This window comes from Natrix helvetica (genome assembly GCF_964273705.1).
Source record: "Natrix helvetica genome assembly, chromosome: 1".
Classification (NCBI taxonomy): domain Eukaryota; kingdom Metazoa; phylum Chordata; class Lepidosauria; order Squamata; family Natricidae; genus Natrix; species Natrix helvetica.
Genome location: NC_138548.1, coordinates 89,470,958 through 89,956,783, shown reverse-complemented (window position 1 = coordinate 89,956,783; position 485,826 = coordinate 89,470,958). Strand labels below are relative to the sequence as shown.

General features: G+C 38.5%; 3 protein-coding genes and 1 pseudogene across 13 annotated transcripts; 1 reads left to right on the top strand and 3 right to left on the bottom strand.

The window, feature by feature from the left end:
* The first annotated feature begins 2,757 nt into the window (after positions 1–2,757).
* CTTN (cortactin) lies at positions 2,758–36,856 on the top strand. 4 transcript variants are annotated; one of them, XM_081935216.1, is made up of 17 exons: positions 2,758–2,886; positions 10,423–10,506; positions 10,811–10,884; positions 13,172–13,301; positions 15,803–15,913; positions 16,487–16,541; positions 17,484–17,594; positions 19,043–19,153; positions 20,566–20,676; positions 22,469–22,579; positions 23,830–23,885; positions 25,477–25,546; positions 27,175–27,323; positions 31,057–31,146; positions 32,334–32,517; positions 33,455–33,523; positions 35,110–36,856. In XM_081935216.1, exons 2-17 carry the CDS (start codon positions 10,423–10,425, stop codon positions 35,244–35,246), a joined length of 1,653 nt encoding a protein of 550 aa, XP_081791342.1. In that variant the 5' UTR covers positions 2,758–2,886; the 3' UTR covers positions 35,247–36,856. The 4 variants fall into 4 exon arrangements, with proteins under 4 accessions (XP_081791342.1, XP_081791341.1, XP_081791344.1 ...); XM_081935215.1 differs by lacking the exon at positions 2,758–2,886 and adding an exon at positions 4,729–4,863; XM_081935217.1 differs by lacking the exon at positions 2,758–2,886 and adding an exon at positions 5,029–5,160.
* A 5,506-nt stretch (positions 36,857–42,362) lies between these two features.
* SHANK2 (SH3 and multiple ankyrin repeat domains 2) lies at positions 42,363–410,074 on the bottom strand. 7 transcript variants are annotated; one of them, XM_081934542.1, is made up of 23 exons: positions 409,761–410,074; positions 376,917–377,142; positions 366,921–367,124; positions 361,001–361,072; positions 358,844–358,952; positions 358,551–358,702; positions 356,443–356,610; positions 351,583–351,699; positions 346,693–346,770; positions 321,279–321,345; positions 318,761–318,814; positions 275,885–276,191; positions 272,935–273,104; positions 255,943–256,056; positions 216,635–216,710; positions 193,901–194,073; positions 192,265–192,389; positions 99,110–99,245; positions 96,988–97,068; positions 68,011–68,141; positions 63,408–63,519; positions 60,291–62,697; positions 42,363–48,432 (listed from the first exon to the last, which is right to left on the bottom strand). In XM_081934542.1, the coding sequence occupies exons 2-23, from the start codon at positions 377,127–377,129 to the stop codon at positions 47,859–47,861; spliced, it is 5,640 nt and encodes a 1,879-aa protein (XP_081790668.1). In that variant the 5' UTR covers positions 377,130–377,142; positions 409,761–410,074; the 3' UTR covers positions 42,363–47,858. The 7 variants fall into 7 exon arrangements, with proteins under 7 accessions (XP_081790668.1, XP_081790669.1, XP_081790670.1 ...); XM_081934543.1 differs by having other exon boundaries at positions 409,671–409,766; XM_081934544.1 differs by lacking the exon at positions 409,761–410,074 and adding an exon at positions 409,039–409,652.
* Positions 71,945–74,743, bottom strand: LOC309382743 (uncharacterized protein). The gene is made up of 2 exons (XM_081934551.1): positions 74,732–74,743; positions 71,945–74,428 (listed from the first exon to the last, which is right to left on the bottom strand). Exon 2 carries the CDS (start codon positions 74,184–74,186, stop codon positions 73,575–73,577), a length of 612 nt encoding a protein of 203 aa, XP_081790677.1. The 5' UTR covers positions 74,187–74,428; positions 74,732–74,743; the 3' UTR covers positions 71,945–73,574.
* A 43,782-nt stretch (positions 410,075–453,856) lies between the features above and the next one.
* Positions 453,857–478,599, bottom strand: LOC309383708 (actin, alpha skeletal muscle B-like; annotated as a pseudogene). The gene is made up of 8 exons: positions 478,465–478,599; positions 472,918–473,040; positions 466,232–466,342; positions 465,029–465,113; positions 459,858–460,019; positions 459,369–459,548; positions 458,372–458,553; positions 453,857–454,000 (listed from the first exon to the last, which is right to left on the bottom strand). The product of its transcript is annotated as an actin, alpha skeletal muscle B-like (transcript).
* Positions 478,600–485,826: the final 7,227 nt, after the last annotated feature.

Here is a 485,826-nt window from a genome sequence, read left to right as displayed (position 1 = left end):
TTTAATTTTTTAGCATTAGAGGCTACTTTTAATATTGTTGGACTTCAAGTTAGATTTCTAGCCACAAAACATATGCTGCATCAGAAGTTAGACAGTCTAAATCAGTTCCTACTATTACAAACCTGATATAGATAGCTGTTAATCTCATCAACTCTCGTTACTAATGTCTTTGGCAGCAACACCTAAACTACTGTGTTATAAGTTGGCAGTTTGGGAGTTAATGGTGCCTTGCACAGTGGAGCCAGGAAATTCCTAGTACCCCATGAGTCTTTACACCGCAAGAATACTGGCAATACTACACAATATCTGACTCATTAGGCGGCAGCAATGGATGGGGGAGGGGTAAAAATGAATCCAGGATAATTTCCTACAGCATATAGGACACTTTTCCTTGGGGGCCTTATTCTGCTAGCAAACCCTTATATTAATCCATGTTGCTTGTTAGTAACAGAATATCTACATACAGAGAAAGATATTTGGAAATTTCATAGCCTGGCTATGACATCACATGCTAGAAGCTGAATGCTCACAAAAAGGAACACACCATGGTTCATCATCTCAGGGTGGGAACCCCCATATGCAACATCACAGTCCTTTCAAAGACACAGTTTTTGTCACACCTGACCCACATCTCTAGGTAGTGGTTCCACAAGCTGGACATTTTCCAATCACCTTGTGCCTCTAGCAAGTGGCAACAGTTTAGTTACTCTCAGATCATAGGCACCTTCTGAATCATATGGACAGATTACTTTATGCTCCTGTAATGCATTGGTGGGGGGGGGGGGGGGCAGGAAACAATCTAAAGATGTGAGCTAGACAAAAAAATAACTCTATTCCTATTGTCAGCCTTGTGAGGTTGTCCAGACAAGCAGCACACCCAGAAGTACTAGCTGTATTTTATTGTAAAATTATATTAACAGAATATAGTCTGAAATCTAACAGTACATCTCCCTCCACTTACTTTTACAGTATAAGAAACTAGAGATGGTCCCTAGTTTGTCTTGTTCCTATTCCTTCTGTGGAGACAATTACCTCTTCTCTGACCATTGTTTGGTATGCATGCCTCACAAGCTCATTCCTGCATACTATTATATCCTTCAGCTTTCCCAATTTTCATGTTACACATGTATATTTGTGGCTTTGAGTCAGTATTATTGACTCCTAGTGAACAATACCTTATCAAGATTAATTGGTTTTCACAACTTGGTAAGAATGAAAGGCAGAGATTGATCTCTCATCTCAGCATGGGCTGGGAGATACCTCTGTCAGTCAACTGGACAATGGAAGAAGGAAGAAAGGGGGAGGGACGTGCAGCAGTTTCTCAACTTCAGCAATTTTAAAATGGAATGATTTCTGAATGATTTGTTCCAGTGATTGTTCTGTCAGAAATTTCTTGACAGTAGAATGACTTTCCTCCAGAGGTTATGGATGCTCCAAAACTCGAGATTTTTAAGAAGAGATTGGACAATCCTTTATCTGAAATGGTGCAGGGTTTCCTGCTTGGGTGACAAGATCTGCTTGACTAGAAGATCTCCAAGGTCCCTTCCAACTCTGTTATTCTTTTACTCTAATTTCAACTTCCAGAATTCCCCAGCCAGCATGGCTAGAAACCATTGGCTACAGCTGAAACAGGAGCAAGCACTTTTCTAGAATTTGTATACTGCCTCTTCCTGAAAGTCTGAGTAAATAACAATTATAATGCTTTATAAAGATATGTGTGATTGTTAGCATTTAGAATAATTGTGTAAATATTCATAAAGGATTATGAAATTTACATTGTTAGAAAAACGATATATATATATAAAACAATATAAAACAAAGTTTCATATTCTAGGATTTTTATATTCTGATTTTTCTCATCAATATTGTTTTTAGTATGTGCTCTACAAGTAGAACTTGACTTAAAAGCACAATGGGGACTAGAATTTCTGCATAAATTGTTGAGGTCAAGTTGGACCTGATTATGTGATTGTATTTCAGTTGGTCACTAAATGAAAAAAGATTGCACATCACTGCAACCAATCGTAAATGTCACATAACCATGAGGCGTGAAAGGGGCACCGTGGCTCACCTGTTAAAGACGACGAGCGGGTCAGCAAAAAACTGACAGTTCGAGTCCCGAATGCTGCACGATGGGATGAGCTCCCATTACTTGCCCAGTTCCTGCCACCTAGCAATTTGAAAGCATGTACATGCAAGTAGATAAACAGGTACTGCTTCTGTGGGAAAGTAACGCATCCCATGCGCCTCGGCATATAGTCATGCTGGCCACATGACCATGGAAATTTCTTCAGACAACACTGGCACACTTGGCTAAGAAACAGAGATGAGCAATACCCCTACAGACACAACTGGACGGGGGAAACCTTTACTTTTAACCATGAGGGTGGTGCAACACTTATAAGAGTGAGTACAGGTTGTAAGTCACTTTTTCTGAGACTGTTGTAACTTTGGATCATTGTTAAATGAATGGAGGTAAATGAGGACTACCTATATATTTAGGAATTGTTGGAAGAAATGTCCTCCTGGGTTCAGTTCCAAGTGGGGAAAAAGACACTGGAAACATGGAGACTGCTTGGAAAGATGGTTTAATGGTGGTCAGGACAACATGGTTTGAGGTCTGGGGGCAAGGGGGAAAGGTGATCACATGCTTCAAGATGTTGGGTGAAGAAGAAAAAGGGCCAAGATGCTGAGAGTCCCTGGGTTTTATGCTTTCTGTTGAGACCCACCTTAAGAGTTTCCTGTTTCTATGTAAGAAATGTATTCTGATTGGTTGTCAGATTCCCAAATAGAGGGGGAGGTGTTTCTTAGCTAACTTTGGAGGCTGTCCTGAGACCCAAGCCTGTTTGCCTTACTGGTTGATGCAATCCTCCCAGGTGCCAAGTGGTAAGATAGGTAGAAGACTAATCCTACCTTTGTTATGTAGAATGGCCCATTGACAATGGGGGGGGGAGGAAGCTGCAAGGAGCTACTTTGTCTTTAAAAACATGTTTCTCCCTTTTCTTATCCAGGGAAATATAATAATCTTCCTTTTTAAATATTTCCTAGGATATTTCACCTTCTAGTAGAGGGGTAGGTATTAACTTCCTATAGAATATTTAAATTTGTAATTTAGTATATGTTTTATGTTTTATTTAATTTTTAACAGTTGTTTTAGTATAGTTGTATGTTGTGTTTATATTTTTATATTTGTAGTTTTGAGCAGAGTCACATTTGATAGGCAGCTATATAAGTGTGATAAATATATACAATACATTATATTGTATACCTCACTCTTCCTCAGCGGACTCAATATCAGGTTGTGGGTAAAATAAGAGAAAGAATGAGTTTTAGGTATGTGCACTGCCTTGAGTGATTTCTAAAAATAAATGCGGGATAAACATAAATGCCACATGCCAAATCCTATCAATCTTAGAATCAAATCAGATTGCTTTTTTAGAATTTTCAGTATATTTTTTTGCTGAAATCATGTTTTTTGGGTCCTAATTGCTTAATACTGTAAATTAAGGCTAATTAAATTAACATTTGACAAATCTAACCATTTTATTCATGGTTTTCTTTAATATCAGAATATTTTCTTTAATATCAGTGACTTCTAATAGGGGAGCCCCTTAATTAATTTTCTAATATTAAAAAGAATTAATTGTCAAGGCACAATTTCAAACACCTTTTTTTCTTTTTCAAATGTGAGATGAATGCGGGTTATCTTTAAATCAAAGATATTTATCTAAAAAGTCCCTAAACCCCCCATCAGAAACATTTCTGCGCATGCTCGGCATAATCCATCACGGCGCTCCGCTCTTCCAGAAACCTGGCGCGGAAAGCGGGAGATTCGCTAGCAGGGCACCGGCCAAAGTAGTCGCTCTCCCGCTTCGGCCTGTTCCTGCTGAACTTCTTCCTCCAGACGGAGCTTCCCGAGCCGCTGCGCCTGCGGATAGACAGAAACGCGCCGGCAAGAAGTCGCTACTGACAGACCCGACCCGACCTCCTTTCTCCTCCAGCCCCCTCCTCAGCTCATGCTTTGTATCCCTCCCTACAGACACGCACGCACGCGCGCGCAATCCCCGCCCGGGTTCGCTCAGCGCGCGCGCTCCACCAAAGCAACCCGGTGTTGAAGGTTGAGAGATCAGTTGAAGGAATAATTTTTGACCTTTCTGGGTTTGCGGGTTTTTTTTTTGTGGTGTGGGGGGGTACTTTTAAAGTGTAGGGAGTACAAAACCTTTGGGCGTCTGGGCAACAGTGTTGGTCATTCGCAAAGGTTCTGCACGAGGTGCTCTAACTCTCCGGCCGGAGGTGCGCCTTAGGGGAGCAGGGAAGCGGGGGGGGGGGGGGAGAGAGATGCCCTTTGAAGGAGACCAGCCGGTGGAAGAGTCGCAAGGATCGTCGAAAGTCGAAGTCAATCTCCCCCCCCCCCCCAGCCCGTGTGCTGTTTATAATTATTAATTTGGGGGGCGCAGGCGCGCTGCTTCTTTCCAGGCTTCTTTAAATTGCGCGGGAGGGCGAACCAGATGCTCCGCTAAGCCAGCCTGCAGACGGGGCCAGCCGCATTTGCAGAAAGAAGCGAGGCGCGCCGAAGAATCCCCGGGCATCTTGTGTTTTTTTTTTAAAGGGCACGGACGGATGAGGAGGTCTTTTCGCCTCCCACAAGCCCACGCTGAAAGTAGCAAGCCAAGCCCCGACGGGTCGCTGCGGCCATCTCCCACCTGATGACGCGCCATGCTGAAAAACAGGAAACGGGATCTTGGGAGAGGCGGAAATTGCAGTGCTCGGCAGAGCTCGGAAGGGCCAGCAGGCTGAGACGAGGAGCGGCGTCGCGTCGGCAAGGAAGGCGCCTGGGTAGCGGGGAAGTGGGCTGGCCGCAAAGTAAGTGACAGGAACCCGGGTCCGTGCCGGGGGCTCTTCGGGGGGGAAAAGAGGGCAGCGTGGAACGGCCGGCTCTTTCTTAGCGGGTTTCTCTTCGCCCGGCGGGGATGGATGGTGCGGCCGGGATTGGTGCTCTTTGAAAGAAAGAATCAAAGGGAAAGGGAGGAAAAGGGAAGAAAGAAAAACCCCAAGGCAGGGAAAGAATAAGCCCGGCCTGGCGAGGGATTCTGGCGTGGATCTCGGTTGCCACTCCACGATCAGGATCTGGGCAGAGGCGGCGCTGATGCAGAGCCCAAGGTGGGGCCGCCCCTGCGATTTTTGGCTTTTAGATTTTGCAGACTCCTCTCGGGCAAGAAGGTTGATCGCGGGGCTGGCGGTGCCCTTTGCATCCTAGCGGCTGCCTGTCTTTCTTTGCTTCGAAGGCTCTTTGTTCTCCGGCGGCGAGGCCGATGATCCAAAAAAAAAAGGGGGGGTGTCGAACCCTTCTTCTTCCCTCCCTTGCCCGGTCGGGAGGATGCGATCCGGCCGATTCCTGCCTCGCTCCTCGCCACCTCCTTTGCTTGCTTGAATGCAGGAGGAGAGGACGGGGACAGTTCCTCTTTCGCCGTCTTTTACCAGCGCGATGTGGTAGGGTGGCTACAGCAGGAGAAGCGGGTCCGGGTCTGCAGGCGCGTGACTAATGCTTCCCTGGCTGGATCTGCGGGTAGAGGAATGGGTTGGCTTCCTTCCTAAAAAATAACAAACCCTTTGGAAGCACAGTTAGGCAGGACACCCTTTTAAAAGCTGAAAATTGTTTTCACTTCAACTCCCCCCCCCCTCTCTCAAGTAAAACCGGTTTTAAAACGGATCCAAGTTCTAAGTAGGGGCAATAATTTTATTAGGACAACTCAAAAAGTCCTGAAAGGATACTTGTTTTCAAGGTATTATTTATCTGTTGTGCCATTTTAGAAGATTAGGAGAGGATCTTACTGGGAGCCAAGATGCTCCTTTGTGATTTTAAGTAGGGCCTCCATGTATATATTCACACACACACACACACACACACACACACACACACAAATTGCAAGAAGTGGGCTGGTAAATCATGGAGGCCAGCCAATCAATTAAATGTGATCACTGTTCATTAGTATGGAGATTGACATATGTCAAGTCCACATTGATATCTCTGGATGTTTTGATGCTTCTGTGGACATAAATGCAGAAATAGATTTGGTACCAGAATTGATTTTTGGAATGGGATTGGAATGGAATTTGGGGGATGGAATATTCATTGCTTGTGATTCAGTAAGTCACACAAAATCTTACTCATTGGCTACTGGCAAGAAGATATTTGATTCATCCAGTCTGAGAACTCTATAGCAGTAGATTAGCCAGCCTTTAAATATCTATGGGATGTGCATTTAATTATCTATACATAGATTTATTTTCAAGATCAAAGTAATTAATCTTGATTTCTTAGGATTTTAGTGCAAAGTGTATATTGATTTCTTTTCAAGATCAAAGTAATAATCTTGGTTTTTAGGATTTTTACTGCAAAGTATGTATCTGCAAAAATTGAAGTAAAATTTCTGTGTTTCATTTAAAATACACTGCCTAGTAGTCTTGGCTGCTTTAACAGTTCTTTCCTCCCATCATCCCTTTCTACTCTTCTAGCAGGAATTGCACCTAGAGTACAGAGGGTTGTGACCTTCATGTATGTTTTCTTGATTTGCCATTTGCTTTCTCCACACTGACCTCATGACCAGACTGAATTTATAAAAGTCCTGCAGCAATGTACATTCCTTTTACTTGCCCTGGTGCTCCTCTGATTTTCAGTTTTGAAGACAGTGTCACATTCTTGCTAAACAATTACTATATAGAAGGCAGACTACATTTCAAAACTATGGTCAGAAATGAGATTGTGAAATGTACGTTTTTATAGGAGAAAAGCAGGCTGAGCTAGAAGGCCTCGGGTTAATAGAAAAACAGAATAACAGAATTGGAAGGGACCTTGGAAGTATTCTAATACCATGTTGCACAAGCAGGAAACCCTATCCCAGTGGTGGGCAACCTTTTTTTTCAACTGAGCCAAATCTCGCCAAAACCACGATTGAAATTTACTTTGAGAGCCACATTTTTAAAACCGAAAATACATAGGATGGTACACTGTTTTTAGTTTCAATAAGTTTTTATTGAGAATATTCTGCATGCAAGTATCCACATAGGTCGGGAGGATACAAATAACACAACTAATAAAACAAAAACTTTAGAACGATATTATTTATCGATAACGTTAAATTCCGTAAAATTTGCCTTACAATGTAGAGAAAATTACATCCTGACATTGACTGACAAAGTCACAACCACTAATGTGAACATTGGCCTTGCATTTCCTTGGATAGTTTGATTAAGTCAGGTTTGTATGTTGTTGTTTTTAATTTCATCTCTCTCTCCCACTTTCTTTCTTTTTTTCTTTTTCTTTCTCTCTCTCTCTCTGGCTCTTTGCCTCTCTCTCCCTCCCCCCCCATCTCTGTCACTCTGTGTGTGTGTGTGTCTGTCTGTCTCTCACTCACTCTGTGTGTGTGTATGTCTGTCTCTGTCTCTCCCTCTGTCTCTCTCCCCTCCCTTCCTCTCTCTCTGTCACTCTGTGTATGTGGGTGTGTCTGTCTCTCTCATTCACTTAATCACTCACTCTGTGTGTGTCTCTCTCTCTGTCTGTCTATCTTTCTCTCCCTCCCTCCCCCTCTCTCCCTCCCTCTGTCTGTGTGTGTGTGTCTCTCTCTCTGTCAGTCTCTCTGATTCCCTCCTTCACTCCCTCTCTCTGTTCCTCTCTCTGTCTGTCTGTCTCACACACACACACACACACACACACACACACACTGTGGTCACCTTGTTGAGTGTTCCAATCACATTTGAAACACTCAACAACTGGCCTGCATTTATGGTATTTTGCAGCATTCTGCAGTCATAGGACCAAAATTGGTTGTCACTCACCCGGGCTTTTGCAGAAGCTTCCCTCCGAAGCCCGAGAGGAGGGAGGGGAGTGGGCACCCGGCACACAGAAGAGCCGCATTAAAGGGTGTAAAGAGCCGCATGTGGCTCCCGAGCCGCGGGTTGCCCACCACTGCCCTATCCCATTTCAGACAAATGATTGTCCAATCTCTTTTTAAAAACCTGCAATGTTGGAGCACTCACAATTTCTGAAGGCAAGTAATTCCACTGTTGAATTGTTCTAACTGTCAGGAAATTTCTCCTTAGTTCTAGGTCGGTTCTGTTGTGATTAGTTTACATCCATTGCTGCTTCTTCTGCCTTCCAGGGTTTTATGGCAGTCCCTTAGATACTGAAACACTCTATCATGTCGTTCCCAGTCCTTTTTATTAAATGTGTTATCGGTTTGGAGTCTTTGTGTTGTTGCCACAAGAGACTCCAGCCTCTCTTGAATTCTGTTGACCCTCATCTAGCACCAATTTAACTTTGATTGTTGATTAGCTAGATTATTCTATTTAGGTAGCAATAATAAACTCTTCTGTGCTTTGAACATAACAAATGTGCATAGTCATTTGCATTTCAAATTTTGGACAGTTTAGATTGTTGGTAGCACTGGCCACACTGAAAAGGGAAGGTACTGAGAGAAGGTGTTTGTAAGAGAGGATGAGGGGTCAGCAAAAGTTTTGAGCTTGAACAGCCCAATTTTTTGTTCATTTTGTATCTGACTTTGTTTAGGAGCTGAGGCTCACAACGGTGGAGGCTCCTGTCCTCCCATTCTTCCCTTCCACGATCCCCCTGAAGTGAGTTGGGTTAAGAGAGAGTAGTAGCTGGTCTAATATTACCCAGCGAGTATCTATGGTTGAACATAGAATCCTTGGTTTCTACAATTAACCCACACATTTGGGTTAATTGTAGTGAATTGTGATGACTTCTGAAATGGTCACATTGCCTAGATTTGGGGAAATTTTCGTAAGTAATTTAGGTCAGTGCATTTAGTTTTATCTGCTTCTGTTTGCATGCCAGGCTGCTTTAAAAGCACAAAACCAGTTGCAGCTTAGCCATACAAACACTGCATACCTCAGACTCAAATGATTAACTCAAATGATATAGGAGAGATTTCCTGTAATACTTGCATTAACATGTCACGCTGACCATTATGAAAGTGAGTTTACTGAGAAAGATTAAATTTCTCTTGGGATCCTCTCCTTAAATATGGGGATTCCTGTACAAATACTTCTTCTCTTATATTACAGATCTGTTAGGAATTGTAACTGCTAGATAACTTGAATTAGTTTGCCCATGCTATTTATTTCTTTCCCCAAGTAGAACTCTACAAATCACAGAGCTATTCTCCTTTCTTTGTGGAGTTCTCTAGTGGTTTCTGAGCTTGGTTCCGTGATCTGCCTGCCAGTGTTGTGTTCCTCTTGGTAGTTCCTTGATTAGGCTGTTGTTTACTGTTTGATTGTCTAAGTTGATAGTTCCTTGATTGGGATATTTACTGCTTGATTGTTGGTCTAGTATTACTCATAGTAATAGTAGCAGCACTTGAGTTGTCTGTACTTTCCATCCCCCCCCCCTTCCCCAAATTGCTATGTCACTGGTGACTTGTATGACATGGAAAAGTTCTGTCTAGCCTACTGTACAGTAGATGGAAAGAAATTATCTGGAAAAACTAAGGGTACAGTAAAGGAAATGTAAGCCTTTGCACTGCTAACCACATTGGAAGGATTATTGTTGGAGCAGAACCTTCAGCCTTTCTTCAGTATGAAACAACCCTAGAATGGAACAGAAGCTGAAAATACTTACTATTCAGCACCTCTGATTTTGGGTTGGATCTCTGAAAGGCTACATTTTAATTTGCTACAACTTAATGCTACTTTTTTCCCCCCTTTGAAATAAACTGCAGATAATTCACTGGGATTTTCTCTTGGGTATATACAGGAAAGGCCACAATCTTATTTCTGTTGATTATATTTGTGAGATAATATTTTGATGTCATAAATCAACTTTGTGGGATTTTGGTGCATCTTCAGTTATATTTGAGTCGAAACATTGTATTAGTGTCCTTGTTAAAGCTTTACTTAATAGCATGATAGCTTCCGTTGTAGTGGAAGTTCATTAGTATAAAATATGCAGAATATCTGACCTAATCACTTTTTTTAGAATTGTAATGGTAGAAATGAAAAGTTGTCCAGCAGTAAATATTCAGAAGTGAATTAGCTAAAGAAGAAGGGCCTATAAAGTTTTTTTTTCAGATAAATATATTTTTATATTTACAATGTGCTTTTCAAAAACAAGTGAATTGCATAAGTATTGATATTCCTTGAAGTGCTGGCAGGAATTATGCTTAGAAGTTGAATAATAGCTAGAGGAAACTATATCCTCTTTTCAAAATTAATATGAGAATTTTCTTGTAATAATTTGGCATCAAGTAACTCTATCAAAGCTAGCATTATTGATTGCATCTAATAACTGAAATACATTGTGATTCTATGGAACTAAAAGCCATTTTGTATGGTGGTATATGGGTGATTTAAAAAAAAGGCTTGAACCTTTATTTAATATTGTTCATACATGTTCTGCTGTTACAGATGTGGAAAGCATCGGCAGGCCACAGCATCAGTCTGAGCCAGGATGATGGTGCGGATGATTGGGAGACAGATCCTGACTTTGTGGTACAATTTTGAACTAAATTTAAGAGTTATCTTAAAAAAATTAGTTTTACAATTGAAAGTGGGAAAATGGAATGAGCTTATTAACTCACAATTTAGGAACTGTTGGGAGGATATGTGTGTGCGTGTCTAAGGATGTGGGAATTCTGCTTTAAGTTTCCTTAAATATGGGTGTGTCTGCAACATGAAGTCTTTGGTCTAATGAGCTGACCAAAGTCAGTAGTGGCAGGGAAATAGAATGATGGAGCTTGCTTAAAACCTGGGTTCAACTGTTGTAATAAAACCTCTTTTTCAATGTACTTTACAGAATGATGTAAGTGAAAAAGAACAGCGCTGGGGTGCTAAAACTGTCCAAGGCTCTGGTCACCAGGAACATATCAAGTAAAATGATTTTTTAAAAAATATATGCCATGATATTTGCTGATTTCCATTGGTAGTTTTAGGTATAATTTCTAGAATAATTGGTGAGCAAGGACAGCTATGAGTTTGTGGAGTGGTAGCCCCAGTGCATTTCAAAGGTCTGGTTAGGGAGTACTGTTCTAGAGCAGTAGTGCTCTAGAGGTTAGACCTCTGAATGTGAGATCTTGGATGAGAGAAAAAGTACTTCTATGAAGGCTGTGCAAAATAATCCATTCCAGAATAAAACCTTGGGAGCTGTAGAATCTTTGGTTCTTCTGAATGATGCCAATACAGCTGTTCCCTGGGTGATCTTGCCGGGTTTTTGGGGAAATAAATCCAGCCCCAAAATATTGGTACATTACCTCAGGAATGTCTGAATTGCAGTGGCCCAGAGCAGTGTTTCTTAACCTCAGCAATTTTAAGATGTGTGTCTGAGAATTCTGGGAGGTGAAGTCCACTCATCTTAAAGTTTTAGAGGTAGAGAAACTTAAGCCATTTCCACGTGTGCAGACTTCAAATCCCAGAATGCTGCCATTAGCACAGCCATTGATGAGAATTCTGGGAGTTTGAGTCAACACACCTGGAAGTGGTCAGGAAACACTTCTCTAGAGCAGTGGTTCTCAACCTTCCCAATGCTGCGATCCTTTAATGCAGTTCCTCATGTTGTGGTGACCCCCAACCGTAAAATTGGTGTCTCGGTTCTTAAGACCATCGAAAATACGTGTTTTCCGATGGTCTTAGGCGACCCCTGTGAAAGGGTCATTCGACCCCCAAAGGGGTCGCGACCCACAGGTTGAGAACCGCTGCTCTAGAGGAAGAATTGAAGATCAATGTAATAGAAGTTAAAGGTGTTTTCAAGTAATTACCTGTTTCGATTAGCTGGCCTGGCACATTCATAATTGCTACCTCCTGGCAGACATATTTTTTAACTGGTATTTTAGGGGAACTGTTTTTAAATTTAATTTATAGGATATTTTTAGGGGTTTTTAAAACTATATTTAGATACTTTACTCAGTTGTACAGTTCTTTTTAACCTTTTTAACCTCCTCCATATCTATCTATTTAACAATTTTAACTGTTTAATTATTTAATTATTCATATGTTGTATTTCTTGTATGGACTGTACACCGCCCCGAGTCCCTTTTGGGAGAGGGGGCGGTCTAGAAGCGCAAATAAAAGTAAAGTAAAAAAAGTAAAGTAATTAATTAATCACTTTTGAATGTCAGCCTAAAAATTATGAAAGCATTCATAATTGTTTCTCCATAAAGTTCGGGAATATGACAAGTTAATAAATCTGTTTTTCCCCTGTACTTATTTCAAAATATATTTTGTTAAAAATTGTACCAGTTATCTAATTCTAACAATATATGAGAAACACCGTTTTTTAAAATGTTTTAACCGTCACAGTATCTTTTCTAGTTAAGAAAAACTCCTTGGAATAATATAGCTGCATTTCATATTCCTGGGAATTGGAAGAAAGCCAAAATGTTTGTGGATTTTTAAAAAACCAGTGGCTTGAAATCCTTTTTTGAGCATCTGTGTCCTCATTGACAAATATGATGAGTCTGCAAAGACAGATTTATTATTAGATTTCTTAGGTATGAATAGTAGAACAGAGGTCTCCTTTATATATTTCAAGTTAATAATATATCTAGAATTGTGTCATGCGTCAACCTTTAAAATGATTTAAATTCATGTGCAAGCAGGATGATTTAAAGGTTGAATTAAAGTTTAAAAACAAAACTGAAAAAAACCTAAGAGAAACGCAATAAAATTAGACATAGGAGAAATCTCAATAAAGTCAAGTCTGTTTAAAGCAGTGTTTCTCAAACTTGGTGACTTTAAGTCCTGTGGACTTCAACTCCCAGAATCCCCCAGCCAGCACAGCTGGCTGGGGGATTCTGGGAGTTGAAGTCCACAGGACTTAAAGTCACCAAGTTTGAGAAACACTGGTTTAAAGAATATAATTTTCAATTAAGCTATGAAATTTTACTTTTCCTGTGGTATATTATCATTATTGCTTTTCCTTTATGGATTGTTCAATTATTGTAATCAAGAATGGGATATCGGAATAAGGCAAAGCTATACCCAGTTAACATTTTCCTTCTGGTTGTGAGGTGGCAACTCTTTGTGCTTGCTTTCTTCAGAGTCCCATGTATTTCTGGGAGCATATAGGATACATATTACAGACCAGATAATTGTGTGTTTTGGATATAAGAATTAGGATTATTCTTATGATGCTATTTGTTTGTTTGCTTCCCTTCCAAAGCATTCATCAACTTCGAGAAAATGTATCCCAAGAGCACCGATCCCTCAAGGAGAAAGAGCTTGAATCAGGACCCCAAGCTTCCCATGGCTATGGAGGGAAATTTGGTGTGGAACAGGACCGCATGGACAAAGTAAATTTCAAGGAATTGGCTTGGTTGCTACTCTTAGAGAGATTGGATATGTTGAATTCAGTTACTGTCCTACTTTTTGAGACCTACTACTTGTGCTTTCTTTTCATTCAGATCTTGATGGAGAAAGTTGACCCAACTTAACTTGACAATCTAGCCATCTCTCAAGATTATCATTAAATATTGGGAAGAGGAACATATTTGTTTCTTCTCATGCTTATTTTTGCAGATCCCTGGGAACCTTTTACAGTACAGAGTTAACACTGCCTTTTAAAGCTATGACTCATTTAACAAAACCATTATAATCTGAACTGTAAGAAGTGAATCCACCCTAAATGAAAATGTGGCAATTCGCATCGAAGCTTAGCGCCATAATGTAAACACAGCTTTTGAGTAAATGCTATAATGATTTTTCTTTTGATTTTATACAATACAATAATACAATACAATAGCAGAGTTGGAAGGGACCTTGGAGGTCTTCTAGTCCAACCCCCTGCCTAGGCAGGAAACCCTATACCGTTTCAGACAAAACGGCTATCCAACATCTTCTTAAAGACTTCCAGTGTTGGGGCATTCACAACTTCTGGAGGCAAGCTGTTCCACTGATTAATTGTTCTAACTGTCAGGAAATTTCTCCTCAGTTTGAAGTTGCTTCTCTCCTTGATTAGTTTCCACCAATTGCTTTTTGTTCTACCCTCAGGTGCCTTGGAAAATAGTTTGACTCCTTGGGTAGTTTTTCCAGGGGGGATATAGTGATCAAAAGCTGCTGGAAGTTTAGAATTCTATATAATGTTTTAAATAAAGTTTTATTTAAATTAAATAATAGAAATTGCAAACAGCGTGTTTCAAATTCATTTGGAAGCATGCTACCTCCAAGAGATTTAAAATTATTTTTTTTTAAAAGTTTAATACTTGGATGTTTCCAAATTGGATTCTGTGCATAGCAGTGCATACTTTTGGCCATACCTCATGGCCTGCACTGAATGGTCACTGATTATCTCCTTAAGGAAAATTGTGAAGCAGATGGGAAAATAACACTCACTGAACTCTTGCTTCATCAAAATTCATTCTGAATGTGAAATTTGAGGAAGCATCAAAGTAAAAAATGCACAGAGTTGATCAAATAGGCTGTATTTCTTAGCATGAAGTTTGAAAATGCTTGTGTGTTTTTAATCTGATACTCATATTGATCCCAGCCAGGTGAAATGTAATGTCATTGTATTTTAAGTCAAATGCAATCTTCTCCAGCTATGCTGGGAATATAATTCCAAAAATGGCTATGGTGGTTAAGAATTCTGTGAGATACTTCTGACATAGCTGAAGGGCACCCATTTCTATAGTTAATATTGTTATATTAAAAAATAAAGATGGGAAATCATAGAACATATGCTTTAAAAGTTGCTGCATCATCATAAATAGTATATATAGTTAGCCTTGCTTTGTCTCTTTTTCTGCCCCGTAGCAACAGGAATATGCAGGCCAAATGTGTAGGAAGTTGTTAAAAGTTTGATAGAGACTTTAGGAAATGAAGTGGGTGTCGTGTGGCTTTCTATAAATATGAGTGTTCATAGATGGCAAAATCAGCCGGCTGCATTTGCAGTTTCCCAGATGCTCCTTGGTAAAATGATGTGCCAGCAAACTTGGCACCTTTGGTGATGTTAATGGCAATTAAGAAATGCTTCTTTCTCCCAGCCTCCATCATCTTTAGCCAGTCTGAGCTGGTAGGTGGAGATTTGAAGATCCTCCACCCTATCCAACTTTAAACAAATCACAAAAACCTGGCTTTGGATTAGTGTGTGATCAGACTCCAGTAAGAAAGGAAATGGAGGGAATGTTGTTTGGATTTGCACATTCCAGGTGATGGCTCCTTTTTTAATATGGTATTTTTTTAAATTGCAAAGTTACTCTGAATTATTTTTGTGTGGTGTGGCCTAGAAATTGTTAAATGAACAAATGCTCAAACTGCTTTGCTATTGGAGCCAGTTTTAAATGCTGCATTGACTCTGGAGAGCATTGTAGGTAAAGGAGACTAGTTATTGCTGTTATGGAGGTAGAAAATGTACCTCCTTGACATTGTCTTGCTTATAGTCGTTCCAAATGTGCATTTATATACCAATTTTCCTTGTGAGAGAAAGGAGAAAAGAGTGCTTAGGTCAAGTCCTGGTCTGAAGGGTTTAATGAACCCCGAAATGTAGGCCCTGAGATAGTTAACAAGATTTCTCATTTGTGTACGGCCAGCATGTGGTCTGGATGGCAGGCTGCCTGCTGTCCCAATCATCTGAGTAGAGCATTGCTTGTTAGGATTTCTTTGTAAGCAGTTATGCTCAGTGTGCAGCTGCCAGATGCCCAAGTGAAATTGAGTGAAATTGAAAGGAAGGCTTCAGCCTGCTGCAACACATGCATTTGCACCAGTCATACATGGCTGAGGCTAGTTTAGGATGACGGTTCAAGTCCACTCATTACGAATAACTTAATAAAAGCTCTCTTCTTTTTTCCCCTTTCAGTCAGCCGTTGGACATGAATATCAATCCAAGCTTTCTAAGCATTGCTCCCAGGTGGATTCGGTTAGAGGCTTTGGTGGCAAGTTTGGCGTCCAAGCTGACAGGGTTGACCAGGTAACAGACCTTCTGTGCTTTTAGCATTGTGCTAAATCAGTGTTTCTCAAGCTTGGCGACTTTAAGTCCTGTGGCCTTCAACTCCCAGAATTGTGCTGGCTGGGGAATTCTGGGAGTTGAAGTCCACAGGACTTAAAGTTGCCAAGGTTGAGAAACACTGTATTAGAAGATTTAAATGTGTAACATGTGTTATACTTACACAGGGATTCTGATAACCTGACAAAGAATTTATGAAATACTTTTTCATAAATCCTTTTTAATGCTTATATATTGATTAGAAACACTGATTGGTAGCTGTCACTTTTAAAATGGCTTGGACAACTGGAGTTGGCAATGGGGCCTATACGTGCCGGGGGAAGGATTTGGGTCCCAAACAGCATCCTCTCATCCAAGCTGCAGTAATAGGATGATGTAAAAATGGCAGAAAACTCAGGTGAATGCCGGCCCCATTTGAAAATGGAGAAGGCCTGAACCATTATGCAAGATTGCCCCAAAATATAGCTAACTCCTGAAAAGATGACAGTTCTAACTTTTATAAATGAGAACTTTTTGTTGCATTATTTTTCTCTGCAGTCTGCTGTGGGATTTGAATACCAAGGAAAAACAGAGAAACATGCTTCTCAGAAAGGTAATTCACACTGAGAAATAATTTGTTTAAAGCATATAAAAGATTTAACAAAATCTGCTTTGGAGTTATTTTACTTAAATACATGTACATAATCAATCCACGGGTAGAATAAAAATTTACCCCAGACACTGAATAAAATACTTTATCATTAATTTCTCTCTTACCAGTTAATTGCTGCAGGTATTAATAAAGGCTAGTAAAGCACATCCCAATTTTCAGCAAAATAACTTTGAATCAAGGAAAAACTTCCTAACAGTGAGGATAATTAACCAATGGAACAGCTTGCCTTCAAAAATTGTAGGTGCTTCATTACTGGAGGTTTTTAAGAAAAAACTGGACAGACAGCTCTGAAGTGGTATAGGGTCTCCTGCTCGAGCAGGGGGGTGGACTAGAAGACCTCCAAGGTTCCTTCCAGCTCAATTCTGATTTATTGATTACACTTACATGGATGCCTAATGTGTGAGCCTATAGAATGTTAGAGCAACAGAAGCTACATGGCTAAATAAAGTAAGCGTTCCAGAATGATATCCTTTTGGAATTAATATTAGGATTGATGACAGTGATACTTAGTATCATAAAACACTGCTTCCCTCATTTTGAAAAGTAGAGCACTAAGGCAGGAAGTGATAAAATAGCAGAAATTGTGTTAACTTGAATTTGTTATTGGTAATGTAGATCAGATTGCTGACACAAATGTAAAGACCTTTAATGCTGGCAGAAATTCTGAAGGCATCCTAAATACCCTTTGGAGAGTCTCCAAATTCTAGGACACCTTACCTATAGTACATAGTGGTGCTATTAAATAATGGGATTCAGTGGGGGATGTGGAGTATTTATCAGTGAACTTGTTCATAACTAGTTTATCAGCAAGGATACCCATTCTTTTGTTCTGCTGCTCCTACAGTAATTTCTGATACGTGGTGTATTTTGCTCTCTTCTCAGACTACTCAAGTGGATTTGGTGGGAAGTACGGTGTGCAGGCTGACAGAGTAGACAAGAGTGCCATGGGATTTGATTACCACGGAAAAACAGAGAAACATGAATCCCAGAAAGGTTTGTTGCTGAGACAATATCATAGCAAGGTCCTAAATAATTCCTTCCCTTTACAAGTCTGCAAGAAATCTTCTTGTTTTTATAGCTTCATTATCACTTCATTTTTGAGAAATTAGTTGATGTGGACAATATTTCCAGCTCTCTGTTTTCTGCCTGTGTGGATGCTTATGGAATAGAAGACATTAAAATACAGGGAGTTCAGTGTGCATGTATGCGCAAACATAATCACCCCCACAGTCCATTTTACTCTAACAATGTATCATTGGATCTAGTCCTGATGTAACCCTAGCTTGAGAAATAATCATTGTGCCATTGTGCATGCGCGCAACTGAAACCCGGAGGTTTGAGTGCCGGCACGCACATGCGCGCTGGAATGCTGCTCTTCTGGATTTCGGTGATCCCGCATGTGCTTTATGATATTTACATTAATTTTGAATTTAGCTGAATTGGTAGCTCATATGCATTCATGTATTTTCTGCATGCTTATTAAAACATTTTTAAGGCAAAGTTCCAAAAAATGCATTACTTTTAAAAGAACACTGTGCTCTAGCCTTTTTACTTTCTGTTAGTTATTTGTTTGTTAAAATTAAGTTAAACGTTAAAGGAAGCATAACTTGAATCCTGTGAGGTAGTTTGGGCTGAAAGATAGTGACTTTCCTGAAGTCACTCAGACAATTTATATGACTGAGGGTCGGCTTAAGCACAGATTTCCCCATTTCCACAGGCAGAATAGTAATTATTCTTTTCCAAATAGCATTTTCCCCACAAAATAAATGCTGTACCTTGTTCTGAATTCTGTTCCTTTCAAGCAATATCCCAGCAGCTTGCTGCCAGAAATGGGTAGTCTTTTTGCAAACTTATTTGAAGGAATGACAAACCTCTCTGCTATAGTGGAACAGGTTTCAAATCATAGAATAGGTGGCTTACTTCTTTGTACTTAACTACAAAGTTCACTTGGAACGTATATTGTTGACTTACCTCTGGCATAGAACTGATCCTAGGCACATCACTACCCTTCCTTATGTGACAGCCAGTTTACAAGACCATATTCACAGTTTACAAAAACATGTTCATACCCCCTGCTTAGCTCTTCTAGTTTTACTGTATGTGCATTTACTGCTACATTGAAAGCATAGTTAGCCATAGTTAAGGGAAACCCAAGTTCTGGGTTAACCGGTCTTTAAAATGAACTTGCTCTAGCTCATCTTCCTCCAACTCATCCTCAGAGTCTCATCTCTTGGTGATTCAGCTGAACCCGCAACTCTTTCCATTAAAAAAACCATTGGCTAAGTGATTATATGGGTTTTTATGAGAGTTTTTATGGGATTTTTTTTTTTTATCCATGCCGAAAGTCAGTAAAAGTGAACTGAATCAAGTAGCTATAAATGTCCAATGTCTTTAGTTTGTACTATTATGAATGACTACATTTTTTTTACTCCCATCTCCAGATTATTCTAAAGGTTTTGGTGGTAAATATGGTGTGGACAAGGAGAAAGTGGATAAAAGTGCTGTTGGCTTTGAATACCAGGGCAAAACTGAAAAACATGAATCACAGAAAGGTTTTTACTTTATTTTACTCCACGAAATTGTTTATGAGTTGACCTTCTTTAAACCTGAAATGGTAATATATCTGCATGAACCAAGGCTTTCAAGTCTTAAATCTACAAACTTTTATGAAAATCCTTTCCTTCCTTTTTTCTGTTGTAAAAATGTATTTAAGAGATTGTTTGTTACTATAATCTGACTCTCCATTAAAAAAAAAACAAGTCTTCAAAATGACTTGGAACAATAAAATCTAGTCAGTTTCTTCAATAGGGCTTGTAGGATAATAAAAATAAGGCAGAACGTTTCAGCTAACAGAACTTTTCAGCTAACTTCATGATGGATCAGAGCCTTCATTTAATACGCAGAGTTCAGACTGACATTTTACTATCTAGAAGAAAAAGTGAGAGTATATATTTCATAATTTGATATAGCAAATAACTGCTGGTTTTTCTCTCTCCCTTTTTATTTGTATCTGCCTTGAATTTCTGTAATTGGACAGACTTGAACAGGACACAAAAAGCCAGCTGAGCCAGGAAATCACAAGCAAACCAAGTGCCTGGCTTGAATATTAGGTTCAATTCTGATTCAAATTATTAGGCCAGGGGTGTCCAAACTTGGGAACTTTAAGACTTGTGGACTTCAACTCCCAGAATTCCCCAGCCATGCTGGGGAATTCTGGGAGTTGAAGTCCACAAGTCTTAAAGTTCCCAAGTCTTAAAGTTCCCAAGTTTGGACACCCCTGTATTAGGCTATTAATGGACTATAGTTTCAGGTTATAGTTTTCTTTTTAAAACACCCAATGGTTTTATTCATTGATTCCATTCATTCATCCTGTTCATGCCAAGCTACTTTACATATGGCTTAGCTTTATATGTAAACCAAACAATTACTTTGTAAATATGCTTTAATTACACTTTTGAATTTGTGGTCTTTTGTTATTTTACATGTATTAATAACCGTGTGCACCATTGTTTGTTTGGAAAACAAAAGAGGGTTGATTATATGATCTAATTACTCATAAGCCTTTCAAAGGCAACATTGTAGACTGAAATTGCAAAATTGCTAGGTGAGCACATGAATGCTTAGGATTACAACCTTGGCATATTTTTTTAGTATTTTCTTTGTTCCTCTCTTGTTTCTAGATGTTATCCATATATCTTTTGATTTATTTATTTGAGTTTTGTCCCACCTTTATTACTTTACTCAAGGTGGCAAACATATATAATACTCCTTCCCACTCCTGTTTTCCCCACAACAAGAACAATCTTGTGGGGGTGAGTTGGGCTGGTCAGTTAGTGACTGGTCCAAAGGTTTCGGATTTCTTGCTATTTTCTTTTGGGTTAAAAAATAACAACAAAACACTTAAAATGACTTCTTAGGCAACGATCAGATCCAAATAACATCTTGTAATGTTTCCTTTACACAGACTATACGAAAGGTTTCGGTGGAAAGTTTGGCATACAGACTGACAGACAGGATAAATGTGCACTTGGCTGGGATCACCAGGAAAAAGTCCAGTTGCACGAATCTCAAAAAGGTACATTTATTGATAAGCTTTGCATGCACTGTGGGGCATAACATTTGAAAGTTAAAAATAGAAATAGGTAAATAAATAAGGCTAATTGCTACTGCACGCAATTGCTTTTGTTCATAGCTGCTAACTTTAGTGTTCCTGGAATTCTAGAGTGGGCAGGGGTGGGGAGATGGATTGTAATCAGAAAGGGGAAATTTAATCTTAATTTGTTAAAACAGGAGAGGAGAGCTATTCAGTTGAATTATCTCTCCCAACCTTTATTTAAAGATATGAAAATAGGGTTTCCCTACTCATTTGGCAATGGGTGGCTCAGTGGCTAAGACACTGAGCTTGTCAATCAGAAAGGTCAGCAGTTCAAATCCCTAGTGCCGTGTAACAGAGTGAGCTGCCATTAATTGTCCCAACTTCTGCTAACCTAGCAGTTTGAAAGCAGGTAAAAATTCAAGTGGAAAAATAGGAACCACCTTTGGTGGGAAGGTAACAGGGTTCTTTGTACCTTCGGCGTTTAGTCATGCCGGCCACATGACCACGGAGACGTCTTTGGACAGTGCTGGCTCTTCGGCTTTGAAATGGAGATGAGCACTGCCACCTAGAGTTGGGAAGGGCTAGCACATATGTGTGAGGGGAACCTTTACCTTACTCATTTGGCAATTCAGTAGTATCTAAAAAAGGCTAAAGCAGGAACTGAGTAAGTCTATTTTACACAAAATGCACCTTGTTCATGAGCAACTGTTTACAGGTAATCTTCAGTTTATGATTATTCATTTAATAAGTGTTGAAAGTTATGACGGTCCTGAAAAATGTGATTTAATGATTGTTCCTTGCACTTACAATTGCTACAGTATCCCTGTGGTCGCATGATCCAAATTCAGGTATTCCGCAACCAATATGTATTTACATCTTGAGGTCATGTGATCCCCACTTGCACCCTTCCTAGCTGGCTTCAGACAAACTAAACCAATGGCGGAAGCTGCATTCACTTAATGACCACAGGGGCTCACTTAACAACCACAGCAGAAAGGCCATACATTAGGTGCAACTCACTTAATGACTGTCCCACTTAGCAACATAATTTCCAGTACCGATTATGTTTGTAAGTACCTAATACAGTGAAGACAATTTAATCTGGCGGGGATTGTGTGTATTTTATATTTGCACTGAATCATGATTAAAAGTGAGTAGTCTGAAATAAGAAACTATAATTTGTTAGTGTATCTGACATATTATATTGGTTAAATGTGTGTTTGTGTCTCTGTGTTATATTCCACACCTGAATATAAATGCAGAATTTACATTCAGGTTCGTAATGACTGTATATTGGGTGGGAAGGTAACCATTTTGTGTCTGACTGCATGCTTCTTAATGTTTTGAAGGGACTGTTGACCTTCAGGTGATGGTAAAGGGGAAGGGGGAGTAATTGCATGTCTGATACTTCCCTCTTTCAAAATGTGCCTCTGGAAAATGAGCATATGAGAGAAACCCCATCTCCTGCTATGTTGGATGTGTGAGTGTTATATGTCTACTCAATAGCAAGAAACACTTCAATTTGGAAGTACTGTAAGTTTCAGCATGAAATTATACAGTCTAAAAAAAGTTTAAGCTATTTCTCAAAATGTAATATCTATAGGTAATAACCTCTTTTTAGACAAAACCTTCCCCTGCCTGTTTCCACAACTGTTTTTAACAAGCTTTTTAGCTCATGTACGTTACGTCTAAACATGTTCCTCTTTTCCCAATCCCCTTCCTTCCCTTGGTGTTTTTCCCCCCCCTTGTCCTTATATTCTGAATTTCTCAGATTATAAGAGTGGTTTCGGAGGGAAATTTGGTGTTCAAACTGAAAGGCAGGACCTATCAGCTCTGGGCTTTGACTACAAGGAGAAACTAGCGAAGCACGAGTCACAACAAGGCAGAGTTTCCGCTTCTCTTACCCAGTGCCATCATTTCTAACCCAGACCCAAGCTGCTCATTGCCAAGCCCCATACAATGCATGGCAACTTTAATTTCTTCTTCATTTGCATATACACCAGGGAAATAATTAAGTAACCTTCAGTTACTTTAATAAATCCTGTATGTCCTGAATGATAGCGCATCACCCCATCTGCTTGGTGTACATTCCAGCAAACTTTCAGGTGCTCAATACCATATATATTTTTAATCACAGCCCTTCCTTCCTTTTCATAATCCTTTGGCTCCTATATCTTCAGTACACAAGTCCAGATTTATTTACTAACTACAGGAAATTATTATAAAAATAGTTTCAAAAAACAAAATCTCTTTGCCAAAGTTAGTACTGAAGTTGATGATATAGCTATATATTATATGATAATGATTGTAGAATGATTTTAACTTTTTTCCATTAGAAATATACCTAAGCTGGCAGCTAGATAAGAACTTTCTATTTGAGTAATAACTTGCTTCATGCAGTGTATTCATTAACATGAGCGCATCTGGAATTAATTATATCATTAACATTTTAGGTAAATAAACTTAATTCCAGTTTTTCATGTTTCTCTCACAAAAACGTGTATCTATGTAATATATATATATATGTGTGTGCATTGCGTCTGTCTGTAAAATAAATCAAAGTAAGCAGGAGATTAAAAAAAAACCTTTAATACTTGATTCATCCTTGTGCTTTTTACTACTGTATGTCCAGCACAAACATGTTTGTCCAGCATTTAAATGTATTCTTGTTGGCAATCTTTAAAAACATAACATGGCCATTGCTTTTAAATCCTTAAGGCATTCACAATTCTTGTTTTTTTTTAAGTAAACAGCACGTAATGCCTTGAAATAGTGGCCTTCACGAAGAGGCAGAATGTCTGACTTCAATCTCTCCCCTTAACACTGTGACGATTGCTCAAGGCTGCACTGTGGATGTGGCCTGAGGCGGGTGTCTTGAGGGAGAGCACCTCTTTCTTTGCTCGGATCTGATTTCATTTCAGCCAATGGATGTGGAAGCATGCTTTAGCCTGTTGTCACTTGCATACCTACCAATGCTTTGAGGCCGCCAGAATATGTACTTTTTCCTTTTGCATCTACTTAATTTTGTATTTTGGCTTGCCTGCAGTCACTGTACTTTTGTGCATGAACATCCTTTCGGTTAGCCATTGAGAGAAAAGCCTTTGCAATAAATTGTTTTTGTTCTGTTTTTAGATTATTCTAAAGGATTTGGTGGAAAGTATGGTGTCCAGAAAGATCGGATGGACAAGGTATTGAATTAAATGAGCGATGGGGTTAGCCTTCTCCACTAATACTGAAAATCATTCCACTGTCGTAAAGTGTACTTTCTCTGAAGACATTCTTGCCTTGTTAAGGAGAGCTCTGCAGCATAGAGAAAATATTGCAAAGAAGTGCTTCAGACCTCACATAGTGCCAGCTCCTCCCTACTCTTCAATAAATCACGCAGGTTTTTTAAAAAAAGTTCCTGTGTTCAAAACTGAAAAAAAAGACATGACTGCTTTAATGAACCAAATCATTATAGCAGCCTATATTGAATGCAGATCACAAAGCAGCAAATATTTTAGGTACATGTGCAAGAATGAAAAAAGATGGGCTGCTTTAATGACTAGCAAGTTGCTTTGATTTTCATGAATTCTGAACCCTTGCATGTCATTTTTGAAGCATGCACATCCCCCTTTATACAGATTATTAAGATTTTTGCTTTATAGCAGAAACCTGGACACTTTAGTGCATGTATGAAAAGAAAAAGAACAATTGGCTGCCAGGAATCATAGAATAACAAAATCGGAATTTGGCACAGAGTTCTACCCCTGTTCAAAGCACAAATGCAGTTAAAACATTTCCAATGGCATGTGGTATGTAGGAGTGTATGTATACATGTGTAGGGCAAGATAATATGTGGATGGAAACTAATCAAGGACAGAAAAAACCTAGAACTAAGGAGAAATTTCCTAACAGCGAGAACAATTAACCAGTGGAACGGCTTGCCTTCAAAAGTGGCCTCACAGTGCCCTCACTGAAGGCTTTTAAGGAGAGACTGAGCAGCCACTTCTCTGGAATGGTATAGGGCAGTGATGGCTAACCTTTTTGTTTTGGGTGCCAAAAATGCAAGTGTATGTGTGTGATAGTGGGTGCACGTGCTGACACCCATAATACAAAGCACGCCAGCCCCCCCCCCCCCATGCACATGTACACACAACACCCACACACACGTGCCACACTGCTGGTGCGCTGCTCACCGCCAAGCTGAGCTTGGTATTTCCTCCGGGGGGCCAGGGGAGACTGCAAATCAGCTGGCCAGGGCGCGCATGCACGCTAGAGCTGACATAGAGCAATGGCTCACGTGAGATGGCTCCACATGCCACCTGTGGCACACGTGCCAGAGGTTTGCCATCATGGGTATAGGGTCTCTTCCTAGTGCAGGGGATTGGACTAGAAAACCTGCAAGATCCTTTCCAACTCCGTTATTCTGATACGTATATGTGTGTATGTGCGTGCACTATGTACATATTATAGTTCTAGTGCAGCTTTCCCAGTTAAGAGGAAGATTTGAATATGCACCTCTTTCTGTCTTGCATAAATTCATTTCATAACGTTTGAGAAGAACTTGTGTATCTGAGTTACCTATAATGTAATAATAACTGCTGTGGTTTGTGTAAGAAATTTATTTGTGTTCCTTTATGTCAGTGTTTCTCACCCTTAGTAATTTTAAGAGGTATGAACTTCAATTTCTAAAACTCTACAACCAGCAAGTAAGTTGGAGGTCCATACATCTTAAAGTTGCCAATGTTGAGGAATCATGCTTTATATGAACTGGTTTCCATTTCCTTGTATTGATAGAATGCATCATCTTTCGAAGATATTGAGAAATTGTCTTCAACATACCAGAAGACCAAACCAGTAGAAGCTGGTAAGATCCTTCTTTTTATGGTTTTTTAATTACTGTATTTTTCAGAGTATGGGATGCACTTCCCGCCCCCTCCCCCCTTCCCCCCAAAAAGTGGGCAGAAAAGTCTTCATGTCATACAGCGAATATTGCAGTGGGGGGGAGGGGAGTTGATGCAGTGCCAATCAGCTGATCTAGAATGGGCCGTGGTGGCCTTGGCGAACAGGCGTTGGTGGATGGGCCGCAGTAGTTTTTTCTGGTTTTCCTCCCCAAAAGCTACATCGGTCTTATAGCCCGGAACATCTTATAGTCCGCAAAATACGGTATATAGTTGTGTTTCCTTTAACATCTTAAAAATCTCAGGATTCTATTAGCAAAGAGCTGCTAACAAGTCTTGAAAGGTCTAGCTTTTAAAGTGCAGGTGAAAAAACAAAAGCCAAGTAGCCATCTAATATACCGTATTTTGCGGAGTATAAGACATACCTCCCCCCACCCCAAAAAGCGTGGAAATGTTGGTGCATCTTATACACCGAATACATCCCATTTTTGTGAAAAATGGGCTGTTTTCTCAAAAAACGGGGGTGTTTTTGCCTTTCCTCACCCCCAGAAGCACTGCAGGCTTCAGCAGGGCTGGGGGAAGGGGAAAATGCCCCCGTTTTGGTGAAAAGTGGATGAAAAACGGGAGCGTTTTTGCCTTGCCCCAACCCTGCTGAAGCCTGCAGAGTGCTCCTGGGGCCGGGGAAGACAAAAACCTTTTCTTCTTTCTTACCTCTTCAAAATCTTGGTGCGTCTTATACACCGGTGTGTCTTATAGTCCGAAAAATACGTTAATTGTTTTCTGCCTACAAGCTCTAGACAGCAGGGCTATTATTGAAACCGAATATGTCAACCTATCTTTGGTCATATATTTGGAGCTACCTTTCATTTTCTAATTTAAATCAGTAACTAGACGACCCGTGACCCTTTGAGGGTATCATTTCAGAGGTACTTCCTTACCTAAACAAAGGAACAAAATGACCATGGCAAAAAAAAAATCAGTAGGGTAGGAGTGACTTTGACTTCCTATTTGGCTTCCCCATTGAATTTCCTTGTGAGGCAATGAGCATCAGAAATCTCCCCCCAGCAGGCAGAGGAGGGGAGGAGAGGGAAGTGAGAGGTTGGACAAGTGACCAGGAAGCTGTCATTGAAAATGAGGATCACGTGACTGCAAAAGCATAGTGGCGGTACTGAAGCAGCAGCACCCTGGCAGTAGCTCTGAAGCAGCCACAATTTCTCCAAATTTGAGAATAATGGGTCCCAGGAGTCTGCAGAAGAGCCTCTTTGAGGTACCTTTGTTGACAAAGTTTCACCCAATTGAAGGTTGCAAAGTATCAAACAGACACAGGCGCTTTAGTAGCATATAGATGGGTTCAGTTTAAGCTTTCCGCCGATGCATGTTTTGTGGCGGATGTTTCTATCAGGAAGTTGAATGAGTTACTCTCCTTAGCAGCACCTTGTGATCTTTTATAAGCACAGATAATTTGTAGTCTGACCAGGACACTAAATAATTAGTCTGGATTTTGAGAGCAAATGATTAGGAATTGTTTCTGAAGATTTGTGGGGCGGGAAAATGACTTAACGGATAATCGTTTTCATATTGTGACCCATTACAGCAAATGCCAAAACAAGCAACATCAGAGCTAACTTTGAAAATCTAGCTAAGGATAAAGAACAAGAAGACAGAAGAAAGGCAGAAATTGAAAGAGCTCAAAGGATGGCCAAGGACAAGGAGGAACAAGAAGAGGCTAGGAGGACAATCGAAGTTGGTGAAATTCATACTTTTGTCTTTCTCACAATCCCTCCCGCTCTTCCCATCTCCTCCTGATTTTAGTTGCACCATTGCAAGTGTAGATTCTGAGTGAGAGTAAAATCAAGATCAGTATGTATGTGTCAGCTTTCTTTAAAAGCTCCTTTATGTAACTAAGTAGTAATTATTCTAAGACTCTTAAATTATGGATTGTAAAAGAGTTACAAGAATACAAGTAGTCCTTGAATGTACAATAATTCGTTTAGTGACCGTTTGAAGTTACAGTGGCACACCTACAATCATTGCAGCATCCCCATAGTCACGTGATCAAATTCAGTTGCTTAGCAACTGGCATGTATTTGACCGTTGCAGTGCCTCGGGTGTGTGTGTGTGTGTGTGTCATGTGATCACTATCTGGAACCTTCCCAGCTGGCTTTCGATAAGCAAAGTCAATGGGGGAAACCAGATTTGCTTAATAGCCGCATGACTCACTTAACAACTGTAGTAATTCACTTAACAGCTGCTGTTAAAAAAAGTTGTAAAATGGGGCAGATCTCACTTAACAGCTGCCTTGCTTAGCAACAAAAATGGGCTCCATTGTGGTTGTAAGTCAAGGATTACCTGTAGTTGTTTTCTAAGGAGCCACACAACTTGACACCTGCTGCAGAATAAATCATATACAATATAAGAAATTGTCACTCTATGGCAGAGACTATGCAGATGCAGGATAAACAAAAGACCAGCAGTATCTAGAGAGCCACAACTGGTACCACAGACCAATGGCCAGCTTTCCAAATATGATATTCAGGGTAAATTCAATCAGAGATGCTGTTTCGTGTTAGATAAATTAACACTTGTTTTTGCTTGAATCTTGTGTAAATGCTATAAATAGCCCTTTCATATGGAGGAGAATTTTACAGTAACATCTTGAGGAGAGGGGAGCCTTTGCAGTGCAAGCAATATATCTGTTCTCTTTCAACAAATGTCTGCCTTTAACGTTGGCCTTCCTATTATGACAATAGCATGATGTTAGCATGATATTATGTTGATAGCATGATCTATCTTGGAGCCTGTGGGAAAGACATATACCTAACACTGTAGCTTTAGTGTAGCTCTAGTGCAGGGCTCCCCATCTCCCGGGATGGACCTGTAACGGGCTGTGGCATGCCAGAAACTCGGCCATGCAGAAAACTGAAGCTCCATCCGTGGGATGCAGCAAGCGAAACCAACATCCCCTCCAGTCCGCGGAAAACCTCTTTCCATTGAACTGGTACCCAAATGGTTGGGGGGCACTGCTCTAGTGGCAGTTATTTATTTTATGTATTGATTCTTTGTTTATTTGAATCCTGCCTTTGTTGTTTTTACAAATAACCCGAGGCGGCAAATGTATCCAGCACACCTTCCCCCTATTTTCCCCACAACAACCCTGTGAGGTGGACTGGGTGAGAAAGAGTGTCTGGACCAAAGTCACCCACTTGATTTTCATGCTTATAGCAAGACTTGAACTGCGGTCTCTGGTTTCTAGCCTGGTATCTTAACGACTAGACCAAACTGACAATTATATTTAAAATTACATTTTTAATATTATTGTCACTAAGATATATGCTAATATAATATTACATATAGGATCATTAGCCAGGACTTTTGTATTATTGTACTCCTGTTGAATTCTATTAAGCTGTTGACTTCAACAAGTGTCATAAGGCTACCTTTCACTGGTAAATGTAAAGCAAAAGATAGGAGAAGTATTGGCTGCATTTGTTAAAATATAGTTACCAGGACATGCATTCCTGGTAACATTCTGAGGGAGATTTGCCATAAAATATGCAGAGTCTGCTGGAAAAGATGTATTAAATTTATTGAAGGGGGATGAATGCTGTCTTCTCTATAGTAATTTTGGTTCCTGAAAAATAAGATAGCTTATTGTATAAAATGTATTTTTATTGTATAAAAATTGGCACTTTTATTTATTTGTGTGCTGAGCTGCAGGAAAAAAAGTCATTTCAATCAAAGAAATAGAAAAGCAACCTGGTAGTTCCATGTATGGTTTTAATTAAGAAATATTTTAGATTATTGCTCCTCGGTTGTTACCTTTTAGGAATGCATTTAAGACATGAAAGGCATCTTAAAGATATGCAGCCTTTCCTAGCATGGGCTGTCTTGCGCCACCCACAGTGTTTCTTTGTGAGACATTAATGCGTAAAAAGAAATTCTCTGTCTGCTGTATAATACGTGCACCTTGGTTATACAATGCACAAGTACTCTAATGGCTTAATTTACCTCACACAATCCCTGATAAAGATGGAAAATAATAAATCTCTGAGGTCACCAAAGCAGGAGGAAGATTTATAGACTTGATTCATAAAATGTTTACATGAATTTATATGTTGTGTTTATAGTCTGCCTTCCCACCCAACAGTTGTGTCTGTGGGCAGTTTATCAGTATTTAAATATGTGGTGTTCCATGGACATGTGTTAAAATACAGGTAGTCCTTGACTTATGACCTTAACAGGGTTTCAATTGCTAAACAATATGGTTCTTTATCAAGTGACCAGACCTGATTTTACTACAATTTTTACCACATTCATTAAGCGAATCACTGCTGTTAAGTAATTGAAGTGGTCATTAAGTGAATCACATGGTCATTAAGCAAATCCAACTTCCCAATTGCTTGTCAGAGCCAGCTGGGAAGGTGGCCAATCACAATCACAGCGCAAGGTGCTGTGCGAGCCAGTTGCCAAGCACCTGCATTGCAGCCCCATGAGTGGTTATAACTTCGAGACCATCATAACATTGAACCGTCATTTAATAAAAGGTTGTAAATCAAGGACTACTTGTATGAGCTTTAAGTTTTTGGTTCCAGCAAAGCAACACAAATCTTTGGGTTTCAGAAAAAGGAATAGAAAAGGAGTTACTCCCCATGCAATTACATGTTATGAAGTCCTCAGAGAAAGGCTGTGATGGAGGAGGAAAACATGAGCCATCTCATTCCAAGATGACAGAATCGGGATGGAAAACCCAATAATGGCATCTCATGAGCAACCCAGGCACCTGTAAGAAGCCCTGATGGTGTCATTGTACAAATAATACAAATTACAATTACCCTCTTCCCCTCATTCCCACATACATGATTATAGCTCTCAAGATGGTATCCCTGCCTCAGATATTTCTCCTCCCAGTTGTAGTCCTGTGATGAAGAACTGAAAATCACTTGAATCAGTACCCCGGGTAGTCATAATCCAAGGTAACACTTTAATGGTGGGTTCCGGATTCCGTTCCAACCGGTACCCCGGAGTCACCCACATGCACGGGCGTGGTGTGCACGTGCGTTGTAGTGTCAAATGACGCTTCTGCAAGCCTCGGCAACACTCCAGCTACTTGGCGGAACGTCGCTCAGGCGTCGTACGTGCCGTGCGCGGAATCGGCAAAAGCTTAAAGCACAGGTAAGGAGCACGGGTGGGCCCTCCGGAGCACCGTACTGGAATGGTACCCGGTGCTCCGGGCAGAATCCGGTACTCCCGTACCGGGGCGTACCACCTGCAACCCACGACTGTAATACTTCCTGCATATTAGTTGACTTCAGTTTTAGTCTTCTGCACCATGAATGCGTATCCTCAAATAACTATGATTAAGATGGGTATTTCATAATCTTTACCTTAAAAAAATATTTTTGTGCATATTGATATATGTTTAAGCTACCTAATAGTTTTTGCAAATCATACTTTCTTTTTTTCATTTTTTGAAAAGGAAAAGGCCAAAGGCAAGAAACAGAATCCTCCTGAACCTCTAGCTCCACAACCAGTGGAAGAAAAAGTGCCATCGAATGCAATCTACGAGGTTGGTTTGATTGTTTCAATGTCAGAGTCCTTTTTCCAATGCATTTTGTGTAGTATATTCATGACATTCATATCCTTCTTCCAGCAAAATAATAAACAAAACAGGTAAATCCATTTTAACAGGTTGCCCTATATCTTGAGTTGGAAAAGCTACAATTTTTAGAGTAATTTAACTATATAAACCAGGGGTGTCCAAACTTGGGAACTTTAAGACTTGTGGACTTCAACTCCCAGAATTCCCCAGCCAGCCATGCTGGCTGGGGAATTCTGGGAGCTGAAGTCCACAAGTCTTAAAGTTCCCAAGTTTGGACACCCCTGATATAAACCAATCAAACATCTATCTATATCAGGCTTGACTAGTTATACATAATAATGTGGTAGAGAAATCCATAATGTAGGTGGGGTAAGGTAGAGCAACAGCCTTTCCTGAGCCCTCAAATGTGCTGCCAATGGGGTTGGGTGCTCCTGCAGAAAATGCACAAGCCATCTTTGTTTGTTTGTTCATTACACTATAGTCTAGACTGCCCCTTTCAAAAAGTATGTTCCAGAAAACAAGGCATAATTGCTAACGAAATATTTGCTAGGCAGTCCAATCATGTTTTCCCTTCAAGCACTCTGCAGCCCAGTCCTCTCTTGAATACTTTTCTAAAGCTTGAAGGCAGACCCAGAGAAATTATGTTGTTGTTCCCCCCCAAATCCATTCACATAGGGTAGGGGCTCTTAGCACATTTTACTGTGTCTGAGAGACCCAGTTGGAGACCCCATAAATTCCCCTAAAAGCTTTCTGCTTGGATTTCCAAGATGTGTCCAAAATGGCCAAACAGTAATTTTTAAAGTGACAGAAGGAGAAAAACTATGGAAAGCAATCTCTGTGTCAAATTACTTTAACGTTAATAAATGTTGCATTCCAGATGAAATTAGATGTAGTTTTTTGCCCCAGCCTACCCACCATGTTTGAGAATAGTGCATGGCGCCCTATTATTCTGCAGTGTTTTTGCTTAATGGATCACAGTGGATAATGCTCATAATCCAATATTTTGAAGAATGGTGAATTGCTAGGTGAAATATCACCAGAAGTGTAATGATAACTTACATCAACAGCAATGATAACTTAAACAGCAACAGGGAACTTCTTGATAAATGTTTGATAATTGCTATCTTGCCTAATGGTTGCTTTTATTTGTGTAGGATGCTGCTTCCTTTGAATCTGGTTATAAAAGTTCCAATGCAAGTCTTCCAAATGTACACGAGCCAGAACAGGACAGCAAAGCTGAAGAATCTGACTATCAAGAAGCAGTTAGTCAGAGAGAGCCGGCCTATGAATCAGCGACCGTGTACGAAGAGGCTGCAGTAGGAAATCAGTATCAAGCAGGTTAAACAGCTTCTCCTTTCATGTCTGAATCTTTGGGTAATTCCATGTTGTCTAAGACTAAGTGGCTAAGACGCTGAGCTTGTCGATCTGAAAGGTCAGCAGCTCGGCGGTTCGAATCCCTAGCACCGTGTAATGGAGTGAGCTCCCGTTACTTGTCCTAGCTTCTGCCAACCTAGCAGTTCGAAACGATGTTAAAATGCAAGTAGAAAAATAGGAACTGCCTTTGATGGGAAGGTAACAGCGTTCCATGCGCCTTCGGGGGTTTAGTCATGCCGGCCACGTGACCACGGAGAGATCTTCAGACAGCGTTGGCTCTTCGGCTTTGAAAAGGAAATGAGTTCTGCCCTCTAGAGTCAGGAATGACTAGCACATATGTGTGAGGGGAACCTCTACCTTTACCTTTATGTTGCTCAAGGATATGATCACACAGGTCTGGCCAGTATAAGAAAAACTCAGCATGCTACCTTAAATTGATTGGTATGTTAGGGGCAAGATAGAAACGTTAAGAAGCAACATAGGCCAAAAATGAGAAAAAACTTATTTACAGTCACATTTTTCACTTGGTTGCAGGGCTCAATATAGGTGAATCAATGCTAGTTAACAACACAAATAAATATTTGAGAGGAAGTCTCTTCAAGGAGCATGTAACTTAAACAAGGAGTAAATTGTGAGGGTGCTACTTAACTAGCAGTTCCCAATGGGTGCAGTAAAAATGCAAATAGCCTCCTCGAGTCCCTTCGAGGAGAGGGAACGGCTTATAAGTCTAATAAATAAATAAATAATAAATAAATAAATAAATAAATAAATAAAATATCATATTGATGACTCAGCATTCAGTCTAATTGTACCAATAAGGAGACACCTTTATAAATGCCAGACCATGTACAAAGCAGATGATTTTAAAGTCCTGTAGCGAAATTTATCTTTTTTTTTTTAGATGAAACTGCTTATGAATATGAAAATGACCTTGGAATAACAGCGATAGCCCTATATGATTATCAGGCTGGTAAGTAACACAATAATTAGCTTTATAGTTCTGGTTCAGAACATATTTAGGCTCGGATTTCTACAGAATTGCCTGTATTTGTTCGTTGGGCTAGAGGTCCATACTCTTCCAAATAACCTTTTCTGGATTTTCTGGGAAAAATAATAATTTGGGATGTGCTGCATATATCCTCCTGGGCTACTTGCTAATTAGAACCAAAAAAAGTTCTGTTTAATTGCTATGTTCATGTCCCTTCATCATGCTTTCATTAAGAGCTGTTTCTATAGAATTTTTCTATAGGTAACCCCAACTTACAATTAGCAACCACTCAAAGTTAAAACATCGTTGAGAAAAGTGACCTGCAACCAATCTCACACTTAACGACTGTTGTAGCATCTTCACATCATTTGAGCACAAACCACAATTTTCCTAATTACTTCCTCGTGTGGAATTTCCCTGTTTTTCCAGTTTGGGGCAAAGACTATTCGTAATAATAATATGTATTATTAAGTAGATTACCCCCTTGTTATGTTTATTGTTTGTGATTACCAAGAGAAATAGTTCTGGTTTGAATTTGATTTCCTCTTCAGCCAACTTCTTACAAGCAAAGTCAGTGGTGGGTGGGAAGCAAGAGTTGCTTAATGACTATATGGATCACTAAACTGCAGTGACTCGTTTAACAATCATGTCAAAGAAAAAAGACAGGCGTGATTTAACAACGGTCTTGCTTAGCAATGGAAATACTGGCGCCCAATTTGGTTGTAGGTTGAGGACAACCTATGTAAAACGAGGTGCAATTACGGGCTCTTCTAGAAGCTGCTATCTAGGTAGAAAGTCTCTGGCAGGCCTGATGTGTTAATTCAGAAGCTCTGCCTGTGCATTACCTGCAGAGAAGGCTACTCTGAGTTAGAAGGAGGAGCAACTGTTGCAAGTTTTGAGCAAGAGCTATTCTCACTTTTCTCATTGTGTGTTTTCTGCTGATCCTATCAAATTACCTGTGAATGCCAAAAGTGCTTTTTAAACTATAACATACCTGGAAAGAGATGATAAGCTCTGACTTTCGGGTGCTGGAAAAAACCCAGAATTTTAAAATGTTTCTGGTCTATTTCTCAGCACCTCCAATCTGTGAAACACAAATGTATATTTTGCTTGAAAACATGATTTTCCTTTTGAGCTAAGGCTGTGCAGTTTCTTGGCATGGGCTGCTCTGTAGCGTTCACAGAAAGGGGTGAAGCCAGTGGCTACTCCCAAGCTCTGGAATTCCTTCCCGATAAAGGCAAGGCTTGCTTGGTGGGATTTGCTCTCCTGTCCACAACCAAAAGACATATTTCTTAATTCAGAAAGGCCTAGGCTACTGCCTTGATCTCTTGGTAGATTAGTTTTCTGTCTGGTGGAGATGATTTCCTTTTATTCGGGTGTTTCTCTCTAGGTTTCAATTGTTCAGCTTTAAAATGATTCTGTTCGCCTTTGTTATTTGATGGTTCGTTCTATGGGTGGGAGTTGAAACGTAGGGTGGGGGTATAGAAAAACAAAATCAGCTGACCTAAACCTGAGTTTCAAAGTCCTTCTGCTAAACCTTCTAACCTTTCTGTTTTTTTTTTCCACAGCTGGGGATGATGAGATTTCCTTTGATCCAGACGATATCATTACCAATATTGAAATGATAGATGATGGTTGGTGGAGAGGAGTCTGCAAAGGCAGATATGGGCTTTTCCCAGCTAATTATGTGGAGCTGAGACAATAGAAACGGATGTTTACCATTTATGCCTTAATACCATAATCATTCATCTGACTTATTACACTACAAATCATGTGGGGCTTTTTGGGGGGTGATGGTGGTACAGGAGAAGAGATTGAAAGGATCTATTCATACTCCTTTTATATTTAAAATACTTTGCTGATGCTTTTATAAATGTTTTATGGGTCCAGAAATTGCTAATATATTGTGACTCTATGTTGCCCTGCAGCCTGTTATCATCCTTTTTAATGCATTTTGAAAAAGAGGTTTCCTTGATTCCTTTGTCAAATTGGTGACAGTGATTTTTCTCCCCTCTAGAGTTTTTAGTTCTCTCTGACAGTAGTACATGTTACAGTTGAACTGTACAAATTATATCCATGTGTTCTTGTACTGAACATGGTCAGTTTTCCAGCTCCCACCTGTCGTATCTAGATCACATTTCCACTTACTGGGAATATGGCAGGTATGGATAGAGGAAAATGCTAGCTGGCTTGCAGTTCGAGGCAAAACATTCATGGGAAGTTATTCTCTATTTAATCTCAGAAAGGACCCAGTATAGAAGGCTAGGCTTATTTTTCATTCATATTCTTGGGAAGCGCACAGTCCAGTCAAAAGCTCTGTTATGCAACTTTAGTTGAACTTTTCCAGAAGTTCTGATAAGGAACTGATGCAAGCCTCACCTGGCTTTGCGATGTAAGTTTTGTTTATGCTGCTCTTTCTCTCATGCACCTAGAACACTGTGAAATTTTTGGTCTTGGAGATTTAAATGTTTCCATTACATGCCCTCTCTAGCTCTCCCAGCCTGTCACCTTGATGATAAAACAGGCGGGATATGCAGCACTAATTCCAGTTTGTATGATTTGCAAAGAGGACAATGGGATGAGATGACTTCCTCTATAGTAAATCTGATTTTGGGGGCCTATATTTCACTAAAGGAATATTGCTCTTACGAGTACATTAAAACTTTGGAGGAAATTGCTATTTTTAAACGTTGACGACTCATTTTACATATTCAGCTCTGACTGCCAGTAATACTCAAGCAAACTGTAAAGATGTCTCTGTCTTTTGCCAAATGTAATGCTGAATTTTTGCCATAACTTCTGTAAAGTAAATTGAGAATTAATTACTGATTTTAACCACATAAGCATCCCTACCAAAGACAGCATACAGTATATGTGTCTTCAGTGTTTCTTGTTCATTTCTGTTTGGGAAGAGAAATTCAGGGATAAATCGGTCAAGGAAAGAAGTGAATGGAACAAAAGGTTAGCAATTAAGTTCAATAAAATGTATATAAAAATATTTCTATTGAATGGCAACATGCAGTGTACCTAAAGAAATATGGAATGTAGAGAGAAGTGATCTTGCATGGGATTGGCTACTTAGACAATCTCTTAAGAAGAATGTATGTAATGTTTATTTTCTATTATCTTCCCCACCGGTTCCTTGCTTTCTCATAATTACATTGATAATAGTATGTTAAGTGGGCATGGATTTTATATTCAGTTTTAGCTTATTCAGTTTGCATAGAACAGCAACTAGGATATATGATTCCTGTTTTTCTTTTTCTTTTTGTAAATTAAATATTCAAATAAACTTTTGGAACCATTTCCCCAGGATATTTTTGTGTCTAAACTATTCTAATCTACAAACTGAATGTTAACATATTGTCTTCTGCTGGGTGAATTGCCTTCTACCATCTTATCTTCAGTTACTGAAGCAGAATCCCAGTGGGAAAAACATGACAAGGATATTCTTGCCCTGGTTTTTAAATTATCTGTCACCGAAAGGAGCATCTTCTTCCACCAATTATTCCACGACAGTACTGTTTCCCCAAAAATAAAACCACTCCAGATAATGAACCCAATTGGGCTTTTGAGCGCATGCGCTAAAATAAGCCCTTCCTGAAAATATTGCAACACAGCAGGAGCCTTGAAGTGACCACACTCGCCACCTCCTGCACCTCCAAAATAATAAGACCTCTTCAAAAATAAGGCCAGATGCTTATTTCGGGGGTCAAAAGAAAATAAGACACTCTCATTTTCAGAGAAACACGGTAATTGATTCAATAGTCCTGTGAATTGGGGACAAAGTGGAAGCCAGCCCTTCTTTTGTAATTTGTGGAACAGTCCCAAAAAGAGAAGAGGTGGAAACGTTTGTTGGAGGACTGGTCCCTTCAAAATTCCAGTTGTTTTAATGTGTTCTGAAAATAGGAGTTTCTTGGATAGCAAAAGGGGGGAAATTGTTCATTGAATGCAGGTAGTCCTTGTCTTACAATCACTTATTTAATGACTGTTCGAGGTTATAACAACACTGAAAAAAGTGACTTGCAACCAGTTCTCACTTATGACAGGTGCAGCATCCACACAGTGACATGATCAGACTTCGAGTGCTTTGCAAGCAGCATGTATTTATGATGGTTGCAATGTCCCAGGATCCTAGGAATGTCATTTGCAGCCTTCCTAGCGCGCTTTTGACAAGTGAATGGGAGAAGCCAGATTTGCTTGATTGTATGATTTCACTTAACAATCATGGCAAAAAAGTTGTGAAATAGGGCATGACTCCCATTAACAACTGCCTTGCTGAGCAACATAAATTTTGGGTTCAATTGTATTACATCAAGGAGTGTAGTTGTCTATGCATTAAAAAGCAAACCAGTTGAGTATGAAATAACACCCTGAATCATTGACTTGAGAATGGGCAGCTATAAAAATCAAATGAATAACTAAACAACCACATGGCACTCCCTGCCATGCATCAAAAACATTTTAAAGCTGTGGAACGCTTCTAAGATCTGCAAGTGGGCATCACACACTGCCCAGACACTACTGTACAAGGACAAATTATGCATTGTAAAGATCACTTTGGAGGTGGGAGATACTTCCAATGTAATCTATCAAATTCCTGCATGGATTGCCTCTGTGACACTAGGACAGACGGGGAGGAAGATAACCATCAGCTTGCAAGAACACAAGTGAGCTGTCAGGAGGACATCTGAACTCATTGGTAGCCTTTCACTGCAATGAACAAGGACACATTTAATTTTGCAGCTACTAAGATTGTTGGACGAGCAGGCACAAAAACAGCCAGGCAAGTGATTGAAGCCTGGGAAACTGGCCGCTTTATCAATCAACAGAAGTGCTGATTTATCACCAGCCTATCAAGTACTTAGAAGGCGAGGGCTGGGCACCACAAGCAAAAGACAGCTAATGACTTAAAAGCCCGCCAGCCAACACACCCCAATCAACATCTAAAAAGTCACAACATGCACTATAAATACCACACATAGAACAGCACACGCTCTGCTAGAGAGAAGTTGCCTAAAGATGGGTCCAGCAGAAGTCCAAAACATCAGACAAAACCTCTGGTCCCGGTGACCGACCCAGATTGGATCCTAAATAACTAAATGCACACAAAATGGGCTTTTCTCTCTGTTCATCAATAAGCACATTCTGAAGTTTCTCTCAACTGCCTGGAGCAGAGAAGATTTACATAAAACCATAGAATAGGAGATGATCCTTTCCCATTTTAATTAGACGATGTTAATTGGATGGAATTACAACCAAAGAAATGTTTTGTGTTCCTACTATAAAAAATAAAATTGCAGGCCTTTTTAATTCTTCAGTTTCTTTCAGTGGGAGATGCCATCCAAAACATGCAATCCAGAACCTAACTGGTTTTGTTGCTTGCATTTTCTATCTTATTGTAGGGATTTGTTCCATAATTTGGAAGTATCATTGTTACCTAGATTCGATGGCTCATGCATGGAATTTAATCAACTGTGTTATGACTGTCACAGTTCCAGTTGGAATCAGACACTTTGGAAATCAGAATTATACACTGTAAAATGCTAGTGATCTTTGAAGCAAGGTGCTGCTTCTGGGCTATTCAATGGGAATGGCTGGGACAATTTGCAAGAGAAATGGTAAAAAATGGTAAAAAAAGAAGATCCTGGCTAGCTTTTTTGTCACCAAGGATTCTAAGTAAATGCTTGGTTGATAATTGTAGCCACAATCTCTTGGATTATGTCCTTATTTCTAAAGGTAAACATAGACACGCTAATCAGATTATTTTGTCTTTGTGTTGGCTTTCTAGGAAGAACAAAACTATTAATCCCCAAGATATACTCCAAAGAGCATACAATTCCAAAATACGTACCTTATGCCACTTAAAATTATGAACTAAGATGAAGAAACTAACAATTCTCAAAAAAATAATTGAAGGAACTCCCTCTGGTGTTTGAGTTCTGCTACAATCACTTGTTCATCTGGACAAATAGAATACAATCATGAACATTTCAGTACTTTGTGAAGATAAACAAGGACGTGTCTTGTTTGCAGTTTTCTGCATCAGGTACATTGGAATAACATTTTAAAAGTGCAATCAATTGAAAAAGATTTCTCTGCTGACTACATTGTGCTGACTTGCTTCATCTGACAATACCCTTTTGGATTCATGAAAAATGTTCACTTGATTAATTCCACAAAAAATATATGTTGTTTTTCTCCTGCTAAGCAAGAATGCGGTTTTAGGTTGAAGGTGAGGCTTGGCATTTTTATTTGCGAATTTTCTACCATCCTGAACAGAATCTCACTGGTAGATTTCAGTGTTTCAGCAAAGAACCAAAGTCCTGCAAAGCTGAAATATGTGGATATTTACATATAACCTCCATCTATTTAATATCTCACAAGCCTGTTTATTGCTTATTTTGATAAGTAAATTACAAATTAAAGTATTTGTCTTGACATATCTATTCATTCACCGATTTAGAATAGAAAAGAATAGCAGAGTTGGAAGGGACCTTGCAGGTCTTCTAGTCCAACCCTCTGCCCAGCCAGGAAACCTTACACTACTTCAGACAAATAGTTATCCAACATCTTAAAAACTTCCAGTATTGCAGCATTCACAACTTCTGGATTAATTGTTCTGTCAGGAAATTTCTCCTTAGTTCTAAGTTGCTTCTCTCCTTGTTAGTTTCCACCCATTGCTTCTTGTTCTACCCTCACGTGCTTTGGAGAAATTTGGCACTCTTCTTTGTGGCAACCCGAGATATCGGAACAGTGCTATCATGTCACCCCTAGTCCTTCTTTTCATAACACTAGACATATCCAATTCCATGTTTGTTACGTTTTATCCTCAAGTCCCTTAATCATCTGTGTTGCTCTTCTCTGCACTCTTTCTAGAGTCTCCAAATCTTTTTTACATCATAGCAACCAAAATTGGATGCAGTATTCCAAGTGTGGTCTTACTAAGGTATTATAAAATGGTATTAACACTTATTGTAATCTTGAATCTATCCCTGTTCATGCAGCCTAGAACTGTGTTGGCTTTTTTTGGCAGCTGCTGCACACTGCTGGCTCATATTTAAGTGGTTGTCCCTTAGGACTTCAAGACCCCTCTCAGTGTCACCACTATTGAGCAAGGTACCACATATATTGTACCTGTGCATTTTGTTTTTCTTGCCTAAATGTAGAACCTTACTTTTTTCACCGTTGAATTTCATTTTGTTAGATAGTGCCCAATGTTCAAGTCTGTCAAGATTTTTCTGAATCTTAAGCCTATCTTCCGGAGTGTTGCCTGTTCCTGCTAGCTTGGTGTCGTTTGATGAGTTCCCATTTATTTCTTCATCCAAATCATTGATGAAGATGTTGAAGAGTATTGGGCCTAAAACAGAGCCTTGGGGTACTCCACTGCATACTTCCCTCCATGTAGATGCAGTTTCATTGAGGACTACACATTAAGGGCGGTTGGTCAGCCAGTTACGAATCCATCTGGTGGTGATGCTGTCCAACCCACATTCTTCTACTTTACCTAGTAGTAGGTTATGGTCTACCTTATCCAATGCCTTACTGAAGTCCAAGTAAACTATATCAACGGCATTCCTCTGGTCCACTAATTTTGTCACTTTGTCAAAGAATGCAATAAGATTAGTCTGGCATGATCTGTTTTGACAAACCCATGTTGGCTTTTGGCTATTACTTTGTTTACTTCTAGGTGTTCGCTAATTTGTTGCTTGATTATCTTTTCCAGCATCTTTCCTGGTATTGAGGTCAGGGTGGTAGGTCTATAGTTTCCTGGATCTATTTTTTTTTCCTTTTAGAAGATGGGAACCACATCAGCTCTTTTCCAGTCCTCTGGCAGTTCCCCGGTGCTCCAGAATCTCTGAAAGATATAGTTCAGTGGTTCTGAGATCTCATCTGCCAATTCTTTCAGAACCTTGAGGTGTAATCAATCTGGTTCTGGTGATTTGGACTCATCTAGAGTAGACAGGTGCTTACTTACCATTTCTTCTCTAACTTGCCAATACAGGTAGTTCTCAACTTACAAGAGTTTGTTTAGTGACCTTTCAAAGTTACAACGGCACTGAAAAAACTGACCTGACTGTTTTTCACACAACCTTTGCAGCATCCTTATGGTCACATGATCAAAATCCAGATGCTTGGCAACTGGTTCATATTTATGATGGTGTCCCAGGGTCATGTGACCACTTTTTGTGACCTTCTAGCAAGCAAAGTCAATGGGGAAGTTAGATTCACTTAACAACCGTATTATTAACAACTGCAGTGATTCACTTAACAACTTTGGCAAGAAAGGTCATAAAATGGGGCAAAACTCACTTAACAAGCCTCTCTCTTAACAACAGAAATTGGACTCAATTCATAAATCAAGATCGTAAACCAAGGACTACCTGTAATTTTTAAGTCATACCATATATTCTACTTTCCTAACATTAGGGTTGTACCATTACTTAACTTCATTAAGTATATGTTAAAAAATAATAAGAAAAATAAATAAATAAAATAGAAAAAGGTTTCTAAGAAAACACAGTACCTTTATATACATTGTATCAGAATACATTCTTCAGCTAATGCAATTAAGAGAGTATAATTAACTAAGGCAGCATTTTTCAAACATGGTACCTTTAAGATGCTGGTTGGGGAATTCTGGGAGTTGAAATCTACTCATTTCAAAATTACCAAATTTAAAAAACAATGATCTCTGGCTTGGCACATGACAGACACACTATTGCATTTCTATCATCGAAGTACATAAATTAGTCCAGGCACACTGCAGGGTGTTAAATATAATTTATTAATGTGAGCACCTACACATTTATTGAATTTAAAATGCTTTGATGATTCATCAAATCATTGTTTTAATACTGAAAAGAATTGAATTGAACTTTTTCCAAACATGAAACAATCTGGACCTTTTTCTAAAGATGTCCACTGAAAGAATCCTTTGCTAAAAAGAACAAGGTGCTATTACTATGATGCACTGATGCTAAATTGGCCCTTTGAATTTAAAAGTACATTTTTGTTACATTATTTCTTACAGTTCAGTTCAAAACACCAGAGTTACACGGGGTACTTTGGTTTGTTTTTCCTGTTATATCCGTATACAACTTAAGGCACCACTTTTGAGAACCATCTTGACCTAAGCCTTGTCCTCTTGAAATAGAAGAACTAGAAGAAACAATTTGTTTAAATCAGGTTTATTTCAGGAAAGTTATTAAATTTGAAGAGCACATAGCCCTGATGGTTTTGGAATAGGGAAGCTGTGGATATGTAAAAAAAAACAAACCCAAACCAGTGGAAGTATATCTCTAGCTATATAAAGGTAACAATACCTCTCGGTGGTAAGGATAATTAAATTAAATTAAACATTAACAAGAAAGAAGATACGCAGATCTCGTCTGTTATTCCAGTTATTCAAATGTATTGAAAATTACTTGGAAAGGATGTTAATTTCAAAATAAATCAAAGCTCCTCTGTTCATGGAAAGTGGTACAACTAAAGGCTCTCCTGACAGGATCATTTAGCACATAAACTGTTTAGAGCCGCAGAAAAGATTGGATAATTGTAAAAATTAAATATGCTTTTACAGTGGGAAAGAAATTTGAAACCTTGCTTAGGTATTAGCGGAACCTAAATTACCTACAAACCAGATGTATAACTTACTTTCATTACAAAATCCTAGCAGCAAGTACAGTCTTAACAACAACATCACTTTCATGCATATAAGTAAGCCCATCTGTCAAAAGATAATTGCAAAGAAGGGGCAGAGAGATTAGGTCCATTCAACCTTGTAGAAATATATTATGCTTTCATGCGGAGAGGCAGCTGATCAAATTGGTTAATTTTGATAGCTTTTAGGCAATGCTTTCTTTCTCAAACTAGAGAATATGACGAAGAGAGGGAGCCATCTCTGCTGGTGATACACTGGTGGTATCCATTATTATTAGTTAGGCTTATAAATGAAATACATTTTAAATAAATAAAAATTCTGGATCCAGGTCTTTTTTCCCCTCCTTTAACCTTTTATTTCAATAAATGTTTCACCAGTTCACTATATTAATGGTCACTTGAAATGATGATAATCCTTTCAGAAGTTCAGAATCCTGCTGCTGCTGAAAATTTTTCTGATAAAACAAGAAAACAAATCAGTCCAAGATATATACATGTTTTCTATTGTGCACTTTATAATGCATTTCTCATTCTGGAATAGTAATTCATTCTGGATCAATTTCAGAGAACTTTAATTCTAAATTCCATGGAAATCACAGACAAAGTTTTAAAAAAAGGAAGTTTAAACAGTTTAATGTTAAGTGGAAAGTTTGGCAACTTTTTTTAGAAATAAAAAAAAATGCAGACTGGATTTGCTCTTTGTAATCAGAATCACAACCTTAGTGCAATATGATATTTATTTCTTACAGTAATTTTGGTTGCCATACAAGAATAGTAAGGATCAGGGAAAGTGCAAGTTACAGGAGCTTGATTTGTTTTAATCAGTTGGAAATCAGAGGAGTTAAAGCACAAAAAATTACAGCAACATAGATAACGTGAACATAGTTGTTTCACAAACCATAGCAAAAACATTACTCTCTAAAAAAAGAAAAAACAAAGATGTAATGAGAAAATTATCATTATTTTAGGCTCATACACAGAGTCATTGCCAGATCAACTGGATAATGCTTATTTGTAAAGGAACTCAGAAAAATCACTTTTATTAACTTAGGTACCACAAAGAGCTAGCTTCTGTGATATGTAAATTCTGTAAATCAACAGTCACATCTAGTCATTTTATAATATATGAATCAAAACTAGACACCTAGGGAAAGGAGTCTGTGCAGTTATACACAATTTACATCTTGTGTGATTTTGGTATTGTATACACAAATATTACAGAAACTAAGCATGTAAATGCAATTTATTAAATTACAGTATATAAACAAAAGTTGTTCCTAAAACCTGGAATATCATAACAAGATTATTTTTAATCACTGTATTTTGCACCATCAAAGTAGCATAACATTAAAAGGGCCAATCTGCTCCTGACATTTTCAGTATTGATCAAAATGCCAGCTAGGAGATAATTCTGCATCCTTTACTATTGCTTTCTATTATAAAGCCATCAAACAAAGCTAAAGACTATTTCAGCTTGCCAAAGGTGTTTTTTCTTGATATAAAGCAATTCCTTGCAGGCCCCTATTACTCTAGATCATACAACATTATTTAAAAAATAAATCATTTCATTAGCTCCTTGATGTTTAAAATCTTCTCTAATAATTATATCGTACTCACTATTTAAGTGCCTGAAAAGATACATGGGCAAGAGACCTCTCTTAAGAAAGGGGGTACCATCACAATAGTTTGTTAACAAACATTATATATTAAACAGTAAAATATTATGATTAACAGCAGCTTAAAAGTAATTTCCCCCCTTTTTTCTCTTTTATCACTTGTCCTAATGCATTTTCTGGCACATTATAGAGGTAACACCAACTGCACTCAAAGAAATAAAAAGGAGCATGGTATTATGCTTTATTTACTGATTTCTGCATTATCACCAAATGGAAGACAATGATGTCAAAATCATCTTACTTTACACCCTGCTGCCCCTGCCCCCATCAAAAGAAAAAAATGTGTTGCTATCAAATATGTGAATATTGTCCTCTAGATACAATGTTGTATCAATATTTCAAAGTTTTTGCACTAAAACTTGATTTTAATTACAAATCCATTTGGAGTATGCAAATGTTGAAAGAAATCTGAAAAGGGTCTAAGTGACAATAACTTAAATGATCAGTTTTGATAGTGGAAGGAAGGGATGGGAACTGACTATTTTTTTTCTTTTTAATAATTACCCAAGTATTGTTGATTGTTACCATGTTTGAGGAGACACATCATCTGGAGAAGTTTTAGCAAAGATAGAAAATATAACACAGCTCTGCTGGTTCAGATGCATCCAAATGATATTGATTTAAAAAGGTCAAGACTTAATACTTATTCCACAGAAATAGTAGTAAACCACAAAAGTTTTTTTTTAATTTCTAGCACTGAAGTGGCACAAAGGCTGCCCAGTAGACCAGCCACTTATATTCTTAAAATATTGTGCTTATAAACTATCTGTACAACTATTTAAACTTGCAGTAAAGAAAGGTATTGAAATTGCTGAACTTCAATGTACTAATCCTAGGGCTGTTGCGGGCCCCAAATTAGACATTCAGTTATGAGAAAATAAAATTATAATTAGAGATAGGCTGGGACATATTAAAAAATGAACTGAGATGCCTTCCATTAAATTATTAAGCAACCTCACATGTACAGGTGAAATTGTTCATGGCGCTGTGAACCAACAACATTGTTAATGTGGATTATTTATGGTGGGAAGAGAGTATTCTAAATTTCATAGAAGCCACCAAATCTGAAAATATACATGTCTGCCAAAAGACCATGCTTTTAAAAATCCACTCAATTTTTTTGGGAAACAGTTCTGAATGTGATTTTGTCTCAACCTTCTCTTGTCTTTAATTTGCAAGCTAAGTGGGTTCTTCTAAAACACAGCAGTTTGTATGGAAAGGAAGCACAGAACAATCCTGTAGTTTAATTTTAAGCAAAACATTATTGTTAGGCTGAAACCCTTGATCTCCATTTTTTAGAAAAATTGTCCCCTTGCATATATAATAGGTACCTACTGTTTTCATAAAACTACTTCTGTAGCATGTACTCTTATTGATAATTTTCATTTCATATTTCTTATAGATGCCAGGCAACATCTTCCTAATACAATAAAGCACTAAAGATTGAAATCCATTTCCATAAGTAAACAGGCTTGTGACATGCAGATTCATCCACAGCTGGTTTTCTTAAGCAGGAAAGAATAAGCAGGTCAAAGATCCAAAGACCTTCTCGGAGGTAAAGAAGCCACCTCTATGCAGTTACTGTTGACTGCAGCTTGTGCATTGATTTGTGCATCCACATACAAAATTGCAGAAGGAAAATTCTCTATTCTTTCTATGATACTAGGGGGATCACAATGGTAATAAAATCCACTATCACATGTGATCACTTTGATCCAGCAAAAGTAACCTTTACGTAAAACACAGTTCTTTAAAAACTAGAACTTAATTCTTTTTGGGAAGCCAAACATCACTCCCCCCCCCAAAAAAAACCCACACTCGCTGATGCGCTTGTAAAAAGAGAAGACATCTAATCCTGATACCTGTTTCCATCTCAAAGAAAAAGTCTTGTGCAATATTGTCCAAACAACTCAATTCTATACGAGAGAAATTAAAACAGGCTTGATGAATGATTGGTATTTTGAAAATATAACCCTGAATTACTTACCTATTATCCCAGTCAATCACAAAGAAATGTGGGAAAGATCTTAATTGAACTACCATCTTTCTATGCACAGATATCTTCAATTCCAATTTCTTACAAATATTTTTACTTTTATTTTAGGCAGCTAAGATCTCTTACATAGCTTTCACACATTATACTACATTATAAATGAAAAATAAAAAGCATGCCTAGTAACTATCCGGCAATTTGGAAAGGCACTAAACATAAATGGAAAAATAAAATCTTAAAAGTCAAATAACAGAATTACACTGGATGACAAAAGCTAATTTCACTTCCAAACAAATCAACATAATAATTAGCCAAAAACATCTGACATTTTTAAAAACATTCTGGCAATGCTGTGAATGTATAGAAGTTTTTCAAAAATCAGTAAATACATCATGAAAAAAGTGTATGTTAGCAGAAAAATTAAGTGGCAGAACTAACCAAGAATCAGTTTAGAAAAACTGAAAGGAGAAATTGTCTGACCACAACAATGGGACTGAGTCCAACAATCATATGAAATATTAGTCATATGAAAGCAGATTGTAAAAAGAGCTGGACAATACATGTTCTAGTACATGGAGAAATACCTGTGGGTTTTAATCAAAAAGAGGTGACACATTATTTTTAAAGCAGAAGGGCATTTCTAGCAGAAAAACCAATCCATAGATTGAAGAAGGAGTAGTTGTGTGTGTACCAGCAATTAAAGTATAAACGTTTGCGATAATATCAATATGGTTGGAGCTTACAAATTTGGTTTTTTTAAAGTTCACAATTATTTCCATTCTTCTCTCTTATTTCCCTATCCATTCTTAGAATATTTGGTCCCATTAATGTGGATTGACATGGAATTGATTTTGGACATAAGTTTGCAATCTAATGGATGCTTTTTAATTTGGTGCTACTCTTGGGGAGCCAAGGCATTTGGGGTGTTTTGATACCAGCCTATCTCTATTTATAACAAAGGTTTGTGAGGCGAGACCAACCATTCTTATCTGTCCAATAGTTGTTTCAAGGCTCTTTCTATGTTCATTCTGTGACCAACCCTAGTCACTCCAAGGTCTATCAAGTCTTCCTTCTGAAGGTTTGGTAAGTGAGTGCCATCTATTTCATTATCCATAAAGGTCTCTTTATGTTCACCTAAGTTTAAACTTTCCAACCAATCTGCCACATCTGGCTTAGTCCACAGGTGGACAGGTTTAGTTGTAAAAGGCTTATTTGAGATTGGCTGTTGCAATATTGAGGGAGAAGGAGACCTGCTGCGCCCTGTATTCAAAGCAAAGAGGTCTCCGGAAGGAGGCTGGCTGGGTAGGCTATAAACATCAGAAGGAGTCGGAGAAGGAGATGCAGCTGGAACAGCAGCAGTCAGAGGAGCAGGCAGGATGTCTTTACTTATCTCTGTTGGTGAAACCACTGGGCTTGGAGCATGTCTGGCTCCTGATGTCCTGCTATCATAGTCTGGGACTCTGCTCTGAAGTGTGATGGGCTGGCTAGTTCCAGGCCGAACGGTAAAAGTGATGGTTGAACTCCGAGTACCTGAGACTGTGCTCATGACCTCTGTGCTCCTGAAATAAAAATGAATGAAAAACTTTTTTTAAAGTCATTACTCTCCTTATACTATTTCATATTAAAAGTAATATACTCACATTATAAGAACATACAACTTTATAAAAACAACAGTATCAATTTCATGAACTTCTAAAAGTTTTAAAAACTAAAGGCTATTATCTTAAATACGCTATTAACATCCTCAGTTGTCTGGCCATTAAATGCTTGTCAAACAGAATCAGGCGTTTAGAGCATGGGTGTCACTTGCTGCGTCATGTTGCCGTCACATGATGTTTCATGATGTTTTTCTCATTTGCAGAGCTGGGGTGGGTGTGGCCTGTACATGACGCATCTGGCCCGCGGGACACCAGTTTGACAATCCTGGTTTAGAGGTTCTTCAGAAACCAAACAATATGATACAATCACCCAAATTAAATGTCACTTTTGTTATCCTAATGTAATTTTTGTTTACTACACATGTGTCGTAGGAAGGAACTTGCAATATGTATAAGAGGTTACAGCAAGATACAAATTAAGAAGTAATTATAAAATATATGCCACAAGCTTTGTAAAACATACAGAATAGCAGTAAATTTATATATAGCTTGAAATATTGCAGAAAAGCATTGGCATGTTTTTAGAAAGAAAATTCTAATATTTAATACCAGTTGAACATTCTGGATATGAAGCAGAGGAAACGAGTTTGAAACCTTAAGTTAGTAAAACATACACCATAGGTGATTTGAAGGAAATTTAAAAATTGCTTTGAAAGGGGTTGAGAAGAGGACTAAATCAAAAGTCTCTTAACAGGGCGAATGGAAACTTTTTTTAAAAAGTGATATAATTTGAGATGACGCTGAAGTGAAGGAATTTCCTAAATACTATTTTTAAAATGTACATGGGAATGCTAGATACTTTGAACAGTAGAATTCAAATATACCTAGAAATGTTAACATCCAAGAAAAACACCAATTAAAAGAAACACATATATATTATAAGAATACTGGGAAATGGTAAGATGTAATTGGCATAACCAAAGGGACCTAAAAATATATCATTTTCTTGTGGAAGAACTAGCATCTTGTTTAATATTAAACAGAATGCTGTTACTAAAATTTAACAAAATGTGGTTCTGCTCCCCATTTAAAGGGAAAGATAACAAGACTGAATGCAAAAACAACAGTGGGATTAAGTGGTTAGTTGTATCTAGAAAGGTGTTTGGCAAAATTCTCACTAAAAGGACACCAGAGGCAAAAATGAGAAAAATCTGGGAAGTTCAAGGGAGATTTACATATGTTGGGCTGCATATTTAATTCAGCAGTCATTGAGAAAATGTATTGCATATTTCCTGATTATGATATGTGAATAGGTTTGAACCATGAAATAGTTGGAAATGAACACTGATGAATACAATGAGACCAGGAGACAATGGAAGAAAAGCTTGCATGAAAATAAGCTTAGCAAGTGATCCAACAATGACCAGGGACCAAGTAAGGAGATGTGATGCCCAACTGGCTGCATTTATAAATAAATGTAAAAGATGGCTTGTAGTAATGTATTGCTTGTATTCTGTAAATATAAATAAACCCAGTGATGCAGCAAGGAAAAGAGATAAAATAATTACAAATTATTATAAACAAAACTATAGCAAGAAAATATAAATATTTTAATAAATATTTATATTTTATAAAATTTTAAATTTATATAAATTAAAAAAATATTTATAAAATATAAATAGCCCTCACCTTGTTTAATGACTACCCAAAGTTACAATGGTGCTGAAAAAATAAGTTGATGACTGGTTCTTGTACTTATGACTATCACAGAATCCCTGTGATCACATGATCAAATTTTGGGCACTTTGCAACTGACAGTGTTTGCAACCATCATAGTAGACTGTGATTGTGTGATCACCATTTGCTATGAGTGAATCTGAATCTTTTGTCAAATATTTAATAAATATGAGAAACTGTATTTATTTGATTTCTACAGTCACAACCACCCATCTCAACATCATGAAACATAAAAATAAATTAAAAGCAATTAAAACAATACAAAATAAATATTACATGGTCATGGAATGAATACAACCAATAACTGTGAGAGGAATTTAGGAATCCTAGTAGACAATCACTTAAATATGAGTCAGCAGTGTGCGACAGCAGCCCCAAAAGCCAATGTAATCCTACATTGCATTAACAAAGGGATAGAATCAAGATCACATGAAGTGTTATTACTACTTTATAAAGCCTTAGTAAAACCATACTTAGAATACTGCATCCAGTTTTGGTTACCACATTATTAAAAACATGTTTCGACTTTGGAAAGGATGCAGAAAAGAGCAACAATGATGATTAGAGGGGCTGGAGGCTGAAACATACAAAGAACGGTTAAAGGAATTGGGATGTCTAGTCTAATGAAAAGAAGGACTAGGGATGATATGATAGCAGTGTTCCAATAAAGAAGAGGGAGTCAACCTATTATCCAAAGCATTAGAAGGCAAGACAAGAAACAACGGATGGAAAATAATCAAGAAGAGAAGCAACCTAGAACGTAGGAGAAATTTCCTAACAGTGAGGATAGTTAACAATTGGAACAGCTTGCCTTCAGTAGTTGTGGTTGTTTCATCACTGGAGGCTTTTAAGAAGAGACTGGATAGCCACTTGTCTGGAATGGTATAGAGTCTCCTGCTTGAGCAGGAAGTTGGACTAGAAATTATCCAATGTCCCTTCTAACGCTGTTATTCTGCTACCTATCCAAGATAACTAAAATTTTAAACCATAGAGCTGTGATGGCGAGCCTATGGCATGTGTGCCAGAAGTGGCACACAGAACCATCTCTCTGGGAACGCCAGCCATCTCCTGCTGCTCTTCTGGTTTCCGCCAACCAGCAAGTCTTTGCACAGGCGGGAGTGCCGGAAACCGGAAGAACAGTTCCCCAGCATGCATGCGTGCACCAGGAAGCTGAACTTCCAGTTTCCGGTGTGCGCATGCGTGTCAGTCACCTGGTCTTCTGGTTTCTGACACACATGCACACATGAAGACCAGCGCGCCAGAAACTGGAAGCTCAGTTTCTTGGCACACGTACACGCACTCCCATTTTGGCACTCGGTGCTGAAAAGGTTTGCCAACACTGCCATAGAGATTTCTGAGTAGCTTATGAGCCTTATAATCATTAGAGTGAAATGCTGAGTAAATAGAATCTCAACAACAACACAGAAGCAGCATCTGAATAGTTATAGTCATTTGCTATAATTTGTTCCTCTGAGATGAGATATTTTTGTAAGCTGCAATAATATTTCATATTAATTAAATGGATTCATTAACATAGATTCTGACAGATTTTACTGTTATTTTTCTCAAGTGCAAAAGGCAGATTTGTAAATAGGGAAGGATGTAAACCAGAAGCCATCTTCAATATTAGCCAAAGACATACATTAGAATAGACTAGAAGAAAGTAACAGAGTTGAAAGGGACCTTGGAGGTCTTCTAGTTCAACCCTCTGCTCAGGCAGGAAACCCTATACTATTTCAGACAAATGGTTATTCAATCTCCACTTAAAAACTTCCAGTGTTGGAGCATTCATAACATCTGGAGGCAAGTTGTTCCACTGATCAATTGTTCTGTCAGGAAATTTCTCCTTAGTTCTAGTTTGTTCTTTCCACTATGTGATACAGTTTTTAAGGTTTGCTGGACTTTCTTCTAAGAAAGTCTTTCAAGAGCCCTGGTGGTGCAGTGGTTAGAATCCAGTACTGCAGGCTACTTCTGCTGACTGCCGGCTGCCTGCAATTTGGCAGTTCGAATCTCACCAGGCTCAAGGTTGACTCACCTGTCCACCCTTCCAAGGTTGGTAAAATGAGGACCCAGATTGTTGGGGGAAATATGCTAACTCTGTAAATTACTTAGAGAGGGCTGTAAAGCACTAAGAAGCAGTACATCCGTCTAAGTGCTATTGCTATTGCTACAGCTGAAGCAGCAAACAAACACAGCCACAAGGATCAGGCAAATAATTCCATGGGCATGTAGCCAGTTCGTACATCAAGGAGACTGTTCCTCTCAAATGTTCAGTGATGCTGCTTGGAAGTCTTCCCAAGTCTTCTCTGATCCAGCCACACCAAGCCATGAAGGAATGCCATCCTTGCTGCCTCAAACATTGGCTGTGAAAGGTTGCTTTATGAAACACCTGTCAGAATCATTCATGCCAGAAGTTGTAAGAAGACTATAAAGCTATGTCAAAATACCAAGAATTCTTTCCCAGAACATTATCAATTTCAAAGCAAATTCCATCTAAATTCTCACATGAAACTTCCATTAAATGCAATGAAAGATGTGAAAACCTGTGAACTTTGTTCACTAAATCACGCTATTGGAGATGAAATGATCAAGGAAGAGAAAAACAGCAAGAACAGGATTATCAGACAGCAGATGGCATACTAAGTGCAATCAATGTCACTTAAATTGAGGTCTTTTCTTTCTTTTTCCCAGGCAAGAGATTTAATTACCAATGGAATTACCTTCTGAGAAGACTACAGCTGCAGTCCTTTGCAACAAACTTTGCAAACTTTGAGTTCCAGTGAATCACAGTGATGCTCACTAACCGTCTATGAGATTATCTAGAAATGAGTTCTATCTATAAAATGCAAACTTATTCTAAATTTTATTTATATTAACAATATGTACTGGAGACAAATTCCTTGTATGTTGAATCACACTTGGCCAAATAAAATTCAATTCAGTTCAATTTAATATAGTTGCACAATCTGCATTGAACTAAGGTAGAGTAGCAGTCACTACACCAATACAATATCGATTATGATTATTACATCAATAATAACAGATATAGCAACAGATTTTGGTCTTTCATAGATAATTCCTGTGAACTTTTTGACTTCAGCACTGTGCCTTCTCCTTGGTGCTATAAGCTGGGCTACCAATTGCCTCAAAATCTATGGCTAGATCTGCTTTCTAATTCTTCACATTGCTCTTAGTGTAGTTACACTTTCTCACACCCCAAAAGCCTCATGGGAGAATTAAACACATGCCACCCATAGCCACCCACATTCTACAACTAGAAAAAACTGAGAACTGTTCTCAGGTAGTTCTTGCCAACATCTTTAATTAGCAGGAAAGTGAGCAGAAGATATGCCTGACATGGACAACCCTGGGTACTTATCACTTGTTGCTTAGATTTACAGGTGAAACTCGAAAAATTAGAATATTGTGCAAAAGTTCATGTTTCAGTAATGCAACTTAAAAGGTGAAACTAATATATGAGATAAGACTCATTACATGCAAAGCAAGATAGTTCAAGCCGTGATTTGTCATAATTGTGATGATTATGGTTTACAGCTCATGAAAACCCCAAATCCACCATCTCAGAAAATTAGAATATTACATGCAATCAATAAAACAAGGATTGTACATAGAACAATATCAGACCTCTGAAAAGTATAAGCATGCATATGTACTCGGTACTTGGTTTGGGCCCCTTTTGCAGCAATTACTGCCTCAATGCGGCGTGGCATGGAAGCTATCAGCCTGTGGCACTGCTGAGGTGTTATGGAAGACCAGGATGCTTCAATAGCGGCCTTTAGCTCTTCTGCATTGTTCGGTCTCATGTCTCTCTTCTTTCTCTTGGCAATGCCCCATAGATTCTCTGAGTTTGCTGGCCGATCAAGCACAGTAATCCCACAGTCATTGAACCAGGTTTTGGTGCTTTCGGCAGTGTGGGCAGCTGGAAAATGAAGTCAGCATCCCCATAAAGCTCGTCTGCAGAAGGAAGCATGAAGTGCTCCAAAATCTCCTGGTAGACGGCTGCATTGACCCTGGTCTTAATGAAGCACAGTGGTCCAAAGTCCTGTTGCTCAGTGATCCAAAGTCCTCTTTTCTGATGAGAGCAACTTTTGCATCTCATTTTGAAACCAAGGAGTATGGAGGAAGAATGAAGAGGCCAATCAAGCACAGTAATCCCACGGTCATTGAACCAGGTTTTGGTGCTTCTGCCAAAAGTTGCTCTCATCAGAAAAGAGGACTTTGGACCACTGAGCAACAGGACTTTCGACCACTGTGCTTCGTTAAGACCAGGATCAACGCAGCTGTCTACCAGGAGATTTTGGAGCACTTCATGCTTCCTTCCGCGGATGAGCTTTATGGGGATGCTGACTTCATTTGCCTGCTGCCCACACTGCCAAAAGCACCAAAACCTGGTTTAATGACTGTGGGATTACTGTGCTTGATTGGCCAGCAAACTTGCCTGACCTGAACCCCATTGAGAATCTATGGGGCATTGCCAAGAGAAAGATGAGAGACATGAGACTGAACAATGCAGAAGAGCTGAAGGCTGCTATTGAAGCATCCTGGTCTTCCATAACACCTCAGCAGTGCCACAGGCTGACAGCTTCCATGCCGCACCACATTGAGGCAGTAATTGCTGCAAAAGGGGTCTAAACCAAGTACTGAGTACATATGCATGCTTATACTTTTCAGAGATCCGATATTTTTCTATGTACAATCCTTTTTTTATTGATTGCATGTAATATTCTAATTTTCTGAGATGGTAGATTATGACAAATCACGGCTTGAACTATCTTGCTTTGCATGTAATGAGTCTTATCTCATATATTAGTTTCACCTTTTAAGTTGCATTGCTGAAATAAATGAACTTTTGCACAATATTCAATTTTTTTGAGTTTCACGTGTATATACTGCTTCACAGTGCTTTACAGCCCTCTCCAAGAGATTTACAGAATCAGCCTATAGCCCCCCAAAATTTGAGTATTCATTTTACCAATCTCAGAAGGATGGAAGGCTGAGTCAACCTTGAGCTGATGAGGATTGAACTGCCAAACTGTTAGCAGCCGGCAGTCAGCAGAATTAGCCTGCAGTACTGCATACTAACCACTGTGCCACCAGACTCGAAATATTAAATATTCCTAGCTACTTGCCTTTTAAGTTTTAAATGTCAAGGGAAATTTTATTTATAAAATGGGCTTTATTTATTTAACTAATTTATATGGCCACCCAACTCACAGACAGGTGAGTCTGAGTAGTTAAGAATACCGGTAGCAACTGATACTCATGGTCTTTCAGAGATTTTATTCAGAAGAGCATATTAAACATTAACTGCTATCTTCTGCTATTTATCTTTTCATGCAAATTACATTTCTAGTGGACACACTAGCTAGGAATATGAGAACCAGTAATCTCAATAAATCTGTCATGTACCAGTTTGGGAGGAGCTCTATTCCCGTTAACTGCATGGCTTTCAGTTCTCTGTCAACGATCTCTCTGCTGTTTTGTCATCCTTAAGCAGTTAATTTCCTTTCTACTATTTCGTACATTCCTCCTATTCCTTTGATTCAAATTGCTTTCCTTTCTCCAGTGCTATATATACAGCATGTATACCTCACTCAATATTTCTTAAAACCCATTTTCACCACATGTTCCTATTATTTACATAGAAAACTATATGTCAAAAACCAAGAAAGGCATTGGGTTGCTTTCAGCAAAGGCAAATAAAAAGAACATTAAAGTGTAACAGAAATGAAATAGGAACATTAAAACAGAAATATTGAAAGGAAAAATATGAGTTTGAGTTCCTTTCTAAACTGTAAAGAAGAGAGGGCTTGTTTCAACCCTAGTGATATGCATTCCAAAAAGTGGGCCCTCTGCCAACTTAACAGCTTGCTCAGTTAATGGTTGATGTCAAATACAACTGAGGCAAGATAGTCAAAATAGTGTCCTATCACTGGTCAAAGAATGCAGTGAAGATAGTAGAAGACTAGGCAAACTTCTAATTGTAAGATTATTCGCTATTTAGTTAATTATTTGTTAGACATGTGGCTGCCAAGGTGGAAACAGTTACTAGAATGCAAGCAATATAAAAATACGTTTTAAGCAGGGACGTGCGGTCAGGGGAGGCAGGGGAGGCAGAGCCTCACCGCTCTCATTATGAAGAGAAAAAAAAAGGGAAAAGGGAAAAGGCACATGTAGTCCGATTCCCTGCCTTCCTGAGTCAATATGAAGGGGACCGCGGAGCGTGCTCCGCGGTCCCCTTCAGTTTGACTCAGGAAGGCGGGGAATGGGGCCACGTGTGCAGGAGGAGCGCGCTCCGCTGTCCCGCGGCTCGTGCTCTGCGGTCCCCTTCATGTTGACTCAGGAAGGCGGGGAATGGGACCACGTGTGCAGGAGGCTGAGGCAGCCTCAGCCTCCAGCACACATGGTCCCATTCCCCGCTTCCCGGATGACATCACCAGCCTCACCAGCCATAAACCTCACCGCACGTCACTGGTTTTAAGAAAGTATATTTCAAAATGTTTCAGCACAGGCAGCAAACACTAACACTGTTTTATCTTGGGATAAGACTTTGCCAGGGCTCTTTCCACCAGGTAAGCCATTAATCAGGTAAGTGTTAAAGAACTGTCCTTGCCACCGAAGTTTTAGTGAATGTCCAGCATCAGCACTGGATAGCTATACTCCACCAGGGTGCAAATTTGTCCCTAAAAGTAGACTGTCATCCTATTCATGTGTTTTGAATAACTTTTTATTTGTCTGTGAATCAGATACCTATGTCTGAAGATTTTATCAGGTTTTAGATATTTCATTAGCTTGTTCCAGATAGATATAACTTTTGTACATTAAAAGCATTACAAGCTTATATATTAGAGTCTAGTTTGGTAGATATATGTGATTCAAATTCTTTGCAGCGAACACATATTCCCTCCCCAACTTCATGCCATATTTCTTCCTGACTTGATTATTTTTTGTATATAAATATTTAGTTGAAGGGATAGATAAAAGCTGTATTAGCTCTACTGCAATAATTGTTCATGTGGTAGAAATTTTGTCAATTACTTTAAGAAAAAGCAATTGTAATGATTCAAGATGACATTTAGATACATCATTATTAAAATAACAATTTTTATAAAACAGATGAACAGAAACACTAAGGCACTTTTCAGTACATATACATAAAACAACCTACACAATAATTATACAAGGTTTTATGTCAGTTAAACAGGAACTCAAATCCCTTTCTATACTTAGTATTGAATATATACTAAACTGCATAAAGCAGGGAATTCAGAATGAGAAGGATGTAGTAAATTATTGGCTTCTTGATTGAAACAGCAAAAGATGTTTTAACATTATCAAGGATGTTTGGGATAAAGTAAACAATGATTATGTTTTAATAAATCACCAATATTTTGATTTTTTTAAACATTACACTTCATATACTAGCAACTAAGAAATTATTATTTTTATACAATATTTCCCAATGTGGCTTAAACACATGAATGTGAACTTGAAATTCAAATCCAAAATTGGAATATAAATATATACAAATATAAAGAACGAAGAATTTACAAGGCATGGGATTAGGGAAACATGTTTATGATGGAAAGATAATATGATACTGAATTTACAATCCTGAATTGATGATGCGTATTAAGCTGGACATCAAAATAATATTATTTCATGTGATCAAAATGTAATGCTGTGTTTAAACACCACATTGCTTTCTATGCATTATAGACACTTTCTTGTATCTTTTTAACCATTTTTATTCTTTTAAAGTCTTGTTTCTTTCCTTAAAGCAAGAAAAGTGTTTTTAAAAACTTACTCGATTACAGAACAATATATAAATAAGAAGGTATAGCTACCTTTGGATCAATTAAGAGTTCCTATCATAGTAAAACACAACTCAAGTTTTCTAAAACATGTAAACCAGTGGTGGGTTCCTAACTGGTTTACTACCCGTTTGCTGAGAGGGCATTTTGCGTGATCACTGCTCGCTTTGCTCGCTCATGCGCCCGCTGTGTGTTGCTGCGCATGCACAGTTGACTGTAAACGGTTCTGTGTGTGTACAGAAACATGCTGGTGATGGCAGAAGAGACCAGGGAACAAATTTGGAGGCATGGCAAGTATTGTATAAATTAAAACAATTGACCTGGTTAAAACGATTGACCTGGTTTCTTAAATGCCTTAAGAAATAAGCAAACAAGCAAAGAAGCAGTGGATCATTTTTGCAAGTATGTAGTTCTTAGGTAGCAACAGGGGTTGGTTCTTGCCAGTTCTAATATCTTCTATAGAAGAGGTTCCACAAATCTACAGTGCCGTTTGGAACCGGTTCCAGCTCCCTCCCCCCACCCGTCCGCATATCATCAAGATGAAGAGCAAGAGGAGGAATTCTGGGAGTTGAAGTCCACAAGTCTTAAAGCTGTCAAGTTTGAACACCCCTGGTTTTTTTTTCTAAAGGGTTAGGGGTTCAAAGGTCTTGTAACTTGACAGCTTTAAGACTTGCGTGCTTCAAATGCCAGTTTCTGAGCCAACATTTTGGTTGCTAAGCACAAGAGCGTTGTTAAGTGAGTTTCACCACGTTTTACAAGTTGGTCACACCCACACAGTAACATGGCTGGCAAGCCACTCCCACAAAGCAGACCACACCTACAGAAGAGGTTCTAAAAATTTTGAAACCCACCACTGGGTAGCAAGTAGGTAGTTCTTAGATAGTTACACCTGTAAAATAAACATTTCACAGCTATAAATACATACCTGGTATTATAAACAAGTTACTTTGTAGTGGGTAGTAGCATAGTTAAAATACAAATGTTCTTTGTAAACAGCCTCAGGTATGATTAGAAAACATTTCTGTATGCTCATGTGGGATTATAATTTCCCCATTATCTTTCACATCACTCCATGATATTCCAAAGAGCTCTTAGGTTTTCAGGATCAGGTTCTGGATTGTAGTATGAATCAGAAAAACTTTGATTTATGCATAAAATTAAACCCTAGGATCCCAGCCTCTACTTACATATTTTATATCTCTAGCTGTGTTTACACTGCATTCAGAAAGTATTCAGACCCTCTTCATTTTTATCAATTTTGTTTTTCTGCAGCCCGATTCTATAGCTGTTGAAATTCATTTTTTTCCTCATTAATCTACACTCGGTACCCCATAATGACAAAGTGAAAACAGAATGTTAGAAATGTCCATAAATTTATTAAAAAGAAAAAAAACCTGAAATATCACATGGGCATAAATATTCAGACCTTTTGCAACAACACTTGAAATTTAGCTCAGGTGCCTCCCCTTTCTCTTGATCATTGCTGATATGTTCCTACACCTTGATTGGAGTCAACCTGTGGTAAATTAAATCGATTGGACAGGATTTGAAAAAGCGCACACCTCCCTATAGAAGGCCTCACAGCTGACAATGCGTACTGTAGCAGAGCAAAAGCCTGGAGGTCAAAGCTTGCCATGTCATATCCCAAAAAAATTGAGGCTCTAATTCACGGGTGTCAAACTCACAGCATCACGTTGCTGTCACCTGACATATCACGACGTTTTTTTTCCTTTCACGGAGCTGGGGTGGCTGTGGCCTGCGCGTGACACATCTTACCTGTGGTCCGCCAGTTTGACACCTCTGCTCTAATTGCTGCCAAAGGTGCTTTAACAAAGTACTGAGTGAAGGGTTTGAAGCCAATGCGATATTTCAGTTCTTTTCTTTTTAATGTTTGCAGACATTTCTAAAATTCCATTTTCACTTTGTCATGGTGAGGTGCTGAGTGTAGATAAATGAGGGAAAAAAATGAATTTCAAGAACCGTAGAATCAGGCTGTAGCATAACAAAGTTGAAACGAAGGGGGTCTGAATACTTTCTGAATGCACTGTATCTACGTTCGTAAGGGGAAAAGCTAGCTTATCTATGCATTTAACTTTTCAATAGATAGGAATGGAAAAAGAGAGCATATTGGAATTATTATATTTACATATGATCTAGTACAATTACGTCTCAGTGTGCAGCAAAAGCAAGATAAGTTCAAACTGGCAAGCAATAGAAATGTTTTAAAAACTTGGGGATTGCATTTACCTTGTGCTGAGACTGGCAACTTTTGTCCCTGGAGGGGACTCCAATCCTTCTCCTGGCTTTGAGGATTTTTCTCTGTTCATTTGCTGCAGTATAGAGTTCAGTTCACTAATAACATTTGCCTTTGGGCCTGAGAGAGCTGGGCTTTTAATTTCTGTGACATCACCCCAGAGCTTAGAGGTCCTTTGCTGTACAACTGTAGCCATACTGGGCTGTGCGCTGATTGGAGGAGGAGGCGGGGCTGGAGGAGGAATAACAAAACTATCCACAGTTTCTTCAATGAGCGTGTCTTTATAAAGTGCATTGCTTTTGTGGATTATGGGCTTCATTTTTGGCTTAGGAGGTACTGGGGGTTTGTCCACCAGAAATGTTTGCCCATCTGCATAGACTGTACAAGTATCCAAGTTCTCACCACCTTCAGAGGACAAGGTAGAGATGCTGGATACAGTTGAGATAGTGCTGGTTGTCTCTAGTTGATGGTCACTACTACTTCGGCTGTCCACCTCTTCAATCCCAGAGTCAGGGACATTATCAAAGTTTTCAGGGGGTGGCAAAAATGAGGGAGGCAAACAGTTTGAAAGACCCCCCGATTTCTTACCGTCTAATGAATCTGAGGGCTGGAGAGGGTTAAATGAAGCAGGTGGAGTTCCGTTTTTTCTCTGTTTGACCAAGTCTGTTAAGGCCGAGATAGAGGCTGGGACTGAGTTGTCATCAGGAATATCAAAACTGTTAGCAAACTCTAAAGGAGGGGGTAATGGCTCAGTAAAGATAAAGTCTTCATCAAGATCAACTGAAGCTAAAGGGGGAGGAGGAATATGGAATGGCAAAATAATTGGATCATCAATGGAGCTAACAGCTACAATTGTTTTGCAGGCTGGGGATGGTGGCGGAAGCAGGCCGGGGTCATCCAATCCACTTTCTTCTGCTTCTGTCTCTTCCTGCATCTCTGACGGAGGCTTTTCAACGTTCACCTCCACCTCGGCATTTTTCTCTTCTTTCTCAGGGTTATCGCTGGCTTGTGCTGTGTCCACCGTATGAACCATAAGCAGACCGGCTGACTTTTGTTGTGAGGTATCCACAATATTGATTAGCATGTTCTTTTTCTCCTCAGACCTCCTTTCTTTTGCTGCATCCGTCTCATATTTATTCTCCGTCTCCTGGCGCCTTAGCAGGCCACGTGTATTTTGCCTAGCAATGGTAGCTGTTGCTGGGAACGGGGCTTCAGTGCTGGGCTTCATCTTTGTATCGATGTAAAGAGGTTTGTTAAGATCTGCTTTGCTGGAGTCTCCTTTCCCTGGAATCGGCTGGCTTTGCTCTTTCATGGCTCTGTCCCTGGCACAGAGGGCAAGGGCTAAAGGGGAACTGGGGTCCAGTATTTTTCCTGTCAGGGGATGAACATAATTATCTAAACCAGCATTTGGGGTTGTCAATGCACTGTTTTCAGAACTCGTGGTTTGGACTGAAGAGTTTGGTGTCCTTGTGTCATTTTGGTTATTTGATTCGCTGCCATTGAAAATATTTTCAGTCTCTCTAGGTGCTGGGATAGGAGATGGCGACACAAGCTGCCGGAAGCCCTCTTCGTTGTCAAAGAGCCCCTCATCGCTAAACTTAGACTGTCTCATACGTGGAGTTGGAGGGGTTAATCCAACATCCTCATCTCCCAAATCGGTGGAAAGGAAAGCTGGAGAATTGCGCCTGGCTTCTAATCTTTTCTCTCGATCCCTCACTGCTCCAGCAATGGCAGCTGCAAAGGGGCTACTGACCGTCAAGTTGTCTTCGGGTCGCAGCTGTCCTGGTTGCTCTGAAGACTGGGGGTCGATTTCCATGCTGCTTCCTTGACTGCTTTTCCCACTGCTGCTGGTAGATGGCTCTTTCACAATAATGGTTGGAATAGGAATGGAGCAAGTTTTTTCCGGGCTGTCCTCAACATTAGACTGTTTCACTAGCATTCCCTTCCGTCGGGCTGGTTTGGCTGGAATATACATCGCTTTGCTGGCTATTTTTCCAACTTCTGAGTAAGGATTCTCTGGCATTTGACCTCTCTTGTTTCTGAAGTTGGCCTGAGTTGCGGCATTTCTGCTGTATAAATCCTCAGAATCTAGAGAATAACGGTCCATTTCTCTCCGGTAATACATGCCTCTGTCTCTGATCACAGTCCCCATGTTTTCAGACCTACCTGAAACAGCTATCTTTGAACCTGGATTCTGATTAAAAGCAGGCTTAATTGTGCCATACATTCTAGATACCGGAGATTTGGGAGAGTTGTAAAGAGAAGGAGAAGGAGGTGGTGGTGATGGAGGTAAAGACTGTGGTGGAGGGGGAATATCTTCTGAAGTATCTGGCATTGATAGACTTCTAGTAAATTTGAGCATGGGAGGAGCCAAAAATTGCCGCTCTTCTTCTGTTACCCCTTTAAAAAAAAGATATAATGTTTAAATTGTCATTTCTTTTCAATCCAACATAATCATATATAAAATAAATGTAATATTATTTATACTGTGCATCATATATTTTTATAATATGTCTATTGTAGTATTTCCCTGTACTAGAATGTGATACAGGGACTTTTAATTTATCTTTTGTGTACTGAACTCTGTAAATTCCTGCAGACAGTTGTTCTTTTTCTAAAGCATGCATAAAAAAGAGATCATGCAAAATTAAAAAGAAAATGAAGCACTTAAAAACATGTATTTTTGCAGCCATTAAGGAACAGGTTGCTCTGCATGAAAGAAAATAAAACAATTCATAATGCATGAAAAAAAGCATAATTTAGAGGAACTGTGAAATGTTTATCCAAATATTATAAGGACCGATGCATTAAGGCTGCTAAATGTTGAATGAGATTCTTAATTTCATGCTGGAAACTTAGAAGTTAACTATGAATCAGAAAAAGAGGTTGCTTAGGATTGCATAACATTTTCCAGCAGAACACCAAAAACTAGTTCTTTCATTGTGTTAACTAAGGTTCTAATCATCACAATCCATTATGATATTTAAAAAAAAAATTAGTTCCAGCTAATAATCAGTCAGGGTTAAAGACAAACATTGATATTCTCATATAATATTAATTTATTATTTAAAAAGTTTGTATTCCTTACTGATGTGCATATAATATCTTACCTATTGATTTTTGTCTTCTTACTGTACCTCGTGGCACACCCAGAAATGGGACTTGAGGACTTCCGGGTACTGTTGGTGGCATCACAGCAATCCCTTGTCTTTCATACATGGACTAGAAAAAAAAATGTTAAAAAGTTTAAAATACAATACTTAGAATTGTGCTTTGACATTTAGCATTTATTTTACACGAAACCATCTATATTTCTTCTGTGCTTTGCTTTGTTGAGTCCATCTTCTCCCCATCCTGCTGACCTACAGTATTACGTGAGTGAGGAGCTGAATTTTCCCCAATGGCTAGATTGTCCTCATGCTATTCTTTAGTTGCTGAATGAGGTCACGGACAAAGTGTCAGTGAGGAAAAGCTGATCATGCAAAGCTTTGCTACTTAGGCTCCAAAAATTTCATCCTTCTGGAATGTTCTACCCTTGTATAAACCTTTATGGTGCATGGAAGGAAAAATAAACAATAATTTATTTCAATCCGTGTATGAAGAGCCAAATCACTTTTTTTTTAAAATTCAGAAAAAAAGTGAGGAACAAATTCTCTCCGATTCTTCTTTCATAGTGAAAAAACCACGCTGTGTGAAGAGGCAATAATCTTTAGGTGTCTGAAGAAGGAAAAGCTTCTTGAATTATGAATGGTTTTATCTAGTAATTCCCATTTTGCAGGGGAGCGGGTAAGGAAAAAGTAATTGCTCTACTGTCAACTTAATGAGAACCTTCAATGCTTTGCCTTCAAAAAAGATGCAGAAACTAGGATAGAACACAAGAAGGTCTTTATAGATGTTTAGCCCTGCTATATGTTAACCTGGTAAGTTGTCTTGTCATCTGGGCACATGAGGTTATCGGAGTACTGAAATGTGTGAGTCATTAATTGCCATAAGAGCTTGGTGCTTTTTAAGCAATTTGAAAAATCTGAGACATGGTCTCTTTGTTTCTTGCTTTTAGCCCTCTGCTACCACTTGTAGCAGGAAGACATCTAGAAGAAACTCATTCCCTATGAGAGGACGAAGAGAAAAAGTGGTAGAGTACAGGATGCAATCTTGTATCTCACCCCCTTAGGTGATTATATATCCCTTCGACCGATTCGCTCATACAGAGAGGGACTCCTCCGGGTGCCGTCCACTAGGCTGTGCCAGCGGGCGACGCCTAGGGGAAGGGCCTTCTCTGTGATGGGCCCGACCCTCTGGAATGACCTTCCCCCCAACATTAGAATGGCTACAGATCTCCGCTCATTCCATCAGAAACTTAAAACCCACCTGTTCCAGCTAGCCGGCTTGGCCTAATTCCACCATTCCCACCTCAGTTTTATTTCTAAATTTTATGATTGGTTTTATGGTCTGTTTTTAATTTTTATAAATTTGTACAGAGGTTGTTTAATTTGATTTTTAGCTATGTATACGATTGTTTATATGGTTTTTAAATTTATTCCTGTACACCGCCCCGAGTCCCTCCGGGGAGAGGGGGTGGTCTAGAAATCTAATAAATTATTATTATTATTATTATTATTATTATTATTATTATTATTATTATTATTATTATTTATCATTCTCTCCCTTTTGCAAAGCATTTCCTATTCTGTTTGGCTAGCAGAAGCAGAATAAAAGAACAACAGAGTTGGAAGGGACCTTGGAGATCTTCTAGTCCAACCTCCTGCTCAAGCAGGAAAGCCTTTATCATTTCAGACAAACGGTTGTCCACTTTCTTCTTAAAAACCTCCAGCATTGCAGCACCTGCAACCTCTGGAGGCAACTCATTCCACTGATTAAATTATTTCCCCCCCCCCAAAAAAAATTTAATACCATCTGAAGATTAGGATGGATTCCAGTCTAATTAGACTAGATTCAGAAGCAGGATGTTAATGCTTTTTTGTTTTCTACTATGTCAGAAACAAAAGACTTCTCGCTGATTCTGAATAGCTTTCTGTATTTGAATGAGAAATTTTCAGGGGAATTTAAAATTCATATGTACTCATATTCTAGTAATGCACAACAGGATCTACTTAGGCACAGTTATGAATAGTAGAAGAACTGTAAGTGCAGAAAGAATTGGAACACTGTTCTCCCGAACTTTCTCTATAGCTTTTTGATTAGCCATATAATCATTGTCATACAGTAATATTTTGCTGATAATACCTACAGATATCTTCGGGCACAACACTACAAACAGCACAGCCATGCCGCAGTTATCCTACCAATATTAGTATTGTTGAATCTGCACACATTTTTAGTTTGAAGTGCACCTTGTCTCATCAATGCTACATAGAAATCATGACGGAAATACGTTTCATGGGTTTCTGAGAGGGCAGTTTTACCCTGTGTCCCTAGAACAGTTGACCTTTGGGGTTTTAATCTGAAGGTTTTGTGGCTATCCTCTTGTCCAGACACAAAACTCATTTTTTACCCTAGAGGCAATAATATATGTGAAGAAAGTGCAAAAGTACCCTGGAGAGGAAGAAAAAATAGGCCTTAAGTCCTTGTACACACATGCCAAAGAAAGGACCAACACTGTGGCTAATAGCAAGTATTGCGTCATAAGAAAAAAATGACAGTTTCAAAATGAATAGAAATAGTAGTAGAAGAAGAGGAGAAGGAAAAGGGAGAGGGAGATATTAATCACATTAAACACCAGGAAATTATTCAAACAAAAATAGGGAACTACCAGAAGTGACTTCAAAATTACTCAAGAAATCAAAGTGAACCTCCCACCCATCTGTTAATGGAATGTTTTTATTCTCTTTGGTTCCTGTTGCTGTGATAGCCAAGGCTTAGTGAAGCCAAACAATTCTGTGGAAACTCAAGTTCATCATAATTATATTATAAAAGCCATTCCTAAAGGATGTTATCATACTAATTATTACTGAGATCCAAGATACTGACAAGTGATAATGAGATGGGATTACCAAAAATAGCCACTTCTATTTTCCTCGTGCCAAATCTAAATGCTCTTTTGCTTTATTAATCTATTCCTCTCTAAATGCACTTCGAATCTACATATTTATACTAAAAGCTGCAAAGAGGATTCGGTTAATTTTCTGTGGCTCTTTCTAGAAGCCAAATCCTGCCACAACAGTCAAATTAAACATCACATTTAGCAATAGAATGTCACCCACTTAGTATTTATTGAAATGTAGGCATCTATGATGGGCCCAGAATCCTTGTACTTAATTTTAAGGTAGGAAAATGGACATAACTGAATGCTATTCATTATAAGAGTTTAGATTTAATTCTCAACAACAACACAAAACCCTTGTACATGCTGATATTGTAAAACTGAGTGGTTTGCCAATATGGCATCAGCTCTTGGCCTTAAAAATTATTTCTTTGCAACCTGAGACTAAGTGCATTACGGAACTCATACTTTCTGCCATGTTTCCCCAAAAATAAGACAGGGTCTTATTTTCTTTTGACCCCTGAAATAAGCACTTGGCCTTATTTTCAGGGAGGTCTTATTATTTTTGAAGCGGTGAGTGTGCTCACTGGCTGCTGCTGTGTGGCAACATTTTTGGGGAGGGCTTATTTTAGCACAAGCGCTCAAAAGCCCAATTGGGTTTATTATCCGGGGAGGTCTTATTTTGGGGGAAAACAGGTAAGTCACCCATAGTTCACATGGATAATTAATTTTTTGGCAGTGTACATAACTAGAAATGTATTGCAAAATAAGTCATAACCACATGTCCAAATATTCTTTTTAATCCAGTTTAAAAAAAAGAGTTTTGGGAAAAAATGAAGACAGAAAAGAGAAACTACAGATACACTTTTCTAAAGAAAGTATATATTTTTTCTGATCTGTTCTGAAAGAAAGACATTGTGTAGGATAAACACACATTAATGACCTCTTAGTGGCCTCATTAATGACTTCATAATCAAAACAATGTTTTATACTCAGAAATAAATTGTAATTGGTATAAAATTGCTTTATGCAAAGTCAGAATATGAATCCATCAAATTCAATATTTGTAATACTGATTTATTATGATTATCTAGGTTTTGGAATAAGACTATTTCTGGTTATGCCTGGAGGTGCTATGGATTTTTATTACTGAGATATAGTCTTCTAGAGTGTTTTGTATCTTTTTTGCTCCAATTTTTCACACGAGATCTTTATCTGTTAGAGAGATAGCAGTTGAATTCAATCTCAGTAACATGTGGAATAAAATGATTATCAACCAACAAATGAAATAAATATCTAAAGGGATGACTTGGATATTTAGTTTAAGAGGAAATAATATGACATCAATGAATGAAAAAAGGACATTTTATGTTATATTATTGTATAGTTTCTCTCATGCAAATAATGAATACCACTCAACTGAAAGTTATAAACTATAGAAATATTTTTTTAAAAAAGATAATGGAAGGATATGTATGTCCCTTAAAATTATTGCTGCTGTTTAGTTGTCATATTCTTTATCATAATATTGTATAAAATATGGTGAATTTAAGAGGGATAAGCTTAGGTGCTGAGTGCATATTGAGTAGTCATTACAGAATCCTCAGAATAATTAAACCAGAGCACTTTTTCCTGTTAGGAATTTGGGAAAAAATCCTTACTTAATCAAAAGCCCTGTAATTTAAAGGAAATTTATTATAGATACCACTCACATTCATATCGGTAGCTGAGGGAAAACATCTACTAGAAGGTCGCTGTTTAATTGTTGCCACTCTGGAGTCCACAACTGCATTTTCTGGAATTCTTGATGGCTTGGAAACTGGCACTATTTCATCAGCTTTATCTGTAACACAGAAATATATGCTAAAATAAACTTAGCTTCTCTAAAGACTGAAAAAATTAAATGTTGCAATGTAAAATATAATTTAACTTTTTTAAAAATGCAAAGAAAAGGGGGATTTTGGCATTTTAACAAGGCAGTGCTTGAACATTGTAAGTCGTGCAAGCCGAGCAATTTTATTGCTGCTGCAAAACATGCATGCTTTAGTTTTAAGCCTGCATGCATTTAATGTTTACTTAGTGTGACTTGAAAAACAATCCTCTTCTTCAAACCTTCAAAATGTGAAGGGAAAATATCTATATAGAAATGGAAAGAAAACCTTTAGAAATAGTATAGCTGCAGAGAACTGTTCCACACAGTAGTCATGAAAATGTTACTGGATTTTAAAACGAAAGTAGGCATTTTGAGTGCCCTATATATTACTGCTTTACTATCAAATACGGATGTTAGGCTATTTGGAACTTCTGTAGTGAGTATTAATAGTATGAATATTAAAATGATTTTATTTAGGTCCAATGAGGGGGCTTTGAAAGCTTCAATGAGAATTTTCCTATGAGCCTGACAATTAGTCTCTCACAACAAATAACCATACTGCTATCTATGAACCATTTTATTTCAGCCTGAAATACAACTGTGCCTTTGTCCATCAGGGAGCAGTCATGCGAGAATAACCATAGAATCAGATTCAATTACTGAATCTGACAACAAATCTTTAAAGTGTGTGCTGAGTACTGCTATCAAATTATAAATTTGAGACCATGACAGCAGTCATGTATGATGACTTCATAATGGACAAAAAGTGGAAAAACTGATCTGGGCTGGAGAAAAGAAGAGAGACCATAATAGACAAAATTGTCATGAATCTTGGCCTTCAGTTTTAAATGCAAAATAGATCTCAACCATGTAAATTTTATCTACCTTTTTTGCAATATGGTATATTTGGATCTTGTAGTATTGTCAAGGTACACCTAATTATAAACATATATCAAAACAAAGGGAACTGTTGTGAGAGTTATTTTTAAAGATACAAGAAAAAAGCCTATATCAAGAGTTAGACTGCAGTTGAAATACAGCATTACAGTTGTGTGAAACCATTCCTTTACATTAATAATAAAACCAAGCCTCTTTACAGACTAGGATTCAACCTATACTAATAATATTTTTCTTTGCAATACCTTTTATATTAACATTCACAGTCAGATTAAATTACAAGCACCATTTATGGACATCCATTTTGAAAAAACTCTAGGAAATGGTAATAAAATTAACACACAACTCTTCTTAACCTAGGACTTGTATACACAGAAAATATGTATACTTAAAAAATTCAATAGCAGCTAGAAAAAAACTTTATAGCTTATCAAATGTCTTACTTCTACCTCATTAGCAAAATGAATTTAAAATGTACGTTTTCCTGACCCTTCTTCTTTCTTTCAGTGAAAATTAGAATAACTGCACTACAAATTTCTTTGTGGGAAAGAAAAAATGGCACCTTAATGCTTAAAACAGCTGTCTTAATTTTTTTAATGGCTCTCTCACCCATGCAAAGTACCGGCATTATCATAGTGTTCCTTATGTTTGCATACAAATTCACTCCCTAAACATTTGGATTAGAGTAGGATAAGCAAAATAGATTTTAATGTACAATTTCTAGTTAAGTGCAGAAATGCATCCCAGTTTAGGATCTTATGAATATGCAACGTGCACATGGCAGTGCCTGTATATGTGAACATTATTTACTTCCCTCCAATGGTTGGAGTCTGTGAGTGTTTTTGCATATAATATCAATGGTATTTAACTATGCCCTAACTACTGAAATGAATAGGGAAGATCTTGGGCCAGTTGAGTTTGGTGTGTGCGTTATAGTCCTTATGACCATAAGACTAACTGGATCAAGTCAACGGTATTTTAATGAAGTTATCTTAGCACTGGATAACTGCTCTGGAAAAGGAGCCTCTTAAGTTATTGATGGTTCTGTCAATGTTATTGTAACATTGACAGAACCATTAGCAAATATCATGCCAGTATCTACATCTTGTACTTCTTGTTTACCTCCTTCAAGCAAGATTAAAAGATATATTTGCATTCAATTTAGCAGTAATCCAAACTGTGTTTTTTAAAACTAAGATAAGCCCCTTGGATAGGAAGTAAAACATATTATCTACTGGCTTCATTTTAAACATTTGAGTATGCTGGCATATCTACCACCAAGAACTTCAAGAAGGAAGATTTCATGTTATGTCTCTCCAGCCCTATCAGCGATCCATAAAATACTCTAGGGATCAAGTTAGAATTATTTTGAAAATTGAAATTATCTGTCACTTCAAGCCTGTAAATTATCTGTAAATGCCACAAAACAATTCATTGTTTTTAGAACTAAACAGACAGATAATAGTCAGATAATGAGTGCTACAGGAAAACAATGAAGAGGCTTTGACGGACACTAGAAAAAGCATGGCTATAATCATTGCAAAATTATGAGAACCATGCTACTGATTTTGCTGGAATGAAAGTCTGACCAAAGCAATAGATTTGACTACAATAAAAGTTTGCAAATATTTTCTAATACACTCATGTATTGCAGCCACACATTATATTATTGGCATCTATCTTTTGTTGATCTTACAGCTTATGTTCTCAATTTATTTTCCCTTGACCAACAGTTTATTTCATTCAGGGGTGTATTATTTACCTTTCCAATTGTAGATAAGAATATCTGGAACTTAAATTGGAATGGGACAAATAAATTGGCTTCCAGATAGTATGAAAAAAAGGGCCTGGATACTTTGGCTGAGTAGAAACTCCAACAGCAGTCCTGATAGCATTGCTAGGTGCTAAATGGCTTGCAACTGTGTGCTTCTTTGTTTTTTTAAAAAGTCACCTTAGTAACATAATACAGGTAGTCCTCGACTTATAACCACAATTGAGACCCAAATTTATGATGCTAAGTAAGACATTTGTTAAATGAGTTTTGCCCCATTTTACGACTTTTCTTGCCACAGTTAAGTGAATCATTGCAGTGGTTAAATTAGTGACTTGGCTGTTAAGTGAACCTGGCTTCCCCCGTTGACTTTGCTTGTCAGAAGGTCTCAAAAATGATCATGTGAATATGAGTCAGTTGCCAAGTGGCTGGATTTTGATCACGTGACTATGGGGATACTGCAACGGTCATAAGTGTGAAAAAGGTCATAAGACACTTTTTTTCAGTGGTGTTGGAACTTTGAACCATCACTAAACGAACTGTTGTAAGTTGAGGACTACCTGTACAATGGGATGAAATAAATGCCGAAAAGAAAGGTGTTAAATTTAGAAAGAAGTTCATTCTTTCAAATAAAAAAATATGCTGTTTCTTTGAAGAAACTGAAAAATAATTACAATTTGCAATCATACTTCATTGGCATTGTAAAATTTGCATAATTTTCACTTTTTTTAACATAATTTGAATTGACTCCATTCTCAGCTTTTACCACACTTTTAAAGTGACATAAGGCAAATAAAAATATATAACAATATTGTATAGTTATGTTGAAATAGTCTTCTAAGTGTTTCTGAAATTTTATGTCATTTCCCATTAAGACCTGTGTATTTTGTCTCTGTGTCAGACTTTAAAAGCTAAACCTTCAAATGTTTGTCAAAGTGGACCTTTTATCACACTATGGATATAATGCCATTTTTGCAAGAAAGAATGTTCCTGTATCAGTGAGAATGAGTCTTACATGCTTCAGTTTAAAAGAGTTTATTTACGAAAGTTTCTGTTAACATGTTAAACAAACAAAAATAAATAAAAACAGGCACAGATGGGGCACAAGTCATACAGGTGTGAAAAGCCACACCTGCCAAGTAGGATGCATTTGAGTACATGGCCAAGACAGAACACCCTTGGAAGTGTCCTCTTCATCTGAGAGCTACTGGGTCTAGGGTCTCTCAGGACAAGGGTTTGACTCAAAAGTTGCGCCTGCAAAGTGCCTGCAGTCAGAAGGTTAGCTCACACCAGCTGCATGTCATCATTAGCTAAGTCATTTAGCAAAAAGCAGCCACAAGCATTTCTTTCACTTGGGAACACACACGGCTGGTTTGTACTGCAGCAAAATGCTTCCTGACTTATTTCCCTTCAAACTCAAAACGAAAGGGAGCAGAGAGGGGACCATTGATATATGCACACAGAACATTGATATATGCACAAACTTGGTTTTACTTATGGGTTTGACAATATATTTTGGTGTCTCTAAGAAAGTCAATTTAAACACTGAGGTTCAAAAGATCAACTATTCAGGGCCTGTACACAGTGGTATCGCTCAATGATCAATTTGCTCCTGAAAAGGGGATCTTTAAACAATAATCTAGGATACCACCTTGAGGACCATCTTGTATTCTTCATCTATATAAGAGAGGATTTGGAGTTCCATAATATTAACCAGCCCAGTCCCAACCATATTAACTGGTTTTTCTGCCCTTACTTATTCATCTGCCTGGAGTTCCCTGGCCTGAAGGGAGAGGAGAGAGATTTTTATTACAACACATCCATTATGATACTGAGCTATTTTTCAGACATTGTGGCACAGTACTCAACAGCATGTCATGACTCTTACATTCTGACGAGGTCTGGCTGTAAGGAGAGTGACAACTTTTAACTTGTATAATTCAATATCTATGATCTTATCAAATATAGTTTCTCCTACAAATACTGTTCATTGTTGAAAGGGTGTAAGCATATATTACTTTTCCTATTATTAAATATTCAAACTCAGAGGATAACCGTGTTACCCACAAAAGACCCTGACAAGTAAATAAATGTCTGAAAATATGTGCCTAAAAAAGTTTGCTGGCACATTTTTGTATGTCACAAATGCTGCAATTGAGTCCTGGCATGTTGTAGACTGGATAATCAAGCCAAGATAGGCTTGGCTATGGGCTAGAGATTAATCTGGTCAGACCCACAGAGGATAAGAACGATCATGATCCAAAAAGGCACTTACAGGTTAACCTCAGGCCAGCATGCCAGAAACACCAGGCAAGAGACTAGTCAAACACGGTTTCTAAGGTGGGGATTGTCAATATCCACATACTTACCAAGAACTTCAGTATGCTTGTTCAGAAGGAAGGGGATCATGGAAAAAGAAAACTCAAAAAACAGCTGTGTCCAGAAATGATTTGTATTTGTAAGAAAAGCAATGAATGTCTGGCACAGTGTAAAAAAATGTTCTCATGAAGCTAAAGTGAAAGAACAGAAGCAAATGTTCTTCAAATACCAGCAGCACACATTGTTAACAATGCAAATAGAAACTACAAAATGTTAGACTAATCTAGTCAGCCAGAATATAACGTTAGCCAAATGTAGAAATGGTCAAGTTTTGCCATTCATGGCCGTATGGCTAAGAAGTAAAAGGACAGGCACATTAAAAAAACCTCTTAAAATACTATCCCTCATGTGATCATTTATTTCTTCTGCCCTCCCCCTTTTGCCTGACGCATGGGCATGGGCAAAGATGCCCTCTCGGTTATGGCTCTCTGCATTCGGCCACTGCGACGAGGCACTGTGGCTTGTGGTGTTTCTTGAGAGTCATTAAACCCTTCATCTCTTGGTAAGTACACAGTGGACATTGCCACTGCATCCTCACCAGTCCACGTTGAGGCACTGGTTAACTCAACATGAGGGGTGGCTCTTTGGGAGATACGAGTTTCAAGGACCTGGGTCCTTGGTTGTTTGAGGAAAGTTAAAATCTCAGACAGGTAGTTATGAATGGCTCTTGTGGATGTTGCCACAATGCCTAGCTGCAATTCCATCCGGCCCATGGACTGTGACATGAGACCCATGGACTGTGCATGCTCTCTCTTTATGTTCTCCAGAAGCTGCACAATCCTACTGTTGGTTTCCATCAATAGCTTTTCCCCCTCTGTCAGCTGGGTTTGCCCTCTCCAACCCTGATCCCTAGAGACAGCCTGAACACCATGGCGATCTTCATTCATTTCAATATTCCCCTCCTCAAGAGAGTCACTTTCATATTGAGTTCTACTGAGAGAGTGATCGCCAGGAGATTGTATGTCCATTGTACACCGTGGAGTCCGCTCTGGTGTTGGAAATCCCTCAAAATCTTCCCCAACATTGCTGGGTGTTTCAGATGATGACAGTGGCCATGGCCAACTCTCTGTAGTTCTGGCTGGTGAATCTTCATCTGAAGCAGGCACTGAGGACTCTTGTTCTTCTGCAGGTGTAGATGGTGAGCTTCCTCTCTGGTGCCTGAGTTGCCCCGAAGATCCAGGAACCTCCCCATCTTGTTCCCCAGTGACATCTGGCAATCAAATAGAGGAGCAACAACCACTGTATCTGAGGCCAGGAAGATGGAGGAATCTACATACATTGGACAACACACAAAAAGAAGCCAGTTGGGAAACCAGAGTGTTTGTGTTAGGGCTGTCTAAAATGTAGAGACTGAAAAGTGCAGGGAGTGCTGAAATTATTAAAATATCATAAAATGCACACTGTCCTGCACCCATAACACATACAACTAAGCTGGATCCCAAGGCACAACTTTCAAAACACTTTTTTTTTGGGATTGTGACATAAATGTCTGTGAACCTATCAAAAAGCTCACCTATGCACTGTAGTGATGTCACAGTCAGAAATCTCTGGGATGAACTTTGGGTCAATTGTCCAAGCGACCTGAGCTTCCTGTGGTGTCAGATGAGCTCCACCACTGGATTGTATGGCAGCCATTGAAGCACTGGTTGCTATCTTCTCTTTTGTCCGTCGTTTCATCTCAGCCCTAAATCCCTTCCAGAGTTATTGTCACAAAATCAGTGTGACCATTAATCAAATTTATCCTGTGAACAATGTCTCTTAGCCTCTCATTGTCTGTATACATTTACTTCCATTCTGCTCTTTGTGATAGAAGGTAGTTATACGGTGGGCATTGTTCATCAGGATAGTTTTTCTTTCTTTGAAAGTATTGTTTGATTTGTGCTTCTCCTGATTCCTCACTTGAGCAATTTTGTAAAGAAAATATTAAGCATTTCCCCCCAAAGAAAGTTTAAATACTAAATCAAGGCCATATAAGTGGAACCCTTACAAATGACGTCATTCAAATGTATTCCTGAACACTTGCAAATAGTTATAAAATGCATGCAATTCATAGACAGACTATTATATTCTGCACAGTAGTTCTTTAGCATATCCAGACTAGCAAAGAATGAGAAAACATCTTGTTTTGGGAAAATAAAGTAAGCCTTCTGCCTCAGGGACAATTAAGCCATTTACAATTTTCTGAGAAGTCCGCTAGAATGATCATAATAATCACTGCTTTAAATTATCACACTTCCCACTTTTAAGAAGAGTTGTGTGTGAACATAAATTTTATTAGCTGCTTCTTCTGATCATTCCTAGTGAACTTTGTAGTTAGTGCTAAGCAATTTGCACCAATTTGTATGATTTTCCAAATGTTTGAATTTTGTTAGGTGTAACTCCTGCTCATTGAAACACACCACATGCTGCTCTTATCAACTTTATCTGGAGTTATGTGTTTGCGCTAGAGGGGCATGGCTGCATGTATGTCTCATATTAAAAAAGGATGAGTTTATATATTATTCCTCAAAACAATCCCTTATAATTTCAAATAAGGAAAGGATTCCTGTTATGATTATGGGCAATTTCCAAATGTTATTGTAATTTACCACCCAAGATCTTATATCTGTGTATTTTTAAAGGACGTTGTGTACTTCATGATACTAGCAAAATGAAGATTTAATCTCAACAATAAATGTTACTGTAAAAACTAATTATTTCTCCATCTTGAAATTAAAATATTCATATTTGGTTTGTGTTTGTGTAGACTGTCCAGTTGCATGTTTTATGAAAATTGAGGATGAAGTTGTGTTTATATAAGAAGTATGAGAAGACGCTGATGAAAATGGAAGAGGTGGAGGTGCCTAGTGGCATGTAAACCTTGGAGGCTCCACTGCATGGACATTTTTAAAAAGGGCCTTTGTGGGTAAATTTGGTGTAATATCTGCTGCTTTTTCATTTTTATCCTCACCTTTGCTTCACTAGTACAGCATCGGCTGTGACCACTGACTCCAATTTTCCTCAAAGAAAGAGTTCATGCATTAAAAAATTAGGATTCTTTTAATCAAAGGAGCAAATCAGTTTTTTAAAAAAATAATTGTCTCTGCTCAGACCACCTTGGTCTACTCTACTATATTACTACTATTTTAATCATTCATAATGTTTGAGATTTAAAGAAACCTGTTTTAAAGGAGTTGTATTAGATGACTTCCTATCTTTTAAATGTTGTGCTTTCAACACAATTTTACCATACGCATAATGTAAGTATAAAGTACTACTGGGTCATGTTGAACATAACATTTGACTAATGATAAAACTGTCAAATGAGACATCAAAATATTCTCTGGATGTTTGGAATAGTTTGGAGGCAAAGTTGTCCCTTACAATGAGGAAATTGGCAATCGTTGTTCCAAAGAAAGCATTTCATTATTAATGTATTTATTTTTGTTCATATATTGTCAGGCATGCTTCATATTTTTGGTTTTTGTTAGAGGTTAGAGTGAATCTACCCAAAATGGAAAGTGATAGAATTTATATAATAATCTAAAAGCCTGTGATTAAAATATTCTGATCACATAATTACTGGGGAAAACATCTTATTTGTGTATGTGGTTCATCTGCCTGGAATCAATTTTATAAATTTGAAACAATTGTTTACTACAAATATAGGTGTTTGTTGCAATATCTGTAAAATATCTTGTCTCCTAATCAGAAAGAGAAGACACATTGCTACATGGCATGTATGACCACTTACATAAATAACTACCAGGGGGAACAGAAACGACAAATTCTATGTGGATTTAAGTTCTAATATCACTCTTGAATATTTAGGATCGGTGAATACATTGAAGATGATTTGGAGAACTGCCCATTAACAAGGAACAGGCTTAATCAAGAGATAATATTAACAATAAATAGTAAAAGCAACTCAAATTAACAGGATTGCAGTATTTACTATTAATATAGATACAAAAAACAAAAGTAGTATTGCAAGAATGACTTCTTTTTCATTCAGTGATCATGGCAACTTAAGAAAACTGTGCAAAACTGCACTGAATTCATCAGGCTCTGTTTGATAGATGTTATCCCTGCTGTTTACAGACTGATATGATAAAATCAGAATTTCAACCTTTTAAGACACTAGCTGCTGTGTGGGTGATGTGGAAAAAGTATATTTAACAGAATGGAAGCAACGGAAATTTCATATGCTTAATAATTTTGCTGCCCAATGGCAGAAGTGGATGATCAGATGGCTTGCTCCTCTGGGCCCCATGATTAGGAAATGGACTTCCAATAATTATGTATTTGCCTAATTGACATGCTTCAGTTTCAGATACTTGATTGGTTCTTGACCAGAATCAAGACTCAAACTTTTAAATGCTGCATTTAATTTTGTGTGTCTGAAAATTGTTAACTACAGGGAATAAAATTAACATGGCAACACATTATGTGGCATGTAGAGACTATGCTGAAGTTATATTCATGTTTAGTGCAGATTCAACACTACTGATCTCTTAATTATAGTTAAGAAATAAGGAGTAACTTATAAGCATATGAGCCCCTTCAACATCCTCTCTTACTTTGCATTTATGCATGGTTTATTGATATATCTGAAAAGAGATCACCATGGCTAATGCTAAAGAACGTTACTGTCAAATAGACTCAACTTCCAAACCTGATTAAAATACACCTGACTTTAGTAACTTATTTTACAGCCATGGTTCATTGCACTGCAGATAAATCACTGCAGTTAATCGTTATTTTTGAAATTCACCTTCCAAAGGAAACAGAGTTTGGAACAATTTACTTTCTATATAAAAAGATACATAGATACCAATTGACAACAAAACACAGAGCATTAAAATGAATTAAATCATAAACATTAGAAAGAAGCAAACAAAAATCAAGCAAAATGATAAAACATGCTTAAAGCTGACAAAAGGGGTAAAAGAAAATTACCATGCCTGAGACAAAAGGAAAGAGAGGACAGAGTTTATGAGTCCATGATCAATTCCTTTAAACTATAGTTAAAAAAATCAGCAGCTGAATATATCTGCACTCTGCCTCAATATATTTTCACAGCATTTGGGTTCCTGATTCCTAAAGATCTGAACTCATAAATATTCCTTAGTTTCAATTTATCTCAACACACATTTCAGAATACTTAACTATACAGATGTATATGAAGTAGATTGGGAATAGGAAAGGTGGGGGGGAGAGGATGGGCCAAAGATCTGATAATTTGGACTTATTATTCACTATTTTTTATCATGTTGTGTTTTAACTTGAAAACAAAACAAAACAATATCTGGAGTGTTCCATTTGTTTAACAATAAATCACTCTATAATAAGGGCATGTTAAGATTGTTTCCTCTTCTGACTGATCACATTCCTTCTTCTTGTTCTATGATGGTGTAAGCAATTGGATTTATACTTGGGAATATTCTTCAGAAAGATTACATCCCAAGATTCTTTGCTTCAAGAATTATAAACTTCTGGTAAAAAGAGTGTCAACCTTGACATATCTTATGTGCATGTGTTGATTATTCATATTTTACCCATGTCCTTTCCTATGAAAGATCTCTGTTCTGGGTAGAATGTCTGTCAAATGCTGCCAGAAGTCAGGACTACACCACCTCCATAGATGCTTGGGTAGAATCATGGTGTTGGAGTACTGCTGGCTCCTTGCATCACAGAAGTCATTATCAGAATAGTTATTTTCTTACTTTCTCAGTAAATGCAGGACACACATTAAATTTATTTATGATTTAACATCCACAAAAAAAATAGCAAGGACAACCTAGCTGTAGAAAGTCTATAGAAACAGTAGACTCTAAAGTACATTTTTTTACAATAGAAGTATTAGTTTAAAAGAAAAGCTAATTGGTTTCACTGAGAATAGTAGACTCTTATGCCCATCTTGAGTCTTACCTGCCACTTGTATTGGCAGCTGATCCCTCCCCTGAGATGCGCTGCTCTCAGAGGCCCTCCTTTTGAGATCCCACCAGATTTTTCATCTCTATTGGATCACTTTCTTTTCCTTATATATTCTTCCCTTTCCCCCCTATGAACACCAGGAGTGTAGAAGTAGGTTTGATCTTCTTGCTGCGAGATACATGGAAAGTTCTTTGGGTACAATAAATACAGCTAGCAATGCAACAGCCGTAGTAATACACTTGAGGGTTGTCTTGAAGACCCAGTTTGTTGCTCTGCATTTGAGCTCATGCCCCTTCTTCTTACACTATTCAAGATGCTTCAGATACTGCAGAAGGTTTTTTGAAAACCTAAGACAGATACAGATAAAAACTACCAACAAAATAATTAATACAAAACTGGGTGCTATTTCCATTGCACCTTTATATAATGACTTCTGGTAGGTACAATACACAATTGGGGGTAGTTATGCAAATATTATTCCTTCTGCACGCGGTTGTTTTCAAATGCTGTATGATAAGAACAATGTAAACGTAAAACTTGTGAGGGGATGTGATTTCACATGCTGGTCTATGAGTCTGTATGTGTTAGGATTTATGTTTGTACATATTCACATATTACAAACCCCCCATTAGTAGTGTAAGATGTATCTGTGGTGAGAAATTATATAGGTAATTTCTAGACACGAAGTCTCATGCCATAAAATTTCCAGCAGTTGTTTCATTAGTATGTCTTTTCTAATTCATTAATGCAAAATAAACATATATCTACTATTATTTAATATGCACCTGTGATCATCTAAATTTAAAGACAGTATATAACTCAAAACTTGCATACTATTAATAATGTAATGAATTACAGTTAAAGGAAAACTCATTTTAAAACTTTTGCATATCTGACTCTGAAAACATTGACATAATTGTCTTTAGACTTGCAAAACAATATGTAGGGATAGTTACAAACTTCAAGAGGTTCAGTATGAAAAAAGGGAACAAAGAACGGAGGAGGAAGAATATAGTATATTTACCTGCCCTGGTTAAATCTGAAAACTGTAACCCCTACTTATTTCAGTAATAGTAGCATATAGCCCATGATCACTCGATATAAGTTTCACCAAATATAAAAGTTTTCAAAAATTATTATGTACTACAGTTTAATTATCCCATTACTTATGTTTTAAATATTTATTATATTAATTTGATATTAATTATTTCCCATTATCAGCAAAAAAAGAGATAAGCATTGGAGATCAGATAAAACAAAGCAGCAGCAACTTTGGACAATTAAAGCTGATATTCAAAGAGCTGCTTTCCATGAACATCAAGCTTCCAGTGCAATTGCTGTTGGATACAACTTGGAAGAGTTTCACAATATTGTGGGTGAAAATTAAAATCTCTTAATGGATCATGGAAAAAACCAGCAGTCCCTTGAGTGCCAGGCCAAATGTTTTAATTTAAGGGAAATAGGTGGTGACATTATAGTTACAGGAAAAATAAATTATATAAGTAAATATGGGAAAGTAATTTACTAATGCACACTGCAACTAAAAGTTATTACAAAGTTGGCTTCAAATACAAATTAATGTACCTAAGAGTATAATGTAGAGCAGGAGTGTCAAACTTGATTTCATTGAGGGCCGCATCAGGATTGTGTCTGATCTCGGGGGCCCAAGGGGCCATGGCCAGGGTAGCTGTGGCCAGCTTGATGTCACTTGTGTTGAGGGCGCCTGTGGCAGCCCGTGCTCTACCAGTGAAAACGGACCTCAGGAGGGTCACACACAGCCCTCCCGAGCTTCGTTTTTACTGGCAGAGGCACCACCTCTGTTTTACTGTTTCCAGGGCAGTCCCTCAGGCCAGATGTAAGCACCTCGTGGGCCAGATCCAGCCCACAGGCCTTGAGTTTGAAACCCCTGATTTAGAAAGTACTATATGAAGTAGATTTTTTCATCAATTATGGATGAAAATAAAATATTTTAAAATAAATTGCTTGAATGCAAATATGTGTATGTGTGCACATGCACATAGATACACATATTTAATTTTAAGCTCAAAACATATGAACATACCAGAAAACCTCTCAGCTCAAAAGAGAAGAATAGGACATTAGTGCTACACTTAACACAAGTAATAGAAGACTGAACACAAGTTTTAGTTGGAAAAAATAACACCAGTTATTATCTAAACTTATCTACAATAAAGTTTGAATTGTAACCAATACAATCCACCTGATAAAAGGCTAAAAAAAACCTCTTTAAAATAGCATGTTGCATTTTAGAGCATGTTATGGATTTATTTATTAATTAAATATACTCAGTTATGTTAAATCAACAATTATTTGATGTAAATGCAGTGTGTGTCCATATACACATGTGCTACAGAATTTTGGATTTAATTATGAAGATACTTTGTGGTATCTCACTACAGCCACTCCTTAGAACAGCTGCCCTTTTTCCTGGTGAACAAATGCCTGCTCTCTTAGGAAAAGATACGGCTACTTAAAAAAGTTGCAGACAGGTGCTGTAACTGTGCCCCTATAACCTGAATATAAGATGATAAAAAGGAGGCAATATTTATTTTTAATTAAATATTTTAATTAAAAGGCAAATATTCTTCCCATATTTACTTACTAGAGTGTTATGATTCTTAGTGCTTCCAATTATGTTTGAAGAAGGAAATGAACACCGATGAGAAGTTGCTTTCTCCCCCACCCCATATTTTCTACAACTGTTGATTCAGCATATTGAGGGCATCTCTGGGACACATTTTAAGGGAGTATCCCCAACCAGGGACCAGCACCAGGGACCACTTCTGTGAAGAGTTTTTTCTGCGGACAGGAGGGGGCGTGGTTTTGAATATTGCCTGCATCTCATGGATGGGGCTTTGCTTGTTTACACGGCCCAGTTCCTGGCACGTCACGGCCCGATGCCAGTCCATGGACTCGGGGTTGGGTGTATGCCCTGTTTTAAGGCATACACAAAGACATACATGTGTCTAGGTGCACTTCTGCATCCACATAGGCCCATGAAATTTGAAAGATAGTAAGAGAAATTCCCATGTCATGAGTAAATGAGTCCTTTTTTTGCAAAATATAGCCAATAAATTAAAAAAATATATGAATAAGTAAATAATCTTGTAGATTCAAAACAGCATGCAAAATTAAAATCCACTCAATATATGTCTTGGAATAATAATAATAATAATAATAATAATAATAATAATAATAATAATAATAATAATAATAACAACAACAACAACAACAACAAAAACAACAACAACAACTATGAACTATTATAATAGAAAGCATAGTTGAAGCTTGGACTACAATAGTTTATGGTATTAAAATTTAGCATGCTGTGTAATTGAGATAAATCATAGTTAGAATTTTGCTCTGCCTACACAAGCCCAAAAAGTACTGATCTACTAGCATCTACTTCAAGTAATGATGGCTCAACATTCCTAAAAATCAAGACTAAGAAAGTTAATAAGTGATTTGGTGTAATGTCTAAATATGTTTCGCAGATTATGCCTTGGGTTATTTTGATTACACATGATGTGTAAATTGACAAACCAGCTACATTGTATCAATTCTATTCTATTCTATTCATCTATCTATCTATCTATCTATCATCTATCTATCTATCTATCTATCTATCTATCTATCTATCTATCTATCTATCTATCTATCTATACATACATACATACATACATACATACATACATACCATGCTTTATGTTGTAAAAATACATTTAGTATGATGAATGAAGATGTATTAGAACACTGTTGGCAATATCTTATAAATTACGTGATCACTTAGAACAACCATCAAAAAGGGCCACACATGTTAGCATATCTTTGGTGCTTTCCAACTGTCCCCTTAAAATGTGTGGTCTTTTTTTGTAGTTTTTAAGGTTTAAAGAAGGTTCAGATGTAAATGGATGCCAGATGCTCAAAGCACAATTTCACAAAGCTTTCCTCAGTTGGGTGTGCAGCTAAGCAAACTGTAGAACAGTCTTCAAGTCAAGAAAATGTTGATGTCTTTCATGTTGTTCAACCCAGGTTGCTGAGAAGATGCCATCACACCCAAATTGTACCTTGGCTTTAAAAGAACATGAAGCTATATATGAATTTTATATCAGAGCATAGTATAGAAATATATTGTATATGGAAGCTAAATGCTAATACTAAAACAAAAGATGTTTTAATCCTGTAGGCTTCCATTAGACTTTCTAGAATTTCACATGAATTATTTTAAAGATCTGCATACTAACAGTTATCAGGGTATTTTTTTAAATTTAATGTTATGCCAATGTACCAATATCACATATTAGGTAAAAATCTTATCATTAAAAAATAAAAATTGACAATTGATTAGTGGAGGCGGTGTATATGATTTTTTTAAAAATAAACTAGTTCTACATAAGTTTTAACAATAATAATGAAACTTAAATCACTAATTTCCCCCTCTTTTTAGCTGTTACTTTTATAGCTAAAAATAAACTCATCCACTTTTTGGAAATAACTACTATTTCCTGTTGCTTCTATTCTGATGAAAAAAAAGATTATTTACATACAATCCCTTTCAAACTCTTCTTAAATGTCCATTAAGGGAACTAGATTTATTTTTAACAGCATTATTCCTGTAATACAAGAAACATTACTTGAATTACTTTCCAAATTCAACCATAACCTTTTAGGCTCAAAAGAAAGAAAAGCTTTTCCATTCTGAAATTAAGATTTGCTGAATTTTTGTTGGGAGTTGAAAGAGATGAAATTTAAAAATAGAGATCACTTTCCCAAAAAGCACAGTAAGTTTGGCAGAATCCCATGGGAAATAAAAACAAGCCACAAGTTTCCTAAAAGCATTTATTTTATAACTTCCATCAGAAAAGGCCATGGAATGGTTAACAACTGAAGAAAAATGAATTCTAATAAAAAATGATTCCCAGTGAATTTTACAGCACAGCAGCAGTTAAACCGCAATGTACCATGGAATCTGAAAGACACAAAGAGATTAAAAGCTTTGAAAAGACATTCCATTGAAATCTTTGCACTTGGAAAATTTTAATAAATCCATTGCGTCAATTGACTTACTCCTTTTTTGTCAAGCGGTTCAAGAGTTTTTGCTCAGCAAAGTGCTGCTATGTACAGTAGCCATTGAACTATGATCGTCTTGAGTGCCTATGATTCCATTGTTCATTTCCTGCAATGCTTTTTCACCAGGACTGGAAAATCAATCTCAATTATTTTTCTGTAGTGAAGAAAGACAACTAAGTACTTTACGTATTGGTGTGAATGATATCACCATATGAACGTTTTATTCACACACGGTGTGCATTTACAACTGGTAAGAAATGGAGAACTATTTCTGAAAAGGGCACTAGGGGGTTGCTGTTTTAATGATATATAGCACATGACAATTATTTTTTTGAGACAGAGCAAGGAATTATCCCAAAAAGGATGTGAATAGATTTGAAAATTTTACTACCAGAGGTGGTATTTAGCAGGTTCTGGCCAGTTCTGGAGAACAGGTAGCGGAAATTTTGAATAGTTTAGAGAACCGGTAAATACCACCTCTGACTGGTCCCACCCCCATCGATTCTCTGCCTTCCAAGTCCCAGCTGATCAGGAAGAAATGGGGATTTTGCAGTAACCTGCCCCTGGAGTAGGGAGGGAATGGAGATCTTACAGTATCCTTTCCATGGAGTAAAGTGGGAATGGAGATTTTACAGTATCCTTCCTCTGCCATGCCCACCAAGCCATGCCCACAGAACCAGCAGTAAAAAAATGTTGAATCCCACCACTGCTTACTACCCAGGCAAATCAGAAAGAGAGCCTGGATGGGCATTTGGTTTAAGAGAGAGCTTTAACTTTAGACAAATATTTAATTTATACTGGGTTTTCATGGTTTAACCTTTCTTTATTATGGTCAAGAGAAACAAAAACTGGAAATGTCACATGCCTCTCTAAGAAGCCCTGAATTATAACATTTTATTTTGTTACATTATTTTTCTATATGTTAAAAAAAGAGTAAAATAAATTCACTATTCACCTAATAAACAAAAAATTAAAAAAATTAAAATAAGGTTAGAAGATAGTAGCCTAACTGCATATCTACAAGAACATTAAATAAAATAAATAATATGATTTAATAAATAATAAATACGTAATACAATTTTAATTAAAGGTTACTTTCATTTTGTTTCAACCAATGAACACTTGCACAAATATTTTTTCAGAAATTCCATATTAGACTTTTTAGCTTCAGAAATATTTATTGAGATCTTCCATTAGACAATATTATGACGGTTTCAAGACTTCTGTCCAAAATATCTTCCATAATTATCCATATATTTGAAGATGCCTGGTTTATCTGTTTGTATTATAGTTGTGCTGTTAACAGCTCTGTAGTCAGTAATGATGAAATAACAAGAGCTATATTATACAGTCTGTTCAGGGACTCAAGTTTGAGCCTCGATTTATTAAAAAGTATAACAAGTATAGCATTTGTTTGACAATATTTTTTTTAATTCAAACTTTCTCTTAAAGAAAAAGAAATTGACATTGAAAATGGAACAGGCTATAAACATTGTCTCCTTTGGATGACACATAGCAATTAAAAAAAACCCACACTCTAGACTGCTGCGACTTTGGTTGAATTAATATTTGTAATTTCAAGGGCAAGATCAACAAAAATAGAAACACTTTTAATGTGAAATAGGTTAATACATCCTACTTCAAGTCTACAAAGTGTATACATCAATTTAGAACTTTATCAAAAACCAATAAATTAATGACATGTATTTGTGTCAAGTTATCATTTTGAGAGGACTTATAAAAGATTTACAAACTCTATTCAGTATAGAAGTGACACAGTTAAGATTTTCTATTTTAAATATTTAACTGAAGTCTTGAAGTATTATCAAATACAATAAATTACCTGCTAGGATAAAGTCTAGTGCTGATGGAATGACTCCAGAAAACAAAATACAAATAATTAAACTATTTAACTATGCAGAAAACTAACAGATCTTTGGCTAAAATCAGGGATCTATTAAAATAATGTGTGCTCTGATTTATTTTATGAATTAATATTTTTAAATCAGTCAGGTGGGCTATTTTATTTTATTGTTTTGTGTTTTAAAAATAATATTAATTATTAATATTTTTCAACAATCAACTCAGATTAATGTTACTATTAGTAAATAATTAAATTACTTAATTTGTTTGGAATTTGTTTGTAGTTTCACAAATATATAGTATACTCACTGCTACCCTTGTGGGAGTAGTCACTCAGATATGAGCATAGAATTTCCCCATTCATTTCAATATAGTTACTTTATCCACACACACACACTTTTATGCATATCAGTTGGGTCTGTGCACTAGTTTTAACAGTTAGCACACTACATACAAAACTTGCAATGGTATTATTCATTTTTGAAGCAGGGCACAGTTGTTCACACATTATATACAAGAAACCATGATATGTAATTTATTCTTCTTGAATTACTGGAGATACACACCATACACAAATGTTTTATATCAATTATATCAAAATGTTTGCCTTTATATTTATGTTACATTGCTCCTTTTCCAGCATTTTAGAATGACCCTAGAGGATCTGACTTACTCATTTCACTTAGTTGTGGCTGATATAAAAAGGTTACTGAAGTATGGAAGTATTTATGGGATCAGGCTATCATGATGTGTGAATCCTAAATTGTTATAGTTATAATAACTATTTTTAATATAACTATTATTCATAAGAAAACTATTTTTAGGTGGCAAGTACTTATTTCCAACACTAATAGTATATTTCTGAGAAGTTATTACTGAAGTTGTGTAAGGTGCAAAAAAAAGTTAAAAGCAATGGAAAACTGTATGCTATATTTTAATAATTTATGGCTTTAATTTACCAATAAAATTATTTTTGACCGAATCATAGTCAAGATCTGGTAACTCTGTTCTATGTAAAAAACTATGGTTCAGAGGCACAAAGTTCATTGAATGAATTAAACCTTTCAGTGTCATGGAAATCTCAGTGTGGAGAATAGATGCCAATAAAGCTTTGCCTGCTATTGAACTGAATGGAACAGTCTCTACATAAAGTACATGAAAAGCTTCTTTGATATATCACAGGACACACCTGTTTTTTAAAATAGGATTGCACAAAGAACAGTGAATTTATTAATTCTCAGTGTGAGCAACTGATCTTTCAAAGCAGACATTCTAAGGTTAACCTTCATATACGTAATGAATACTACAGCAAGTGAAATAAATCTGAGCCTGAATGGTCAAACATTAACCTTGAATATCAATAGGATCTATGTTTTATTCAGGAAAAGAAGAATAAACAGGCACATATTATACATATTGTATAATTCAATTCCAGTACAGAGTCATAACTTCATAAGGGCTCTCAACATGTCAAGGGCTTTTATAGCTACACAGATATTTTGGGTAGATAAGTTGGAATGCCACTATACTAAGGAAATACTGAATTTGGAACTCTTGGTCTAGGATCAACATAAAAAGTGAATATTCTAGTAAAATATTAAAATAAATAATGAAAGCAAAATTAAGAATCTTATTTCAGTCATTTCAATTACTGTTGTAAGATATTAGTATTATAAACAAGTTTGTAATTTATATGCCACTGGTCATGTATTTCGTCTTTATGATACATAAAGGATTAGCAATGTGCTGTGTGATCACATATACCAAAATCAAGTACCCTGCCTTGAAGAAAACAGGTGACATAAAAAAGCTTGGGAAGAAACAGGATGCAACTAAACATATGCAAACTTTATATGCATACATTTAATCTTACTACAAAATGTCAATTAATCCCTGAAAGTCCTTTCATTTAGTAATCAGTTATTGCAAATTGCACAATAAACTTGTATGCTTTGCAGCAGAGGTGGGTCTCAAGGAGATAAAGGAAAGGAGTGACCTTATGGATTAGTTAAAAGGACAGCATTCCATGCACACAGGACAGTGTGGAATATGCTACATTAAACCTGAAATTATGCAGAGCAGCAGTACTCCAGGTAAAGACTCAAAGGGTGTGTGTGAGGTGCCTATTTTTTTTTGAGACAGAGGCAGTGTGGTTCTGTGATTAATAACTGGCCATTAAACAGGCAAGTTAATTAAGTGATGCAGGACTACACCAAACTCCTGTTACTTGCCACTGTTTCTCATAGGGCTGCTTCACACATGATATGCCAACACGAAGGGAACCATAGTGCAGGGGGAAAAAACGATGGCAGTGATAATTTTGCCAGTATCCATTTTGACTCTGTTACACATGTTCTGAAGTGCAGCAGGTTCCAAATACACAGCAGAAGAGACAAACAACACAACATGTGTGTGCATATTTTTCTACGCAAGGAGGCTCCCATTTGTAAGAAGAATATTATGTATGAAACAGTCCTAATTAGTTGCCAGATAGCACAGTAACCTTGTGGTAATGACTGGGGACAACCAGAAACGGTCTGAAACATAAAGGGAGAGAGAGTTGGGATGAAGGAGGCAAGGCAAAAGAAGAAAAAAAATGGGATCATTTATGTCAAACAAGATTTCTCAAGGGATATAACTATTTTATACCTTTGCAATCCATTCTCTAAACGACTAAAACCATACTGATTTATTATTTTGTGATTGATAATTTGAACCACTACATACAATTGTGTATTCCACTTTATTATAAGATGGTGCAGGAAAAAAAGTAAAAAAATAAAGAGACAAAAATGCTTCCCCTTACCCTTCTTCTTCCGTACTGAAGCTTGGAAATAGAAAGGGAATGAAAATAAATCAAAATCTGAAGAGAATATTCTTTTAATAAATGTTAAGGCTTAAGCACTAACATTGAGCATTAGGCACGCCTACCGGTAGTACTGGATGAATTGCATTTAAGAGGCATTAAAAAGTAGTTGGCTATTTCTAAAATCAATATCTAATTTCAGAAGTTAAACAGCATAGATGGGATGTTTTTTTTGGGGGGGGGATGCAATTTGAAAGAGACATTCTCAAAATACTTAGAATTTAAAGAGAAATGAACTGTAACCCTCTGATTATCAATTCCTAATTACCTTTCTGCAAATGTTAAAAGGATTTATGAATGAAATTGTAAGTATTAAAGGGTGCCTAATAGTCAGTGAGAATGCAAAGACTTTATCGATAAGAGTTTTCCGTATAATCAAGCTATTAATTCTTAAGTCTGTGGATTCCAGCATTGGGATGCCACGTCACCTGGAAGCAGATACCGGTATCTACCCTAAAAAAAACTAGCAACATGGCTGATAAAATGTCAGCACATATTCATTGTTTCACACAGAATTATCTGAAGTCCTTTCATAAATATCTACCAAGTTATTTGTGATGTTTCAAAGTATTCAGCACAGACTTTGTTTTCCAGATCAGCGAATAGCTCCCATAGATGAATTAATTTTCAGGACAACAAAAATTAAATATTTCTAATATATAAAATGTTCAAGTAAGGGATTATCTGAAGGTCAATGGGTTAAGTGTTTTAGGGGCAAATAGAAAATAAATCCAACCACCACAATGCTTCTAGAGTTGTCTGCTGCCTAAAAGCTATAGGCATTTCTTATTATTTACACAAGAATAAATTGCTAATCAAACATGGGGATATCTGAAGCAGATTTAGGTGAAATAAAAAGGGAATGGGTGTGAAAATAATGCTTTAAAAGCAGCATAACCGAAGTACATTGGAAATAACATATAGTTAGCATATGCTTTGCACTTAATCTAATTTCTAGCATTTCCACAGGGTAGAAAATGACTAATGTGTGCAGATAATTCATTGACAACAGACAAATATTCTAAGTTGGAAAAAGGTAACTTGTTTTCTTAAGCATCTTCTTTTTTTAAAATAGTAAAATATAAAATATATATTTACAATAGTTTACTTCATACTATTTTGATTAAATGATCTTTATTAATTAGATTATGGGTGCAGCTATGCTAATTGAAGAAAATATAAAGAATCTAAAAGAAATAAAGACCAATCTCTCTGATAAGAGCATCAAAGCCTTTTTTCTCCAATTACAATCATTTTATTAGTGAATTATTAAGTAGTACTTTATAATATTATTATTATTATTATTATTATTCTGTAATTAACTTGGGGAATTTGCATATTATAGCTCTCTGTCAGTTAGCATATATTTCACTGTGCTTTAACATATTCAATTAATTGATATACAAATTGATACACTTTCAAAGCACCAAAGTCCTGAAAATGTATAGGCCAGAACCAACTACATGAATGTTATGCAATATCAACTCTACAACTAATAATGCTATGCTTTAATGGTAATTAGGAAATATCCATTGAAAGGATATGATGACATTTTCAATTGCCTATGCTATGCAAGGCAATGGCCTCTTAAGAACAGGAGGTGTACCTGCACCCATTGCTCCTATAGCATGTATTTATTAAATAAATACATACATCCACACGTTTTCTCAGAACAATACTCAATTTGCTTCAGTGATACATACAAACTAGTAAGTAAGCGTGCACAGGATTGTAAGTTGCATGTACTGTATACTTTCAAATTCTTTACTACAGATAAGCAACCCACACTACATTTTAATGCTACCAGATCTCGGTTACAAAAATGTACACAACCATTAAGTGGCAGCAAAGAGATAAAGAAATGTCTAACTCATTATTGCCATTGCCATTTTTTAAAAAAATCTGGTAGTTCTAATGTATTTAGCACTATTGGCAGCATACGTACATTGACAATGCACATTGTGTATTCTTCTACAGCTTGATAAGAAGTACTAACATTCAATAAAGTTGCCTAAAAACCACTAAAACTTTTTCACTTGAAATTAGTTGGATTTGAATTTGACAGGTAGTTTTAATGGTATTTAGGAAAGGTCTTGGGAGATGGGACAAAGAAAAGTTGTCCAGAGATGGCCAATTAAGAGACAGCATAGTCTGCAGCTGGATAGCAGGTAGGGCAAGAGGTTTAGAAGGTACCCTTCCTATTTCTTGGGCTATAAAGATAGGGGAAATTGGTGAGATAATTGTATTTTAAGACATGCAAGAGTCTTTACAGGAAAGTAGAGTTAGCTTATCTGCTTATGTTTCCTATTTAGCCTACCTAGTAAGGCTACGGTTATTCACATCTAGCCCATAGAATTTTAAATAAATCAAAACTAGATTCATGAAGCTATAATACAAGTATTTATCACACTAAGGCATCTTTTTGTATATAAAAATCATATTAGTAAAGAAGAAAGGCCATTATTTTATATTATAGTGATCATTTTCATATTGTTTTTATCTTTTAAAAAGTATTCAATGCTAAAGTTTTAAAAGCTGATTTGAATCAGATGGATCCATGTAGCGACATGTGCAGTGGTTATAGTTATACATCTTCACATCCTAAAGTACTTAGGAAGTCTTTGAAAAACAATGGACTATTTCCTTAATTCGGTTTGCATTTTCATACTAAACTCATTTTATCCTCCCAGAAAGCTTCAAAATACTATAAATAGATCATCTACAATGATCCATATTGAAGAATATTGAGCATTATAATGTATAGCAAAACAGTGAAGGGATTGCTATAGATTGAGATTGTACAAATTTGACGGGAAACAATGCAGGAATAAAGTATAGGGATGGCCATCGGCAATCACAGAGGGTTCAAAAAAGCAAGCTGATGGGAGTTACAACACAGTTTAGTCTAGTGGTTAAGGCATCAGGCAACAAAGCGGGAGACTGTGAGTTCTAATCCTCCCTTAGTAATGAAAGCCTACTGGGCGACTTTTGGTCAGTCTCAGCCCAATTCAACACACAGAGTTGTGGTTGTGGGGAAAATAGGAGGAGGAAGGTGTGTTGGATATGTTTGCCACCTTGAGTTATTTGTAAAAAATAAAAAATGCTGGATACAAATAAATAAAATAGCTAAAATAAAATGATCTGAGTCCCAGCTCTTTGTATTATCCTGCATTAGAATCAGGGCGGATAAAAATCAATGATTTTTTTAAAATCAGATTTTTTATTTAAATCAGAAGTTTTTTATTTTTATCAAATTTATTTAAATAAAATGCTTTTGGAATAAAAAACTATCTAAATAGAGTTTTCTATTTAAGATACATTAATAATTTAGTTTATTCAGCATGAAATGGAGCTTAGTTATGTAGTATGAGGCTGCGTATTCTGCAATATTTACATTTTTGGTAAACTCATTCAATGAATCCAAGCTCTGCAAGCTAAATAAGAAACCTTCATTTTGTATAATAATAATAATAATAATAATAATAATAATAATAATAATAATAATAATAATAATAATAATAATAATAATAATAATAATAATAATATTGTACTGAAAAAAGAAACAGAAGGTTTTATTTTGGCAGCTCAAGGACAAGCCTTAGCCACAAACTGCATGAAGGCAAAAAATTCAACATGTTACCACCAACAGCAAATGTCGCCTCTGTAATGAGAAAGATGAGACAGTCGACCACTTGATCAGTGGGTGCAGCAGAATTTCACAAACTGACTACCTACAACGCCATGACCACGTTGCTAAGATTATTCACTGGAAATTGTGCCAAAAGTTTGGATTTGAGTACAACAAAAACCACTGGGACCATCAGGTTGAGAAGGTTTTAGAGAATAAGAAAGGCAAAATCTTGTGGGACTTCAGAATCCAGACTGACAGGCACTTGGCCTACAACACACCTGACATAACAATAATTGAAAAGAAAAAAGTATGGTTCATTGACATTGCAATACCTGGAGATGCACGAATTGAAGATAAACAGCAAGAAAAAATCACAAAATACCGGGACTTGCAAATTGAGGTTGAGCGACTGTGGAAAAAGAAATCATGTGTTGTCCCAATTGTAATTGGAGCCCTTGGAGCAATACCTAAAGGGCTACCTCGCTATTTGAAAATTCTAAATTTATCGGACTTGAACATTCTGACTCTACAAAAAACCACCCTACTTGGAAAAACTTATATCCTACGACGTTACCTTAACAGTTCCTAGGTCCTTTGTTAGGACTCCAGCTGTTGAGCTACCAACCAGCCCCAAAGGCTGTGAATCTCACCAAATATTAACCACATAATAATAATAATAATAATAATAATAATAATAATAATAATAATCATAAACATAAACATAATCATAATAATTCTAACTACCAGCAAGAATGAGTCCTTACATTCAAAGAATTCCTATCATTTCAGATCCATCATGGCAGCACCTGTTAGTGGGCATCCACTGCTACCCGCCACATCCCTGACCTTGTTGTGTCACTGCTGCATCCCAGCCATCCCATTAACGTGAATGGGACTGTCAGTGAGTCAACAGCTGGTCCAAGGAGGAGCCGCTGCGGGACAGAGATGACAGTTGCCCTTTAAAAATTATGACTTAAATCAAGTTGATTTAAATCAAGCCTTTTTACTAGTGATTTAAATCATGATTTAAATCAAATTGATTTAAATCATGATTTAAATCAAATTGATTTAAATCAAATCCACCCCGATGTGAATACAGAGGCAGGACATAAATCACAGCTCCATTTCAACCACTTTGCCTTTTTGCCTGTAAATGACTCTTGCCATGGCCCAAGGAAAATTGTTTCTGGACCTTAAAGGAGTTCATAAGTAGAATAATGAGATATTAAAGCAGCAGTGTAAGAAGTTAATTTCATTTAGCACTTACACACTGATTTCTATAGACAGGTCAATGAATACATTCTACTCACTGCTCATATAAAAATTATGATTAATTTAGATTAGGTTTTATCTAAACTTTGTAGCCAATCAAAGTTGGGGGCAAATTTTATAAAATCATCATTTCTACCGTGTTTCCCCGAAAATACGCCAGGGGCTTATTTTCTTTTGCCCCACGAAATATGCCCTTGGGTTTATTATCAGGGAGGGCTTATTGTTTTGGGGCTGCCGGGCGGCTGCTCCCTTGTGAAGTGGCTCCCGAAGTGCCGGGCACAGCCTCAGCGGCAAAGCAGCCATGAGGTAACCATGCTCACGAGCTGCCGCCCGGCAAATCCCCTCTCCAGCCGGGAAGAGCGCCATTCACTGACCTAGGGGGTAATCCCCAAAGTGCCAAGCCATGTGGCGCTCTGCCCGCTCCCCAGCTCCTGCGGCTTGGCACATTCGGGATACCCCCTAGGTCAGTGCATGGAGCTCTGCCCGGCTGGAGAAGGGGGTTGCGCGAGCGCCTGTTCCGCTCGCAGCTTCACCAAGCCCTTGCCAGGCTCTCCCAGGCCAACGCCGCTGGCTGCTGCCGCCGCCCCGCTCCGCTCCGCGCAACTTCAAAACTCGGGCCGAGTCTTTCGGCATCGGCCGCTCTAGGAGTGCTCTCTATGGTGGGCCGGCTGCTGGAAAACTCCCTGTCCGGCAGCCAGCCCACCATAGAGAGCACTCCTGGAGCGGCCAATGCTGAAAGACTCGGCCCGAGTTTTGAAGCTGCGCGGAGAGGAGTGGGGCAGCGGCGGGCAGCAGCAGCGGGGCGGCGGCGGCGGGCAGCAGCAGCAGCCAGCGGCGGTGGCCTGGGAGAGCCTGGCAAGGGCTTGGTGAAGCTGCGAGCGGAACAGGCGCTCGCGCAACCCCCTTCTCCAGCCGGGCAGAGCTCCATGCACTGACCTAGGGGGTATCCCGAATGTGCCAAGCCGCAGGAGCTGGGGAGCGGGCAGAGCGCCGCATGGCTTGGCACTTTGGGGATTACCCCCTAGGTCAGTGAATGGCGCTCTTCCCGGCTGGAGAGGGGATTTGCCGGGCGGCTGCTCGTGGGCATGATTACCTCATGGCTGCTTTGCCCCTGAGGCTGTGCCCGGCTCTTCGGGAGCCAGTTCACAAGGGAGCAGCCGCCCGGCAACTCTCCCCTTCGGCCAGGCAGAACGCCACTCCCCAACCTAGCGGTATCCCGAAGGCAGCAAGCAACGTGAGCGCTCCCCCCCTCCTGCGACTTGGCGCTTTCGGAATAACGCTAGGTCAGTGAGCGGTGCTCTGCCTGGCCGGAGGGGGGGTTTATTTTCGGGGGTGGGCTTATATTTTTGCCCACGCGAAAAATGTGGCATGGGTTTAGTTTCGGGACAGGTTGTATTTTCGGGGAAACACGGTATTTTCCTATGATGTTTCTGTTCGGGAGACTTGGGGAATTCTTTAGAAAAGTGTGGGAGCTGAGGGATGCAGGTAGACAATGGGCTATTGCCTCTCTTTTTTCCCTAGCAAGGATCCTTAATCTCTTCTCTAAAGAGTTATCTTGCTTATGGAAGCCTAGTTTTGTCAAAACAAAAAGATGCAAAAATATTCCATGAGATGACAGGAAGACTTTTTTTCTCCAACATAAAAAAGCAACTCAGTTTAAACATCCAAGATACTTATCTGGCTTATTAAAAAAAAGTCTAAAAATCTTTCACAATGGATGAAAAGAGGGTATGCTGTTTCACCAACTCTTGAGAAGGATAATTAAACAATATTCCCAATAATCAAGAAATTTGATACTGACAAGATTAAAACACATCAACACTAGCATATATATAGATAAATAGGTAATAAAATCATCCCAAAACTAAATTAAAAACAAATAATAAGAAAACATTTTTTGCCTTTTGTAACATAAGAACGAAGAAAATTTTAATAAATTTTATAGTCAAGAAAATAAATCCATAAAAAATGTTGTACACATAATAGTAAGTTTTGTATTTGACAAATATTTTCTATATATTTTCTATTTAACTTTTTAGTTTTGTTTAAATATAATTAATTAATTACAAAAAGCTTATTTTTAATAGATAGACTTAAATATATCTTCTTAATAATTAATTGAGATGGTTAAAAATGCACCTATTTTATTTATGTATGTTCATATTAAAAGATTGTGGTATTTGGTTAGTAAGAGAGATCAAGATTCTCTCAAAATGTGAGTTGAGCAGCATAAGAATTTAATAAATAACATAAATAAGATCATGAAGAAAGTTATTAGGAATCAACAAATTACTCAGTAACTTTCATTGTATTTTATAAGATAACTAAACCAATTACCATGCAATTATAAAAAATGGGAAAAAAGCATTTCAAAAAATACTTTTTCTTGCTAATACAAATTCCTTAAAACTTTAGTAATAAATAAACAATTATGATTGGTTCAGAATAAAAAAAAATAATGATAGGAAATGTACAGTTGCTGCATTTCTGGAAGGATCCTTTCCTTTGCCTAATGGATATTCTTTCTTTGTTAGTTATTATCAGCAGAGGGAAAAGGCTACAAAAAAACCCCATAAAGCAGTTTCCCTTTTTCTTACAAGCAAATGTGTCTGATGATAACTTTGATAATCGTTTGTTAAATTTGTGCAAAAGCTTCAAATCGGCTTTGAACTGCTGATAGAGGGGATCTGAGAGCAGAAATCTGTTTCTATCCACTAATTGCATTTGAGGATCAAAGAAAAGAACCCTAACAGGTACAGGTACATAGGGTTGTTTTTTTTGTCAGCTTTTTAAAAACAAGGACTAACAGCTTACCTTTATCCACTAATGAGAGGCCACAGAAATTTAAAATAAAACAACATTAGATGAACTGATTAATCAAAAATACAATAAAATAAGCTACAGTTTTAAGTTAGTATTTAAATTGATGATGCATATAAATGATAAATACATTCTCTTGCAGAGTTGGAAACATGCTCGTCATGCAACTGTGGAGCCTCCAGAAATGCAACATTCCTATGTAATCATTGCAATCCAATGTTCAGTACAAGGTGCAGTTCACTTTCAAACAGTATAACATTGGCTTTACATCTCCATCATTGCAGCATGCTCTTTAAAAACACTTTCTTACCAAGCTCTTCAAGCTCTGAGGTCATTGACTTAGACCGCAAGGTCAGTGCAGTGGTTGGAGCCCGTTTTGGAGGTGGTGGGGCTTTGCATTAAACAGAAGGATACAGATAATAAGTAAAAGCACTTCAGAATACATTGTTCAGATTCAATTCAAAATGACATTACTATTTAAATTAAAATGTTTGCCTCAGTGCCCAAAAGATAAAGTTGTCTGATCTATAGCAATACGTATGAGCTACATACATAAATGTTCACAGATAAGAAATACAACACACATGGGTACTAATTTAGTTCAATGAAAGCTTGCAGTAGACATCTCAGACACAACAGTGTTCAAAACAAGAGTATTAATTTCTAGCTATGCAAAAACTGTATGGTACTTGACTTTTTAAACAATGCACTTACTATGCTGAACTCATGGTTTTACACTATTCTAGAATTGCGAGATAAAAATGCATAAATGAATCATCGTAAGCATAGCATGCTGATGCCAAAATTGGGTTATCACAAGAAGGCTTATTGTAGCTCACATATATAACTCTGGCAATTATATGGAAAATAAGGAGATTTATGAATCGTGTACTTTCATTCAGTGGTGGGATTCAGCCAGATTGCCCCACTTCGGGAGCACTGGTTGTTGGAAGAAATCATTAGGGAAGAGAAATTGGTTGTTAAACTATTTGAATCCCACCACTGCTTTCATTCCTACATTTAATCCTGCTCCTAGGAGTAGCTAGTGAACAACAATTCTGATCAGATATATTTGTAACATAAATACAGATCAATAAATTACAAAACTGCATGGAAAAGGTAAAGAACAAGTAAAAGCCACTAACCAACATTCAATTGCCAAAATGCATGGTAGTTGGCTGCAGGATTTCCTTATACAAATTATTGTCACCACTAACTCTGAGAATTGAAAGTGGAAAAGTCTTAGAAAAGCAGGGAAAGTGCCAACAGCTTGGCAAAAAAAGTAATAGAAATTAATATGGAGATGTTGTTCTTTAATACTGCCATCTCCATACTCAATCAATAAACAATGTTGAAAGATAGCACGACATAAGAACCCCAGCTTTATTCTAGCATGAATACATGTCATTTCCAGCTTATTGTTCATATTATTTTATATTATGATTATCTCTACTACTACCGCCAATGATATCATACTTTCATTACATAGAAACTCCCAATAATCATTTTTTGGTTTATTATCAAGATTAGTTATTCTTTTATAAATGTATGTGCATGATTTAAAACACGCTGGGTTACTGATTGGCGACATACAACCATAAAAGCAAATGTCATATAAAGATGGAAACATGCATGTGTATTTCACAGCAATGGAAGAGTTTCAAGTTAGATGTATTAATAAGAAAAAAAAAAGACATCAAAATACAGAGTGCCTTTATTCACCTTAAAATAATTATTTCAATATGGTTATTATTGATTAAAAATCTGAATATATAAAAATAAAAAGTATATTTGTTGATTGAATCTATCAATCACACATTTTCTAGGTCAAAGGCATCTTGAAGGATTGTGATTTATTATTTATAAATCAAATCGCTAACAATTATCCCTCTTTCATGATACCCAGAAAATCTGCTACCACATTTTGCCAATCAGTAGGAATGGCCATTAACGTGGAGAACCATGTATATGAAAATGTATTAGCACATGCTTTTGACGGATTACAACAAAACCTAATTGGATTCAGACATAAAGGTATTAACTCTCTTTTATCTCTCAGAAAGATACTTAGCAGTGCTGGAATTACTTCCTTATGGAGCAATTTCATATCCATCCTGGCGAAGTGTGCAAATTGTTTCATTCATACAGAATGTAATAGCACATTGCAGGAGGATAGTAATCAATTATAAAATTAGTCTCTACCCAATTATCTCACATACACATACAGAGGCACTTCAGGAGCAATGATAACACCAGAAGTATCAGGGTCCACACCACTGGAAATCTATCTTAAAAGAACTTGCATTCTTGAATTCGGACATTCATCTTTTCCTTTAATTAACGATTACCTGAATGTCAGAAAATGGAATGGTATACCAGATTCTTATATGAAGCAGCATCTGAAACAATTAAAATCATAAAAAAGACAGTACCTTTCTTTCTGGCTGTGTCGTCTGGATCTAGATTCCTGGTTACTGTGACAACTTTAAGAACTAAGTGATTGCCCCCTTGTCGGATCATGTTCACCACCTGCCTGTGGCCAACCTTGACTACATTTTCATTATTAACCTGTAGACAAAAAAAGAATGAGATGGAGTTAATGTAAGCAAAATAATTCATATTAAATTCACAAGGCAAAAGTCTGTTTTCATTTTTGTGAATTCTCATCCAAATTAATTTAATCCTGGACTAATGTGAGGATCAAAACTTGTTAAGCGACTTGCCAAATTCTCCTATGAAATCATCATTTCAAAATTATTCTGAGGAGAAAGACATGTTAAAACACATCTGTGAGGAATACACTGAATTGAAGATGTATAGGACAGGAGAAAAACACATCCATAATGTCTCCTCTAAAACAACTTTCCATTTTAAAAAACTATATTAGTGTTCTGTGTTAACCCCAGTTAATTTAGAAAGAGTAGGAATCAAATTTTAAATTACAAACAGATTTCACTCATAAGCAAAATCCATTTTAAAAGCATAGATGTGAAAGCTTTGCTTAGCCAAGTGACTCAATCAATAGGAATAAATAAATGTGACCTGGGTGGAAAAGTTAAATAGTTCATAAGTTCTTGAAATTATATGAAGATAAAAAGTATGAATCATCAAATAGATAAACTATTGTTAGTGATTCACATTTGATCTCCAAGCCATCTTTCTGGGTTACTTAGGTTTGACATCTAAATAAGTGGCTAAAGCAAAAACACAAAATATTATTTTCAAAAGTTCTTTTCTGACACATTACAAAATGCAATTTCTTACAACCCTAGAAGGCATCTATGAATTACTCCCAAAGCTTCTAAGGGATAAAGCCAATCTTGAAGTGTGTTAAGCAATGAAGAGTTCTACATAAAGGGAAATGGTAGAATAGAGAGATGGATATAAAGGCCCAAATGAATGGATAAGTGTGATCTTCTTAAAGTGCCCTTGTAAGAAATTTACAGCAAGCTGAAGTGACCCTGAGTGACAGGAAGGAGAAGAGTCATTCAGGAACCTCTGGTCCAGTAAACCAAACTGTTTATATTCACAGACCACATCTCTGAGTTTGAACAGGTAGCATGCTGACTTACTAGGAAGGGATATATAATAACCTTACATGGGTTTATTTATTTTATTTTATTTATTTATTAAATTTATATAACACCCCAATTGAAGCAAACAAAACAATAATTTAAAAAGTTATAATATTTATTTACCAAGCACACCCAAATTATATTATTTAAGTAACCAAACTGTCTTTACAATCCCTAACGCTTGTCACAACTTTTGAGCACCCCTAATGTTTGGAAATTGAAAGTTGAAAAAAATTGACATTCTAGATCAGTGATGGCGAACCTATGGCACGCGTGCCACAGGTGGCACATGGAGCCATTTGTTAGGGCACGCGAGGCGCTGCCCTGTCAGCATGCATGTGCTGGCCAACTGAGTTCACCCTTTTTTAAAACCATTTTTCGCCCTCCCCAGGCTCCAGAGGCTTTATAAGAGCCTGGGGAGGGCGAAAAGAGCCTCCCCCGACCCCCTGGAGGCCCTCCGGAGGCTTCATGAGCTTCCCTGAAGCTTCCGGAGTGCAAAAAAATGGCCCTAGTTTGCTTGGAGGGTCATTTTGACTGCTTCTGAGGCTTCAGGGAAGCCTCCTGAAGGTCCCTGAAGCCTCCGGAGGGCTTCCGGGGGGCGGGGGAGGCTGTTTTTGCCCTCCCCATGCTCCTATAAAGCCTCTGGAGCCAGGGGAGGGCGAAAAAAGCATGCAAAAATGGGGGGTCATGCCTTTAGTGCACGTATGCGCACTGGGGGGTCGCGCATTGCATTATGGGTGCGGCATGCCTGCACACCCCCCCCTGTGCTCCACCCACTTATGGCACGCGAGCCAAAAAATGTTTGCCATTGCTGTTCTAGATAGTGTACAACAGGGGCGTCAAACTCACATTGTCATCACGTGATGTATTGTGACTTTTACCCCCCTCACTAAACTAGGTGTGGCCAGCACATGTGGTCCACGGGCTGCGGGTTTGACACCCCTTGTGTACAACAATAAATAAAACAACCAATGTAAATTTTTTGAAAGCACAAGAATAAATAACATAAAACAAGAATACTTTTTTTTTTTTTACAATGTCACAGTATAATTTCCACTGTGTCTGCTTTTTTCTTTCTTTTCTCTTTGCCTTGCAGGGTAGTGGGCCAAAGGTATAATTCTTGATTCTGATTTTGTTCATGGATACCCAGCAAAATATCAAAGGTGATATAGGCTTAAACTTCTCCTTGTCAAGGTCATCAACATACTGTAATCAATCAAGTCCAACTATGCAATGAGGAGACTGGCTCGTGGGATGAGGAAAGAGGGGCAAAAAGTAATGTCCAATCTTATTCAGTTTTATCACACAAAAAAATCTCATGTCCTTCTAACCACAATAGCATTCAGTTGTTGCAGATGTGCAGTGTGGGCCTGACACTGAGTTATAATATATTAAATGTTCATAATTACAGGGAACCATGGAGTATGAAATAAATAAAAATCAATTGAACATTTTGACATTTATAAATCACATTATACACTAATTTACGATTATTTTAACAGAAATAGTATTTGCTATATAAGAGACATCTTCACATATTTTCTGGAATTTGCGGAATTTGAATTTGCTGGATTCATTTAATAGTTGGAGATATGAACCTCAAAATACAATGTTAATTTAAAGCATGTGGCTTTGTGTTATAGTAATTTTCTTCCTAACAGAAATTTTATATATTGATTTTGGTCTGGAAGACTCATTGGTTTTTAAAGATATTTTACATTCTCTGACTTTCATGCCAGGCAGGAAGGAAATTAACTGAAGGCCAACAGAAATGTTTTCAATGTATGTATGTATGTATGTATGTATGTATGTATGTACGTACGTACGTACTGTGTTTCCCTGAAAATACAACCTGTCCTGAAACTAAGGCCTTGCCACATTTTTCGTGTGGGCAAAAATATCAGCCCCTCCTGAAAATAAGCCCCCTGGACAACCCCCACTCCAGCCAGGCAGAGCACCGCTCACTGACCTAGCTATATTCCGAAGGTGCCAAGCCGTGGGAGCTGGGGGGGAGAAAGGCGCTCACATTGCTTGCCGCCTTCGGGATACCGTTAGGTTGGGGAGTGGTGTTCTGCCTGGCCATAGGGAGGAGTTGCCGGGTGGCTGCTCCCTTGCAAGAAGGCTCCCAAAGAGTCGGGCACAGCCTCAGGGGTGAAGCAGCCATGAGGTGACCATGCTCACGAGCAGCCAGCCGGCAAACCCCCTCTCCAGCTGGCCAGAGTGCCATTCACTGACCTAGGGGGTATCCCTAAGGCGCCAAGCCATGTGGCGCTCTGCCCGCCCCACCAGCTCCCGCAGCTTGGTATATTCGGGATACCTCCTTGGTCAGTGCATGGAGCTCTGCCTGGCTGGAGAGGGTGATTGTGCGAGCGCCTGTTCTGTCCCCAGCTCTCATGCCTCCCAGCCTCACCATGCCCTGGCCCATCTCTCCCTGCAGTGCCAGGGCACCACTGCCGCTTTCGCCGCTGCTGCCGCACTTCAAGCATAACTTTTTCTCCAGCTTCCAAACTCTGGAACTCTTCCGATTCTTCCAGCAATGGCCACTCTAGGAGTGCGCTCTATGTTGTGGCCTGGCTGCCATAGGGCCCAGAACCATAGAGTGCACTCCTAGAGCAGCCGTTGCTGGAAGAATCGGAAGAGTTCCAGAGTTTGGAAGCCAGAGAAGTTATGCTCGAAATGCGGTGGTGGCGCGAAAGCAGCGGCGGTGCCCTGGCCCTGCAGGGAGAGCTGGGCCAGGGCATGGTGAGGCTGGGAGGCATGCAAGCAGAGCGCCACATGGCTTGGCGCCTTAGGGATTCCCCCTAGGTCAGTGAATGGTGCTCTGCCCGGCTGGAGAGGGGGTTTGCTGGGCAGCTGCTCGTGAGTGTGGTCACCTCATGGTTGCTTCACCCCTGAGGCTGTGCCTGGCTCCCTGGCAAGGGTGTAGCCACCCAGCAACCCCAAAACAATAAGCCCTCCCCTGATAATAAGGCCCAAGCCATATTTTGTGGGTTAAAAGAAAATAAGACCCTGTCTTATTTCGGGGGAAACGGTATATATAATGCAGGTAGTCCTTATTTATTATTTATTAACTATTTATTCATTGAACTTAAAGTTACAGCAGTGTTGAATGAATGATAGTTGCAGTCAGATCTCAAATGTATGGCCATTGTAGTGCCCCGTGGTCATATTATCAAAATTCTGGTGCTTGGCAACTTGTAACTGCCTTGGCCAATGACCAGGCATTCTTCATCAACAGTGAAAGGAAGAAGTTGGTCAAGATCAACTGGGGGTGGCAAGTATAGGCAACAGAGTATAGGGTGTCTAAAAGAGAAGGTATGGAAGGAAAGATGGAGGAAGTTGAAATGGGGAGCATGGCAGGGTAGAAAAAGTATGAGGCCTTCACCTACCAACTGCAACTGGAATGACCAAAACTGCTGTTGCTAAGTGGTGTGGTCACAGGACTCAGGATTGTTGGTTGAGCAACCAGGGCCAGCAATTGCAGGAGCATTAGAAGAAAAGTTGTGTACCCATTGCAAATATACAAAGATTGAAAACAAATAAATAATTATCTGTTATTACAAATGAAATCCAACAAGAAAAGTATATTTGAAAAGAATGAACCAGTTATTTTGCTGGAAAGAACAACATCCAGAATCAGACATACAGGTGTTCCCCAATTGACAATCTCAATTGGGCCAATAATTTTGGTCATAAGTTATTGCAGTCATTAACAATGGGGGGAAGATGCTTTGTGACTGCCTTGTTCAATGATTGCAATCCTGGCCTTCCCACTAGCAGGTGTTAAGAGACCGCATAGGTCAGCGATGGCGAATCTTTTTTGGTTCGCGTGCCATAAGTGGGGGGAGCGCAGGGGGGTAGTGTGCAGGCGTGCTGCACCCATAATGCAATGTGCGAACCCCCCAGTGTGCATGCACGCATTACAGGCACTCCCCCACTTTTTGCATGCTTTTTTTGCCCTTCCAGGCTCCAGAGGCTTTATAGGAGCCTGGGGAGGGCAAAAACAGCCTTCCCCACCCCCCAGAAGCCCTCTGGAGGCTTGAGGGACCTTCAGGATGCTTCCCTGAAGCTTCTGGAGCAGTCAAAATGAACCTCTGAGCAAAGGGCGGCTCTTTTCACCTTCCCCAGGCTCCTATAAAGGCTCTGGAGCCTGGGGAGGGTGAAAAATGGCTTTAAAAGAGGGTGAACTCAGGTGGCCAGCACGTGCATGCGTGCTGGCCAGCTGATAGGGCAGTGCCTCGCATGCCCTGACAAATGGCTCCACGTTCCACCTGTGGCACGCGTGCCATAGGTTCGACATCGCTGGCATAGGTCATAACAGATGTAAGGAAAGAACTGTCTGCCACTGGAGGGCAAACAGTTGCCCTCTGTGCACAGAAGGGAATTCCTGTGCTGGGCCAGATAAACTAGGCAGTTCCCTTCTTGCGTATGGAGGGGTACCACCACACTGTGCTAGAGAAAAGAAGCTTGGAGAGTTGAAGAGTTTGGATTGATTACAAGAAGGCATTCAACTTCAGTCCACATGATTGGATAATCAAATCCCTAGAAATTATAGGAGTCACTAGAAACATCAGAAACTTTATACAAAGATCAATGTCACAACTGAAGTCATAGTTGCTGGTCAATTGTGATAGACTGGAACAGGTTACTATCAAGAGTGAGGCCAAAGCTATCAAATATCAAAACATCTGCCATGCTATCACATTTTCTTTATCTAGACAATCTGAAGCTGCATGGAAATACATTATGTGAAAGTAATTGCTCAACACTGTCCATGTATACAGCCAAATTATTGCAATGGAATTTGGACTGGACATATGTCCAAACCCTCACCACCAAGAAGAAAAATAGTGAACACTGAAGGAATAAAGATGCCTTATGGAAACAGTATCAAGAGTCTGGATGAAATCACTACCAATTCTTGGACAACTTTCAAGCTGCCAATATTAAGCACATTGAAGAAAAGAAGATTAGAATTGAATACTTCATGAGAGTGATAAAGAGTTTAATATCCAAACTCAGCAGTGGAAATATCAAGGCAATTAACACTTGGGCAATTTCAATCATTAGATACAGGGCTCGAATTGGACTCAAGCAGAACTAAAAAACCCAGATAGGAAGACTAAATAAATAATGATAATGAATCACGGCCTTGATGCACATAGCAATGTTGATAGACTCTATTTATCAAAGAAAATATGTGGGCATGGCATGGTGGAAGTACACCAGATTGTTGAAGAGGGGAAAAAAAGGCATTGGAAGAATATCAGAAGGACAGTTAAAAATATGCACCGAAACATCCCATGAAGGGTTACTGAATACCAAAGGAATTCCTTGCCACTAGCATATAAGAAAGACAAAGTGAAGAATAAAAAAGAGACATGCAAAGACAAAGTATTACATGACCAGTACATTAAAAAGAAAAACACTAGCAGGCAAAGCAGGTAACAGCAAGACAATGACTAATAGCAGAAATGTTGAAGGAAGAGATAAAGGGACTAATTGTGGCTGCACAAAATCAAACCTTCATAACTAATGCATACAAACCCAAAGCTGAGACAAGGACAGACAGCAAATGCCACCTCTGCAAAGAAGCTGAAGAAACAGAGGACCAACTAATTAGCTTCTGCAACAAAAGCTCACAAACAACAGCATGACCAAATAGCAACAATGGTACATTGGAATATCTGCAAGAAATACCATTTGCCTACGAGCAAGAACTAGTAGGACTACAAAATAGGCAAAGTGATAGGAAATGACAAAGTACTCTGGGACTGTACAATTCAAACAGATAAGCATCTGCCACATGATACCCCAGACTTAACAACTGTTCATAAGATGGACAAAAAAGTCTGTAACACTAACGAGTCACATGACACCAGGGAGGGAAAATGGCTACTTGGGCTCCATTTGGACATTATCACTTAGGGGTGTACTCACTTTTGTTGCCAGAAGTTTAGACATTAATGGCTGAGTGTTGTATTATTTTGAGGGGACAGCACATTTACACTGTTATACAAGCTGTATACTTACTACTTTACATTGTAGCCAAGTCATTTCTTCAGTGTTGACACATAAAAAGATATACTTAAATATTTACAAAATATGAGGATGTGTACTCACTTCTGTGATATACTGTATGTACATGACTTGTACTGCACCTGAAGTTTGGGTTTCCCCAGTGGTGGGATTCAATTTTTTTTACTACCGGGCATAGCTTGTGGGCGTGGCATGGCTTGGTGGGCATGACTTAGTGGGCGTGGTGGGGGAAGGATACTGTAAAATCTCCATTCCCTCCTGATCAGCTGGGGTTCGGGAGGCCGAGAATAGATGTGGGTGGGGTTAGTCAGAGGTGGCATTTACCAGTTCTCCAAACTACTCAAAATTTCCGCTACTGGTTCTCCAGAACTGGTCAGAACCTGCTGAATACCACCTCTAGTTTGCCCTAATCTAATGGTTTCAAAAAATAAATATTTATTAGGCAACTCAAACACCCACTAAGTCATCATTTAAGTGATATTTCCTTACCTAAACAGAAAGAGAAACAGAAAGACTATGGGTGGGAAAAAGCCTTCCTTTCCCTTCCTCTCCCTTCCCCTCCTTTCTCTTCCTTTTGCAGCCGATAGCTAAGAGGCTGCTGCTGGGGAGGGAGAGGGGATTGCCAGACTGGCTGGAAAATTGTCACAGAATGGTGAAAATGAGGAATGTGAATGTAGCAAAAACCTGCAGTGCAACAGTGGCTAGAACACTAAAGACACCACCACAACTTCCCCATATTTCATTTCCTTGGGAGTTGTGAGTTCCTGATTTTGGATGCATTCTGTAAGTTAGCCCATTTGAGGGACAAATTATATGTCCTACGATGAACCATTTCATCCAGTTAAAGGTAATGAAAATAAGAGTTTTAATAGTATATACAGTAGATAGTTGGTCTGATTTTTTAGATAGGTACGTTTAATTATTCATCTGGTTGAAGATTTTTATTACTTTGAGGTTTTTGTTCATTATGAATATTGATTTGGTTTTCAAGTGCTAAATTGATAAAGGATCACTTTTTTATATACAATCTTTTTTTGTAAAAAAAAGTATTCAGACTCTCAGACTCACACATACATACCAAGATAATTATAATGTTAATTAACAGGCATGACAGAAAATGAACAAACTCTTCCAATTAATTTTTAAAAAACATAAAATGAATATACAGGGAGAACATTTCAGACTTAACCAAACATTTAAAGGCAGAATTACACTTTTTATATTTTCTGAACATGGAATGCACACATCTAACTTTGAAGCCCAACCTGAGTTTCAATAGCAATCTCTATTGCTTCCGCATCTAAGATATGACCGGAAGAAAAAATGTTACCAAGAATGTTTGTTTATTGTTTCCATGGTCTGTTCTCTGTATTATTCTTCATGTTTTCACCTTTGGCTCTTTGGTATTATCTCAAATATTTTGTTTATTGGACAAGGTATTTTTAAATTAACCTTGCAATCATCATACCAGGCTAACAGTGTCATGAATTTTTTTATTGGCAGTACACTATCTACCTTTTGTTCTTTTTGACAGTATACTGTATAATTGTACATTTTATTTAGACAACATGGAATGTACTTGTATCCTTAATAAGATGCAGCTTGTCTCTCTGTCTGTCCTTCCAGCCATCCATCCCTGAAAGGTCATTCTTCTTGAGGAAAACATGACAAAAATCCAGTAAGCCTTACACTGCTGTCACATTATTTAATCTGCTTGATCAACAAAAAATAGATCCACGGGGGTTAGGTATTTGAAATAAATTATTCTAATTACCATTACTATTCAAGTAGATGCTCAAATAATGCAGGTAGTCTGTGTTTAGTGACCACAATTGGGACTTGCATTTCTGTCATTAAGTGAATCACTAAATGGGAAATCACACAACTACGAATGTGTTTCCCTTTTCAAAATTTTTAAGACTAATCAGTTTTACAACTTCAATTTTTGTTTGCCTATTAATGATTTTACTTTAGTTTCCCTTGGCTTTCCTGCCCACTCCCCCACCCTTCAGAATGTTCACCTCAATACTTGGATAATTAGTAGGAAGGAAATTAATGGTTGTTTTTGCATTCATTGGAGAGGAAAGGATTATAAGAGAGTGAGAAGGCACACAATGGAGAATACACATCTAAAGGAAACATGGGGTAGCGCTGCCAGCCTTGAGCATGCCACACAAAAAGTCTGGTGTATTTCCTCAAAGGAACAGATGACTTGTACAACATGGTGTTGAAAGAAATTGCTGACACTATTTCAGGAAAATGATCTAAAACTTTAAAAACACTTGGGAAATGAGGGATATAATGGACTAGAAAATCAGAGCCCCAAAAAGTCCTGCCGACATTTCTGCACCAATTTTATTGAAGATTATGTTATACATATTTTTAATTTAATTTAATTTAATTAGCACTTCTAGACCGCCCCCTCTCCCAAAAGGGACTCGGGGCGGTGTATATAAAACTAACACAATCTACAAAATTATATATATATTTGTGTTACAACCCCTGGTATGCCCAAATATGGGAGGGAGCTCACTACTCCCCCTTTCTGTCCTTCGGCTCATTACAGAGGACCATCCAGGCAGAAAACAATATTTTTATTTTTAATGTTGCCTTTTTATATTTGTGTTGTATTTGTGCTGATAAATAAATAAAGGGAGACTAGACAATAGTTCAAATCCCAGTAAGGGTATGGCTAGATGATGAGAGCTAAATAGCTTGAAATAGATCTATACTAGTCTCCCTTTATTTATTTATCAGCACAAATACAACACACACACACACATATAAAAGGAAAAGTTTTTGTTAAAGAAAAAGTTTCCTCAAACAAAGTCCTGACATCTGCTTTCTCATACTCTCTTTGCTTCTTCTATCAGAATTGTTGGAGTCTTTAAAAACTCCCTTTTGTAATTCCACTATAAAATGGAATATCCATTTTGTAATATCCACATCACGGCTCATATTCTCACTTTCTCTCCTCACAAAATCCTTAACAGCTTCAACAAGTTACTTTTGTAAATCCATTGAAGAGAAGTTATTCACAACACTTTTCTGAAGTATTTGTGTCTTTTAAATTATTAAATTATTAGCCATTTTCATTTGTACACCCATTGTTCGGTATCATTTTTAAATCCATTTTGCAGTATCACATTCAGATCAATTTCAGTTTTATTCAATGGAACTTGTTCCTCTTCAGCAACACTTTCTGATTTTTCCATAATAGCAGCAGATACCTTTATAGTTATTTCCTGAGCCCATTCACCATACATTTCTCTTAAATAAGCCATTGATGCATTTATTTCTTCTAATGCATTCAATGTCTAATCTTCAAGTAGCCTTAATAGTTGTTCCCAAACATAAACTTAATTTCCCACAAGAAATATTACTTTAATTAACTTTAGAGTCTTAAATCAAATTCATTTGATCTTTTGAACCATTTAAAACTAATCATCTTTTTACTGTATTATTCCAAAAATGTTTTAAAACAAAGCTTTAAACATATACTCAGCAAGTCAGTGGTCTATTCCCATGATGGCAAACCTATGGAGCCATATTTGCCAGCTCGGCAGCCCTCAGCTCTGGCGTGCATGTGTGTGCAGGCTAGCTGATTTTCAGCCTTCTAGGGGGCCAGGGGAGGCCGCTTTCACCCTTCCCAGGCTTCAGGAAAGCCTCCTAGAGAAGGCAAATAACAGACCCAACGGGCCAACCAGAAGCTCGTTCCCGAACTTCCAGTTGGGTCATTGGGCCATTTTTCACCCTTCCCAAGGTTCAGGAAAGCCTCCAGAGCCTGGGGACAGTGAAACCCCCCTCCCGCACCCATGGGGGGGTGTCTCACATGCATATGTGTGTGGGGTCTCATGCGTTTGTATGTGCAGGTGGGTGGGGTATGCATGAGCATGCTATGGGGCACACATGTATGTACTATGGGGCATGCATGTATGTACTATGGGGCACACATGCACGTGCTATGGGGCAAGCATGCGTGCACAATAGCATACATGTGCGCAATTGTGGCCCGCCTTTGGAAAAAGGTTTGCCATCCCTGGCCTATTCTGATCTTGGAACTTTTAAAAAGTTTCTACAGGTAAGCCTTTTAGATAAACGTAATGTTGTAACATGGCAAAGTTGCTGCAGTTTTGCTTATTTTCCCATTTGGTTTTACTTGCTATACCAATGGGAAAAATAAAGTAGAAAACAGCCTTCAAGCTACATAGTTTATAATATAGAAATACTGATTTTTCTTTCCAATGAAAAGGACACATATAAACCCAATGTTGTACATTGTCATATAAAAAGAACCTAAATGCCATATTTAAGCTGTCTGTGGTTATACTAAAGCAGGGGTGTCCAAACTTGGGAACTTTAAGACTTGTGGACTTCAACTCCCAGAATTCCCCAGTTGAAGTCCACAAGTCTTAAAGTTCCCAAGTTTGGACACCCCTGTACTAAAGCAAGGGTGTTGAACTACTCAAAATGTCCACTACCGGTTCTCCAGAACTGGTCAAAACCTGCTGAATACCACCTCGAATGCAGACTCACACTCATCAAATGAAGAACTTTCACTTGACATACCTCTAATAGAAAAGTAACATAATACTAATAAAAACTAAAATTAATCACATTTGCTTCATTAAGTTGGATTGGTTGATAGAATTCTCCAATTTTTAAATTCCATATGTCATACAACTAAGGATTTCCTAATTTAATAAACAGTTCTGTGAAACAGTATTTTTGCAGGTGCACCTGCACAAAATCATTCATTTGGATACTCTGTTACTCACAGATGTTTTCAATGTTTATTCCATGTCACCTGCCAACACTTAGATATTGTGTTCTCACTTCCAACATTCTCCTCTATTTGACTCTCTATTTCTACTTCTTTCTTTTCCTCTATTTCCAAGTTCATCTCCTTTTCTGCATTGCATTCCTTTCCCCAAAATACTCATCTTCGTCACTATCTTCAACTTTTCTTACCTCCAAACGTCCATTTGCCTTCTTTCACTTCTGACTCCATCAGAATTCTTTCTTAGCCTATTTTCAAAGTTTCCTGCACTACTCTATCCTTTCAAAAAAAAAAAAAGGTTGGGTGCTGGTATTAAAAAACCCTGTAGTGGAGGTCAAGCGATAAAGTTGTTAGGCAACCAAAAAAGAAAAAAAAGAACTTTATTTCTTTGGAATGATCTATTTTACTATTTTATGCAAACCATACTCTGGAAAAGTCAGTAGTTCAAATATTCTAATTATGTAACTGAACAAAATGTTAAATATCTTATTATTTAAGCAACAGTTGAGAAGTGTGTTTTATTATGCAAATACAAACACTGTCCTTATATAATAACAATTCTTGACTAACAAAGAAAAAAGATGGCGTGGTCCTTTTGCTTTTGGTTTAAATTACAAAGCTAAAGGAGGAAAAAATCACCAAAAGGGTTATTTATTTATTAAATAGATTTATATGGCTACAGAGCTCACACACAGTGACTATAAAACCCCCAGAAACCCCCATCCTGCCTGTGGCAACAAACATAATCTCAGAAAACTGAGGTAGTTTAAATAAGTTTTATTTCCTTAGTAGGTCAGCAGAAGAACAAAGGTAAAGCATTGTGTCTTTTGAAGTGAATTGTTTTTATTCTATTTAGCTGCCCAACATTTAACATTGTTTGTTGCACGACACAAGTTCTAACAATAGAACGAGTGTGCTACAATATTCATCATGAAACCTTTCCCCTTGGAACTACAAAAACAATTCTCAATTCCACATACAATATCTATTCCTATTATTGGCATTCCTAAACTATGGTATATTCTGCTCAAATACATGACAGCAGTTTGATTTCCAAAAGTAAATTAAAAACACAAGGAAACAGAACCGTCAGTGGGCTCAGCATGTATACATGACAAGTCGGAAAAATCTTGCTAGGGCAAATAAGAATTATATCATAAAATACTGTGCCACTTCCAAAATCTTGCCAAGAAAACTGCAGGGATTAATCCAGGCGATTGCCAGGAGTCCCTTGAAGGCACACAAAAAAAACAACAACCCAACAACAACAAATAATCAACAATGCAGAATTATAATATTGTAGTCTCTTTGTCTAGAGATTCTTACATTTATTACCCTTTCTTTTTGAGAATGACTTCCTAGATATATGATCAACTGATGTTTCTAATATATATATTGATTTTACATATATTTTATCTCTTTTATGTGCTCTTTCAACTGCAGCAAATGGGTGACAACAGTAATAACAAGATTATAATTCCATGGTCTTTCTCACTCTTTCTGCATTTTAGATCTTGAGCTGCATAGCACCTTTTTACTAAGATTGTTATATCCATTGACTTAGTAATTAGGACTACATTGTTTTAAAACTTGGATTCTTCATAAAATTTGCTCTTTATTAATATCTTGGAGGTAAAATTCAGTTTTTGTTACAGAGAACAAAAAGTTCTTGTCAACAGATCCAGCTTATTCCTGCCGTCACTCATTACAAAGCCATTGTATTACATATTTTCAGATGTACTTCAGTTGTGGGATTCAATTTTTTTTACTACCAGTTCTGTGGAGGTGGCTTTGTGGGCATTGGCAGGGGAAGGATACTGCAAAATCCCCATTCCCTCCTCACTCTCAAAATTTCCGCTTCCCACAAAAGTATCCCTAACCTTATTTATCTATTTTATGTTTAAAAAGAATTCTATGGTCAAGATTTGTGGAGATTTTCAATCATCCAGGTCATAGTTGTCTCAAAGTTGCTTTTTCCCCTTTCAAAGATGCTTTTTTCTTCAAAAGACAATTGGACTGTTTTATCCTTGAGGAAGAAGTAGTTTTGTTTTTCATCCCAGAAGCTTCATCACTTCTGATGGTGGGGGAAAAGAAGGATAGATTCTGATAGGATGGGTGGGGGGATGGATACAATGGATACAAAATACAATCCATTTTCTTCTTTCTCAAGGAAAAAAACAGTCCAGTTGCCTTTAGAAGAAAAAAGCACCTTCGAGATATCTATGGTAAGGGTATAATTTGAACCTGGGTTTCTCTTATCCAACATTCTATGGAAGGAAGAGTGTACACACTCTTAGCACTACCCCAAACAGACCCTATGCGTAATCGGGGGATCCTCCTGGATTCACGACTCCTGCTTGAAGAGCAGGTGGCGGTCATGGCCAGGAGGGCCTTTGTGCAACTGTGGGTTGTGCGCCAGTTACGCCCTTTCCTGGACCAACAATCCCTACTCACAATCACTCATGCCCTAGTCATTTCCTGTATTGACTATTGCAACGTGCTCTACATGGGGCTGCCCTTGAAGAGCATTTGAAAGCTCCAATTGGTGCAAAATGCAGGGGCCCACATGGTTTTGTGTAGACCCCGGTGTGCACATGTATCACCTCTCCTTCAGGAACTGCATTGGCTGCCGATTTGCTTCCAGGTGCAGAAAAGTACAGCGATTAGAATGGCCCCACTGTAATGCTCTTCCAGAAGGCGCTAAAGACCTGGTTCTGCCAGTGAGCCTGGGGAACCCAGAGTGGGATGTAGCCCATTAAATGGCTCGTGTGATCTGCTGTCACCAGGGTGGGAGGTGGGATGATTTTATTATATTATATTAATTTGATCCTTTTTATTAGTTTTATTGTTTTAAATGTGGTTTTATGTTCTGTAAGCTGTCTTGACACACCATTGGCGAATAGGTGGCAATATTAATTAATTAATTGTTTGATTGTTTGATTGATGAATTCATTCATTCATTCAATCAATCAATCAATAGCAGTTCTGGAAGGAAAATATAAGAAATTTTCCTTTCAAATACATGATTGTCCCTGCACCATGAATGTGACAGAAAACATGGTCTATGCCCGTGATGGCGAACCTATGGCATGCATGCCAGAGGGGGTACCTAGAGCCCTATCTGTGGGCACGTATGCCATTGCCAGCTGCTCTTCTGGTTTCTGGTGGCCAAACACAGCCAAAAACCAAAAAGGCCCGAAAAAGGCTGAAAATCAACCTGAAAATGGCCTGAAAATGGTGAAAAAACAGGCATGCGCACACCAGCCAGCTAGTGTTCAGGTTTCCAGCACTCCAGCGCACACATACACATGTACACACACTCTGGTTTGGGCACTTGGTGCCGAAAAGGTTCACCATCCCTAGGCTATGCTCTTCTTTACAGGTAGTCCTTGACTTACAACCATATTTAAGACCAAAATTCCTATTGCTAAGCAAGATGGTGAAATGAGTTTTGCCTCATTTTATATCCTTTCTTGTCACAGTTGTTAAGTGGATCATTGCAGTTGTTCAGTTAGTAACATGCCTGTTAAGTAAATCCAGCTTGCCCATTAACTTTGCTTGTCAGATGGTCACAAAAGGTGATCATATGACCCCCATCAATAATACAGGCCAGTTGCTAAGCATCTGAATTTAGTTCACTATGACCATGGGGATTGCTGCCATGGTCATAAGTGTGGATATGTAATAGGTTGCTTTTTCAGACTGTTGTAAGTTGAGGACTGCCTGTAATATTACTTTTCCAGAAACTTTTGTTACCGGCTAATAATCTCTCTCCTATTTACAGTAATTTCTGGGGTATTCTGATAATTTCTATTTATATGATCTGGTAAATAATCAAGATAACTATATCACATTTGATATATCATACATATCATATTTGTTTAAACTCCACTCACAAATGGCTGATAACAGCTTTGACACAAATGATGTTTTTCTTTTTTAAACAATATGTTATTTTATATAGTATATTAGACCTTTTTGCCACAATTTACACTTAGGCACTGATGCCAATAGGATGGTTAAGGCTATGCCCATTCAGTTTTTAGATTGTCCTTTGCCCTCTTTATGCCTGACCTAAATTTATCCTCCATAATATTACAGTCACATTACTAATGCTCAGTTTGAAATACTTGTAGATTTTAGTAATTCTGCGATTCTATATCTTCCCTAGCTATTTGTATTGTCATTGTTACCGTTATATATAGTTTTATAAAACAGGATACTTCTTACATAAATTTATATAATTGTATTCATCACTGTCTTTGAAATCTTATATATCTTTATCTCCTTAATAGTATTGGCATTATGTTTATACATTTGTAAATAGCATTTTAAATCCTACTTATTTTTTAGTAGTAGGTAGGTAGGTAGGTAGGAAGGAAGGAAGGAAGGAAGACATTGGTTAAACTATTGGATAATAAGAGAGCCTTAATTTTAGTACTGAATATAAATGTTTATGGTCAGTGATCAAAACAGAGCTACTACAACAAAATCAAATTGTATCAGGGCTCAATTTTACCAAGGTTTTCATTGTACTTGGAAGCTGCTTATATACATCACAAGATTACTTCAGTTGATTATATTGAGTTGATTATATTGACTTGCAGTTTACAGAATTAAAATTTTCATGCACGTCACGGCTAGGCTCACTCACAGGGCGAAAGAAACCTATTCTTTACTCCAGATTTTATTTCTAAACCATTTGAAAATAAAATATTATCCTAAATGAAATGTTATGAGCTATAAAATGTGATGAATTGGGCTGACATCTAATGTTGCCCAACTTGCTTGTAATGTTACAAGCAAAACTCAGACATGAAGCAGTCTACAAAATGTTCATTTTATGCTTGATCTCCTTGGGTGTATGAATCTATTGCCTCACTTAACCGCACCAAAAAGACATTGCTGTTTGCCCTTGGGAAAATTTGTTCCGTAGCAAAGTATTCAAATTCTGCATTCAGTAAAGCTAGTGTATTAAGAAAATCTTGTATCTCCAAAACCCCTCTCCTTACAATAGGTTCCTTCTTGCCAATATGCTATCAGAATGCAAGGTGCTGAACTGCTGGTCACACAAAAGACCACCTAATTTCATACAATCCAATATAATAGTAACATGCACTGACAACTTACTTTAGATTTAGAAAACTGCAGAGAAATCAGCTGCACATAATTTCTCAGGATGTTGATCCATTTATAGATCAATAAAAGAAAACAAAGAATAGGATGTAATTCAGACCATGGTTGTTCCTAATTATGATACTTAACTCTTTTCCCACTTAGTAAGTTCACCTGATTTTCTTTGCTTTTCAGGAAGAAAATACCATATTTTTCGGAGCATAAGACATCCCCTTTTCCCTCAAAAAAGAGGATGAAAAACTGGGTGCATCTGATATACTGCATACAGCATTTTTTGCCTCCCAAAACTCTCCCCCCTTCACCAAAATGGCTGTGCAGAGCCTCTAGGAAACTTTTAGAGAGCTCCTAGAAATGAGCAAAAAATGGACCATGTTGTGCTCAATTTTGCCCCCCCAGCCCCCAGAAGTACTCTATAAGCTTCCTAAAGGCTATGCATGCAATATTTTTGACAAAAAATGGGCCCATGTTTGCGAAAAACAGGCTGTTTTGGGGAGGTTTGCAGAGTGCTTTTTTAAAAAAATTGCCTCTTCAAAACCTTGGTGCGTCTTAAACTCCGGTGTGTCTTATACTCTGAAAAATACGGTACTTATTTTCCTGACCCAGCATGGAAGCCAAATGATCTATTGAGCAGGAGCAGAACGATATTTTTTATCTAGCACCTCAAATGAGTGTGAGAATGGATTTGTGATTTAATGGGTAGCTAGAGTTTTTCTAGGCAGCATCACAGCCCAGTGATTTCTTTCTCTATACTAGCGATGGTGAACCTTTTTTGGCTCACGTGCCATAAGTGGGGGGAGTGCAGGGGGGTCGTGTGCAGGCGTGCCACACTCATAATGTAATGCACAACCCCCAGTGTGCATGCGCGCACTACAGGTGCGACCCCCCCCCATTTTTCCATTTTTTTTGCCCTCCCCAGGCTCCAGAGGCTTTATAGGAGTATGGGGAGGGTGAAAACAGCCTCCCCCGCCCCCCGGGAAGCCCTCCGGAGGCTTCAGGGACCTTCAGGAGGCTTCCCTGAAGCCTCCGAAGCAGTCAAAATGACCCTGAGCAAACCGGAAGTGACTTACAGTTTGCTCGGAGGGTCGTTTTAAGCACTCCAAAGGCTTCAGGGACCATCAAGAGGCTTCCCTGAAGTCTTCAGAGCACTCAAAACGACCCTCCGGTTTGCTCGGAGGGTTGTTTTAAGGACTCCGTAGGCTTCAGGGACCTTCAAGAGGCTTCCCTGAAGCCTCCGGAGCAGTCAAAACGACCCTCCAAGCAAACAGGAAGTCCATTCCCAAACTTCTGGTTTGCCAGTAGGGCCGGTTTTTTGCGCTCCGGAGGCTTCAGGGAAGCTCATGAAGCCTCCAGAAGGCCTCTGGGGGGTGGGAGGCTCTTTTCGCCCTCCCCAGGCTCCTATAAAGCCTCTAGAGCTTGGGAAGGGCGAAAAATGGCTTTAAAAAGGGTGAACTTAGCTGGCCAGTGCGTGCATGCGCGCTGGCCAGCTAACAGGGCATCGCCTTGCGTGCCCTGACAAATGGCTCCGCGTGCCACCTGTGGCACGTCTGCCATAGGTTTGCCATCACTGCTCTATACAATTTCTTTCTCGATACAATTAACTTCAAACAAGGAAAAAATAAGCATGCTTTTCTGAAGACAATTACATTTGTTCTAGTTATGTATATAATAACAAAACATGTGTTCTAACATCATAGCTTTTGTTAGTGTGATAGGATTTTCTGCTTATCCATCCTCTATTCAGCCTTTGATTGCTCTCTAAATTGAGTCTGGACAATTCAAAAGCACTTGAGAGCATGATTTTGCAGGAAGATTCAAGAGTACTCTCGAGCAGTTTCCATTAGCAGAAACAAAAAGATACCATACATAAAACAATAATAAAGAGTCCATTTAATTATAAACATTGGAAGTAATTAAATAATCAACAGAAAGAAATGACTATCAGGGTAGAGTAAAATTATGATGCGTCCAGATTACATTTTTATGTAGCAAGTTTAGGGAAAATATATCTATACTCAACATCTCAAAATATTTATTTCCAAATATTTTGGAATATAATTAATAAATTATAATTGTATAATACATTATAAATCAGTTATCTAACAAAGTACATTTCCCTTTTCCATCAACATATTATACAATAAATTTTGATTTTAAAAAGCTACCTTACTGAAAACATTTTCAATATTTTTGGAAAGAAATCTTACAAAACTTTCTACTACCGTGTTTCCCTGAAATTACAACATGTCCTGATAATAAGACCATGCCATATTTTTCCTGTGGGCAAAAATATACGCCCTCCCCCAATAATAAGCTCCCTGGACAACTCCCCCTCCAGCCAGGCAGAGTGCTACTCACCAATCTACCAATATTCCAAAGGCGCAAAGCCGCAGGAGCTGGGGGGAGGGAGGCAAAGCCGCTCACATTGCTTGATGCTTTTGGGATACCGCTAGGTTGGTGGGTGGCGCTGTGTCCAGCTGGAGCGGGGGGTTGCAGGGCAGCTGCTCTCACAAGCAGCTATCTGGCAACGTCCCTTTCCAGTCGGGCAGAGCGCCACTTACCGATCCAGTAATATCCCAAAGGCGCTAAGCTGCGTGACACTCTGCCCAGCTGGAAAGAAAGGTTGCATGAGCACTTGTTTTGCCTTCAGCTCGCATGCCTTCCAGCTTCACTGTAGAGCTGGGCCAGGGCGCCACCACTGCCGCAGCCCCACTGCTGCCACAGTTCCACTGCCGCCGCAGCTCCACTACCGCCGCTGCCATGCTCTGAGCATAACCGGCTTCCAAACTCTGGAGATCTGCTGTTGGAAGACTCTGGTGGGACAGAGAGTCTTCCTGCAGCCAGCCCACAACCATAGAGCATAGTTTCAGAGCAGCCGCTGGTGGAAGACTTGGCAGCGGATCACCAGAGTTTGGAAGCCGGTTATGCTCTGAGCATGGTGGCGCCGATGCCGGCGCCCTGGTCCAGCCCTGCAGGGAGCGCTGGCCATGGTGAGGCTGGGAGGCATGCGAGCTGGAGGCAGGACAAGTGTTTGCGCAACCTCTCTTTTCAGCTGGGCAGAGTGCCACGCGGCTTAGCGCCTTTGGGATATTACTGGGTTGGTGAGTGGCGCTCTGCCTGGCTAGAAAGGGGGGTTGCCGGGCAGCTGCTGCTGAGCATGGTCACCTCATGGAGGCTTTGTTGCGCTGTTGCTACAGCGCAACACAGCCGTTTGCCCCTGAGGCTGTTTTGGTGATCTTCTTTGATGTGTTATTTGGTAAACATGTATGTGTGCTTATTTGTGCATGAAGATAGTCTGTACTACTAGAATAAAATAAAATTCTTTATTGGCCAAGTGTGATTGGACACACAAGGAATTTGTCTTTGGTGCATATGCTCTCAGTGTACATAAAAGAACATACATTCATCACGAATCATAAAGTACAACATTTAATGATAGTGATAGGGTACAAATATGCAATCAAATCATATTAAGAAACAATCAATATAAATCATAAGGATACAAGCAACAAAGTTACAGTCTTGCAGTCGTAAGTGGGAGTAGATGGTTAATAGGAACAATGAGAAGATGAATACTAATAGTAATGCAGACTTACGTTTGACAGTGTTGAGGGAATTATTTATTTAGCAGAGTAATGGCGTTCGGGAAAAAACTGTTCTAGTTGTTCTGGTGTGCGGTGCTCTATAGCATCATTTTGTGTGGAATTGAAACAATTTATGTCCAGGATGTGAAGGGGTCTGTAAATATTTTCACAGCCCTCTTTTTGACTCCTGCAGTATACAGGGCCTCAATACTAATACTCATTACAACAGAGCCAGTATGGTCAAGCGGTTAAGGCACTAGGCAAGAAAGCGGGAGACCATGAGGTCAACTCCCGCCTTAGCCACAAAAGCCAGCTGGGTAACTTTGGGCCAGTCACTCTCTCTCTCAGCCCAACCCACCTCACAGGGTTGTCATTAGGGGGAAAATAGAAGGAGGAAGGCATGTGGGATATGTTCAACGCATTGAGTTATTTGTAAAAATAATAAAAGTGGGATACAAGCAAATAAACAGATAAATCCCAGTCGTCATCATCTAATGCAGTGGTCCCCAATATGGGGCCCATGCCCCACAGAGGGATAATTTGATCTTTAATGGGGGCAATTTGAACCTTGTTTAAACCATGGCCTTTTAGGCTTCCTCGGTGTGAGTAGATTTCACTTTTTGAGTAAAGTAAGAATTATATGTCACAAGGGGAGGGGGGCGGTGGCATCAGGATTTTAGAGATGCTTAGGTGGGGCATGGCCAAAAAAAGGTTGGGAACCACTGATCTAATGGCTTTCTTATTTCAGAAGTCAGAATAAGTCTCCAAGAATCTTATCGATTCTTCCATCTGTCCCTACTATCTCAGGATTCAAATCCAAGGCAGCTTGGCAGTATCATCAACAATCATAAAACTTGGTCAAAAATATTTTAATAAACAAATATAGCCATATCTGCATGCTTCCTATAAGTCATATGGGGTTAAGGCCCTTTGGGGAGGGTAAAGAGAGAATATTTCAGCTCAATAAAGCTTCTGAGGTAGGCACTGCAGTGTTTTTTCATCTCTTCCATGCAGCTGTGCATTAAATATGTACTTAGTGGAGAAGCAATTATCCTAATTCTTTTTGTCCCTCTATGCTGATGTTTAGCATAAGACAGCTGTATAGGTGTGCTGATGTAACATTAAATCAGCTGGAATTAATATTCAAATAAAGTAATCAAGAACAATTGGGAAAGGAAGGAAGAAAAAAAGAATGAATGAATGAATGAAATGCAAGATGGAGGTAGCCTTTCTGTGGCTCAAATGTTAAGAAAACTTTGTTTACAGGTTATAATCAATTATAAGCGAAATTACTCTACAAAGAAACATCAACAGAATTGTTTAATTCAAGATTTTAAAAATATTAAAATTATGTAGAGCTAAATTATGCCAATTAGAATATCAATTGATTATATCAATTAATTATGTTAGTTCCAGTTAAACAGAAGAGACCAACATGCTTGGTCAAATCAGCATTTATTCAGTACTAATGGCTAAAGCTATCTTCATTAATTATATATCAATATTCAGAAGCTTCCTTTCAGTCTTTGTTCATGTAGATCCATCCATTATTACACCTTTAATCATCCAACATTTCAGCCTTCTTTACCAATAAAAGAGAATATTTGTAGCTCAGGGTTGAAACGAGGGATCCTTCCTTGGTGCTCTCTGAGCTTACTTGTTTTCTTGCAGACATTTTATTACCCTAACTAGGTAATATCATCAGTGCTAGTAAAGAATGTTGTTTGTTGTCAGTTTATATTCAGGTATCTTGCCTGACTGTGTGGGTGGTCTTAGACATTAAGCAATACCCCCATGAAGAAATTGCCAAAGAGCTATCAGTAAACAGTCCAGCCAAAGAATCCCTAAGACCGTCCCCACCCACCCACCCAGACAGACAGACAAGAGACCAGAATGTAAACTGACAACAAACAACACTCCTTACTAGCATTGATGATGTTACTAGTTAGGGTAATGAAATGTCTGCAAGAAAACAAGCAAGCTCAGAGGGCACCAAGGATCCCCCATCTCTGTTTTTCTACTATCACCCCCAAATCAGCATGTGCTGCTGCGCATACAAGTTAGCAATATTTTAACACAATTACAGTAAAATCTGTTTTCTTTAACTGAAATACTGATAAATACAAAATATGCTTATACTCAAAATGTGTTCCTTACGCTTACCATGAACAGAATTATTGATAATATGAATATTATAACATTCCTTGATTGATGTCTTTACTATTTTCATCTCATAAACTAATAAATGTCCACTGACACACCAATAAGCCTTTCCCCAAGAAATCACATTTGTTTGTTTACATAATTAACTCCTTATATAATGGCATCAACTCAGAATTCTCTCTCCAGGCTTAAAAGACCAGCTCAAATTGTGCTACTTTAGACACTTTATATTGCACAAAGATCTAGACCTCTACGGAGAAGGCTGTAATGCCGAGAAAAGTAGGAGTAAAAAGAAGAAGACAACAACCAGCAGCAAGGTGGATGGACTCAGTTACAGTGGTGATGGGTGTACTGTTGGACAATTGACAGATCAGGTTAGGGATCGATATCATGAAGAAAATCTATGTGGACGCTAGGTGTTGAAAAGGACTTGATAGCACATAATCAATAAAAATCATGGAAAACTCTTAGAAAACTCTGTTTCTTTACTATTTAAAGCAAGGATCCCCAACCCCTGGCAGTGGTGTAGGGCGCACCAGAAACTGGGCTATACAATCGAGCAAAGCCTCATCTGTGCACGGGCACAAAACTTGTGAAACCACGCCTTCGTAGTCTGTGTTTGGTGATGGTGGTGCTGATTTAAAGCCATATTGTATTTATTTTTCACCTTACCATACTATTCACTCACTCTTCTTTTGCCTTGTATAAAAAGTGCTTTAACTTAGTTACCTACACAATATATTCACACTAGAAAAAGTACACACGTTCACTGATGTTTATTTTCCTATACACCATGCCAGGAAAGTCATGTAATTGCACATTCCAAATGATATATGAAGGTCCCCATCTTAAAAACAAGTTATCTTAAGTTTCGAGTTCACATTGTTTTTGTGGAAAGGTTAGAGAACAATAATTAATAAATAAATAAAAATTAAAAAATGATCTTCGTTATTGATTGCAGTTTTTTTTAAAGATGTGGGCAGCATTATAAAATTAGTTAGGAGGATTTTTAATTCCCTGACAACTATAAAGGTGAAAGTGTGGCGGAAAGGTGCTTGCAACTTACATCCCATGATATTAACAAAAATGTGCAATTCCCAATATGGATGGTGATTTAATGGAGGGCTGGGAAGCCCTACTAACCTAATATTTTCCAATAGGTCTCTTGCCTAAATGTTATTAAGCAACTTCTTTTAGTACTTCCCATAAAATCAAAAGTTTATGATGACAGAGAGAGATGATCTTGAATGCTGAAATGGGAGACAGGAAAAATCCAAACACTTTCTTCAAACTCTTTAATGGATGTTGGATGGAATATTCTGAATTTGAGTCATTTATGCATTCTGGAATATTTATAAAACAAAGGAAAACAATGCCAGCTGTCTGTTTGAACATTAAGAGTTGTCTCAGAATCTGTAGATAACTTGTACTGAAAAATTTATTCAGCTCACTGAATAGGAAGGCCTGCTGTGAACTGCTCAGATGGGGGCAGCAGGGAAGAGGTATGAAATAAATAAAATACTTATTTAAAAGGTCAAATCTCATAGCTGAGCACAACTGCTTTAGATTTCAGAAATACATCCTGTAGTTTCTTCAGTGACCCTAGAGAAGTGGTCTGCCTTCGCCCTTTTTCAATAAAAATCTAAACAAGTTTTATTTCTCCAGTCAAAAAGAAAAAACACTTAGTTTTTTTGACATTGATATTTTGATATTCTATAAATTAATGATGCAGGTGGAAGAGCAAAAAACAAAAGTCAAGTCTAAATCGTGAAGTTTGGTCAAGGAAAATGCATCACAAATGGAAGACTAGCTGAGCCAATGCACTCACCTGCTTAGGTGAAAGGTAACAGGAACTAGGAACATACTAAGATTGGATGGCTGATGTTCCAACTGCTGGAACTAATAGAAGAAATTGTCTTAATAGTCAGCGAAAACCAACCTGAAGCCTTATAAAGGCAGTGAGATATACAGTATGATCATTTCTACCTTACTGCCATTATTAAGGGTTTTTATCTGATTTTGCTGCTCTGAACCTAGGTAGACAGAGGTACTTTCAGGTCTTCATCTGATTAAGTGGATAAATCAAAGCTATGTTCTGTGATTGTGATGGAAGAGAAGGGCTTTTAAATAGATTATGAATGTTATCCTTTCAAAGAAATAGTTAAAACCTCCAGCTCAACTAGTCTCTCTTATGATACTTTCATGACACAGATGCCCTTCAAAGATATAGAATGCTTGCATGGCAAAATCAAATACCATATTCCTACAGTGTAACTTACAATTTCATTTGATTTTTGAAGTCTGGATATACAGCTGAAATGGTAGGTTTCCCACATTTTTGTTTGAGCAATTTATTTTAAATTTACTCCCAAGCAGAATTTGGTGACATTGTGATACTTGAGAGTGAAAAATGTTGCATATACTTTTGCCGTTATGCCATTATACCATTCTGGTTATGCCAGGAACACTGCATTTTATTGTTTTGTCCATCAGTATGCTATTTCTTTAAATCCAGTGTTACTTCCTGAGGAAGGATTGCTTGCAGAATTGAACCTTACAAGCTGCTACATGGAATCTTCCAAAGGAGAGCTAGGATGAGAGACAGGATTTTAAACAGATGGTAATGGTTTATGTGGATCTGCTGGAAGACCATGCGCATTTCAAATACCATTTCAAATAATGCAAGTGTTCATTGCAATGATGTAGGCATTTGCTTAATAGTGGTATGATTAGGCAAGAAAACAGTTGTTTAAATTCATTTTCAAAATGTTAGATAACTCATACCATATTAGTTGAACTGAAAAGGGGAATATTTATAATTATATGAGGAACCACATCTTCCTAACAATGCATTGTACCAATTTCAATATATGTATTTATTTTTAAACAACGAGGAGAACAAGTTGGCACCTAAACCACCAAAATGCTTTACCTACACAAGTGTCTTCATTCCATTACATTGGCTCGTCCCACCTGTTCAGGGAGGGAAGATATGTTGCAGATTCCATTGGTCAAAGGATTCTGACTCTAATTCTATTCTAGAAAGAGAGCCTTCTCTGCCACTGCCCCCACCCTATGTAATATTCTTCCCCCTGAGGAGACAGGCCCCCATTCCTTGGCCCTCCAAAAAAGACTTAAAACATGCCTCTGTGAGTTTGTGTGAGGAGCCCAAAGGACAGTGATGGGTTGCCAATTTTTTTACTACCAGTTTGGGTGTGCAATGCTTCTGCGCATGGGCAAAAGCATCCAGGCGGGTGCGCGAAGCCTCCCGCCGCCACTACTACTGGTTCACCCGATCCGATCCGAACAAGGAGCAACCCACCTCTACCAAAGGAACATGCAGCCATGGAGCTGGCTAGTGCCCTGAAAGCTCTTCCTACAGACCTTTTAATTAATTTTATCAATGTTTTCTCATCCTTGCTTCCTCCTATTTTTCCAACTTTTATATACTGTTTTTATATTTTAATACTTTGTTATACAATGCCCAGAGTCCCTATCTGAGGGAGATAGGCAGTTCAGAAATGTGGAAATTTTGATAAAACAAGATGATCGCTTCATACCTAGGACTGTTATCTTAAGTCTTCCAACTAGAGGCCATTGTAAAGTGGATTGTGCTTGTATCAGTGGCCAGCTGATGACCAATAAATTCTATGACTTGAAGACAGTAGGTTCATAGTGGTTGAATGCCAGATTTTATTAAGTTACACAGAAAAAAAGAAAGTATACAAAGCTGTCTGAAACTCCCAAAATAACAGAAGATGTATTCTGGCTGAATGATGCATAGCACCTTTCTAAGATTCAAAATTTCTTCCATGGTGCCATCTCACTGTCATTGTGAAAAATTGTCTTATAGTTTTTAAGGTGCCTTTAAATTATATCCACTCTACTATTTATGTCCTCATGCCTTTGACCTGTTTCTGATTATTTCTAGTGCTAAATTATACAGTCAAGTTAAATTGTACGGAATGACCATTATCACATTTTAAATAGAGGTTTAACACTAGGGAGCACAAATGGCTGTTCCTTCAAGCATAAAAGTCTCTTCTGAACTAAGCTCACTTAAATAGGACTTCATACAAACATTAGTGCAGGAGGTTTTTTTTTTTTTTTTGCAACTGTGTGGAAATGGCCTAGCATAAGGTATGACAAACAAGTGACTTGAAATCACAGATTAAATTGCAGCATCAAGATTAAATTGCAGCATCAACAATAGACAGAAAACAAAAAACAGAAAAAAACAGAAAAGCAAAACAGACAGATATCCTATATAGAATAGAATATAACAAAATGTACCTCAACCTCAACACTCTAAATGAAATACAGCTATGAAACATTTCTTCTAGAAGCAAAGGAAAGAAATATATAAAGGACAAATGTTTAGTTTTGGCTGCTATACTGCATAAATGAATTCTGAAAATAGGATTTTCTTCCATCAAAAGTTTGCAGCATAAAATGACTTTGTGGCAGAGAACATGTGTAGGAGAAAGTGTTAAGGTCTCTTTGTGTGGGATCAGCTAGGTGCCAGCAACAGCACAATAAGTGGAAACTAAATATTGCAAAAATTGGGCATACTGCCGTTCTCATGATATAAAATACAACATACTCATTTATACGATATTTATTGAATGAAGTCAGAGAAAGAACAAATCATTCTTGACAGAGAAGAAATTAGAAAGAGAGAGAGAGAGAGAGAGAGAGAGAGAGAGAGAGAGAGAGAGAGAGAGAGAGTGAGTTTCACTTTTATCAATATTTTATGAAGAATAGATTTCATATAAATACACATAATATGCAATTTATAGTTTAAAAACATGTATGTGTGGATGTATGTGTGGATGTATGTATGCATGCATGCATATAGAGAGAAAGAAACAAAAGTGGATCACATTTCACCATTTATTTAGATCTATTTCTCTTCCTTCATATTTCTATTTAGCCAAAGTTTAACAGTGTTTCCTACCTCACAAATAATATACAATAGTCATATTTCTATAGGAACTTTCAGTAAAATATATCATTCTGTTGAACAATTCAATACATTTAGTTTTAGCATGATTTTGAAACTAAGATTTCTTGAACAATTCGCTTTATCCAATGTACAAAACAAGGAAATATAGGAGAATAGATCATTGTATATATTAATAAATAAGAGGCCTGAATTATGCACCTATAACAACTTCAGGATAATTTTGGTGAAGGAGAAAAGGCTAAATATTTTCCCCTTCCTCCTGTTCCTGATTCTTTCCATTTATCATACCTTCAATTGGTTAATTAATGTGATATTACTTTCCAGTAAATCGAATTCAATGGTGTTGGGTTTGGTTTTTAATAACAAGAATTACATTTTAATGTATGTGTCATGGGAATTTCAGACCCTGTGTTTCCACAACTATCTGCAATAGCCATGTCTCACCAACATAGAACAAAATTCATAGTGCTTTTTACTAGCTGTACACTTAAATCATGAGTGTTCTGTCTAAACTCAGTCCCATTTTTACTTGATATACAAACAACTTGTACTGACAAAGAGGGTAGCAAAACCTAGAATCTTGTTAGAGCTCTTTTGCTTGTGCAAACGTTACTTGACTTTGATCACTCCTGCTATAAATAATTTTTAATTATGCATCCAGTTTCAAAAGTAGCCTGGCACTTTGCAAAAAAGGATGCTGTTCAAACATACAAATCCAATTCATGGGAGAGGTTTTATGATATTATGGATCCTAACCAAGGGGAACTGAATAATGCACTAGACACAAGCAAATAATTATTTATACAAAAATACTGTACCTTAATTATTCTGGGGAAACAAGTAAAAAAAATTACAACAGATTTCTATTTTTGCATATTACATAATTTTGATGCATCCATCAAAATAGTTAAATAATTTCAGTTATAGAGAGAAAGACTAGAGCTATGGATCGATTTCTGGGCCTCACATTTATATATTCCAATAGGTGATGCAAGATCCCTTTAGGGCACTAGAAATGTTGAGTATGTCTCCTCAAATAAGCTTCAAAGTTACATATTCCCATGGCTGCAGGAGCAATCTTTGTTTGACAAGCCCTGGTTCTACTTGTGATCCCAGAGACTCTTGCCATGAGTTAAAAAAGGACTTCCAATGGAACACAGACTGTCACAGATTAGAATCAGGAAGCAAGTTGTATGAAAATATAAAACACGCTAACCAAAAGATCTTGATGTAATATCACTGCAACCATCTGTTTTCTTTAATGATTTTTTTGTACTTTTTAAAGAAGTGTCCATATACTGAAAAAAAAACGTTTAATGAAAAGCCAGTGCTGGCCTTACTTAGGGAAAAGAAAAGATGATTCCTGGTTGCTAAATAATTTAATGGCAGAGTCCCCAAAAAGCCAATCCTTCTTGTAAAGTAAACACAATTATCAATAACCTGACCCTTTATCTGGATTCCCCCATTCTTCCTTCTTCTTTTGCATGACTTCTCCCTCCCTCCCTCCCTCCCTCTCTCTCTCACACACACACCAAATCTACAAGGTAAGAGGCAAACCATAGTCTTACTTTGGAAATAATTTTGCCAGACATATAATGACAAGCCTGAAAGCAACCTTGCATAGTTAAAGAGCTGAAGTAATTCAATAAAAGGCTTCCTCAAATATTCTCTGAATCAGGAACCCTTGCAAGTTTCCCCAATTCACTGGTAACAGTATTCATATTCACAGAATGCAATTGTAACTTATCTTCAAGAATTTCATTAATTGGAGGTAAAGCTACCTCTTTTCTACAATACGCACTTTTGAACACTTCAATAAAATTAAGGTATCAAATATGTATGTAATAATAATATTTGAAATTTCTAAAGGGCATGAAAAGGCGCCTTTTCCTTAAAAGGTATGCTGATGATCAACATGGATCAGAAGACATGGGAAAAAGTCATAGAAACATACAATGTGACATGCAAGTATTTTCAAAAGTGCAATGGTATTCTGATCCAAAAATTTTTTTGCAAATTGCCCAACAAAGTTTGCTCAACCAATTATTTAATAATAGCAGCTGAGAGCTGAGCTTTTAAAAAAAATCAGCATTGCTCCAACTTATTATCTGGATTTCATCTCTTTTTCTGGGTTAAAGCTAGTGACTGCTCCTTCTCTATGTACAAGTAAGTCCTCAACTTACGATCATAATTGAGCCCAAAATGTCTGTTGCTAAGTGGGACATTTGTTAAGTGAATTTTGCCCCATTTTATGGCCTTGTTAGCCACAGTTGTTAAGTGAATCATGCAGTTCTTAAATTAGTAACACAGTTGTTAAGTGAATCATGCAGTTCTTAAATTAGTAACACAGTTGTTAAGTGAATCATGCAGTTCTTAAATTAGTAACACAGTTGTTAAGTGAATCATGCAGTTTTTAAATTAGTAACACAGTTGTTAAGTGAATCATGCACTTCTTAAATTAGTAACACAGTGGTTAAGTGAATCATGCAGTTCTTAAACTAGTAACACAGTTGTTAAGTGAATCATGCACTTCTTAAATTAGTAACACAGTTGCTAAGTGAATCATGCAGTTCTTAAATTAGTAACACAGTTGTTAAGTGAATCTGGCTTTCCTATTCCCCATTGTCAGAAGTCACAAAAGGTGATCACGTGGCACTAGGACACTGCAACCGTCATAAATGTGAGTCAGTTGCCAAGCGGCTGAACTTTGATCACATGACCATGGAGATGCTGCAACGGTCATAAGTGTGAAAAACAGCCATAAGCCACTTTTTTTTAGTGCCGTTGCAGCTTTGAACAGTCACTAAGTCAGCTGTTGTAAGTTGAGGACTGCCTGTACTTTGTACACCTGAACTCAGCCTATATACAAATTATTTGGCAGCCTACTTTACAAGATAATCAGCACTTGTTTTTCTTGTTAATTCTTTTAATTCTCGACTTACAACCATTCGTTTAGTAATGGTTCAAAATTACAACAGCACTGGAAAAAGTGACTTATGATCATTTTTCACATACTACCATTGCAGCATCCCCACATGATCAAAATTCAGACATTTGGCAATTGGCCTGTATTTATAATGGTTGCAGTGTCCTTGGGTCATGTGATCATCTTTTGTGACCTTCCGACAAGCAAAGTCAACAGGGAAGCCACATTCATTTAACAACATGTTAAATGTTGTTTAGTCGTAAAATGGGGCAAAACTCACTTTACAATTATCTTGCTTAGCAATGGAAATTTTGGGCAAAATTGTGGTTTTAAATTGAGTATAATCTGTATTACATCATCCCTTGACAAAATACCTATACTTAAGCAGAAAAAACATCCCATAAAAAATGTGCTTGTGTAAATGTATGTGTGCATGATTAATTAAAGCAGAAACTTACCTACAGTTTACTATAGCTCATTCCAATGAAAAATGGAATAATGCTTTCAAGAAAATGAATAATCTGAAGTAAAGCACCAGTGTCCCAGCACAAGGCATTTTTGGTAGAATTTCTAGATACTGGAAAAAAGTTTCTAGTCTGGGCAATTTTATTATCTTAAATCACTTTATCAAACACTGCTATTCAGGAGTTTCTTCAAATCTTGAAGCTAACCAATGTCAGATATGAGGTTGAATTTTGTGCACATTTTTATCCTATCAGACTTAATTTTGTTTCATCACGGTGAAATTAAGCAACATTTTTACCTGCAATGAAATAAAATAAAAAGGGATTTTGCCTTATGTCTTGATAGCTTTTATAAGACAGCCAGCTTTTTTTAAAAAAAAAACAAATCTCTCTGTAAAAGAATTGCTGCAAGATGCTACTGAGAGGTTATCTGCATGTTTCAAAATTGAATGCAGCTATGCAGGAAAAAGGAAAGAGATCGTTTACAACTGGCTGGCCCTCTTCTCTGCTTCAGCTTCTGTGCTTGGTAGCAATGCTTCTGATTTTTATTTCAGAAAAAGAGGTAAGCTTGTTAGGGAAAGGAGTGATAACCTCTTTCCAGTGTATTTGAATTATCATCTCCAGTTGGGAACATAAAGTTAAATGGTTTCCTCTTTTCAAGAATATGGCAAAAAGCCATACAACACTGTCACTGCAGTATCTATGTTGATAAATGGAACAACCATGTATTCTAACTGTAGTTATTTGATATTTTGTGAAATGGTATGGAAGCCAAGACACTCAGTTGTAAAAGAAGAATCAGATTACTGTTTGGTGTTTTTTTTTAAATTGTTTTGCAGTATCTTAAAAGCCAATTGGTTTAAGTTCTGCAGCCTGGGCCTTCAATTTTGCTTACTTTTTTCAGATAAGCAAAAAATATGTTGACATTTATTATTGTCCAGTGTTGATTTGTTGTTTTAGGCCTGTTTAAAATTAGATGTAAGTAGATTTTATTGGTCAGTCAAGGGCAACAATTTCAAATATACAAAAGCAAGCATATTTTTGATTATCTCAGTGTAGCATGAAAGAGGTATATGTCACCAGGAACAACAAAAGCCTGCCAGATTCTTATTTAAGATTTGCACCAACCTATTTCCTCTTTCTGAATTCTAAGGTGCCTTAGTGCAGCTAAGGTATCATAGGATGATAATGGAAATAAAACCACAGTCTTAAAGGGGGATGTGGAATTTGGATGATGGAGAAGAGGAGAATTTCCCTTCTCCATGCTAAAACTAAAAAAATATAGTTTGGAAAACATGTTCCAACTTTCTCTTTTAACCAGGATCACCAGCTCCAAGCAGTTTTTGGACTAGTACAAGTCCACATCTGGAGCAAATTGGAGGCAAAATTTCTTAGGCGTTTCCAGATCCAGACCATAGCAATTTCTTATTGTCCTATTGATGATTAAGCAGGGCACAAATGTTGATCCAGTATAAAAAGTGATTGGATGACTATGAGTCTCAGAAAACTGCCCCAAGATGCACACCCTTTGGGGAGGGCTCATTCTCAAGTTTTGCATTTATACACCACTAGTCCTTGGTATATTGCCTGCAAAATGATGAGACAAAGAAGGCCAGTGTTACTTCTGTTTTGTTAAACAACCAGCAAGTAAGCTGATTTTGCATATAATAAACCTCATTTTTATATTTGTGTAACATCTTTTTACTTAATATCAACCTGACCAGATAGAAATAAACATGACCAGATAAGCTAATGTTACATTATTGTAATGCTACATTAGCATAATCATAAAAGTGTAAAGTACAATTCTCTCACCATTTCCTTCACAGCCTGAGGGATGGTATCTTCTGAGCTTCTTGCCCACCACTATCCAGTTACAGGCTATATTGTCTCTTATCTAACTATTTACTAGGCAGTATCTCGAAAAGTCTTTCCCACATACAATTATACTTAATAAGTCTCATCCTCATCCATTGTCTGCATCATAGTCATCTATCTTCAAGGCTTCGAATCTCCTCGTGAACTTCACAGAGTTCACCAGTTCCACAACAAACTGGTAGCTCAGGCTAAGGCTTCTTATAAGCATACTGCTCAGTATCATCACCTGGAAGGCAACCCCATTACCAAGAGGATTTCATTTGGTTCTCGACCAAGTTTTTACCATACAACACATTCCTTCAAGAAAATTTATTGACCTCCTTTCTGTAACATTTTGGATTAAGTCAGCTGCTTTTCACCTATAAACTCTATCTCCAATGAAAATACACCAGGTTTTTCGCCAATCTCTCCTGGTTCTAAAATACTTTCCATGACCCTTATACTCCTGTGTCCCATATCCTCTTCCAAACTTATTGTGGAAAAGTAGAAGAGATGGGGAGAGACAGGTGGAATGTACTTTGGATTCTGGATGCAGAAAAAAGCAAATCGGAATATCTGTTTTACTGAAAGCAACACCTAAATAACCATCAAGTAGTCAATGACAAAAATAATCTGCAGTAGCCTCATGAGAAAAAATGCCTGGTAATACCCTGGCTGAAACACAGGCCAATCAGAACCAGTTCTCTTGGAATTTCTTCAATACAGACAAATTAGAAACCTACCTAGATATGGAACCAATCAGGAACCAGTTTTTTGTGGACTGATGTAACATAGACCACTTAAGGATCAATTGCCAGATGCAAATACAAGCCGAATCAGCCCCTCTTCAATTGCCTGGAGCTAACAAGATGTACCCTGCAAAGCAGTTGACTCAGCCTCTGAAAATGCCAGCCACAGCTGATAGCAAAATGTCACAATACCAGAAAATTGAGCTACTCAGTTCAATTTTAGTTTTAAAGTTAATCACTGCATGAATACAGAAGTGGTTTGCCATTGTTTTCTTCTAGGATGTGATCAAGTCAGTTATGGTATTTCTTGGTGATCTCCTATCCAAGTACTAATAAGGACTTACCCTGCTTAACTTTTTCGAGAATAGCCAAATTAACTTGATATTGTATTTGTTCTGATAGTCTATTGTGCTATGGCACAAATATAAGTGACGTAAGTGATTATTGAGCAATACTTAGCCCACCTGTTATAAAGGCAGTCCTTTTTTAGCAACTGCTTTATTTAGCAATCATTCATAGGTCTATAAAGCAAAGGAATTGTTAGGATCATAAGCAGTCATTGTTAAGTCTATCCCCGTTAGGAGACTAGAGTTCAGCAGCGGAATGTAGTAACGAATAAGCCGTTGAATAGTCACTCACAGCTACCAAAGGTAAAACAAAGAATAGCTTTACTTGCGTAACAGAAATAGGATAGTCTCCAAACAGACTATAAGCAGTCTTGAAGTATATACAGTCTATTTACACCTCGTTGAAGTTACAGTTGCTCAACTCACAATTCACCGTGTAGACAGGTAACTTAGTTACAGACTAGCCACCATCCAATACACGGTCTTCTCTCCAATACAAAGCTCATACAGTATCAGTAACAGTCAGGAACATCAGTAGCTATCCGGGGAGGGACCGTAATAGTTCCTTCCTCCATATATGGCTGCTTAAAGCAATTAGCATCCAATTACATCTCTCTAGCATTTAAAGTAACAGATACATTTGTTACAATCATGGCTTATATACATTGCCAAGCCAAGACTACGGTTACATCCCTAACAGTCATGATTTCACTTAGCGACCACTTCACTTAACAACTGAGTCTCAATTGTGATTGCTAAGGGAAAAATACCTGTATTGAATTTCAATAAAAAAATGCATAATTCTTTTTACTCACTAGATAATTTCAAGAGCTGTTTAAATTAACACAAATTTGTATTGTTTGCACATATAAATAGGCACGGTTGACTCCCCCTCAGCCCAATCTAAATGTTAGAGGGAAAATAGAATGAGAAAGAAATATTAGATATGTTGGCCAGCTTGGGTTATTTATTAAACTATTTTTTATTTATTAAAAACTTTGTATGTCTGCCCAAATCCCGGTGACTCTTAGTGGCTTACAACATTAAAAACTACAACATAAAACCATGCCCCACTCATGCCAGCAACAACATACTCAGGTCAACTACTTGATTGGTTCTATCTCTATTCAGGGTCCCCAGACTAGCTGACAAAACCAAGTCTCCAGGGCAAAAGCAACAAGATGAGAGGGAATTGTACTCCTGGGGCAATGATGTTCCATAAAGAAGTGGCCATCATTGAGAAGGCCCTTTTTCACGGATGCATAAGTGTATAGCAATAAAGGCGGAGTTAAAAAAAATATTTAAAAATATACAGATTGAATATGAAAAACTAAAAGCACCCAATATTTCATGAAAACCCATGTTAAAAAATGTTGAGCCCACATTGTTTTAAGTTTCCATGTTGTTATCACTATGTAAGAATAGTTTTAAGACTCCAAAACCAATGAATTCTTGGTTTTATACAATAATATATTCTTAAATTCATTAGATAATGTGAACGCTTTTTGTTGTTTCATGCATGTACTGTTCTTATTATATATTAACCTGCCACATGGGGTTCTAATTAAGACTTGCATTATAATCTTATCAACAGTCTAATAACAAAATAAGGCACAGCAGCACAAACTTCAGTATTTTTTTCACTGCCATACAAGGCTTCTGTGTCAATAAAAACAGCTCTATATCTCTCTAATCCCACAACATCAATGCCACTGGAGAGCTGGGTTGATTTATGCCAGGCTTTCCACAGTGCAATTGAGACTTTGGTTTTTGTTTGTTGAGATGTTGGATTGGCTCCATTCCCCCATTGAACAGCTTCATCTAATCCCTTTTGCTGGCTTCTATATCAGGGCTTTACTGTTCTTCCACAATAAGATAGACAGAATGAAATTTCAGAATGCTAACAGTGCCCTCTTTTTCTTAAATGGGGAAAAGCCAGCATACAGATAAGATGCCTGACTTTTAATGGCCACAATGGAATCTGGAATTTTGGTCATAAGTTGTTGTGGTTGCTAAGGATCACCCCATGACCTGACTCCATCTACTCATAAAGTGATTCATTGCAGTCATTAAATGAATCATGTGATTGTTAAATGAATCCATTCTCCTGAATGTCACAAATCATGGTCATGTGATTGTGGGACACTGCAATGAGTCATAAATGTGAGCTGGTTGTCAAGTGCCTGAGATGTGATCATGCAATTGTAGGGAGACGGTGCAGCAGTTGATGGGTTGTAAATAACATTTGTGGGGTTGTAACTTTATAGTTCTTAAGTGACTGGTCATTAAGTGAAGAGTATATGTATTTATTTATTTATTTCCTCTTTTGGGAGGAGCATGAGTGAATACAATAAAACTTAAATCATATACTGCTTCACAATGCTTTACAGCTCTTTCTAAGCGCTTAAAAGAGTTAGTATATTGCCCCTAACAATCTGGGTCTTCATTTTACCGACTTTGGAAGGATGGAAAGCTGAGTCAACCTTGAACTGGTCAGAATCAAACTGTCAAACTCCTGGCACTAAGCAGAATTAGCCTGCAATGCTGTATTCTAACCACTGCACCACCACAGCTCTTTATTAGAATAAATTCTTTACTTTGCAGCAGGTCAAGGCAGGACAGTAATATTTTACTGCTTGTTCTCAGGATTTCAGTCAATAGAATTCCTATTCAGGCATTGTTCAGATCCAAAGTGGACAAGGGTGCTTCAAATACAATATGATATCCTCTTTGTACTTGTTGGCATCTCCTTAAGGAGGTTGTGTCTTTTCCTTTGCTTGCATAAGGAAGCCACACAAGCTCAGGAAAATATATATCTGAATATTATTTATATATTTTTATCAAATTTATACAGCCACAATCTCACCAAAGTGACTCTGGGTAATGCACAACAATATTGCTAATTGCTAATAATCCATTCAGGAGGCTGTGATACAGTGCTGCTGTGAAAGGTCGGCGTGGATTGAAGCAGGAAATCAGTCTAATAAATAAATGGTTGCAACTTATTGTTGCCCTCATAGCTCAAAAGTAAAACAAATCAACAGTGATACATATTGACAGGGCAGGACAATTTTTCTCTCCCCCCCCCTCAGAGTTTTTGGAGAAAATCTGTGAGGTTTATTTTTTGAAAGAAAAAATATTTTTTACTACTATATTAAACTACAGCTTCATATATATCTCCCCATAAATTCTAGAACTGGGACAGAGCTATATCTTCCAAACTAGGACAAAAACAGGATCTAGAAAGAAACAGAAGAGCCTACTCAGAATTAATAGTCCTATCATAACATTTTGTAGAGATGGAGAAAGAGGGAGAGGGAGAGAGCGGGAGGGAGGGGGAGAGAGAGAGGGGAGAGAGTGAGTGGGGGGAGATTCCCTCTGTCTAGCCATAGCACAGGAATTATATATAGAATTACACAGTGACGTGCGGTGAGGTTTATGGCTGGTGAGGCTGGTGACATCATCAGGAAGGCGGGGAATGGGACCACGTGTGCTGGAGGCTGAGGCTGCCTCAGTCTCCAGCACACGTGATCCCATTCCCCGCCTTCCAGAGCGCGCTCCGCCGGATCGTGCTCCGTGATCCCCAACAGCAGCTGCTTTTCAGTGCTTTTCTGTGCGTCTGGCGTTTAGGACATCTGGCTATCTACCTAAATGCCAGATGCACAAAAAAGCACTGAAAAGCACTTCGCCTCCAAGCCACTTCGTCTTGATGATGTTGCCGACGTCGCTGCTGGGCGCGGCCAGACGGAGGTAACCAGAGTGGCGCCGAGGGGTCTGGGCGGACGAAAGAGCGAGCGAGCGATGGAGGATCAGGCAGCCTGATCCTCGGTCGCTTGTCAGCCGGACTGCCTTGGCGCCACTCTGGCTACCTCCGTCCGTCCGCGCATGGCAGCTGCAGCGACGTCACCAAGCCCTTCATCAAGCCCCTGCCACTTCTGGACGTCGATTGCAGTCACGAGAAGCGCGCAAAGTACAGCGGAGGCAGGAAGGTTATGGCGCTTCCGAGAACCCTCCTGCCTCCGCCGGTTGCCCAGCTGGCACCGCCCTGCACGCGCTCCTCCTCCTCCCTCCTCTTCCTCTTATATATATGAAACTCCCTCGTGGACCCTCGTGGATATTATTATTTTATATATTATTATTTCATGATGAGAGGTGAGGCCCTGCCTCCCCTGACCGCACGTCCCTGGAATTACACACAGAAACTTTTAAAATGCAGCTGTTAAGGAGATAGTTTTCCAGATGCCAAACAAATACGATCATACTTCCATCCTCTGCTATAAAGATAAATCAAATGGAAAAAGTAAAAGAGAACCCGTACAGTTCTGATACTCATAAATGATTGTGTCTTTTTAAATTTATTCAAGCTATTTGCATCTCATAAACCCTGTTTATCACCCACTTTTCATTGGATTTATGGTAAGTCCATTAGAAGCAGAGAAACCGAAATAAGAGGCTAGTGAATTAAAAAAAGCTGCTATAGATATCAGATTTAGGCATGCTGAGAAGCGTCATCTTTTATTCTGTCGATTTTGCTCAAGTGCATGTTACTAGGCTACCCAAACAATGCCAGGCCAAACAGCTACAACACCAAAAGGCACAGGTTTCTCCCTCTGTAATCATAATGACACAAAGAGATAGAAGATGATGCCCACACATTAAGTGCTGTAGCAGCACAGTGCCGAACTACAGACAGTACTTAGAAATGTATTTTGGATGAAGCAGATGAAGAGCAAGCAGCTCCAAAATGTTATGAAATGGTAGAATTACCATAAATCGACAACAAAGCTCCCATGAATGGAAGAAAATTACAAGGCTCTTAAAGCATTCTAATGTAAAATCCACTGCATTCATACTTAACATGTAAATTTAATTTTTTCCCCCAGAAACCGAAGAGCTTTTCTGAATGCATGATATGCCAGACATTTCACTCCCCAATACTTCTTATTTAGCATTATTAATAAGCCTGGAAAAAAATGCCTTCATTATTGAAATGGCACCTACACCCAATCCTAGTATATTACTTTAGAATCAAGAAGACCACTTTTTGAAACGTAGAGTATCACGGATCTAGTAAGCTACATATACTGTCTATTTGAGAGATTGTATCAGTTCCTCTTGTTTCAGAACGGATTGTTGTTTTAGCTTTTTATTCTTGTATTCACAATGGAATCGGGTTCCAGTTGTAGATGTTGATAGTAAGCATCAGGGCTTCTGATTCTGGCACAAGCCATGGCCCTCTATCTCACACTGTGATTTCCCGCCTTTCATGAAGCATCCTAGCCTCACAGAAAGCGGCATGTATCTATACCAGTGATGGCTAACCTTTTTGTCCTTGCATGCCAGGAGCATGTGTGCCCACACTCATAATGCAATCTGCGTGTGACACACAAACACACCGTGCCCCCTGTGCTTGCATGCATGACCCTCCTGTGCTTCCCTGTGCATGCATGCAACCCCCTACGCTCCCTGAAACCTCCTGGGACCACAAATGGGCCACAGGGGGCACGATGCACCCTCCTGAGCCCCATTTTGGACCCAGCATGCGTCACTGAAGCCTCCTGGGACCAAAAATGGCCATGGGGGGGTGCTGCACCCACCAGGCTCCCCTGCCCCCAGCATATGCATGCGCGTCTCCCACATGCGTAGCAGAGACCTGAAAATCAGCTGGCTGGTGGGAAGCGCGCTGACATGTGCTGTGGAGCTGAGCTGGGCAACAACTCATGTGCCTGCAGAGAGGGCTCTGCGTGACAAAGGTTTGCCATCACAGATCTATACTGTATGTATCATTATTCCCTCGAATACTGAACTCATGTTACTCACTGACAGTAGCAGTATCTGGAAACAACAATTCATGCAGAAATACTTTTTCAAAATCCAGTCATTAGAAACAGCTCACTTAGAACCAAATAAACTCAGAGCCGAAAGGTTTTTTGGTTTTTTTGCTGATTACAAATGAAGCATAAATTACTGGAATTGATTGAGGGTAGATGAGAATGAATGACACCATGCTGGCAGGAATAGCCAACACCCTAGAAAATAGGCCCAAGATCCAGAAGCCTTGAACACTGGGGCCTATCTAACAAAATAAAATTCAATGATGAGAAAAGTATGGTAAGAAAAACCAAATGTACAGATGTATAGAATAGGTAGAACATGGCTCAATAGCAATGTTTGCAAGAGGAATCTTGCAGTACTACTGGACAATCACTTAAATATGAGCCTGCAAAGTGCTGTAGCCACCAAAAAAGCCAATGCAATATTAAGCTGCATTGGGATAAAATCATGATCATGTGAAATTTATTTATTTATTTATTTATTTGGATTTCTAAACCGCCCCCTCTCCCAAAAAGGGACTCGGGGCGGTGTACAGTCAGATAAAATGCAGATAAAATACATGAATAACAATATAAATAATATAAAAACAATTAAATACTAAACATTTAGATGGAGGAGATAAGACTGTACAAGAAATAAATATGCTATGGAAACCCTAAAAAACATCCCCAATTAAAATACCTAAACCCAATTAAAATATATCCCCGGGAGGCAAAACTAAGAGAGTGCCAGGCCAGCTGATTGAAACAGGTGAGTCTTTAATTTTTGACGGAAGGAGCGGAGGTCGGTGGTGGTTCTGATGTCGGGGGGGGAGGTCATTCCAGAGGGTTGGGCCCATCACAGAGAAGGACCTACTCCTAGGTGTCGCCCGCTGGCATTGCCTAGCGGACGGCACCAGGAGGAGTCCCTCCCTGTGTGAGCGGATTGGTTGTAGGGACGTGTGTGGTAGGATGCGATCCTGCAGATAACTAGGTCCTATGCCATGGAGCGCTTTAAAGATGGTAATCAATACCTTGAAACGCACCCGAAAGGCCACAGGCAGCCAGTGCAGCTCGCGCAGGAGTGGTGTTACGTGGGAGTATCGTGTACTCCCCATGATGACCCGCGCGGCTGCGTTCTGAACTAGCTGCAGTCTCTGGATGCGTCCCAAGGGAAGCCCCATGTAGAGGGCATTGCAGTAGTCCAGGCGAGACATCACCAGCGCATGAGTGACCGTGCGCAGGGCACTCCGGTCCAGTAGGGGGCGCAATTGGCGCACCAGGCGGACCTGGTGGAACGCCCCCCTTGCCACGGCTGCCACATGGTCCTCCATTGACAGCCGGGCATCAAGGAGGACGCCCAAATTGCGCGCCCGTTCCACAGGGGACAGTTGTTCGCCCCCTATGGCCAGCGATGGTATCAGCTGGCTGAACCGAGGTGCCGGTAGCCACAGCCACTCGGTCTTGTACCACTTTACATAATACCTTGGTAAGACCACAGTTGGATCGATTTGGGTCGCCACAACTTAAAAAAGATGTTGAGACTCTGGAAAGAGTACAGAAAAGAGCAGCAAAGATGATTAAGGGGCTGGAGGCTTAAACATATGAAGAATGGTTGCAGGAATTGGGTATGTCTAGTGAAGTGAAAAGAAGGACTAGCGGTGACATGATAGCATGGTTCTGTAGGAAGTTAGCACCCACCCCTCTCCTAGAAGAATTAAATATTGTAGGAAATATTAAAAAGGCAGCATATTATACCTCCCTGGATGAGAAAAGGAGAAACACGCTCTTGGAAAGCAGCCCCCACCTTTGTTAATAGCCCCAGAAAGACTGGGCCATCCTATCTACAAGACAAAAGGCTGGGCCAGCTTTTCGAAAAAATAAAAGACCTTCACCCTCAGGATATGATAGGATTAGACCACACTCAAGATCCAAACCAGGTCAAAGTCATTAAGCCATAATAGGAATTGCCCACCCTTTCAGAACACAACCCTCTTCATTACATCATCACCCAACAAGATTCAACCAAGCCTGGGACTCAAGACAATCTACAGAGTTACCCCTGGATGGCCCCACGGGAGTCTGACAACCAATCAGAATACTTGAAACTCCAAGGCAGGGCCCAGGAGAGGATATAAATCTCTCTCTCTCTTCCATGTGCTCATTTGCCCAGGACCCCAAGAACCCATGTGGTCTTGTCCATCATTACACCATCTTTCCAAGCAGCCTCCGTGTTTTCAGTGTCTCCCTTCCCACTTGGAACTGAACCCAGATGGCCATTTCTTCCAACAGTTCCAATATTTGAGTAATCACCAACAAGTGGGGTCTACCTGTTTTCCAAAACGCCAGAAATCAGGACAAGAAGCAATGGATGGAAACTAAGAAAGGAGAGAAGCAACCAAGAAAGGAGAAATTTCCTGGCAGTGAGAACAATGAACCAGTGGAATGGATTTGCCTTCAGAGATTGTGGGTGCTCCATCACTGACGGTTGGTTCAGGGTCTCTTGCCTGAGCAGAGGTTTAGGGTGAACATCTGAACACAGTAGCTTCTGAAATTTTAGTTAAAAATTATCAACCACACCAGTAACATAACATTTGCTCAAATATTTTTCAGCATTTATCTCCAAGGAGAAAATAATTAAGTGAAAGTCTTATGGATGAAAAACAGTGTTCTCACACTTAACTAGTTATGAGTATGTGAATGTCTTTCATTGTTTAATATCTCAAAACAAGTTTTCAATCTCTCTCTTATGCTCACTTTTGAATTAAATCTCAATAAGACTTTGGAGGATAGATCTACTCCTGTCAAAATTTTCTTCACTGGCATATCTAGAGAGGCTTCAGGCAGATGAAAAATGTCTTAGAAACATTTTAAAGAGAAATTCTCAAACATTCGGAGAGTATGGCAAAATAAGAGGTCGAGGCAAAGACAATGACAGAAACTTCTTTCACAGAGCACTGTGATAAACTAAGGGAGATTTCAGTATTGCATAAATACTTTCTCCTCTCTTCAGAGTATATATTTATTAGAAAAGAATTACCATGTTCCTATCACATGCTGTATTAACTTTAATATTTTGGCTACTTAATAAGACAGTGGTGTATATTTCAAAAGTGATTGGAAAGAATTATTTCAGACCAGATGTAATGCTGCATTTCCCTGTATTAAGGCAGATTAGCTGTTTTTAAGCCTCAAAAAAGTGCCAATGTCACATTAACATTAACTTTAATGAGCAGATTCATTAAACAGTAAGATCTTTTTTTCAGGCTCATATTTGAATTACTTAATGAATATCAGAGAAGTGTTATATTTGTGTGAGGTCCAAAACACCAAAACATGCACAACTCTATTGTTTATGTTTATACAGATTCAGGAAAGTAATATTTGTTATAAGAAGCATAAAAATGGAAAGATGGTGTAATATTTTATATGTTAAGCAGATCAATATGGGTTACTTTTAATTTGCCACAAAGGCATAATGCTCTACGACATACAGTACAAAGCTTATTAATTTAAATTGAAAGGAGAGAGAATATGTTGCCATAGCTATTTTTTATGCGGTCTCCAACACCTCCACTCCATTCTTCCCACTCCTTGAAATGCTCTTATTCTGAACTTCCTGCTCTTTGGAATAAGGCACACCTAGGATATCACCTAAAAAACTGATTTAAGCAAACCCAAATGTTTGGTTTAGAAGGATAATTGATCTTTAATTAATAACTTCATTTTGTCCGTCTGAAATCTTATTGCTTCAAGAAAGAAATTTCCTACGTACATCACCCATTTACATTGGAAATAAAATAAGCATCCTGTTCCTCACATTTAACAAACATTTATCTTTCCTACGTGAGAATTCCTCAAAAGTGATTCTTCGAAAGTATTCAAAAGTTATGTTAAATCTTGTCTATAAGTTTACAGTCTCAATAAAAGACATACGTTTAGAAATGCAGTTGTATGGTCAGAACAAAAAATATATAGTTTTGCATGCATGTGACAGAGAGAAAAAGTCTGATTTTCAAAATATTGCAGACACAACAAATATTGGTTAAATATTCAACAAATATTTAACCATTTTTGCATTAGATTATATCATATTTTTCTGATAACCTCTTAGTGTTAATTCCAGTATTAACAGATAGTAGAGTTTTCCTCACTTAAAATATTTGGACAAAACTATATACCAAAAGAAAGGGCAGAAGATGCTAAAATATTCTCCAACAGAATTTAGCAGGTCTGCATAATGTGCAAGTTAATAAATGTAGGACTACCCATAAATCTTTTGGTAATCTAACCTTGTTCAGAAATATTCTCCTCTATGGTGAATGGGAAATTATGGGGATTGAAATGAAACTCATCTGGAGGGAATTAGATTAGGGAAGGTATATTATATCTATTTAGCAAGCTAAATTGTTTTGTGCTACTCACAAGCCTATGTTAATAGACAGCCGGTATTTGGTCATGTGAAGTTATGGGGAAAGATGTAGCTTAAGGTATGATTTTAAAAACTGTGTGCCATGTCAAATGTCAGTAAAAAAAATGAATAGGAATTAGAATCAGGAGTATGAGTACTCCGTGTATGAATTGCCAAAGTCATAGTATAACCTTACATGTTACTTTGAAATTAGTAGTAAATATCTCCATAAAGACATAATAAAGCCATTAAAAAATAGACAAGCACAAAAAGCTCTTGCTTCAAAGAATGGCACTGCACAAAAATACAAAATTACTACAAAACTGGGTTAAATAACATTTAAATTAAGATATCTATTTAGTATGAATTATATGTGAAAATATACATGTGTGACAAAGTTAAAGCAAGAAATGTTATAAACCACCCTGATTCCCTTGTGGAGGGAGTAGAAGAAAACTGCATAAATCAGTTTGCTATCCAAGCATACAATTTTGAATTTTTAAACAGTCTCGACATCTTTTCCTTCCTTGCCATGAGTAATTCCTCCAACTGAGAGAAAATTAAATAAGGCAACATAATTAATTTCTGGCTTCTGTTTAAACTATTAGGTTCATATGTGACTCAAAAGCCAGGAACATCTTTACTTAGCTCCATCTTCTGAAGGGTCATGATGATGGGGAAATACCTAGGGCCATTGCTACTTTCTACTTTTTGTGTGGTATTATTGCATTTTTGTTGTTTTAAATAAATTCTTAATTTTGTACACCACCTAAGGATGCACACTGTGTGATAAATTTCAAGTAAAAGCTATGAATAGACAAGGGCATTTAAAAAGCTGATTAAAAAAAGCTCTAATTTTGTTTGTGTATTATACAATGGTTATAAAATGAAATTAATGTAAAACATTGACCACCCAGCGATTTAAACTTTGTTTGGCTTTACCCTCCATGAGCCTTTTCATACAACCAGTGATTCCAATGTCTAAATTTCGTGAATAAAACACAGATAAAATTGATCCAGGGTATTTGTACTATTTGCTGATTTTTTTATAAGTGGCAAAAGTGGTATTCCTTCCCTTCTTCAACTGAAAATGAAAAATTGCCCACAATTGTCAGCAAAAGGCAAAATCACATGATGACCCGCTCAACAATCAGCATCACGTACTGGTTGAAATAACTATAAGTTCAAGCTCAATTAAAATGCAACAAATGATATCTTCTTCCAACAGCCCATCTCTTAGCTATAAACAAATCCTTAAAGCCTCATCATTTTAATCCTGGTCAGCAAAAGTCCATTAAGGGTTACCACAGATAACAGCCTTTCTATTTAACGTTGATCACTTTATAATTCTTCCTTTCATTTTTAACAATCCTGATCATTAGTCCCTTCAATTAATGTCCTAGAATTTGATTTTTAAAATATTTTTAATTTGTCCCTTCTCACAAAATTCTTCAAAATTTTTACGTCTGTTTTGTAAATCCAATATAGGCAAATTTTCAAGGTCACTCTTGTTTTGTTATTTCTATATGCCTTTTAATTAATAAGCTATCAACTGTACTGTATATCCAGTATAACATTCAAGGTTATCCATGTACTGATTTTGTTTTTGTAACAGATGGCATGCTACATTCCTTTATTTTCAAAGGTGGTTTGTAAATGGATGGCAACTGTGAACATATATCTTGATTTTCAGAACAAGTTAAGCATTTCTTGTATTACAAAAACTTGCACTTGTTTTCTACCCCAGTTTCTTAGCAACTGAAAAGTCAACCAATGTCAGCTTCTGTTTCTAAAAACAAAAAAGTATCACTGCTTGTATAAACAACCTCATAGTATACTTATGATTTTTAATACCAATGAACCACTGCATGAAGGCTACATGAAAATTGATTGGAAATGTGCAAATTTCACGCACATGCATGGAACCGGCAAGTTTGGGTGGTCTAAATATAACATTTGTTCTCTCTGGACTTGGAATATTCTCATTTATCGGACTTGGAACATATTCCTGGCGTAGGAACAGACTGGGAATACTTATATTCTGAGCATACAGATGTTCTAAGGTGGGAGAGGTGGGAAGGAATCTAAAGGGAAGTAAGTAAGTAATAGGACATATGTGGCCCTAAATCCCATTCCAGGATTAGTCAAATAATAAGTAGTAACTTGATTTCCCCTGAAGCTTTGATTGTGTAATTGAAAATTACATTCCTTGGATTATGGACCTTACTTGTGAGGAAAAAAAATTAAATAGAATGTTCTCTATATTATACATGTTAGATACTCATACCAACTACAGTGGTTTCCACCAAGGTCCTCTGTTCCAGCGAGAAGGGAGGTTTTATCCTATTGGTTGAAGGGTCTGACAGCTCCCTATAAAAGGGCTGCTGTCAGACTCAACCTTCGCTGGATTGTTATTACTTGTTGTGTTATAATAAAGAGCTATTTTTACCATTAAGCCTGTGTGTGCCTACCCAATCTAACACTGGCGACGAAGGTGGGATTGGAAGGCAACTAGGCAAACCGAAAAGAGCATAGCAATCCAGCAAGTACATCCAGCCCGGAGTTCAGCATGCCTTCGAGCAGCCATTTTTGAGCGGGAAACTCAAAACGCCCTCAGAACACAACATGGACATGTACGCCCCACCGACTCCGTATAATCCAGTCACCGAGCACTGAGACTCCTACATACTCCAATTTGACTGCTTCCTTGAGGCAAACGACCTAATGGGCCTTTCTGAAGGCTGCAAGAAGAACATGTTCCTTGGGTACTGTGGCCGGGAAGTGTTTGAGACGGCAAAAGACCTCTCTGAGCCGACACTGCTCCAATCAATTGCCTGGTCCATGCTCCAGCAGACACTTAGGACTCATTATGTGCCCAAGCCATCCAAGCACGTTCCCCGGCATGAATTCAATATCAGGAACCAAAAGGAGGGTGAGTCGATTAACAAGTACATTGCTGCACTCTGTAAAGCCGCAGCGTACTGCGAATTCAGAGACTTAGACGAGCTGATTCTGGATCGCATAATATGCCGCGTTTGGGACATTAATTTACAGAGGAGGTTCCTTGGAAAATCAAACCTCACTCTGCAAATCGCCTTGGAGAAGCCAGGGCATCAGAATCAGCCGTCAAAGTGACTGAAACCCTGCAGTGTCAAAGTGCCCCCCAAGAAGTGCGGAAAAGCACACGCATTCATCATGAGGCCACAGAGCCCGAGAGTTCTGAAGAAGATGACAGCTGTCACATGCGCAGTAGCTGCACCCAGCCGGCACATTCTTTCAAACAGCGTCTCCTGCCTTGCGCGAGCTGCGGAGACCATGTCAGATTGGCTTGCCATTTCTGCGACACAACCTGCCAGCGTTGCGAGCGAAAGGGACACATCACAAAGGTGTACCAGAGCAAATTCCCTGCCACTGCCTGGCAGCCTAGAGGTGCACCCAGCCACCAACTGAGGCCCAGCCAAGGGGCCTGGAAGAACCAACCACATCCGCCTACGCGATTATCAGGGAAACAGGGTCCTCATTGTGGGCCAAGGCACCTTCCAGGTGAACTTCAAACAGTTCAGGGGGAAACTCCCAGTGATGGTGGTCAGCGGCAACCTGCAGAGCCTCCTAGGGCTAGATTGGTTCCAAGCCCTGGGCCTGGAGGTGACTGGTATCAACGCCTTGAAAGACGACGGCGCTAAAGCCATCTTTAAGGAGTTCGAGGACATCTTTGGACCGGTCTGGATAAGTATGTGGGGACTCCAATTTCATTTAATTTGAACCCCAATATAGCCCTAATAAGGCTAAAACTCAGGAGAGTGCCTTTTGCTCGCTGCCCCAAAATTGACAGGGAAATTGACAAGCTCATAGGCCAGGGAATCCTAGAGCCGGTCGATCATGCATGCTGGGAGACCTCTATAGTGACACCTGTCAAATCTGACGGGTCAGTCCGCATCTGCGCAGACTACAAATGCACAATTAATAAAGCGCTACAACAAAGCGCCTACCCTGTACCCATTATACAGCACTTCCTCCATTCGTTAGGCTCCGGAAAATTTTTCGCTAAATTAGATATGGTGCAGGCATACAAACAATTGCCTGTAGATGGCGCATTCAAATGTCATCGCCTGGAATTTAGCGTTAGTATCACCCCTGGACTGTTCCAAAGCTTTTGCAGGGGATTCCAGGAGTCGTCCCCTATTTTTACAATATCTTGGTATCGGCTGCAAATGAGGCACAACTTTTAAAATCAGTACGAGTTTTGGCTAGAAATAGAGACACTTTTGCCTCCGTCTCAAGAAGGAGAAATGCCAAATTAACGTGCCAAGGGTTGAATTCCTAGGGTATCTGATCGACGGCTCTGGGATTCACCCGACCACACAAAAAATAAAAGCAATTCAGGACGCCCCCACATCTTGCAATCAAACTGAGCTGGAGGAGTTCCTCAGGCTCCTTAATTTCTACAGCATCTTTCTTAAACAGAAAGCCACCGTTGCTGAGCCCCTACATCATCTACTGGCTAAAAACGTGAAATGGTCCTGGGGGAAAGCTGAGGCTGCCGCATTTGCCGCAGTAAAATGACTCCTGTCGGCGGATTCATTCCTCATCCAGTATAGCCAGACCCTGCCACTGGTGCTGACATGCGATGCTTCGGCGTGGCCATCCTCAGCCACCATATGCCCAATGGAACCAAATCCCCTATAGCTTTTTACTCCAGGATCCTATCTGCCGCAGAACGGAACTACAGCTAGTTGGACCGTGAGGCTTTGGCTGCTGTGGCATGAGTAAAAAGGTTCCACAAGTACCTTTACAGACGGGACTTCGAACTTATTACGGACCACAAGCCGTTGTTGGGTCTACTGGCTGGGGACCGTCCTACCCCATTGTCGTTATCACCACGCATGACCAGATGGACTATTTTCCTGGAGACTTTTCTCCACGCACGGCCTGCCCGACATCTTGGTCTCTGACAACGGGCCCCAATTCACGACCATGCAATTTGAGACCTTCCTAGCAGCTCAGGGAATCAGGCATGCCCTGGTCGTGCCATTCCATCCAGCCTCCAATGGTCAGGCGGAGAGAATGGTGAGATCTGCAAATGAGGTCCTTTCTAGGATGGGCCCGGGAGATTGGCAAACACGGGTTGACCATTACTTACTAATTCAGCACATCATACCCAGTGCCACTACTAGGAGAAGCCCCTCCGAGCTTCTCATGGGTCGATGGCTAAGGTGTCAATGCCTAAGGCGTTTCCATGACTACTATCACCTTGAGAAGGGGAGGGAAATTCCATGCATAGTTTTGGCTAGAGTAAAAGTCTCATATTTCTGTACTGGGATGTGAATGCGTATGTCTAGAACCCTGCTTTAACATCCCGTTGGAGAATGTGATTAATGACCTCAGCCAGAGGGGAGGGGGCACAGGGGTAAAGGTCAGACGCCATTAAATGTGATATAGTTTCAGCTACGCAGAAGTCCGTGCTAAGATGTTAGTCCTAATAAACAAATGGTTTTACTTTGAATTTCGTTCCGGGGCTCGTAAATTAATTAGGGCAACTCTTGGAACCTTCACATAAGGTCCCACTTAGATCGGCTACACCCCAATTATTTTGCCTCCTCGCCCCCAGACTCTACAAGCAAGATTCGGACTTTTAGTATAGGGGATTCGGTATATGCCCACAACTACTCCAGGGGAACTCTGTGGATTCCTGCCACAGTGATAGGCATCACCGGCCCTCGCTCTTACCTCCTAGAGCTCGAGGACGGTAGGAATTGGAGAAGGCATGTTGACCAACTCTGTGGCCGCCTCTCCAACTCCAATCTTAGACAACCAGAGGTAACTGCTGCACGAGTTAGCCAAAGCCCTACCCAAACGGAGCAAACGCTCACTCCTTCCACAATCAGCTCAAACCCGAGGGTACCGGGAAACTTATCTGGTTTTGTTGCTGGCCCGCAGCGAGCTCCGAGTGAACCAGCTCCAGAAGCTCCAGCTGCCTGTGAAAGGTTCCAGGAGCTTCAACCAAGTGGAGCTGCGGAGCAAACAAGTCCTTCCGACCTGTCTAAGGAAACCCCTCCTACTGAATTGCGCAGGTCAGGCAGAGCTACCCAAAAGCCCGCCTACCTGCGTGACTACGTTACCAGTAGGATTGTTCCATCTAAGAGGGGAAGGGTATTAGATACTCATACCAACTACAGTGGTTTCCACCAAGGTCCTCTGTTCCGGCGGGAACAGAGGTTTAATCCTATTGGTCGAAGGGTCTGACAGATCCCTATAAAAGGGCTGCTGTCAGACTCAACCATCGCTGGATTGTTCTTACTTCTTGTGTTATAATAAAGAGCTGTTGTTACCGTTAAGCCTGTGTGTGTCTATCCATTACCCAATCTAACAATACACTGCATTTTAGTTGTCCAAAATACACTTATAACGCAACAAGGGTTTAGGTTGTTACCTGAAAAGACTTGTACAGCATGGATAAAAACTTTTCTGCATTCATAGAGGACTTCACTCGATTAATTGAATATGCATATTTCTTCCAAATAATTTTAAAAGACATTAAAAAAAATCAACACGTTTTAATTAAAAAGACATTAATTAAGATGAATGGCAAAATGTAGATTTAGGAGAAATATTCTATGTAATATTTCATACATACAAAACTTAGGAATTCAGAAATAGCTATTCATATATCCAGTAGTACACACAGCCAGAATCAAAATAAGCAACAAAACATCATAATGTTAATTCAATTTGTACAGCCTCCCATCTCATCCAAAATGTCTGAGCAGCTCACAAAAGATAAAAAAAAAAAATTAAGTAAAATCAAATTTCTTTAAAAAACCATATAAAACTGTGAATAATCTATTTGAAAACATAAAATTATGGTCATAATTCACCCATCATCAGCTCCACCCAGCCATTATAAGAGCTTTCCACTTTTGCCAGGCCCACAGGCATGGTAGCCGAGCCATGTTTTCCTAAAACCTAGGAGAGTGGTGCCAATCTAAGTTCCAGGAGGAAGATGTCAAAACAACAGAAAGATGACACTATTTAATAGAGGGAACCACAACACATCTCCCTTGATGCTAACAGATGAGATAGGGAGACGTAACTGGGGCGAGGCAGTCCCTCAAATAACAACATATGCTGACATTGCATGGCATGAATCTTCAGAAAGGAATTCTCTGGCTGTTGCTCTTGTCAGTTGTGACACACCCACACACCCTCACCCACAGACACTGCTATATCCATCCATCCAACTAATCATGTCTGCTCACGTACTTCCTGCTTACATTAAAATGATTCAGTGTTAAGTTTCAGTGCTCTTGACTTGAAAAACTAAATGCACTTCCAATATTGTAGGAAGTGGCAGTAGATCAGGCTAGGCTTGCCATCTGAACTACTAGATGAAAGCCAAGATTAATTATGATATAAACTGCATAATCGGAAACTATTGTAGAAATAAGGAGATGTTTGCTGACCTCAGCACCATTCTATGCTCCTACTAATGAAAGTAAAGCAAAACAAATCATTCCACACTCATTAGTTTTTCCTGCAAATAACTCAAACATATACTGTGTTTTTCGGATTATAAGACACACCTGACTATAAAATACTTAAATTTTGAAGAGGAAAACAACCCCCCCAAAAGGTTTTTGGCCATTGCGTACCTCATTTTTGGCCTTCTTTGGGGCCTTTTTTCGGTCCTTTTCCAGCCTTTTTTTCTACCCATTTTTGAGGCTTTTGGGGGCCATTTTGAGGCTTTTTTCTGCCTGTTTTGGAGGCTTTTTGGCTTATTTTTGATGTTTTTTCAGCCCATTTTTTTGGGAAAAACAGGCAAAAAAAAGCCTCAAAATGGGCCAAGAAAAACCTAAAAAATGTGCTGAAAAAAGCCTCAAATATGGGCCAATAAAAGCCAAAATAATGGACTGAAAAAAGCCTCGAAAATGGACCGATAAAAGCCTCAAAAATGGGCCCAAAAGCCTCAAAAACAAAAAAACCTCAAAATGGGCCAAAAAAGGGCAAAACAGCCTCAAAAATTGGTTAAAAAAACTTCAAAAATGGGCAGCAAAGGGGGCAAGAAAAGGTGGGAAAATGCCCCAAAAAACCTGAAAATGAGGCCAAAAAAAGGCTCAAAAACAGGTAAAGAAAAGCCTCCAAATGGGTGAAAAAAACCTCAAAAATGGGCCGAATAAAGCCTTGAAAATGTGCCAAGAAAAGCCAAAAAGGGATGAAAAAAGCGTAAAAAATGGGCTGAAAAAGCCTCAAAAACGGGCCGAAAAAGCCTCAAAAATAACCAAAAAGCCTCAAAAATGGGCACCCAAAAGCCTCAAAATAAACTGAAAAAGGCTCAAAAACAGGCTGAAAAAAGCTCCAAAAACAGGCGAAATAAAGCCTTGAAAACGGGCCCAAAAAGCCTTGAAAATGGGCCCCCAAAGCCTTGAAAATGGGCCAAAAAGCCTCAAAAACAGGCCAAAAAAGGCCTGAAAAAGGGCCATGCGGAGCCCAAAAAATGGGCAATGGGTGGGCGGGGGGTGCGACAATATTCAGCCTATAAGACATACAGACATTTTCACACCCTTTTGGGAAACAAAAAACTGTGTCTTATAGTCCGAAAAATATGGTACATTCTACTCACTAGCATTGTTTACTGTTTGAACAAATGAAGTTCCAATGATGTCTTTGCAAAATATTATTTATTTATTTAGGGGACAGGATTTAGTGTACAGTGTGCAGCTTAAGTAATTGCAAATGTTTAAATTTAAATGTATTTTGCTAATCATATCTGAAGTGTTAATAAACAGTAGGGCATTAGTTGCAACTGTGTGGTAGTTTATTATAAATAAAACAGAATCTGAATCCAAGTGAGACAGTGTTTTGCAAAAGGGGGCAACAATAATGCCAAACAAAGTTCAAATGATTTCAAAAGTATTCTTTCTTCTCCCCTTAATAAAACAAAGAAAATATAATTCATAATTTTGCTACCATGTTTATTATCAGCTTACATTATTCTCAACAACCAGGAAAGATATTTTTTTTAGCTTCAGATCTAATTCTGTTCCACAGAATGCATCAATTCTCAATAGCACTCCAAATAAGCAATATTTTTGTTTCACTATTGACCTTCAGTTAGTATTTTTGGACATTAGGGATAGAAAACCATGATATCTTACATGCCTAGCCAGTGCGTTATGTCTGAACTACAACTCTGATCACACTACAATGTTCAGGAGTTGGAGGATAAGTAAAGAAAGGGTTCCCAGCAGAAAAATTGAGGTAGATTCCTGCAGAGCATAAAGTCTGGAGGCTATTCATTGTATATAAAAGTTCATACCTACCCTGTAGGATTTTAAGCAAGGGTGGCCCTAATTTGATGTGGCTGCTGTCTAATTTTAGAAGCCTCTGCTAGAGATCACTTCAAACCTCTGGTCAGAGCTATTAGTCCTATTTCTGCTGACTGAAAGGAACAAGAGGATATCAGAAAGAAAAAGAAAATGGAAGAGAGCAAAACTGTTAAAAAATTGGGGGGAAATCACAGGGAGAATAGATGTTATTATTATCCTTAACTGCACCACAGATAACTTTGACCTCTAACTTTTAAAGTATTTTAAATAAGGGAACAGTTTCAGGATAGTATCTCTACATGGTGTGTTAGATCAGGTAATGGAAAGGCACACACAGGCTAACGGTAACAACAGCTCCTTATTAAGTCAGTAGCAACTATGTACAATCCAGCGAAGGTTGAGTCTGACAGCAGCCCTTTTATAGGGAGCTGTTAGACCCTTCGAGAGATTATGAGATTATGAGATAATGAGATTAAACCTCTGTTCCCGCCGGAACAGAGGACCTTGGTGGAAACCATTATAACTGATGCTAGTATCTAACACCCCTCCCCTCTTAGATGGAGTAATCCAACTGGTTACATAGTCACACAGGTAGGCAGGCTTTTTGGTAGCTCTGCCTAACCTGCGCAGTTCAGTCGGAGGGTGTTCTCTGGACAGGTTGGACGGACTTGTTTGCTCCGCAGCTCCGCTTGGTGGAAGCTCCTAGAACTTTTCACAGGCGGTGGCTGAAGCTTCTAGAGCTGGTTCGCTCGGAGCTCACTGCGGGTCTGCAACACAACCAGATAAGTTCCCTGGTACCCTCGGGCTTGAGCTGCCTGTGGATGGAGTGAGTTCTTGCTCCATTTGGGTAGAGCTTTGGCTAACTCATGCAGGAGTTACTTCTGGTTGTCTAAGAGTGGAGTTGGAGAGGCGGCCACGGAGTTAATCAACGTGCCTTCTCCAATTCTTACCATCCTCGAGCTCTAGGAGGTAAGAGCGAGGGCTGGTGATGCCTATCACTGTGGCAGGAATCCACAGAGTTCCCCCGGCATAGTTGTGGGTGTAAACTGAATCCCCTACACTAAAATTTTGCTTGTGGAGTCTGGGGGCGATGCGGCAGAATAGTTTGGGTGTAGCCAGTCTAAGTGGGACCTTAGCCGACGACCCATGAGAAGCTCAGAGGGGCTTCTCCCTGTAGTGGCACTGGGTGTGATGTGCTGAATTAGCAAACAGTGGTCAACCCGTGTTTGCCAATATCCCGGGCCCATTCTAGAAAGGGCCTCTTTTGCAGATCTCACCATTCTCTCCGCCTGACCATTGGAGGCGGGATGGAATGACGTGACTAGGGCATGTCTGATTCCCTGAGCTGCTAAGAAGGTCACAAATTGCATGGCTGTGAATTGGAGGCTGTTGTCAGAGACCAAGACATCGGACTCCTGGCATAGTGTGCAGGTAGCCACCCATTCTTCAATCTCCCTGTCCATGTTAGGCTACCACACGTAACTCCTGGTCAAAGACTTTATCCTGACAATTCCAGGATGCCCTATGTGTAAAGCCTCTAATACTGCAATGCACAGTTTGGGTGGAACAACGACCCGGTCCCCCCACAGCAAACAGCCATTTACAACAGATAATTCATCATGCTTGCAAAAGTAATTTTGAAATCAGACCCAACAGGCCCTTTGGGCCACCCCCTCCACACACCTTGGTGGAAACCATTATAGCTGATGCTAGCATCTAACATGGTGAATTCCTCCTTAATTGCATTCACCCCAGAAATGCATCTTCCTATAGAATTAATTTTTAAAAAAATCTATGGCAGGGGATATTTGTTTCACTAACATTTCTAGCCATATGCTGCATATGATTTCAGGAATATAATCAATCAAAATGTCTATTTGCCTTGCAATTTTTAAAAGAATTTTGCCCCACTGTGTATGTATACTGTGTATACCCAGACATACATATGGATGCTTCTCTGAATAATTGAAAGATATTACATAATGCCTACCTAACCTAATCATAAGTATTTAGAAAAAGTTTTTTCCCCTCAAAACTTTTTTTGAAAATGCTTTTAGTGTATCATCAAACTTCTGAGGCAAATTCTTTATTTGAAAACGTCTTCCTTTCTTTTCCACACTAAAACTGTCCCTTAGCTATAAATCTATCTTTACTAATTCACCAAGCTCTGAAAACAAAGTGAATATGTCTGTAATTCTCAAATAACTCATTGACCCTTTTAAGGAGTAATTACTTTTAATATCTTCTCAGACATTGGGGACTTTTATTTGCAAGTTCCAATTTGCATTTTTAATTCTGTCAAGTGAAGATCCTTGATAGAATTCTATAATCAGAACTGTCAGTTTCTTTGTAATAAAAAAGTTCTGGCTTGCTTGCAATGGAAATGGTACTGAATAAAATATAAAAAGCAAAACTAACATGAATAGATTTTTTTAAAAAAACAAGGGCTATTTAAAAAGAAAAATTAGAAAAGAAAATGAAGTATCACCCAACTCTTTGGCCAAAAGCCTGACTTTGGAGAAGACATTTTTGTGTGTGGCCACCAAAGGCTACTCAGAAACAGTAAGTAAACAAGAGGTATCATCAGTCTTCGCCAGGAATACATGGGAATAAACAAATAATCAAAGCAGTTTAGGGCTTTAAAAGGTAATATTCAATACATGCATTGGAAATTAATTACCAGCTTTACCTGATATATAAAGGGGACCAGCTATCAAGCACTAGTCTAGGTCTTAAACTTCTGAGGTGTTCCATGAACTGCAATGCCTCATGTCTTTCCATTAACAAGAATAAACTACCATAATTAAGTTTGGATCTGTCTCTAGAAACAGATGAATATTTATCAGGTCTGCCTACAAAAACCTGTGTGACCATTAGAACAGAACAGAATGAGAGTTGGAAGGGACTTTGGAGTCCAACCCCCTGTTCAAGCAGGAGACCCTATATTATTTCAGACAAATGGATGTCCAAATGGTTCTAAAAAACTTCCAGTGTTGCAGCACCCACATGTTCTGGTGGTAAGTTATACCACTGGTTAATTGTTCTCGGGAAATTTATCCTTACTGTGTGGTTCTAGGTTGTTTCTCTCTGTGATTAGTTTCCATCCATTCCTTCTTGTCTTGCTTCAGGTGCTTTACAAAGTAGGTTGACACCCTCTTCTTTGTGGCTACTCCTTAGATATTGGAATACTACTATCATATCACCTCTAGTCCTTCTTTTCATTAAACTAGACATACCCAATTCCTGAAACCGTTCTTCATATGTTTTAGCCTCCAGTTCCCTACTCATCTTTATTACAATTTTCTGCACTCTTTCCAGAGTCTCAACATCTTCTTTATAGTGTGACGACCAAAACTGGATGCAATATTTCAAGTGAGGTCTTACCAAATCATTATAAAGATGTGATCTTGATTCTATAACGCTGTTGATGCAGCCTAGAATTGTGTTGGATCTTTTGTCAGCTGCAGTACATTGCTGGCTCATATTTAAATGATTGTCATTAGGATTCCAAGATCCCTCTAGCAGTTACTACTATTGAGTCAGGTACCACCTATTCTATATCTATGCATTTGGTTTTTCTTCCCTAAATGTAGAACTTTTCTTTTTTCACCATTGAATTTCATTTTGTTGGACAGGGCCAATTGTTCAAGTCTGTCAAGATCCTTCTGTATCTTATATTCTGGGCTATTGGCTATTCCTGCCAGCTTGGTTTCGTCTGCAAATTTGATGAGTTCCTTCTATCCCCTCATTTAAATCATTGATGAAGATATTGAAGAGTACTGGACCTATGACAGAGCCTTGGAGGTGCCCCACAGCATACTTCCCTTCGTGTAGATGAAATTCCATTAAGGACTAAACATAGAGTGCAGTTTGTCAGCCAGTTACAAATCCATCTGGTGGTGATGCTGCCTAATCCACATTTTTCTATCTTGTCAAGTAGTAGCTTTGATCTACTTTATCAAATGCCTTACTGAAGTCTAAGTAAATTATATCCACAGCATTTTGCTGGCCCACTAATTTTGTGACTTTGTCAAAGTATGTAATAAGATTTGTCTGCCATTAGATGGTAGCAGAGAGATACAGAACATTCCAACTTGGCTAGATTTTTTTCAAGTTATATTTGGTAGCATGTTATGAGGATAATCTATCCAAGAAGACTACTGGGTCCAATTTGATCTGAAGGAATTTTGGCATGGAAAGATTTGTCACAGTGTTGGCACTGCCTGGCTGAGAGCTGAAAAAATGGAGGAATGAACAAGATTTGTAGCATAAATGCTATTGTAGCAGAATTCTAATTCTAATTTAAATCTAAATCTAATTAATATAGTGCTGCATGTAGTGCTCTAAATAATGGGCAGTTTTAAATGTTAAAGTGAAATAAAAAACCACTAGGAGCATGGTTTTCTGAAAGAAATTCTGGAGTAACCAGATTATTCTGACCCATTTCAAAGTGGTTATAAATTTAAAGGATTACAGTCTGATGATTGGAAATTGACAGTAGAAATGTGTTTCTGTTAGTTTCTTGACCTCTTGAAGGTGTTCATTGTACTGAACATCTGGATCAGAAGTAGAGATATAAAGTACTGGAGTTTCCCTCAAGTCTGGCTTGAAGTTGGAGAAATGAAAAATACATTAAAACCAAAACCAGTCAAGATGCAGGGATTCATTGTAAGGAGTCATAATTTCAGGGAAATGGAAGAAGTTCCTGTTAAAGACAGGAGTTAGTACCAAGTTGATGTTGTCTTCTTCTTCTTCTTCTTCTTCTTCTTCTTCTTCTTCTTCTTCTTCTTCTTCTTCTTCTTCTTCTTCTTCTTCTTCTTCTTCTTCTTCTCTCTCCTCCTCCTCCTCCTCCTCCTCCTCCTCCTCCTCCTCCTCCTCCTCCTTCTCCCCCCTCCCCCTCCGCCTCCCCCTCCTTCACCTCCCTCCTTCTCTCCCTCTCATTTTCCATACTGGCAACAACCAACATCCTTTATTCTTTGCACATAATATGCCAATTACTGTATGTGCTTTCTGGGGAAAAAAAGACTTTAAAGTAGTGACAAGTGCTTTGCTAATTTCCAGACCTGACTATAATGTATTTTAAACAAGGCTGCCTTTATGTCTAGACCAGAAACTTCAATTACTACAGAATTCAGCAATCCATCTCTGGAAGGATCCCAAAAGACTATATCACACCTGCACCAAAATATTAAATTGAGATAATTCATACCAAAACATTAAACTGAGATGATTCATACAAACATTGCTTATTAGTGTTTATGCAGCTATTTGGTTTAATTATTTCAAGTAAATTTTAAAAATAATGCAAGCATTTTAGAACATGAATGGAGGATGAAGAGAAAAAATTGCAAAAAAAAAAGGACAATAGTGACTTGCAAATAAAGGAACCATGTGGAGAATTGGAGTCAAATGGAAATTTTAAAGTCAGAAATGCTAGGAAAGCTCCAGGCTTCCAAGAAGGAGCTAACAGGAACACTGTATATTTTAGGAGAAAGGCATGATTTTTATAGATGGATGAATTCCAGACACAGCTAAAGTGACCAATACCAAGAAAAACTTCTAAGGCTCAGAGTATGACTTGTGAGTACCCAGAGTACACCACTGAAGTTCTGTCTTTCAAAGAAATTCACAATGTGCTGAAATAAGGCCTTCTCTCCTATATGAATACAGAATACGAAAAAAAACAGTACTGCTGAAGAGGCAGATCTCATGCTTGGGTTATCCAATATCCCTCTCTAATGATGCTCTGGGGCAGAGCTGATCACTCAGGCGGTAAGGTCAATCAAAAAGGGTTTTACCTTAACTTTGTGCATAACAAATGAAATCAAACATTTCTATAGCAACTCTGTGCACAACAACGCCAGCTGCCAATCTATTTCCAAGCAAAATCTCATACTTCTTGCTGCAATTTAAAAACAATTGAGGAGTTTAGGAGTAGTTTCCCAGCACTGCACTCAGAACATATTCCAAGTGGAGATTGGAACCAACAGATAACCAAGAAGAATGCAACAGTCAATGATACTGAAAGCAACCAAGAAATCCAGGATAATTGTCAGGCATTCCCTGATATAATTTTTAACTCAAATTATGCAAAACAAAACTAAAACAAACAACCAAAGTAATTTTGGTACCAGATCTCAGCTGAAATGAGTCTAGACAACTAGATTGATACAAAGTACTTGTAACTGTAGGACTTTCTCTATCACATTTCAAAGAATGGAAAATCAAGAAATATATATTTTTTACTGCCTCATTTAAGCAGACAAAAACATTTTCCATGGAATCCCTTATCACTCTTTAAGCATAAATCCAGTCCCAATGTAGCCAATTAAATCAGCCTAGAGGTCAAAGGTTAACCAGCAAGGTAGCAATAGCTCTGATCTTTCCAATGTCTTACTCATGTCTTCAAGGTATATAAACTGGAAAAAATGCACATAAACAGGACAAATGGGAGATTGCCACGGTTATTTCTCTAATAGTGATGGCGAACCTTTTTGGCACTGAGTGCCCCAACCAGTGTCCATGCCAAAGTGCCGGAAAACCAGAGACCAGCTGGTCGGTGCGCATGCACGCACCAGCCACCTGCTCTTCGGGTTTCTGGCAAATGCATGCGTGCCGGTCAGCTGGTCTTCACACATGCCGGAGTCCCGGCCACTTGGTCTTCAGGTTTCTGTGTGTGAAGACCAGAAGACCAGGTGGCCAGTGCACAGAAAGGGCTCTGTGTGCCACCTGTGGCACGCATGCCATAGGTTTGCCATCACAGCTCTAGAAAACAAAAGCAACATACAAAAGTAGTACCTTATTCTATCTTAATATAATGAAGGCAGAAAAACACTCTTCATTGCATCTATTGCCATTCAATATTTCAGATAGGCCTTAGAATCATTATGGCTTTTAACAATAAGGTTAGTGAAATAGCTAGCTGTTTACTATATAATCAGTGAGCTTATATTGGTTATGTGCTCTACTCCGGTTTATATACATATCAACAACCCTTCATCATTAATAAGTAATTTTGATTATATATAATCCCACAATGAACTAATCAAAATAATTCGCTAATAACCCACAAGGACAATTCCATATATTTTTTTCAATCCAGAGGTTTACAACCAGGTACATTTAAAATAATAATAAAATCCCAGAATTGGAAAGAACCATAAGAATAATCCAACTTTTCGCAATGTGCATGAAAACCGATTAACTCAAGCATGAGAGATAGCTGTTCAACTTCTTTTAAAAGTCTCAGGAACGTTTTTCTTACATTTAAATGAAATCCAGGTACCTACAATTTATTCTTTTTATTTCTGGTCCTGGTTTCTGGGACCACAGAAAATAGTTCTTGGCCATCATCCCAATAGTTTCTCTCTATGTATCTGAGTAGTGCCAAAACCAAGAAGAAAAGTTATAATTTTGGTGGAAATGACAGAATCTGTAATATGTAGAAAACATTGAAGGGAACCAGTTCAGTGTAGCGGTTAAGGAAACAGTGAGTTCTAGTGGTATTTTAGCCAAGAGGGTGACCAAGAGCCAGTCGCTCCCTCCCAGCCCTAGGAAATGAACTGAAATGTTAATCCATTATAAGATTATATGTGAGATCTGCATCTAGCTTTTTGGTCTTCCAAAAGGCCTTGAAGACATGGCTGTGCCAACTAACCTGGGATCCCAACGAGGGTGTGACACTTTGGAGGTGGCTGAAAGAATATATAATACTGGTAGTCCTCAACTTATGATCATAATTAAGCACAAAATGTATGTTGTTAAGTGAGAAATTTGTTAAGTGAGTTTTGTCCCATTTTACGATTTTTCTTGCCACATTTGTCAAGTGACTCACTGCAGTTGTTAAATTAGTAACACGATTGTTAAGTAAATCTAATTTCCCCATTGATTTTGCTTGTCAGAAGGTTGCAGAACGTAATCACATGACCCCAAGACTGCAGCTGCCATAAATGTGAGTCAGTTGTCAAGCATCCAAATGTAAATCATGTGACCGTGGGGATGCTGCAATGGTCATACATGTGAAAAAATGGACATAATTCACTTTTTTTCAGTGACATTGCAACTTTGAATGGTCACCAAGCGAATTGTTGTAAGTTGAAGACTACTTGTACTCTATCTTCTGCCTGTGCATACTTTGCTCCAGTGGTGAAATTCCACTTTTTTTACTACCAGTTTTGTGGGTGTGGCTTGATGGGTGGGGAAGGGAAAGGATACTGCAAAATTCCCATTCCCTCCCCACTCCTGGGGGAAGGATATTGCAAAATCTCTATTCCCACCCCACTCTGGAACTAGCCAGAGGTAGTATTTGCCAGTTCTCTGAACTACCCAAAATTTCCACTACCAGTTCTCCAGAACCTGTCAGAACCTGCTGAATTTCACCCCTGCTTTGCTCCCTCCCTCTCTATCCTGGTTAGTTTTATTTTAACTGAATTTTCAATGTATGATCCTTAGTTATTGCTTTAATGTTTTGTGGTGCATTTTAATTATCTGCAAGCTTCATACAGTCACCTCTGCCAAGATGGGCAGCATACAAGTTTAATAGAGGATGGATGGATGGATGGATGGATGGATAGATAGATAGATAGAGTCTACTAATAATTCCAAATTAGAGATCAGGAAGTCCAAAGTTATAAATTCAATGTTATTAAATAATGAATAATTGCAATTGAATAATTGTAATGCATATGTTGCTTTTTTTTTTTTGAAAAAAGTTTTATTGATTTTTACAAATATTTTGGGGAAAAGGGTACATAAGTATGGAGAAAAATTTTGACAGCTACATCATACGGAAGGTGGTGCTCCCCCCGGATCTCATATCTCTCCCTTACTTTTATATATATCAAAATATCATTATTACATACATATTAGCAGTTAAAGTTTACCTCAAATTCTTTAACATCTTCAATCATTTACTTTGTATCACTTCTAACCATTTCATTATATCAACAATTGCAATGTAGTTTCAATTCACTTCTGTGACCTGAGTCTCATTGCTGCCTCCTCTCCCCTGTCTGCTGGCAAAGCCATGGCCCCTCCCCCTTTCATGTCTTGTGTACTGTCTCTTGTTCCGTCTAGGAGAGTCTTGTGTTTTTCCATGAAGGCTTCCGCCTCCATCACTGTATTAATTCTCACTCTACCACCCTCCCAGAAAATCAACAGCCCTTCTGGTAATAGCCATCTGAACCAGATTATTTTTTCATACAATTTTTTAGCTAAAGAGGAAAAAAATTTCGTATTATTTCTTACTTTCTTTGGTATTTGTTTCAAGATGGTTATTTCTTTATGCTTATATCTTAAAGATTCCCCCCCCTTTGAACCCTCAGAATCTCATCTCTTGTAGTCTTTCTAAAAAATTTAACATGAACTTCCCTTGGAACATTGTGTGTTCTAGCATATGCTGAATTAATTCTATATATCAGGTCAATATCCCACCCTAACTGTTGTTTGTCTCTTTTAATATAGTCTGCTAACATTGTTATCATAGTCTCCCTCAAATCTTCACCATCCATTTCAGATATATTTTGAAATCTAAGAAAGAAAGACATCCTTTCAAATTCCATTTTTTCCATATAATTTTCAACTCCAACATTTTCTTTTTGTAATGCCTTCACCTCCTCTCTCATCCCCACAGCACTCTCCTCCAGAATGTCTATCTTCTGTCTATTTTGTGAAGTTTGTTGTTGGTTTTCTCTGAGTTGTTCATTTAAGTCCGCCAACTGCTTTTTAATTTTGTCCTGTCCCTTTATGATCGTCTGGAACATTTGTTGAAACATTTCTTGAGACAGCTGTTCCCCCTCAGAAGCTTTAGGTTGTAAAAAAGAAGATAGTTGTGTTTGTTGGGGAACAGGGCTTGAGACGGAAGATGTTGGGGCCGAAGCCGGTTTAGGGGGGGGGCTTCTTAGCAGGCATTACGAAGCTCAGAGAAAGTTAGAAGTCTAGACAAAGAAATGGCGTCTGTAGGAATGCACCGTCAGGCGAGATCAACAGGCAGGCAAAATCCAATGTGGGATATTAATCTTTCAATAGAGCTCCACGCCAGCTGAAATCAATTTTTTCCAGTCCAAGGAAAAGTATAATAAGAGATGCCTCTAGGATTCACTGGGGTATAATAATTGCAACCCAGAAAAATTTTCAAAAGAGACAGTTCATTTATAAAGGCAGTAGAAAAGGGGGAAGAAAAGCCATTTTGGCTCAGCCATCCCAGAGGGTCAGAGAACAACAGTTCAAAAGGTTTCCATGCATAGTTTATAAAGTCAGCTCACATTCTTTCTTTCGCAATTGTTCTAGAAAGTCATTATCCCATTGCTTGAAAGAAGTGAATATCAAAAGGTTTTTTTTCCCAATTCTCTCTCTCTCCTCTGAGAGTGAGATCGTGTAAAGCCGCTTTTCCGAGAGGGGGGGAAAGACCCCCCTCTCCAATCTTAACACTTTTCCAAGATTGAAGAATCTTGAGAAGGCTGCTAATCCTTATTTACTTATTTATTCAGAAAAAAAAGAGACCCGGGGGAACTCCCCTCTCACCGCACTTCAGCTGTAGCCTTCACGTGTAACATTTTTTCCGATCTCCTCAGGACGAAGGTGCGCGTGGGCATGATAGCTCCACTGCGCACCCCCTACGCCTCCTGGCTCCTAGGGCAAAGCTGGAGGCTCCCCTGCGGCCGCCGGCGCTCCAGGGGGCTCCAGCAAGCAGCCCCTTCAGCAGGACGCCCCTCCGAGGCACCCTGTGCTCCCCACTAGATCAAGGGGAGCCCACCAAGACAGCGAATGGTGGATGACATGTCCGTTGTCCTCAGAAACCGGAAGTCGAATCTTGCATATGTTGCTTTTCAGCCTTTACCATAACATGATAGAAGATGCCAGAGTGTTTCCAGCCCATAAGGACTTGAGTTAGGTTCATTCAATTTCTTGGTCTCCAAGAATAGATTTTGGGCAACAACACTTCCTATCAGTGATCTGCAGTCATACTTCTTCGAAAAACCCCTTTGAGAGACTCCCTCATCTCTTCCAAGTACTTTTAATAAGATAGTGCCATGTGAAAGAGAGGACTGATGGTCATCTCAGGGTCTCCTTTTGTAACCTTTCTATTCTCAGGAGGAGGAGTAATCACTATCAATCTATCTATACACGATGGAAAAAGGAACAGCGTGTGATTAGAGAAGGCAGAGAGAATGGCCTGGAACCAAAGTCTCAAATCCTTTGGCCTGCTAGGCTATCAAGTGAAATAAATTCTTTACATATGAGTTTTTATGAAAAATGCTGGGAGAATAATCCTTTGATTATTTTTATTCCCTTGCAACCTGAAAATTCATTGATAAAAATTCCAGTCGTGTTTCAGGATTTTTTTTAAAAAAATGCTTTACAAATGTGACAAATATGTTCTTATTATTTCTTCTGAATCAGTGTACTAGTGTGCTGTAGTGGTTAAGGTGTTAGACTAGGATCAGGGAGACAAAGGTTTAAATCCATCCTTTAGCCATAGAAACTCACTAGACTAGATGATTTTGACTTAATGACTTTCTTAAAGATTAACCTTCCTCACAGGTTTGTGGTGGGAAAGAAGTGAAGGAAGAATTATTATGTAGGTCACAAAAAAGTGGATACAGGAAGGGGGGAGGTTGTGGAGTATGGTGTTAAACTTTGGCATCCCTCATAAATTTTTAGATACATTTTCTTAAACACCACATTATTCAAAAAATGTTTCTTTCTTGTTTCACAAACAATAAAAACATTTTCTAAAGCTGGATTTCTAATGCCCGTAGTTATCATAGCAAATAGAGATAGAATGAATCCTACTGCTACAGATTTTATCAGCATTCTTTGTTATTGTGCACACAGAGATTTGCCCAAATCAAAAGCTAGTCTCTGCGCTAAGGATCATTCACAAGCTTCAATGTGATATAATAAGTTAACCTGTGTTTCTAGTGTTGGAGAAGGTTTTTTCCCTTTTGGGTAAACAGTTGGACAAAATGTTAATAACTGTTTTGATCTCCTAGAAATAGTAGTCACAACTGTGTACGTGGGAAGGACATGGCAAACAGGGCACACAGATAGAAAAGCCACACTATGTTTCTTTATTTGACATAGATTCCTGTCCATCTTAAAAACATAACTCTGGCTGACTCTCAACAACACTGAAAGCAAAAAATACAATGAAACCAAATCTGGCAACTGAGGCATCCAATGAAACCTTTCCCCACCAATATGATAATAAATATGCAAATGAAGGCAGAAAGGGCTTTTGGGGGAAGGAATATTCCAGTGGTTTCAGTACGATGACATCTTGGAAGGGTTCCAAGTCCAAATTGACTATGCTGGCACAGATCACATATTAGCAATTACTTTCCCACATAAAATTAATTCTTACACGATAATCAATTGAATAATAGCAAATTTGCATGAAGCATAAAGTCAGGCAAACCTCTATGTACTGAAGTATGAAACAGACTGTCATTGTTGTATTGCTATCTGGCTCTGTAAATCTTTACATGTTACACTGGGCAGGCATAAAAACAAGAAAAAGGCCATGGAATATACAAATTCCATCATGTACTGTACTTAACCCCTCAGCCTCCGTATTTGATGCCCCATCTTAACATAAGGAAATGTGAAATAGCCTTTTTTAATTTTCATTCAAAGAGGAAGGACACCCATGAGATTCGGACAGTTGTAAAGCAATGCTCCCAAACAATAGAGAATTCAACTTGCCATCGTACAGTTCGAAGCATACTCCTCACCTTCATCTGCATCTGATGCAGACCAAGCAGGTTTATGTTCCTTACACTCACGTACTATAAATGAAAAAACTTCAGAGACGTAAGGAGCAGAGTAGAAGGGAACCATTCCCACCCATCATCCACTCCACCCAAGATTGAGGGGATTGCTCAACATATTGTTAGGGGGGGAAAAAAATCAGGTATAACTTTAAATAAACACTATTTAAAGACCAGAACTGCAAATGTAAAAAAAAAAACAACCACCCTGCCATCCATCTGCTGATTATTTAAAAGGAGATAGATGTGTTTACCAGTTCAACCAATTTCGGGATTAAGATATGCAAGCAAGCATATTTTAAGCTTAATCTTAAACTTGCTATTTTCAAAATAGAGTTCTACCTTGTCCCCTTTTCAAAGCATCTTAGGTAAAATTTCAAGTTCAATGGCTAGTGTTAAAAGCTGCAACAGCTGTCCTGTTTTCCCCCAATTCTCCTCCGCAAGCTTTACATCTCAGCTAGTGACACAGTGCAATGCTTGTTGCTAGGAGACTGTTACTCTGAGTTACTAAACTAGCAGTACGAAAGAGTGCTGCTAGCAGCAATAATTATTATAGTCTGTTACGCTCACATTCTGCTTGCTGTCCAGTCATTTGTCTTCTCATGTATCCATTACAAATGATATATGCATTTACCAATGACTAATTTAAAACATCCTTTGAAAAGGATTATATTATAGGAATAAGATTGGAAATGACTTTTTATAGTTTATTCAAGTAGTAAAGTGAAAGATTGATTTGTTTTTAAGAGTCAGCAGTTTATCTTGATCGCTATGAGTTAGTACTCAAAACATAGGCATCTATGCCTACATAACTCTCTTCTTCCATACTGAAATTCCCACCCTGAGGTAAGGCCACAATATAGGATTTCAAATTCATTCAACTACACCTGACCTTTCTGGAAGAATATTTACACAATTACTGGAAACACCACCATGTTTCAAAGTTAACTCTGAATCATATTTAAACATCCCTACAAAACAGAATTTTCAATTTAAAATAGGAAAAAACAAAAAAAATATATTAAATGTTTCCCTTGAAGAAATTGCAATTTCAACTATATCAAATTTCAATTGTTTTAAATTTAAGCATTTATACCGTAATAGATGCTCATTTGTGTTTTCCCACAATTTCAATAGCAACTGATTTTTTGATAAATTTATACAGAAACATCTTATATTCTCACAGGGAATCTGCCTCATCCAGGGAATCCTCAACCAGGGAATGGCTGGGGGAACCAAGGGAGGCCCTAGAGGGATTGGGAGAAAACCCAAAATCTTCCTCAGCTGGCAAGGGAATGGATTCAGCTTGTTGGAGGGAGGGGGCAGGAATTATTGCCCCTTCCTCCCTGGGTGAGGGTGCAGAAGGCTGCTGCTGTTGAGCTGACTGGGCCCTTTGGAACTGCTTCTCAAGAGCCCTTTGGCACCTTTCAGCCATTTTCTCTGCGGCCTTGGAGGTCTTATGAACCTTGGGTCGCTTCCCCTTGGCTGGCACCCCACCCCATCACCTTTGGCAGCAGGGTTGGGCCTGCTGCGTTTGCTGGTGGTAGGACCAGCCTGAGGATCCACTTGCTTCTCCATCAGATCTTGGGTGAAGGTCAGATGAGATGAGGCCTTGCTGGCTTGCTGTGCTCGAGGCCTGCAGAAGCTGAGGCAAGTGGGGCTGGTCTATGGCGCCGGCTAGAAGGCCGGGTGCCTGCAGATCTGCACTGATAGGCAAGAGTGAATGGTCTGGTAGACTCAAAAGAACCCTTGCACCCGCTTAGGAGGTTTAGAGAGGAAGGGGAGCCCGTCAGGAGACCCAGAACAAGGCCCGGAGTTAAGGAATCCTCTCAGCGGCGATCTGCAGTGAGAGCAGGCTGCGCGGCAAAGGCAAAAGCCCGGGAGAAAATCGTGCCAATTTTGCAATCCAAAATGGCGGCCGTGCGCGTTTTTTCGAGCCTGGAGCAACCCCGGGGGAGAAATTGGAAGTCTAATGCCTCCCTGGGGTCCCTAACTGCCTACCTGACCCCACTCTGGTCGTTGGGAGATTCCAAACGACCCTCCCGAGGAGCGGCTGCGATCGTGGAAAACGAAGGCAAGCCACGCTGCAGGCAGCCTGCCTCGTGCGTCTCAGTCTTTTATTTAAAGCGACAGGAGGAAGAAAATAACAAACGCTAAGGAATTGTCTAACTATACTCAAAAAAACAAAAAAGGAGCTACACTATGCTGTCTAGAGGGTCCAGTTTGCTGCACAAGGACTGGAGCACCCCAAAAAGCGTCCTGTAGGGCGACTGAGTTTTTAAAAACTGAGCCTCTGAGGAGAGCAAGGGGCGGAGCTACAAGAAATTCGAACTCAGTCCTTGGGCAGCAAGCTGAAGTTAACCCGTGCTTGGACACTCCAAACAGCGCCTAGGAGAAACATCTTATATTCTCACTGGTGCCAACTGAATTAATTTTTAAAAAAGAGATGTTTTGAATGATGTTTATATTAATTTGTGTTGATTTTTAATTATGTGCAATGATTGCCACTAGCAAAAAATAATATGCAAAAACCAACAATACAACACATTAGGACTCAAAATATATTTTTTGTCCTTTCTTACCAGAATTAAGAGTGCTTCTATAGTAGGAAGCCTTTTGCTCCCATTCTCATCCATAAGCATCCTTGAATGCCCCCGAGTTGCCACTAGCGTGAATGAACAGATCCTGGGAACTCAGAGGAGATAGCACCCTACTTAAAGACGAAATTGTCCCCCTAGTGAAGGAATGCTTGAGTCCAGGGAGGGAAAAGCATGAAAAAGAGCGACCCAGAATAACTCTGACCTAATTAGTATTAACAATAATGTATTAAATTTGCAATGTATTACTAGTGGCGGGATTCAACCGGTGTAAATGATGGGATTCGCTGAGCGTGCGCAGTGCATTTGAAAACAGCTCAAAAACTTACTGCAGCCTTGGTGGGTAAAACAGCTGAGGCGCAGCTATTAGCTGGGCTTCAAACAAAGGAAATATAGATCAGTATAGTGCAGGGGCAGACGGATGAGCCCACCTGACTGTCGGAATGAACCAATTCACTCTCAGCTGATCATCGAAGCTACCGGTTCACCCAAACCAGTCGGAACCAGTTGGATCCCACCCCTGTATTAACCTAGGTATAAGTTGTACAGGAGAATTATTTAGGTAGACTGTTACATTGCATTACATTACTCTACTGAAATAAAAAAAATATTTTCAGAGAACCAGTGGTTTCTGTTTCCTGAGTTTGTCAGCCTCATAAGATTTGATAGTTTAGGTTATGCTTTATTTTGTTCTATGGAGTTTTGGTTATATTTCTGGGCAAGATTTGAAGTCAAAGACCTTAGAAACTATTAAGATGATATACTCTCCAAACTGTGCAAAACTGCATTTTTGTGCTATTTTGTAGGACTTGACTTTGTCTTAAGGGTGAAGATAGAGTGTGTGTGTGTGTGTGTGTGTGTGTGTGTGTGTGTGAGAGAGAGAGAGAGAGAGAACTAGTATGTATGCATGTACACCCTTCATCCCCCCATACCAACCCCACACATATACTCTGTGTGTGTGTGTGTGTGTGTGTGTGTGTGTACGTGCGTATATATACCAGGGATGTCAAACTGGCAGCCCACGAGTGGATGCATCACACACAGGCCATGCTCATCCTGCCTCTGCAAAGGCAAAAAACATTGTGATACTTTTCATGATGTCACGTGACGTGATCAAGTTTGACACTCGTGTTATATACTGTATATCCAGAAAAAAACCATTTGAATATGACAGATAAATAGACAAAAACTTTATTTCAGTCATTGACCAATGAAAATACACTCAGCCAAACAAAGTGAATACAGTCTCCTTCCTCTTCACATTTCAGGAGATCTCCAGTTTCAAATACTGTTATACAATAATGAAAGTATTCCCTATTGTACAATTGTTTCCTATAGTGACAAAATCAAGAAAGTACATGTTTTTAAACTAAAGTTATAAAAGACTATGAGATGGTAACTATCACATATATTTCAATTGCTTTCCTATTGTAAAAGTGCTGCATCATCAAGAGTTAACTATATTTTGGCTCTTAAAGATCCCTTAAGATATGACTTTTCACCCCGGTCATTTTGCAAGGACAATTGGCACCTCTTCCCACCCCCCTTTTTCTTGTTCCTATCCAGGTTGGTTTACTCTTTCATGTCTGTTTATTTATTTTCCATTGTTTTTATGTTTCCTCTATTGTTACTTGTTAAAGTTTTAACAATTTGTAAAGCACCCAGAATTGCTTAATTTAGTAGCAACAATGGTGCATTGGAATACCTACAAAAAATACTATTTACCTGTAAGCAAGAACTGGTGGGACAACAAAATAGATAAAGTAATAGAAAATAAAGAAACTAAAGTACTCTGGGAATTAGAAGTAAAACAGACAACCATATGCCACATAAAGACTCAGACTTAACATCTGTTGAAAAAAAAGTCTGAATAGTGGACATTGCAGCACCTGGAGACAGCAGAATACAGTGTTTTCCTAAAAATAAGATAGAATCTTTTTTTTTTTTATCCATGAAATAAGCGCTTGGGAGGTCTTATTATTTTTGAGATGCAGGAGGTGGCAAGCATGGTCATGGCTGCTGCTGTGTTGCAATATTTTCGGGGAGGGCTTATTTTCAGGGGAGGGCTTATTTTAGCACATGCACTTAAAAGCCCGATTGGGCTTATTATCCAGGGAGGTCTTATTTTCAGGGAAACAGGTTAAAAAAAGAACTTGAAAAAAATCACACCTGCAAATAGAAGTAGAATGACTGTGGCAAAGAAAGCAAATGTCATGCCAATAATAATAGGTACCTTGGATGCAATCCCAAAACACTTGAACACCACTGGCATTGATAAAATCACCACCAGTCAATTGCAAAAGGCAGCTTTGTTATGGAATAGCTTACATACTGCAGTGGTATCTTTAACACCATCAAACAACAATATCTGCCTATCCCTGCTCTTTGGAAATGATTTGATAGGTCGGTAAAAAACTTAAATTTAGTCTAAATGCCTGGCTGACTGTACTTGGAACAGCTTCCATGCTGTAATGATACCCACAACAACATCTGCCTAACCTAGGTCCTTGGGAAGAACCTGATGGGTGGGTAAAAAACTTAAATTTAGTCTAAATGCCTGGCTGATTGTACAACCAACCATAACAAGTGTATTATAAAGGTTTTGCCCAAATCAACATGGAAAGTATCTTTTTGATTTGTGATAGGATACAGATGTAATAAATAATTTATAGCCCATTGAAGAAAGTCACTATGTGGATCTATAAGAAAGCATTTGATAAAGAACCATGACATTTTTCTTAGCAAACTAATTAAGCATGGGATTAATGATATAACAATTAATAGGAAAGCAACCACAATATTCAGTCCTGGCCCTATGATTTTGTTAATGACTTATTTAAAGAGGTGGGCAGAATGGACATCAGATTTAGAGATGACACAAAATTGGGTAAGTGCTGAGAGAAGTAAGCTTGAGAAAAAAGTTGAAAGCAACAGAATGAAATTTAACATTTCCCCCCAGATCTGGAAACCCCTGCACTACTATCCTTCAAAAAAACTCCAACAACCCTGAAAATCTGGTTCTTTCCTCAAACACTAAGCCAGAACATCATCCCAGCAAATGCTAGTAAGAGGGGAGAGGGGAGAGGGGAGAGGGGAGAGGGGAGAGGGGAGAGGGGAGAGGGGAGAGGGGAGAGGGGGGAGGGGGAGGGGGGAGGAGGAGGGGGAGGAGGAGGAGGAGGAGGAGGAGGAGAAGAAGAAGAAGGAAGAAGAAGAAGAAGAAGAAGAAGAAGAAGAAGAAGAAGAAGAAGAAGAAGAAGAAGAAGAAGAAGAAGAAGAATTTTACTTCAATAATTTCTGCTGGAAGTGAAAAAGGAATTTCTCACTCAAAGTGAAACAAGAGAGAATGAATGTCAGACTGCCCCTCAATATGAAAAAACAATCAATCAAAAAAGAGGAACCCGAGAAGATGTTAAAACACAATGCCAATAAATGAAGTAGTTGAAGCAGTAACAGCTTTTATTTCCCTAGGCTCAAAAATTCATAGAGATAGTGACTGTGGCCATAAAATAGACATATGTTACTTGAAAGACTACAGTAAATCTAAATAAAATATTAAAATGCAGAGACATCAGACAGACGAAGACATGTATTATTAAGGCCATGTTTTTTGCAGCTGTAAACTATGTAAATTTTCACCAGAAAGAATAAATGAAGATAAACATGAAGAAAAAATGAAGGAAAAAAACCTCTCAAATAGTCCTGTATATCACCTTCAACCTTTAAAAACTACAAGACCTTGTAGGAACATATTTATAGTTTTGCAGTAGGTGTTGGTAACATGTTCATGGAAATTGTCTTCACACAATGCTGTCTCCCTCGACCAAGAAATAGAGATGAGCACTATGCCCTAGAGTCAGACATGGCTGGCAGGGAAACATTGTTTGTTTGTTTTACAAATCAAGATTTAGCAGTCTAGATCCAGCTACATTTCTTGTTCTCTGTGGTTTGAGTAGCCAAGCCATATGGACACTGACATCAGCAATCTACATGTTTTCACAAGCTTACATAAACCAATAATTCCATGTGATTACATCTTGTCAGGTTTCAAGGGAAAGTCATAGACCGATAGCAACAAGGTAGTCTCAAACTCTATGCAACACAATATGGATAGCTTGAGGGAAAAATGAATTTCCATGGTGATATAACTTATACTACTTAGTGTTTGTTTTAGTACAAATATTGGGGGGTTGCATGTTAAGGGAAAATGCTTGGCAGGATATTCTGAAGAGAAGACTATGAAATGTCCTGCCCTTTTTGGGACTCCAAAACCATTTCTGAGTACTTTAGAAAAAAATCAAAAGAAAAAGTAGCTCTATGATGAATAGAGTATTTACAACCAAAATCTTTCAGGCGTATAAGAAAGAACAGAAAGGTTGATTTCAACTTAATCCACATGTGCAATGAGTAACAATTGTTCCAGCAGGACTAAACCCTCAACACAAATTTGATTTATAATATTTGAACTGCTTGCCTTCCACACCCAAAGCAATAATATTTTAGAACAGAATAACATAGATAATGAAAAATAGAATACTACAGCAAGTAGCACATAACAATCAGTTCATGCAATATATTCCATTTGATTTACATAGGGCAAACGTAAATATGGTAGCCCTTCATTAACAACATCAGTTGGAACAAGAATTTCCATTGCTAAGCATGATGATATGTGTCTATGTTGCTTAGTGACAGCAATTCCTACTGCCACCATTATTTATTTAATTTAACACACACACACATACACACACACACACCAAGCAAAGAGAGTATAAATACATCAACCTCAATAAACATGTCTCCAGGTTTCTGGGCCCCCAGACCTGATGGCATAATCAGGTCTTAAAGGATTTCAGAAGAATTAAAGAGATGGGACAAATTGAGCAAATTCCACACCATCATTAAATGTGATGTGATGAAGTTTCCATTTATGACCTACTGCTGGCTTTCCCATTGTCTTGGCATTGGAAGCTGACAGTGAAGATCACAAAAGATGATCTGTGACTATGATAGACTGCAACCTTGTCATTGCGAGCCAGGCACCATGCATCTAGATCAGGGTTGTCAAACTCGCTGCCCACGGGCTGGATGCATCATGCGCTGGCCATGCCCACCCCCATTTTAGCAAAGGAGAAAAAAAAATCACGATAGTCACATGATGACAATGTGACATTTTGAATCTGACACCACGATCTAGATTGTGACTATGTGAATGGATACTGCAATGTATGTCCAAATATAGGAGGGAGCTCACTACTCCCCCTTTCTGTCCTTCGGCTCATTACAGAAAACCATCCAGGCAGAAAACCAAATTTTTATTTTTAATGTTGCCTTTTATATTTGTGTTGTATTTGTGCTGATAAATAAATAAAGGGAGACTAGTATAGATCTATTTCAAGCTATTTAGCTCTCATCAGCTAGCCATACCCTTACTGGGTTCAAATCCTGGATAAATCCAGAGAGAAATCTTCCAGATGCCCCAAGCTCTATGGCCTCCCCAAGATACACAAAGAAGGGATACCACTCAGACCCATAGTCAGCTCCATAGGCTCACCTCTCCAGAATCTTGCCAAATTCCTCGCCAAACAACTCCAACCCTATGCAGAATCCATCACCTCACACGTACAAAACTCACTCCACTTCATAGAAACAATAAAGAAACAAAACCTACAACCCAGCGACCTACTCGTGAGTTTCGATGTCATATCCCTCTTCACCCAAGTGCCTATAAAAGAAGCCTTGACAGCCATCCAGAACAAACACAACCCCCCTAAATACATCCTGGACCTGACCAACCACTGCCTAACCAACAGATACTTCATCCATAATGGACAAAGATACAAACAGATAGAAGGAGCACCCATGGGATCACCCCTCTCACCTGTCATTGCAAACTTATACATGGAACATTTTGAAACCAACGTCTTAGACAAATCTGAACACAAACCCAAACTCTGGCTTAGATATGTTGATGACACTTTCGTGATTTGGCCACATGGGAAAGAAAAACTGGACAACTTCCTCACACATCTCAACAGCCTACACCCCAAAATACAATTCACCATGGAAATAGAAGCAAACAACCAACTTCCCTTTCTGGACGTCCTAATCTACAAAAAACCCAATGGCTCCCAAGGACACACCATCTACCAGAAAAAAGCACACACCAACCACTACTTAAATGCACAATCCCATCACCACCCTGCACAGATCAACTCTATAGCCAAGACCCTCATCTCCAGAACCAAACACCTAGCCGACAAAGACCACCTGAAAATTGAATTACACAAACTCACAAATGTATTAATCTCCAACGGATTCCAAAGAAAAACAATCACCAACCTAATCCAAAAGGAGACTCCCCCAAAAAACCAAGACACAGAACAGGACAATGGCATCGCCCTCTTCCCTTACATCAAAGGCACCACAGATAAAATCAGCAAAATTCTCCACAAGCACAATATCACGACAGCCTTCACCACTGACCAAAAAATAGCCAACATCTTAAGAAACCCCAAAGACAAAATCCAGCTAGAAAACCAAGGAGTCTACGAAATACCATGCAAAATCTGCCCAGCAACATATATAGGACAAACAAACAGGAGAATAAATGCACGCATCACAGAACACAAGAACGCAGTAAGAAAAAAAGAAAAAACTTCCTCCCTTTTCCAGCACCTTAAAGCTACAGGACATGAAATCAACTTTGAAGGAGCCAGGTTAATCTCCAAAACAGAACACCTCAACAAGAGATTACAATACAATACAATAGTAGAGTTGGAAGGGACCTTGGAGGTCTTCTAGTCCAACCCCCTGCCTAGGCAGGAAACACTATACCGTTTATGGAAGCCATCGAAATAGAGAAACATCCCCACAACATGAATAAACGTGATGATACCTCCCGCCTACCAAACATCTGGAAACAAGCCCTAGTCAACAAACGAACACCACCCACCACCCAGGCCGTTACAATACAAAACAACAATGCACACACAGCCAGCACCAATCAGCACCAATCTACCAATCATGATACAACCACACAACCAATCATTCCACTTACTGAAACAAAGCCAGCACCCCATCCCCTCCCACCAAGATTTACAGAAAGGCGGCAGCTCTGATCGCATTTTAAGCCCAAGCCTGAAGATGGCAAGTGAGATCTTGCTGAAACGTTGCCAAGACAATCTCAATCCTACACGGGAAAAGACCCGAATACAACAAAACTAGCATACCTACACCCGTGAAAATCTACGAAAACTAATATATATATATATATATATATATATATATATATATATATATATATATATATATATATATATATATATATATATATATTGGTTTTGTTGTATTCGGGTCTTTTCCCGTGTAGGGAAATATAAATAAATAAAACAAACAAACAAACAAACAAACAAACATACATACATACATACATCCCTTCATAATTCATAGAAACAATAGTAGGAAAGAATCAAAGAGACCACAACATATCATTTATATGAAGAAAGTTTTCTAAAATATTGTATATTTTTTTTTAAAGGAGCTCAGCATGTTGAATAGTACTAGTATAGTAGGACGTGTCACTCATCAATCACAAGGGCAGATTCTTTTATGGTAGAGAATCTTTTGGCATCTGCCTTCAGTGACTATTTATGGCAATGCATCAAATTTGGCTAGGACAACAGTCTATAACATTTTAGGGATTGGCAAGAGTCAGCCAGCCTGGTTCTGAAGCTAAGCCTACAAATATATATTGCTATACATGCTGCCATTCTGTATCTAGAAGTCTCCTTACTTCCCCTTTTGTGTTTGTCTGTTGTTATATTCCACCCTTTGGAATGTCCCACCAGAGAAGCCATATGAAGTCAATTTTTCTCTGATATGTATTTACCACGAAAACTTAAAGTTATCCTTGTTTATCAGAGGAATCAGGCTGTTTAGATAAACATTAATTTCAGGAAGCAATATGCCAATCCAAATCTGGGTCACTGTCTCTGGGTCTACTGTAATCTTAATTAACACAGTTCTAAAGCTGTATTGGACATGCATCTGATTGAGTGGCATCACATCAGTGTTGATTTCTAGTGACTACAGAAGAAAGACCTTCTCCAGATGATCTCTCCCCAATCTGGTCCCCTTGGGTCTTGCAACGGTACCCATCATCACTGTAATGAAGCCTATCTATCTATCTTGAAATTAGCCATCTTTATTTATTTCTTTTTGTTTCTTTCCTTCATTTTCTCTGCAATATAACCTTGGTCATTTCTGTCTCAAAAGAGAACTTTGGATTGGACACAATCTAGTAACTTTCATTATTGTTCTCTTTGCTGAATATTAATCATAAGACTCTAATTGTGAATCATGCAATAACTGTATCATTACTTTTGCTTCAATTAGTTTCTAGGCAAGTAAAAGCAAAAGTATTTTTGTTTTTTCTGTAATGTTTTGCTTAGTGCAGCATTGGATAAGAGATACTTTTCCAGTGCTGGATACCTATAAGATCAAGCTAGAGGACTATGCTACAAAGGCAAAATTGACTGTAGTGTATATCCACAAAGTTTAACTAAGCAAGAATACTTCTGTTAGTTACAGTTTTTCACACAACAATCACATCTGGAATATAGTTTTTAGCATTTAGAAACCAATAGCAATTATTAATGTTTGATGCAGAGTTCAAATAGGATTGGGAATCCAAATGAAAGAGGAGGATGTATCACTAAAAACAACTAACTTTTTTTCTTTATCTTTGCAATTGTTAAAATTTAAATGTAGCAGGTTGCCCTGAGTTCAATTACTTGATAATGTTCAATTACTTAACCATTCAAAAGAAATATGTCAAAATAGATTGGTGACTTTTCATTCTCCAGATGAATCAGAAAAGTTATTGAACTGTATAATAGTTACTACAACTGAATAGAAAACATGCATATTCAACAATTGCTTGTTTGCAGTAGATATTACTTGCTTAATTAGGACAGAGGTTTATCCCACGAGTCTTTGAAGTCTACAGTTCTGAGAATCCATGAATTTCCCCCCCCATAATTATCAAATGTATGTCACTTTACCTTTTAATCAGATGAAGATGCCATTTAATATAATATGTGCTACTCCAACAAGATACTCCCTGTTAAATTATTCTGTTGGAATTAATGATGTTCATATTAATAAGCTTCAATATCACAATTGATTCACAGGAGGACTACAGAAAATTAATGACTCTTTAGCCTTTACTCTAACGGCTCTAAGGCTAAAAGCTATCAGAATTTAAATCAGATTTCCTCAAGCCAGTGACCTCCAGATACATCAAACTGGAAAAGACGGGGCTAATGGATTTATGTACCAGAAACCTCATGAAAAGCATAAATCAAAACCGAGAAGAAAACAAAAGAGATGAACATTATTTATGGATGGAAAAGATTTTCTTGCCAATTGCAGCTTCTGTTGTATATTTCCCAGTGACACTGAAATTAGGAGATTTAACCAGTTGGAGATCTAAGAATATAGAAATGTTTAAGGAAGTCCCTTGTGAATGTGCTGTGTCTTAATCCTTGACTTCTTCCAAGTCAGAAAATGATTTCCAAATACTTTCAGAATACAGTAGACAACAAGCTTTTAACTAATAAGTAAGTACATTGATTTAGTAAAGAAGCAAATGTTTATTAAATCTTATTTTTTACAGAAAATCTAGAATAGACTTTTTGCTTCTATCTAGCATAGGATAACGGTATTTTCACAGTTATTTCTACAGCATCCATTTTACAAGGTATTTTCTAATCTTAATAGAAGCAGGTGTTATACACGACAACAGCAATTTTAATAACGTTTCCTCCAGAAGCTATGGTTTTAATTAATTAATTGTTACACTAAATATAAAAATCATAAGACAAACAAACAAATCAGAAAATATTTTAGCACATTTTTAAAAGAATCAAATTTCCTGTATCACCAAATCAGGGGGAAATGCAGCAGCAACACCAGCTATCGTGTGCTTTTCCTTCAAGTGCTTTGGGATACATGGCATTTCATGTGCAGGGTCTCTTTAAGGCAGCTGCATCTTTTTCAGGTTTCTGCTTAAAACAAAGCAGGGAAGGTTCAAAGTGCTTAAACTGATGATCAAGCACTCAGAAAATTCATACCAAAACAAAACCTTGGAAAAATTGAGGAACTATGTCACAAGAATAGCTGCTTATTGTTAATTGAGTGATAATATACTGACAGCGTAGCTAAGTGAATATTAAGTGAAGGGCAGATATACTGCTGTGTTTCAAGTGTAAGGGATAAATAAATCTATCCTTAATTAGAGTATCCAAGGAAATAATCTGGTGTGACTTGATTAAAAGCAAGAAAGTATTTTCTTTTGCTGCCTTTCAAGTATTGAAGAAGAGCTTTTCTCATAGGTGTTAATATGAGTAATTCTAAAAATGTTAGGTAGTGAGTTTACCTATAGAACCAACTCTAATAATTTAAATATTTAGTTATGATAGTGATGAACAGTAGAATGAAATTTTATGAGAGAGCTTGGCTTTGTACACCCACCCACCCACACACACACACACAGACAAGTTAATGGTTTTTTAATTAGAGTTCTATCTATGGTTAACTTAATTATAATTTATTGAACAAAGTTTAACAACAATGTTCTTCATATGTTTTAGTCTCCAGTCCCCTAATCATCTTTGTTGCTCTTCTCTGCACTCTTTCTAGAGTCTCCACATCTTTTTTACATCGTGGCGACCAGAACTGAATGCAGTATTGCCATATTACCATAATCTATAGAGACCACAAGATCTGGGATTGTGTATTATTCAGAAACAAAAACAAATAATAGCATGCAAGAGCAGTCTCCAAGTGCTGCCCTTGGGGCATCTATGACTAGGGATCTAATCCAGTCTGTAGTTTCCTTATCTTACTACAATATTAAAAATATGAAAGCTTCAACTGATGAAACCTATTAGGGGTGGTGGAGATGAATTTCTATAGGCCCATTTTGGGCCAACCATAACAAATGGAAAATTATTACTTGGAATGTAAGAGAGCAATTGATAAAGTGTATAAAGTAATGAGGAAAACAAAAGAAATTTCTTGTGGAGGCAAATAGATACAATGGATTCAACTGAAATTAGTTTGATCCTCTGGAGCAGACAATGTAGAAAAGTGAAGACATAGATTTAATTATGAATGCAAAAACTAAAATGAATATCAGAATCTGTCATAATAATTGTTTTCAGTGCACATCAAACTAAAAGCCTGTATGTATGTTGATGATAGATGGCTGTTCAATGAATAGAGATAAAGTACATAAAATGAGGATAAATAAGCAGAGCCAGTGCTGCCAGCTTCTTGTATAACCAGGCTGGTGGAGACAGCAATGTTGCAAGTAGAACTTTCATTGATTAAGTAATAAATTGAGAGTCAAAGACTACATTAAATATTTATATACACACACACATATTTGTGAGACTAGTAAGTTTAACAAAAGGAATAAATATAGCAAAGTTACAAGTAAAACATGTTAAAATAAAATAAGAGAGATTTTTGTTTTAAAAAAGCATGACAACAGTAAGAAGACAGTAAATAGGCACCTTAATGGTCCCACAAATAACCAGGAACTCTACACTTAAATCAGTCGAAACCCATGGCTTCCAATACCAACTGCAACACAGGAAAAATTTATTAACTGTCTTAGACTCAGTCCAGCCCATATGCCCAGGAAGAAGAGCATAACTCAGCAACAACCACATATAAAAATGTTCTCTTTATAAATGCATTTTTCTGAACAAAGACGATACAATTCTATCATTGTGAAACAAATATCTGGACATATTGCGCAGCAGATATGGAAGAAATCAGGAAATACAACTTTTCCTCAACAGGTTCAACGTATTACGATGAAACTAAGTAGTAAGCAGTCAACCAATCTGAGCTAATTTGCTAACTAGCAATAATCACTTTATATTGACTTTTTAGTTTTGTACTCAAAACAAAAGCTTTTTCTGCTCTGAGAAACATGTCTGTCTACAAAAAAGTATTTTTCGAAGTGGCAACTGTTGAGCTACCTACTGTTCTGTATTTGTAATCTTTAAGATGGTGCTGACATCCAGTCATAATGGCTAGATACTGGGCACTAGAGGGTGGGTCAAACCAGAAGCTGCCCATGACAGTGTTCCCAGAGCCTGACAAAAGTATCAAGTGCTTCATTTCCTTAATGAGATTCACTTTCTGCAAATAGGGGTTCCCATCCAACAAACCATACAACTACAGTAAAGGGGAGGCCAGGAACTCACACAATGGAAAATAAAAAGGAACAGAATTATTTGATCACCAAGACACAACTCAAGATGTGATCAAATCTGTACCTCTGTCTAAAAGTCCCTCTAGTCTGCACAATCAAAGTTATGTTTATATTAGAGACTGTATGCAGACTGTATTGACACTGCATCTATTATTTCAATCCAATTACAGTTGTAAACAGATTTTTAAATGTAATAAGATTCACATGAGGATTTTGTTTCATGGAAATCCTAGTTATACAATTGATATAAAGTTAATACATTTTTAGGGATACATATTTGATTGTATTTGCTTTTGTATGTGAAATTACAAAATTAAACTGGGGCACAGGAATGAGACCAGGAGAGAGAGAGAGATCAAAAATACATCCAATATTTACAGTATCTTTAGAAAAACAGCGAAGATGCTTTTCTTTAGGATGGCATTCAGGCAGGGAAAATAATGTCAGCAATGTTTTATTAATAATTCCTAATATTTTTCTTAGGAACTACTGTCTCTTGATTTGGTAGTTGATTTGGTTCCTGCCTAAGGTTATTAGAACAGGAGGCATAAAAATGCATGTAAGCACATATGAAAAGATTATCAACAAAAAAAAAACCTTCTACGTTGCCTTTACTTGGTGTATTTAGTAAGGAGCTTAATAGTGTTCATTCATTCCCACGGGCAGCTCCCTTGTTTCTGAGCTCAATTCAATTCAATCTAATGTCAATATATAAAGATGAGAAAGTATCTCAGTACACATTTATTCTATAATTAGCAAACAGGCCCCCATCCTGAGTATCATGAGTACTTAATATTCATGATCAAATTGGATGTAGAATTAAATGTGCCTTTGCTTTTCATGTGCACTGTTTAAAAAGAAGAAGAAATAGCTGCTGGAGAGGGAAGGCTTGTAATTATCAGCATTTCAAGAGAAAGAAGGACACTGAGAGGGATTTTCAAGAGCACTCTCTTCCCCTGCTGTAGTCCTAAGAAAAATTGCTCCTCGGAAACCTGCAATTTGCAGCCAGAGGAAATTCCTACCTCCAACAAATTCCAAGCAGTTGATTGCTTGAATGTTTCCAACTACTATATATCTGCATCTATACAGGTAGCCCTTGACTTACAACAGTTCATTTAGTGACCGTTCAAAGTTACAATGGCACCAGGGGCGGGATCCTACCGGTTCGGTGAGCGCATGCCAGGACGCGCGCTACGTGTGCCTGAGCAGTTCAGAGAATACTTACCTTCTGGATTGCTGCTTGGGAAAGAAAACAGCTGAGGCGCAGCAGAGAAGATAAAGGTAGGTAAAGCGCAGGGACACGCACGAAGGGCCACTTGCTTGTGGGAGTGAACCAGTTTGCTCCCAGCTGATCTTCGGAGCTACAGATTCACCCGAACTGGTAGAATCCCACCCCTGAATGGCATTGAAAAAAATTGACTTAAGACCATTTTTTAAACTTACTGCAGTAAGTTTGAATAACTGTTGTTCCATCCGCATGGTCACAGGATCCAAATTCAGAGGCTTGGCAACTGACTCATAATTATGTTGGTTGCGGTGTCCCAGGGCCATGTGATTACTTTTTGCGAGCTTCTGACAAAATCAATGGGGAAGCCAGATTCACTTAACAACCGTGTTACTAACTTAACAACTGTGTTGATTCACAGTTGATTCACTGCAGCAAGAAAAGTCGTAAAATGGGGCAAAATTCACTTAACAAGTGTCTCACTTAGCAACAGAAACATTGTAGTTATAAGTTGAGGAATACCTATACTGTAAATGCATCTCATATATACAGATACAAATAGTAATATGCAGTGGTGGGGTTCAATTTTTTTTACTACGGGTTCTGTGGGGGTGGCTTGGTGGGCGTGGCAGGGGAAGGAGACTGTAAAATCTCCACTCCCTCCCCACCCTAGGGGAAGGTTACTGCAAAATCCCCATTTCTTCTCGATCAGCTGGGACTCAGGAGGCAGAGAATAGATGGGGGCGGGACCAGTCAGAGGTGGTATTTACCAGTTCTCCGAACTACTCAAAATTTCCACTATCTGTTCTCTAGAACTGGTCAGAACCTGCTGAATACCACCTCTGGTAATATGGCAGCTGCAGGCCTTAAAATATGCTTCAAAACAATCACTTTAAAAAGTGACTTCTTTAGTTTTGGTGAGCTACCAGCCATGCTGTCTGAAAATACAAAAGCAGACTCTGTGTTGCCAGCTTCTTTTATAAATTACGAGAGTTTCCTTCATGAAATGGGTGCAGCAAGTTGGCATAGGCAGACATTTTTAAAGGACTTCAAATTTGGAATTTTTATTGATTTATAAATGTATTATCAAAGGCTATATTAAAGGAAAAAAGAAAATACACATTTGTACAGCAAATAAGTAGAATAAAAAAAAGGAACAAATGAGAATAAAGTGACAAGTAAAAGGTTGAGGGTCTTTTAAAATATAATTATAATGATATAATTGTGCAGGGCGCAATGGCTCAGTGGTTAAAGATACTGAACTGCTCAGCTGGAAAGCTGCCAGCCCAGGTTTGCGGGATCGCATTCTGCCCCATACATCCCTGCGACCAATTCGCTCTCACAGAGAGGGACTCCTCCGGGTGCCGTCCACCAGACAGTGTCAGAGGGCGGCGCCCAGGAGTAGGGCCTTCTCTGTGATGGGCCCAGCCCTCTGGAATGACCTCCCCCCAGACATCAGGATAACGACCGATCTCCGCTCCTTCCGCACGAAACTCAAGACCCACCTGTTCCAACTAGCCGGCCTGGCTTAAACTAGAACTTTCTAACCACCCTGGCAATTTTAATTATGGTAAATGTAAATTTTGGGGTTTTAAATTATTTAAACTGTTTTAATTTATTGTTATTTATTTTAACCTAGTGGCTTTTTATTGGAATCTTATTTGTTAAGCATTGATGTCACCTCCTCCATGCCACATCTGTATATTTGTTTTGATTGTACGTCGCCCCGAGTCCCTTTGCGGAGAGGGGGCGACTGATAAGTCAAATAAATAATAATAATAATAGGTTTTAGACCCAAGTGTCACACAATGGGGTGAGCTCCCATCCTTGCCCTAGTTTCTGCCAACCTAACAATTCAAAAGCATGCTAAAGGTACTTTGGGGGGAAGGAAACAGCATTCTAAGTGCTGGCCTCATGACTACAGAAGTGTCCACCAACAACGCTGGCTCCCTCACCTAAGAAATGGAGATGAGCACCACCCCTAGAGTCAGACATGACTGAACAGAAGAAACATTTTAACTTTTAATGACATAATTACAGAAAGTAAATAGCACTATTCCCGCAAACAATCAGAGACAGCTGGGTTAAACACATTGAAATCCCTTGGCTTCTGATATCAATTGCAGCACTGCAAAATTTACCAACATTTTAGAAACTTCAGTAGAGATGTTTGCTCATAAAAAGTGTGCATCTTAGACCATATCTCCAAAAGATGATGATACTGTACATAAGAACTGACAAATATAAATAAATTATATATTTATTAGAGCAGAGCTGCCCAACATAGAAGTCAATGAGTGGGATTATCTTAATTTGAAGTTATGCCTTTCAATCAATCTTGACTCCTGGCATTTTCCTGGATAAATTTTCTTGGTAAAACTTCAGAAGTGGTTTGCCATTCCCTTCTTTTTCTATAGATGAGAGTGTTCATCCCAACACTCAGCCAAATTTGAGCTTATGAAAAGACTAGAACAGTTTCCCAAATCCCTAGCCTAGTGCCTTAGCACCTACCCTAAACTAGATCTCATGCATAGTTTAAGAAACATAGTTTAAGAAACATATACTTGTATATTTCCAGATAATAGTTTAAATGGGATTTGCATGAAGACCCAATTACACCTTGTCAATGTAATGCTCACTACTGCTTGTACACAATTCCAGAGTCAATCTTGAATCAGGTAGTGCCAAAATCAAATAAACAATTTACAGTATGACTTGGATGTTAAGCAATGAATGCAAAAAAGTCCTACTTTTGTATTTTCTTTGATTTTAGGAATTTATTATAGCTTGTGGTATATGTGTGGTAATTGGTCTAGTGCATGCACAGTAGTAAAACAATTTATTGCTGCTAATTCATCATATTTGTGTCTAAAATAATAAAACTATGGGTACTTAATGGACTACAGCCATAATTTTCTGCTACTTTTTACTATATTTAGCAAATTTTTTCCACCTTTTAATGGTCTAATTTTCCTGAGAGGCTAAGGGCATAAAATGAGAAACATTCATCCAAATGAAGTCAATTTTCTATCACTAGAAAATCTGCTTTTACTGTTTCAGCCATCATAGTGCCTTCTTCCATTCAATTGACAACAAGCAGACAGGGTTGAGTTGAAGCTGGTTCCTCCCCATCCAAACCCTTACAGCCACATGATCAACACCCCCACAGTATCGCCTGTCTGACTAGAGATGGGTATTTATATGCACCCTATACCAACAGATGGCTTACCCTGCAGTTTGATGTGAATGTGGGAAAGGAGAAGTAAAAAGCCCTAAGGTAATCCACATTTCAGAAGCTTAGGGCTCAACCTCTTCTCTGCTACCAATGCTTACTACAACCAGCCACAGAGGAAATAGAACCACTGCAATACAATAACTCCCACTACCAATTCTTTAGTGGGTCCAGAAAAATACCATGCTCCATAGTATTGAGAGCTGCTGAAAGATTTAAGAGGACTAGAATGCTACTTCAGTGCTGTCTCGTAGCCTGAAAATGGTCTAGATAACACACTTTATCCAGGGCCTTTGTAGCTGTGTGCCAACCATCCTCACAACAACCTTCACTATAAAGGGAAGATTAAAGGATGGATGAAACTTGTCTTAATACTGTGAGGTCCAAGGATGGCCTCTTGAGCTACCACCTCCTTCAGAGCAGGCAGTATTGCCTTCACCATAAAGAGGTATTAATCAGTCTTGGAGTCAACCATATGTCACTTCCTGAAGACCTTGACCAACCAGTAGGGGCTTCGGTCCATAACACTGGTGGCTAAGCTCCCAGCTCCAAGGACACTGTCCATTTCCTTGAGAACAATTGGCTCAAACTTTTTCCAGATAACAAGGCTCAGGGGATTCCTCCAGCCAGAGTCCAATGTGAGCACAGTTGAGTTATTTTATCTGACAGATAGTGTGACTATACTCATAGCAACCCCGCTAAGGCTTCCTCAGCTCCTCCTCACGCAAAAGGAACCTGGTTACTCAATATAGGGAAACTGGTCTGCTACTTGTAGATGCAATGAGATCAGAGAAGTAATTACACTTTACCCCCCCTTATCACCACAACATTAAGTCTTAGTATAAGCTCCTACATATGCTCAGTCCTCATCTGTTATTGTCTTTCTCCAATGACACTCTTATGTCACTCCATCTCTCTGAGCCGCTTAGTAAACCAAGAAACTCTAGGATATCCAAGCACAAAGCACAAAGAGTGTGATAGGATCCACATTCCAATTTGCACATTCCAAGTTGAAACAACAGCTTCTGCAGAGCCGTGTAGCAGATTTTTAGGGGGAAACCCAAGCTGCCTCTGAAACCACACTGGGTTCATCAGATAGCGGAGTGGTTAGAGTGCAGTCCTGCAGGCTACTTCTGTTGCTTGCTGGCTACCTGAAATTTGGCAGTTCAAATCTCACCAGGCTCAAGGTTGACTCAGCCTTCCATCCTTCCGAGGTGGGTAAAATGAGGACCCAGATTGTTGGGGGCAATATGCTGGCTCTGTAAAGTGCTTAGAGAGGGCTGTAAAGGATTGTGAAGCGGTATATAAGTGCTACTGCTCTTGCTGTTGCCTGGGATGGGCTGATTAAATAGAGTCTACCTCCCTGCTGTGGTGGGAGAACTCTAGGGCAAAGAGAGCATGGTCACAGAATCCAAGACTATATGTGTCCCATTCATTTTATTTTATTTTACCCAGTAAGCACAGTGGCAAAATATATTAACGGCTTGTTATGTAGTTTCTTTTTATTATTATTCATCCTTATTGTTTATTACATTTTATTCTTCATTTCTGGGCAGTACAATGAGCAGTGAAGGGGCAAAGTGACATTTTAATTGCTTTTCTCTCCCCCCCTCTCAAAACCAATTATTTCTATAGGTAAGATAACTGAACAAAACTTCTCACACTTAAAAAAATTAAAAAATAAATCCAGATAAGATAAGAATCCTTGTTAAGGATTTTTAAAAAGTATATATAGCAGTTTGGCTCTCAGCACTATATAGGCTAGTGTTGCCAGTAAGCTTTTTTTGAAAAAGCACACAATTCAAATTTCAGAAAAATCACAAAACCAGAATACTAGAATGCATCTAAAGTAGCAGAACTGATACCCAAGAAGGAATAAACATGCTGAACATACTCTAACAAAGTATTTGTATATATTTGGAAGCCTTGATTGGCTGACCTTGCAAAAATGGTCTACTAAAGAACAACACTTATAATTAATGGAATACATTCACTATAAATATATAGCCAGACAATGATTGTCACATTAAGCATGCAACAATCATTAAGCATGAATCAACTAGTAAGATTGTCACAAAGAAGCCACTACAAAGTCAGCTTCTTGTGCACACAAATAAATGATATGGTCACTGGGAGAGGAAGCTTTTTTTTAAAAAAAAGACATGGTACTATTAAAGGAGCTGTGGTAACACTAGAAGCCATGGTGGCACAGTGGCTAGAATGCAGTACTGCAGGCTAACTCACTGTTCACTGCCAAGAGTTTGATTCCGACCGGCTTAAGGTTGACTCAGCCTTCCATCCTTCCGAGGTGGATAAAATGAGGACCCAGATTGTTGGGCGCAATATGCTGACTCTGTAAACCGCTTAGAGAGGGCTGTAAAACACTGTGAAGCGGTATATAAGTCTAAGTGCTATTGCTAAAAGTGCCAGACATGGAAACATCCTCCACAAAAAAGTTTAACTGGCATCTACCTTGTAAACTTTGCAGTATCAACTGAAGACTCTCTTACCAAAGACTCACAGGCTTTTAAAGTTTTCATTATGTTTGCAGTGCTGTTCTAATTTAATAGTCGAACACCAACATCTATGATTTATTTTTATACCTCGTGGTTTTAACTTCATTTCTGAATCAGGAAATAAACTTTTGGAAGAATAATTTGAAATAAACATTTATAATGCATATATAACTGTTCTGACCCCCCTCCTCTTGTATACAAGACACTCCGACACAAAGTCTCTTCAAAGATGTTTATTGACATACAGGTTCCACCTTGGCAGCAATCCAGCCTGCCAAGGTCAAGATAGCACTCTGGGCAGAAATCCAGCTACAGCGACACCCCTTGGCAGCAATCCAGCTACCAAGCTCCAGATAATCACCTTAGCAGCCAAGGTCCAGGGAACAGATTGACAGTAATCCAGGTAAAACCTTTAGCAGCAATCCAGCCTGCCAAAGTACGACACAGATCTGAGCTTCTCCAACTCCAATGATCAGTTGATTCCTGCAAAGGGTGTGTCCACAAGCAGTCCCTTTATAGTCTGGAGAGGAGTCTAATGATCAGCAGCTGAGAGCCATTACCTCCGGTAATTGCTCAATTGCTCCTTACGCCGGGTAGCACGTCGGTAACGAGCATCTAATAGCTCACTGCTGTCTGACTCACTGTCCTGTGACTCCTCCCCACTGCTCCAAGGCATGACATCAGGAGCCCCCTTCCTTTGGCTTTCACCACTGCTCCATGCCTCAGGCGCCCCCTGGTGGCCAACCAGCCTCTCTGCGCCCTGCTCAGTGTCGGAACCCTGTCCAGGGTCCCCCACCTCCTCTTGAGCCGACTCAGAGGACACCTCGCTGTCGGAGTCTGGTGGCAGCGGCACCGGCACCGGCTGGGCCACAACATATAACATTATTTTGTTTTTGTTTAAAATGCATTTAAACAAAAGATGCAAGATTAATAACCTGTATGAAATAACACATTATTTAAAAGTTTACTTTTCCTTTACAATAACAGTACTCCAGCTATGTCCCTGAGGTTGAGGACAAGCATATAATATTATAAATATCTGAGTCACTGAGAATTTTCTATCACTTGGCAACAAGCATTAAGGCCAGTCACTGCCAAAATTATCATAATCCAATTTCATAGCAGTGAAAAGAACATGTGAACCTTACTTAGTGTTCTTACTGGAATTAATTGTTCTTCAGATGAAATATGTATGCAATTTTAAAAAAAAATCCAAGCAACTTCCTTAAATACATCCTAGCAGAAAAATTGTGAATTCAGAAAACTATTCCTCATTAACAAATGTATTTAAAATATAATGTTAATGATTCCTATGTTATAATTTAGAATTAATATTGTGCAACATTAATGTGGCAATTAAAAGTGCAGGCAACTGATCATTCATCATGGGCATTAAGTGGGACAGGCTTTGCTTACGAACTAGAGTGCCAGTTGTTATTTTTCCACTGCCAAAGACAGAGTGACTCAGCCAATTTTTTGGGTATATTCTTTTTTAAAAAATGGCTGAAGTGGCCAATCTTTGCAGAGTTCTCTTTTCAGTAGGGTGAAAAATGGTAATATACAGACTTATTTTAAAATTTGATCATGTTAGCAATCTTTAAAAATAACGGGACTTAATAGAAAAACTGAACTGTGTACTAAGCAAAAGTGTTAACATCTTGGGATGTATCCAAAAGTAACCAGCTGGTGAAAGCTATATTTCTATCATACTTTGGAACAAATTCTCTTTTTCTCCAGAGATTTGCTGCAAAAGATTAGAGGGTCATCCAGAACTGATAGGATGCAACGCAGTGGTGATTTGGGGATGGACGGGAAGAGAAATAAGAGGTTCTATTACATAAATAGAAATATACTTTCACCATGACTCTTAAAGATAATGTCCAAAATAAACAAAATCTGACACAACATTAAATTAATAGCATTTCTAAAAGAAAAAAAAAGAATTTCTTTGACAAAATGTTACAAAATAAGGTGATATAGTGTTCTGTGTTTGAGATCTAGGAACTTGTACTGTAAATCTTCACAGACAATAATATCTGTGAGATATTCCCTGACCATGCCTATGCTCATCTGGGACAGTTTCCATTTCTTTTTCTTCTTTCTTCTTTACTTGTTTTTTAATCCCACCTTTATCGCTACCAGTACACTGCGTATGGGGCCGGCCATCCTGTTTGTGCATGCGCACTCCACAGCCCCTGTGACACCCAGCTGCTTGTCGGAGGTCGCGCAGGCACCGCGCACTGTGCACATAGGCACAATTGGCCGGTGGCTTTAAAAACAGGTATAGAACGTGGGCGGGCAGGTGGGCAAATGAGCCACTGTTGGCAGCTGCTCCCAGCTACTACTGGTATGGCCATACCGGCCGGAACCCACCACTGCTCCTCCTCCTCCCTACATCAACTCCCATTGTATTGCTTTCGGTTACTTGAACTGCTAAAGGTGTTATTCAGTTCCCAAATTATGATAATTTATTACTCTGCCCACTGTACAATGCAGACATTCCATCTGAAAGGGAAACATTTGTTTCATAGATTTCTGAGTACTTAACAATTCTATTCAAATTTATTTAGATGCCATTGTTTCCAATGAGCTTTACTTCCAAAGAACATGCAAGCTTTGCAACCTGGTTGTCTAAGCACATAGTTCACTTGTTTGCTTGCTACACATGTACAAACTAAAGTGAAAAAAGTCTATATAGAGCACTGTATCTCAAGACAGCTGTTGAAAGGGAAAAAAAAACATTTCCAAAAAGATCTGTACAGCTGAAAAGACATGGATCTGTACAACCAAAAGTTTGAATTAAGTTTCTAGAAAATCTCTTAACCTACGCAAAGCCCAATATGCTTTCCTAAAAATTTTAAATTCCGAGTTTATCATGCTACATTTTACTGAACACTAACCCTTGATAATTATTCCTCTATATCTTTTAGCAACCCAAGAGAGGTATCACTGCAATGCTGGCATACACTTACAGTTTGTGGCATTGGCCAGCATCCAAAACCACATTAAACAACTTTCACAGTAGAAAGAGGTTTGGAGCTTGTGTTACTTGAGTAGCAATCTACACATTCTTCATTCTGAAACCTCAGGATGCCCAAAAATACTTTAAATATTCACAAAGCAAAGTCTCAAAATCTTACAGACCATGTTCAGTTTTCAGGTCTGCCTAGTCATGTCTAAATTATGACCACCATAGGCAAATCCTTTGCAGTATATTCTGTCACACACATGTGGTTAGTTACTGCATTATGAACAACAACTAAACATTTAAATACCCTTGAAATTGAAGTTTAAATGTTAATATCCATGCAACAATCTCCTAAATAAATTCTCTAAATAGCAAATGGTCAACAGTATGAAAACCAACCTGCAAATTAATACTATACAAAATGTCTAAAGACAAATATTCAGAGATTATACAAACAGAAAGACCACACATCCAATATATTTTATTCCAATACATACGGCTAAAATCAATATAACCAAGACAATAAATTAGCTAAATGAAAATATAAATGCCCAAACATAATGTTAAGAAATCTGAAAGATCTGAGTTTCTATATCTGAAGTCTGGTTTACCACCGATTATAGGCTAAAATGTACAGGTATCTTAATCTGGGTGTCGCATGCACAAACTTAAGAAAAACAAGTACCTTAAATTTGGAAATTATATTTGAAAATAAACATTTGGAATCAGATATCTGATAAAATTCTGCTCCTTTTTTGTGAAACATGTTTATACAATTACTCTCTGATGCCTAATAATTTGATACATTTTTCTCTTTCAAGTGATTAAAAACCAATCGACCTCCAGGATATCTATCATTAAAATGAATATACAAAGTTTTCCAATGATGCCAGGGAGAAAATTTTGGAGTGTCTGCTATCATAAAGATGGAATTACTACCTTTACGCCAAATGGCTCTTACTTTGCTGCTATTTATGGGAATAAATCTAATAGCGAGAACTCATTTTTATCCACAGTATTATCCACAAGAATAAAATTCATTTCTTCTTAAAATTAAATGTACCCAAAGTAAAGAAAGAATTAATTTAACAGACACTCTCCTGGAGGCTTCTCACTTGTAAAACAATGTATTGTCTAGAACAGGGGTGTCCCTGAACCTTGGCAACTTTAAGACTTGTGGACTTCAACTCCCAGAATTCCTCAGCCAGTCACAGGTCTTAAAGTTGTCAAGGTTGCCAAGGTTGGACACACCAAGGTCTAGCATTTTACACATCTTTATGATAAAAGTTGTGTTAATATTTTAAAAAAACAGGATTAAAAATAACACAAGTAAAACAAATATGCAAAAAGTAATGGCATCAAACAGCTAATTGCAGATAGTCCTCGACTTACGATCACAATGGAAACCAGAATTAATGTTGTTAAAGCAAGCCAGTTGATAAATGAGTTGTGGTCAGGTTTATGACCTTTTCTGCCATAATTGTTAAACGAATCACTGCAGTTGTTAAGTTAATCATGTGGTCATTAAGTAAATCCAGCTTCCCCCCATTGACTTGGCTTGCCAGAAGCTGGCTGGGAAAGTTGCAAATGATGATTCCATGATCCCAGGACATTGCAACGATTGTAAATATATGCTGGTTGCCAAGCACCCAAATCTTGATCACATGACCACGGGGATGCCGTTTCGGTTGTGTGAGGATTGGCTGTAAATCACTTTGAATTGTAACTTTGAATAGTCACTAAACAAATGGTTGTAAGTTGAGGTCTACCTGTAGGCCTTGCTGTCAATAGCAGAAAGACCAGTGTTCCTAAACCAGGATAGCATTTTTCATCCCCACCGGAATAACCATATTTTCCTACCTCTATCAAAAAGTCTCCTGTTCTCAAGCCAGCTTGCCATGCTACCCCTCCTTCATCAACTGATTCCAGGTACTGCAAAGCAGGGAAGGCTGGCGTTGGTGTGAATTCTTCAATTGGTGTATCAGCTTTAGGAATAATAAATGACATGTTTGAATACACTTTTAAAAACATGAAATGTCATTTCATAAAATATTGCCTGTTACAAGGCCAGGAAGCCTTTAAGTAAAACACTTCCCATCCATCCATCCATCCATCCATCCATCCATCCATCCATCCATCCATCTTCTTATTTTCTTGCATATTAATAAACTTTTGGGTTTAATCAGCAAACATGTAAAGCTCTGAATTTAACTGCTATAAAGCCATGAATTTGATAACATACAGATTACATCTGAAAATAGTGTTTTAAATCCTCATAGAAGTGCATCGAGAATTTCAAGTATTCAAAAGCCGATAATTGCACTTAGTATGATATAAAGCCATTAAATCCAACAGGATGATCCTATAATTGTGCATTAGACACATATTCTGTATGAGCTTCACATACATGCTTTATGTTTGTCATATACAGTTTTCATAAAGGTAAACCACCTTTGGAAAAACATTAGTACAGTTTGAAGTATATGTTTTCAATGGGCATTTGATTTTTTTTTAACCTGAAGAACTCACTCCATGTGAAATTAAGATGTATAGTGAGGGAGCCCTGTTTGCTGCATAGATAGCTCAGCGCCAGCTGATCGACACAGTGATGAAGTCACTGGGTTTCCAGACGACCCCACCAAAACGTATGTTTAGCCAGGAGAGTTAATCTGTTACATAGCTAGGGGAACCCAATAGGTATTTGCCACACTCTAGTGAGGAGTGTGGTATTCCTAGATAAGGGTGTGGAGATTCCTCCATAAAGTAGATATGGTATAGCCTTTCCTTGAAGACAGCAGTCTAAGGAACAGCCCATTTATTAACTGGGGGGGGGGAGTTTAATAACAGACACTGGAATATACCACCACTTATAAAATTTGCCAAAAGAGTAAAACAGATCACAGATCATTATATTCGCTCTATAAATCTACGGAAATGTTTAGCATAGGAAAGAAATGGCATATTTAGACACAAGCAGTTTTCAAACAGTACACAATACTAAAAGGCCATCTGACATGCCTGCAGCTTATGAAAATACAAAAAATGACCTGATTTTCTTCCTAAAGCTGCAGTAGTTTTATTTTGAATAAGCTGTAAAACCATTTCAAGGGAGAAAAAAAAGTCAACATGTCCCTTCAACTAGCACATTATTTTAGCAGAATGACTCTTTACAATGAAGCATTTTGATTATTCCGCCCCCCCCCCCCCCCAGCAAGGATAATTTCAGGCATGGAAAATATTTAGGCAACTTCTCCCCTGAATTATTGCACAAATCAATTATTTCTTTCACACACACACATACACACACACACTCAAAACTGCTCGATCAGAAACCAGTAAATCCATATCGGCACTCTACTGCACAGAGAGAACGCTGTTGTCTAGCAACCAAAGGCATAAGGAATAATGCCTGTTTATTTTCAGAAATGCATGCAATTTTTCACACAAGCACTCCCCCAATCACACAGATACAAAAAAGAAGAAGAAATCCACATACCTTTGGCCCCTCTGAGCACAAACCCAAATCCTTCATTGTCTTTTTTCTGCAGGACCACTGCCTTTTCTTCTATAATGCAGTCACTGTAGAGAGAATTCCGAGGATAGCGACCGTTATTATATCCCTTCATCACCACGGTAGTAGCTGCTCCTCCAGTGTGCAGGTTTATCATCCTCACAGCCCGTTAATCAAATAATAGTGCGGTAACCAAACATGGGGAAAATGTCATAGCAAACAACAGAAGAAGGAAAGAGACAGAAAGAAGGCTTAATAGCAAAGGAGAACATGACAGTGCAACTTAACAGAGGGAACAATGCAGGGAAGGCTGAGGAAGAAACCATGCATGGTGGTGGCTGAACAAATGTGCGATCATGTCACTTGTGTGCTAGCTAGGAGCCTAACAGAAAAGAAAGTGAACTGAACAACAGCAGCATTAATAAACTCCTCAATCGTAGATGTACCAGAGGCATCTTCTAGTGAAGCCAAAATGAAACCAACCAGAAGAAAAATGAGGCAGCATTTTAAAATTTAAAGGGAGCTTGGTTAGCTGTAGTAAGGAGCTAAAAGGCACGGATATATTCAGAAGCTATGCCTTGCATCAAAAGCCCTTTTAAATCCTATTGAATGTTGCATACTGCAAGAATCCCACATGATCATCTGACAGCCTACATTGCTAACAACGTGCAGCTGCCTTGGCGTCATCAAGCACAAATTTTCACAGCATCAAGATCTGCATAATTTAAATAGTAACAAGGCATGTATGTTCATGATCACCTTTTCCTATCAGAAATTACCCTGCCTTCCTGAACACCAGCGCAGTGAAACACTAAAGGGAATGTGCTCAAAAAAGCAAGGCTTAAAAAGAAGGGGGGTTTGTTAGAAATTCACTGACATTTCAGGTGATATTTTTTAAAAATTATTTAAGAAATTGAATTATTCAAAGAATAGATGAGTTAATATACATATTCTAAGCTAAAATATTAAACTGTGGTATTTATTATGCCTTAATGTACATTCATTAAACAGTATATAATTGCAATTATATACCTTAATTAAATGCATGATTTAAATTGTGCTTCTGCATTCAACTAGGAAACATTTTTTGAAACAAAAATTATTTCTTCGTTTTTAGTTTTAGAAAAGCATTTTCATATATTATGCAATGTCCATTAAAAACAAATAATAATGAACTAATATGGTGGTGAAATGGCATAACTACTGCTGTGGCAATGAGAAATAACATAAAAGGAAATTCTGGAAATGTTCCTGCAGAATCAAAGAACCAATTTCTAAGGATGATACCATGTGTCCGTATACATCTAAGGATTTAATTTGGTTTGCATCTTAAACTAAGGATTTAGGCAACTTGCACAAAAAAAATTATAAATTCACATTTGAAATGCAGAAAAAAATAACAAAGAGTTCCATCAACTTTCTACCAATAGATACAAAACAGCCAGCATTCTCTGAGGAAACTCCTTCAATGAAACAAATATGGCAAGTAGCCAGACAGGTTGGCTTCTTGGCTAATCAACTGGCCTATTCCTATTTCTAAATGATGACAGAAAAATGTGTGTTGATACATTTTTTAGCAAGAGTTACAATTTAATTCTTAAATTAAGAAATTCTATCTGAGGGGGGAAGAGAGAGATGTTAAGAGTTTGATTATTCTTTACAAACGTATCGTTACCAACAACAAAAATAGATTCTTTTCATACTTATTTAATCTAAGAGACCATGAAATATTGGAAGAGGACATAGGATTAAGGTAGACTATACTGTACATCAGATTCACCCTTACTTTCTCCTTCATTTCCCCCCCGTCTACTCTGAGACTCTTTTTTCAGTGAAGATGTAACTTTGAATGGTTACTAAACAAACTATTTTATTTTTTTATTTTTTTTTTTCAAGAAGTTTTATTGGTTTTTTTAAAAACATTTATGCGGAAAAGGGTAAGTGGAATAGTTACAAATTTTGGCAGTTGCAAGTATGGCAGACGCCCCCTCCCTCCAGACTCCTAGGTTACATCAAAATATCAAACCTTATTACATAGTCATAAAAAAAATCAGCATATTAATTCTAGAAAAAATACTTTTCAATCAGTTTATATAATTATAATATATAGTCTAGTTGTAAATTCATTAATACTTTCGGTCTGTTTATAACATTGTGGTTTTCTTATTTATTTTTGTGATCTGAGCTTTCTTGGTGTTGCCCCTTCACCCCCCGCTGGCAGAGCTCCGGCCCCTCCCGTGTCCTGCATAACCGTTGTAGTGTCATCTGTTTTTTCTAGGTTCGCTTTGTTTTTTTCCATAAAGGCCTGTGCCTCTATGGGTGTGTTGATTCTGATTCTTGTCTCCTCCCAGAATATCAGCATACCTTCAGGCATCAACCATCTAAACCACACCCCCTTCTGGTATAATTTATTCGCCAATTGCGAATAGCTTTTCCTTTTTTCCCTAATTTTTTTGGGAATCTGCTTTAGAATGGTTATCTCCCTATCGTGGTATGTCAGTGTTTGCCCCCTTTGTACACCCAGAATTTCATCTCTTGTGGTTTTCCTAAGAAATTTAATATGAACCTCCCTGGGTACATTATGTGTTCTGGCATATGCTGAATTCACTCTATAAGCTAGATCTATCTCCCATTCCATCTGCTGTTTATCTTTGTGTATGTATTCAGCTAAAATGTTAGTCATAATGTCTCTAAACAAACTATTGTAAGTCAAGGACTACCTGTAATTTCTGCCATATTATGTGAAACTTTTTAGTGTGGAAAATTTGGAGTAAGGAACATAGGACTTGATTTAGCTTAAAACACTAGGAATTCAAAGAACCATTGTTTGACAACTTTCTTGACACCAACAAATTCTCCAAATGTATGCATATGTTTGATTGTCAGAACATAACACTTGCCTTTCAGTCATCATCTTAAACACCTGGATCCCAATATTCATGAGTTTAATAAGCTAGGGCAAATGATCTCGTTTTTAAAAAGAATAGTTACAGGTCTGTTTTTACAGATTTTGTGAAGAGGAAGAGTGCCTACATTCCTTTATTGTTTATTAAGGTCAATGTCTAGTCAATATAAAACAAAAAATACAGGAAGTCCTTGACTTACAACTATTTAATGACTGTGAAAAGTTACAGTGGCACTGAAAAAAGTGACATGGCTATTTTTCACACTTAGGACTGTTACAGCATTCTCACAGTGATCAAAAGTCAGAAGTTTGGCAACTGATCATATTTATGACAGTTGCTGAATCCTGGGGTCATGTGATCACCTTTTGTGACCTTCCAATAAGCAAAGTCAATCTTTGAAGACAGATTCACTTAACAACCGTTTGACTAACTTAACAACAGAAGTGATTCACTTAACAAATGTGGCAAGCAAAACTGTTACTCAGTTTCTTTAGTTTAGTTTCTATGTTACTTCTAAATAATAGAAGTTAAGAAAGGAGTGTGGTTCCTAAATCAGTAACACCTTTCATAAGTAAATAAAATTGATAGTAAGTACATGCAACTTCTGAAGTATAATAAGACTCAATGTCCTGTTTTGGTAAATGACAAAGTACTTTAAATGATGTACAATAATTTCCTACTACTTTAAAATGAAGCTAGTACAATCATAAATTTAGCTTTGTACATGCTTTACATCAGGGGTCCCCAACATGAGGGGTTCGCAACTAGGCCTTAGAAATGGCAGGCGAGTGTGCACACAGGCATGCAAATCCTGACTTGTGTGAGCAGCGGACGAGTGCACGTATGTTTCATTTGCATGAGCAGCAGGAGTGCATGTATGCTGCTTGTGCAAATGGAGCTACGTGCATGTGCGTAAATCATCCGTTCCCTCCCTCGCCAGTCCACAAAGCCGGAAAAGTTGGGGAACTCTGCTGTACACCTTAATAAATATTTAATGAGGGTGGATTACCTTGTTGTTCGAAGTACAGTTTAGGAATTGTAATTTTAACTCGTGATTTGGTCTTCTCTGATTATTGTAACATTTGATGAGAACAGGATTACATCAACTGCTTGATGTAAAGATGCTACTGCTATTATTTGGAATGTATTGATCTACTAAGAAGTATGGACTATTCAGAGAAAGGGGTTGACTAAAAGAATGACTACACAAATGTAGAAGGAAAATATACATTTGATTTGCAACAATGTATTATTGATATACAATACCTATCATTATCTATCAAATAGAGGTTATCCTCAACTTACAACCACAATTGAGCCCAACATTTATATTGCTTAGTGAGAAATTTGTTAAGTGACTTTTGCTCCATTTTACAGCTTTTCTTGCCACATTTGTTAAGTGGATCACTGCAGTTGTTAAATTAGTAACATAGTTGTTAAGTGAACCTGGTTTACCTGTACCTGGACTACCTGCATATCAATAGTTGATTTCTGGTTATATGGATAATAAGATAAGGAAAAAAGAATTCTGAGCAATCTAATCAAAATTTGGGAAATGGTTCTGCTTATAATTTAATTTTCAAGTCCTGAATTTTTCCTCTTTTTACTTCTTCTTTTTTATTGTTATTAAGATTGAAGCTAATATTCTTTAATTAATATTATTCATAATTCAATGTTATATATACTTTTATTTGGGTTATTAATTCAGCACAATAAAATTATTTAAAAGAATAGTCTGGATTGCATATTCTATGTTATGGTTAAATTACAAAGAAATAGAATAATTTCTTATTATCAGTTTATGAAATTTATGTGGACTAAACATTTATCCACAATATAACAGGTTCTATTAACAGAACTCTGCACTTTGGTATAAATAATTATCTCTCCAATGGATTAAATATTTTAAAAGTTTGTCCAAAAAAACTACAACTACCAATTATTTGCTTGTACAAAGGGCATGTTGTGGGAGAAGCAATATACACAACTTTGAATTTCTTCCAAAATGTTGATAAACTACAGTATGCCAGTACATTTTCATTGCAGTATCTCTCTAGCATAAATAACTGGAAGAACAAATTCAGAGATCTATCTAAAAGCCTATTTTTAATGCTTTCCCTTTTCAAAGAGTAGCTAAATGATCTCAGTAACTAAGAGATTTAAATTTCATATACGTCCTATATTTGATAGATTATTAGTGTGCCAGGAAATGCAATCAATCTGTGAAATATGATTATATAAAGTGTGGCCCTGACATGATTCATGATGGAAATGTTAATTATTTGTTTAAGACCAATAGTAAATTTAGCACTGCATTCGAGTCATTCCTATTATCCTAGAAATGCAAGCACTGATTCTAAACAGGAAATACCATAGCATTATATTGCGCAAAATGTATTACAATTAGCAAACTTGCACACTTACATTCTGGCAGGTCTCAATGAGTGTATACACAGCCATTTCACTTTGCTGGTGATCTAAACTGAAATAGTATTGTTCACGTCATTCCTAGCTTAATACGAAAGGACACAAAAAATTTTACAATTTGAGGAAAAATACCTTGCAAAAATTGGCAAAGTATCTCTCCCATCTTAAATTGTTAAAACCATGATGTCCTTTGAAAGCATCTCTTTTAAAAGTTTGGCACAGACCTATTTCTTATTATATATAGTTTTTGAAGAAAAACAATTATTTTTGGAGTGTATTAAAAAATACACTCCAATTCCTGGATATAAAGATCAGGAAAAACAGAAACCTATCCAATTTCATAGCAAACATTCTGTTCAAGATTTCATCAGTATTCTGATGCAAGTATTTCTATTTAGAAATTAGAGATAACATTTATTCTTACCTTAAAAAATAGTAAGACCTGAACTACTAAAAATAAAGTTTGTACTTTGTACTATTTGACACAAACAGACACACTGGTTGGGAGCACTAAAGGAGCTCTTTAACCCATTCCTGTTTCAAATTGTCAATGAAGATTCTCAATCTTCCAAGTAGAGTTGTCTGAAGGTTGTCTGAAATTGTCTGAAGGTTGAGTCATTGAGGAGGCTGACTGGACTAACAACAAAATTAACAACAACAAAAATTAGTCCAGTTGCAATGATTCAACCTTCAGGCAACCTCCAGACTATTCCTGTTTCCAAAAATATTCAAAAAGAATTCCCATTCCTAAGAGGTCTGTAAGGGTCATGCATAAGCGCACCAACATGCCTACCGTCCCTGTCCTACTGTCCCCACTTATTTGCATCCATTTCCTGTATTCATAATCATGTTTATACTTATATCTGTTATCTTATAAATGCTTGACAAAATAAATAAATTAAAAAAAATAAAAATTAAAGTCTTGGAGGTTTTACTAATTTAATCTCTGCTACTATCGTATCTATACAATCATACCATACAAGTGATGCTAAATAGCAAGGCAGCAGTTGCTTCTTATTTTAATTCCAATAGTTTGTTAAGAATAAAATATCTTCCCCCTAATGATAATCCTTAGTTAAGTTTCCACACAGCATCTGAAAGCAACAGAGACCAAACTAGATAATGCCCTGGAGATTCTGTAACAAATCCTCACTGTAATTTTCTTGTTCTAAAAGGAGCTACACCCAGGGGAAGGAGGGAAAATTTAGATTGGAGTTTAATTCTCACACATCCCTTATAGATGATTTCAGTCACTGATTTCTCAGATAATATCTAGTCAGGCCTTTTACATCCCGTGTGTGCTTGAATTAATCATTGTTCCAAGTAGTGCGCGGAAATCAACAACCTGTAGGATTTCTTTCAGGTATTCCTTTTCATTCAAAACTTGGCAAGATACATTGGCATCCCAATAAGATGGAATAGCACGTGGTAATGAGAAGGTGGTATTTACAAATGGATATGCACGTTGCAGAATTCCTTGATCATAAAACCAGCTATATAGCATTTAGTAATGAAGCTGTGTTTTCTGAGACATCATGGTGAAGGACAGGTAAAAGATCTTCATTTGTTAATCTTATTTTGATTAAAATTAAAGTTACCTAGCCTGGTAACAAAATGTTCAGAAACCAACCTACAAGCTCAGAGAACCCCCCCCCCCCCCGCTTCACTCTCATCTTACACCCAAGCTACAGATATTCACCACTATTGCAAAATAATTTTAAAAGGACATAAGAACCTACATGAAGTGAAATATATCATCCCAAACAAAGCTGCTTAAGAAAGGTGCCTTAATTCGTTATAGAGACCAATTCTATATTTCCTTGCTATTTAAGAATCTAGCTTTGGCCCTATTATTGCTTTTTAGTAAGAGATTGTAATTTTATATAACAATTTTCCTAATTTAGACTCTATTGCTTCAATCACCATTTTCCAGCTTTATTTTGACTTTGCATTAACGGTTTTGTAAATTAGAGATTTTTGCTATAAGGTCCTCTGGTATGTTTTGGTATAGAAATGCAAGATAAGACTTAAGAGTATAATAAATAGATCTGGTTATATTGTCTGTATCTAAAAAAAAAGGACTTTTGCAAATGTTGTCCTATCTTTCTCAGATATTTTAAATAATTAAGACTTATTTAACAATTATATGTTTACTACACATGGAAATATAATTAATGGTGAAAAAATTATGATCTGAACTAATATATACAACTCTCTAAACTATAAATTGTATTTAGGAAACTCAATCTATAATATTTGCAAGAACAAAAGTCTCCCGTTTGTTATTTTGTATATTTATTTAGATCCTACTCATAGTTTATTTCTTGTTCAATTGAATATAAACATGGGGTCAGGAATTTAAGAGATTGCAACTTTAATATGTTTGCATCTTCAGATTGAGAATCAGAATATGAATCACCTCTGAAATGCCGGTCAACTAGGTAATAACTTTAGCACACTAATGATATCTCATGTCACAAATTCATAAACTCATCCAGAGACTTCATGAAACATAACACAGACTAAAATCTCAACCAATACTGAGTCAAGCAAAGGGGGGGGGGAATCTATGAAACAATTTAATACTTTTACATAAGCAAAATGGTTCAAATGAAAAGAAATCAAAAGAAACAATGGAATGTGTCAGTAAGATATTTCAGGTGGTACATCAGGAGAAAAAAGTGCACAATCTGGTTGAAGGCAGAAATAATATAGGAAATATGTCTCACTTAAGAGGAACTAAAATTGTTTCAAAAGTTTTGTAGTCCATCAAAAAAATTACTTGGAAACACATCTCTTTTTTAGAAGACTGATTTCTTGGAATGAGATTTAATCATCTTGTTAGTGTAGAAATCAACACACCTTTTTCAAATCAACACACCTTTTTCAAAGGTAATGGAGTAGCACTACTACTTTTAGATTTTTTTAGAAGATATATAAAAAATGAACTAGTCAGGACATGTGTCCATGGTTCCTGTATAGACTGAAATTAACAATAGTAAAACTGTCCAGGCCTCTCCTCTTTTAGCAGTTCAAGGACTTTACACAGAAGCAAGGATGGGATAACAAGAAAACACCAAAACAAAGTAAAAACCAAAAGAGAATATATGATGCAAGGTTCCTAAAGAAGTGGCAACAGGATTCAATAGTGAATCCTGAAACAAGTATAAGCAGCTTTGATCATATGCTTGCCACAAGTTGTACAGCAAAAGAAGATGAACAAAATGAGAAATTGTCTCAATGTAGCTGGGCAGGCAGCAGTTGATGTTTTTAATGGCATGTAATTTACTCAAGAAAGGAAAAAGAATGGAACTGTCTAACAAAATACTGCAGGCCAATACCAAAGGAGGGATTTAAGTTTCACAGAAGACTTCAAAAAGGGTATGAATCTTTTGAAGAGTTCCTCAGTGACTTAAAGCTGCTAAACCTGAATTATAATTCTGGCTAATTCATTGAATCCCTGATAAAAGGGATTTTATTTTTTTAGATCCTCAGGTTGTGCAGACCCAAAGTTATAAAAATCACTTTTGGGGGATATTGATTTTACTCTTGACAAAGTAATGCAGTTGAAACTGCCACTATACATCATATGTACAGAAAGCAATATAGTCAGCATGGTGGAATTAAAAAAAAAACCCCAACCAACCAGGCAACTATGAAGTTTCTTCCAATTCTCTCCCTTAGGGTAACCCTAAAGAGCTTAGAGATCTTTTGTTGCACAAAATATGGCATCCTCCATCAGAACAGCTAGTGCCCCGCTCTTGGAAAGGAGTGTAATGCTTGAAAACGATTTAATTATTTTGCAAGAACCTTCATTCAAGAACAGCCTGCATTTAAGAGAAAACCAAGTAAACAAATTATACAAGATGAAGTCGAGGATGGCTGTGCAGAGGGAGAACTATGGATGTTGTGAGGGAGGAAGACTTAACTATTATACCAGAAGCTAATAGCAGGTAGGATGCTTATAAAATGAACACTGGAGTTCAAGCTAATATGTTTCCTAAATTTACAGATTAGCTGTTACTTCAGTAACCAAAGTGACTCTTGGGTACTTCTGTTTTATTACAAGTTTATAATGGCCAGATAATTTCCACTGAAGGGTTTTGTTAGTTGAAAATACCTTCAGAGATCTTCCAGTGGTGCTTACTGTTGGCTGTAGACAGGAGCTTGTAGTTCATTTTAGATTCAACCACTTCTCAGTCTTATTTAAAAGGTCCCTATGGGATTAACTTGGGATGATACAGAATTTAATTTTGAAATGAAATTCTATATTAATTTAACCAATCCATTCACCTGATGAAGTAAACTGCAGCTCACAAAAGCTTATACTTTTTACTAAATAGTGTAGTTGAAAAAGTGCCACCAGACCTTTTCACTAACAATTATTACCTTGGTACTCTTCTTACACAGTTAATAATGGTAATTATTTTTTTCATTTTTTGAAACCTTTTCTTAGCTGATACAACCACTTAAGATTACCACATACAAGTTCTTTTGTCTATGAAATTCCCTGTGTTATTACAGCTCCTAATGACCCTTGGTTCTGTGGTCATGACTTTTCCTTCCTTTCAATGCAATATGATTTCTCTCCCATAGCATCCACCTTGAAATACACAGGTACAGTATAGATGATACCTTGCTCAGTAGTAGTAACTGTGAAAGGGATCTTGGAGTCCTAGTGGACAACCATTTAAATAAGAGCCAGCAGTGTGCAGCAGCTGCCAAAAAGCCAACACAATTCTAGGCTGCATAAACAGAGGGATAGAATCAAGATCACGTGAAGTGTTAATACCACTTTATAATGCCTTGGTAAGGCCACACTTAGAATACTGCATTCAGTTCTGGTCGCCACGATGTAAAAAAATGTGGAGACTCTAGAAAGAGAAGAGCAACAAAGATGATTAGGGGACTGGAGACTAAAACATATGAGGAACGGTTGCAGGAACTAGGTATGTCTAGTTTAATAGAAAGAAGGACTAGGGGAGACATTATAGCAGTGTTACAATATCTCAGGGGTTACCACAAAGAAGAGGGAGTCAAACTATTCTCCAAGGCACCTGAGGGTAGAACAAGAAGCAATGGGTGGAAACTAATCAAGGAGAGAAGCAACTTAGAACTGAGGAGAAATTTCCTGACAGTGAGAACAATTAATCAGTGGAACAGCTTGCCTCCAGAAGTTGTGAATGCCCCAACACTGGAAGTCTTTAAGAAGATGTTGGATAGCCATCTGTCTGAAACGGTATAGGGTTTCCTGCCTAGGCAGTGGGTTGGACTAGAAGACCTCCAAGGTCCCTTCCAACTCTACTATTGTATTGTATTGCATTGAAATACCTACAATCAAATAGACTTACAGACTATAGCATTAAAATTGCAAATCCATTAGTGAAAAAATCCTCTGCTTTGGAAGGTGATCCCCTATTAGCTGTTCTGTTATAGAGCTACTAATTTCACTTGTGGTTGGTCCCCTATGCTAAGAATTTCTTTGGCAGAAAACTGAATTCTCTTTTCCAGGTTGCTACAGCCCACTGCTCGCCAGAGTACTGAACTCACCCAATGGTCCCCTAACTAAACATTTTTTCCACATCCTCAGGGAAACCAAAGTAAGATTGACCTATACAAAAATGAACAGCTGAAATCTTTGACCTTTCATCTTTTCTTTGCTAATATTCAAAACATGTTGGATAGAAGAGATTTTAATGCTTTGCAAAAACATCAAAGCAAAGTAAGAAATTCTATTCAATAGCCTTCCTGAACTCAAGGACAGAAATATAAAATAAATGCTATCTTGAGGTATGACTTATCATAAAATCTGATCTTATCTAATTTATCTTAATTGCGTTCAGATACTTAAACTGCCTAATTAAAGCATGGACAATTGAATATGGTCCGAGAATCTGATATTCCAATGGAACTCAAAAAAAGAAACCTACCATGGCAAATTATAGTAATTATAATTGAACTTGTGTCTCATTAAATATGTAAAAATGCAAAATTGCAAATGTTCACATAAATATATTAAATCCAGAAAAATATGTAGATAGTGAGAAAATAAAAACCCAGCCCTACACCTCTGGATAATGTCAATTCTCTCTAATATCATTTTAGGTATGTTTTATGAAATACTTTCAGTATTCTTTCAATATTTCACTCACCATTTTATAATAATGTGGAGGCCAGATGAGCTTAACACAAAATGCAACAACAAAAAACTATTTTCATGTTTTGGAAAAGTATGATAAAAGCAAGTCTTAACATTCATAAAGCTAAATTATTTATCCTCACACAGGATAGTATTTTAAAGTAAGAATAAGGGTAAATTTTAATTAGAGCTCTTTAAAATTGACAATCCATCTTTCCCCTCTTCACTTCCATCTCTATCTCCATCTCCTATCAAAATGCTTGAGTTACCTCTATCCATCTTCAAGTAAGCTAGGCACAGACCATTCCAAGAAAAATATGTCATTATCATAGTAGCATGGCTGCTCAAAGAGATCAGCCAACTGGTAACAGAATAACAGAATAGCAGAGTTGGAAGGGATCTTGGAGATCTTCTAATCCAATCTCTTACTCAGGCAGGAAACCCTATATCATTTCAGACAAATGATTGTCCAATTTCTTCTTTAAAACCTCCAATATTGGCATAACCACAATTTCTGGAAGTGAATCATTTCATTGATTAATTGTTTTTACTTTCAGGAAATGTCTCCTTAGTTCTAGATTGCTTCTCTCTTTGATTAATTTCCATTCATTGCTTCTCATCTTGCCTTCAGGTGCTTTATAAAATAGCTTGACCCATCTTCTTTGTGGCAGTCTCTTAGTTATTGGAACGTTGATATCATGTCACCCCAAGTCCTTCTTTTCATTAAACTGGATATACTCAATTCCTGCAACTGTTCTTCATATGCTTTAGTCTCCAATTACCTAATTATCTTTGTTGCTCTTCTCTGTACTCTAGAAAGAGTATATTGGAATATTGGACACATATGATGTAAATTTAGAAGCTATTACCTGTTTGGAAAATACTCTTTGGAATATATTGTTCTTTCTTTCCTCCAAACAAATAATGGTCAAAATCAAAATGATTTTATATATACATATCTAGTAAGAAGCCATTTCTACTAGGCTATTTATGGATTCTCCGCTGGTTTTTTTTTTAAAATTCAGCTGCAAAGCAAGATGTGAAACACCCACAATATGAGAACAAAAGAAGTATCTACCGTACAAATAAAGGGATACGAAGCACAACGAATGGGATTTTTGCAAGCACACATCTATGACATTTGAATGAAACAGTCTAAAAGATCTCTGACATACTTGATTAGCTAAAAAGCACCATACTTAGTCATGTGCAAAGAGCAACGTACTATTGTGAGCAATGTAAGAATTGTCAAGCAATATTAATATGGAAAGAGTCCTAATTATACCAGCCATTTCCAGGATAAATTCTAGGAAAGGGATGCACAAAGTCTCTAGCTGAGAACCATATTAACAAAGGGGAGGGGGAATCGAGGGCTGAAATAACTACAGCTATTATGCAAAATGAGCAGGGGCAGATTTTTCTGGAGGCGGCAGGTTTTTAGGGGTGGAGTCTCTCTCTCTCAACTGTGATAAGTCTATTTTAAGACTTAAACTATAGTTTTTGTGCATCCCCAGCCATAAAATGACAGGAAAATGAACAGCCTATTTTCAATCTGGCAATTACAAAAAAGAAACAAAGGGGGAGGGGGGGTTTGGAACCCACATGTGACCTATGGATACAGGTGCCACCCCTGTTCTAAGAGAAAAATGGCCTAAAGCAAAAGCAAAAAAAAAAAAAAAAAAAGCAGATACTGAAAAATGGCACAATTATTTCCCTAAGGAATGAGGTTCACATAATCTCTTCCTGTTCATATAAATAACTGGGTCATGTAGGTTTTTTTAAAATAAAAAAAAATGCTTCTATCCCACTTTGCAGCCAACCATAACCATCAGAATGGCTTGCAATTCATTATCAAGATACAGAAAACATTTAGATGCTAACACTATAAATCAGCACCCACAGATCATTAAAGTAGTTAATACCATTAAAAAAAGGTTTTAATTTTAAATTCAGAAGAAGATAATCACTGGCCTACAGTAGCAGAGGTGCTTTTGTACCTCTGTAATGAGTGGGCAAAACAAGGTAAAAGGTCCTTTTGGGGGGGATTTCATGAATCACACACAAACAGAAACAGAAAAATTGGGCTTTAATTGCATTTTTAAAAAAACTCCAGAGTTTTGGATTTCTGGTGACTGCCTGGACAAGTCCCTGCAGTTTACCTGGGGAGGTTTTTCAGAAGTGGCTTTCCATTGCCTCTTTCCTAGGACTGAGAAGTGATTGGCTCAAAGTCACCCAGATGTCTTCATGCCTACAGTAGAGCTAGAACTCATGGTCTCCTGCTTTCTTCTCATCTAATACATTAGCCATTACATTAAACAGGCGCTTCCTAAATAGATTCCAATTTCATGATTACAGTAACGAGAACAAGTGAGGGTCATGTTTGAAATGCTTTCTCAAATTACCTCTCTGCCCCAAACTCAGATTTAGTTTATCTCACTTTTGCCTTGATTGCAAAAGTTCCTCAAGTTTATTCCTACTGCCCATTACCATCCTTCATATTCACTTGTTTTTCTTAATTTTAATATGTAAAAAAGTGCAAGAAAGCTGTACTAAGTATGCTTTTAAAGTTGCACCTCTAGGGTGTAAATCAGATTACTGGCTGTCACCTTTAACATCCTGCATAGATATGGGCCTTCTTCCAATTTTCTGCCTATACTATAAGAAGTCCTTTTAAATATCTTTACTTACGGAATGTTACCTTTGTGAACCTTGGAGGTAGGTCTTTTCAACCGCTTCCCCTTCCCTGTCGACTTAGAATGACATTCCCTCCTGAGATCCATATGATTCCAACTTAAAAGTCTTTGGAAAGGCAATTAAAACCCACCGGTTCTTCCAATAGGCCTTGGGGACAGATATTCTCTCTTGGAATGTGGTGTTCTATTTGAATTTTATTGTCTCCAGCAATCAAGAATTGTGAGCTGTTCAGTAGTTGCTTCATTTTTATGTATATTTTTAACTTTATTTTATGGAATAGGTTGTGTAAGTTAACAGTGGCCAAGCTCAAACAAACAAGCAAATGCTATCAACAATTGTGGCCTCTTCTAAGTAGGTGTCTGAGCAATTGAAAATTAAGACACTTCACTTTTTGAAAGCAGGGAAAGATTATTAAGAAATCTTTAAACATTTCCTCCTTGCATTTTTGATTCTAAGACTAATTCCAAAGAATAACAAAAGTTATACATTTGTCAATTAAAAAGTTGTCAAAATCAGAGAAAGAGGTAGAAGACCAAGAAAAAAAATTGGTAGAATAGTTCCTAAAATCGTCAGATCTTTGAAATAGATCCCATAGATAATTGATGGTTTAGCTAATGCTAGTATAACTATCCATAGTATAGTGCTCCTTATATAATCATCTTTAAATCACTTGGACTTGCTTATGTATCCTTATCATGTGATTGTCAGAAGAGAAGACAGAGAGAAAGGTAGACAAAATATCATTGTTTACATTAGGCAAAAGAAACCTTGATAAACCCGAAATCAATGGCCTCAGCCACATAAGATATATTTTGAGGGGGGAAAGGTTTGAAACATTTACTAGATAATTAGATTTAATTCCTAGGGATTTATTATTTGAAACCAAAAAAATAATGTAACAACTTTTGTTATTTTATAACTATATGGGCTGCTGAAAATGCATTATGTAAAACCTGAGGTTATTCCCTTTGTCATTACTTTAACTTCCACTGTTCTAAAAAACAAACAAACAAACATCAAAAAACCATTGACAATTTTAATTAAAGGGACTTTTCCAGCATCATGTTCAGTTTTCAGAAAACCAGTTTGCTTACCATAAGACTAAAGCAGTTACTTACTATGAAGCGGTATATAAGTCTAAGTGCTATTGCTATCTTAAGTTGCAATGCCAGCTCAAGGGCATATGGCACCCCTAGGCCACCCTGATTGATGGCGCTACCTCCTGCCAATGTGAAGTCTTGCATTTTTAGAATGATGTAGAAGGGGAAGCAACACTGGTGCCTTGTAATATTTGGTGCCCTGGGCAAGTATCTACTCAGCTTCTGGTGACCTTGTTGGCTCCACAACGATAACATGGCCATTCAAGGTGGCTCCATTATATTTTTGAATTATATGACAGGAAGAGGAAATGCCATGCAGGTAGAAGACAGAAGGGATTCAATTAAATATCAACATATTTAAGAAGCTATTGTCCCTAGAAATTGAAACTGAAAAGTTGGATCATTCAGCAAAACGACAATCTGAAGCATATTTCCAAATCAACGATAAAGGACATTTGAAAGGCAACAGTTTTAATGGTTTTCAAAATCTCTATATTGAAATATTATGAAAATATGTGTAAAGACTTCCAACATATTATGTATGAAAGAAGATTTGATCATATTTCTAAGCCAGAGAGTTCACTGCAGAAAAAAAAACCAAAAGCAAAACTTGGAAGTCTTAAGGCGGCTACTCCTAGCTGGAAATCCATGGAGGCTTTTATTTCTCCCAAAAAAAGCTATAGCAAAGTTCTGACTGAAAAGATGTCCAAACTTCCATATTTGACATATTCACTGCTTTCTTATAAACAACTGCACCTAAGTAATAAGTATCTGCAATAATCAAACTTTATTTCATGTGGAGCTCGTGTCAGTCCACTCAAGGATTTACTGAAATATAAAATTTGATCAAAGGTGCCAAATGTTGTATTCAACTGCAAACCACTATAGAATTCAAAATGGGAAACATTAGAATTCAAAAATGATTTTCAAGGTTGGATTTAGTTCCTTCAGGCATTCAATTTTATTTCAATTACTTGCTTACTTCTTATAAAAGTAGCATTTGTAATAATATGTGATAAAATCGAAGGGAAAACATTAAATAATGCAATGTTACTGAAAAATTCAGTATTTGGGGATTTTGTAATCTTAGATATTCTAGGAAATTATATAAACTAATCCACAGATATGTGAAAGTACAAATGTACAGATTAATGCCTATAGTCAATCAGTTGTAACTAAAAGAAATAAAAACAATTTTCTAAAACATGAGAAGGTGCCATTACTAGGAAGAAAAATATATTCTTCAAATAGCTGTTAAAGAAAAACTAGTATCTGATAATTCTTTGGGAATAATTTTTTAAAAATAAATTAATTCAAGAAAATGAATCACTGATGTCTAGTTGTTGATTTTAATTTCTTAATTTAAATACAGTAATAGAAAAAAAGCATCTTAACTCTCCCCCCCGTCCTTTTCTCCTTTATTTACTGGTCAAAACATTATTCAAGATTTCGCTACCCATATATTTAACTTTCCTAATGCACCTCAATGCTCCTATCTGTTACTGGGTTATAAAAGAAAAGTTACTTTTTCAACACTGTCTTATTAGATCATAGTAAGAACAGAATTGGATCGAGGAATCATATAACATAAGGACTGGGAGATCATCTAAGAGAGAGAGGGAGGAAGGGAGAGAATGTCTTTTGTACCATGAGAAATTGGAAACCTGGCTAGATGAATCACGTTGTAGTAGTAGATTCCTCCAATGCACAGGAAGTTGCATTAGATGAGTGTGTGTGTGTGTGTGTGTGTGTGTGTGTGTGAGAGAGAGAGAGAGAGAGAGAGAGAGAGAGAGAGAGAGATTAAATATCTGAAGGTTTGAAGACATCTGATGTTAGATAAGAAGGTAAGTTATTTCAGTTTTGCTATGTTTTATCTTTTACTACACTAATTTCACTTTGCCATGTGTTCACAGTCTTAATACTATTTTAAACATTTGTCTTAATGCACCCTACTCCCTCTGGCTACAGGATTAAATGCCCATATATTTCTATAGTTTTATATACAAAAAGAGGTATTCCTCACTTACCAACCGCAAATAGGAGCAGCAATCCAGTGCTGGAGTTATAAAATGAAACATGTAATCGTATCTGACTTATGTCAATTCAGTTGAAGTCACTTAATGACCTAATGCCACCCAAGTGCAATTTCCGGCCATCTTCCCCACTGACTATGCTTGTCAAAAGCTGGGTTTGAATAGGGAAATCACATGATTGCAGGATGCTGCAATTGCCATAAATGTGTGCCATTGCACCCAAATTATGATCACATGACTGTGGGGATGCTGCAGTTGCTGAAAGTTTGAGGATCGATTATAAATCTCCTTTTTTAGTACCTTTGTAACTTTGAATGCAATCTATAAGTGAGGAATACCTGTAGTATTTTACGACTGCTTGCATCCTTCTCCCATGCTCTGCCAATAATGCAAATAAAATAAAATAATTGTATACCTCGATATGTATTAATTTTAATCATCTATTTACTTTGGGACCACATGACATTTCATTTCTGCTGCTAAAATTTATGCCAAAATAAAATATGATATATTTCATATATAAAACTTTGAAAAAAATCTTTGCTAGTAGAGACCAGTGATAATTCAGTACACCAATCTATGTGACCCAATAGCTAAGCAAATGTATCAGGTAGCTCCCAAGGGGGAAAAGGAGGGTCATATTTAATCCCACAGATTGTAATGAATACATCTGTTCTAGTAACTGCTACAGGTGTGGTGATTACTGTATGAAAAACTATCTGAAATCCAGATTCTATTCATTTGCTCAGTATGATGTTTCTATTATTACAAAACCTTTACAGTGCAGTTTAGACACCTGGAAAGAATGAATGTGACAATTTAGTGAGGATTTCAAAACTGAGGGAGAATTGTAGGTTCAGCTTCACCTTAAACACAGCTAATGGGTTCAGGCAATGGCAAATCAGACTTGGCTCCTAGGAATTATTTGAAAGTGATAAAACCGATAATCTAGCTTTTTATATAATGCAAAAGTTTTCTCCATTCATTTTATTATTTTTGTTCAACTACCAAATTAAAAGAAGTAGAGGCAATGCATTGGGAAGTCTTAATAAAATAATTATCCAAATAACTCATTTTTTTCAGAAAATTTGTTAGCTTAAGATCAGAGAGACAGTTATCTTGGGATGGTTCACACACTACAAAGTCAACAAATTGGAAGCTAATGCTGACATCTTATAGATAAGTCCCATGTCAGTGATGAAGTGCTTGCTATAAGCTACATACTTTAAGTTATGGAATTTGTTGCCAGAAATAGTAGTAGTTGTTTATCAGTGATGAGTTGCTAACCAGTTTACTACCAATTCACTCATGCTCGCATGTGCGCAACACTTTTGTGTATGTGCACAAGCATCCGGGCGGGTGGGCGGAGCCTCTTGCCACCGCCACTACTGGTTCGGCCAAACCGGGAGCAACCCACATGGTACACATATTCCTGAATGATGGAGCTATAAATTGGTTCTAATCAAAGTTATTATATCTATATAACTTTTTAGCACTGAAAATGACATGTATGGGAAAGGAAAATTAATATCACGGGATCACATTCAATCACAGAGTATCAGAGTGTTTTCTTTTTCTATTTGTGGGCTTCCCATAGAGATTTATATAGAAAGTATAAGAATCAGATGCTGGACTAGAATGTCGTTTGGCTGATCCTACACTGTGGCCCTTATGTACCAATATTTGTCTTTCCCCTTTTCTCTCAATTCCTTGTGAAAGGATGGGATATCTAAAATCAGTAAATATACTGCAAATTATCCTAGTTTTCTAATTGTTTTATAAAAATTGAACCCTTATTGTGTGGTAGAATTATTTTGACTCCTCATTTCTTCCCCTTTATATATTACTTCAACATTTTTAAGTAGTTTTATTCAATTTTCAAATTTTCACCACAAAGTTTTTGGAAGGTAGATTGCAACCATGTTAATAATATGTAGTCATATGAAAAAAAAGAAAAAGAAAACAGAGGAAATACGTTATTTGAATATGAGATTGAAAGAAATGTGTCCGGAACACTAAAAGTACTATTTAACCTATAATGTACTATAAACTCTATTGTGTGTAGCAGGAAGCCAAGTGAGTATCATTTTGGCATATGTTAAGTGTATCTCCATTTTGTATTCTGTTTTATATAATCGTTGGTGTCCAAGGAACTATAGTCAATCATATTTTGCTTACTCTGTGCAATTATATAAAGTGAATTATGAGCTATTATTATTTAAATACTCCAGAGATAGTTAAAACAGAAACAGAATCAAGAGATATAAGCATCTTTGAGTGCACTTTTTATATATATCATCAGCTCAATAACTCCATTGCATTTTATTTATTTATTAAATTTATCATTTATTAAAAAAACATAGCTGTTCCCTCTTCCTTTATTAAATAAGTTCCCTTTAATTTGTAAACAAAGTTTTTAATGTGGATGCATTTTAAGTTCTTTTTTTTCCCCTCTTCCATTTAATTGTGTCTGATTCTCAGAGACTGCCTGGACAAGTCCTTACAGTTTTCCTGGCAAAGTTTTTCACAACTGATAATGCCATTGCCTGCTTCCTAACCTCAAGAATGACTGACCCAAGGCCACCCAGCTGGCATCATGCCCAAAGCAGGACTAGCTCACAATTATCCAGTTTCTATCCAATTGACTCTCATTTTTAACCTCTACAGATGTTCTGTTTTCCTTTTAGTTTTTCCTTGACTTCCGATATCCCTAACTGTTTTAAGAATTCTTTACTTAAGGAACCAAAATTGGGACCAGTAACTTCATCACTAAGCATCATGGTCACTAAGTGAAAAACCAAGTGACCATGACAGACTTACGCTGTCACGTCTCATTCAGTTCTTAAGCATATCATCATGGTGAGGCATCATATGAACCATGATTTGTTCATTCTCCATTAACTCTGCTTGTCACAAGCCAGTTGGAAAGTTTGAAGTTAATGATTGCAGGAAGTGTCAGCTCGTCAAAAATGTCTGTCAGCTATGAAGTACTCAAATGAAGTGCTCACATTAATGAGAAATGCTGCCATGGTTATAAATGCATGTATTGGTTGTAAAATGGTTTTTTTCCACACTGTCATAACTTTGAACTGTTACTAAATGAGATAGCCAGTAATTGAGAACTAACAGTACTAGACCATTCAACTCACCATTATCTATACTGGTCAATTTCTTCCATTCCCTTCTGAGTATTTTTTGCTGTTTCTAATCTGTTCCTTTACGGATAAGATATATCCAAATCTATGTGCATATAGACAAATAACGGGTTTCCCCAACATACACCCAATATAAGCCCTGCTGCCAAAATAAGCCCTAATTAAGGCACCATCCACCCCAGGGTGCACACTGCACAGGTAAAAATTAAGCTAGGGTGGGGAAAACCTTGGCAGTCTTGCTAGCTGCAGAAGAAGTCCCCGAAGGCCTCTGACAGTGAAACGGAAGCCGGGGGCAACACACGCAAATGAGATGAGTCAGTGGGCAACACCCTCCCTGAAAATAAGACCTGGTGCCTTTTTGGTGGCAAAAAGAATTATGAGACAGGGTCATATTTTTAGGGAAACACAGTGCATAGCAACATCTAATGTCAGCAAGCAGGCTGATCTGGTCCATCGTTGTCCATTTTATGCACCTCTAAAACCAGATCCAAATATTTCCTCCAATACCTTGGGAAAGGGATGGAAAAGGAACTCAGTCCAACGTTCTATAGAGGCAGAGAAACTTTAGCTTTCAAGATGTAGCTGAACCATATAGCTCAGCAGCTGAGACAGCATGATTGAACAGAAACTGGCAACTGTAGCACAACAGCAACTATTGACCTTATTCTAATTAAAATGCTGCCGACATATTATCTATACTCGCTATTATTTTCTCCTATGCATATCATGCTGTACTTAACAAAGAAATACCCTGCCATTTTATTGAACACCATTCTAGTTTCAAACTGCTCTAAAATAGGTTCAGAGTAAACAGTTTGCTAATTTTTTTTATATTTATATAAAATATGCAAAATGTATTCTGTTTTCTACGTGTACATATGGCATTTACATGCTAATATTACTGAAGATGTAGAATAAGACTATAGATACAATCCACCTGCTTCAAACAAATTATGCCATGGAAGTTCCACATTGAAACTGAACTGCACATGCAATTATAACTTTAGACTAATCGCAGGTTATTAAAACACCTCCATTAGCTTGTGCAATTCACTGCAATCTATCTATAAATACTCAAGCTAGAAAATGGGTAAAAGTATTTCAGGCTGCAACCAATTGCAAATCCACAAGCACCCTAAAATTGTGCACCTCTGTCTTCATACTATTTCTTCAAAATCAGTTCAAATTCTATTTTTGAATATGTCATATAACAGGGGGGGCAACCCCCAGGACACGGACCAGTACCATTCTGTGGACTGTTAGGAACTGGGCTGCACAAATGGCAGGCGAGCAAACAAAGCTTATCTGCACATGCACAGGATATAGGTTGCACATGAAACCACCTCCCCATCCCACCTCCAGTCCGTGGAGAAATTGTCTTCCACAAAACCCAACTCAAAGATAAGTATAGGAAGTACAAGAAAGCCACCATTTTAAACAAAAATTAATAGAATGCCCCAAAAGAAGTTTTCCAAAACTGCATTAAAATGATGAGATGTTATGTGGCAGATGTTAGAATGGAACTTCAGATTTGATGGAAAGAATAAAAAGTGGGTAATTTTTGAATGTGTTCTTTGATTAGATAAATAATGTTGTAGGTTCTACACTTCAACAATCATAAGGATGAAAAGGGGGACCAAAAATAAGAATTGACTAGGATCTGTAGAATGGAAAATTAGAATTATATATGTAACTATAACAGAGTGAACATGTATAAAACAAGATCGAAGTAATATGGATGGAAGATGTCTTGATATTTGTAAATACTGAATAGACTAAATGTAAATAAGCAAGGTGGTTATTATACTTAACTTTATATTTTAGTATGTATGGCAAAGACACTGCCAGGATGGTTACACTGTGTCCAATGTTTTATTGTGTGTTAATTAAAAACTTTTTAAAGAAAACAATCATAAGGACTATCTATAGGCAATTATTAAATTTTCATTCATAAGAGAACTCCAGGCACATTGCATCTGTAGATAAATTAGCTGGCCTGCTGAAGTAAGAGAAACAATGGATTATTAACATTTATTGAAACACAGGATGTGATGGCATCATCCTTTGTTCACTCTGGGAAGACATTTGGTGGTTCTCTATCCTAGCAAAAGATGTCATGTAACCAATAAATGGGTTTATAAATAGGGAGTGAAAAACGCATACTGCTTTAAGAGTTTTGAAGACAAAGTCTACATATGAAGTTTACTTTTTAAGTATTGAAAAAATATACAATTTACATTATGAAATAAAATAAAAGCATCTTACCTTGAAGCATCAAAGCTGTCATATGATCCAACAGTATAATGTCTAAACAATTTCTTTGTTCTATCTGCTCGAGTTTCTGTTCAAAATGAAGATAGATTATTCTTATTAAACGTATTCTATGTCCAGAAAGATAATCAAATGCTCTTTTAAATTAAACTGAAATGTGTCAATAATTACTATAAATAATCAGAACTTAGTTTCAATGTTTAATGATATTTAGGATATAATTTCTTATTTACAGCACACATGTACAAAATATACAATATGAATTTAAGAAGTAGATCAGGCATGCAGAACCTCTGGGCTATGGGCTAATTACTCCATGAGAACTACATATTTATCCCACAAAGAGTACAAATAGTCATTGTTCTCATTTTCAAACTCTATATTTTTCATTGTAAGTCTCAATACACAATGTAGCTCAATCACTTTACCAGAAATTTATTGTACTTTCATATATCATATTGTTTTAACAGAATAACAGAGTTGGGAAAGACCTTGGAAGTCTTCTAGTCACTGATGGCTAACCTTTTCCAAACTGAGTGCCCAAAGCATGCATGTTTGCCCAAACTCCCAAAATGCAATATGCGCACCACTCCCGTGCATGTGCCCAGACCCACCATGCGGCCCCCACACATGCATGTGATACCACATGCCCATATACCCTCCCACATATGCACCACACCTCATGCATGTTCATGTACCACCCGCATGCACCCTACCCACATGCACCCCACCCCGTGCATGCATTCACGGCGGAGCTGAGTGGGAGCAACAGCTCGCATGCCCACAGAGAGGGCACTGCATGTCACCTTTGGCATGTGTGCCATAGATTCGCCATCACGGTTCTAGTCCAACCCCCTGCTTAATCAGGAAAATCCTATACCATTTCAGACAAATGGTTGTCCAATCTCTTTTTTAAAATCTCCAGGATTGGAGCACCCATAAAGGTTTCCAGAGCAGTATTTAATATAATTTCTGAAAATATGTTAAAATTAAGTATTACCAAATGCTTAATTTTAATCTTACTTTAGAAAGAACCATATAACTTTATTAACTTGTCAAACTATCTCGGTAATTTTTTAAACGCTTTAATTGTAGGTTTAGCCCATAACAGATACAACACTCTTGAAGCTTTAGCTATAATCTATATATTGGCGATTTATCTAACAATAACATTTCAATATATACTATCAACTCTGTCGATGTTTGGGTTGAACAGGCTGCTTGTAGGCTAATTTGCAAAAATGTGCTCAATGAAGAAAACCACAGAAGATCCAAGGAAAACCTCCAACTTTCTAAAATAATTTTTGTCTGCTTCCAAATATATTTTTAATCCAAATTCTGGACACTCTTTATGACCCATACTGTAATAAATTTAAGACACTAAATTAAAGACGTAATGCTTCTTGTCTCTACATGTTCAAGGAAGGATACATTTTTTTCAGCTTTTATGATTCATTAAAGCAGTTGATGCTCATTTATAAATTACAAGCATATAATAGAGATGCATCATCATCACAATAATCATTAGCTGAAATGTAATATCACACAAATGAGAGAAACTGAATAAGGAATAAGGTTTTAAAGGTATTTTGTGGGAATTAAAGTACATAAAGTCCAGGCATTAAAGACTTGTAAAAAATAGTCTGGACTCAAATACATATATTAATTTAGGGCATTTTAAAGATCAATATACAATTGAGACTAGAGACATTTTTGTTGGGGCTGATGAAAAAAACAATTTGAAAAACTGCATGGAGCTCTATTCTTATACATGATAACAACAACAAGATTTTTATATTGTGGAAATATGCACTAATACCTACAATGGAACAATGGTTGTTAAGGTTGATGGAGTTGGCTGAGAACGAAATTGACAACCTTGATTAAAGACATTGATTAATTTTAATGCTAACTGGAAACCCTTTCGGACTTTTTCTGTGAAACAGAAAAAATTTTTTTTTTATATATATATGTAAATTTGATGACTGATAATACTAAGAAACTATTTAAAAATGGATGCTATGCTGTTACTGTAGAGTAAGAGTTTAAGGTAAGTATAAAGTACGAACGATGCCTGCTTCATAATAAGCGACTCAATATTGTAATACAAAAAACAGTGATTTATTAATAGCTTCATTAGGCATTCTTCATTAGGCATTTCTTATTCGCAGCCATCTTTTTCGCTTTCTTTATCTGCTTTTGAACTTTGCCCGTGTTCCTGTCTTCCCTTCAGTCTTTGCAATAAATCACGTTATCCAATAGCTTCATTCATCTCAACCCAGCTACTGTAATCTGACATCCAACTCCGCCGACACTCTGCATGGAATGTCAACACAGAGTTGACATCAAGTTTCATTTATAAGTCATTCCTTTTTTTGTATTTCTATTCTGCTCTCTATTTATTTTTCTCTATTTATTTTTCTCTTCTCTTTCTTGATTACTAGTTTTTTTTCTTTTCATTATAAAATTTAATAAATGTATTTTTAAAAATGTAGATATTTAGAATCAGTTGAAATAAGACATTCTAAAAAGATGCCTCCATGCGTAGCAGTGGTGGGATTCAAATTTTTTTTACTACTGGTTCTGTGGGTGCGGCGCGGTGGGCGTTGAAGGGGAAGGATACTGTAAAATCTCAATTTTCTCCCCTCTCCAGGGGAAGGTTACTGCAAAATCCCCATTTCCTCCTGATCAGCTGAGATTCGGGAGGCAGAGAATAGATGGAGGCAGGGGAAGTCAGAGATGGTATTTACCAATTCTCTGAACTACTCAAAATTTCCGCTACCGGTTCTCCAGAACTGGTCAGAACCTGCTGAATACTAGCTCTGATGCGTAGGTTCCGTCATTGTGAGTAAGAGAGAAAATGCCCAGTGCAGGCTTTGGAGTGATGGGGCATGGGGGCGAGTTCTTGAAGAAAGTATTTGCCAAGGTAATTCTGAATTGATTGTAGTGGAGTTTGCCATAAGTTGTTATAATGCAAGGAAAACATTAAATCTAATTTTTCAGGTGAATATAAAAAAAAAAAAACCCAGCATATTCGCTCTGACAGTGCCTGTAAACTCCAAAATTATAGATTCTTTAGAAAAGTCAGCTGTAGGGACAAATTGGCTTCTATAGGTATGTTCTCAGCGTTCTATTATTGTACTGAAAGTGGGTGGGAGGAAACGCAAAATATGCAAGTGACAAGCTTTATACCATGTCAGCTATCCAAAAGTTTGCAAAGCAAAATTGTATTGCAATAATTTAAACATCTAAGTGCGTTTACAGGAAATATAAATTACTGGGAGAAGCAAGATAATCCAAAGGGCAAGGTAATAATATATATTGTTTAGGATCATTATAGAGTGGGAGGATTTTTTATTCAATAGAAAGAAAAATATATAATCTCTCCCTAGTAAAAAGAGGACCCAATGAGAAAAGGTGCATACATTTACTTACGGTATATCCCATATACTAATCCATGAATAGTTACCAGTTTTTGGCCTGAGGCCTTAAAAGAGACAGAAGAACTAAGCACATCTTTAAAAAACAAATACAAATACAGAAATATCGCACATTTTATTAAGTGAATGTAATCCTGTCCACCAGGATGAAAATCAGATAAATAATAATAGCTTCTCTCTTAACAGGCTGTAAAAAGAACACTATTTAATACTGCAACCTAATGACGCGCCTTTTATCATGTCAGGTAGTGATTATAGAAGTTGGAGTTCAACCCATTTGGAAAGCTGGAATGTTCTTATTAAAACAATCTACAACCAAGACTGAGATTCACTTTGCTTCAGTATACCTTCTCCTTTTCTTAGCAGAAATTTGGACGTTTTTAAAACAACAGTAAGATTCAGAACACAATACTTCATGCAGAGGATCACAACTGTGTGACTATGGAGGGTTCACAACATTTTTTTAAAAGCTCATTTCTTGTTAATCACACATTGAGGCCAGTCAATTAACAATTCCAGGACAATGGTGTTTGTAGAAAATCAGCATCAAAAATAGTCAAATCTGTATAATTTTATCGAAACATTTAAGAAAACAGGAACACTTTGGGTTTGTTTGCTTTCTTTTTTGTTTCTACTCTTTAAGCTGTAGTTTATTTTAGCAGCTATATACTCGTCACCAAGGAAACTATTGTGGGCTATGTTTGACTAGCTATGTTGCGAGACTTATAGGCAAAATTTAGTGGTTTGCAAATATTGAACTATAAATTACAAAAGTATAATAACTACAAAATAAATAGTTCTTGGCCTTATATCATGATCTTTATTATTATTTTTAGCTCCATGGGTGTGGTAAATATTTCGTGTGTGTGTGTGTGAAGGTGAACAGGACAAATTCAGGGAGTAATTATATTATAAGCAAATTATATACACATAGAACTATATGAATATATGTATGTCTGTGCGCAAATATACACATACACATCTAATTGTGAGAGTAACATTTGTTAAGAACATAGAAAAACTAATTAATTAAAATAATTAATTAACAACCCACAACAGATGGACAAGGTCTAGAATACCAATCTGTAATGGAGATATGGGAATTGTTAGTTAATTTTAATTGTTCTTTCTATGTAAAAAAATTGACAATGTTTTCCAGGCATGCGTTTTTGTTCCATATTTTTGTGTGTGTGTGTGTGTGTGTGTGTGTGTGCATGCGCGTGCGCACACGCACACACACATGAAATCATTCATATTATACGTGTGTGTATATATACTATACACACAGACAGACAGATAGATAGATAGAATAGCTTGGCATAGAGTGGCTGTAAAATGGTTTCATCATGTTTTTTACATATAATTTTTATGTTGATATCAGGTATATAGATCAAACGTGATATTCATATATTGCTTTACTATGTCAAAACCTGTAACATGGTTTATGCTATGAAATGTTGACTTGTTATTTCAAAATAGACATGGTTCATATATGAACAAATCCATCTATTCTCTGTATATGTGTATCACCAAACAAAGGAAGGCATGTTGGAACCAAACATGCATACAGAATAAATTTGCAAGCTATGATTGGTAGAACCAATTCTCTCTACCACATGTAGTCACTGTATGTCATTTGGGGCAGATATGGCAGAAGCATAAGATGAAGAGAAAGAAGAAAATATCATATTGCTCACTATAAGCCAGAATTTTTTATATTGGTACTATACATTCGAGAGCTATGTATACTTCAAAACTTGTTAAGAAGCAATGCTTCCAAAAACACAAAGTACAATTGTAGAACTTATTTAAAACATTTGTGTCTTTTTTCCAGATCACTACATTTGCCTGAAAACCAATATGTCTGTTTTTGAGAGCTCCTGCACTCATTGTCCAGAACATTCTAAAGTACCTTTTTAAGAACCATGATATATACTCTCTCTTGTAAATGTTATGGCAAGAGGACAGAGAAGTGACTTTCTTTGGAAAGCACCTATTGCTCTTTGTATTTTTAACCTGAAATTCAACTTGATAAATATCAGTATGCAGTTTGATATAGACATGTGATTTTGGATATTTATAGAGAAAAGTTTTGCTAATTTGTAGAAAATTTGCCCTTCTGTAAAAGTAGTTATTTAAAGTAACTGATAACCTCAACATTAATTGTATTTTCCTGTAATCTCTATATTAAAACTCTGAAGCAAAAAAATAAGGCCCATTTTAATATTGTAAATAACTACTATTTCACTATCACCTATCCTTTAATTTTATATTCAATATAACCAATGATATGCAAATATGACACTGGTATTGATATTCAAAAGAATAATGCCCTCTGTTGGATATTAAAATGAATGAAGCTTATAAATTAAAAATATACATGTTTTACATATTCATATCATGGTCACTTGGATAAGTAACCAACTGATGCTTACATACTATCTTTAACATAATTATGTTTCAAATTGAATGTTTCAATTAATGCATTTATTATGCTAGTTAATTTATTATTTATTAATTAATTAATTTCAAGTGAGATGCCAGCATTTACTTTAAGCTTTTTAAGCATTGCAAAATGACACAGTGTGAGCAAGGGCAATAATTAAAATATCAAAGGAAAACAGACTATATATTAGACTTCTTTATTCAAAGCTATTATTATACTCACATTTCTCACTGTTAAAGTTTGTAAGAATTACAACCATCTAATTAGGATATCAGGAACTGAAACATTAAAATTCTAACATAGCTCTCAAACTTTTACACCATCGGAATTCTAGACTTCAACTTCATAATCCCCACTAAATGAAGTCAAATATTAATTTAGAGTACTTTCAAACTATAATGAAATTAATTATTACACTTCACTGATTCTACTTAATTAATCTCTTAAAATGAATTTCTGGTTGGCCTCTTATCTCTTCTAATGTCCTAAATTGATTTATTGTGCATTTACCAATAACTATTGCACAGGTAGCTGTTGCCTCTTCTCACGCTATTCTCAAACCAAATAAAGATTCCAAATCTACAAATTGCTAAGTGCAAGAACAAAGAGTAATGCAAAGTGACAATCAAACACTTCCAATTTTCATATTCTGGGACAATATAGGAAGCTAGTGCTTGGAGGAAGGGATGAAAAGACTACCTGAACTTTATAAACTACAATAGTACCTACTCCAAAATTTAAAATAAAATGTTAGTTATTGAGTCAAAGCAAGAAGTAAAAGTAGAAAAATAATAAACTTTCAATAATTAAATATTTAATGAATATTTGAAATGGATCTTTTAAAATCAGTCTGGCACAACCCAGAGTACATAAGTACACAATTTTAATTAAAATCCAACTAAATAGATAGCCTAGTTTTAAAAGGGCTGCACAGCTATAGAGTTACCTCCTCAACATCAATCATTCACTGAATTTAAACTTAATGCTAATTTATAGATAATCTGTCCTATACCTCTTTAGAGAGGGGTTCAGCTTATTTATAAATTAATAAAAGTATTATTGAGTTTATCCCTAGGTGAGTGTTTATAAGGCTGAAACCTTATTTTTCCAAAACTTTAAAGTACCGTATATTTTGGATACCTTGCAAAAGGTTTAAATTTCTTCCTCAGTATCTATTTCCAAAAACCTCTGCTGTCTAAAAAAATACTGTTAATAAAATACTAATAATAATAATAAAATAGAGAAAGACACAATTCATGGGAAAATTAAGAAAAAAACTGAAAAGCATTTAGAAATAATAATCAGCAAGTTTACCTGATAAATCTAACAGAAATAAAGCAAAAGAAAAATGAATAATTATATTCATTCATTAATGGGTATGGGTTACATCCTCATTCAAAATTATAATATCAAAGGAATTTATAAGCAATGTATTGAAACTGAGAAGAGGGTAAGATCAACTGCATGAAAATATAAGAAGGCAAATTCAGGCTGAGTTTTAGAAGGACTTTAGAACAACCATTGGAACGATCTGTCTATCACACTGGTAGACTCCCTTTTGTTGGAGTTTTCAAACTGGGACTAAATAGTCACCTGTTCCTAATGGGCTAGCAGGTTCTTGCACTGAGCAGGGGAGTTAGAGTAGACCTTCAAACACATATATTCTCTGATTATATTGAAATGATTAGCAATCTCTTACAAAACTGAGCATAAACATGAAGAAGTCCTCCATTTTAGGCAAGTAAGCATATCCTGACAACAAAGAAATTCACCCACTTCCTATTTTCTACAATAGTACTTTATGCTGGAAGTGATTAAACCAATCACATACATCAGTATTTTGAGAACTCTAGAGTGAGTTTTCCCAATAGATATGTATGTTGGAAGAGAATTATCATGTAATAATTTAAACATAAGCAGAAGAGGATAGGACACAAAAGTATTCTTACAATTTGTTTTCAGAGCAACTATCACCATTAGCCACTGTTATTCATACTGACAACATTACACACGCGCAGGTTATACACACAGTCAGAAGTTTCCAAACACAATACCTCCAAAATGAACTTTCTTCTTGAATCTTGGATTTTCAGTCATAATTTCTAACTTGGATGTAACCATCTCAGATGCATTTGTTGTATATTTCCACCATCTCAAACACACAAAACATAGTCCCCAGTTTTCAAATTGAGCTGTTTCTCATTACTACTGTGAAATTTCTTTCAATAAGAAGAAAAAAGAAAAGAGAAACAGCCATTCAAATCTTTAAATCCATTATATTGAAGGGTTGTGAGAAGAACTTTTCGAGATCAAGACATCAGTGTAAATCAAGAAATAGTTATTATATGCAAGTTAAAGGTTCAGTAATAGAGTCGGTAGCCTTCCATTTCACACTGTACCATCACATTTCCCCGAGTCTTTTAGTAAAGGTTTCCATGGAAATGCATCAGTCACTAAAGTAAGTAAGTGCGGGTGAAGGACGCCTGAAAATCTAGAGCAGTTACGCATGCCATTAGAGAGGAAAAAGAATGATTCAACCCAGCTGTACTGTGTTACTAATAGCTATCGTTTCTACATTTTAGTGTTCAACGCTAAACAAAATCTGCTCTACTAGCAATGAAAACCCACTCTGCTTGCCCTGTCTCTAACACGCCCATAATAAAAATAACCTTGATGAGTGCATACTAGAAGTTAAAGCATTTCAAATGCAAATTCTCTCTCCTCCCACAAATGTCAAGCATGCTTGGTTTGCCATGGCTTTAATACAGTATGTTAATTTCCTCTTTTAAAGCATGGCTATATTGTCTGTCCACCAGTACTGTAGGACAAGAAAAGTATTGGCTTCTTTGATTGATATTAAAGAGAGCTAAACCCTGAAATTTAGCATAAAATCTAAGACCTAAAATTAACTAGTTCAGAATAATCATTTGTGGCTGTATATCAGGTCACATATTATTTATGGATTCTTGCCAATCAAATGTTATTTCAAAGGTCTGACTAGCAGCTATCTATTTTTTTAAAACTCTAGAGTAAGTACAAGAGATCAAATCCAGATTGGAAGTGTGGTGAGTGGGATGGGGAGCTTGTAATTCTTTCCCTTTCTGCTGAAAATCCTCATCTAAATAGCTTTCTGTTCCAGATTTTTTTGTTTTACAGAAACCCTGAGCAATAATTCAGGTCATGTCAGACTGCTGAAGAAAACAAAACAACCAATTATAACATTTTCCTGAAGTTTATACAGGTAGTCCTTGACTTACAACCATTTGTTTAATGGCTGTTTAAATTTGCAATGGCATAATGACCAGTCCTCACACTTATGACCACTGCAGTATTCCCTATAGTGACATGATCTATGTTTGAATGCTTGGCAACCAGTATGTATTTATGATGGTTGCAGCTTCCCAGGGTTTGCCATCTGCAACATTCCTAGGGAGCTTTTCACAAGCAAAGTCAATGGGGAAGGGGACCCAATTTGCTTAACGTTCACATGACTCACTTAACAACTGTAGTGATTCACTTAACAATCGTGGCAAAAGGTTGTAAAATGGGATGTGACTTATTTATCAATTACCTTGCTTAGCAGTGGGATTTTTGGACTCAATTGTGGTTGTACGTCAAGGATTAGCTGTCAAGAATTTCAAAAAGTATCAATTGCATACCTACTCACGTAAAGCCCAGTATAATTCAAAAAGAAACTCAACCTTTATATACTCTTAAAGCAGGGGTGTCCAAACTTGGGAACTTTAAGACTTGTGGACTTCAACTCCCAGAATTCCCCAGCCAGCCTGGCTGGGGAATTCGGGTAGTTGAAGTCCACAAGTCTTAAAGTTCCCAAGTTTGGACACTCCTGTCTTAAATTGTTCTTCTTCTGAGGCCTTAAAAACAGCTGAGTCAGATCCAGATTATATTTAGTAAGAGAATACATGATATTTGATCAAAACAGGTTTCCTCAGTCAATACAGAAGGTACGTTTTCATTATGCTATGGATAATATTTGTCAATAAATGTCAAGATTTTAATAGCAGACATGGCACTAGAGAATTAACATATGCTAAAATGCTTTAAAAGAAGCCAGTGTAATGTCCATGGCCAAAATGAAAAGCAATAATTTTCATCAATTCTTTCCAGGGAGTATTTTATCTGTGTAGTGTAATTGGTAGAAACATAAATCACTATGAAATTAAGAGTGAGGTCAGCTAAATCTGAGAAGAGTGGCACTTTACAGATCAGCAAATCTGTCTATTTAAGAGACTACCGTATTTATTCGAGTATATCGCGCACACGTGTATAACGCGCACCCCTAATTTTCGATTAAAAATCGGTATAAAATTTTGTTTCACACCAAGCATTGTAATTGACAAAAAACGTTGTTGAACACGTGCGGCCATGATAAAAATCATTTATTGACAACGTAAACTGGTATAAACACAATACCGAAATAAAATTACCGGTAACAATATTTATTTAAAATGCTTCATGTATGGTACATACAATCCTCAATTTACAACCATTTTTAAAACAATAGTTCAAAGTTATGATGGCCTTGGCAAAGGTTGCTTACTGATTGGTAGATTTCAAATCAATACTATTCTATATGGCAGACAACTGTTATAACCTGTTCCAAATTACAGAGTGACAAAGCAGCAATTTCAACGAAGGGAATATTCCAGCCATTGTACAAGAGGTCAAGTAAAGTGCGGGTGTTGTAGAGAAGACAATAAAGCCATATAGACAACAAATATTGAGTTGGCACGAATGGACAACACAACTTTGGGCAGAGGTCACAGATATAAGTAGGACACAATGTCATCAGTTCCTGCCCTCCAAGATGTTACTGGCTGGTTCTCACATAAGTCCAACCTGGGAGGGCAGATATGCCTTTAGACCAGTGGTGAAATTCAATTTTTTTTTACCACTGGTTCTGTGGGTGTGGCTTTGTGAACGTGGCAGGGGAAGGTTACTGCAAAATCTCCATTCCCACACCACTACTGGAGCCAGTCAGAGGTGCTATTTGTTGGTTTTCTGAACTACTCAAAATTTCCACTACTGGTTCTCCAGAACTTGTCAGTACCTGCTGAATTTCCCCCTGCTTTAGATTCTTCCAAAACTGTTTCCAAAAGTAATTGGAAAGTGTTTCAGAAGCTGCTGACAGGTCAGGTCCAAATGGAGAAAATCAACAGATGTTTTAAGTGAATATACTGCCATTCAGTAGTTAAACCAATTTTTTTTAGCAATGCACCAACTATTTTCAAGAAACACTAAGCAATAGGTTTATCGTGAGTATTAATACCACCTTATGTCTCTCTTTTTTTAAAAAAAAAAAACCTGCAATTTTAAAATCAGGATTATCCCAAAGTATAATTTTTTCATGTGATCTGGGCCATCCTCAAATATTTGAAGGTATCTCGTATCCATTAACACTGTGAAAAAAATCACTAACTTTTGCCTTAAATAAGAGCCAAATCTTTAAAAGATATCAGATAAATGGATATCAAAAGGAGTCAGAAGTCAGTGCTTTTCTTAAGTTTTATCCCTTAAGTTTATTTTACACTTTTTCCTCTTTCCCTTTTCCTCCCCTCTTTTTCCTTTTTCCTTTTTTATTTTTGTATATTATATTTTGATAAACTAATAAAATATAAAATTGACTTATTCCTGTTTACTGAATAACCTATTAATTTAACAGACTGTTGTCCAAAAGATTAGAAAAAGAAAATAGTTAATTAACAATAAAACCCAAAATATTTTTACATGTAATAATTTTTGTTCCAGCTACTTGTTCATAAAAGGGATTATGTGACTGCCGAATAAAACAACCCTATGGTTCCAAAACCAAAATTAAATATAAGCGAAGATAAAGGACACTGATAACGATTCATGCAAAATATCTTAATTAATGAAGAATTTTTTTAATAATAACTAGGAAAGGAATTAATATATTACATTCTAATCCAACTAACAAAAGCAGAAAGAAAACCATTATTATACAAAAAAACCCGTTCAACAATTTAACCCACACCCTATTGTCCCTATTGTCAATTAAGTTTTTCTATTTATACTTCTAAAATATCAATTAACGTTCTAAAGCTTTTAAAGTTGCTAGAGCTTCTCTTATTTTGTTAATCATATGTATTGTTATTAGTTTTATTGCCTGATGACTACCAGAAACTAATATATAAGCTAATATATGTAATACAATTAAATGCCTGAACCTTTTCATGATTAATAGGAAAACCTAGAAAGATGTCATGTCAGGACAGTGAAATTTTGTTTTCCTTCTTCACTTTTCAAAGCTACATGGTTCTCATCTGAATAAAAATACTTCATTAGAAGCCTGATATACAATTGTACCACCTAAAACCCATACACCTTAATCATCTTGTTAGATAGCATCCAGTCATAATATAACAACCAGGTTTAACATATTGTTAAATTGTTCCACCTTATAACATAATATAATCTTGATATCATTTCATTGTTCACTACTTCCAACATAATCATATGTGCATTTTTTTCATACTATTAAAACATCCACATTAAAATGAAGCTGAACAAGTAGAGCATGACACATTATCAAGAAGCCTTTATTAGCCTGAATTAAAAGGAAAAACTATAATCACAGCTGAACTCAAACTGAATATAAGCAAAATTTTGAGTCTTTCCTTTTGAGAATTGCCTCAAGCTACATACAGATTTCATATAATGCAGATGAAAAATATCTAAGCTCAAGATAATTACAGAAATTAAGAAACTCATAGAAGTTGTTTTAAAACCTTTCTCTGTCATGAGAATCCTGAAACTGCAGGAGAGAAAAGACAACAATAATACTACTCAATGAAGAAATAAAGGATACTTCACATGCAGAAATGAACTAGTTTAGATAGATATTTCTGCTTCAAACAGGACTTCATTAGATAATAGCCTTTAATGGAATTCAAGTGCAGGTTCTATGATTTCTTAACAACACTTATTTTATTCATTGAGGTCCGTCCAGTGACCAATATCCTTTCACAAACACCAATCACGGTCCTGTTCAGCAAAGACTCTCCACAATATCAATTACAAGGATGCTTCAAGCAGTTTCTTTTATTTTTATTTTTAATAAGCACAACACTTAAAAAAGAAAGCCATTCATTCTACCTACTGCCCTGCTTATAAGATGCAATAAAACTGAAAACAGAAACATTTTAAGCAACAGCAAGATAGCCTTATAAAGCATCCAAAGGTCGCTCTACAAACTTAGGCATTTGAGTCAATGTTCCGAAAAAGGGATTTATTAGACACAAGGTCAATAGCAATCCAAACATAGTATCAAATTAGGTTATGAGGGATTCCTTGAAGGATAAAGCAACAATGACTCTCTCAGATAATTGCCTTAGACAAATACAGGTAAGGACAGAAGCTAAAGAGGGTGCTGTCTCATACTAGTGCATGCATCTTCCTGTTGTCATGCAACTCAACCATACACGAAGAGCTATAACATCAGAAACCATCTAGGTGATGTAAAGGAGCCTAGAAACCATCTAGGTGATGTAAAGGAGCCTAGAAACCATCTAGGTGATGTGCCTCCAGGATCCCGCTATGGATGTTTGTAGGGTTTTTTAATTTTTATTTTTAGACTGCAAATTTTTAGCATTTGATTCCATTGTGTCTTGTCCAAGCATTACTCTTAAAATCCAAAGCTGAAATGGGTAAAGAGGTATATTGAAATTGTGGCACAGCAGCATACACACTATTCTTGCTCCAAATGGATGGAGTCCTCCTTTAAAAATATAATTTAGAACTGCAAGGAAGGAAGCAGGTGCAACTAGAGACAATAGAAATTAAGAAACCTTTTGTAGTTATCAGTTTGTTTAACTCACACATTAGTGACATGATAAGACAATGGTAATGCCAGGAAGACATCACAAGAGAAAGACCGTACTGTATTATTCTAGAGGAATGCTATTCTGATAGAAGCATCTGGAACACATATGGACTGTACTTTTCTGCTCCTGGGGAAAAATAGAAGGTCTAACACTAATTCATGATGTCATTAGTGATATATAGAAATAATCTAACTCCCACAAGGACCATTAAATTCAAAGCAGCTACTCCATGGCACATAGATCATTATATCAATATAAAGATTTAACAGGGTTAGCAAAAAAAATGTACAGAGAGATTCATTCAATGTAAAGAATTCAGTGTACATTCAAAGAGTTAATCTTCTATTCATAGACTTTAGTGGATAATGAAAAAAAATCAAAATTTGAGATAAAATGTAATATTATTACTAGATCTGCCTCATAACAATAGATCCATTACTAATGCAACATTTGAGTATAGAGTTAAATACTCTAGTATATTGACTTTACTCTCCATTTTTGAGCAAAGGTCATTCTTGCTGCCGTTAAGATATGCAACATTAAATATAATCCACCTTTGCTATATTTTTCTTTTGTGGTCCCATAAAGAATGGGTAAGAGACGGGTAGCATTCCTCCCAAGACAACACATAATAGAGGTCTGAGTTGGTGCAACAATGTAACATGAACAAACATCTCAGACAAGGCCATCTTTAGCTCTCACAAAAACAAAGGGAGGGAAGCTGGAAGTACATTCATATTTGGAAGATGCAAGATTTTGTTACCATAGCTTTACATAAATGTAGTACAGTCCTACATAATATTGGTGTCGTGGTCTGATCTACCTTGAGGGTTAACAAGAACAGAGGGCAAGTGTTAGAAACACTGGGGATGATGATGAGGCAAGGTAGAAACACCATGAACAGATATTGTGAACACCTGCCAACATGGGGTCATGTCTAAAATAAAACTATCCCATCCACCAAAACACCCCCAATTTCTAGAACTAGAGAAATTTTAGAGAAGTTTTACTCTTTCCCAGCTAGTAGGAAAACTGGAGATAGGTTGTTGGACCAAGGCTAGGAAAGAGAACTTCCCCCACTACTCTGAATTCAAGCTTTGAACCCTAGGAGGAAGGGAAGTCCAGGTAAAAAAGAAACAGAGGGTCTATGCTTCAGGATTCCCTTTTTAGAGAAATAAATATGAACTGTCCTTAAGTGGTAACTGTATTATCACGTTGTCCTGCAACTCAACAATATAGGCAAAGCTATAAAATCCAAAACTATTTGGGTGATGCACAAGGGAAGTTCATCCACAAACCTACTATGGATGTTATTCATAGTTTTTTTTAAATTAGGATTCATTTTTAGACTGCAGTTTTCAGCATTTAGAGAAATAAAGAAACACTCTATTAAGAAATCTGCTGCTATTATTTATTTATGCATAGCACTTTATTCAATTTATATGGCTGCCTCTCTTACATAAGCAACTTTAGGCAGTGAACCCAGTTAAAAATATCTGCATAATAATACAAAATAAGAATGAAAAAATAAGAATACGCAAAAGGGATGAAACAAAAAAAATGTGGCACCCAAGAATGATAATCGACAATAATGGATAATATCTCACCTAATATCTTGACACTCATGCTTTGGAGAACAGCCTTGTCTTTTGGGTCTTCTGAAAGGCTGGCTGTGTTGGGGCCAACCTATTCTCAGAGGGAAGGTGGCTCAGATGGCAGGCACAGCGACAGAAAAGAAATGCCTTTTTGCTGCTTGGCATTTTTCCTGCAAATGTTTCATTACCAAACTAGGTAACATCATTAGTCCTTTAACGTGTTGCTTTGACACTTGGTAATATTGGGAGGGTACGATGACTCAGTGGTTCAAGATGCTGAGCTTGTCAGCTAGAAAGCTGACAGCCTGGGTTTGAGACCACATGACCATGGAAGCATCTTTGGACAACAATGAGTTCCTTGGCTAAGAAATGGAGATGAGCACACCCCCGCCCAAAACAGTAAGACTCGATCAGAGAGAGGAAATCTTTACCTTTACCTTGGTAATAAAGCACTCGCAAAAAGAAAAAAAAATAAGTTCAGCACACACCAAGGTTCAAATACTAAGCAATCTGCCTTTTGTGATCTAAATCTCCATAGTTTTTTTAATGATGGTTTCTTTTTTTAAAAAAGTCCCAGTAGCCTGATAAATGCATAATATAAGCTGTAAATCAGGCTTTATAAAATAAAATGAGATCACAAACAAACCATAGAATTATTAGAACACTGTAGAGTACAAACTCAATCTATTCAGCCTTAATGCTATCAGTGCTCTTAGCCAATTGATCTTTTTGCTATTAACATAACTAAATGATTTTCTCCTAATATTATGTGAATGCCAGATTTGTTGTAAAAGAAGCCGAGACATACAAATTCAATAACACTTTTCTGAATGTAGATACAAGGCATAGATGGTATGTTAAGCTTCTTTCTGATTTCTGAATGCTAAGTTATAACAGGAAAAGAGGCATGAACCGATCTTTGGTGACCTCGAGAAGTGATGGTGAACCTTTTTTGACTCCCGTGCCAAAAGTGGAGAGTGCAGGGGGGTTGTGCATGGGCGTGCCACACCCATAATGCTATGTGCATGACATCCCATGTGCATATGCATGTGACCAGTGCGCACCCTGCTTTTGGCACGGTTTCTTTGCCCTCCCCAGGCTCCAGAAGCTTTCTAGGAGCCTGGGGAGAGCAAAAACAGCCTCCCCTGCCCCCCAACATTCTCTGGAGGCCTCAGGAGCTTCCTGAAGGCTCCAGAGGATTAAAAACAGACCTATGGGGAACCCAGAGGTTCGCAAATGGTGACTTCTGGTTTTTCCATAGGGCCAATTTTTGACCTCTGGAGCCTTCAGGGGGCTTCCCTGAAGGCTCTGGAGGGCAAAAAACGGACCTATGGACAAACCGGAAGTCACTTTCGGTTTGCTTGTAGGGCCAATTTTTGCCCTCTGGAGCCTTCTAAAGGCTCCTGAAGGCTCTGGAGGGCAAAAAACATCTAGGTTCAGGAATTGTGACTTCCGGTTTGTCCATAGCACCAACTTTTGACCTCAGGAGCGTTCCGGAGGGCACAAAACAGTCCTATGAGCAAACTGGAAGTCTGTTTCCAAAGGAAGCCTCTGGAGCCTTTCAAGGAAGCCTCCGGAGGGCGAAAAATGGTCTCAAAAGAGGGCAGCGCTTCATGTGCCCTAGCAAATGGCTCTGCATGCCACAGCTCTAGAATATTACTGCTAGTCAATGGCACATGCAATTGCCCATTTTCATACAAGCAACCTACTACATTTTGCTTCATTTATATTTTCTGAAGCTTTAATAAAAGTTTCCATGTTAGGGATATTGGATTATAATCACATCATTGTTTTGAAAATACAGTTCATTAACAATGTGGGCAAATCCACCACTTTTTATTTCAGGATAGGTAAATTGCTTTCATTTGGATACTTATCTTCCAACTATAAGAATATGCTTGGCTTTATTTTGGTTTTGGACTATGTAAAATCATCATCATCTCAAAACCTGTACATGTTTGGTGCACATTTCCCATCATGCATTATTTTTGTACCATGCATGTATATTTTCAAATATATTGTCCTCGTATGTACAAGTTTCACCCTTTTGAGATATCTAATTTTGGCATTGCAAACAATATCTTAAAATTCATAAAAAATGTGGTTTCATTTAGAGGTTTATGAGATGTCTTCAGGATATATATGTCATGTAGCATATTCTTAATTTTTTTTTAGTATATCTAGTATAGAAAATGTCCAGGTATGTTCCCTTTTTGCACAGCTGAACAAGATAAAAAATAGGATTCTAAAGCACACATCAGAGAAAAAAGTGACTTTCCAATCTCCAATCTTTGTTTTCCATTAGAAAATGAGAAAATATGCTTTTATTAAAAGAATTGAAGAAGCCCTCCCATCTCTGACAAACACCAGAGTTAGATTAACCCCTGACTTTTCTGAGATTTCAGGGATGGTGTCTAAATCATGTAATTTTAAAAGCTTTTCTTGTTAATGAAACTATTATACACCACTATAGAGAGGCCATACAAAATTTGGTGAAGGAATAATAGCACAAATTTACTTCCTGAATATGAATAGAGTGGAATTTAAATTTGGTAGTTTGTATCTCATGAGAAAAGAATGAATCGGTTTCAGTGTGTTGATAAACAATTTGCTATGGATGTTGACAGGCTGCTAAAAGGAAATAAAGATGTTCAAAATGAAATGTCTTATTTACAGGGCTTAGAACATAGAAATAATTTCCTGAATATACCTAAAATGCTGGCTTAAATCAAGTTTTGGTGCTATATATATATATGGAAATTCTTCATCATCATCACCAAACTTTTGTCCATTTTATATAAAACTGAAAGTGGCAACATACCAAATACTCCTGCCTCTTATTTTCTCTGCAACAAGATGATTTTTTCTCATTACAGCCTAGATAACAAGTGAAGATAAAAGCTCCATACCATTCAGGCTTCCACTTTCATTCATCATAGAGACATTGGTCCATTACTTGAGATATTTCACTAATGTGCAGAAAAACTGATTCTTTGGCATAGAAACATAGCAAGAATTTTCTGGATTTGAACCTATAGATATTTAATAAATGTACATTTTAATAGGGCATATTTAGCAGCAAAACCAAATGATCATAGTTTATATATCTATATTGTAAATCCGTGTTTTGCTTATCTGTGGATTCTGATATGATGAAATTATCTGACCATGAGCTTTGGACAAATTTAGACCAAAAAGATCCCATACATACACACAAACACACACACACACACAGCTTGGTATAGAGTGGCTGTAAAATGGTTTCAGCATGTTTTTTTACATATAATTTTCATGTTGATATCAGTAATTCTCTAGAACAGTGTTTCTCAAACTTTAGCTGGCTGGGGAATTCTGGGAGTTGAAGTCCACAGGACTTAAAGTCACCAAGTTTGAGAAACACTGCTCTAGAATGTTCAAGGCTTTAGGTGGCCTTAAAAGAGATATTTATATATAAATTGGGTAGTTTAAAACCATGTTTTCTAAAGCAAGAATTTCAGACTCACAATTAAAAAGGGTTCTTTTTTTAAAAAATCTAGGAAACACTTAAACGAAATAGTAGTTTCAGATTACTTGGGGGAGGGGGAGTAACCCTGATTAATAAATAGTCTCTGAGCAATAAGAAATAAGTGATTCAGAAGGACATTCTTCTAATATTAGTAATTAGGGGTTGTAATTGTAAGATAGAATATATTAACTACTAAGGTCCAACTAAAGGTCAGCCAGATGTTTTACTCCAACATTTTGCTTATCTTCCTAGTCAGGCAGTTAGTTGTTCGGATAATTATGGCTGGAGTTTTGGATCCTTCGGTTGATCACAATTCACTTTCATGTCAATTGAGCTCATAATAACTGACAAATCTATAAGCCTAGCATTTAATGTAATACATATATTTTAGCTTCTGAATCCATATCACTATGAACATGATACACACACAGTGTATAGACACACAGAAATACACACACATGTTGCATGGAAATTTTTAACAAGTGCCTTTGAGGTTGGTTTATCATTTATGCTATGTGGAAAAAGAAAACAAAAAATGAATATTTAGGAACTAGTTATATGAAATGTTCTTTGCTGTGACTATGTAATGCTTTTATTTGTGTCTGATAAAAAAGGCTTAATCATGCTTCATATATCATACCTAAGAGCTGCAATGGTTAGAGTGCAGTACTGCAGGATACTTCTGCTGACTGCCAGCTGACTGCAATTTGGCAGTTTGAATCTCACCAGCCTCAAGATTAACTCAGCCTTCCATCCTTCTGAGGTGGGTAAAATGAGGACCTAGATTGTTGTGGGCAATACGCTGACTTCTGTAAACCACTTACGGAGGGTCGTAAAAGCACTGTGAAGCAGTATATAAGTCTAAGTGCTATTGCTATTATATCTGGACCAAAGCAAAATTAGGAGCAAGAGAAAATAGGAATTCTAGAACATCTCACTGCACTTATGCAAAACCTATAAATAGGTCAGGAATCTACAAACTGGACATGTAGAAAGAGATTGGTCCAAACTGAAGAAGACACTATATCCACCCCTGGTTTATTCAGCATATATGCTAAGTACTGAATTGGAAGAAGGATGGTTTTAAAAGCGACAATTTGGTCTTTACTGGTGACACTGTTCAGATAGCACAAAGAAGAGGGAGTCAAACTATTCTCCAAGGCACCTGAGGGTAGAACAAGAAGCAATGGGTGGAGACTAATCAAGGAGAGGAGCAACTTAGAACTGAGGAGAAATTTCCTGACAGTTAGAACAATTAATCAGTGGAACAGCTTGCCTCCAGAAGTTGTGAATGCCCCAACACTGGAAGTCTTCAAGAAGATGTTGGATAGCTATTTGTCTGAAACGGTATAGGGTTTCCTCCTAGGCAGGGGGTTGGACTAGAAGACCTCCAAGGTCCCTTCCAACTCTACTATTGTATTGTATTGTATTGTATTGATTTTTTAGCTCTTGTAATGAAAGTGAAGTATACTGAAAAAAATGGGACTAAAATTAAATATAAAGAGGACAAAAGTAATGATGACAAGTACTGCAGCTATCCTTAGAAATGACTGTGAAGATACTAAAGTGAATAGCTTTCACTTTTTAAAATCAATCAACCCCAACAATAAAGGAACCAGCAATCAAGAAATGTGCTGAAAACTAGCACTAGGTGAAGTAGCAATGAAGGCCTCAGAAAAGATACTCAGATCCCAAAACATATATGTCATCTTCAGAGATCAGTATTGTGTAGGCCATGTTTGTCCCTATGATGCCTTATGAAATGAAACATTTGAAGAAGTGGGATACAAAGAATACTGATGTGATTGAACTTGGCATGGGAAAAAACTCCTGCGAATACCATGGATAGTCAAGAAAACAAATAAATGAATCATGCATAGAACAAATTAACCCAGAATTCTCTCTCAAGGCACAAACTTTGATATTTTGGATATATTATATGAATATATTATATGAAGTCTTAGCTCACTAAAGAAATTATAATGGTTGCAAAGGTGGAAGGAAAGAGAAAAAGAAGATGACCAAAATCAATCTGGATAGACTCAAAAATGCAAATAATTTGGAATAACATGTTAAAATATCCTGTTTTAACATATGTGTGGACTTTTTAAAAGTTTTAAGAAGGTTAAATTAGTATCTATGGTACTAAGATGCAAATTAATTCAACAAAATATTCTTTTTCAGGTTCATTACAGACCTCATTGAATGAAAACCAGAATGCTTTTGACTTACTTGGCAATTGCACTGTTTTGATTTAATATTGTCAATGTTAATTCAATAGGTAGCTGTGTTGGAGATGTGAATGTGATATTAAATGATATACAAAAACTTGGAATCTATCAGAGTATAAAGAACTACAGATTCACTGTGAGTGATTTGAAGCTGAATTCTATTTTGGTGAAAATACCCTACTACACTTGATTTAAACCCCACACTGGAAATATATTTACTTTTACACATGAATTGTCTTTTTATCAACATTGTGTGGAAAATCTGATCGAGGTTACTCCATATGGTCAAGATTTAGTTTTCTGTTATAAGAATTGCATTTTTAACTGCATTATTTCATTATAGTTTTTTTTTTGAGGTGGCAGGGGTATTCTCCATTCTTCCCCTTATTTTTGAAGTTTCTGAATTTGGTATTTTTTCTTCTCTTTGTTTTATGACAAAACAGTAACACATTAAAGCTTCTTCCAGAAACTGCTCCTAAATAGTAATGTTCAACCTTATAGGAGGAAATTATTAAATACATTTCAATTAAATATACAAAGAATTTAGTTTTGATTATTAAAATTAAATATATTTAAACACCTAGAAGCACTTAGAGCAGGCTATACCTAGAATTTGGTTCTATTATAACATTCAAGTAAAATATTGCCATTGGCAAGAAATAACTGCATATTCTGTTTTACTCTTAATATCAGGACACAAACTCACCTACCAAGATATAGGTTATACCACTATTGCTGAACCAAAAATGGCTTGATAACTGACAATGGTAAAGAAGGGTAAGTAATTCTAGATTAGGGCTGTCAAACTCCCGGCCGGATGTGTCACGTGCTGGCCAATCCCATGCCCAGTTTAGCAGGGGGGGGAGTCCTGATACTTCATGTGACAATACTGTGGCGTGAGTTTGACACCATTGTTCTAGATTTTATAGCTAGCTACATTTAGTTACTGTAAATGTAACATGTACTTAAGCCCTAACTTTCATCGTATGTTGAGAATAAACCCAACTTCACACGAGAATCTCCATTTTCATGAACATATCTAGTTATTGTAGACCTATTCAGTCCCAGTGATATCCTGAAGATTACATTTGTTCTGGGAACAATACATTTGATGCATCAACTCTGTTCCCCATATTAACCTATAATTCACAGGACGCTACAAATAAGTCTGCTATGTAGGTAACTAATAACTCCTTCTCCCTGAGTTATTGCATTAACTATTTCCCTGAACATAAAGCAGTTCGGGAATTAAGATTTCCTCCAGAAAAATATGGCACAGGACCTTAGTGTGGATTAGGAGGCATCTGGCACTATCTCCTGCTCTCAAATAATAAAAATAAACCTGCCAAGCAAATTGTGATTACTGAAGCGCATGATTAACATCACATGCGGCTTGGCTCAGAGAACTTGATTTGGGACAGGCAAGGTATGTCTGAAGTAAGCATCACAAGCACTTTCATAATAGCCTCACTGTTCTAAAAATACTGCATCTTCACCAGCAGTTCCATTTTTCTTGTCCGGGAACATTCATTATCTGCTAAAGACAGAGCTATTACTACTGAAGTTGAAAACTTTTACAGCAGTGGGGGATCCCTTAAAATGGGCTGCTCCAGAAGAATTACAAATCCATTTGATTTCAGAATTCTCTGCAGTAATTGCTCCTTGATGTTAACAGCTATGACTGAACTGACCTAACTCCTAGATGGAATTGCTCCTACGTGGCTTTTCCCCTGACAGCATTTACTGAGTGTTAATGACTGGGTTTGTCATTGTTGTGACTGGTTGTTTAAAATGTGTCTTCTCCCTTGTCTAATAAAAGCAGAAAGAAAACAGTTTGAGCAACCACTAATTATCCACAAGCTGCTCTTCTCAAACTTGGTAACTTCAATCTCTCTTCCCAAAACACAGCATGCGTATCATGCTGGAAAAAAAGCAGACAAAGCAATTTGGGGCCAACTTAGTTTAATCACATTACAAATCACAAGGATACATTAAAGTTAGGGCATAATTTGTTTTTTTTCCCTTCTGCAATTGAAAAAGGGGAGCATAAATTGTAGCAAATAATTAAATGAATAGGGCACAGACTCTTCCAACTAGCCTAAAAACTAATCAGATATTTTAAAGCCTGGGCATGTTAATTTTTTGTTTAATGGAATGTTATATAAAACAATAGATAACATGTTTTTTGTTCATGCTGCTTTGTGAAAGGAATTGGAATAAACTCAGTATAAACTGATCCAAGTGAGAACAGTAATATTTTTCCCATGGTTTCTATTGAACACATTTAATAAATGCCTGCTGCAATAAAAAGTGCTTAGCCAAGTATGAGGGTCCTTGATGCTCTCTGAGCTTGCTTGTTTTTTGCTTCATTACCCAAACTAGGTAACATCACCAATGCTAGTGCTTTTTGAGAAAGCTCAGAGAACAGCAAGGACCCTGCATTTTAACCCTGAGCTACAAATATTCTCCTTTATTGTTCACTAAGTAACTTCAACAACCTGGCACTCTGGAAGTTGAAGTCTAACATCTGTGTGATAGGAGGCTAGGAAAGTTCTATACTACTAAATGCTGCTTATATTAATACACATATACAGAACTACAAAGGAGCAAGAATCTGTTTAGCCCTCCATACAGGTGGTCCTTGAGTTATGACCATAATGGAGCCTACCCATCATGGTTGTTATTTGTGATGGTCTTAAAGTGGGTCATCAGGTGACCAATCCAATTTTATGGCCTTTTTTGCAGTGCTCATACAGTGAATCTATAGTTGTTAAACAGATGCCATGATTATTACACTAACCAATTGATTGTTGTGCAATGGTTTTGCCTAAAACAGAAGTAAACACGAGTTTTTGGCAATAATGTTGTAAATTGTGGTCACATGACTCAGCCACTGCAAACAGACATAAATGTGGGTCAGTTGATAGCATCTGAAATGCAATCACATGATTGCCAGAATTTTGTAAGTGAATCGTAAGTACCATTTTTTGGGGAAAATGTCCATCACAACTTTGAATGATCACTGAGTGCCTGGTCATAAATCAAGGACTGCTTGTATTAATTTTTCTTTTATAACACAGGGATATCATTGCCACACATCCTAAACAGAAATATATGGACAATTTCACACTAAGTTATTAGCTTTTGTTATAATAATAATAATAATAATAATAATAATAATAATAATAATAATAATAATAATAATAATAATTTTTATTTGATTAGCCGCAACCCTCTCCCGAAGGACTCGGGGCGGCGTACAATCAAAACGGATAAAAATACACATAAGACAAACATATATACAAAAAGAACAGAGACATATACATATGTGCATGGAGGAGAGTTGACTTATAAGTGAAAGACAATTAAAAACACAATTAAAAAAAACACAATTAAAAACACAATTTAAAATCCCCTTAAATAAAATTACTAAATTAAAAACCCATCAGGAGCGTTACAAAGTTATGGTTGAGCCAGGCCAGCTATTTGGAAAAGGTGGGTCTTGAGCTTAACACGGAAGGAGTGGAGGTCAGTAGTGGTCCTAATATCCAGGGGGAGGTCATTCCACAGGGCTGGGCCCGCCACAGAGAAGGCTCTGCTCCTAGGCGCCACCCCATGGCACTGTCTGGTGGACGGTACCTGGAGAAGTCCCTCTCTGTGCGAGCGGATGGGTCGTAGGGATGTATGGGGCAGAATACGATCCCGCAGGTAACTAGGTCCTGAGCCATGGAGCGCTTTAAAGATCGTAATCAAGACCTTGAAACGCACTCGATAGACCACAGGAAGCCAGTGCAGCTCGAGCAGGAGAGGTGTCACATGGGAGTACTTAGTACTCCCCATAATCACCCGCGCGGCCACATTCTGGACCAACTGCAGTCTCCGAGTGCATTTCAAGGGAAGCCCCATGTAGAGAGCGTTACAGTAGTCCAGGCGAAACGTCACCAGCACATGGGTGACTGTGCGTAGGGCGTCCCGGTCCAATAGGGGGCGCAATTGGCGCACCAGGCGAACCTGGTGGAACGCCCCCCTGGCCACGGCTGTCACATGTTCATCCATGGACAGCCTGGCATCCAGGAGGATGCCCAAATTGCGCGCCCGCTCCACGGGGGCGAGTTGAATGCCCCCAATGGCCAGAGATGGAATTATCTGGTTGAACCGGGGAGCCGGAACCCACAGCCACTCCGTCTTGGAAGGGTTGAGCCTGAGTCGGTTGTCATCCATCCAGACCCGTACGGCTTCCACACACCGGGACATCACTTCGACGGCCTCGTTGGGGTGGTTCGGGGTGGAAATGTACAGCTGAGTATCATCAGCGTACAGATGATATCCCACCCCGAAACCACGGATGATCTCACCCAGCGGCTTCATGTATGTGTTGAAAAGGAGTGGCGAGAGGACCGACCCCTGTGGCACCCCACAAGTAAGAGGGCTTAGGGTCGACCTCTGCTCCCCTGCCAACACACGTTGCGTCCGGCCGGAGAGGTAGGAGCCGAACCACCGCAAAACGGTGCCCCGGACCCCTAACCCCTCCAGTCGGTGCAACAGGATACCATGGTCGATGGTATCAAAAGCCGCCGAGAGGTCTAATAGGACCAGGATAGAGGAACAACCCCTATCTCTGGCCCTCCAGAGATCATCTACCAACGCGACCAAGGCCGTCTCTGTGCTGTGCCCAGGGCGAAAGCCGGACTGGCGCGGGTCTAGATAATCATTCTCTTCCAGATGTCGTGGAAACTGAGAAGCCACCACACTCTCTACAACCTTCACCAAAAAGGGAAGGTTGGAGACAGGACGATAATTGGCCAGCTCCGTAGGGTCCAGGGAAGGCTTCTTGAGCAAGGGTCTCACCACCGCCTCTTTCAAGGCGGCCGGGAGAGACCCCTCACCCAATGAAGCGTTCACTAGGCCCAGGAGCCAGTCGCGTGTAACCTCCCAGGATGCCAGTACAAGCCAGGAGGGACACGGGTCCAGCAAACATGTGGTAGGTCGCAGTCGTCCACGCAATCTGTCCAAATCCTCGATGACAACCAAGTCAAACTCCTCCCAAAAAGGTTTCTCAAGACTCGCCACTGGCGTCTCGACTGGGCCACTGAAGGGGACCCAATCCTTCCGGATTTGAGCGACTTTATCCTGCAGGTATTTCCCAAACTCCTCTGCCCTACCCTGTAAAGGGGCCTCCCGTGGTCTCTGAAACAGAAGGGAACGGGACACCCGAAACAGGGCGGCAGGGCGGTTCTCTGCGGATGCAATGAGAGCGGCGCAATATTGACGTTTGGCCGTTCTCAATGCCACTAGGTACGTCCTTAAGTGGGCTCGTACCTGTGCTCGGTCAAATTCGGATCGGGAGGATCTCCAACGACTCTCTAGGCATCTCTTGCGGCGCTTCATCACCCTTAGCTCCTCGGATAGCATTGTCTCTTCCTGGCCTGATTAGTAACTCCATTTTGCCAAACTATATCAGATTAGATCTCAAGGTGTTTTGATATGTAAGTGGGGAAAATGAAAAAATGTTCTGAAGAAGCTGCTTCCGATTGATCTCTTTTGCACTTAAAGTGCCATCTAGTGACCATTTATACAATAGAACAGTTAGAACAAAATTCATTTTGTAAGTATAACTGCTGATAAAGTTGTATTACCTATAAAACACTGCTTTAGAAATGTTTAAGAAATCATATCTTAATTTTGACTAAGCCATATTTGTGTATTTATTCAACAAAGGGGAAAAACAGACCCAGGAAACTACAGATCAATCAGTCTAACATCAATACCTGGAAAGATCCTGGAAAAGATAATTTAAAAAAAAACAGATCTGCAAACAACTAGAAGCAAATAAAGTTCTAACTAGTAGCCAGCATGGGTTAGTAAAAAACAGATCATGCCAAACCAATCTTATTTCATTTTTTTTATAAAGTCACTAAATTAGTAGAGTAAATGAGTAAGGCATTTGACAAAGTAGACCACAACCTACTTCGTTGTAAGCTAGAAAAAATGTGGAATAGACAAAATCACCACTAGATGGATTTGTAGCTGGCTTACAAACTGTACCAGAAAAGTACTCCTTAATGGTATATATCCACACGGAAAGAAGTAAGCAGTGGGATACCACAAAGCTCCATCTTAGGCCCAGTATACTTCCTTATCTTCATTAATGACTCAGATGAGGGAATAAAATGGAAACTCAGCAAATTTGGAGATGGTACTAAACTGGCAGGAACAGCCAACACCCGAAAAGACAAACTCAAGATCCAAAAAGATCTTGACAAACTTGAACAATGGGCCCTATCCAAAAAATGAATTTTAATGAGGAGAAAAGCAAAGTTTTACTTTTAGATAGGAAAAAAAATGAAATATATAAGTAAGATTTGGTGAGACCTGGCTCAAAAACAGTAACTGTGAGAGAGACCTAGTGGATGATCATTGAATATGAGCCAGCAGTGTGCAGCAGCAGCCAAAAAAGCTAATACAATCCTGGGTTGTATAAACAGAGGCATAGAATCAAGATCCTGTGAAATATTAGTGCCACTTTATAAAAACCTTAGTAAGACCATACCTGGATTACTATAACCAATTATGGTCACCATGCTACAAAAAAGATGTTGAGACTTTGGAAAAAGTTCAAAGAGGAGCAACTAAGATGATCAAAGGCCTGGAGAGTAAACCATATGAAGAACAGCTGTAGGTTTTGGGTTTAGCTAGTCTAATGAAAAGAAGAATTAGGGGTGACATGATAGCAGTATTACAGTATTTGAGGGGTTGCCACAAAGAAGAGAGGGTCAAAGCAGCAGAGAGCAGGACAAGAAACAATGGTTGGAAGCTAATAAAAGAGAGAAGCAAACTGAAATTAAGGAGAAACTTCCTAACAGTGAGGACAATTAACCAATGGAACAGCTTGCCTCCAGAAATCATGGACACCCCATCACTGGAGGTTTTAAAGAAGAGACTAGACAGTCACTTATCTGAAATGGTATAGGATCTCCTGCTTGAGCAGGGCTGAAATAGAAGACCTCCAAGGTCCCTTCCAACTCTATTCTATTTTATTCCATTCCATTCCATTCTATATCTTATTCTTATTCTACTTTATACACTATATCAAAGTTAGGGGTGGCCCATCTCGCTCACAAAGTGACTTTGGGCAGCCTACAATTAAAACATAGAAGAATAGAAGCCATATAAAAATTATGTTTCAGAATGAGGCAATTAAAAGAAGGATAAAATTAATAAAGTTAAAAAGGCACCAACCAACTCCATGGCTCCATGCTCCTGTAGGAGCCTTAGGTGAATCGGCAAAATCAGGTCTTCAGACACTTCTGAAAGGCCACGAGAATGGGCCCTAACTCACCTCTGGAGTTGAATCTTCCAAAGGTTGGGTAACAGCAGAGAATCATTGAACATTTTTTGTGTCAAAAATTATGCACTAACCTTACAACTGCTAAATAGTCTACTAGACTGCTGAAAAGTAACATACAGAAGCACATTTGGAGTGAGACTTAAATTCAGCTTTAAGTCAAGGCAAGAGTGTAGTTTCTAAGCCTAGAAAACTACAATCTAAAACCTCATTCCATACTCCACACCAACTAAACTACAAAAGTTTTCTTCAGTCTTGTCTTCTGTGGAGAATCACAGTGCATTGCTAGAGATAGAAAAAGGTTTGTAAAGATGACCATGAGCAAGGAACATGTATTTTTGGCAAATGGATGGAAGGTGAGGGCGTCTGGTGAAGGTAATGTTCATCAAGATCTATTACATCAATGCTGGGCTGTATTATCAAACTGGGTTTACAACAGGTGCTGTTTCTAGCATCATGCCAAAACTTGCCTCTGAATTATTATGCAAGCTGAAATTCATGGTGCTTAACAAACCACAATGAGAACAACCTTTCAAGTGCAATGGAAACTCTCATTTGAAGATTAATAGTCGCTTGTTTCCCTATATATCCAATCCGATATAGACAGTCGTCCTTTAGTGACTGCCAAAGACAGTGACTGCTCACAGTCGGTGATGAAACAAATAACTTTGTAACCAATGCTCACATTTGTGACCTTCGCAGCAACTCCCTCAGTCATATATTCACCATTACAGTCAGTTAATCCTATGCCTGTTTCCCCACCACTACTATCTTCTCAGAGGAGAAAGTTTACCTAAACAAGCTATCTCTTCTTGAGCTGCCTTTCTCGATGATGTAATGAGTCCCCAAAAAGTGCTAACCACAAGTTAACAAGCTCTGCAACCTTAATTGGTAGATTAGAACCCTTCATCCAAAGGCTTTTTTGCTTCCTAAGCAGCTCTTGGCTGACAGCCCCAAGCATACCAGGCAAACAGCCGGTGCTAGCCTATTTTTTTCAATTTGTATTTCCCATTGTACAGCTGCTTACTCAGTTGTAGTCCCTATGTCTTCAATGAATGTAAATACAAACATCAATTCTCCAGGGGTGGTATTCTCTACCAGTTTGCAAATGTGAGTGTGTCTGCGTCCACGCATGCGCTCAGCCTTCTGCGCATGCGCTTTGGCTAAAACAAAGTGCCTAAATGGGATGCCATTGAGCCAGGGCAGGTGGGCAGTGCTACCCAAGATTTCCGCTACCAGTTCGGACCAATCGGTCCGAACCGACAGAATATCACCTCTCAGTTCTCTTCTTGATGATAATCCCAGTGCCGGCTAGCCATTCCAAAGGGCAGAGAAGTGAGGAAAAAGGGGTTACAAGATTTGCTCTTCCTCTTAAAGTCAAGTTCCAGAAACCTTTTTTGGGCTCACCCAGTTGTTTGGCAGTGTACAACAAAGGAAAGCTGAAGCAAAATAACTAAGTCATGATCGGGTGATTTTTCACTCAGTGACTGCTTCACTTAATGATCGAGTAGCCAGTCCCAACTGCAGTTGCAAAATAAGGACTATCTACATGGTTGTGCTGCCCCCATTCACCCACATGTCAGGGGTGGGGTAGAGAGCTTTATTCAGTCTATTCTCCCAATAGTTCCATTTCAGGTTTTCATCTAACCCCCAGCTGTAAACTTAATTGTCTCATGACCGAATAGATAACCAAAAAACAAACTTACAGCCAAATCAAAGCAGTCTTGAAAATAAAGGTTTTGCCTGGATAGGTCCCAAAAATAAACAGCTCAAAATCCCCTCCAAAGTTAGGGGCCTCCACTGAGGTTTGTCAACAAGTCCGGTGGTCCGAGTTTCAGGGCTTGCAAGGAAAAGTCATAGGAATAGTCCAAGCCAGGAATGCAGAGGGTCGTTTTCAGTGAAGCCAACCATGAACAAACTCCAGACTAACCTTCGAGGCAATGGCCAATTAGTCCACCTGATAGATAACTGGCTGCTTCAAACACGAACATAAACGCTATTTGCAACTGAATTAAATCCACGAGCTGCAGAGTTCCAGAAACACAAACAACCCTCTGGTCATGACCCACACCCATTGCTTCCAGCAACGCCTCCCTCTGCCTGTGATGCTAAATGGCCACTCCCGATGCAGCCATTAAGAGGGGTGGGGCTTTTTCCCCATCTGGCAAATCTCCGCTTCTCTGCCCTGCATGCTCTACCCATCTACCAAGGACGGCAGTTCCTCCCCCTCTTCCTTATTGGCCTGTGAGCTCTCCCCAGCCAAGTCATGCTCTCATTCTCCCCCGAGGCCTCTGAAGAAGACATGGATGAACCATCATCCACAGGAGACATCACAATGGTGAGTAGTAGACCTGTACTATCTTAAGATCACCATATTAGTGAAAAAGTGGGTCGGACTAGTACTTTTAGGAAGCCCACTTCTGTTCTTAGCAATTATCTCGACCATTCCCAATTAAAACAGAGATGAAAAAGGAACTTTGGTACCAATCCTCACATTTATAGCAAATCAATTGCTATAAAGTACAGGTCTGTAAAGCACAGAAAGCTGAAATAAGATTTTAAGTTGCTGTTTCACTTAGCTACTGCTTCACTTAACAACCGATTTGCCGGTCCCAATTGTGGTGGCTAGATGAGGATTACTGGTAGACGTCAACTTATGATTGGTTGTTTAATGACTATTCAAAGTTATGACAGACTTTTGAAAAGCTACCTATGACCCGTCATGGAAGTTATTACCGTTGCCCTTTTCCAGAGTCATGTGGTCCTATTTCAGGTCTTTGCAACCTGTTCACACTTACAAGCAGTTGCCACATAATCATGGGATAGCCATTTACAATCTTTTCTATCAGTTTCCTCAGAAGGCAGCAGGGATGGTTGCAAGCTATTGCTGCTGCCTTCTGAAAGAATTTTTCCCTCCCTTTGTGCATGGGGGTAGGGGGTGGGAGGCTCTTAGAGCAATCTGGATAAAAGAAGCGTGGATCATCATGCTCCGAGTTTCCTTTCTTCAGCCCTTTGCTGGAGTTTCTTTCTGCGCTTGTTGGGGAGGAGAACTCCTGCAGTGGGCTGGAGAAAAAGCGCTCAGATCATAAAGATCCAAACTTCTTTTCTTCGCTGGAGTTTCCTTCTGTGCGTGAAAGAGAGGTGCCTGCCCGATTCCACAGGCAGCTCTTTCATTCCATCCACTTAATGATGATTTAAGAGAGCAAGGACTGTTATCATTTGGTGAAACAGTATGTGAATGCTTCTCTTAATAACCGCTTCAGTCAATGACTGAAATTCTGGTTGTAAGTTGAGGTTGCAACTGTACCTGGAGAAAAAAAATGCAAACTCCCCAAACCAAAAGCAGGATATAAATGCAACAAAATAAGGAATGCCACTAACAACAGTTTCTCAATAATCACATACAGGTTTGCATTAGTCTCTCTCGCTAGAGCTCATTTACAGAATTTGAAAATATGTATTATCTTAAATGCAAAATAACGTTCATACATACACAAATGTACACTCTCTCATATAGGAATACAGGGGCTCATACATTCCAGCTGTTTTATCATTAAAAGATTGTTGCTTTCTTCTTTACCAAATTTATTGAGTGAAAAGAGAAACAAACTTCTGCCTCCAAACTTAAATTACTAATGCTGGGTTTGCAAATTAGATCTCCTTATCTGGAAACTGCAATCTGTGTGTTTGGCCAGCTGTAGATGACAGGAGCCAAGAATCCTAAGAGGTGTAGGCAGCATTTATTTTCATCACATGAATCTTCAGCAGTAGGAAAAATGGAAATAACTCAGAGAGGCAGCTAGCTGCAAAAAAAAAAAGTCCTTTGCAGGCCAAATCTTTTGGAACATGAAGATGTCTTCATTTAAAGATTGGGGGGGGGGGGATTCACTTAGTTTAGAGCTGTATTTCTTAAACTGCAGACCTGGGAATATCTCAAGACTCTTTCAGTACCTCAAGACCCTTGAAACCAAAATTATTTGCCAGAGATTCAAGATATTTGCAAAAATGTTAAACAAGGACACTTCTCATTAATTTTCTTTAAAACAGGTTTTTATGAAAAATATTTATGTTATAAATGAATTTATAAATATTGTTATTTTTCCATGATTCAACAAATAAAGATTCTATGAATGCATCCATTTCAATTTGTATTATGTAAATATAGATAAAATATAAACCATACAAATAAATGCTTTTTGGGGAATGCTCTCTAATATTTTAAAATTGGAAGGGTTTCTAAGAGCAAAATGTTTAAGAAACACTGGTTCAGAACAATATTCTTCTACAAATACGGTATAATTAGGCTTCACCAGACTGCCTCTATATTTATGATTACATTTTTTAAATCTGACACTCAATTAAGGGAAACTTAGATTTTATTAATTTGGTAACCCAGTCTTCTTCCCTTTTTTCCCAACCTACTGCAATATGAAGACTACAATATAGACAGGGAAAGGAAATGGGTTTAAAAAAAGAGGAACGTGAAAAGCACATCCCTCAATTTAACAGCAAATAAAAAACATAATCTCTGGATTATAATTTAACGATTTATTTCCAGACTTTTCTTTTTTCTTTATAGGAAGCAATAAGAAAAAACAATATTGGAAGCGTTTTTTCTTGACACATCCCCTTTTAACACAAAGGCCACATTTTAAAGATATTTCTACCACACAGATCATCAGGAAAGTGCCTGATGGTTAATCTAGATTAAAATTCTAACTTCTTAATAAGAGTGTTTTAAATTAAATGTTTGACTAATATACATATTCTTAAAAACAGAAAAAATGCATAAGAGTTTCCTGAAAGATCCAGCCTGGAACAGGAACTTGTTTATAATTTATCTGGCACTAAAGATGAGCACCAAAGTAGCTAATGTAAATTAATGCAGATTACCAGGAGAACTTTAAATGTTGATTTCTAAACTGCAAGAGTAGGCATTAATGCTACAAATATAATTTGGTCTAAATCAATGTAAAACTCAACACTATCAACGGGTGTCCCTTGGACTGCAAGGTGATCAAACCGCTCAGTCCTAGAGGAGATCAACCCTGACTGCTCTTTAGAAGGCCAGATCCTGAAGATTAAACTCAAATACTTTGGCCTCCTAATGAGAAGGAAGGACTCACTGGAGAAGAGCCTAATGCTGGGAAAGATTGAGGGCAAAACAAGAAGGGGACTACAGAGAATGAAGTGGCTGGATGGAATCACTGAAGCAGTCGGCGTGAACTTAAATGGACTCTGGGAGATAGTAGAGGATAGGAAGGCCTGGAGGAACATTGTTCATGGGATTATGATGGATCGGACATGACTTCCCAACTAACAACAAATCAATGGGTGCTGGTCTTAGAAAATATTTGTTATTTATTTGTATCCCACTTTTATTCTTTTTACAAATAACTCAAGACAGCAAACATATCCAACGCACCTTCCTCCTCCTGTTTTTGCCACAACAACCTTGTGAAGAGAGTTGAGATGAGAGAGAGAGACTGGCCCAAGGTCACCCAGCCAGCTTTCATAGCTAAGGTGGGAATTGAATTTAGAATTCCCCAGTTTCTAGATATATATTAAGTCCAGTATAAGATGTAATATGTCTCCAAACGGCACTTGCTAATCAGCGCAAACTGAAAATGGCATAAAACTGCTTGATAGCATCACTTGAATATCTGGTATTATGGGAATACAGGTAGTCCTTGACTTACAAACATTTGCTCAGTGACTGGAGTTACAGTGGCACTGAAAAAAGAGACATATATGATTGGTTTTGACACTTATGGCAATTGAAATATTTTAGATAAAGTATTTTTTAAAATTTAAAACCAGCCACGGGCCCAGGGAAGGGGCGGTGGGGTAGCGGTGATTATCCGGGAAGACTTGGAGTCGAGAGAGTTCACTGTGCCGCAGACATCCGGGTGTGAGTCCCTTGCCGTGAGATGGGGCCCAGGGAGACAGTTGGGCCTGCTGATAGTATACCTGGCTCCCCGCTGTACATCGGCGGCCCTGCCTGAACTCCTCGAGCTGATCGCAGCGATGGTGGTTGAGACCCCCAAACTTTTAGTGATGGGGGACTTCAACCTGCTGTCGATGGGAGAAGCATCCGAGGTGGTTCGGGAGTTCATGGCTTCCATGACAGCCATGGACCTGACTCAATTAATTCAGGGCCCCACGCACGAGGGAGGCCACACGCTGGACCTTGTTTTTGTCTCTGGCCAGTGGATGAGTGACCTGGGAATAGGGGATTTAGTTATCTCTCCCCTGTCATGGTCAGACCACTCACTTCTCCGACTTGACTTCCCTGGCGCTACCCCCCGCTGTGGGGAGGTGGAACCGGAAGGTCAAAGATGGTTCCGCCCCAGGCGCGTGATGGAACCGGACAGGTTCCAGATGGAGCTTGGGCCACCTCCTGTAGACCTGACCCGCCCCCGGATAGAGGACCTGGTAGCCGCATGGAACAGTGTGGCTGCCGGGGCCCTAGACCGGGTGGCGCCTTTGCGGCCTCTCCTGCGGCAACGAACCACCCTGGCCCCTTGGTTTACCGAGGAGCTAAGGGTGATGAAACGCCACAAGAGACGCCTAGAGAGTCGTTGGAGATCCTCCCGTTCCGAACTTGATCGAGCACAGGTACGAACCTATTTAAGGACATACCTTGTGGCGTTAAGAGCGGCCAAACGTCGACATTGTGCCGCTCTTATCGCGTCCGTAGATAACTGCCCTGCCGCCCTGTTCCGGGTGACCCGCTCCCTTCTGTCACAGAGGCCGCGGGAAGCCCCTTTACAGGGCAGGGCAGAGGAATTTGGGAAATATCTGCAGGATAAAATCACTCAAATCCGGAGGGAATGGGTCCCTTTCAGTGGGCTAGGGGGGACGCCCGAAGCGAGTCTTGAGAGACCACTCTGGGAGGAGTTTGACTCTGTTGCCATTGAGGATTTGGACGGGTTACGCGGGCGACTACGACCTACCACATGTTCATTGGACCCGTGTCCCTCCTGGCTTGTACTGGCATCCTGGGAGGTTACACGTGACTGGCTCCTGGGACTAGTGAACGCTTCGTTGGGCGAGGGGTCTTTACCGGCCGCCTTGAAAGAGGCGTTGTGAGACCCTTACTCAAGAAGCCTTCCCTGGACCCAACGGAGCTAGCCAATTATCGTCCTGTCTCCAACCTTCCTTTTTTAGCGAAGGTTGTAGAGAGTGTGGTGGCCCAACAGTTCCCACGTCACCTGGAGGAAAATGATTATCTAGACCCGCGCCAGTCCGGCTTCTGACCCGGGCACAGCACGGAGACGACCTTGGTCACGTTGGTTGATGATCTCTGGAGGGCCAGAGATAGGGGTTGTTCCTCTATCCTGGTCCTATTAGATCTCTCAGCGGCTTTTGATACCATCGACCATGGTATCCTTTTGCACCGGCTGGAGGGGCTGGGGGTTAGGGGCACCGTTCTACGGTGGTTCGGCTCCTACCTCTCCGGCCGGATGCAACGTGTGTTGGCAGGGAGCAGAGGTCGACCCTGAGCCCCCTCACTTGTGGGGTGCCACAGGGGTCGGTACTCTCGCCTCTCCTGTTCAACACATATATGAAGCCGCTGGGCGAGATCATTCGTGGTTTTGGGGTGGGATATCATCTGTACGCTGATGATACGCAGCTGTACATTTCCACCCCGAACCACCCGAACGAGGCCGTCGAAATGATGTCCCGGTGTTTGGAAGCCGTATGGGTCTGGATGGGTGACAACAGACTCAAACTCAACCCCTCCAAGACGGAGTGGCTGTGGCTTCCGGCCCCCCGGTTCAACCAGTTGCTTCCATCTCTGGCCATTGGGGGCGAGCAACTGGCCCCCATGGAGCGGGCACGCAATTTGGGCGTCCTCCTGGATGCCCGGCTGTCCATGGATGACCATGTAACAGCCGTGGCAAGGGGGGCGTTCCACCAGGTTTGCCTGGTGCGCCAACTGCGCCCCCTTTGGACCGGGATGCCTTACGCACAGTCACCCATGCGCTGGTGACGTCCCGCCTAGACTACTGCAATGCTCTCTACATGGGGCTTCCCTTGAGATGCACTCGAAGACTACAGTTGGTCCAGAATGCGGCCGCACGGGTGATTATGGGGAGTACTAGATACTCCCATGTAACACCTCTCCTGCGCAAGCTGCACTGGCTTCCTGTGGCCTATCGGGTGCGTTTCAAGGTTTTGATTACCATCTTCAAAGCGCTCCATGGCACAGAACCTAGCTACCTGCGGGATCGCATCCTGCCCCATACATCCCTATGACCAATCCGCTCTCACAGAGAGGGACTTCTCCGGGTGCCGTCCACTAAACAGTGCCAGAGGGCGACACCCAGGAGTAGGGCCTTCTCTGTGATGGGCCCAGCCCTTTGGAATGACCTCCCCCTCGACATTAGGATCACCACCGACCTCCGCTCCTTCCGTTCAAAACTCAAGACCCACCTTTTTCAATTATCTGGCCTGGCTCAACCATAATTCCATCTTACTCCTCCTGACAGTCTTTTTAAATCAGTAATTTTAAACTGGGGTATTTTAATTCCTAATCTCATTATTATTATTTTATGCATTGTAATGGTTGTTACCCCCTCCGTGTAATATAATGTAATATATATTACTTTTATTTATTGTACGCCGCCCCGAGTCCCTTGTGGAGAGGGAGCGGCTAACAAATAAAATAAATAAAATAAATAAAAATAAAATAAAATTTAGATGATTGACAGCTGGCATGTATTTTTGACAGTTGAACTTAATAAGAGTATTTCACTTATCCATTACATTCTCTTAGTCTAACAGGTTTCTTTTCAACTGGCCTTAAAAAGCTATTAAGGTACACTTCACATTGCTACACTAAACTTTCCTGATTAATCCAAAGGAATTCATTGTGCTATTATTGTTGGTACCTCATTATTATATAGCCTGTTTCCCTTACCTAGCAAGATTTCAATATTTCAAGGCATAATTAATGCTGCTGCAATGCCAAGGGTACAATAATACTAATGAAGACACCTATCTTTAGTTCTGATCAAGGCCACAGCTAAATTTTAGTAGCTTGTCAAAGCATAACTTTAATATCTTAATTAGGAACTGAATATATCTTGAGAGTGTTTCCAAACAGACTGTTTTCAGCATGATCAATCAAAAGAAATTTTGGCAACTATGCCAAAGGTCCTTCTCTTCTTAACAGATAAATAGAAGAACAAGGTTTATGAATACTGCCACCTGTGAAATCACAGTTAGGGCATAATAAACAAATCTTATCTTCTATTATAGGATATTTTACCTTATATATTTACTTTGTTTGTACTCATCATTCTGCCCAACAAGGACACTTATTGATAGCATTATAATAAGTCAAATCAAATCTTTATTTCAATCATAGACCAACGCAAGTCAACAATGAGAATTCTGGCCCTCCCAATAATATTAATAATCGAATCGACGAGATATCAAATATGTGTTGTAGTTATTTAGATATGTAAAAGTAAACAACATTAACACAATGCTAGGACAGTATAAGACACTGAAGTGTGTGTGTGTACATACACACACTTTCTAATAGGTTTCAATACTAAAACAATAAAAACTATGAAATAAAAATATACTACAAGCTTAAAAAAACAATATAAGAAAGTAACAAAACCAACAATAAAACAAGTATTAAAAAACAGAGGTTCTCCCATCTACTGGTTCTTGTTAGTGGTCAATTCATGATGGAATTTTCATACTGCAACTTTTAATAGAATGACTTCATATGTGGTGAAAAATTATCTTCCAAAAGCAGAGGTGGGTTGCCATTTTTTTTACTATTGGAATGCTCCCCCGTGCCTGCGCAACGCTTCTGCGTGCGTGCGCAACACTTCTGCACATGAGCAGAAGCGTCCGGGCAGGTGGGCAGAGCCTCCTGCCACCGCTACTATCAGTTCGCATGATCCGGCCTGAACAGGGAGCAACCCACCTCTGTCCAAAAGTAATAAATAGTCTGGGGATTCATCTATGCAAACTGGCAATCTCCCAAGTACAGGACTGAGGAAATAAGAGCACTTTGAATGCCTCTATCAAAAGAACATGGTCATTTAAAATATACAAACCTCCTACAGTTTCTCTGCAAAAATAGCAAAGGGAGAGAACAACAACATGCCTAAAGTAAAAGCTTTTCTGCGTTTTGGGAATTCTAGTTGTATAAGATACATGAGAAATGTTACTATATATTTGCAAATGTAAAAGGGGTATTTGTTCCCGTACCTGAACTAGCCTTGGATATAGAGTGCAAGGCTGTTTCAGCCAAGAAAAAGAACTTTATTATTCAAACCTTTAGAATATTTTTTTTTGGGGGGGGGGGGGGGGAGGGAGGGAACAGCTTCACCTTGTATAAGTAGTCCTCAACTTACTCATTTGTTTCAGTCTCATCTTAAATAAGTGAATATAATGGAAGTGAAGCTTCATAATGTGAGAATAATCTTGTCTGATTAAAACAAGGTGACACTAAAATAGGCATTAAATGCATAAGCAAGAATTTGGCAGACTGATGCCATCCATATATCTTGGCCAATAACTTCTAGAAATTGCCCAAAGCATTTGGAGGTCACCTCTTTTTGGTCATCACAGATTTAAATGCATATTCAAAGAAAAATGAATATATATTTTTAAAAAAAATCATCCATAATTATTTTTAAGTGAAGAATCAAATTGTGCATGCATTTAAGTTTTTTTTACTGATTTCACATAATTCTAAAGAAATATCTGCATCATAACATAAATCTATAGTTTAAAAAAATCTATAGTTACTCTTTTTTTTAGAGTAATTTCTAGTTCAGCACTCATGTACTTCCCCATGAAAAACTGTAAGCATAAGTTTACTCTTGAATTGCACCATCTCACCTGGTTTACTTTCATTTGGCTTATATTGCACTTCTTCAACGCATTCTGCAGGAAACCATCCAACATGTCCCCGAGTACAGCCTTCCCAGAATCCACCCTCGCCAATGTTCAAAACTGAAAGAAAATAGGAAAATACGGTTCAGTTTTTGTTGTTTAATGTACAAGTTTAAATAATAACCCCCAAACTTTAAATAGGTAGATTGCGCTCAATGCTATTTCAAATAGTGCAATATTCTATTCAGTGCAAATTATAAATTGATATTTGGTCATGTTTAATATAAGACCAAGTGCTGTTATTGCTAGACTGCATAGAGGTTACTATATGTACAGTTGTGGTTTTAGCCACTAATTGTCATGTGAGCAAAATGGGAAAAGAACGGTTCCATTTGAGGTATTTGAGGCATTTGAGAAGAATTTCATTTAAAAGAATGGTAACAGAATGCAGGAGATTGCAGGTACAGTTTGGATGTAGGCTTATCCTCCAGTTTGTCCTTTGTTCACTTAATTTACTTATTTTAAATATTTATGTAATCTATAGTATGGCAGGTCATAATCCATTGGAATCCATTTAAAATCACTAAAGCCACATAAAGTTAACTGCAGGATTGACTAGACCAGGGTTGGCTGGGGAATTCTGGGAGTTGAAGTCCACAAGTCTTAAAGTTCCCAAGTTTGGACAACCCTGGACTAGACGATCTTGTTAGAACATCCTGAATTAAGTGATAAAGAAGTTTTTGTCAATGTACAATAAGCTTACTTTTAAGAATTATACTTAGATTTTTTGTTGATGTTTTATTTTCTGTAACCACTCTGAAATTTGCTAAAAATTTAAATTTTATATATATTATTTTAAACTTTTTTACATTTGATTAATAAACATATAAAAATTATGTTTAAAGATTTTCATTGCCTAGTTCTGTGGAACTAATTGCCCTATTTCCCATAGAAATATAACTCTGAATAGTGCAGGTTCAAATAATGCAACCATTTCTCATCAGCACTATTTGAGATGCATCTGTAATAATTTTCGCAATAAACTAAGGACACAATCAATAATTAATTTATATAAATGATAATGTATGATCAAGTATGAACAACAATGCAATATAATATAAGCATTTATATACAATATTCATACTGTACTAATAAAACATGTCTTGACAAAGAATTAAGGAAATTAATTTAAAACATACTTAAAACTAAAATAAATAATCTAATATAAAAGGTGCCTTTACATTCGAAGCATTTTTTCACACAATTAACAGAAGTTCCTTCAGTGAATCTTAAAACGGGTTATCGGAAATTCCAGAAAATGAGTCTTTGAAAATCCAGTGAGACTTCAAAGATACTGATTCAAAGTAAGTGTTACATGAATTGCAAGTTAAGCCTTTTATAAACTGGGTTGGAAATGATACCACTTAATTTTATTCAAAGGAAAGGCACTTGTGCCAATGACTAACAGCTTTAGTTGAAAAGCCATGTTCATACAACCCACAATCAGTATAGAGTACATTTTTGAATTCTATAAAAATCTTCACTGCTAAAGAAAAATGACAATGTTAGCACATGTTCTTAAAAAACTAAAAGTGCACATAGACATTACTCTTTAAATGTGGGCACTGTAAAACTGACAGCTACAAAAACACCACTAAGGATTCTTTTTAAAGGAATTTGACAGATCTTAATAATTGCTCCCTTGCCGTGTGTGAATCTGATTGGACTATTGTAATGTTTCTCCCTCATTCTTCCTCAGAAAAGCACATTCCCTTGCACCGAAACCTACGCACTATTGTTAAGTATATTTAATTTTAATATATGTTTAATAAATCTTACATGTTATTAAATGTCAACTGTTAGATACTTGCTTTAACTACAGTGGTTTCCACCAAGGTCATCTGTTCCGGTGGGAACAGAGGTTTAATCCTATTGGTTGAAGGGTCTGACAGCTACCTATAAAAGGGCTGCTGTCAGACTCAACCTTCGCTGGATTATTCTTACTTGTTGTACTTTAATAAAGAGCTGTTGTTGCCTTTCGCCTTGTGTGCCTTTCCATTACCCGATCTAGCATCAACATACATAATAATAAACATTATACATACATACACATACACACACACACACACACACACACACACACACACACACACACATACATACATACACACACCCCTGGTATGCCCAAATATGGGAGGGAGCTCACTACTTCCCCTTTCTGTCCTTCGGCTCATTACAGAAGACCATTCAGGCAGAAAACCATATTTTTATTTTTAATGTTGCCTTTGCTATGGCTAGCTGATGAGAGCTAAATAGCTTGAAATGGATCTATACTAGTCTCCCTTTATTTATTTATCAGCACAAATACAAAACACAAATATAAAAAGGCAACATTAAAAATAAAAATATGGTTTTCTGCCTGGATGGTTTTCTGTGATGAGCCGAAGGACAGAAAGAGGGAGTAGTGAGCTTCCTCCCATATTTGGGCATACCAGGGGTTGTAACACAAATACATGTATGTATGTATGTATGTATGTATGTATGCATACATACATACATACATACATACATACATACATATATGCTGGTTTTGTTGGGAGGAAGGTCACTACTCCCTCTTTCTGTTCTTCGGCTTATCACAGAAGACCATGCAGGCAGAAAACCATATTTTTATTTTTAATGTTGCCTTTTTATATTTGTGTTATATTTGTACTGATAAATAAATAAAGGGAGAGTAGTATAGATCTATTTCGAGCTAATTAGTTCTAATCCCAGTAAGGGTATGGCTAGCTGATGAGAGCTAATTAGCTCGAAATAGATCTACTAGTCTCCCTTTATTTATTTATCAGTACAAATATAACACACACACACACACACACACACACACACACACACACACACACACACACACATATATATATATATATATATATATATATATATATATATATATATGCTGGTTTTGTTGTATTCGGGTCTTTTCCCGTGTAAGATTGAGATTGTCTTTGCAACGTTTCAGCGAGATCGCACTCGCCATCTTCAGGCTGTGGTCTTTGGCTTAAAGTGTGACCGTAAAATTGATTTCATGTCCTGTAGCTTTAAGGTCCCGGAAAAGGGAGGAAGTGTTTTCTTTTTTTCTTACTGCATTCTTGTGTTCTGCGATGCATGCATTTATTCTCCTGTTTGTCTGTCCTATATATGTTGCCGGGCAGATTTTGCATGGTATTTCGTAGACTCCTTGGTTTTCTAGCTGGATTTTGTCTTTGGGGTTTCTTAAGATGTTGGTTATTTTTTGGTCAGTGGTGAAGGCTGTTTTGATATTGTGCTTGTGGAGAATTTTGCTGATTTTATCTGTGGTGCCTTTGATATAAGGGAGGAGAGCGATGCCATTGTCCTGTTCTGTGTCTTGGTTTTTTGGGGGAGTCTCCTTTTGGATTAGGTTGGTGATCAATTTTGAAGGAGCCAGGTTAATCTCCAAAACAGAACACCTCAACAAGAGAATAATTATGGAAGCCATCAAAATAGAGAAACACCCCCACAACATGAATAAACGTGATGATACCTCCCGCCTACCAAACATCTGGAAACCAGCCCTAGCCAACAAACGAACACCACCCACCATCCAGGCCGTTACAATTCAAAAGAACAACGAACACACAGCCAGCACCAATCAGCACCAATCTACCAATCATGATACAACCACACAACCAATCATTCCACCTACTGAAACAAAGCCAGCACTCCATCCCCTCCCACCAAGATATACAGAAAGACGGCAGCTCCGGTCACACTTTAAGCCAAAGACCACAGCCTGAAGATGGCGAGTGCGATCTCGCTGAAACATTGCAAAGACAATCTCAATCTTACATGGGAAAAGACCCGAATACAACAAAACCAGCATACCTATACCCGTGAAAATCTACGAAAACATACATACATACATACATACATACATACATACCCACACACACACACACAAACACACACACACACACATAATATATACATATATATATAAACATATATATTACACATATAGATACAACTTACCCTCCAAAATTTTCACTTTATCATTAATTTGTTCACATCTTCAGACATTTGTTTTAGAGCTTTTTTTCTTAACATCCCCTTTCATCTCCACTTTCACGTTTACCTCTTTCATCCATTTTTAAAAAAACTTTCAATATAGTATGCAGTGATTTAGTCAATTTAGTATAGTTATTCAGCTAATTTAGTGCACAATTTCTTAAACTTTTTAAATCCTGATGGTATAATTCTTCTCTTTGCAGATTGTTCTAGGAATCCTCTCTTCCCCTCCTGTTTTTGATGCTTTTCTGATAGTTGCCATTCTAATATTGTTATCCAAAGTGAGTATCTCAGTTGCAAGGGAAAAAATAAAAGGCAAAAAAATTATTTTTTTTCTATTATGTCTTCCAGTGCCGTTAATATTTTTATTTCAAATTGCAATCTCTAGTTACATTCAGCATCAGTCTGATTCATATTACCTTAATCTTTTGTTTTGTTTAATGTATCAATTGTCTGACTCTTTAATAGTAAAAAAAAATGTTCCCATGAAAGTCCAGTTCATTTGTGCATTTTAATTCCAACTTTCTCAACAGCATTTTCATCACAAAATTACTTTTCAAAATAATTATTCCTTTCATCTGTTTTAAACTTTCTTGTTGAATTTTTTCTCAAAAGCTTTGAAGTCTTTAAAAGTCTTTTTTTCCATTTTAGTCCAAAAATAATGTTGACCCATTATATGAAATTCTCTTATCCTGCCAGTCAGAAAATCTCCATTTAGCTATAAATTAATTACATTTGAAAAAGGTTAAGAAACTGAGCCTTGTGCAAATCTTTTGTCCATATCGATGTCAACTTTCCCAGCTAAATCAGACAGGAAACATGACTAGATGAACTAGATGTTTTTGTAATTTATTTACAAAATTAATAATTAATAGTGTTTTTAAGTCTGAAGTCTCATATTACCATCACCACCATGTTTAACCATCTAATCCATTAGGATGGGTTCTTCTGAAGTTTTTTCTCCAACCATTAAGTCCTTGGGACTTCTCCCTTTCTTGGTTAATTGTTCCTAGGCAATACATCATTCCCTCATTTCCCAATGCCATCCTCATCTTTCAATACATTAGACTGCATTATAGATGTGAAGTTGATTGAAAATCTTCAACTCCCAGCAGCTCAATTCATGAGTCAATCACAAAAACCTCATTTCCTGCAGCTGTCTGGAGTGCACATAGGCAATCTCACAATCTCTTCTTTATCTGAAAAGATAATGGTGGCCAGAATTCACCATATGACTGCTGAAGTCCACTACAATGCTGGTCCACTCCTTCAGGGATGTCTAGTCCACCATATATTCTTATCTGGAAGACCTACTTTTCCAAAGTCCAATTTTTTACTGCCATAGATTGTCACCATTTTTTAAATAAAAAATGCCAATTCTGACCTTGGTAGATATAGAAACATCATGGCATTTGAATATCTTTCTCAGGAAGTTCGTTGTCATGCCACAAAATGCCAGTCTTTAGTATCTTTCTTGATTGTTAATTTATTAATTGATGGTTGAAGATAATAATTATCCATCACTTCAATATATTTATTGTCAATTTTAAAGCTGGTTGTGAACTTTACCTTTAATAATCAAGCTTCAACTGTCTGTTTTTTCATCCCTTGAACTGTTCAACTGTTGATTTGAAGGTGTAAAATCTGGGCAAGCAAATTATGAGAGAGGAAACTGAAGAATATTTTGTAGAAGCCATTTAAGAAGCAGTCCAGTAGCTTACTATGAATCACATTTATCTCACAAAAGATATTTAAAGTTGTAGATTAAGTTTAGCAATAGCACTTCATAGTGCTTTACAGCTCTCTAAGCTGTAAAGCTCTATAGCACTATGAAGTGGTATATAAACCTAAGTGCTATGTCTAAGCAGTTTACAGAGTCAGCATATTCTCCCCAACAATCTGGGTCCTCATTTTACCAACCTTGGAAAGATGGAATCAACCCTGAGCCAGTGAGAATCAAACTTCTGACAGTCGTCAGAATTAGTCTGCAATACTGCATTCTTACCACTGTGCTACCATGCCACATAAATTGGTTTATATTGATAATATTGTTAATTTAACATAGCAATGTAGTAGGAACAAAGCAATAAATGTTAAATTGTAGCAATATCTGAGTTAGGCATTGTCTAAGATTCCACCTTGATCACTGGCATTGCTTTGGTGGGAAAAACACTCCCACCATATATCAAATTTATTTTTATCAGCTGTGGATTTTTTTGTGTCATGGGTGTTAGACAGAAATGATGTCACTGGGCATGACTAATGGCTCAAAGTAAAGAGATATATTTAACTAGATTACCTAATAGTTTGTTAATTCAGTAATTTATATGTATTTTTAAATCTTTACCTGAACTTGACCCAATTTCAGCTTTCTTGGAACAATGCCTACCCTCCAAATCATTTCATGCATGATTTAGGCTTGTCTACCCTTGTATTTCCAGATATGTTAAATGACAAATGCACAAATTACAATCCAGCATAATAAATGGTGATTAATTAGTGTGGCCCTGCTCTGACCTGGCCCCATTCATTTCCAATATGGTATCATGTAATACAATTGACAATAAAATACATTGGGAGATGGAAAACTGTGAAACAAGAAACTAGGAAACTACCTCATTGGTATAGTGTAGGAACACAAGAGGAGAAAGTGCTACATATACCAAATATCAATACCACAGTATACTCACCTCCATTATCAATTCCTTATTCATGTTCTATAACTTTTTTTAAAAAAAGGAATGTTAATAAATGTTTCTATTTTGTAGTTTGTTGCAAGTGCTGATTTTAGAATATTGGTATGGATGGAACAGAATATAATTGGATGTTTTGATCAGGAGTTCGTGGCCTCCATGAAAACCATCTGACTCTTCCAGGTAATTTCTGGCCTGACACATCCAAGCAAGTAGGCTACATGCTGGACCCTGTCTTTTGCCTAGGAAACCTGTGTTCTGTCTTGGACATGGAAGGTGTGACATCTAGCGCTTTGTTCAAGTCAGATCAGTTCCTGGCTCAGACAATACTAACTACCGCCAACCAGTGACGTGCAGTGAGGTTTATGGCTGGTGAGGCACTGATGTCATCATATGATCATCATGAAGGGAGGACTGTGACAACTTTGATCTTTGCAAACATGCAAGCAAAATACCCCAGGATCACAGTGGCAGGGACAGCAACTCCTTCCGCTGTGCTGCAGAGAAGAGCCATGCTGTGCAGGAGGCTCCTCAGCGCTAGCCTCAGATCAGCGTGAGCCACGATCCCCTTCATGTTGGCTCAGGAAGGAGGGAAATGGGACCACGTGTGCAGGAGGCTCCTCAGCGCTAGCCTCAGATCAGCGTGAGCCGTGGTCCCCTTCATGTTGGCTCAGGAAGGAGGGGAATGGGACCGTGGTTCGCGCTGATCTGAGGCTAGTGCTGAGGAGCCTCCTGCATACCTCATCTCAGCACTCGCCTTTTCCCTTTTCTTTTCATGAGAGCGGTGAGGCTTTGCCTCCCCTGCCTCCCCTGACTGCACGTCACTGCCGCCAACAGGTATTTAGTGGAGTTTTTGAGTGAACTGACAAATGGTTTCACTGAGTACTTGGTCAAGCTTTAGCAGCAGGAGATCTCTCTTTGATTGCCTTTGGAGCTCTCCCAGACAATATCTGAAGAGTAAGCTGACAGTGTATGGTTTTTTATATATATACATTGTTCTATTTTCATTTTGAATTTAATTATTTTGCTTACCACAGGCACTTTAATTGTTATAATGTATGCTGTTTCTTACAGCTGTTAACTGATTACAGTCCCTATGGATTAGGACACTATATGAATTTAATAAACACATTTTTACAATAAACTAAACAAATCTTACACAGTGCATTAGTTATTGGAGAATCTCCTAATCCTGACACTTTGCAAGTTTCCTGCTTAAAGGCTCACCAGCTATATATAAACTGCAAAAACAGATATAAACACATACACCGATACATGTATAAATGTATAAATATTTATACATCCGTATTTTTATGGCTCCTCTTTTATAAGTCATTGCTAATATCATTATGAAATATTATGGTTTCTTAGGTGGACACATAGTATATTACACATAATTTTAGTCACTATTTCCTACAAAAAGTGATTAAATTTCATTTAATTAGGACACACAGAAAAAAACTGTAGAAGTTTTAGGTGATTTTCAAAGGCATCAGTACCATCTGTTTAAATCAAACAACGGTGAAGTGATCTATTATCTGAATTAATTAACTTGGTTCCAAACTGCAAATTGCAATTTCCCATCATTCTGGATTGTGCTGAAGCTTGGACGGCCAAAGATATTCTCTCATGTCCTTGACAGGATTTCAACCTATCTAAGACAGGAAACAGAATGTATATATATGCTATAAACCAGGGGTGGCGAACAAGTTCGACAAAAAGAGCCAAAATTTTAAACTGTGAGAGTCAGAGAGCCACACCACACGCTCCCTTTCGGCGCTAAACCCGGAAGTACGGTCTTGCCCCGCCCCTGGCGACGCGACGACGCTTGCCTGCGCTCCACCAGCTTGGCTGGGAACGGAGACGTTTCCTCAGCGGAGCGGAGCGCCTGAAAGGGACGCAGGCTCAGCCTGCCAGGCTGCCACCACTCCACTGAAGACATTGCTGAGCAGAGAAACGTCTCCGTTCCCAGCCGAGCTGGTGGAGCGCAGGCAAGCGTCATCGCATTGCCAGGGGCGGGGCAAGACCGTACTTCCGGGTTTAGCGCCGAAAGGGAGCGCGCGATCCGGGTTTAGCGCCGAAAGGGACAAAATCCAAACTTGGCAAAGAGCCACAGTATACAAAATAATGATAAGAGGCAAAGAGCCGCATTCATTTTGGCCAGGAGCCGCATGCGGCTCGAGAGCCGCGTGTTCGCCACCCCTGCTATAAACACTTCGAAAATATGTTTGCATGGAATGAAAGAAGGCAATAGAAAACTAATTCTGCCTTGTTGCCAGGAAAACTACATGGAAATGTCAGTGAAGACATCCGAATTCAAATTTGACTTTAAGAAGACTATTTTTAACCTATTACTATACACAGCCAGGAATGTATAATGAAGCAGATTAAGATACATGGCCACACTACAGGGCAACTGCTGGCATGGGTAGAAGATACAATCTCTGATAAAATTGTAGAATTGTAGATAACAACTATATTCATGGATTGTATCACTGGATACAATCTCTATTTAAATTGTAGAATATGTAGAGTTGTATATTAATCAGTGAAAAAGACAGTCCTACAGGCAGTCTTTTTCAATCAGGGGAAAGGGACGTTATCCCACAAAAAGATCTAACAAAACTGCTTCTGTGAAAAGCACTCAAAAGATATGCTTTACAAAGGATGTTAATACAAGTAAAACACATACCTTCACAGTGTAAAATCAGCCCCGTCTTTTGGAAGGCTGTTTGAAAGGTTATCCCTGCCTATCTGCCTTCCATGGTGGTCTCAATGAAAATTCAGCCTTAGCATATGCAGATAAGCAAGGACAGAACACCAGCACAAACTTTTCAAAGAGAATACAAATATTGTATTTAATTTCCAGGATCATGCCACTTAGAAAGAAAATGCATGAATGGACACTCAGAGATCAAGAGATGTGAGCTCTGCTGACCAAATTATTTCTTCTGCAAGGAGAAATAAAGCAGACATAGCCCTCTGGCTAACAGAATTGGTCAACAAACAGATATTACAGCAACCTCTGACTAGAGATATGCTTCGAGATATCATCCACATACTCTGAAAAAAATTCTTCAAACTATTTTTGAAGAAGGAGGGCAGGGTAGGGCAGGCACAGCAGGAGGCAGTTCTTTCACTCCATTCGTTTAATGATCCACATGGTCTCTTAGCAACTGAACCTTAGAGGGCTGGGACAGTGGTCATTGAGTGAGGTGATCACACGGGTTCCTCACTTAACAATTGAAATGACTTCTGACTAAATTGGGCAGGCTCCATTACAGTCATAAGTCGATAACTATTTCTTTCTGAGAAGCAACAAGAAAGAACAAGTGGGCTCCTTGGAGGAATCAAAAGTACTTTGGGGATAAAATATAAGGAACATGAAAGGGTATATGAAGCTACAGCAGCAGAGAGATGGCAAAGGTTGGAAGATCGGAAAAAGGATCTTTAACTAAGATCCTTAACTTTAAACTTAAGATTTATCTGAATGATTTTATTAAGAGAATGCAGCATTTCCACAGGAACCTCCCACCTCTTTCTTTTCTCTGCAGTTTTTTTTACATAATGGCTGGAAAATCTCTTTAAGACTAATACACCATTTTTGGCACTTCCGGTTCCGGCGGCTACGACGACAGGCAAGCCTTTGCCTGCTCCCGCTCTCCCGGTGGGCTTCCCCTGCTTCTGGGGGGGCACAGGACGCCCCGGAGAGGCGTCCTGCCGAGGGAACGGCTTGCGGAGGGTCCTGGCGTCGGCGTCGGCTGGCGGGGGCTTCTCCGCTTCGTTCTAGGCACCGGGGAGCAGTATCGGAGGGCGCCCGTGTGCGCGCGTCTCGCCCCATGCCGATCGGAGAATATACTTCTGAATGAAGCAGCGGCGGTGTGGTGAGAGGCTTCCTTTCTCCATTCCCTTTCTTTTGAATTAATGGACTTTTCAGCCTTTTTTTAAATAAAGTCTCTTTCGGACTTTTGCTGGAGGTGCGGCTAGAGGGAGGGGGATTTCCCCCCCCCCTTGGACAAGCGGCTTGAAAAGATTTTGCTTTCGCCCCCAGGGGAAGGAGGGAGGGGGAGAGCCAACTAATGATGCCTCACCCCTATAAAAGTGACTTTCCTTGGACCTAGATCCAGAACTTATGGGTGAACTGAGAATTTTCTGAACTTTCAAAAGTTTGCTATGCCTCTGAGCCCAAAACTGGCAGGGCAAGATGGCACACTTCCGTTGTCTTTGTGAACTGTGAAATCTGACTCCACCTTTAAAATTCAGGCTTCCGGTCTTTGTCTCCGAGTCACCCAGAGGAATCTCTTGTGGATTGTGATTCCTTGAACCCTTTGGAGAAAAAAAACTTTCACCTATTGCTAGAGTGACTAAAGAAATTCCCATCTGTCTGGATTCTCTGTCTCCTGGACTCGTCTGCCTGCTCTTCTTCTCCAGCTGCCCAGTTTCTACAGTGACTGATTTCTTTGCTTTTCAAACCATGTCTCCAAAAAGACCACCTCCTGGAAAACCTGGTTTTGCTACTTCTGCTCCAACATCTGCAACATCTAGCCCAGCCACACAGTCAAAGATAACAGAATTGATGCAACCCAAGACTACAGAGATAGACTTTCAACAAATGCTCCAACAAATTTTACAGGGCCAAGAGGAAATTAAGAAACAGCTAAGGGAAATGAAAGATGAAATCAAAGAAAATCAAGCGCAAATCTATAAGAACTCACAGAGACTGGACCTTGTGGAGGGTGGGGTGGCGGAGGCGAGAGGGGGGGTTGAGGCCTTGCAGAGGGGGAACAAAGAACTTGATACCCAACAAATGAAAACAGATTTTGAGAGAATGTCCTTCTATCTTAGATTCCAAAATGTAATAGAAACAGATGGGGAAAATATAAGGGACATAATGACTAATATTTTAGCTGAATACATACACAAAGATAAACAACAGATGGAATGGGAGATAGATCTGGCTTATAGAGTGAACTCAGTATATGCCAGAACACACAATGTGCCCAGGGAGGTTCATATTAGATTCCTTAGGAAAAGCACAAGAGATGAAATTCTGGGCGTGCAAAGGGGGCAAACACTGACATACCATGATAGGGAGATAACCATTCTAAAACAGATTCCCAAAAAAATTAGGGAGAAAAGGAAAAATTATTCGCAATTGGCGAATAAATTATACCAGAAGGGGGTGTGGTTTAGATGGTTGATGCCTGAAGGTATGCTGATATTCTGGGAGGAGACAAGAATTAGAATTAACACATCCATAGAGGCACAGGCCTTTATGGAAAAAAACAAAGCGAACCTAGAAAAAACAGAAGATACCACAATGGTCACACAAGACACGGGAGGGGCCGGAGCTCTGCCAGCAGGGGGGGAAGGGGCAATACCAAGAAAGCTCAGATCACAAAAATGAATAAGAAAGCCACAATGTTATAAACAAACCGAAAGTAATAATGAAATTATATCTAGATTATATATTATAACAATATAAGCTGACTGAAAAAATTTTTTCTTTCTAGAATTAATATGCTGATCTTTTATGACTATGGACTAATGCTTGATATATGGATGTAACCTATGAGATTGGAGGGAGGGGGCGCCTGTCACACTTGCTACTGCCAAAATCTGTAACCATTCCATTTACCCTTTTCCCTATAAATGTGTTAAAAAAACCAATAAAACTTTTCTTCAAAAAAAAAAAAAAAAGACTAATACACCATTTTTCAGGGAATGGTAGTTGGAGTATGAATTTGCAGCCATCAGCTTTCTCCATTAGATCAAAAGTCCTTAGATCCAGAGCAAATTACATGTTGAGTACAACAGGCAGTGGCTATGAGTAGTGAAGCCAAAATCCTAGTTAGTTTTATCATCATACCCATGAGAAAAGAATGAAAGCATTGCATTCACTGTAATTGTTTCTCATGTCTTTTCCTTACTGCCAGGAATTATAGAAGAGAAAAAAGGGGTGTAGGAGCAACACTGTGCTGTGCTTTTCATCTCCCCCCCTATTTTTCCAAATATGGTGATTTATTAGAATGCAATTCTCATCATATATCAATAATGTTATGATAATTGTGGATTGACATACCAGTACATCATATAGTATATGGAGGATGACAGATGGAGAAGATTATATTAGCTGTTACTTTGGGAATCATTGATACTTTTCTAGTATTGTGATTACTAACTGAGAAAACATATTGCTCTTGCGGCAACAAATGGAAACCATGATGGCCTGAGCACAGTTTTGTGTTATGCTGGTTATAACAGAACATATTAGTTAATCCATCTGTTAGCAAGCAGCTTCAAGCAAATGTTTCATTATTAATATGGGTCCTGCCCCTCTATCTGTTACTATAATTATTAAAGTAAACTCTAATAACTATAGTAATAAATAGAGGGATAAGGTTCTCTTTCTTTCCATCCATCCATCCATCCATCCATCCATCCATCCATCCATCCATCCATCCATGTTATATGGCTCCCCATCTCACAAGAAATGACTGTGGGCAGCATACCATTATTCAAGTAAGTACATTAAGTGTTTACTCAACAATGCTATTCTTTGTGACACCTTGACCATATCTTCTCCTTTAGTTAAAAGAAAACTATGTCAATGGATAGGTTGATTCAGCACTAAGGACAGCTCTTGAATGTTCACATTTAATTAGCATATAGTTAATATAATTTTCATATAAATGGCCTATTTGTGGTTTCCATCAGCATAACCAAGATTCCTTAATGCAAATATTAACAATCATGAGAAGCTATATTACTTTGAAAAGTAAATAACATGGTATATATCACGTATCTCCTAATTCTATACCGTAAACATTTGGAAATATATAAAACTGCTAATATAACACTTATAGCCCAAACTGACAGTTGTGATAAGGGTCTGGAGGGAAAACATAGAAGAAAAATTAGGTGGTTCCAAGTATATTAAGCTTAAAGAAGCAAAGACTGAGGTGAGACATGATATCTACCTTCAAGCATTATTAAAAGCAGAAGACGGAACAAAATTATTCAGAAATTTTGAAATGACAGCATGAGAAACAATAGAATGAAATTACTAGGAAACAGATTTTGGTTGAACAGCAACAAAAAGAAGCCTCCTTTCAACAAGAACTGTACAACAATGGAACAGACTTCTCTAGGAGATGTTCGACTATCATTTGATGGAGGATAGCTGTCAGAAACTCTATAATAGTGGATTATTGTAGTGGGAAAAGGATTGGATCATAAGAGGTCCTCCTGTAACTCCTGTCCAAACTTTACATGATTTTACAGTTGGATTATTTAATTATTTATCTTTACTTGATAAAGCCTTGAAGTTGTCAACCAGGTCTTGATTAAATTAGTCCTTATTCCTGAAGCAATTTTTGAAGCAGTTTTTAATCTTTAATTGATTGAACTAATTTCCTACTTCGCTGTGTTTACCTCATGTTTTTCCTTTTGCTTTTACAGCAAATGCTGCAGATGCTATACTTTATTACATGCAAAGGGACGCGCTCGAAGACTGCAGCTAGTCCAGAACGCAGCCGTGCGGGCTATTATGGGGAGTACTAGGTACTCCCATGTAACACCGCTCCTGCGCGAGCTGCACTGGCTGCCTGTGGTCTTTCGAGTGCGTTTCAAGGTGTTAATTACCATCTTTAAAGCGCTCCATGGCTCAGGACCTAGGTACTTGCGGGATCGCATCCTACCACACACTTCCCTGAGACCGATTCGCTCTCACAGGGAAGGACTCCTCCGGGTGCCGTCCACTAAGCAATGCCAATGGGCGGCGCCTAGGAGTAGAGCCTTCTCTGTGATGGGCCCAACCCTCTGGAATGACCTCCCCCCCCAATATCAGAACCACCACCGACTTCCGCTCCTTTCGACAAAAACTGAAGACTCACCTGTTCCGTTTAGCCGGCCTGGCCCATTTATAGTTTTATTCTACCTCCTGGCAGATATTTTAATTGGGTATTTTTAGGGTATTTAAATATTGCTTTTAACTACTTTACTTCAGATATGTACAGTTTCTTATTGCCTCCTCTTTGTGTTTGTATTTTCTATTTATTGATGTGTTTTTATTTGACTGTACACCGCCCCGAGTCCCTTTGGGGAGAGGGGGCGGTATAAAAATCTAAATAAAAGTAAAGTAAAGTAAAGTAAAGGTCATGCAGGTTTGATCAATTTAGCCTTAGCTGCAATGTATTCGTGATCAAGCTGGAAATTTGATTTGAATTTACTTCTGGTATAGTTGGTTTAAAGCGTGGTCGGAGCTGCCGTATTTTTTATAAATCTTGGTGGGAGTGTGTGGAGTGCTGGCTTTGTTTCAGTAAGTGGATTGGTTGGATGTGTGGCTGTATCATGATTAGTAGATTGGTGCTGATTGGTGCTAGCTGCGGGTCCATTGTTGTTTTGTGTTGTAACAGCCTCGGTGGTGGGTGGGGCTTGTTTGTTGACTAGGAATGGTTTCCAGATGTCTGCTAGACAGGAGGTATTGTCATGTTTATTCATGTTGTGGGGGTGTTCCTCTATTTCGATAGCTTCCATAATTATTTTCTTGTTGAACTGTTCAGTTTTGGAGATTAACCTGGTTCCTTCAAAATTAATTTCATGTCCTTTAGCTTTAAGGTGCTGGAAAAGTGGGGATGTTTTTTCTTTTTTTCTTACTGCATTTTTGTGTTCTGCGATGCATGCATTTATTCTCCTGTTCGTTTGTCCTATGTATGTTGCAGGGCAGATTTTGCATGGTGTTTCGTGGACTCCTTGGTTTTCTAGCTGGATTTTGTCTTTGGGGTTTCTTAAGATGTTGGCTATTTTTTGGTCAGTGTTTGGTCAGTGTTGAAGGCTGTCTTGTGTTTGTGGAGAATTTTGCTGATTTTATCTGTGGTGCCTTTGATGTAAGGGAAGAGGGCGATGCCATTGTCCTATTCTGTGTCTCGCTTTTTGGGGGAGTTTTCCTTTGGATTAGGTTGGTAATTGTTTTTCTTTGGAATCCATTGGAGATTAATACGTTTGTGAGAAGGTGTAATTTGGTTTTCAGGTGGTCTTTGTCGGCTAAGCATTTGGTTCTGGAGATGAGGGTCTTGGCTACAGAGTTGATCTGTGCAGGGTGGTGATGGGATTGTGTGTTTAAGTAGCGGTTGGTGTTTTTTTTCCCCCGGTAGATGGTGTGTCCTAGGGAGCCATTGGGGTTTTTTGTAGATTAGGACGTCCAGAAAGGGAAGTTGGTTGTTTACTTCTATTTCCATAGTGAATTGTATTTTGGGGTGTAGGCTGTTGAGATGTGTGAGGAAATTGTCCAGTTTTTCTTTCCCGTGTGGCCAAATCATGAAAGTGTCATCAACATATCTAAGCAAGAGTTTGGGTTTGTGTTCAGATTTATCTAAGGTGTTAGTTTCAAAATGTTCTATGTATAAATTTGCGATGATGGGTGAGAGGAGAAATGTTGCCAAAACAATCTCAATCTTACACGGGAAGAGACCCTACACCTGTGAAAATCTACGAAAACACACATACACAAACACACACACACACACACACACATATATATCCTAGATCAGCGATGGCAAACCTTTTTTGGCTCGTGTGCCACAAGTGGGGGGAGCGCAGGGGGGTCGTGTGCAGGCGTGCTGCACCCATAATGCAATGCACGACCCCCCAATGCGCATGCGCACACAACAGGTGCGACCCCCATTTTTTGCATGCTTTTTTCGCCCTCCCCAGGCTCCAGAGGCTTTATAGGAGCCTGGGGAGGGCAAAAAGAGCCTCCCACGCCCCCCCCGGAGGCCCTCCAGAGGCTTCAGGGACCGTCCGGAGGCTTCCCTAAAGCCTTCGGAATGCTTAAAATGACCCTCCGAGCAAACCGGAAGTGACTTCCGGTTTGCTCGGAGGATCGTTTTGAGCGCTCCGAAGGCTTCAGGGAGGCTTCCCTGACGCATTTGGAGCGCTTAAAACGACCCTCCGAGCAAACTGGAAGTCACTTCCGGTTTGCTCGGAGGGTCGTTTTAAGAGTTCCGAAGGCTTCAGGGACCGTCCGGAGGCTTCCTTGACGCATTTGGAGCACTTAAAACGACCCTCTGAGCAAACCAGAAGTCACTTAATAACAATAAGCTAAAAATCCAGATGTATGAAATAGTTTTATGTGGGGATTGGACTTTTATGTTCAGTGGCCTGCTTCAAAAATGTATACATGATTATCCACAAATTTTTGAAAAGAAAAGAAACTGACCTTTTACTCTGTCGCCTTTGTGCAAATGAATTTCCCCTTCTCCTTGAGGTTGATATGGCTTCACAACAATAAATAGTCTTCCAGGTACAGCACTATACAGTTTGCGTTTTTGACCCTGATAATCTAAAGCAGATATAATGTCCTTGTTGGCACTGGGATTATAATTGGCACTGAAAGACAGCAGAATAGAATGGTTTTATTTCATCTTTTAGCACTCTTTATAGCATAGTTTATCTTTTAAACAAACAATTTGCTCCCAATTAACAGCATAAAATCATGCAGCATTATCTGCTACCAGTGTAGCAGCTTAGACATTTTTTTAAACCAAAACTTTAGATAAGATTTTTAAGGAGAAAAATCAGTTAATTGCAGTATTATTATTTTTTTGCACTAAAAGCATCATGAATTTCTGACACATTGGCTTTCTTTTGTGACATTTACTGTACTTAAAGCAGCTACATTGATCTGCTTTCCTCTTCTTCAGATGGAAGGGAAGTGTGTTCCTTAAAAATTGCTACCCCCCTGCAACCAACCTTTTAACCACATTTCAGGAATTAGGTAGTATTGCTGCCTGAATAAAAAAAATAACGCAGCAGGGTGCATGGAGCTTTCAGGTTTTTTGGGTGTCAAAGCAAGAAAGGATTTCTCTTGTTGCTGTTTCCCAGCCCACCTTCTGCCTGGATAAAGCAATAGGCAACGTCCTCTCCTGCTACAGGCAGCATGTGCCAAGACTCCACCAAGGTCCTTCTTTCTTCCTTTTAATTCAATACTTGCATTGGGAGAGAAAGTTACCTGTTGGTAACTCTAGTGCCGTGATGGCAAACCTTTGGCAAGCTTGCCACAGGTGGCACGTGGAGCCATGTCTGCTGGCATGCGAGCCATCAGCTTCAGCATGCATCGGCCAGCTGATTTTCGGGCTTCTGGAGGCCCTCCGGGGGCCTGGGTAAGGCTGTTTTTACCCTCCCCAGGCTTCAGGAAAGCCTCTGGAGCCTGGGGAGGGTGGAAAATGGTCCCAACAGGCCTACTGGAAGTTCAGAAATGATCTGTTTCTGGCTTCCGGGGGAAGGCCGTTTTTACCCTCCCAAGGCTTCAGGAAAGCCTCCGGAGCCTGGGGAGGGTGAAAACAGCCTCCTCTGGCCCCCCGGAAGCCAGAAACGGATCATTTCTGAAACTCCAGTAAGCCTGTTATGCTCATTTTTTGCCCTTCCCAGGCTCCAGAGGCTTTTCTGGAACCTGGGGAGGGTAAAAACAGCCACCCCTGCTCCCCCCCGGAGGAAATACCAAGCTCAGCTTGGAAGCGAGTAGTGCAACATGCGCGGGGGGGGGGTTATGCACGCATGGGGGGTGCTTTGCATTATGGGTTGCCAGCACATGCACATGCTATCACGAGCCCACACGCTTGTATTTTTGGCACCCAACAATAAAAAGGTTAGCCATCACTGCTTTAGTGTCTTCTCTGTTCTTCTTCATTTCCTTCCCTCAATTTACCTATTCTTGTTAAAAGAACTACATCCCCTTTTACAACAAAGCCGCATATATCATTTTGCAATTTTTGATTAGCTTAACAGAATAACAGAGTTGTTGGAGGTCTTCTAATCCAACCCACTGCTAAGGCTTGATAGAAGCCATTTGATTTGTTGTCAATATTCCACCAAATGGGCATAGCATAAATAACACACACACACACCCAAAAACCCACAAGCTGGTCAATGAAAAATCCAGTCTCTCTCTGGCAGCCATTGAAACAGTTCACAGAGATCCAGAATCTCCCAATCAGACAAAAGGATGTTATCCAATTGTAGACCAATTGGATCCCTGCAGTCCACTCACTTTGAAGGCCCTTCCTTAATGCATGCTACAGTGTTCCTTTTTCTCATTTTCATGTTGGGACATTTTAATATGTTACATACCAGGCTGACACAGAGATGTGATCTCCCACTTCTACTAACTATAATGCTTTCAAGAAAAACAGAAAAACTGCAGATGAGAAATAATTCTTTCCCCTTTCATTTCTGAAATTATAATGCAAATTGGGACCCACAAAAATAGCCTGCGGTTTTTAATGTAAAGGTAAAGGTTTCCCTCGTACATATGTGCTGGTTGTTCCTGACTCTAGGGGGCAGTGCTCATCTCCGTTTCAAAGCCGAAGAGTCAGTGCTGTCCAAAGACATCTCCATGATCAAGTGGACCGCATGACTAAATATTGCTGGCACACGGAACGCTGTTACCTTCCCACCAAAGTGGTCTTTATTTTTCTACTTGCATTTTTTCATGCTTTCGAACTGCTAGGTTGGCAGAAGCTGGGACAAGGAATGGGAGCTCACTCCGTTACACGGCACTAGGGATTCAAACCGCTGAAGTGTCAACCTTTCTGATCCAGAAGCTCAGCATCTTAGCCACTTAAGCCACTTAACCCTTAAATACACATCACCCAAACAAGACCTACATCCCTAATAACAGAGAATTTGGAGGGTGCATGCTACTTACAAGCAGTCTAACCTGTGCAACTTTATTCACTTTGAAATTGAGCTAAGTTCCTTCTGTCTCCTGAGTCTCCACATAAAGCAGTAATATTAGTGAGAGGAACAGATACAAAATCCATAGAAGGGCTAAACCCAAACTTTCTGTATCAGACTATCAAAGGTTCCAGGGGAGCTAGTCTGGAAAACTAATTACAAATTCATTCTTGTTTCTCTTTTACATTAAAAAAGAACCATTAGCTAGCTCCATGGCAACTTCCCAGAATCTTGCAAGCTATTGGTAATATCCATATCCTATGTCCCATTAGAATTCCGACTAAGGCAGCAGGAAGAAGGGTTTATTTGTATTATTTTGGGGAATGACAAATACTTGTGTGGAAAAAGAAGGCATAGAGGAGGTGGTATAACAGCAGACTTGCAGAAATGAGAGTAAAATTCTCATTTTAAAAAGGCCAACAGTGCAAAGTTACCTGATGTGCCGTTGCTGCTGGCGCTTTGCATCCTCTCCTAGCCTATTTAGTGATGGAGAGCGGCTCCGAGACGATGAAGTGTAACTTCCCACAGTTTTCACAGTTCCATTAGGATTATTCTGCATCTGTTGGAATAGGTGAGGCGAAAGGCTACGGTGTGAAGAGGGTAAAGGGGAGGCTGACCAGTCAGGAATATTGACGTTCAAATTGTTATCGCTATTAGACCGAAGCAAGAGGCGAGGTGTGGCCAAACTGCTGTGAGGTTTCCGTCGTCTGTTTGAGTAAGTGGGAGCCTCTCTGAATGGCACTGCAATAAAAGAGAGAAAAGCATTGATATTTTAAAATCACTTACTCACCCTGCAAATATTTCAGTGGTATTTTAGTATCCTTTTAATTTTTCATGTAGAATATTAAAAGTGGATTGCCTATTCAGGGGAACATTGCAATTTTATTTAGAGAGCAATTCAAAATCATTTCCACTGGAAAACCTTTAAAAATGAACTAGATTTAATGAGATTAGTATAATCTTGAACTCATTGCAGGTACTCCTGCACTGATAACAACAATCGGAACCAGCATTTTCATTCCTAAGTAAGGTGGTTGTTAAGAGAGTCAGGGCCAATTGTAAATCCTTCTTTGCCATGGTTCTTAAGCAAATCACTGCAGTTAAGTGAAACACATGGTCACTAAGTGAAACTGACTTTCCCCACTGAATTTGCTTGTTGGAAGCCAGTTCAGAAAGTTATTCTGTGGTAAGGTGGAAAAGAGAGAGAGAGAGACAGAGAGAGAGAGACGGAGAGAGAGAGAGACAGAAAGGGGGAGAAAGAAAGAAAGAAAGAAAGAAAGAAAGAAAGAAAGAAAGAAAGAAAGAAAGAAAGAAAGGAAGGAAGAAAGTCAGTCTGCAATGGTTGCAAATACATGCCAATTGCCATGTGCCTGAACTTTGATCACATGACAGTGGGGAGGCTGAGACAGTCATTAAGTGTGAGGACCAGTTGTAAATCACTTGTAATTTCAAATCACGAAACAAAATGGTTTTAAGTCAACAACTATCTGTATCTATTACAGAATACTGTAATAGTATAGAATTATTGTTCAAGAATAAAGAATTGGAAGTTAAGACTCAGCAATGAAGATCAAATATCTGACCAATGAACAATGAGCAGTATGAATAGTTTCATTAAAAAAGAAAAAGTAAATGTTATAGTATGGCAAGAGTAGACAGCTTGTCATTCTGCAAAATAACTTATTTATGACAGAAAACAACAACAGATTTTTCTCACCCACAATTGGCCCTTTAGCTATGCTAACTTGCTTTGCAGTTACAAGAAACACAAAATAAGATACGAGATTCCACCCTAGAGATATTGCCTCAGGAGAAGGAGGTTAAAAGGAACAAACAAAATACAACTATCCTCAAGCAGGGTTTTTCATTTACTGACATTTCTGCAAATCCAGGAGTGTCAAGTTACGTAAGGCTCTCAGACTGAGGCCACTTCTGCACAGACCACCAGCCTGACCTCATTACCCTGTACCGCAATTTCATACTGACAAGCAAGTGCCCCCCTGTTGCTCCCTTGAATAAGAGGAGGATGTTCAGTTGTCCAACAGAGTAAAAATATTGGTTCCAAAAACACAATAGCCTCTAATCCCGTTACATAGGTGATGCGGCAAAGCCACTCTTCTTATCACTCCCAAAAATGGAAGAAGGTGATGGAGGGATCTAGACGGGAGACACCAGAAGGTAGGACAAAATAAAGCTTCCTTGATACTAGGGCGCCAGTTGCTCTGTCTCTTCGGGCAAGCTCACCAAAACTGATTAATTATAGCATTTGCTCTGGAGCAGCAGCTGTACTGAAACTTAATCATGTGGCATCCACGAAGCATCATGAGAAACAACAGTGCAGGTGAGATCTCAGCAATCTTGTTTGTAGAAGGAATCTGAGTTTTTATCCACAGAACAATCGTTATAAAATGTATTAGCTTTGCAAGATGGCCTATGTTCAGGAGGCTACCCAGCATGCAAAGTTCTCACCTTTTTCAGAACTACGTGTTGCTTGTCTGCTGAACCCACAGAAACTATGACCCCTTTTAAACACAGCCGAAAATGTATTTCCACTGGTGAATCTATTATAGCACTTGTTAAAGAATTTTCGGTTAACTTCACTCATTCTCGCTGAATCGTCTGGGGGAGTGGAAATCCTTAAATAAATACTCAGATTGTTGTTAAATATTAAAAATTACAACATGAAAAGGAAAAAGAAAATCCTTTTTTTAGAAAAATGGAATCAAATAATTATAAGCTAGGCTGAACTAGCTTTCAAACTTCAATTCCAATTTTATTATCATCATCATTTTATTATCATCATCTCTTACAAAAAAAGAGAGAGAGAACATAAATATTAGGACATGAACAAAAAAGGAAGGCAAGCAGCTCAAATGGGCAGCTGGTATAAAAGAATATTACACAGAAAAAAGCCACGCCTACAATAACCCTTGAAACTTGTTACCAGACCATGTGAAACACCGTGTTAACCTAATACTTCCCAAGATCAAATTTCATATGAATTAATACTTTTAAAAATTGTTTGAAAAACATAAAACTTTTAAATTGGCATGAGAAGGAAAATCCAATAAGGATCAACACTTGTAAAGGGAATTATTTAAGTCCATTTATCTTTTCAGACATGTCTCCATTGTATCTCTTCTTTCCCAGTGAGAAAGTACTTCAACTATGTACTATACTGCTGGTCCATGGCCTGGCATGTTGGGAACCAGGTCGCAAATATGCAGGCGAGCATGCAAGCACACAAAGTTGCATTTGCAACCAGTGCTTGCAAAACATCCCCCCTACCCTCTGGTCTGCTGAACCAGAAAGGTAGGACATTGCTGTGCTATGCAACAACCTTCTGAAGCCCGTCTGTACCGTAATTCCAATGATTTCCCCAGCTGAATGCTAGTAGAGGTTATGAAACAAATTGTTGGTTTATTTATATATTAGAATTATGACTGCTTCCCCACAAGAGTAACAAATAGTTTATACAGCAACATGCCAAGTTTCCCCCTAAACAACTCTACAATTAGACTGAAAGATAGCAACTAGGCCTAAATCCAGATGTAATTCAAGGTGCTGGTTGTCACCTTTAAAGCCCTTCATGGCTTGGGACCAAGTTATCTGAGGGACCGTCTCTTGCCAGTCACATCTACCTGACCCACTAGAGCAGGGAGGCAAGTAATGTTGCGGATCCCATCCCCTAACCCTAACCCAACATGGGAAAATATGCAGAAATTGAGAAACTGACTACTTACATTCACAGCAGTAGACTCCTAGACTAACAACCATCCGTTTAGGGATAGTTCGAAATTACAACAGCACCGAAAAAAGTGACATATGTGATCCCAATTTGGATGCTTTGGAAACCAGCATGCATTTACAATAGTTGCATTGCCCTGGGATCACAACTTAGCAATTTGTCATCTTCCCAGCCGGCTTTCAACAAGCAAAGTCAATGGGGAAAGCCAGATTCATTTAATGATCACCTGATTCATCTAACAACTGCGGTGATTCACTTAACAACTGTGGCAAAAAAAAAGATCATAAAATTGGGTGTGATTCACTTAACCATCACCTTGCTTAGTAACCAAAATCAAGCAGGCATCGCTCCCTTACATACAATATATTATACAACACAACAAACTAAGACATCTAGAACCCGGGTTTTGAAGATACAAGAGAAATAGAATTTTTAAAAATTTAAAAAATAAAGTATAATATCTAAGTAGTAGTTAGTGTTGGGGAGGAAATAAAAGGAAGAGGGAAATGCACTATTGGATGCTTCTGTTTACAGTATATTCTGCATTATATTAGATATCTTCATGAAGCTCTTCTTTTATTTTTTTGATTCCTTAATTTTTTACGATGCTTGTGCAATAATAGAACTAACCAAATCTCTAAAAACAGCAAAAATCCTATGCATTCTTTCTTTCTTTCAGAAGTTAAGATATATGTTCCTCTGGATCGGGAAACAATCTATATAAAAACAATATAAAAACCCTGTAACCATTTCAAATAATTCAATATAAAAATAAAAACAGCCTAACTGTTCCATGAAAACAGATAAGACATATATGGGGCTTCAAACAAGAGAAAAGCTCAGCTTTAACAACTTTCCATAAGGCTAAAACAACTAAGGGCCTCCCAATCTGAGACAGGAAGGCGCAAGTGTTGTGACAGAGAAGGCATGCTTTTTCAGTCCTACAATATCATACTGATTAATTAAAAGAAAAAACACCTAGGGTATACGTCTGTTGGATGTATGTTGGATCTGGTAGAATAGACAAAAGGCTAAAGGCTGAAACAACTGGGCCCTTCCTTCTGTCTGTATCTTAAAAGGATGATATGAATTTGTTATCAATATGACTCTGGCAAGCCTCTAAGATGTCAAAATCTCTTGTCTATCATGATGCTGTTATGTAATTATTAAAACGTAAGTATTAAGTCCCATCTTTTTGTGACATCATGACATATGACATCATTTGTCTCCTTTGCAGAAAACCTTGTGTACCTGTTTTCAGCCTTTTTTTTTTAGTAACTAGGTCATGTTGGATTTGTGGATGCCCTGAACTTCTACTTCTTTAACTTTTACAGAAGTAACCACTTTTCTATTTCCATTGGTTAATGAGCTAATGTAGTTCTGATATGTTCACAAAGATAGATGATTACAGGTATCAATATGCATTTTTAAAGAAACATCGCCATTTTATTCATTAACTGAATTTCTTGAATTATTTCAAACAGCCAGAAACAATGTTTTGTATATGTAGCAGCAAGAAACAAGAGCCCTTGGCATCAACTAACTCACTTTGGTCAATCTTAGAAAGAGCTACGTATGAAGAGAATCTCATACGTAGACCTGATTACCAGCTAAATGGAAGATGACCAAGTGTTCACAGGAGGAGAGAATAGACTGAAGAGCTTAAAAAACATCCTGGACAAAGACAGTGGCAAACCATTACTGTATTAATGCCAAGAACACTAGGAAAGTCCATGTAGTCACTCAAAACTGAGTATGTTTCATGAAAGATTTTACCTTTTTAGTAACTAAAAAGACCTACATCACTTCAAAACAAAATCATTATACCTTTATTTTTTCATTTAACACCTTCTGGACAATGATTCCAATTCATGACAGATAAATGCCTTTTTCTGATTTTTTTTTTTGCACTCTTCCAGAATATGTACTAACTCAAAGACATCCATGTTTATTCCACCTTAAATGAAGTTTCCTCACATATTCTAGATTGAATTCCAGAACATTTAAACAAAAGATGAAAAGTTTAGTCAGCTTCAGAGTAGCTCCAGATCTCATTCTATAACATCAGCAATCTTGAGAACTGAGCTGATTCATTTCTAGCTCAGCAACATTATAGTTGAAAGTCCTGTAACTCCATTTTCTCCTATAATAATAAACTTTGCTCTCAGCCCTCTTCCCAGTTCTAGCACTCCAGGTCATAAGGGATATACTAGCCTGAAAGCTTTGATGTTGTTCCCTTTTCAGTAATGGAAAAGAAATGAGAAGAGGTAAAATGGGTGAAAAATGGGTTTGTCAAATTTCCCCTTTCTTCTATATCCCCCTTTCTTCTATGGCAAACCTATGGCACATATGCCATAGGTGGCACACAGCAGCTTCTCTGTGGGCACGCGAGCTGTCGCCCCAGTTCATCTCCACCGTGCATGCACACGCATCTCCCATTGGCCAGATAGTCACCAGGTCTCTGCTGTGCATGTGCACGGGCGTGGCACATGTGGGGGGCATGCACATTGCACTTTGGAGGTTCATGCGCACCCACACACGCTTTGGTCCAGAAAAGGGTTAGCCATCACTGTTCTATATGAACCCAGCTTGTAAGGACTAGACTACTGGCTTGTTTCTTCTTCCCTATGATTGAACATTGCTACCATTTCTGAGTCAAAGTCATCCTACTCCCAAGGGTCTAATAAAAGAAAAATACTGTAAACGGTGTGGAAGTGCTGAATTCAACAAGTTGGAACCAGACTGCACTCGTTTGGATGTCAGTTGGTGCTAAAGGGCAAGGGAAGGAAGAACAATTTTCTCTATCTCCTCCTTCAGCCTGCAGTCTTCATTGTCATCTTCTCTTCTGGAGTGACCTTCCAGAACATTGTTGGAAGGGACCTGGAAAGCTGCAGTGGGGAACAGGAAATCAAAAGAAGGGTAACCCTGCCTCCCTTCTCCAGGAAATTGCTTCATATTCTCTCTCTATCTCTCCCTCCCTCCCTCCCTCCCCCTCCCTCTTCCAAACAAAGATTCAAACCATATACAGATCTCAGCTTAATTATAAGGCAAACATCAAAAACAATAACACAGATTTCATCTATGGAATCCAATTTAATTTTCTCCTAAATTGTACTGTAAATCCACAGTATATTCCTGTATTTAAGGAGAAACAACGTACCAAGCAATTTTCTTTAAGAACATATGTCCTCTTTTCTCACTACCTGGCATTATTCTTAGATTTTATTACTTCATGACTTATTTTCACTTGATGTTCAAAACAAAACTTTCTTTTAAATATTAAGTTTAAAATGGGTGCAGTTTTTAAATGACCCGATGCACATATCATATTATAAGAAAAATTAAGGACACAAGCAATCCTCTCCTGCTCAGTATGTTTTCTTCCCTTTTCCCAATATAGTTTGGACAATTCAACTGGACGGATATTTCCAATCTGCTTCCTACATGTACTATTTTTGTAATAAAATTGCATATGAAAACTTACAGAATAAGAGTATACATTCGACAAGTTATATGGAATTGGTTTCCACTTTTCCATTCATTTCTTTTTCATGATCAGTTACACTTGTAATGTTTTAGATGACAATATATAAAAAGCTTCCCTGTAAATAATTATCATGATTATAATGCATTAAAAATGTTTCATAAGCTCTAAAATGTTCTCCCATGAACATTTAATAATATATTAAGGAATTGTTTACACTTACTAAAAGCATACACTAGGAAACAACAGAATTTTTTAACACATGGAATAATTAAAAAACATACCAAAGCCAGCAACTTATAGGCAAGCTCTTATAATGAGTTGTCTAAAAGGAAACCTAACATAAAGGAATTCTAGAAAAAAAAATACAGAAGGAATTTACTATAATTATAGTAACTAGCAGACGACATTGAGCGTGCAGAAAAACAATAGCGGTTCTTAAGCATGAAGTGCTTTGTGTTAAGTGCTTACCTTCTTTCCTTGTTAAGGCATTTAACAAAGACTTCATTTTTCCTTTTACTTAAGCAGCAATCCCCTCATTATATAACCTTTGCTGAAATGAAAAAGGAATAAAAGCTACCCAGTTTCTATATTATTTAACTGCCTGAATTCTGGCATAAGCATCCGATTTCTGGGCACTGTATAACTACAAGCATAGCTGGGCATCCAGTTCCCAACATTCTGGTGAAAAAGCCCACCCCACATTCTGTCTGTCAGCTGGGAGCCAACTGTGCGTAGACTGGAGCTGCTCAAAAAACCTTCCTGCATTTCGTAGTATTAGTCATGTGAACACCATCGGCAGAGTCTTTCAAATGTTCTCCCGTTTTTGTAAATAAGACATTTATGAGTAAGAAAATAGGGATGACTGAAACAGAGAGACAGCGCAGACCGAATATAGACAAAATTAACATTTGGAAATAGGAGAACAGTCATTCTTTTTTTTTTTTTATCTCAGGGCTGCATTTCACAAACTAAGCAGAAAAAGCTTGAAAGAGAGAGAGATACAGAACTGATGAAATGCAATCATCCTTAAACCCTGACAAGTTACAAACAACAATGTGCTCTACTGTACAGGTAGCCCTCGACTTACAACAGTTCATTTAGTGACTGATCAATTGTAACTGGAAAAAAGTGCCTTATGACCATTTTTCACACTTATGACCATTGCAGCACTGCCATAGTCATATGATCAAAAATTCAGATGCTTGGCAACTGGCTCATATTTATTATGTTTGCAGTGTCCCTGGGTGATGTGATCACTTTTTGCAACCTTCTGACAAGCAAAGTCAATGTGGAAGCCAGATTCATTTAGCATCTTTGTAACTAATGTTAACACCTGCGGTGATTCACTTAACGGTGGCAAGAACGGTCATAAAATGGTACAAAATTCACTTAACAGCCTCGTTTAGCAACATAAATTTTGGGCTCAATTGTGGTCGTAAGTTGAGGACTACCTATATTCCTATGCCCTACTAGTAAGACAATTAACTTTTTTCAAGTTTCATATTCTTCTTGTTAATTCATATTTGTAAAAATGCAAGGTGTTTTTTATTCTTCAGTTTCATTAATTATGTGCCATCAAGGTATCACTTCATAGAGACTACCTACAGCTATGCTGGCTGGGGAATTCTGGGAGTTGAAGTCCATAAGTCTTAAAATTCCCAAGTTTGGACACCCCTGACCTACAGTAAATGGAGCTCCTCCAGGATAATCACAATGATGCTACATCCATTGTGACTTTAATGAAGCCCAGCTAGTCTTACATTGGTCATCCACTTTGCTTTCTTTGCCAGTATATAAACTTTTAAAGCGGACAGATCTTTTCATAAGGTGTCCAAAATATAATAATCTAACCCCGGTCATTTCTGATTTTGAGTGAGAATGCTGAACTAATTTGTTGTATGAGCCATATGACACCTGTCTTGACTAACTTTGGTACTCCCAGAAGTTTCTTCCAACATCAACGTTCAAAGCATCAATACTCTTTATAGCCAGCTTCTTTCTTCAAAGTCCCATGTTTGCTTTCATAAGGATGCATGATTCTGATCTTTGTATATATAGACAAGTTATGGCATTTGAATATTTTTTCATGGCCTTCATTGCTATGCTACCCAACCAGTCAGTGGCATATTTCTTGATTGCCAGTTTCTATACTACTGATAGTGCATCCTAAAATCAAAAAATAAATTGGGAGTCGCATTTTCTTTTTTATGTACTGCACACTGGAAGTGATATAATGTACTATATTCCTTATTAAGAAAACTGAGGTACAGTTAGGTAAAAATGTACTTGTACTTTCAACTACAATATTAATTTTGTAGTGTGATAAAAAAAACAATTGGTCTAAACATGAATAAATATATTTATTTCTAATTTATTACCAATTACTAATAATATGCACACTTCAACATTGTTTGCCTGTTGTTTGTAGAGTATGTACAATTAAATTCTGGATCTTTTAAATGCTAGGATGTTTTCTTCAGGAATTTAAATATATATATATATATAATTCATAGGAAATTAAATATCTATCCTCTATAGTTCAGATACAATTGCTGCAAAAAAGCAGTAAGCATAATTAGTACTGTATGTAATGCAAATAATTTAGAATTAATATTGCAGTGTTTATGTTTCCCTTAATTTTTCATGAAACACCTTCTTCTAAATTTTAATAAGCCACCTTATTATTTTTGGGGTTTGGATTTTAAACATCTGATGTATAATTTTGCAAAATGACTCAGAATAAAGGTTCCTTTACATAAAAAATGCACATGAAAATTAAACACACACACACACAAACAGACATTGTACTTCGTTTCATTCCAAATTATCTTCCAAATTCCTTTATAATAAATATAAACTATATGCTTTTACTACTGACTAGGTAGCTTTGTTTGCATTTCTCTACCTACCGTGTTGGTAAAAACAGACAAGGAGATGAAGGATAAAACATAATCCGAGGTCATACTGGTTGACTTTTAAAGTAAGTTTGTGATTAATTTTTGCAATGCTGGTATATAAATGAAAGGAAGATCTTCTACTCAATACAGTTTTATAACTATTTTTAAATAAGCTGTATCAGTAACTTTAGTTATACAAAAATAAATAATAAATCAAATACTCCCATCTTGGTAAAAAAGGGACCTCTCTCTTCTAAACAGCACACATCTCTATGATTTACTTCAATAATGTATCTGAAATGTTTATGTCCATCAATATTTAATTCTTATTTTATAATTTGTGGCATATTTGTGTTGTGCTATCATTATATAGCATAGCATAGATTAAGTTGTCAGGCTTTAACCCTTGTGTTCATACCCAGGCATATTTCTATTTTCATGTGCCAAATAATAATTAAGCCTTTGAAATAAGAATCAAATCATTTTTCAAAAAATCACCCACAAGAGACTTTGACAGTGACACTCGCATGTCAGCACACTGTAAATCAAGAAACTATTGTTGTCACAGTTTCAGTTATGGCACAGTTGAAAGACGAACATAGATTTTTTTAAAAAAATAATATGAAGAATTAATTCAGAATTTTCCATTTGTATGGTTGAATATTTTCCCTACACCTTCCCAATTACTATTTCCTCCAAAGTCCTTTTTAAATCATATTAATAATATATATGTGAATATGTTTGACTGAACTAATTTGAACCCAGTTATCTTTCCCCCCCCCCCTCCACAGAAGTAAATCCGCAGACTTTCAATGGAATTTATGACCAGTATTGCTTGAGGAACATTTGCTATTACATATTTTCTATACGTAGGAACAAAAAATGCTAGTAAAAATCCAGTACAGTTTTGGGATGGAAGAATCAGTATCCACATTTGGTTTTTAGGAGAATCCCAAAAACATTTTGCTGCCTGAATTACAGGAAAGATTGTGTTCCCATGTACAAGTCATCCTTGACTTATAACGGTTCATTCAGTGACCATTCACAGTTACAACAACACTGGACAAAGTCACTTATGACCATTTTTCACACTTAAGACCATTGCAGCACACCCACGGTCACGTGATTTATATTTGGATGCTTGACAACAGTTTCATATTTATGACGGTTGCAGTGTCCTGGGGTCATGTGATCACCATTTGCGACCTTCTGACAAGCAAAGTCAATGGGGAAACCAGATTCACTTAACAACCGTGTTACTAATTTAACAACTGCAGTGATTCACTTAACAAATGTGGCCAGAAAAGTCATAAAATGGGGCAAAACTCACTTAACAAATTTCTCACTTAGCAACATAAATTCTGGTTCCCGTGGTCATAAGTCAAGGACTACCTGTACAAAACTTAGCGAGACCGAGAGTAGAATCTTCAGCTCTCCTTTTGATTTTTTTCTACACTCAAGTAAAGCAACTGGGAGACTTAATCCTGACTGACACCAACACATGACAGTGAGGCATCATAAAGCTCTCAGGATTTTAGTGGGCTGCATTTTACATTTAGCCTTCTAAGAGTCCCCTTGCTTAGGACTGATGAGCCCTGAATTTCAATAATATTTGTGGGGTGGTGATGTTATATTGATGCTTATCTTTCTCTAACAAGTATGTGCCCAGGTATTAAGAGCATCATCCAAGGCTCTTCTTCCGATATGCTTCCATTAATAAATCTCAAAACAGCTTTCTTACCTTGGCTTTAGAATATTCTGAAGGAGGCTTATTGGCACTACCCTTCATAACCTTTAAATGCCAGGAAAACTCTATATTTTACAGATAAATCTCCACATTACTGCCGCTCCAAATTAACTTCTATTGAGTGCAATAATATTTACTTCTAGATATGTTGTGTATTATTATAACTGGGAATTTCTGTTATAAACATTAATTTGTACTTTATTTTAAAGCACTGTTTTATTTTAAGGCATTTTTAAAATGGCATAATTGAAAGGTGAGTGGGATGTATATGTGTTTCAATAAATAAGTCCATCAATAATACAAATGTTTTGCTTTGTTCATTTAACAATGATGTGAAGAACAAAAAAAGTATTAAGGTACATCTCATTGTAAAATGGTGACTTTTAAAAGGAAATAAAACTGTCCTCCCAATAAAGTGTTAGTATTTGGAAGAGAACAGAATTCCATCAGGGATATACTTGGCACTGAATGTTTAATATACTTTGAGGATAAAATCATCTGTCTCCATGGTGATCTGAACACCTATTGAGGTGTCCAATATTCTGCCTTTCTCAACATTGTGAGTTTCTGCATATGCTGTTTGAAAGGTATTGACAAGATTTACACCAAAAGCAATCAAAGGCTTGACTTCTTGATCATCGTCACCTTGATCCACTATTCGGGGCAGGGGAGGGGAAGATGCTGATGACTGCAGGATTGTACAATGGAGTGGTCCCTGGTACCTTTGGGGGGGGGCAGAGGTGGGTTGCCAATTTTTTACTACCAGTTCGGGCGTGCTCCTGCATGCACTTCTACGTGCACATGATGCTTCTGCACATGCGCAAAAGTGTCCGGGTGGGTGGGCGGAGCCTCCTGCTACTACCTTGGTGATCCGGGCCAAAACAGGAGCAACCCACTCTGGCAGGGGGAGGGGGGAAGCTATCATGAGTAAGTTTTGATAAGCAACCTCTCCTGAATCCAGAGATTTTTTATAACTATTGCCCAGTATCAAGTATCTCCTTTTTGAGCAAGCTGCCTGACAAAAAAATACTGATTATCTGGATTGACTGCAGTCTTAGGTTTAGCCATGGCCAAGCCAGAAGCCAGACTTCAGTCAAGCATTTGTGTGTTAGTATTGACAGCTAACCCACACTCCACTCTTATCCACTGCTACTATATCTCCTACTATTGCTCCTCCAATTACTATTTTTGTGAGTCCTACTACTAGGGAAGGTATCTTTTTCTAATTGCTTCAGGCTGCTTTATTTCCAACAAAAACCAGACACTGCCTTCCTTGACTCCCATACACCAACACCCCAGCTGTCTCTCTGCACAGCTTTTATAGCCAAGTGCTGTGCTGACTTGAGAGAAGACTTGAAGAGGCAGGATAATCTGCATAGGGGCTGGACACATGGGCAGACTGTTGTCTCACAGTAACACTTACAAATCACGAGGAATTGTTAATAGAGAATTTGGGGAAATGTGTATTCAGAGGACTAATATTGCAGAGACCTGTAACCTTCCTAGTATATTACAGTAAGGTGTAGCCATGTACAACTAGGTTGGATGAGAGCAAGACTACCAAAACTGAATCCAGATGAGACTTTAGTTTTACAGAAATATAGTTCCTGATTTTGGGACTTATGTATATATTATATATAATTGACCTCATTTGCATAGACGCGTACACTTTCTGCAAAGAGCTACATAGTCTGAAAGCATTTATATATTGAACTTGGACACTGAAAATCTATGTAACCTTTGTTGGCAAAAATTCACTTTAACAGCTTCAGGTGATACAGCTAGTTTTCTGGGTTAAATTTATCTAGGCCTATGAATTAGTAACCTCAGGCTGGATTACTAAAGGAAGATCAATGCAAAGTTCACTTTCAGAGACAAACACTAAGTACAAAACAGCATAGCATTGTTTTTTTTAAAGAACAAAATAAACATACAAAAAAGCATCAAAAAACAACTAGGCATCAAAAGTACACTGGGCTAGTTACCACCTTTCCTGTATAGATATGGATATTCATTTATTAATTAAACATATTTGTATGCCGCTGCATGTAATATGACTCTTGGCAGTTCATTAAAATATATTGTAAAAGCAAATTTCATATAAAAGTTAAAAATATAACATTATGAAGAAAAAATAATACAACAACCACTCAAATATGGAAAAGCCATCTGAAAAAGCTCAACCTTTAGAAGCTTGTGAAAAACCAACTAAGACAGAACCATCCTAATCTCCACAAAGAGGCTATTCCACAATATTGGCACTGCTACAAAATATCTCCTTGCAGCCAAACTTCTCCAAAGCATGGGGATTGCAGCAGGTTTTCATTATTGGAACTAATCAAATGTGCCAAAGTTGGCTGGAGAATGTGGTCCTCAAGATGTGAAGGGGACTAATAGTACAAAATAAGCATCTTAAATTGAATCCAAAAATTAGTAATAGAGAACAAGGAAAATACAAACTCCATTGCCAAGCCAACAAAGGGTAAAACATGTTTTAAATTCAGAACATCCTGATAACATTCAGAAGCAGCTTAGAAAAATACAATACAATAGCAGAGTTGGAAGGGACCTTGGAGGTCTTCTAGTCCAACCCCCTGCCTAGGCAGGAAATCCTATACCGTTTCAGACAAATGGCTATCTAACATCTTAAAGACTTCCAGTGTTGGGGTATTCACAACTTCTGGAGGCAAGCTGTTCCACTGATTAATTGTTCTAAATGTCAGGAAGTTTCTCCTCAGTTCTAAGTTGCTTCTCTCCTTGATTAGTTTCCACCCATTGCTTCTTGTTCTACCACCCTAATTTATTAAACAGTTAAAAAGAAGAGGACATACAACACAACCAGACTTTTCAAGATATCTTGGTCTTGTCCCACCAGGCAGACCAAGCCAAGAAATCAACTCCAGAAGAAAGTCTGCAGGTATGGATAATATAACATGAAAGGTTAAAGTGTTCTGTCCCAAGCCTCTAATTTATACTGACACCGACTTGGCTGTCTGCCACAAATAAGGAGGGAAATAAGCAACCCCTTGGCTAGGAGCCCAGAAAATTATCTCTAGGAAAACAAGACCTAAACTCACGGAATTCTGCAAACTTTCGCTACACCTGGATTAGTAAACTGTTGTTTCCTGCAAAATTCCTTTCCCATTGCCCCACCTATAAGCTCTATGGAAGGGGCCAGTCAGTAGCCACCTGTTTCCTATTTTCTTCTATGACCTTTTTTCCAAAGCTGCTCCCTCCTCTTCTCAGCCCTACGCAAGCACACGTCAGGGACAGCCTCCCTCTGTTCCTCCTCACTGCTCCCTGACTCAGATGCCATCTGGTGGCCAACAGGCCTCTCTAGTCCCTGCTCTGACTCTGAAATCCCCCCACCCGGAGTCTTCCTCAGCCTCCAGGGAAGTCCCATGGTGTTCATCGCTGTCAGAGTCCACCAACAGCTCAGCCAGCCGCTGTTGGGCCACAACATAAAGTATGGATGTGCTTTGTTTATGTTGCTCTGCAACTTTTCAACATGTGTGTGAAGATTGGATCTCTGCTTATGTGGAAGAATGCTATTACTGTTCCCTTATATAAAGGGAAGGGAACAACAATGAATGCAAAAGCTACAAGAGATCTGTTTAATAACTATGCCTGGAAAAATGCTTGGCAGAATTTTGATTAAAAAAGGTGACAAGGAGATAAATTGACTGGGTTGCTTTATGCTGGACAGTGGATATCAGTCCAAACCAAGAAACAGATGTCAGGTGCACCTAAATCTACTTTTATTAAGACTGACTTTTTAATGAAAGCTTGCAAGTCTGAATGTGCTTCTTCTCCTTTGCCTCTTTTATATTTTAAGTAAATTTGGGAGGTGTTTGAGATATTTTCTAGCCCAGCTCCCCTCATCTGGTCTCAGCAATGTTTACTCATTGCCTTGGTAACAGATCTTCTTTCTCTACATTAGGGCCATCCTCTTTAATCTCTACAATGGGTGTGCAAGCCAGACTTTTTTCTCTTTGGGAACTCACTGGGAAATATATGAATGTAAGAACATTCAGTAAAGCATATGATAGCATGAATGGGTTTCATTATGGAATATTCTGCAAAAACAAGAAATTGAAGCTTGGCTGCTGAAAGCAGTAACAGTAGATGATGGAAACAAGCATAAGCAAGAATATAAAACTTAGTGAATGGTTCACCCTTGGGCGAGAGTAAGACTCATTGAGATTTGAAAAAGAGAGACATGGGAAGGGTTTAAAGATTGAATGGCATGCATGTATGTGGTGAGAACAAGGATAGTTTGCAAGGATATGAAAGTCAAAGAGGTATAATGAATGGGATTTAATTGTTGCTGTTGACTTTGTCACTCTATTTCTCCAGATTTTTAATTTATTTTGCATACTACTTCAAACTCTTTTTGCATACTTTGTCTCACATCATGAAAGAAATTAATGTGAAGCTTATATGTATGTTTAGTGTATGTAGTTTTAAGAAAATGCATCTGAATAAATTAGTATCTTTTCTTTTAAAAAAATAAATTTGAGAAAGCTTCTAGAGTTAATGATTTTCTTAATACCAAAAATTCGGAACATTTAAATTGTATTAGTAGGCTGCATTTCCTCTTTGTAAGAACAACTGTTAATGAATCATACTTGTATAAATAACAGATGATTAAAAAAAGAATCTCACAGCAGCACTGCAGGGTTATCTTTGTACAAATATGTAGGTGTTGGTTGGTAGCATTTGCCATTTTCTATACAGTCAACTCCCTTAAGAGAATGAAGATATGAAAATATGTTTGGAATGGTGAATAGATAATTTAAAGTAAACCTATTTTTAGCAAGAGATGCTGTAATTTACATTTTCATTAAATACAAAAAAAAATGTCTGTGTTTGGTCCTGCAAATTCACAGATTCAAGATACTGCTTTGAAAGCTAAAACTAAAGGCTATTTTATAAGCAGTGGCATACCATAACGAGTATGAAATCTAAACAAGCCAATATAAAATTATTTTGAATCACTTTTTTTAAATCTAGGATCCATTTTCACTAAATTTGCTTTATTGTGTATTGTGTGTGTGTGTGTATATATATATATATATATGATGCTTTTTATAACTCAAGTTTCTAGATAATATTTTAACATTTTTTTATAAAATGGTGTAGAAAGTATTTGTTCTGAAGGATGATATATGAAATATAATATAAATATAAAATAAAATCAAGAGGACAAGCTTCCTCTAAAATATTCAGGGTTAATTTTCAAAATAGAGAAGCATTAGTTTCTGTTTTAATAGAATGTAGTAATTATATTAAATTCACTACTCTGAAAAATAGCATGAAGGATTCTATTCCATATAAAGTGAGCTGTGAAATGCTGTGAGATGTTTTGTGTTAATATTTTTATTTAGCATCCTCTTATTTTTAAACACTCTACAAGAACTATTTTGTCACTGTAACAACAGTCTTATGAGACAGGTTGGGCTAAGAGAGAGTGATAGTCCCATGTTAATTTTCTTTTGGGGAGTGTTTTACTGTAATCTTATATTGTTGTACACATTACAAGTCTACAGGATCTAGCAAGAATGATGATAATGATGATGATGATAGAACTCCCCAAAGAGATTAAACCAAGCACAAACCAAGCCAAACAAACTTTGAAGTGAGTTTTGCTAAAAAGTTCTTAAAACATGAACATGGGTAATTTAAAGGTTGCTGAGTAAACAGGAAATGCAAAAGGGGAATTTGGTAGTTTGATCTTGAAGAAGATAGAGGAGGGAGAAAAGAGTGGAAGAGCCATTGAGAGAGAGATGCTTCTAATTGCAGCTGACTTACTCACTGCACTACTGATTGCTCAGTGTGTGTGACCAGTATTGTTTGATCCAAATCTAACAGAGAAAATTTCAGGGGACACGTAAAAGAACCAGCACCCCAAAGAGCAAGTTCATTAAGTAAGCAAATAAAAGTGGTACGTGAACTTATTGTTCACTTATGGTTCAACAGTGGAATGTGTACTCTCAAAGCTTGCAAGGAATGTCCCTCCTCCCCCAAGATAAGTACTGTAAATACTACACGTGCAGGTTGATTGAGATACTGAAGAAATTAGAAACAAAACTGTTCCCACCCCTTCCCTCCAAGCCAAGGAAGGCTGGGAATTCTTAAATTGTGTGTATGACATAGAGAACAATTGCACCAAAAACCCTCCCAAAAGATATCATGGAAAAATAAAAAATATCTATCACAGCCCAAATCTAACCAGAAGGACTCTTATTATCTGCAACTTCAAAATGAATTCCAATATTTTACAATTGTTCCTGGACACCTGGATGTAAATAAGTTTTCACAAGCCTTGGATGACTGAGGAAGAGGATTGTACTAGATTTGCAAAGAAAAAGAATGATTCTGCCCTTAAAATATAAAAGCTACAGGCACTGACCATCTGTAGAGTGTAAGGAAGATGGCCTTGATGGAAACATGTACCTAGGCAAAGAGGGTGAACCCTTTGTAAGCCCTGAGAAACAAGATAACATTTGGAACCAGTTCGGACCCTCTGTGTGTGGGGAGGGTTGGGAGGAGAGGAGGAAGGTTATAGCACAATCAGACATGCAATATTCTATGAAGATGATTTCCTATCTAAATGGGTTAACATTGTGAAAGACTCTGTTTGCAAAGGGGCAGCCATCTATTGGCTTTATGGTTTATCAGAAATGTGCATTGATGTTCTGGTACACAAATTCATGATGCTAGGTAAACACTCTCAGCTCTCAGCCCACTGAAAAACATTTTTTCTATTAATCCATATAGGAATAAGTAATATAACTAATCCAAGCCCTGAAAACAGAAGACCATGAGAGAAGATGAAGGAGCAGACAACTTTTTTCATTCCTTTTTGTTAAAGGATATGGTCCAGGAGGAGAAAAAAATATACTGGAAATGAATGAACTGGCTGTAAAGATGGTGCTAATGGGAATGATATTAGTTTCTTGAAAACAGAATCCGATTCTGAAATAAGGTGATTTATGGCAAGTGGTGGGATGCATCTCACTAGAATTAGGAATAAATGTGTTTAGAAAGAATCTTGCAATCCTGATTCAGAGACTTTTAAACTGGGTTCTGTAGCGGAGAGATTAAGAGAGCTCAGAAAGCGCAAATGACTGAAATTGGGAATGGAAGGGATATGTAGGATATGAAGGGACCCAATAACAAGCACCAAAATATAACAAGGAATAGGTCAGGTCGTGTGCCTGTATAGGCATGTAACGTTAGAAGAATCAGAAGTCTTTTAAAGTAGGAAAGCAGGTATGATTTCATAAGCATTATTGAAAACTGGTGAGTCAAAATGTATCAATGGAACACAAGGATTAAAAGTATAATTTATTCTAAAACAGCAGGCCATTCTAACAGTTGCCTTGGAGAAGATGAGACAAAATTATTTAGGGTTATAATATAAAGAATAGTTGCTAGAACTGGATATGTTTAGTCTTATGAAAAGAAGGACTAGGGGAGACATGATAGCAGTGTTCCAATATCTCAGGGGCTGCCACAAAGAAGAGGGAGTCAAGCTATTCTCCAAAGCACCTGAGGGTAGAACAAGAAGCAATGGGTGGAAACTAATCAAGGAGAGAAGCAACTTAGAACTGAGGAGAAATTTCCTGACAGTTAGAACAATTAATCAGTGGAACAGCTTGCCTCCAGAAGTTGTAAATGCTCCAGCACTGGAAGTTTTAAAGAAGACAACGAACAACCATTTGTCTGAAGTGATGTAGGGTTTCCTGCCTAAGCAGGGGGTTGGACTAGAAGATCTCCAAGGTCTCTTCCAACTCTGTTATTCTAAGTATTCTAAGGGTTGTTGCAGAGACAGGGGAAGAAAGAATAGGTTCAAATTTCAAAGAAATATATATTGAATGAACATTTTAAAAAATCCAGGCAATAAGAGTTATTCAACAGTGGAAAATACAGCTTTGGGAGGCAATTGGCTCACTTTGCTGTATTTAAAGAGAGGATGGATGGCTATCTGTTGGGGATAACATAGTAATGGATTCCTGAACTAGGAAAATAATTGGACTACAAGGTTTCTGTCAAACCATGATCATTCATTCACAGACAAAACATAACATCAAAGAGAGGTCAAAATGAAGGGATGCATGCTCTCTTCTACTAAACTATATATTATGACAGTGGTTAGTTGACAATCACTCATTAATTTTCATCATTCAACCTGCCTGGAACAAACATTTCAATTCATTAAAACACAATACATAATCACAGAGATCAATGTTTTAAAACAATGGTAGGCAATTTATTTTTCTGTCCTCATTAGGTACCAATTATGTCAAGCTGTAAGGCTATTTTTTTAATGGAATTTTTGAAAGTACAGAAAATAGTACACAAAATAAAATTTAAAGCAGTTATGTCCACCAAATTAACTAAGAAATTATTATATCAAAACAAACAAAAAGAGAAAAAAAATAAGCATGAAAAAATACTGAATTCAAGAGTTTTACAAAAACAATTAAAGCTATTTTTTCTACTAATTAAAAAATGGCATATTTTCCTTTGGCATAGATTTCATAATGTTTAACCAGAAGACATAATTTTACTGCACAACTTGCTGCATTGTTATTACTTGATTAAATGAATATGGAAATATATTTAGGTAATTTATATTAATGTCTTGATTTTTCTAGGATTTCCCCCGTCTTTTGTACGTTTAAGCAACGTACATTCACATTTAACCTTTGGGAACATCCAAGTCAAACAATCAATGCTCATGTTTTCTACTTGCCCAGGACTTGGATATCATTGTGCAACAACTTGGAGTCTTTTGCCCCTTCTGAATCAAACCTACATTCTATCAAAAGTAGGGAAAAAAAACAGAATAAAGTTTAACCTCTGACTTTATCCAAGAATACTATTTAAATAGGGGTGGGGAAAATCTACCAATCTGCCTTTCATGAAACTTCTTGGAAGACTGACTCTTTTTTATCATAGCAATATAAAATCTCTTGTCTTCTTGCCAGGCATTGCCCTCCACTATATGTTCATTTTGGTTTGAACTACGAAGGAGGCTAGATAACTGGCGTGAACAAAGTAGAACTGTCAGCTGAGGTTTTTTGTTCTTAGTGGGCAACAATCAATAATAACAACAAAATTCCAGAGGACAAATCAATGGGTGTATGAGAAAGTCGCATTAGGTAGGAAAGCCCAGCTAGTGATCTGTATGTGAACTCTGTTCTGAATGACAGGCTATTTTGTTGTTGTTGTTTTAATCTCTCTGGAAATTGATGGTTTTATAGCTCTATGTCAAAGAAAACTTTTCATGTAAGAATCGAACAAACCATTAGGGAACTCTGTTGATCTGTGTGTGAACTCCATCTTTAAGTGTGTGTGTGTGTCTGTCTGTCTGTCTGTCTGTCTGTGTCTATGTATGTGTGTATCCATCCAACTATCCATCCATCTGAATGGTCCACAAAGAATAGGAGGAGTATAGAAGAGGCTTTATGCATGTTATGGAAAGTTGGTGCAGGTTGTTTTTTTCTGTAGGAAGTAATGCTGGATAGTAAGAGAACAATCCACCAATTGCTATCCTAAAATTGTCTTATAATAGATTTGCAAGAATATCATTTCGTGACCTCATAGTTAAGCCTTAGCAAACCTTAGCATCAGGGCAGCACAGTTCAAACAGAGTAATCCATCTGAATGATTGCCCTTATGAACTGAATGCTTAAGCAACAATGCAATTCAATTAAGTAAAACATGTTATAACATTTAAGCTATTTCCACACTAAATATTTCCCTTCAGAAAATAATCTCCTAAATTTCTATGGTAATTGGAAAAGGAATTACAAAATCAGATCCGATTTTGTAATTCCTTTTCCAACTACCATAGAGATTTCTAGACCTAGCCTTTAACATTGCTAAAAGGAGAAGGTTCTGTGGCTATAATAAATTAAGCTTCTAAACATTATCATCTCCAAACTATCTAATCAAGATTATTTTTTTTAAAAAAAATCTAGAAAATACAGCAATTTGCCAAAAAGTGGGGAGAAAAACCTGATGGATATCAAGGACAATAACCACAAAAATGTAGGCTAATAACCAAAATATATCATTCTTAATTTCAGTTGCTTTGGATCACTTACTTTAAAATAAAAAATGTTGAAGTTCTCCACTTATTATTCATGGGACGAGAATGAATAAACCATTGTTTCAATGAAAAAACTTGACTCAGTTAGATGACGTAGCAGTCAGCAGCACAAAAAAATGATGATTTATTTTATAATCAACAATTTTGGAACCTGAAATTAACTTGTAATATTAGACATTAGAAAAATATCATTTGTGAATTACTTTTATTTTCCTAGATATTTATTTTTATATGGTTTTAGCTTTTCCTGCAGTAGCAATGAGAGAGACCATCTTCCTGCCTTCTCTTCTCTATGTCTTCCCCCATCCTCCATCTCTGCCTCCTTGTTCTTAGAAGGCAGCTGTAGTAGCTTTCTAGGCACCAGGGATCCTGGAACATGTAATTTTCCCAGGGGCACCCAGCAGGTTTCCAAGCATCAGAAGGGAAGTGATGTAAGGGAGGTGGAAGAAAGAGTAAGAAAAAAAGGAGGGCTCCTATTGTTCCTGTTGACATTTCTAAAACCAGCAGTACAAAGGCCCAACAGCTGTAGGTAAAAGGCCTCTATTGCTTATAAGGGGAGACTGCTGATATGAGAAGCTGACAGCTAGAGATGCCAATTACAAATAAGTGTTAAACATGTCAGAAAAAAAGAGACTTTTCCAAGAACATTTAAATATTGCTTAAAATTGTCAGTTTCTTTTTGAATTGCTTCTCATCCACCACCAAAAATATATAATTTTAAGGCATCATAGAAGTATATCTGAAGAGTACAAGTGGGAAGACACAAAGATAATAAAAACCACTTTCTCCAATAAAACAGTCGAGTTGCCTTCTGAAGAAAAAAGAATATTTGAGACAACTACGACCCAGATGACTGAGAATCTTCACAGACTTCTCTCCAATAAAATAACATTTGTTTTATCTAGCTGAATGGTAGACATCAATATATCATAAACTTTTAAAACTTATTTCATTTTTTTAAAGAGAGATTTCTCACATGAGCTGGGTTAACAATGGTTTTGCTAGCAAAGGGAGCCATGGAGATGGTGTTGGAGAAGTCATCCAGAAGCCATAAAGGCATAACAGATGCAGAAACATGCACTAAGCTGTTCCAACAATAATATAGTCAATTTAATTTCTGGGTACTCCATTTACAGTAATCATATCCATGCAAATAAGCTTGGTTTTGGTTGTTTGAAGACGTTAGAAACGGAAGAAATCATTGGATTGGAAGAAATTATTTAGCCAGCCTCCTCCTTTATTTCTGTTTCCTACTGTAAACAAATTACTGTATGTTTTCTTCCTTAATATTTCTAGTTTGTTTCCTAAGCCAACTATGTTTTCTTCCTTACTATTTCCAATGTTGGTATCCCCGTCCCCAACCACAGCACGCAGCACATTTTGTGTTCATGTTCTCTCAATTTCAAATTAAATGTGATCATAAAACTCATCAACCTCTTGTTTTACATGAACTATGGTAATCATGGTATTAAAGGATTGTCCACGAATTCTGAATCATACTATCTGGTCATTAATCAATTGTACACAAGTATTGCTCTTGGTATAACAACAACTGTTGTTTGTTTCTTGGGGTCCTGAATAGAAAACATGATTTCTGATGAAAAGTATCAAATTCTAGTCCATTCCTATTTGTCAAAGATGTCAATGTGTAGTTGATTCATTTCATGTTTTACTGTGTTGAACTGTCACATGTTCATGCTGCTGACCTTTCATGTTCCCATTATAATTCTGTCTGCACCTTCCAATTTTCACTTTTGAATGCCAACATTAACCACCTATCTTTCATCTAGCTGCATCATAAACACGATTAGTACACAGACTTCCCCAGTAGAATCATGAGTGCTATCTGATCGGATGGGTTCACCATCCAGCCATCTATTGTCAGTCGCTTAATAATGTCTATACACATGGTTTTCTTGGTCAAATGCATTCACTTTCAGCATCTTCCTACATCGCTCCTGTCCAAGATACCTTCCTGTACCTGAGCATCTGAATTGACCTTCATGGCTTAGGTGATCCTGCTGGGGATTTATAGTTTGGTTGCATATTCCTTGCTTTTTGATCATTCTGCACAAAAAGGCAGCACAGCAAGACTTGTAGTGGAAAAAATTCACTCCTGATAAAGAAATGTACCATGTACCGAACAGTAGATTGCAATAAAATTAGACTATTTAGTTTTTATTTTCAGCTTTTTTGTCAATTCCACATACTGTGTTTTCCCGAAAATATGACAGGGTCTTTTTTTTTTACCCACGAAATATGGCCTTGGGCTTATTAAAGGGGAGGGCTTATTGTTTTTGGGTTTCCAGGCGGCTGCTCCCTTGCGACCAGGCTCCCAAAGAGCCAGGCACAGTCTCAGGGTCGAATGGCTGTGTTGCGCTGTCGCAGCAGCAACACAACAGCCATGAGGTGACCACGCTCATGAGCAGCTGCCCGGCAACCCCCCTTTCCAGCCGTGCACAGCAACGCTGACTGACCTAGCGGTACCCGGAGGGCACCAAGCAACACGAATGCCTGTTGGCCTCCCTCCGCCTCCCGCAGCTCGGTGCCTTCAGAATGCCCCTAGGTGAGTGAATGGGGCTCTGCATGCCTGGAGAAGGGAGTTGCGCGAGCGGCTTTCTGCTCCCCACTCGCATGACTCACAGGCTCCCGATGCCCTTGGCTAACTCTACAGTACCTGCAGAGCCAGGGCATATCTGCTGCTGGCGCCACCTGCCACTTGTTTTTTTTTTTTTTTTTTGCAGCTTTCATAGCACGGAGGATGGATGCCGCTCTGGAAGTACGCTCTATGGTAGTATACAACCATAGAGCGTACTCCCAGAGCGGTATCCTACCTCCATGCTTTGGAAGCCGCAACAGAGGACAGATGCCGCTCTGGGAGTACGCTCTATGGTTGTACGTTCTGCAGCCCACAACCATAGAGCGTACTCCCAGAGTGGCATCCATTCTCTGTGCTTTGAAAGCCGCAAAAAAAAAACCTCAAGCAGTGGGTGGCGCCAGCAGCGGAAATGCCCTGGCTCTGCAGGTACTGTAGAGTTAGCCAAGGGCATTGTGAGCCTGCGAGTCATGCAAGCGGGGAGCGGAAAAGCTGCTTATGAAACCTCCCTCTCCAGCCATGCAGAGTCCCATTCACTCACCTAGGGGCATTCTGAAGGCGCCAAGCCGCGGGAGGCAGAGGGCGTCGAACAGCACTCACGTTGTTTGGTGCCTTCTGGGTACTGTTAGGTTGGTCAGCGGCGCTGTGCCCGGCTGGAAAGTGGGGTTGCCAGGTGGATGCTCATGAGCGTGGTGCTGTGTTGCTGCTGCGACAGCGCAACACAGCCATTCGACCCTGAGGCTGTGCCCAGCTCTTCGGGAGCTCACTCACAAGAGAGCAGCTGCCTGGCAACCCTCTTCAGCTGCGCACAGCGCCACTGACCAACCTAGCGGTACCCGAAAGCACCAAGCAACGCAAGCGCCTTTGCCCCCCACCTCATTCCCATAGCGGTGCCTTCAGGATACCGCTAGGTTGGCGAGCTCTGCCTGGCCGGAGAGGGGGGGTTGTCCAGGGGGCTTATTTTCAGGGGGGCTAATATTTTTGCCCACCTGAAATATGTGGCAAGGCTTTAGTTTCAGGACAGGTTGTATTTTCGGGGAAACACGGTATATTTTCTATGATTATCTTGAAATTATTTCTCTAAATCATGTCATTATAGTTCATATTTACTGGATATAAGCCCATTTTTTGTTGAGTCCCAACCTAATCTTACAACATATGGCACAGCTTGGAAAAGTTGTTGTTATTGTTGTTAGATGTTGTATTGTCATATGAAAAGTGCCAGCTATGCAAGTTGTAATCTGTCCATAAAATATGGCATGATATCTTGATTCATACTAGCTGCATAGCTAGAGGGAGAGGGAATATAATAATTACTTAAACAGATTTCATAACCAATCATGAACACTCCATGATATTTACTCTAGCCTCTATGGAAATGTTATAATTGTGTAACTTTCCACCCTTTACTCTCAATTGAAGGGAATAAAGTGTTTAATATTGCTATTTAATATTAAAGTTAATATTTGTATTTTAGGTCAACATCCTTTGAAGCTGTTGCACTCCAAAGTGACTCAGTATGCGTCATCATTTTTTAATATTCTAAGAACTTTTATCTTTGGCTCCGAGATACCATTATATTAAATGTGCAGAGAAATCATGTTAGTCAGTAAACAATGCTATGCTATTATTATATACTAATATAAATGTTGATTATGTGCTATTAACTTATTTTCATCTCCTACAACATAGATTTTTTCCATGAAATATTAATATATTACACTATTGATATTGCCCACAGAGGAAAAAAGCTAAATCAAGGAGCTTGTCCGGACCAATTAGAATGATCTTAACATTTAGGAACATACCACTTACATACTCTAAATCCTCTCTATTTGTTTCCCCAACTAGTATGACATGAATTATCTTTGCAACCACCTAGCATACTAGGTAGGGCTTCAGATGATACTCTTACCCCTTGATGTAATTTCTAAAGCAATCTCTTTCATTAATCTGAATTAGAATTAGTAGTACAATGTAGTAAAATTACTTTGTCTGGCACAAATTTGAAGTCTACAGTCTGGGAAGTTTAAGGCCAACCTTTGAAAGCTTTTGTACAATGTTTAGGGCATATAAATATAATTTTTGTTTACCAAAAATATTCCTCATCAAACTTGAATGTTTCAATATGAAAACTTTGACCACCCAAAAAATTGTGTACATTTTAATAAACAGCTGTGAACATATAGAAACTATTGTAAAAGTTATTAAACTAACTGAATTTAGTTTTCGGAAAACTAGTATCTAAGCATATGCCTACAGATGATTTGCCAGCATATGAAGGATAACCCTCAAAACTCTTCTCTACAATGTAGAATATTTTCAGTGTTTCTTAAAACAGAAGTTTTACATTAGTAGATTAAAAAAAATAGATGACAGACTGTTTCAATGACAGCCTCAGGGCTCAAGTGTCATCATAATAAGAAGAGATGGCAGTAGTTCTTACAAAACCATAAACAAACATAGCATATGAAGGCTGCTAAAGCGAACAAAGATATGTATGCAGCACAGCACTTTCCAATCAAAATACTGTGTAATATGTGAATGAATACTCACACTGTTCCAGCAGATGCTAGCATTTTAAAAAAATGAATTTGGGAACTAAACTTTTACTCCAGTTCAATACCTTGCCTATGGCTTTTTTAGACATGTTCTGGGGGAAAAATGCTAGAATGCCATTGTCCTGGGTTTTGATACAATTGGGATAATTGATCATGAGTTTTGAAAAGTCTCCTTTATTGAGGAACCTGAAAGCCTTGTATAGTTTTGATCAAAGGGCAAGGAACACTTATTAACATTATTTGGACCAGGAGCATTTTCAGCTTCTGAGATACCTGAGACACTAGAACAATTTGTTAAACTAAAAGAAGAAGCTACTATTAGTTTTTACAGGTATTTTTATCAATAAATCAGTTTGATATGCATATGCTAAGAGATGAATGGAATAAAGAATTAGCGGTTTCTATATTGCCTATGGGACTATATCTTAATTTCTATAGCAAGAGTGTATCAATGCAATTTAAATTACAATATAAAAAACAAAAAATAATATGCAGAATTTATTGGAGTCCTTTATGCTTGTATATAAAGAATTGTTTAAGACAGCATTTTGTTGGAGATACAATAAGGTTAAAGCTTCTTTAAAACACATGTTTTTACAATGTCTTATATGTACTAAAGTTTTGGGAGAAAGTAGTGGACTATAAACATGACTGTGTGACAAGAGCTAAAAGTGTCAGAGAATAGTATTCTCTTGAACTGCATATTGGTACTTTAGATATTAACCTAGAGAAATTAACAATGAGACAACACAGATGGACTCCCTCCCGCCCCCTACTATGACTAAAAAAGTGATATTGCAGCATTGGAAAGATAAGTGTATCACCCTATTCACTCAGTGGATGGAAGATTTAATCATATTTGCCACCTATAGCAGATTGCCTATAGACATAGATTTTGTTTAGACAAATATAATGAAATATGGGACTCATTTATACAAAATATAGTATGCTAAAAAAGAACGATAGTTATAAAAGTATATTAGAATATGCATGTGTGCATGTATATACCATTTATATTAGATAAATATGTAGAGAATTGTTTACTGTTGAAAGAACATATTACATTTTATGTTTTGCATTTTTTTCAGTTGTGTTTTTTATTTTTTTTAAGCATCTGTTATGCATTTTTAATAATCAGATACATTTGGTTTTGGCCCAGGAATCATAGCAGAGCAGCACCTAAACATTATGCAATTGGATCAAGATGCTAGATTACTGTTTCTTAGAATATGACTGAATGGCTGGATGGCTGGAAAAAACTCCTCTTATACTTCTTATGATATTTTTGACTGCAATATTACTACTTTCTTTGCATCTGTATATATCTGGGTATTTTTATTTTCAGTGTTTGATCATAAAAATAAGAAAGAAAATTTATTTTAGATGAATACTTAAGTTTTTCTAGAAATTTCTCTTGCCCAATCATTCTAACCCACGGCTTGGGGAAAATATCAAGTTTTTAAAAGTTCACCCAAAAGAGACAAGATGGGGACCAGATACTGTAGTTCTCCAGCAGATAATTGGCTATACAACCGTTATAATCTGTTTAATGATATAATAATAAAATAAGAATAAGAAATGTATACTTTTCCAATGTTATAGTCCAAGTTACACTTCTTCTATATGGAACATAGAAACATCTTTTTAAACTAGGAATGAGTGCATACTGCATATCTAATCTGCACGTTTCTATTGTTTACAAATAAAAGCAAGATATTACTGCATGGAAAAGAATTTAAATTGCACTACTGAAAGAAATGTCAATAATTCCAATGTAATACTAGGACTTATGAATAGCCAATTAAATAAATCTTATGGAAGACTGATTTTGTATATGGTAAGTGCATCAAGACAATTATATGCAGAAAGATATAAAAGTACTAATATACCCAGTTTGGAAGAATGGATCGTGAAGTGGCAACACTTGCAGAAATGGCATAATTGACTTGTTTGGTCAGGGATACACCAGGTACTTTTCTAAGACAGAGGTCCCCAACATTTCCTGCTTTGTGGACTGGCCAGGGTGGAGGGAGAGGAGATGGTTCCATGCGAGCAATGGGCATGCACGCATGGGCAGGCAGCTCCATTTGCACAAGAGTTGCACAAATGGAGCACGCTCACCTGCACTTCCACAGCCCAGTTACAAAAGGCTCAAGGTCTCCCACTGCCTGGGAGCCAGGGACCCCTATTCTAAAAGACTGCAAATCTCATATGGACTTTTGCTGAAAATAGAAAAAAATGAAATGGTAATTAATGGGTTTGCTGATTAAAAAGGGTTGAATATGGGAAGAAAAAAACAATGTAAGTTTAAGCAGTAGGGATGGGAATGAATTTGCTTTTAACTGCTGTATAGCACAAAAGCCATTTGTCTGAAATGGTATAGGGTTTCCTGCCTAGGCAGGGGGTTGGACTAGAAGACCTCCAAGGTCCATTCCAACTCTGCTATTGTATTATTGTATTGTAAGTTGATTCTTTATATATCTTTTCTTTTTCTGCCTGCACTTTTTCTCCTCTTTCTTGTATCTTTTATGTATTTCTTCTTTTTATTCTATAGAATTTCATATTTAATTAATTTGAATTATTTGAAAATCCCAGAGTAATGTAAAAACTACATTTAAGGTTTAATAGTGTATTAATTTATTAGAATGAGCTTTCCTCCATCAGTCATTTCCAAACAACCTGATATATATCAACTCAAGTTAAAAGAGGTTGTTCTATTTCGAGAAACTAAAATCCACTAATATCAAATTAGTTGTGAATGTCACCCTATAATTTTTATTGTCATGCTACATCTGTTACAGGAATCATATTGAATTCCCGTTCTGCTAGCTCAGCCAGGATTAATTTGTATCCTCTGATCTGATATTTAAGCTTGTCAGAAGTTCTGGCAAAAGAAAACAGGACAAAGCTGCCAGCAGACAAATGAGAAATTTGGGATTATAGCTTTATAACTAGACCTGCTCATGCTATGTATCTCTACCTAACCTTTGGTATTTTTGTTTCTTCACCTTCTAACGTACTTTGTAAAAGAAAAAATTGAAAAATGTAATTGATGGAATTGCTTATGATAAAAGACTCTGATAATTAGTGAAAGATTAATGAGAGACTGTAAATGCATTATTTTAGAAACAACTGACACGGAAAAGAATGGAAAAAGTGAAGGAAGTAATAGTGGAATAAAATGATTGCAAGAAGAGAAATAAAAACTTGTACAAAAACCACCATAGAATGAAAAATGGACATAAATAAAGAAATGCAAAACTGCTTGAAAAGGGAGGAATAATGTTGCAGAATGCCAGAGAAGTAAGTTGCATTTACTTAGTCAGATTGCTGTGCGGCTCCAATCCAAAAACTCTGAGTAATTAACAAGCTTTGAGCATCCCTCAATCAACAGTACCAATGTCCTCAAGAGTTATTCCTCCATTCCATTCTACAAAGCCCTCCAAAACAGTCAGGTCTTGGCTGTTTTTGGGAAATATAGCAGGGATGCTTATGCTTCAAGGGAGTTTGTTCCAGAAAAAGGGACATCACTGAAATGGCTCATATACAGGAAAGCCTAGGATTCATGATGTCACATTCTTTTGGAGGAGTGACTCTTAATATGTCTTTTCTTCTTGATCTACCCAGATATCTACCCAGAGTAGATTATCTCAGAAATCACTGGCTTTTAACCATACAGGACTTTTAAAAGTGGCCCAATCTCCACCAAACTCCTAGAAGTCCCTTAAAATGTGGCTGTCACCAGGATTGGATCTCTCAGGGAACACAGAACTGATCAGATGGCTACACTACACTATACAAATTCAAGAGTCATATAAACAAGGATTCAAGAATGGTTGAAAGGCTAGAAGGATACTGAGGTTTAATAAATGATGTTGGTTTAAAATAATTTTGGCCAGATTTCTTTTTCTTTTATCTCCTTCCTTTAATTCATTTTGATTACTGTTTCTTACACTTTCCATACCTTGTATAATGTTGCAAATTCCAGAAAAGATATCTATCTTGATGTTCCTTTCTGGAATTTGCAACATTATATGCAACATTATATGTATGTAACCCCTCTTCGTCTCACTCCTATGCAAAATTCATTGCTAATTTTTCATGCCAGAATTGAATGAAAATTACATGAAATTAGGCAAGGGCCAGCTGCAGTTCTAAGACTGCACATTACCTATCCATATCTTACGATTTGGAACATTCGTTGCAATTAAATCATATTTGCTTTCTTCTTTTTTCCCTATTAGCAATGCACAATATACAGTTGATTGCCCAAAAGGCCACAATGTTTGCAGGCCTGATTACAAACGGTGATCAGGTTAGAATAGTAATACACCATTTGAAAACTAACATTATAGACTATTATAATACAGCAGTGTCAATTTCATAAATTGTAACCAAAGCTAGAACTACTTGAAATATGAAACCATTTTCAAAAGATTTGTTTAATGTATTTGGGTACTGAATTTAAAATAAACATAATCCATAAATATTGGAAACAGGCAGAGCTTGATATACATGATGTCAAAACTGTATTCATTAACTATTTATGCAAAGTCTAGTCTGTTTGTTCAACTCAGAATCTAGAAGAGCATTGTTGGCAGATGATGGCATACATTATTTTACAGGAAAAGCGTGTGAAGACACGTCTAAATTTGTTCATGAAATTGTGGGTCCTGTGATGGCGCAATTGATGTAATTGTCGAGGAAATAAAGATCTGGATTTGTTGCCGGGAGTTGGACATCAGGACCAGAAAAGACAATATCAGAACATTTTAACTTCCCATGACATTTGATTATAGATTTCAAGATAGCTGTTTTTGAAACAATTGAACTACACCACCACTGTTGAACAAGAGGTTGTGGAACTCACCTAGATCAAAAGATTTCAGGCCATTTCAGAAAGTCTTAACAAACATGGGTTTTGAATATATTGCTACTTGTTGAGGTATTTGCAATCTGTCTCACAGGTAACTTAGTCTGCATAAACATTCTTTCTCCTCACCCGTAGCTTCATTCCAATTTACATTGCTTCAACTACTTTATGCTCTAACGAAGAGATATACAGTTCACAAATAATAAAAATTGTTAGTCTGAAAAGGTGTTACCAGACTCCTTCCAATTTACTGTTAATTGCTATTTCTTGCAAGGCAATGTAAAACTAGTATAAATAAATAAATGCAAATAAGTACAATCTTAGAAATAATATCCTTCCCTGATATTAAGAAATAAATTGTCTACTATTACAGCATATATTTAAAACTATTCCTCTGTTTATATTTTAGAAAAGCCTCCTGTTTCTACCTCCAATATTACCCATCTCCCATTTATCTCAGTTTTAAACATGTAGTGTAATCCAAACTGGGATTGGACTGGAGATATTATTATTTATAAGATAATTCAAGATTATCTTCCTTTAGATTTGGTCACATGATCTAAACCATTCTCAAATAAGACAAGTGTAGCCTTCTTAAATTTATGAATGCTTGTTAGGAAAGTAGAAAAATGGTATCAAAATAATATCAACTATTCCATATTCCATATAATATGTACCGTATTTTTCGCCCTATAAGACGCTCCGGAATATAAGACGCACCCAATTTTAAAGGAGGAAAATCTAGAAAAAAAAGATTTTTGGGCTCAATTGCCACTCAATTTTGGGCTCAATTGTGGTCATAAGTTTTCTTTCTTTGTTTGTTTCTTTCATCTCTCTCTCTCCCACTTTCTTTTTTTTCTTTTCTTTTTTCATTCTTTCTACCTTTCTTTCTCTTTCTCTCTCTTTCTGTTTCTCTGTGTCTGTCTGTCTGTCTCTCTCTGTGTGTGTAGCTCTTTGTCTCTCTCTCCCTCCCCCCTCTCTGTCTCTTTCTGTCATTCTTTCTGTGTGTCTGTCTGTCTGTCTCTGTATCTCTGTCTCTCTCTCTCCTCCCTCCTCCATCTGTCACTCTGTATGTGTGTGTCTGTCTGTCTCTCACTCTCCCTCCCTCCCTCCCTCTCTCTCTCTCTCTCTCTGTGTGTGTTTCTCTCTCCTCCCTTCCTCTCTGTCTGTCACTCTGTGTGTACGTGTGTGTGTGTGTCTGTCTGTCACTCACTCAATCACTCACTCTGTGTGTGTGTGTGTGTGTGTCTCTCTCTCTCTGTGTGTGTGTGTCTCTGTCTGTCTGTCCCTCTCTCCATCCCAACTGGAGAACAACCTTTTCTGTCCCCTTACCAGCCCATCCGGGAAGATGAGGAACGCAAGGGGGATCCCTCCCCCCCCCCGCAGATGGGCTCCGAGCCAGAGTGGGGTGGGGAATCCTCCCTTTCCCCCTCTCAGAGATCTTTTGGGAAGTGAAAGAGCTGAGAGAGGGGAAAGCCCCCCATTGAAAACAGCGCTGAGTGAGGTGGGGAATCCTCCCTTTCCCCCTCTTAGAGATCTTTTGGGAAGTGAAAGAGCTGAGAGGGGGAAAAGCCTCCCATTGAAAACAGCGCTGAGTGGGGTGGGGAATCCTTGCTTTCCTCCTCTCAGGGATCTTTTGGGAAGGAAAAAGTGGGGTGGGGAATCCTCCCTTTCCTCCTCTCAGGGATCCTTTGGGAAGTGAAAGAGCTTAGAGGGGGAAAAGCCTCCCATTGAAAACAGCGCTGAGTGGGGTGGGGAATCCTTGCTTTCCTCCTCTCAGGGATCTTTAGAGAAGGAAAAAGTGAGGTGGGGAATCCTCCCATTGAAAACAGCACTGAGTGGGGTGGGGAATCCTTGCTTTCCTCCTCTCAGGGATCTTTTGGGAAGGAAAAAGTGAGGTGGGGAATCCTCCCATTGAAAACAGCACTGAGTGGGGTGGGGAATCCTTGCTTTCCTCCTCTCAGGGATCTTTTGGGAAGGAAAAAGTGAGGTGGGGAATCCTCCCATTGAAAACAGCGCTGAGTGGGGTGGGGAATCCTTGCTTTCCTCCTCTCGGGGATCTTTTGGGAAGGAAAAAGTGAGGTGGGGAATCCTCCCATTGAAAACAGCACTGAGTGGGGTGGGGAATCCTTGCTTTCCTCCTCTCAGGGATCTTTTGGGAAGGAAAAAGTGAGGTGGGGAATCCTCCCATTGAAAACAGCGCTGAGTGGGGTGGGGAATGCTCCAGTTCCTCCTCTCAGCGATATTTTGCTAAGGGAGGCTTCTCAAAATGGGAGGCCCCCATCTCTTTGCACCCTTCAATCCGTCTCTCTCTCCCTCTGACGTCCCCCAATGGCTGTCCCCCAATGGCTCAGCATGAAAAACTGGGAAAGAGGAAAAGGAGGAGGAAGGAAAGGGGGGAGAGAAACGGGGGGGGGGAGGAAGAGAGAGAATCTCTCCCTTAAAGATCGCCTGCTTAAAGATCCTGCTTAAAAAGAAGCCTCGCTGCCTTTTTCTCTCTGATAGCTGCCTGCTTAAAAAGAAGGACGAGCCTCCCTTAGCAAAATATCACTGAGAGGAGGAACTGGAGGATTCCCCACCCCACTCAGTGCTGTTTTCAATGGGAGGATTCCCCACCTCACTTTTTCCTTCCCAAAAGATCCCTGAGAGGAGGAAAGCAAGGATTCCCCACCCCACTCAGCGCTGTTTTCAATGGGAGGATTCCCCACCTCACTTTTTCCTTCCCAAAAGATCCCTGAGAGGAGGAAAGCAAGGATTCCCCACCCCACTCAGCGCTGTTTTCAATGGGAGGATTCCCATTCGGCTGCACAAGCACTGCCTTCTTCTCTCTGATAGCTGCCTGCAGCCCCGATGCAAAAAAATGCCATGGACTTGCGAGTGAGTTACAGGGGCGGGGCTTCCAGGTTCATTGACCAACCAGCAGAAACCCACCACTGCCCAGGTGGCTACATTCGGCCTATAAGACGCAACCAGATTTTCACCCTCTTTTTTGGAGTAAAAAAGTGCGTCTTATAGGGCGAAAAATACGGTATTTCAAATATAGCAATTCTCATGAAAAAAACTTTTAAAAACTAGGAAGAGGAATTAGAATTGAAGTCTATGTAGCTTCTTGCATTGAGATATCTGTATTTTAGAATGAGACAGGAAAAGTGCATAGATTGCTATTCATCAGCAAATGAGTACTCTCAAAACAGTCTCATGCCACCTCTTCACCAATAAGAACAATATGTTTGGTTAGTCTGTGAAGCAAGGAGAGTTAGTACCACATATCACTAAGTAGGAAAGAAGTTATACGCTATTGCTATAAGGGTAAAGAACTGTTAATCAGCAAAGATTCTTAAGATAGATCATTATAATTATTCCTATACTGAAGACGAGAGGGATCCGCTGTTGATCCTGAGATTGAAGTGAGTTGCCCAAGAGCCATCTAATGAATTAAATAGTAAAAATATATCTGAATCAGGGGTGTCACATCTTACATTACTAGGCACAGTGCTATAACCACTCATCAAAAAGTAATAACAAGGCAGAAAAAACCCCTAGAATTCTGACTTGCCCTATAAATGATCTTTTGGAAGCAAGTAAAAATGGAATTCTTCTAGGGGTATTTCTAAACTTAGGTTAAACTCTAAACCTAAACTCAGCTAATATGACACTACCTTTCAAATTGGCTTCTTATGTGCTCTTTATGTTTGTGCAATTTTAATTTGTTTTTTATGCAACGGGCATTTAATTTTCTGCCACAGATGTCAAGAGTCTCACAACTATGTCAGTAAGAAAAACCAAATAAATAGGTATAGAATAGGTGGTACCTGGTTCAGTAGTGGTAACTGGGAAAGGGATTTAGGTGTCCCAGTGGACCACCACTTAAACATGAGCCAGCTGTGTGCTGCAGTTGCCAAAAAGGCCAATGCAGTTCTAGGAGGGATAGCATCAAGATCACAAGAAGTGACAGTACTATTCTACACTGCACTAGTGAGCCCATACTTGGAATGCTGCATCCAGTTCTAGCCACTAAGATACAAAAAAGATACTGAGGTCTTAGAAAGAATTCAGCAACAAAGATAAGGGCTTGTAGGTTATATTGTACAATGAATTGTTAAGGGAACTAGGTATGTCTAGCTTGATGAAGAGAAAGTTTAGGAGAGACAAGATAGCTGTCTTCCAGTTACTTGAGAGCTGTCACAAAGAAGTGGGGTCGATTTATTCTCCAAATCACCTGAGGGTGGGACAAGAAGCAGTGGGTGGAAGTTCATCAAAGAGAGATCCAACCTGGAACTAAGGAGAAATTTCCTGACAGTGCGAACAATTAATCAATGAACAGCTTGCTTCCTAAAGTTGTGGGTGATCCATCACTAGAGTGTTTCAAGAATTCATGGGACAGTGATTTTTGTGGATTAGACAGGGCGTTGGACTAGAAGATGTCCAAGGTTCTTTCCAGCCCTATTATCCTTCCCTCCCCTCTCCTTTTTCCATTGCTCAGCAAGACAATTATTAAGTGAGTTGTGCCCCGCTTTGTGTCCTTTTTGCCACAGTTGTCAAGCAAATTGCTGCAGTTGCTAAATGAATCATGGGGATGTTAGGCGAATCTGGCTTCCCTCATTGACTGCTTGTTGGAAGCCAGCTGGGAAGGTTACAAACGGCGATCACATAACACTGGGATACTAGTTGCTAAGCACCCGAATTCTGATCACATGACCATGGGGATACTGCAACAGTCGTAAGTGTGAAAACTGCTCATAAATGAGTGCCTTCAAACATTCACTAAACCAGGGGTGTCCAAACTTGGGAACTTTAAGACTTATGGACTTCAACTCCCATGCTGGCTGGGGAATTCTGGGAGTTGAAGTCCACAAGTCTTAAAGTTCCCAAGTTTGGACACCCCTGCACTAAACAAATGGTTTTAAGCCAAGGACTACCTGTACACATGTGTCTCTGTGACAAATATAGAAAACGCCAGCAATTTACTATCTCTCAATTCTTTATTTTTAAAAGAAAGGATATTATTTCTCAATTGCAAATATTAATACAATTATAATACAAATATCAGGACAAAGTACTAATTACTGACCATGAAATGTCTTATTAACAGTAGCTTTTCTGCAAGCTTTAGAATCTTCAAAGCAGCAAACAAAACAAAAACAGAAATCCTGTTTCAGCATCTTGGTATCTACAAACAGCCCAAGCTATTTATACAAATCCCAGCACATTTTAAAATAGAATCAGAAGAGCTGGAAGACAGAGCCATTTGGCAGTACTATATGGATCGAGCAAATACTGAAAAAGGACCAAAAAAAAAAAAAATTAAAAGGTACATTTCAAGCAAGAGATCCTCTCTACGGATTGTAAAAATTGAACAAATTTTTGATACTAGATCCAAAATTCACATAGAGAATATTACTTCAAGAAGTGAAGAACATACCTCAGAATAATATTATGTGGAAAAAATACACGTGGTTAAGACATTAATCACCTATAAAACTTTAACATATATGTAATTTAATTTTTATTCCCAAATGCTTATACATGCACAAATGTTTTTTTCTCCCTCCATACATAAAGATTTTCCCATGTCCCTCCTTACCAATACACAAAAAGCTATTCTGACCTTATGTTCATATAGACTAAATGCATGCATATCGTACACAGGGTCATAATTGCTTTTGGTCTAACCTGGTTTATTTATTTATTCATTCATTCATTCATTCATTCATTCATTCATTCATTTTCATTTGTCAACAAGTACAAGGAAACAAGTAGAAAAAACACATGAAAAAATGGCACAAATAAATGGATAAAAATAAGCAAAATATAACCATAAACACATAAAAAGAGTAGATATGAATGGGATAGTAGGACAAGGACGGTAGGCACGCTGGTGCGCTTATGCACGCCCCCTTAGGGACCTCTTAAGAAATGCATAAGGTCCATGGTAGACAGTTTAAGGTAAAAGGTATGGGGGTTAGAGGAACTAACAACAGGAATAACAACAGGTTTTTTCCTCTATCCACTCCATCACCCCAATCTAGGTATTCAGTTATGCATATGTTCTACTAAAGGTTGCAGATAGTTCCTTCAAACATTTCTATTATACAGAAAACTGACTCCAGATTAATAATTTGATTCCCAACATCACATACTTCCTTGATCTAATCTTGCTCCACCTCTCCTTGCTCCCCCTGCCTCCTCAATTTTCCATGGTTCATAGATAAGCCTTTCTATAACACAAATAGCTGATGAAGATGTAGATTAACCTTACTCTTCAGCACTTTAAACATACTCTAAGGAAAGTAAAATATAGATTAAAAAGGGATTTAGAGTGTTTCTTCTTTTTCATTCAGCCTGATCTTTCTATATAAAATTGCTAATCTCAGGATCTTCTTTTTGCCTTTGTTCCCAAGCCATGTGTGCTTTGAGCTTTTTAATTCCATCTGGAGCTCCAAACAGAATGTAGCTAATTGGATGCTAGGCTTGGGCCATCCCTTGCAATTTCCCTAAATTGATCTTCTTGCTGTTAAATTTACGAAGCTACATCACTAATTCTTGCTCTTGCGTGAACATTCATACATGCATTTGCTTTCTCCAATACTGTTCTTGCAGAGGGCAGACTGAGGTCAGCACGGTACAGACACATTTGTCCAAAAGGAAACTGCAAGCATCACTTCAAAAATATACTTCTGTACCTCTGCAAAGAGCATGGAAGGAACAGCAGGAAGCTCTTCTAGGAGACATTTTGGGGTAAATAACACTAATAAAACAAAAGGGAATTAATAAGCCAATTACAGAAATTGCAAAAAAAGGGGGGAGGAATTAAAAGTGAAAGGGCAACAGGTCAAAGGATGTTACATTTCAGAGGAAAAAGAACGAGGAAGTGAAGTGGCAGATCCAGAACAGCCAAGCTAGAAAGAAATATAAAGCAAAATAAAGAATTACATAAACATTCCTTATTATCTATGTAAAATGTGATTATCATCATAATTAAAGTAATACCAAAATGGAGACAGAAGACCTTTCACTGACCTTATTAGATAAGATTTAGTGGAAGAGAAAATGTAGAGATGGAGGAACAGAGTGTACGGCAGCAAAAGTGCTCCTGAAATCATTGTGATTTTGAGGCTATAAGACCAGCGGTAATTTTAGAAAACAATACAAAAAATTCAGATGGCTCCAGGCTAGCAATTTTCAGGTGAAGAAAAGAAACATCAAGGAAAGCTGTCTGGCACTGATGCTTTGGAGTAGGAGGAAGGAAATCATTTTTATTTGGTAGCAACTTGTCCTTAAGCAGAATGCAAGCATAACAATAAAAATAACAGGGCAATATAAATCAGTCTCAATCGGCATCACTATAAAAAAATCAATATAAAAATATTATCTAACCCAAAACACAACTGTAATTTAAGATGGCATTGCACGCTGCCATTGGAGATAAAAGTTATTTGAGCTTCATAAAGGTCCTGAAAAATAGAAAGGGCTTTTTTAAGCCTCAGGGAACAGATTCCAAACATAATTCAAAGGGTGTTGGTTCTAAAGAGCAGGAGCAAAATGTCAGGTGGCCCTTCTCACAAGAGAGAAAACTAGGTGATCTCAATAGCTCAATGAAGCCAAGCAATTAGGAGTATGAATTGTAATCAAGTTATTAAGAAAGCCAGAGCTCCTTGTATGCATAGACCAGAAGGTCAGACTGGGGGGAAGAATCAGGACAACAATCCATTGGAACAGTCCAAAACATGTTGCAGAAGTGGATGCATGCAATAAGACTGAAACTGCAGCAACTGAAACAGGGAGAGTGTTCAGGAAGTTAGCTAGATGTCTTTAATTGCATTGACATAAATATCTTCATTTTTTTAATCTGTAGGTTTAAAAATAATCCTTAATCAATTTTAATGTAAGTACAATAAAGGTGTTCCTTGACTTATAAGTCGCTTAGCAACGGAAGTTATGACAGAACCTGAAAAAACTACTTATGACCCAGATTGGAAGTTCTGATGGCCACTCCATCCCCCCCATAGTCACATGACTAAATTTTGGGCCCTTGGCAACTAGCTACGTTTACAGCGGTTTGCAGTGTACTGCAATCACATGAACACAATTTGCCAGAAATAATGGGCTTGCTTAACAATCACAACATTTTCTTTACGACTACCACATTCATTTAACACAACCACAAAAGTTGCAAAATCAGGCATGGTCATGTGATGACTCGCTTAATAACTGTCACAACTTACAACCATAATTACAGGTTCAATTTCAATCATAAGTCAATATTTATGGATTCAGTTTCTGTAATTTTCTTTTATCTCTGCTTAGCAAAATCAAAATGATGTGCCTAAAAGGCTTAGAAAACTATAACATCGTTTAAAAAGTCAATGTGCTTTTTTAAAGAATGATCAATAGGTATACTAACAGTTACAGCATCAGAAAACAATGCTTATAACATTTCATCATAAATGAAAATAATACTGTTCACACAACTGTTACTTTTAACCTACTTTTATCTCGTTATGTTAATTTCTATAAACTTTACAGTATATCCTTTATTTGGTTCTTTTATGAAATACATTTCCCTTCAAAAGTTAGAAAAGATATTTATTATTTCATATGATGTTATCATTTTAATTCTTATTAAAAATACAGAAAATAATTAAAATTTCAAAAAAGCATGAATTTTCTCCTCAAAGAATGCCTTTAGGCAGCCCAACTTCTTAGTAACCCTTTGCTCCGCCAACTCAGTGGGCCATCACAAAAAGAGAAAACAATTATTGAATGACAGAGCAGTAGAATATTGTTATTTCAAATTCCACTATAGCATTTGACAAGTCTTTTACAATTATGCAACCAAAAATCCTAACAACTGAACTATTGTATGATAAACCAATTTAATTAACAATTTTCAGGGATATAGAGTATCTTGAATTGTTTGGATGTGGGGCAGAATGGCTGAGCAATTCAAATTTGTAAGTAATACAAGATTAAAGGTGAAGATTTCCCTGCTGACTCATGTCCATGGGGCGGTGCTTACCTCCGTTTTATGGTTGAGGGAGCCAGAATTATCCAAAGACATTTTCCATGGTCATGTGGCCAGCATGACTATACACCAAGGCACGTGGAACACTGTTACCTTACCATCAAAGTGGTGTTTGTGTGTACGTGTATCAGTGGTGGGTTTCAAAAATTTTTAGAACCTCTTCTGTAGGTGTGGCCTGCTTTGTGGGAGTGGCTTGCTGGCCATGTGACCAGGTGGTAGTGGCTTGCCAGCCATGTGACCGAGTGGGAGTGGCTTGGCAGTCATTTGACTGGGTGGGCGTGGCCAACTTGTAAAATGTGGTGAAACTCACTTAACAACGCTCTTGCTTAGCAACCAAAATGTGGGCTCAGAAACTCTGGCATTTGAAGCACACAAGTCTTAAAGCTGTCAAGTTACAAGACCCTTGCACCCCTAACCCTTTAGAAAAAAAAACCCAGGGATGTTCAAACTTGACAGCTTTAAGACTTTAAGGTTTAGATAGGACTCTTAGAGGTGGGCAGGGCGATTGGTGAGCCAGCCAATCAGTGAGCGGCAGGCGGGGCAAGCGTGGTGTGGACAGGCAGAGGGAGGGAGCTGGAACCGGTTCTAAATGGCACGATAGATTTGTGGAACCTCCTCTATAGAAAAGGTTAGAAATGGCAGGAACCCACCCCTGGCGGGTATGTATTCATATTTGCATGCTTTATGAGCTGTGGTGGCACAATGGTTAGAATGCAGTATTGCCGGCTAATTCTGCTGACTGACAGCAGTTTGATTCTCATCGGCTCAATATTTACTCAGCCTTCCATCCTTCTGAGGTTGGTAAAATGAGGATCCAGATTGTTGGGGGCAATATGCTGACTCTGTAAATCCTTTGGTAGGGCTGTAAAGCACTATGAAGTGGTTTATAATTTTCACTCTAAGTGCTATTGCTATTGCTTTTGAATTTGTAGGTGGGCAGGAGCTGGAGAAACAGCAGGAGATCACCCCGTCGCACAGCGCTCAAATCTTGAACCTAGGCAGTCATCTTTTCAGCTGACAAGCTCATCGTTTTTAACCACTGAGCCATCGTGCTTCCTTTAATATAAGAACATTATATATGTTCTATAAGAATGAAAACTTCTGAATTCTATTAAGCAAAATAGGAGCAAGTAGCTTATCTATTTTCTAGCAATATGGATACTTAAAATTTTACATGTCAGTCAGTTGTTCCATCTTTGATATCATCAAATGCATAATTGCAATCATGTTTATTTTTATCAATTAAATGCACCAAATAGATTTAGATAGCGAGGTCTTATATTCTTTTCTGGCTTCAGAACAAAAGTTTTAGATTTTATGGTTACAGATAAACACTGGCTTTAAATTTATGACATCTTTTACTTAAAAAATAAGCATGTCAAACTGTCAGTATTGCTTTTATTTTGGCTTTTATAATAAAATTGCCATGAGAATTCATTATAGCATTTGAATGAAGATTAAGATTACACATAACTAAAATGGTGAATGAACATGGCCACAATAATACTTCCTACCCTTTTTAGTTCTGCTAAGGAAGGAAAGATAAAAATAGTGCAGCTCACACATGCTGCTCACTGTTTTATTTAAAGTTCCTTTAGTATTTCCAATTTCAATTGGTAAAAATCAGGATTTTAAAAATTCTGATACCTATGTTAGTCTGAAAGAACTATATTTTTTATAAATCTCACTATTAAACAATTCATTTGGAAAGCTATAAATAAATGAATAGAATTAAACCAGATGGTAGTTAATTCAAATTCTTAGTTAAGAAGCAGTAATATTGACCTCAATCACTCTGGCTTCAAAATAAATGCTCAAGATGCAAATAAGCAGAAACGACAGCTGTTTCTTCAAAATATAAACAAAAACCATTTTCCATTATAAGCAGTATGTTTAGTGCATTGATATCTGGAATACCAATATATTAATTCTAAAGCAAATGCCAAATATAGCACATATAATAAAGTATGGGGTTGAATGCATCAGCAGCCATTTGGTATCCACATATATAAAATTAAAAAAAAAATGCTTGAAACACCCACAAATCATCACATATACACATTCCTGCATAATTATAGAGGGATACAAGAACTCTGACTTGAACGTAGCAACAGTATCTAAGTATTAGTTAGTCTGCTAATCAACTACCAAAACTCACACATCACCACCTCAATGTGTTTCATATTTAAAATAAAATCCCTCCTGTTTCTATCTTCAGAGCAGCCGAAGGAAAAGGAATATGATAAAACAAACCTTGTTCACTTGAAGAGGAACAACCCATGTCATTTAATCCATCGGATAATTCATCTCATCACAAACAGCCAAGGCAATACAAAATAAAAAGAAGATTTAAAAATAGATTATCCAAGTCAAAGGATCCTTGGTTTGCAACATCTTTCAAATGTGCAGACCTGTATTTAAAGAGATAGTCCAGATTCCTATAGATATTATTGCTAGTTTTTTGCATCTCCATCCTATAGAGGCCCTAGTAAATGCTGTATGGCAAATGCTTTCTAAAGCTTCAGTGCTCATTTAGTCACAGACAGCTGTAGACTGGATGAAAACAATCAGGGATTAACTTTTTTATTCATCGTAGCTTTTAATCTATTACTTTCTCTTCAGATAAATAAAAACAAAATGTGACAACTAACTGCAGGACAAGCAAGCAAGGATAAGATGTCAAATAAGGATATTTATCTTTTGGACCCTAAAGACTTTCCCTCTTAAAAGACAGAACACTGGTTATAAAACATGCAGTAAATGAAATGATGCAGCTCTCAAGAATAATTTAAGATGAATATTAAAAATACTCTGATAGAACTGTAATATTTATATAAAAGGCTTATTAAAATTGTGAAATTTGAATAACTTAAACTAAATCACATTTAGTGCAATACTTAAAATACAGCTACACCCATCAAAGAAATACGTATGACTCAGCCAGAAAAATTTTATTTGCCTATTAAATGTGTATGCGTGTGTGTGTGTGTGTGTGTGTGTGTGTATGCATGCATGCATGCATGTATGTATATATGTATATGTTTTTGTATATTGATGTAGGTCTTGGCATATTCGGATCTTTTCCCTTGTAAGATTGGGAGTATCTTGGCGACATATATACACATACTGTATATAGATTAAAGACAAGTATCTTGTTTGTCCTATCAAAAATGCTTTAAAATAGAATTAAATATATGTATCTTTCCAAGTAAGAATTTGATTTTTTAAAAAGATGAAACACACACTGACCATTTTTTAAAATCTAAAAATAGCTTTACTACTACATAGCAAGTGATGTACTAATGAAATGACACAAACCAAGACCTTATTTAGATGCTATTTTTACTTGGAAACACGTCTTTAGGTTCGTAGGTTTTCCTAGCTTCCCCATCTTTAAAGGAAAAGAAGACTAAAACTGGTAAAATGCATTTTTCTCTTGCTGACATCTTTAAAGCTAGACTTCAGTGTGTGTGTGTGTGTGTGTGTGTGTGTGTGTGTGTGTGTGTGTGTGTGTGGTGTGTTTTGACTTCTGGCAACTGCCCTACAGTTTTCTTGGCAAGATTTTCAGAAGTGATTTGTCTTTTTATTCCTAGGGCTGAGAGACAGAGACCAGGTACAATATGAAGTATAACTGAGGCAAAATGTGTTTTTTCTGGTTAAGTCTACTGCTGTGAATAAATTGGACCTGATAAAAGCCACACATGTATAGGCACACTTCTGGGTTCCAGGGCCACCTATGCTTCTGCTGAGCATGCCAAATCTAGGGAAAACCGCAGATCGCAAGCCTTTTACGGAATGGAAATTCAAGCAGAACCTGTGTTCGACCCTTAAGTATCCGGTACAAATCATGATGTGAGAATGAGGGAATGACATCACAGTGCAAACCTAGTCTTTGTACCCGCATCCCAATGTTTGACATAAATACATGGGTCACATGGTTTATGCCACAATGCACATTGCACATTTTATTATTTCCCAAGGATGCCATTTGTGTTCTACCTCTATTTGATCCAACAAACTTCCTAATATATAAGATGTCCATCTTATCAGGATTTAGCTTCAGTTTGCTTTCCTTCATTGTCTCTTATCCTCTTCTCAGAAAAAAATGGTGTTCATCTCATATTGATAGTTAAATGTCCAAAAAGGACAATGCTCCTGCGACAGATGGAAGAACCCTCTGACCACATCTCAGAGTTGGAGCTACATCATATTTCAAGCCCTCAAAAGTGTTTATCAATTTTATTCCTAGTATAAATAGTGTTCTAAATCTGTGCAATTTTTACTTTTACTCAATATAATCTAAGTAAAAAGATTCCAAAACCAAAAATACTCCCACCACAGGAAAGATGTTCCCTCTTTCTCTGAACATTTAACATATCTCCTAGATCTAAAAACTCTTAAAATATAATGTTTAGTACTGCAGTACGTTGATCATGCCCCAGACTTGTATAAGAGTATTAGAAAAAACATTATTTTTTTTCTGATACTCTTCTGAGAGAAATAACATTTTGACAAATATCAATAGAAGAGAATATATGTAGCTCTAGGTTGAACTCTGAAGTTTTTAATGGTCTCTGAGCTTGGTTGTTTGCTTGCAGGCATTTTTTGGAGTTTTTGGAGTTTTTCAAAGTGTACTTTTAATTAGTTTGGGTTTTTATCAAAAATTATTTAACATAGAATACAAAAATTGTTTCATTTTATTCTCATTCTATATAATTGATGAGTGCAATAACTTCCATTCAATATTAAACAGAAATCCCAATGTACATACCAATATCAGTTTCCTTATGGTTCTTGATATATTCAGCAAGCTCAAAATTTCCAGCAATTATTGCCACCTGAAAAATTATAAAACAGGTTATATATAATATTTCAGTGTATAATGTACAGCATAAGTTTCAAATTCTAGGAATCAATATATACGTAAATGATGAGAGTTTTACAGTACAACCTTCTGAATGTTTTCTAACTTCTAATGCAGAGGTGGATTGCTCCCGGATCGGGCGAAGCGGTAGTAATGGTGGCGGGAGGCTCCACCCACCCACCTAGATCCTTCTGCACATGCACAGAAGCATCGCACACACATTAGCGTGTCCGAACTGATAGTAAAAAAATTGGCAACAGACCACTGTTCTAATGAGTCATGTACATTAAAAAGTAAAAGTGCCACTGGAGTTGTACTCTACTAGTTGGCACCAATTTTAGAGGCGGTGCTCATCTCTGTGTCTATAAACTACTGAGCCAGTGCTCTCTGACAATTTCACAATCATGTGGCCAGCATGATGTCAAGTCGCAGCGCAAAACATATGACAAAACATGGTATGCTGTTGTTACCTTCCCACCAAAGTGGTAGCTATTTATCTACTTGCATTTACATGTATTTGATGTGCTGGATTGGCACAGGCTTACTCCAGCATGCAGTGGTAGGACTGAAAAAAACAGACCATAGATCTTCTCCAGTATCTATTAAGCCATTGAGCCACCACACCTCCCCAGACATATACATATTGTCTATTAAAAATAAGTTTTAATTTCTGTAAACATTAATTTTAAACATAGGACTGGTCAACTGATGGCTCACAAAAATGTGTACAATACAATAGCAGAGTTGGAAGGCACCTTGGAGGTCTTCTAGTCCAACCCCCTGCCTAGGCAGGAAACCCTATACTGTTTCAGACAAATGGCTATCCAACATCTTCTTAAAGACTTCCAGTGTTGGGGCATTCACAACTTCTGGAGGCAAGCTGTTCCACTGATTAATTGTTCTAACTGTCAGGAAATGTATGTTGGCCATAGAATTAGCAAAAGCACATTTGGCAACAATGCTTCATAATAGTGACATCTGGCAACATTTTTCCATGAATAGGCAAGCAGGTACCAAAATAAAATGAAAATATAAAAAGCAAATCATGTTATTATCAATCCAAAAAAACGATAAACATTTTTTTCAGTTTTCAATTCTCAGTTTTGCAGTCCAAAAGCCTTACTACAAAATTTGATTTTTATATATAAAATTATTAGAAAAAAGGAAATCATATTTTTAACTGAAAATATGATCACACAGCATTAAAACTAAAAGTTTGAAGGGGCCATTTTAGCTATTAATATATTTCTTTGTTCACTTTAAGGATCTAAATGAAAACATATCTAACGGAACTTCCCTTGAACGTAACCCGTGAGGTTTATCACCCAGAATGATGATTTGAAATTAATATACAGGCATGGATAATCCACTTAGCCCAAAGTCATAAAGACTGCACAAGTCTATAAATGTAATAGATAAATAAATTTACTGCAGTTATTTATTAGTTACTGTTAAGTAATTAAGCTCCCCGTTAGAAGAGCAAGTATGTAGAGAAGCGTAGTGAGAGTGATATGGAATAACACGCACAAACCAGCATACAGGGACACTGAATAGTATAAAAATATAGTAGTTTACTATGTATAAATATAGAGATATTCAGAGTCCGATTAACAGTCCAAGCCATACACGGTTCAGTCAGTCAGTTATCAATATTCTCAGTTTAACACACAAAGTAGCAAGACTCAGTAACTCACGAGCAATATCAAACAGTATCCACGATCAGCATCTAACAAACAGAGAGCTAACAGCCATTCTGGCTCCCTCTTATAGCTGCTTGAGATAACAAGCCAATTACATCTGTTAAGCATTTAAATTAACAGTAACATAATCATAGCTTAATATACATTGCCAAACCAAGCCTAGGGTTACATCCCTAACAGTTACTATTTCTTTTGTGCCTGTTTGATGATGGTGGTGGTGCTGAAAATGATGATTTTTTTTTAAAATTCCCTGGATAATATCATGTGATAATCCAATAAATTTAATAAGCCCAAACTGTTTTGGAGCATTAACAGTATTAGTCTAGGACCGTGATGGTGAACTTATGGCACGTGTGCCAGAGATGGTACACAGAGCCCCCTATGTGGGTACAAGCTGCTCTTCTGGTTTCTGGATGGCACACATGTATGCCATACAGCTGGTCTTCAGGTCTGCTGGAGCACCAGAAACCCAAAGACCAGCTGGCCAGTGTGCATGCACACGCTGGCCAGCTGGTCTTTAGGTTTCCACGATGCACATGCATGCATGCCAGTTGGCCTTCGTGTTTCTGGTATGCACGCGTTCCAGTTTGGGCACTCAGTGCCGAAAAGGTTCATCATTGCTAGTCTAGGAACTACACTGCATTTTCAGTTTGCAACAGAAATTTCCATACAAAGAATTATCTGATAATTTCCATTATAGAAACAATCTTGTCTCACTTATTCTTTTAACTATTAACTATAAACATTACTGGATTTTGATTATTATTATTCTGCTCATCTACAATTCTATGAAAATGTTATCTCCCTTCTAGATGTTAAGAATCTAAAATTGCTTATCTTTTTTGACTTAATGTTATCAGAAATTCAAGAAGATGATAGTGAAATACATAGAGAATGTGAATGAACATATAATGCCAACGTTTGATGGATGTTTCATTTATATTTATTTTAAAAGCAAGTCATCCAATGTGCAGTGTATCATTGTGAAAAAGCAACTGTCTCTTAAGTTAGTAACTGCATTCAGTAACTTGTGGTGTGCCAAGAAGCCCTGGCTTCAATGCAAGTCAGGGCTTCTAGAAACTTTTAAGGCTACAAGAAGCATCTGAGCTGATGCAAAGCTAAGTTGCAGCACGCAGCTGAGCCATTTCATCCCAGCATCCAGATCAGCCCCGCAGCAACAAAACTACAGCCACATCAGGAAGCCACAGCTGTGCCTGCCTGTCAGCATCATGAAGCCACAAACACTTTAGGAAACCACAGCAATCCTAGCAAAACCCAGCAGCACGACGCAAAGCCACAAACGCCTTCAACTCTTGAGGCCCTCACTTCCCTGTGTTCCACTGTCCCAGTGGAACTTTTTTGTCTTCTTGCTCACACTGCTGGCCACACAACTCTTCCTCCTGACCTCTTGAGAGGAAATTGCTATACTCAAATGTGGGAAGGAGGCCTTGTGTGTCTACCACTTCCTTATGAAGAGCCAGGCTGATGATTCTTGGTCAACAGAAGCAAGAAGGTGGTGAATATAAAGCTGAGACTGAAGAAGAACAGGGTAGCAGGATCCTTGGAGTGCAGGAGGCCAAGAGATGTGAAGGAGACAAGTGTCGGGGAGAAGTTGAAGTGCCCCTACAGTCATAAATGCATGCAGGTTACCAAGGACCTAAATATTAATCATGTGTTTGCAGGTATGCTACAATGGCTGGTACTTAGGGGACCCAACATAAAGACCATTTGTTTAGTGCCATTGTAACTTCAAATCGTCATGACATAAGGCCTATCTAAATTCTCCTAGAGGAGTCTCCAATACAGTCATGTTTCTTTCTCTAATGGAAAGTCATCTTTTCTTAAAGGTATGGATAAAGTAGAACAAAAGTAGGAAAACAAACGTGTATATACCATTCAAACAATGCAACCCAAATTAGATAGTAAGAGAAATCAATTGCTAAATAATGTAGACCAGGGTGTCCCCAACATGTGGGCCTTGACGGGTTTGCAACTAGGGCCTGGGAACAGCTAGTCAGTGTGCGCATGCGCATCCTCACTTGCATGAGCAGTGGGCAAACGTGTGCGTGTGCTACATTTGCATGAGCAGCAGGCGTGTATGCACACTGCTCATGCAAATAGAGCTGCTGGCTGCTTGCATGGAACTATCCTCTCTTCCCCTTCCTCCTGTCGGTCAGCAAAGCCGTAAACACTAGAGAATTCTTATGTAGACGTATATCTTAGGTTTTTTTAAAAAAAAACTGAAAACTTAATCATCATAAAAGCAAAAGAATAAAAAAATTAAAAGTTAAAAAGCCATAAAAACAATACTCATAAAATGATTACAAAATTCCTAGTAATAACTCAGCTAATACAACTCATCTTTTACATTAGTTAAATGTAGACCATATGAAATTTTATTGCCTCTTTCTTTTCCTCAAAGCCAATTCAAAGACTGAAAATTGACAAAATTTCTTAAATTAAGCATTAGTTAATGCACCCATAGCCTCCTAGCAGTACTTTTTTGGGGGGGCGGGGGTTTGGCTGCACCCCAAATTTAACACAGTCCATGTTTGATTTTTTAAAATGCCATCTTTAATCCATAACTTTTCTTCCAAGAATCTGGTTTATCATACTATTGATGCTTAAGCAAAAACTCCATTAGACATATCTGTAGAGTATGCAATAAATTCAACAGATGAATTGGAGTCCATTTTAAATATTGATGGAGATCAAAATCTATTTTTGTTCAATAAAACTAAGTTTCACATCAGACTTTTTTCACATCTAACTAAGGCAATAGAACTTATCCATTGTTATCAGAATACAATGCTAAAATGACTACCCCTAGTCTAGTAGTGAAAAGCTTGATGGCTTTTCAAAAACATAAATTAATTTGGATGAATTACTGAATACTATTATCTTCTAAAAAGTAGTTGTCAAAAATTTTGAATCTCATTTTTAATAGGAATGTTGTATAATACAGGCAGTCTGCAGCTTACATTCATTTCTTTAGTGACCATTCAAAGTTACTATGGGGCTGGAAAAAGTGACCAATGACCATTTTAACATGACAGTTGCACTAACCCCACAGTCACATGATCAAAATTCAGACACTTAGCAAATGGCATGTCCCAGTGTCATGTGATCACTATTTGTAGCCTTTCCAGCTGGCTTCCAACAAGCAAAGTCTGTGGGGGAAGCCATTCACTTAATGACCACATGGTTCTCTTAAAAACTGCAGTGATTTACTAAACACAAAAACAGACCAAAGCTCAGTGGAAATTTTGGGCTCAACTGTGGTCATAAATTGATGACTACCTGTGGCTTGCACAATTTGCAGCATTCTTTCCCATTTCAAAAGCAAGCATTATGTAGTCTCAGAAAATGATATAAGTAGAGCTCCTTTATCAGAATATTCATTACAGATTTCTATAGATTTGTTTCTAAAACAGAAACCAGATATTCCTTATGGTTTTTTTTAAATCACTCCATAGGATCTGTTATCCTAGTTGGTCTTGTGTCCCTATCAAATTTGATTGTTTAAAAGTATCAAATATTTCCTTTGAAGTTAAAGATATAGCCCAAATCCTTTGAATGGGCTTCCAAAACCCTTGGAAGATTTATTCTATAGAAAAAAATGACATATCTGCTCAGTAAGTACTTCTATATTCACAGTTATAAAGACACGATTAAATTACATAAACTGAGAGTACATGATTTCATAAGAACAGACATGTTCCTGGATCTACCTTAACTTAACATTCACTCGAAGTTTATTTTACCTAAGAAACTGATTTACTTAAATAAAAAACCTCAAATTCAAAAACACATATATAGACTATAAGAACAAATACAGTATATAAGAAGAAATCCCAACTTCTGATACCTTCATATTTATAACAGAAAATAAGACAAAAGAGCAATAAAATGTATTGGTATTGGGTAAAGTTGGGGTGCAGGTTTTATTATCTTTTAGAATTTCTTCCTTCTTATTAAACTTGTTAAGAGTGTTTGTAAATCTTGATGGCTTCTCTATGCATTTGTACATAATAAGAGGAAATGGCAGAATATCAGATGATTAGATTTATCCCAAAACTCAATTTAATTTATGCTGGCTGCGAAGCCTATAACATTATAATATATTACCTAAACCAAAGTATGAATACTTAGATAGTAACTGCAACATTACAATTGTCCGCTGACATGGGACTATTCATTGTTCATTGATTGGAGATTTTTTTAAGGCTTATTTGCAGTTACATTTAACAGCATTAAGCATGGATATCGTAATGAGGAATGGAATAGAGAACTTTTAGTAATTGCCCAATACTAACATGTAGGCAGTATAAGAAAAAGAAATTGGGAAAGATTTAACACATTCATTCTGAAGTAGATTTGGAATAGAATCATTTTGGAGTAGATTCAGTTTGATAGAGTAAATGGGGGAAGTATAATTATTTGGTGTAAATTATGCTTGGTAATATCCATTAATCATATTTATGATTTATCAGCTTTACTCTGGAGACTTTTCTAAAAAGTTTGAAAAGTTTATTAAAAGTTTGCATTTAAAAAATATTTTCAAAACAATCATCTACAGGTTGAGTGGTATATAGCACAGATTAGTTCTTTACTATTTTGGTAACTGAGAAAAAATTAGGGATCAAGAGTTCTCCTAGAATTCCCTTTGTTCCTTGTAATGGAACCCTTGAGGTGTCTGAAATGTTTCAAGATGTTGCAAACTTTGTTCCATTCGAGTAGCATTCAGGATATTTCCCTAGAATACTTTTAAAGTGGGCTGGAATGTCCTATTTTCATTTTGAAATTTTATGAACAATGTCTTTCATGAATACCCCAAAGCATTACCTCATATTTATACAATGACAATCTCTTTTAATCAGCATTCAACATTTACCACTTAAAATTTAAAGAGAGACAAGGTGTAATTATTAAACTGAAATGCTGTTGACAAAATGTAACACAATAAATCTGTCATGAAAAGTTATTTTTCAGAACAGTGTATCATTTATTAATCCATCTTGTCTTTCTGTTGAATCCACAAACATTCTTATCTTCAAAACCTCCTAAATAAGTAATGTGAAGATTTTTCAAATGCCTTTTTCATTTATTTCTATTTCTTGTCATCTCTATTTTTATTTACCTTCACCCCCTGTAGCTTTCTCTTTTAGCCTGTCAATTGGCAGTACCTAACTGACCCTGGGTTAGCTTAAAAGCTAAGCAGGATTAGTCTCAGCATCAATGTGGAAGCATCCATAAATCTCCATAAACTAGGCTGAAAGTTGAACAAACTATCCCCAAGAAAACAACAAGAAGTCATTTCCAAATTTGTGAAATCATAAAAAGTCAAGTTCAGTTTGAACTAGATTTTACCTTTAATTCATTCTAGCATGATTAGGTTCACGCTTCTCAGTAAAAGAACCTAACCAAACTGCTCAATGCTGAAGAGCTCTTGACCAGACCTTGCAGTGGCAAATATATGCTGTTTTTGAGGTAGTGTTTTACATTCACTGAATATAAACATAAGTAAGAAAAATATTACGTTAGTACATTGGTTGCCAATTTGCTTCCAGGTCTAATTCAAGGTGCTGGTTTTAATCTTTAAGACATTCATGGCCAGTCTACCCGAGGAACCCTATCTTCCCAGTTAATCAGCCTGCTCCAATAAATCTGGTAGAAAATGTATGTTGTGGGTACCATCAGCCACATATCTTTTCTGCCATAGTATCCACCATGTGTAACATTCTCCCCCCCCAGACCTGGTTATATTACTCCCAGAATTCAGAGACATACTTAGATGGCTCCATTTCTGAGGTGGCCATTCTTATCCTCTTTCTTTTTGTTGTTTTTATATATGTGGTTTTATTTGATTGTTGTATGCATAAAAAGAGCCAATTTTGGTGAGATGGGTAACTGTACAACTTTAGTTAATTAATATTAGTATAAATGAGAAAACATCTTTGCAATATAACGTTGCTGGCCTATGCAAATGTGCAGCTTTTGCTTACTTTTAAGCAGCTTTTTTTTTTACAACATCCCAGTTTCTCATGTTTTAGAAGGTATCAGATTTTGCTCCATATACAATCTAAGGCAAACAATCTGTTTCAATATTTTTTTTTACTAACAATGTATTTTAAAAAGTAATTGACATTTAAAATATCAAACAATATTTTCAGGGACTTTTTAATATATGTGGGTATGGTGAAACTTCCTGGTATCTGACAATTAAAACCATGGAAAAGTTTATTCATAGGGTAGATGAATATTAGCAAAAATGACATTTGCTATAATTGAATACGCTTAATGAGTTCATCTAGAGTACCTGCTAATAACTTGTCAGTGTATGTGTTTCAGTGATTACCTCTGGGTAGCTTAATATACCATACATGATACGATTCCTTTTTCACTTTTAATTGGAGAGATTCAATGTGTCACGTTAGAATTTATAATAATCCATTTTCCCACATTTCCACCAAAAGATCTGGTTCCTGTTTAAATTTAATCCACTATCCTTTGAATTTCTGAGGATTAAAACATCGTCAAAAGAACAGTGTTTGTTTGATTTATACAGAGTAAACTAAATAGATTTAACAACAAAACCTGCTTTCTGTGTTCAATCAAAATTTTCAAACTTGAAATTTTAATACTGAAGCAATTTATATTCAACCTCCAAATGGTGTTGGAATCAATATGCATTCTGTTTCAGCTAGTCTGTAACCATCAGGAAACAATGCAGCTGCTTGAAATATTGTTTTTCTTTCTTTTCTTCCTCCCTCCCTCTTATTTCTGCACCCTGGCCTTCGCATTAGAATGCCAACTCAATCCTGAGAGACATGATGAAAAGAGTTTAGAAACAGCCAGAAATGAAGACTAATTTGTGCCAACAGCATCTTTAAAAATCAAAATAAAACATAAAATGTTGACAAGAAACTTACTAAAATGCAGAATGCCCACCTTTTTATAGTAGACTGGTTAGTATTTTGGTTATTTTAGTATTTTGGGTTAATTATGTGTAGGTACTTTAACTGGTTAGTTATGGGTAGGTACGTTAAAAAATGTTGAACATGTTTTCTGCTGGTCGCAACAACTAACAAAACTGATTTTAAAATACTGTATAGTTTGTATCATGGCAAAATGTTTCAAGAAATTATTCAACATTAGTTTGGGCACTCCATCAAAATTATAATTGTAGTAATAATTAATATCTTCTGTACAGACTAAAATGGTTTGGCTTTTAGTCCTAAACTTGTAATTAAGTAAACTTACTTTAAAATCAAGACATATAATGTGTGTGTGGGGGAGGGTGTAATATAAATGTTATAAAATAACATTTAAAAAGGCTATGATGTCAAAATGATGTCTGATGAAATCATTTCAAAGAAATATCTAACTTCCAACATGAAGTATTAAACAATAACAACACTGTCCAACATTAATTTATTCAGAGAAGAAAATCATTGTCCATTAAGTCTTGTAATAAGGTAGCAATCTCCATCTGCTTTCCTTTGAAATCCAGAATTTGTGGAGGAGGTTTAGATTACTAAACAGATGATGGAAGACTAGAACGATCAGAAAACTTTAAAGTTTTTTGCAATTATTTCTCAAAAGCCTGGGTACACTTCAAACTGGTTTCTGATCAGATTTTTATTATAAACTATCTTAGTCACCCCAATCAATGACTGGAATAGCAATAGCAGGAATATGATTATAATTCTACTGGATATAACTTCTTTAAAAATCACTAATATAAGATTGTCTTAATACTGATGGATTTCTGTTACTTAGACCTGTCTAGATTTTCACAATTATTGGTGTGTTCCATTTGATCTCACAATAAAGTGGCTTTTATGATATGGGTAATAACATATTATACATATCGAAAGAAGTAGTTACTAGACTAGAGTCTAAGAATTACTTGGGGATAGGAGAAGGGAGGGAATTTTCTGAATTTGTATGAAATAGAAAACCAGAGTAGGACCAACTATGTACAAAAATGTCTCAAACACTTGTGTGTCAATAGTTATTTCTGTTTGTTCCTGATTTTCCTGTTACTTTGAAATCTCTGTGCCTAACCTCTATTTACAATCCTGATTTTATCCTGGCTTCTGTTTTCCTTCATAACATGCTCCTTTTTAAAAAATCTTTGGTGCTATCTGCTTCTTTTTGGTTAAAATTTTCTGGAAAAAAATTATCATAGACCTAGACAAGCAATTGCTGGTAACTGAAGAATCATCCAAGAAAGCACGTATGAGTAAATATTAAAGTGGGATTATTGAAAATGCCTTTATCATGTTTATTTGTGAGTCAACTTCTGCTCATTTTGCAATGCTAATTTCAGAAATGTTCATGTTATAGAATAGATTCTCTCCACATCACAGTACTATCATATAAGCTACAGGTCTTTATTTCATTTCATTTATTTCATAGTGCATAAATGAAATTGCAGCATAGTGCATAAGTGAAATTGCAGCAATTCCTATTGCAAAAAAATAAATCTCTATAGCAGTTCTACAGATTCAGGTGAATGGAACATACAGTAGCATATTTTATCCAACCCCTTTTTAAACAGATTAGGACTGGAAGTGCCAAAGAGAGCTATTGTTATATAGGAACAAACAAGTTTATAAAGTTAATATAAATAATAATTTCTAAAAAGATAAGGGTATATCTTAATCTTTTAATTCATCACTTATCTGTATGTTTTAATGTACACAAGCTTTAAATATGCTGACTCAAAATAACAATAAAGGAGAATAGCTGTAGCTTAAGTCCTTGGTTCTCTCTGAGTTTGGTCAATTTCTTGCAGACTTTTCATTATCAGCACTGATGAAGTTACCTAGTTTAGGTAATGAAATGTCTGCAAAAAAACCGACCAAGTTCAGAATGTACAAAGGACCTTCGTTACTCAAAATAAGCATCTAGAATTTTTGAATTTGGTATAACAAAACACTAAAATTTGCCCAATATAGTAAATGATCTTTACAGCCAAAGAAAAAAAAATGCCATAAATATACTTATACTTTAAAAGCACAGCTTTACACATTCTTAAAAGTAAAAAGCTAGCACTTATAAAATATTAAATTACTTATAGGACAATGTTTATGATTATTTTGATCTATGAGATTAACTGCTGTAAATCATCTGCATTCCAATGAAATATCCCAAGACAAAGCATATATGAAAACCATTTGACAGCTGACACTCAATATTTGCCTTAAATATTTCATACTACAAAGTATGGACAAAGCTGTCCTGCAGACTTGAAAATAATTATATTATGTCTTGGTATTTATTTTAAAATATAATGCAATTCTGAGTTTTATATTAATATCCCAGAATATTTCACTTTCAACTTATTAACTTTGCTAAACTATATCTATACATTCCAAAGTAATATGCTAAGTCCATGCTTAGCCATTAAAATTACATCATTCCAAAAATTATACAATTTTAAAGTACTTAATTAGAGTAAGACATGCAAACATTTAGAAACAGCCAGGGAATGAGAAAAAAATAGAAATGTAATTAACATAGCCACAATTAATAGACGCTTAGCCCATGCTGTACAGATACACACATACACACACACACATACATCAACAAGTTAACTTTTCATTTTTACTATGCAATCCTAGTGCCCATTTTTTTTTCTTGGTGAGCTTTACCTTTCACATTCTTTCAAGAGTTGATTTTAGCTGTATATATCTTGGGTCCTCGATCATACCAAGCTTCTTTTTGTTTTTAATCTATTTCCTTCCTACCACAGAATTTTTTTTAGCCCTAATGCATACTGATTCTGTCCCAAAATTTAGCATCGCATGTGATATTTGTGCACAAAAATTCTCCTAGCAACTCTGGTTTAGTACCCAACATTTTCTTTATTCAAGCTATGATTCATGGTACCATCTGTAGTTAGATATTGACAGGCAGTAGTCTTAGAATAGCTATTATATATTTGTTCAACAACTAGTTTTAGCATTTGCAAATTTAAATCATGGGGGAAATCCAACATTTATCAGACTACATTTGCTAAAACATTGCAATATTGCTTTTTTAAAGGGATGCTTTTCCATTGTTCATAAATATGAAGCTTATTTAATGGTCAAACAAAAAATTTAAGAAACATACATTGCCAAGATATGACCTACCTTTTATCAGATTAATCATTTTGGGCTGCTTTAGGAAAAGAATTTTCAAAGTGAGGTTCAGCTATAATTTGGGGGAAAGAGACCAGCTTGTCTATCTCTTTTTTAAAAGCTTCTTCAGCAGATAAGTCTGTAAATATATTTCCTAAAAATAACCCCCAAATCACCTTCAAAATTACAAATGAACAAAACATAATTCCATTTAACATATTTTCAGCTACTGCTAAGTGGACTATAAGAACAGGATTGTAGGCCATGAAAGATAAAAGTAAATCATTGCCTCTCATCCAGAGGTGGTATTCAGCCAGTTCTGACCGATTCTGGTGAATCGGTAGTGGAAATTTTGAGTAGTTCAGAGAACCGGCAAAGCTATGGCTCGCTCCGCCCCATCTATTCCCTGCCTCCCGAGTACCAGCTGATCACCTGGGTCTTCTTCTGTTGCCCTGCAGAGGAGAACGGAGCTGGAAAGCAAGTTAATGGGGTGCGGAGGGAATGGGGATTTTACAGTATCCTTCCCCTGCCACTCCCACCAAGCCATACCCACCATGCCCACAGAACCAGTAGTAAAAAAAATTGAATCTCACTACTATTTTCATCCTATTGTCCCCACAAGACCCTCCCAAAACTAGTATTCATATAATCTTTTTTAAAAAAACAAAATTTTATTGGTTTTAAAAAAGAATATTCAAGGAAAGGGGTAATGGATTAAGTACAAATTTTGACAGTTACATTGTGCAGGAAATGGCCCTCCCCCCCTTCTCATAACTTTCATTTACTAATACATTAGATTGTTGTTACTTAATAATATTTTGTCAGCATATAAACTTTTATCTTAAAATAATTTCAATCATTTTATATCAAACAGATGTTCAGTTTCATTTTTGTGATCTGAGTTTTCTCAATGTTGCCTCTTCCCCCCCCCCCCCGGCAGAGCTCCGGCACCTCCCATGTCCTGTATGTCCGGTGTAGTGTCACTGACCTAGTTACCTGCGGGATCGCATCCTACCACATACATCCCTGCGACCAATTCGCTCTCACAGGGAGGGACTCCTCCGGGTGCCGTCCACCAAGCAATGCCAACGGGCGGCGCCCAGGAGTAGAGCCTTCTCTGTGATGGGCCCAACCCTCTGGAATGACCTCCCCCCCCCCGATATCAGAACTACTACCGACCTCCGCTCCTTCCGACAGAAACTTAAGACCCACCTGTTCCAATTAGCCGGCCTGGCCCACTTATAGTCCCATTTATACCTCCTGGCAAGTATTTTATCCCAGGATAGTTTTTAGGGGTAGTTTTTTAATGTATTTTTAAATTTTTAAATTTTAAATCTAACTTTAACTATTATTGTACAGCAAATTATATGTTACCTCCTCCAGCCACACCTATATTTATTTTATATTTATATTATGTATGTTTATTGCTTTTAATATGACTGTACACCGCCCCGAGTCCCTTCTGGGAGAGGGTGCGGTCTAGAAATTAAATAAAAGTTAAAGTTAAAAAGTTAAAAGATCAGATTTATCTAAGAGGACTTTGTTTTTTTCCATGAAGGCCTCAGCTTCGGTAGTTGTATTAATTCTAACTCTCGTGTCCTCCCAGAATATTAGCATACCTTCTGGAAACAACCATCTAAACCACACCCCTTTCTGGTATAATTTATTCGCTAAAAGCGAATATTTTTTCTTTTATCTCTAACTTTCTTTGGGATCTGTTTCAGAATGGCTATTTCTCTATCCTTGTATTTTAATGTTTGCCCCCTTTGTGCACTCAGAATTTCGTCTCTTGTGGTCTTTCTGAGGAATTTGATATGTACCTCCCTTGGAACATTGTGGGTTCCAGCATATGTTGAGTTTACTCTATAAACCAGATCCATGTCTCACCCCATCTGTTGTCTGTCTTTTTTAATAAATTCAGCCAATAAATTTGTCATAATATCCCTCAAGTTTTCATCATCAGCCTCAATTACATTTTGAAATCTAAGGAAAAAAGACATCCGTTCAAATTCCGTTTTTATATGGTGGTTCTCAAGTTCTTGATTTTCTTTTTGCACCCCCCTCACCTCTATCTTCATCTCAGCCGTCCCCTCCTCCAAAAGTTCCAGTCTCTGTGAATTTTGGATCGCACGGTCTTTATTCTCTCTAAGCTGCTCATTCATTTCCTTCAATCGGTTTTTTAGGTCCTCCTGCCCCTTTAAGAGTTGTTCAAACATCTGTTGAAAGTCCACCTCAGAGGGTTTAGGCTGGAACAAAGAAGTTAGTGTCTGTTATCTGCTGGGGCTGGATGTTGAGGATGTTGCGGCGGAGCCCGCATATCCCGGCTTTCCCGGTGGTGGTCTTTTAGGTGGCATTGTAGTAATCAGAGCTCAGAGATGAAAATGTCAATACAGAGAAGGAGCAACTGGGGGGGTGGATAGCTGAGTGAGATCGCGAGGCAGGAAGCCCAAGCAGATAGGGACCTAGGCAATAAAGCAGTGTTCCAAGTCCAGGATAAAATGTAGCACGAGACTTCTCTGAGTGTCACGGAGACAAAAACAAGATACCAGCAATTTCTATGGGTGGAGTCAAATTTCAAAGTACATGAAGATAACGGAAGTGTGCCATCTTGCCCTGCCAGCTCCGGGATCCAAAGGCAAAAGTTTTCAAAGTTTTCCAAAGTAAACAGATCATCACCTCATTTTCACAGTTGCAGTAAAGGAAATCTGCTGTTTGCTACGAGGGTGATTCCATTCCAAGGCTCCCCCCCTCCTCTTCTGGGGGCAGGGAGCAAAACAGTTTCAAGCCGCTTGTCCGAGGGGGGGGAAATCCCCCTCCCTCCAATCACACTTCCCAGCCACAAGTTGAAAGCCTTTCCAAGAAGCTGACAATCTTTTTGTTTTCATTCAGTCATCAAAGGGAACGGGGGGGGGGGGGATCTCCATCTCACCGCACAGCAACTGCATCCTTCGAATCTTGAATTTCATCTGGCTGCCTCAACACGAATATGCTGCAGCGCCTCCCCTCTTGCCTCCCGGTGCCTAGGGCGATGCGGGGGCCCCCCAGCCGCCGCTGACACAGGGGATCCCCCGCTACGCCCCCCCCTCGGCAGGAGCCCCTCCAGGGCGTCCTGTGCCCCCCCAATCAAAGGGGACCCCACCAGGAGTGCGCGGGGCGAGCAAAGCCTGCCCGTCGCATACCGCAGCCGGAACCGGAACCAAGTATTCATATAATCTTAATGTTATCTTTCTGGCCATGACCACTACTAAACAGTAAGTAAAAACACACACACTGTTCATGAATTCACATGTTATTGAATTATATAAGTTGGACTGCAGAAAAATTATTTCTGTTATACTTCAGTCTATTATTTTAAAAAATGTTAACTCTTTATTTGACTAATACTGTAACTTTTTAGATAAAACAACCCCTTTCTTTATGATTCAAATTCATCAATGCAATGCCTAATTCTTGAAAAAAGCAAAAAAAGCTAATGTTTATGCATTGTTCTTTCATATCATTTTGTTTCATAGCAGAGTGAAGATATAATATGATCTTCTAATAGAGAGCTTTCAGCCATGCTTATTTAGTGAGCCTTATACGCCCATATTAATCCTAAATTATAGGTTGTGAGATTAGCCAGAAATACCTATCACAATCTACTAATGAACACTGGGAGCCATTTTCAAATAGGTCTGTAATTTCTACCCAGAACTACTTTGCAATCAAAGGCTTTATGTGGGATTGTGCCAATTTGTTCCAACAAGCATAGGCATAATTATTATATCAATGATATAATATTAGCATTGGCTTCCTTCAAATCTTGGAAGTATAACACAAGATGGTAGTTTTCATTCACAGTACTCTATATATCACAGAAAATAAATGGCTTGTTTTTAATGATTAGGATGTGAAATAATGAGTAAAACATTGTAATGTGTCTGCAATGTCATGCTGGCCACATGACCGTGGAAATGTCTTCACAGTGTTGACTGCAGGTCTCAAAACGGAGATAAGCATCACCCCCAGTGGTGGGTTTCAAAAATTTTTAGAACCTCTTCTGTAGGTGTGGCCTGCTTTGTGGGAGTGGTTCACTGGCCATTTGACCAGGTGGCAGTGGCCAACTTGTAAAATGTGATGAAACTCACTTAACAACACTCTTGCTTAGCAACCAAAATGTTGGCTCAGAAACTCTAAGCATGCAAGTTCTTAAAGCTGTCAAGTTACAAGACCCTTGCACCGCTAGCCCTTTAGAAAAAAAAAACCCAGAGGTGTTCAAACTTTAAGACTTGTTGACTTCAACTCCTAGAATTCCTTCTCCAGTCATGTTGGCTCAGGAACTCTGGCATTGAAGTGTGCAAGTCTTAAAGCTGTCAAGTTACAAGACCCTTGCACCCTAACCCCTTAGAAAAAAACCCAGGGGTGTTCAAACTTTAAGACTTGTTGACTTCAACTCCTAGAATTCCTTCTCCAGTCATGTTGGCTCAGGGACTCTGGCATTGAAGTGTGCAAGTCTTAAAGCTGTCAAGTTACAAGACCCTTGCACCCCTAACCCCTTAGAAAAAAACCCAGGGGTGTTCAAACTTTAAGACTTGTTGACTTCAACTCCTAGAATTCCTTCTCCAGTCATGTTGGCTTAGGAACTCTGGCATTGAAGTGTGCAAGTCTTAAAGCTGTCAAGTTACAAGACCCTTGCACCCCTAACCCTTTAGAAAAAACCCCAGGGGTGTTCAAACTTGACAGCTTTATGACTTGTGGACTTCAACTCCCAGAATTCCTCCTCTCACTCTTCATCTTGATGGTGTGCTGATGGGCGGGAGGGAGGGAGCTGGAACCGGTTCTATACAGCACTGTAGATTTGTGGAACCTCTTCTATAGAAGAGGTTAGAACTGGCAGGAACCCACTCCTGATCTCCCCTTATAGTTGGAAAACAAGTAGCAGAGTAAAATCCACAGGGGCTTCTTTCCTTTCCTTCTATTGTAATGTATACAATATGTATAGTATTTATAATGACATTATTTTTACTGCGAAATCATTCAAACAAAGGGTTAAATGATACAACTAAGAATAATTTTTAAAATGCTATTAATTGAATGAAATTCTTCCTGGTTATAATTAAAGATATGCATTTCTTCGTAGCAAAGATAAAATTTTACTTTATAAGTCTTTTTCTGTTTTGTAAAATTTATTTTAAGGCGGAAAATGTCAAGGACAAAGAATCAGGAGCACACATAAAGTTAAGCTGTTTTATTCCTCATGCCTTTACACAAGATTGTACTAAATTGGCACTAATTAAAAGTTAATGGAATTCAAGAACTGGACTTGGGTTGCTTGTGGACACATAATGACTCCAGGCTTATTCCTCTCTTAACTCCACCCCCAGGCTCTGCCTCTTATTCTCCAACAGAAAATGAAACATTCAGTTTGTCTCATTTTATTTCAGAAGAAAATATCTGCATTTATAAAAAGAAGCTTTTTTAAAAAAAAATTTATTGCAGGCATAATTTGACTACTCTACGCAATGGATCAGATAAAGCAAATATAAACCTGACTGGATCTGATATGATATGATTATCTGAAAAATAGCTTTTGCTTAGAAATCAAACATTGCCTGGCATTGCATTGCATGTGTCAATCACCAATCAGTCCCAATCAATCCACATATAGTAGTACTTCAATGATGATATACAACAAGTGCTTGTTGACTTTTAGCAACTACATAGATGGATTGTCACATTGCCAGCTATCTTTTCTTCAATTTCCTTCCACCTTTGCTGATATTAGACCTTTTTCCAGAGAGATGGAATATGTCCAAAGGGGAAGCTAATTTGAATCTGTCCATAATATTCTTAAGAGACTTCTTCAACACCAAATTTCAAAGGCAACAAACTTCCTATCTTGCTTCTTTAAAGTCCAACTTTTGTTTCCACAGAGTATCAGAGGGAATACCATGTCTTGTGTGAATTTGATCTTTGTGAGTATAGGAACATTGCAGCATTTGAATATCTTTTCCAAGGCCTTTGTGACTACTTGACCAAGTCTGTTACTCTAAGGCAGGCCTGTCAAACTGGTGGCCCACAGGCCAGATACAGCCCACCGAGGCCACACCCACCCGGCTCTGCAAAGGCAAAAAACATTGTGATACATCATGATACAGCCTGCAACACGATCGAGTTTGACACCTCTGCTCTAAGGTGTATTACTTGATTGCTGATTCCTTTACTATTGATGGTTGATCCTAAAAACCAGAAGCTACCCACAATTTCAATAACTTCATTGTCAATTCTAAGGCTGCTTGTCATTAGTTTTTTTTTTAATCTTTAATTTTTCATATTCAAGGAATAGTGATAATACTTGATCCCTTAGTCCCAAAATTCAGAGCCTTGTGCCTAAAATATTAATAATCCATCAAATCAAAATCAGTAATAGTTCTTTCTTCATACGTTAAACAATTGTATGAGGAGTAAATATGAGTTCCAATTCCATTCTAGCCCTACACAGACTCTTCTATACAATGTTTATTGTATAGAATTATACAAGATTTTTCCATCAACTTGAATGGATAGCAATTACTGCATATGCACTAAACTGAATGGGGACTTATATTTGGAAGTTTTTTTTTAACCTATTCATGGGCTGGACTGGATTTAATCAGGATTAGAGGCAGGGAGAAAAATGAACAGAAAAGAAAAAACCAAACAAAAAACTGCGATGAAATAAAATCACTCAGTTTTTTAAAAGTCTTTATGTATGACAACACTAAATAATACTTAATGTTTATTGAACAAGGTGTTGCTGATAAGTTAAATGAAATATATATCATTTATCCAGGACTATAAATCTTGTGTCGCACTGACTGACACTGAATATATTTATTTTGCTATCTCTCATGATCAGTAAATTTATAATTTCTCAGTGATAAATTGCAAAACTTTATCTCATCTTTCACTTTACTGACTTTTTTTTCATTCTCACTTAAAAAATAACTAGTTCACTTTTGACAGTTTTCAGAAATTCAGATTTCAGTCTTTATCATTTCTTCAAACATTTTTTTCTAATATTTCTAGGGTAGTTCCCTTTCATATTTGTTGCTCTAAGGAACCTCTCCTTTCCTCACATTGCTGTACAGATACTCCTTGACTTACAACAGTTTGGTTAGTGACAATTCGAAGTTACAACAGCATTGAAAAAAAAGTCACTTAGGACTGTTTTTCACACTTGTGACCATTACAGCATCCCCATGGTCATCAATCAAAATCCTGATGCTTGGCAATTGACTCATATTTATAATGGTTTCAGTGTCATGGGATCATCTTCTAACAAGCAAAGTCAATGGGTAAGGCAGGTTCACTTAACCATGTTACTAATTTAACAAGTTCAGTGATTTACTTAACAAATGGTAAGGAAGATCATAAAATGGGGCAAAACTCACTTAACAAATGTCTCAGTAACAAATATTTTTGGCTCAATTTTGGTCACATAGGTCTACCTGTATACCTTTTCTGGTGATTTTTGTTTGTTTATAAACAAAAGAATAAACTAATTAGAAACTTGAAGTAAAACGACAGACACCCCTCTGTCTGTCTGTCTGTCTCTCTCCCCCCTCCCTCTCCCTCTCCTTCACACACACACACACACACACACACACACACGCACACGGTTCACTTTCTTTCTTTGCACCATTAAGGCTTTAGTCTCATCTATATTTCCATAGTTTTAATCACACATTCCATCTCCTCTTATAGTTGACTCCTTCTTTTGTAAATTCCACCAGGTATCTTTTCCCTCCCTCCTCCCCCCCCCTTTGATGTCACATAATCAACATTTCCAGGAAGGCCTGATTGGTTTATTTAACTATTTCCATATGAATACTAAAAGCACTTTTTTCCAAAATCATTGTCTTTTACATGATTAATATAATCCCCTTTATCTTTTTATCACTTTCTTAGTCAAAATCTTGATTAGGTTTTTAACTGTGCTTCTAAAATGTTTTTAAAAGCATTGTTTTCCTCTGTTTTTCACTTTCTGTAATTCAGAAAGAAAGGATGACTCACTGAGAGTTTTTTGTCCCACTATTTTCAAAGACCTCTTTTCAACGGTTGTCAACCTTCCAAGTAGACCAGACAAGAAACACAAGATGAACTAATTCTACTCTATTATAAGACTGCATTAACAGAACCTTGCAAGTCTAAAAGTAGAAAACCCCCCTCCATCTCTTTTTAACCACCTGATAAGTTAGGGTGGATTCTTTTTCTGCCGTTTACCGGTTTGCAGGCTCTTCTTCCTTTTATCTGATTGTTTCCTAGGAAGCATGTCTTCCCTCCCCTTCAAAGGTTATTCTCACATTCCATTACATATGTAAATTTATAATATCTCAAGGGGATAAAAAAAGTGAGGGTTGGTCATAGTACTTGATATCTTTTAAATGACTGCATTGCTAGTGCAAACCAGCTGTTTCTCCTATACATCCCCCACAGACCAGTCACTCTACTTCCATCTCACTGTCTCCTCCTGACAAGCAGCTGTCCCAGAAACTATCCTTTCTATCCAGAAAGACATTTGTCAGCCAGAAATCACTGTGGATCAATGTTTACTGTTGTTTTTTTTACTGCTCCATCTCTGCTACTTGGAGATGTCAAGTACAGCTCACCCAGAACCAGAGGTGGGTTATTCCCCGGTTCGGCCCGAATCGGGCGAACTGGTATTAGCAGTCGCGGGACGCTCTGCCCACCCACCCGGACGCTTTTGCGCATATGCAAGCAAACCAATAGTTAAAAAAATAGAAACCCACCACTGCCCAGAACCATTTATTTCCTAATAGCATGCAAATAAGTTTAACTGCCTTAAACACTGGAAATATATTTACTAGCTACATTCCTAAACTGTCAATTTTAGTCAATTTACAGCACTTAGAAAATGCATGGAAGCCGCAATAAAAAGGCCCATAAATAAAACAGACACCTTCCAGAATATAAGTAACTTCTGCAGATAATAGCAAATAGTGAAATATAGAATAGAATTAAAGAAAAAAATGTTGGTAGAACTGGAATAAAATTCTGGCCAGGATTTCAAAGATGTCAGATATCTGTCCGAATGGGGGTTCAAATCAGTTCAAAATGACTTACTTCTTTTCTTTGAACTCTGGTTAGCAGCTAAAGAGTTAAAATTGCAAGCTGTCCATGTCCAAACTGATGTTTAAGATTATCAGTAAAAACTATTGCCTCTTTTGATGGAATCAAACTCTCAAGCATAGAAATAAGTGGTTCAGCACCTGGTAAGATTTTGTTTATCCTTGTTTGAGACAGGAGGACAAAATAGGAAGGAAACAAAGAAACTTATTTCTTATGTTTAAGAGGCATATTATCAGTACAATTCCAAACATAGTAGAAAATTGCTTAATTAATATCACTGCTAATACTTTTAGCAAGCAATCTAGATTTAGTTTTCAACAGCTTACATACAGAGAGAAGAACAAACTGCAGTTTAGAATGTCTCCAATTTGACCAGAAGTCATCCTCCCATTTCCTTTCAATTCATTTTTATGCGTTATTAACATTTATACTATTCATTTCAGTTATATTCTTTGACATATCACTATCAGTACTACATATCTCTGAAATGTTCATTAAAGTATCCTCTCAGTTCTACTAAAAAGTCTTTGTTTAACCTTTTTTGCCCACTTCTAAAACAGCTTTAGTTTCCATTAAAATTGACTTGCCTGTTCCCTACTCTTTTAATCTTAATGATTCCTGGAACTCTGAATCCATTCTTTCAGCCTTTTATTTCTATTTTCATTATAAAATACCATTCTTTCACCCTTTAGATTATTTTTTCTCATCTGTGATCTCTTTTACTTCATTTCACCAAGCATTGTTTTTATATGTACTATTTGCATATCTCCCCATATTTATTTTTGTAATATGATTGACTCTGTGTCAAACAAATCCCACCTCCTCTTTCTTTACTCTCTATTAATTTTTTTTAGGAAATTCACCTTTCTTCTCATACATTTCTTTGAGTTCTTGAGTTGAAGGTTGACTCAGCCTATCATCCTTCTGAGGTGGGTAAAACAAAGACTCAGGTTGTTGGGGACAATATGCTGACTCTGTAAACCGCTGTGAAACAGTATGCAAGTCTAAGTGTTATTGCTGTTTCCATAACATTTTCTGTTTCCATCCTAATATGTTTCCTTCCTTTCCTCCCTTTTTTCCAGGTCCATTTGATACTGTCAAGATCCACTCCGGCCAGCATCAAAGGATGAGCTATCTCACATTTAGCACATTTTGTCAATTGCCTTATTGTTTCATCATATACAATCAATCATATTTCTTTCTTTTCTTTTCTTTTTTTGCCATGGCTGCACAGGTAATGGTTCCCCTCGCACATATGTGCTAGTCGTTCTCGACTCTAGGGGTGGTGCTCATCTCTGTTTCAAAGCTGAAGAGCCAGCACTGTCCAAAAACGTCTCTGTGGTCATGTGGTCGGCATGACTAAATGCCAAAGGTGCACAGAAAGCTGTTACCTTCCTACCAAAGGTGGTTCCTATTTTTCTACTTGCATTTTTATGTGCTTTCGAACTGTTAGGTTGACAGAAGCTGGGACAAGTAACAAGAGCTGACTCCATTACACGGCGCTAGGGATTCGAACCGCTGAACTGTCGACCTTTCTGATCAACAAGCTCAGCGTCTTAGCCACTGAGCCACCGCACCTACACAGATAGACACAGGCTTAAAATATGTGTCAAAATAAGCAAATACTCATCATACAAAACTGTCTCTTAAACATTCTTGAACTTTCATATGATGAAGTCTTTTTCTCTTTACTCTTGTATTATTGCCATCTATTCATTTATGTTACCTAAAAAAGTAATTTTTCCATCTGGATCACATTCAGTCAGGATGTCCAGTTTTTCCCCAAAACCTGATCCCAATCCATTATTGTACTACCATTCACTAGAAGGTTACACGCAGCTATCACCAGCCTATAGATTCCTACTTCTATTTTCCTATTTTCCTATCTACTTCTGGTAAGGTAGGGAAACAATCCAATTGTGTTGCTTGCTCTATTTTTAATCATGCCAGTTTCAGCCTTCAATACTAATAGTTTAAGAATAGAATAAAAGTCATTTTTGCATTTTTGGTTAGCATTTATTATTTATAGCATATATGTACTGCCACAAACCTGAAAGGGTTTAAGTGGTGCACAAAATAAGAGCACACGTTAAAAAACAACAACATAGCAATGACCTAAGAAATGTACCCAAAAGGATAACGGAATCAGAAAAAGAATATTGTTAAATATTTGCATCCATAAGAACAGCAGGTAAAGATCTGCTATGTGGTGAAATGTTGAAGGATAAGCTAACCTAGCGAGCCTCTGTATTGTAACATTATTTTATTCATATTCGTCATTCTGGACTTATCCCTGGTGAAAGGTACAGCAGCATCATTGTCTCCGCTTTTAAAAAGGTGATAGACTATTGCCTTTAGACTACTGACCTAGCAATTTAATTAGCACTGTGGCAAAAAAAAGTTAGATTCCTGTTAACACTCTGGAAACTTGTACAACAGAAAAAGATGCTTTAAAGGAAGAATAAAAAGAGTTTAGGAAAGGGTAAACTGAGTAGTTTGAGAACATTTCATTTGTAAATATACAATAATATTTATGCAATAAATTAATGGCATACACTAAAAATAAAATATAATCCATACTATATTTATCTGTCTGGTGCCAATGACTCCAGTATTATTTAATTTTCAAAAACCATCAAGAAAAGCTACATTTTAACAAGCTTCAAAAGCCAGGAGAATAAACTTGCCTTCATCTAGGTCAGGGGTGTAAAACTTGATTTCATTGAGGGCCACATCAGAGTTCTGTTTGACCTCAGGGGACTGGGGTGGGTGTGGCTAGGGTGGGTGTGGCCAGCTCAACATCACTCATGTTCAGAGGTGCCTGTTGTGGCCTGAGTGCTCTGTTAGTGAAAACAGGTTCCCGTTTTCTCCATTTTACATTCCCATGGCCTCCTGCAACCCTTTGCCAGGCTCCATTTTAAGTGGCAGACGCACCACAGGCTGGTCCGCTGTTTCCAGGGCAGCGCCGCAGGCCAGATCTAAGCACCCTGTGGGCAGGATCCGGCCCCTAGGCCTTTTGTTTGGCACCTCTGATCTAGGAGCACAGAAGAGGGCATACCTCTTGCTGTACCTCTCAATAAGCATTCTGTTCTGAATGGGCAGAAATTATTTATAAAAAATGGCCTTGTAAATATCAAGATCTTGAGCCATAAGCCTAACTAAAGCCTAGTTTTACCCCAAGCGTACTTACACTATTTTATATAATTCAGAGTTCTAATCTAGAGAATTACTCGCATGGTGGGAATACTGTAACCAATATTCCACAATAGGCGTAGTATCTATAGTATAAAGATACAGAGATACTAGTATGATTTTATTTATGGAAAATTCAAATTTAAATCACTTTTTCATATCTGCAATTTATTGAATATCCTTGAGAAATCACTAGATAATTTTATATATCACCATAAGTGAAGTTATAAGTGAATCAAGGTGATAGAATTCCAGATGATGCTATTTCAGGTTACAGATTGGTGAACATTTTAGAACATGTCTACCATGCATAAAAGCTTATTCAGTGAACTTGAATCAGCTAAATATGTTTCTATACAGCTATGTTAATTACATAATGCAATTTGCCTTCCATTTTTATGCTACTTAACTGGAAAAAATCAAGAAGAAGGAAAACAATTGTGGCCATATTTCTAATTACTTTCTTAATTTGAAATAGAAGTTGATCTCTATGTTAGTAACAAAATGGGACACATCAAAATTCTACTAAACCAGCATTTTCACAGTTAGAACAATTGATCAGTGGAACAGCTTGCCTCCAGAAGTTGTGAATGCCCCAACACTGGAAGTCTTTAAGAAGATGTTGGATAGCCATTTGTCTGAAATAGTATAGGGTTTCCTGCCTAGGCAGGGGGTTGGACTAGAAGACCTCCAAGGTCCCTTCCAACTCTGCTATTATATTTGTATTTTATGTATTTTAGCCTTCCATTTATCACAAAATTACTGTAAGTTTAAGAAATACATCCTCTAAACAACCCCGATCTTCACAAAGAGTAATATAGACATATACAAAAATTAGCGTACAGTTCTTTTTTTAAAAAAAAACCTAAAATCCCTTGCATCAGGGTGGAGTCCTGGTGATTAAATGGAGCTGAGCATTTATTGGCTGGATGCCCTTCCTGACCCCTACATGGAGTTCACAGCAGACAATTACTCATTTTGCCCAGAGAAAGAAATATCTGCAGCTACCAAAGATCTAACTCAAAGCCTCCTGGTTGTGAGTCAAGAACTCCATTTCTAAGGCCACCAAACCGCTCTATTTTACATCAATACTTTTTACACAATGCACTAAATATAAAGGATATCCATTTGCCATTTAAACTACAATACACACCAAAGAATATTATTTTCTTTAGTTATTCTTACCTGAAATGGTGACTGATTATTATAATTCTTCAATTCCTTGTTTGCGCCCCGTAACAATAATACTCTTGCACAGCTGTCCTGTAAATAGGTAGATTGTTACAATTTTTGTTTCTATATGCATAATAGTAAGCAGACCATCTGAAGGCATAGGCTTATTCAAATTGTTAATAATCTTAATCTCTCCTAGATAGGAACTAGGCTTTCAGAAAAAGGCATTCTACTGCTGGGTTTATCAATTACAGTAAGAGCTAACTGAGGCTAAGCCACTGTTTGTCATTGTAAGAACTATTTCCACTAAACTCAATCCAAAATACACACCCCAAAAATGAGAAACAATATGTGCATACATACACATATATACTCCTAAATCAACATGTATCAAAGCTACTCCATTTTGGACCACAGAAAATGCTTTTATCTCAGGCTATGTTGGAGACTGACAGTGTTACCATCCTTTTCTGGACTTCTTTCACAACTCTTTCTCTATCTGGAGAGAGGGTGATGTGGGCCAGCCTATACATTTTGGAAGTAGTTTAGGTTTGAAACAACTGAACAAGAATGTAATACAGAGCCAGCCTCCTTGCTTATCCACAGAAGTGTTGGCTTTTAAAGCCCACCAATTTCAGCCAGTATAGCCAATAAGAGAGGCTGAAAGATCTGGAGAGAACTAGCTGGATGGAGAGTTTGTTGATGGTATTTATATAATTGATTGCTTCAGGTTTTTCAAAGTGTTCTTTTGATAGCCTTAAGGTATTATTGTAAAATGTTAAATCAAACATTGTTCTAGTCATTCCTGGAGCATCAAACCATCCAGATGACTTGGGCCAGTCACTCTCTCTCAATCCTTGGAAGGAGGCAATGGAAAATCACTTGCCCAATAAAATATAATTGCCCAATAAAATCTTGCCCAATAAAACCACACAGTTTATACTAAATAAACTAGATAAACTACCCAAACCAACCAAGTGCTCCACTACCACATTAGTGACCAACCTCCCACAAGAGAAACTGTGTAAGAACACTATTCAGACAAGCAGTGCAGCAACCCTGAAGAGCAGAAAAGGGAAACAGATCATCTATACAACATCTTCCAACAAAATGAATTTCCACACAACTTCATCAAAAAGTGTCCAACCATTTATCCCAATATAGAATAATTAACACAATCTGTAAAAAGGATAACACGCTGCCATATATCAAGAGTATCTCAGAAACCACCAAAGACTATTACGACCACACGGAATCAACTAACACCAAATAAATCCCTCCAAAACATCATAGTTAAACTAAAAGTCCCAGAAGAAAAAACAGGAGTCATCTACAACATACATGTAGGACAAATAGCCAGAACACTAGCAGAATACTTCCATTAATATCAATTAGCAGTTACAAAAACATGATGAAAACTGTTTAATTTTACACTTAAACATAATTTCAACTGGGAAACCTATGAACATAGATCAGTGATGGCAAACCTTTTCGGCACTGAGTGCTGAAAAGGTCGCATGGAAACATCACACACATGCTTGCTGGAGCCATGCTCAAGAAAAGCCGATCTTCCGGGTTCTAGTGTGCATGTGCACCCTATAATCAGCTGGCCAGCATGCATACAAAGCCTGGTTTTCGGCACTGCTGCACACGCAAAGGGATTAAGCTCTGGAAAAGCCGAACTTCCAGGTTCTGGTGCCCATGCGCACCCAACAATCAGCTGGCCAGCACGCATGTGCACACCAGTTTTCGGCACTGCCATGTGCACGAAGGACAGCTGTTCATCACATACGCATGCACACAAGAAACCTGGAAGACAAACAGGCAAGGCCACACGTGGCGGGTAACATGGCTTCGTTTGCCACTTTGGGCACCCGTGCCATAGGTGGACATAGATTAACACCAAAAGTAACATTAGATCAACAATCAAGAAGTAAACAATACCCCAATCAACGAACTGCCAAACAAGCTAACAGCCCAACCTAACAACCACCAAGACTACCCTCATCAACACTAACAGGGCAATACGTTAGAATATAAACTGAGAGCAAATCCCACACCCTACTAGCATTGATGATGTTAACTAATTTGGGTAATGAAATATCTGTAAGAAAACAATCAGGCTCAGAAAGCACCAAAGACTCCTTAAATCAGCAGTTCCCAACCTTTTTCTGTGAACTGGGGGGGGGGGGTAGGTGGTTTCGTGTGCCGCCTGATTCCACACGTGCACGGAGGGACTTCACTCACTTGTGCAGTCCAATTCCCGAACAAAGGTTGGGGGACTCCTGCCTTAAGCCATATATTACTGATCACACTTCCTAACTATCATTTATGAGACTATGCTTCCTCCCCAGAAAGATTCACAAATACTAAAGTACACACTAGTGAATGTGTTTTCTTTTAATTTATGTTTATCGTTCTCAGTAGTTTCTGATTTATTAAATGCATTCAACCTAATCATTACTACATTCAATAGGATTGAAATACTCTATGTTGCATTCTTCTAAATTAAGACCAATAGAACTTTCATCTACAAGATAAACAAGTAAAAATATTTTGATAAGCCACCGGAGATACATTTTCCCCCAAAAACTCAGTCACGGATGGCAATCATTTTCACACTGAAAAATTGCACTTTTTGAGCCTCCAAGGTCAGCAGAGAGAAGTGATGCTGAAACATTGTCACAAATAGAGATGATGGTCCAACATTGAGGACTCTTTGAGGATTGGTTGGAGTTGGATTTTTTTAACGCAAATTAATTCAAGTTTTTTTTTAAGTCTTAAGAACTGAAAGAAATCATGGAATGGGCCAACTTGCCATGGCCAACTCTCCATGGGCCATTCACCACAGGACAATTCGCCACAGGACAACTCGCTGTTGGAAAATTCAACAATTTCAATTTCATCATTTAAAATAATTAAGAAATTATTTTAATTTTTTATCATTCACAATCCATTTTGTCCCTCCTTTTACACCCTTTCTTTAATGATTCTATTCCACCATTTCTTCGATGTTAGTCTAACTCTTGTTCCATCCCATGGCGAGTTGACCATGGCAAGTTGTCCTAAACCCATATTTGAGGATGGCTAATGTAGTAAAAATTAAATTAGACAGACTTAGAATAACTTTGTCACTTTGCATGTGTTATGGTCCGCCAGCGGCTTGCGGATCTGGCAGCAGAAACAGTGAGAGGCTGGGAAGGAGCATGGGCCAGCCCTGGAGTCTAGGGAAAGCTCAGACAAGGGCTCTACATCAGAGGCAGAGAGGGGCCAAGGCCATCTGGGAGTTATGTGCTGCCTCAGGAGCCTCCAGAGTTGCACATCAACAAGGCAGGGGAACAGGGAGAGACTTACCAGAAGGCAAGAACAGTTAAGACAAAAGGGACAACTCAGGAGTTTGGAGGTGATTGGCCCCTCCCATATGACATAAAGGAGGAGCAAAGGCACATGAGCCTTAGCAGGAAGCAACTTTGTTCATTCTGGTCGGTTTAAATTCTGAAGCTCCATTTTGACTCTTTGCTCCCCGTGACCTTGCAAGCTAATTGCCAATTAAGTCTTTGGCAGCATTTCAAGGAAAATAAAGGAGGGTGTGTCACTACTATCAACTTGAGAAGGGGGGAAAATGCCATGCATACTTTTGGCCAGAGTAAAAAGTCTCATATTTCTGTAACTGGGATGTGAATGCACATGTCCAGAACCCTGCCGTAACATCCTGTTGGAGAATATGATTGATGACTTCAGGCAGAGGGGAAGGGACACAGGGGTAAAGTTCAGATGCCATTAAGTGGGATTTAGTTTCGGCTCCATAGACGTCTGTGCCAAGATGTTAGTCCTAATAAATGAATGGGGGTTTTTTCAACTTTGTCTCGAGGTTTGTAAATTAATTAGGTCAGCTCTTGGAAACTTCACAGGGTGGTTATCAGCCTTATCCCAAAAGACTTTGGCAGACTACTGTTACTCTTTATAAACTATTTGTAACTCATTACAGGAACATAATTCACAGCGTTTGAAATAAAAAGAGGGTTTTTGGGACTAGGCATCTGCTTTTTACTGTATCAGGAAGCCTAGGTCAGAACAGAATGTATTCTAGTCGGCATACATTAAAATGAAATATAATGTATCTTCCAACTTCTATCCTCAAATGTACAACTGAAGCAGACATTGCTTTGTTAGTTATACTACTTTATTACCCATGATGTGTGTCCTTTTGCATTTTTCTCTAATCATACTAATAAATTTATCTCCAACTACTAATACTTGTTTAAAATGAACAGGCATCTTATCATAGGAAGGAAAAGAAAATATTTGCTTTGACAAGGTTTTCACAATTGAGCAGTAATTAAGAAACAGATGTTTTAACAGATGTTGCAACAGGCCTCATTAGTTGGGTATTTCTAGATACCCAGAACAGAGCAGCCTTAGAAACCCAACACTGTAATGTTAAAGTTTTTTTACACAACTGTTGCAGCATCCCAGCAGTCATGTGATGAAAATTCAACTGAAAATTCAAGTGTCCTGGAGTCATGTGATCACCTTTTGTGATCTACTGACAAGCAAAGTCAATGGGGAAGACAGATTCACTTAGCGGTCACATTACTAATGTAACAACTGAAGTGATCCACTTAACAACTTTGGGAACAAGGGTCATAAAATGGGGTAAACAACTATCATTTAACAATTATCTCACTTAGCCACAGAAATTTTGGTCTCAATTGTGGTTGTAAGTTGAGGACTACCTGTAATTGCTTGATTGAAAAAACTAAGCATTATGTATGGAAATAGTAACTTAAACTTTCATTGAATGAAAACCCCAGTACCCATGCATAACAGAATATTTATTTATTTTTATATTTATTTATTCATAAAAGAATATTTTTCAAAAGCAAAGCTGTAATAACTAACCTGATTGTAAAGTGCACAGATGTGCAATGCTGTGTTTCCAGACGCATTCTGAGCTCCCATATCTGCTCCATAAAACAGAAAATGTTCTAAATGCTGGTCATGTCCATATCGACAAGCCTATAAAATAAAATGCTCATATTTTAATTAAAAAGTAAGTCAATTGTAATGTAAAATGTCATTTATATCCTTAGAATTGTAAAGCTTTGACTATTATATGCACAAGTTATAGATGGTGAATACTGACACAAGCTACCAACTGACTAGTTTGGTTTTTTAATGGCCAAATTCTCACAACTGTTCTATGCTCTGTGTGCAAACTTGTGAGATTCAGCTATTTAATTATTTTGTGAGATCTATTTTAAAATAATTTAAAAGCTTTTATGAGAAGTAAAAATGCTGTTTTTGTGACTGAAAACTTACATAAAATTATAATTCAGTACATAACAATTGATAAGATTTCTGTGTCTGCTTGAGACAGATGAAATGTATATTATCACTAACTATTTAATTAATAAAGTGACCGTCGGCAACTGTTTTTTAAGAGTGACTAGAGGACCCATTTTCAAAAGAATTACAATACCGGATGGTGAAACATTCAAGCAATACTTTAGAGATTTATATTCTATCTCCAACCCCTAAACACTCTGCAAAACAGAGAAAAAAAGATATAAATAAAAATTAACATAATATAATTATGATATAATTATAATATAAAGAATGGAGAGAGACAGAGACAGACAGAGTAGTATACAAATGCCATTGGATAGCACTAAAAATGATGTTTTTGAATGTGATTAAAACAATTAAAAGAAGCATTGATTATGATTCACTGCTCTATTACCTCAAAGTCAATCCAAATACTTATTTATGGCACCATTTTAATATACAGAAAACTTACACATATAGCAAGGCCACAATTATAACTAGGTAAAGATAACCTTATGATATAAATCATATGGGTAGGTCTGTATATAGAATGTATTGGTATTTAGTAATAAATAAAAAGAATATAGGTAGCTCAGGTTTGAACTCTCTGAGCTTCGTTATTTGGGTGCATACATTTTATTACCTCACTAGGTAAGATGAATAGTGCCAGTGAGTGTGTGGGTTGCTCTCTGTATACAGTAGCTTGCCCTGCCAATGTTGGTGGTAATGTTGTCTTCTTGTTTTTTCCTTGATTAGAGTATTGTGGACTGCTTGATTGTTTGTCTGCTATTAATCCCTGTTTATCTGGGTGGTGGCTGCTGGAGAGGAAGTGTACTAGTCTTTTTGTTTCCTTCTAGCTTTTTAAAAATTCTTTCTCTTGACTTGTGGGTAAATTGGTTTACCTCTATGGGTCTATTGATGACTGATTATGCCAAGCTTCCAGGGATTCCTTAGCATTTTAGAATTTAACTTGGTCTAGGAAACCCACAATCTCCCAGTTGAAACAATGATTCAATTGAATCATTTTATTTTTACTTTTTACTTGTGCCATGAACTTTCCAACCATAAAACATAACTTTCCATAGCAGCAAAATAATGAAAACCTATGATTAACAAAAGTATGCAGTAAGCTATCTATGAAATGCACAAAGCTATGGTTTGCAGCACCCGCATATCACCATTCTAACAAAATAATTCTTTTAAAAGCTGAAAAAAGTTGGCTGCAAATACTGGGTATGGTGCTCCTTCTCTGTCTCTGTCTCTCTCTCTGTATGTATCTATGTACTGTATGTATGTATGTATGTATGTATGTATGTATGTATGTATGTATGTATGTATGTATGTGTTTGTGTCTATATCTATATATCTAATATGTGCCTGTGTCTGAAATGACTGGAAAAAAACCAATTTGGAACAGAAGGTTTCTTCATCAGAAGAAGACATATCACATCCTGCACAATTAGTAGAAAAAAACATGGTTGTAGTACATCAATATTCCTGTCTATTTGTAAGTTTATCCAACCAATGCTAGCTAGGAAATCTTAAAGTTGCATTCTCAACTATCAGGAAAGTCATCAGGTTGAAAAAGGTTGCTTTTACCCCTTTAATGTAATTACATTATCCATGTTATATCATAGATATATGCAAACCAACCTGATCTGTCTCTGATTACAGGTAGCCCTCCACTTACCATTCTTTTAGTGGCCATTCAAAGTCAACAACAGTACCTCAAAAAGTGATTTACAACTAGTCCTCATATTTACAACTGTTGCAGCCTCCCCATGGTTACGTGATGAAAATTTGGGCACATGGCAACTGGTATGTAGTTACAATACCTGCAGCATTCCAGTGTCATGTGATTGACATTTTACCTTCACAGGCATTTTCTGACAAGAAAAGTCAATGGGGAAGCCAGAATTCTGGTCTCAATTATGGTTGCAATTTGAGGTATAACTAAAAGCACTAACACTGAATTTTTGTGATTGTTCTTAATGCAAACTTAGAAATACAGAATACAGGTAGTCCCCAACTTACAACAGTTCATTTAGTGACTGTTCAAAGTTACAGTGGCACTGAAAAAAGTTACTTATGACCAGTTTTCACACTTATGACCGTTGCAGCATCCCCATGGTCACTTCATTTACATTTGGACAAATGGTTCATATTTATGACAGTTGCAGTGTCCTGGGATTATGTGACCATCTTTTGCAACCCTCTGGCAAGCAAAGTCGATAGGGAAGCAAGATTCACTTAACAATTATGTTATTAATTTAACAACTGCAATGATCCACTTAACAAATGGTGCAAGAAAAGTGGTAAAATGGGGCAAAGCTCACTTAATACATTTCTCACTTGGCAACATAAATTTTGGGCTCAATTGTGGTCATAAATCAGGGGTTACCTGTACATAAAATTGTTTTATTAGAAAAGTATGACTAAATATATGACAGTTAACAAAGGCTTACTGGAAATGAAAGCAAAATCTGTACATGTTTTAAGCAAGGAAGACAAGTAATGAGTAAAATACATAAAGGTGTCTTTGAAGTGTAGCACTTTCGTAAGGGGGAAATTACATGTAAATCTGTGATCTTTTAATTCAAGATATAACTCTAAAATAATTTTATCTAGATCTTTTTTTAAAAAAACTGCTATCCCATATTTAAAGATATTTATCCTGTTTTTTCAGTTGGAGAGAAATGTATTTATGTCAAATTTTTAATCACTTACTAACCCTAACTTTAACTGTGCTAACTAAACCATGATTAAGTTAAACATGGAGGGTCTGTTTTATGAGCACATTTATGGATTAGCCCCTCAGAAATTCTCAGAACTACTGATATTATGTGCTAAATGAGAAAGTTCAGCATTGCCTAATGAAGTTACTTCTTTCGATGAGCTCAAGAGGGCACTATAAGCACTCAAACTTGAGAATGACATTCTAAAAGAAATACATGTGCTTGCTGTAAAATTAAAGCAGATTCAATTCTAAAAGTTAAAGACCCTCCTTTCAACAACCAGAACTAAGGGACTTAATCACTCTATGAAAATTTTCATTCAAGGAGAAGTAAAAATGTACTTACATCTTTTATTTTATTTTCATTATCTTTTTGCCAATCCAATAAATAACTTTTTCATTTTGTTAACAAAATTAAATGTTATCAAGAAACATAAAGTAGCTATTTAGAGAAACATCAGACACACCTTAAGAAATTACTAAAGCAAAATAAATAAATGGTCTCCTCATAATTAAGTTGAATTGAACAAAAGACTCAGAAAGGACCAACAGTGTAACATGATGAATATTTTCACTGACAGTTAAAAATCATCAAAAAGCTGATACTTTCATGAAAATGAATACACAAGTAAATAATTACTGTTCAAGAGTGAATAGGCACTAGAGCAGTATGTTAGCATATCAATATCCAGTACATCATATGTATTGTATTGCATTGCATTGTACTTTATTGTATTGTATTGTATTCCACCTTTACTATTTTTATCCAGAACTCATGGTGGGGAACACAGCCTCCCTCCTTCTATTTTATCCACAACAACAATCCTGTGGGGGAAGTTGTGCAGAGGGAGAGTGATGGGTCCAAGGTCACCCATAGGGCTTTCATGGCAGAACTAGAACTCACAATCTCTGTCTGTCTATCTGTCTTTCTCTCTCTCCCCCTTCCTTTCTCTCTCTCTCTCTCTCTCTCTCTCACACACACACACACACACACACACACACACACACACGTATGTATGTATTTGTGTTACAACCCCTGGTATGCCTAAATATGGGAGGAAGGTCACTACTCCCTCTTTCTGCCCTTCGGCTCATCACAGAAGACCATGCAGGCAGAAAACCATATTTTTATTTTTAATGTTGCCTTTTTATATTTGTGTTGTATTTGTACTGATAAATAAATAAAGGCTAAGACTCCTGCCTAAGATATCATACAGCCCAGGTTCAAATCCCAGTAAGGGTATGGCTAGCTGATGAGAGCTAATTAGCTCGAAATAGATCTATCCTAGTCTCCCTTTATTTATTTATCAGTACAATTACAACATATATATATGGATGGCAGGATCTCAACTGCCATCTTCAAGCGTGGGCTTAAAAAAATCTCAACCTTACACGGGAAAAGACCCGAATACAACAAAACCAGCATATGTGTGTGTGTGTGTGTGTGTGTGTGTGTGTGTGTGTATGTATGTATGTATGTATGTTTCAAATTGTTGCATGATTTTAGTGAAGAACAGTTTTGTTTAAAGTCATTTTTACTGAAGCAATTTTTTAAAAAGTAGAATGGATTTGGAGAATTCCGTGCAACTGATTTCATTTCATATCTTTTCATTACATGGATTATACAATTACCAAATATTTGAGCAAAAGATAAAAGTGTCTCAGCAAAATTGATAATTATCTTAGTGTATCTTTTCTACCTGGTGGATTTCCTGCCATCCATTTTCGTCTCTACAACCAACCGTAGCATGTTCATGTAGTAGCAACTCACAACAAGATGGGTCCCCTCCTACTACAGCAGTGTGATACAGTGGTGTCAACCCACAGCTATCTTTGTAGTTTGGAGATGCTCCAAGATCTAAGAGAGTCTGTAAAGTAATTTTAAGTTTTAACAAAATCCTGTAGGTGAATAGATCATTATTTCTACACTTTATCCTTTTCAGTATAGTGAAAAATTGATCATGCAGCCCAATGAATCCTTATTTGAGAACATCCCTTAGAGAATATAGTGAACCATATAACTACATTGTTTGTTTCCTTTTGGTTAAGCAATTATCTGTTGACTAAATAGAATGATGGTTTTATAAATAATACTAATCCATAGATTATGGTTTGCAAACCATAATTTGCTGTATTCGCGCACTACACTAAGAAAAGTATACGTTTGTGTGCTCTGCAAAGCAAGTAAGTTTCCCATTGTTAAATACACAAAGGTATGAATAGCACGGCATGACTATTTACTTGGAAATACATTGCATTAAACCTAGAGGACTTTTGCTAGCTATTCTTTAGGATTAAAAAATCAGACTATAATAGTACGTCTTAGTAATGTCTGCAGAATCTTTCTTTTTCAAAGTCAAGAAACATCATGATGTACATAGGAAAGGGACAGGCTTGAATCATGCTATCAGAACTCCTGAATTTATTGGATCAATTATTCTTCATTCCCCCCTTTCCCCCAATGTGGGGCTACTGCTGGCAAGTATATTTTACTTAGAAAGTCTGATTTTTCCAATTGACAATAAAGACAAAGGGGAAAATTCATGCATTTCTTCTAGTCTCACCTTGTACATGTTTTTGTCACTACAGTGAAATTCATAGGGTTCTAATAATTCAGAATCTAATCTAGAATCTGTGTGTCAGGCCTGCAGAGGTTCCTTTAAGAATCTTTGGCCTGCCACACTTTCTTATAATTTCCTATGTGTTTCATTAGTGTAGTAATTAGGGGGGGGATAGAAAGGAGTAGGATTGTGGTATTTATTGTTGTCATTCTTTCTTAAAAGCCAAGGTCATCTTTTGTCTCCGCACCTCGACACCTGACCGGAAGCAGAGGGGTGTAGATACCAGCGTGGAAGATGATAATTGGAACATGTGATGAATTATGGGGTGTGGGGATAGAGATGAACTTTCAACTGGGTGAACCCACAGGATGTAAAATAGAGTTGAAATTTCATAGCACAATGCCAACATGTCTGTCTTATTAAATTGGAGCTTTAAGGATAACTGCCTTGGACAATGATTTAATTCTACATGATATTTGGAACACTGACACTGTGCTTGTATTACAAGCATAATATCTGTGCTTTCAAATTTACAAGGCAAAATTAATGATTATTAAAGAACAAGCAGAAGAAATATATTTGATTGAAACCACCTTGATGAATAACCTTTGAACTACAGATAGTCGTCGACTTACAACAGTTCATTTAGTGACAGTTTGAAGTTACAGTGGCACTGAAAAAAGTGGTTTATAACTGTTTTTACACTTATGACCATTGCAGCATCCCCAGGATCAAAATTTTGCAGGATCAAAATTCAGATGCTTGGCAACTGACTCATATTTATAATAGTTACACTGTCCCTGGAGTCATGCGATCACTTTTGCAACTTTCTGGCAAGCAAAGTCAATGAGGAAGCCAACTGTGTTACTAACTTAAAAACCACGGTGGTTCACTTAACAACTGTGAGAAGAAAGGTCATAAAATGGGGCAAAACTTCATTGAACAAATGATTTACTTAGCAAAAGGAATCCTGGGCTCAATTGCGGTTGTAAGTCAAAGACTACCTATAATCCATTTTCCTAAAGACCAATATTACACTGTGTGACAATTCACAAAGTAAAGCTTCCACATCCTTTTCCTTTTTACCAAATGAATTCTTCTTTGAAAATAAGTCTTGAAAGCCAAAAGCCAAAGATAGAAATCTTTGAGCAAATCTAGATTTAAAAACCCATTAAGCACACTGGAAATTAGCGCAGAACTCTTTACTTCTATTTCTTTTATTAAACAATAGGCCTTGTTCAATTTACCTTCAGGGTCAGTTGATTCTTGGCTCTAGCTGCTTTATGTAACGCTGTCATTCCATCTTTGGCTCTAAAATCTAAATGTGCACCTCCATTTTTTAGTGCTTTGATTACTTCTGCAGTTTTGCTAAGTTGAGCTGCCAGAGTTAGTGGTGTTTCTACAGCAAACAAGAATGAAAACAAACTGTCTAGAAGTCAACTATTAGGATTTTATTATGCATTTTCATCAATTTATGCATTTAACACTTTTCATTTTTAAATAAATACATGTCTTATTAAGAGCTTGGTTTAATTCATACCTCCACTTTCTAAGTCATGATAGTTAGGATCAAGTCCTCGGTCTAGCATCTTTATTAGTTTTTCAACTGAATGGTGATGAACAAGGTCCATAAATTTTCGAAAATTAGCCTGAAAGTATTAAATTGAAAAATATTTATTGTGGAATAAGCATTTCACTTAAGAGGGAAAAATGATAGATTTTTAGATACACAATCATGCATAAATATTGACAAAAATGTCCATATTCAATGTATCTTCTCACCTACTACTTATTTACCTCTGAAATATGAGTTCAGGGGAAAATTGCAAAGGAATATATTTCAAAAATTAAATTTATGCAATCCTGAATATATGTATTATTGAGATGTTGTAAATGCATAGACATGAAATGCTTTCCTGATTTACAATAGATATTAAGTTGTAAATTTCAAGTGAGGTGTATCTTAAATCTTACAAGACATTCCAGAAAGATTAGAATTATTTAACATGCAATCTAACAAATGCATGAGTTAATTACAATTGACCAAATTATAAGAGATAAAATTATTAATGGCTATCAGTTATAATGGCTACGTGCTCCTTGCAGAATTAGAAGCAAGATCCTATGGTAGTTGCTAAAAAAACAAGTCTGTAAAATGTCTATGTCTTGGAGGCCTCAACGAAGATTAGGATAATTTGCAAATAATAAACTAATCAATGCATATTGGGTTATTTATACAATATTTTATTTCCCTAATTTGTATAAATATTCCTCATTGTTATCCTCCTAAATATTTTATTTAAATTCTAGATCATTGCTGGGTATTTGACTGCTACAGCAATATTGTATCTAATTGAGATATTCCATGGTCATAGATTAACATTCATGTGTGTACAAATGTTAGCAGGAGAGTTCACTGACATTGCACACATGTAGAAAGAGGTGAGGCTTCAATCGACCGTTGTGACTACCATCTTGCCTTTTATGAGACTTTTATGAGGAACATCACCATCACAACAAAGTTGCAATTTACATTGTCATATGTCCTAATGAAAGTTTGTAACAGCAGTATTTGTGCAATGATGTCACCATGAGCATTATTGCACTTTGCTCCAGACGTTACTGTTAACATTATTTTCAACGTATAAGATAAGGACAGTGTTTTAGACAAAGCATGAGCAAAGAACCTGCCATACAGCCTTCTTGTTGTGGGTGCATCTTTCGGTTTTCAGAATTAAAATCTTATTCGTTAACTCTGAAGATCTCAAATGATTTGCTGCTCTTGCTGCCATCATCAAATTTCCTTTCTGATTTCTCTATGACTTTGAGATAACATGATCAGGTGAAGCGTGGGAAAAGGTATAGGATGATCAGTCACTTCTAACCCTAAACTCATTTCTATAAAATAATTTAAAATGAGTTATATTCAATATAATATTGAATTAATTTAATAATGAATTAAACAATAATAATGAATTAAATTTATACGCTGTCCAATTCCCAGTGACTTTTCATTATAAACTGGTTCATTAAGTATTTCACTGTATCTACAGAGTGTCAATACTTGCCGTTTCTGATGCTAAATATAGTTATATCTTTCTAATAGGTTCAAGAGTCTCCTAAAGTAGGCTCCTGTGATTTCTTGTTTTCCAAATGCTCTTCTCCTCAGTTCAATCCTCCCACAGCATTACCCTGCTTTGATTGGCAGTTGTATCACCCCATCATCGTATGTGTCTTGCACTAGCTCTCATAGCCCCTTTCCTTTGGCAAGACTAGTTTGTATTATATATCTACATGCGATAACTTTTTATGAACGAATCTGTACTATGGATGAGATCATTGGTCTTCTATATGTTCCAGTTCTTTTATTGTGAAAGCACTAATCTGGAATATAGTGCATGATCATACATTTGGGAAGATGTGGAGATGAGATATTGGAATTTCTTTTTTATCTGAGTTGAATATATGAAACTTATTTCTGAAGCTTCACAGTTCTAATGAGAAAATTTCTAAAAAGTTGTATTATACTTTCCATCCATATTTTGTCTGCACAAAGTCACATTCTAACTGTTCTGTTAGAACCTAGATTCTCGGAACATATTAAAATACATTGTTTTTATCTGTTTCCATTTAAAACAACCAAAAGTCTATAGTATATAATTAACATCAAAAGATTTTTGTTTGAACTTGGACTTACCTTATTGTGGAATTTGGCTACTTGTTTTTCATCAAGATTTGATTGTCTATAGACTCTTTTCTTGTAGCAAAACTGAAAAGTGGATAAAATGTGAGTAATACTTATTTTTTTAGATAATTATATCTAAAATAATTCAAATACTTATAAGAGATTTATAAAAAGAATCATAAAATTAAAATATCCAAGAAAACATTTAAATTTCTTTGACCTAGCTTTTGTATTAGCTGTTCTATGGAACCATGTACAGCAGCATTTTCTATGCTTACAGATATGTACAAAGACGACAGTTCATCTTCTTGCATTTTTTATCTGATTCTAAATTTTGGTGCATTAGTTAATAGAGGCAAAACAATAGGTTATTTCTGGAATCATAATCAGATTGTGTCTAGAGATGATCAGAGTTAGTACTTCAGTCCACAGTTTCAATTTGTAATGTTTCAGGTAATCACAATTTGTCAACTCATCTATTCACTAGATCAAAATTAAGCTTCCTTAACTATGTTTTTGGCTTAACATCACAGATCCTTTGCTTTGTTTACTTGTGAACAATATTTTTACTGATGATCTGATTGAAAATGTTCCTATCTTTTCACAAATTATAAATTCCTTTGTGGAAGATTTTTGTGCTCATGAAGAAGGAAGGAAGGAAGGAAGGAAGGAAGGAAGGAAGGAAGGAAGGAAGGAAGGCAGGCAGGCAGGCAGGCAGGCAGGCAGGCAGGCAGGCAGGCAGGCTGCAGTAACATGTAGCATATTGACTGAGCTTGTTTTCAGCTTCCAGAAACTGTTTGCCAAATAAGCAAAAAGTTTAACTACATTTGGTTTACTTTAGAAACTGAAGTTTCTATACTGTGAGCCATAGAAAATCTATTTCTGCTCAGAAGGAAGCAAAGGAGCTACAGAGGAATTACAAATTAGCATTGTTCGGGAGTCACAAAGTGGAGATCAAACATTTTAAAATATATTTGCCAAAATCACATCAATTCCAGTGGAGATGAAATATTTTAAGTAACTACTGCGGGTATCACCTGGTATGCAGGAATTACCCTGGAAACTGGATGAAGAGTTTCTATTTGGGAAATGGTCAGATGAAGGGGGCAGGGGAAAGCCCACAACTGAATAATGAGCAGAGAAATAAATTTTAAAATGAGCCCACAAGAGCCTACAGCAAGAGGCTCTGAAGGGAAACACCCCCTTAAGAGTATATAGGTGATAGCAGGAGAATTTGTACTTTCATACTTGCAAGATTCTGTTAATGTAGCTTTACATTAAAGTGGAATTAGTTTATCTGGTCATGTTTCCCGCCCTGCCTACCTGGTGAGGCTCACATGATCTTTTTCTCTGTACAAAATTAATTTGTATTGCCCATTTCCATTCATTGCCCAATTTGTTTTCTCCTTTCTTTGCAGATTAATTTTTGTGATAGTTGCCAAAGGGCACAGCCTAATGAATTATGGATGATAGTTGAGTGAACAATTCTGTAACATTGTTCAGGCATTTACCCTATTCTTTTAATATACCAGGAATCACTGAGGAAAAGCCCTATTATAGTTTTTGCTATAATTTATTTATTTATTTATTTATTTAAACTTATTAGTCGCCCCCTCTCCCCACAGGGACTTGGGGCAACGTACACAAGCAACAATCAGCACAATATCGTACAGAGGAGGTAAAAAATAAATAAATAATTACAATACTAAAAAAAGTTAAAACCCCAATAACATTAATAGTTTAAAAACTAAAATTAACAATTAAATATGACCTAGGGGTGGAAAAGTTGTCGAGTTATGCCAGGCCGGCTAGCCGAAACAGGTGGGTCTTCAGTTTACTACGGAAGGAGCAGAGATCGGTTGTTGTTCTGATGTCTGGGGGGAGGTCATTCCAAAGGGTAGGGCCCGCCACAGAGAAGGACCTACTCCTGGGCACCACCCTCTGACAATCTCTAGAGGACGGCACCCGGAGGAGACCCTCTCTGTGTGAGCGAATGGGCCGCAGGGATGTATGGGGCAGGACACGATCCCGCAGGTAACTAGGCCCTATGCCATGGAGCGCTTTGAAGATGGTAACTAACACCTTGAAGCGCACCCGGTAGGCCACAGGAAGCCAGTGCAGCTCGCGCAGCAGCGGTGTTATATGGGAGAACCTCGATCTCCCCATAATTACCCGCGCGGCTGCATTCTGGACCAACTGCAGTCTCCGGGTGCACCTCAAGGGGAGCCCCATGTAGAGAGCATTACAGTAGTCCAGGTGAGACGTCACCAGCGCGTGAGTGACTGTGTGCAAGGCCTCCCGGTCCAAAAGGGGTCGCAATTGGCACACCAGGCGAACCTGGTGGAACGTCCCCCTCGCCACGGCTGCCACATGATCTTCCATAGCCAGCCGGGCATCAAGGAGGATGCCCAAATTGCGTGCCCGTTCCACCGGGGCTAATTGTTCATCCCCGATGGCCAGCGATGGAATGTGCTGGTTGTACCGGGGTGCCGGAAGCCACAGCCACTCTGTCTTGGAGGGGTTGAGCCTGAGCCTGTTGTCACCCATCCAGACCCGCACGGCTTCCAGACAACGGGACATCACTTCAACAGCCTCGTTGGGGTGGTTTGGGGTGGAAATATACAGCTGAGTGTCATCAGCGTACAGGTGATATCTCACCCCAAAACCACGGATGATCTCGCCCAGCGGTTTCATATATGTGTTGAACAGGAGAGGCGAGAGGATCGACCCCTGTGGGACCCCACAAGTAAGGGGCCTCGGGGTCGACCTCTGCTCCCCTGTCAACACACATTGCATCCGGCCAGAGAGGTAGGAGCGGAACCACCGCAATATGGTGCCCCCGATCCCCAACCCCTCCAGACGGCGCAATAGGATACCATGGTCGATGGTATCGAAAGCCGCCGAGAGGTCTAATAGGACAAGGATGGAGGAACAACCCCCATCCTTTGCCCTCCAGAGATCATCCACCAACACGACCAAGGCTGTCTCCGTGCTGTGACCGGGCCGGAAGCCGGACTGGCGCGGGTCTAGATAATCATCTTCCTCCAGGTGGCGCAGGAACTGCTGAGCCACCACACTCTCAACAACCTTCGCTAAAAAAGGAAGGTTGGAGACCGGACGATAATTTGCTAGCTCCATTGGGTCCAGAGAAGGCTTCTTGAGCAGGGGTCTCACCACCGTCTCTTTCAAGGCGGTTGGTAAAAGGCCCTCACCCAACGAAGCGTTCACCAGTCCCAGTAGCCAGCCTCGTGAACCCTCCCAGGAAGCCAGTACCAACCAGGAGGGACACGGGTCCAGTAAACATCTGGTGGCTCACAGTCGCCCGCGCAACCTGTCCAAATCTTCGGTGACAACAGGGTCAAACTCCTCCCAGCGTGGAATCTCAAGACTAGCCTCGGACGCCCCCTCTGGAGCACTGGAGTGGGTCCACCCCCTCCGGATCTGATCAATTTTATCCTGCAGGTATTCCCCAAACTCCTCTGCCCTGCCCTGCAATGGGGGGTCCCGCTGTCCCTGCGAAAGCAGGGAGCGGGTCACCCGAAACAGGGCAGCAGGGCGGTTCTCTGCGGACGCTATAATGGACTACATCCCCAAATTTTCTCAGTCAGTCTATAAACTTTTCCTATTGAATCCCTATTAAAATGAATATAATTGAGAAGTGGAGCTTGAAATTCAGGCATTCAATTTCAAATAGCTAATCCTTTAGTCTAAACATGTTTTTGTTCTATTCAGTCAAATTAACTAGATTGGATTGTTGAATGTTACATTCATTTCATTCATTTCATTCTTCCATTCCTCTTTAGACAGTGATTGCAATGTTCTTTCAGTTTCTGATTACAATCAAGAAAAAGTAGCATTGATAGACAGCAAATAGTTCTATGAGAAATAATTCAAAAATCCAATAGACTTGTGGCCAAAGAATCAAAGTCTATCAAAACGTCCAAATCAAAGATGAAAACATAGTAAGAACTTAGAATATCTCTAAGAGCATATCTCTATAACCCACTCTAATTTCCACTTAATTATGGGAAACAATTGGTGCACATACAGTAATATTACTAACTGTAACTATGATAAATCTCAGTTTTATACAAATATAATTATTCTTATTACCGTATCTTATTTAATACCATGCATTCAACGATACAATAGTAACATTTTCAGAAATATCTCTGGTATTCTTACAGATGAAGATAAAAGTCACAACATTTGTACAAGTTATAATTTGAATATTATAATATAGTTATAATGCAGTGAAACATTATCTATGCTCTGCTCTTACTTTCATAATCAGCCATAAAAATAAAATTGGAATACATAGACTCAATAATTCAGTGTCTTAGAAGTTTTATAATACCTATGGCTATCTACAAAAATTAAATAAAGGCAGTACTTGATTTACAACTTTTTAATAACATCCCAGAATCACGATGGCCTCAGAAAGATGCTTTACAGCACACAAAGCACTTCTAGCCATTGCAAAATGCTGCGCTACCACCCCTGTGGACAAATGATTGTGATTTGGGTGCTTGGCAACCAGTCTGCACTTACAACCCATTGCCAAGGACCCTGCAATAATGTGACTCCCATTTTCGATCTTCTCTATTGACTTCACCAGAAATTAAATGGGGAAGCAGGAAGAGAAAGTTTTGAGTTGCTGCCTGCCAACAGGACTGCCTCTTGTCTCTGAGGACTGGCTGAAAGAGCTGCCTTTCAAAGGGAGACGAACTCCTTCTGTGAGATTAAATCCTGAAGATTTTAGATCCATGTTTGCATCCCACCAAAGGAATTCATTTTCATGTACAGAAGTGAGCTGAACTCTTTGAACAGGCAACTCTTTCAGCCAGTTCCCAGAGATAAGTGGGAGCCAAAATCCAAGCAAAGAATGTACAGCAACTGCAGTAAGGTGAGGAGGACCAGGGACCTCAGACAGTGGGGGAAGCCAATATAGGCCACATATGGGCTCAGAGGCTGAAAATTCTGCTTGAATTTCAGCAGGGATATTGTTCAGCTCCTAAGTAGAGGCTCTCAGGGTTTCCTCACCCCTGGGAGGTATCCCTTATCTGGGACTCCATCTGCTTAACAACCTACCTGCTGGGTTTAAGCAAAGCAATCATATGGGCAGTCATGTGACCTCTCACTTAACAATCATTTCACTCAATGACCAAGATTCTGGTTCTAATTGTAGTCATAAGGTGAGGATACCTATATTCCCTTTGAACCAAGAGGTTAATAATCACACAGCACTGTACATCATCCCTCCGAAAATTAGATTGGCCCCCATTCTAACATTCTTCCGGAAGGCCCTGAAGACATGGTTCTGCCAGCGGGCCTGGGGAACCCAGAGCAGGATGGAGCCCATTAAATGGCTGGAATGAATGTGTGTGGTCATCGGGAGGTGGTGGTGGTGGTTATTATTTTATTATTTTTATTATTTTTGTTTTATTTCTTTTATATTTTATATGTCCTGTAAGCCACCTGGAGTCGCCATGTGTTCTAAATAAATAAATTACTATAAGAGCATTAAACATGTAATTGTTATCACAGTGATTTCCAAATTGTAGTCTGTGAGGGAAATGTGGGGTTATCAAATATAATTAAATAAAATACAAATATTCTTGAGGCTTATCAGAAAGAATAGATTTAATGGAATGGAAATGTTAGTGGAACCCAGTCCTGGAGTTAGATTAAAATAGTTGTTCTGACCCTTATTTACATTTTTATTTATTTATTATGCCTTTTAGCAAGGTTTCCACAGTGGCAAAATATTTTGCCCAAAATTCCCCAAAACTTAAACACAGCCCTTACAGGGAATATGTAGCTGCCAATCCTCAAACTATAAATGGTTTCTTTGTCTGTACCACTAGATTGTTAAAATTATAACTGCTCATTAGTATTTAAACTTGAAATAAAGTTTTTTTTAAAAAAATACCTCTAAGGATGGAACACCCTTGTTGATATTTTGTGGATATTCCATAAGAAGACGTTCTTCATCCAAAAATTTCCCTTCTCTCCCATTGTTTGCTGGTTGGAATAGGCCATAATTGAGAACATCTTTCAAACTTTGACTCAATGTACAAAGAATTTGTTGTTTTGCAACCCATACAGAAGCCTCAGGATTAAATCGAAGACACTTCTGTAAAGAAAAAAAGAGAACACACACAACAATTTTTATATCTATATCAGCAATTCTATACCAGATAAACAGTTAATTTTATTATTTAATGCACATATTACCTATATATAATTTTGGTCATTTCCACTATATGCTATTAATTCAACTAATTATAGTACATATTATACTAATTATAGTATATATAACTAATCAAGTATAATGGCATTGTATTAACCTTTGCTGAAGAAATCTGAATTTAAATACATCACAAACCTTATTAGATACTATAAAAGGAGTGTAGCAATTTATCTGATACAACCTTATGCTTTTCCTCATAGATAAATGCAACTGAATTCAGTTGGACATAGCACGAGGAAGATAAACATAAAATTCAAATCTACACCTCATTCAATAAACTTAATTTGAATCAAGATTTAGTTCAGAGTCAAATAAAATTCTGGATCCTTGGAAAAAATGGCTTCAAATGGGAGATGTTTTTTGTGCTACTACACAAAATATATAATGGATTGAAGTTAATTCTGTTATCCAAAGCCAAAGAGGATCCAACAATTTGGAATTTCAATGCCAATAGAGGTCAAACTTGTCCATCCCAAATCTGTCTGATTCATATTTCTAAATAGGTATCCTAATGAAAGAGAATATTTGTAGCTCATGCTTGAAATGATGGGTCCTTGGTACTCTCTGAGCTTCCTTGTTTTTTTGCAGATATTTTGTTACCCAAATAGCACTAGCACTGATGATGTTACCTAGTTTGGTTAATGAAACATCTGGAAGAAAACAAGCTAGCTCAGAGAGCACCAAGGACCCCTCAAATAAGTACCCCTTAAAACTTAGTTTAGGGAATAGATTGCAACAGAATATTGGATTTTAAAAAAAAGTTATGCAAATTATTGTTCTTGCTTGAAGAACCATGACAGGAAAATTATGTGACTATTACATTCCCAGTGTGCTCACTGCTCAGTGCATGCTGAATTTTAATATACTGCTTAGAAAACCTACCTTCTTTTTGAAAATTAAGTACACCTCATTGAGCAATATTTGATGTATAATAGGAAAACCAGAGTAGATCAAGTTAATTTGGTACTGACTAAACATATTTAAATTGGGAACCAAAGCTGTAAATGGGCAAATTATTACCAAGTAATTCTAATAGCCTATATCAGCAAACTGCTAGCTCACAAACAGTTTTAACCAACAGGCAGAATCAAGTTAATGTTTTTTCACACAATACATCATGCCAAAACCAGAATAAATACACCATGAAGTTAGCATTACAGGCAGTCACATATATTATGTTCAAGGAGATGAAGGCTAACTGCATAAGTTCCCAAATTTCTTTTCAGAAGATTCTATGACCATGAAAAGTTAGCTAATTATTTACAAAGCTAAAACTGAAGCATTATTAGCAAAGATTTGACAAGAAAGCCCCTTAGGTTAATAATCCCAAAATTATTATTTATTTATGATGAGAACATGACAAGAGTAAACAGATACCAGATGTAAACCTCTTGGGCTTCATGGTCCTGATAAACAGATTCGTATAAAATCAAATCCTAAAATAATGTCATATTTACCAAATATTAATCAGTGAGATGATGATTAATACATAGTATTAATCAACCATTTCAGAAAATTGTAAAACCACAGCATTTAAAGCTGTCATAAAAATAGAGTGTATCAAGCATTTATATTACAAATTTGGTAGAATGACATAAAAACTAAACCAGCTGTTTTCTGAGAATGTGATGCAAAATTTCCACAGGTGGGTCACATCGCTCAGAATCCCAGCTGCCATGACATCACCAAGGATAGACTGCCTCCATTTATCCCCCCATGTCTCAGCAACATCTCTGAGGTACAGTATGTGCTGTGAGTTGAAAGCATTTGGAAGTTTCTGATCTAAAGTATTAAGCAGAAATTAACTTGGATTAATCTCTATTTTTAAAAAAACAAATAATAAAGTCTGGGCCAAGTTAAGATGTCTTTATTCCCAAGGAAATGTTTTCATAGAATTTATATTAAACATAAATATATAAATATATGATCTATTTATATCAATAGATTTGAGGGATTAGATTTTTGTAAAAAAAAGTAATATACAGTACAGGGGATTATATACGTACTTATTCGGCATCACCTATATTAAACCTTTGAAAGACTAATCAGGAAGTATCCCTAAAAATAAAAGTAGCATTTATAAGATCATACACTAGCTGGATACCCGTGCTCCACTATGAAACTATGTGATCGGACTTGATAAATTGACACTTTCCACTTGAAAATTATTGAGTAGTTACGACTGGCCTATCCTCTCTCCTTCTCTCTCTCAGGCTGGCCCCATTGATCCTCTCCTATCCCCTTCTCTCCCTCAGGTTTGCCCCACAGAGGCCTCTCCTATCTTATCCCCCTCTCTCCTTCAGTCTAACTCCTTAGCATCAGAGCATTTTTCAGGTGGGGAGAAGGAGTAGAATGTCTAAACTGCCAGCCAGCAGGCCAGATGAGTCATGGGCTGGTCACGCCCATGCCCAAATGGCAGTTGGAACAGAGTGTTAGGGTTCTAAATACCATGCAGAAATAAATCATTGTCCAAGGCAAAACATCCTTAATGGTGCAATTTATTCCGCAGGCATGTTAGTACGGCTATGGAATTTCAACTCTGAATTACATCCTGTAAGTTCACCTAGTTGAAAGTTCATGATATCTCCCCACACCCACAAATCCATCACATGTTCCAATCATCATCTTCCACGCTGGCATGTACACCCATCTTCTTCCGGCCAGGTGTCGAGGTGCTGAGACAAAAGATGACCTTGGCTTCTACAAAAGAATGTCAACAATCCATTCTACAATCCTACTCCTTTCTATTCCCCCCTCCCAACTACTACACTATTGAAACAGCATAGAAAATTATAAGAAAGTGTGGCAGGCCAAAGATCCTAAAAAGAACATAACTACAGGCCTGACAGGCGGCCTCTCCTCAAAAGAAAAACGTTTCCTGCAAAGAGAATAACATAAAAGTTAACATAACAAAATTAACCACCTTTTCTCCACCCAGGGGAACCCCTTGACTTCTCGGGAAACTTCCCATTGACTTGCTTTCCTAACTTCTCCACTTTTAGGTTCCCACTGTTCACCCAATTAGCTTCAGACCAAGGGTAACCCTTCCAATGCACTAAGTACTGTAAGCAACCCCTATTCAGCCTGAAATCTACAATTTTTTCCACCTCAGATTGTGTTTCCCCTTCCATCACTAAAGGAGGAGATTGAGCTTGGGTGGATGCTCTTCTGTTAGACCCAATTACTGGTTTCAACAAGCTACAATGAAATTCTGGGTCAATTTCCCCTAGACTTCTGGGTAGACTGAGTTGAACTGTAACTGAGTTAACTATCTTCACTATTGGGAATGGACCTAGAAATTTTGGACCCAATTCCTTGCTAAGCATTTCTAATCTTATGTATTTGGTAGATAGAAAAACATTGTCCCCCACACGGTAGGGGTTTAGGAGTGAGCGATGTTGATCATCTTGCTTCTGGTAGGCTTCTGCCGCAACTGCTAGAGCCTTCTTCGTATTCTCCCATCCTTTCTTTAGCATGTCTGTCCATTCACTCAAAGACATGAAAGAAGGAGGTTCTCTAGGCAACTCAGGCATGGCAACAACTTCCATGCCACTGGTAATCTGGAAACCTGCTAATCCTCTGCTGCTGTGGACCGCATCGTTGTACGCCACTTCGGCGACGGGTAGCAAGTCCGACCAGTTGTCGTGCTGATAGTCCACAAAACACCTGATGTATTGTTCCACCACTGCATTGGCTCCCTCTGCTGCACCGTTCATGCTGGGATGAACCTCTGAGCTCAGTTCTTGTGTGGACCCAATAGATCTCAGGACCTCTCTCCAGAACTTGGCTGTGAACTGGACTCCGCGGTCTGAAATGATCCTCTTGGGTACTCCATGCAGGCGATAAATGTGTTTCACAAACATTTTCGCTAATTCGTTTGCGGATGGCAATCCTGGGCAAGCAATGAAGTGTGCCTGCTTAGAAAACAAATCAATAACAGTCCAAATTACTTTATGCCCACTGCTGTCTGGGAGTTCCATGATGAGGTCCATTGCGACCTCTTCCCATGGCCGTTTAGGGCTCTCTGCTGCAGGTGCTGTAGGTTCTGGGCTCTTGGATTCAATCATCCACGGCTGGCCTTGTTCCTCCTCCGAGGCCTCCCCCTTAGTTGGACTCTTTGTCACCTTAAGTTGGGGATCCTCCTCCGGAGATTGTTTGCCCTTTTCCTCTTCCAAGGTCTCCCTCTTGGTAGGACACTTCGTCACTTTAAGTTGGGGATCCTCTTCCAGAGGTTGTTGGACCAGATGACTTTTCTGTGCAGGCATCTGGGGCCCTCTCTTTACCACCATGGCGACTGGTACACACATTTGTTCTTCGGCAATTCCCTCCTCCGAGGCCTCCCCCTTGGTAGGACTCTTCGCCACCTGAAGTTGGGGATCCTCTTCCAGAGGTCGTTTAGGCTTTTCCCCCTCCGAGGCCTCCCCCTTAGTTGGACTCTTTGTCACCTTAAGTTGGGGATCCTCCTCCGGAGATTGTCTGCCCTTTTCCTCTTCCGAGGCCTCCCCCTTGGTAGGACACTTCCTCACCTTAAGTTGGGGATCCTCTTCCAGAGGTTGTTGGCCCAGATGACTCTTCTGTGGTGGCATCTGGGACCCTCTCTTTACCGCCATGGTGGTTGGTGCGCACGTTTGTGGCATTGGGGCTGGAGCCAAGCACTCTGACGCTCTGTGGCCAAGTTGACAACAATGGTGGCATTTAATTGGGCCCCACGAGGAATGGAACCTAGTTACATCTCTAAACTCAGGAACCGTTTCATCACACTGCCTTGCTCTCCAACTTGCAGCTGCCCCCTTGGTAAACCCTTCTTCCATGGTGGAGATTGCTTCTCTGTAGGAAGGTGGAGTAAGAACCTTTTGGGGCATTGCAGATGCACCTTGTCCCGCTTCCCATCTTGCAGGCCTGGCTTTGGTAATCCCTTCTTCCATGTTGGTGATTGCTACTCTGTAGGAAGGTGGGGTAAGAACCACTTGGGGCCTTGCAGGCGCACATTTTCCCGCCATCCACAATGCAGGCCTCTGTTTGGTAATCCCTTCTTCCATGGAGATTTCTTCTCTGTAGGAAGGTCTGGTAAGAACCTTTTTGGGCCTTGCAGGGGAGACTGGAACCGGTGGGGAGGTCAATCCCTCGGTTGGCCACTGCCCAGCTATCTGCCATGGTGCCATCTGCTGAGGGAGGGCAGGTGCCCACTGGCATCCCTCCCATCCATGACCTGGGGTTAAGACCCATCCCGGGGTTGCCTGCTTCACAGGTTGCAGCTCAACCATTGATGGCTGGCTAAGGGGTTTTACGTGCCAAGGACCCTCCTGCTGGCTTGGAGGAGTTATGGGCCAAGTAGGTGCCCTCTGCTGGCTTGGAGCATTTCCCCATGCTGATGGCAAAGGAGTTTGTAAGTAGCATCTCTTCCATCCAAGTCCTGGGAGGAAAGCCCAATTTACTGCCCAATTTGCTTCATTTACTGGTTGCAGCCCCATTTGTGGTGGCTTGCAAGTGACAGATGCTGGAAAAATTCCTTCTTCCTGCCTCCTTTGAAATTCCCATTTTGAAAGGGAATCTTTCTTCCAGCTAGTTGCATGGTGATAAGCCATTTTATTTATTGCCGTCTGGAAGGAGCCCAAACCTCCGTTCTAAGGGTGTTTTTTTTCCAATCTTGCTTCTAAGCTGGGGGGGAAGGAGGGGGAGCATGCACTCACAGTTTGCTGAAGAAGTTTTCTGAGATTTCCTTCGTCTTGTCGCGTCTCCTCCTGCATTCCTCCAGATGCAATTAAACTGGAAACAGCATTCCATTGCCTTTGAAGTTCCGTACTCCTCTTCTTATCACCAAAAGCTTCTCATTTATTCTTCGCTGATATTTACGCTGTCCCGGTCAGCATTGGGAATGCCGAGACCCACATCACCAGATCTTCCATCACCAGCCCTTCCCCCTTGATAAGGGGAGGGAGCTAGTGAAATATTTTTAAAGTAGAGAGTTGAAATAATGTTAGGGTTCTAAATACCATGCAGAAATAAATCATTGTCCAAGGCAAAACATCCTTAATGGTGCAATTTATTCCGCAGGCATGTTAGTACGGCTATGGAATTTCAACTCTGAATTACATCCTGTAAGTTCACCTAGTTGAAAGTTCATGATATCTCCCCACACCCACAAATCCATCACATGTTCCAATCATCATCTTCCATGCTGGCATGTACACCCATCTTCTTCCGGCCAGGTGTCGAGGTGCTGAGACAAAAGATGACCTTGGCTTCTACAAAAGAATGTCAACAATCCATTCTACAATCCTACTCCTTTCTATTCCCCCCTCCCAACTACTACACTATTGAAACAGCATAGAAAATTATAAGAAAGTGTGGCAGGCCAAAGATCCTAAAAAGAACATAACTACAGGCCTGACACAGAGTTCTTTTCAGGTGGGGAGGGCGAGTAGAATGTCTAACTCCTTAGCATCAGAGCATTTTTCAGGTGGGGAGAAGGAGTAGAATGTCTAAACTGCCAGCCAGCAGGCCAGATGAGTCATGGGCTGGTCACGCCCATGCCCAAATGGCAGTTGGAACAGAGTTCTTTTCATGTGGGGAGGGGGAGTAGAATGTCTAAGTCCTTAGCATCAGAGCATGTTAATAAAAATATAATATCATATCATACTAATGATATGATGATCATTTCAAAAAATCCTTTCTTACTAAGCACCTAGAATCCAAGAGGAACATACGTGCTAAATTTCAAGTTTATAGGCTTTACGGTTCTGGAGATTTCGTGATGATACATGAGTGGCATTTCGCTTTGTGTGTGTGTGTGTGTGTGTGTGTGTAATCAGTCTGAACTGCTCAAAGTGAAATAGTTCTGTAAGTTGAGCAGAGAATTTTTCTGTATTAATAAACAGTATTAGTACTTTACTGAGGAAAAAAGATGTCACTAAGGATCAGTTTTTTAAGTATGCTCAAAATTTAAACATGTTTAAGCAAAAGTAAATTTCATTTTAAATAAAGAAATATATGACTGGATCCACAGGAAGTACAAACTAAAGTTCTGTCAGAGGATGGAAACACTTTTCATAGTCTTCCACCATAAAGCACAACACGGAGGGTTTGTCCTTCCATCTCAAACCCTTTCAATGAGTTTTGTGTAATAGGAAAGTGACAACTGAAAATCACTTTGGATTACAAAATTATTTTCATCTTGGTGTATATTTTAGAGGACCATAATTCATTTTTAAATACATAAGCTATTTAATAAAGTATGAATGTACTTACAGGTACATATTCTTTCATGTAATAGCTCTATCCAAGATAATGCTCTTAGCTACAAACTAGAAGTATTTGTTTTCTATGAAAAATAAACATGCAGGTTTGCAAGCCATGTGGAGAATAAGATTATGTCAACTAGCATTCATGGAAGATGTTCTCTAGTATCAGTGAACATGCCAATAAAGAAGGGTGAAATTATTTTGAGCATTTTATATACTAACATTCAAAAGGGAGTTTAAAAAAATAACTAAGCAAATTGTTTGTATTGCTTGAAGAACAACTGTGACAGGAAAATTATGTGGCTATTAAATTCCCAGTTGACTAACTGCTCAGTGCATACTGAATTTTAATATACTTAGAAAACATACCATCTTTTTAAAGATTAAATACACTTCATTTAATGATACTTGATGTATAATGTATAACGCTAAATCTATGCCAAAATATGGGGAAACACAGGCTCATTTTTTTGGAGAAGGTTCTGATTCTGAACCTGAAATAGCGTACACCTTCCTAGTTAAATTGTTAGTACTTAATCTCTGCAATAAGAATGAAAAATACAGATGAAATGAAATGAAATAAAATGCTCTTTGGCTATTTCATTTATTGTATAATATATCAATTGACAACATGAGAGCATAGATGGTCAGCTTTTTCATATGCTCCACTGCTTCTCTGCTAATCTGAGAGTTTCTCCCAAGCACAGCTGTAGCAAGACAGCTGATCTCCAGAATGAAATAGGTGCATACAAATGGAATGCATGCAGTCTACAATTAGAAGATATCATTCGTAGCTTAGGGTTGAACTTGATGCTCTCTGAGTTTGGCTATTCAGATATTTATATCTTTATTGTTAAACTTTATCCTCAGAGAAGACACTTTATGAGCTTTTAGAAAGATTTCCTGAAATGTTACAATCTAGGATCTAATACAAAGCTTACTTACTTATTTATTTATTTTATTTAGTTGAACTTAATACTGTATCAGTCTGAGATTTCTTTTTAAATGCACCCTACATTGTAAATTACAGAATATTTTGTCTAATTCATTTTCCCATAGACTTCTGAATGGAGAACTTCATTGCCATAAATAAAAAAAATTGATATTAAAATGTGACCCAAATTTCTTGCACATCAGAAGTTAATAGTCATGAAAATCTTCTGCTCCAATAATTCCTCTCAGATATCTGTACAATAAATAATAAAATTTCTACCTCTCCAAAAGATTTTAAATATTAAGATGGGTGAAATAATTACTTGTGATCCTTCAGTGAACTACTATCTATTCACATAAAACAAATGAAAAAAAATAGGATTTAGCTAAGACAGAATGTATTTTCCATTAAAAGGAATAAACAGGAGCCCTTCCTCTCATGTCTTTCAGCAAAACATCAATTAAGTAAAGGTGGAATGGAAACAGAATGTTAAGGCACTTTTTGCCAGTTATTCTTGATTTTTCTATACAAATGAAATGAACATTTCAGTATTGAAAAAATAGTGCTAAATAAATATGGCTTATTAAATTTTTATATTTTAGTCACCATCAACTACAGAGAGCAATAACGCAATCTATATGTGCTTTCACTCATTATTCATCCAATATTTCTAAATGACAATAGTTGCATGGATATCCATTTTTGGAAAATGCATTAGCATTCTGCTTCCTGTTTCTGGTGATAAAAGCACACAGTTTAATCTCTTATTCCCCAGTCAATGTGACTGGAAGCTTATACTTAACTGAATCATATTTTTCAATACTATTTTATGACTTTTGGTTTCAATACCTACTATATGAACAAAACAGTAAAATATCATTGTGATCTAAAACTAATCTACCTTTTTTTCCCTCAGGCTTTCAAGATTCTGTAATTATAGCCTATATCAACAGAGTTCTAATGTTTCTTATAGTCCCTATTTCCTGGCCTGGTCTACCTCAAATACATGACGTTTTCTAAGTTCCATTTTAATTAATTACCTCCCTACCAAATAGTATCACTTAAGATTATTTTGGAAAGCCAAAGAAGGCAAAACTGATTAGGAGCTGTACTGTTACTGCCAGTTTCTGACAAGTCAATAGGGAATCCAGCAGGAGGTTGCAAATGCAAATGGTGACATTGCATCTAACAACTGTGCAGGATTTGCCCAAGGGCTACAACTAGAATTATTGGAACTGCTGTTGTAAGTTGGCACTATCACATAATTTGGTGCTTTATGATCACATTGCTTAGTGATAGAATGTCCAGTTTCAATTGCCACACTTAACTAAGGACTACTTATATTCATCAAGCTACAATCCACATTCTCTTTAATTGCTCTGCATGTATTTTTTTTATTTTATATTTCCGAAAAACAACCAAGAAATTTTATCATTAAACATTCTAATCACACTGTTGAATAAATTTGATCAAGTGATGTTTTCATGGGGTTGTCCTTACAGTTTGCTGTAGATCTGGTATTATAATCCGAATCACTAATGTATTATTCTGGGCATCTTCCATTTTGCTACTTGGCTTTTCTGCTGTCGCCTTGATGGTGTCGTAAATGGTTTCTTCTTTGGAACTATCTGATTCTGATTCCACTGAATAATCTGAAAAGCTCTGAGCCATCTCATCTTCACTTGATGTTGGACTACGGGGCATGTTCAGCATATATTACATTCAGCTAAAAACACAAAAGACAAGGCAACAATTAGTTTCATATATAACATTTTGAACCCAGGAAGAAAAGGGAATGCATTTGTTTAAATTATTTTAGTCTGTTTAACTAACTTTGCAAGTGTTGAGGGTAGAAGGAATCTCGGGAAAATAAAGAACCAAGTAAATTAAATAATGCTGTAGATTAAAATGGAAATACTTACTATTAATAGAAAATCTAGCATTCTTTAGAATCAAAAGTAATTCCCATGTATATTTCATCCTGATTGGTAGAACACGCATACTTAAGAATACTGTAAAGCCCACATAAATTTATGTTTGACCTTCACAAAGGATTAGAGAATACAAACACTGTAAGGAACAGTATAAAACTCTATGCAGTAATGTTTAACCTTTACAAAGGACTTGTGAAAGTCCACTCTCAACTTAATTGTCAGACTGAGGGAGGGACCAATGCCAAGCCGGCGGGTGGAGTTAATAAGGAAGTGAGCGGAGCCATTAAGGGGGGGGAGTAGTGATACTCCAGAAGAGGGTCTTTTTATTCCGACGGTCGTGGGGAGGGGCAGGTGCGAGGGTAGCCAGAGATCTCATCACCGGTTGGGAGACCGTGGCCGTGGTCATTGGGTACGGCCGGTCATATGTCCCAACCCCCGCAATCTAAGTGGTCAGGCCCTACAGAGCCAGGGCCTGAGACTGATGCTACGCAATGCCAGGTCCGTGATCAACAAAGCCCCCCTCATTAACGACTTGGTGTCGGAGGGGGAGCCGGACCTGGCAGGAATCACGAAGACCTGGCTGGGCCACGAGGGAGGTCTCCCTCTCGTGGAAATGTGCCCGCCAGGTTACCGTGCATTTCATCAGTCACGGGCACTAGGCAGGGGTGGTGGGGTAGCAGTCATTGTGAGGGAAGGCCTCGAGCCGAGAGAGACAACTGTGCCACAGATAACCAGTTGTGAGTCCCTATGCGTGAAGTGGGGCCCAGGGAGACAGTTGGGCTTGCTGATTGTATACTTGGCTCCTCGCTATGCATCAGCAGCCCTGCCCGAGCTCCTCGAGGTGATCGCCGAGATGGCAGTTGAGACCCCCAGGCTGTTGGTCATGGGGGACTTTAACTTGCCATTGGTAGGGGAGACATTCGAGGTAGCTCGGGAGTTCATGGCCTCCATGACAGCCATGGACCTGACCCAAGTAATTCAGGGCCCCACACATGAGGGAGCTCACACACTGGATCTTATCTTTGTCTCTGGCCAATGGAGGAGTGATCTGGGAGTAGGGGATTTAGTTATTACACCCCTGTCATGGTCAGACCACTCACTTCTCCGGCTCGACTTCCCAGCCGCTACTCCCCATCGCGGGGAGGCGGAACCGGAATGTCCAAGATGGTTCCGCCCCAGACGCCTGATAGAACCTGATAGGTTCCAGATGGAGCTTGGGCCATTTCCTGTAGCCCTGACCCGCACCCGGATGGAGGACCTAGTGGCTGCATGGAACAGTGCAGCCACCGGGGCCTTGGACTGGGTTGCGCCTTTGCGGCCTCTCTTGCGGCAGCAAACCACCCAGGCCCCTTGGTTTACCGAGGAGCTGAGGGTGATGAAGCACCGCAAGAGACGCCTAGAGAGCAGATGGAGATTGTCACGCTCTGAATCTGACCGATCACAGGTGAGAGCCCATTTACGGACCTACCTTGTGGCATTAAGAGTGGCCAAGCGTCAGTATTGTGCCACTCTTATTGTGTCCGCAGATAACCGCCCTGCCGCCCTGTTTGGGGTAACCCGCTCCGTCCTTCAACAGAGGCCGCAGGAAGCCCCTTTGCAGGGTAGAGCAGAGGAATTTGGGGAGTATCTGCAGGACAAAATCGCTCAGATTCGAAGCGAGTTGGTCCCTACTAGTGGTCTAGAGGGGACGTCAGAGGTGGGTCTTGAGGCTCCACTCTGGGAAGAGTTTGACTCTGTTGCTTCCGACGATATGGACAGGTTGCGTAGGCGACTGCGAGCCACCACATGTTTACTGGACCCGTGTCCCTTCTGGCTTGTACTGGCATCCTGGGAGGTCACACGAGGCTGGCTCCAGGAGTTAGTCAACACTTCTTTGAGTGAGGGGTTCTTGCCGGCCATCCTGAAAGAGGCAGTGGTGAGGCCCCTACTCAAGAAGCCTTCCCTGGACCCATCTGTGTTAGCCAACTACCATCCCGTCTCCAACCTTTGCTTTCTGGCGAAGGTTGTAGAGAGTGTGGTGGCACAATAGTTTCCACGCCACTTGGAGGAAACTGATTATCTGGACCCACGCCAGTCCGGTTTCCGGCCCGGCCACAGCACGGAGACGGCATTGTTCGCATTGATAGATGATCTCTGGAGGGCCAGGGATAGGGGTTGTTCCTCTATCCTGGTCCTATTAGATCTCTCAGCGGCTTTTGATACCATCGACCATGGTATCCTACTGCACCGTCTGGAGGGGCTGGGAGTAAGGGGCACCGTTTTACGGTGGTTCTGCTCCTACCTCTCTGACTGGACGCAATGTGTGTTGGCAGGGGAGCAGAGGTCGACCCTAAGGCCTCTCACTTGTGGGGTGCCGCAGGGATCGGTCCTCTCGCCTCTCCTGTTCAACACATATATGAAGCCGCTGGGTGAGATCATTCGTGGTTTTGGGGTGGGATATCATCTGTACGCTGATGATACGCAGCTGTACATCTCCACCCCGAACCACCCCAACGAGGTCGTCAAAGTGATGTCCCAGTGTCTGGAAGCCATACGGATCTGGATGGGAAGTAACAGACTCAAGCTCAACCCGTCCAAGACGGAGTGGCTGTGGCTACCGGCACCCCGGTTCAACCAGCTGATTCCATCACTGGCCATTGGGGGCAAACATCTGGCCCCCGTGGATCGGGTACGCAATTTGGGCATCCTCCTAGATGCCCGGCTGTCAATGGACGACCATGTGACAGCCGTGGCAAGGGGGGCGTTTCACCAGGTTCGCCTGGTGCGCCAATTGTGTCCCCTATTGGACCGGAACGCCCTTCGCACAGTCACCCATGCGCTTGTGACATCCCAGCTAGACTACTGTAACGCTCTCTACATGCGGCTCCCCTTGAGATGCACCCGAAGACTGCAGTCGGTTCAGAATGCGGCCGCGCGGGCAGTTTCGGGAGTCGCTAGATACTCCCACGTAACACCTCTCCTGCGCGGGCTGCACTGGCTACCTGTAGCTTTTCGGGTGCGTTTCAAGGTGCTGATTATCATCTTCAAAGCGCTCCATGGCACAGGACCTAGTTATTTGCGGGATCGTATCCTGCCCCACACATCCCTTCGGCCGATCCGCTCACACAGAGAGGGACTCCTCCGGGTGCCGTCCACTAGGCTGTGCCAGCGGGCGACGCCCAGGGGAAGGGCCTTCTCTGTGATGGGCCCGACCCTCTGGAATGACCTTCCCCCTGATATTAGAACAACCACGGACCTCCGCTCCTTTCGCAAGAAGCTCAAAACCCACCTGTTTAATCTGGCCGGCCTGGCCTAATTCCAGCTCTCCCACCTCAGTCTGTATTTTTAATTTGCATGGGTTGGTCTTAAGGCTAAGTTTTTAATTTTTATAAATATGTACAGGGGTTTAAAGTTTAATCCGATTTTAATTATATTTATTATTGTGCCGCCCTTATTGTGCCACCCTTATTGCGTCCGCAGATAACCGCCCTGCCGCCCTACTTCGGGTGACCCGCTCCCTTATATCGCAGAGGCCGCGGGAAGCCCCTCTACAGGGCAGGGCAGAGGAATTTGGGAAATATCTGCAGGATAAAATCGCTCAAATCCGGAGGGAATGGGTCCCCCTCAGCGGGCTAGGAGGGACGCCCGAGGCGAGTCTTGAGAGACCATCCTGGGAAGAGTTTGACTCTGTTGCCATCGAAGATTTGGACAGGTTGCGTGGGCGACTACGAGCTACCACATGTTCCTGGGACCCGTGTCCCTCCTGGCTTGTACTGGCATCCTGGGAGGTTACATGAGACTGGCTCTTGGGACTAGTGAACGCTTCATTGGGTGAGGGGTCCTACCGGCCGCCTTGAAAGAGGCGGTTGTGAGACCCTTACTCAAGAAGCCTTCCCTGGACCCAACGGAGCTAGCCAATTATCGTCCTGTCTCCAACCTTCCCTTTTTAGCGAAGGTTGTAGAGAGTGTGGTGGCCCAACAGTTCCCACGTCACCTGGAGGAAAATGATTATCTAGACCCACGCCAGTCCGGCTTCCGACCCGGGCACAGCACAGAGACGGCCTTGGTCGCATTGATAGATGATCTCTGGAGGGCCAGGGATAGGGGTTGTTCCTCTATCCTGGTCCTATTAGATCTCTCAGCGGCTTTTGATACCATCGACCATGGTATCCTACTGCACCGTCTGGAGGGGCTGGGAGTAAGGGGCACCGTTTTACGGTGGTTCTGCTCCTACCTCTCTGACTGGACGCAATGTGTGTTGGCAGGGGAGCAGAGGTCGACCCTAAGGCCTCTCACTTGTGGGGTGCCGCAGGGATCGGTCCTCTCGCCTCTCCTGTTCAACACATATATGAAGCCGCTGGGTGAGATCATTCGTGGTTTTGGGGTGGGATATCATCTGTACGCTGATGATACGCAGCTGTACATCTCCACCCCGAACCACCCCAACGAGGTCGTCGAAATGATGTCCCGGTGTTTGGAAGCCGTACGGGTCTGGATGGGTGACAACAGACTCAGGCTCAACCCCTCCAAGACGGAGTGGCTGTGGCTTCCGGCCCCCCGGTTCAACCAGATGATCCCATCTCTGGCCATTGGGGGCGAGCAACTGGCCCCCATGGAACGGGCATGCAATTTGGGCGTCCTCCTGGATGCCCGGCTGTCCATGGATGACCATGTGGCAGCCGTGGCAAGGGGGGCGTTCCACCAGGTTCGCCTGGTGCGCCAAATGCGCCGCCTATTGGACCGGGATGCCCTTTGCACAGTCACTCACGCGCTGGTGACGTCCCGCCTAGACTACTGCAATGCCCTCTACATGGGGCTCCTCTTGAGATGCACCCGAAGACTACAGTTGGTCCAGAATGCGGCCCCGCGGGTGATTATGGGGAGTACTAGATACTCCCATATAACACCTCTCCTGCGCGAGCTGCACTGGCTCCCTGTGGTCTATCGGGTGCGTTTCAAGGTGTTGATTACCATCTTCAAAGCGCTCCATGGCACAGGACCTAGCTACCTGCGGGATCGCATCCTGCCCCATACATCCCTACGACCAATTCGCTCTCACAGAGAGGGACTTCTCCGGGTGCCGTCCACTAAGCAGTGCCAGAGGGCGGCGCCCAGGAGCAGGGCCTTCTCTGTGATGGGCCCAGCCCTCTGGAATGACCTCCCCCCCGACATTAGGATTACTACCGACCTCCGCTCCTTCCGTTCAAAACTCAAGACCCACCTTTTTCAACTAGCCGGACTGGCTCAATGATAGTTCCATCTTTATCCTCCTGGCAATCTTTTAAATTTGTAATTTATTGGGGTATTTTAATTTTAATTTTATTAAGACTATTACTATGTATTGTACTATGCAATTTTGACACCTCCTCTGTGAAATGTTTTAATTGTATAATCTGTGTTTTTATTTATTGTACGCCGCCCCGAGTCCCTTCGTGGAGAGGGAGCGGCTAACAAATATAATAAATTCAATTCAAATTCAAATTATTATTTGTATGGTTTTTAATTTGGTACCTGTACACCGCCCCGAGTCCCTTCGGGGAGAGGGGGCAGTCTAGAAATCAAATCAAATAAATAAATAAATAATAAATAAATTGCTAATTGGGATAAACAAATCAAAAGCACAACAGCTGTTGAAATATTTAACACTAGGAAAGATTATATATGGGAATCAATACTTAAAAGAGGTCCTAAGAGTAGCTTAGTGAAGAGAAAGCAGATTTTGATCAGGACGTTTTGTCACTGAACTTACATCCAATATTAAATATTTCTACTGCTGAAATGGAAATTCCCCTTGGCATTTGCATTAGGAGCCAATAAAAAGCTAACAGAAATGTAAATTAAACAAATGTATTAAAGTTGTTAGAACTATAGACAAAATAAATATTCACAATAAGATACTTTGTCATTATTTTGCTGATACTATAAATAGCCCTAACCAGGATAGAAGTTTACATGTTCAATAAGTAATTATCTACAAGAAATTATTTGGAAAGCATATCCCACAGAAATTTGGAGAAGGTGGTTTTGATTCTGAGGTGTTGATATTTTTGATGTGCTAAACCTTTTTAATAATAAATATTGCAATATAGCTTTGAAATACCATGTTAGAGATGAATGTTTACACTGACTTTCTCTTTTAAGCCAAAAAAATTCCTCAGGGTGAATTTCATATTCTTATGCTTCATTGAACTGTGAATTACTACAGCTCTCTATAATACCTTAAGTCAATAAAAAGCATAAACACTGGTTTCTTTATACTCCTACTGATACTAATCTCACAAATGAAAGTTTTATTGGCCAATACAGGGTTGCAACAAACTTCAAAAGGTTTTAGAAAATATTTAATTAGGTTAGCAATGTGGTGCTCAAGGACCTATCCCATCTTTGCATCTTTCTATATGTCTCTCTGTCAGTCTGTCTGTCCATCTATCCATACATGAGATACCAAATCTCAAAAGAATTTTCCGTTCTGTCATGAAATCTGAGTGCATGACCAGTAAAATAGTCACCATCTTTTAGAACAATGTATTTCAGTGTTATGACACTAATTCTTACAGCTTTCTTGGCAAGAATTTCAGAAGTGGGTTTCCATTGCCTCCTTCCTAAGGCTAAGAGGGAATGACTGGCCTAAGCTCAACCAGCTGGCTTTCTGCCTAAGATAGGACTAGGGGTGAAATTCGACCAGTTCAATCTGGTTCAGGTTAACCGGTAGTGGTGGCAATGGACGTCTGCGCCCACCCACCCAGACATCATCACGTCCCGTTTTTGATTATCTGCGCATGTGCAGAAGGTCCTACGCATGCGAGGTGGTGATGCATGTACTCACATTTGTGAACCGGTAGCAAAAGTAAGTTGATTTCTCCCCAGACTATACTCTTCCAGTTCTATCCTGGTAACTTAACAACTACACCACAGTATCTCTCTGAATGACCAATTGCGCTGCATTCTCTATTTCTTTAATTTCTTACAAAGCCTTAATCAGCAGCAGTTTTTCCATGGGTGGTCTTTCAAAAGGCAACTGGATTTTGTTGAGAAACAAAGTTTCTCCATAAGGCACTGTTTTCACAGCTTTTAAGATAGTGGCTACCTGTTCTTTTTCAGGATGAATAGGAATGAAAAGATGAATATATTCCGTTTATAGTTTTATTTTCATTACTTATTTGCCACTTTTTCAGCACCATATTTTTGGAGTATAACAGCGATGGCGAACCTTTTTTGGCTCGTATGCCATAAGTGGGGGGAGCATAGGGGGGGTCATGTGCGGGCGGGCCGCACCCATAATGCAATGCGCTACCCCCCAGTGCACATGCACGCACTACTGGCGCTACCCCCCCATTTTTACATGCTTTTTTTTCCCTCCCCAGGCTCCAGAGGCTTTATAGGAGCCTGGGGAGGGCGAAAACAGCCTCCCCCGGCCCCCCGGACACCCTCCAGAGGTGTCAAGGAAGCCTCTGGATGGTCCCTGAAGCCTTCGGAGTGCTCAAAACAACCCTCCAAGCAAACACTTCCGGTTTGCTCGGAGGGTCATTTTAAGCGTTCCGAAGGCTTCAGGGACCGTCCGGAGGCTTCCCTGAAGCCTTCGGAATGCTTAAAACGACCCTCTGAACAAACCGGAAGTGACTTCCAGTTTGCTCGGAGGGTCGTTTTGAGCGCTCCGACAGGGCAGCACCTCACGTGCTGTCGGCACATATGCCATAGGTTCGCCATCACTGGAGTATAAGATGCTCCAAAATATAAGACGCACCTTAGTTTTTGGGGAGGAAAATAAGACGAAAAAATATTCTGCCTCTGCCTACCAGCATCCATGGTATTCAGCTGACACATGATAACAAGGTCAGTCAATGAATAGGCATAGCAACTAAGTCAGCTAATGAGGGCTACTTGGACTCTGAAATTTGCTGTGTGAGCAACAAGGAGACAGGGAGGAGCCTGGCTTAGCCAAGAACTGAAAGTGACACTTCTTGTGTTTTGCTTGCATTTACTACTGGAAAACCTGCATTTGGTAATGTATTGCATATTATTATTATTTTGAACCCTATTGAATCAGTTACTGTGCTTTCTGAATGTGATTGCTGCTGCAAACTCTGACCAGTCAGTTCAGCTTCAGCACTTATTGCAGCCTGATTCAGCACAGCTGATTGGAGGATGGATCGGACTGCTGGAATACCCCCAATCAGCTGTTCCAGGCTACAAGGATTGCCACAGATCATCGCTGTCTCCATGCCTCACATTTTTGGCCTCTGGTGGGGGGGGGGAGAGGCTACATTCGGTGTATAAGACGCACCCAAATTTTCACCTTCTTTTTTGGGGGGGAAAGGTGCATCTTATACTCTGAAAAATACGGTAGTTGTCCTTGAAATCATTTTGAGCTTTTGTTGTTGTTCTTTAGGATATATGCACCTAGAAGAGGCTAGGTACTAAATACTTAAGGAGAGTCCAGATAAATAGACTGTTTAATTTTGATTGCAAGGGAATGGCATTTGGGGACTAAAGCCAAAACATTCTACTGCATGATGCAGTCACAATTGTTCAGGAGAGACTTCTATTCCTTTGAGAAGGTCTAGGGCCCTACAGTGAGCTCCCGAGGGTCCCAGGAAAAAGGAATTACAGTTGCGCTCAAGGTATTCAAGTGCTGTTGATCATCTCAGTCTGTCCCAAACTATAATTCAAAACTTTTTCAAAGGTATTCCAAACATTTACAGTCCTACCCAGCCACATATATTTTGCTTCCCTTTCTACTTCCATGAAGGAGACTAGTATAATATACTTGTCTGTTCCATCTTTTACTTACATTACATGCCCAAACTAGGTGTGTTTTACTTGTTTTGTACTCAAGGAATTGCTGAATACAAATGATGCTAGCTAGAGAACAAATTAAATCCAGATACTTTTAAAATCCAAAACTTGCTTTACATGAATAAGCTACATAATTATTGAGTCCACTCAGTTAAAATACATGCTTAGGTTTTTCTCATTAGTGATACACATTTACTAAATAGAGTTTATGTAATAAAATAGAAGCATTAACATGCTGGAACAAGTACCATCAAATATCATGTACTAAAAATAGTTATTCTGATAAGCATGTCCACAAGCTTCTAAAACATAGATAAAGTAGTACAGAATTAATCATAGCTTCACTTTCTAAATTACATTTATTGGTCAATTGCCTGTAGTATGTGCCTGTGTGTGAACAGCTTTTTAATAAGTTATATTGTTTTAGTAGCATTTTTAAAAATAACCAATGTTATATTTTTTATTATTCCACTTATTTTTTTGTTATAATGCTGATATTTGGATTGAAATTATATATTTAAATATATTGTTTTGAATAAAGCATATTTGAGACTTAACATTACGAGTCCAAACCATTTCTTAAACATCTTCTGAAAAATCATGCATCCAAATCAAACCCAACTATTCTTCAATCCTTACTTTGACTCCCTGATGACTTTAAAGGAGCCTTTTTTTTTTCAGGTTATAGTGCTGTAGTCTACTGAATGCCAAACAATCTGAACTCTGGAGAAATTCTGCCATAAGATCTGTCAGAACTGGAAAGAGTTCTGTATTTAATAATACAAAAATACAATCTAAATTTAATAATAAATTTAAGAAAAAATATTTTTAAAAAGCAACAGGAGATAGATCTAAATATATTTCGCATGCTTTTTATATTTTATTATTTACTATTTTTATGACCTGTGATGTATAATTAAAGTTTACTTTTTGTGATATTAAGAGATTTAGAGTGAAATAAAGTATTCTCAGAAGCAGGAGTCGAAGAACTGTAAAGGTCTACCTAGGGCAAAGAAATCAAAAGCTTGCTATTCCCCCACCACCCACAAATGAACATTTCCTTCCTCCTGCTGTTGGCCCAAGATTCAGGCCCAGGTGCAGTTCTCGGACAGGGTGGTGGAGACACATCTACCAAAGGGAGCTTCTGGGCCTGGCTGGGAAGGAAGCGGTGGGATGGAGCTGGCAAAGGAAGCAGGGCAGTGGTTCAGGCAGCAACTCCCCAGGTGAAGGTGGCATATGCCAACATTGTGTGAATTGCAGCTGATGGCAACAGAAAAAAGCAAGCTGCCAGCAAACTGTCTTCTAGAGTACATCTTTGTAGCTCTAATTACTAGATGGCACTTGCCACTTCAGACACATAAATACACTCATCACTTACTCAAACCTGTTACCAAATATTATTTCTTAAGCTTAAAAAACAAATGCCTGAAAACATATAAGAAAATATCCTTTCATGCAGAAATAGCAGGTGTCTTTCACCCATATCTGTATGTAACCATGTATGCTTCTTCAAGTCACGAATTACATTTCCACAGAAAAAAACTAATAAGATAATTTTGCTCTGCTGGTAAGGCTTTCAACCTATAAAATAAACAATGAGATGCAAAATGTGACTTGAATGGCAACAGCCTGCTGATACATAAACAAAAAAAGGAATGGGCTCCATTCAGTAACTCTGAATTGTTGTCAAGCATTCAAAGGTGCCAGAAAGGAAAAGAGGTAACAGTTTGCCAAAATTAAATAGCCTTTCCATTAAATTTTCAATTCAAGTGCCATTCCATGGGCTGCTTCTGTCATAATATTGCCATCTTCTTAATTCTGCTTAAGCAAATGTGAGGAGGCTAAATAGGATTTTTTTTCCTCCCATAAGCATCTCTTTTCAACTGAATGAACTGAAACTGCATTTTTCTTCTGGAAGCCTCCAGCATAAATCAAAGCTTCATCTGACATTGCTATAGTGAATTTTTTAAAGCAATTTTTGAAACCATAACACAACACAGAGCCCGGTTCAATTGGTTGTAGGAACTGCTGATTTACTTTAACCAAGGTTAAGTGATTTAGGAAACTTGCTTTTATAAACAAAAGTTATGGGGAGAAAAAGTTCCAATAACTGTACTAAGAGATGGATTTGTACCATGAAAATTATTCACTGACACATCTCCAGGAAGGGGAAAAAATGGAACAAACAAATGTTGCAATGGACATTTAACATCTCTAGTTCGTCATACAAAAGGTAAAACTTTCTTTCCAACAAGCCAAGGTGGCAGTGTGATTGCATATACTACAGGGAAAAAAGATAAAATGCTGGAAAGTCAACATGATCAGCAAATGAAAATACTATTATAGCATGTGGTAATTAAGATTCTTTAAGAAATGCTAATGCAATCAGATAAATGTCTGATTAGCTTGAGAACAAAATAACTCATGCAAATGACATGAAACATATTTCCTTACTATAGCTCATTAGTCCACAGAACTACAACAATTAGTTCCCACAGCATGTTGAAATAAGACAAACAATGTGATCATCCTTATATTGGTTATAATGTAAGAAACAGGCTCACAAATCTCACGTTTAGTGAAAGTTGTGAGGGGGGATTGGCTTTATAGACCTCCCTTCCTTTTATTCCTGAAGTATGCTGAACAAGATCATCCTCCCTGGACTACAGAGTCAATTTTGGCCGATAAATATTTCACAACTGAATCAGCTACACGGGTTTGTACTAGGAGGATAAAATGAAGGATGTTTTCCAACATCATCTGCCTTGATATCCTAAGAGGAAAGGTATAAAATGTAACTATTAAATAAATGCCTCCCTTTCCCATCTTAGAACTCATATATGTGACCACCTAGGCACTTGATCAATTGCTGCCCATTATGCATATGTTGCTGGACTTTTTCATTTCAAGTGCAATGAAGGAATCATTTTTTTTCATGTTATGAAAAACCTGAATTCCCTCCACATTCAAAACCATCTTAATGCCAACCCTATCATGTAAGCAAAAGCACAAGGAAGCTACAGACATGTTGACACTGGTTTCTGATATAATAAACTATCTCACTCTATCAATCCTTTCTGCATTAGGATCAAACAACTGATCTGAGGCGGAAAGCATTTCAGTAATTCTTAGTTATTCGCACCAACAGGAATATGTTTATTTGTTCAACATACAGTTATGGAAATGTCAGTGCGGTATATAAAAAGTATTTATTTGAAAATATATGCCTGGCTATAGTAGGTGAAACTAGCTTATCCCTGACTCTTGGCTGTATGACAAAGGATTAGCACGATAAATCCATACAGATTTAAGCAATTCAAGAAATCAATTCTTATTTTAACTCCAGACTCATTTGCTTCCTGGTTAGTGAATTCAAAGTAGGTAAAAGAGAGAAGTGAAAGATAATTTCATGTTCCTGGATGTACTTATATGTATGCACCTGGAAATTCAAAATATATATATTTGACCATCAATTTGACATGTATTAATACATAATTGATTGTAAATGTAAGACTGCATAGTGATTAATAAAATATATTTGTATTGCTTCACCAAAGTCTACATTGCCAGTTCTAACCCAGTGATTTTGTTGATGAAAAAATTACCATATAAAAAAAGCTACTCTATATAAACAGGGAGCAAACGCCGCGTTCATCTGCACTGACATTGCCCAAACAAGCAAGCAACCAAGTTCAGGAGGCACCGAGGACTTCACTGGGGGAAAAAAAACATTGTGGAAGAAGTCAAGGGCAAAGCACTTTTATGTTATTGCAAAAAAAGTGTATGGATTTGTCCTGTAGACACCAGCAGCCAGACACAACTCAAATGAATTGTTTGCATATGTACCATATAGTTAACGCAGATGCTGATGATCAAGTCTGTGAGAGATAAGAAACTTCTACAGAAAGAACTGATTAGAAGTAAAATTACTATATAGATGAATGAGAAGAAAGCTACCCTCTTTCTCTGAAAATAAGAGCTCCTTGGATAATAAGCCCAATCAAGCTTTTGAGCGCATGTGCTAAAATAAGGCCTCCCCCGAAAATAAGGCCTCCCTGAAAATATTGCAACCCAGCAGCAGCCATGAGGTGACGACACTCGCTACCTCCTGCACCTCAAAAATAATAAGACCTCTTCAAAAATAAGGCCAAGCGCTTATTTCGGGGGTCAAAAGAAAATAAGACCCTGTCTTATTTTGGGGAAAACAATATATATATTGTCACTGTTGAAAAATGTTCCGTTTGTGTTCATTTATAGCAGGGGTGGCGAACACGCGGCCCATTTATCCAAAATAAATGAGGCTCTTTGCCTCTTACCATTATTTAGTATACTGTGGCTCGGATCGCGCGCTAAACCCGGAAGTACGGTCGACGCGACGACGCTTGCCTCCGCTCCACCAGCTCAGAGCGTCCTCGCGTCGACCGTACTTCCGGGTTTAGCTCAACAGCGCCCTCTGCTGCGCCCAAAAATATAATGCTTCAAAGTCTAGCACAGTTGCTGCAGGATTCCGGTGAGGTTCTAATGATGTGGAGAACTTTTCTTTGAGATATATGGAAAGTGGACTTAAGCTCTACTCTGGAATGGAAATAAATATGGCTATCCTTGGGTCTATGCAATGATTGCTCAAATTAATAATAATGGTTGCATATTGAAGCTCTGGATTCAGGAGCAGCAGAGTTTTAAATAGGAGAAAACATTTAATTGAATTTCCATGGTTAGTATATTTCCCAAAATTCTACGAGTGTTTTTCTCACAGCCTGTAATTGTAATAGATATCAAAGATAATCCAAACTCATATATATATATATTATAATACATATATTAGGTTAAAGGAAGATAATATTAGGACCAGGCTTTACCCATGTATAGGTTGTACTCGATTTACAATCACAATCTCATCACTGAGCAAAGCAGTCATTAAGCGAGATATGTGACTGCTTTGTTTAATAACTGCAAGTGTGGCATTCCTGGTTGTGGTCATCAAGTAATCTTGTAGGTTGTTAGGTGGACAGAGATTCCACTTATTTATGGATTTAAAAGTTATACAACAGCTCTAATGGGTTTATAAAAATTTATAACAAAAAACACCTGACTGAGCATGTTATATTATGTGTTTAATATATTATTGTTAAAATTATATGCTTTTGTGTGAGTGTTTGTCTGTTTTGGCAGGTCACTGCGTGGTGTGGCTCTCTGGCTCTCACAGTTTAAAATTTTGGCTCTTTTTGTCGAACTTGTTCGCCACCCCTGATTTATAGCTTAAACCTAAATTCTACTGGTGACTGGACAGCAGAGACTAACATCCATAAGCAAACTTGCTTGAAAAGCCTGTTCTACAAAACCAAGTATAGGAATGTCAATAAAGAACTGTGCCTTTTGCAAAACAAAGCCTCTTTTTGTTTGCAGGTGTCTGAATGCAATCTGTGATTGGGAAAACAGGAACAATAGTTTATACTTGCACTTGCTCTTTCTACAATCTGAAAACCTATGGCTCTATGTCAGATGTTAAGTAGGTTCTTTGTTATAGTAATATGATTAATATATGAATTATATATTATGTAGTATGTGTTCTTATATAATATTTACTTGCTTGTTTAGCAGAGTAGGTTAATATTAGTGCAATTTCATGTAAGGCATTCATTTTTTTCTTGATCCAAATAAAGCAAAAATGTATTTCTCCATGACATGAAGCATTTATATGCAATAAAAGTCAAATCTAAACAAAATGTTAGAAAAGAAAAAAAAGGAAAAAGTGTAAGAAAAGAAAAAAGAGAAAGAAAAACTTTTTATTATTATATCCATAGTAGAAGCTATAAAAAGTCAAAGCTAAGTCCTTTCAAGCCACCTAAAGGACAATGTGCTATTGGGATAACAAAAGAAAGACAAAGTGAGACTTGGATAATGTACAAGTCCCAGTGATGTAATGTTTTGCAAACAATTACTTGGAGTCAAACAGCAATTTTAAGACAGTGTAGTTTATACATAAGTACCAAGCAAAATGAAAGCTGTCTAGGATATGCACGTTTTAAAAACCCTAATATTTTTATTTAGATTTTTATTAAATAAATTTGCAACATATATTTTTCTGCTGCTTTTAATACACCTGCACAGGTGTATCAAACATGAGTACCTTGTTTGACACCCAAGTCCAAAAATGCCATCATATTTTGCTTTGTTCTTTCAATTTGCACCGATGAATGACAAATTAAATAGCACTTATGCTAATATTAACTAAACTGTATCCCAAACCACAAAATTAAACTATTTTTTAAAAAAACAGAAAGCGCAACACAGTCTGAGCTTTTATAAATCTTTTTTTCATACTTTTTTCTTAAAATAAACAATAGTTAAAGGACAGTGTGCCTGGTTTATTCACTAACAAAGAGAAATATTCTGCAATACAATCTTACATCTATATAGTAGGAGAGCAAGAGATTAGACCTATGCCAAAGGTGGGAATTATTCAAATCATAATCGTGGAAATCATAATTTCCATGCTACATCAGATCCACAACTAGCAAATAATATGTGACGGGGTTGCCATTTACAGGAGAATTATTAATTCTATTTCATGAATTTTTCTTTGTGATGAAAATGTAGCTCTATATAGGTATTATGTAACAATTTAGCCAAATATATGTAATGTGGACAACCAAGATGTATAATTACAATTGCAACAAATGTAAGCCCTAGCAGGCATCCGTACATAGAATCCAATTTACGCAGAAAGTGACCTGGAGATTATTACTATTGCTGTCTTAAATGAGGGGAATTGATACAACAAGCAAGATTTCTGCCTCCTCACTGCATGTCTACCAAATCATTAAGAGGACTACATACAATCCCAGTCCAAGAAAAAGGGCAACTGCACGCCAGATGAAATCTATCCAAAGACCCTCTAGCCATGGCTGTGAAAAGCAACTGTGAATCTAGAACAACCCCCAAATTGCATACCATCTGAGTCTGGGACAGTGTCACCCTGCCCAGAGTCAGACATGAAATATCATCTGAGCTGGGCAGCGGAAAACCCTATGGCCAAGAAGGAATGGGCTCTCCATGGAAGGGAACTGATGTTAATGTCACCCAAATGAAAATCATGGCACCACTGCCAGATTAAACACCAGATTAAATGTATGACTCCCTATGCAATTAGGGTCATGAGTAAATTAGACCAGGTCCATGGCTTCCATGGTGGACATAAATTCCAGTACCAATTCTGACCTTCTAACCTAATTACCTAGAAAAGACAGATTGAAGTGTCCAAAAACCATAAAGTCTGGGGAACTCCAATGCTAGCCCAGGCACAGAGTTTAGGACCATGATGGCGAACTTATAGCACATGTGCCACTGGTGGCACACAGAGTCCTCTCTGCGGACACATGAGCCGTCACCCAGCTCAGCTCCATTACACATGTGGGCATGCCTCCTGCCAGCCAACTGGTTTTCGTGTCTCTGCTGTGCATGCACAGGAGCAGGGCGCATGCAGGAGATGTGCACATGCATGGAGATCGTGCATGCATGTGTGGTGGATGAGGCACATGTGGGGGTCATGGGGGCATGTGAGGAGAGGTGCGCGTGCAAAGGGTTGCACTCACATGTGCAAGGGGGCGGGGGAGCATGCACATGCATGGTGCGTGGGGGGAGTGTGTACATACACAGGGGGTAGGGCACATGTGGAGGGGGTCACATGAGGATGCATGGGGGAAGAGGGGGACATGGAGGTTGCATGCACATTGCATTATGGGTATGCATACGCACTTTCAGCACATGACAACAAAAAGGTTAACCATCATTGGTCTAAGAGAATAGGCAGGGATGCTACTACACTGCAAGGAGGAAGCGAAGTGAGGAGCATTCCCTTCTGATCCCTATGGTTCAACCACACAAAAAGGGTGTCATATCACCAATGCTTAAGGCAGACCCCCTGGTGGCCACCCAAAACTCACAAAAGACAATCAGCCACATCCTCACTCTACCTTGGAATTGCATTTGGTGCCTGGAGGACACATTTAAAAGAGGTGAACCTTCCCTTTCTTGTCCAACAGGGTTCAGGGATACAGGTCACATCAGCATTATCATCCATGGTTAAGTTGTGTATAAGAGAAGCTTTATTACATATTGACCCCCCTTATTCAGGGACAGAAGCTGGAATCCAGAGCAAGAAAAAGACTAAGCAAGTTGTGGTTAGTATGCCAAAAAAATTGTATTGGTTTATCAAAATATAAAATACAAAACATTTAAAGAAAAATAAAGATAATGGAATGATAAGGAAGGAAAAGGGGAAGAGGAAAAAATCCAGGGCAGAGGGGGAAAAGGAAAGAAAAGGCATTGACTTCCAACTCCTTTTGATACAGTAGAATAAGGCCATAACATAAAACCTCAAGTTTTTACTTTTATATAATAATATATAGACTATCCATTTCTATAACATCAAACCTATCTAATTGGTAAATCCAAAGTTTCCTTTGGAAAACAAACAACAAGCTCAAAGTCCAAAAGCGGTTTCCAAATAGAAACAAAATTAGTTGTGTTCTTTTCTTTACTCAAAGCAGTCAATTTGGCATCTTGACAAACTCCATCAACTTTTGCAGCCATTCATTCATTGTGGGAATCAAAGTATTCTTCCAAGTTGCGGTTGATAAAATTGATGGGGTCCTCAAAACAGATGAGAAGTTTAAAACAGTCGAGACAATATATGAAATTGTATGTGAACTTTGAGGAAGTAATGATGTTTGAAAACACTAGAGGTAAACTAGTTTTAAGTATGTTTCCACAAATATACACACACCTTTTTCAGGCTTTTAATTTCTTTGGCCTACTATTTCCTATTTCTTTTCTGCATTCTGCACAATATTGCTTATCTCAAAAGGGAATAACAACATGATGGGTATGTATGCATGTATTTAATTAAAATCACTATCTCAAATTTATATTTCAGATCATATGTGGGTGCAAGAATCTAGATGGTTACTGGATCAGAGCAATAATTACAGAGTTAAGAAAAGAAGGTAGACATCCATCCTCTCAAAAATGTTTTTTCATCCCTTTAGAAAACTATTAACTTCTCATGAACATTAAATTAACAAGTGAACATTAACCAATTATGCTAGTAGATTAATCAATATTTTAGAAGCATGGACGCTTGAGGTAGATAAGTGCTAAACAACACTCTCTCATCTGTGCTTACAAACCCTTTGAGTGAAAGATTTTTTCCTTGTATAGTTTTTTTTTAATACTAATCTCTAAGTCCCATAACCACATTAATTCTTGCAGAAACAATTTGTGCCTTTATGGGCAATATGCAACATTCCCCCATTCTGAATAGGTCTGTTACTCTGTATGTATCTCAACACAATTCATATCTGACCAAGATATGGAAGGAAAGAATGCTAGATCTTTTCTGGCAACATGGTCTCTATGAACTACAACTACATGTCTTAATCATGGGTACAGAAGTCAGCTTGACAACTATTTTTTCCTTACTTCCTGCCCACTTCTACTTTTGGATTAAAAAAACCATTTTTCTTAATCATTACGAAGCTACTCAACAACTTCTCAACTGGATCGAGTAGTTTATGATGTGCATCATAAAAGCTTCAGGTAACAAGATTTATCTACCGTGCTTCTCCAAAAATAAAACATGCCCTGCTAATAAGCCCAATCGGGCTTTTCAGAGCAAGCACCATAATAAGCCCTCCCCCGAAAATAAGCCCACCCCAACTATTTAAGCGCATGTGCAACCAGTCCCCGCCATTACCACTGTACCACCTACTAGTACAGCTTGTGGGGCAAAAAGAGGGCCCGCCGCAAAAACAGCAGCAGGCAAAGCAAAGTGCTTCCACCCTCGCCCTTCCCTCCCATGCAAAAAGAGCCCGCTGAAAAAACAGTGGTAGGCGAAGCAAAGTGCTTCCACCCCCCCGCCCTTCCCTCCTACTCAAAGAGCCAGCCGCAAAAACAGTGGCATGCGAAGCAAAGTGCTTCCATCCCCCGCCCTTCCCTCCCACACAAAAAGAGCCCACTGCAAAAAGAGCGGCATGCCAGCAATGCGATCACCCCCCCGTTCCTTCTCATGCAAAAAAACACCACCCACCCCGCCCCAATGGTAAAAGCAGCCTGCCTTGTTCCTGTCCCCACCCCCCCTTTAACGAGGGGTGGCAGGTGGGGAGGGGAGAAGCGAGGTGCGCCTCTTACCTTTCCAAGTGGGTTGCATTCCTTGCCCTTTTGTCCAGTGAATCCCCTTGTAAAAAAAACCTCATGAGTTCAACCCGCGAGGTTTTTTTTACAAGGGGCTTCACTGGATGAAAAGGCGAGGAACGCAACAGACCTGGAAAGGTGAGAGGCGCGCCTCGCGGCCCAACTCCACCCACGTCGCCCCAATGGTAAAAGCAGCCTGCCTGGTTCCTTTCTCTGCCATCCCTTTAGCGAGGGGTGGCAGGTGGGGGGGGGAGAAGTGAGACGTGCGTCCTAGCGCTACCAGAGACTGACAGCTCCACTGCATTCCTCGCCCTTTCATTCATTGAAGCCCCTTGTAAAAAAAACCTCATGAGTTGAACTCATGAGGTTTTTTTACAAGGGTTTTACTGGATGAAAGGGCGAGGAGTGCAACAGACCTGGAAAGGTAAGAGGCGTGCCTCACTTCTCTCCCCCACCTGCCACCCCTCACTAAATAGATGGTGGGGAAGGGAACCAGGCAGGCTGCCTTTACCATTGGGGCGAGGTGGGTGGTGTTGGGCTATGAGGCGTGCCTCTTATCTTTCCAGGTCTGTCGAGTTCCTTGCCATTGTGTTCAGGGAAGCCCCTGGTTTAAAAAAAAATCTTCTCGCATCTTCAAGAAGTTTGATTGAACTCGCAAGAAGGGTTTTTTTTACCAGCGGCTTCCCTGAACACAATGGCGAGGAACGTGATGGAGCTGAAAAGGTAAAAGGCACACCTCGCTTCTCACCTGCCGCAGAAAATAATAAGCCCTCCCCCTATAATAAGCCCAAGGCCATATTTCGTGGGGCAAAAGAAAATAAGACCGTGTCTTATTTTCAGGGAAACACGGTGGATATAGAGAGACAACTACTTTAAGGTATCCAAAGAAAATTGCTAAATAAATAACAACTTATTTTGGGTTCAGATGGTCCAATGAGATTGTGATTTCTAAGAATGACTTGCCTATGAAGGTATGCATTTCATTAGGTTTTATCAGGATGATTTGATTCATCCAGTGCTTCTGAGTGAAATAATAGTAGAATATTTACACAGCCAATCAACCAAACAAGTATAAGGCTGAATAACTTTTTCCAACACAATTTAATCATCTGGAAACTTCAGTATATCCTCAAAGATCATATTTGAATAGGCATTAAAGAAGCTCTCTTAGTAGAGAAGTTTGAGTCATTTTCACCAACAAACTCTGATGTGAAAGCCAACTGCTAGATTAACCTCTAAAGTTCTTGTTTTAGAAAGTAGTACAGTAATATCTAACTGCCCTACAGTCACTACAATGTTATCAACCTGAATTCTCCGGCTTTCTTTAATCATTAGTTAAATTTTACCATTCTTCAGGGTTTAAAAAGGAGCTTCGGTCATACCATTTATGCCAGGGGTAAACAATATCTATTTTATGTTCTATTACAGAACCACAAATTGACCCAAGTCCAAAAGATGTCATTTACAAACCCACCCACTCCATACTCTGATCAACCATAAATTTGGGCAGAACATAGCTAAGATGAGAGTGAAACTGAACAATGAATGGACAAAACTGCCTGATTACAAAATGCATATATACGATGCATTAAAGGATTATGAGGCTAGGTATTTAAGTACAAAACTGAGTAGTACTCCAAGCCTTTCCAAACACAGAAAGAAATCTACTCTGGACGACTCCAAGAGTTTCTTTTTTCAGTACAAATTAAGGCTGCACTAGAAACTCTGTTTTGTAACTTCAGAGAATTAGCAATGCATTCAAGTCTCTCTTCTACCTGCCTTCAACTGTATCACAGCAAAATTAGAGCAATCTTCATTATTAAGCTTAGCACAGAAGCCATTTCAAGGAGAAGAACTCAGCCGGAAAGGCAAAATTAGGCCTGGAATCCATGCTAATTAGTCATGAACCAATCTTGAAGTAAAATTGTTCATATCTAGAGAAATATTCCATTTTCAAAATAGCCAAGTGATTTCTTTTTCTAACTACTTTATCGCCCCAGAATATGCCCCTGCTGCAGTAAGCACTAATATATATTATTTCCTTCACATTCACATTTTAATTAAAATTGTGCTCAATGGTCCAATTTCAGTTGGAATTCCTCTGATAGATTTCCATACAGACAACTTCTATGTTCATTTTTATTATGACCACAGCTACTAACAGTCTGTATTAGGTAATACACCAGTGTGAAACTTGTGAACAGTCAAGTGTGCCAATGCACATGACACTTAACCTAGAAATTATATTTCTCATACATACAAGTACCAGGAAGGAGAAGGCAGCACCAAGCAAATGCCTTTTGAAATAGATATTAATAATTTAGTATTGGCTAACTCCCTTTTGTTTCTGCTTTAAAGATTCAAGTTTTTATCTGGTCATTGATACCATAATTATTTTACATCATTGCAGACAATACTGTAGTTGAATTGAGGCTACTGTAATTCAATAGCCAAATCATTTTCCTACCTCTGGGAGTCTGATAGGAGAAAAGACTCATTATCTGACCCAATTTCTGCTACTGTAAAAATGCTTCATTTAACTCTTCATTATCTTGCTCATTTGTGTCTGCTGGGTTTCACAGTAAGATGATTCATTTCAGTAGCCAGATGTTCGCAGTTTATGGCATAAAAAGTTGGTGAAAATGTCTTAATTTTTTATTTTACTGTAGAATACATAGCAAAATAAATTTATTTCCTGAAAAGCAGTGAAATCTGCAAAACATGAATGCAAAGAAATGGGGCAGACTTAGCTTTCCAAGACAAAAATTTTAAATGTTAGAAGGCTCTTTCTGACAGGGTCATGTTTAACAACTGATTTCTGAAACATACTGGGTTTTTTTTTCAACCTGTGTTCCAGTGAGGGGTTACACCTACAAGAAGACAGAAGACAGTGTGTATTTCAGCCTTCCAGAAGAGACAAGACAAGAGATTTGAGGGGGAGGGGATCATTTCGAATAAGAAAGAGAGAAAAGAATTAAAGCAACCCTTCCTTTCCTTGGATTTTCTACTTCTGCAATGACTAGAATGCTTTTTTAAAAACCTGGTGGGATGGGGAAAGACCCAAGGAAGAGCTGACTTCTTAATGTTTTCCTCATGTGGTTTTCAAAATGAGGCCATGTAAAATCTCCTGTCAGCAATGGCACCTTTTATTGTCATGTGCCAAAAGTGCATGCACGCACCCATCATGCAATGCACCCGTGACCCCACACAAGCCAGGCACCACACACATGTGCACGTAACCCCTTGATTTCCACATGCCCTCTCTCCACACAACCCCCCGCATGCACCCCACCTACCCCCACACATGCATGCACAACCCCCACACATGCATGTGTCTCCCCCACACATCTGTAGAAGAGACCCAAAAGCCAGCTGGCCAGAGGGAGGCACACATGCATGCATGGTGGAGCTGAGTTGGAAGACGGCTCACATGCCCACAGAAAGACTCTGTGTGCCACCTTTGACACGCATTGCATAGGTTTATCATCACGGTCCTGGGTGCTTCTGAATCATATTACCTTCATTCAGATATGTCAGAAATATTTTGGGCAGACAACAAACTAAATTCTCCTTTGTGTATTTTAAGTAATAGAAGTAAAAACCTTTTGTCACTACTGAGACAAGTTTAAGTCAGTCTAAGAATGCCCTATGGAAGAATATAATTTAAAGGGCAACTTTAATTGATGTATATAATAAATTATAGCATCTTTTTATGTTTATCCATGTCTTAACAGACTTATTCCTACTTTCACCTTCTCTTGTGCTGCTATAATTTTCTGGCCATGCAGCTATAGCTATTCCAATATATCAATTAAAGATTATATGCATTCAAAACTTTTAAGTGGCAATCCACACCATATGCATTTCTGAAGGGTTCTCTGTTACCTGAGAAGAATAACTCTGTTATTTAGTTAGAACAAAGAATTGTAAAAATTATATAAGCCATTATCTCTCAATAACATTCACAGAACCAGAACTATTACTGAATCAGAGTATGACTTTTTTTTTAATGAGTTACCATATAACTTTCTTAAACCTGGTAAAAAATTAAACATAGCACAAGTCAATAACAACTGGGATCCCAAAAATGTGCCCAAGAATTTTGATATGCGGAAGCATTTAAAACAAAAACATTTGGAAACATTAAAAAAAGATGGCAATGCCACATTATATAATGCATTTTTAATCAAAAGTTATTATTGAGTATATGCTGTTCTGAAATGTAAGAAATTATAATCTTTTTGTGAACAAGGAACATGGAATTTCTTATATAGTTCTTTGAATAAATTTAAGTATACTTGCATGTTTTCATTATACTGTATAAGCCACATCAATCTTTAATTATTAGTGATATAGAGAAGTGGGAGTTACATCCTTAAACACAAAATTAAAGGATGCAGCAATTGACAGTTAAAAGATGCAATTTAACACTTTTTGAAAAACAGCATATGCTTCAAATATTTTCATAACTGCTTTTTATTTTATGATCTTTCCATTAGAGATAGTATCTAAGAAAATCAAATTGCTGAATGCAATAATCTTAATAAACATTGAGAGTAAAATGATCTTAAAGAGAACTTTGATGTACTGTTGATATCAAATACCAGAAAATTATCTAGAATATACAAAGATACTTCAATCAATGTTGGGAATGGGAACAAAAATAGACATTTTACTATGCTTGATGGATATGCAAAAAAAGTTAGAATATTTTGCATTTAAATTTTAAAAATTAAAATGTAACTGAAACTAAAAGTGGGAACTGATAGATACATGGGAAAGAGTCAGTGAATTTTGTTTTTAAACATGATAACTACAGCAAGATTGTTTGTACAAGGGATAGAAAGATTTGGCAATATTTACAATGGACGAATAGTTGAAAGAATAGAATGAAGATAGTAGAACTTGCAGAGATGAAAGATAATGGAACTTGAGGATATGATCACAATGTTTGATTAAAAAAAGACATTATCTTTATAACTGGCAATCCTAATGAACTTTTTGCATGCTAGAAAAAAATGAACTTATTATCTATGTTTTTGACAACTAAATAGGATAGAAAGAGCTAAGGTGTAGATAAGTAAATCTGTAATTCTACTTATAACTGCCATAAAGAAGTTCAGGGAAGCTGCTTCTTTATATCTTTTTTCTTTCTTTTCTATTGTGATATTGTTAGATTGGGTAATGGATAGGCACACACAGGGTTAACGGTAACAACAGCTCTTTATTAAATACAACAAGTGAGAACAATCCAGCGAAGGTTGAGTCTGACAGCAGCCCTTTTATAGGGAGCTGTCAGACCCTTCGACCAATAGGATTAAACTTCTGTTCCCGCCGGAACAGAGGACCTTGGTGGAAACCACTGTAGTTAGAACAAATATCTAACAGATATACTTTTTTTCCTGTGCTTTAATTTTCTCTTTTATTTATTCCTTTTTCTTTATTTTAGATCAAATAAATTATTTGTAAAAAGTAAGTAAACTTATTTAAGTGCACTATTATTCAATTCACCTAAACCTAACATATATTTATTGCCCTGTAATATGACAGTTCAGATGTAGTACAGATAGCCCTCAACTTGCAACCACAATTGAGCCCAAAATTTCTGTTGCTAAGTGAAACATTTGTTAAGTGAATTTTGTTCCATTTTAATGACCTTTGTTTCCATACTTATTAAATGAATCACTGCAGTTGTCAAGTTAGTAACACAGTTGTTAAATTCTGGGCTTAACATGCTTTGGGAACTCAGTCCGGACAAGGTTAAGCCATCAATGATCTAGGCTCTGCTTGAAATCATTCAGTGAAACAGAACCCACCACTTCTCTGCATAATTGATTTAATTAGCTTAATTGATTTAATTAGTCTTAATTAATTATCAATTAGCTCCTATTATTAGAAAATATTTCCTAACATTGAACCATAATCTGTTTCTTTTAGCATATCACATAGGTCCTACACTTAAGAATAGTCCTAAAGAACAGAATAAGCTGGGCCAATTTTCAGGTAGTATTCCTTCAAATACCGTTATCAACATTTTCAGAATTTATTTATTAATAAAGACCTGAATTCTTTGAATGGAATCCTGTGACTGCTTGCATAGGTCCCTGTAGTTTTCTAGGCAAGATTTTTCAGAAGTGGTTTGCCATTCCTTCGTCCTTCCTAAAGCTGTGAGAGTGACTGGGCGAAGGACACCCAGCTGGCTTTGTGCCTAAGGCTGGGCTAAAACTCACAATCTCCCGTTTTCTAGCCTTTTGCCTTAATCACACGAAGCTGGCTCTTTTTTTTTCTCAGAATATAGGGTATCAAATCCCCTCAACTTTTTTTCTTAGTACTTAGTTTCCAGTTCTTTGATCATCTCCATCACTGTTTTTGCAGCTGTTCTGAACTATTGGGAAACCTGGAACCTGAACCCCTGAATTAGATGCAACGTTTTTCCCATCTCTTAACATTACTGCCACGAGAGAACATTTTAAAACTTAGATGATTGCTAAGATTTATAACATGGTGAGACCAGTAATCTGATTAGTTACTGAAGTAATTTGAGAGTAGTCAGTAATCAGTATACCCTCTTGGCTTTAATGAAGATAAACTCAGCAGATAAAAGGCAAATGTGTTAATTGAGTCTCAATTTTTCTACATGATTAACTGCAGTTATATTCATTTCTAATTTTAAAAAACCTGCCATTTTAATTGATTAGAAATTGACCCTAAATAAAATCAGCTACTGCCGTCATTGTACTTAATGGACAAAGTTGGAATTTCAAACTAACATGCATCAAATACATATGCATTTGATTTTGGAAAAAGGATCCAAAACCCCTTTGCTTAATTCCACCTGAGTATGACTAGGAAGCCAGCAGTATCAAAATGGAGAAAAGTTCCTTTTTTCTTCCACTAAAATACTTGGTAGAAATCTGGCTGTCTTTTATTCTGGAAACAATCCCACGGTTGCTTTGTTGAAGAATTTTCTTGAAAAGAATTAGGCATTTGTTCAAAATTTTTCAAAAGGACTTTTGATCTGAAAAATGGCTGCAGACATATACATTATCTGACATTCATACCCATTAAAACAAAATTGAAATCTTTTAGTGGAACTGCAGACCAGCAGATTACATTGGTTCTGTTTGTGTAATTCATTTGACCCTCCCTTGAAAGACATTTGCTGATGGGAAGGAAGGTTTCACTGCCCCTTTGTCTTCCTCCTTATTATCCCACACCAACTGTTATGTAAAAACTTACCTGTGGCATGTTTCAAAGAGAGAAATCCTCAATATACCAGTTTTATGCAGAGCTGACACAAATAAAACGAGAATTATTTATAAAGAACAAATGTTCCAGGGACAGATCTCCAATTCCCAGCTGTGAATGTAGAATAATGAACCTAAGCCAGGTTATCTGGTAACCCAGTCTCCTTCTTCCCTGCCAATCACTCAAACACTGAAGCCAACAGAAAAACAGGACTGGAATTAGAGAATAGTCGGAAGGGTAGTTGCAAAGTTTTTCACAATACACTCGCTGAAAAAGATAAGTAACAACACAGCAATGCAGAACAAAATGGCACCATCCAGCTGTGTTTCACTACCATTCCCTGGCCATACTGGGTCAATCATAGTCATAGTAATTGAGAATTATGAGATCTGTAGTCGTGTATATCTGGAAGATGCACATTGGGGAAACCTTGGTAGGATGTTATCTTTGGCACTAGAATGAAACATACAAAAGTAAGGAGGAAAAAAATAAATTTAGAACTGGTCAAAAGGAAAGGAAGATGAGTTTTCTTTAATATGTCACCTTCTCCCTTAAGTGTATTGAATTCATATTAATTTAACATGGAGGGGTGGTGTACTTTTAATTTGGATCCTTTGAAACTGACTCAGACAGGCAAGGAAAACTGGACACCATTTCAATTAACCAGAGTGGAGGCAAAACCAGCAAGCTAACCTTTCATGCATAGCAAAGTTTTCCAGTTTAAACAAGATGACAGATACATTTAATAATACATAAATAAGACCTCCTGGTTTAAATACAGATGTACAGCATAGGCTATAGGAATCCACTTCAAACTGCAGGTATGGTTATCCATTTTGATTGTTCCTTCATGTAATGCAAAACATTAGAAAATTAGTACTTCGGAAGAAATGCACTACTGCTATCTTTTTATGTACAATTTCTACGTGAAGTGTAGTAATGGATGGGCTAATTAAACACATAACTTCCTCTATCACAGCCCAGGCTGTGCAGCTCATTAGTATCATCTCAAATTCTATGACACTCACGAGAGATATTTTTGCACTTCTCCAAAGGCTTTGCTTATTAGCAGGTGGGAGATTGGGCATCAAGAAATGTACATGATCTTACCTTTTATCTACGTAGCTCCATCAAATCAGTATATACACAGGCAACACTGCGGACTACTAACAGGTACAGTTTTTAAAGATCAGACCTATCTTTACTCTGAAGAAAATGCAACACAGAGATTGAAACGTGGTTGCAAGATCATGGATGTAACATCTCAAAAAATCCCAGTTTTGATTCCTCCATTTGGGGTGGGGAATGTTCAAATTTGAATCCCTGGGCAAACAAAACCTGGGCAGAGTGTAAAACAATATTCAGGTTGTTTACACATGCTACAATGATTTTATTTTAGATGAGTTTTTTCACATATTATTTTTGTTCTGGAAAGTTCCCTGGTAGACATTTACATCTGTTACGATTATATTCTTATGGGTTGGAAACTACCACTTAAAATGAATACTGCATCTCTTTATAATGACAAAAAATAGACCCCAAAAAGAAAGAATGGATATCCATCCCCTCAATGATAACCAGATAACCTTACCATGAGCTCCCTGAATCAAAAGCAGACCATAAGTCAATATATTCATAGGGAAATCCTAGTAAGTGTCCACTGAGATTTATTAAATTCCATGGGGCTTTTTCATATTGATTGATTATTAACTTATATGCTGCCAAAGGCAACTCTACAGGCATTATATGAAATATATGGGAAGAAATCTTTGATGAAATGTATGAAAATCAAATTATAAGGACAACATTGGAAAATATGAGATGGATTAAGATCTCCAAATAAGTAAGTTGTTAGAATTTTTTTCTCATTCTCACTTGCAGACAAGTGACAGATAAGCATTTGTGTCTTTGCTTAGTGCTACTACTGATAATGTACAGGTTCGATAATGTAGTACAAATCTATTCCAAGAAAAACATAATATACACTTGTGTATCAATTTTCCTCCCTAAGTAATCATGTTTTGGTGGAGAAAAGACAATATGTTGCACAAGAAGTGTAACTGTATCTCTTCTCTATCCAGGAAATCAGGCAATCCAGCTTTTTGTCTAGAATCTAAACTGGTCAAAGGAAATAGGCAAAATTTAAATTTGTATGGGCTACATGGCAAATAATAAAATAAAAGATTTAGGAAGTTTTAAACAGTTTAAGGGTTTCTGCATCAAGATTTATCCCATTGTTACACAACTTATTTGATCATATTATCAACACTCAGTATTCACACAATGGTTGACCTCAAATTCAGATGATAGCACCAGTATCTAGCTAACCTTGGTTGATCTCAGAAAAGAAAAGAAAATTAAGAATTCATCTGATTAGTGTTTGGATTGAAAGTCATCAAAAAAAAATCTTAGGAGCAGGCCAAGAAATAAATAGTTCCTGGAAAAAGGAAGTGGCAAATTATTCCATGTAGCAGCTTGGTAGACATTTCAGTTCAGTATGAGCCCAATTTTCAATACATACGTATGAATGCATGATACTGAGAACAGAACTATGAATCACTAATATTCACATGATCTTTGATCAAGGGAGTACCTATTAATTTTATATAATTAAATAAGTTACCAATAATCAATATTATGAAAAAGTTCATTTCCAATTTTGTTTTAATCATGGACAAGATATACTATGAGGAAGTGCGGTGGCTCATGTGGTCAGAATGCTTGGGTGACAATTAGCAAGCCTGTGTTCAAGATCCGAGTGCTGCTGTGTGATGGGGGTGAGCTCCTATTATTTGTCCCAGCTCCTTCCAACCTAACACAGGAGTGTCAAACTCAATTTCATTGAGGGCCACATCAGGGTTGTATTTGACCTTGTGGGGCAAGGGTGAATGTTGCCAGGATGGGCATGGCCAGCTCGATGTCACATGTCGGCGCCTGTGATGGCCTGAGTGCTCTGCCAATGAAAACAGGCTCCTGAGCACCGTTTTCAGCTGCAACAGCCTCCTGCAATCCTCTGCCAGTAAAAACGGAGCTCCATTTTTGCTGGCAGAGGCAACGTGGGCTGATCCATTGCTGTTTCCTAAGTGGCCCCGTGGACCAGATCTAAGCAGCCCATGGGCCAGGTCTGGTCCCTGGGCCTTAAGTTTGACACCCCTGATGTAGCAATTCGAAAGCACGCAAACGTGAATAGATAAATAGGTACCACTTTGGTGGGCACATTAATGGGGACAAGAAAGGAGCCTCCAACCAGCATGCCCCCAGGCAATGGTGATGTCACCAGCTAATCCTTTCAAGTCAGAAACACCTTGACACTTCTGACATGAATGTGAAAGAGTGAGAGATGTCTATGGAGTAGATTCTATGGAAGATGTACATGATGTTCCTATTTAATAGTCACTGAAACATCCTCACCCAGACCTAAATCTCCATTTTCTGAAATATGGATTTAGCTACTGGTTAATGAGAATAATAACAGCATTAATATATGCAATTAACGGAGCACTGTGACCTGAAAATATCAAGAAATTTTACTCTTCAGAGAATTGCCTCTGGCCAGGCACTGAAGCAAAAAAAAAAGGAACTTGAAGGACTGTACAAAATTATTCTTGTCTCTTTGTACTATGTATACCTGAATGAAGATGCACAAATAGAAAAAATATGTATCCCCTCCTGCAATTATACTTCCATGTTGTTTTACATGGGAGTTGATATGTATTTTTGATACGTAGTTTGAACATGCAAGTCCAACCTTCCTCTATGACAAACACCATGCTTCCCCCAAGGCAAAGATCGTCTAGTGCAAATGTTTGGGACTTTCTTCTTCATACTTACATATCTCTGAAAAAATTATCTCTTTTCTACAATATAGTGTTGATGTAACGAAATCACTTAACATAGCTTTTTTTCTTGATAAGGTGCCTCAATGATTGATATGTCACAAAGCAGCACAATCTCCTCCAACAACATTTGCTCTGTTCTAAAAACTGCTGTTGAATTTCTACATTCAAAATTAAAATTAAAACCAACCATTAGCAAACATACAGATAAACCACATTGAAACCACATTGATGATATAAAAAAAATCTAAGATGGAAAAACCAGTTTGGTGTAGAGGTTGAAGTGCTGGCATAGAAACCAGGGGACTGTTCTAGTCCCATTTTAGGCATGAAAGCCAGCTGATTTTGGCTAGTCATTTTCTCTTAGCTAACCAACCTACTTCACAGGATTATTGTAGGGCAGGGGTGTCCAAACTTGGGAACTTTAAGACTTGTGGACTTCAACTCTCAGAATTCCCCTGGGGAATTCTGGGAGTTGAAGTCCACAAGTCTTAAAGTTCCCAAGTTTGGACACCCCTGTTGTAGGGAAAACAGGAAGAATGTGTATTACATATGTTTGGCTGCCTTGATTTACTTATAATGTAATAACTGTAGTAAATAAAACAAAAAGATCAGAACACATCCTCTCCAGCAGCCAACACTGAGATAAGCAGGGATTAATGCCAGCAAACAGAAAACAATACCCTAATCAAAAAACTACCAAGGAGAAAACTGCACCCCCACCAACAATAGCAGGGCAAGTTACTATATATAAGTAGGGAATAAACTCCACATTCATAATGATGTTACCTATTTAAATAATAAAATATCTGCAAGCAAACAAAACTCAGAAAGCACCTAAGATTCCAGGGTTTACTCCTGAAACTCACTGAGACTGAAGAAACTAACTTGGATAAACAACAAAACATTTCAAACCAAAAAGAAAGTCCAGTTGCCATGACTCAGCTTCCAGACAACTCTACCTGGATGACTGAAAATCTTCACAGACATATTCCTGAACTACATATATTTGTTCTACTGGAATTTCTACTTGTTACCAAATGTTAACAATGCACAGGTACTATATGGCTAAGAAACTGGTGGAAATCATATTGGGAGCATTCTCCTAGTTTATAAGATCTTGACAGAAAATATGTCCCTTGAACAGATTATCAAGCAGAAACTTAAAAGCTATCACTTCCTCATGACCTAAGAAAGGAATACCCCGTTAAATGTTTTATACTGAAAAAGCTTTAAAAAATAAGACTACAACTTCTCTTTCAGAACTGCCACTTACTCTTCATTTTTTTTATTGTGGACATGCTATGTACTTATTAGCCTTTTCTTTTAATATGACCTACTGCACTGTTATTTTATTTAAAACTAAGTAAATTATTTGTTTCCAAATACAAGAAATGGTATAGAAGGCCAGTAGGAACACCAGAAGGGAAGGGAGTTTTCTCACTCAAATGCCATGTGTTTGTTAATAGTCAGGAAAGATTCTTTCATATATTTATAAAATATCTATCTATCTATCTATCATCTATCTATCTATCTATCTATCTATCTATCTATCATCTATCTATCTATCTATCTATCTATCTATCATCTATCTATCTATCTATCTATCTATCTGACATTTTCTTTGCTCATTACCTTAAACCCAGTTCAACCCTCTTTGCAGGTAGAGAAAGGTGTTTATTTCTGACTTCGAAGGCAGGATATTTGTTCAGGTGGGAAAATTACACATTTCATATTGCCTTCTCATTATTCTTATCAGCACAGTCGTACAATAATGCACTTATACATTAAAACTCTTTGAGGCTGAAATAATAATAAACATTCCGTCGAATATTCCATCCATCTGCTGATGGAAATCGACCAGACTTCACTTGCATCCAACACAGTCGCTCTGCGCTCCAATCCTAGGCGCAGCCATCACTCGGAACCGAATCGGACGAATTGGAAGACCCCGCCGATTAACTGTGCCCGGAACCACCGCCGCCGCTTTTAAGTCCCGGAGTGGTTTTCTTTCGTTTTGTTCATTCATCCGCGCAGTCCGGAGGGGCGGCGACCGGGTAGAACGCGATAGAACGGTACAGCCCGTTCCCACATGCAGTTCCTGAGGCTCAGGGCTGACTCGCCCTTCCAGATTGTCCCAGAACCGCTGGCCATTTTGGGAGGGCGGAAACCCCCGACGAGGTCCGCGCTCGCAAGCTCCACGTCAAAACAAAGTCTAGTCTCCCCCCCCCCCCATCCAAAAAAATGAGGACAACTTTAAAGCTCACCGTCGAGGAAACAAGCAACAGCCCGTTTCCCTCCCCCATAAACCGAGCCAACCCGGCCCTCGAGGAAAACCAATGAGAACTGGCGCTTACCTGTTGGGAGACAGGTTGGCGGGCGGGTTTGGCGCTCTTTTCATCGGGGGGGGGGGGGCGGGGAGAAAGAGACACCCTCCGCTTTGCCTCTGTCTCTTACCCACGCCTCAGCCCAGAAGCCCCGACTCGGCTGCTGGTTTGGCCGCTGCGTTTGTAACCCCTCATGTTCGCGGAGAAGGCGACCCTATTAGGAAAGTTGGGCGGAGAAAGAAGGGGAAAGGAGCAGGTGCAAGCGGTTTGCGCGCCTCCCAACTTGCGGGAGTTGGGAAAAGCCGAAAAGGGAGGGGGGAGAGGGAACAACGGCTCCTGAGAGAAAAGCGGGGTGGGGGGGAGAAGGGGAGCGAACGAGCGCGCGCGCGCGTCCCCTCTCCTCCTGGCTGGGCGCTGCGCTCCCGTGCACACGCTGCAAATGAATGTAATGTGACAACGGGCGACCGGTGCCTGGCTGCTGCTGGCTGCCTGGCCTGGCAAAGGGGAGGGGAGGGAGGGAAGGGAGGGGAGGGGAAAGAATTGCTCTCTTCACGGTTCACTTCCAGAGACGCGACCCAGGTGAAGGGAAGCAAAGCGCTCTCCGAGGGGGACGCGGCAAACTAGCCCAGCTGTGTGGCTGCGTTTTCTGAGCTGAAGGGAAAAAAACAGGCGGCCTGAATAAGCAGCTCATTTATTTTAATTTAGTTTTTAGTTTTTTCAAACATACACAAGATAACAGGTATAAGTGTAAACATGGACATGAACAAAGGAAATGAGTACAAATAAATGGGGACTGTAGGACAGGGATGGCTTATGCACACCCCCTTTACGGACCTCTTAGGAATGGGGTGAGGTCCACGGTAGACAGTTGAAGGTTGAAGCTGTGAGGGTTTGAGGATGTAACAACAGAGTTCTGCAATCTTGCGTTTTACCTTGAGTTTGTATCGTTTGCCCATGTATTATTGAGGTTGAAGCTAAAGTATTCTTTGACAGGTAGGACATTGTAGCAGACAATTGTGTGTACTATGCTTAGGTCAGACCGTAGGCGGCATAGTTCCAGGTTGTCCAAGCCCAACATTTTGAGCCTGGTGGCATAACCACAATGGGGGTTTTGGGGATGGTGTGACCATAGTTAAAGAAGTGAGACTGGCTTTCTCATTTTCCATTTCTCTCCCCAATTAGAGGAAGTTGACAAAGAGCAGCTGGCCTCATTCGTTTCCTTCCAAGAGAGTGTTTGAGTTAAGACCTTGGCTTACCTACATTGGGAAGTAACCATTATATTATCTCCAAATAATGCATGCAAGTAGAAGAAGGATATGGGTGTCTTATAGATTCATTCCTATTCTTTGCATTTATTCCTACATATCTCAGCTCCAATACTACAGGTAGTCCTCAACTTACAAGGCTTCACAGTGACTGTTTGAAGTTACAACCGCACTGAAAAGAATGACTTGTGACTATTTTGCACACTTATGACTGTTGCAGCATCCTCAGATTTACATTTGGACGCTTGACAACTGACTCACATTTATGACCCAAGGTCACGTGATCACCGTTTGCAACCTTCTGACAAGCAAAGTCAATGGGGAAACCAGATTCACTTAACAATTGTGTTACTAATTTAGCAACTGCAGTGATTCACTTAACACATGTGGCCATAAAATGGGGCAAAACTCACTTAACACATTTTTCACTTAGCAACATAAATTTTGGGCTCAATTGTGGTTATAAGTTGAGGACTACCTGTACTGTATCTTTAAAAAATAATAATAATAGGGGTACATTTGCTGAAAGTAGTGCAAAATCAGAAGATATGGAGAGACTTGGCCAGTGATGAAATTCCTTTTTTTGCTACCAGTTTTGTGGGCATGGCTCGGTGAGCATAGCAGGAGAAGGATACTGCAAAATCCCTATTCTCTCCCCACTCGGGGGCCAGCCAGAGGTGGGTTTTGCTGATTCTTCGAACTACTCAAAATTTCCACTACCTCCAGAACCTGTCAAAACCTGTTGAATTTCACCCCTAGACCTGGCCCATAGAATTGCTAAGAATCAGACGCAACTGAATGGATGAAACTTCATCATCACATTTGTGTGGTGGAAACATTTACATTTGTTGGGGGGAAAGTGAGTTAGTTAGAATTTTGTATTTCAGCCAATCCTAATTTCAGCATTTCTCTTTTAAGTCTCCATTCACAAATTTCAAACTGTAAATTTCTTGAGATGGAAAGCTGATTTGTGTGTTTATAATAAAGTAGACATTGCACCAGCCACATAAAGCATTGACTATGAAAAATATTCATAGTTATTACAATAATGCATTTCAAGATACAGTGTGACTTTGAGACAATCAGCTTGTCTCAGCCCAGCCTATTTCACTGGGTTGTTGGGGGGGGGGGATGAGAAAAAAGAGCCCTGCCTTGAGGTCCTAATTAAAAGGCAGGATCCAATAAATACATTAATCTAAGTGAGTCGTTAAATAATAAATTCCCCATGGACTAGTTACTAGGTTTGTAACAAGCCACAGCACTTCTGTTCTCTAGTATTGGTTGCCTCTATTTGTGTAACTGAAAAAGAGAAATTGAACACATTGAAAATAAAAACATTTTTCCATTTCAATTGGTTAGCCAAGATGTTTAATTTTTAAACCACCTGATAGTTTCTTTGCTCTTGTTAGCTGACAAGAATGAACTGACTGACTAAACTCTGTCTCATAAATCTAGGGATGCTAATGAAAATAGGACAGCGTTGTTTCTGTGTTGTAATTCAACTTTGAATCCACCAGCTTTTTGCACTTATTCATCCATTGAGCACTAAATACATGTAATTGATGTACAGACAACAGAAGAACCTGAATTTTATTATACAGCTAGTCCTCATCTCCCCACCAGAATGTAGCCAAATTTCTGTTGCTAATGAGACAGATGTTAAGTGAGTTTTGCCCACATTTTACAACCTTTCTTGCTACAATTATTGTTCACTGCATTTGGTGAGTTGGTAACACAGTTGTTAAGTGAATCTGGCTTCCCTTTTGACTTTACTTGTCAGAAGGTCACAAAAGATAATCACATGACCCCAGGACACTGCAACCGTCATAAATATGAGCCAGTTAACAAGCATCTGAATTTGGCTCACGTGACCATGGCATGCTGCAATGATCTTATGTGTGAAAAGTTGTTATAAGTTACGATTTTCAGTGCCATTGTAATTCCAAGTGATCACTAAACAAATGGTTGGAAGTCAGGGACCACCTGAATTTCCTTTTCTTGTCTCAAATACTTTCTCTGCATCTCTCTGCCTAAGAAGCCTCATATTCATTAGATTGATATTCTCAGTGTGTTCTTTTTTTTTTCTGAAGTCAGTTTTCTTTCTCTTTTGTCTCTGACTTGTGCAATTCAAGTACTCACTCTTTCTGCACAATGCAAGAGAACACCTATCATCATATTGTTACCTTGTCTTTATTTTTCTCCCATGCAAGCTGCAGTTATAACTTTGATCTTACAGTTGCCGTCTCCACATTTCCCATTATTTACTTTAGTTCCATTTTAGGCATGAAAACCAGCTGGGTGACTTTAGATCAAACACTCTCTCAGTCCAACCCGCCTCACAGGGTTGTTGTGGTGATGAAAATAGGAGCAGGAAGAAGTATTAGGTATGTTTGCCGCTTTGAATTATTTATAAAAATAATAAAGGCGGGATAAAAATAAAAGCAAGACAATAAATTCGTTTTTCCCCCCAACCAATCATTTCTTCCCTTAGCATCCAGATGATATGTGAGATTGTTACGATGATTCCTCATCTTCACTTTCAACATTATTTTTCAAGTCACATATAGATGCATTAAGTTTTAAAAAGCAGGTATTTGGAGAATCTTGTCTGAATATGCATGAGATGGAGTACAAAATCATGCCTATTTCATGCTCAGCAATTGTGTTCCGGCCCAACAGCATTCAAGATGATATAGGAAAAAGTCTATAAACAGTATGACAAGCATATGAAATGTGGAGCTTGAGGACATATTTTGTCTGCTGAAATGTCTTCAATAGTGTAGATGTTATCGGGCATTACAATGAAGGCATATCACAAGCACAAATTGTGAACGTAATGCCACTGCCTCTTTTCCCTAACTTTAGACAACAGGCTAGACTCTTGTTTAGATACAAACCTGATTTTATTTAATTTATTTCAGGACTGGCACCAGGAAGTACCATAATCAAACATCTGTTAGACCCATACTCCAGCAGAAGCTCTGCTGATATCTTGTGATTTGGCTCTGCTGCTGCTCTTGTTACGTGTGCACTTTTCTTTTCAGAGTACAAACACTGACAAAATAGCCTGATTACCAAAGACATGTTGTTATTTATCTAGAAATAATGAGGTTATGTGAAGAAAATAAAGTGAAGGTGTAAGAAACAGAAGGTTACATTCAGCAGCCAGTAATTAAGTCTTTCTTGCTAAAGGGCCTCATAACACCTGGAACGGCAGAATCATACAATGGTTTGTTGGAGAAAAAAATATTATTTAAACTTCTTCAAGACCCACTTTGCACAGAATGCATTGCTTTCTAATTGTTTTCTTCAAAATATAGCTCTCTTAAGATTTGTTCTCCAATAGTATTGTGCTAATAAGGTATGTTGTGTTTCCCTTCTTTGTAACAGGAGTGTTTGAGGCCTGTTGCTTTTTAGCTTTCATGAGAAATATATCTGTTGCCAATTGTTACCATTCCAGGTTTTCTAACAGTCTAAAATAAGTTTATCACTTTATAACAAGTGCAAGCTGAGGGTGGTTGGTTTAAATATGGCAGAGGACACATGAAGATCCTTTCAGCTCAAAATAAATGCTGCTTGCTGGGAATAATAAAAGAATGATAACATTATAGGTAGATGGTAAGCTTTAAAAGTTGTGATTTTCAGCTACTCTAATAGGTCACTAATGTCTAAGCAGCAAAGCATTTTAGCATTTACGGTAAGTGGCCGTGAAAGGGATGTTGCAGCTATTAACATCAATAGTGCAATTGAGGCCAAGCATGGTAGAAGAGATTGAAAGTGCTAGAGTGGTTTATGCAGGATAACAGAGAACACTGATACACACAGTTTCATTATTATCTGTTATATGAGCAATAATTACTTTACATTATGGACAGATCTGCATTTTCTGCTTGGTCCATTCTGGTACAAGCCACTCACTATTTCCTGAGTCTAGGAACAGATAATTTCAACCTACTCCCAGCCCATTACAAATACACCCTGTGCCTGTGTTTCCCACTTTGAATTTATTAGGCTAATAAAAATAAATAAAAGTAATATGCATATACAGGTAGTCCTCGACTTACATCAATTCATTTAGTGCCTGTTCCAAGTTATCATGGCACCGAAAAATGTGACATGCAACATGACTGTTGCAGCATCTTCATGGTCACATGATCAGAATTGAGACATTTAGCAACAGATTCATATTTATGACAGTTGTAGTATCCTGGAGTCAGGTGATTACCTTTTGTGACCTTCAGACAAGCAAAGCCCAGCCTCACCACCCATCCACTGCAATCCATCCACTGGAATTTCTGAAGTTAGGTTTAAGAAACAGCCGGAGGAGAGAGAGTTGTGGAATTTCTGTAAGTGGGTATTACACTGCAACAAAATATACTGATTTTCATGTGTCTAAAAAATCCTCATTCTGACTGTGTTTTTTAAATTATTTATATTACTTATACCCACCATTCTGTCTGTTATTTTGGGTTCCCATTTCTGCACCTGGCTACCTATTTGACTACTTAATAAATAGTTTGGCTTTATATTTGTTACAATCCTCGCTGCAAAAAACTTCTCACATCTTCATTTCTAATTTATGTATTACAGTTGTATATATAATCACTCTCAGCTATGCTTGGAGGCACTTGCCACAGTATTTTATGGTAATTGCAGCTATGTCCCTTATGCCTTGCCATTTCCTACTTGTGTCTGTGTCTCTACCTTGTCTTCTGCTTTAGTTGAAAATCTACCCAGTAAAATTCTCAGGGATCTGTCAAACACATTTCCCTTACCTAGAGAGGTGAAACCTGCAATGAAATGGAAATTGATGCTTCAGTGGCACACAAGTACATGGTTTATTAATCACTGCCTTCTGTGGAAGGTGAGGAAGAAACCTAAGAGAATGTGGGGAGGGAGAGGCACAAGAGAAGATGACAGTAAAAAACAAATATAGGAAAGGAAAAAGGGACAATGCAAAAAAGACAAGTTCTTTCAAATAAGTGAACTACCATTTAGTTCATAAGGAAAGTCTTGTGGGTACAGTATGCAGTCCCTCTAAAGAAATAACACATTCAATATATATTTGTATTGTAAAATAATGTTTCATTTGTGCACATTTAGAATATTTCAGTATTATTTTAGATGAATACTCATTCAGTTTTTATTTTTGTATAGTTGCCTTTTTTCTTTTTCTGGCAAGAAATGAAAAATAGATGAGCTATTGAGGCTTTTCCTATTAGAATAATTTTAACTTGTCATTTTATGCCACAAAAATTATAGGAAATAACATTTTTTTTCAATTGTACTCCACAGCAGACAACATGAAAGCAATTCAATTTTCACCGGCTACTGGCAAAATTCCAATCTTCTCAGTTATTGTTCATAGTACTAATATTTGCATCATAAAAGCACTGGAAGAATATTAAAAGCAAACACATTTAGTTCTTTTAACACAAGTACCTCACTTTTAAAAAATATGAAATTTTAAGTAAAATATATAATGTTCTTTAAACAACTACCTCACTTTTAAAAAAATATGAAATTTTAAGTAAAATGTATAATTTCTGCATGCACATTTCTCCATAAAATGTGTGATGTAGAAGTAAAATCTTATTTTTAAAATATTTTTGTATATGTGAACATATATATGTAGAAAGCATATAGAAATGCTAGTATAATCGCATCTTTTCCAAAATAATCAACATTTTATGTCATAATTCATTAGAAATACATGTCATTATGATTAACCTCCAAATTTTCTCCTATTTGTTCCATATATCTCTGATATAATTCTGTTTAGAAAGTCAAGGAAGCCAGAAAATTTATTGGTAAAAACTACATTATTCATATCACCTACATAATTTCTATTTATAAAGCATATATTGAGGTAACCACAGTTTGATCTATATTTATTTATTTTATTTATTAAATTTATATGCCAGCCATCTCGCAGTTCGAGGCAATCCTTTTTGAGCTATACAGCTCAAAAGCTGATGCTTTGGCTATTGGAGAAGTTATGATGGAAGATATTACAATTCTAGGTAAAATGAAATGAAAAAAATATAGCTGGCAAGCAATAGCATAGAGTATGTCTATAATTTTAATCTCATTGCATTTATTAGGAATGTGCAATGATCCAGGTTTGAAGGGAGGAAAGATGTTTTAGAGCTTGCAAACATTCTCATTAGCATCTGTCATCAACTCCTTGGCTCATGAGGAAGCAGGTCCTAGTAATTATTAAAATATTATTAAAATATGTGCATTTAACAGAAGGCATAAATGATTTTATTTCTGATTATATAATACCACCTTCAACTTTTAGGATTTGAGGATGCAAACATGCAAACTATTCTGCAATGAAGGAGGGGAGATGGACACATGTTGGTCACAAACCAAAATAGATCCAGTAGCATTGTTTGTTGAAGGCTTATTGCCCTTTCAAGGAGAAGCTAGGGCAAACTCAAGTTATCATGAGTGGCAAGGGTACAAAGAACCTCTCAATGACCAAGAAGACCGTTCTGGAACAAATCTAGTAGCTGAAGGAAATTTTAAAAATGTCATTAAAGGCATAATTTCCAAACCCAAGAGAATTGTCAAGAAAACTGCAAGCTCTCTCTGAGAATTGGACTCAACTGAATGGAAAGGGGGGAAAGTAGTAAACAGGGATGGAGCATGTAACAATATTTATATTTAGCCAACACCCTGGGCTATTGTACAAATATATTTACTTGTTTATTAGTTTGTTTAGGTTTCTAAGACTGCCCAAGTTAACAGAAATTCTGAGCAGCATTAGGCCAAAAGTATCATTGCCAATAATAACAAAAGGAACAGATATGTACCATAAACAAATCCAGATAGATTACTCTGGGTGGACACATACTCTATTCTATTCAAGGCCTGGGGGAAAAGTCAGTGTTAGATTCGGGCAACGAGAGAACAGACTCCAGACGATAGTGACAACAGCTCTTTATTTATTAGTAGTAGTGATCCAGCTTGCTATGGGGTCGTGTAGCTCCCCTTTTATAGGGATCTGGCAGACTTCCCGTCCAATCAGAACAACCCCTTGTTGTTTATGCAAATATCTAACAGTCAGGTTCTCAAATTTCTGGGTAGACGCTATTCCAGAGGGCAAGCAGTGCGATGAACAATTTCCTGGGTCCACTAGATGGTTTTGCCTAAAAAAAAATTGGACATGAAGTAAATTTACTGTCACAACTTATAGAGATTTTATGGGCAGGAACAATGGTGGAAAGACAGTGTCTTAGATAACCAAGTTCTATGGCATGAAAAGTTTATAATGGACAACACGTACTATCTTGAACTGGCCCAGAAGCTTACTGGTAACCAGTATAGCTTGTGTATCAAAGGTATTACATAGGCACACAAAATAATTCCTATCACTGTTTTTGCCACTTTATTCTGGACCAGCTGCACCTTCTGCATGGTCTTCAAGAGTAGCCCATGTACAACGTATTTCAATAATCTACACATAAGATGACTAAGGGACAGGTGACTGTGAGAATAAACTCATAGTCCAGGAAACTGATGCCTCAGCTATTACTAAAGTTTTCCTTACTATTACCACTTTTTGAACAGGAACCATGAATCCAGGGAGATCCCCAAATTATATATCAGTTCTTGGAAAAATACAACCCTGTTCAGAAATAATGATTTTAAAAAATCCCCAGTATCAGATAAACCCTGAACCATAGCCACTCAGTCCATCAAGATTGAAATTCAGCCTCTTCCTCCCACTCCACAACCTGACAGCCTTTAAATCTTGGAACAAGGCTTTGACATTATCAGTTGATCAATCAGTAATCAGATATAATAACTGACTATCATTGTCACGTTGTTGATACCTGGACCTGTGTTGACTGATGACCTCATCCAGTAGCTTCATATGAAGTACATGAGGCCTGGGAAACTCCCAGATCAGGGACTTAAGGTTTGGTTTTTTTCCTCCCTGTCAGCACTGACTGTAACCAGCCATGGAGTAAGAAGGAGAACCACCACAACACTATGTTCCCAGTCTTAGTCCCCATAGTTAGTCCTAAAAGATACCATGACTGATAGTATCAAAAAACATTGAGAAACCAAGGAGAACGAGAACACTTGCACCACACCATCCTGGCTCTACCAGAGGCCATCAACAAATGCAATCAATGCTGTTTCATACTATGACCTTTTCTGAAACATGACTGAAAAAGGCTCAGATAATATGGTTTCTTCCAAAGCTTTCTTAAACCGCAACCTGACTATTAAGATAATTTCCCAGAAAGGGAAGGTTGGATATTAATTATCCAGAACTATTTGACTTTATTAGCTTCAGGAAGTCTTAGTTGCACAACTACAGAAATAACTTGATTTAAAATGCCTGGGAATATACATCTAATTTAGGCTATTGATGATTGTTTTGCTGCTACTGTTAATTATGCTGGGAAGAGAGAAAAAAGAATAAGGCTTGTCTTCATTTGTTTGATAAACAAAAAATAAATAAAAATTACAAGCAAAGTCTGGTGTGTTATGTTTTAGATCAAAATCCTGAGAACCTATAAAATTTATATCAAGGAAAACTCTAAAGCAGTCTAATTAGAATTGAATATAACCAGTATATATGATTAATACTAAATAAAAAGGAGATTGGCAGATTGTTTTTAAATATTTCCAGGGATGATCTTAATGATATAATACTATAAATCCTGGGTTTGCAGTGAGAAAAGTGATCTCCTTTGATTGATTCTCAGCCTCTGTCATGAGAAATAATGTTTAAAATAATACAATTAAGTAGTCAAAACAGCTATTATAGTGAGTTGTGCTATTCTTATTCATTTCTAGACTTCTCTTGATTCAAGCCACAATAATAAAAACTTGCTGGATAATGTTTAGAGTTTTTTAAATTACATAGTTATGAGGACATTTTATAACTCATATTTTTGGATCCTCAAATTTATCCAAGTGCTATACAAATAAAAACCCATTATAATGTACAAACTATCAGCATATGTTCTTTAGGATACACAGCTGTAGGCTTTCCTCCTCCTAATTTAGGCACCAGATGTTCTTTTTCATGCCACTGGGAAAACTGATTGGATGTTTTTTCCACTATAGGTTTACATATGAAATCTGATTTTTAGAGATTTTTAGAGATTTAACCATTGCTCATTAATCCTTTAATACAACAGGCAATGATCCATTCTCCCAAATAAACAAACAAAACTCACCAAATTAGATTAGTCTGAAGTCCTTTGGGTAAAAAAATAAATATCTTTCAAACCTAAAAAACACAGAATGAAATTCCTGATCTAACAATGATGACAATTAAAGTGGAAATATTTTCATATATAACTATTACTGACTGCTTTCAAATGCAATGGAATGTAGGCCTTTAGTAATTGCACTGGAAAACGTCTCCTTAAGGTAGGGAATGTCTATTTAACACTATACAAATTCCATGAAAATGGAATAAATGGTGGAACAATTTCTGTCTTCCTCCAATAATCAATATCTAGTTGCAGATTTAATCCAAATTAATTAGAATGTGGAATATAGACCACTGCATAACAGGTAGCCTAGGTCAGTGGTGGGCAACCTTTTTTTTCAACTGAGCCAAATCTCGCCAAAACCACGATTGAAATTTATTTTGAGAGCCACATTTTTAAAACCGAAAATACATAGGATACAATACAATACAATACAATACAATAGTAGAGTTGGAAGGGACCTTGGAGGTCTTCTAGTCCAACCCCCTGCCTAGGCAGGAAACCCTATACCGTTCCAGACAAATGGCTATCCAACATCTTCTTAAAGACTTCCAGTGTTGGGGCATTCACAACTTCTGGAGGCAAGCTGTTCCACTGATTAATTGTTCTAACTGTCAGGAAGTTTCTCCTCAGTTCTAAGTTGCTTCTCTCCTTGATTAGTTTCCACCCATTGCTTCTTGTTCTGTCCACAGGTGCCTTGGAGAATAGCTTGACTCCCTCTTCTTTGTGGCAACCCCTGAGATATTGGAACACTGCTATCATGTCTCCCCTAGTCCTTCTTTCTCTTAAGCTAGACATACCTAGTTCCTGCAACCGTTCTTCATATGTTTTAGTCTCCAGTCCCCTAATCATCTTTGTTGCTCTTCTCTGCACTCTTTCTAGAGTCTCCACATCTTTTTTACATCGTGGCGACCAGAACTGAATGCAGTATTCCAAGTGTGGCCTTACCAAGGCATTATAAAGTGGTATTAACACTTCATGTGATCTTGATTCTATCCCTCTGTTGATGCAGCCTAGAACTGTGTTGGCTTTTTTGGCAGCTGCTGCACACTGCTGGCTCATATTTAAATGGTTGTCCACTAGAACTCCAAGATCCCTCTCACAGTTACTACTATTGAGCACGGTACCACCTATACTGTACCTGTGCATTCTGTTTTTGTTGCCTAAAACAGGATGGTACACTGTTTTTAGTTTCAATAAACTCTGGCATTTGAAGCACGCAAGTCTTAAAGCTGTCAAGTTACAAGATCCTTGCATCCCTAACCCTTTAGGGGTCTTCAAACCTGACAGCTTGAAGACTTGTGGACTTCAACTCCCAGAATTCTGAGAATTGAAGTCCACCAAGGCCATCAATCATATTAGCCCAGGGATCTGCAAAATTGGCTCTTAAGACTGGTGGACTTCAACTCCCAGAATTCTGAGAGTTGAAGTCCACCAAGGGCATCAATCATATTAGCCCAGGCAGGGATCTGCAAAATTGGCTCTTAAGACTGGTGGACTTCAACTCCCAGAATTCTGAGAGTTGAAGTCCACCAAGGGCATCAATCATATTAGCCCAGGCAGGGATCTGCAAAATTGGCTCTTAAGACTGGTGGACTTCAACTCCCAGAATTCTGAGAATTGAAGTCCACCAGTCTTAAAACAGCCACCTTTGCAGACCTCTGTGTTAGCCCAAAGCCTGGCGCTGGGCGGGCCTTGCTCCCCCATTGGTGGAGCCCCAAGAAGCGAGGAGGGAGAAAAAGAGACGGAAGCAAGGAGCTTCTCCCCCCCCCCCGCAAAAATCTTATCAGGGAGCCGGCGGGCAGTAGCAAATTAGCCGATCATGCGGCGTGGGCAGTAGCAAATTAACCGATCACGCTGCGTGATCGGCTAATTTGCTACTGCCTGCCCGGCTCCCCGGTTAGATTTTTGCTGGGAGGTGGCGGGGGGAAGCTCCTTAGCCTCTGTTTCTTTTTCTGCCTCCTCGCTTCTCGTCCCCGCCCGACTTCAGGATCCTCCCTAATCATTGTGGGTTGAAAAGGGGCGCTTGTTTTGAAGTGCCCGAGAAGAGGGAGGGGAGCGGGCGCCCGGCACACAGAAGAGCCACATTAAAGTGTGTAAAGAGCCACATGTGGCTCGTGAGCCGCGGCTTGCCGACCACTGGCCTAGGTCATAGAATCACACAGTGGAAAGGGTCCTTGTAGGTCACAGGTGTCAACTCACCGTGTCACATTGCTGTCACATGACGTTTCATGACATTTTCCCCTTTTGCTGATCTGGGGTGAGCGGGTCTGTGCATGACACATCCAGCCAGTTTGACATCCCTGTTGTAGGTCTTCTAGTCCAACACCTGCTCAAGAAAGGAAAGCCTATACAATCCCAGACAAATGATTGTGCAATCTTTTCTTGAAAGCCTCAAGCGTCCACAACTCAGGAGGTAAGCCATTCCACTAATTAATTGTTCTTATTGTCAGGAAATATTTCCAGGTTGAAATTTCCCTCTGACAAGCTTCCACCCATTGCTTCTTGTCCTCAGATGCTATGGAGAATAAATAAACATCCTTTCCCATACAAAAGCCCTTTAAGCAGTGGTTAAGATTCAGAAAATTTTACTACAGGTTGTTTGCGCATGGCTTGATGGACGTGGCTTGATGGGCGTGGTCAGGGAAGGATACTGTAAAATCTTCATTCCCAGGGGAAGAATATTGTAAAATCTCTATTCCCTCCCCACTCCAGGGGAAGGTTACTGCTAAATCCTCATTTCCTCCTGATCAGTTGGGACTCAGGAGGCAGAGAATAGATGGGGGCGGGGCCAGTCAGAGGTGATATTTACTGGTTCCCCGAACTACTCAAAATTTCCACTACTGGTTCTCCAGAACTGGTCAGAATCTGCTGAATACCACCTCTGCCTTTAAGTATTTGAAGACTGCTATCATGAGCCTTCTCATCACTAGGCTAACCATATCTAGCTCCGTTAGCCACTAATCATATGATGTAGCCTCCTGACATCTTATCATCTTTGTTGCTCTTCTCTGCACTCTTTCTAAGGCCTCAGCATCTTTTTTGAATCATGGTGACCAGAACTGGACACAAGTGTGATCTGACAGATACGGTATAAAACAGTGCTACTACTTCCTGTGATCTCGCTGCTTTCTCTCTGTTGATGCAGCCAAGAACTGTTATTAGCTTTAACTAGTTTTATGTACTTGCAGTTTCTCATTTAATTGCAGAATTATACAATGTTTACAGCTGTGTCAATGTTCACTCAATTACCTCAAGATGTCTATAGAATTTAGTAAGATGCAGATTTAAGGATGGATTTCACTGTCTTTGCTTCTCTATTCTTTCTGCAGTTAAGTACAAAGTAAGTTTGTTAAAATAGCAGTGTCTTGGGCCTCTTATATATCAAAGGTGTTATTATATTGCACTTCAAAGAATACTACATTATACGCAGAATAATATCCACGCCTGTCATCTGTTATCTTGGATCCATACTAGTTACATATTAGAGCTATGTAAACATGGATGCTTGCTTTTAGTTCTACGGGGTCCAAGAGGTCATTTAATCTTTAACCTCTGTCTTTGGAAAGGATAGAACTATCGTTGGATCTTCTCCAATTGTTGGCATTTCTACATTGTGTTTTTTTTTTTGTCTCAATGGACAACCTTCCCATTTACTACAAGTTGCAAGGTGTACCCTTTTGAATATACCTTGTGTAAGATATAGATTTCAGAGATGTGCAAAAGGACTTCTTTTCTCTCTTCCTCCAAAACTATGGAATGCATTTAATATGTAATATTAATATGTTTTCCTGAATTCAGTATTATTTATTTCCTATTGCTTGAATTTAGAAATAGAACAGAAATGTATTTAGCTACATTTTAAAGAAATTTATTTGCACTATTGCAACTAATTTTATTATAGTAAAGTATGTATCCATTCTATCTCTGTTTTCATATCCCAGGTTCTCAAAAGTAATCAAAAGATGATTCATGGTTGATTTCATTTCTACATCTTGAAACCCTGAAATCAAGGAGCAAAAACCATTGCTCTTGTTTGAATTGCTGTAGTTGCTTTCCAGAAGAAAGGAAAGAAATCCCACAGACACTGGCTTTTTGCTTCAACTTTCTTTTTAGCCACAAATAAAATGTAAACCACAAATGTAAATAGACAGTTAAATATTTCACTGAACTTATAGAGTTCACTGAACTCTCTATAAGTTCACTGAAATATTTAACTGTCTATTTCACTGAAATAGTTCAATATTTCACTGAACTTATAGAGAAAGAGAAATGCAATTAAAGTAAACATTCTTTTAAACTATTCTTGCCTCAATACTTTAATTTGTATTTGGTAGATGATCAAATACCAGTATTAAGAATCTTTAATGGGAAAGACTTATATTTTTTAAAATCCAAACTACAGGTATCCTATGGATTATTTGATTTTTCAGAATTTTAGCTCTATCACTGCATTTATATTTTGGTCTCAATTTTCCTTTGGAATGCTGATGCTCATTAGAAAATCAGTTACGGGCACAATTACAAAGATATTTTGTGACCTTTTCTTCATGTGGCAGGCTTGGCTCCACTTTTAATAATAGTGCTATAGTGTTATTTTTCCAGCACCAAAGATTGCAAGACACATTTGGCAGATGTTAGGACAGTGGCATAATGACAAATTTATATTCTGGGATAATCCCAGATTGAAAAATATGTAATAAACCACAGCTGGTAATACTAATGGCATAAATATTTTAAATTAGCTGATTGCAAAATCATACTCTAAGCTATTTGCATTATTACAGGAGGTATTTAAACTACTTAAAACTGAAATGCCAGCACATTGCATTAAAACATCTTTTGAATATTGCAGTTTGGCACAGATGCATTAGTTATATCTAAAACTCTTGAATTATTATTAGTATTGGAATTGTTATAGTTGCAAACGACCTACAGCAAACTCCCATTTGTAACTAAAAGTGATTAATAAAGAAGATAATAGCTTTATTTAAATTCTGTTCAGGGTTTTTGAAAATTATTTTATTTCTATTAGTGAATCAATGTCAAAAGGTTTTAAATTCAATATATTGTATTTCTTTTGACCTTAAAATGAGGTGTCAAAGTCCACCCCCCCCCCCCCCCATTTTTCTGGCAATTCTCAAATCAAATATGCAAACATTTCACAGTACAGTGGTACAGTATTCTTGGTTTGTTTAGCAGCTTGAAGAATATTTATTTAGTTCATTAATTGCTTTCCTTAGGAATAAATTTGCTTTTGGATGACTGCATAATTCTGTAAAGCAGATACAACTGATGCAACTTCCAAGACAAGTGAAGGAAATAAATAAAAAGGATTATCACAAACATCCTACACTGCTTTGGTATTTCTATTACAATTTGTTAATTAATTGGTCACTCTGATTGTTGAACATCTCACGCCATGGTATTTATATACTAAAGTCTGCTCCTTTGCAGATTTATAGCTTGGTAATGTGATTTCATTAGAGATTATTACCTTCGTATTTCATTGGTGTAAATGCTCAATGGCTAATCAATACTTCTGAAGTTTATTGGTAAAATCTCTATTCCATATTGAGTCTGTGGCATCCGTACACATTACCAATATTAATTCTGATGGTAAATAAATCATTGAAATGAAACATTGAAGCTTAAGTTTTCTCCCTTTTCTTCATAACTAAATATATCCTTCTTCTTCCGTCTTCCGGGGGACTTCCTAAGAATATACTCTTCTTCTTCAGTCCTTGGAAGACTTTCTAGTTCTCTGATCATTGCCATTCCCCCTCTTTTGAACCTGTTCTAATTTCTCCAAATACTTCTTGGTATCTAGAATTGGATACAATATTTGAGATAGAGGTTTGAGAATGAGGAAGAAATATTTATTATTGGATAGTTTTCTGATTCAGTATGTTATACTAAATCAACATGTTGCCTGAACCAAGACATCACAGTAAACTATGCATCTGGAAGGTAGCCAGCTTAGGGAAAATTCATCTATCCTTATTATTTTGAAAGTGCAAATTGTTTTTTTTACAGGAACATGATTTAATGATACCCCACCCACCCACCCATACAGAAGCATATATTTTCATATACCTCTTACATAAAAAATAAATTTCTTTTATATAATTCAGTCACAATAGCTAGATGTAAATAGACCTCAGGGCAAATACAGTATTTACAAGACCATCAAGGTTTTTTTATATTATTATGCTGAGAATGTAGTTGATGTTCCATTTAATATGTTCCCATTTCTCAAACTATTTTGACAGCACTGCAATGTGTGATTTTTACCCTGCTTTGTAATTTACCAATCTATAAGAAAGGTTACCTTTTACACAATATAATGGTACGTTGCTTTTTTCACACTCAATATACTTATTGAGTTTTTAATGTGAATGATTCCATTAAAACAATAGCTAATTTTTTAAAAATCCACAGTAAAACAAGTCTAGAGTGTTGTCTCAATTCACATCTTTCGTGGCTGTTTCCAGGTGCTGGGACCAAGTGATAGAATATATATGTCATCATCACCATGCAAATACCATCACCTACATAATGGCACTAATTGTTGTGATGCCACAATGTTATGGTAGCATTTGTATGATGATGGCATTGTGTGCATATCATCATGGTTGGATGTCAAGATTTTGAATCTTCTGTCTGCATAGTACATTTAGCATAATTTCAACACTATGTAAAAAGCTACCCCAAAAGTTACACATTTAGAGTTAAATTCAATTTCCAAAGCAGATGCAATATACATACTAGATTCTTATTCAGACTCTGAAAAAGATACTATCTCTGAATGCAATTATATTTTAATTATGGCTCATGATCGACTATGCACTATGGTTAGCCATCTTGATGATGTTATGATGGAAATAGCACAGAAAGTATTATTTCCAATTTAGCTCTCCATTTGAAATTGCATAAAATAAAATAAAAAATTTAATTTTCAAAACAAACACAACACATCCTTCTTTACATACTGTAGAAAGTGTATCAGTTGGTTACAAAAAGGCTTATGTGCATCTCTTCCACAGTCAACAAACATAATTCATATTAACTCAAGTATTTTAACTCAGATATTTATACATGTTACCATCATCATACCTCCATTTTCATTTGAATATAATTGTTTAAACGTCCTTGATCATAAAATATACCAAGATTTAATACATAACCACATACTGGCATTTCATTTACTATTTCTAAAATCCTCCAATGACACTAAATCCTTATGTCCTATTCTAGCTAAACATCCATAATATTTAATAACAAAGTTTTCTAATCCTTCTTTCCAAATCATTGTTTACAATTTACATCCCATTTCCTTATGTTGTACACATACATACATACATACATACATACATACATACATATGTTGTATTTGTGCTGATAAATAAATAAAGGGAGACTAGTATGGATCCATTTCAAGCTATTTAGCTCTCATCAGCTAGCCATACCCTTACTGGGATTCGAACCAGGGCTGTATTGCTTATTAGGCCGATGTAATTGCCACTAAGCCACAGGCTCTCCTCCCTTATCAGCTGAGCCAGGGAAATAGGTATGCATTTATGTTACAACCCCTGGTATGCCCAAATATGGGAGGGAGCTCACTACTCCCTCTTTCTGTCATTCGGCTCATCACAGAAAACCATCCAGACAGAAACCCATATTTTTATTTTTAATGTTGCCTTTTTCTATTTGTGTTGTATTTGTGCTGATAAATAAATAAAGGGAGACTAGTATGGGTCCATTTCAAGCTATTTAGCTCTCATCAGCTAGCCATACCCTTACTGGGATTCGAACCAGGGCTGTATTGCTTATTAGGCCGATGTAGTGAGCTCCCTCCCATATTTGGGCATACCCAAACACAATGTACAATTTGTGTATGTAACACAAATACATACCTATTTCCCTGGCTTAGCTGATAAGGGAGGAGAGCCTGTGGCTTAGTGGCAATTACATCGGCCTAATAAGCAATACAGCCCTGGTTCAAATCCCAGTAAGGGTATGGCTAGCTGATGAGAGCTAAATAGCTTGAAATGGATCCATACTAGTCTCCCTTTATTCATTTATCAGCACAAATACAACACAAATATAAAAAGGCAACATTAAAAATAAAAATATGGGTTTCTGTCTGGATGGGTTTCTGTGATGAGCCGAATGACAGAAAGAGGGAGTAGTGAGCTCCCTCCCATATTTGGGCATACCAGGGGTTGTAACACAAATTATATATATATATATATATATATATATATATATGTGTGTGTGTGTGTGTGTGTGTGTGTGTGTGTGTGTGTGTGTGTGTGTGTGTGTGTGTGTGTAAGGGGGAGTAGTGAGCTCCCTCCCATATTTGGGCATACCAGGGGTTGTAACACAAATATATATATGTGTGTGTGTGTGTGTGTGTGTGTGTGTGTGTGTGTTATTATCATTATCCCTCTTTTATTTAAATATATCCTGCATCATATCATTTTTCCTCCTAATAATCAAGAATTAACTGAATCTAACTTAATTCTTTTTTTAAAAATAACCTTTATATATAATCCAAAAGGGTTTCTAATCTTCCTTTCATGGGTACCATTCAATATTCATATCCAGTTATTACTTATTATAACACTACACATTATATACATTATTATCGTTATCTATTATTTATTTAACTATATCTATTGTCACTAAATTTTACTACGTTTAGCTAGTTTTAAATTATACTCTTCCATCTATCAATCTGTATCTTTCCAGTAGCAAAACACTCTCATATCTTCTGCCATTTGTGGTGTCAGTCCTCTAATCTTCTCCTTAATCAACTTTGTATGGACTCCTCTTAGCAACTCTTTGCTTATAGAATCTCTCATGTAATTTTGATGGCCTTCTTCTGTTTCCTTAATCAGCTTATCTTTGATTGTCGGTAGTGTTATCAATGATATTGCTAATAAAATTTCTCTCTTTAAATCCATAAATTCTTTTGTTTTCTCTTCTTCTATATCTTACCATCTGGGGTAGATTTCCCCTCCATTTAATTCCTCTTTCAGTATTCCACTCTTTCCCTTTTCAGAGACAAACCAATCACCATAAATATCAGCAATTTTAATTTCTTTATATTCATTTTCCTCTTCGATTTTTAAGATTTTAACCGCCACTTTTTCCATTTTATTGGCATCTTCAACTTCATCATATTTTGCTGTTAAGTGCACTAAGTCTTCCAACTTCTTCTCTATCCTCTCATGTGTTTCTGATAATTTCTGTATTTCTGAGAATATCTTTTGCAGACTTAAAACTTCTTTCTGCTGTTGAAATTTATATTGTCATAGTAATCATAGAAATATTATTCATGACCTGTTGAGTAAGAGTGTTCTCATCTTACAAGCATTTCTAGATAACAAGCATGAAAGCCAGCTGGGTGATTTTGGGCCACTGTCTCTCAGTCCAACTCACATCACCAATGTTCCCTCTAAGCTACGCACCTGCGCGTCCGCACACATAACAAGAAAATGCTATGCAGAAGTTTCAAACTGCAGCGCAGTGTTTTTTAATGTCTTAAAATATGATTGAAAATATCCCCCCTCCCTCCCTTCTCTCTCTCTCTGCACCGAACTCTCTCTTCCATCTGTGATTGGTGAAATCAAGACTCTGCCCAGAGACAGATGACGCTGCAGAAGGGAGTATTCCCATTGATCCTATGGCGCTTCGTTGGTTCCTGGGAAAACATGATTCGCTGGTTGTAGCCTGCTTTTTTCTGCACATCCGGGGTTTCTCAGGCATTGAGTCGTCTGAAGCCCCGTTCTGGACTGGGCAGTCTTTCTGCAATCCCTTCACTTTGGGGAGAGAGGGAACCAGCATGGAATTGGACTGTCTGAGCCAAAGGGGTCCACGGGATCTTGAGACTTGATTTTTGAGCAGTACCAATCCTTTCCACTCTTTCCTTTCCCTTTCTGTCCTTCTTCTCTCTTCCTTTCCTTTTCCTTTCCTTTCTCTTTTCCTTTCATTTCTCCTTTCCTTTCTCCTTTCCTTCTTTTCCATTTCCTTTCCTTTTTCCTTTCCTTTCCTTTCCTTTCCATCTTTTCCATTTCCTTTCTCTTTTCCTTTCCTTTTCCTTTACTTCTTTTCAACTTCCTTTCCTTTCTCCTTTCCTTTCTCCTTTCCTTTCTCCTTTCCTTTCTCCTTTCCTTTCTCCTTTCCTTTCTCCTTTCCTTTCTCCTTTCCTTTCTCCTTTCCTTTCTCCTTTCCTTTCCTTTTTCCTTTCCTTCTTTTCCATTTCCTTTCCTTTTTTCTTTCTCTTTTCCTTCCCTTTCTTCTTTCCCATTTCCTTTCCTTTTGCCTTTCCTTTCTCTTTTCCTTTTCCTTCTTTGCCATTTCCTTTCCTTTCTCTTTTCCTTTCCTTATTTCCTTTTCCCTTCTTTTTTCTTTTCCCTTCCCTTTCCCTCCCTTCTTCATCCTTTCCTTTCTTCTTTCCCATTTCCTTTCCCTTTCCTTTCTTCTTTCCCATTTCCTATCCTTTTTCCTTTCTTTCTTTTCCATTTCCTTTCCTTTTTCCCTTCCTTTTCTTCTTTCCCATTTCCTTTCCTTTCCCTCCCCTCCCTTCCCTTCCTTCCTTCCTTCCTTCCTTCCTAGGGGTCTGAGGGAGAGGGAGGGGACCCTTTTCCTCCTTGCCCCCCTCCCCAACATCTGCTCTTGTGGCAATTATGGCTAAAAAAGATCAGGTGCTCGGGCATGAAAATGTGGTGCTCAAACACTATACTTTTCCGCACACACTGAAAAAAAATTAGAGGGAACATTGCACATCACATGGTTGTTATTGTGGGAAAATAGGAGGAGGGAGGTGTGCTGGATATGTTTGTATTTATAAAAATAATAAAAGTGGGATACAAATACATACATACAAGCATGCATGCATATCCTAGATGAGTATTTTGCATGAAACTATATAGGTAGTCCTGAATTTTCGATCACAGTTGGGACCAGAATTTCTATTGCTGTTGTTATTAAGTGAATCGTACCCAATTTTATGACTTGGCTTGTCAGAAACCAGCTGGGAAAGTTACATATGGTGATTGTATAAACTTAGGGTACTGCAAACATTGTAAATATATGTTAGTTCACAAGCACCGGAATATTGATTGTGTGACTATGGGGATACTGTCATGGTCATAGGTATAAAGACCAGTCAAATCTGACATTTTTTTCCAGTGTTGTTATAACTTCAAGCAGTTATCAAACAAATGATGTAAGTCAAGAACTACCTGTACATTCAAAGAGTGTTTCCCTCCTTAACCCTAACCCAGCATTCTGCATCCATTAAGCACTTAGAGCAGACATAATAGGTTCACTAGTCTAGTAAAGATTCAGGTCATTCATGATCTGCAGTTTGACAGAGAAGTGGCTGTGGCAAAAGACAGAAGTTAATGTCCTCCATATTCCCATCATGCTTTATCTTTTCTAAAATTTACCAGATCTAGTGCTATCTTGGAACTTACTCAATATTTAAAACCTTAAGGACCCCCAATTGAAACAAGATCCAAGATCTTTCAAAGGAACACATCTGGACAGATAGGTGATTGGTACCAAATATCAAGGTAGCCTTAGTTTATCAGAACAGTCCAATTTCATAAACAGGCATTCACATACAGTCACCTCCAGTGAAATGCTTCCTGTGTCTGCTAGAATCTTGTGTACCATGATGACAACCACTCCTCCCTGATCTTGTCATTGCAGTTATTGTAGGACCTGAAACCTGGCTGGGTAGTTTAAATCAATGAAGAAAAAAGTTTAATACATGTCAAGATGGGAATATGGAGGACATTAGCATTTATACTTTTGCCTATCACCAATCAGATCTCAATAATAAACACTTAGGTCTTTCTTTGTCCACCACCTTGTCATGAATGTCTTACTGCACATAGACTTGATATTCTTCAGTATCATCATGAATTATTATTATTAATAATAATAACAACAACAACAACAACAACAACAACAACAACAACAACTCCGCCATTGCCGGTCCCAAGCCTGGATGAGAAAGGAGGAGGGTTGGGGTCAGGTTGGCAACCTGGCCCCATAAAAACTCACCAACCCATACAATATGGTGAAAGAAATGACTAAAAATTCTATACCGCATCAGTCGCCGCGTGGGTTAACAAGGGCCGCGGCGGATGTTGAGGTCCCTGGGCATCCGTCGACAAGTGGACTACAAGTGGACCAGCCAACAAAATGACAAAAATATAGTGCAGATGAAAATCGTGCCATAATGGCCTGTTATTACAACTCAGAGCCAAAAAAAAGAGCGAATGTATGATTTATGGAAACAACAATATCCAGATTTAAATGTTAGTGAACAACGATTAGCAGATCAAAGGCGATTTATTATACGGAATAAAGTGTTTAGCGAAGTTGAACTTGAGGAAATTCAGGCAAATTGCAAAAAACAAACAAACATCACAAGAGGAATTAACTGATACTCAAGACACAACTAAAGAAATAGTAGTAGAACTTCCAGAGGAAGCTGTCGGAGAGGAAATAACAACACTACCACCAGAACCAGTTACCATTGAACCAACTGATGAACCAACTCAAAAACAAAAAGAACTGAAGGACAAGATCATGGAGCATTTTCTGGCTAGTGAGGAAAAGCAACATTTACCAACATTAAAAACTGTCCATAAGAAAAGATTGGGTCCTATCATGAAAATGGTTAATGCAGTGCTTTCAACAATTGAATCGGGATCCATATTGGAAACGAATCAGTTAATGTACAGTGCAGCTGTAATAGTCACTAATGAACTAGGCATTAAAGTCAAAGCACCTAAGCACACAATGGAAAAAGCATCAAAGCCAAAGTGGAAAATCCGATTAGAACAAAAAGTCAAAAAATTAAGGGCAGATGCTAGCAACTTAAAGAATATGCATGAGCAGCGGCTTAAAAACAGCAAAGTCATAGATCAGCTAATCAGAAGATATAGATTGGATACAAGAAACATCAATGAAGCTGTAGAGATTGTAAAACAGCAGATAACAGCAACAGCTAGAAAAATTGAGAGATATAAGGCACGAATCATCCAGTACAAATAAAATCAACAATTTCGATCAGACCAACGGCGTTTTTATTAAAGTCTTAATGTGAATGGTGACACTAAAAGTGAAAAACCAGAAAAGCAGGCCACAGCTGAATTCTGGAAAGGATTGTGGGAAAATGCAAAGGACTACAATAAGGAAGCAAAGTGGATACAGGACTTTGAGAAAAGCATTGTTAATAAACAAATGCAAGTATTAGAAATAACAACTGAGATGGTCAAAAATCGAGTAAAAAAAGCAAAGAATTGGACATCACCTGGAAATGACCAATTACATGGTTTCTGGCTCAAATATCTGACCAGTTTACATGCAATATTGGCCAATCAACTGAATGAAATTTTACAAAATGGTCAAATTGATGAATGGTTGACAACTGGAAAAACATACTTGATTCAGAAAGATGCAACTAAAGGAACAATACCTGAAAACTACAGACCAATAACATGCTTGCCAACAACCTTCAAATTACTCACAGGCATTATTGCAGATAATATTATGGATTATTTGGAAACAAACAACATCTTGCCAATAGAGCAAAAAGGCAATAAAAGAAGGAGCAGGGGTACAAAAGGTCAGCTCCTGATTGATAAAATGATATTAGAAAATTGTAAGAAAAGAAAAACGAACTTGAATATGGTCTGGATTGATTATAAAAAGGCATTCGACTCGTTGCCACATAGTTGGATCATAAAATGTTTAGAAACAACTGGCATTAGCAAAAATATTACATCTTTCACTGAAAAGGCGATGAAACAATGGAGAACTGAGTTGGCAGTAGGGAATGAGAACTACGGAATGGTTAATATCAAGCGAGGAATTTTCCAGGGTGATTCACTTTCACCTCTTCTCTTCATTATCGCGATGTTCCCGCTATCGGTAATTTTTAAAAAAATGAAATTAGGCTACCAAACAGCCAAAGAAGCTGAAAAAATTTCGCATTTATTATATATGGATGATTTGAAACTCTATGGTAAGTCAGAAATAGAAATCCAATCACTGACAAACACAGTCCGAGTATTCAGCACCGATATTTCAATGCAGTTTGGCATGGAAAAATGTGCCACTGTATCCATAAAAAGGGGCAAAATCACTGCGTGTGAGGGAATTGAAATGCCCAATGGCCAACTAATTAAATGCAACGAAAATGAAGCCTACAAATACTTAGGCATTCTGCAGTTGGATAACATTAAACATGGAGAAGTAAAAACTATTGTCAGGAGAGAGTACACCAACAGAGTTAGGAAAATTTTGAAATCTAAATTAAATGGTGGAAATACAATCAAGGCCATAAATACCTGGGCGATACCAGTTATAAGATACACAGCTGGTATAGTTAACTGGACACAAGCTGATTTGGACATTTTGGACCGAAAAACCAGGAAACTAATGACAATGCACTACAGTTTACATCCACGTGGTGACACTGATAGACAATACCTGCCCCGAAAATCAGGCGGCAGAGGATTATTACAAGTGAAGCAAATAGTTGAAGAAGAAAAACATGCACTGGCTGATTATTTAAAAGAAAGTCAAGAACATCCATTAATCGAAGTAAAGAACAAAAATCTACTGAAGGCCCAACAGACGAAACAAGAATACAGAAAAGATGTGATAAAATCAAGAATGGAGAGTTGGCAGAACAAAGCATTGCATGGTTAATTTCTGGGAAAAATAAAAGATAAAGTGGACAGTGAAAAAACCTGGTTATGGTTAACAACAGGTGCATTAAAGAAAGAAACAGAGTCACTAATCCTGGCTGCACAGGAACAAGCTATCCGAACAAATGCCATTAAGGCCAAAATCGAAAAATCCTCTGATGATGCCAAATGCAGACTCTGAAAAGAAGTTGATGAAACTGTTGACCACATGCTCAGCTGCTGTAAAAAAATCGCGCAGACTGATTATAAATTGCAGCACAATTCAGTAGCACAAATGATCCACTGGAATTTGTGCAAAAATTATAATATTAAAACAACAACAAACTGGTGGGAACATAAGCCTGAAAAAGTCAGATGGTCAAGATTCTATGGGATTTTCGTATACAAACGGACAAGATACTGGCACATAACACACCAGACATCACACTGGTTGAGAAAAATAAGGTTACAATCATAGACATCGCAATACCGGGTGATGGCAGGGTCGACGAGAAGGAACATGAAAAAATTGTGAAATACAAGGACTTAAAAATTGAAATTCAACTATTATGGCACAAACCAGCAGTAGTAATTCCAGTGGTAATCGGCACACTGGGTGCTATTCCAAAAGCACTGGAATTACAGTTAAAACAGTTAAAACTTGACAAAATCACCATCAGCCAAATGCAAAAAGCTGCACTGCTTGGATCCGCACCTATATTACGAAAATACATTACGATGTCCTAGGCCCCTGGGTGGGGCCCAACTAGTAATCAATGCCAAATCCGGTGAAACAACTGGCCGCTGTGATACAATCGTATAATAATAATAATAATAATAATAATAATAATAATAATAATAATAATAATAATAATAATAATATATGTTCTAAGGGTAGAATACTAATCGACCAGAAGAATTACAGGACATGACTTCTGTATTTCTGATACATTTGTCCTCTTTCTGTTCTCTTTTTAGGCATACCATGAACTAAAATGTCTTAACAGTGTGCCTAAAAAGAGAACGTAAAGAAAAAAAGTCTTTAAATTTGTTTATCATCTTTAAACTCCATTGCTAAACTTCTATGATTTTTATATATTTATCCAACAAATTCACTCCTTGAATAATGATTCCTTATATTCCATCTATAGTCTCTGCAACAGCCTCAACAAGAAATAATCACTCTAGAAACCCACACACTCCTTACAATCAGCTGCTATTCAAAATTTCAGATTAGTTTTTTAATCTAGGTAGCTGAAAATGCACTCCTTTAAAAAGTTCATTTTTCTGACATCTTTGTCTCTTTCTGCTACTGAATTTTCTTGTCAAATTCCTGTTATTAGCAATCTCTATTCATTGAATCAGGGAAATTAAATTAAAAGATCACAAAAATCTCAAAATAAAAATTGTCAGTAGTAAGACTGCAATTATAGAAACTTTTATCGCAGAATATGCTCCACTGAAGAGACAAAAAAATCTTTTTGAATAAACAGAATAGATCCTGCTATGTTTTTTTTTTCAAATTTTATCAGTTTATGAAAGGTCATCCAAACTGCATAATTTAATTTTGAAAATAACTTGTACATGATCTAGATTAAAAAAGATTCCTGGTTCCAGGATTTATAGTGCTGCCTACACAATCCTTTCATGTACAACTAATAAACTGTTAATTCATCAGCAGTGTTTCTTACAGAAAAAACTGTAACTTAGTATGAGAGCAATATTCTGAAATATTGCATAGGATTCAGTTAGATCATACCACACCAGTCAGATCAAATGTCAGTTTTTAAAGGTAATGTATAAACACAAGCTGATCAGAAGAGGCTCACTTTCCACTGTCTAGGAGTTCTGCTTTGGGAAAATTGTGTCCCAATTTTATGCTGAATTCTGGGGCAGGTAACATAGACAGATTATGTAACACAGACCACTTTTCAGTTCCCTCAAATATTGTCACCTTCTTTGTCTTTGAACTGACCGAGCAAACCAAAGTAAACTGAACCAAGAACCAAGAAAAACTAGGTCATAATCATATTGGCAGGATCTGACCCTCCTTCATTATTAAACATCTTTTCTCTTCAAGAAGAGTGTTTCCCTAATCCAAACAGTGTTCTGTTATATACTTTATACTAAAGAGATAAGCTCAATCATCTGAACAAAAGGCAGCTTTCAGGATACAGCCTTCATCCCAAAACTTGGCAACATCTCAGTTTTGGAATTCTGTGTCTTCCTGAAGAAAGAAATAATACAAACCACAAACACTTATTAGCATAATTTTCTGCGTTACCTTCCATCATAACTTCTGCCTATGAAAAGGCAGTTTAAGAAAGTTAAGGAACTTTTCAGAACAGCCTGCAAAATGGCACCGGAGTGGTATATTTTTTTAATTAGGTTGTAGCTGACCTCAATTTAACAATCAGAGTGTTGAAAGCTTCTTTTTGGGTTTTGCCTTGCATATTCATGAATGAAAATGGATGGGAAAGTAAGCAGGGGATGATGTAACTATGTATAGTGTTTTTGGTAAAATGTTACAAGCATTCCTTTATTTAATTTCAGATTCAGAATTTACTGAAAACATATAAGTTACCAGGCATACTCAGATCTTCCTCAGGTGATCCAAAGGCAGGGGTCCCCAATCCCTAGGCCATAGCCCACTACCGGGCCATGGGTTATTCAGAACTGGGCCGAGCGATGGGATGGCAGGCCAAGTGGCATAGCCCAACTTGCGCAAGAGGCGGGCCAGCACACAGCTCAACTTGCGTGAGCAGCAGGCTGGCACCCCAATGCCTGTGCACATCAGCCCACCGCTTGCACGGACCAGTTCCCCTCTCCACTCCACCAGGCCGCCAAGCAGAGGTGGTATTCAGCAGGTTCTGACCAATTATGGAGAACTGGTAGCAGAAATTTTGAGTAGTTTGGAGAACCAGTAAATACCACCTCTGACTGGCCCCACCCCCATCTATTCTCTGCCTCCCGAGTCCCAGCTGATTAGGAGAGAATGGGGATTTTGCAGTAACCTTCCCCTGGAGCGGGGAGGAAATGGAGATTTTACAGTATCCTTTCCCCTGTCATGCCCACCAAGCCATGCCCACCAAGCCATGCCATACCCACCACCCACACCCACAGAACCGGTAGTAAAAAAAAAATGTGAATTCCACCATAGCCGCCAAGCTATAAAGGTCAGGGAACTGTGACCCTAAGAGATAAAATTCACAGGGTAAGAAGTACAAAGATTCAAAACTATGTTTAACATACAGTACATAAATTCATTTTTTGTCACAAAGAAATAAAAGTTGTTTATAAATTGGTAGTCGTCTTTCTTTGCATTCATCAAACTAACTCAAGAAATTCTAAAATACTCCATAATCATACTCAATTAAAGTGATGCATTCTAGTACTAAAACTCCAACTTAATGATATAGGTGAATTAGCTGTAACCATTACAAGCAAAATTTCATTCCTAGACTAGGACTTCATAATCTACTTTTCCATAGTCTCAGTCTTTCAAATTCTACAAAGCCTGGACAGGGACATAATGTACCAATGCTCTCATTAGCCAAAATGAGAGACTCCTACAATTATGTAAATTGCTTCCACATGCATAAATATTAGAAGACCTAAACTTAATAGAAGAATAAATTAGCTTAAGTGGTATCTATGTCTATTAATGAAGATAAAGACTCCTAGATAAATGCTTAGTAATATATTTGAAGAAAAACAAAGGTATCTGGCTTAAAAAACAAGGTAGAGAAAGAATACAGATTGTGGCTTCTCGAATTCTTTCCCATTCTCTGCCCTTTTAAAACTCTTTATTATTATCCTGTTTCCCCCAAAATAAGACCTCCCCGGATAATAAGCACTATCGGGCTTTGAGCGCATGCGCTAAAATAAGTCCTCCCAAAAAAATAAGCCCTTCCCAAAAATATTGCAGCACAGCAGCAGCCATGAGATGATCATGCTCGCCACCTTCTGCCCTTAAAAAATAATAAGACATCCTCTCTGAAAATAAGGCCAAGTGCTTATTTTGGGGGTCAACATGGTACCATAAGAGATATATGTGTTTTCATCTCTTAAATGAAATTATGTATGATACATGTATATGGGCATGTTTTTCTGGGAATTAATCAGAATATTATTATTATTTCTTCTTTTTCTTCTTCTTCCTCTTCTTCTTCCTCCTTCTGTCTCCCCCCCTGGTCTATCCAATACATGCCACTCCCTAAAAGTCTTCTTAAATCTTCCCACAAATTCTACACTAAATATTGAGAAATAATTTATTTTTTTAAATAAACAGATTTCTTAAAAATTAGAAGTAAACCTCAAATCCTCAAAACATCCTCTTGCGATACTCAGCTAGTGCTTCCAAGTGTCTTAAACTACAGAAGTATTTTAGCTCAGGAGTTCTGGAGAAACAGACAAAGTTTAGCCCGTTCACAAAATTCATTACCTGTCCTCAGAGACACATGCTGAACTTGATCAATACAAATATGTAAATTTAGCTTATTGGAGATATAGCAATGTCAATACCTACAGTGTTATCCCTTTAACAAGAAATAGAGAAAGGTTACATTGTCACTCTCAAGTGTCAGATAACATCAACCCTGATTAATATGACAGAAACAATTTAATGTTCAGAGCTTTGCTGTATAGAAGAGAGTTTAGACTTTACTGCTGTTGATCATCTGTGACACTGAAGAGCCTAAGAAGCACCTGGATAATGATTGTTCTTTAGAGATAAACTGCAGAGGAAAAGGCATGAGAAAAGGTAGGCATTGAGAGAGGCCATTCAAGAACTTTGTCCAAGTTCTTTTCATTTGAACAAGAAAGCTATTAAATGCTATAACAGTTTGGAGGAGTAAAAAATATCCTTAAGTGTGTTTTCAGAACTACCCGACTCTACTATAAGCCCTTCCAATGTGCTGCAAGTACACCTCTTTTTATTTGTATTTCACGGACGCATTTTAAAAGAAGATTGTCTGAACCAATTTCCTTCACAAGAAAATTTGCTCTTGAGTCTGCTTGCCACATTGGTGGTTGTCCTGGAAACACAGCTCATGTCCCCCCTGCATGAGAATGTGGGTAATGAAAGAAATCCCTTTGCATCCCTGGGTCATGTCATGTTAATACAGTGCTCACTCTGAGTGTGAGACTGACTACTGGTTTAGCATATGATCTGCAATTAAAACAGTCTTTTCACAAGGGGGCTGGAGAATATGAAAAACAAAGGAAAAAAGGGGGAACCAGTGTGCAAATGGTGTCTGGCAGAGATAAATGGACAATCTGTGTGCACAAATTATTACAACCCAGAGCCAGGTACTTCAAATCTGCAAGGTAACACAATCCTTGATTTGACCGTCATTGCAAGCCATGCAAATTGTCCAAGGGTTGCTGCTGAATTGCTTAGTAAGGAAAAGCAAAAATCATATCCCCCCTCCCCCCCATGATTCAGGGACTGTTCTAGGGAAGATTCATAGTTAAACAGTAAAAACACACACAAATCAGGGGTTTCTCTCCCTTTTTTACACGTGTGGGACTTCCATCAAGCCCCTCATCAAGAACATTAAACGGAGTTTAAAAACTGATGAATTTCAGTCAGGTTCTAATAATCAAATATGCACAACATTATACACATGGATCCATCTACACAACCACCTTCCTTTCTTGGCAACACTATAGGAGAGCTTTGCAACTGGTTTTCCACAGGATTCCTTTTATTCTTTCCAATTCTACAAAAGTTTGAAAAAAGTCACAGAAAAGGGGCTCAGGACTCTGCCTACCTATCAACAGGCTCATTCTCTAACAACAGAACAGATTGGCCTACATTGTGTTGCATGTCCATTGTTGTGGTATACATAAATGAAGTAATCTTTTCTCTTTTTCAAATAAATGTGTGCAGACGTGCCACCCTGGACTGGTAGCATAATGGAATGTCTGAAAGAGCTTGGGGAAAGAGAGGGGGAAATGCTACCTAGGAAATAATTAGATAAGAATGACAGGAGCCCACAGTCACTTAATGGTTAGCGAAAGAAACTTAGGAGAGATCCATCATAATGGATCAATTGGTTAAAAGTGGACGTGGAAAATGTATGCCTTCAGGCTTAATGTAGCCTTATAATTAATTCGTTCACTTTGTTGTTTTTCCTGTTTGGTTTGCCTGGGAGGGCTGACAGATAGCTTGTTTAGTAGGCAGTATGAATGAAATTTCCCTTCCTTTTTTCTCAATATTGTGACATCACTCAACACTATTTCACCCCCAAACTCTAAGGAAAGGGCTGATATCATCTGGATTCTACAATGCATGGGTAAAAATGAAAAGATAGAGATCCAAATAGATTTGATAGAAGTGATTCCAAATCAAGTGGACCCAGCCTGGGGTAATCAACAGAATTCATCCTCTTCTGAAGAATAAGATTAAACATTTGGGAACATACCATTCCAATGAATGGCATGCCAATTGTTTATGAGGTTAAATTATTGATCTTAATCTCTAAAACTTTAAATGATCTAACAACTGACTAAGTGAGGATCTGTCTGCTTATTAACCACCTGGACATGTCTACAATTACAGAAGCTGCTTAATGGATACATGCTTCGACAGTGGCAAAATACTATGTAAGGTTGACTTGGAAAATGGTCTAGAAACTGTAATTAATCCAGAAGAAGACAGCTAACCCAATGCAATCAATTACACAAGTGATTAGCTGCTGGCCTTTTTCAAAATCCATCTCAACATGCTGGTTTAACCATAAAAACTTTAAATGGCTTAGATAAAGATTGAAAGAAACATCCTATGCTATATTGATTTACCAAGACTTTAAAGTCTTCATTTGAAAGGTCCCTCACAAAATGAAGCAACGTTAATGCCAAAAGAAAGCCTTTTTAGTAGTAGTGTCCCATTTGTGGGTGCCATCTCTAAGATGCTTAGTGGTGCTCACATTAAAATCATTGTGCCCAATGTCTTGTAATCAGCTCTTCTTTGTGTTGCAATCATAATATGATTTTTCTGGACTGAATTATGATGCCTATGATGTTGGTGATGAGTATTAATTATTGTGTTGTTTTGAATGGTTGACTTTTATACTGTTTACTGTATATATTTAACGGATTTTTGCATTGATCATTTTGGTTTGGATTTTGTTTTCTCCAGTAAAATAATTCTATAAGCCTGTTAGAACATCACTGTAACTTACTGGTTGATGCTAAAACTGTGCTGAAGACTTCTTGGAGCTGCAAAAAAGGTGTAACAGGTACTTGAAGGATGCAAGATTATTTTACCAAGGTAAAGCTTACTTTTGTTGTTAAAATTTTTAAGGGCTGCGGGGAGTCTTATGTACAAATCAGAAACATCACAACACTTAATAGGGGCAGAACAAAGGACAAATTAAATGGGAAAGAAATGCTTAGCAGAAAAAGAGATCCATTAGATCAGAGTCGCCTGATTTCCTTTTCCATTTCTTTTGCCCTGTTCTCAGCATAGGTTTAATTTGTATTTCAAAATATATCAGGCTTTTAATTTTCAATAGTATTCTGCATGTTGATTTACTTAGGAATATATTCACAGCATAATCAAGCTCCTTGAGTAGAGAAAATGAAATTGGCTGCCCAGATGTAGATTCATATTCTAAGCATTCAAACCTTAGCTCCAGCTGGTCCGATGAATATAGCTACAAAACAAGGAACTCTGAATACAAAAAAGTTGCTTTGCTAGAGAGAGGGCTGAAATGGGTGAGACTTTCAGATATATTCACATTCCTGGATGCTGCTCTTGGGGAATTTCTTTCTTTCTACTTTTCTATATGTATATTTAAAAATCAGGGGTAATTTCTTCCTTTATTTTTTGGAAACCTACTTGCCCATCTCAAAGTGGTTCCAATCCAGCACTTCTGGAAAAAGTCTATTTTTTTAAAAAAAATTAAAGTCTAATTTTAAGTGTTCCAATATCTAAGGGACTGCCCCAAAGAAGACGGGATCAACCTATTCTCCAATGCACCTGAACGCAGAACAAGAAGCAATTGAAGGAAACTATGCGAGGAAAGAAGCAAGCTACAACTAAGAGAAATTTTCTGATAGTTAGAACAATGAATTAGTGGAAAGACTTGCCTCTAAGAGTTGTGGACACTCCAACACTGAAGATTTTTAAGATGAGATTGGACAATCATTTATCTGAAATGGTATAGGGCCGTGGCATGCGTGACAAAGGTGGCATGCGTGACAGAGGTGGCATGCGTGACAGAGGTGGCATGCAGAGCCTTCTCTGTGTGCACGTGTGCCATCACCAGCTGCCCCTCATGCGTGCTGGTCAGCTGGTCTTCACGGCCTGAAAATGGCCCAATAAGGGCTGTTTTCAGGCTGTTTTGTGGGCCGTTTTTCAGGCCCAAAAATGTTCTGAAAATGGCCAAAAAAATGGCCAAAAAACAAGCATGCAAGCATGCACCAGCCAACTGGTCTTCGGGTTTCTGGCACTCCAGCACATGCACATGCATACACATTCCAGTTTGGGCACTCAGTGTTGAAAAGGTTCGCCATCACTGGCATAGGGTTTCCTGCCTGAGCAGGTGATAGGACTAGAAAATCTCCAAGATCATTTCCAACTCTGTTATTCTGTTATTCTGCATGCCACTATACAGTATACTGCACCAACATAAAGGTCCCTTAAGGGATACACTGTAGTGCATCATTGAAGAATACGATTACCTACCTTGTTCTGTCTGTAATCCCACACAGATGACAAAAATATTTACTGAACAGGGACTGCACATTTCTCCACATTTCTGGATCTTCAGACAGAGATGGGGAAAATATAGGTTCAGCTCCACAGATACCTCCAGAAACTCACTCAATGATTATGGACACAGCCTTTCCTGGAGGAAAGGCAAAATATAAACCTAAACCTAATAAATGCACAATTAAATAGAATTGTAATAGGTATTTTACTGGGACAAAACTCCAACTTGCATTAAGGACCATTTCAACACTGCTCAAAGCTAATTGGTATTGATACATATCCTCCCCAAACACCCAATTTGCCAAATACTCCTCAAATTCTAATTCACCTCCTGGAAACTACACAAGACTTTATTCTTTCAGGGCGTCCTCTGTTTAGAAATTCAAGAAATTGCCCCATCCTAGTAAATCTAAATCCAGTACAATAACTTTGCATGCTGTATAAAATGGAGATGTTTACTATCACCTGCTTTTCCCTGCCTTCGTCTGAAAAATCACTCCACCATCCTCTTCTACTCATGGTTAATCAGAGTATTGATAGTGATCAATTACATTCTGATTGCACAACAGGTGAAAGTCAGTTGACTTTCACCTGTTGTGCAATCAGAATGTAATTGATCACTATCCGATGAAATCTGACCGGAGGAACAATATTTAAATGTCCTGCTATCTTTTGAGTAAAAATCAACTGCATCATACTTTCCAGGGAGAATTTGGGTCAGACATGAAAGGGGACAGCCTTTATGATTATTTACTTCCTTTACTGTTGATTCATTGAAATGTTCTTTTAAACCATGTGGAAGCTGATCACAGATAAGCGGTGGTCTTTTGAGATAGCAGGGATACTGTTCTTCTGCCTGATAATTAAGCTTAACAGCAGCTGGAAACTGCAGTATAATGTGAAGCTCCCCCAAAGTAAATTGGGTCAACTTTTCAGCTTTGCTAGTCATTCTTGACAAGCAAAGAGAATGTTATGGTGGTGCAAACATGGAGATTCTAGTTCCGCACTAGGCACAAAGCCAGTTGCATAACTTGATCACTCTCTCTGAGACTTAAGAAGGATGCAATGGCAAGCCACTTTGAAAAGCTTGATAAGAAAACTGCAGGGATCTGTCCGGATAGTTGCCAGGAGTTATATTGACTTGAAGGAACGAGAGAGAAAGGGAGAGGGAGAGGGAGAGGGAGGGAGGGAGGGAGAGAGAGAGAGAGAGAGAGAGAGAGAGAGAGAGAGAGAGAGAGAGAGAGCTTGAAAGTTAAGAAAAGGACATCACATGACTATAATGAATTAGGTTGATTTCAGCTTATTGGGAAAATGTAGGACTGGGGCCCCAGTTTTTTATTTATTTATTTAATTTTTATAAATAATTCAAGGTGGAGAGGTGGGCTTGAGGTCGCAACAACACGACATGCAATCTTGGGGCTCCAGGATATCTCTGTTGCTGGACAGTCCTTTTTGGATCTAAACCGTTTTGAAGGAATGGTGATAGAGAAGAGCATATCCTGCTGATCTCGCAAAGTCCCTGATCAATCCAGGAGAAAGCTGGCTATAAGAGAAGCAGTCAAAATGGCTGCAGAAGGTTGAGACAGTCCCCAGAAACGGAAGCAGAATAGGAGAGACAGTGTGTCAAAATGTTGAGTAAAATCCTTATTATTAGAGAAGAGAAAACCCAAAAGACTTAGTTAAAATAAAACTGAAGACAGAAGGAAGTAAGCGGTGAATTAACCCTGGTTTAAAGCTATCGTGTTATCTTTTTCACTTTAATTTTGTTTGTTTTCTATAGATGGACTTTTTACAAATGCCTCTTACTTTTAAACTGGACTGATCTTTTTTTTTCCTTCTTCCTCTATACTTTTTCCATTTTTTGTATTTGTGTATTAAAAGTTTCTTTCCTCGTAAGGCTCGGCTGGATCGTAATCTTTAAACATTTTTTTTCTTCTCTTCCGGAGTTCGGAGCTTAAAAAGAGAGGCAAAAACAGAGGGAAAGGATGTAACACTGCCATCTAGAGGCTAGAGGCTTGGCAACATCTGATAATACAAAGCTATTGGCTTTGTTTACTGAAAGGTCAGTGGAAAACATCATGTTTATACAGGTGTTTCTTTGAAGGAAAGAGAAAGCTTTGACCTGAAAAACTTTACTGAATTTGTTTGAAAAGCCTTGGACGTTTTAGTGGCAGTGTTTATAACCTGTAAAAATGGCCCAATATGAAGAAGAAAAGGGACTAATGTTGCAAAGAATTATGCTAGAAATTCCAAAAGTCTTAATAATCACAGAGAGAATTGAAGAGAGACTTGAAATTATAGATCAAAATACAGAAAGTAAGGAGGGAAGAGTTGAGAATACTTATAAAACAACGATGAAATTTGAGGACAGAGTTCAAAAAACCACAGAGACATATGCAAGTGATAAGAAAATTGTTGACACTGACAGCAAATCGAGAGTGGAGGAAAATGATAAGTGCGAAATACGGAAAGGAGAGGTCGATGAACTGGAACTCTATCTCAGATGACAAAATGTAGATGAAGAAAGGGGAGAAAATTTGGCAGAAACAATGAGAGTAATTTCGGCAGAAGCACCAGCGATAACAAAAGTCAAGCTGATGAAAGGAACAGATAGAGGGTTTTGAATCTTTATAAGATATGCAATGAATAACAAGTTGTCAAGAGAAGTCCACGTAAGTCCACACTTAGAATACCGATTCTACCAATGGCAAGAGATATTGGACTGCACTATTTCTGGAAGGATACAGGATGATGAAATGTCACAATAAAATTTAGTTAAATGTAGTTAAATTTTGAGTACTATGTATAAGACAAAGTAATAATAGCCATAGCCAATTAAATTATTAATAATGATAATAAAGCATTTATATATACTAGATTGATAATATGAAATTTTATACAAACTGTAAGTGAGGATGATGGAGATGATGTTGAAAAACCTTTTTATAAAAGATAAATAATTCTATATAAAATAGAATATAAAGATGTAATATCATTGGATGATTTCAGGATGATGTGATGAAATACCGTAATATAAATTTACTTCAAATTTAATATTTCATATAAAAAGGATGTAATAATAGCTATGCTTAATGGATGTTTAACAATTATAACAATTTGTATATATGTATAATAGATTGATGATACTAATAATGGAAAAAACATGGAATTGAAAATTATTAGAGAATGTTATCAATGCTAAAATAATAGAATGATTTAGAATAGGGTGTAAAAAATTCTTTATTATTGGATATATTATTGATTCATTATATCATTATAATATAAATGGATACATATTTAGAATACCTTGTTTAAAATGGAGAAACAATAGTGATAATCAAACAAATGAAGTATAATAATAATGTATACAAAGATATTTGATTGACAATATGTGAATTTTGATAAAGCTCAAGTGATAACTATGGAAAGGACGCAGAAAGACCTTGTAACCAATCGACACACTGTATGCAGTTGAAGAGGTTTTTATGTTATATTTTTTGTGTGTTTGTGTTTGTTTGAAAATAAAAAAAATATTTAAAAAACAATAATTCAAGGTGGAGAACATACTAAATATTACTCCACCTATTTTCCCCACAATAATACATCCTGTAAGGAGGGTTGGGCTGAGAGAAAGTCATTGGCTTTGCATTACCCAGCTGGCTTTCCTGCCTAAAGCAGGACTAGAACTCACAGCCTCTCGGTTTCCAGACTACTGTTTTCACTGGTTACAGATAGTGTGACTGGAATGAGCATTAAATTAATACTTCAGTTTTAAGTAAGCCCATTTTTCTCTAAAGAGCATTTTGTCCCAAAACTGTAAATGCTGTTTTTGGCAAAAACATCATAAATCACAGTCATATGACTATGGGATGCTGCAAACAACAATAAAGTTTTGTTGTTTCTAAGTACATTTTCTCTTTTTCTATGAGTTACATATTAAATGATAATAACTTGGATTCTAGATTATTTAGTGATTCTTCCTTTTCGAGACTTTAACAAGCTTCTTTTGTAAATCCAGCTGAAATAATTGTCCAATTGCCATCTTTTGGTTAATAATTAGTATTTCCTTTTGAAATTTTAAACCATCAGTCATTTGTAGATACTGTGAAACATTCCTTTCTAAGACATTGATTTGGTCTGTCAGTTGTAATCCACTTTCAATACCATTTCTATCTTATCAGATGAAATTTGTTTTACATTTATCATTTCATCAATAGCATTTTTGGACATACCCTATAAATAGAAGCAGGCACCATTACTGACAATAATGATTTTGTGGCTATTATTGTTGTAATTCATCTGTATAAACGTTAAAGCAACAGCAATTTTAATGGTTTAAATAAAAGATTATAACCTGATTTTTTAGGTCACAATGAATCACCCACAGTACAGTTTAAATCTAAACAAACAGGTGTTTCTTCCCCTTGTAGGATCAGACTGTTGAAACTTTCCCATTGCCTATATCAGTGATGGCGAACCTATGGCACGCGTGCCACAAGTAGCACGCGGAGCCATTTGTCAGGGCATAGGAGCCTGGGGAGGGCGAAAAGAGCCTCCCCCACCCACCCCGGAGGCTTCAGGGACCGTCCGGAGGCTTCCCTGAAGCCTTCGGAATGCTTAAAACCACCCTCTGAGCAAACCGGAAGTGACTTCCGGTTTGCTCGGAGGGATGTTTTAAGCATTCCGAAGGCTTCAGGGAAGCCTCCGGATGGTCCCTGAAGCCTCAGGAGGGCCTCCGGGGGGCGGGGGAGGCTCTTTTCGCCCTCCCCAGGCTCCTGTAAAGCCTCTGGAGCCTGGGGAGGGCGAAAAAAGCATGTAAAAATGGGGGGTCGTGCGTTGTGCGCGCATGCGCACTGTGGGGGGTCGCACGTTGCATTATGGGTGCGGCACGCCTGCACACGACCCCCCTGCACTCCCCCCACTTGTGGCACGCGAGCCAAAAAAGGTTCACCATCACTGGCCTATATGATGCATATCACTGTCCATCTAATTATTCCTTTTATGTGCAGAATATAGGAGCAATCACATAATGTCCCACTTTCCCTCTCTATTATGCCACTGTTATGTACATAAAAATATTAAGTATTTTCTTTGGGACTATCTATGCTAATTACGGACATATTGTTTCATGTGATCTGGAACATTCTGTGTCTTTTGGTGTAGATAATGTGCCTTTTTAAATCTCTTATATGTTCTTCATTCCTTTTCTCATTGCTTTTACTTGATTTTGGTCTATAGTTTCAGTTCTGATGTTTCCCAATATTTTCTAAATAAACATCAAGGGGTTTGTTGTTGTTGTTGCTAGCTGAACTAAATGACATGGATGCTTGCGCTGATCTGAATACAGGGCTTGATTGGAGTGTGCTGGATGCAAAACAAGCCGGAAATTACCAATAGTAATTTTGCAATAATGAGAACTGAATGAGATAGGTAAATCTGAGAGATAAAAAGTTATGCCATGAAAGTTTATGTTTCTTCTCATTTTTATCTTCACTTTGGTTTGCTACAAATTTCACCTCAAATGTAAACGAATTCATTAGCATTCTTTGACTGTATCTAAATCATTTTCATAAATAGATTAAACCAGACCAATCTGGTTGCTTAATTATACCTACTTAATAGGTAAATCAAAGCTTTGCAATTAATGCAAGCCACATTAGCATTACATAGTTAATTATATGCTCATTAAAGGCAGCAATAATTATGATAAAATATTTTGAAATATTATTTTCATTTATAAGTTTTCACTTTTGCCTAACAAAAACAGCAGCAGAATTAAAACCCACAGAAACCACTTGCATGAGAGTAAGTCTTGTTGAATTTAATAATTCAGAGTAGGTAGGCACCTATTGGATTGCAAAACCAATTGCTCAGAGCACTAGTGGACTGGAAAGGGGAAATAGAAGATTCTGCATGAATGTAATCTCCCCTGCATGAAGACCTTATGACTAACTCTGACTGTATGATTCGGTCCACTTTTTAAAATTTCAGGGTAACTTTAAACATTGGAATAATGGAACTACTGTTTTCTGAGAGTCTTATTTCTAAAAGCCACTGAAACAATCCAAAAGCTCTCCTCAATCAGTTTCTTTCTAGGTTTCCTTGTGATTACAAATTAAGAACATAAACCGTGTTCATGAACCGAAGACTTTCATGACTTATGCTCATCCAAACACCCCCTAAAATAAATAGGCTAAAAAAAGTCAGCCAATTTGGTGACTTCCTATCATCACTTAGGCTCAGGCTCAATCCCTCCAAGACTGAGTGGCTGTGGTTTCCGTCATCCCGATTTGTGCATCTTGTTCCATCTTTGATGATAGGGGAGAAATTTTAGCCCCCTCAGAGAAGGCTCGCAATCTGGGAGTCCTCCTGGATACGCAGCTTAGCTTAGAAGAACATCTGACGGCCGTGACCAGGGGGGCCTTTTACCAGGTTCGCCTAGTACGTTAGTTGCGCCCCTTCCTGGATTGGGAAGCTCTGTGCACAGTCATTCATGCCCTCGTCCTTTCTCGCCTGGACTACTGCAACGCTCTCTACATGGGGCTGCTCTTCAAGAGCACCCGGAGGCTTCAACTGGTCCAGAATGCAGCCATGCGGGTTATCATGGGGGTACCTAGATGCTCCCATGTTACACCCCTTTTAGGCAGCCTGCACTGGTTACCGGTTGTCTTCCGGGTGCGATTCAAAGTACTAATTATGACCTTTAAAGCGCTCCATGGCTTAGGCCCAGGGTACCTGCGAGACCACCTACTGCCACAAATAGCCTCCCACCGTCCAGTACGATCCCACAGAGTTGGCCTCCTCAGGGTGCCGTCGGCCAGACAGTGTCGGCTGGTGACCCCCAGGGGGAGAGCCTTCTCTGTGGGAGCGTCTTCCCTCTGGAATGAGCTGCCCCCGGAGCTTTGCATAATCCCTGACCTCCGGTCCTTCCGACACGCCCTAAAAAGTTGGCTTTTCCAGCAAGCCGGCCTGGCTTGTTAATTTTATTTAATTTTTAAAATGTGAGTGTTATATAAATTGGGTTTGTTTTTTGGACTGTTACTAATTTCCTTTTAACTTTTGTACTATGTGTTTTTTAATGCTGTACGCCGCCCTGAGTCCTTGGGATAAGGGCGGCATATAAATCTAATAAATCAATCAAATCAATCACTTCTTGTGGCTCTCCAGTGATCAAAAGATTAAGCTGCGGTCTCTACCCTTCAAATGTTGTGTATGTTAAGATACGTTTACTAGGTACTTATGATGGCAGCCCAAAGCAAAGACATCATGTTCCAAGATTTTAATATGCATCCCTGCTGAAAGGAGACCAGAAAGTGGACAGTATTGTAGTGATGCAGTGCAAGTTTGGGAAATGTGTGGCTCTGCAAACTTTACCAAAATATATCCCCAGAAGGACCAGGCTATACCAGGTTGGAAGGGACCTTGGAGATTTTCTACTTCAACCTCCTGCTCAAGCAGGAGACCCTATACCAGGGGAGCCAAACTCGATTTCATTGAAGGCCACATCAGGATTGTATTTGACCTTGGGGGGTTGGGGTGGACGTGGCCAGCTTGACATCATTGGTGTCAGGGTTGCCTATGGTGGCCTGAGCACTCTGCCAGCGAAAACGGGTTCCTGAGCTCCATTTTTGGCTGCCACGGCCTCCTGTAACCTTCTTGCAACTCTCTGCTTGAGCTCCGTTTTCACTGGCAAAGGGTTGCAGGAGGGCGTTACAGCCAAAAACAGAACCCATTTTTGCTGACAGAAGCACCGCGGGCCAGCCTTTCAGTTTCCAGGATGGCCCCACAGGCCAGATCTAAGTACCCTGCAGGCCGGATCTGCCCTGGAGTTTGACAACCCTGCCGTATACCATTTCAGAAAAAAGGCTGCCAAACCTCTTCTTGAAAACGGAACACCAACATTTCTGAGGACAAGCTGTTCCACTGATTAATTGTTCTCACTGTCAGGAAATTTCTTCTCAGTTCTAGGTTGTTCTCTCTTTAATGTTCTTTCACCCGTTATTTCTTGTCCGGCTCATAGGTGCTTTGGTGAATAAGTTGATCCCTTCATATCTGGGAATGCATGATCCCATTCCAGTTATACTAATTATTATCCTAGACTAGGACAAAAGATAATTTCTTCCCAGCTGTAACTTTAGACTTTTTTAGAAGAGAGTCTTAGCCTAAGAACCTTCCTTCCTGGAGGAAGAGTAGTATAAAACTTCACTACAAAAGCATATAACAAACTATATTATTTGGAAAACAGTTGTTCTTAATGAATTCCTTGGAAATTTATGCTTTGGGGTGTGGGGGATAACATTTCCTGAACAGGAACTCTAATTTGACTCTATAGTTGAAATGAGATCGGAAGTTCAAGGAAAAAATAAATTTTGGCTACCTGCAATTTTAAGCATAAACACTTCATTGACTTAGCTAGGGCTAATTTAAGATACACCTGAACATTGATAAAATACTGTCCTGAAAAATTATTCTGAAAACTTCCGTGAGAAATTTTGTATCCATTGTTTCAAGTCAGAATTCATATAAATTATAGAAATGCCAATTTTCACCATTAGATTGGAGACTTCAAGGCTAAAATGTGTTGCCTACTTTCGAAATCACAAATTCCAAGAAACATTTTCCTTCCCTGAACAGAACATAGGAAGATGGTGCGACCAGAGCTGTCTCTCTGTAGTGATTTCTCTAAGTTTCATTTTAATAGAGAATTTATTAATTATTAATAATTTTCTGTTTGCAAACATTCCATCATGTCATATCAGTCTAAGCATGATAGCCCCTCCTGTTGTTCTTGGGCAAGTCATCTGGTCTCAGCCCAGTTCACAGGCTTTTATGAATAATGACTGAGATTCCCCTGGACAGCTATACAAAATTCTTCATGTATGAGCAAATGATGTGCTTATTCCTCCTGTTATTTTTTCTTCTGTTCAGTCATATCCAATTCTCAGAGATTTCCAGTATTGGTCCCTGCAGTTTTCTTGGCAATGTTTTTTTTCAGAAATGGTTCACTGTTGCCCATTTCTAGGGTGGAAAGCAAATGGCGGCATCTAGCTGGCTTTGTGCCTAGACTAAGCCTAGCTTAAGTCTAGATTAATCTAAGCCTAGAAGTTTCAATAGGGTTTGCCACAAAGAAGAGGGGGTCAAGCTATTTTCCAAAGCACTTGAAGGTAGGACAAGAAGCAATGGAGGGAAACTAATCAAGGAGAGAACTAAGAAGAAATTTCCGGACAGTTAGAACAATTAGTCAGTGGAACCAACTTGCCTCCAAAATTTGTGAATGCTCCAATACTAGAAGTTTTAAAGAAGAGATTGAACAACCATTTGTCTGAAACAGTATACAGTTTCCTGCCTGAGCAAGGGACTAGAAGACCTCCAAGATCCCTTCCAACTCTGTTATTCTATTCTAGATTAGACTTTGTGCCATGAACTAGAACTGATGGTCTCCCAGTTTCTAGCCCGATGCCTTAACAGATAGTTCTTGACTTATGATCATAATTGGTAATTGGTCATAACTGGTTGTTAAACAGGCTGCACTAAATGAGTTGCAGTCAATTTTATGACTTTTTTAAGCAAATTCCTGTAATTGTTAAGTGAATCATGCAGTCATTAAGTGAATCCAGCATCCCCCATTGACTTTGCTTCTCAAAAACTATGCAGGAAGCGTAAAAATGGTGATTACATGGTCCCATGCAATACTGCAACCATCCTAAATATCTGCTGCTTGACAAGCACATGAATTGTAATCATGTGATTGTGGGGATGCAATGACGGTTGTAAGTGCAAGGACCCAATAAGTCACTAATTTCATCATAACTTCGAATGGTTGCTAAACGAATGCTTGCAAGTCAAGGACTAATTGTACCCTTAACTGTTTACAAAACACAAAATACTCAATTCACAGCCCAAAAGGAGTGGGAAAATTCCTAATGCACAGTTTGTTCTTGGGGGTGGGGAAGAGTTTGAAGAAGTAGCTTTCCAATTATCACAGTTACCCTTTGCTTATTACTGGAATGAAAAATCTGATGCATATTTTAGGCACTAGAAAACAACACTTAATTAATTGGCAAAATCATTTATTATATTTTTAGAAGTGTGGGGGGGGGGGGAAACTGTAATACGCCCACTTTCCCTAAGAAAATAGTGAGAAATCACAAGGGAACCCCTTATAGTAAGCTACTCAAAAGCATTTACAACGGACAATGGATGGACCTGCTTCTTCATATTCATCTTTGCTAATCCACATTTGCTGGAAAGTTGACAGAGAAGCTAATATGGAACCTCTACTCCAAACAGAGTAGTTACATTCTGGAGGTGCAATTATCTAGAAAAAGTTTTTTAAAAAAGAAATGAATGCAAAAATCTGTTCATGATATCACTCATAATGGTTAAAGAGACTTCTATTTAATTTCATTTATAATTATTGTAGAAAACGGAGACAAAGCAGCATGGAGTTATAATATCTACAATAATTACAAGGTTCTACGGAAACCAAGACAATTGTTTAAAACAAACACTTATTAATCTACTTCTTGACAAATTCCGTGGTGGTCTTTAATTTATTTTTTTAGCTCAGTTTAAACTGAATGATTTAAACTGCTCTAGCGTAAAAGCTCAGGAACGTCACATAAAAGTAGCTTAAGAACACTTGAAAAGCAGCAGCTACATCTGAGCCTAACATGTCAATCATACTTGCGTTTTTCAATACAACTTTGATCCTTTCTCCTGAGTGGTATGGCTGGTTTATAGTACAAGTAGTCCTCAACTTACAGTATAACCATTCATTTAGTGGCCCTTCAAAGTTACAGCAGCAATGAAAAAGATGACTTATGACCGTTTTTCACACTTACAACCATTGCAGCCTCCCTGTGGTCACTTGATCAAAACTGGCAATAGGGTCATTTTTATGATGGTTGCAGTGTCCTGGAGTCATGTGATCACCTTTTGTGACCTTCTGACAATAATAATAATAATAATAATAATAATAATAATAATAATAATAATAATAATAATAATAATAATATTTAATGCTTCTAGACCGCCCCCTCTCCCGCAAGGGACTCGGGGCGGTGTACATTCATACAAAATATAACAAGATACAATAAAATAAAATTAAATATGTACAGTTGACAATTGACATGGAGGAGGTTAAAATGTAGTTAAAAGAACTGTACAAAGCAGATATAAAATAAATTCAAACCCCTAAAAACAAATACAGTAAATTAAAAAGCCCCTAAAATAACCAGATATAATACAAGCAAAGTCATTGAGAAAGCCATATTTACTAAACAACCATGTCACTGACTTTACATCTGCAGTGAATCACTTAACAACTGCAGCAAGAAAGGTTGTAAAATGGGGCAAAATTCACTTAACAAATGCCTCACTTAGCAACAGGTATTTTGGGCTCAATTGTGATTGTAAATTGAGGACTACATGTACCTCTTGAGATTACTGTATCATCCAGACCAGAGGTGATATTCAGCAGGTTCTGACCAGTTCTGGAGAACCAGTAGTGGAAATTTTGAGTAGTTCGGAGAACCGGTAAATACCACCTCTGGCTGGCCCCGCCCCCATCTATTCTCTGCCTCTCGAGTCCCAGCTGATCAGGAGGGAATGGGGATTTTGCAATAACCTTCCCCTGGAGTGGGGTGGGAATGAAGATTTTATAGTATCCTTTCCCTGCCACGCCCACCAAGACACACTCACAAAGCCATGCCATGCCAACCAAGCCATGCCCACAGAACGGGTAGTAAAAAAGATTGAATCCCACCACTGAGATTCCAGACATCTCTATAAATAAGCCAGAAAACAAACAATATTCTCTAATTAAATTGCACCAGCACCCAGAATATGATACAGAAAGCCACAAACAACAGATGGCCACATCCTGCCAATTCACTCCAGGAAAGAGCTAACAGGCTTGTAGTTTGTCTTGTGATCCAAATCTATTCCTATATGGCAGGAAGGTGGGAAGGGGAAAAAATGTTATTTAAATTTTATTTTAAAAATCAAAAAGTCTTTTTTTTTTAGGTATCACTTCTTGCTTGCTAGAGCAACAGTGGCCTTCTTGGAAAAACAGTTTAAAACTAGGTAGAACATTTGCTAAATTTGTGTATTCCAGTGTCAAGAAAGATAAGTGCATCATTAAGACGAATAGCAAGTGAGGTGTGTAAATAAACTTTTCACTGTATTAAAAATACAATAGATTATGATATCCCCAACCAGAGAAGGAACGTTGGTCCTACCTGAACATTCTTCCCAGCATGGCGCAGGATGGTCCAGGAATGGGTTGTTCAATCCTTATTTGTCCAAGAGACTGAGTCAGAATTGAAACCACACCTCCAGCTTCCCCTGCAGATATCCAATTCCGACGAGGAGCAGCTCCAACTAGAGAAACAAAGGAAGAACAGGTCCTGCCCGCAGCATTAGTAGCCCCAAGGGACATGGACCTAACCAAAAACAACAACTTGGGTGGGATCTGGACCGTCCTGCACCACTCTGAGAAGTTGCATGAGCTGTCTCTTAAGTGTGCATTTGGAGGACATAAATGTACGAAAGGAATTTGTGGGGACGGATAGGAATTCCAGTTGCAGGCCAAACTTTACCGTATTGAGGACCCAGAGATCTGAAGTAATATTCTCCCATCGGTCGGCAAACAATGCCAACTGGCCACCAATGGGAGCCGTCCAGACCCGCTCATTTATTCTGGCGGAAGAGGCATCTGCCCCCCCCAAAAGGGCCATTTACCCTGGGGCTGGAAACGTGACCTATCCCTGTAGGAAGACCTATCCTGCCCCCTGTCCTGATGTGGCTGAAAGTTTCTAGGCTGGTAACGATAATCTGTGTCAATACCCCTATAGGGAACCCTACGTATATATGGTGTATACTTGTATTCTGTTGTGGCAGGCAAAACCTTACGTTGTTGTTACCCTCAATGAGGATTGGGTCCAGAACCTTGACAAATAGCTTTTTTCCTGCATATGGGCCGGCCTCCAGCTTCCACTTCTCTTTGGCCTCCGCCTGCCAGTTTCGAAGCCGCACCATCTGCCTAGATGAAACAGAGGAAGAAAGAGCCCAGGAGGCAAACTTAGCAGCGTTCAAGGTCGCATCAGCTGAAAACTGAGTCGCAGCCACGACCTTGCTGATGTCCTGAAGCAGCCTCACATCGCGCGCTGGGACACGCTCCTGCATTTGCTCAAGCCACATCAGTGTGGCACGATTGAAGGAGGCGGCAGAGGAAGCAGCATTAATCGTCCATGTTGCCACCAGGAAGGTCTTACACAATGGCAGTTCAGTCCTCTTATCTTCTGTCGGCCACATCACTCGCCACCATGGCAGTTTGAGAAGCCAGGGCGGCTACAGGAGTGTCGACCTCTGGAATCTGTAATGCCTGGGAGAAATCAGGCTCCATGTTATAGAACCGTATGTCATTCCCACCTGGAAAGTACCTGTCTTGGCCCACTGCTTCTGGATGACATCCAGAAACAGTTTCAGTGCAGGGATCTCGTCTTTCTGCGCCGCGGGTTCCACAAGAAATGCTTTTTCTTTGGTGCTGCCTTAGAAGTCGAAGCCTCATCCCGGCCTCCTTCTCCTTCTGTTTGCCCTCCTCCATCTCAGCGGCTGCAGTGCTTCTGGCTTTAAATAGCCAGAAATGGAACAAATTAGGAGGAAACAAACCGGCAAAGACAGGGGAATCTGGTGCCAAACCTTCATCATCAGAAAGCTCTGTCTCCTTTTGTTCCTCCTCTTCCTGGAGTGAAACCTTGCTCCTCAGCGAAGGAGAGACCTCTCTGTGTGTTCTGTCTGGGCGAGCAACCGAATCCTGGATACGTCTGTGCTTGGCCTCCAAAATGGCCGCCCCAGGGCCCCATACTCATGAGGGAGAAGCCTTCAGGGAAAACCAGTAGTGCCGGTGAGCAAATGGCCCTAAGAATGTCTGGTCAGCCGTGCAGCTCTCCCGTATGTCCAGTCAGCGCCACGCACCCTCTTGTCGTCTCTCTGGCTATGCGGGAATGCCGGCGCTCCCCACACCAGCAGCCTCGATGTCCACCCGCTGCAACCCCTGAGAACCAGCGGCAACGCAGTGAAACCGCCCTGGCCTCTTACGAGCCAGTAATCAGAATCAAGCCGAACGGAGCAGCAATAGACACTGATGGCCGGCATGGCTGGCTGCTTACTTGTGAGGAACCTGGGAACCTCCAGGAGGATCCAGCCCGCACAATTCACTATCCTAACACAAGCAGGTGGGAAAGAACTTGTGAGCCAAGTTCAAACACCTTCCTTCCGCTAATAACATCAAAGATAAGTAAAATAAATAAATAAATGAAAAACTATTCTGAGGAAGAAACCAATTTTCACTCACAGCAAAAACATTTACATCTCTTTTCGGACAAGACTGAGTCGGAATTGGATATCTTCAGGGGAAGGGTTGGTTTCAATTCTGACTCAGTCTCTTGGGCAAATAAAGATTGAACCACCCATTGCTGGACCCTCCTGCGCCATCAGCTGGAGAATGTATGCCATTGATTCTGATTTCTATATCTCTGATATCTGCATCTTTCTTCATAAAACCTTTTATTTGTTTCTTTGAACAGAAATCAGACAATATATGAAAACAGCATTCTTTCCTAGGTAATATTTCAGGAATTCGTTATTAAATATCTATTAGCTGAATATTATACATAATATTTACTTTAATTCTCATAGTACTTGGAGCCAGTGCTGTGATTTCTTTCTGTATATGATCACCAATACCAAGGTACATGGTTGTTCCTCCAGAAAGCACATTATTGGCATAAAGATCTTTACGGAGATCAATATCACATTTCATGATGCTGTTGTAAGTTGTTTCCTGGATCCCAGCAGAATCCATTCCTGTAAAGAAATAAAATTAATGGATCAAAGGTTTCAAATTAGACTGCTTTTCCAAATCGGTGCCAAGAATGTAGTAGATGATTATATATTGTTTGATAATCTATAATAGTTTTCAGCCAAATGCATGATTTCTTTTATCCAGTTTATAAATACATCCAGTAATAAAATACATTTTATTTGGATGTCTTTATAAGAAAGGCATTTAAGGATGCCTACTGATATGATTAAATAGTCACAGGATTTATATCCCAGCAGTCTATATATAGACATGTAAATAAATTTCTCCCTGTCTTCTGTCAATTTGAGAATCTACCAATATTCATGTCAATATAAAAATCATATCCAAAGGTATTTTTATTTTTTAAAAAAACTCTTACACTGTTCCTGATTATAAAACAAATCAGCTATGCAACAATCACAAAGCAGACACATCCACAGGTTCACTAAGACATTCAACAAGAGCTTTAGCACACTTAAAGCATAAATGAGCTATGGTGGTGCAGTGGTTAGAATGCTGTACTGCAGGCTTCTGCTGACTGCTGGTTGCTGGCTGCAGTTCAGCAGTTCAGCAGTTCAGATCCCACCAGGCTCAAGATTGACTCAGCCTTCCATCCTTCTGAGGTGGGTAAAATGAGGACCCAGATTGTTGGGGGCCAGAGGTTAGCTCTGTAAACTGCTTAGAGAGGGCTATAAAAGCACCGTGAAGCAGTACATAAGTCTAAGTGCTATTGCTATAAGGAGCTTTGTACCACATTACTTCATCTTTGTTCAGCAGAGTCAAGCCACACAAAGAAGGGGAACATGTCCAGGCCGACCTGTGAACAATGGCTGGAAGAGAGTTTCAGGTCATCAAAATGTTGTGTTGAATTGGCCATTGGGAAGTTTGGAGCTCTTCTCCAAAAAAGATGAAGAAGCAGCAATAGCCATTTCATTCTCAAAATCCAGAGCCACATAGCATAACTTTTCCTTAATATATCGCACAATCTCATGCTCCACTGAAAATAGCCAAAGAAATATTCAACAAGGAGAACAATTGAAACAAGATTGAATAGGGGGATGAAGGGATTATAGTAATGTTAAGGAGGAACGGGGAGATCTGTAACTGCAAGAAAAAAAGGCATAAAGTTGGTCATGAACAACTTTGGTTAATCTAAAACATCAATAATGCTTAAGTTTCCCAGTAATATTTTATTAATACAGATTAATGAAAACCTTTTGGTAAGAAAAGACAGGTAGCACTTTATGCTGTTTTTATGGATATTATTGTGGACAGACAAAGCAGCCTTAACAAAAATGCTGATCACCTGTAATAACAAAAGAATATCCTCTCTCTGTAAGAATTTTCATGAGATAATCAGTGAGATCTCTTCCAGACAGATCTAGTTTCATGATAGCATGGGGCAGGGCATAACCTTCATAGATAGGTACATTATGTATCACACCATCTCCAGAGTCCAGAACAATTCCTACGAAAGCAGAAACAGAATGTCAATATTTTTCATTGCAGCCTCACTCTTTGCTTTTTAACATTTTTGTCTCTGAAAGGAAAAATTACAGGTTTTTCCCCACTTGCATCTAATCGTGGCACAAACATACCCTTAGAAAATCCCTTTTCTGCCATATTCCCATAAGGTTGCTTTCATTTCATCCCAACCCATAAGTAACACAGCTTGAAATCATCTGAATAATCAACTGGGATTAAAGTAATTGTAGCCCCTTAACCTGGCACTATCCAAGAGAAACTGAAGATCTATATAAATAAAAATGTAACGTACATTTGTTCAAAATCTCAAATCTCCGAAAGTTCTTCACCAATTGCTTTGAAATTTTGACACAACGTTGCATTCGAATACTTATTTATTATTTATTTATTATTCGTATTTATAGACCGCCCCCTCTCCCGAAAGGGACTCGGGGCGGTGTACAGTCACTAAAATGCGTTATAAAATACATACATAAAACAGTTAAATAATTAAATACGTAGGTGGAGGAGGTTGCAAGACTGTATATAGAATAATAAATATAGTACATTAAGAGCTCTAATAACCCAGGAGTTAAAATATTACCCAAAATTACCCATTAAAATATATCCACCGGGAGGTAAAAACTAAGAATGTGCCAGGCCAGCTAATCGAAACAGGTGAGTCTTTAATTTTTGACGGAAGGAACGGAAGTCAGTGGTAGTTCTAATATCGGGGGGGGGAGGTCATTCCAGAGGGTTGGGCCCATCACAGAGAAGGTCCTACCCCTAGGCATCGCCCGCTGGCACTGCCTAGTAGACGGCACCAGTAGTAGTCCCTCCCTGTGAGAGCGGATTGGTCGTAGGGATGTGTGCGGGAGGATACGATCCCGCAGGTAACTGGGTCCTGTGCCATGGAGCGCTTTAAAGATGGTAATCAATACCTTGAAACACACCCGAAAAACCACAGGTAGCCAGTGCAGCTCGCGCAGGAGAGGTGTCACGTGGGAGTATCTTGAGCTCCCCATAATCACCCGCGCGGCTACGTTCTGGACTAGCTGTAGTCTTCGGATGCGTCCCAAGGGAAGCCCCATACGCACATGTTTTTACATACGTATATAGATATCACACCTGTGACAGGTAAAAACATGCTTTTTTGTAAAACATGCTTTTTTGAAAGCAAGCGCCATCTGCTGGATGTAAAAGCAACACACGCTATACTAAATATTTCACGATTCCATTTCAATGTTTCTGATTACATTGTTATATTGATTTTTCATACATTTCCATTAATTTTCATTTTGATTTAATTATTTCATGTGACCTTGTGTTGGAATTGAGCTGTGTCGTTTACCATAGCGTTCATTTCGTGAGTATAGTATATTCGGGACAGTTCGACCTCTCTCCAGCTTTGTCCTGACGGTCCCTTTATATGTGTGGCTCGGCTGCGGCCACACCCTTTCCCCTTTCCGCCCCTCCTCCGGCGAGCACCCATTTCCACCAAGGGGAGCTGAAGGCCTTCAGCCTCCCCTTCCCCCCTCTCCCCTCCCCTCCCACCGGGCCTTTGCTGTCTGTGGAGGGGCGGCGCTTGCACCATCCTTCGGCTGCCTCCCCCCGCCCTTAAGCCGGTCTCCCCCCACCCAGCCCAGCAGACCTCCAGAGGAGGCAGAGGTGGAGCATCTCCTCAGCCCGGCCGGCCGTGCGTGCTCTCCAACCCCCCTCATAGCGAGCCAGCTACGGCCTCGCCATGGCTGCTCTGATGGGGGGCGGTGGCGGCAGTGTCAGCCTGAGGCACAGTGGGGCTGGGGCGCCCGCTGGGTGCCCCTTGAGGTGGTGACTGCAGCAGTGGCAGCATCTCTGGATGGGGCCATGCCCAGCGGGGGCTGCCTCGCGTCTGCATCACCAGGGGTGGCTCCTTCCTCCTCCTCCTCCTCCTGCTCCTCAGGAGATACTGGCCACCTCCTCTCGCCGCCGCCGCTGAGGGAAGCTGGGTCTGGGGCAGCGGCCACTTCCTCCTCCTCTCCTCCTCAGCCCCGATGGGCTGGCACCTGAGGGAGGCGGCGGTCTCCTCCTGCCCTCCTGGGGGGCCTCCGCCACAGAGCCTGGTGCTGCTCTCACAGGGAGGAGGAGCCATCGGGGGTCTAGCGGGTGCCCAGTTGAAGAAGAAGAGTGGCTTCCAGATCACCAGCGTGACCCCAGCGCAGATCTCGACCAGCCTCAGCTCCAACAAAAGCATCGCCAAAGACACGGAGAGCTACGATGACCTGGATGAGTCGTACACCGAGGACTTCTTCTCTTCCGAGATCCTGGACGTCTTGCTCTCCCAAGCCACCAACTTGGAGCAGCCTGAGTGCAGCTCCTCTGAGAAGATGCTCAACAACTTCCATGAGGCCGACAGCCCCGACACCATCTCCCCCAACTAGCCTCGCCTGGCCCAGCAGCACCGAGGTCTGACCAACAGCAGTGCCCCCCTGCCGCCCCACTACACCCATGGGGGACAGCCCCAGCCTCCCTCCCATGCTGGGGTCCCCCGCCCATGTCTGGAGGTCCCCCATCCAGCCGGTCATTCCGGATGCTGCCCGTCGTGGGGAGCTTGGAGGGCGCCAGGCCAGGGCCTGTGGGAGCATCTTTCGTGGCGGCTCTTGAGAAGCCACTGCAGCTCACTTCCATCTGGGGGCCGCCTCTGCCGGGGGAGCCATGGCCGGTGCAGTGAGTGGCAGGGCCCGCCAGGTGGGCAAGACTCTCACGAACCTTGCCGCTGCTGGTAACGGTATGAACCTGCCCAGAGGGAACCACCCTGGGAATGTTTCTTTCTTTGCATGCTTTTGAAATGTGCCCAGTCCAACGTCTTTCCAGCATTTGAAAATTTTTCTCACATGGACAATTATATGTTGCGTGTTCTAGAGTCGGCAAACCAGACAATCTCTATATCTGCACAGACAATGGAACAACAAAAAATATTGTATACCCACAAGCATTGTGAAATTAAACATATTAGAAACTTGCACTTTCTCTTTTCTTTCTTTTCCATTTAACCAGACTGGGCCACAGCAACGCGTGGCTGGGTACAGCTAGTATAAACATAAGATCTTTCACACTTCGACATCCATTTCTTTGGAGATAAGTGAAGTGATTGGAAGTGACTAAGAAGAAAAACAAAAGAGGCAAAATATATATCAGCTTATGCAGAAGCAGAAAAGTTGCAAGATTTGGATGGTCCCATCCCTGGTAGTATTTCAAGCAGGGCGACCAATCAGGGAACAGGGATTGCCCGCGTTTAGCCAAGCCGCATCTTGTCCAATCAGACACAGCTTGGCTGTTGCCGGCAGACAGGCAAGGAGAGTCTGACGTCACTGTAAGAATACTACAGGGCCCTTCAAATATAGGCTATGCATCAAATGCTCAGGAACCATAGGCCAAAAAACAAAAGTATTGATTTAATTATTTAAGTCAAGTAGCCTCTACTGATCAGTCTCTTTGCTGCTGTTGGCAAAGCTCACTATTTCATTACAACCCCTCGGACTGGCTATCACAGAGTCAGGTGGTAGAGATGCTAGTTTGTCAGAAAATAAAATATCCCAAATAGTGTTTGCTAGTTTGCTGATCGAACACAGGTAAGAGCCTATTTACGGACCTACCTTGTGGCATTAAGGGCGGCCAAACGTAGATATTGCGCTGCTCTTATTGCGTCCGCGGATAACCGCCCTGCCGCCCTGTTTAGGGTGACCCGCTCCCTCTTGTCACAGAGGACGCAAGGGGCACCTTTGCAGGGCAGAGCAGAGGAGTTTGGGGAATATCTGCAGGATAAAGTCGCTCAGATCTGGAGCGGATGGGCCCCCCTCAGTGGACCGGACGGGCCGCCAACAGCGAGTCTTGTGAGACCATCCTGGGAGGAGTTTGATTCTGTTGCCCCCGAGGATTTGGATAGGTTGCGTGGACGGCTGCGACCCACCACATGTTTAATGGACCCGTGTCCCTCCTGGTTGGTAACCTCCTCCAAACTGTACATATTTAATTATTTAATTTTTTATTGTATTTTTGTGATATTCTCTATGGACTGTACACTGCCCCGAGTCCCTTCTGGGAGAGGGGGCGGTCTAGAAGCACAAATAAATTGAAATTAAATAGTATCCCTGTTTCTATAGCTACAAAATGGTGTACTCAAGCCCTGGACGTAAAGACACTTTAATGAATATGTGTAAATTAATTGTGTTACAAATATTCAATATACCAGAGAGTATGAAAATACAACATATCCTAAAACAACTGTAGATGAGGACATATATTTCTGTCTACCTTTGTTAAATGATTTCAAGTAATCTTGGAAAAAATGATAACGTGCAATCCTTTCCTACAGTCAAGTTAGTTGAGATACTCTGCTATGTTCAAACCAGAGATGGGTTCCTGTCGGTTCGGCCCAATTCGGCGGAACCAGTAGTGGTATGGCAGCCTGGGTTGCCAGAACTGGCAGTGATCCAAGCCTGCCATGCCCCTGAACCACTTCTCTGGTCACTGCTGTTGCCGCCACCATCTTGCTTTTGAGTTCTGCACACGCGCAGAACAATTTTAATTGAACTGTGCATGAGTGCACTGTACGCATCCAGCACATGTGAGCAAAGCATGCGCATGAGTGCAACAGCAGTAAAACCGGCCAGAATCCATTCCTGGTTCAAATACTATACTCATATTGGCATTTGTTTCATCCATGCTTCAAATTACTTTTCACATTTGAATATCTAAATTTATTTAATTTTATAACATTGCAGGCAAGAATAGAGACATTATATCATACCTGAACATTTGTTTATCACAATATCACCGAGGGTGGGGTAGAACATTAATATAAAAGCTTCCCTGTATGAAATCAATAAGGAGTATTTTCTCATAAAGTTTGGTCGGATAAAAATCATTGTACTGTGTATCAGTGCTCAATGCAAGAGAAAATGGAAGACGATGGATATATTCATAGACATACATTTAAAAAAAAAGTTAATAGAAACTACAATCAAAATCTATTGGTAGCTTGTCCAGATGTATAGAAGGAGAGAACAGCTTGAATGGCCACATACATTGCTGGTACATTGAATGTTTCAAATATTATCTATAGGTGAAAAGCAACTCCGAATACGGAGAGAGAACAGCCATAGTCCTACACTAAGACATGGCACCGAAATTATCTTAAGAGCATACAACTTGGAACAATGGAATTATGTTAAAGGATGTAAATTCCATATAAAGGTTAGGAATAAAAATGTCTACAGCAATTTCACAGTAAAACTCATTTCAAAGGATGATGGTGAGAAACCTTGCACTTCTTGTGTTGTAGTGAAGACTAGATAGCTATCCACACAGTTGCTTCCATTTGGATTCCAGCACTGAACAGAGGATGGAATCAAGGCCCATGTGCCTCTTCAAGCATGATGGTTCCAAGAAAGAGGAACAGTTTGCTTTCCAAAGCATACTGAGACAACAGTGCGTGTCTGCATTTTTATGGATAAAATAACTGATATATTGTATCTGTTGTGTTATTTTACAATTGATTATTTTAATACTTTTATGTAGCAAGCCACCCAGAGTCATTGATATAAGATGGGCAGCAAATCAATTTCATAATAATAAAATACCCATCAGAAGAGATTCATTTCCTATGTTATATATGCAGGGGCAAGAATCATATGTAAAGTTTAGCCATAATGTGACTGGGGAGGAAGAAGGGGGCTTTGTAAAGTGTTCATACTACCATATACATTCTCAGTTAGCATCTCTTTATGGACATTGGCTTGTTTCAACCAGCATAACAAATTATAACTTATTTTCTATTTGTTTGACTTGTTCCATTTATTCTTCTTTTTCAGAACTTATCTTGTTTCTTGCTCTGTGGTTAAAACAAACTTTGTTTGGTGTCAAGGATAGGAACAGTCTATCCTATGTAATAATGCTCATCTATCAAATTGTGTGGAAAAAGTAGTTTGACTCAAAGAAGTAGGATATTAAAAACTTGCCACAGGCTAGGATTTAAATTAAGGAGGTGACAGCACAAATATGGCAAGATAAGAACTGATTAATCAAGAAAATAGATCAATAGATCTTTATATCAGGAATAAATACTGCTATTGATGCCATATCATGAAATTGTATTTCTGTGGTTATTGCATGAGTTTTCTTGTTCAGAAGAAAGGCAGTTCTTAATTTGAGGAGAAACAATATCCAAATAATTACCTGAGTCATTTTCTTTCGATTAGCCTTGGGATTTAAAAGAGCTTCTGTTAGCAGCACAGGATGCTCTTCAGGGGCAACACGAAGTTCATTGTAGAAAGAATGATGCCAAATCTTAAAATGGCAAACAATTTTTATTGCGCATCGGGCAAGGAGAATGACAGATCAATGCAAAAATGCAAAATGGAATGAAAATGGGAATTCTTACCCAAATTTTAATTTGCACTGAGGGGTCTATCTTAGCTGACTCAATTTTACAACATTTCATACAATTGCATTGTACCACTGGGGAGATGCATATTTCATTTAGTCCCATACAGAAACTATTCAGGCATTTAATATCCATATCACATGAGCATGACAGATACTCCCAATGCTCTGCAACTACGAAAGGAAATCCTTGTGCAACACTCTTGCTGCAAGCAGTATTAAGGCACAACTCCCTACGAGGTTGATATTGTTAGATTGGGAAATGGATAGGCACACACAGGCTTAACGGTAACAACAGCTCTTTATTAAGTACAACAAGTGAGAACAATCCAGTGAAGGTTGAGTCTGACAGCAGCCCTTTTATAGGGAGCTGTCAGACCCTTCGACCAATAGGATTAAACCTCTGTTCCCACCGGAACAGAGGGTCTTGCTGGAAACCACTGTAGTTAGAACAAGTATCTAACACCCCTCCCCTCTTGGATGGAACAATCCTACTAGTTACGTAGTCACGCAGGTAGGTGGGCTTTTGGGTCGCTCTGCCTGACCTGTGCAGTTCAGTAGGAGGGGTTTCCTTGGACAGGTCGGATGGACCTGTTTGCTCCACAGCTCTGCTTGGTGGAAGCTCCTGGAACCTTTCACAGGCCGCGGCTGGAGCTTCTAGAGCCGGTTCGCTCGGAGTTCGCTGCAGGCCTCCAACAAAACAAGATAAGTTTCCCAGTATCCTCAGACTGGAGCTGGCCATGGAAGGAGTGAGTATTTGCTCCATTTGGGTAGGGCTTTGACTAACTTGTGCAGGAGTTACCTCTGGTTGTTTAAGAGTGGAGTTGGAGAGGCGGCCACAGTGTTGGTCAATATACAGTACCTTCTCCAATTCCTACTGTCCTCGAGCTCTAGGAGGTAAGAGCGAGGGCCAGTGATGCCTATCACTGTGGCTGGAATCCATAGAGTTCCCCTGGCATAGTTGTGGGTGTATACCGAATCCCCTACGCTAAAAATCCAAGTCTTGCTTGTGGAGTCTGGGGGCAATGAGACAGAATAATTGGGGTGTAGCCGGTCTAAATGGGACCTTAGCCAGAGACCCATGAGAAGCTCGGAGGGGCTTCTCCCTGTAGTGGCACTGGGTGTGATGTGCTGAATTAGCAAATAGTGGTCAACCCATGTTTGCCAATCTCCCGGGCCCATCCTAGAGAGGGCCTCTTTTGCAGATCTCACCATTCTCTCCACCTGACCATTGGAGGCCGGATGGAATGGCACAACCAGGGCATGCCTGATTCCCTGAGCTGCTAGGAAGGTCTCAAATTGCATGGCTGTGAAATGGGGCCCATTGTCAGAGACCAAGACATCGGGCAGGCCATGCATGGAGAAAAGTCTCCGTAGCACCTTGATGACTACTTCTGCCGTAGTGGAGGTCATCAGGACTACCTCTAACCATTTCGAGTAGGTGTCCACAACTACGAGGAAAGTTTAGCCATGAACTGGGCCAGCAAAATCAATGTGCACCCTAGATCACGGTGCTTGAGGTTGCTCCCACTCCTTAGCAGGCGCCTCTGGGGGAGCTGGTCTGGACTCTTGGCACGGTGTGCAGGTAGCCACCCATTCTTCGATCTCCCTGTCCATGTTAGGCCACCACACGTAACTCCCTGGCCTATGAGCTTGTCAATTTTGGGACGGAGAGTAAAAGGTACTCTCCTGGGCTTTAGCCTTATTGGGGCTATGTTGGGGTCCAAACTAAAGGAAATTGGAGTCCCCATATACTTACCCAGACCGGTGCCAAAGACGTCCTCGAACTCCTTAAAGATGACTTCAGCGCTGTCGTCTTTCAAGGCGTTGATACCGGTCCCTTCTAGGGCCAGGGCTTGGAACCAATCTAGCCCTAGGAGGCTCTGCAGGTTGCCGCTGACCACTGTCACTGGGAGTTTCCCGCTGAACTGCTTGAACTTCACCTGGAAGGTGCCTTGGCACACGATGGGGACCCGGGTTCCCTGGTAATTGCGTAGGCGGATGACAGGGGTGCAAAGATGCTGCTTCTTTAGGCTAGGGATAGCCTGCTTCAGGGTAGACCACGGTATGATGCTCAGTGATGACTCGGTGTCGATCTCCATCTCACATGAGGACTGAGACCTTTAGCTTTTTGGACCGCTTGGTGTGGACTTGGCCGATTGACGTGTGGTAGGTGACTCTATTGTCGCCCTCTGAGCACCGTGGTGGTTTCTGCCAGGCCCCTTGGTTGGGCCTCTGTTGGTGGTTTGGTGCATTTGTAGGCTGCGAGGCAGTGGCAGGGAATTCGCTGCGGCACACCTTGGCGATGTGCCCCTTTCACTCACAGCGCTGGCAGGTTGTGTCACGGAAATGGCAAGCCAATCTGGCATGGTCTCCTCCGCAGCTAGCACAAGGCGGGAGACGTGATTTGAATTTGTGCATCGACTGGGCGCGGCTACTGTCATCTTCTTCACCTTCTGAGCTCTCGGGCTCTGCAGCCTCGCAATGTATGTGTGTCCTCTTTCGCACATCTTCTGGAGCACTTTGGTGCTGCAGAGTCTCAGTAGATTTGACCGCTAATTCAGTCACCCTGGCTTCATCCAAGGCGATCTGTAGAGTGAGCTTAGGTTTAGCGAGTAACCTCTTCTGTAGATAAATGTCCCATATGCTGCAAATTATGCGGTCCAGAATCAGCTCATCCAGGTCTCAGAATTCGCAGTACACTGCAGCCTTGTGGAGTGCCGCAATGTACTCATTAATCGACTTGCCCTCTTTCTGGTTCCTGATGTTAAACTCATGCCGGCGAACGTGCTTAAACGGCTTGGGTGCATAGTGAGTCCTTAGCGTCTGCTGACGTGCTGACTGATTGTAGCAGTTTCGGCTCAGAGAGGTCTTTCGCATCTTGAACATTTCCCGGCCACAGTACCCGAGGAACATGTTCTTCTTGCGGCTTTCAGAAAGGCCCATGAGGTCGTTTGCCTCAAGGAAACAGTCAAATCGTAGCATGTATGAGTCCCAGTGCTCGGTGACTGGGTCATACGGAGTCGGTGGGGCGTGCATGGCCATTTTGTGTTCAGAGGGCATTTTGCATTTGCCACTCAATAATGGCTGCTTGAAGCCGCGCTGAGCTCCGGGCTGGATGTAGTTACTGGATTGCAACGCTCTTTTCAGTTTGCCTAGTTGCCTTCCAATCCCAGGCTTAATGGTAACAACAGCTCTTTATTAAAGTACAACAAGTAAGAACAATCCAGCGAAGGTTGAATCTGACAGCAGCCCTTTTATAGGGAGCTGTCAGACCCTTCGACCAATAGGATTAAACCTCTGTTCCCGCCGGAACAGAGGACCTTGGCGGAAACCACTGTAGTTAGAACAAGTATCTAACAGATATCATTTAAGTGACACCAGGCGAGTAAGACATAACCAGAACATCCCTGAGATTTTCCTTAATATTCGGATAATATGGTCATGTTTTCATATAAGTTCTGGCAGCAAATGCTTCAAACAACCATGCTTGGAAGTTCTGTTACAGAGACCTGAATCTGAGATTTTTGAAATTTTTACTGCTGCAAAAATTTTCATTACAGTGACTTTCAGGATTGTCCATAATGGAAAAAGTTGCCCAAGGGACTTAAGTGTAATATATTACATACTAAATCAACGGCTTGTCATTTTATTCATATATAATGACTAGGTTCCCCCTATTTTGTGTCTAATTTTTCACATTTTATAAATGCTAAAGGGAAACCCTTCCGTTTTCCACCTGCAATGGCATTTCAAATTTTAAAATTAGATGTAAGGAAGAGCTAAGAATGATTTCTACGTGCTATGAAAGAACAATAAAGATTAGAAATAATGCCACGTTCTTGTCCTTTCTCTTTTGTGCACCACATATGTTGAATGCCACTCTGAGCAGATGAACCCAGATCTAGACTCCATGGTTTTGCATTTCAAGTCTCAACATTAATTTAGCATCATGTGACAGCTCCTACAATAAATCTGGCTGCAGCACACAAAGGTGTGTGCAATGTTTCAAAATTGCTCTAAGAACAGTTGTTCTGTCCTCACTGCTTCATTTAATTTTGTGCATGCTATCGTCCAAGTTCAAGTTGCCAACTAGATCATTTGGAGGAGAGTTCCTGCTGTTGAATCTGGGATGGATCAGAAGCAGAGCTGAAGAAGCTTCTTGGATGAGAAGAGAAACGTCTTCAAAGAAAAACCAGAAAGTCCACTTGCCTCTTGAAAAAGCACTTTTGAGACTCTCTTCACTTTTGGAACTTTCATATAATTTTATTAGAAGAGATGAATTTGTTGCGGGCTACATGTGAAGGTTTAGCTAGGGTGCCAGGTTTTGTTTTAGTTTTTAATACTTGTGTTTTTAATATTTTTTGTGGTACATAGATGCTGTTTTATCTTTTGGTTCTGAGACACCCGATGTTTGGTATAAGTTGGGTGGCCAATTTTAAAAATAAAATAAGAAAAGAAAAGAACATCTTTCACAGATTATTGAACACGAGTGGAGATGATGAAACAAAACTGCGCCCTTGCAAATGAAGGCAGAGAGGTGACTGCTAGAGGATCTTGAGAGAAAGATATGAAGTCTTGCTAGCTACCTTCCTTGCTTCTCAGCTTTTAATGATTTAGCATATTTGGGTAAACACAGCTGGTAATTTCGGGAGACAAAGCATCAAGCAAACACAGCGAAGAATGTATCACATATGCCACCTTTTAAACTTTAGAACTATTTGACAATACAGGAAATAGAAATGAAAGGGTAAAGGGGGAATTACAGAGAAGTAGTGGGAATAATTAGGGCTTTGAATAGGATCATGTGAAACGTTATTTATGGAAAGGCTATGCTACCATCTAGAGGACAAAGTATGTCATTCCATTCCCTCCAGCCTATCCTCAAAAAAAGCAGAAGTACAGCATATCTGTGGAGATTCTCCATAGAGTGAATCTATGCTTAACTGGAGAAGCTTCTTCGATGAGAAGAAAAATGTTTTCAAAGAAAAAACAAACAAAGTCCAGTTGCCTTTTGGAAAAGCACTTTGGGATAATAGCATGGAAGTTCTCTGAATCAGCTAAAGGGGCAAAGAAAGGACGAGGCAGGTTCTGAAGGCCAAGGGAAGGAAACTGTTCTGACTTAGCTTCCCAAGAGGGTGAAGTAACTCCTTGTCCTGACAAAAAACCCTTTTATTAATTTACTGTGAATTCTGCCCAGCAAAGTCTTTCAAGTGAGGATTCAGAGTCACGTACCTTATCTGGCTGGGAGAGCTGACAGGCTGATATCTGCAAAACTTGGCAAGGAGTCTCAGAGAGAGTCACAAACCAATTAAGCAAACTAATGGTCTCCTGCAAACTCCACTCCCCTTTCGCTCCTCTTTTATTTCCTCTGGGAAGGGCCATTCATCTTCAACCTGTGGCCTTACTCCAAAGTTGACTCCTGTTCTTTAGCTGTTCCCTTTGTCTGGCAACTCTTGCATGCACACACTGGGAACAGGCTCCAGCTGTTTGTCTGCCTCACTGATGTCTGACTCTGAAGGCATCTGATAACTGGCATATGGTGCTGGGCCCCACTCTGCTTCCAACACAGAGCCCTCATCAGAGCCTTCCCCAGACTCCAGGACTGGTCCATGTTCCTATCCAACCTCCTCAGTCTCTGAATCTGCTGCCAGCTGTGCAGGCCGCTGTTAGGCCACACAGAGAAACTAAAAAATTCTCATCATAGCCTCATGATTTCTATAGAGTGTTTAGATATGAGCCTTCATGTGAAAAACAAATTCTCTAAGCGACTTCTAAAGTTCTGCTAAAGCAATCGTATAAAATCAAGCAAGCAAGCAAACAAAAATATTTATGACAGAACAGAGCACACATTCAGTCTGGATCTCTACAAAAGTTTCAGCATGGAAGCAATAACTTTATATCGGTTTTTGCTTATGTCTATTCCCTATCATAGATATGCTCCCCTTCTTCCACATGAAGAGACCTTGTTTCTTCACGGAGCAGAAATACAAGCAAACATACAGCAATATGCACGCTTAGCACTTCCAGATTCTTCACACAAATTGGCCTGTGATGATCTTGTGGCACAGACAAGTGTATGGGAACAACATATCCACAAAAAGCATGACCTTGTTTTGTTTGTTTGTTTTGTTTTGTTTTATTGGATTTATATGCCGCCCTTCTCCCAAAGGACTCAGGGCGGCGTACAGCATTAAAAAACACATATTACAAAACTTAAAAGAAAATTAGAAACAATCCAAGAAACAAACTGAATTAATATAACACTAACATTTTAAAAATTAGATAAAACTAACAGGCCAGATCTCAAGAAAAAGCAAGGTCTCCCCCCTCCCCCATTGTTTTGGTAGAGAAATATTGTACAAAAGAAACTCTCTGGTTGTCCCAATGCAGAAGAATTAGCTATCTCATTGGTGCAGGTACTATTACTTGACCCTTTAAAAAGTAACAAATCATAGGGAGTCACAAAAAGCACTCACCTTTTCCCTGTCATTGCCATTTGTGATAATGCGGTGCTCAATGGGATATTTCAGGGTCAGAATACCTCATTTACTTTGTGCTTCATCCCCAACATAGCTATCTTTCTGTCCCATCCCTACTCCCTTCAAAATGTACCAATCACAGGAAAACATCACCATTAACACTGTATCACAAACATTACATAGACTAACTAGTGTCTGGTGTAATTCAACATCAGCATTAACAACAAGAGGGGCAAATTCTTTTTTCCCCCTGCTTTTTGTCTTTGGAAATCCCACACAATTCCCTTCATAGCTTTCCCTGCACAGGTAAGTCAACACTCCTCTTCCTGAAGCAATTATAAAACCATTAGAAAATCGGTCAACATGAATGTACAGGCAGTCCTCATATAACGTCCACTCATTCAGCAACCATTCAGGAACACGACACTATGGAACTAGAGTTGCTTGTAAAAGTTCTTATAATTGTGGCTGTCACAGCATTCCCACACTTGGCGTTCATCTGATCATTATTTGCAACCTTCATTGTCTAAAAAAAGTCAATGAGGAAGCTGGCAGGAGATTGCAAATGAAGATCATGTGAGTGCAAGATGTTACAACCATACAGGATTTACCTAATAATGGGACTGCCAGAATTGCTGTCATAAGTTAGGGTGGTCATGTGACATCACACCAAAAATCTATGTTGCTTAGCAATGGTCCCAATTACTGTAAACAAGTGAAGACTACCTGTACTATATTGTGTGGGACCAATACAAATTCCATAAGGTATGGGTTTCAAACTTTCAAATTTCAATATTTGATTTACTTCAGTGGGAAAACGACCTGCTACATCACACTTTTACTGATATTTTTTTTTCCAAGCAAGAGGATTGCAGCTGATGCAATTACCAGTATATACCAGTCTGGAAGAGGTTCCATGGAGGATTGTGGATTGCACTGCTAAATAAGCATATAAGATTGTTCTGTAACTCTCCCATTAAAATCAACAAGATTTAATGTTTAATTATACCCAAATTCTATGCCATACATCAAATACTCCACAGCAGCTCTCATCAAGAGGTAATTTACTTTCCAACTATCCTATCTTTGCTTTTGATACACATTTAGAATTGCTAAGTCTGTTTTGCTTTACTTTAGCTTATATTTTAAAATACTGATTTATTTGATGTTGTGATGTTCCTTCAGGGGTGGGTTCCTGCCAGTTCTAACCTCTTCTATAGAAGAGGTTCCACAAATCTACCGTGCCATTTAGAACCGGTTCCAGCTCCCTCCCCCTGCCCGTCCGCACCACGCTTGCCCTGCCGGCTGCTCACTGATTGGCTGGCTCACCAATCACCCCGCACACCTCTAAGAGTCCTATCTAAACCTTAAAGTCTTAAAGTTGTCAAGTTTGAACATTCCTGGGGTTTTTTTCCTAAAAGGTTAGGGGTGCAAGGGTCTTGTAACTTGACAGCTTTAAGACTTGCACACTTCAATGCCAGAGTTCCTGAGCCAACATAACTGGAGGAGGAATTCTGGAGTTGAAGTCCACAAGTCTTAAAGCTGTCAAGTTTGAACACCCTGGGTTTTTTTTTCTAAAGGGTTAATGGTGCAAAGGTCTTGTAACTTGACAGCTTTAAGACTTGCGTGCTTCAAATACCAGAGTTTCTGAGCCAACATTTTGGTTGCTAAGCAAGAGCGTTGTTAAGTGAATTTCACCACATTTTACAAGTTGGCCCTGCCCACCCAGTCACATGACTGCCAAGCCACTCCCACTCGGTCACATGGCTGGCAAGTCACTCCCACCAGGTCACAAAGCTGGCAAGCCACTTCCACAAAGCAGGCCACACCTACAGAAGAGGTTCTAAAAATTTTTGAAACACACCACTGTGTTCCTTTGAATTTTTTTTTATAAAACTATGTTGATTACATGGAAAATATTAAACTACAACATATACAAACAATGCTATAACTATACCGTATTTGTAAACTATGTTATATAACATAGTTATAGTAGCTTTTCTTTTTAAAATGCACATTCTAGGACAGTGATGGCGAACCTTTTTTTGCTCCCGTGCCATAAGTGGGGGGAGCGCAGGGGGGTCGAGTGCGGGCGTGCCACACCCATAATGCAACACGCGACCCCCGCCAGTGCGCATGCGCGCACAACGCGCGACCCCTCCCATTTTTACATGATTTTTTTGCCCTTCCCAGGCTCCAGGGGCTTTATAGGAGCCTGGGGAGGGCAAAAAGAGCCTCCCCGACACCCCCGGAGGCCCTCCGGAGGCTGACAAGCTAGGACACAAATACACACAGGCACGAAGTCTATAATATGCATAATTCAGAATCCCCGGACGTTTACATTTCCACGACAGTAGTTCTTGAACCACCCAGCTGAGCAGACACGCATACATAAAACGAGCGTGAAAGTCGCTGGGCAAAACCTGGTGAGATTCTCTCAGTTTGGGATCTCCGCTCTCATCTCTTTCCCCTCCCCACGCCGCTCTGTCGTCTGCGTTTCCCTCTCGTTTTACATCCCTTCCCAACGCCACTCGCGTTTCAATGCGCGCTCCAATTCCACACGCGGCCGCGAATGTGAACCAGCGCACACACACACACCGAGTCAGACACAGGCTGAGCGGGCAAACCTGCGGCCGCCAGCCGGGCTGTCGGTCCCTTTAAGAGTGGTGCCTCTGACATCACGGCCAGCTGCAGTGAGCCGGGCTGGGTGCTGCTAAACTGGGGATGATTGTGAATTCTCCTCGCGCCCCTCGTCAGTTCCCAGCCAAGCGGATCCCGTGATCCAGCGGGATCCGGTAGAGGGGGCGCCTTGTGCTTTCCATCCTGGGTGTGTGGGTCTGTGTGTGTGTATGTATGTAGGTCCGTGAGCAGGCGCGTGTGTGTGTGTGTGTGCGCCTACGTGTGAGCGAAAAAGCAGGGGAACCGAGTCACAGACAACCCAGCCGCCTCTCGGCGGCCGACTGCGGCACCAGTGTCCGATCAAAGCCCCCAGGACAAGGTCGGTAGCGGCGGCAGCTGCCATCCTGTCCCTCCCCATTGCGGCTCAGCTTCATCTCTCAACGCCACGGCAACTGGCTGAGCCGAGCCGAGCCTCCCCCTTGCTTCCTCCGCCGGTGGGATCCTTTGAAGAAACAGGGCGCTCTGGGATTCGTAGCGGCCTGGGCATTTCCACCCGTCTTTTTGTCTTTCTTTGCGGTGCTTTTTCTTTCTTGTTTTCTTCTCTCTCTCTCTCTCCCTCTGAGCGCTTAAAACCACGCTCCGAGCAAACCGGAAGTGACTTCCGGGTTGCTCGGAGCGTGGTTTTAAGCGCTCCGAAGGCATCAGGGAAGCCTCGGACGGTCCCTGAAGCCTTCGGAACGCTTAAAATGACCCTCCGAGCAACCCGGAAGTGACTTCCGGGTTGCTCTGAGAGTGGTTTTAAGCGTTCCGAAGGCTTCAGGGACGGTCCCTGAAGCCTCCGGGGGGGGGCGGGGGAGGCTCTTTTCACCCTCCCCAGGCTCCTATAAAGCCTCTGGAGCCTGGGGAAGGTGAAAAATAGCTTTTAAAAATGGTGAGCTCAGCTGGCCAGCGTACGCATGCCAGCGCACGCATGCAGCGCCTCGCGTGCCCTGACAAATGACCCTCTGAGCAACCCGGAAGTGACTTCCGGGTTGCTCGGAGCGTGGTTTTAAGCGTTCCGAAGGCTTCAGGGACGGTCCCTGAAGCCTCCGGGGGGGGGGGAGGCTCTTTTCACCCTCCCCAGGCTCCTATAAAGCCTCTGGAGCCTGGGGAAGGTGAAAAATAGCTTTTAAAAATGGTGAGCTCAGCTGGCCAGCGTACGCATGCCAGCGCACGCATGCAGCGCCTCGCGTGCCCTGACAAATGGCTCCGCGTGCCACTTGTGGCATGCGTGCCATAGGTTCGCCATCACGGTTCTAGGATTTAACATGCAGGTGTAAAACCCTGAATTCATAGAGACAATCTCATGTTTGGTAAAGTATTTTTAATCTATAAATTTTATTCTGTTTCCTACAGGCTGCCTTAATCAGTTGATTGCAAGTGACTTACATTGTCATTATTTATCTTAGATGATCATTCATCTTGTGAAGAGAAATGACTGCCCTATGTTTTATACATTATATTCTAGTCATTGATATGCAACATTGATAACATCCAAGAATTAAACAATATTTTATTCTAAAATATTTTGTACAAAGTTCTATATCTATCATTAGGCAGTACAGCCATTTGCCTCAACTAACAGAGGCTGAATAGGACAGTAATTGCCAGGAGTGTAGGCAGGAAAAGTAAAATAAAGTCAAGATGGAAGCTGCAACTGTATGATTTTCATACATGCATCGCTCATCGCGACACATGTAAAAACGGAACATGTAAAAAAAGAACAAGCCACCTTCTTGATGTTCCCTGGGTGGCAACTTCCTTGCTCTTTCTCTGAATCTCCTGCCTTTTTCTTTTATTCACAACAAAGTTTTGCTCACCACCTTGCCAGTTTTAGTTTCCTAAATTGGTCTGCTGTCTTCAGAAATAGTGATCAGCTTAGTGGTGGGATTCAAATAATTTAACAACCGGTTCTCTGCCTTAATGACCAGCTGGATAGGCGTGACTCAGTGTCATGTGACTGGGTGGGCGTGGTAAACTCAATGTCACTCACGTCAATGGATGCTTCGCTTTAGCTGTTACAATATAATAAGGGTTAACCGAAGAGGCAGTTTCTGTAAGCAAGGCAATAAAGATTAGGCTAGAAGCAATACCAGAAGGTTTCCTTGTTTGTTTGTTTATTTGGATTTATATGCCGCCCTTCTCCAAAAAATAGCCTTCCTTATAGGATTAGCCCTATGAAGTGGAAAAAAACAAAATAAGGTTTCTTCCAACAACCAGTTCTCCGAACTGCTTAGAAAGTTGACAATCGGTTCTCCCGAACCGGTGTGAACTGGCTGAATCTCACCACTACATCAGCTGAAGGAAAATTCAGTTAAGAATCCACTAATTTCCTACTTATGGAATAGGAGATTTTTTTAAAAAGCATTGGAGCCAGCCAGTTTTATAAAACTGTTGAAAAATGTGTAATGCTTTTTGAGATATACTCAAATCAAATGCAGTGATTTTTAAAATAGTAAGGAATGACTTATCACCAGTCTTCCGTGTGTGTGTGTGTGTGTGTGTGTGTGTGTGTATTTGTGTTACAACCCCTGGTATGCCCAAATATGGGAGGGAGCTCACTCCTCCCTCTTTCTGTCCTTCGGCTCATCACAGAAAACCATCCAGGCAGAAACCCATATTTTTATTTTTAATGTTGCCTTTTTATATTTGTGTTGTATTTGTGCTGATAAATAAATAAAGGGAGACTAGTATGGATCCATTTCAAGCTATTTATGAACACATCCCAGGTTCAAATCCCAGTAAGGGTATGGCTAGCTGATGAGAGCTAAATAGCTTGAAATGGATCTATACTAGTCTCCCTTTATTTATTTATCAGCACAAATACAACACACACACACACACTATATATATATGGATATATATATGGATATATATATTTTATACTGACCTTGGGTGCCGAGGTCGCCCAACAATAGATGGAAAGACAGCCCATGGAATATCATCCCCTGCAAATCCAGCCTTACAAAGCCCAGAACCATTATCACAAACAAGAGCTGTGGTTTCATCATCATCACCCATGATTTCCCACTATCCTTTCAGCAAAAGTCAAGGAAAAGAAATAGGTCTGGAATTTGGGGAATAATTTGAACTATCAAACATCATTTACACAAACAGAAAGCAAATCACATAATATAAAGGTAAAGGTTCCCTTTGCACATATGTGCTAGTCGTTCCCGATTGTAGGGGGTAGTTCTCATTTCCATTTTAAAGCAAAGAGCCAGCACTGTCTGAAGATGTCTCTGTGGTCATGTGACCGGCATGACTAAATGCCAAAGGCGCACAGAACGCTGTTACCTTCTCACCAAAGGTGGTTCCTATTTTTCTACTTGTATTTTTACATAATTTCAAACTGCTAGGTTGGCAGAAGCTGGGACAAGTAATAGGAGCTCACTCCGTTACGCAGTGCTAGGGATTCGAACTGCCGACCTTTTTGATCGACAAGCTCAGCGTCTTAGCCACTGAGCCACTGTGTCCCTTAATGTAGCACATAATATAGCTTCTAATAAACTATATTGTGTGGTATAAATAATATTCTATTTTTAAGCTTCTAATAAATTCAGAAAACATATACACAAATCAATTAATATGACAGTGTTGATTTTAATTATATTCAAGTTTAAATAACCTGAAAAGGAATTGGTCATATGATCTTTAGATTCATTTGTTTGTTTCTTAAATGTTCCTCTTTCTGGGCAATAGTAGAACTTTAAGCTTTTTTACAGATACAAATAAAATACTCCAACTACTCACAAGATGTTTGTGTATGTGGTGAAAGGAACAAGCTTTTTTCTTCTTGACACTCCTTGTGCCCCTGAATATCTGTTCATGAGTTGGAAAGGAGCAGTATGGAGATTATAAGGAAAGTAAATGAAAATGGATTCCACTCTTCTACCAGCAGAAACTTTTGTTAGAACAAAGATTGCCAAAAATACTGTAGATATTAAGAAGGAAGAGATAATTACAAATAATGAGTGAAAAATAAATGTCTTGAGGTTTTAATTGTACAGAGAGGTGGTTCAATGGTTCAAGCAACACAGATGGGTACAGATTAAACAGAATATATAAAACAAGAATGATTAACAGTGTAAATGGTCCAAGATGAAGCTTTAGGATGCAAACAGGAGAAAAACAATTTCTCATAATTTTTCAGAGGTGCGTGAATGTGCAGAAATAGAGTAACATCATAATAGGAGTTCTATTTCTGGATTTCAAGCACGTTGCATTTGTATGTATAGTTTCATGCATACAAATCTTTTTATAATACCCTCTGCATTATGAAAATTTTTGGAAGGCTTCCACTTGTAAAGAATACCCATTTGAAGCACAGTTGTGTATTCTTAGATGCTTTATATATATATTGCTAATCTTAAAGGTAAAGGGAAAAGGTTCCCCCACACATGCGTGATAGTAGTTTCTGGCTCTAGGGGTGGTGCTCATCTCCGTTTCTAAGCTGAAGAACCAGCGCTGTCCCAAGTCGTCTCCGTGGTCATGTGTCTGGCATGACTCAACATCAAAGGCGCACAGAGCACTGTTACCACCCCACCAAACTGGTCCCTATTTTTCTACTTCCATTTTCATGTGCTTTCAAACTGCTAGGCTGGCAGAAGCTAGGACAAGTAACGGGAGTTCACTCCGTTATGCGGTGCTAGGGATTCAAACCGCTGAACTACTGACCTTCTGATTGACAAGCTCAGTGTCTTAGCCACTGAGCTACTGCATCCCTAGTTGCTAATCCTATGGTCGACCTATTAGTGCATCCTGAGCACAAGGCTACACATATTTTTTACATTCTACTAGGTAAACAGCTGGGAATAGGAGAAATGGTAATGCCTACACTGAAATCCAGCTGCCATTTTTAGGGGATTCACAATGTTAAAGATTCCCATAGAACACTCGACTGTTGAATGACAAAAAAAGTGAACAAAAAAGTCAACTTCATTCCACGTATTCCACATATTAGTTTAAGAGCATGCACTAATTCCCCTGAATATCTCTATTCAGCTGCATAGCCAAAGACATCTCTCATTTGTGTACATATTTCTGTACACAGGTGTAATCTCTTCAAACATGGTAGATGTTTATCAAATTCTCTTGAAAAATATCAAACTAAAGATTTTAACTCTTGTGCATTTCTCAGTAACGATTGAAATTTGGGCAAGTTAATGTTAATGGAGGGAATTCACTCTTGCTTAGAATTTGAGTAATTCAGCTAAGTTTTCTGAGATACAGGAATATTTATTAGAATAATAGGGGAGATGTACTGTTTCCTAATTAAATTTACTGCCTACTACCTTTTAATCAGACAGACAGTGGGGGGGGTGGAGTGACGTAAAGAGAGATTTGCTAAAGAAAATACTAAAATTTCCCTCTATACTTTTTGGGTTTACTTCTAATTGAAAGTGTATCAGAGCCTTGCTACAGGACCTACCTATTCCTGATACTAATATATTGAGCACAGACATTAAAGCAAGTACATTATTTGAAACTAGTCTACAGCAGCAGCATGTTCCTCACCCACCCAAATTATCCCCATAATATAAACAATCTCAGTAGAAAAGATCTAAAAATAGACCCTCTCTGGAAAGCTTTGGTTCATTCTTTGAAATGGCAGCTGTTCCCACTAAGGGCTCACTTACAAGAACTATTCTGTGTTTGTCAATTGTTACGCCTTATCAAAAGAACTGTTCTAGGAAGTGGAGTGAGATAGGACTGGGTTTATTGACAAATACAACAGACTTCTTCTCTTGAGAGTATGAAGTTCATCTATAAGGCTAGGTGCTTTCCTTTCACTTGCTAGATAGTGATAATCAACATGATGTAAGAAACAATCCCATTTTTTTCTCTGGAAGTAGAAATCCATTTCCCAATGTACCTAAATCACTGCTGACAATATGGCTTTTCCATTCATCTTGCAATGGAGGCATTGTTCAATGGAGTATCTGTCAGAACCCGTTAGAATCCATATGCTTTGCATTTTTATTGCATCTCTGTTAGATATATTGGATTGTACAACATGCTCTTTGGTTGCAGGTATTTATTCCTAATAATCTTCCCTTTTTTACGAAGTCAGCCATTCAATAAAGTTCAGGAGCTCAAAGTAAGATTGTCAAAGTGAATATTTCAATCATTTTTAAGGTGTGGAACAATTAGATGGAATTGAATAGAAAAGAACATTAAAAATTGATCCGCTGAAATGTGTTTTTCTGAAATGTATTTGGAATTCAGAACATGCTTCTCTACCAAAACCAAATGGATTTCTTCATAAATGATGCAAAACAAAGGCATTTTCAATTTGCAAATAAAATGGGGACATGGTTGGCATACAAGTTGCAAAAAGAAAAAGTGATGTTAAAGAGACAAGAAGCAAATACTGTAATAACAGATAATGTGGATATGTGAACGAATTCTAACATCATACTCTCTATACAAAAGTCAGTACATTTCCTCTGAAAAAGTGGATGAATACTTCCAGAGACAGAATTTGTTCCAACATAATACTGAAACCAAGATGAACCATTCTATCCATACTGCTAAAATGAATAAAAATGTCAAATAGCATGGCTTGAGTGCATTTGCTAAAATTGTTTTCAGACAATTTAACGAATTTATGCAAACTGTTTAATATATTAAAATACACTTTGATAGATCAGAAACCTTTTAAAAAATGAAATCAAAGGTACTTTTGTCAAATACTTACCAAAAGGATACAAGGAGGCAACAAAAAATGCAACAGCTGTCTTGGAACACCCTTCTGTTACATTTATATAGCAGTTTGTGGGATGAAATACTAATACAGGTCTACGTGCCATTTTTGGAAACATTTTTTTCAGGGTATGCTTATCACTTTGACCGCTCACAGGGCTGGATAAATTAGAGCACAATTTCTGGCACTCCTGGATACTTTCCCACTGTAGGTTGTTAAACTGGCTTCCTCTTTGCTTCCCAATCCTTTTTCTCACTTTATGTTCCATTAACCAAGTTGCTTCATTAAATTATTTAGTTAACTGTCAGAAATTTTGTTCACGCTCAACTGGCTGTGGTTCCAAAAGAAAAAAGTAACCAGGTACAATAGTATGGCATGAACCATTCAAGTTACCATCAGGTTTTGGAAGAAAGCAGACATAAAATAACTACCCTATCTTGGGATGGGATGACTCTATGCCTGAAAACTGTGGCTGACTCAAAATTGCTGGTCATTTCCTTTTATCTCTTTGTTTGGGTTACATGGCCTAAATCACTTTTTTTTTACCCAGCCTCTCAAAAGAGGCTTAGTTATTCTTGGAATAGGTTTAGATCTATTCTATGAATAACTTATTTTAATCCAATCCACTATAAAGTATACTATACTAAAAGCAGTGTGTCAGGTTGGGAAAATCGAGTTATAATTACAACTCTATTAAAATGATTTCTTGGCCAAGATACCTATGTTTACACGGTTATATGGTACATTTTCAGTTTCCTATGCTAATCCTCCATAAAACTTTTTTTCTAATTTGGAATCCTCAAATGATTCACATTTCAGAATTGGCTCAATAATCTAGAGAAAAAGAAGTCCTCACATGCTCTGCAAAATACCCGTGAATAACTACAGCAAAGCTTTTGCTCACCATGAAGATGAGATCGCTCAGCATTCATAGCTTGCGGATTGCATCTTCTTGCACATCAATAAAAATTATACTTAGGGACTGCAGCATATACCCCTGATTGTACAGAGATGTACTTCTATTCTAGAGATCAATCTTCAATTCAAAGCACAATAGTGATCTTCAAATATTTCATGTGTGTGAAGAGGTGGAGCAGACCTATTCATTATGAGTAGCAGAGAGAGAGCAGAGCATTGTAGTAAATAACTTTTAAGATTTATTCTGCGTGAATCATTCATTTCAGTAATTCAGTTACCCTTCAAAACATGTAACAATTTGGCAGGTATAGTATTAAAAAAAATACTAATCACATGCCTTTTACCAAGATTAATTTTTCTAGTCAAAGACAGAAAATACTTGCAGTTGAAGATTTCAAAATAAACACTAAGCTCATATGTTTTCTTTTTCGTGTTTGCATGTGACAATTTACTAGTTTAATTCATAGTTTTGTTCAAAATTCGGCAGCACTTCATTTAGCTCTAAGTTACTTGATAGTTGTCAGATCCTTTCAGACAACTGATTTCAGTAATGATCCTTTGTATTCCCTTGGTTTTTCCCCATTAGTTACTTTACGGGTGTGATCGGTAATTTGCCACACCTGGATCTATCATAAAAAAGAAATAATTCTATCTGTGAGTGTTGGTGTCAGGCCTGCAGCGGTTCCTTTAAGAACCTTTGGCCTGCCACACTCTCTCTGTCTAGCTTCATCTTTAGTATGCCTTTTCATTAAGGGGGGGGGATAGCAAGGGGTAGAATGTGTTGTTTTCAAAATAAAAAAATCCTTTCTAGAAGCTCAAGGTTATTCTTTGTCACCACACCTCGACACCTGACTGGAACCAGCAGGGTGGAGATGCCAGCGTGGAAGAAGAAGATTGGACTATGTGATGGATTTGTGGGTGTGGGGGCAAGATCATGAACTTTCAACTGGGTGGGAATCCTAGGTAACTTCCAGAATTGGAATTCCGACAGAAGTGCCAACATGTCTGTATTATTAAATTGGAACTTAACTCAACTTAAATTGGAGAGAGTTCCTGAGATCAATTGGGTCCACACAGGGACTCAGCTCAACATTTCATCCCACCACAAATGGGGCAGCAGAGAGGGCCAATGCGATGGTGGAACAATACATCGGATGTTATGTGGACTATCAGCAAGACAACTGGTCGGACTTGCTACCCTTTGCCAAAGTGGCGTACAACAATGCGGTCCATAGCAGTACCAGATTAACTCCTTTCCAGATTACCAGTGGCATGGAATTCGTTCCCATGCCTGAGCTGCCTAAAGAACCTCCCTCCTCCATGTCTCTGAATGAATGGATGGACACACTAAAGAAGGGATGGGAAAATACGAAGAAGGCTCTAGCAGATGTGGCAGAAGCCTACAAGAAGCAAGATGATAAACATTGCTCATTCCAACTCCCCTTTCGTGTGGGGGACAAAGTTTTTGTATCTATCAAATACATAAGATTAAGAATGCCTAGTAAGAAATTAGGTCCAAAATTTCTAGGTCCTTTCCCAATAGAAAAGATAATTAACCCAGTTACAGTTTGACTCAGCCTACCCAGAATTCTAGGGAAAATTTACCCACCATTCCATTGTAGCTTGTTGAAACCAGTAATGAGGTCTAGCATAAGACCATCCACCCAAGTTCCCCCTCCTCCTGTAGTGGTAGAAGGGGGAACACATTATGAGGTGAAAAAAAACTTGATTCCAGGCTGTATAGAGGTCGCTTACAGTATTTAGTGCATTGGAAGGGGTACCTTTTGTCTGAAGCTACGTGGGTGAAAAGTTGGGATCTAAAAGCGGATAAATTATTGAAACAATTCCATGAGAAGTTTCCTGATAAGCCAAAGGGTCCCCATGGGGGAGGCAGAGGTGGTTAATTGTGTTATGGTAACTTTTATGTTATTTTTCTTTTCCAGAAAATGCTCCCCTTTTGAAGAGAGGCCGCCTGTCAGGCCTGCAGTGGTTCTTTTAAGAATCTTTGGCCTGCCACTCTCTCTGTCTAGCTTCATCTTTAGTATGCCTTTTCATTAAGGGGGGGGGGGGGAATAGCAAGCAGTAGAATGTGTTGTTTTCAAAATAAAAAAATCCTTTCTAGAAGCTCAAGGTTATTCTTTGTCTCCGCACCTCGACACCTGACCGGAACCAGCAGGGTGGAGATGCCAGCGTGGAAGAAGAAGATTGGACCATGTGATGGATTTGTGGATGTGGGAGCAAGTTCATGAACTTTCAACTGGATGGGAATCCTAGGTAACTTCCAGAATTGGGATTCCCACAGATGTGCCAACATGTCTGTATTATTAAATTGGAACTTTAGAGATAGCTCTGGCGTGGACTCCGATTTAATTCTGCATGATATTTGGAACGCTGACAGTTGGTGTTTTTTCAGTGCCAGTTCATCATAATGTGATTCATTATCCTTGAAAAAAATTCTCCCTTTTTTAGTAGTGAAATTACCTTTTTACAAAAAGTAAATAAAAGAGGTATACTTACAATGGTATTTAGAATTTCTTCTTATGACAAACTTTTTCCTTTCAATATGAAAGGTAATCAGAATTATTAGTCAGATCATAAATTTCTCAAATTAGTACTACCAAGTG

Bases quoted from the DNA above. Each gene is read 5' to 3' on its own strand.
- CTTN (XM_081935216.1), top strand. From the start codon at position 10,423: ATGTGGAAAGCATCGGCAGGCCACAGCATCAGTCTGAGCCAGGATGAT. The intron at 15,914-16,486 runs GTAACAGACCTT...TTTTCTCTGCAG, and splicing joins AAGCTGACAGGGTTGACCAG to TCTGCTGTGGGATTTGAATA. The intron at 22,580-23,829 runs GCAGAGTTTCCG...TTCTGTTTTTAG, and splicing joins GAAGCACGAGTCACAACAAG to ATTATTCTAAAGGATTTGGT.
- LOC309382743 (XM_081934551.1), bottom strand. From the start codon at position 74,186: ATGGACATACAATCTCCTGGCGATCACTCTCTCAGTAGAACTCAATAT.
- SHANK2 (XM_081934542.1), bottom strand. From the start codon at position 377,129: ATGCTGAACATGCCCCGTAGTCCAACATCAAGTGAAGATGAGATGGCT. The intron at 216,711-255,942 runs GTGAGATGGTGC...CATTTTGAACAG, and splicing joins GCCAAATGAAAGTAAACCAG to AAACTCGAGCAGATAGAACA. The intron at 99,246-192,264 runs GTAGGAAAATAT...TTTTGTCTACAG, and splicing joins CAGGAGACTTTTTGATAGAG to GTTAATAATGAAAATGTAGT.